The 515,414-nt window shown below is 38.8% G+C and overlaps 7 protein-coding genes, 1 long non-coding RNA gene and 1 pseudogene across 10 annotated transcripts; 6 read left to right on the top strand and 3 right to left on the bottom strand.

Moving 5' to 3' along the window:
- Positions 1–55,934: 55,934 nt before the first annotated feature.
- LOC129717429 (probable RNA 3'-terminal phosphate cyclase-like protein) lies at positions 55,935–57,297 on the top strand. Its single transcript, XM_055667319.1, has 2 exons — positions 55,935–56,050; positions 56,112–57,297. The coding sequence occupies exon 2, from the start codon at positions 56,121–56,123 to the stop codon at positions 57,276–57,278; it is 1,158 nt and encodes a 385-aa protein (XP_055523294.1). The 5' UTR covers positions 55,935–56,050; positions 56,112–56,120; the 3' UTR covers positions 57,279–57,297.
- Positions 57,271–58,551, bottom strand: LOC129717437 (COP9 signalosome complex subunit 5). The gene is made up of 2 exons (XM_055667327.1): positions 57,842–58,551; positions 57,271–57,790 (listed from the first exon to the last, which is right to left on the bottom strand). Exons 1-2 carry the CDS (start codon positions 58,407–58,409, stop codon positions 57,351–57,353), a joined length of 1,008 nt encoding a protein of 335 aa, XP_055523302.1. The 5' UTR covers positions 58,410–58,551; the 3' UTR covers positions 57,271–57,350.
- A 1,576-nt stretch (positions 58,552–60,127) lies between these two features.
- Positions 60,128–60,929, bottom strand: LOC129717450 (39S ribosomal protein L22, mitochondrial). Its single transcript, XM_055667353.1, has one exon. It carries the CDS (start codon positions 60,904–60,906, stop codon positions 60,169–60,171), a length of 738 nt encoding a protein of 245 aa, XP_055523328.1. The 5' UTR covers positions 60,907–60,929; the 3' UTR covers positions 60,128–60,168.
- Positions 60,930–61,989: 1,060 nt separating this feature from the next.
- Positions 61,990–78,539, top strand: LOC129717361 (histone deacetylase 6). 2 transcript variants are annotated; one of them, XM_055667243.1, is made up of 9 exons: positions 61,990–62,676; positions 73,626–74,192; positions 74,312–74,583; positions 74,637–74,829; positions 75,033–75,092; positions 75,218–76,343; positions 76,403–77,142; positions 77,358–77,445; positions 77,506–78,539. In XM_055667243.1, the coding sequence occupies exons 1-9, from the start codon at positions 62,674–62,676 to the stop codon at positions 77,835–77,837; spliced, it is 3,381 nt and encodes a 1,126-aa protein (XP_055523218.1). In that variant the 5' UTR covers positions 61,990–62,673; the 3' UTR covers positions 77,838–78,539. The 2 variants fall into 2 exon arrangements, with proteins under 2 accessions (XP_055523218.1, XP_055523212.1); XM_055667237.1 differs by lacking the exon at positions 75,033–75,092 and adding an exon at positions 74,909–74,968.
- An 8,935-nt stretch (positions 78,540–87,474) lies between these two features.
- LOC129733740 (post-GPI attachment to proteins factor 2-like) lies at positions 87,475–108,241 on the top strand. Its single transcript, XM_055695271.1, has 7 exons — positions 87,475–88,149; positions 89,007–89,149; positions 89,267–89,401; positions 89,466–89,627; positions 89,893–89,998; positions 105,733–105,951; positions 106,010–108,241. The coding sequence occupies exons 2-7, from the start codon at positions 89,057–89,059 to the stop codon at positions 106,168–106,170; spliced, it is 876 nt and encodes a 291-aa protein (XP_055551246.1). The 5' UTR covers positions 87,475–88,149; positions 89,007–89,056; the 3' UTR covers positions 106,171–108,241.
- A 27,261-nt stretch (positions 108,242–135,502) lies between these two features.
- On the top strand, positions 135,503–498,406 carry LOC129718990 (protein scalloped). The gene is made up of 8 exons (XM_055670289.1): positions 135,503–135,637; positions 411,296–411,435; positions 412,109–412,247; positions 469,919–470,049; positions 479,146–479,355; positions 479,413–479,633; positions 479,707–479,941; positions 497,424–498,406. The coding sequence occupies exons 1-8, from the start codon at positions 135,601–135,603 to the stop codon at positions 497,535–497,537; spliced, it is 1,227 nt and encodes a 408-aa protein (XP_055526264.1). The 5' UTR covers positions 135,503–135,600; the 3' UTR covers positions 497,538–498,406.
- Positions 249,438–250,983, top strand: LOC129718985 (hydroxysteroid dehydrogenase-like protein 2). Its single transcript, XM_055670284.1, has 4 exons — positions 249,438–249,500; positions 249,563–249,726; positions 250,243–250,456; positions 250,508–250,983. Exons 1-4 carry the CDS (start codon positions 249,481–249,483, stop codon positions 250,971–250,973), a joined length of 864 nt encoding a protein of 287 aa, XP_055526259.1. The 5' UTR covers positions 249,438–249,480; the 3' UTR covers positions 250,974–250,983.
- LOC129718991 (uncharacterized) lies at positions 331,234–332,523 on the bottom strand. Of its 2 annotated transcripts, none has more exons than XR_008727101.1 (3): positions 332,002–332,523; positions 331,637–331,927; positions 331,234–331,571 (listed from the first exon to the last, which is right to left on the bottom strand). It is a non-coding gene; the product is annotated as an uncharacterized LOC129718991 (long non-coding RNA). The 2 variants fall into 2 exon arrangements; XR_008727100.1 differs by having other exon boundaries at positions 331,637–331,905.
- Positions 498,407–511,888: 13,482 nt separating the features above from the next.
- LOC129718988 (probable alpha-aspartyl dipeptidase) lies at positions 511,889–515,102 on the top strand (annotated as a pseudogene).
- Positions 515,103–515,414: the final 312 nt, after the last annotated feature.

The raw sequence follows: 515,414 nt of genomic DNA, 5'->3' as shown, positions 1-515,414 counted from the left end.
AAATTGAAAGAATACACGTAATATAAAAGCACTTTTGAATCAAATTCAGTTGTATTCTCAATTTATCTATACATCAGTATGAAAGAAACTTGTACATAATTAGTATTCAGACAATTAAGAACAATATGAATTCAAACAAATTTAGTCTCCATCTCAAATGTGCAAATAAAACCATAATGTTCAACATATTTACATGCACATATATTCTTACATGGGTACCTATAGAAGAAAACTCTGCAGTCCCATTAGAATAGGCTTTGTCGTATTGAAAAAAGTTGAAGTTTTTGGGAAAAAGAAAATTAATTTAAGGGTTCCACACAGTTTTTTTTCTGTATGGGTTCCCTCACTGCGACCAGAATCATTGATCTACTGTGAGATATGGCCAGGTGTATGCTGTATTCCGTACTGCTATTCTTTGTAATACCGCTATTGAGAAGTGGCATGCTTATTGTTATTTTATCTGTGCTTGTGTGTAATAAGATTTCACCCTTCCTTTTACACGCTTACTGCTCTACTATACCGAGACTAGTTCCTTCTGCCAAATATCGCCACTTATAATTCCCTGGAGTAGTTTCGTTGGACGTCCTTCTGGACAGTTTTATTATAAGAGAAGCTTATCCATTCAAACGGCAAAAAATCAATATTAACTTGTTAGGTAAATTGCTAGGTTTTTTTTTCTTTTTATTAAATTCCATTGTTCTATAGAAAAGTCTGACGTTTTTTTCGATTTTTTTGTGACGTTTTTACAAATTGGTTGACTAAAACTCTCAGGTTAAAACATAAACAATGCGCACTGCCTCTAGCGGTGATTTACTGAAACTGTTAGGTCGAACCACGAACATTTGCAGTGCGAACCAGAATCTTATATAATTAGATAAAAAGTTTCAATACTGGTGTAATATAGATGGATCGATGTTTGAAAAATTATTTGAAGTTTTACATCACGGCCCAAAATACTGAAGAGATGTTTAAACAGACTGCTTCGGTGGAGGCTGCCGAATTAACATCTTTTTTTTTAACTTAATTAGCAGAGGTAGTTGAAATATTTTTGATTAAGTTAATAGCACGAATCAGGATCAGTTTTTGCATAGCGCGTTCCACGATCAATCACCCTAAATAAAAAGCGATCCCAGTGCACTAAGTTTTTGACACATTGCTGAGCCCCAATTTATCGTACAGTTGTTCCGCAAAATTCCGCAAAAGATAAACATTCAGCTTTTCTGCTGATTTTGGCAGCACGGTGCTCGAATGCTGTCAACTGAGTTCAAAGGAAAAGGCACATCAGCGCCACCACCGCTGCGGCGAGAATATTCCGCATAACTGAAACTCATTCGAATTGACCGTTATTTTGATCCATGGAAATGAATCTCTTGGTACGTCTGTTTGTCTGTGGTGCATCCCTTGTTTTTAATAACAGCTGCACATGTGCTTGGCAGCGAGAAACAAGTATCGCAGCCCACGAATCAAGAATTATAGACCGTAATTCTTCTACATTCTTCGGTTTGGCGTCAGAAACAGCGTGTTTGACATCACCCCACAGATTCTCAATAGGGTTCACGTCTGGACACTGCGCTAGCCACTCCATAGGCTCAATCTTATTATCCTTGAACCACGCCTGCGCACGTTTGTTCGTATGCTTAGGGTCGTTGTCCTGCTGCATCACCCATTTCAGTGGCATATCCTCCCCAGCATATGGTAACATCGCCACACCAAGTGTTTTGATGTACCCCTTGTTAATTCATGATGCCTGATGTTCGGTGAACTGGTCCAAACCTCAAAAATGATTATTTCTTCATTATTTTGTTTTGGGGTCAACCGATATGCATTTTAGCAAACTTGAGGCGATTCGAAACATGACGTTTTGTTAATGATGGTTCCTTCTGTGGATTGTGTATAGAGTGCACACAGTCAAGTCCAGTTCATCTTTGATCTTTTAAGAAGATAAGGTTGGATCAGTCCGTGACATCTTAGCAATCTTACGATCAATTTTGTCTGATGTGCAACGTTTCCGGCCACGATATTCAAGCATTTCAGTCCATTGCGAAGCATCTCATTGGTTTCTGTACTTGTCTGTAGATTGTACCTTGATTTTTGAGCATTTTGATTGATTTGCACCGCTTCTCGGAGCAATGTTTACCGCGACTCATTTTCTCCAAAGGAAAAAAAGAACAAACATACACATTTCCCAGCTCATGTTTCCCTCTTTTACACACTTGTCGATTGGAGAAATGACGAAACTTGCAAAAAAATACGACTTCAAACAAGCTTTGATTGAATTTTCCACTGTTATTATTTTGAACGAAAGAAAGAGGACGCAGCCAACAGTTATGAATAAAATATACACTGAACGAAATTTTATAGGTTTAAACAAAGTGAGTTTCGAACAAGATATGCCCCCATATCCAGCTCTCCACGAGCGGTAATGGCGGACAGTGCACGCAGCCCTTTTTGACGTTTTCTGTAGGTCAGGGAATTTTCAATCGCAGTAACGGAGTAGAAAATATCACAACTTCGCAACGTAGCGTAGCAGCTTCAACAAACAATGGGCGTTTTGTTATTTTAATTTCGTCGTGCGCATGCGCGGATCATAATATCATGGGCTGCGTGCACTGTCCGCCATTACCGCTTGTGGAAAGCTGGATACATAATTATTTTGTTAGTTGTTGACATCGGTGATCTATGCGTGACTAATATTGAAAAAGTAGTGAGCGCCGCGTTTATTTTGAACAACGCTCCACCGATTTGTAATTTTTGTTATAGCCGATAACTGATTGAACATATTTTCTCCTGTTTCAGCCTGTTGTTTGTACCTCTAACCTTTTTACTTTTATGCTAATTTCTAGAATTTATTTAGTTTCCAATCAGTAGAGCAGGATTAAGGTGATAAGAAAACTAGTTCAACTGGAAGTTTTTCTGAAATTCTTGCGAAACTGAACAACGTCTTCAATAAGGAGGGAGGAGGGGGGGGGGGGCTTATATAACGATAAAACGTCGTAAACAAACAAAGAAACAAAGTTTTCACAAATCACACACAAACACATTTGATATAAGAAAGTGTTGGCGACAATTTACCGTTGAAAAAAATGATTATTTCCCAACCTCGCAGTTCTTCCATGCAATGTTACTAGTTTTCTACGCTGTTCAAGTTTTTTCACCGTACGTGAGAGTCATGAGTTCAAGACGATTTAATTCAGAAAATATGTATTGGAACAAAAAAATATCTCTAATTCAGCTATTTTACATTTCCCAATCAGAGAAAAAGATTTGAAAAAATAGTTCAACCGACAGTTTCACCATGAGTCTTCCATAACCGAACAACCTCTCATTGGGATCTAGGTACAATCACTGAAAGGTCCTACAATTACGAAACTTTTTCAATAAAAGCACCTCTAGTGACAACTTTTTCACCACTCCTGGTTACCCGTTCAAAGAATAAACTCCTTTCTCTAGAGTCTAGATCAAGCTCGATCGACATATGAAGCGGAGCGAACGTACAACCGATTAGAAAGTGGTTTCGTCACCCACCGAAACGTCAGAGTTGAACCCATTTGAATGGATGGATGGAGCTGGCAACCGACATAGGCTTGAAACGTGGCTCACGGTCAAACCGAACTTTACTTGGCGACTGTCGTCCAGATCTTTACTCTGGTCTGGTCACCACACAAAGTCGAAATCAATGGGAATTTTTTCTGCAGCCTCCAAGTTGCCCTACAGTCGGCAACGGCCGCCGTCGAGAGGGAGATCAATTTGCGCGGTCTGAATTGTGCTCCGGTTTTGTCACGAGTTTGCCACCAAGTGTGTGTGTGTTTTTTTTTTTCTTTCTAAAACCAGATCAAACCGCAGCCGATTGGCCGGTCGCGAATGAGCTGTCAATTGGAAAATTATTGTCATTACTGGCTGGCGTAATGATTGTGTACTTTGCTCTAAGGTCAATTAGGTCTTATGAAGGGGGTGACAAAATTAATGAATCACCAACTACCAATCTTATATGATTCTATGATCGAGCAGAAGTCACATAGATTAAAATCCGTATGTTCTCGACCTGTCCGACCTTGGTTCAGATTCATCTGAGTAAACCTCTGTGGCGCGCAATGGCGACCTGCGAACCCTAACCGAACGTGCATGCGCTAGGGCGTTATGCATTATTTATTTGTGCGATTTGGAAACACTGCTCAGTTGTCGTTCGTTCAACAAGCAATCCGCGAAGTCAATCAGGGTTGCAACATTTTTTCCAAGTAGGATATTCATTTTTTCAATGAACGAACTCAATATTAATTTTCTGTTTGCCGGTTGCGGTTCACTTGGATAAACACTGTTAGAAGCTCTCAATCTCGTATCGCCAATAACGCTAACGCTTAAGCGACTTGGCGTCGATTGTTTTATGTGACCATTTTGCATGTTATTGCGAAAATGCCCGATGCACCTGGCTGCTGGTGGTAATTGTTCTGCACTGCTCATTTCGAAGAATCGCGGCGATACGGCGGCGATGGGTCACACAGTCAGTCAAGCAAATTACTTCACCGCCGCCTGCTGTGTTGCTAGATTTGTAATTACACACGTTGTTGTCTGACGAAAAGAAAAAGCCGCCGACACACGATGCTGTGAGCGATTTTTGCACAGCACACACAGAACAGGTGGCGAGAAAAGATGTAAAACAGCAAGAGCTGTGCGCCTCAGGTTTGGTCATACCCGAGAGCTCATCGATCGATCAAAGAGGAGAACCACAACAAACGGTGCTAATGGCTACGAGACACAATAACATGTGTAATACGGCGGCAGTAAAGCGTGAACCGATAGACACACTCTGTTGGGGATGAAATTCCTAACCTTTCTTAAGGTGAATCGGGACGTGGTCGCGATCAACTCGGATTTTGCAATCTAATTTTTTCTTGATTTATGAAGACTACGTACATGAAACTTTGATCAATTGTTTTCACAACTGTTGCAATGCCTGAACAGCATTTGAGTGCTGTTTATTTAGTGGAAGCCGAATTTTTACGCTCAAACAACAAAAGTAAAAAGAACTCTAACCTCAAAATTGTATAGGAAAAGGCCACAATCCCGTTTCACCTTAATCGAAGGACAGATCAATATTTCACATAAACTTTCAAAATTACAATTTTTCCTCTTATCCAAGTTACGGTCTTGCAACGCTCCTCGAATTCCCTTTAGCTTTCATATGATGTAACCTCTCATTCTCACAAAGGCAATAAGTACGCAGCCACTTAAATTTCACCTCAGAGAAGCCATAGTTAACCTGTGCAACCTGCAGCGGAATGCAACGCAATCCGTCAACCAATCCCACCTCAACTCTCAGTTCAAAAGTCCAGCTTCACCCAAGTTCAGTCAGGTCTGGACATTGTGGTGACTTGTGCAGCTCATCATCACCACCACGATCGGGGTGCGGTGCGAGTGATCATTTTACCATCTGTCACCGATCGCGTCACGCCGTCACATTTCTTCGTCGGTCGAGATGAATTAGTGCAAATGAGGTAACACCTGAATGCCGGTCCGAACAAGGGCCCGGCTCACCGTGGACCGGCTGGGAAAAGGAAACAAAAGTGAAAGAAGTTTACCTATATGAGTTGCTTTTGCTATTACCTCGTTCATACATAATCGAACCGATCCGACGAGAGCTGGCCGCATAATCGGCGAGAGGAATGGTCGACTGGCCAGGAATGAGGGGAAAAACAGAGGAAGAAGAAAAAATAAGGAAAGACCTTCACCCAAACGAAAGTGAAAGCTTTCTTTTTTTGCTCGCGAATTGTGTGACGTGCGCTGAAAATCGATTCCGAAGTGTCGTCGCACAGCACAGCTTTGTGCACGGGGAATGTTAATCCGAATTAAATGATACTCTAGCGACAGGCGCAGCCAACATGACATAACAATTGCTAATAGGTTTTCGTGATGTTGGGACACTTGACAAAATGAATATAAAATCGGTGAGATTTTTCCTTCATCGGCGAATGTTGGACCATTTTTTTTTTGCTGAGCACTTTGTGGCGTGTACAACATCCGTACATGCCACGGGTAGGAAGCCATGATACGGTTGCACAAATTACTTTCAAACTAGTTCTGCTTTTTTATAATTGGCGGAAAACTTATTCCGCGGAAAGCGGAAAATAGGTAACCAATTTTAGTAATTGAAAAAGCCCAGCGGCTAACGAGCGACGACAACGTCGTCAGTGTATAGCAAACCGGAAGTGGAACATTTTCCGTGATGTCACCGCTGCTCGAATGATTTTACTGTGCCTTTTGCCGTAAATGCACACAACATGGCAAAGCAGAAATGAAGTCTGGTTCGTAGCGCAAACCGATGGCATCAGAAGATTAGTTTTGATTTGCATAAATTGCATCAGTAGCTGGCTAGCAGCAGGCTTTCATTAATGTTGGATTGTGTGATTTGATGAAATTTGATTGCACGAATAGAAAATGTCCACACGACAGACTATTATGAGTTTTCAGTTGTGAATGAATGAAAAACAGTTCTTCATCTTTAGATATCATGTTCTGCGAGGTTAGGGAAGGTTCACCCTTCGAATTGCATCTCCTTGGAGTGACAGTTTGGAAACCTATTTTTCACTAACCTGCATTGTTCTGGTTGTTTGTATCCTTGATGTTAAAGAACACTAGAACTTTTGTCTATTTATTTGACATTCAAACTTTTAATCCTCTATCGTTGCTCAAACCACAAGAATAAACAACAACAAACTTGCACTCATCAAAAATGACGAATTTATCGGCCTGCTAAGATAAGCTGTGAAAATTTATCAAAGTGGGCCATTGTTTCTCTTGATACTAGTTCAGTTACAGTTATAAAAAAAATCATTGTATTTGATTAGAACAGAATTGTTTCCAAAAAATTTCGCTTTCTTTAAAGTTTTCTTTTCAACATTCCAACAAGTTTGACGTAAATTAACGTAGAATGTCCACGGTTTTCTAGTTTATCACCCTTCGATGAGTCTCTAAGCACTATGAACAATGAGATTCGACCATTTTTATTAACCTCGCCATTTTTCGTTCAGTTTCACCAGTTTGAATAGTTAGGAGTTGTCCGGCATTCTTGCAACATGCCCTGTCCAGCGTATCCGTCCAGCATTAGCCACTCTTTGAATACTGAGTTCGTCGTAGAGTTGCGCGAGCTCATGGTTTACCCACCGCCTCTATATTGTGTTCTCCTGCACGCCGCCTAAGATCGTCCTTAGTAGTCGTCGTTCGAAAACTCCGAGAACTCTCAGGTCCTCCTCGAGCATTATCCTCGTTTCATACCCGTAGAGAACAATCGGTTTTATAAGCGTTTTGTACAGGTTACACTTCGTACGGGGGGTTAGTCGGACTTCTGCTGACAATACGCCGCCGGGTCACACGGCTGGTATCATTGTCTTCAGTTACCAGTGAGCCATGATAGATAAATCCGTCGACTACCTCGAACTCATCGCCGTCGATCGTAATGCTACTGCCTAGGCGTTGTATACTTCGTTTTAGACGTATTTATCTGCAACCCAGAATCGCTGCTTGCCGTCTGGTGTACTGTTCTGCTACCGACGCAGTTGTTCTGCCGGCAATGTCCATGTCATCAGCACAGCAAACGAAATAACTGAGTTCGTTGAATATCATACCCAGCGTGTTGATGTCCACTCGATTCATTCTACCCTGTAGCGCACTGTTGAGTAGCAAGCAGGATAGATCATCACCCTGTTGAAACCCCCAGCGGGTTTCAAATGGACCCTACAATCAGCCTGAAATCCGCACATAGCCCAATCAGCTTCCCAAGAAAGCCGTTTTCGCCTATGACCTTCCAGAACTCTTTTCGCTCAATAGTGTCATGCGCGGCTTTGAAGTCGATGAATAGGGGTGCGTGGGGATTCTGTATTCACGGCCTTTCTGGAGGATCTGCCGTATGGTAAAGATTTGGTCCATCGTAGACCGTTCTTTCATGAAGCCGGTCTGATAGCTTCCCACAAATCTGTTGGCTAGCGATGAGAGTCAGTGGAAAATGATTTGGGAAAGCACTTTGTAGGCGGCGTTCAACACGGTGATCTCTTCGAACCACTCGTTTCGTTCACCATCGCCAGGTCCTATAGGATCTGACGTGGATGATGTCTGAGAAGAGCTGTGTTTCGGTCTAATTTGGTGACCTCTAGTTGTAGGTAGTGTACGCTGAACCTTCCAATCACCGGTTTGTATTCCTTTTCCTGGCCGACCTGAGCGTTGGATCCGTGATATTGATCTTGATATTATGTTTTGGGTAGTGGTCGTACTCACGCTCCAACTGCGCGTAGAATTTATTCTTGTCGTCTTCGGTACTTCCGAGGTGCATGTTTATGATGCTGATGTTGAAGAACCAACCCTGGATTCTCAACCTGCACATTCGAGATCTGATTGGCCACCACCCAATCACCTGTTTCCGCATCTCACCCATCACTATAAAAGCTGTCTCAAGGTCATGTGTATTGCCGCGGCTATGGTAGATTTCATGACCATCCCGGAGCGTACGTATCATTGAGCCCTTTCAGCACACCTCCTGACGTCGAACCTGCGGGTTTTCAATAGTTTGGAGAGCACTCGTGTGCTCCCTTGGAAATTGAGAGATTGCCCGTTCCACGTCCCGAGTTTCCAATCGTTAGTCCGTTTTCGACTCGTGGGTCTTGGTCGATTATTCCAGTCCGAATTGCTTTGCTTCTCGTTCATAACTTGTGAATGTTTTACGGTGGCAGCTTGTTAATGGTCTATTGAGAATCGCCATTTCTTTCTTTCCCTTTTTAAGCCCTTCAGTTGTACTGCCCATAATCACATATCAGTCCCATCTGGAAAATCATCGAGTTGAGAAAACAGCGCTTGAAAATATTTTTCTTGTTTTGGGTATTTCCCATGTTTGGGGTGAGTTCCCGAAAAAAAAATTTACAATGTATTATGTGGTGAGAATAGTAAATGGACAATATTTTTTATTGTAACCATAAAAAAACAATGTATTTTTACTGTACGCTTGCGAACGTTTTTTGTTATTACCATATTTCAACAATGTTTTTCGTTGTTGAATCTACCATCGACAATAATTTTACCATGAAAAACATTATCAGTGACTTCTAAATGTATGGGAAAAGTACCTGGAAAAATGCTGTTAAAATACATAACAACCCCCCTTTTTCATGGTGAGAATAGAAAAAAAAAGTTTTTTATTGTTCTGGACAACGATAAAAAGCAAAGCCTTGGTGCTACATTCCGTATCGGAACTCGACCTTCTGTTTACTATACACAGACTTCGCAGCCAACTGTTAGGTGTACAGGACAATTGTGGGGCTAGCGCTATGATTCTACTGACACTAACAGTCTCTCCCGAGCCGAGACTCGAACCAACGACGACTGGCTTGTTAGGCCAGCATCGTACCTCGAGACCAGCTGGACAATGATATTTAATGTTAAATTGACGTAGTTACAATGAAAAACATAATTAAATTATGGTAAAACTATGTACAATTACAGCAACTATTAAGGTTTTTTATATATTTTTTTTCTGGTTATTTCTATTTTTTCGACATTATGTAATGAAATAGACCTTAATCATAACTTCTTCATTAAAGATTTGCCTTTTTCGTGAAAATTAGAACAAAAATTAAGAAACAGACTGATATGCGATTATTTAGGCCATCGAGTAGCAAAAAAATCGCATACCAGTCTCACTCTCAACCGCTCTGTGTAGAAGTGGTTATATTTTTCTCAAGTGTATGGGCACACATTTATGACCACAGCACAGACTGCTTCTATGTTGCAAGGAGAATGACCCATTACTTACCCTGACTTTAAGGTCGTCGTTGAAAAAGCAAAATATCAGGATGTAGGTTTGGATTTGCTGCCGGATAATTTCCTTTCTTACGTCTTCAGTGTTTCGCAATACGTTCTGAGTAAAATTATTCTGCATTAGCCCGTGCATTTGGCATATTGGAAAAATAGTATTGAGAAAGGGAAGTCTCCAACTCCATTACAACAGGGTCTTGACGGAAGACGACGGCGATAAAAAGAGGTTCAGGATGTTTTTAGCTAAGCAACGAAAAACGATTTCTTCTGAGTTATAACAATTTCCACTTGAATGATCTTTTGAAGTGAGCCAAAGGAAATTAACACCTCATAGGAAGAAGCATTACTGAAGGTTATTATCCCTCTGATTGACGAAAACAATAAACTTTTTCAGAAAAAGTTGCAGTTCCAGTTTCTACTTAAAATTTACTTTTGTGTGGAGTTTATTTGAAATCACCTTGCATTCTTTAATTGTCTGAAGATTTTTTTAATATATTTGTATATTTTAATATATTTGTTATGTGGATTGGGGAAAAAAATATCGGCCATACTCAGGGTAAACATTTGGTGGGACTTATATATTTTTTAGATGGGACAATTTGACCTGCCATTTTTTCCGGCTTTTTCGAATAAAACATACATTTTGTTTTCCTAATCGATAGTAAAACAAGAAATAGATAGAATCTGATATTTAACTCAAAAACGATGAAAATCCATATGGGACTGATATGCGATTATAGGCAGTGTAAAGATCGAAGCAACAGAGCCCGAGTAGTTTTCATTTGACTTACAAAGTGCTCGACAATGAAACAAATGTTTTTCAATTGAAATTGACGGGTCACAGTGTCACTATCAGGGCTCTACATTTTCGCAACAAAACAATGAAACTATACACTTGCGCTGTCATATCGATTCGAACAGTTTCATTTTCACTTGATTCCTTTCGGCTACTGTCATCGAATCATTTCTTTTTCTCTTCCCCTCTTTCTTCTTTTGGATCATTTCAAATGAAATTAATGACTATTTCAATCGGAGAGTGACGGAGAGAGAGACTCTTTCCTTTCCTCCAGCGTCTCAATTGAAATTATCACCGCATCGCGTCGTTTGATGGTAGTTTTCTAATACCGCAGGCCGTAGTTAGAACGGCAAAAGCATCCAATAAATGGACATTACCCCGAGCTGTATTGTCCGAAATCCATCTTCCGCACCCAAGCATTCTTTGTACGTTCTCGTACAATTTTCAACCGCGAGTTATAGCCACTAGATTTTGCGCAAGCGTCCTGTTGGCTTGCTCATAGGCATACTTGTCTTTTCACCTCAGAAAGTCTCTAGAGTGCAGGAGAACATCTTGCACTGCGAAAACAACTGCTCTCACACTAAAGAGCAAATCAATGCACATGCTAGAAGAGAACGACAGACGATTTTTATCTGCTGAACTTCCTGAGAGCACCGCGGTGAAATCTGAAATCTCTCTCTTGCGAGACAATGAACTATGGTGTACTTTCTCACATGTATGGACATCACGCACAATAATTACACAGCAGAGCTATCTGCGGTGCGTTTCACAGTTTGCTTCTTGTGCATGGCAGAAGAGGAAAAGAGATTGAGAGAAATAAATAGACTGCGTTGCTCGTGCCGGTCGTGTTTACTCTGGTCGAATTCGTTTTCGCGGTGTAGGAACACGAGGACTACACTTTTGCCCGGTAGGTTTTTTTTCACTTTCCGGATTACTCGCCAGTGGACAATGAGGTGTACTTCTGCATTTTCTCTGTAGAGTGATTCACCCCTCTTGTTTGTATCAGATGTGGGGTGAGCTGGAAGTGTGTTCGTCTCTTTGTGAGTTAGTTGAGACACTTTGGAGCACTTTTTTACATACTGAGGAGAATGACAAGTATGCTCATAGGCATGGAAAGAACGGTAGCCTATTTCCATCCGAGAGTCCAGGGTATACTTTAAATGCCATCAATACCTTCCAGTGCAGTTGCCGATCATATTATGTTCTAATATGACGCTTACTCTAATCCTTCCGGGTCACAGTTATCCGTTCTTGGAAACGTTTGAGCACATCAAGTGTTTTTGCGAGTTTCAGAATGGATCATGTTGGGTTCCCGAGGTGATTGCAGAATTATGTTTTTTTTCTTTCGTCAAGTTTTGCTGAATTACTTTGTTCAACCTTCACGTATCGAAATGAAACCTTCAGCACTGAATAGCGAAAAGTTTTGTTTGAAAACTGTCAAAAGGTCAAAACATTTCCAAGCCGACCACTGCTGGGGTGCTGCTCTACAATTGACAGTATTTCCGGATTCTAAATGAAGCAAGCTACAATTGCGAATATTTTCATTTCACGTCTACTTGCTGACCCGCACAGTTGTGTACGACCTTCGCAGCAAAATGTTTGTGCTATCCCGAATGAAGCAAAGCCTTGAAACTATGTTCCGCTATGAAAACTTGACATTTTGTTTGTGTAATTGTGTAAAAATGTTTGTGTAATTGTGTAAAAATGTGTATAATCATTCGGTTTATTATTAAAGCTTGCTTCAAATAGATAGTGTATTTCAGTTATTTATTATTGAATTCGAGGTCTTTTCTTACACAAAGCAAAGCAAAGCCTTGGTGCCACATTCCGATTCGGAACTTGACTTTCTGTTTATTTATACACAGACTTCGCAGCCGACTATATTGTGTACAGGACAATTGCAGGGCTAGCGCTACGCGATTGCCCGGTATTTCTCAATAGGAACGGAACTGGGGGCAATTGAGTGGGTTAAGGTCTTCCTCTGCGTACCATTCTTGAATGACAGCTCGCCAAATCTGACCAAAACTTCACGGAATGGCTGTGGGATCGAATGAACGGCACAATGCGTTTTTGAAGACACTCTTTTTGGTACAGTTCCGACGTAGTTGTCTTGTTTGTAACGAAAACTTTCTCTGCTACAGCTGTAAATGCCCTGCCAAATCATAAATTTTTGTGCAAATTTGTCGGCATAAAACAAACTTTTGACCTGGGATTTGCCCAAAGTTAGCTTCGACATAGGTTTCATCGTCCATCAGGAGAAACCCGTCGAACTTTTTTTTCCTCTTCGACCAGAGACATTTGATCTATTATCAGGTGTTTTCTGTACTCCGCACTTCATATTGTCGGCAGTATAACTATTGAAGTGAATGATACGCTTTTCATTTATATCCGTGCTTGTGTGTGAGAGTTTACCCTTTGGTTTGAACTACTATACCGAACTTCTTTCTATCTTACCAATATCGCCAAATTCGATTCCCTGAACTGAGGCTACACCTAACGTTCCTCTCTGGCAGGTTAATTTTAAGAGTGACTTATTATGTCAATAGGAAGGAGTCTTATCGAAACCTCGTTCCCCGTGCCAATTTCACCAAGACCGCTCCATAACTACAATTCCCTGAAGAGAACTATTCTACGTTACTCAGAACAGTTTTATCATAAGAGGGACTTTTTTGTTAGGATGAAAGTCAGCAGGGGTACTATAAAATTCAGCCAAATGCCCTAATTCTACTAAGATTCGAACCCACTCCTTAACATCAAACTTGGCCAGGTCGTGAATCTTCCGAGCACGGATTTTGACCACACTATGTTGTTTTATGGTCCGGTTGGCTGTTTACTAGCTCGATACGACTTGATTCCTTCCCGGAGTCGAACGGTACTATGGACAGTACCGAATTTTCTGGCCAAAACATGGTCCGACCGGTTGGGATTCCTTTTGATGGTCTTTAAAATCTTTAGGCTTCCGAATCGCCATCAATGTTTACTCATACCGTTTGGTAACGCGTTATACGATATTTCTTGACAATTTCATCTGTTTAGATAGCCTAGATACAGATCACATTGGATTTTCCAAATAACTGTGTACAATTTTTTCCCGTCTTTCGGTTTCAAACTTTGATTTTTTTCAATTTTCGAATGTTAGGAGTCTGTGTAACTGTTTGTTATTGGGCCAAAGGAATATATGGAGAAAAATTGAATCCCGAATTACATTTAGCGGTAGACCTCAAAAGATCCGTCTTATCGAAAAAAGTCTTCATGCGAAGGACTCTCACATAGTTTTCAATACAAAATTTTGGGGATAACATTAGATCTAAGGTATTTGGTCTCAAAAAAATATATATATATATTGAAGAATAAGAATATATATTACCCGTGCTTTTTTCATCGGCTAAAATAGTGATCAACACTTCGAGGTACGATTTCCCAGAGTCCGATTACAAAAGCTAAGTAAATCTTTTAAATCTTCGTCAGGAACTTATAATAGGTACATATTTTCCGTATGTGCGTAAAAAATAACGACCGCTCGGAATCAAACTTGTTGCTAGATTCCTTTTCTAAACAAATTCTACTTAATCCTAACCTACTGAGAAACCGGAAAGAAGGAATTATTTCTTCCATTAGGAAACAAAGTGGCTAGTGCTAGTATCAGCATTGTATTTCGGCGAAGGAATGTCGGCAAAATACACTATTTGCAACAAAAGGTTGCATCAAATTTCCGTCTGTCTGTGGGAATGGAAACTTTTGAGTTCTACCGAAAAGTCGACTTCCGTTGGCATCCTACTGTTATTGTCATGCAATAAACAATAATTCGAATGCTGTTCTCGAATTGACCACTGACCGAACTACGCAATGGTTTATCTAAACACCTTGTGCGTTGCCCGGTAAGCGGTATCGCTAATAAGAACAGGAAACACTTCAACATTTATTTACGTTGTTCACTCCTATTCTTTCTCTTTGATATTTTCACGCAATCATATCGCTATTACAACGCAACCCGTGAAAGCGATTGACGTGAGCCCATCACTCTTTTTTAATCCCGTTTGGCTACGTGACAGTCTTCGATTTAGGTTTTGCTTGTGCGTCTTAATTTAATGACCGGATTTGCCTTCAGATAAATTTTAATTTTTTTAAAGTTTAATGTTAGTTTTTTAAGCTTCGCCTAGTGTTGATGGTTTTTAAACATATTTCTCAATCTGCGAGCCTGTTTTAATTGGACAGTATTTTTCAACAATGAGAAACACTTCAAAATAAAATAACTGATAGTAATACAGTTAGAAATGATACAATTTGTTTTCTTGGAAGATGTATCATTGCAAGTATATTAGGGAAATTATTGATCTATTAAAAATAAAATACTAAGCTAACAAATTAGTCTTGATCTTTCACGGTGTTGCAATAAGACCCGAGGTGTGAGACATTTTGCACTCTAAATAATAAGGTTTTCAAGAGTTGAAATGAGGGCTCTTTGACGGAGTTACTCTAAGTTTTGAATCTCTGTTTTCAGAATTAGAATTCCTATTATACAAAATCGCTCATAAATCGGGAATTGTACAACTGAAGTTTTATTGTTTGAAAATATCTATAATTATGTAGTTAAGCTTCAAGTTGTATAAAAATATGCAGAAGACTTTTTATTTCACTTCTAAAAAATATAGTTTATGCATTATTCATCATCTTTGCGTTCACAAATATTCCTATTTCTCAAGTAATTTTTCAACAGATAGATGACGAAAGTCTCTTAATTGCTTCGTAACGTCAATTGTGATGCAAAAAATCGAACGATTAAATTTATCATCTCGTATCATTTTTCTCGTTTGTGAGATGTTAAATGAAAGTTAGAACGTAAAATAAAAGGATTTTGAACCGTAGAAAATTAGTGTCATTTCCTCAAGACTCAAATCACCGAAAAACCTGCTCGAATTGAAAGTATTTCGTTCCTGATAACCTAACTGATCCGCTTGCTCACTTACCTTCTTTTCGAATGAACCCGGAATAGTAAAAATGACGAGGTACTGAAATCAGTACAATATCAGCCAAAAAGAGTCTGAAAGCTATTGCAGTTAGTAATGGAGGTTTTCTTTCGTTTAGTTCTCTGAAGAACTGCCTTTTTATTACAGAATTTAAGATTTTGGTAGTACTAACCAGAACTGTTTGATAGTATTTCGAACATTAAAACTAATTTTCAGCTTTATCAGTTCGAACCTGATACCAGAAAAGCAACTAATGACCGCTCATTAATTGTGAAAACATTTCTAACCTCACAAATGCGACCCGAGCAAACGAACGAAGAAGGCTCGTTTCCAAATCAACCTTATTGCGGTTCTGTTCGCTGCTGACATACATTAGCGGAGACAAGGTGAAGAAAGAAGTGTAGAGCAAACAAAAAAAAAACACTCCAATTGAGCCGGTAAATTAATTACGGGCGGTGATTAATTCGATATGGAAAATGAAAAATTCCACCAACCACCGAGCGTTTGATTTGGGATCTTTTTAGCGCGAAAAGTTCGCGAATGGGGCTCGGCAAGAATTAGCCATTCAAGCGACAAACAGTTTAATCTAACCTTCACGCTAAGCAGGCTGTGACATCCGGGGGGACGGTAGTGAGATTGTTTTTTTTCATCTATCGTTTGCTAGTGATTACCGTTAATTATTTTGATAGTTTAAAAATATGTGAACAATTCAAATATTGCTGAGGAACGTACGTGTAACCCAGAAAGAATGACGAATAAAATTGATACGGCCTACAGGTTAGAGCTTTGACAATATTTTGAATATATTGTTATAAAAAATGGAGTGCTTTTCCTTTCGCTCGGTTTTCTTATCATTGCAATCAAATCTACTATGTAAAAATTGAGAGAAAAAATCAAAAATAATTTAACAGTTCAGTGTCACATCAAAATGACACTGGTTTGGGATACATTTTTAATAGATATTTTTTCACTTTTTCCTTCACAATACTTCTTGTGCCTTTTGAAAGCAGCAATTTGGCGTTCTTAGTCCTCACTATAATTTATTTCGACTTCTATCATGGTTTTTTACCTATTTTATTGCGTTTTGAATTTCGCTATGTGAAAATCTGTTTCTCATTAAAAATTGAAAATAAAATCCATTATCGGTCTGAATTTTTATCTAATTTTTTATATTGAGAATTTAATTGTTTACTGTGTCCATACCAATCTGATGCCTTCTTAGGCCAAATTTTTGTTCATAAGAAACCAGTAGTCCTTATTACGACTTGAACAACAAATCACGAGAACTTAACATGAAGATTACCTAAAATCTCGTGTTGTCTTTTAGTTATTTTTTCTCTGTCGTTTTTTACACCATTTGACGTAGTTTTTCGCGTTTTTGCTCAGTTTCTTATGTTTGACAAAAGTCTGCCTCATTACAGTGTTTTATATTTTATTTATTCATGTTGTACATTTCCATTTCTGGGAGTTTTGATATTCATTTTTACTTAGCTTTTCAAGCTATTATAGATCATTTTGTACCTATACCATTTTTTTGCGTTTCGAGGTACAAAATATTTTTTATAACTAATACTTAAACGTTTGATTCCAACAAAATCCTGAACGGAAACTTCTGTTCTTTTCGACTTTTGTAAAACATGTAGAAATAAGTTCAAAAACTAGAAACCTACATTCAGTCCTTAGAAAAACTGCAAAATATCCAATCATGGATATTAGATAATCAATCGAAGAAATCAAAACACTTTTCATTGACTTCAGTGCTCATAAAACAGACTAATGTTTAGAAGAAATTTTCAAGCAATAGATTCGCTTCGATTAACGGAATTATCTTGGAAATCTTTATTTTATTTCGAATAAAATGAAATTAAAAAAAATTAACTAGTCAACGTTTCGATCGTTCACGACGGTCTTCTCAATCTTGCTTCCTATATAAAAAGGCATGTTCCAATCGATGTGCTTCCAATTTTTGTGTAACTATTATTTCCTCAATGTAATTTGAAATCTGATTCTTCCACTTAAGGGTAGCTATTACTTGTTTGTTCATTTATTTATGTTCGCTTTTCAGAAAAACATTCGGCTTCAAATACACAAACAATAAAAACTCAGAATTGTAAACCATTTTAGCATTAAAAAAAATGTCTAGTAATAAGTTATGAGTTATTAAGACAGCAGCTATTTGAAAGTTCAGTTTTATACAGTGAAAATTTGAAAAGATTTAGATTAAGGTATAAACTAAGATCAGAGAGAAAGGGACAACACAAAATAGCTCTTTTAACCTGGATGATAATTTACACATAATACAAAACTTAAAATTTAGTTCGAAATTTTCTTTTTGCTGTCTATCTTAATCCAAACTGCACAGTCCACAAATGTCAAATCTAGCGAAAAACAAGCACCTTCCACCTTCAACAGATTGCACTTTGCATGATTTTCTCAGTAACTAAAAATAACAAAAGACTGCTTGTTTCATTTTTTGTTAAAACTTTAGGGTAATAGCAAAAAAATCACGATCAGTGACAACAACGATTATAGCAGCATCAGCAGCAGCAGCAACAACATCAACGAAAACAGCAGCAACAGAAGAAAACAACCAACAATATTGTTTTTATTACAACTTTTTCCTTCTTTTCTCAAATATTTAATTACACCAGCAAAACAAAAACGCAAAAAAAAAACAATCACTTTATTGAATCACGTTCGTCTTAAACACTAAAACACTGAACCTCTTCCACAGATTCGGCCCCAGTTCCGTCCGGCGTTGCGCCGTCCATCGTTTGGGGCAGGACCGCCCGGAACAGCAACTACGACCGGGTCGCCGCCGCTGACAACCGTACGCAGCAAGAGCACACGAACATCTGACAGTGGCGAAGCGTCCGACTCGACTGGTGCTCCGCTGGCGACGGCAACGACGGCGAGCTCGCCTTTGTCACGCCGTAGAAGGCCAACCACATACCTTAGCAAGCTGAACAGCAACCGCCAGCGGCAGCAGCCGACAGATGAAAGCGGAGCCACTTATACCACTCCTTCGGCGGCGGACACCCAAGGGTCGAAAACGTCGTTGTCGTCGTCATCGTCCAAGTCCAAAATCGGTGTGCGTCGGAAATTCGGAGCTAGCAGAACCGGTTCTACGGCGTCGTCGACGGACAGTGGCGAGCGGGCGGCAACGGTCACCACCACCAAGTCACCGGATCTGGGTGAGTTTTTTGTTTGTTTGTTAAAATTTTTAGCGTAGGCACTCAAAGGGGAGACACTCACTGGAAGGTGAGTGAAGTTGAAGTGGCGTCATTCAAGCAAGCGCCCTCTGATCTGAGTGTTGTTTACGCCGGGCTCGACGAATGATCGATTTGCTGGGTCATTGTGGGGCGATCAAAATAGGCGATGCTCAGCACTGTAGAAACTGAAAGTTGTTTACACAAAATCCAATCAAGCCGAAAGCGTGCGCCTCGATGAATTCTGCCCGTGAGGGAAAAGGAAAGGGAAAGGCTCTCACGGGTTACTACGCTGCGTTGTTTTGGGAAAGCACACATCGAAAGGGAAAGAGAGTGGAACAAATGCCGGAGGCTTTTGAATCTTGCTGTCTTTTACGACAGCCTATTACGTCGTAATTGAAGGTCTTACTTGGAGACCTTAAACAAAAAAATAACGCACGGCAGCAGGGAGCCCACAAAAATACTGATGGGTGTTGAAGGGGAGCAAAAACTAGCTAAACTTGTTATTTCGCGTTTTGCAGCAAAACGGGCTTCTATCAAGATCAACTGGTTGATGATGGCAAAAAATGATACGGACGGTTGCAGACGCCAAAGCAATTAATGATTTTCAAACTAAGATATTAATGGTTCAATGGAGTTCGTGGTTTTTGTTTTAGTCAAAAATGCTACTTTGGATCGAGCGAATTTTGCTCGATTCATCGCATTTTGTCGCATTCCACCTTCACTTCCATTCCATGTTTATTTACAGCGCAAGTAGAGTAGAGTGCCTCTACGAACTGAGGCATGTAAGCCACTTAATTCGCGCTGGTTTTTCATTGTTTTCAACTAGCGTGCAATGAAGCCAATAAAACGATGACAGAATCGCGATGATTTAACTGAACTGTGCGATTGAGTTGTATTTTGTTATGATGCTCACAGCAGACCCTCCGGTTGCGCGGTCTGTATTTATTTTTTCTTCGTTCTTTGTTCACCCCAAAGTTGGTTTTCATTTCGCGAGAATAGTTTATTTTTTGGTTATTTACTTTGCAAACAGGATCGTTTACCTTTTCGAGTAATGGCTGGAACGACTTTTTTTTTAATCAAAATATCTTATATTTTTAAAACGATTTCCTTTTATTCTTTGGTATAGTTTTATTAATTTCCGTTATTTTAACATAAATGAATTTTTTGCACCATTTACAGTATATTTCAATACACTTTAAACAAATAGTTCGAATACTCAAAACCGAGTAAAATTATATCAATATTTCCCCCCTGACGATAATATGTAAAACCTGACAATGATAGAGCCGATACCCTATGTTATTGGTCCCTTTTGTTCTTTTAATTCTGGGTATTTTTTTTCCTTATTCGTTTAAAAATCCATTACGGTTTTGTTCAAATTTTGGCAGTCCATTTTAGAATGATAAACCCGGACAACTTACAACATCAGAAAGTTTTCCAATCATCGTCAAATACCATAATGAACAAAATGAAATAAAGAAGTTATAGCCAGATTTTTGCTAGATTTCAATCTTGTTACCTCGCAAGAAGGTCATCACTTCGAATTTTGTACAATTTTGTACAATATATATCATATGAGATGTTGTACTCTTCCAAAACATCATTCGAAAAATGCGATCTTTTTGTCACACTAAATGACTAAGTTGAGCCAGACTTTTCATTTGCATTTTATCAGATTTTATTGGTAACCTCGTGGTCAACCCCGCTTGGGAGTAGCAAATCATCCTCAGTGGGAAACTCCTGATGATCTCAATTTTAAATGAATAATACGCCCAATGCAGACCAACTAAGAAAGGGATTTTAGAATTGTTAGTTTGACACTTGTCAATGTTGTTACCAAGGAATCCTATAGATCGTTAACATGTATAATAGGACTCAACTCGTTACAACTCGTGCACTTTCTTTTTCAATTATTGAATAACTTAAAGCGAATCGGAATCGTTGCTTTTTGCATATGATTTTAAGGTTAGGTTTCTTTTCACTTCACGATTTTTACCGCAAAAATCTCAGCATCCACTAAATAAACAACGCTCAAATTACCACTCCAGTCATACGCCGGCAGTGAATATAATCGATCAAAGTTTATGTACGTAGATGTACGTAGTTTTGATAATTCAAGAGAAAATAAGCTTCCCAATTTCGAAGTGATCGTGACCACGTATCTTTTACATACTTACTTTCTTTCCTGGTGAAACATCCCTCAGGGTTTCCCCTGCGTCACAATGTTACACCAACGTACTCAGTCCTTGGCAGCTTGTCTCCAGTTTCTTGAGCGTCCAACATTTCCGAGATCTTGCTCCACTTGATCCAACCACCTAGCGCCTCTTCGTCTTGTACCGACCGGATTCGAGACGAACAGCATTTTTACGGGATTCAAAATGTCCCGCCCATTGTACCCTTCCAGCTTTAGCGACTTTCTGGATATTGGGCTCGCAGTAGGGTTGCACAAGCTCGAGGATTGTTCTTCACCTTAAAGCACATACTCCGCCGAATATGATCCCAAGCACACGGCGTTCGAAAACGGGCAGTGCTTGCAAGTCCTCCTCGAGCATGGTCCATGTCTCGTGCCCGTAGAGGACTACCGGTCTTATGAGCGTCTCGTACATGTTGCACTTGGTACGGAGGCGAAGTTTGCCAGACTTCAACGTTTTGTGGAGTCCGTAGTAGACACGACTTCCAGATACGTCTAGGGATTTCTTTGCTGCAGTTGTTGTCTGACGTTTTAAATGATTCGAGATACACAAATTCGTCAACCACCACGAACTTCGTCTATCACTACACTACTATTTCGATATGATAGATTGTGCGTTCGAAGAACTGGGGAAGTGAAGGACGACGTATAGGAGTTTAACATAACTATTTGAGAATAAATGTTGAACTGAAGTAATATTTGCCCAAACATCAGGAAAATTTTAAAACGTAAGCGCAAAATTAAGCAAAATGTCGAAGGAAACTAACCAATTCAATTTGAGAGAGCCGAATTACTTTTTCGACAAATAGCTTGCCTATATTAGCAAAATTTAGTTTCTGTAATCTCATATTATACACTTCAGAAGCGCCTATCCAAAAGACCTTGGCGGTTTCACGAGTAAAATACCGAGTAGAAGGTCCAAATACCATTCGGACACGAGCAAATAAAATCCCGATGGCATAATTTCATTGTGATGTTCATGCTTACATTGTCAGAATCATCAGAATTATCAGGGGTGAATGTCAACAACTCGGGAATTCAAAACTAAACTTGGTACCTACTTTACTAAACTCACTAAATCCGCTAAACTTCGAAAGAACAGATACTACTTACATGTAGTACGTTAACCATGCTGCCAGACCACAAAAATACATTGATCGCAAGATTCTACACTCGAAGACTTTAAGCGCTCGCTGATCGGTCTCCTTTCACGTCCACGATTCATGTCCATAAAGCGACACCGGGAGGATCGGTGTCTTGAAATTCACGCATTTCGTGTGGTTTTGTAAGCTACGGGATCTAATCCGTAAAAGATCCTATTCGCCGTCGCAATGACCTCGTTATCACACGTTACGAATGTAACAAGATGAACAAATTCTTCAACCAGAGTGGTTGTAAGTGGAAAGTAAGTATCCACGTTCCCCACCAGCTACCATAAACTTCGTTTTGGCAGTGTTTATGTAAGTCCAAATGTGGCAGCATCTCTTCTGTTTGCCTTAAAGGACTCCGCCACAGCTCTACGTTTGACACCGATAAAATCGATGCCGTCCGCAAAGCCTCAAAGCATTTGAGGCTTCGTGATGATGGTGCCGCTCCTCTGCACACCTGCTCGTTGTATCGCACCATTCCAGTCTGTGTTGATCAGCAAGTTCAAAAGCCAGTCCCCTTGCTTCGGACCATTCAACGTCACAAACGCGTCCGAAATTTTGCCTACCATCAAGAGTCGCACATATCAGCTTGATCAGATTTGCTGGGAAACCATGTTCAAACATAGCCTGCCAAAACTGGTTGCAGTTTCACTGAATCGTACTCCGTGTTGAAGTCCATAAATAGATGATGTGTCAGCAAGTTGTATATCCGCAGGATAATCTAGTTAATTCTACTATACAGCCGTCCACTCCCGACTTTGAGAAGTTCTGCCGGTAAGCCTACTTTCCTAACGGTTTTGTAGTACTTCAGCTCTCTGCAAGCTTTTTTCACCCTGTCCAAGGTTGGCGGATCCACAGTTTGTCCATCTCCTCCAAAAGCTCTCCTGTTCCTCTCAATGACTCTCCCATCTTCAACACCACTTCGAAGTGTTGTTTCCAACACCTAGTCACCTGCGCCTTATCGGTAACCAGATCCCCCTCTGTCATTACCCATGGCAGGTACTGGCACGGTCTTCGTAAAGGACGTGTTCGTACCTATCGCCTCTCACGCTGTTTCACTTTCACTTTCACTCAACAATCCGTCCATCGACTTTCCGAGTGCATTCTCCAGCAACTCCTTCCGCTGATAGCCTCTGGATGTTCAGAGGTATCTCACTCGTCGATCTCGATTCAAATACGTTGGACTGCCGGGCACGAATCTCGTCTACCACGAAATAGTGATCTGAATCGACGTTCGGGACCCGAAAAGACCGAAAATACCCGCCGTCGATCTGGGAGCAGGCCTCTCCATTGGGGTGTCGTTAGGCACGCTTCGGAATGTTTCGACGTGTAAAAAAGGTACTCAGTCTTGCAAATCGAGCGAGAAGCGAAACCTTTCTCTTCCTTTCTGCTTGAGAACGAGACATATGCTACGCTTCTTAAGTCTTTTACACACACGCTTTCGAGATACTCTTTCTTCTTCATGTATTCCCCTGAGTAGCAGCAAGCACGCATCAACACGCACAAAACTCTTTTGTATTGCTATTCAGAGAGAGTTCCTGCTAGCGAGTAGAATATTCGACTAAAATTGCTCGACTAGGAGGAGTGCTTAAAAAGCTGTGCTCGAAAACGAAAATGCTTTCATCATCTACCCGCTTTTGCTTCGTGCATCGACAGCCGAACGTGGGGGAAGAATCTGTAAAGTATCGCATACTCGAACGTGTAGGGTATCGGACTAATTTGGTATGTTTTTTATAGTAGTCTAATGCAAAACCTGCCGCAGCCAACCGCTACCGAAGTAGTCCGTTACTCTGTTTGAAATATTTTTTTTTCTCCCTTCGCAACTTTCGTAATGTATCTTGAAACAATTGTACTCGGTTGGTTGTGCTCGCAAGAAGGGGACTACACGCGAGTAAAAGAGCGAATGTGAGCAAGAAAGACAGCGAGAAAGAACAAGAAACAGCTTTTAATGGAGAAAATTCCAGTGTGTACATCGGCAGCTACGAGAACCTCACTTGAGGTGCTGCATGCTGTTCATGAGTGAGGCTAACAACACTGTAGGTATTACTGATGGTCATTGGCTCAAGCCGTTGTCGAAAGAATTCCTCCTGTCCGACTTGTGCGTTCATGTCTTCGATGACGATCTTTATGTCGTGTTGTGAGCGCTCTTCATACGTTTTCTCAAGGACCTCGTAGAATTTCTCCTTTACGTCATCGGTTTTATCGTTTGTCGGAGCGTACACGTTGATAATTTCTGTTGCTGTGTTTGAAGGATCTGCCTTTTTAAGCTCAATTTGAGATCTTGGTTGCCGTTTTTGACCTTTAGAAGCGCTTTTTAGATTAGAATTTCAGCTTTTGTCTGGCCTTTACAAGCGTTCATTCGCCACTCTGAGTTAATTTCGGGATTTTGGTGTCATTTTTTACTTTTTTGTTGTCTTGAAATTATTAAAATTCCATAGAAGCATTTTTCCGCCGATCTGAGCTCGGGTTCTTTTTTGGGCCTTATTGGCCTTTAAAAGCATCTGTTCGCCGCTCTGAGTTGATTTTGAAATAGTTTTCTGACGTTTTCCGAGTTTTTTAAAGCGTTTTGACGTAGAGCCAAGTTTCTTAGGAAGTTACCCGTCCTTAGTGAAAATGAAAATCTAACAACGAAAGAGAAAAAAATGTCTAATTTCAAACGCTAATAAGTCGGTTAGCTTTCAAAGAGTTTCCTTCGTTCTTGCAGCAATCGATTGGAAAATCATCTATGCATCTTAACAAATGCAGAAAATTGTAATTTGATTATTCGAACTGTTGTACTATTGACAACTGTCAAGCTTTGTTGAAACGCAGATTTCAACCTCTGATTGGTTGCCTAATGCTGCGGTCGACAGAATATCTCTCATTACAGACTACCGGTGTGTCGTCTATGTCCGCCTACCCAAAGGACCACGGCGGTTTGACGAGTAAAATACCATAAAAGTGCATATACTATCCAGACTCCCATCAAAATGCATACGAAATAACACCCACAACCAGCGTTGCCAGGTATCCAGATCTCGCTCGATTATCCAGATTTTTGAACATGTATCCAGGTAGACAGATTTGAAGTTCAATTATCCAGATTTTTCATGAATGATCCAGATTTCATCCAGATTTTATTTTCTCTGTTCCGCAAAAAGGTCATCACTTCAAATTTGGCGCGAAATTTTGCAATTTTGTCACCTCAAATTTTACGTACTTCAATTTGACGTACTAGGCTTTCATCTGAAGAATTTACCTTTCACCCCACGAAATGACTTCCAGATTTTTTCCAGATTTTTTTTTTGCCTTTTCCAGATTTCTGAAAAAATGACCTGGCAACGCTGCCCACAACAAATATCTACTGTAACGCTAGTAACGTTTCAAGAAATCTCGCAGCTCATAAAATCGTGTCTGTATAAGTAATACTTCCTTGATATAATCCAGAATACTTCATTGGATGCATCTTATGACCTCGTTAAATCCGTTTCGTACTCGAACACCCGCACAACCTGTAGCCGTGCTCTTCTCGAAACACACTAGCAAAAGCACCTAATTTTTTCTCTCGACATTTTCTGGCCCTTTGAAGCGTGGTTTCACTGTTTTGAGTACTTTATAGTCAGTAAGATAGTTTTAAGTTTATTTTAAATTTATTTTAAGTTTTGTTTTATTTTTTTTTTCTTGACAAGTAGGTTTAATAATTTTCCTACAATTATACTAACTTAACTGCGAAAGCTAATAACATTCAATATAAAAAAGCGTACAAATATATATATATATATATATATATATATATATATATATATATATATATATATATATATATATATATATATATATATATATATATATATATATATATATATATATATATATATATATATATAATAGTGTTGAAATGTCACCATTTGTGGCAGAACACACAATATTAATTCTGAATAGATATTAGTACATAAATAAATCATTACAAACTCCCCCCCCCCTATTTGAAAAAAAACTGTTTTGAGTTCACTTTGAAATTATTTTTTGTGCCTCTTTCCGGCCTTCAAAGGTTTCTTCATCATATGTTTAGCTTAATTTGGAATCACACTTCAGTTACGTTTAGAAGCATTTTTAGTTATTCTAAATTGAACCTTAGGTCATTTTGCCCTTTCTTGGTCTTTAAAAGCACTTTTAAAGATTATATTTTCAGCATTTTTCTGACCTTTACAAGTGTACGTTTTAAGATCACCCCTTTAACCTGTTTTTGGCCTTTTGGGATCGTTTTTTTTTTTACTTTTGTCAGACCTAGGCATCATTTAGTTATGTGACCTTTGAAAGCGTTTCTTCCCCATTCTGCGCTCAGTTCAAAATCATTTTTTTTAGGTTTTAGAGCCTTTCAAAGCATCTGTTTCTTACGTTAGGAAGCGTTTACGAGAGTAGTGTGCTGCATAAGTACTCAGTCAACAAACGGTAAATGAAGATTTCGGAAAAGTGGTGATTCATTTCTCTACATAGTTTCAAATCGGTACACTCGAACCAACGATGTTCATTCCGCGTCGAACACTCGACAGAAACGGACGTGCAAAGTGGTCGTTCTATTACAATCCGGTCCGTGTGTACGAATAGCCAAACAAAAGAGTGTATTATTCGCGCTAAAGGCCAACTAGATTGTGAGTTGTGTCGATACGTTCTGTACCCGGCTCACAACTTTGGCTGTATTGGTGCAAAATACCAGCTGCAGTTTTGATCTGTGCACCGTGAATAGATCTTTTTAATCCAAGCCCATCAGTTGACAGTCTAGTCCGTGTCGCTGTGCTGAGTGATCTCACACCCGGCTCACTGCTGGTGGCTGTATTGGTGCTGCTGTACTGGTGCTGCTGGCTGCTTTGGGTGCAGCTTCGAACGATCGGACAACCACTGCTGGAAGGAAGAAGTAAAGAGGTACGTGTTCTTGTCGGCGCTAGTGCGCTATATTTAGCGCAATGGATATAGATCCCTCGCCTCCCGTGCCACCATCCCCGAACCCCCCTGACCCTGACCCTTCTGTTACCCCCTCCCCTGTTCATTCTCCAGTCCCCCCTCGCCCCAGGCTATACCCGGACGGATCTCAACAGGGCAGCTATACTGTTTATTTTCGTCCAAAGGCAGGAGTGAATTCAAAGCGTTTAAACATACTGCAAATTGCTAAAGACCTGACGAAGGGGTACAAGGCCGTGACCGAAATTTCCAAGGTCCGACCTAACAAGCTCCGTGTCGTGGTCAGTGATCTGGCACAGGCCAATGCTATCGCTTGCTCTGAGCTCTTCACACGCGAGTATCGCATCTACATACCCGCACGAGACGTGGAGATCGACGGTGTCATAACCGATTCGAGTCTGTCTGTCGAGTGTATCCTAAAAAGCGCAACCGGTTGCTTCAAAAATACCGAAACACAGGCGAAGATTTTGGATTGTAAGCAATTGCGGTCCATGTCTCTCGTCGGCGGTAAAAAAGTTTACACTCCGTCAGACTCGTTTCGCGTTACGTTTGCCGGATCTGCACTCCCTAGCCACGTCTCGATCGACCGGGTTCGTCTGCCTGTGCGATTGTATGTACCCCGTGTTATGAATTGCACCAATTGCAAGCAGTTAGGCCACACAGCCGCCTACTGCTGCAATAAGGCACGATGTAGCAAGTGTGGGGAGACTCATGCGGAAGATTCTTGCAGTGTTAATGCTGAAAAATGTATTCACTGTGGAGAAAACCAGCATGAGCTCTCCACATGCCCGGTGTACATGCAGCGCAGAGATAAAATCAAGCGGTCACTTAAGGAGCGTTCAAAGCGTTCTTACGCTGAGATGCTGAAGAAGACCGTGACCACTTCTACCATAACATCGAACCCCTTTGATCTGTTGCCCTCTGATGAAACCGATTCTGACGATTCATCAGCGGGAACATCTTATGCCAATCCTGGGGAGTCTAGGAAGAGGAAAAATGTTTCTTCTCCTAAACTTCCCCGTAAAGGTCCTAAGATTTCCCAAAGTGTAATGAAAAGTACGAACAAACCAAACAGTGCTGCGGAAAAACCGAAGCAAACTCCTCCTGGGCTTGCAAATTGAAAGTCCCAGAAGGAGTTCCCAGCACTGCCAGGAACATCTAAAACCCCAGTTGTTCCTTTTGCACATCCAGTTGAGGAAACAAACTCTGGATTAGTGAAATTTTCTGACATTGTGGACTGGATTTTTGAAAATTTCAATGTACCCGATCCAATTAAAATTTTTCTTACAGCATTCCTCCCAACAGTTAGATCATTTTTGAAGCAGTTGACTGCCCAATGGCCCCTCCTTGCAGCGATTGTATCCTTCGATGCCTAATTCAACTGCGTATATGAAGGATTCTATCTCTGTCTTACAGTGGAATTGTAGAAGTATTTTACCAAAAATTGATTCGTTTAAAGTTTTGATAAATAAAAACAAATGCGATGCATTTTCCCTTTGTGAAACTTGGCTTACTTCAAATATTGATCTCAACTTCCATGATTTTAATATTATTCGCCTTGATCGAGACACCCCATATGGAGGAGTACTTTTAGGGATTAAAAAGTGCTATTCTTTCTATCGTATTAGCCTCCCCTCGATTCCAGGCATCGAAGTTGTCGCATGTCAAATGACAATACAAGGTAAAGAGCTTTGTATTGCCACAATATATATTCCTCCCAGAGCACAGGTTGGGCAACGGCTGCTCTTTGATTTAATAGAACTTCTTCCCTCGCCACGTTTGATTTTGGGTGACTTCAACTCTCATGGCGTGGCTTGGGGTTCCCCATACAATGATAACCGCTCCTCTTTAATCTATAACCTTTGCGATGACTTCGACATGACTAATTTAAACAACGGTGAAATGACACGTATCCCGAAACCTCCAGCGCGCCCAAGCGCTTTGGATCTATCCTTATGTTCGACGTCGCTACGGTTGGATTGCACATGGAAGGTAATCCTTGATCCTCACGGTAGCGACCATTTGCCTATTCTTATTTCAATTAATAACGGGTCAACTCGCATGCGACCAATTGACATTCCGTATGACCTCACACGGAATGTCGATTGGAAGTTATACGAGGAAATGATTTCAAAAGCGGTCGAGTCGATACAACATCATCCGCCACTTGAAGAATACAACCTCCTCGCGGGCTTGATTCTCGACGCCGCGTTGCAAGCCCAAACGAAGAAATATCCCGGCGTAACGATCAAAGAACGGCCTCCCACTCCGTGGTGGGACCAAGAGTGCTCCGATGTCTACACGCAAAGATCCGACGCGTATCTGACCTTCCGGGATACAGACGATGCCGACGATTTTAAACGTTATTCGGAGCTTGATACCAAGTTTAAAAGCTTGACTAAGGCAAAGAAACGCGGATATTGGCGTCGGTTCGTAAACGAGACCTCGAGGGAGACATCAATGAGCACTCTTTGGAACACAGCCCGAAGAATGCGGAATCGCGTAACGGTCAACGAAAGCGAGGAGTCTTCAAGTAGGTGGATATTTGATTTTGCCAGGAAAGTATGTCCGGACTCTGTTACTGAGCAAAATATTGTTCGCGATGCGTCTCCGGGCCACGACGCGATTGAATCACCTTTTACGATGGCAGAATTTTCAGTTGCCCTCCTGTCCTGTAACAATAACGCGCCTGGGTTAGATAGAATCAAATTCAACCTGTTGAAGAATCTACCCGGCAATGCCAAGAGGCGCTTGTTGAACTTGTTCAATAAGTTCCTGGAGCAAAATATTGTACCGCAGGATTGGAGGCAAGTGAAGGTGATCGCCATCCAAAAACCAGGGAAACCAGCTTCTGATCACAACTCTTATAGGCCGATTGCAATGCTATCCTGTATCCGGAAATTGATGGAAAAAATGATACTCCGTCGTTTAGACCATTGGGTCGAATCAAATGGTCTACTATCAGATACTCAATTTGGCTTCCGCCGTGCCAAAGGGACGAATGATTGTCTTGCGTTGCTCTCAACAGATATTCAGCTGGCGTATGCTCGCAAAGAACAAATGGCGTCTGCGTTCTTGGACATTAAGGGGGCTTTTGATTCCGTTTCTATTGACATTCTTTCGGGTAAACTTCACCGACAAGGATTTTCTCCATTTTCGAACAATTTTTTGCACAATTTGTTGTCCGAAAAGCACATGCATTTTACGCACGGCGATTTGGCAACTTTTCGCATTAGCTACATGGGTCTTCCCCAGGGCTCATGTTTAAGCCCCCTTCTTTACAACTTTTATGTAAATGACATCGACGAATGTCTGGCAAACTCATGCACGATAAGACAACTTGCAGACGACAGTGTAATCTCTGTTACAGGAGCCAAAGCTGCCGATTTGCAAGGACCATTGCAAGATACCTTGGACAATATGTCTGCTTGGGCTTTACAGCTAGGTATCGAATTCTCTCCGGAGAAGACTGAGATAGTAGTTTTTTCTAGGAAGCATGAACCTGCTAAGCTTCAAACACAATTAATGGGTAAAACGATTTCTCAGGTTTTGGTACACAAATATCTTGGTGTCTGGTTCGACTCTAAAGGCACCTGGGGTTGTCACGTGAGGTATCTGATGAAAAAATGTCAACAAAGAGTGAATTTTCTTCGTACGATAACCGGACAATGGTGGGGAGCCCACCCAGGAGACCTTATAAGGCTTTAACAAACAACGATATTGTCTGTTATTGAATACGGGTGTTTCTGCTTCCGCTCCGCAGCAAACACACATTTGATCAAACTGGAGCGAATACAATATCGTTGTTTGCGTATCGCCTTAGGTTGCATGCATCGACCCATACGATGAGTTTGGAGGTCTTAGCTGGAGTACTACCATTGAAAAACCGCTTCTGGAGCCTGTCTTCTCGTATTCTTATCAAATGTGAGGTCTTGAACCGTCCCGTGATTGAAAATTTTGAAAGGTTAATCGAACTTAATTCTCAAACCCGCTTTATGACATTGTATTTCAATCACATGTCCCAAAATATTAACCCTTCTTCGAATATTCCAAATCGTGTCGACTTATCAAATACTTCTGATTCTACTGTGTTTTTCGATACATCCATGATAGAAGAAACTCGTGGAATCCCGGATCATTTACGCGTGCAGCAGATCAGAAATTTTTTTCCAATAAATATCGAAACATCAACTGCGACAATATGTACTACACTGACGGATCACTTCTTGATGGGTCCACTGGCTTCGGTATCTTCAATAACAATTAAACCGTCTCCCATAAGCTCGATAATCCTGCTTCTGTTTACGTCGCAGAATTAGCTGCAATTCAGTACACCCTAGGGATTATCGAAAAAATGCCCACGGACCATTATTTCATCTTTACGGACAGTCTCAGTTCCATTGAGGCTCTCCGATCGATGAAAGATGTTAAGCACTCTCCGTATTTCCTGGGGAAAATACGGGAACATCTGAGTGCTTTATCCGAAAAATCTACTCAGATTACCTTAGCGTGGGTCCCTTCTCACTGCTCGATACCGGGTAATGAGAAAGCGGACTCTTTGGCTAAGGTGAGCGCAACAAACGGTGAAATTTATGAAAGACCAATTGCCTTTAATGAATTTTTCGCATTTGTACGTCAGAATACGATCATCAGTTGGCAAAATTCTTGGACCAAGGGGGAACTGGGAAGGTGGTTACATTCCATAATCCCCAAGGTATCGACGAACCCGTGGTTCAAGGGATTGGATGTAGGTCGGGATTTCATTTGCGTGATGTCCCGGCTTATGTTCAATCACTATAGATTTGACGCGCATCTCCGTCGTGTTGGGCTCGGGGAGAGTGGTATTTGTGCCTGTGGTGAAGGTTACCACGACATAGAGCACGTTGTTTGGTCATGCCCTGTACACCGTGACGCCAGGTCTAGATTAGTAGCTTCCCTGCAGGCCGAAGGTAGGCAGCCGGCTGTTCCTGTTCGTGATGTCTTGGTGAGCCGTGACCTATCCTACATGTCCCTTATATACGTTTTCCTGAAATCCATCCACGCCCCAGTTTAGTCCTATCCCCTTCCGCCTACATCCAACCAAACGACAAGAACACGTTAAGACCCCGGATCCGGAAACAGCAACTAGACCCGCACGATACTCTCAGGCCCCGAGGGAGACAACCCAATATGCCAGTCCGTAATATCTTGGCCCAGCAGCGGAACATATTCAATATGCTGCTTACCTATGGCGATGGAAAACCATCAAACAACAAATCAGTGCTTTTCATGCAAAACATTCTAGCTTAAGTTAGATTTAGTTTCAGCTCGTAGTCGGCAGCGAGGATAAAAAATTTGCTTTTAGTTATTAAGATACTTTAGAAAGTAAGCTACCAGATATAATTGGCGCCGTTAAACATTGAATTGTATTTGTGCCGTGTCAAATAAACTATAGATGAAAAAAAAAAAAAAAAAAACCAACGATGTTCCAACTTCTTTAGTCCGTTTATATAATACGGTTCTTGGAGGTCTGCAAGCAGTTCATATGACATTAAGAAATGGCTAGATTCTTAGATAGCCTCAAAAGACGAACATTTTTCTCGTAATGGAATTTGAGCTCTGCCATAATGTTGAGATAAAGTTGTAGCTGGCGATGAGCAATACAAATGACTTATAGGCAACTATTTTGTTCAAAATGAATTATTTTTATTTAAAAAAACGAGAGCTAAGTTGCGCACTTAATAATAAAAACACTGGAAATGGCGTTCAGTTCAGATCAAGGAACTGAATGCCATGTTTTTGGTGAATACTCACTGTCAAAATCAGAGTAAATCTTTTTTGTGTTACGCATAATTTCCCTCTTGTACCGTAAATTGGGCCGGCTGCCATTCCGGCCGGATTCAGGGAGTAATTAAGTCACCAAAGTTTTCACGATGATGGTTAAAACATCCAAAATATACTTCTTATAGTTAAAAAACATAAAAAATGGGAAAAATCGCAATGTTCGAATGCAAGGTTGTGCCCAGTAGGTTAATGTTTTTACTGCCGCCAAGTGTAACTCAGTTTAATTTCAATCAATTTTAAAATCACCATATGCGATTTTTCCTATACAATTCCAACATCTCAGTTCAGTTGTTTATGCACGTTTTACCTACCAGCCGTTATTGCTTTCTTCCCATGTAAACATGGGTCTTTGCGGCTTCAATTATCGTAAACTCTTTCCCGCGGTCAAACGATCTCGCTCACTGCACAACCTCAACGCCGTTTTGCAGAAGGCCGCACCAGGGAAATTAGAGCCCTTTGGAGCAAACGGACACTAATGGACCATTAAACAGAGCACGCTTAATTCAAAGTGTTTTGCAGCCATAGAGTATTAACCCCATTAACCCACCAAAGGTAGCTGGTCCTTTCTTGAGTCGTTTAAACCGTTCGTCAGTCAGTCACTGTCTCCACCTGAGAAAGAGGAGTGGAGAAAAAAACTGGTGAAAGCATACCAAATTTGGCATGCTGTAAGTTTCTCGCTAGTCTACAGCTGCCCGCCCGGTCCAAGCGTAATTAACTTCGACATCACGTCGAGAGAGCTTCGGTCATGCTAAGTACGGTCGATCGATCGCAATTTCAATTTGGCGAGTACACGAGCGCACGCGAACTTGCGGATCGGATTGGGCTTTATCTGATCGATCGGTTTTTCTGAGATATCATCTGAGAGCGAAAGTGTTTACACCGAGACCAATCTTCGACGAGCCTCGGCTCCGATGACGCATCGTAATTTCTGCTAAACGTTGAAGTTGTAAAACGCGCGCGTAATTAGTGGGCTGTCTGTACTGGTAAAGCGCCTTCGCGTAACACAATTCTGTATACGGCTTGATTGGAATGTGACATAAACTGTTAAACCCCGCTCCTGCTCTTTCCCGACGGAGCCGCGACATGTCTGCCCAGTAGATCGGTCGTTACCGCGCGAACCTTCAGATGACGGCGTTTTGAGGCGTTTCCTCGTTCGACTACGAGTGACTGCACCAAAACAAAACCAGCTGTGCGTCGCCGTTTAAGTCATTTGAGTCGGATGTATGTCGGTCGCCATACAGCAAAAGCAGCGGCAGCAGCTGCTGCAGTTAGTATGGAGTGTATCGTTTAATTTATTGAACAACTAGGACGTCAATTCCACGCGATTCCGCCCAGGCAAACGTACAAACACGCAAACACGAAAGCGCAAACTGTTGCGCAACCCAATCATGACGCATACCGCCAGAGGATGGGAACGAGTTTCTTGTGCGTCGTAAACCAGCGGCGGAATCGATTTAGGCCAAACCCAAACTTGATTTTGACTTGATCCGCTTGGAGCCCGCCTAGTCGGGGAAGCTGCGTTCGTTGCTGGTTGAAATCCTCCACTGACTGCCAAAATAACTCCGTCATAATTTATGACTTAGATGTTACTTAAGCGCGTGGGAATCCGCTTGTTTTCGCAGAAATTCATTCGCCCCTGTTATGCATTGATTTACACTTTAAAACAAGTCACTAAACGCGTCCAATAACAACTAAATACACACCGTTCAGGGAGGGTTGGGTCGGTAGGTGCAATTTTCTCCATCTTTCCGCCTCTTTCGCGCATGGCAGCTCAATGGGAAAAAACACGATAATACCACCCTCTCTCTAGGGGAGGCGACCGTGGGTGGCATGGAGGAGGCGATGCGTAAACGTTCATACTATCGCACACTTTTTCACACGGTAGCTGCGGCATTTTCATTTATCATTCCCTTCGGTAGTAAGTACCCAGAGTTAATGAAACCCGTTTGCTCAACCACGAAACTGTCGGAGGTGATTTATTGTCGTTCAGCTTTGAGATCGCTTGACACAAGTGTTGAAGTTTTGTTTTATCTTTTGTGAATTATTTCACAATGTGGGGCCAACTGAACTAAAGAAGCAGGCTGCGCCAGGAGAAAAACAAATACTCAAATCTCATGGTGGTAAGATTTTTGCAAATCTTTCGAAATTTACTAGAAAAAAAACACTAGCTATCTACATATCTCGTAAACAATTGTTTCTGTAGTTTATTTAATTAAAGGTAAGAAAAAACGTTTCTCAGACCAGGTACGAAAGGTACAAAAAACATTACGATTACCATCGGTATACCCGGTTTCAAAATGATCTCAAATTGAATTCAGAATATGGAAAAAAATTGAACCCAGAATGGCAAAAAATCACTACAAAGGTCTGTAAAAGGTGAACGAGAAAATGATCTCAAAATAACAAAATAAGCTCAGAATGGCGAAAATTGATTCCCAGTTTAACTCAGCATATCGAATAAATGCTTTTGAAGGTCAGACAAGGCCAAAATGAAAAGGTCAAAAAATGATCCCAGATAGAGCTCAGAATGACCAAACACGCTTTTAAATGCCGAAAAAGCAGTAAAATATCCAAATTGAGCTCAAAATGGTTAGAAATCGCTTCCATAAGCTCAAAAAAGGGCAAAAAGTGTTCTAAATTTAACTCAGATTGGATAAAAAAACACGTTTCTGAAACGACTCTCAGGGACAAAAAAAAACACGGTTTAAGCTCAGGAATGAAGGCCGGAAAAAGCACAACTAATCATTAGCTAAGTATAGAGTGGCGAGAAAGTGATTATAAATGGTCGGGAAATAGCTAAAAAATATCGCGAGCTGAGGTGGGAAAGGCGAAAAATGCTTCTTGAGTCTATAAGCCCGTTTAAAAGATCACAGATAATAACCCTCTAGTGCTCGGTGCCGCCTTTATACGGTCTTCAGTTGAACCTCTAAAAAGCTTCAATCTATACTTAAGAAATGTTTATAAAGATTCATTGTGATTTTTCCGAAGTCCGTTTCTAAAGACCAGAAACAATATCGCCAGTTCGAACTCAAAATAGCAAAATATAGCCCAACAAAATCTCAATTAAAAAGTGCAAAAAACGGTTCGCTTAAGGCAACAAAGTTTTTACAATAACAAAAAACCAAAATAGTTCTTCCAAATCAAACTCACAATAGTAAACCGAAATTGAAAATGACGAAAAAACGCATCTTAAGATCAGAAAAGAAGAGGGGAAAAGTACAAGATTATATCTGACACACAACCGCATTAATAACGTAGGACAACGAGAACTTCTCCGTTTGTGTTGTGGATAAAGGTTTTCACAGCTCACAGCTCCGGACTTTGGATTCTGGAAACAAACAACTGGGTTTTGAATTACAGACTCTGCACTTTGACCATACTTTGCATACTTAAATCTAAACACCAGACTGCATACTCTAAATCGCTTTCTTTTCCATACTTTTTAAACGTTGAGGGGTGTTTTACGATAGTTTAAACCATCATTTTACTCAGATTCGGGTTACATAGTCTTCACTTTAGGATGTCTTTTTACGCTTTTAAAAGTGTGGTTGGCCTTCTTACGCTAACGTTTAAATATGGTTTGGCTTCGAGAGATTGAAAAGGCTTTTCTTAATTCTTAATCAAGGACCAAATGTCTTGAGTTCGAAGCTCAAAATCCAGAGTTCAGAGAAAGAAGTTCCGAATTGTAAAGTCAAAGCAGCGTTAAGAATTTAATGTTCTAAATCAGGAATCCAGGATCTAGAGTTTGAGTTCCAGAAACTAATCTATAGTTTTGGTACCAGAATCTGGAATTCGAAGTTTATTGTGCGAACTATTGAATCCAAAGTCCAAAAGCCCGACTTCATAAAACAGAATCTAGAAATCGGAGCTTACCAGAGCATCCCAGAGTCCCAGTGTTTAGAATGTAGAACTCGTCTGGAATCTAAAAAACAAAGTCTGGAGTCCAGAGTCTGGAGTTCAAAATCCACAATTCATAGTCCTGAAGCTAGAATCTTACATAACCGGGATCTAATGTTCGAACACCAGAATCTGGCGCTCAAAATCTAACTCGCGCAGTACAGAATACAAATTCCAAAACCATGAGTATGAAATTTAGAGTCAGCAATTGAGAGTTTATTTTTCATCATCTAGTATTCATAGCTCGAAATCAAACTTCCATAATCTAGGGACCATTTTCTAGAACCTGCCAGAGTTTAAGGTTTAAAATTCATATCGAGTATCCAGAATTTAGAGTATGCAGTCTGGAGTCTAGTTTTAAGAGTATACAGTATAGTCAAAGTGCAGAGTCGGTGATTCAAAACCCAGTTATTTGTTTCCAGAATTCAAAGTCCGGAGCTGTGAATGAAAATCTACATCCACAACACAAACGGAGAAGATTTTTTTACTTTTGAGCAACATTTTATTACGCATTAGCTCACAGCGCTTACGGTTTTTAGGGAAGGAAAAAAAAGTAAGTGTTACGTTGTTGCCAGAGATTAAGTTGACCCCTGCATCTCTAACGATTATAACAGAAAAGGAAGGTACCGTAAACTGGGTTGACTTTGATCACCGGGGTGACTCTGATCACTGTACCTCTTTTTTGAAAATGTGGTAAAAAAGCGGTTGTAGTGCTTGGGATTTGTCGTAATCTTCACTGATTGTGTGGATATATGTCTGCATTGCTACCATTGATGCATTTCCTGCTATTTAATGAGTGTTTTTCATGCTTAAATATTGATTGAAAATAAAGTGTATTTTTGGCGATTTTTGTTATATACAAACAATCGGTTCAAGCAGATTCAAAACAACAAGTTGCAATACGTAAAGTTTGTTTATTTTGTTCCCAGATTATTTCTAAAGATGAACAAATATTATAACAATGCATTTCATTATTATTTTTGCAAGTTTTTTCTCGAAGGCAATGTTGAGTCCCAATAATCTCCACAGCGTATTACATATTTCTTCTTAACAAAAACCCAAGACGTGAAATAACATGCAAATTTGGACATTTGCATAAATCATATTTCACGTGGACTAGTTTTTTATGATTTTAGACCACCTTCCCTCTTAGTGGATAATCATTCATATATATTCTGAAAATTTGGTAGAAATCTCGGATATTCGCCAACATGAACTGTTCACGTAGAATGTGTATGGCCCCCAAATTGCTTCTCATATTTATAAACTCGTTTAAGTCGTTTTAGGCTGTTCAATTCAGTGAAAGCAGCAAAGTGTTACTCCAAATTCATCTAAATAATGAAGTGATCAAAGTCACCCCGGAATGATGAATGGTGTAAAATTTTTAGAGCATGTTTACAAACAGCAAAAAATTTTAACTGTCTTCAGTGCAAAACTTGAATTCACTATCTATAATTAAAGGTACACTATTCACAAATTGAAAAGTTCATCGTATAATGGTGAAAAACACAAATTAAATTCATGCATCAAAAACTAGCAATCAGTCGATGTGTGGGGCACAATAAGCACCCCACTGGGGCATAATGAGCACCCACGGGGTATAATAAGCACTCTTATAGAAAATATCTTGAAACTGTGTTGAAGTACAACTAATGGGCCAACGTTTGTCGCGAGATGCCGTGATACTTGGCGGCTTGTTTCGTGAATGTCCCGTCGCGCCTTATGGTGGCCAATTCTGCCTGCAGTTCCTTTTTCTGACCGATTCGGTCTCAAAGATTTCCTAAAATATGTTCGCACCATCACTGTAAACAAACACTGACTATGGAAACTAGGGAACCGGGCGAGCTGTATAATTTTGCATTGCCGTTATCCGTTTTGATGTTGACAGTTGCCTTAACGGTGAGTGTCTTGTCATTTCTCTAATGTATAGGTTCCCTAATGGAAACAGACGAACTCACAATTCTACTGAGATGAAATTCAAGTAAGTTTATGTGACAAGGTGTGCTCATTCCACCCCACCTAAATGTGACCATTTCGCCCCTATAGAATTAGTTGAAGTTAACATGAGATTTTAATATTAATTATAGCTTAAAATCAAAACTTCAATGATGGTGAAATTTGGGGTACGACCCATACGTCATATTGATGTGTCCACATACTTGATTGAGCCATTGAAACGACCGTAGAAGCTTATTTTGTAGTGCGTAATAATAATAAATTTTCCAACATCCGGAAACCAAGTTGATTTTTTCAAATTTTTTCCATATTTTAAACAGACAAATCACTTTTGTTCTGCATAAAGAGATACTGTAGTAACTACGGAAGAGTTCCACATACCACATTGTATTAAAAAATGCGTAGTTTCGTATAAAAGAGGGGTGCCCATTTCACCGCGTGTGCTCATTATGTCCCTAATCCCCCTACACCGGATGAAATTGAGGTGGGAGAAACTAGTAACATGTGCAAAAAATGCGAAAGTGTGTGTTTTTTCCTGACTGGAGATGAAAGTTATTACTTGTCAAGCAACGAATTTGATGCTAGAAGGAAAACTTTCCGTAGTAGATTTTGAGGTAACGAGAAAAAGTTCTGCCATTATGACATAGCCGCGATCTCATTGCATGTAAAAAATATACAGGGTGTACAGTAGACAGGGTTGGACTCAGAAAACAAATAACAATCAAAACTATACCTTCATGCAAGACGGTGCTCCGGCTCACACAGAAAAGACCGTTAAAGATTGGTGCAAGTCCAGCCTTTCCTCGGTTATCACCAAGAATGAGTGGCCTCCAAACACGCCAGATCTCAACATGATGGACTTCTAGATATGGAGGATGTGAGAAGCAGAGGCCTGCTCAAGAAAACATACAAGTTTGGACGAGTTGAAACAGTCTTTGCTCTATTTGCTGGAAGGAAATTCCTCGAAATAACATTCGGTCCGCCGTCGAGTCTTATCCTAAGTGTCACCGAACTTTCATCAGAGCTAAAGAAGGACACTTTGAATGAGTTGTTGTTTTCTTTAATTGGTTTTATCCAATGAATTATTCTTATTTCAAAAATTTTCTCTTACTTGCAAAAAAACGTGCTGAACGGTCCTCTGTTTCTTGTTGCAATAATTATGGCGCACCCTGTATGTGTTGTTACTTGACTGGAGATGAATGTTATTGCTTTTTAAGTAACAATGTTGTTGCCAGAAAGAGATTTTTCGTTATTACTTTTAAAGTAACAAGTACAAATTTTGCGTGTATGTACTCAAAAAGTCCTATTTCGTTTACTTCAGGAAATAAATCCAAGAGTTCTCTAAGGTTAATTGATCACACCTGCAATCCATGGATTCTGTTGACAATGTGCTATTATTCGTCACGACTCCAGGTTTCATTTCAAAATCCGAAATGACGATTCCTAGTTTCTGTAAAACAACCCAAAAAATCCGCTCTTTGCGTCCTTAGAATATTGACGTGTATTTGAAGTGATGATAGAAGTATACGATGTGAAATGTGACGTGAGCTGTGCTGAACAGGGTTGTGCAATATAAAAAGTAATTTTAAATTTTGAGCCCATTTTATCCCGAGCAACGCCAGGATCAATATCCAGCTATTATTCTTAGTAAAAAATTGCTGTAATTTTGCACTATATGGATGTGGTTCACTTTTGCGGGTACAATTATTTTGTTTTTTTTTTTAATACTTTTAGCCTATAACGTTTTTATTCTGTTCAATTCTTTTAACGAAAATTTAGATTTTCCGAAGCAATTATCTCTAACTTGAAACCGTTTTTGAGAGTCACTGTCTTATTCATGCTATTTTGACCTATTTGACGATGAACGGGAATTGGAATAAGTTTAATTCGGAATTCGAATTAGTACAGCATTCCAGTTGGTCTCGAGGTGCGATGCCTAAAAAGCTAATCGTCGTAGGTTCGAGCAGTCCCCGGGAAAACTGTTTGTGTCAGAAGGATCGTAGCACTAGTCTCACAATTGTCCTGTACATTAAACAGCTGGCTGCACAAGTAAAGTTTGACTGAGCTGTGAAAATGGTTTTTGTTTCAAAACTGAGACGGATTCTTCCATTGAACCTTTCCCTACCTAAAAAAGTGGCTTGAGCGTATTTTAAATAAATTAATGCCAAATGATTCTTGGCTTTGAAATGCGTTATGCAAGGATTTTCACCTTATTTTGGAACATTGTTTGGAACAACTTGCATCAATTCTCCAACGCTTAAGAGCGTGTTTCGAGAATTTTTGGCGTCATTGAATCCATGTTTAAAATCCAACAGATTATTGTAAGTACTCAGATTTTTTTTGAAATTTACATAATTTAGTAGAACAAATGTTCTTTAGGATTATGACAACAGTTAAAGCATGGCACAGTTTCTTGAACTTAAACTAAACACCTTTTTTCAAATAGTCGTTCGTTACAAACTCTACCTCTTTATATAAGTGGAATCGCTTGTCAGTATGTCAGTCATTTTTAACCAGGGAAACAAGCAACGTCTTGTAAAATGTAGCTGACAACAGTTAGGTGCAAAAAATTAACTTCTAAGTAACTTTCACAGAAATTACTCTGTAACTCTGTACCCAATGAAGATAAAAATTTTGTTTGTTCAGCAAAGATTCAAATTTTTGCATGTTATGAAACTTTGCCGAATTAACCATTCCTCTATCTCTTAACACAAAAAAGTTAGTATTTTTGATATATGAAAACCTACTGTAACATATGCTCGCCGTACTCTAATATGGGTAGATTAGGACAAAGAACTTTAAGGAGTTTATAGTATTTCAGCTTAACTTCAAGAAAAAGTATTGACATAATAATTCCACTTGCCCCTTCTAAACTTATACGTTCTTGAAGTTATCGAAAAAATAAGCTAAAATATGATATAAATTTGTAAGGAATAGTCCCAGAGCACCTTTGGCAAAAATATGTGTTTTGTGTGCCTTAACAATTCCTCCGAACAATACTTTCGTGTAAAATGCAACTAACAAAAGTTAAGTACAAAAAACTAACTTTTAAGTAAGTTCCATGTTATATACATATATAGAAATTGTTTTTGATTTATTAGCGGTCTTTTTTCCACATTTCTTTTTTGTTGGTGGCTTCATTCTCAGCGTATTAAAGTTTTGAAATGCTGATTTAAGAGAGTCATTAGACTTTGAAAATGGGTTTTTTTTTAATTTTTTTTTTTCGAAGTAAAAAAGGGACACAGAGAAATTATCTTTTGCATTTATAATCGCATATAATCAAACACTCTCATCAAAATCCGTCCAAAGAAAATTGGAAAAAAGAAATATTTAACCCTCTCCGGCTCACAAGGTTTATCATTCAAATTTATAGCTTCACGAGAAAATTCAAGCTGAACACTTTGTAGACTAACTAAAAATACTGTCAACTGTAGTATTTTGAAGAAAATGCCCAGTGAAGGCAGCATATAAAAGTTTATGGAACAATCGTTAGCACAACAAGCTATTTTATGTCAAGATATGATGATTATAATTCTTGGTGCTCTAGAGTCACCATGAGCGGGAAAGGGTTAAAAATGCTCTAATTTTGGTACTTTTTGCAACAAAAGCGTTGAAAAAATTATAACTGCGGTGGAATTGCATATTATAATTACGTTCATAACTAATGTAATTTTGTAAAAATAACTGGAGTAGTCTTTTTTGTAATCATGCACGCCAATCCAGCACGAACAGCCATTTCGTATTGTATTAACAATTTCTTTCTGATATCCAAACATACCTTTAAATTTACCTATACCTTTAAAAATTAATAAAATTCACTTTCCACTGATTAGTAGACTCTTTTAGTTGAATTTCAGCGAGTTGGAAGCTTATTTTTGCATGATTAATAAATCGATTCGATTTTCTAATTCAACTTTTGTTGAGCTTTTGGAAACGAAATTTTCAAACTTATGTTTTTCGAAGCGATTTTAGACCAATTTCTTGCTAGGCTTTTTTTGGACTCTAGAAACGAGCATCGATGATTTATGTGAATTTCAGTTCATGGATATCATTCGCTTTTCAAACCTATTCTGGTATTGACCCGACTTTTTTCTAGCATTTTAACTACACCGGAATAACTTTCATTAACAGCTTTTTCTGATGTAGGTGTTTTTTTTTTTCAGGTAATATAACAGGACATTTTCGGGATTTTTACTGTCTTTTGTACGCGATTTTTACTAATTTAAAACATGATTGTTTATTATTTTCTTATCCAGTTTATATCTGCTGAGGTTTTTGGCCCATTTTAAAATGTGCAAATATTTCACAGTCACCACAAGTGACAATTTTTTTATGAATTCAATTTTTAGCGATTTCTAACACAACTTGGAACTATTTTTTTAGTCGTGTGTTTGGAAATTAGAGCGGTTTCTGGAGGTTTTCGGTCAGAAAAATGGGGATTGTTTTCTCTCTCTCTCTCTTGCTCGGCAAGCTGTGTCTGGCGATTTGTTAAAGTTTTTGGCATTTAGAAGGATTGTTGGTATTTTTAATAAAATTCAAAAATCTTTTTCTCGTTTCACACACAACAATCATGTGTTTCAAAATAATTTTATTGCTTTCGCAATAAGCGAAATCCTCAGCGTTCTTCCGCAAGCTACTATAAATTATAACTGAATTTTTGCTATGAAACTTTTGGTCCCCCCTTGAAGCTAATCCCTCTCAGCAGCTTCGACTCAATTTGTGCTAGCGTTCAGAGAAGGCTTATTTCATAAGCACCACTTTCCATCAACAGAAAGACGGGAAAAAATTCCAACCAAGGACGGTGTATAAACTACCCGCCAACAATCATTAACAAGTCTAACAAATGCAAAACGACTGAAGCTTTTGGTTGGGTGACACTCTTGTGTAACCTCTTTAACCCTGTGTGAGATGCTTTTTAATTGTGAACCTCATACCAGCCGAAAGCATTGTTTGCATTTTAATACCTACCCTACCAGGCTACCACAAAAATGTTAAACAATCAAAGATGTTTGCTTGCAGTGAAACTGCCTTTGTTCATCGTCCATTTGTACAGCCTGCCATAATAGCGACGACAGTTTACCTATTAATTATCGGTTCTTTTATGGACACGTTTGCAAACCTGATTTCCAATTAGCGCCAACGCTTGCACTGATGAAACGGCGACGGTTACAAATCGGTGCAAAAGCAACTTAATTCTTCTGACTCCGCGCCAGCCGCCGTGGCTTCTTCGTTAGAAATAATCTTCGTCAATCTCCGCTCGGTACAAGGGACCCCCCCTCAAAGGGGCCGGTATGTGGTCACGTAACACACAAACAAATTGCCCAGTCACGAACCTTCCTCTGATCTTTGCGTGGCATGCATCGTTTCAAACGAATTTATTTTTTCTTCGTTTGAAACCCCAGGATGAGCGCTACTTTATGACTTTCCTGCGTTGAAAAGCCCATCAAACATCGCGGCACACTCGATCAAATCGTCGCTCGGCGGTGCTTCTGTTGTTGGACAGATGAATAGCGCTGAAAATCCGACACTGGGAGGACTTAGAAGAGAGACCGGATTTTTACAATAGCTTCTGTTGGTAGTTACCACAATCGAACTGATGGATCGGAATAGGTTGGCAAAGAATTTGCTAATTTGCTGCTGGCCAAGGTGAAATCGGAGTTCACAAATTCACAGACTGACTCTTGCGCTGCATCATTGCATGTTTTTTCGTAGCAATTGTATAATCGCACAAGTCACGTATGATCAAAGCGACCACCAACCAACAGGACAAAACGGCAAAAGCACAGCGAATAAATCATTACCGGTTCGTCATTTGCCTGCCCGATTGAGTCACCGCGTGCTGTGTGAAGTTATGCGCGTTTTGCACAAGCAGCGACTACAACAGGATGCTGGACACGAACCCGACCGAGCGAGGTAAAAGAGAAACCGGCTTTTCGGTGTCATCTTCTTCTGTGGTAACGACTGTGTCGTTTGCTAACACGCGAATGGAATTTTATTCAAATTAGGACACGTTTACCTTGGTGGTGTGCTGCTTCAAGCTGACCAGCTGCTTCAGAGATAGGTTATAGTCGAAGTTGATGTCATCCTCAATTTATTTTAGCTTTTTTCATTCGAGAAATCATCCAGCAAAAACAAAATTTCTTAAGCAAGAAAATTGCACAATCGGTGTAAAATATTTTAATCAGAAGGAAAAAATACTATAGTTTTTTAATTGCACAGCTTAAACTCGTACAACCTCGCAGTCCGAAACCGGATCTGCGAACATTCTTCTCTTTTTTACCACAGCGGCTTTAATTATTATTCATGCACCCCCTCGAGCGATTATTTTTGCTTCCGAGCTGCATTCCTTTCGAGTTTCAACCACCAGAAGAACCTTCGCTTCTAATAGATCGCCACAATTACCTGCTTCACGGGACTGCAAATCAATTAACACCGCCTACTTTGCAGACTTGGCAGAGTAGTTTTCCATATACGCACCACAAGGTGCCGAAAAGTGTCAAACTGCTTCGAACAGCTCCTAGATTCTGATAGGAAAAAAATGTTGGCCACCCAAACAAGTGCTTTTAATGCATAATTCACCAACCAACAACGACCTCCTCGTTCGTTAGTTTCATTGAAACGAGTTTTTAATCTAGTTGGAGTGTCACTCCGAGTGCCACTTCGGCAGGGACCGAAGGCACTCTCGTCTCGACATCGAGGAAGTAATGCGCGGATTGACCGAAAGCGCGTGCGCTGCACTGAAATGAATGTCTGTCTGTCTATCGGCAATAATAATATGTCATCGATTACGATCGTAACCGAGGCTGTGTCCTGCATTATGTCACCTTACCCTAGGCTGCGCCACCGGGTGAAGTCACCCGAGTAAAAGTCCTCCAACTTGTTCCGCGACCAGGGCTAGCGTGTGAGGCTGTTATGCAGTGCGAGTCCACGTTATGCAACCTTCGATGGTCACAAAAAATGCGGCCAGCTGGAGAGAAGCAAACAAAAACCGGATTCTATGCTTGTGATGGGTTTCTCGCTTTGCATGCCCCGCCGCTAGGCGGCTGGCTCCCGATCAGGGTTACGATCGACGTAAACCATATAAATTATATTTGTAATTGAGTTGTATAATCGTTGAATTAATCTAATTACAGAGACCACGACACGAGTGAACAGTCTGTTCAAACGTCGACCGGGTTTTTCGCTGAACCGCGCCACAGCTCCGACCACCGCAGGACCAGCCTCGTCGCCGACGAATAAGTTTTTCAACAAGAATCGCTTCCGTGCCTCGCCGGGTACCGAGCTCCCAGCGTCGGTGGCAGCCGCCAGCCCGGATGGTGATGTCGATCAGGAGATTGAACCTAGCATCCAGCAGAACAGCAAGTTGGCTAAGGCGAAAAATCGCTACAACCAAATCGGCGAAGGTACCGGCAGTCTGGAGGACGATTTGCTGGACGCTTTCACCACAATTTCCCGAGCACCGCTGCCGATAACATCCACGACGAGCCGAAACTTTGTCTTCCCGGAGGAAACACCCGCCCAAAAGCAGGAACTCAAACAGATGATGAAGATTCTCAACATTGGCGAGCTTCCGTCGCACTACCAGCGCGCCTCCACGCACAAGTACAACATCACCCACGAATATTCGCTCCAGAGTTACTCGGAACCGTACAGTACCACTAGGAGATCACGTGAGTCAACCTTTTCTTGTCAGAAAACTTCCCTTCTCATAAACTATCGCAATCCAACAGAAAAACTGATCGAACGGCCCCGAATCTCCACCCAAAGCCAGTACTACTACGAGCAAACGACACCGGCCCGGTTCTACAGCACCTCGCTATCACCAGTGACCAACAGCCCCCGGCCGAGGGAAACAACCGCCAACAACAACCAATGGAAACGTAAGCCCGGTTCGTATGAAAAGTCCATCTCTGGCTTCCGGCAGCAAAAGGACGACGCCTTCCGCCCGATGAAACCCTTCCGGCCTTCGCCGATCGATTACGACTACTACGACGACGGTGACCAGCGGATCATCGGCAAGACTAGCTCCCAGGTGAAGGTTATCATGCACGGGCCGGGTCACGTCGAGTGTCTCGATCAGGGTAACTTCCCGCATCCGCTGTCCTGCAAGAAGTTCATTTCCTGTGCCAAGATGGAGATCGGTGGCGTCGTCGGCTGGGAGTACACCTGCCCCAAGGGACTGAGCTACGATCCGGTTGGCGGCATCTGTAACTGGTCGGCCGGTTTGGGCTGCAAGGATTAGAGGGGACAAAATAGAAACAAAAGCTTCTTTTTTAACATATTTTGGACTGACTAAATTTTAATTGAATTTGAACTCCTGTACAGAAGTTTACGATTGATGAGTACTTCACACTGACAAAAAAATTTGACAAAAACTGCCATCCATGACGCAAATCCATGACTGGACTCTCGTAGCAGCACTGTTATTGACGTTATTATTCCGTTTGAGCATCCCTTGCTTGTATAATTCATTTGAGATAGTAATTCACCCTCTCTCTCCCTCTCACTTTCTGCAATGTAGTTTGTAATCGGTAGCCATAGGATACACCGTTCGGGTGACCAGTAAGTAAGCACCCGAACCGTTAGATTCGTCTAGGTTAGGTTTTAGAAACGAGATTTTCTCCAGGAAAACAGGAACGTAAATACTAACTATTTGAACATTCGATTAGAAGGAGACGGAGTTTTGTTGTGATGCGATCCAAGCATCGTCGGCATTGATTTTGTAGTTTGAGCTCTCTACGGTGAAGAGATTGTGGCTCGTATATATGTATGTGTAGTAAGTTTCCCTCTGCGAGTGACAGAGGTCAGCATTTGTGAATAAAATCAATACAGATAATGTTAAAATATACGTTGATAGATTATAATTGTGGGCTTTTACTGTTGCTGCATTGTTTTGTGAAACTGCGTTGAGACCTGGTCTTTAGATTATTTAAATTCTTCAAATATTTCAAAGACTTTATATTCTTCAACTTCTTTAAATTCGCTAATTGTTTCAAATTCGACGATTCTCCAAATTCTTTTAATTCTTCAATTTTTTAAAATTCTTGGAATTCTTTAAATTCATTAATTTTTTGAAACTTTCCGAAGTCATCAATATTTTTACGTTCTACAAATTTTTGAAATTCTTTAGATGCCTTCAAAGTCCTTACTTACCTTACTAATTAGACGAGAGCCATGGTGGCTTGTGCTGTGTCAAAAGGATGTTGCCATTTCGCTCGGTTTTGGGCTGTTTTCGCCAGTTCCCCAGGCGTCTCATCACCCGCAAGTCTTCTTCGATCTGGTCGAACCATCGTTCACGTAGCGCCCCTCTAATTCTGATGCCGGCAGGGTTACTGAAGAGAAGTGTTTCACAGGGTTGTCGTCCGGCATCCTTACGGCGTGACCGGACCACGGCAACCTATTGACATTCGCCAGATGTGCAATGTAGTTCTCGCCAAGCAGCGCTTTCAGCTCATGGTTCATGCGCCGTCGCCATTCTTCGACTTCCGTCTGTACTCCACTGTAGATAGTCCGCAGCACCTTTCGTTAGAAAACTCCAAGAGCATAAAGGTCCTCCGCGAGAGGCGTTGTTGTGTCGGCTCCGTAGAGGACCTCCGGTGTTACCGGGGTTTTGTACACCGTCAACTTGCTCGAGAGTATCCCCGAAACACGCACGTAGCACATCACTTGTGCAATGGTGGCCTTGATCAGCCGAGTCAGCTTATCCGGAATGCCGTTGTTCTGCATGATCTGCCATAGTTGTTCGACTGTATTATATGCCGCCTTGAAGTCGATGAATATGTGATGTGTGGACACGGTGTTCTCGCGACATTTCTGGAAGATCTGTCGGATTGAGACGAGCTGGTCACGGACATGCAGCCCATGCAGTTCGCTTGGTACTGGCCCACGAACCTTCTGGTTAAAGGATCTGTGAGAGTATTTTGTAGGTACCATTTATGAGCGAAATACCGCGATAGTTGCGACACTCCAGGTCGTCGCCCTTCTTATAGATGGAGCAGACGACTAACTCCATCCACTCGTCTGACAGTTATTCCTCTTCCCAAATCCTGAAAATGACCCATTGTAGCGCTCTAGCCAGCGCCTCTCTGCCAAGTTTAAAGAGCTCACTCGGCAGTCCGTTGTTAGACTTTCGCTCCTGCCTGACAAAACAAGGTCAGGGCGCGGCTAACTTCTTATTGTCCCTGCATAGGGGAGTACAACGCCTTACAAATATTCCCCTTCCTTGCGGGGTTTAACTAATGGAGAAACATCGAATTACTCAAAGTTTACTCACGCTTTCCTTCCGAACACTCGTCTTTGTGCTAGTGATCACTACTGGTTATTTTCAGTAACAGAAGTCACTTTTCCGCCGATGAATGGCCGTCCAAAATGGCGACAGGCACTCTGAATTCCCCCGCGGAGTGGCTGGCTTGCGAGACTGATCCCGCTGACTTGGCCTTCAAGCCGGAATTTGTACGGCGATGTCACACTGGCCGGGACTTGTGCGGAGATATCGCACCCGCCACACTGCCGTCATTCGCGCATCCGCGGGCAAACACTTGTTTCGCGGGTGAATCCTTATTGGCGCCTTCTTTGCGGCGGATTTTACTTTAATAGCACCTCCGACACTGTGCCTCTCTCGCGGCTGTTTTGCTTCTGTTTGCACACCCGACACCACGCATTTTTGCGGCGGTTTTTCTTTATAGGCGTACTCGACACGTGGTGGTTTTTTGTTCACTCGCGTACTCGACTCTATGCCCTTTTCGCGGCGGGCTTTGTTCTGTCCGCGCACCACTTTTCTCGTACTTGTGCACGCCACGAGAGTTCAATTACAAGGAACAAGGGACCTCACTCGTGCTTTTTCTTGCCTAACGGAAGTGCTTTCCCTGTCATCCCGCTGTCATAGTTTATTCTTGACGTTTCTCTTTCTTTAGCATCCCTTGTGGCGGACTTAGGCTATTGTAGTTTTATAGCAGTGTGGAGTGAAATCGTTCGCAGATGACGTAATGTTTTACTTGTGGTGCGATCAAACGCAAATTTCACCCTTACCATAATTTTGTTCGCTAATATTATTCTTAAACGTAACACCGTCTTTGCCTGCGGTTTTATTATTTTTCAGCTTCCCGATCTCACAAAGAACTTCATGAACATCGGGGGCTGGAACTTCCTAAATTCCTGCTTCGCTTCTGTTTACTGTATCGTCATTCAGGTGTCCAACGAAGCACTCCTTTTACTTGTGGACCACCTCGTTGGCATCCGTGAGAAGGTTCCCATCCGCGTCGTTGCACTTCCGCACACAATTGGCACGGTACTGCTGCTCCAGCTCCTTATGTTCACGAGCCTCTTGCTGAAGCTTCTTACGTATGAGAATCGTGGTCATGTCGTTCCGTGCCCGTTTGTAGTTGGCCTTGTTCTCTTTCGTTGATCTGCCCAGTCTGGGGGTCCCGGAGCTGCTTGATGTTGAGCCGTGGGGCTCGGCGATGTCACACGTGGTATACGGTCGTCAGTTTTGAGCGCAAAGATACCGCAACTAGATAATGGTCCGAGCCAATATCCGCACCGCGATTGGTGTGTACATTTCTGGGAAGAATCGGCCGTTAAAAAGAACAATTTGGTTTTCTATACATTGGTGATTTACAGGTAGCTTTGTGGATGTCCTTTCAGGGAAATAAGGTACTTCGGACTGCCAGTCCTCGTGAAGCTGTGAAGTCAACGCATCTTTGGCCGTTGTCTTTCGTCACGGTGTGCAGGCTGTAAGGGTCGGTCACAGGCATGTATACGTCTTCCTTACCGATCTGAGCATTCATGTCTCCGATAACGATCTTGATGTCTCTACGCCAGCAGCTATCGTAGACTGACTCCAGCTGTGCGTAGAAAGCTTCTCTTTCTCTACATCGGATCTTTCTTCGTGAGGGTCTTGCACATTGAGGATACTTTCCTTGTGAAACATCCTGCATCACAATGTTACGCCAACGTCCTCGGTTCATAGCAACTCGTCTCTAGTTTCTTGAGAGTCCCACACTTCCAAGATCTTGCTCCACTTGGTCTGACCACTTAGCACGTTGTGCACCTCTACGTATTGTACCGGCCGGGTTCGAGACGAACACCATTTTTGCGGGATTGTTGTCCGGCATCCTTAACTTCACCTATCGTAGGGGTCGGAATGTCTCCCTTATCCGTTGTGCTGACAAAGTCGTTCCTCCTGCCGTATTGGTCCTCTGCATCTGCTCCATTCAGGTGTTCATTGTAATGCTGCTTCCACCTGTCGATCACCTTACGTTCATCCGTCAAGATTCTTCCATCCTTATCCCGGCACATTTCGGCCGCTCCATTTCCTCACACTCAATTATCAGCTATCGTATGCACGCTCCAGCTGCGCGTAAAAGGCGTCCTTATCGTCGTAGTTACTTCGTAGGTGAGGGTTGTGCACGTTAATCATGCTCACGTTGGAGAAACGGCCTTTAATCCTTAACTTGTACATTCTGTTGTCGATTGGCCATCACGCGCTACTGCATTTCACCCATCACAATAAAAGTTGTGCCCAGCTCGTGTGTGTTGCCACTGCTCTGGTAGATGGTATACCCATCTTTGTACGTATGTACCGATACTCCCTTTCAGCATACCACCTACAGCGCTACAATGTCGAACTTGCGGACCCTCAATAAATCGGAAAGAATGCGGGTACTTCCAAAAAAAATTAAGGGGCTTGCAGTTGCATGATCTGAGTTTCCAATAGTTAGTCCGTTTTCGTTGCCTGGGTCTATGGTAATTGTTTCGGTCCGAATTTACATTGTTTGCTTCCTGTGCTGATGATTTTTACGGCTGGCTTGTAAGGCCTGCACCAACCCCCTGTCTCGCCGGAGGACCATCGTGTCAGCACTGTTTAGAGTCCCACGTTGACACCAAGACGTCGATCAGACGCCCCTAACATGGAGAACAGACGCTGTTTTGAGCCGCACCATCTTGGTGAACAGACGCTCAGGTTGGCGAAGCATTTCCTCTACCGCCGGAATATGGTTAGCGCGCCAATGATCGCGTCGCACCCTCTCACTTAGCTATTGCCTGATTGACAACATTTCCCAAGCTACGCCAACCAGCTGTGTCCATGTTTCAGCTGGCAGTCTATTGTGATCATGCGACTCGTGGAGGCGTAAGATAGGAACTTGTGAGGACCGGAGCTAAGTCGGTCGCTCCTTCCAGGTTGTCAACTCACCATTTAAAGCCCATTGCACATTGAGGATAGTGTAGTTGTAGAACCGGTCTTTAATTCTCACCAAACCTTGCCACTTGATCCCACAACGCTGCATCCTGCCCACAACGTGGCAGGTTTCTAGGTGATTTAGCGATCTACAGTTCCATGTACCGAGCTTCCAATCGTCGTCCTTATTTCGTCGCCTAGGTCGTTGCCGATTGTACCGGTTCGTATTCAGTTCTTGATTCTTCGTAATATTTTATTTTTCGGCGTGCTGCCGTCTTAAGTGTTGCTGCGGATGCCTAGATTCGCGACCGGGCTGCCGTCTTAGGTGTAGCTGGCGAGACAGCGCATTTCATAAGCATTTCAGCCGTTCGCTCCGGATCAGATGTTGAAGAACAGGCGCTCAGGCAACCTGCTCATGTAACACACGTTGTTATAGAATAGTTGACGCTACCTATTCCATGACATCTCTATCACCAGAAAAGCAAAAACATTTACACTACTAGAACAAGTACCGATACTATATGAAGTATTACATAACTGCATGAAAGCAAGACAACTTGATAAAACGAAGTGGCAAAATACATCCCGAGAACTAAAACGGCAATGCGCAAATCTGTTGCTATGACAACTGTTAACCAGCGCATGCGCAAATGTGTTGTTATGCGCAGTGCAACTAGATCGACAACTTTTTTCATCAGTGGCAGTTTTAATTGATTACAAATGGAAGACAAGAAATAATACTCTACCTTTCAAAATGAGTCGTTTCTTTCGCTTGAATATTTAAATTGTTTTCTCATAGTTTCAACGTTATCTGGACATAACATCTAACAAAACTAGAAACTGAAATTGGAGTGATATTGGTTACACTGCAAGCGTTTTGTGTAATTTCTAATGGTGCAGTTTGACCGGCTTCGAATAAATATAGAAATCGTTCGAATGATTAAAATATTATTTTGACCAAGGAATTTTACGTTGGCTGTTGAATGCTACGACCTTTATCGTAAGGAAAAGCACTTTACAAGTACGTAGTGTTGTTATTAAATGGTGTAATGTCTTACGAAAAAACATAGTAAGGATACAGTTATTGTTAAATGTTAAGCGGTGTTTGACCAATAAATAGTTCATGGGTTCAATGATGGCAATTTCGGTCATGGGTTTCTTTAAAACACGTTTTACTATGTCAAAGCCGAAGTTTCGAGGATATATTTCCTCGTCATCAGGGCATTTCCTCATCCTCAGGGCATTGCGTTATTGTTGAACTCATGTTATTAAAAACATCTCCAAAACCAGAAAAAATCGAGCTTGTTGTCGAAATGTGGTTGTACTACTGATGAAAAACAACTTCAAACACAATATTATTAAAACACAAGTTTTCAATTGCGCTTTTAGTTCACTTATATGACTGCCTTCGATGTAACTTATTTTCTAACATGTTTTGTGTGTTACTTATGTGCCTTCCTAGGTGATGTCTGGGACGCTCTGAAAAAAGTTTTCGAACGCGTTGGAATTGCAAGCAAGTTAACTCTGAAAAAGCCCTAATCTCCTATCTGGTCTCGAGATACGATGCTTGCCTAACAAGCCAGTCGTCTTATGTTCGTCAGTAGGATCATAGGGCTAGCACCGCCATTGTCTTGTACACTTAACAGTTGGTTGCGAAGTCTGTGTATGATAAACAGGTTTTGCTTTTTAACTCTGAAAAGCAGTTTCAAGAGCTAAAACTGGCTGAAGGCGGACAAGTGAGGGCATTTTGTCTCCGTTCCTAGAAGATTCTGCGAGAGCTAAGGGCAGCGGAAGTCAACATGCAGGTAGAGATGTGGTGTGTCAGCTCTTGCTAGCGCTACCAAAATCTTATAAAGCGCTTATTACTGCCCTCGGGACGATACAGCCCAATTATCTGACCTAAACGACTCCTGGACGAACAGGTGGATCGCGCAAATTCAAGTCCTAGTGATGGGGAGAATCGGCTTTTGCTGGTAAAAAAATGGGAATTCCGGCTGTAAAAAATTTTGGACATAAACGAGACGAGTGTCCGGAAAATCGCTCTTCTGAAGAATTTGGAACGGCTCGAAACCGGAAGGGAAGAGGAAAATGGAGTAGCGGAACAAATGAATCGTACATTATTGGAAATGTCGCGAGCAATGGTAACCGCTGCATACGTTAGCAACCGGAACCCAACCTTGGCGCCAAATGAAAAGAAGACAGTGTATGAAGTATGGAATGGTAGAAAACCCAACATCAGTCAAATGCTAGTCTTCGGTTGTGCGGCATACACTTGGGTGCCGAAAGAAAAACGAGGATAACTGGACCCAGAGTCGGAAAAGAACATCATGATTGGCTACACTGCAACTGGTTATCAAGTCTGAGATCCACACAAGTGATAGATCACGATTGCAAGAGACGTGGTGTTAGACCAAAGGCAAGATGCAGATGGCGTCACAGAGAACGGTACCAAACCGATACTGTATAGAAGCGCAGAGACAGAAGATTCTAGAGAGCAACTAGAGACGATCGGTTACGAAACGAGCGCGATCAACGGCCAGCCTGAGGAAGAAGAGCTAGGCGAAGGAAGAGATATCATGGCATCCGATGAAGATGATGCCGATAACAATAATGCTGATGCCGTGATCCCTTTGCAACTAAACGTGTCCACTGACCAGCAAAAGGGATGTCGAGGCGAAGCGGACGGGAGCAAAGCCCACCTGGTCGCCAAGGACTAATGTCAACGTAAGGAAATGACAGAACGTATGCACCGGTAGTAAAGGAGACCACGGTGCGTGTGCTGTTTGTGGTGGCAAACCAAATGCATTAGAGGGCTGAACTAGAACAACTTGAGAGCGAACCTTTGACCACAGAACCGTTTCGTGAGCTGATAGGATGCTTAACGTATTTGGCACTATCTTCGAGGCCAGCTGTGATTTCTTCGGCAAGTATCAAACCGCACCCACAAGAGAACACTGGAGCAGAGAGGCCAGATGCTTTTGAAAAATGTCTGCAACTGCTCGAAAAACCGGAAAATCTGCTTAATATCTATCCGTGATTCGAAAAATTTTCACTCACTCAAGCTAAAGTCTGCGAAAATCTACACACATTTTGAGAAAGTCTGCGTAAATATAAGGAGACTCTATCAAAAATCTACAGAAACTATTGAAAATCTGCAAATATCTACGAACCAATAAAAATCTGCACACGGACTCTAAAATTCTGCGTTTTGCAGACAAATCTGCACATCTGGTTTTCCTGCGCTGGAGTCACCTGAAGCACATTCTACGGTTCCTGAAGAGAACCATAGATCACGTGTTGAACTTCTAGAGGAATGGAAATTCGGCACCACCGGAAGGATATGCTGACGCTGATTGGGGTGATCGAAATGACCGAAGATCTCGGGTAAGTAGAGTACCGTCGCACTGTTTTCAACTGAAGCCGAGTACTTGTCCTTTAGCCATGCTATCTGTGAAGCTATCTAGCTGAAAAACCTCAATGCTAGGAATCATGTTGCAACATCCTGTAGTTCTCTAGGACGGAACGTTCAAGATCCAGCAGACCTGTTCACCAGAGGACTGGATCGTGGACCATTCGAGACCCTAAGGACCAAAATCGGGTTGTTCGGTATAGTAGGGGTGTAGGATGGCAAGCGACCAATGCTGTATGGCAACATAAACCAAGTCTAGATAATGTTTAAAAAAATTGTCATCACTTCCACTTCAAACCTTCACCAACCTAGACATGTTTTCCATTCCACAATTCCTATACTCAATAAAGATCGTTTGAACAAAAAGCCTGGCCGTCTTTTTGAGGACATCGATATACGTTCGTTTTTTTTATTAGTGTGGTAAAAGTAGTAATTCAGCTTGTTATGCATTGTTCTATTTCTTATTTGGCGTCATCCTGGCACGAGATCAAAACTTTTATGAATATCCCACTGTGCCGGTAAATTTAATGGAATAAACATCGCATACGAGCATTCATTTCCTACTAACAGCAATGAATGAACAAAAAATAAACGATGAATATACCGAACGAACTGCCAAAGCTGTCAAAAATGCCAACAACAATGAAAGATGTAAACAAATAAAATCAACCTGCACGTGTACGCGACCGTTCACTTGGCTAGTAAAGTTTATAAAGGCGACAAAATTCCGAAAATAAACAGGTACCCCTTAAGAAAAACTACGATTTATTCAAACAGGTAATAATTTCAACCTTTCAACCAGATCACCACGATGACCTGCACCGGCAAGGAGAACGGCTTACTCGTCTACCAGGGTAGTAATTTCTTCAAGCAGCGGCTATTACTATCCACACTAAGCGGCAAACCGATCATCATCCGGGACATCCGCCTGCTGGACGACGATACTCCCGGCCTGCGGGAGTACGAAACTAATCTTCTAGAGCTGCTGGATCAGATGACGAACGGAACACGTATCACGATTGGCCAGGATGGCACCTCGGTCACTTACCGACCGGGACTGCTACACGGGGGAGAATTTCAGCACGAGTGCTGCATCGAGCGGGGAATCGGTTACTATCTGGATGTGCTGCTAGCACTGGGACCCTTCTGTAAGTTGCCTTTGGACGTGACACTAACCGGGGTGACCAACAGTGCCGAAAGTCCGTCGGTGGATCACATCAAAGCGTCCGCGTTCGCTACTCTCAAGCGATTTTTGCTGGATGACGAAGGACTTCAACTAGTGGTGCGAAAGCGTGGATTGATGCCGGCAGGTGGAGGGGAAGTTACATTCACCTGTCCGGTGAAAAAAACCTTGAAAGCAATCCAATGCACCAAACAGACGATGGTCAAAAGGATACGCGGTATGGCCTATTGCTGTAAGGTCTCTCCAGCGATGGTGAATCGAGCGGTCGAGTCGGCCAAGGGAGTGATGCTAAACTTTTTGCCGGACGTTTACATTAACACAGATCAGCAGAAGGGCAAGCGGTCCGGGAACAGTCCCGGGTTTGGGGTTAATCTGGTGGCTGAGACCACGGATGGAACAAAGTTTTCCGCAGAAATCACATCGAAAACGATGGAATCGGGTGGAAACCCCACCGTACCGGAGGACTTAGGCAGAGACGTAGCTATGAAGTTGCTGGATGAGGTTTATCGAGGCGGTTGCGTTGACTCCACCTTTCAGTGGTTGGTGGCGCTTTATATGGCCCTAGGGCAGAAAGACGTTTCCAAGTTTCTGATAGGACCGCTATCACAGTACACGATTTATTTTCTACAGCATTTGCGGGAGTTTTTCGGGATCACATTTAAACTAGAGAATGCTGCTGGAGAAATAGAAAAAGACGACGATGATGATGAAATGGCCGGTTCGAATAAGGTGATGTTGACTTGTGTCGGAATTGGATACAGTAACTTTAGCAAGCGAGTGCTGTGAAATGTTTTTAATAAATTTAAAGAAAATTTTCAAAGGTTTGTGTCAATCTATTCGAATTTATGAGAAATTGACTCACTTATTTTTAACGTTGACCATGTTGAAAAGTTTATCCTTGGCGATTTGCGCCATCAGCCCGTGCAGTAATTCGATCGATGCCCGGCTGCAGTCTCGTGTAGCCTTCGAGAGCTTATCCTCCGTACGTTTCTCGTTCGGATCGGTCCCAGTCACCACGAACGGACCGCGTCCGAGGCTAGCTTCGCTCAGTTCCAGCTTCTCAGACAGATCCAGAATCTGACCGGTGGTATAATCCGCATTGCTCAGCAATCCCGAGCTGCCGAGAGTATTAACCCAGTACTTGTTCCACAGCGAATCCAACAGCTTCCGATCGAGAGCCGATTTAAAGTAGGACACATCCAGCTGATAGTACTGCTTGCAGTGAACACCAAAATCCTCGATTTTATTTAGAGGAATTGTCTGATACTCGGACGGTTCCTCATTTGGCGGTTTGTATCCTAGAAAACTCAAACTAATAAAAATCGATTATTTTAATCAAAGGAACTCACCTTTCGGATAAGTCCGGAACGCTCCCAGACACACCTTGCCAGCCGACACCGTTCTGACCGGATCAACAACGATAGCGACAAACGGCTCCTGGTAGTTCTGATTGAGCATCTGCGTATTAACGTCGATTCCCGACAGCCAACAGCCGTACCCCGGATGGCTGTGATACCAACCGATAGCATTTTCGCATCGCCCAACCTCCTTGGCCGACTCCATGTAGGCCGTCATGTACTCGTAGGCCTGCGATTGGGCGTTAACCCGAGTCTCGGTTCCCTCGACCGGCAAAGCAAAAGCGTCCATCACCACCATCGTGTCCTCTTCGACCTTACCCAGCAGTAAACCCATCACTTCTAGGGCACCTCCGGAACGGGCATGCATAACCATCTTCAACAGTGCTAACGCCGAAATTTTGATGTCCTTGAAGAAGTGCGGATCCTTTTCCCATGGCCGGGCCGCTAGAATGCGCTGCTGCTGCTCGGAATCGTACCGGAAAATTTCGTCGCTCGGCGGTAGAGTTTCGATGTTGTTCTCCAGCTCCCAATTCTTGCGGGCCAGGTCGGAATCGGCCATTTCTTCGGTTGGCGTTATACAATAGAGCTGAGATACTCGAAATAAAGCAAATTTTCTTTGTGATTTCCTCTGTAACAGTTATAGGAGAATTTTCGCTGTGGAACAACAATCGCGAAAACAGAATTTTGACAAATTTCATTGAAGTTCATTGGCAGTGTTGCCAATGAACTCGAAGTTCATTGCAATAGAACCAAAGTAAACGCGATGAATGGTGCGATGTGATTTTCAAATGTGGATTTTTAAAAGAGAAGATATCAGGGATAAGAAATACTTCAGCTAATCGCATATCCTAAAGCCTGTATTACACTCTTTGACCAAGCGTCAAATATTTGGCTCTTTTTGACAGATAAAAATTTTGTCAAAGATAATTGTTTGTCACTCTCAAGTTTTAACATGGGGCAAACACGGGCAAACAACAACCATGATGCCAAATAAATTTGACCATTATGTCAGAAGGTCAAATATTTGACCATTAGATAAAGAGTGTACTACGGGCTTAAAGCCTGTAGTACACTCTTTGACCAAGCTTCAAATATTTGTTTTTTTTTGACAGATAAAAATTTGGTCAAAGATAATTATTTGTCACTCTCCAATTTTTTTTAATGGGGCAAACAACAACCATGATGTCAAATAAAATTGACCATTATGTCAGAAGGTCAAATATTTGACCATTGGTCAAAGAATGTAATACAGGCTTAAGTAATCAAAAGCTTACAGATTTAAAGTACTGTTTAGATATTAATATGCAGTGGCGTAGCGTGACTGGGTAACACCCCAACAAACAATTTTGTTGATTCATAGCTTTTTAAGCTGCTATTAAAGAACTATCCACTTTCCACGTGGACAACTTAGGAGGAGGGTTAGGGTACGCAAATGTCCACGGTAGGGGGAGGGGGTAATGTCCACGTAGTAAATGTTCTCGAGGGGGGACGGAGGGGAGTCCAGAATGACGATTCTTGTGTCCACGTGGAATGTGGACGGCCCTCAAACGGATTTCGGCTGAACTATAGTTTAATACGCTGTTATGCAACAAAATTGTTTCTTGGGACCCGGGGCGGAAAACTTGAGTGGCAGTAGAATTGTTTTGCAACGAATAGGAGAAATATATTGAAAATTCATTTGCCAGGTTCACCTGCCATTTCATAAGATGCACCTCAGGTGATCTCAGTATAGAGAAGACAGACGTAGTCCCACGTCAATAATAATTTCAAACTCTAACTAAACTATAACTTTGTCTAAATTTTATTACATTATTGTATCAATTTTATTTTAAAATATGCCCCCTCCATATCAAGTCAAATTGAATTTCCTTCTGACCAGTTATATTGAAAAATTTTGTTATGATAACATTTACACAAGCTGTACCATGTTGAGATAAATTGAGGCAAAGCTACTAAAGAACAATATTAAGATTATTCAGTTATAAAAATAAAAAGGTAAAATTGAAACAACAATTACTAAACATGAAGACAAAGTTTCATCTTCGTCGTCTTGAACATAAAAAGATAAATACTCCAACAATAGGAATTGAATCCAGATTCACTTATTCAACTTTTTGGATGCTTAAACATTTTACAAACGTCGAAGTTGAAACATTACGCAAACGTCGAATAGTTGACGAAATGTAACAAAATATAACAATCGGTAATTATAATCAAGAAGATAAAATATTTCTCAATTTACAGAACGAGAACACAAAGTAAATGCAACAACGCAACTAATTCTCAACTAATCGTTTATTCAAAATCATCCAATCAACCTACAGCGAATTGATAACCTTCCGCTTCCGCATTCCTTCCAGCCATTGGTCCAGCAGCTGTTCACCACTCTTTGGCTCCCGGCCCACGTAGTAGTGCTCCGGTGGGTTACCCTCCTCGAGCCGGACAAAATAGTGACAGTGTTTGTACTCCACCTGACCGAAGCGACCGCGCCCATGCCGGCGGAAACCTTTAAAAACGGGACCCTTGCCGCAGAATGACTCCGCAACCCAGAGGTTCGATCGAAACTCGACGTTATGCCGGCTGACGGCCATATCGATCGCCTCCAGGATGGTTTCTTTTACCGCCGAGGCTCCTTTTTTGTCGATGAAGGAAAGTTGCTTCAGCGCCTCGTCGACGGTCATCCCTCGAATGAAGCTGGCAACGTACCACATTTTCTTCGGGCTGTACTTTATGTTCGTCTTTTGGTGGCACACGAAGGCGGGTCGTGGAGCCTCCTCAGGGGTTTGTGGCGGATAAATTACCTTGTTGTACTCTAACCATCGACGAGGGCCGGTGTTTCGTCCGTTCCAATTTTTCGAGAGGTTGCTGCTCGTGTGTAGCTGATTGCTGGTAATTGCAGGGCTGGTGAGGACCGGCAGCTGTATGCTGCTGCGGATCGCCAGCTGGCGAAAACTTCGTAACAAGATAGACATGTTTAGATCACACTTTGTCGCGAAATTTAAGTGATTTTGAATAAAAACCGAAAACCGAAAAACGCGCTTGTTACATATTCGCATTGATTGAGAACTTCGTTTTGACGTTTGTGTTTCCGATGAACACTAAAATGAATTTTTGTTATCGATATGCATGAACAATTCCATGAAAAGGGGGATGCTGGGGATTTTGGGGACCCATTATTCATCGCAAACATGTTCTGCACAAGAATCAAAATATGAGAAGAATAATCGTTGTTAAAGATTCTATGCAGTGAAGATTTTAAATACCGTTTTCAATTTAGGCATTCGAGATAAGTCCACCATAAAATATGATGGTCCAAAAGAAAATCAAAGACGTCTTCAGTGTCTTTATCGAAATTCCTGGTGAAACAATTTCTATTCGATGGAAATAAAATGGATTTTTGGGTAGAAATAATTTATTGACGTGTTACATTATTCTAAACGACCAATAAGTTAATCATCTTGAAATCAAAAATCATATCTTCATACAAAAGAAAAGTCTCAAAATTAATCTCATAAAAAAGTTTTAACTTTATCAGAACTCCAACAGCTCAAAGTGCTGTGCAAATACTTAAGTGATGTGATCGTTAGGAAATTCATTGGGACTAATTAAATATTGGAAAAAAATTAAGTCTATATCAACTAAATAGAATGTACAGTACCAAGTGCGGAACGCAGCACCTAGGGTTCGCTCTCTCGAACCAAAATGTTCAAAAATAAAATCAAAGCCCAAAAATACAATCCGGTTTATTCGCGTTGAAAGAGATTTCGAAGGCTGTTCGCACCTACGTGAACTCTCGTATGTAATTGTCAAAATGTGCGTGATGACAAAAGCAAAAATATTTCCTTTTTTTTTTCGCACGCAGAAACCAAACAAATATCAGCAACACCGTCAACGCGAATTAAAATACTTAGCGTCTTATCAAAACGCAAACGCTTCTTATTTTTAAGTTTTTTACCGTTAAATAGCAGAGCAGAAATTCGTGGACCTGAAATAAATACGTTCGTTGCACCTTTTGTCTATCCCATTGATTCTTGGCAGCTGTTCACCGTATGTGTTCATCTGCACAGATTTGCACGCGAGCCGAACCGAAACCATCGCAACACCCATTTTGACACATTTGTTTACAGTCGTTTCGCTCCCATTCTCGGCTTCGGTTCATTCTTCGTCTTGTGGATACGGTGTGCGTATGCTTTTTTTCTGCAGAAAGAAAAACCAACGCGAGCTAAAACTGAAAAGACAAGAAAGAGCAATCAGCAAGTAACGGAGCAGTGATTAAATCCGATTAGTAGCTGAAAGTGTGCACCGAAGAAAAGCAAGTTAGTTTTCCGCTGGAGGGGTAGCGTAAATTTTATTCGGAGAAGAAATCTTGTCCACGTGTGAAAAGTTTTCGCAAAACAACCTCCGGATAGTTTTGGGATTTTTTTTCTCATTGTTTGATCAACCGTGAAGAACCGAAAATGGAAATCGCCGCCAGCTAAGTAAGGGAATCTTCGGAGATAGATTGCGTCATTTGCAATTTTAAGGACACAGACAGATTCCACACGGTGCGAGTGGCTGCAAAATTGGAATTTATTGGAATAACATCCCCGGAGCACGAACAGCTGCAAGGTAATATCGACAAGTGGGTAGCGAGTTTCAGCTACCTACGCACGCACATCACAGAACAACAGCCAAATCGGTACAATGGTTTTTGAAGTGGAATTTGCCTAAACTGCGAGTTCAAAATTGTAGATAAATTTCTGCAATTTTCATAGACCGTCCCCCGGATTCGATTGATATTATTGGAACAACATATTTTAGAAGACCTTGTACATCGCGCAAACATGGTAAGTACGCGCCTTGTTTACTATCAGTATTAGCATAACCAATTAGTATAGGTATTAGTACGTAGTGGTGCGGTGACCAGGGCGCGAAATTAGTAGGAGGTAACCAAAAACAACAACAAAAACGGCTCGCCCTTGTGCCTAATTTGGGTTCGACAGCTGCAGTATGGAAAATGCGGACAACGGGATTTAATGTTATGGATAATCGATGGAACGTTTAGATTTAGTTTAGTTTGTCTCGAAGTTATTATCAGCTTAGTTGGGGTGGCTTCTAGAGTCGATACACTCATACAACAGTGTGATTTGTAAGGAAGAGCTACCCTTCGGAAACGCCGTTCAGATTAATTATTTATTTCATCTTCTAGTGAGCGATAGTGGGAAAGGTTGAATCGGCGCTTTGGAATGAATTTATGTGACGGTATTGTAGCGCAGTTCGATCCAAGTATGCCATGACCTTGCTATGAGATATTACCAAAATGAAATCGATTTAACCTCTGTTTTAGTTTGTTGGTTGATAAGTTTTCAGTGACAAATTTTTCAATTTCAACGCCCTTTGTTAGCGACTTAACATTTAAATTACATTTTGAAACGTTTTCATGATTTCTGTTTACTAAGATTTTTAATAACGGGATTATTTTCTCAACAATTTTTCGATTCCTGTATTTCTGTCGACTTCTCCAAAATTATTCGATGACGTTCCAACAACGAGCTTTTGAAAACTTCTGGATGACCTTTTCACTAATGTTCAATTTGTGACAACTCTGTTGTAGATATAACAAGAGGCTGTCCACATCCCACTTGGACAGCAAAATCTTCATTTTTGGCACCCTCTCCTCTTGTGTCTTTCAGTGGACAATCGTGGACTTTGTTTACGTTACAGAAAAAGTTGAAAACGTTCTGATCGTCGGTTCAAAACTACCTGTTGTGTTCCTTCAAGGGCCAATGAAATTACCACTAAGTGGAACGAACTTATTACTATGAACCGCGTAGTTAACGAATTAAAATATCTAACATTTAAAAAAGCAAAGCCTTCGTGCTACATTCCGTATCGAAATTCGACCTTCTGTTTTACTATACACAGACTTCGCAGCCGACTGTTAAGTGTACAGGACAATTGCGGGGCTAGCGCTACGATCCTACTAACACTAACAGTCTCTCCCGAGCCGGGACTCGAACATACGACGACTGGCTTGTTAGGCCAGCATCGTACCTCGAGACCAGCTGGGAGATACAACAACATTTATTAACTTGTAAAACAATATGGTCTTCTATTACCGGATGACATTCATGTTGCCTACCGGGTATCTGTCGCAGTGACAGTCTTGCTGTCATGGGGAAGCCCAGCGGGCAAACAGGCAACGATTAGCTGAGATCGTGTACCCAGTTCTGCTTCAGTTGCTTCCAACATCCCCCCCCCCCCCCCCAATAGCAGTAGTACACGTCGAACCGCGGATGCGATCTTCCAAGGCGCAAAGAACTCTTCCTTGTTGAAGCTCCGGGGTTTCTACTGGTCTTTTTGTTCTGCTTGCTGACGATCTGCTGGTGACCGTTGCAGTTTGAAGTTGGTTCGAATTCGTCGTCTAAACAATACTTCTGACGGCGATACTCCACCCGAGACTACCGGATTTGGAGTGCTTCGGTACTTCAACAGAAACAGGTCCAATACTTCCTGGTGTGTTCAATGCCGTTTATACTGCAAAAATGTCCGATCTTGGCACTGATGAATTGTGTTTCATTATTGGATACTAGCAGCTCGGGCATCCCCATGCGTGCGAAAAGTTTTCTTCATTCTTCCGATTCCCGGGTGCACAGTATGGAAGTGATCTAGACAACGTTTTCGTAGACGAGAAGGAATAATTAGTCTCTCACCGAGCAGAGCGCATCCCTGTACAGTCGTGAGCGATTCCTGTCGGTTGTAGAATTGCTACAGCTCAGGATTGGATACCACGGTCTGCTTGGATGGCCAGCCCTGGTGTGCTGCAGACCTGTTAGCATTGCATCGACAACTTGTTGGAATGCTCCTGGCGCAGCTTTCACTCCGAGTGCTAAACGATTGACCTTGTAAATGCCCCGGTGAGTGTTAATGGCCAGGAGTTCACTGGTGGGCTCGTCGACTTCCAGCTGAAGATAAGACTCGGACATATCAGTTATGCTGAAAATCTTGCAATCACCGAGCTTCACAAGGGGGCAAGGGATACTGATTTGGTGTAAGGGCGTCATTCAAACCAGTGTAGTAGTCCCCACAAATTCTAATGCTTCCGTTCGTTTTCCGGACTACCATTATCGGAGCCGCCCACTCCGAATAATCTACCGGCGTGATGATATTCATACGCTCCAATCGATCAAGCTCATCATCCACCGTATTATACATGGAATACGCCACTGGACGTTTAGGTCGAACAACCTGCTAGTTTGGCTTGAGTTCCAGGTTTACTGCCGTTTTTGTGCACACACCCGGTTCGGTACTAAAAACTTGCGGATACTGCGCTTTGAGACGATCCGCTAACGGTTGCAGAATGCACTCATTGGGACCGAATCAAGCTGGAATGCTTCGATTAAATCCAGACCTAGGATATGAAAATCCCTCTCCGTGACGAACATCGTACCTACATACGTTACACCCTTGACACTCACTGGGCAGTCTAACTGTGAAACTAGCTTGAGTAGGTCTTCGGAGGCTGCTTTAGTTGTTTCACTTCCGAACTTATGCCCAAAGCGGTATCAAACTGCATCCGAACGGACACTTCACATGACAGAAACGAACCTCGACGATTTTAATATCTAAAGTCACACGTTAAGACTCCATGTGGGCAGTGCACGTTGGTGATGCTGTAGTTAAAGTTTATCCTCAACTTATTTTTTCCCGCGTTGATCGGCTGCCATCCCATCAGGTGTAGGCGCAAGTGGTTTCCAGCTCGCTAGTGGTACCACAACTCTAGTGAAATGTAGCTGCCCGGTGCCCGCTTCATCATACTTTTTGTGCAGTGCTACGACTTCGAAGTTGCACGGATATAGCTCATCTTAGATTATCTTGTCATATCCCAAAAAGTTGAGCGATTTGCAGTTCAAGTTTGTCAGTTGTGTTCATATTTCAGCTGGCAGGCAATTGTGATCGTGTGACTTTTGGAAGCGTGAGATAGGAACTTATGAGGGTCGGAGCTAAGTTTGACGCCAACTCACCATTTGAAGCCTAAATCACGAATAACTTACAGCTTTGGACAAAACATAGTTGCAAATGTCTCATCAAATTGTTCATATAAAATCTGCTGAAAGCCAATTTTAAAAACTAAAGTTAAAGGTAACAAATCAACAAATTCAACAAAAATTGAAATCACCGAGGTTTTTCTCCTGGACAAAACAATTGCAACTTTGCAATAACGTTTAACGAGTTTATTTCGTAGCGAATCCATTACTGTCAATTACAGCTTTGCATCTTTGAGGCATAGACTCGATCAGGTTATCAATAATGTTTCAACTATTGAGCGTTTAGTGGGAAAATTTGGATGTACAGAAACAGTACTGTCAAGAATAGTCAAGGGAGCGAGAAAAATATTGTTGATCTGGCAGGACGATTATGACGACCACAAATTCGACGTAGCACTCTTAAAGATGAGGCCACTGACTCGAATTTCGGTAGTAAATTTTAGCAATCTCGACTCGTTGTTGGATCATGTATCTTTCCATTATGAAAAGGCAAACCTTACTGAAGAGAAGTGTCAAGAGAGCTGGAAAAAATATGGCGTCGTTTGCTGACCCTATCGGTCTACTTTTGTAGCGCTCTTATTGAAAAAACCTTTACAATGAGAATGGTCGCTCACTACCAGCCCTATTCAATTGATTCATTGTGTAATTTTACTGATTAGGATCAATCACGGAGTAACAACCATTGATATGTGCAATCAGTCAAGCTCGAATAGCGAGGGAATAACCTTTAAATGTATTTAATATGCCCACCCCTGGATAGCAAACTGAAAAAATCCGTAGCTTTCCATAGATATTTTGAAAAAAAAAAAACCTTAGATTTTGTCTACGGATCCGTATACCTGCTGCTATTCGCTGCTACTTAGTTAGAACCGTCCTAGTGACCATCCACTAGTACAATGATTGGTTTAAGCAGAAGCAGGTGTAATGGCCCGTCGTACCAGCTCGAAAAGAGCTCATTTTTTCTCAGTCTTTCACCGTGTAAATCTCTCAGCAAACTGACAATGAATCGCCGAAGAAGTAGTCCTCCAGCCGGTCTAGAGGTGTGTGAGTGTATGCATTCATGTAAATTGATGACTGACGGGAATCGCTTAAGATATTGATGACAGTATAACCACAGTGTTGCCCGCAGCACGACTTTAATTCCGGCTTTTATGATAAATTTCCTCCGATGTAAGGAAATTAGATTTATTATAAAACTCCTGGTTGTATTATAAACCTAATATTATAAAAAGTTCGATATTTATTTTAACATATCAACAGACACAATATGGTCCTCCTGTTGAATCCTAAGTAATCTTAAAAAAATATTTTTTATGTAGTCACGTGAAAGATTTGAATCGAACACCGAAGGTTCATTGCAAACCGATGAAAACGCCGTTGGCTTTGGAGTTGGTACGACTAAAAGGTAATCAAAAGAAGACTGTTGCGAAGAGCTCTAGAGCGCACATTGACATTTAATTCGCTGAGGAGCGCAGGGTAGTCGATGTTGTTCTTGAGAATATCTGCAATTAGCATGGCACGTGAAAGGTTCCGCCGCGTTTGTAGCTAATCAAATCCGATTGATCGGCAACCGGTGGGGTTGTTCCATGGCCCATGTCGAAGTGCGAATCGAACAAATCTACGTTGAACTGTCTCAATTCGATCAACACCATTGAGATAATAAGGGTTCCATACTTCCGAGCAGTATTCAAGAATTGAACGAACAAGTGAGCAGTTGAGAGATTTCAGGCAGTATATGTCACTAAACGTTTTGGCTCTTCTCATTACGAATCACACACAGCGAGATCATTCATCAATGTACGTTATGTGAATTCCAAACCTAAGTATATCAATCTGTTCTCTATCTTTTTCTCTGTCAGGATTTGTTTTCAGATTGTAAAACTAAGTTAGCAAATTTTTTTTTCAGCACCCGGTGCCTGAATGGTTGCAATATAAGTTGATTTGTTTCGATTGATGTTTGTTCACAGATTTCTTTGTGATTAACGGTTCTCATATTCGTAAGACAGCTAGACAATCAAAGTTTTCGTTTCCATCATTAAAATTGTCGATATTGATCAAAAATCAAGAGTTGAGGCCAGTTTTCTTCGACTGATTAAAATAATTAAATTAAGTATTCAATTTGTCCTCAAAAGGACAATTTATTGTTAGCCCAATGAGTGTTTTCTCGGTTTACTAGGTATATAATTTTGTCGACCGTGCTAGAGAAACCAAGCATTTAGCAATCAGTAAACTGAGTTGTAATATGGCTTGATAATGTTTTATAGAACAATAGTTCGGATAATCAAATTACATTTTGATTGCTGCAAGAACGAACAAAATCCGTTGAAAAATAAAAAGACACATTTCTGGGGCGCTAGGACGTTTAAAAAACATTTAAGCTTTTAAGGTTGCACACCTTGGGCAAACCAAAAAAAAAACCAAACGCAAAAAAACTCAAGTTCATGTATCATATTTCCAGTTCCAGTATCATATTTCCAGTTCGCTCATTTGGGTTCGCCACAAAAGGCAGAAGCACGAAAGGCAGAATCATGAAAGGCAGAATTCTATGACCGTACACACAAGGCAGAATATTTCAAAAGGCGGAAATATAATAGGCAGAATTTCAAAGGGCACGAAAGGCAGAATCACTGGAAGCAAAACTTGACTCACGATAGCAAAGTGCGTGATGGCAAATTGGTGCGAATCCTGGTCACGGTACTAAAGCTGCTTCTCTACATTTATTATTTATTATTATTTGGTAACCAGACTTCATGCAAGGCAAGCCTAACTATTAGATCCGAAACCCGCAAACTGGTTTGGCTTAAGTCCTCACGGTTTGGTTTGGCAAGTTTTTCACGGCGTCGCGGAGAGTACTTTTTCGATGTTAGGTTGACTTACATTAGTATCAACGGCATGTTGAGTACACGCAAAACTTTTCCTTATTACTTTTGAAGCAATAGCGCAAAATTGCCTTTTAGGTAACAAATCCATTACTTAAAAGGCAATAAAATTCTTCCCCAGTCAAGAAACAACACATACTGCCATATATTTAGTACGTGTTACGGGAGTACGACTATCTAATAATGGTCGTAATGGTTGTTCCTGGAAGAAGCGAAAAAATATGACAAGTGCTGCCAAGTATGCAAACGTTGATGATTTCAAAGACTTGAAATGCGCCTTAAAATAACATCACAATCTGTAAACTGCGTTAGAGAAAAACAAAAACATTCGCTTTCTTGCAAGCTATCTACAGCACATAATCATTGTTTCATGGAAACTCATTTGGACCTGTTTGAAAATACAAAACTTGTGCCCATCCAGAACAATATTCGCGATTCCGGCAACTCTGGTCAGACAGTATCACATATTTCCGTTTCAAGTGAACACATCAATACAAATGCAGCGAGTGAAGTCTTGCTAACACATGCATTGCGGTGCTTGGCTGTATGTTCTCCTGCAGAAACACATAAAAGCGTGTGGCCGTCATAATTTTTATTACTTTTTGTGTATAATGCGCAGTCATAAGAGACAAAAGACAAAATGTAATAAAAAATTGCTCTAAAGTAAAAAAATGTTCCCCGTTTGCGTTGGGTGTATCGATAATATAAAACAATTCATGCGGCGAAGACAAGTCCAAAGCCGGCCGCCGACCCGCCGTAGGAAGCGGCGGCCTTTCGCATACAAACGACTGATCTACTGGATTTCTAAGATTATTCAAACAGGTTTTCTTTCCCTTAGTTAAGTCTGAAGGAGCGGTAGCGAGTACGGACAACATACACTTTGACAATAGAGTCGGGCAAAGGCCGCGAGTGTGTGTTATTAAAGGAAAAATAGATGACACAACGTTTTTTTCCCTTGTAGAAGACTGAACCACTGCGACCATTGTTGATCTATTGTGGTAAAATGACACAACGTTAGTAAAGTACATAACCAAAATCGAATCAGCCATTTTGTAATTCTGCCATTCGTGCTTTTTGTGATTCTGCCTTATGAAATATTCTGCCTTTCGTAATTCTGCTTTTCGTGATTCTGCCTTTCGTGATTCCGCCTTTTGATTTTCCGCCTTTCGTAGGAGACCCGCTTTTTTCTCGCTTTCCCTGTTGCACACATTGTCTGCTTGATGAACTTGAATGTTAACGGGTAAAAGATGATTAAAAATTCTCGTAATTGTAGATTGAAAAATCTGAAAAACTTCGGCTTGGATAAAAAAGAATGAATTGGGAATACAGTCTAAACAGGTTTAAGAACGTCTCTCAAAACAGAAAAAATCAAACTAGGATATGATCAAAACAAAGCCGAAAGATTAAATATTAAAAAATACAGAAGTAAACAATAATTTGTCCAAGAATATATGAAAAAATCCTCTGAAAAAACGTATAAAAACGTCTTAGTATACTAGGTATTCTGGTTCAACTAAAAGTGCTTGACAGGCTTTGCTCATCTTCATCTCAAAGAGAAAGAGTTTTCTTTCCTCTTAACCCGTAAAGACCCGGGACGGAACTTGTTTTTTTGAAAATGCTCGTTCTCAGCACTGGAACGGCCGATTTGGAAAAACTTGGAATTTTATTCAAGGGGAATAGTTGCTCTAAGTTTTAGTTAAGGTGCCACCCCTCTGGACCCCTCCCCGTTTATGTGAGACGCAAATATGTCTGTGTTTTTTTCTAATTTTTCAAACAGATTGAGCAAACGCTGGGAATTTTCATACGTATCAATTGCATCATGTATCAAATCATGTCAGGTAGATAAAATATGGTATGTAAGGGTGATTTTTGGAGTTTCTAAATTATTTCAGTACAAAATCACAAAACTACGTAATTTTATAAAAATTCAAAATTCTTCGAATTGAAAGCTCTACATTTTTTAAGGTAAGGTCTCCTGAATCCATACGCGATGAAATATTTTTTTTAGCATGTAAACATTTTGAGAAAAACAAGTTAAAATTCACTAAAGTACGTATTTTCATGGAAACCTGATTTTCTCAGTCTCCCACGGTAGTTTTCAACTTAGCTCTCCAATTTTCAAGCTCTATATTTCTAGAGTAACGTCTTCTGAATCCAAAGTTGCTGAAATATTTATTCTAGCATGCACAGACTTAGAGAAAAACGAGTTTGAATTCACTAAAATACGAGTTCTTATGAAAACTTGTTTTTCTCCAAATCTGTGCATGCTAGAATAAATCTTTCACCATCTTTGGATTCAGAAGACGGTACTCTAGAAATATAGAGCTTGAAAATTGGAGCGCTAAGTTGAAAACTACCGTGGGAGACTGACAAAATCAGGTTTCCATGAAAATACGTACTTTAGTGAACTTAAATTCGTTTTTCTCAAAATGTTTGCATGCTGAAAAAAAATTTCATCGCGTATGGATTCAGGGACTTAACTTCAAAAATGTATAGCTTTAAATTTGAAGAACGGTTTTGTTATTTGAATTTTTACAAAATTACGTAGTTTTGTGATTTTGTATTGAAATAATTTAGAAACTCCAAAAATCACTCTTACATACCATATTTCATCCACCTGACATGATTTGATACATGGAGCAATACGATACGTATGAAAATTCCCAGTGTTTGCTCAATCTGTTTGAAAAATTAGATAGAAACACAGACATATTTGCGTCTCACAAAAACGGGGAGGGGTCCAGAGGGGTGGCACCTTTATCAAAACTTAGAGTAACTATTCCCCTTGAATAAAATTCCAAGTTTTTCCAAATCGACAGTTCCAGTGCTGAGAACGAGCATTTTCAAAAAACAAGTTCCGTCCCGGGTCTTTACTGGTTAACAACTGCGAGCTTACATTCAATGTGCATCACACCATCTGCTGTAGAGAGAGCGCAGAGTAATAGTTTCTCTGTCGAAAAACGCTCCTAATTTGACAGAGCAAAAATCCAGTGAAACTCTTGTAAATTGCTCATCCGCGCACGCAAGAAAAATGAAATAAATTGCGCGGCGACCAACTGAGCATTGCGTTATCGTTCTCATCGCTCTGGGGTGCGACAAAAACAGTATAAAATCGAACTTTCTGCAGAATACGCACCCATGGTGAGTTGTGAACCTTCCTATAATATTAAATTCGAAAACGGTTAGGATGTGGCTTCAATGTGAACCTAAATGTGTTGATATTTGGCCAACTTCTCTTCTAGTAAAGGAGAAGCTAACGAAAACTACTCCCTCTTAAACTGAGAGAGCAAATAAATGTTTATCCCTAACATGTGATGATAAAGAGTGAAAAGGAACTCTGCGACTGAAATACTCTACGCCTAAATGTGGATAATTACTCACTCTGTGTGAGAGAAAGTCTAGTTCTCCAAGGGGTTTGGCAGGTAGAAAAGGAAATTTGGGCAAAAATCAAGAGAACGAAAGAAGCCTGGTGCTTGAGAATGCTCCTGGAATCAAGGAAAAAAAATAACTTAAGCTGAAATTGGTTCATAGATTATTGAGACTAGAGATAAAACTGATCCCTAATTTAACTCACAGTTACAGCGTTAAAACAAAGTTTATGAAACACGAGAGTTAACGAAAAATAGAAACATGTCTCATTTTACCTGATATCGTTAAAAGGTTCTCAACATGTCTGAAGTTGAAAAATAATAATGAAAAGATCAAAAAAGAAATGATAGATCGTTTTATCATCTTAGTGCTTTACTTTACTGCCTCACTTAGATTATTTTTTTAAATTTTTCATAAATTTAACGATTCAATAGTTCTTATTGTAATCATTATAACAAACTACATAAAAAGTTCGTGACTTTCGAAGTTCGTCCGCTTGGGGTATTTCATTGACTTTCGGTATTCGGATGCGGGTCTTTTTAACAGACTAAAAACAACAAAGTGTTACGCCTCAAAACTCCGGTGGCAATAGTAATATTAAACTTGTTCTTTGAATTGATACCGACAGTAATCTTCAACACTGTCGGTCAAGTTCGTAATGAACAGTAAGTGGCGTTATAACTTTTTTTCACAGCGTTTAATTACTCCGATAGATGCCTAGCCTATCTGAGCGATAAAATGAGATTATCACTATAAATTTACTTTATCTTGGCCGGGTAGAGGCGAAAACCTAGAGAAACAGAAGCACTGCACAATAATTGCGATATCTTTATTGGGCAGGCTTTCAGCTTCTGTTAGGTTGTCTTTGCGTTTTAGTCAAACCAATTCGCAGTTGAAAAATGTTTGTTTTGCAGAAGGCGAATGAAAGCAAAAAAAAATGTAATGATCAGAAACTCTAATTGTCCAACAACAAATAATTAATTTGATTTAGAAATGAGAAAAGAAGAGGAAACGTAGGATGATTAGATACTATTGTATTCTGGAAACTCAACCGACGTTGAATAAATAATTGAAAACTTAAAAATCATGACATACATACCGCATAAAAAATAACCGCGTGAAAAAGCGACTTTTGTGCTATTCACAAAAGAGCAGTCTCGAATTGTTCACTTCTGTTTAGGGTAAACAATTCAAGACTCTACTCTCTTCTCCATGCACTAGTGAACAGATGTCGAATTGTTTACCTGTATCATTCTTTCAGCGAGAGCGAATTGCCTTATCAGCGGAACGGCTCTCCGCATGCTCTCTCCCAACGAAATCATCTCATATCTCGTAAAAACTAAATAAAATAGCAGCGCAGAAGCTCTCCTTTTCTTATTGTCGTTTATCCTTCCGATTGGTGAAGACACAATTTAATTGTTTTTGTACTATCCTACATCCTACGTTATCGGTTCCCTAGTGTGACCTCGAAACTAATCGATTCATCCTTGTTCTGTTCAGAGTTCAACCGTCACAACCCGCCGAGGTGCCCAAAAGTCAAAAATCACAACCCGTGCCCAGCAGGCAGCTGTCGCAGCCGAGGAAGCGGAACGCAAAAGCAAATTTTACGGCCGCAAACCGAATACTACACTAGCAGAGGCGAAAAAACGAGGCAAGTTGAAAATGTCAACCCAAAGTAACCAACCAGGACCGGACGGACAGCCGGGGGCAGTCGATCAGCCAACAGGACAACTGAAGGACATCTACGGGAATGCGTTGTCTGCCGTAGAGCTTATGCGGGGCGCTACCGGACTGGTTTATGACAAACGGATGGCCGAACATCGGTGCCTGTGGGATCAGGGCTATCCGGAGTGTCCGGAAAGATTTACCCGGGTGCTGGAACGCTGTCGGGAGTTGAAACTGGTCGATCGCTGCCAATTGATTGAACCTCGAATGGCAACCGAACAGGAACTGCTAACCAAGCACACCCCCGAGCAGGTGGAGATCCTGAAGGCGACGAGGGATTTTCGCGATAGCGACGCACTGGAAGAGCTAAGCTCGCATTATGATGCGATTTTTATTCACCCGGTGAGTTGAGATAATTTAGCTTATCAGAGGAAAATTAAATTGGCGTTGTTTTGTGTCTATAATTAGGCGAGAAATGCAAACAAACTTCATCGTAATTGGTTTTATTATCTACTTATCAGTCTTCCTACGAGTGCTCGCTGCTGTCGGCTGGGAGTACCATCGAACTGGTGGATGCAATCGTAGCTGGGCGGGTGCAGAACGGGATGGCAATCATCCGACCGCCGGGCCATCATGCAATGAAAGCCGAATATAATGGGTATTGTTTCTTCAATAATGTTGCGATTGCCGCCCAGCATGCTCTCGATAAGCTTGGTTTGAAGCGGATCCTGGTGGTGGATTGGGACGTTCACCATGGGCAGGGAACGCAGCGGATGTTCTACGACGATCCACGGTGAGTTTTTATCACGATTGATTATCATTTTATTGATTTGAATTTTTAAACAGAGTGCTGTACTTCTCCATTCATCGTTACGAATGCGGAACTTTCTGGCCGAATCTTCGCGAGTCCGATTTTGACTGTATCGGAGAGGGTGCCGGGCTTGGGTACAACTTCAATGTACCGCTGAATCGGATAGGAATGTCGAACAGCGACTATTTGGCCATCTGGCAGCAAATTTTGCTACCCGTCGCAATGGAGGTAAAATAGGTTTCAATTCAGATCTGGGTGCTGCATGCTGAGCACACATAAATTGATCTCTTTTTTGACCGTTTTTTAGTATCAACCGGAGCTGGTTCTAATTTCGGCTGGTTATGATGCAGCCTACGGTTGCCCTGAGGTTTGTAGAAAATTTCCTCGTCACTAATTTGTGTTTTCTTTTCTCCTTTCTTACTGCGATCCAGTTCAGTCCTGAAATGGTTCTAGTTTCGGCCGGTTATGATTCTGCCCTCGGGGACGAAAAGGTAGAGCAAAATTAGGAGTTTTTTCTCAACGCTCATGAATCATAATTGGCCTTTTCAAACATCCTCCGTTTTTCTATCAGTTTTATATTAAATCTAATTCTAGATTTTTTTTCAACTTTATACAGGGTCAAATGGAGCTCACCCCGGCATTCTATCCGCACCTGCTGTCCCCACTGATGTCTCTAGCCCAGGGACGTGTAGCGGTAATTTTGGAAGGTGGCTACTGCCTGTCCTCACTTGCCGAGGGTGGAGCGCTGACGTTACGAACCCTTCTCGGTGACCCATGCCCCCTACTGGTGGAAAAACTTCAACCTCCCTGCGAGAGTATGCAACAAACCGTCCTCAACTGTATCCACGCCCATCGACCCTACTGGAAGAACCTGCGACTCAACGACACCTACGGCTTAGAGGAACTCAACAACATCAACCCACAACCAAACTTCCATCAGGTCATTCAGTACTACGTTGCGCCTCCCCCGCAACCGGAACCGATTCGTTACCTCACCCGAAACTGCTATCCACTGCAAAGCAGCGAAGAAGTCACCCGCATCGGGCAACGTCTGGCAATGCTACAGATCAGCACGCGTCTGAGCTTCCCACTGACCCGAGTCTGCTACGTGTACGATGAACAAATGCTAGAGCACCGCAATTTGCACGAAGATCTCCACCCGGAGCAACCGGATCGAATAGCCAAAATCTACACCCGCCACGAGGAGTACCGGCTGCTGTCGAGGATGAAGCTACTTAAAGCGAGACATGCCACCACCGATGAGCTGTGCTTGGTGCACTCGCGTCAGCATGTCAACGTCGTCCGGAGGACGGTGGAACGGGACGAGATGAAGGAGGTGGCCGATAAATTTAATTCTGTGTACTTCCATCCGCGAACCTTTGAGTGCGCTACGCTGGCTGCCGGTTCGGTGCTGCAAGTTGTCGACGAGATCCTAAACGGGCAGGCCCGCAGCGGGGTCTGCATTGTAAGGCCTCCGGGACATCACGCGGAGTCCGATATGCCCCATGGGTTCTGTATTTTCAATAATGTGGCAATTGCGGCTCAATATGCGATTCGAGATCACGGTTTAAAGCGGGTTCTGATTGTGGATTGGGATGTACACCATGGGAATGGGACGCAGCATATTTTCGAGAGCAATCCGAAAGTGCTTTACGTGTCGGTGCATCGCTACGATAATGCGACGTTCTTCCCGAAGAGTAAGGATGCGAATTTTGACGTTGTTGGAACTGGAGCAGGAGAGGGTAGGTTTGGTTGTCTGTCTCTCCCTTAAAGATATAATAGTAAATGTATTTTTTAATAGGCTTCAACGTAAACATTCCGTGGAACAAGAAGGGGATGGGCGACCAAGAATATTCGGCGGTTTTCCAACAGATAATCATGCCCGTTGCGTACGAGTTTGATCCAGAGCTGGTGCTGGTTTCGGCTGGCTTCGATGCAGCGATCGGCGATCCGCTAGGTGGCTGCAAGGTGACTCCCGAGGCGTACGGTTACTATACCCACTGGCTCTCGTCGCTGGCCAATGGCCGAGTAGTGGTTTGCTTGGAGGGAGGTTACAACGTCAATTCGATCTCCTACGCTATGAGCTTGTGTACGAAAGCGCTTCTCGGTGATCCGCTGCCAATGTTGCAAACAAGTTCTCGTTACAATGGGCCAAACTCTGCCTGTGTTGATACCATCCGTAACGTACTTTCGGTACAGGAGAAGTTTTGGAAATGCCTACGGTTTAACAAGAAGCTGCCCAGCTTCCGCAGTTCCAGTGCAGAGCCGGATCTTGATGGTGCTTTCAACAAGCTGCACATCGCTTCCTCCGATGCATCGACGACCGGAACTTCTTCATCCGCCGGTTCATCACCATCTAAAGATCAAAGCCGAACATCGTTAGAGGAAGCTCCGCCGTTTGAAGGGGACGATCAACCGGGACCCTCGAGCAAACGAACTCCTTTAGCTGGAGATAGCGCTTCAGATGAGGCGGTTGCTGGTGCGTCCAGTGTTGGGGTGAAGAAAGAAACCCTTCGAGATTTTTTGGCTGCCAATTTAGAGGTAAGAAGAAGACTTGACAAACTTCACCCGTTGACGATAAAATATATGACCAAGCTGCCGGTACGGTGTTGAATTGACGGAGGACTGTTAAATTTTTATAGAAAAATCAATTAGATTATTTCGTGACGTTAGACCAAGGGTAAGTAAGACGAAACAGACACACTCCATATTATCATATTTAAGAGGCAGACAGCAATCTAATCTTTCAATTACAGGCCTTACAAAATGAGGAAATGTTTGCCGTCGTACCACTACGCGATTGCCCACATCTAAAGGAACTCAATTCGGATAATATTCCAGAACGTAAGTTACTCTTCTTTCTCTGTTATAGAACAAAAATAACACATCAATTTATCCTCACAGGAATCAGTACAAAAACCCCCTGCGCAGATTGCGCCTCTGGCGCGGAGAACTGGGTCTGCCTGCATTGTTTCCGAGTATGCTGCGGACGGTATATCAACGAGCACGCAATGCTTCACAGTCTGGAGGCGGACCACGCGCTAGTCCTCAGTTTCACCGATCTGTCGGTGTGGTGCTACCGGTGCGAGTCCTACGTTGACAACCCGGTATTATACCCGTACAAAAATCTAATTCACCAGAACAAATTCGAGGGCGAACCGCTGGTCTGGTCGTACGGCAGCGATCTGTTGTTGGATGTGGCACAGCCACCAGCACCCACCAAGGAGAAGGAATGATACTTGATGCTGTCCAAGGTCATCATCCGACTGTTGATACTCTATCTGACCAATTACCTGGTAACTGCCTACTTTAAGTAGAAGCGACCGCGTCGGTCGCTTCCTGTGTTTTTTTTCTGGTTAACTTTTTAAACAAAATGTTTCGTTATATTTATTAACCGTTGAACTATTCGCTAAGACTGCGAGCAATTTCGAAAACAAGTATTATTTTTTTAACTGACCCGGCAACCTTTGTCGGAAAACTAATCCTAACCTAACCAATTTTAACACCATGGTCTCGTTTCCAAAAAATATAAACAAATTGTAAATAAGTACGCGAATTCACAATGTTCAAATCACCCTAATAAACTATATATTATACCCAAGGGAGGCACGCCGCTACCACACACGGATAATCAACAATGCTAACCAAAGATAACTAGTTTAAATCGTGTTTGCAAGTGGCAAATTGAATTTATTTTGCTAGACGTGAAAAACTGATTGATAGTTGAACTGTTTAAACCTCATGTTACAGACCTCAGAAGTTGAAAACAAAAGAAGAAAAAACAAATGTAAATTTAACACACGTTGAGACGCAGGGTTCTTTGTTGATTTTATTTTTACTAAACAAAAAACAGACATTGAGAATAAATCAAATTATACTAGAGAAAATGCATCTTATACATTAGCACAGTTTTAATAAAGACGTTTACCAACAAATAAGCAGAGTAGTTATGAAATAGGAATCAAACAAATTTCATTTGTCTGTTAGTGACTAATCACGTTCGTTGCTAGCGAAACTTAACCTAAAATTATCTGTAGAAACGGAATGTGTTTGGGGTACGACTTCATAAGAAGCATTGTACACCTTTCAAACAAAATATTATTTTTTGAACATTTTTCACAATATGGGACTTGTATTTTTTGGGTCTACTACGAAAGGCTGAAACTCAAAAGGCTGAAACTCAAAAGGCTGAAACTCAAAAGGCTGAAACACGAAAGGCTGAAATTCGAAAGGCTGAAATTACGAAAGGCTGAAAACTACATAAGGCTGAAAACACGAAAGGCTGAAAACACGAAAGGCTGAATCACGAAAAGCTGAAAAATCATAAGGCTGAAATTCACAAAGTTCATTTCTAAAAGAACACTCGCGGCCTACGGCCGACTCGATTGTCCGAGATGTATGCTGTCCTTACTCGCTATCGCTCGTTCGGACTAAACTAGGGGATCACCCCTACGAGTCAGTAGACCTAGGAAAACGAACGAACCTATACAGAGGTGATTTCTGCGGGGGGGCTCCCCCCCGCAGTGGCCGGCGCTTCCGACGGCGGGTCGCCGGCGCACACTCGCGGCCTTCGGCCGTCTCGTCCTGAATTATCTAGGAAACGTGTACAAGAGTCAAGTGTGTATAGATTCAAATGTTGCCGAAAATTAATTTTCCATTGCACAAACCAATTAATACTCAAACATTGAACTCTGTCACCTTATAAAGGTTTGTTATCCATGTGTCCGAATTTTTCAACGATTATGATTCAAGTTACAAAAGTTTCAGCCTTTCATGTTTCAGCCTTTTGTTCATTCAGCCTTTTGTGGTTTCAGCCTTTTGTGGTTTCAGCCTTTTGTGCATTCAGCCTTTCGTTATGAAACATACTTTTCAGCCTTTCGAGTTTCAGCCTTTCGGGTTTCAGCCTTTTGAGTTTCAGCCTTTCGTTACTAACCCGTATTTTTTGGCTTTATAGGTTTAAAGTCTGACTTGAAATTTTGAGGTCCTTTATAGCCTTTTGTTTCTGACCATGTTTTGTTGTTTTTGGTATTTAGAAGGACTTTTCGGTGATTTTGAGCCAGGTTATTTTATCAGATTTATTGGCCCTTCAGAAGTGCTGTTTGTGATTCAAGTTTAATTTTCTTACCTGGCTTGGGCGGGGTCAGGGAAGCTTGTAAAGAGTGAAAAAACTACAAAGTAGCTTTACAAAGTCGAGAGTGAGCAACTGTTGCGTGAAATCCATTTACCAGCGGCTTTACCCAGTCTACGGAAAAGATCATCGACTCGATTGCAGCAATTGTCGGGGTATAAAACTCGTCATTTCTGCATATTAGATTCCCCTATCCCTTTTTCATAAATTAAGGTCGTTGCAGGAAGCTTCTGTTGAAGAGTACAAGTGCGGTTTCCAGAAAGGACGATCTACAACGGACCAAATGTTCAATTGTTCACATTGCATCAAATCCTTGACACGCTCAGTGAAGCAAACTTGCAAACTCATCATTTGTTCAAGGGTTTCAAGGCGTCATACGATTTAGTTAAGCACAACGAGTTATGGTAGAACAGAATTGATCAAGCTGATTCGTGTCACCCTTGGCAATATTACTAATGCATGAATTTATTCTTTTTGCATTTGCATGTAAGAACGAGATGAGTATTTTCAAAAATTGAAGTGAAGGCGCTATGCTAGTTAGAAAAATAGGGTGCTTATTACGGGAGTCACTTCACGGTGAAATATATTTCACTCTCACGCTCACTTCACTTTTTTAGACCTATTCCCGATTCCACCTCAAGTGAGGTGACAAAAATCACCTCCTCGGAGTGAGATCGACAGTGAAGTGAAATTGAGAATAGGACAAGTGAAATGAGATTGTTTCCCAGCTCAAAAATCTCTGAGTCCCAGAAAGTCGTTTTTCCGTTTTTTCAGATAACACCACATCTTGACGTGTTCTGCATTTCTAAAACATTCGGCATCAAAAAAAAATGTTTTTTTCGGTATCGAAAATTTCCTGAACTAGTTTACATTTTTTTCATCGGGCAAAAAAATTAAAATTTTACCGCTTTAAGGCACGGATCAAATTCTGATTCGTTTCGTTACTGAAGAATAAATCCAATATTTACCATTAGATCACAAATCAATCAACTTTAAGACTTGGCCTCTTCGTGGAATCATTCCACCGTTTAAAATGGTCGTGAAATAATTCCACGCGAAACGTCGCTTTTTCCGTTCTCACTTCACTGATATGACACTCGTAATAACCCAGATTCCGCGGCAGATGTCACTTTGCGTCGTTTTTCTCACTTACGTGAGTCCCGTAATAGGATTTTGTTCACTTCACTCTGATTTCACCGTGAAGTGACTCCCGTAATAAGCACCATTGAAAGTTGGACATTACCTATTCTCGGCCATTTTATCAACTCTATAGTACGGAAATGAAAACCAAATGACACATTGTCGGCTTATCGAAGAAATATAGCAGAATTCAGGATAATCTTCCTGTCGAACCCAGAACAAAATCTTCAGTTGGTCAGGATATTTAATATGCCATGTCAATTATCTCTCAAAACCAGAAACCACCAACGAATGGAACGGAGAGAAAGTATTGATGGGGCCTCGAGATTAACGGGTAAAACAGGTAAATGCCACGACGGAAAAAGGTAAGAATTGTATTCATGTCTGTTCATATTTATATTTCATCTAGGGTAGGGAACATATCCTAAGCAGCTTAAGGAACCGCTTGTGTATTGGGACGAACTACTCGAAATGTATTGGACAATTCAAACATAAGTACATCAAATTGTTCTCTATCTTTTTCTTTGTCAGCTCTTGTTTTCAGATAGAAAAAAAATCACAAAGGTTTTATGCAAAGCCACGACCGCAAGATTGACGTAGAACTACATAAGGTTGTTTGTTACATTACTTGTATTGAATATGTTTAAAGTTTTGTGCAAAATAGGAATTGATGCTGCCCGCTACTGCACAAAGGTAGCTTTTTACTAGAGGAAGTGCTGCACCAGCTGGCCCTGCCACTACCACTGCTGCTGCTGATGCTATCCGCTGCCACTGCTACTGCTACTGCTAAGTGAGGACTGTTGTTGTCGCTGTCTAGAACCAATATGAGCAGTTTCGGCTGAAACAGGCTCTTCAACAACAATATCATACCTGTGGGGCTGATAGCGGTCTCAATCAGCTGAGAGATTAGTTGAGAATTACGAAATTCAGAACTATTTTCGTAAAAATCCTATATCTCGAGATTGGCTCATATTACCACGGGGTGATAACTGTTTCTTACGTAAAATTTTCCAAGAAATACGATGAAACCATCAAATATAAAATAAAATTGGCTGCATTTGCCGAAAAATGCAAATTTAGTTTTAAAATACGAAAATAATCTATCTGGCAACACTTCCTTCCGGTCAAAAATATTATTTTTTCTGGATTCCTTGGTTTATTTTCTTCAAAATTCACCTATCACTATTTTCCGGGTGTCTTACGTCTATAAATTGTAAAAAAAATAATTACGAAGTTTACAATTTTTATCGTAAAAATGTTATAGCTCGAGATTGGCTTACACTGGGGTCGCTTTTTACGCGGGTTGTTTTTATGCGTTTTTAAACGGGATATTTTTACAATACCGCAGATTATTTTTACACGATTCGGAAGATTATTTGTACGCGGTATCAAATAAGTTTAGTATAAGTGTATCTAATCTAATCTTTTAAATGCGGTACAACCAACCGCGTAAAAAGCGACCCCAGTGTATATTATCTCGGGATGATAGTTGTTTCTTATGTGAAATTTTCCAAGGAATACGATGAAATTATCAAATTTAAAATCAAATTGGCTGCATTTGCCGAAAAATGTAAATTTAGTTTTCAAATACAAAAATAATTTATCTGGCAACACTTCCGGTCCAAACTTATATTTTTTCTGGATTCCTTGGTTTATTTTTTTTTCAAAAATCATTTATCAGTATTTTTCGGACATCTTACGTCTATGAATTGTGAGAAAAAGAAAAAAGAGATTTTGAACAAAAAATGCGTGACTTTGCAATAAACAGGGGGGTCCCACAGAGCGGGGGGTATTCCAATCGACACCAAATTTGGGATTTTTCCAAAGTTACAGAAGATGAATAATTCTCCCAACTTTGAGCAAAATCTGTGATGGTTGTGTCCAAGTTTGTGCTTTTTCGTGGATACTTCGTATGGAATGACCCTTATGCGAAAACTTAATATTTATGCGGATAATAAAAGTTGTTCGGGTGTTGCATATTACTGAAGAAACAGATAATTCAGTACGTTCTGGGACATGGAGATGAGGTCAAATTTATAACCCGTCTATTATTTGAAATGAGCTGTAATCAATTTAAGAGAAAATATTATTTCTTCAATTAGTCATTTAATTTATCCTGAAAGGACAATTTGCTGTTTAATTCAATATCGGATAAGACCACATCTCTACATTTTAACTGACTGTGCGAATAAGATATTTCTTGTGATAGATAACACAGTAAAAACCTTTTCAACACTCAAAACTTGACGGCTCATGTATTCTGAACGCCAGTTTTTCAGAACTTTGATGTGTTGTCCAAATTTGGCAATTTTTCATTGGATGCATCTACTACTAATGTTGCCCGCTACCGCACCAAGACAGCATTTTACTAAAGGAAGCGCCGCTGCATCGGCTGGCCCTGCCACCTTCGACGCTGATACCCGCTGCAACTGCTGCGGCTATCCGCTTCCACTGCTATCCGCTATACTGTTGTTGCTGCTGATAAGCTAGGACTGTTATAGTCGCTGTCTAGAACTAGTATGAGTATTTATATAGGCCAAATAGTACATTCCGAATTATGAGGTCTACAATTCTGTCGACCGTGCTTGGGAAAGCAATCATATAACGACCAATCAGAGTCGAATTTTGCGTTTTGACAAGGCTTGACAATTTTCAATAGTACAATAGTTCTAATTATAAAATTACAATTTTCTGCATTTGGGAGGAATCTTAGAAGATTAGATTTGAGTTAGCAAACTTCAAACAATAATCAATTAATGCTCCCAATCGAGAAACACTACATTGTTCCAATCATCCCGAACCTATTTTTAGCTGTTTGCATCTGTTTTGCAGGGGATTTACTTGGGCATCTGAATAGCGCCAGACTGGTAGAAATTTTGGTTGATTTTTTTCGTTTGATGTTTATTCAATGATTTTTTTATATTGCACGGTTTTTTATGTACTCGTTAGACCGCTAGGTAATCAGACTTTTCGTTCTAGTAAATGAAATGGTCGATTTTGATCAAAATACAGGAGTTTGAGGCCCGTTTTTTTCGACTGATTAAAATAGGCGCCCCTGCTTAAGCCGTTCCTTCATTTTTATTTATAATCATACAAACTACCAACTAAATAAACCGAAACCAAACTTGGAATCCATCAGATCGCCGAAAGGCGGCAGTAGCGATGCAAGTAACATAGCTTCGTTCTTCTGCTAATGCCTTGGATTCCAACGTATTATTGCTTAAGCTGCACACATGAAAAAAAGCTTTTACCCTTCTTGACTTGACGGATGACATTGATATCGTTGTTATTAACCGCAGAGCAGCATAAAAAGCATTCGTGCTTTTTAAGAGGGACTCAGCGAAAATTGGACTAGTGATATGCGACAAATCTATTAGCCGTGAAGTGAAGAGACGGATAGCAGCCGATAACAAGACCTTCTACGGCTTACGTAGCCTGCTGAGTTCTCGTGGCATGAATGTCTGCACGAAATTTGAGCTCTCCTGAACGCTGATTCTCCCGCTGGTGCTTCACGGCCATTAGTGTTGATCTATGGAAGACCGGCGAGCTTTCGAGCGTAGGATACTGCATTCAATGCTTGGTGGGAAACTAAACAATGGTATGAACCATGGATATCATCAAGCTGATAATACGACAGACTAGAGTGGGCTGGCCACGTGGCACGAATGTCGGAGGAGCGAACAGTGAAAGTAGTGTTTATCAGAGTGCCGTGCCCGACAGAGATCGGCGACTCCGTGGTAGACCCCGTAGTCGTTAGATATGTGATGAAGATGAGGACGCCCGATCAGCAGGTGTTAGGGGGCATGGAAGAAGACTAGCCCAAGATCGAGTAATATGGAGACGTAATCTGGACTCCGCAGTGAGTCACTAAAGATCCACTGCATTTTTCGGAGTTTCCTAACCTAACCTGGGATCATTTTTTGTTTTGATCTTTTCTGGCATTTAAAAGGCATCAGCTTTTGAACCCCTTTTCTGATCTTGAGAGGCGCTGTCGATCATTCTGAGCTTAATTTGAGATCATTTTTAGACTTTTTCTGACCTTTAGAAGCATCGTTTGATGATTCTGATGCTATTAAAGGACAAATTTTCGTTTTTTTTCTTACTTTTACGAGGTTTTCTTAGCAATTCAGCCTTTAATCCGGGATTGTTACCTTGTTTGGATTATAGGCTAAAAAATTTATTTCGGTGATTCTAATCCTTATTTATGATTATTTTCTTTTCAAACCCTTTATCGTCTTGGAAAGTGTTTCTCATTAAATCTGGGATTAAATTTTGTCATTTCTGGTCTGTAGAATGTAATTTGTAATGATGGGTAACAGCATTTCCAGCGATTTTCAACAATTTTTTGTGTAATCTTCTGGCCTTTAAGTGTCTTAATAAATCAGTCTGATCTTCTTTGGTCCTTAAAAGCGTTTTTCGGTCGTTTCCTGTTTGGTCTCTTCTAGCATTTAAGATTTCGGTGTTTTTTTTTTTATCATGGAAGCGTTGTTCAAAGATTTGAAACCTGATATGGGATAATTTTACTCTAAGTTTTTTTCCTGGCTGGTTTATCGCAATTCTGAGCCTTATGTGGGATGATTTTTGGTCTTTTCTGACCTGTAGCAGCGTCGTTTGAACTATAAGATAGATCAGTTTTCGGTCTCTTTTGGCTTCCAGAAACCTCTTTTGGCAATTCTATTCTTTATTTGTGATTATTTGCTGGTTTACGTTCTTCGATTCTAAGTGATCAATTTTTGCCATAAATGGTTTTTAGAAGATTTTTTTTAATTGATTCTTAGCCTAATTTGGAAATGCTTTTTCTTGTTCATTCCCGAGAAACGTTTTTCAGCGATTCTCAAACTAATCTTTAATAATTTTCTTATATTTTTCAAGTTTTTTATCTGGCTTTTATTAGCGTTTTTAGTGATTTTGAGTCTGATTTAAAATTAATTTTGATATTGCTTTAATTTTTTTGGTGGTTTCAGGTTCAATTTTTCATTTATTGGTTCTTGTTTTTGGCCTTTTGAAATAATCCTTTTTTTAGATACAGGGCGTCTAGCGCCTGGAAAAACTTGGAAAACTTAGAATCATCAGGAAATTTGATTTTGTCTTGAAAAACCTGGGAAAGTCAGGGAATTCTAGAGAAACATTTCAAAAGGTCCTATCTGCTTTGAACGATTTTCTGATCGATCACTTTCATTTAGTCACCACAACTTATTTAACACCTTTTATGACACGTTATTTGCACAAGTTGATAGCGAAGGGATCACTCTAGCCTGAAAGCAGATAGGACCTTTTGAAATGTTTAGCTAGAATTTTCAAAACAATCAGGGAAATTTTGTTGCTTCAGTAGCACTTTGATTTCAAGGCCAACTATTATTTTTTGGCATCCGAATATTAAATATTTTTCAAATTCATTGTTCTTCATTTTTTTCTTACTCTTATTCTAACGCTAATAAATTTATTTTTACGGCACTTTCTAGCTATTGATTTGATAGTCGAGTACATACTTAAGATTAAGCTGACTCAACGTACCGTTTTAAATGGGACATTTTTTCGACCATTTCTATCCATCCTATGTTATACCATTTCCGGATATTCCTTGAAAAATGTTTGCATAAAGCTTCAATGAATACATAATTCGTGTTAGTTGCAAACCGTTTAGGTCAAATGTTTTTCGGAACGGATTATAAATCTCCCTGTGGTCCCCGTGGTTCTGTGGTTAGCGATGTCGGTAGGCTAGCTCTCCCACACGGTTGTGATATCGGGTTCGATTCCCGGGGGTAATCGGGAAACTGGTGCACGGTGTATCGTTGTACTTATCCTACACATGCAAAATGTGTCAAAAAACAATATCGATAACGAATTCTCCTAACTAATCCAGTTGATCGAGACTGCTATTAGCCCCAAGGCTAAGCATGCGATATTGTTTTATATAAATCTCCAAGCTGCCAGGAATTTGTTTAAGTTACTGACTGGAAAAGACATCCTCTATCAAAAACAGAATGTTGACTGTCGAAATGCCACAATTGCAATTTAAGAACATGATAGCCATTTTTTTGTTGAGTAAAATTATGTTTCCTAGTGACAAATTTTATGACCTTATTTTCAAAAATCACACTCTTGACTGTACTGCTCAAAATTTCTTCAGTTGAATAGTTATTTGTACATAATGAGGCAAGTTCATGAAAGCAATGCATATTTGTTTGTGTGTATGTATTACTTAAGGTACTAAAACTTCATAGAAACTAATTTTCCCAAAAGCCCCGTTTTTAAGGCCTTTTAATCCCGTTTTTTCTCAGAAAAATCTGGTTTGCCTCCATCTGATGGCTAAGAAGAGAGCTTTCATTAGATAGAGGAAACTCTTAATGATAACAATTCAATATTTTTTCAGAGAATAATTTTCTGTTTTCGAATTTTATTAGTTAAAGTACCATCTTCACGTAGCAGACACACCCTCCCGAACTGCACGACCGAAAGCGACGGTTTCAAAACAAGGGAAAAACCTGCCTCGGATGCTCACCACTACAAGTGCAGGGCGTTTTCTCACTTTTCCTTCACTCACCAGCTCGACCGAGTGAGAAAATTTTCCACCATCACCAGCGCACAGCCGCTCCGCTATACTCTACTCCAGCTAATGAATCAAATCGAACTGAACCGTGAACGGTGTTACATCGTCGTTCCCAGCAGGCAATCCGATCGGAAAACCTGTGCCGTGTTGGATTGGATTCCTGTTTTTTCTGTTCCGGTCTGGTCGTGTTCGTTTAGAGTGTTGTGGTTTCGTCTTCAGTGTGGCAAGTGAAAATGTCATTGCAATCCAAGGAATTCAGGACCACGGTACGGGTGGAGAAAAAATGACTGCAGTGTCCTTTTCCAGTCGTCGTCGTCTTCGTAGTCTGCCGTACATACACAGACGCATCCGAACACACAAAAGTCAGCGTGGGAGCTGACTGGACGGAGGAATCTTTTAGAAAAAAAAATCCTAAGCTCAAGACAGAACTCCTGGCAAGTGACAATCGATAGAGGGATATAGTGGAGAGTCTTTAGAATTGAAAGAATAATTTTTTGTCACGGTCCTTAAGGGTGGAGAAAAAAATTAAGTACACTCACTACAAGTAGATTAAGACAGTCGTCAGTGGTTGTGTGGTGGTGTTAAGACAGTTTCCCGATATTAAGGGAGAGATTTTCCTCGTGAAATTTTCGCGCACCGATTGACGGCGGGAGTACGGATAGGTGGGGTGTGTGAAGCGGGAGCAGCGCCTGAGACACGCTGGGCAACTAGTGAGCGGGTGTATCGTGAGGTAAGAATAAAATAGGTCTAACGCAGAGTCGTGCACAAGGGGATTTTAGGAGCTGAACAATTATCACAACAATTTATAAAATTTATCGGTAGCAATTCGAAAGCGCTGCTGCTAAGGTCAACAGCGATGCTTCAAGATTTGAGGTTAGAGTTCTTTTTACTTCTATATTTTGATCGTAAAAAATTCGGCTTTCACTAAATAAACAGCACTCAAATTACTACTTCAGGCATGCAACAGTTGTGAAAACAATTGATCAAAGTTTCATGTACGCAGTCTTCATAAATCAAGAAAAAATTAGATTGCAAAATTCGAGTTGATCGCGACCACGTCCCGTTTCACCTTAATTTGGCCAGTCCTGGTCATTTATTAATTTATTTATTATTACCAAAACAGAAAATCAAACATATAACAGAGCATAGCTGCAACTGAAAGCAGAAATATCAAATCAATGAACTTGACCCCCTCCGAACAAGAACTCTGCACACGGCTGCGGTCTCATACTATCCGAATTTTCCTTTTCGGTGTTTTTTTTGTGCTTCTGTGTACGAGAGTCACAAACACAAGCAACCCTGCCACTGAAAGTGGGTTGCTTTTGGGAGGTTTTCCTTCTGGCTCCACGTGCATGCGTGTATTGGTAGCATGCATAATGTGCGGAACTCATGTGAATGTTTTTTTTGTGCAGTTTACTGGAAAATTGGCACTGACAGATGATGAGCAGGATGGTGGCGTGTTTATTTAAGCGCGACTTGGCCTTGCGAATGTGTAACGAAATAGTGACGGGGATGGAACTGGGTTGATCAAATATATTCCCCAGCGATAACATTTGGTATTTTTTGCCGGTTAATTTATATTTTTAGCGCAGCTGAAGCTCTTACTCTCGGAGTCGCGGTCAGCTGGTGACAGCAGTATGCAGTCCCGGAACGCTCTTGATGGGGAACCCCAGTTCGTGAAGGTGCAACCGGAAGCCGGTGGAGATGCAGCCAAAAGCCCATCGGAGAAGGTAATGATAGGCATTCAAATATCACCCGTCTTCGCTGCCATCGATAATTCATTCATTTGACACCAAAAGTACTGACGTCAGCATTTGTTTTCTTCTTTCCCATTCCCTTCTGGTCAGCTCATCGTACACCTGATTGTCAGCTTTCGGGACATTTGTGTTTTCACGTTGATCCTGCCGCTGGGGACACTGTTCGTGTGTTTCGTCTCAGCCTACGTCTTCCAGCCAGAGGAAATTCACGAAACGCACTGTCGGGTAGGTTTTTAATTGAATTTCACCCTTTTCGAAAGGTTCACATTTTCCCCTTTCCCGCGCACAGGTGTACAACATAATCCCCTCGATCAGTGCCATCACTGGTGTCAGCCCGCAGCGTTATCTTTGGCGGGTTTCGATAGCACTCCACATCGGGCCTCGATTTATCATTGCCTTCGTCTACAAAAATTACTATCGCGTGTTGATCAACGAACTGAACGACCCTTTGGTGAGTGGATTTTGGGTGTTTTGTGTGGGACACGACTTGTTGCTCGAATTCAAAAAGTGTACTATGGGACTTGACGTAATTTAATATAAACTCGAACTTTTTGCATGGTGCCTGATTATTCGTTACATTCTTTGAAAAGCTGTTTATTTTGCTGTTATGTGATACGAAAAAAACTGAAGGCACAAATCTCAAATTTTACAAATTCAAAATATTATACAATAACTGCAATGAAGATTGTCTCATCATCTTTTTTTTTTGTTTTCAGAGTATAAAGAAAGCTAGCCGCTTGCTGAATGTTGTTTACTGGCTTAACCTCACGGAGATTAGTGCCCTGTGCTGCGTTACCTACATTTCCAACAAAGAAAACTACCGTAAGTTAATTGCGAAGTTATCACTCTTTTTTTTAACTCAATTTACACTTTGTGGACAAGGCTGTTCCTAGCTATTAACTAAAAATTGCCACTTCACTCCAAAGTACTATGAACAATATTTTTCTTCTGTGTGAACTGAAGTTAACAAAAATATAGTAGGAGGGTGGTATCCAAGATACGACCGCATAGTTGACGTAGGACTACAATAGTTTTATATTCCCCTTTGAGGCTCTGTTTGATTTGAGCTAGTTTTATATTTGGCACGGTTCGATTTTGGCACACATTAGACATGATTATGTCTAATCACATTTCTTAGTTTTCTTGATTATTCAACCAATTCAAGCTCAACATCCTTCAAAAGAAGGGTATTTTGGTCTGCCGGTAATATAATGATCATGATCTAAGCAGTACAAAGCCTCTAATTACTCTGGTAGTAATATCAAGTATCTAGGTCGTCAGCCGTGACACCTCAAACGAGTTGGAACTAAAACTAGTTCATTGGTGGAAATATCTATGAAAAAAGTCATGAAAAGAGAACCGTTCATTTTTGGCACGGTTCAATCTTGGCAACAGGAAAATTCTGCCGTGTCGTGCCCCACTGTGCGTCGACAGCGGCAATGTAGTCTTCACTTAGCTTGGCTGCACAAAAATGAATATCGAGTTATACTGCACTGATAGACGACAAGTGACCAGCACTCTATCCATACATTGCTCGGTGCAATACTGTTGCCTGTGCCAGCATGTTTTCCTTCAAGACATCAGTTTAAATAATATTCTAACAGCAGAACGTAAAACTGTCTGATAGTGGAGGTGGTTACGAAGTTTCCGAAAAAGGTTCACCTTCAAGACATCAAAATAGTCTAGGTTCATAGAAGCGAACATTAGTTGACCTATTGGGACGGGGAGGTTCTGTCAATTTTTTTTTGCCACTGCTATACAGGATATCACAGAAGGCAGTTGATGTCTACTCAGGAAGTCTGTGCCAGGCGTGCTCGCGTGTGATTGGTACATTGTTCGTGAAAATTCGACCTTGAAACTTTTATGAAATTTTCACTGTTTAACAATGAAATGATAATGATAACTGAGAAATCACAAATTTGTTCATCATTTTATCAATCCAACGACATATTGATTATTGTAATACATCCTGTGGTTACATCAGTATTACTGTTTGAAATCTTTCATTCCAACGTTACACCTTGGTTATAGTTTTCGCAGAATGCATCTCGATATTTTTTTTTCTTCACAAAAAATGTATCTCGATATAGTGCGGTTAGACGTAGTCCTACGACAAAAAAAAAATTCATATGAACTACATTTTAGTGCTCACGTCGAGGAAAAACATCACCTCGAAAAACATTATCCAAAGTTTATTGTGAGAGCATTGAAATCTCGAGTTTTGACCAACTTTGACAATTCCAATGACGGGAACGTTGAGAAAAATCAACCCAAATTGTCACCATTTGGTTGCTGAAGAAAATCCCTTGCAAAACTAATGCAAACTACCTGATATAGGTTCAGAATAATTGAAATAGTGTCCCTCGATTGGGAAATTTAATTGATTATTGTCATAGTTTGCTGAATCAGTTTTATAATCTGAAACCAAGTGCTTACAGAAAGGAAGATAGTAAAGAATTTTAGAAATTTACATTCGTACTTAATTCACCATGCACATTTCGAGTATTTCGTCTCGATACACAGGAAACTACATTAGCCGCTTGAAATATGTTCTCTACCCAGCGATACCACATACACAGATTTTTCTGTACCGTCTGCCGGGGTGAGATTGTGCCAAAAAATTATGCTTTTTTGTTCCTTAGTTTCTAACGCATAAATTAAAGCAATGAATTCGATCAAAATACGCAATGACATTCACCGTTAAAGAAACTGTCAACATCAAAACGGGCGAGCTGTATAATTTTGCACTGCCGTTATCCGTTTTGATGTTGACAGTTGCCTTAACGGTGAGTGTCATGGCGCCTCTCTTATGTATAGGCTACCTAGTCAATGCATGCTTGAATGTTTTGTTAACAGCTACCGCAAATATGGTTAAGTTACAATAAACTATAATTTTGCTAATAGTACATGAACTTTGGCACAATCTCATTTAAGGAATACCCAGCCTCTAACGGAGCCTGTGGAGTACCAGGGCACCCTTCACAGTAATTAGCCCTTACTGCATCACGCGGGTCACTGATGCAGCGGACTCTTCTTTACCCAGCGACTCGTGGGAATTTTATGAACGACAAAACTTCACAAAATTCGGCCACCGGCAGCCTTTCTTTGCCGGAACCCATGGACTCATCGGAGCGTAGTCCAATAAAAACAAACGCACCGGGCAGAACGGAGGAGATGGACCTCGACAGCGAATCGCTGGACGGAGGACCCTCTGCTTCATCCTTAATCCTACTTTCTCCACAAGGGAATGACGAAAGTCAAATGGACTTAGTTCCCGGTCCACAGACAAGGCCCGATGACGAAGGGAAACCCGAATCATCGGCACCCCTTGTCAAGCGACTTTCAAATGCGCAAAGGCGGCGACTGAGCAAAAATCTTCGCTCCGGTCTCTCGTACGAAGAAGCCAGGAAGCTGGCCCTCCTTCCAACAGCGGTCGGACGACTTGGTGTCCCCAAACACCAGTACTAAGTGTCCACAGCCTAAAAAACTGCGGAACGGCACTGGTTTGGGGTCATCGGGTTCGAAGCCGCTCCCGAAGGCCACATATAGGGACATGGTGGGAGCTATAAGCCTTGCGGTTACTTCTGCTACCCACCCCAGCTCCCTACTCACAACGGACCAGCTTCAGGCTGTCCGGACCTCCATCCTCGATCACATTGCGGACCAGGAAAATCCAACCACCAAGCCCAAGTTTAACGGTTGCCATCTAAAAAATGGCTTCCTGCAACTTGCCTGTGCCGACAACGACACAGTGCAATGGTTGGAAAGGGAGGTACCTTCTCTCGTACCATGGGAGGGAGCACAACTTCGTGTATACCACATGAAGGATCTGCCGAAGGCCAGACGGTATGTCGGTTACTTCGCGGACAGTGCGAACTCTCCGGACGAGATGATTCTTCGTTCGCTCCAGAATCAGAACGACCATCTCTCTACCAAAATGTGGCGAGTCTGTAACCGCAAATTGGTAAAAACCTTGGTCGAACTAGTTCTGGATATTGACGAAGAATCGGCCAAACTCGTTGAGAGTAGAAATAATGAACTGCACTACGGTTTCGGCAAAGCACGCATCCGAAAGGTAAGCGGAAGGCCGAACGTCACAGGCAGAGAAGACTCCGTCGCAATGTCAGGGAAGGTACGTGCGGGTAACTCCTCCGGGAGTACTCTGCCACCACCCAGGCAAAGCGATCCTGCGAATGGGCTAAAGGGGCGCGTGGGAAACTCCTCCGGGAGTGCCCCACAACCACCCAAACGCAACCCTGCGATTGGAAAGGTACGCGCAGGATGCTCCCCCGTGAGTGCCCTGTCAACACCCAAACAACGCAACCCCGCGGCTGCTCGGACGGTTCCGCCGAAGACTCGCAAGAGTGTGAAGCATCAACCACCGAATAGTCGCACCCCCCGGAGTCAAAAACCGCCACAGTGTGCGCGACGACCTTCTGTTGCCAATCGACTGCTGCAACCGAAGCCGAACAGTGAGGAAGAGCAACTTCCATCAACCAGCCAAACCGCTGTTGGCAGCCGTCAGCCAATACCAGGATCATCTTCCGATCCGGACAAAGACGGCAACTTCACTGCAAAGTGAGCAGCCTTCGCTGCTTGCAAGCGAATCTCCATCACGCAAAAGGCGCCTCGGGTGTTCTTTGCAGAAGATTCGCCAAAGAGCAGCTAGCGGCTGCTTTCATCCAGGAGCCGTGGATCAACGAATCCAAAGTTCTCGGACTTAACGCTCCTAACGGTAGGTTAATCTACTGTGACACGCAGTCCAAACCAAGGACTGCAATTCTCCAACGCGACGTCGCTGCCGTCACGGTTGAAGTACCGACAACCAGAGGAAAGCAGGAAATGGTTGTCGCGTCGGCCTACTTCCCGGGCGACCAAGGTGATATACCGCCACCCGAAGTTGCTGCGCTCGTGCGGTACTGCAAGGCCATCAACAAGCCGTTTCTGATCGGCTGCGATGCCAACGCTCACCATACGATCTGGGGCAGCTCGGACACCAACACCAGGGGTGAGAACCTACTTGAATACCTTACTTCTAACGATGTCAATGTATGTAATGTAGAGAATAACCCCACGTTTATCAACGCTATCAGACAGGAGGTCCTTGATCTCACTCTGTGTAGCGCCTCCATTTCTGAAAGGATTAAAAATTGGCATGTCTCCGATGAAACTAGTTTGTCGGACCACAGACACATCGTTTTTAATATAGAGGCTAACCCTCTGAAAAGAGAGCTGTTCAGAAATCCTAAGAATACAGATTGGGAATCCTTTAAGGGACACCTGATCGATTCACGAACTTTCAGTTACAGCAACATTCGAAATTCAGTTGACCTGAATTCGGCAGCAAATGATCTACAAAACAGAATCATGGATGCTTTCGACGCTAAATGTCCACTAACACAGCGGTCAGTATGCCGTGACGTACCCTGGTGGAATGATCAACTTAGTGACCTTCGTCGGGAAACTAGGCGGTTGTTCAACAGGGCGAAAGTCACGTCTAACTGGGACGACTACAGGGCGTCCCTCACTAAGTACAACGCCGAGCTACGCAAGGCTAAACGGAAATCCAGAGTTAGTTTCTGTGAAAGAATCCAAACTCTGCCGGAAGCTACGCGGCTCCAAAAGGCGATGTTCAAAGACCATACTAACGGTTTAGGACAGGTGAGGAAAGAGGATGGATGCCTCACTGTCACTACCAAGGAAACGCTGGAGGTTCTTATAAACACCCACTTTCCTGGATCGACAGAGACCGAAGAACTGAATAGTGAAGGGTCGCGGCAGGACAATTCGAGACATATGGCGTCTCGGAAGTCCATCCTGCTGGCCCGTCGACTGTTCACGGAAGCTTCAATAGGTTGGGCTCTAAGCTCATTCGACCCTATGAAGTCTCCTGGTCCAGACGGCATACTACCCATCTTTCTACAAAAATCGGCCGCAGTTATCATGTCCGAACTCATCAACCTCTTCAGAGCCAGCTTTATCCTGGGCCATATTCCGGATAACTGCCTGAAGGTGAAGGTAGTGTTTATCCCCAAAGTTGGAAGAAAGGACAAAACCCTACTTAAAACTTTCAGACCCATAAGTCTGACTTCATCGCTTCTCAAGTTGATGGAGAAAATAATGGATAAATATATCCGTGACGAGTTTCTTAAAGACTCCCCGCTGAACAGGAACCAACATGCCTATCAAAGCGGCAAGTCAACAGAAACTGCTCTTCACAGCTTAGTGACGTTGATTGAAAGTCCCTAAGTTATCAGGAGACGGCGCTATGTGCCTTTCTTGATATTGAAGGGGCCTTCGATAACACGTCCTTTGCATCAATCGATACGGCTCTTTCTAATAAGGGAATCGACCAAACTTCAAGGAACTGGATACACGCAATGCTCTCTAGCAGAGTGATCACAGCAACCTTGGGAGATTCGTCTGTAACAATGTCAGTGGTCAAGGGGTGCCCGCAAGGAGGAGTTCTCTCGCCCTTGTTATGGTCACTAGTTGTCGACGCACTTCTCAACAAGTTTCACAGCTTGGTTACGAGGTCATTGGATACGCCGATGACATCGTCCTCATCGTCAGAGGTAAAGATGACGCAACTCTGTCGAGCCGAATGCAAACGGCTCTGAATACCACCATGTCATGGTGTTTACAGGAGGGTCTAAACATAAACCCCTTAAAAACAGTCCTAATTCCATTCGGCAGACGAAGGACGATCTCCATCACTCCTCCAATACTGAATGGAGTTAGACTGGGCTTCAGCAATGAAGTCAAATATCTCGGAATTATTTTGGACAAGAAACTGAACTGGTCTGCACAACTGGATCATGCCGCTAAGAAAGCGATCTCAGCGATCTGGGCCTGCAGAACTCTGTTCGGTAAGACCTGGGGACTAAAACCAGACTTGGCACTCTGGTCTTACAAGACCATTGCCCGACCAAGAATCACCTATGCTGCCCTAGTGTGGTGGCCTAAGGTGAACGAAGTGACTGCGCAAGCCAAACTCAAAAAAGTTCAAAGACTTGCATGTCTTTCGGTTACCAGCGCTACGCGAACAACTCCAACTGCAGCCATGGAAGCTATGCTTTGCCTACTACCTCTACATCTTCATGTGAAAAAGGAAGCAGAGCTTGGCGCTCTAAGGTTGCAAAGGAGGAAAACCATACTTGAAGGGGACCAAATCGGCCACCTTCGCATACTTAGGGAGTTCAAACTAACTCCGCTATAAACCACAGTCTCCGACTGGATGGACGTTAGGACCAACATGGATATTCCATATAGAGTGATTGAAACAAACCGCTCTATGTGGAACAATGGAGGGCCTAATCTTCCACCTGGCATCGTCAATTTTTATACGGACGGCTCGAAAATGGGATCCCTAACGGGATCTGGTATATACGGACCCGGTATCAGGGAAACGTTTTCCCTGGGAAAATGGCCCACCGTTTTTCAAGCAGAGGTATATGCCATATATATCTGCGCAAAAATATGTCTGCAACGCAACTACAGACATGCGAAAATCGGTATATTCTCGGACAGTCAAGCAGCACTACTAGCACTTAAGTCCGTCAAATGCGCTTCCAAACTTGTTTGGGAATGCATTGAAACTCTACGGGAACTTTCCCGACAGAATTCAGTTTTTCTGTTTTGAGTGCCCGGACACTGCGGAGTCGAGGGTAATGAACACGCTGACTACCTAGCAAGACAGGGATCAGCTCAGCGGTTTATTGGTCCCGAGCCGTTTCTGGGTACGTCCATTTCCGCTATCAAAAGCGAACTATTAACTTGGGAAAGGCTAGAAACAGTATCCCAATGGCAACAGGCACAGGGTTGTAGACAAGGCAAACAGTTTATCTATCCGAACCCTGGAACCGCCAGAAAGCTACTTAGTCTAAATCGTAGTGACCTACGGATAATCACGGGACTCCTCACCGGACACTGTCCCGCTTTTTATCATTTAAAGAAAATCGGCCTAGTGTTGAACGACACCTGCCGATTCTGCAAATCTGAACCAGAGAGTTCAGAGCATTTGCTTTGCTCTTGCGAAGCTCTTGCTTCCTCTAGGTACAACTTCTTAGGAAGTTAACTTTTAACTCCATACCAAGCATGGAGCTCCAATCCCAAGCAGGTCATTAGTTTCATCAACTATGTTGTACCTGATTGGGGTACAGGTTTACAACAAAACAGTTCTACTCCATCAATGAGTAAGAACAATCCGTAACCTGTGCACAGCAATCGGGGCCCGCCACAAAAGACAATCAGCAAGAATGTCGCAGTGGCATTTCAGTACCCAGTGCCCTTCAGGCATACAGAGATGGGGTGACATTGTACCAAAAACAAAATGTTGAGTTTAATACCTTAAAAAATGAACAGTAGTACGAATAATTCACATGAATAACGTTAAAAAAAAGTTAGTAAAGGGACGACACACAGTGGCATCTCCAGGTGTCTTAGAAAGGAAAAACGTTAGGACTAAAGCCTCAGGAGACATTTCTTTTCAATTATTATTTGTCATTGACCACTGTATATTCCATTGATGATATAACAGCCGCTGGACACGTGCCCACAATCCTCCTTCGTCGCTTTAAAAGTCATCAGTTTATATAGAATAGGTGCACAAATTTTTGTTACATTTCATAAGTAATATCAGTCATTGTAATTTTTCATCTAACAGTTGTTAGCTTTCAGTTCTCAAGCTTTCAGTCATTATTTCAAATAATACTATAGCTGGAAAAAACCCTATGTAAACAATGCAAGTGTTTGGTGTATACTACTATAGTTTTGTCGTGAATATGAATTCCGCACACTTCACCGTTCATTATAGCTTAGGACAAAGTCACCCCAAAATAACTAGTTTTTCAACCTGTACTTTGAAACGTTATTTAAGTAAAACAGTTCACTAATATTATTTATATTACATTTCAAGTTGTGAATAAATATGTCATGTTTCATATAGTATTAATTCTGAGGCATTAGATTCTAGAAGTTTGAAGTATCTTCCCATACAAACATTTCCCGTTTTGGATTCGAACTAATCTTTTCAATTACTGTAGCGTCTCTATTAGCCATACCGAGAAACCAATGACAGTGTTTTGTTTATAGGGAGAACTGTGAAATTTTTTGAAGACCGTTAAAGGCGTTCGCAAAATTTCCAAAATCGACAAAACAAAACAATGTCTGCATTCAAATTTTCTCGTGGAAGTTTAGTAAGGCAGCTGCAGTTGTGGAAAAATATGTAAGGTTCGTTTCACTGGACCAACTATGACTGGGAGAGTGTCAGTAAACATTACAGCCGGGAGGCCACGGAATGATTGAAGTAGAATAATATTGATTTAGTGACAAAACAATAAATTCACCAAGTTATCTAGATTTGCATGTCATTGGAAAGGGTTAGGAAATTTTTTAGGGAATCATTAAAAAAAATCTAGCTGTTTTGCTCATCTCATGGAGAATAGGACTGAATGAAAAATGGGAAGTATTTACCGAAAAGTTTCAAAAATCAACAGAAATCTGACGAACATGTATAGTTTTCATTTGAACTGAATTAAAAAAAATAGACGGTTGTATCTTAGACACGACCTCATTATTCAAGTAGGACTACGCAAAATTGGTAGTTATTCATTCAACTCGTCAGTGATATTTGTGGTAGCCCTGAAAAGGAGTCATCTTCTGTAGTAAGATATTTTTATGCACATAATTTGTTCGTAGAGGAAAGATTTTTTTTTTTTTGAGAGAGAAAACAACAAAAAAAAACATCGTATCAAACTTTGAAAGAATCGTCTTGAATGCCTAATTGAAAATAAATTTTATCCAATTTACTGTTCGCACTATTTTATCAGCTTTCATCGTTTAGTTTTTGATTTGAGGTCGAAAAAAAATTTGAACTCATCCTGATACAACTCATTAAGCGGCGCACATTTCTTTGGGCCATTGTTTGGCAACCTTTTTTCTTATATGCCTGAAGGGCATTGAAACTAAGAGAGCCAAGCTGCAGAGGCTTGCCTGTGTATCAATAACTGGGGCAATGAAAAATACACCATCAGTTGCTTTGGAAGCACTCTTTTATATGCTACCTTCGCACAAATATGTAAAGCAGCAGGCTGCAAAAAGTGCTTTGCTATTTAAACGTTATAATAAGATCTTGGATGGTGATCTTGTGGGACACCTAAGGATCCTTAAGGAATTCAGACTGAATTCTGATGTTAAAACAATAGAAGATTGGATGACAACGAAGACAAACTATCACATTCCCTTCAAAGTATTTAAGTCAAGCCGCCATGAATGGGAGTCAGGAGGGCCGAGTCTACGTCCAGGTTCTGTTGTGTTTTACACCGATGGATCTCAAATGGGTGAAAATACTGGAGCTGCGATGTTTGGCCCTAGAATCAGTAGAGCTATACCAATGGGCCACAGTCCAACGGTATTTCAAGCAGAAATTTATGCTATTATTGAATGTGTGAATATTCGTTTAACAAGAAAATATAGATTTGCGAAAATCTGCATATTTTCTGATAGCCAAGCAGCTTTGAACGCACCTAAAGCTTTTACATGTAAATCGAGGCTAGTGTGAGAATGCCTTCTTTCTTTAAGACAATTGGCCAGTAGGAACGAAGTTATTCTATACTGGGTGCTCGGCCATTGTGGCATTGAAGGAAATGAAAAACCCGACAGTCTAGCAAGAGTAGGCTCAGCATCAAATTTTATAGGCCCGGAACCATTCTGTGGAGTCCCAGATGCACTCTAAGGACTGAATTTAGAACTTGGAAAATGTCCACGGTAGAATCAAGCTGGAACGTCACGGATACATCCAGACAAGCTAGAAGATTAATACGACAGCCAGTCTTTTGTCAATGTCTTTCTTGGAATAGGTTTGGGAATACACTCAATTGGGATTAATTAATTTAATAGTCTCCAGATGACGTTTACCTCTGTAGCCGGCACCGCGGTTTCACTTGCTGCCGTATCCAAAACAAGAATGAAATTGAATTGTTTTGTGACTGTCTTTTGTATCAAGTTGCACTAAGATATCTTAATTTAGGCCGTGGCTACGAAGAGGTTATATATAGACAAGGGCAAATAGTGCATTCTCCATCTATGATATAACAGTTCAAATAACAATTTTGTGCATTTTACGATAGCAACTGATTGCTGCAATTAGTAAGACTTGCGCGAAAAATTATGTGATTCAGGCTCACTAGCTCAAAAATTCTTCAGCTGAACTTTAAGGTTAATTGTGTTTATCAATGCGATTTATTGACAAGTGAATATTTTTTCAACATGGCAAATTTTTTATTTTGTTTTGGATGATTTACAGTGATAATTAAATTCTTCATGAGGTGATTTATTAGCAATTATGTATATATGAAAATTTCAATCGCTATACTGCCGTTCCAATCATAGTAGTCCCATGTTCTATACAAACCTTATGCACGCTGGGACAACTATGCTTGGAATGGCAGTATACTGCTAGTCACACACGCTATATAGCAAGCCACACATGCTATAAACTATATAGCATATATAGCAAGCCACGCACGCTAGCCGCACGTTATATAGCAAGCCACACACGCTATATAGCAAGCCACACAAGCTATAGACATGCACATACACGCTATAAACATACACACACGCTGTACAGCTAGCCAAGCACGCTATATAGCAAGCCACGCACGATAAATATCAAGCCACACAAGCTTTAGACATGCACAGACACGCTAGACATGCACACGCTATATAGCAAGCCACACGCGCTACAGACATGCATACACGCCATAAACATACACACACGCTATATACAGAGTTGCCGTTTCGAAATCTGTGTTCTGACGACAAAAATCTGTGAAAATCTGTGACCAGCGAAAAAAAATCTGTGATCATATCTGGGGTATGATTATTTGCTTAAAAACGAAACGAAATTGATTGAAATGCTGCTTAACATTAAATTTTTCTCTACTAGATTGAATTAACTATTTAGCTTTTAAAATTGAATTGGAACAGTCAACTTGTTCCTCAACAAAGTGTTTTTCAGGTTGGTATTGAGACCAGATGACCTCTCAGCTGGTCTAGAGGTACGATGCTGGTCTAACAAGCCAGTCATCGTAGGTTCGAGTCTCGGCTCGGGAGAGACTGTTAGTGTCAGTAGGATCGTGGTGGTGGTGGTGGCGGTGCCACACGCGCTATAAACATGCACACACGCGCTACAGGCATGCATACATGCCATTATCATACACACACGCTATTTAGCAAGCCACAGGCCTCTGTCATAGTGAACGCGAACGCGAGCGATGGGGCGAGAAACTTGCCGTAGGTAAATAAACAGCTCTCTATGACAGAGGCCACACACCTTATATATTAGGGACACACGCTACGAATATTCACACACGTTATGTGCACACACCCTATATACATACGCTGGATGATGGTGGCTTCTCAAACCACCTGGCCATGCGAGTCTCTTTCAGTTTCGGGTTGTATTCACCCAACGATATCTGAATCGGATTACCGCTGGTGGGGTCCAACTCAGATCGAAGAGAAGCCGAACTGAAAGAGGTAAGAACTGCAGCTAACCACTACCACCGCCGCTGTTGCCCGATGCTGATCCACTTCGCCTACTGCCATCGGTGTTGATGTCCGCTGCTGTTGCCTGCTGCTAGTAAACTGATTTGCTTGAGGAGAAACAATCTCTTATATAGCCCGAAGAGTGCATTCCCGGCTATCTAGGTACTCCATTCTGTCGTCCTTTTTAGGGAAAGGCAGCAAGCGACCAATCAAAAGTCGACATTTGCGTTTCGACAATGTTCAACAATTTTCAATACTACAATAGTTTGAACAATCAGATTACAATTTTCTGCATTTGGACGGGTGCTTAAATGATTTTCCAATCGATTGCTGCAAAAATGGCAGAATTTGGTTGGAAACTGACTGGGTTTAAAACGTTTGAAATTGGACAATTTTTGTGACGCTCTCGATGTTTTCGGGTTTGAAATTGGATCCCTGTATTGAAATTGGGTCCCTGTAATTGTTGCCGTAAGACGTGTTCTACGTCAAAAGATCTTCGGGTACTAACGGGCCTGTTGACCGGTCACTGTCAGAGTAGGTATCACCTAAATAAATTTGGAAAAACTCATTCTACAGAATGTCTGTTATGCCAATTTGAAACCGAAAATGCTGAACCTATTTAGATAAACATTTCAAAAGGTCCTATCTGCTTTCATCGTTTTTCCGGAGCACCTTTTCACATTTTAAATAACATTTCTTAAAAAGCTTATTTTATACATTTTTTTCTGAAAACTACAAAAGGTTACCCAAACATTGATGGTTGTTTGATCAAGAAGATGTAAGAGCATAAAGCTCAAATTAAAAAAAAAACTTTTTTTCTATCTGAGCCAAAATGGTTTGTTTGATTCAGGTGATGTCTTCAGCAAAATTGTAGATAGTTATTGTATCATTCCAGAAAAAAATCACAATCGTCACAAAAACGTCGTAAGAAACATAAAATTGTTCTTGGAAAAAAATTTATATGAATCAGTACAAACATTTGGGATGGGGGGTCTTTCGCGGCTGTATCCCCATGTTAGGGGTGGCAAACAACAGCGTCTGACCTTAAACGGGCGGCTGAACCATCCAATGTGGTGCCTCGCCAGCTATATCTAAGACGACAGCCCCGTCGCGAGACTTGGTTCGCAGCCCTAGTCAGGTCAGATAAGAATATAGAACGAAATGATTGACATGGACCTATGTGATCAAAAAGGACAACGATTACACAGTGCAACAAAAATTGACTTTTTTTCTGCCTTGGCTTCTATATATAATTTTTGTGTATTTTTATGCAAAACTAAATTTCCCCGAGTTTGAACATATTTCAACTTAACGGGCAACAATGGCGCCATTTTGAATTTTTGAGAAACCGGTAATTTTTGATGTTTTTTCGATGCCATTTTGTTTTAAGACCAAATATCAAAATTCTATGAGTTTGTCCACATATTAGCATCTTTTTACCCATCTTTTGAAAAAAAAAACAGATCTTAAATCGGACAAAAACTGAGCTCCAAACGGTGATTCTACGAAACCGGTTTTGGCATAGTTTTAGTATATTTCACAAAGCAAAATAATATCGATTATTTCTGAGCATTAATGGTAATTCGCCAATATCTTAAAGTGGTAGTCAAATTATATCTTATTTTGAGTAAAAAAGTCTCATAAATCGGATGGTAGGTGTCTGATCTACATAAAATGTTTCCCGCCGAACGTTTCAAAGTCATCAAAGCCACATTGGTAATCATCGGGGTATAACTCTTCTCAACAGGACACCATTGTCTGCGAATACCAATATTCACCCACTTTCTCGATAAATTTCGAGAATTCAACTTGCAGACTCACCTCTGTTCGTAGACTTGAGAGCAGCGTTCGAATCAGTTAACTGCAATGAGTTATGGCTGATAATGCTCGAACAAAGCTTATTGGACTGATTCGGGTAGCACGATTTGACGGTTCCACATCAAGCGTCATAGAGATATCGGACGCTTTCATGCTGTTAGTAGTGTGACGGGCTGTCAAACTTATTATTCAACATCGCATTGGAAGCGACACCATCATGACGAAGTCCCACATGGTCCTGGATTTTGCGGACGATATCGACATCATTGGTATTAAGCGTAGAGCGGTAGAAGAGGTTACCCGTTGGATGTTGCTGCTGCGGTGGTGATATATGAGGAATCATTTGAAGTAGTCGATAAATTTATTTATCTTGCTACGTTAATAACGTACGACAATGAGGTTAGCCGTGAGACAAAGAGGAGGATGGTGACATTCTACGGATTGCGTAACCAGCTGAAGTCCCGCAGCCTACAAACTCGTGCAAAACTTGCATTCTATAAAACACTGGTGTGTTTGAGCGTAGAATCTTGCGTTTAATCCTTGGCGCTAAACTGGAAAATGGTGTTTGTCGCAGACGCATGAACCATGAAGTGTACCAGGCTTAGATGTTCTTTAGGTGGTAAAGAGTAGAGCAGTGTCCGGTAATAACTCCCGTGTAGAGAGGCTGAGAAGCCCTTTTGGTTATAAAAGGGTTTGGAGATATAAACTGTTCAGCTTGTCTGCAGCCCTGTGTATTTCTAGCGTTTCCCATGTTTTAAGTTCGCACTTGACGGCCGATTTGGCGGTACCCAGAAATGGCTTAGGGCCAAAGAACTTCTGAGCTAATCCTTGTCCTGCGAGGTAGTCAGCAGTTTCATTGTCCTCGATACCACAGTGTCCAGGTACCCAGTACAATAGAACTTGGTTCTGTCGTTCTACGGTGTCCCGTAGTGCTGCGCTGCACTCCCCAGTAATTTGGACTCGCATTTTGAGGACTTAAGTACCAAAAGTGCAGCTTGACTGTCTGAGAAGATATCGATTGGGCTGAAATTTTTCAGCGTTTGTTTGTCTATTCAAGGTAGAAAGTTTTGCAAAATTTTAATTTTTTTCTTGAGAAATACTTGGCGATTTTCGGGGTGCTATTTTCTCTACAGAAAAGGTCCAGAACCCGAAGTTAGCATTTTATAAACAACTACAAAGCTTTTATTTGGCATAATATCCAGATACATCTTTCGGAAACTGACTAAAAAGGACTCATGTAAACGCCATATTCAGATATTTTTTTTAACGATGTTGAGAAGAGTAGGATGACGCTGAAAATGACAATTGTTAAAAGAAAAATGCGTTTTTTTCGTCAATTTACCTCTTTGCCATATATTGTGGTCATGCGTTTTGAAGTACTTTTAGTGTAGAATAATACCACACATTTTTAGGAAAATCCATCAAGTCTAGCAGGAGTTATTGCACTTTTTAGTATTTGGACGTTTTTGGACATATCATTTTCAAGGGCCGTTTTACCCCACTTAACCTCAACGAAAAAAATTTAAATTTTGCAAAACTTCCTACCTTGAATAGACGAACAAACGCTAAAAATTTCAGCCCAATCGGAGAACATCAAAAAAACATGCGGTTGCGCCTCTCGCGAAGGACTCTTAACTATCGTTCTGAACTGGAGACTAGAGGAGTTTCAGTGGGTTAGGACGGGCCACGCAGGTGCTTGGGAAAGTGTAACTACCCCATCACCACACTCTGAGTTCTCTTCTGAGGTGTTTATGAGCAGAGTTCTTTGCCACCTTGAAAAAAATGGGGATTTCAATGTGCTGCGTAGCCAGTAAAAGTCATATAGTCATGAATTATGAACGCTAAAGAAGGCAGATCGGTGATTACTCGGTGTCTTCGAACGGTGAAAACGCAGACTTGTCAACTAAGAGTTATATCAGCTGTACTGAAATGGCATTTCAAAAATGCTGGCATTGGAGTTGATCAGGCGTGAAAGCTGGACCTGTAGCACGAATACCAGAAGTAATATAAGCGAAAATAGTGTTCAGGTTAGAAGTACGTGATGAAATGCGCTTAATTGTTCTACAGGCATAAATTGACAAAAAAAAAAAACCTATACAAGCTAATATGAGTATTTTCTTAAACAATTTTCTACTACTGGGAATATATACTGATTGTTCAATTTCTCCTTCTCGTCCCCTTAAACGCAGCTCTGCACGAACGGTTCTTTATCATCTTTATGACCTCCTCGTTGTGTTACATGCTGGCGACACTGAAACTGCTGAAGGTGCTCCAGCCGAACGGACCGCAAACCGTCCAAGAGGAATCGTCGCTGCGCTACAAGAAGGCCTTCTTCGCCCTGTCCATCGCATCCACCGTCGGATTGATTCTGTTTTTCCTTAGGCACCGCTTCCTCTGTCATGATTTGGGTAACTAATCTGTGACTTGAAAGAACTATTTCACTTATGAATTTGTTGTTTATTTCAGCCTTCAGCTGGTTCGCCTTGTGCGAGTACATCGTGGCATCGGCCAATATGGGCTTTCACTGCACCACGATGCTGGACTTCCCGACGGAGGATTTCTTGATTGCCAAAAATGCGAACCGCTACCGGAAACAGCAGGCCTCCATCAGTTGGAAGCTGGATTAAGGTGCTCTCGGTCCAGATCCTGGTCTTGTTTGAACTCTCCCTAATTGATAGAAGGATCAACCAGAAAAAAATACTGGTAGAGAATATTAGTTAAGTAGCCGTAAGCGGAAAAGTAGGGAACTGCTTCAGAAGTAACAACAGCAGTAAAGGGTCGAATTCTTACCTTTATAGTGCTCTATAGTTTGACAGCATCTCAAAATGGAAGACAAAACGGGAGAAGTATTTTAAGAAAACTATGAAACGTTTGAAACAACACACACTATTTACGCTCGATTAATAGGTAACAAAAACTAGTTGAAGCGCCTCTCTTTGTCTGGGGAAAAAATGATCGACTAATGAATACGGCGCTAGGACTGCCCGCAATAGATTTGCTTCCTATCTTCCTCCAGTAGATGTCCCCTGTTTGTGACCACGTCTTATTCCCACTTAGGTTAGGCCAATTGCCAAGCTGTAGCTGCCTTCTTCCTGTTGTGGTTTAGATATACTATCGAAAGAGCAATAGAGTGTTCCTTTGAGGCTGCGTAACGTAACCTCACTTTCGGCGCGAGTCGACTTCTTTTTTCCCAGACGAAAGAACACCTCATGTTCTCATACAGGGGACGGGAGTTACATCTGACCGTACGACGATTTGGGAGGAGATCAAAGATTAGAAAAGAAATTATTTAACCCCCCAAAAAATATAATTCCTTAGTAGCAAAATGGTAGCCACGTGAAGTAAGGCAAGTTAAAAGATATTATCTAGTATTAATAGCAAGTGTATAGTCCACAATTTAACAGATTCAAGTAAATCGAACAACAGAGGAACTTAAATGCAATGCATTTAGCCGTGAAACTGCTCTAGTCTTGATTATATTTAGACGCGAAACGTTCATTACACACACACGTACACGTACACAAACACACACACATACTTACGAAACAGTACCTTATTAGAGTGCATATTATTTAATCTTGTAAGAATTCGAACAAACAGATATTTATTGTTAATATTAGCAGCGTTTGTGTGGCCCCGCAGCATATCTAAACGAAGTCCACGTTAATAATTTAATCCTTAACGGTTTTCGCCCGCATTCCCAGCGCGATTCATAGTCCAATCAAAAAACCAAAAACAAGGCAAACGGCTAGTCAATTTTGATGTGTGATACTTTAAGTTATTGTTATTGGTTTAGTTCTAGCAGGATCCCACCCCTTTGATCTCGAAGTAAGGTTAGAATCGATAGTAGAGACAAACGCTTACCTCATGCTACAGCGAGATTTAACGCCAATTCACTCAGTTGTTGGTTCTCATCCTCTCGAAACAGTTCAAAATTGAAAGAGAGTTAAAAAATTGGCCGCAAACAAAAAAATCAGAGAGGATGCTGACAACTCTACTAACGAATTTGCGTGAAATCGCTTTATTTAAATATCTTCCCTCTATCATCCAGCAGCAGCAGCAAGCAAATCGCACTCTTCGAAGCCGAAAACAAAACCAAAAAAGCAGAGAGAAACCAAACAAACAGAGATAAACAAATGTGGTAACCTACATATCATATCGGGATGTATACTTCAGAGTTAAGTAAATTTTTCGAAACAATTGGTACACCGTTTCCTCCGTTTTGCTGGTTTTGTTGTTGTGGACAAGCGCACAAAAATTTTCCGCATACGAATTTTAATCCCCCCGTTGAATTCCGTCGCGCACATCGCATCGTAATCGGAAATAAAACAAAAAATAACAGAACAGCAACAACAAAAACACCCACCGGACACGGCTTTTTATCGGCGTTTAATTCATGAAGAAAACAAAAAGAAACTAGGCGGGATACCACTTTATTTTAAATGTCTATCTTCGATTTAGAAACGACGAATGAACTTGATCGGGAAAAGTAAGAGAGAGAGAGAGAGAGCGAGAGAGAAAGAGAAAATTGTCAAAAATGATTGTCTCGGAAAGAAAGCACCATCAAAATGTTCAGCACTACTTTTGAACGTAAAACAAGCAAACAGAAAAAAACTATAACAAAGCAAGCCAAAATTTTCAATTCATACCCAAGCCCAAATAAAGCAAGAACGAAATAAAAAAAATTCAATTGCAAAACTGTGCGTTAGTTTGATAGAAAATAAAACGTCATCGTCAACGTCGCGATTCAGCAGCGTGTCGCGGAAAGAATGTCCTTTTCGGTTTTTGTTGATGAACACGTGGTCGGACGCCGGATTGCCCGCTTGTTGCGCTTGTTCTCCGGGGTCTCCTCTCTTTCGATGTACCGCGTTCTCACGATGACGACGATGATGATGATGATGAGAGGTGAGAGTGAGTTGCTTTGTTTGTGCCCCTGCCGTGTGTCATTATCAGCGCAGCGTTTTGTGAAAGGGGAAGGTGAGTGATTTCAGCAGCGCATGATTTTGATAACATCCAGTGCAAGGCTGGGTACTGAAAAGAGTGAAAAACTAAGCGCTTTTGTTGTGGGTGGTGTGGGAGGAACACTCATCAAGACTTCCGAAGTGATGGTTCGCACTGGGCAGGCGGATAAGCGAGCGCCAAACACTCGGCAAGAGGTAAGTAAAGTTTCCATGGTTGAAGCCAGTGAAATAGTCGAAAACTCCTATATTAGTGAAATTACTTAAACGTTATGTACTGGATAATTTTAACACACGTAAGTACTCGGCAGGGTACCCGGGTAGGTACACACCAAAATGAAATGCTTCTTACTTCTCTAATTCTTGACCGATTTTCAATATTGATCCGTCATAAGATTGGAAAATTTGGCTATTTTTAGTATACGGGACCTAAAAGGCCATTGGTCCCCATATGGTTCCCTTAAATCCGAATCTTCGGGACCATGTTCAGGATCGGGAATCTGCTCCGAAATGGCCATTTCGGACAATTTATCAGATGGACTCAAAATAAATGAAAATCAATTCCTGGAGTAATTTCATGAATTTTGATACCATTTTCCAATCTTTAGCAGGTACCCAGGTACCCTGCCGAGTACATAACAGTTAAAAACAAACTTGTTTATGTATATTTTTATACAAAAATGACAAATATACAAAAAAGTTTCCAGAATGCGCTAAACATGATTGTCAGTGTAACGAGAAGTTAACAAGATATTTGAATATTCCCTGGGCAAAATAAAACCTTGAGGATGCTTGATTGCATTCTAGGTCCCAGGGCTTGTCTGCATCTCAAATCAATGAAAGATGCACACGAGTGTTACTTAGTTGTGATTGTTACCGGGAACAACAGCTATGTCACTCTAAACATCAAAAACAGGGTTCTTAAGTCGTGAATTGTAAAATTAAAAAATTAAATGCTATAAATTATAAAATAAATGATGGCTTTTGACTCAGGACTTTATGGGAAACAATATCACAAAGATACTGCACTTTGGTTTGTCCGGATAAGGTCTGATAGAGAAGCGATTGTTGCTTATGATTTTGTCTCTTTATAGGTCTCATACCCAGTTACACGGGGACGAATGAGAACATGGAAACCCTAACAACATCCCAACTTACCAGAAGCCTGCATCGTTGAACTTATAACAATTTATATTTATTTATTTCTATTTTTAATCTTTTTTTTAATTTTTTTTTATTATTATTCGTTTATTTATCTTTTTCTTTTTTTTTTCAACTCATAATCAGTCATACAAAATTGGCTTATAATCCTATCCTCTCCCTTTCATAATAGGGTAAATAACAGGGTCTTTGTGATTAAATACTAAATACAGGAGTAAAAAACTGTCCTATCGTTGAAGAGATATAAGTGACAAAGGAGTTATACAACCATATACAGGAATCGGATTATGCGCTGAGTGATAGTGAATCTGATTGCGACAGCATAGGTATTTCAGTGGTTTCTTCTGAGCTCAATGGTCTAAGCGACACCGAAGATGTCTTCTACGGCGAAGAATGTTGGGCTCAACGTAAGATAGTACACACGAAAGGTAAACGAAGATATTCACATTTTAATTTATCAGAGGTGTCGCGTGGCTGATATCGTCACATGTGCACCAAACATTTATTCGAGTTCTTTTTCCTTAAATGAAATTAGAAAATCAAACCAAAGTGTTTGATGCTTCAAATTGAGGGGTTTCACTAGTGTGCTTACTTGTTTTTGTAGGTTATAATATTTCGATAATTGCACATGCTTGGATATAAGGGAATAGGGGGTATCTGCAGGGGGTGCACTGCAGTGCACATGTTGCACAGGTGGACCCGACGCCACTGTAATTTATTGATCACATATATACATTCTATCTTCCCACGGACAATTGAACACTCAATAACCCTAAATTCAACCCAAACAAACACAAAAATACGACATGACAAACAACGTAAACCAAATGACCGTCTCAAACTGCTCGTCAATCTGAGAGCAGATTATGATAGCTGATTTCAGCCCGGTGCTTAAATGGTTCACCATAGACCAATCCGTCCGGCATAATCGCTTGAAGATCTATAGGCCTTACGGACAAACCCCGACCACTACGGTCCTACGGTGATAAAAAAGAAAAAGGAAAAAAGAAGACTACTGATAGAAATATTGCCCTTTGATTCTCTGGCAAGTAAAAATCCCAGAATTAGTTGTCAGAACCGTTAAGTCTTATTCCATGTCTTGCAAAAAGTCATGCTATGCTATGAATTTTTATAGATAATAACAGCGGAGTGTATTCTAAAATACATTTCAGGAAGTTGCCGACCTCGACATTGATTTAAACTTTGAATTTATCTGTTCTTTCAGTAAATGTGGAATTCTATTATTTGTTTAGATTATTAATGGTTTAGAATTTTTAAACTTGCAACATTTTAGTTTTTTTTTCTTTCTAAAAGCAAAAATATTGGGACGTTGAGGTTTTGAAGTTCTTAGATTTCTTTTCTTTAGATTTAGATTATTGTCAAGGATTTCAGAAATCCACATTATTTCTTTCTAATGTTAACTAAATTTTAAACTTCGAAATTCTGACGCACGATTTCAAAAATTCTTGATTTATTTTAGCATGGTTTTGTTGAAGTTTCACTTCATTTAAACTATAAATTTCAGAGAGGGACATTAATCGTTTTCTCGACTCCTAGGGTAATAGCTCCATTATTCATCTAAACAGCTTGGTGCACCAATATTCATCTTATTTCTCCCATTTGTCCAATTTACCTTCAAATTTCTACAAATTTTTGAAAATAAATCTATTTGCTTCTCGATTTTCTCAAGTGGCTGAAAGTTTTACGTTGAAAATATGGTAAAATTTGACAAAAAATTGATCAAAAAAGCGTGATGAGATAAATATAGGTACTGAGATGAATATAGGAGCGGTTACCCTATATATTACAATAATACTAAACTTGTTTCTCTCGTTTGAAACTTTTCAATTTTTCTTTATTTTCTGTATTTTTTTAATTTTGTTTTTTTAATCTTTTAGATATCCTATATTTTACTGATCTCTAAGATCAGTTTTTTTATTTTCCCTTTTTTAACTTCATAGATTTAATTAGAGGCCATCCACATTTTATGTGAACATATTTTTGACGATTTTGATCCTCTCCTCTCCTCCTCTCCTTGGACAAACGTCTATATTATAGGGATTAACAATACATTTTAATATAACAATATCACCTGCAATTTTTAAGATTTCTATTTTTTCCAATAATGGTTTTTTACGCGGATTTTTGAATTACCACGATTTTTTTACTCGTAATTCAAAAATTTGTACGCGAATTTTTGAAATACCGTGGGTCGGGAACCAAAAACTTAGTCAAGAAAAAAACCCTACGCCCCTTGCTTCGCCCTGCAAAAGATCCGGAATGACCGTCAAAAAGGACAATTCAAACGATGGTTGGTTTTTTCTAAAGCCTTTCTTGGTGGTTTACTTTACGTAGATTTTTAAATTACGTGGTTTTTATGCGGATTTTCGATTTAACGTGGTTTTTGTATCTACGCCATTTTTTACGAGGTATGTATCCCCTGCGTAAAACACTGTATTTCAAATATCTTCTAGATTTTTAGATGTGCCAAATTTTATAGACTTCTTGATATTTGTTATTTTCTACAGATTCTAGGTATTCTGGATAATTGTATTTTTTTTTTCAACTCTCCAATCTTATTTTCGGGATAGTTCCAAACGGCCGAATTATATTAATACTAACAAAAGGCTGAAGTTTCATGAGCCGAATCACGATAGGCTAATTTTTTTTGTTGTAAAATTGTTTTTTCAAGCAACATGGAAATAAAAATTTGCAATAATCACACAACTAGTTTTTTGTTGAACATTCTAATTGAAAATTATATCAATGCGGCCACATAATCGAGGGCAATGATCTAAGGTGGTTATAAGCCGTCGCGGTGTCCGATGGCCGAGCCAGCCGTCGACCCGCCGTCGATAGCGGCGGTCTCTCGCATGCGAACAACTGATCTACTGGATTGTCCGTATGAGTCCCTCTAGATCCCGTGACGTTCCCGGTACATCTCCCTATAGTATTCCACAGGAATCCGGGAGCTCCGTAGCCGCAAGGTTACAAAGTCAGTTATGGTGACCGGGGGTCGAGGACTTTAGCATGGGTTTATTCTGAATCCTACAGTACCCCTGCTGACCCTCCTTCTAACAATAATAAGTCCCTATTATAATAAAATTGGTGTGAGTAACGTATGAAAGTTCTCTCCAGGGAATTGTAATTAGACGATTTTGTTAGAATGGTCAGAGGCTCGGTATAGTAGAGCAGTAAGCTTGAAACGGAAAGGTAAAACTTACACACAAGCACGGATATGAATGATAAGCGTACCGTCTGCCGGGGTGAGATTAAGCCACGGGGGTGAGATTGAGCCAAAACGGGAAATGTTTGTATGTTAAATTACTTGAGACTTCTAGAACCTAATACCTCAAATTCAATACTTTATGAAACGTGACATATTTATTCACAACTTCAAATGAAATATAGATAATAACAGTGAACTGTTTCACTTAAATAATGTTTGAAAGTACAGGGTGAAAAACATGCGCAAATAATATTATCGAAAAATGTCCCTGGGAAACCAATCCGATCAAGAAATCACATCAACTTACTACTCAGTTGGTACGTTAGGATGTCGTCTCCAATGTGTTGAGGAAATATTATGCATTGAACCTGTGTTGGCTCAGAAAACAATGTTTTTTCAAACTGTATACTTTTCGAGCCCTTTTGGGGTGAGATTGTGCCAAGCTATGATGAACGGTACAGTGTGCGGAATTGACCTTCACGACAAAATTATATCAGTATCCTCCAAAAACACTTGTTTTGTTTACATTGTAGTGATGGGAAACTTATCGATACTTATCGATAATATCGATAAGTGCTTGACATCGATATTATCGTTAATTTTTTGACGTTAACGATAATTATCGATATTATAAGGGTGAGCACAAGTCAGTGCGGCTGGTTACTGGAGGAGACCCAAAAGAAGGAGACCTCACCTACCCTTCCCCAGGAGTTGCTTTTGCCGCTGGGTATTTGTTGCTATTCGACAAGATTTAGCATTGTTGGGGGTGGTGTAAAGGTTCGCCCCGGATGTCACTGAGTTTCTGAGAAATAATGGTAACTAAAAAGGTATTTATAGTTTTTAGTTTCCTATGAACAGATGAATTCGACAACTCAGTACTGGAGAACTTTAAAAAAATATCCAAACTTTTCGCACCATCTCATAAAAAGCAATGACACGAAATTGTAATAAAATGCATTTCCTTTGGCTTGCCAACTCTTATAATATGATGGACATGCAAAGCGGCAGTCTATTGGTAATTCCCTGGTAATTGTTTAGTTTAACTTGGAACTGTTTAAGTTTAAAGTATCTATTACCCAACAAACAATTTTTAGTTCCACTAAAAATCCAAATCAACGAAATTGTTGCGCCAAAAAAAGTCCTGATTTATACAGGGGGTGGAAAAAATAATTGAGATAAAAAAAATTCTCGAATTTTAAATGGCCAGAACTTTACGAAAAATGAATCAATTTTGATAACCAGTTTCATTCCACTGGCAAACAGTATTATATTAGTATTACTTGGGAACTTGGTGTGACCATCCTACACCGAAAATGTTTCGGATTTTAAGAGTGTGTGTCAAAGTGTACATTTTTGCAACGCATAGAACGTTTCAGGCAACTAAATTGTCTATCTAAAACACTTCATTTAAAAAAATATGAGATCACCGATAATTTCTAAAATCATTTTTTGTTTTTAAAATTATATTTTTTTCAGAGTAGGATCTTAAACTCATTTTTTTATATTTTTGAAGTAGGCTGACCAGATTTTCTCGGGATAAAAACGGGACAAACGGGTTCAAAAAACGGTACACATGTTAACATTTATTTTTGAATTTTTTTTCCAACCAAAGCATGCAAACAATTGGGACTGCTTCGATGAACTTACCCCATCCTGAAGAGTGCAATTTTCAGCAATGAGTTCCTGAAATTTGACACATGATGATCAAAATTTTGACTAACAATTATCATGGTCTCAACTTTCAATCTGACCTTTTTAAATGTTAATCCAGATAAATTTTCAAACGTAAGTTTGCAAAGTTGCTTGGTTCAATAAGACCCACACCCACAATGTTCGATTGAATTCTGCTAGAGTGCTGCAAGCTCAAAGAAAATTAGTACCCAACAGGGAAAAAACCGCCAAAATCAACACCCATACTTAATAAATTCATATCTCGATGATACCTTGACGAATTTTCAATCTTTGGCTACCAATGAACCTGAAATAAATTCTTATTTATTGACAACATATAAACCTATGTGAAACAGAATGTCAGAAAAAGTTCTACGCGTTGCAAAAATGTACACTTTGGCACACACTCCGGCAATCTGAAACATTTCCAGTGATCCTTGGTCACGTCCAGTTCTCAAGTTATACTAGGAATCTAGGACAGTTTTCCAGTAAAATGAAACCTGTTTTGTCTGAATTGATTCATTTTTCGTGAAGTTTTGGCCATTTAAAAATTGACAGAATTTTGCCTGCTTCGATTATCTCCCTTATTACGCAACCTTCAAAATGAACTTCGGCTTGAAACTACTTTGTAGAAAGCACTCCCGGCGTAAAACTCAAAGACTTTCCAAAACAAGCTGTTTAACTCGTCCGGTAGTTTGAATTATCATTCGCAGTATCGTAAGATTTGTCATTCAAGGCCTTAACACAATGGATACGTTGCGGCTGCGTTTGCGGCAATTTGACAGTTAGCCCATACATTTACTGTCAAATTGACGCCAAAGCAACGCAAACGTATCCATTCTGTTTGGGCCGTTACTATAACCGCAATAACGTTTGCGGTAAAAAAAATGGACAAAAATTGCCGATTTCATGGGTTTCAAAATGGCGTCAAAAACAGACATCGTGCGGCACTTTGTGGACGCCGGGTATGCCGGTTCTGGCATCTACAACATTTTGACACTATTGGACAATGATCAGAGCATCGAAAGAAAACCTGGTTCTGGACGGCCAACGACCCTGAGTGACAAGAAGCTTCAAAGGATGCTGAAGAGGAAGACCGAGGGAAAAGTGGCTAAATCGCTGCGTGCACTTGGCCGAGAGATTGGTGCATGCTCTAAAACAGTGAAAAAATATCTGGAGAACATGGACATGCATACAAGAAGCTGCAGTCCCGACCACTGGTCTCGGAGCTGCAGGCAATGACGCAGCGACAGCGGTTGAATAAGATGGTCAAGTCGATTTTCCCGGCGAATCGCGACGTGGCAGTGGTGATGGACGACTAGACCTATCTCATCCTGGATGGCAACGACTAGCAGGGTTCTTCGTATTTTACCTCCCCCACGAAGGAAGTGAGCACCGAGGTAAAGTTTATTTCACAGACCAAGTTCCCCAAGAAGGTGCGGCTGTGGCTGACAATCAGCGAGAAAGGGATGTCAAAGTTACTCTTCTTTCGCTCCGGGCTGGCCGTGAACGGGGAAATTTATAGTACGAAGTGCCTGACAGACGTTGCGTCGTTCATCAAGAAATACCATAAGCGCGAAGACACGGTGTTCTGGCCAGATTTGACGTCGGCCAACTACTCGAAGCGATCGTAGGAGGAGATGGAGCGGCTGAATATCGATGTGGTACCGAAGTCGGCGAATCCGCCCAATGTCCCCCACCTGCTTCCCATCGAGAATTTCTGGGCAAACTTGAAGCGCAAGATATATTCCAACAATTTTGTCGCGAAAACGGAGGAGGAATTAATAAAAAACGAAGAAAGAGCTTAAAAACATGGCTACGCGCATGTTTTCGTCCGCCATGGCAAATGTTACGGTTAACTGCCGGAAGGCCGCACGCAAGGACGTAATATTTTTTTGCGAGGAAGCTAACATGATAATCTTGCATGGGAAATTCATCCAACTCAATTATCTGTCATAGTTTCTTTTTCATCACCATCTGAAATAGTTTTTTTTTCATCTGAAAAAATTTTTTTTTACCGCAAACGTTAGCTGTCAAATTATCGATACTTATCGATAATATCGATAAAACCCCCGGAATTATCGATTGTTATCGATGTACGTTTTGGGCGATATTTCCCATCACTAGTTTACATAGGGTGTGTTGTCTAGCTATGGTATTATTTGAAATAATGATTTAAAGCTTGAGAACAGTAAGCTAACAACTGTTAGATGGAAATTTACAATAACTGATATTCTTCATGGAATGTAACAAAATTTTTTACACCTATTCTATATAAACTGATGACATATGAAACGTAGTTTCTGGTCAACCCCCTACAGCCCCTCAATAGTCCACGTTGTTTATGGTCGTCCCTATACTTACTGTTTTATTTTGTTATTCATGCGAATTATTCGTAGATACACTACCCAACAAACATTTGGGCTGAATAAAACAGCTAATAATTTTAAAATAGCTGAATAAAGTCTGCATATAGGTGAAACGGATTGCCACAACGCTCAGGTTGATTTATCAGCTGAACAAGCAATAAATTCGGGTTAAAAAAACTTGTGAAATACTCCGCGCCATTATTTAATCGTTGGCTGGTTAAGCGCTATTTCGATTTAAAAAATAGCTATTAGACAACATTAATCAAACACTAAACGAACTGGTTGAATAAACGCTTGATACTTCCCAAGAAACATTTTTTGGCTAAATAAGCTCTATAACCTTATAACTAATATTATTCAGCTGACGGCTGAACATAGGTCGAATAATGTATTTCTAAGTGTTTAATCAGCTTTTATTCAGTCGATTCTGGAAAACTAAATCAGCTACCTGTTACATTCGGCTTCCTAAATAGCCGACCACGGACTTAATAAGAAATAACTCAGCCATTTGAACAACTTTTATACATGCTGATCGGTTCTGTAGAAGCGATTATTCATTCTTTGTACAGCTTGTAGAAAAACTCTTTTACAGCCAACAGCAGCTGGCTTATAGTATAAATAAGCGTCTATATGACAATTCCATGGCTTAAACTGTACATTCTGTTTTTCTGAAAAAGTGCTTTTTCAGCTTTATTACAGCTACGATTAATATAATTTAAAATACATATTCGTCTAAATTAGACAATTTTTTTATTGTATAGGCGATTCGAACACATCTAAATCTTTCGATTTTTTGCACTTCTGCGTGTATTTTCCATCGCTTATTTTCTATTATTGTTAGTGAAAATTACCTTTTTAGTATCCAATCCTCCAATCCCAATTCCAAAAAAAAAAAATACTCGAATCTTGAACTCATGCTCATGAGGTTCCTGGTAGAACACGTTGCCGATTCGTCTATCTTGACATACATGCATAGGTATCGATTTAACCCGTACATATATTTCCAGTTTATTTCATAAACAGTTCTACATTGGCTGTATATATACTGAATTGTAGCTGAACAAGCGCTTTAGCATTTGTATCCCTAATTGTAGAAATTGTAGAAATCATTGCTAGTTTATCCACTTCGTAAATAGAAACAAACAGTGCAGACGAAAAATAATGATAGTTTTTGCAGCACGGCTAGCCGTACCCACTAATATTGAAATTCTACAGTGCCTTGGATTAATTCGACCAATTATAGAGGGCCGTCACTTTGACAAAACGTGTTCTATCGTGTTCAAGGGTTATGATACAAATGCTGAAGCGCTTGTTCAGCTACAATTCAGTATATGTACAGCCAATGTAAAATTGTTTATGAAATAAACTAGAAATATATATACGGGTTAAATCGATACGTATGCAAGATAGACGAATCGATACCGCGTTCTACCAGGAACCTCATGAGCATGAGTTCGAGATTTGAGACTGGCAGTAAATTATTTGGATACTAAAAAGGTAATTTTCACAAACAATAATATAAAAATAAACGATGAAAAAAACACACAAAAATGCAAAACATCGAAAGATTAAGATGTGTTTGAATCGCCAAAGCAAAAAAAAATTGTCTAATTAAGACTATTATATATTTTGAATCATAGCTGTAATAAAGCTGAAAAAGCACTTATAGAGACTATAAGCCAGCTACTGTTGGCTGTAAAAGAGTTTTTCTACAAGCTTTACAAAGAATGAATAATAGCTTCTACAGAATCAATCAGCATGTATAAAAGTCGTTTAAATGGCTGAGTTATTTCTTATTAAGCCCGTGTTCGGCTATTTAGGAAGCCGAATGTAACAGATAGCTGATTTAGTTCTCCAAAACCGACTGATTTAAAGCTGATTAAACACTTAGAAATACATTATTCGAGCTATGTTCAGCCGTCAGCTGAATAAGATTAGTTATAAAAGCGCTTATTTAGCCAACAAATGTTTCTTGGGTACTGTCAATTTAACAGGTATTCAATTCAACTTTTTGTTTTTTTGGCACAATCTCACCCCATAGAAGGGGTGAGATTAGGCCAAAGTTCATTTAATTTTAGCAAAATTATAGTTTATTGTAACCTAATCATATTTACGGCTGTCGTTAACTAAACATTTGAGTTTGCATTGACGTGATTTGGTTCAAACTCATTGCCTAAATGCGTACATTACAAGCTAAGGAACAAAAATGTATCCTTTTTTGGCACAATCTCACCCCGGCAGACGGTATCACTTACTTACTTCACTAATAGTGATACTGCCAATAATATAAAGTGCAGAGTACAGAAAACATCTGGGCAGTATCACAATAGATCTAATCTCTGGTCGCAGTGATGAGTCCACACAAAAAAAAATCCGAAATACATGATAGCAGACGGGACTAGTGTATACTATTGCTCATGTACACATCATCAATCAACTCGAGTAACAAATCAAAGAAATAGTTATCGGTTTCCGTTATACTCTACTATAAATTTTTTTGGAAATAAATATTGAAATTCAGTCCGCGCAAATATATATTTTGACTGTGACTTACAGTCTTCCTCAGTGCTTATGTGAACCAGTCCATATAAGCACTGAGGAAGACTGTAAGTCACAGTCAAAATATATATTTGCGCGGACTGAATTTCAATATTTATTTCCAAAAAATTTTCTAGTAGAGTATAACGGAAACCGATAACTATTTCTTTGATTTATCAATCACTCTGCTAAGACGCTCGGTATAGATTTTCTAAATTCGAGTAACAAAGTTTATTTGCAATTCCAGGTACGGTGTTTTTCGAGATGCAAACTAAAATCAAGCGGAATCATCTCCACTTTTATGAATGTTTTAGTACACCCTATAAATACCGAGTCATTGATCTTAAATAATTATACATACCTTACTTTAGCTTACCTTACCAAACAGTCCCAAGCCGTGGTGTGGCCTTTACTGTACGTTACAGTCGTCTCCATTTCACCCGGTCCATGGCTGCAGCTCACCAGCTATGCAGTCTGGTTATAGCATCGCTGTTTTAAATCGAGGTGTTACGGCAGTGCGATATTCTTATAGCAGTTATATCCGACTACTCAACCAGGTGAGCAATGTCTCTCTATTTCTCTCGAACACCTCCTCCAAGGTTATCCAAGGTTCTCAGGGTCGGCCGATAGGACGAAAATAGCAGTTGTGTTTTAGTTACATGCATACTATATTTACGGTAAAGGGGGGGCTTAAACTGACTCTACTATACCACGTGGCACACTTAACTAAATCTAAGTACATGCATATTTATCTTAGGTTTAATCACATGCTATTACATTCAATCCCTCGGAAGAACTCTGCTACCGATGCTGGCTGCTCTGTAGCCCGGCAACCTATGCCGTCACGCCGACGATACCGCTGTCTGCTGGCTGTTTCCGCAACTCTCCTACTCCCAGGCCGCAACCATTGGGGAATCCAGCGTCCTTCGCCGTCCCACGGCTTGTCACTTGTCTCGCTTAGCTGTCCGGATCCAAATGACTTCGCTGATTGACGTATTGTCTACGCTTGGTGTTGATGGTAAAGATGGCATAGCTTGTAGGTCGACCGCTCGGAGGGCTTGCACGTGGCCAAGGTACTACCCCTGCGACGAAGCGATACTCAAAATGCTGGGTCCTGAGTTGAACATAAAAGGCCCAATTATTCGCTTATAGTTGCTATCAGCTCAACCTTCTGCCTAAGGTTATGCGGAGCTAGATAGGCTTACCTGATTCACTATCCTCATTTGGTCTTTGAGGTTCACGTGCTCACACACGAGCCTTTTCTAGGTTTATCTGGTTTTTAACTTCACTGGACTTGACTGGTTATATCGAGCGATCAATTTGCAATGGCTGACGATAGCTCGCCAATATCGGATGTGCCTGATGATCTGCTGATCTTCGCGACTGCTTCGGGTTTCTTCGGTTATGGTTATAGCATCGCTGTTCTAAATCGAGGTGTTACGGCAGTGCGATATTCTTATAGCAGTTATATCCGACGGTTTCTAACCGAAACGGTTACAAACTGAATTCGAGGGGGGAGGTTAGCCCTATCTTCTCGTGAACCCCATCCTTTCATGTACTTCGTCTTCGATGCATTGAAGACCAGTCCAATCCGTTGGGCTTCGGCTTCGTTCTTTCTCCCAAATCTTGACAATGGCCAATTGCACGGCTCAAGCCAGTGTTTCTCCACTGTATTTCAACAGCTCGCTGTAAAGTTATTCCATTCCAGCAGCTTTATAGTTTTTCAGCCGATCAATCTGCTCTTCCACCTTCAAAAGATCGGGGGCTGGAAACTTGTTGTTTTCTGCTCGTGCACCAAATTCAATTGCCATACCATTCTCGCGCTTTACTGCATCACCATTCAGATGCTCACCGAAGTGCTGCTTCCAGCTTTCGATCAGCTCACACTCGTCCGTAAGCAGGTTGCCGTCCAAGCTTCTGCACATATCGACTTGCGGTACGTAGCCTTTACGGGAGCCGTTCAGCTTCTTGCAGAACTTCCGAGCAGGGCTCAACATTTTTGAAACAAAACAATGAAACTAATTATTTCGCACTGTCATTTCGATTCGAACAGTTTCATTTTCACTTGATTCCTTCCGGCTGCTGTCATCGAATCACTTCTTTCTCTCTTTCCCGTCTGTTGTTCATCGGATCGAAACTGATGACTATTTCAGTTGACGGAGAGAGTGACGGAGAAAGAGACTCTTTCATTTCCTTAAGCGTCGCAATTGAAACTAGCAACGCATCGCGTCGTTTGATGATAGTTTTCTTAAACCGCAAGCCGCAGTTAAGACGACAATGGCATCCAATAAGTACGTCACGCAAATTCAGATCAAAATTTCGGAATTTTTTTCGCTGTTGATCACTGGCGCTGCGTAACCACTTCGAATTGTGAAACTGGTTTTGGTGCCAAGTATGATGACAGTTCTACAAGGTATGCTACATTTTTGTCTATCCACGCACACAAACTAATCTCGTTATGAAAAATTTCGCGTTTTGTATGGAATTCGGAACATTTTTGGAAATTTCTCGGTTTTTGTTGTTTTATGTTTGATTTTTTTGGTTGGAGAGTGAATCTCCAATTGAAACACACTGGAAATTGATATTGATTTAGATTTAGTGTGAAAAACTGCGATAATATGTCGAAATAAAATATATAAAAATGCTATATTTCTAATAGTTAGAGCATAATCTTAGTCATGACTTTTGTTACTGTATGAAACATAAGCGACTCTATTTAGAAGCGCTATAAGAGTACAAGAAAAAAACGAAAAGTGCAAAAAGGTTATCGGCAAAATGATGAAAAAGAGCATATTTTACCTAAACCCCAGCTTGTTTATGTATTTCTCACAAATAAAACATGTTTCTTCATCATTTCTATAACTTTTCAGGAAAGTATGTTTTATATGTTTAGTTAAAAATGCATAATTATTTCAAATTTCATACAAAATCTGAAAAAGTTCATAACGCTCACTAATACTAATGCATCGACGTGAATAGCATACCTTTTAGAACTGTCATTTATACTTGGGTTTTGGTGTTCTCCTTTTCATATAGTCACGGTTTTCTTTTCTCGCTCGTCCATATTTGTGCGCGAAGTACTGTATGGAAGCCCCCTGTCTTCGTTAGCGCTCATTGTCATTTTCGATTGAACATCGTCATGTGAGAGTGACGGTGATAATCTTTTCTGTGCAGGCGTGCTGGCCTGATTACCGGTCTGTACATTGCCTCCCGTCCTGCCTTAGCATTCATGTCCCCAAAGACGACTTTCACGTCTCGTCGCAGGCAGCTGTCGTAGACCTGCTCCAGCTGCGCGTAGAACGCTTCCTTCTCGTCCTCGGATCTTCCTTCATGTGGGCAGTGCACGTTGATGACGCTGTACCGGCCCTTTATCCTCAACTTGCACATCCTTCCGTTGATCGGCTGGTAGAAAGTAGCCGCCCGGTGTCGCGCTACGACTTCGAAGTTGCGTGGATGTAGCAGAGCGATTTGCAGTTTCATGTCTCAAATTTCCAATCGTAGTCCTTATTTCGTTGCCTGGGTCCATGCCGATTGTTTAAATCCGTATTATCTCTTACGTTGTTTGTAACATATTGTTTCCCGGGGCGGCTCGCTGAGCCTTTCCCAATCCCCTGTCTCGCCATGTCTGTTTAGAGGGCTCTACATTTTCGGATTTTTTTTTGGAAGCCCTCTGTCATGTGAGAGTGACGGTGATAATACTCGTTTTCAATTGAAAACCATTACTTTAATTTTCAGGCCTTTCAGCTATCAAAATCAAAGCAAGAATTTTCGAGTAGTTTTCTGTGACTGACAAAGTGCTCGAAAATTATACAAATACTTTTCAATTAAAGCGATGGGTCAGAGCGTCATTATGATCTGATAATTGTCAATTGCAAATGACTTTGTCAGGCTCTAGTTTAGAGCCCCACGATGACACCAGGTCGTTGATCAGCCGCTCTTACAGCTTTATTATTAACTATTTGTTATTACATTTTAATGCCAGCACTTGCTCAGTTTATGAATCGGTAAATATAAAAACGGAAACGGTGAATGTTGTTTCTCATAGGCATCGAATGAGCTTGATGTTTAATGATTTATCCTACAATGTTGAACTTCTTATCAGAACCGTCTTCGGACTACTTTTAGAGCTTCATAGGACAAACATTTTGCAATGCCAAAATCATTAATATTTCAATCCTGTTTAACCCGAATCAACACAATGATGCCATATGGCACCATTTGACACATTGAAGATTGAATGAAATCCAATGTCATTTCCATCATTTGACAATACTTTCATGGACATTAATGGGTGCCGCTTGACAGCGAAAACCACATCAAGTAAGTATTGTGTTGGCGCTTACCCTACGTTGTGTTGATTTTTTAATTTGAAGATGAGCCAGAATTTCGATCCTGATTAAGGCGATGACGGCGGCAGTTCTGATTCAGCGAACAACTCTTTTCAGCATCAGTGCGTCTTGAACTGTCCTACAGGTCAGACGTTTTTTCGGTTGCTTGTGGACTGGTCTTTGACTGCCTATAGCTTCAAAGTTTGTGTTTTGTCAGTGTGTCTTTTAAAGACTACCTGAAAGTTATTTCCCATCAGTCTTTCTCAAGACTACATACTTTTGAATTTAACATTTGTTTTAACTTTTTTCTTACCACCTGAAATGGCTGGACGGAATAAGAAACCTCGCATCGCTGCGGGGAGGAAAAGAGAGGCATCTCTTTCTGACACTTCGAGTGTCTGTAGTGACAATCCTTTTGATATTTTGCCTGAGCAAGAAGCTGGTGAAATGGAAGTTGTTAATAATGAAACTATACAAAATATAAAATCTTTAAAAAAGGAGAAAGTTCCACCTATTGTGGTAACTATTTCTTCTGAATTTAATATATTCAAAAAGGAACTTTCAACGTTTGTTTCTGACGTTAAAGTTACCTATCAAATTGGCCGTAGAGGTGAATGCCGCTTATTAGCCGACTCAGTAAAGGGTCGTGATCGTCTTGTCCAGTATTTAACTGACAAGATGTACAAATTTTTTACATATGACACCAAGAACGCCAAGCCGTTCAAGGTTGTCTTGAAAGGTCTCACCAACGATCAAACCGTTGATGAGATCAAACTTACTTTAACAGAATTACTTGGCATAGCCCCTACCCAAGTAATTCTAATGAAACAAAAATCACGAGGCGAAAACAGTCAGAGAACTGGAATTTCCCTTTTAATTATTTAATTCATTTTAACCGCAATGAGGTTAACAACTTAAAATTTTTTGAAAAAGCACATGCTTTGTATAATGTGCGTGTAAAGTGGGAAATTTATAGGAAGTATGGCGGAGGTGAAAAGCATATCACCCAATGCCGTACTTGCCAACGTTATGGCCATGGTTCCAAATTCTGTAACATGGACCAAAAATGTCTTAATTGTGGAGACTCTTCTCACAAAAAGGACACATGTCCTGTGAAAGAGAGTAAAAATTTTCGCTGTGCGAATTGTAACGGCAACCATATGTCAAATTTTTATCAATGCCCAGTCCGGTTAGCAATTGTTAAGGCAAGGCAAGGTATACAAAATTCAATTTCTCAATTAAAACCAACTTCAAAACAAAATTCTCCAAGCGTACCAGTGACGCATAGTTTACCTACTCCTTTGCATACCCGTTTAACTTATGCACAGGTTACAGGTAGTTCGAACATTATACCGCCTAGTGTTGGTAGTTCGAAAATGACCGTTAATATGGGTAAGCAAAACACGCTAGAAAATAGTTGTACACCTATCACTCCAGCTAATATTGCTACCGAAAATATTTTTCCTAATGTCAACTGCCTGGGGCCTATTACGGCAGGTAAACTTTCTTTTTTGCAACAGGCAATGTTCGATCTTATGAACGCCATGTTGCAGGCAAAATCAATGTTTGAAGCCATTCAAATAGGCACAAATTTTACTATTAAAATTGTTTCTAATTTAAAATTTAGCAATGATTTTAAATAAAACAATTAAAATATTAAATTGGAATGCTCGCTCATTGAAGGCCAATGAGAATGAGCTTTTTAATTTTTTAACAGTAAATAATGTGCATATTGCAATTATTACTGAAACATTTTTGAAACCTAACATAAAATTAAAATATGATCCCAATTACGTGGTTCATAGATATGATAGGATTCAGGGTTCCGGCGGTGGAGTTGCAATTGTTATTCATCGCCGAATCAAACATCGTGCTCTTCCCCATCTTGAGACGAAAGTTATTGAAACTTTGGGAATTGAAGTTCAAACTGAACTTGGGATTTTATTTATTGCCGCAGCATATTTACCATTTCAATGCACACGCGAGCACAAAAATTATTTTAAAGGTGATTTACAAAAACTCACCAGAAATCGTTCGAAATTTTTTATAATCGGCGATTTTAACGCTAAACATCGTTCATGGAATAATTCTCAAAGTAATTCCAATGGCAATTCTTCAGGATACTATTCTATTTTGTCTCCGAATAGTCCTACATGCTTTTCTTCTGTAAGAAACCCTTCAACAATTGATTTGGTGCTAACAGATCAAAGTCATGTATGTAGTGATTCGATCACACATGCTGACTTTGATTCTGACCATCTTTCAATAACTTTTTCTTTATAACATGAATCAGTTTTAAACCCTATGAGCTCTGTTTTTAATTATAACAAGGCTAATTGGGAAAGATACAAAACTCATATTGAGAGAAATTTCAATAATGAGCTTGATTTGCAAAACGAAGTGAATATTGATTCCGCTTTGGAAGCATTAAAATGTGCAATTGTTGATGCCAGGAATTATTCTGTTCCAAAGGCTCAAGTGAAATTTGATTCATCAATAATTGACGAAAATCTTCAACTTCTAATTCGTTTGAAAAATGTCCGCAGACGTCAATATCAACGTTCTCGTGACCCTGTTTTTAAAACTATTTATAAAGATTTACAGAAAGAGATTAAACATAGATTTACTCTTCTGAGAAATCAAAATTTTGAGACTAAAGTTGAAAAATTGAAACCATATTCAAAACCATTTTGGAAGCTGTCGAAGATTCTTAAGAAACCTTCAAAGCCTATTCCAGTTTTCAAAGATGGTGAACGTTTTCTTGTATCCAATGAACAAAAGGCTCAAAGACTTGCTCAGCAGTTTGAGAGTGTTCATAACTCAAATTTGAATTTTGTGAGTCCAATTGAAAATGAAGTCACACGTCAATTTGATTTAATTTCTTCCCAGAATTTTTTACCTGCAGAAATAATTGAAACTAACTTGAATGAGATTAAATCAATTATTAAAAATTTCAAAAATATGAGAGCACCTGGTGACGATGGAATCTTTAATATACTAATCAAACATCTCCCTAAGAGCACAATGGAATTTTTAGTGAAAATTTTCAATTGCTGCTTCAAAATTGCATATTTTCCCAAATTATGGAAAAATGCAAAAATTACTCCAATTTTAAAGCCGGATAAGAATCCAGCTGAAGTTTCAAGTTACCGACCAATCAGTTTGCTTTCTTCAATAAGTAAACTGTTTGAGAGAATTATTCTTAACAGAATGATGTCACACATCAACGAAAATTCAATTTTTGCAAATGAACAGTTTGGATTTCGCCATGGGCATTCCACAACTCATCAATTGCTCAGAGTTACTAATATGATACGAGCTAACAAATCTGAAGGTTATTCCACTGGAGCTGCTCTTTTAGACATAGAAAAAGCATTCGACAGTGTTTGGCATAAAGGTTTGATTGCGAAATTGCAAACTTTTAATTTTCCGATTTTCCTTATCAAAATTTTAAAAAATTATCTTACTGATCGAACTCTGCAGGTTGTCTATCAGAATTCAAAATCTGATAGATTTCCTGTCAGAGCAGGTGTACCTCAAGGTTCAGTCTTGGGGCCAGTCCTGTACAACATATTCACTTCAGATCTTCCTGATTTGCCTCCAAGATGCACAAAGTCATTGTTCTGCGATGACACAAGCATTTCCGTAAAAGGAAAAAGCCTTCGTGTCATATGCAGTCGATTGCAGAAAAGTTTAGATATTTTTTCTTCCTACTTGCAAAAGTGGAAAATCTCTCCCAATGCTTCTAAAACTCAAATGATAATTTTTCCGCATAAGCCTAGGGCGTCTTTCCTCAAGCCAAACAATAATCACGTTGTCAAGATGAATGGGGTTATTTTAAGTTGGTCCGACAAGGTTAAGTACTTGGGACTAATTTATGATAAAAAACTTATTTTCAAAGAGCACATTGAGAGTATACAAGCCAAGTGCATCAAATATACGAGATGTTTATATCCTCTCATTAACAGGAATTCTAAACTTTGTTTAAAGAACAAACTTTTGATTTACAAACAAATTTTTAGACCAGCAATGCTTTATGCTGTACCGATCTGGTCAAGTTGCTGTTCAACAAGGAAGAAAACGCTCCAAAGGATTCAGAATAAAATTCTGAAAATGATTTTGAAGCGTCCTCCTTGGTTTGGTACACTCGAATTACATAGACTTACTGGTGTCAAATAAAATTATTAACAATTTTCGACAAAAATCGTTGCAATCCTCAATTGCTACGATAAGCTCACTTTATAGCCAATAAGTTAGCAATTAAGTTAGTTGTAAGTTAACTTCCCCTTTTCTGACAAGTAGGTTTAAATCCCTACGAATGATAAGTCCTTATTGCGAAAGCAAACAAATCCTAACAATTAAAATTTCAAATTTCTAACAGTGCTGAGAAGTCACCATTTGTGATTGGACACACATACTCATTATTTACTAATATTTATCATAAATACTTAAGCTACTAACAAATCCCCCCTTAAAAAAAAAAAAAAAAAAAAAAAAAACTCTTTTCAGCAGCAGAAAACTAACGACGACAGCGGGCAGAAAACAGAAGTCTCTACCGGTAGGCGCACGCAGCAGACCACGAAGAGACAATTCGTCCAGTATCACAATTCACAGGTAAGTATTAAACTCCGTTCCACTTTATTCTACTTAGTTGGAGGTAAGTATAAAACAAGTGAATTTGAACTTCAGATTTTATAACAAGGTTTTGGCTGATCCGAAATTTATTGCAGACAGAAATGCGTCCGATCGCTACTAATTTTCAATGATGACTGTCTAGAAACGAGTTGCCAGAAGAGCTCACAATCTCTTCTCCTCGTGCGCCCGATAGCACCAATCTACCTTCGGAACGCAAACTTTCTGACAGTGTGGCTGGTAGTTCTTCTTGCGTCAACATATTGTTTGATGGATGCAGTAGCTATCCCGCATAATCAATAAGTTATTGACAATAACCATAAAACTTGCTTAACAACTAGTTCAGGATATAGTCACGATTGTGTAGGTTATCGTTAAACGATCTGCATTCTCATCCATTTATGGTTATTGATTATGCGGGATCCAGAGTTGAAAACAGTAAAATTGAGTAAAATAAATTCACGTGGAATTCTGCGCTGATTCGAGTTCAAGTTATTCGTGTTTTTCATCGAACAACATTTTCTTCTCATTTGTTTAACGTTGTTTATTGGGTGAAAATAAAAATATATTTTAGCTTCATTTTGAAGACCACATATGGAGATAATTTAAAGAATATATTATTTTTCGTATATGAGTAAGTAATTTCGAATTCTTTGTATTTTTCAAATAGAATTATTTTTCTTTAATGTGATCCTAAAATTGTTTACATAAAAGTTGTTTCTTTTAAAATTTGCTACAACTTTACTGAACAAAGTGGATTTTTATATACCAAAATGAGAAAAGTAAAATTCGTTCCTCACTGTTAAGTGAGTACATGAGTACATGAAGTATAATTAATGGAACAACTTCGCTAAGGACGTTGCGGCTCTAAAATCAATGTTTTTGGGTCAAAATAATTTCAATCGCGTTTTTGCAGCTTTGGAAACAGTGTGCACTCTATTTTGGAAATTGTCACCCAAAGTGCTTCAATTGTACTTAATATTACTGGTATTGTTGTACATAGTAAATAGTCAGACCCGTCTTTTGTTGTTGGATTATCACCGAAATAGAGTGGAGAGAAAAAAACGTCTTTGTTCGATACATTTTATTTTCAACAACTCATAACTTTTGAACCAGTTCGTCGGGTTTCGATGTTTTTGAGTCAAAATGAAGGTAATTATTGAGGACTTCTCGAGAAAACGAATCTTGTGCGTGAAATTGGAGGGTAATTTTTTTCCTATACATTACATTTAACACCCGGGAGTGCCTTTGTGTAATTTCAGTTGTTTAAGATAATTCGCAACACCTTGGTGGTCTAATATGCTATGCTAAGCTACCTCTAGCTAGATTATATATTCCAGAAGTTTTGGATATAGTTTTGAATATTGAAGGTTTTTTTATGTTATATATTTTTCAATCTCGTTTATACGTTTGCAAAAATTTTCTTTTTTTTTGCTTTTTTTGATATTTATTATTTTAGATTTTTAAGATGTTTAAGAACTTAATTTTTTTTTCCAATTTGCGGTGATATTTCTGTTCTCTACTACCTACTTCCTACTTACTTTATCTAGATTTCGCTATTTTTCTAGATTTTTCATGCTAACTGTGTCCTCTGTATCTCGAAAATTTTGGGAATATTCTGCAAAAAAAAATCGTAGATGTCTTACACATTTAAGGTAATTCAATCTATTTATATGCTCTAGAATTTTTATACTTCCGACATTTCGAAAATTTATATTTGGATTTTTTAGATTTTTAAACTTGGCAGATTTTCTAAATTTTCTATAGGTTCTTATTCCTTGATCTATCCTAGATCTCCTTTAATCAGATTTTCTGATTTTTTCAGATTTTTTAATTTTTATTTTTTTCGATTTTCTGTTGGAGTTGGAAATTGTCTTATGATTTTCCAGATTTTCTATTTGCTAAAATTATTTGAAAAAATTTCTCATTTTTTTGTTTATTGAAGTAGAATACTTCTCTCAGGAAGTTCGGCTACATAGGGATGTGAAATGAAAATCTAAAACCGAAAAAAGTGAAAAATATGTCCAATTTCAAATGCTAATAAATCGGTTAGTATCCGATGGATTTCCTTCGTTCTTGCAGCAATAGATTAGAAAATCTTCTAAGATTCTTCCCAAAATAAAATAACTGTAATTTAATTATTCACACTATTGTACTATTGAAAATAGTCAAGCCTTGTCAAAACGAAAAATTCGATCTCTGATTGGTCGTTATATGATTGCTTCCCAAGCACGGTCGACAGAATCATATACCTTGCAATTGAAAACATGCTATTTGGCCTATATCAGAGCCTGTTTCAGCCGAAGCCGCTCATAATAGTTCTAGACAGCGACAACAGCATTCGTCCTTCCTTAGCAGCAGCCCTAGCCCTGTGGTTGGTCATCACGTCTCAGGAGCAGCGCGGTTTTTCTCAGTGTGTGTCGCCAGACTGCCATTATTCCCCCACTGTTCGGGCAACATGAAGATTGCCATCAGGAAATCCAATTTTGGAAATCAAAATGCCTTTTTCGAGGCAAATAAACAAGTCATTGAAAGTTGATAATTTTTGACAACGCAAGCAAGCATTCTGTGTTGGATCCTAGCAATTTAAATCTGTCGCGCCCGTCTGATTCACTGAATGTGAAATAGCTTTCACAGGGCATGTTGTCCGTGTATCTTAATTCCCCCACTGTTCGGGCAGCTCAAAGGTTGTGATCAGCAACCGATTTTGAACCGCAAAACGCCTTTTTCAAGGCAAATAAACAAATGTTTGAAGGTTAATAATTTTCTGGAATCAACACAAGCAGACATTCTGTGCGGGATGCAATCCAATGCTGTTGTAGTTGTCTAATTTTCACTTTATTTAGTAAACCCCCCACTGTAGGGGCAGCGCAAAGGCTGCGATCAGCATGACCGACTTTGAATAACAAACTGCCCTGTTAGAACGCATTCACAAAGACAGTAAGCTCGACTATGCAGAGCTAATATGAAGTCGATTCAATCAATCAGCATTAACAGAATTTCGTCGTCTCCCAGCTTCCAAGTTGCAACATGATGCAACACGCAACAGCGAGCTAACGAAATCGCTTGATGTTACAAACCGCAATAAGATACGGGTTAAAACCGTTGCGTGTGTGAGAGCACCCTCGGTGTTTATTCGCTGGATACAAAAATCAAATGCGAATTGTAGAATAATTCCTCTAAAGAACATTAGAAAATGGTACAACTGAAAAGAAAGGCGTGGCCTATTTCGTAGCACCCTTCGGCTATAAAAGAGTATTCCTGGGAAAACTAGCTACATTCATTAGTCGGAAGGTGAACTGGATGGACCTTCACAACGTTGACAGCAGTAGCAGCAGATATCAGCACTCAGCAGTAACAGAGGATAGCATCGGGTTGCGCCTGTGACTGCCTTCAAAATAAACAGATCACTTGCCCTGTGGTTGGTCACCACGTCTCAGGCCTCTGCCAGGCTGAACGCCAACGCGAGCGAAGAATGTTACTGTTGGTAATACTTACTCCAGTAAAGCCGTGTCTAATTTTCAATGTGAAAAAAAAAAAACACCTTTCTATTGTGTTGGCCGTGTGCATTAGGCCTCTGCCAGGCTAAACGCGAAAAGCGGCGCGAACCGATTCGCCGGCCGTAGGTTAATGTACAGCCGTAAGTAGAGCTGTGTAAAAGTATTCTACTTCAACCTTGCGGTCGTGGCTTTGCACACAACCCTCCTGTGATTTTTCGAGCCGCGTGGTTTTTTCACGAGCCAAATTCTTTCATTTTGTAAATTCTCTAGATTTCATAGATTTGTAAAAATTATCTAGGGTATCGGCTCTATTATCGTCAGGTGGTGAATGATGACCAAGATCGTTAATTTCATGCATGATGGTTCTTCATAATGCAGAGTACCTCTCTACAAAATATTAGTTCTCTATGACTTCATTAACCCCCCGGACGATAATAGGTAAAACCTGACGATGATAGAGCTGATACCCTATGTTTTTTGATAGATTTTACCAGATTTCTTAGGTTTTCACAACATTTTAGATTTGTTTTTATTCATCAGAATTTTCAGCTTTTTTATATTTTCTAGATTAACGATTTTTCTATTTTTTTAGACTTTCTAGATATTCTAAACGTTTTAAGAACCTAGATTCTATACATTTACTTGATATTTTTTTTTTTATTCTCGCTTATTTTCCGTCGGTCTATTTCCGCCACTATTGTGGCCAATTACCGACGTCCAGGGAGGCGACTCCACACCCAGGTCCCTAACTCACGACCTGTTTATTAACGGACCGGCGCCAACGGCTTTACTTCCCCGTGCGATGGAAGGCGTGATCCCAGAGATTTTTCGCCTCAGAAAATCTCTCGGTGTCGGCTAGGATTGAATCTAGACCAGTAGGGTTGGTTGTGAGTGGATCACGCCACCTCACAACCATCGACACCTATGTCGGCGGTGGGATTCGAACCCAGGCGTCGAGCGTGGTTGGCGGAGACGTTACCAACCACACTAGGCCCCCGCTCCGATTTTCTTGATATTCTAGATATTTCATTTTTTTTATATTTTCAATATTTGCCAAGTATCCTAGATTGGCAATAGGTACAGATATATTTTCTTATTGGCAAGAGTTTCTTGATTTTTTGACTGTGATCATTCTTATGAATATCATTCGATGCATATTAATTGTTTATTGTTTGTATAGTTGACGATTTTGCATTGCAGATTTCGTTAACATGATTTTTGGCCTAAATTTTTTTGAATGACCAAAACTTAAAAACAAATAGCCAACAAAAAAAAATTAGGGAAATAGAAATTTTGGAAACGTAAAATTCAACTCTTCCGGCGAAGGCACAGAAGAACAAACGCCGCCAGGCGACGGTAGCTCTTCACTGTTGTTGTTAGTATCAACAAAACGGCGCACGCGGTTCTAACAAGCAGCGAGCCACTCAGCTACAAGCCTCCGGATGCCGATGATCCGTCATCACAGCAAACCGAGAGCGTGAGTGCCCCTTTCGCAACCGAACAAAATGCAACCGACGACGACGTTGACGAGAGTAACCAGAGAAGGAGACGGTGGTTTCCCTACAGAGCACGAGCTCAAGCGAGAGGCAAGAGTTATTACCATCATCGCGTGGCTTGCGGGTAATAGCAAAGCAGCAAGCAGTAAGCAGCAGCAGCAACGGCAGCAGCGTGTGTGTTTTGTAATAATTTAAATTTTGCCATTCTAGATCAAATTGTCGGGAACGGTACGCGCGCGCGGGTGTCCCCTCTACGTGTCGGAGTTCCGTAGTGTTGTTTGACCGCCGCTAAGCCGCTAATTTTGACGATTTTTCTCGGGAACTGTGCGTTTGTGTGTGCGTAGGAGGAAGTCATAACAATCGCGGGTTTTTTGCTTCCCCGTTCTGGATGTCACTTTGAAAGTGCAAAATTGTGGCCAGCTTTGGGGTAGGTTTTTTGTTTTTCTTAATTGGAAGAAAAAAATACAAGTGTTAACTTGTTGGCTTTAGGCATTAGGTTATTGGCTGGACTGGTCCGACAGCTAGTAATAAAATAAAGTAAAGTGTGGGTTGTTCTCTGATCCTGTCCGTCGTTGTTGGTGAGAGGAAGAAAAAAAATAAGCAAAAAGAATTAGATGCGGAAGTGATTCGCGTGTCTTGTGTTTTGTTTGCGCGCTCGGTCGAGCGACGACGGCGTGTTTGACAGTTCTGAGGATTATGTCATACGGACAGGCAGTCAAGACCGACTGCCAAGACGACGACGACGGCGGCGACAGCTACAGCAGCAGGTAAAGTGACGGATGTTTATTGGTGAATAAACCAACAGTGTTTTTTCACGTCGGAAGACTGTTGCTTCCACTTCAATCAGGACCCACGTGTCGTTCCTTGATGCGGAAACTTGTACACGGATCGGTGAAAAACTCGACTACACGCGTGATTGGTAACATTAGCAGCAGTAACAGCAGCAGCAGAACCGTAAACTCATCGGTCACGATCGCCGGCTTGAAGTCGTGAAAAAAGAAAAAACGAAAAAAGAAAAATCCTTCGTTAAGCGAAAGAAAACTAAGAAGCAGACAGGCGAAAATAGATTTCCCGCGTGTGTGGTTGAATTGAACCGAGTTGAAGTTCTCGAGAGCGCGCTCAGAGGACGAACGGATGGACGGACGGACGGTTCGTGTTATGCTGTGTGTCTCTACAACAGACAGTTAGGAGGTCGGAGCCCGTCTCTGTGATGGATTGTTTGTTTTCCAATATCTTACAGCCCTCGGTTCCGAATCGGTTTCGGTCGGTTTGTTTGCTCTGACCACGCAGTCAGCAGTGGTCAACATCTCCGGGGCCGCCGGGACCTTTATCCGTGACCCGTTGTTTGAGGTTCATTTTCGATCCACGAAACGCGAAAGGCCCGGCTTTTGTTCGCCGTCCGTAACATCGGGAGAGGCGAAGATATACACGCAGATAAACAATCATTACTATCCAAGTTTGGTTTTAATGGGTTTTCCAGCGCCGGAACTAATGTGTTAAGGTGTTTTAGGAGGTGTAACACATCAGTAAAATAAAGTGCTATCGCGGCCGAATCTCCGCGGCAAACGATAAGCGTTAATTAAAATCGGTTGTTGCGAAATCTTCACCGTTGTTCACCATACGGCATCAGCGGAGAAGCGCGAAGATTGGGCATTGATTTTCGGGCTGCGAAGAAGAAAAAGTGCGGGGATAAAAGTGATTTTCGCGGTCGCCTTTTTTATTGCCTTAGGTTTCTCGTTCGATTTTGCTCGCCCAGCCGGAAGCGTCTAAAAAGCCGTCAAAATTGAAAAAGGAAATTATCCCTTTTTGAACCCCCTCGCTTATCCTACGGGCCCTAGCGTCGGCGGCACCGTTGGTAGCGGCAGCGGTAACCTTGGAGGTGCTGTCCAGAGCGGAGCTTCTTCTAGCGCTGGTGTATCGGCAGTGGCCGCAGCTGTAGCGGCAGTCGCAGCTGCCTCCTCGAGCCAAAGCGGTTCCACAACCGGCGGCGGCGGCAGTGTCAGTAGTTTGGCCCCGGTGGCGGCCCATCATCACCCCGCGATCCATCACCATCAGCACGCGGCGGCTGCAGCGGCGGCAGCAGCAGCAGCAGTGCATCATCCACATTTCCCGTCGCTGACCGTCGGCGGCAGCGATCATCACCATCATCATCACGCCTCCGGCATACCGATCAGGATGGATTGTGACTACTCGAAGCTGTTCTACGCGAAACGTAAGTTTTGTTTGTTTTTTTCTGGTATTTGAATATGAAAATGAGAAATCATCACGGATGCAGCATCGGATTTCAATCGGCTATAATCGTTTAATCATAAATTGGATTGCAAACCTCGACATGTTATTTGATAGATAAGATTTAAAACAACTTCATTGGACGTTAGTTTTTTATTATTACTTTACTACTTAGTGAATAAAAATTAATGGAAAAGTTCAAGGTTGATTTTTTTGACATGGCCAGACGTCAAGAGTAGACGCTAATTGCGTACTAGGTATGGCATCCTCTATTCTTGTGTGTGAAAAAACTAATAGAACTACCTTGTATTAATGTTTGCGTAGGCTTAGACCAATCTAATGTCCTGAAGGTGAATTAAATTGGTTGTCAATCAAATTTATGATTAACAATCTTTTTCCGGTTATCGTAAGCTAAATTGCAATCTATTAGCGATTGTTTACTCTTACGATTGTTATTCTTTTTCACAGACTGGTAATTTTTTTTCGATAATCTATAATATAATAATATAATAATAATGGAAATCGGGACAGACTCTAAAACGCTATTTACAAATGCTTTTACTGAGGTTTTACTGCTTTGATATAAATGTGTCACTTTATATTTTGCTTTTTTTTCGTTCAATGAGTTTTTAGCTGACTTGTGTCTAGTTTTTTTGTCGGTGATTCAATGCTGAGATGATAATCGTGGCTTTATTCAATCTTTCTTGAATTTTGAAAGGGTTTCCAATATGTTATGCTAGGTGTAAGTATGTTTGTATAGAATGATGATCCGGAATGTATAAGCTACAATTTGAGATATTGTTCCTGTATTTTTTTTTAATCCTTAGAAGCTTTCTTTGTAAAGAAAAAAATTTTTTGGATTTGTGACTAAATGATTTTCAAGCTAAATTTAGGAGCAGATTTTTATCAATTTTTTACAACCGAGTGTTGGTTGTAGAAACCATTTTCTTTCATTTAATTTTTCAGCCTTCCTCTATTTTTTAGACTGATTTAGATGGCATTCTTTTTATTAAACCATATTTTATTCTTCACATGTGAACAGGCAAAAACCATTAAAAAGTTACTAAATATTTATCAAATAGTTATTGATAGATTGTTGAAATTATAAAATATGAAAAATTAGTAAAGAGTCACGGTGCTCCCACAGACCGTTATTATGAAAAAAAATGCTCCAAAGAATCGGAGTACACCATTCGATTCATTATGACGTCCTGAATCTCTGGTTAAAATTTCAAAATCATCGCACGTTACATTTTTGAGTAATGACCTTTTGAAGGTCATAAAGCACAAAAAAGTCATATAAAAACGACGAAATACTTGTTGTAAAGTACGTTTTCCAACCACCATTTTATGAAATAACTTCCAACATAGTTTCTACACATTCCAAGTATTATATTTCAAGACATTTACAATTGGCGAAAAGATTTATTTGAAAATCCCACAGTGCACAGGGGTCTTAATTTTGGAAATCATGATCGCTTTAGATTTGACTGCGAAAAATTGACCGTGGAGTTATTGAAAAATTGTTAAAAACTGTTCTTGAAAAAGCGTTTATTATTCAAAAATAACCTAACAAACACCGAAACGTTGTTAAGAAAACTCTGTAGAATCTTTAGAAGGTCATTCAAAAGTTGTTGAAGATTCTCGAAACCATTCGAAACCGTTAGAATATAACCAGTACGTTAATTTAAACAATAATCGTATTGAAAAAAAAGACATCAAAAGCGTCAGTAAATCATATCAATTGCAGGTCAAGTAAAGCTTGTCAGGAAATTATTCAAAATAGATAGTCAAAAAAAGTCGTGATGTCGCCGAACAGTTGTTTAAATTTCAACAGAAAACTGCCGACAATTTTATTAAAAAATGTCTACAAATCGATCAAAAATTGTTGAAAAATCTATGAACTGCTATACAATTATGGGTCAGTCAACGTGTTGTCTGAATGTTTAAAAATAATTATGAAATCGGAGAAATTATCAACCATCAATGTTTTACTATCTATTTTTGTGTTCTGATGTGTACTTTCGTTAAAAAATTAGTTTCACTGCAGCTGATGTGTGTGAATCGGTTGAGAAGAACAATATTACTTACATAGGAGTAGGCAAATCGTTTAGTCTATAGAATCATCAAAATATAACACAAAAATTATTTTGTTTTCGTAAAAGCACTTTTGCATTATCATGCAAAATAGGATAGCCAAAATATGGATTAACCCACAATTGTGCACCGCAAATGTAACATTTTTACGATTATGGGTCACTTCGTTTAATGCACCGAGTAGAATTATTCTTTTGTGTGACATTTGCAAATTTAACCCGTAAAGACCTGGGACGGAACTTGTTTTTTGAAAATGCTCGTGCTCAGCACTGGAACGGCCGATTAGGAAAACAGTTGGACTTTTATTCAAGGGGAATAGTTGCTCTAAGTTTTGGTAAATTCTCGAGTTTTGAAGAAATTTGTATTTCATTTATATGGAAGCCCTCTCTAATAGAGAGGAGAGAGGTCTCGAATCATTATAAGATTCTTCCCCTGCCCTAAAAACCCATACATACAAATTTTCAGACGGATCGGTACAGTAATTTCCATGCCTATATCAGACAGTCAGACATATTCCATTTTTATAATTATAGATGAATATATAGGTCTCAATTTAAAAAAAAAAACAAAAAATGTTTCTATCACTCGCTCTGTGTAATTTCACATTATATACGGCAGCTTCGTGCTTTTTCTAATCTACTATATAAAAATCCTTAATAAAAGAAGGAAAAAAATAATTACGACCGTGATAAACAGAAGCACTAAGATGATAAATACACATACACTCAGAATAATTTTTACTTCAATACTGCATGAAAAATCTTCATGAGTTCCTTCATGAGACAGTATGTTTCACATAATTGCGACAAGTAATATGTGAAAACCCTATGAATTCTATATCTTCTTCACATACAACTTTTGTGCTGTCGATAAACATCACAGAACAAACAAAAAATGTTGCGTGATTTCCGGTGTTTGTTTACATATCATATTGTCGACACATAATAGTTACGTGAAAATCCACTAAAATCTATTGAAAGCTTTGAAACACTAGATTCAGAAATGTCGTACGCAAGTGATAACCACACAACATTTACTTGCTATCAAAGTTTTAAAAACTATAAATAATTTGAGAGGTGTCAAAAAACGCCAAAACAGTCACCAGTTTTCAAACCGAAATCAACAATAATTCGTAAGCACTCGTAAAGTCGTTGTCAGAGTAGGTTTTTTAGCAGAAAATTATTTTCAAAATTCGATTCAACAGATTAACAAAAAGATGTCAATATGTTGTTCGAAATTTCTGAAAAAGGTATTGAAAGATTGTAATAAAGCTTGAACTTGAACTTAAGCGACCGCACATTTCGTAGGTGCTCCTCCGTGAAGTTTTTTTAAAGGGTGGAGGGGGTTGTTAATAGCTTAAGTATTTATGATAAACATTATTGAATAATGAGTATGTGTGTCCAATTATAAATGGTGACTTCTGAGAACTGTTAGATAAATTGTAATTTTAATTGTTAGGATTTGTTTGCTGTCGCAGTTTGGAATTATCATTCGTAGGGATTTAAACCTACTTGTTAAAAAGGGGAAGTAAACTTACAACTAACTTAATTGTTAACTTATTGGCTATAAGAAGAGCTTGCAACCATTTTTTGTCGGAAATTATTAATAATTATATTTGACATAGCTTCCAATGTTTCAACGCCAGTAAGTCTATGTAGTTCGAGTGTACCAAACCAACGAGAACGCTTCAAAATCATTTTCAGAATTTTATTCTGAATCCTTTGAAGCGTTTTCTTCCTTGTTAAACAACCAGATCGGTACAGCATAAAGCATTGCTGGTCAAAAAATTAGTTTGTAAATCAAAAGTTTATTGGGGTGAGCGGGGGCCTAGTGTGGTTGGTAACGTCTCCGCCAACCACGCTCGACGCCTGGGTTCGAATCCCACCGCCGACATAGGTGTCGATGGTTGTGAGGTGGCGTGATCCACTCATAACCAACCCAACTGGTCTAGATTCAATCCTAGCCGACACCGGGAGATTTTCGGAGGCGAAAAATCTCTGGGATCACGCCTTCCATCGCATGAGGAAGTGAAGCCGTTGGCGCCGGTCCGTTAATAAACGGGTCGTGAGTTAGGGTCCTGGGTGTGGAGTCGCCTCCCTGGGCGTCGGTGATTGGCCACAACAGTGGCGGAACTAGACCGACGGAAAATAAGCGAGAATAAAAAAAAAAAAAAAAAAAAAGTTTATTGGGGTTCATTAAGCAGACAGTATGTGCAGTAGGGAAAGCGAAAAATAAGCGAACTGGAAATATGATACAGATTTGGAAAAATATACCGCATCCCGACGGGACTTGAACCCGCATGGTGTTTTGACCAATTAAACTACGGGGGATGATGATACTGTTCCACAATCTATATGCGTATCACATTCCACCGCCGACTTATTCTATTGCTCATCCCTAACTACACACACTGCTGTGCAAGCGTTATTTATACGACTGAAAGGAATGTCTCATCACACTCAGAAGAGCCAGCTGATGCTGATAACTCTTATAGACCTGTGTGGTCGAGACCAAAGTCAGTCTGAGTCGTGCTTGCAAGTGCGACACAAGTTTATTCCTCAAACAAAGTTTGGAATTTCGATTAATGAGAGCAAATAAACATCTCGTATATTTGATGCACTTTGCTTACTTTCAATGTGCTCTTTCAAAATAAGTTTTTTATCGTAAATTAGTCCCAAGTACTTAACCTTGTCAGACCAACTTAAAATAACGCCATTCATCTTGACAACGTGATTATTGTTTGGCTTGAGGGAAGAAGCCCTAGTCTTATGGGGAGAAATTATCATTTGAGTTTTAGAAGAGATTTTCCACTTTCGCAAGTAGAAAGAAACAATATATAAACTCCTCTGTGAAGTGAAGTTGAGTTGAGTTCGGTAAGTAAGAACCACTGTAGGATGGCTAACTTGGGATGATCAATGTACACCAATTCAGTAGCCTCCGTTTTGTATAGATCGATAACGGCGTCGGCTCCGTTCTTATAGTCGATCAGGAATGGAAAGACAAAAGTATTGCAGTCGTTGTTGCCAGAGACTGAGTTTACCTCTCCATCTCTAATGACTATTAGGGAAAGGAAGGTGTTATTTGTTACCGTGATAAGTGATGGATTTTTACAACGATTCAAGATAGGATTTTCGTGTCTTTTAGGATGTTTTTCCTCATAAAACTCCTCCTTTCCGTGGTATAAGACGGTTACTAGCGTGAAGTTTAGTACGTTTTTAAAGGTTTTATTTTAAAAAACACCAAAATCAAGAGTTTTCTGAAGAATTAAACAACTTGTAACCAGGGATCGGGTGCTACTCATTTTTTTGCGTGCAAAGCACACGCCGTTGGGAGACTGCACATAAATTTCTAAAGATACGAGTAAGAGCAGTTCGGATTGCACTGTACATTCGTTTCCGAAGAGACAAGTAAGTGCAGGTAGCATGTCACAACACACTTTATCCGTCTCTTTCCGGAGATGTCTCTTACTCAGGGATCGGGTGCTACTCATTTTTTTTTACGAGTGAATGCACGATGTTGGGAGACTGCACATCAATTTCCAAAGAGACGAGTAAAAGCAGTTCGGATCCCTTTCGTGTCGTTCAGGAGACCTCACAGAATTTATCCCAGTATAGTGCAGAAAGACGTACCGTGACTGCGGGTAATTCTGCGCAGCTCATTTTCCCGCATACTCAGCTTATAGAACTGCTTGCTACAGTAAATTTTACTAAAACATACATAATCTCTGTACTATTATAGCAGACTATGCTATGCACATGGTAAAGCACACAACCCAACTGTGTTTTAGTAAAATTTACTGTTGAAAAATAGTTTTTTAAGATAAGTGTGCGGAAAACGTGCTGCGCAGAATTACCCGCAGTCACGGTAGTTTCTACCTCAGAAAATTTCTTGGGCTGTGTGTGCCTCTTTGTTGAGAGAGTTTTTGATCACAGCCAGTGATGCCACAAATTCAGATTAATCTGTAGTTATACAGATTTTATTTTTCGACATTTTCACGCTTAACGATTAACTGTGTTGTATGAGGATGCGGATCACACCTTTTCAATAAGTGAAAAATGAACCGTACTATGCATATTATTGTTTTGAAAGGTATGCTTCTATGTTGAACAACAGATTGAAGAAAATTGATCTTACAACACTAAATGAAGGCACAGCTTAATGCTTTTAAAGTTAACTAGCACCTAAACATAAAGAGGCGTCAAAGAACATCTTGTACAGTGGACTTTAAAATTTAATTTAGTTAACAACAAAACCCATGTTTATCACATATTTAAGAGAGGAAATTGTTACTTTTCTAGGTGCTTCTCATTCTCTATAATTCGACGTTTTAAAGATATCATTGATTACGGACTTTCTCGACTTTCCAACGAAACCAACAAAATTAAGCTAGCTTTACAATTCTTGTGCAGTAGTTAAATGTATTTAAAAATGTGAGTGGCAACCCTGATTCTGCCTGTGCTATGTGAAAATTTTGCCCGTTTGCGGCTTCCTGCTGACTCGTAGGGGGAATAGGGGCATAATGGGCTCCTTATTCGGTTGCTGATTTAAGCATGGAAAACGACAAAAATTTAAGGGCTGTCTTCAGTGCAAAACTTGAATCAACTATTTATAATTAAAGGTACACTATTCACAAATTGAAAAGTTTATCGTATAATGGTGAAAAACACAAATTAGATTCATGCTTATAAAACTAGCAATCAGTCGGTGTGTGGGGCACAATGAGCTTCCCACTGGGGCATAATGAGCACTCTTATAGAACATATCTGTGTAGAAGTACAACTAATGGGCCAACGTTTGTCGCGAGATGCCATGATACTTGGCGGCTTGTTTCGTAAATGTCCCGTCGCGCCTTATGGTGGCCAATTCTGCCTGCAGTCCCTTTTTCTGACTGATTCGGCTTCAAAGATTTTCTAATATATGTTCGCACCATCACTGTAAACAAACACTGACTATGGAAACAGAACAAGTCTCACAAGTCTACTGAGATGAATTTCAGGTAAATTTATGTGACAACACACCTTGTCTTATTTCACCCCAACTATAGGTGACCATTTCGCTCCTATCGAATTAGTTAAAGTTAATATGAGATTTTAACACTAATTATAGCTTAAAATCAAAACGTCAATGATGGTGAAATTTGGGGTACGACCCATACGCCGTATTGATGTGTCTACATACTTGATTGAGCCACGACCGTATAAGCTTATTTTGTAGTGCGCAATAATAATAATTTTTCCAACATCCGGGAACCAAGTTGATGTTTTCAGTATATTTCCATGTTTTAAACAGACAAATCACTTTTGTTCTACATCAAGATATACTGTAGAACCTACGGAACAGTTCCACATACCATATTGTATTAAAAAATGCGTAGTTTCGCATATAAGAGGGGTGCCCATTTCACCCAGTGTGCTTATTATGCCCCTCATCCCCCTACACAGATTTTAATGCAACATTCGTAGCAAGTTTCGAACGCTTTCATTGCACATAATTGCACAGAGACATCTCCGGAAAGAGACGGATAAAGAGTGCTGTGACATGCGAACTGCACTTACTTGTCTCTTTGGAAACGAAATGTACAGTGCAATCCGAACTGCTCTTACTCGTCTCTTTAGAAATTATTGTGCAGTCTCCCAACGGCGTGTGCTTTGCACGCAAAAAAATGAGTAGCACCCGATCTCTGGCTCTCAAGTATAAAATCTCTCTCTCCTTCGTCTCTTACTCCTTCCAAATATTGGAGACGTGCACAAAAATCTGCGAGACGCACGAAGATTTTTTGCACAGCTCTGAGTAGTTAGACGATCCCTGCTTGTAACAACGAAATTTGAGCCACAACAACCCGTAACATTTTTTTCTCTTAGTTTCGACTCCGAGGGATGCGCAAACATATATTTGGGTTTGGTTTCACAGGATTCCTAAGTGAAAAAAAAATTGAAATAAAAAATGTGAAAGCTCGAAATTTTTCATAAAACTTAAATTTCGTCACTAAACATTTTCCAAAATTGTCGCCGTAAAAAAGTTTTTTTGTTACACTACAACCAATCTGAAGATTGAGTCCTCAGACTATCTGACAAAACGTTATTTTGGGACGCCCTACTCTAGACGATTATATATATATATATATATATATATATATATATATATATATATATATATATATATATATATATATATATATATATATATATATATATATATATATATATATATATATATATATATATATATATATATATATATATATATATATATATATATATATATATATATATATATATATATAGACTCCATAGCTCACCTCAAAAAGGCGTTCAAAGGTTTCTATAATTCAAAAGTTTGAAAAATTCGTAAAGCGACACACATCATCCTTAACAAAATTTGTTCAATAACCGCCAAAAAGCTGTCACAAAAAGTCATGCAAAAGTTGTTAAAATTTCTAGAAATTTCCGGCAGTCATAAACTTGTTTAAAATTTGTTAAGTTTTTGGCACGTTACCAAATCGTAATTAGAATATACGACATTATGATTTTTTTAAAGTAATTAAAATTTTAACAAAAAGTCGTCGAAAAGTAAATGAAAAGATGTCAAAAAATCGTTTAAAGTTGTCGGCACCACAAATTCTGCAAGCTTTCACTGAAAAAACATTAGCGTTTTTTTTTCATGTTGAAATTTTTGCATGCTCAATGGAGCTATCATTTTCTTGAAGCTCGTTAATTATATTACAGATTTAATTTAGGGGCCGTGAACACAACAATCGTCAGTTTAGAACCCCTCCCCTCGCCCTCCCTCGTGTACAAGCATAGACATTTACCACTCGCGCTCGCGTTAGTATAACATATTATTCGCCTCGTTTGCTGTAATAGTGACCTATGCTTTGAATGATTGAAAACACTTTCAAACACCAGAAAAAAAACAACACAATAGATTTAAAAGACCACTCTAAAAAGATTTTGTAAAAAAAAAATAAAAAACAAATAAGTGACTTAAAACAAAACGAATCAAATATGGCAGAAAGCTTCTGTAGAGGCTACAAAGAAAAAATCTTTTCTACAAGGTAGAAGATTTAAAAAAATCGTAGCATACTGATTGAAAACTATAAAATAAAAATAAGATATATTAATTTCCAAAATAGTCATGCATATTATCGCCCGCATAGGAACAAACCAAAAAAATGTGGCTCTAAGCCGGCCCAAGAGCATGAAAATAAAATCATCTCAAACATATCTCCAACTTTTAGAAGTCAGAACGGTCAGAAATTTATATGATCAAAATTCTCCAAAAATGCCTAAAACAGCGGAGAGGCCCCAACGGAAATGAATTCCAAACTAAATAGAAAACTTTCGAATGAGCAGAGGTTTCTCTCTAAAACAAGAAAAACAACTAAAAATTCATCTCAAATTAGTATCTAATAGTATAAAAGAGCAACTGTTAACCAGAAAATAATAAACTCAAGAAAAAATTAAACCAAGTTTATTTTTAAATGCACAGAAACTCTAGTGAATGTAGCTGGAAACATCGGGAAACACTTCTTTCAAATAAAAAAGACGATTACTGACTTAAATTCGAAATGATTAAAAATGTCACTGATGTCTAGAAAAAGCCAACAATGGAAATAATGGTTTATGACGCTTTATTTAGACATAAAAGATTAAAAAAAAAAGAATATAAATCAACTTTGAAATGTTTCGCAGGTTAGCAAGGAACAGAAGAAAAAAATCGTCTAAAGTTATTTAAAAAAAAGTCTTTAGAAAATGATTAAGCGAATTAGGTATTCCGAACTTACTTATAATGCTTAAGAACGCTCCTGGAATGCAAAAAAAAAACAGGAACTAAGAAAATGATCCTTAATTTGGTTCAAATTGATAAATTTATTCTATAGAGAGGAAAAGGTTAAAAAGAGAATGATTTTAAAGCCAAATGGTTGAAGAATAGAAGCGTTCTGAAAGAAAAGGGCAAAGCAGAAAATGATTGCAAATTTAGCGAAAAATGGATTTATAGATAATTGAAATTGAAGACAAAACTTATTCCAAATTGAACTTATTTGAGAGTACTCCGAAGACCTCTGGTAACAGAAGAAAATGATTAAAAAAAGAAATATATCTCAGAAGCCAAATTTATCACAAATACAGCTGACAACGACTCTAAAATTAGAATAGCTGTAGATTTTTTATTACAGGCCTTGGCAGATTTCCATTTTTTTGGAAAAATATAATGTCCACGTGGACATAATGGACATATGGAATTTAAGGTACCGTGGACAAGCGTCGGTATTTGCGTACCCCCTAACTCTCCTAAGTTGTCCACGTGGAATGTGGACTAGGGATGTAACGGATATCCGCATCCGCATCCGCAAACGCGGAACATCCGCATGAAAATTGACATCCGCATCAACATCTGCATCCGTAATCACATATCCGCATCCGCATCTGCAGATGTCTGAAAAATCACATCCGTAACATCCCTGATGGGGACAGCTCCTTACTTATTACAGATTTGTGATTTACCGACTTGTTTAGACAAATCCGAAACATAAATCTGACCAGTAAGAGAAAGAGTTGAGAGAAATGAATAGTATTATTGAAAAAAAAATCAGACGAAAAGAAGAAGTTCACGTTTTGTTTTGCAAAACATTGAATGTAATTTCGTGGGGCCTAGCGTAGTTGATAACGTCTCCGCCAACCACGCTGATGACCTGGGTTTGAATCCCAAGTTCAACGCCGAAATAGGTGTCGATGGTTGTGAGGCAGCGTGATTCACTTACAACCAACTCAACTGGTCTAGATTTAATCCTAGTCGACACCGGGAGATTTTCTGAGGTTAAAAATCTCTCGAATCACGCCTTTCATCGCATTAGGAAGTAAAGCAGTTGGCGCCGATCCGTTAATCAACGGGTCGTGACATACGGTCCTGGGTGGAGTCGCCTCCCCGGGCGTCGGCGATTAGCCCGACGGGAAAAAAATGTTAAATAAGAAAAGGATTCTTTTCTTCTTCAAACGAAGTTTTAATCCGGCTTTTTAACGAAACAAGATGAACTCTTCTATCTCAACTCGGTGCCTGTGTTGCTTTCGGTAGAATTTTACATCCGTGTTTTTTTTTTGTTATTTGCGCTTGGGGCTAACTTTGAAAAATTAATGCTTTAATATCCCATACTGATTTCTGGAATATTGACTGCAAACAAAAGATACTTCTAGTTATTAATTACAGTTTTAAACTGATCATGATTACAAAAATTTCAAAAATATTTTTTGTTTGAGCTTTCAAACTGAAAGAAAACCACATTTGTTTCTAGTAAATTGAGAACTTTTTACATAATATAAGGAAAATTTAGAGTCCCAAAATGTATCTAAGAAGCTACAACTTTCCGAAGAAAAAATCTTTCGAAATATACAAATACCATGAATTAGTCGTTTTTTTTTCATGTTCGCTTGGTGTAGAGTGCAATAGGAACCCAATTTTTTGTAGTTTTTTTTTAAAAAGTTGAGTCTTTTTTCACACAACATGTTAAAAGTCTCAAAACAAGACCTTTTGTTGCTGAAGAGCATTTGTTCAGGCATATAAAATTTAAAAAATGACAAAAACAGTGCAACCTAAACCCCAGTTTTAAATTTTTTTTATCTAGAAGTCAGCAGTCAAAAATTGACGCAATTCATGAATACACTGAAAACAATTTTAAGTTCACCTGGGAAAAGATAGTATCTTGAACTATAAATCGTAGCGAACAATCGAACCCTAGATTAAAATAAAAAATGGTTGATTCAATTTTTGCGTATTTGCAGATCGTATGGCGTGTTTTGCTCAACTATATTTCAAATAGAAGATCGACCCATTCTCTGATGGTTTTTAACAATTATGTGATATCATATTTCATGGCATCATTTGCAGGAACCAGTATGTCAAACTACTTAATATATTTAATCGTACCTCGAGACTCTCTGGGAGACAATAATGATAATATAGCAGATACTGACATAAAAATGGAAATTGCTGAGCATTTTGAGAATTTTAATAAAATGTAGTCCAAATTGCGAACACAAAAAAAAGAAAATAACTACCGTAAACTGCGTGTATTTCGATCATTTTTTTATCGCTTAGTTGTTTCAATAAATTAGTAGTGCAACTTTATGTATTTTTTTGACGAAATAAAACGGCCTTAGACATCTTAAATAAACTATTGGGCCATCGACATTCCACGCAAATAATTTATGTAAGCGAAAAAAAAAATGAAAACTTCACGTATCGCTTGTTGTTTTGTATCTGTTTGAACTGATTGTGCATGCAATAAAAAAATGCTGAAATTTTTTTTTTGAGTTTTCAATTTACATTTATTCATAGAAAACACTCAATAAATGTAAGAAATGCATGAATAGTAGTCATTAGGCCATATTTTAACATAATCAGTGGAGATTAAGACAAATCCCATGCACTACGAGCGCACTTTCTCGCAAAGCACTGAATGTGAAAAATGATAAAAATCACAGGAGGGTTTTGTGCAAAGCCACGACCGCAAGGATGAAGTAGAATACTTTTACAAGAGAGAAAACCCGGCTGCTTGCGTGTCAGTCATTTTTTAATTTGTTGTTCAATTCAATATCGGATAAGATACCGATCACATCTTGGCGTTATCACTGACAGTGCGAATAAAGTATTCCTTGTGATAAAATAAACAGTGAAAAGCTGATTTAACACTCAAATCTAGACGGCTCATGTGTTGTCAAAATGAGTCAAATTTTTTATTGAATGCATTTACTAGTGCCCGCTATCGCACAGAGACTGCATTTCACTAAAGTGCCTCATTGCATCAGCTGCCAGCGATCTAAACCCGCTGCAACTGCTGAGCTATCCGTAGCCATGCCAATGTTTTGGCCGCTACACGCTGCTATTGGTATTCGCTGTCCCTGCATCAGCTGGCCCAGTTGCAACTAGTGCACTATCCATTGCTATGCCACAGCTGTGGCCGCTATCCGCCTGGTATCCACTGCACTGCTGCTGCTGCTGCTAAGGGAAGACTGCTGTTGTCGCTGTCTAGAACTATTATGAGCGGCTTCGACTGAAACAGGCTCTTATATAGGGATGAAAAACCTATCGATAGTAGTAGGAAATCTTCGATAACTATCGATAGCCATTTCAGTCGATAATTCCCATCCTTACTCTCATACAGACAAATAGCAAATTTAAAATGGCAAGGTCTATGATTCTGTCGACCGTACTTGGGAAGCAATCATATTAACGACTAATCAGATCAGTCAAATTTCGCGCTTCAACAAGGATTGACCATTCTCAATAATATAGTTGCTTGTCATGATTTGAACTTGACAATTTATGAATTTTAATTTTGCGAAAAATTAATTTTTATGCTGATAATGAAAGCTTTTCGGATGTTGTGCTCATGACTGAAGGAAAAGATAATTCAGTACGTTCTGAGACACGGAGATGAAGCCAAATATATATCTGTTCCAAATTTCTTGAAAGTGTAAATTGGTTTAAGAAAAAATATTAACTTTTCAATTAGGTTTTTATTTCATAAGAGGCCAATCACATTTTTGCGCTATCACTGGCAGTGCGAATAAAGTATTCCTTGGGGGAAATAAACACTGAAAAGCTTTCCAGAACGTTCTTTTCAATGGATGCATTTCCTAGTGTGCCTGCTATCGCTCAGAGACAGCATTTCACTAAAATGCCATACTGCATCAGCTGGCCCTGCTTATATTGATGAGAGACCAACGTCAACCGCTGCACTATCCCCGTTGTCACAGTAGTGGACGCTTCTGTTGCCATTGGTATCCGCTGCTCTGTATCACTTGGTCCTGCTATCGATGCTGAGATGCGCTCCGCTATCCGTTGCCATACCACAGCTCTGGCCGTTATCCGCTGCACTGCTACTGCTGCTGTATCCACTGCTGCTGTTAAGGGAGGACTGCTTATGTTGCAGTCTAGAATTATAGGCCAACATGCACATTTCAAATGGCAAGGTCTATGATTCTGTCGACCGTGCTTGGGAAGCAATCATATAACGACCAATCAGAGGTTGAATTTTTCGTTTTGACAAGGCTTGACTACTTTCAATAGTACAATATTTTGAATAATAAAATTACAATTATCTGCATTTTGAAAGAATCTTAGAAGATTTTCCAATCTATTGCTGCAAGAACGAAGGAAATCCATCGAATACTAACCGATTTATTAGCATTTGAAATTGGACATATTTTTCACTTTTTTCGGTTCTAGATTTTCATTTTACATCCCTATGTAGTCGAACTTCCTGAGAGAAGTATTCTACTTCAAAAGTTATCAACAAATTTTCGGAGTTATTTTGGTTCCTGTCATCAGCGTAATAAATAGTTTTTGAAAATATTTGACTTCAACTTTCACGTAATTTTTCAATTTTTATTATTTTTTCCGGTTCGGATTGCTCTGTTCGGATCCTGTTCGAAAAAAAAATCGGACTTTGGACTGGACTTACCGAGCCTTACCCAGTCTGATGTCGAACACTATTTTTGAAATGAAATTCTCAGAATCTTTCCATGTTAGAGAATTAAGGAATCTGGGTAATGCACAAAATTTAAAAAAAAAACACTTTGCAAGTCTTGTATGTTTCTGTAATCTTGAAGTAATACTTTTTAAAACATGATAAAATTTACTTCGCAACTATCCATTTGCTGCTCGAAATGCTTGTAAGCTGCAGGTTTGCCCTACCTATAATACCTTTTACCAAACTTGCAATTGTTCATTTTCAAAAACTGAATAAAAATGCAGAAAACACTCTTTAGGTAATTGCGTACGGCTCCCTTGGTACCCCACGTACTAAGCAAAATTCCTTCCTTTCGTAACAAAACAAGACCCATGATTCGGCCAACTGTTTGGAAAAAAATAAAGCATTTCTGGCGGCGTTTCGCCGCTTGGTGACCTGAAAGCAAATCATCGGTGAAGAAGGCAATGCTCACACTCTAAATGTTTCGCGTTTTGCATAATGTAACATAAGAAAGGTTTACGTAACCGCTTGCAACGTGAGAGAGAAAGAGCGAGTGGAAAACCCCAACAATAACACAAACAGTCACTATAGGTTTAAAGGCGCCCTTCAATGAGCCGGAACGGCTTCGTAGCATCGTTTCAAATCGATGGGTTTTGGACACCGTCCTTTCAGCGTTGATTGTTCGAGGGAATTTAACGTTTCAATTTAAAGCCGAGTTCGCACGATAAATGTTTCGCTTAAAGAAGATTTTTTCAACAAAATCCAATTCTCACGTCACCGGTCAGAAGGAATTATTACAAAATGAGTTTGGAGCTGTCCAATTTATAAATATTGACACTACGAATCTATTTCTCCAAGAACATCTTGAAACAACGTTAGTTTTGTTATTTCTTTGCTCACTTCAAGGTTGGTGGCTCGTCTTCAGCCGCGCGTCTCACGCTCTATCGTTTAGCGACAGCTCATCAGATTAGAAGTTTGAAATCCTAACATAATCTGTTGTGTCGGCAAAACAAAAAAAAAAAACCCTGGCTTAGAATGGCATCATGAATCATTTCAAATACAAACATGTTGCGCGGTCTCGCGCTTCGCGGTGGCTCCTGCGGAGCTCGAATTCGATAAAACCCCCGCCGGTTCTGTCATCAGATCCCTGTGTTTATTTATTTGTTTGTTCGAATGCAACACGGTTTGTCTTAGTTTTGAAATTAGCACATTCGAGTGATGGGACCCATCGCTCGGTGATATTTGCACACGTTTGTTACGCAACGACCCCGGCAGCAGGAGTCTTAATCCGCTGGCTGATGGAACCTCACCGAGCGCTACCTTCGGATGTGTAGAGTGTGCAGAATTATACTGATTTTATAGTGGAAACCGTAAAATTAAGCCATTAAGTATTGCACTTAACTGCCGCAGTGGGCGGTTTTTTCCTCACTGCGCTCGGTTGGTGCGATTTAATAACACTACTTTGAACTGTGGAACTGCACTGAACCGAAACTTGCAGCCGGAGTTTATGACATTATCCATTATTCATTACTGCTGGGAGCAATAACACAGGAGGGCTGTTTTGATTTCTGATCAATTTTCTACTGTTTGAAATATGATAATTTTCAAGAATATTTATTGAACATCATTATCAGCATAGTGTAGAAAAAAGAAATTTCTAGACGATCACAATGTTGGGGATAATTGAAGATGGAAATTTTACTATGGGACCTCTGCACTAACGCAATAACAGATCGTTGGTCTTGAGTCCGAATGTTTGAATCACAATCTCCAATTCAATTCAAGTCATATGTTCCTCAAAATTTTGTTTCTCCATAAGGCTCCTTCACAAGCGAAGATTTTCATTTCCTACGAATACTTGCAAAGAGGGATCATTAAAGTAACATTCAAAGTATTGCCCATGGCTAGCTCAAATACCGTTACGATAAAAGTGTTCGTCTTTTGAGGCTATCCACGAATCAAGTAATTACCATGTGCCATCGGACCGAAAAAGTAATAACATAGCATCCCATTCGAACATTTCTATAAAAGTTTTAACGACTTTGACAGTATGAGGCCGAGTATTGTTCGTTTCGTTGCTCCGCTCGTATTGTGGCCAATTTTCGCGCAGCTTTCGATTTAGTTTGTACCAATTGATGTCAATACCGTTAGCCAGTCATGGTTTCATTCGGTTTCAATTTTAACCTACTAACACTTCCCGCAAATGACGATTATTTGTCCGAAATCAGACATTTTCCTACAACTAAAGGTTCATGACGCCACAATAAAATCACTATCGTGTCCAGAGCCTGACGGAGACAGAAGGCTTCCATACAGTACTTCTCGCATATATATGGAGGAAATATTGATCGGAACCTGCGTAACGTATTTATTGGATGCCATTGCCGTCCTAACTACGGCTTAGAAAACTACCATCAAACGACACGATGCGGTGCTAATTTTAACTGAGACGCTGAAGGAAAGGAAAGAATCTCTCTCTCCGTCACTCTTTCCGTCGATTGAAATAGTCATTAGTTTCATTTGAAACGATCCGATGAACAACAGACGGGCAAAAGAGAAAGAAGAGATGCGTTGACAGTAGCCGAGAGGAACCAAGTGAAAATGAAACTGTTCGAATCGAAATGACAGCGCGAGTATATCAGTTTCATTGTTTTGTTTCGAAAATGTAGAGCCCTGATCGTGTCAAAGCGGTTTCTGTACGACATATATCTCTATTTTCAACATATTTTATGTAAAAAGAAAAACATAACCTTGCCACTTGTTCAAAAATCGATATTGCTGAAAAAATTGAATATGGCGGCCACCAACTTTGATGGTAGGCCAAGTCTCGATCTCTTTAAAGTTTTTTTTTTTTCAATTTATCACTTGTCCTCAAATTTACCTGTTGTGTAATTTGTAACTTTTAAATGTTCCAAAGTTAGTTAGCCTTGATCAATTTCGAATGGATCTTTTGCCCATAACATAATACAAAATATGACCGCTCTATCCGCTACCGAGACGTATTCAAATTACTTTCAGAATTTCTCGTATTTTATGCGTTTTCTACGCCGATGATGACGACACGGGGCCGACATTGAGGATGCAGCGAAAAACTGCTTTCTTGCAACGCCACCGCCGCACAACACAGAGTTCGGGCCTCGGGTTCATATTACACTCGCGCAAAAATATCTATTTTTAAACACGAAAACGCCGATTTCACACTGCCACTCGAACTGCTGCTCTTCCGGCTTTCGCTGTCACCCATTCCCCTCACTCTTCTTTCACTTCTTGCTAGTTGGCGGAAAATCGGATTTTCACAGCGTTTGTTGCCGGTAGAAGGGACTTACGGGGTTTTTCGGCGAAAAAAATATATTTATTACACGCGCCCGCACAGATTTACCATGCGCGGAGCGTCTCTCGACCGCCAACTTTCAACCTGTGGTCCACCTTCTTCGATGTTCGATGTTTTGCTTGCTATTGCAATTGGCAGCTGCCGGCTGGAGGTTTGTTTACAGGTCGGTCGACAGGCAAAGTGGATTATTAACTTGCGCTGTTGTTGTTGCAGTTCGAGCCAGAGAGAGTACACGTAGTATAAATATATATTGTGAAGTGAAGGTGTTAACAAATCATTCCAAACCAGAGAGTCCCAAATCAGTTCGAGATTTCCCCGAACTCCCCGGGGGTTAAAAGTTTCGACTAATCCGCAGCAATGAGCTCTAGTTAATTCCGCATTGTGTGCGATTTAAGTATACGCGTCCATACTAGAGTGAACGTAAATTACTCGTAAAATCATGACCAATTCCATTGCCAATCGTGTACAACGGAAGCACGGTATTAATGGCTTTTACACGAAAGCACTTTTCAACTAGAGAGCTGCTGACGTCCTTCCCATATTCACTGCTGCACGGGAGTCAGTTCAATTCGCTCGTCGTCGGTTGAGGCAACAGATAGAGAGAGAGCGCGCAGAAAAAAACATAAGCAGATGAAAAGTCCCATAAATCACGTCCTCCTTCATTCGCACCCTGATCCTCCTCTTGCTCGACGACGGAAAAACGCGAGAGACAAAGGGTTACTCTTCCATCCCGTTGAGGTTCGAGATCCTCCCCCTTCCCTGCGGGGGAAAACGGGAGAAAGTGCAGCAGTGTGCCAAGCAAGCAATCTAATTCAATTTAATTTATTCGCCTGCTGATCTCTTGTCTGTTCACTGTCCTTTTCCTGCTCCCTCCAGCAGCATCCCGTTAGATTAGTTCGATGTTCGATGCTAAAAGTGTGGAATACACGGCTTGGACGCGAACACACACGCACACACTTAATAATCCCCCGAAGATGGTGCACACTCTAGAGGACAACCGGCCGGAGGATGCAACGACGACGTGACGGCATTTTCCACTACTACTGTTGGTTCGGAGCAGAAACTTGAAACTCCTCAACCATGGAATGAAAGACTCAGCGCGTGGAAAACTAAATGCAAAAAAAAGTCGGTCCAAGGTCAGTGGAGTAAAGTGGCCAGTGGCGTTTTCGTTAGGTTTTTTTGTTGTTGATTTGCTGGAGGTTGGGAGTTTTTTCCACTTTATGAGTTACCATCGTTTTTCCCCAAAATCAATCGATGATTAATCACTGTTTATAGAACATCAGGATAAACATCAGGAGTTTTTAACAGTGCTGCTAGATATCAACTGTCGCACTGTATGAAACGTTGACTCAAGGTTTTGGCAATGTTTTGGTTCCATTTCAACAACGTTTTGTCCATATTTGAACAACTTGTTCAATAGTTTCTAGAAGATTATTTTTAGCATTTTTATTATATTTTTTTTATTTCCATGCATTGGCAACTTTGTCACCTTTATGTTTACTTTTACAACTTATTAATGGAGCCTGCCTCTCTTTGTATGAATTTTGCGGAATATTGACAGCTTCTTGATGGCGTCTTACCTTTATCTCGGCGACTTCTGAGTAGGTTTCCGCTTATATTTAATATTATTTGTTATATTTTCAAGTTTCGAATAACTTCCGTATAACTTGCTAAATGCTAAAAATTAGTAACTTTTTTGCTAACAATGTTATAATGTTAATAGATAACTTTAAAGTGTTTTTTTGACAAAGTTTATGTAACTTTCGGTTCGGTAGGGTTTATTTAGGTGCTATATAAGGATTTTTCTGACATTTTAACAAGCTTTAAACGACTTTCTCTTGGATGTTTTTTCCGTAAGATTATACCAAGTTTTGTTGTTACTTTGGTATCTTAATAACCTCCATGATGCATTTTACTTCAATATGGAAGAGTTTGAGTAATTCTTATATATTTTATAATGTTTATAAAAAAGTTTTGGAAGTTTTAACGGGCATGGCTTTTTGGCGACTTTCATGCGACTGTTTGATGACTTTTCGGTGGCATTTTAACAACTTTTGAACGACATTGGACGGTTTTTTTTACAATATTAGAAGATTTTTCAGCAACGTTTCGAGGTCATAACATATTTCTGACGACGCTTGATTGCTTTATACTAATGTTTTAACGAGTTTTGGATAACCTTTTCATAATACCTACAACATCTCATATCCAATCATATTACGTTGTTTATCTACTCCTAGATCCACAGATTTTTTTTACGAATTTAGGAATTTTCGTCAACTTTTGTATTCCATTAGAACAATTTTTAAACGGCAACTTTTCGGCTACTGTTAGACGAGGCAATTTTTAATGGCATTTCACATTATCACAATCTATTGCTGATTTTTTGTTTTGCTTCTACTTCTGGTTCCCTACGACTTTTTCCGATTTTTTTCATAGTTTTAGCAATTTTCTGTCGGCTTCTGGAGGACTTCTTGAAAACTTTTGATCGTTTTATGATAACTTTTCACTACGTTTTTTGCCTTTTTCATAACAGTTTGAGAACTTTTCACGCATTCTGGCAATGTGTTAATGTAAAAATTATTTTTGAGGACTTTCTAATGACATATTTACTGTGAAATCACAGGAGTTTTTTTCGATGTTTTTCTAAGTTTCACTTCATAGTAACTTTTTTGAAGGTTCTCCGGTAACCTTTTGTATCACTTTAAATCGGGCTCGAAACTTGTTAACGACTTTCTTGTAACACCAAGACGTTTTTCAGATATTTTTTTTCAATTATTTTCAAGGCTTCAACCTTATGATGACAACTTTGTGCTGAGTTTTTGGAAATCTTTAAATAAAATTTCCACAACTCTGATGGTCTTTTGCTGCCAACTTTTTAACAACTTTTAGCTGACTTCCTGAAGATTCTTTTAGCAAACAGTTCTGATTTTTTTTTTGCTATAGATTTAACTTTTTTTCCCGCAGGACAACTTTCTGAAAATTCTCGTATGATTTATGAAGCCTTTTCCACCTCTTTGAATTTATTTTTCTTGCTCACAGGTGATTGCTTTGATAATTACTTTGTGGAAACTTTTTTGCGGGGGTTCCGTGATTTTATTATTATAAAACATTTTCTCAGGTGTGGTTTGATAATAAATTCGTGACTAGTTTTGATGACATTCAATAATGTTACCGCATCTTGTTTCATAACTTTTGAGTATCTTCATGATAGCCTGTTAATGGCTTTTGAACAACTTGTTCAATACCTTTTAATAACTTCAACGACATCTTACTGATTTATTGTTTGCTTTCCCATTTATTTTTCACGAGCTCCTGACAAATTTTTAAATACTTTTAATAACTTCTCGCCTTGCTCTAGACGATTGCTTGACAAGTTTAGGTCGATGTACTATCACTCTTTATTGTTGTAATGCAATAATGATTTTCAGTAATTCTTTTACGACCTTTGCGCAACGATGACGTTCCGTTGTAAATTGTAAGCAATTTTCTTACGATTTCTTGGCAACATTTTGATGATGTTTCAACCAGCTTTTTCAAGATCTTTGAATAATTTTCAGTTGACCTGGTGTCGACTTTATGCTTACCTTTTGACAAATCTATCTTTCAAAAGGTCCTATCTGCATTCATCGTTTTCCCGGAGTGTCTTTTCATTTTGGTAATGGTTCAGCTTTAGTAAATCTCCCAAGCGTGGGTTTCGTTCAAAAGACTAGAATGATTCCTCCGCTATTAACTTGTGCAAATAACGTGTCATAAAAGGTGTTCAATAAGTTGTGGTGATTGAATAAAAGTGATCGTTCAAAAATTCGTCCAAGCAGATAGGACCTTTCGAAATGTTTCTCTAGAAATGTCTGATTACTTTGTAACAACTTTTACGAACTCTCAGACAATTTTTCAACAACTTTTGGATAACGCTTTAATAATCATCAATACTACAGATTTTTCGTGACTAATTGGCACGTTTTTACAGCTCTCTGCTTTTTTTCCTGTATGGACTCATCACTGCGACCAGAAACTTCGACCTTTTGTGATATTGCCCGGATGTTTGCTGCATTTCGTACTTTTATTATTAATAATATCACCATTTAGCGTAAATGACATGATTAATATACGTGCTTGTGTGTATGCCCTTCCTTTTTACGCTTACTATTCCCAGTACGCTGCCTCCGGTCAATATTATCGCCAAATACAATTTCTTGGAGAGGTTTCGACTGAACGGCCTTCTGACCAGTGTTATTGTGAGGTTCTGTAGAATTCAACGTGAAGGAAGAGTCAATGGGGAGTCTAAGAGTAAGCCCATGCTTAAGTCCGTTGACTTCGAATGGCCCTGATTCTCACGACCGCTCGCCTGTCAAAACGGACTCTGTAATCTCTAACCTCCGTAGTCGCAAGGTTACAAAGTCTGCTTTGGTAAGCGGTTGGTCGTGGGTTCGAATCTTAGTAGAAACAGGCCATTTGATTGTGAAGGACTTTAGCATGGGTTTATTCTCAGGCTTCCAACCACGTACCCTTCCTTCAATCTGAATTTTACAGACTGTTGACTCCCTTTCTAACAAAAATAAGTCCCTATTATAATAAAACTGGTGTGAGTAACGTATACGACAATTCTCTCCGAGGAATTGTAATCAGGCGATATTGTTAGAATGGAGAAGTTCGGTATAGTAGAGCAGTAAGCTTGAAACGGAAAGGTAAAACTTACACACAAGCACGGATATGAATGATATGCGTATCTCTCACTGTAATAGTGATACTGCCAATAATATGGAGTGCGGAGTGCAGAAAATACCCAATAGATCTAATCTCTGGTCGCAGTGATGGTCCACACAGAAAAAAAAACTTTTTATAACATTTGAGAACAACTTTTTTACGACTTCCTGGCTACTTTTCAATGACATTTTGACAACCTTTTCAAGACCTTTTAACAGCCTTCGGGTGCTTATTTTCGGGTTTCTTTTCCGCGGCCTTTTGCTGTATTTTTTACTACTTCTTTTGTTTTCTGAGCTTAATTTGGGATCATTTTCTATTTTGGCCTTTTCTTGCCTTTAGAAGGGGTTTTCGGCCGTTCTGAGCTTAATTTGGAATTATTTTTTATTTAGGCCTTTGCTGGCCTTTAGAAGGGGTTTTCGGCCATTTTGAGTACGATTCCGGATCATTTTTCTATTTTGGCTTTTTCTGGCCTTTAGAAGGGTTTTTGACCATTCTGAGCTCAATTTGAAATCATTTTTTATGTAGGCCTTTTTTGGCTTTTAGAAGAGGTTTTTGGCCATTTTGAGCTTAATTTGGTATCATATTTAGGCCTTTTCTGGCCTTTAGAAGGGGTTTTTGGCCATTTTGAGCTAAATTTGGGATCAATTTTTAATTTAGGCCTTTTCTGGCCTTTAGAAGGGGTTTTTGGCCATTTTGAGCTTAATTTGGGATCATTTTCTATTTAGGCCTTTTACGCCCTTTAGAATGGGGTTTTTGGCCATTTTGAGCTTAATTTGGGATCATGTTTTATTTAGGCCTTTTACGCCCTTTAGAAGGGGTTGTCGGCCATTTTGAGCTTAATTTGGGATCATATTCTATTTAGGCCTTTAACGCCCTTTAGAAGGGGTTTTTGGCCATTTTGAGCTTAATTTGGAATCATTTTTATTTAGGCCTTTTCTGGCCTTTAGAAGGGGTTTTTGGCCATTTTGAGCTTAATTTGGGATCATTTTCTGTTTAGGCTTTTCTGGCCTATAGAAGGGGTTTTCGACCATTCTGAGCTTAATTTGGGATCATTTTCTATTTAGGCCTTTTCTGGCCTTTAAAAGGAGGTTTTGGCCATTCTGAGCTAAATTTGGGATCATTTTCTATTCTGGCCTTTAGGAGGTGTTTTTGGCCATTCCGAGCATAATTTGGAATCATTTTTTATTCAGGCCTTTTCTGGCCTTTAGAAGGGGTTTTTGGGCATTCTGAGCTTAATTTGGTATCATTTTCTATTTTGGCCTTTTCTGGCTTTTAGAAGGAGTTTTTGGGCTTTCTGAGCTTAATCTGGGATCATTTTTTAGTTGGGCCTTTTCTGGCCTTCAGAAAGGGTTTCTGGCCATTTTGAGATTAATTTGGGATCATTTTCTATTTAGGCCTTTTCTGGCCTTCAAAAGGGGTTTTTGGCAATTCTGAGCTCAATTTGGGATCATTTTATTTTTGAGCCTTTTCTGGCCTCTCAAAAGGGTTTTTGTCATTCTGAGCTTAATTTGGGATCATTTTTTGTTTAGGCTTGTTTGGCCTTTAGAAGGGGTTTACGATCATTCTAAGCTTAATTTGGGATTATTTTCTATTTAGGCCTTTTCTGGCCTTTAGAAGGGGTTTTTGACCATTCTGAGCTTAATTTGGAATGATTTTCTATTTAGGCCTTTTGAAGGGGTTTTTGAGCATTCTGAGCTTAATCGGGTATCATTTTCTATTTTGGCCTATTCTGGCTTTTAAAAGCAGTTTTTGGGCATTCTGAGCTTAATTTGGGATCATTTTTTAGTTGGGCCTTTTTTGGCCTTTAGAAAGGGTTTCTGGCCGTTTTGAGATAAATTTGGGATCATTTTCTGTGTAGGCCTTTTCTGGAATTTAGAAGGGGTTTTCGATCATTCTGAGTTTAATTTGGGATCATTTTCTATTTTGGCCTTTTCTGGCCTTTAGAAGGGGTTTTTGGCAATTCTGAGCCTAATTTGGGACTATTTTATATAAGAGCCTTTTCTGACCTCTCAGAAGGGTTTTTTTGTTATTTTGAGCTCAATCTGGGATCATTTTTTGTTTAGGCTTTTTTGGCCTTTAGAAGGGGTTTTCGACCATTCTAAGCTTAATTTGGGATCATTTTCTATTTTAGCCTTTTCTGGCCTTTAGAAGGGGTTTTTGGCCATTCTGAGTTAAATTTGGGATCATTTTCTATTTAGGCCTTTTCTGACCTTTAGAATGGGTTTCTGGCCATTTTGAGCTTAATTTGGATTATTTTTGACTCAGGCCTTTTCTGGCCTTTAGAAGGGGTTTTCGACCATTCTTAGCTTAATTTGGGATCATTTTCTATTAAGGCCTTTTCTGGTCTCTGGAAGGGGTTTTCGGCTATTCTGAGCTTAATTTGGAATAATTTTATATTTAGGCCTTTTATGGCTTTCAGAAGGGGTTTTCGATTATTCTTAGCCTAATTTGGGATCATTTTTTATTTAGGCCTTTTCTGGCCTCTGAAAGGGGTTTTCGGCTATTCGGAGCTTAATTTTGGATCATTTTCTATTAAGGCCTTTTCTGGCCTTTAGAAGGGGTTTTCGACCATTCTTTGCTTAATTTGGGATTATTTTCTGTTTAGGCCTTTTCTGACCTTTAGAAGGGGTTTTCGGCTATTCTGAGCTTAATTTGGGATAATTTTCTATTTAGGCCTTTTCTGGCTTTCAGAAGGGGTTTTCGGCCATTCTCAGCTCGATTTGAGATCATTTTCTATATTGGCCTTTAGAAGGGGTTTTTGGCCATTCCGAGCATAATTTGGAATCATATTTTATTTAGGCCTTTTCTGGCCTTTAGAAGAGGTTTTTGGGCATTCTGAGCTTAATTTGGGATCATTTTTTAGTTGGGCCTTTTCTGGCCTTTAGAAAGGGTTTCTGGCCATTTTGAGATTAATTTGGGATAATCTTTTATTTAGGCCTTTTCTGGCCTTTGGAAGAGGTTTCTGGCCATTTTGAGCTTAATTTGGGATCATTTTTTATTCAGGCCTCTTCTGGCCTTCAGAAGGGGATATATGCCATTCTGATCATAATTTAAATTTTGGCCTTTTCTTGCCTTTAGAAGGGGTTTTCGACCTTTTTGAGCTCTATTTCGGATCACTTTTCTATTTTGGCCAGGGCTGAAAAACTCGAAATAAAGATATGAAATTGATTGATACATACTGTCAGTGTGATGATTCTTTCACCCACTGACTACCGTCCGTAATCGAAGGTTTCCTTGAATATATGATAACCATTTCATTGTCTTGCCTTTTTTATTTTGATTTGCATTCTCACCACTGTCGACACACTTGGATTTACTGAGTTCATTCTCAATTTTCAATTGACAGCCACTCTAAGTGAAATTGAAAAATTCATATCTCTCGGCAGTGACGTGACATTTTCAACATAGAAGTTTTTCCATTGTTTTTTCTTTAGTCGAAAGGTTTATAGAGGGTAAGTTTAACACATGATACTAGAAACATTTATATTATTGAAATTTCAATTCCAATGTATGGTCCAGAAAATATCATGGCTTCGGATCTTTGACGAATCACTTTCGGAGGAAAACTATGGTGATGAATTTGATCGCATTTTGATTGACATGTATGGCGGATCGGTTAACAAGGAACACCAGGCAGATGAAACAAATTTACTGCAACAGATTCAGTCGTTATGCTTAGAGCCAAGACAAAACCACAGTTACAGTTTTTGGGATCATTGGTTGTGACGAACAGCCTTTAACCCTGAGCTGTACGCAGTTGCAATGATTCGGACTGGCCTCGGAGAGGACACTTTAGCTAACATACTATTGATAAATTGAATAAGGATTCGTTCCAACAGGCCACCTCAACGGCATACAACTGGAAAGAGGGTAACAATGTCGGCGAGGGTTGATAGCATTTGTAATTCTACTTTAGAAAATTAACGAATTAAAAATAATATAATAACTAAAACAACGGATTTCTCTTTAGTTTACGTATTTATTCTTTAAATCAAATTAAATTATTCAAAGCTTTGCATTATATATTTTATATGGCCCATATACTGGTACAACGGAAGAGACGAATAAAAGTAAAAACATTCCAGTATTCACTTAAAATCCATCCAATGTGTAGATCTCCTCCTTGATTTTTTCTTCGTTACGGCTTGAGTCAGAACGCAAGGGCATTACATAGGTCGCGCATTGTTTTTCTTTGTTGAAAATCTTGGATGGCCGCTGATTACACTGACGACACAAAATTTATGCAAAATTCACGTAAAACCTAGCGGGTTCTCTCTGGAACAGTTTTCTGTTTCTGCCTATCTTGATGCGATCAATATGATTTCACACTGGTTTCTTCACTGGAAAAGACGGAAGTCAAATGTCCATGCAGTTATCCTGGCATGCTGGTGCTACAGAAAAAAGAGATTATCACGATAAAAATACTGGATTTTGCTGTTGCTGTGTTCCAAACGCATCTTACTTACCTTTCTGGAATCTGCACAAAAGTTCCTCCATCATGTATCAAGCACGTAATTTGAAAATAACATTTAGCACAGCCTATACAAAAAATCAGTACAATCACTTGACTGAAAACGTATTGATTGTTAACTTGTTTCTCAATGTTGTAAAGACACAGGAATGAACTTGATACCGATAGTGACAGAATCTCAGTGCAATATTTTACGAATGAGTGCTAGGAAGAGTGAAAGAAAAACAAATGATAGATCGGTTACTATGCTATATCAACAATAAAAGACTTGGTTAATTTTTCACGCATTATAACTTGTTGATGGATAAATGTGAAGTTGTTACTGGTAACACACATTCAGTTATATGATAGTGAACTTTCGCAGCTCTGATATTGGCCTTTAGAAGTGGTTTTTGGCCATTCGGAGCCTAATTTGGAATCATTTAGGCCTTTTCTGCCCTTTAGAAGGGATTTTTCGCGATTCTGAGCTTATTTTGGGATCATTTTCTATCTAGGCCTTTTCTGCCCTTTAGTAGGGTTTTTCGGCCATTCTGAGCTTAATTTGGAATTATTTTCTATTAAGACCTTTTCTGGCCTTTAGAAGGCAAGCCAAGAGCGCGAATAGACATAAATTTTTGACGTGGTTTTAATTTCACTAGAAAAATTCGAAAATTATGTGACTTGTGAGAAATTTTATAAATTATCAGTAGTGCAATAGTGTTTTATTGTTACGTGCTTGAGGTTTGATCATTAAAGTGATTAAGGAATAGAAAAAAATGCCATCCTAGATCGATTCGGCATAAAGTCCTTTAAACCTTCAGCGGAATAGTAGAAACAGGCGTTCGTGGTAGCACCGATCCCCACTAGCGTTTGGTAGTATTTCTGGATCGGGGTCGAGTTGTTTTGGAACAAAAGCCGCATCGGAATAAATGACAGTGACATCAGTGAAAAATTTAGAAATCAAAAGGATGACCATCATCATTTTGTCGCTGTCGCTGCGGACGTTCAAGGTCAAAACATTTTTGGTTTCGATTCCAGTGGCAGTTTGGGTCCGGCAAGGCCGAACGTCGACAAGAACGGAATCCTGGATAGTGAGTTCGTTCCATGTGATCGTTTCCAAGCGAGAGTTGACTCATGTAAGTGCACGCGAAGTGTCAGAAGGGAGCCACTAAATGTTGCTCAAGAAACGGGAGATATAGACAAATTTTTAGTATATATGGAACTCAAATTTATTTCCTAATTCATATTCCTTTCAGAGAGCGAGTAATAGCGCTATAACCATAAGCTAAAATGCTAGGACTAGAGTTAGTACTCAAGTTCCAACCGTAACAGTTGAAGCGAGTAAAGGCGCTATATCATTGGTTTCAAAGCCCGAACATGAGAGGGAAATACCTTTGTTCCATCCCAGGAAATTGGTCAACAAAGGATTGTACTTTCTTAGCTTTGTCACTCCCAACGAATTATATTATTTATTACATACGGATCGGTTGGTACGGATTGTCCCCGTTCATAGATTATATTGCGCTACACAGTAGGCCTGGCCGTTGACAGGAAAAATGTAGGGGAATCATTTAAAAAAAATGGTGGATAGCATTTTCCAGGATTCTTTCAAGTACTGGCTGTGTTAGTGTAGACTAGACTAGACTAGACTTCACAAAACCCCTTTACAATTGTTTTTTAAGATTCCTTTGAATCAATAGTGTCGCACTTATGGACCTAAAAATTGATTATGGGATCCCGAAGCTAAAACTTGAAACATTTAAATTCCACGACTGTCACCGAAGTGTAGATTTCCAGTTTTCATTTTGTCAAAAACAACTCAGTTGCAAAACTACAGCACGGCAAATAAACACTTTTTCTAAGCCACAATTCAAGTGAAAGAATAAACAATTATTGTTGATTTCAAGTTGTTTTTTCAAGCGATAAGTGTTATTAAACATGTACACTTTCACTCAATTATCTGGGGAGAGCACTTGAAAGCTGTTTTTGTGTCTTTGTCAACTCTATCAGAATGATTGTTCTGCGATGCAGAAAACACTCGTTCTGTTTGGTGGTCTTGCTTCCCTACCAACCCTGCTGTACCTCTCTAGCTCTACTGACCCACTTAGCGATTATCGTTGATAAAGAAACCTAAACGCAAATTATTTTCCGGCCTGCCGCATTTCAATTTCGACCAGACGAATTCCAACCGAAGAACACGCCAACAATGCGGAGGCTGTTATTTGATTCCTTAGACACGAAAAAAAAATAGGAAAAAATGAAGAAATCAGATCGAATAAACCGTGAAAAGTTACGGGCAGGTGTACGGATGAAAACCTCCGACAAAATACCCGAGCCGAACGCAGAGGAATGTCAAGTATTTGCGATCTATTTGGAAATAATTCCCTAAAAATTCGATTTCCAACCTAGACTTTACCGGCGGCAGCAGTCCAGTCCAATTTCAAACGAAAAGATAATGGACTTACAACATGTCCCCGAGGGATTCGTTGGAGTTTGTGAAAATTATCGAGTGCACACTTTACTGTTGTTCATCAATTTCCGCGTAACTTTCCGAAATGTTTCGAATTCCAAAATGTCACATGTAACCGATTAGCCGCACCGAGTGTGCAAGCCAGAGTGCAAGTGCAACTTTCCGCCTTTCCGAAACTAATCGATCGCACGATTTCCACCTTCCCCACCCCGTCCGCCACGTTGCGTCCTAGCAGGCGAGTAGTAAACAACATTTCCAGTGCCAAACTGAGCTAAACTTCTAAAACTGTTCTTTATTGAATTTCACAAGGCACGACGGACTTTCTCGTGTTCGCTTTCCCATCGAATCTGCCACTCTGCCTCCCTTCCGTCTGCTCCACCGAAGATTACATTGCTTTCCGGCTCGGAAGGAAGCGGCAAACTTCCGCTCGAACAACGGTTTCTTCGTTCTGGTCCTGGAAGTGTCTGTCGACAAGCGAACAGCTTAAAATTATACAGTCAACTTTTCACGCATTGGTTTTTGCCCTCCCGAGGAGCGGACAAACGAGGGTCAAATTGTTCCGCTCGCTAGCCGACACAAGAAAAAGAAGGTAAAGTTTTCCAATCTAACCCACCACCCGCTGTGTGTGTGAGAGAGCACTGTCAGGCGGTGGACTGGTGGAAAGGAACTTTTTTCTTTATTTTCCCCCGAGAATAGCCTATACCAGAGACAAGGCTCACTTTTCTCCGTTCGTTTGTTCAAAGTCCGAATGGATGCGGTGATACCGACCGACCGGCAGCATCCTTCAGACGTCCCTTCCTCCCGGCAGGATGGCCGCAATCGTTTAGCTTTTCGTTTCGGTAAGTTGAAGAGGAAACCCGAGACCGAGAGGTTCAGAAAATTTTCTTCGCTTTTCCTCTGCGCGATGATGTCAAGAATCTGCTCGCCGCTGCCTCCTGTTCACTTTCCAGAAGATCCCCGAACAGATACATACACACACAATGAGAGAAAAAGCGAGAAACGAGAGAGTTATGGGCGAAAGGCAAAGGATAAGTGGCAGATTATAAATTTGAAAAGCTTTATTATCCAGTTTTCGTCGGTTATCGAGAAGTGGGAGCATAACACTCGCAGTTTTTTTTGCAGTGCAGGTTATTTCCTGCTTCTCTGGACTTTCGACGCTTGAACCTGAAGGCAAGAGGCCGCAGGTTTGGGTTGATCGATTTTCCGGCTAATGGTTTTTCGGGCTGCCTGTTTAAGTTGTGCTGCATCAAAAGCTCAACAGTCACGAGCACCCGTAAGTTTATCTTTCAGCAAGTTTCACTGAATTTAAAAAAAAAATGAACGAACAGATAGAGGCACATAAATAAGACGAACCGAGTTCTGGAACGTCAACAGTTAGGTCTAATATTTTACGGTTATCGGTGAAAAAAAAAAAACAACCGCAGTTCAACTTATAGTTTTGTGGAAATAAAATTGGACCGAGTAGAGCGGGGCAAATTTTCATGATTTTTACGATTCCGTTCCGCTGTGTGCCGTGCACCTGAACCTGACTGCCTGGCAGAAGTTTTTTTACGAGTGGCACACGCGGATTTCGAAGCACTTTAGCGCACACGTGATCGCTTTCGTCGTGTGTTGACTTGAGCCGAGGCGGTACAGACAGGTGTTTATGATATCCACGTGTTTTGGGGGATTTTTCCGCAAGAATGTTTCTTCAGTATGTAGCAGTAGATTTTAATTGTTTCAACATTCATTTCTTCCTGTTCAAGTTTCCTATACTATTTTAATTATTTTTTTTTCTTAACCATCCATCGAAATATGATTGATATTTATTTCGTTTCTTTTTTTGTCTTGTTTGAGGATACAAAGACAAAGACAAAGGCAAAGAGATAAAAATGACAAAAAAGAACAAAAAATGTAAGTGACAAAACATGAAAATTTCAGTAAAAAATTGTACTTTGAAAAACTGTAAACATATAAATTTGGTAAGTTTATCAAACTTTCTTAATGAAGATTTCTTATGAAACTAAAATTATCTTAATAGTATTCAGTACTAATACAAGCTTTGCGTTCAATTTTATTATAATAACGTATTGAAAAGCACCTGTAATCACCTAATCAGCGTTTAACCAACCTTTGTTCAGAATTAAAAAAAATGCTTGCGTAAATTTTGGATATTTGTTAGGTGAATACCGAACGCTAAATTAAAGCTGCATACACACGGTGAACCCTTTTCAATTGACCTGTACTAAGATCCCCTCCGTCCATCAAACAGAGATGATGTTCTTGCTCAATTAATGACTGGAAACAGGAAAAAAATAAAAGAATGAACACAAAGGAAAAATGCGGTGATATTCTAAATTGTACAGACGTGAAAGGAAAACGAAATTACGGGATGTTTATGAGTAAAGAAAAAATTGACTAGCAATTAAAACAAGTGCAAACCGCGATTTCAATTTACCGTGCAGTAGTAATACTGAAATAAAACCGAGTTCTGAACTGTATTATTTTTACAATGAAAATCAAGATAACGACTAGGAATGTGAATCATCAAAGCTGATTAAGGCGCAACTAGGAAATCATTGCAAAAAGCCCTTTGAGGATGACAATAAGGAATCGGAACAAGAAGGAATGGCACTGATAATCGACACCACAATTGTGTGCACAAACAAAGAAAAGCACAGTTAGAATTGAGTAGAGGTAAAAAACATTAAGATTTCACTCATCACTGAAATTATAACTAATGACGAACGAGTGTTTACGTTTATGATCCCGAGATGATTCATACGGGAGTAATGTTTTATATTGGCGAATCGCTGTTGCCGTTAGTCTCCCGTTCCGGGTGCGGTTGTCGTTCGTTTAATGTGCCTGAGTGTGTGTGTGCTTGCGATTGTGTTTTCAAGTGTGCTTCATGCGATCGTAATAATCACCTGGTCAAACATCGTTAGGAAATAATGAACGCTGTTTCGCAGCAGAATCTGGAGTGTTCGGACTGTGGTGAATACTGTATCACATCTCAGCTCAACTTGAATTGACAATTTCTAGTTGCAGTTTCTTTTATTAAAAGCTTCCATAACTAACAAACTAGCATGCAAAAAATGATTTTAATAAGTATTTTAGCACTTCATAAAGCTTGAGTTAAATTTCACTGTTTTTCCACTGTAAAATCGCTATCAATGTTGTTACCAGCTTTTTCAATACCCGATATTTTAAAATAAAGTTTTTTTTTTTTGATAATTGAACACCAATAGTATTATTTAATATGAAGCAAGATGACCATAAAAGCACATTAAGCAGATCAAAAACAAAATCTCATCGAGAATGAAAATGAGCGAAATATTCATTGAAAACAGAACGTACTGAAACGGATGAACTCGGAGAGGAAAACAGGAAAAAAGTTTATCCACATCCAGTGAAAAATTATATTTCTTTCCCAAAACCCACCAGAAAATCAAAATACAGTTGATTGTTCTTCAGTTTATTGTTAAAAATGTAAATGTAAACACTCTATCTGTAGTATGAATTGAATATTTAATTTGGGATCATTTCCTATTTTGGCCTTTTCTGGCCTTTAGACGAGGTTTTTGGCCATTCTGGGCCTAAATTCCTTTTTTGACCTTTTCAGCCCTTTAGAAGGGGTTTTCGGCCATTCTGAGCTTAATTTGGGATCATTTTCTCTTTTGGCCTTTTCTTGCCTTTAGAAGGGATTTTCGGCTATTCTGAGCTTAATTTGGGATCATTTTCTATTTAGGCCTTTTCTGGCCTTTAGAAGGGTTTTTCGGCCCTTCTGAGCTTAATTTGGGACCAGCTTCTATTTTGGCCTTTTCTGCCCTTTAGAAGGGTTTTACGGCCATTCTGAGCATAATTTGGGATCATTTTCTATTTGGCCTTTAGAAGGAGTTTTCGGCTATTCTGATCTTAATTTGGGATCTATTTCTATTTAGGCCTTTTCTTTCCTTTAGACGGGTTTTTCGGCCATTCTGAGCTTAATTTGGGATCATTTTCTATTTAGGCCTTTTCCTTCCTTTAGAAGGGGTTTTTCTACCATTCTGAGCTTGATTTGGGATCATTTTCTATTTAGGCCTTTTCCGACCTTTAGCAGGGGGTTTCGGCCATTTTGAGCTCAATTTGGGGTCATTTTCTATTTTGGCCTTTAGAAGATGTTTTTGGCCATTCTGAGCTTGATTTGGGATCATTTTCTGTTTAGGCCTTTTCTGGCCTTTAGAAGGGTTTTTCGGCCATTCTGAGTTTAATTTGGGATTATTTCCTAGTTTGGCCTTTTCTGGCCTTTAGAAGAGGTTTTCGGCTATTCTGAGCTTAATTTGAGATCATTTTCTATTTAGGCCTTTTCTGGCCTTTAGAAGGGTTTTTCGGCCCTTCTGAGCTTAATTTGGGACCATTTTCTATTTTGGCCTTTTCTGCCCTTTAGAAGGGTTTTACGGCCATTCTGAGCATAATTTGGAATCATTTTCAATTTTGGCCTTTTCTGGCCTTTAGAAGGGGTTTTTGGCCATTCTGAGCATAATTTGGGATCATTTTCTATTTGGCCTTTAGAAGGAGTTTTCGGCTATTCCGATCTTAATTTGGGATCTATTTCTATTTAGGCCTTTTCTGGCCTTTAGAAGGGTTTTTCGGCCATTCTGAGCTTGACTTGGGATCATTTTCTCTTTTGGCCTTTTCTTGCCTTTAGAAGGGGTTTTCGGCTATTCTGAGCTTAATTTGGGATCATTTTCTATTTAGGCCTTTTCCTTCCTTTAGACGAGTTTTTCAGCCATTCTGAGCTTGATTTGGGATCATTTTCTATTTAGGCCTTTTCCGACCTTCAGCAGGGGTTTTCGGCCATTTTGAGCTCAATTTGGGGTCATTTTCTATTTTGGCCTTTAGAAGATGTTTTTGGCCATTCTGAGCTTGATTTGGGATCATTTCCTATTTAGGCCTTTTCTGACCTTTAGAAGGGGTTTTCAGCTACTCTGAGCTCAATTTGGGATCGTTATCTATTTAGGCCTTTTCTGGCCTTTAGAAGGGTTTTTCGGCCATTCTGAGTTTAATTTGGGATTATTTTCTAGTTTGGCCTTTTCTGGCCTTTGGAAGAGGTTTTCGGCTATTCTGAGCTTAATTTGAGATCATTTTCTATTTAGGCCTTTTCTGGCCTTTAGAAGGAGTTTTCGGCTATTCTGAGCTTAATTTGGGATCATTTTATATTTAGGCCTTTTCTGCTCTTTAGAAATGTTTTTCTGCCATTCTTAGCTTAGTTTGGGATCATTTTCAATTTAGGCTTTTTCTGGCCTTTTGAAGGGGGTTTCGATTATTCTGAGCTTGATTTGGGATCATTTTCTATTTAGACCTTTTATGCCTTTTAGAAGGGTTTTTCGGCCATTCTAAGCTTAATTTAGGATCATTTTCTATTTAGGCCTTTTCTGGCCTTTAGAGAGGTTTTTGTCCATTCTGAGCTTAATTTGGGTTCATTTTCTATTTAGGCCATTTCTGGCTTTTAGAAGGGGTTTTGGCCATTCTGAGCTTAATTTGGAATCATTTTCTATTTTGGCCTTTTCTGGCCTTTAGAAGGGTTTTTGTCATTTTGAGCATAATTTGGGATCATTTTCTATTTAGGCCTTTTCTGGCATTTAGAAGGGGTTTTCGGCCATTTTGAGCTCGATTTGGGATCATTTTTCTATTTCGGCTTTTAGAAGCGGTTTTTGGCCAATCTGAGCTTAATTTGGGATCATTTTTAGTTAGGCCTTTTCTGGCCTTTAGAAGGGGTTTTTGTCATTTTGAGCGTAATTTGGGATCATTTTCTATTTAGGCCTTTTTTGGACGGGGTTTTTGGCCATTCTGAGCTTAATTTGGGATCATTTTCTATTTTGGCCTTTTCTGGCCTTTAGAAGGGTTTTTGTCATTTTTGAGCATAATTTGGGATCATTTTCTATTTAGGCCTTTTCTGGCATTTAGAAGGGGTTCTCGGCCATTTTGAGCTCGATTCGGGATCATTTTTCTATTTCGGCTTTTAGAAGCAGTTTTTGGCCAATCTGAGCTTAATTTGGGGTCATTTTTATTTAGGCCTTTTCTGGCCTTTAGAAGGGGTTTTTGTCATTTTGAGCATAATTTGGGATCATTTTCTATTTAGGCCTTTTCTGGCTTTTGGAAGGGGCTTTTGGCCATTCTGAGCTTAATTTGGGATCATTTTCTATTTTGGCCTTTAGAAGGGGTTTTCGGCCATTCTGAGGTCAATTTGGGATCTGGGATAGAAGGGCTTTTCGGCCACTCTGAGCTCAATTTGGGATCATTTTCTATTAAGGCTTTTTTGACCTTTAGGAGGGTTTTTCGGTAATTCTGATCCTAATTTGGGATCATTTTCTGTTTAGGCCTTTTCTGGCCTTTAGAAGAGGTTTTTGGCCATTCTGAGCATATTTTGGGATCATTTTTTATTTTGGCCTTTCCTGGTCTTTAGAAGGGGTTTTCGGCCATTCTGAGCTTGATTTGAGATCATTTTCTATGTAGGTATTTTTGGCCTCTAGAAGAGGTTTTTGACCATTCTGAGCATAATTTGGGATCATTTTTTATTTAGGCCTTTTCTGGCCTTCAGCAGGGGTTTTTGGCTATTCTGAGCATAATTTGGGATCATTTTCTATTTAGGCCTTTCCTAGCCTTTAGAAGAGGGTTTTGGCCTTTCTGGCCTTTAGAAGATGTTTTGGCCATTCTGAGCTCGATTTGGGATCATTTTCTATTTAGGCCTTTTCTGGATTTTGAAAGAGGGTTTTTGGCTATTCTGAGCTTAATTTGAGATCATTTTCTATTTAGGATTTTTTTGGTCTTTAGAAGTGGTGTTTGGCTTGGGTCCGGCAAGGCCGAACGTCGACAAGAACGGAATCCTGGATGGTGAGTTCGTTTCATGTGATCGTTCACAAGCGAGGGTTGACTCATGTTAGTGCACGCGAAGTGTCAGAGGGGAGGCATTAATTTTGCTCAAGAAACAGGAGATATACACAAATTCTTAGTATATATGGAACTTAAATTTATTTCCTAATTCATATTCATAATTCATAATTGAGATTGATTTTTTCAGTTTAATGGATTTGGTTGTCATCACACATGCGATCCATTAGATATTTATCTACTCGTTTCCAGATCAAATAAATATTTTATGAAAAGAACATGTTTCCAGGCAACGATTGAAGCAAATAAAGCACATGCAAGGCTAACAATTTACTTTTTCTCGTTTTTTGTTCATCAATCAGAGTTTTTAGTGTAAGTATTTGTTTAAAATATTTTCCAATTTTCGCTGAGAGTTTTGCCTAGCGCCATGACATCGAAATCCCCCTCGATATTTGACCACATTTGAAATGTCAGCCCAGTTAGCGAACGAATAGTGTATATTACTTATTTTACATACGGATTTGTTGATCGGAATGTCCCCGTTCTCAGATTGTATTGTATCATATTGCGCTACACAGTAGGCCTGGGTGAATAGCATTTGCCAGGATACTTTCAAGTACTGGCTGTGTTAGTGTAGACTAGACTAGACTAGACTAAACACTCTATCAGTAGTGAAAATTGAATATTTGAAAGCCAACTTTAAAAAATATATTCTCTAAAAGCGTAAACTAAAAATTGTTGCAAAGTAGGTAATGTTATAATTTACTGTCTTAATTTTTGAATGGCTGGAGTAAACTTGCTAACAGCTGGTGACAAAAATAAAAAGAAAATTGAATTTTCATGGCGGCTATGCCCTGTAACAGTATGCCACTCTAGCAGGATCACCAATATCGGTTATCTTAAACCACTGAATGTAATATCTCATGAACAATCTTTCCCATCTATTAACAACTAAAACATTCGTTAAACTTGTAATGTTCTAATAATTCGCTCACTGACAAATCACCCAATGACAACTCAGCGAACAGTTGCAAGCCCCCCTACCTAAAACCAATCGGCTGTCGCTCAATACACAGTGACCAACAATCCCCACATCGAACGGCTAAAGTCAGCGCGCGCCCCAGTGGGAGGGGCCAACATAACCAGCAGAGCTGATGGTGGGTGACTTGTTGCCGCTGAGCAGCACGACGCTGACGCGCTGACGACGTCGCGATGGTCGATTCGTCGACTTGCCACAAACAACAATATAAAAGGGCATCTGTGCCCCTCACTGGGAAGTGAGGAAACTGACGGAGATGATGGCGGCGGCGGGGAGCCAAAACACAAAACTGCACATACACACGGTTCGTATGAAATGCGTTAATTGGTAATGAATAAGTGGAAGGAAAATTTTAATTATTTATTTGTGTTAAACGGGAAACTCAAACGCACAGCTCCCACCCAGTTGCGTGAAAAGCGTTGCCACCGACTGCAATCTGTGTGTGTGCGCTCGTTACTGGCCTGGCTGGCCGCATCTGTGTCTTTCTGAGCGAAAGTAAACAGGTGCAGCAGTGGCAGGGAAAATTCTGAGAACTGTTGTCGAGATACCGAACTAGACGCGAATAGCTGGATTGGAGTTGGGCATTCCGTGATGCAACGTTCCAAGAATCAAACGCAGCGCATTCGCAACATGCGAATTCCGTACGCAAGGCGTACCCTTTATGCCTTTGGGGTTGCGTAAGTGTTTTAATGAAAATGACGTGGCTAATCTGTCGTTGTCGATTATGATCTCCGACCGAGTTGTTCATCAAAATGGCAAAAGAGGTCGATAATCTGCTGTTATGGTGGTGGTGGTGGTAGAATACTAAGTTTCTAAAGCCTTGGACCAAGGATTCGTCGCTCGCAGGACGTACCAAATCACAACACAATATCTTTCGAAGCGTGCAGATATTTTTATCTCCATTTCGAGTGCCGCGGTGCTTTGCATCCGGGCGAAACACCGTCCGGCAGGACCCATCGGAGACGGATAGCCTTCGCGGTCTGTCTCTCGGTGCGGAAGATTGTTGGAATATTTGAACGCTCCGGCTTCTCGAGCGCGCTGCCTCGTTGTTTGGTTGCCCGGCTAGCCATGGCCATTTCTCGGGCCGGGCATCCGGAGCGCGCCTTCGCGCTTCGTGTATATTTCTCGTTCCGTTCTGTTTCAGTGTTTTGTGCACTGATTTCGCATTTCGGCATGAATGTGCTGTTGCTGCTGCTGCATCACGATGTTGGCATCAGCGGCTGGATGTTAAAATATGAAACGTCCCTGCGCCCCCTTTCCGTTTACTTCCTACTAACGGCGGCCCAAGAGTTTGGCTTCGGTCCGAGAATCACTTTGAAGCGGGAAGGCAAATGGCCGCCGCTTGCACAGGAAAGCGGCGACTCTTGGTTCGCTTTTGGCTTGGGTCTGCTGATGTTGTTGCTGCTACTTTTGCTGGAAAAGGAATCTCGACGAAACTATGCAAGAAATTTTCCTTGCAAAAGGAATCTTTTCGTCTTGCGTGCCTGGTCTGTCCTTTCGCCCGTAGGCCGGCTTCCCGCCCCGGAATCACCGTAACTCGGAGCGGCTTGTTTTGATGCTGCACAGCACAGCACCGCCCTTAAAACGCAAACAGAGACCGACCGGCCCGACCGGATATACATCTATAAACATGTCGATGATGGTTCGTACCCGGCCACCGCAATGTGCAAAGCTGTGATGTGATAACGAGATTTAATTTAAACTAGCCACAAAGCACCACGCGTCGCAATCGTAACATTCCGATCGATTGAAAGGATGGGGGGCTTTGATGTGCTTCGCGGGCTCAATGTCTACTGAGTACAACTGAGCCTTTGCTAAGATGTACAATCTGTAAGTTATTGAGAAAAAAAAAACAAAGTGACCATCTTAAAGGCTATCAATTACTCTATACTGAAGAAGAATCAATCGATCGCCCGTTACACTTTGCCACAAATTTAAAAAAATATCTCAGTCTTTTAGATATTTTGAATAAAAAAGATTGGTATAGCAGTTATAGTGCATTTCAACTCAACTTAATATTTTGGAGATTAGAGAAAGACAAACAAAAAATCGGATTACATCTTATGTAACAAATTCTGAAAATACTTCCTGTATCTTCACGATCAGTAAAAACAAAAATAATTGGAAATCTCAACTTTCGGGAGGATTTGATTATTTACAGTGAAATATTGGTGGAAATTCTGAATGATTGAGTCCGACCTGTATTGTACATCGTTCTTGTGAAGCCTATCACATAATTCAATGCATTTAAAGCCCAAAAATTATTGTTTAAATTTATCATCATTAGTTTGGAATGTGACAATACTTTGACGGAACAGTACTGATCAAATTTTTACTACCGGAATCGTTGGAAATGACAACCAATCTTTTCCAATTTTCACTTCTAATGAACGCAGCGGGCAGCACCCTTTAAGATACATTCGATTCTCATCTTTACTAAGCAGTCTGATAAGTACCTGAGAATTCTAAGACATGGCATTAGTATTCACTAATGTGAACCATTTTTGTCGATCCTTCCTTACGCATTCACAATTGACAGTACTGGGAAGCGACTAATATCCGAGTTTTTTTATTATGGAAAAATCTGATTTTCGAGTTTTAATCAAACACTGCTATCTACGCAGGGAAACGATATTCAAGACCAAGCCAAGCTGGATAAGTATTACCCGGACCGTCGGTTGAAGCGATTCATAAGTGGTTTACCGAGTTTTGTTGTGGCCGTACGAGCACAGTTGATGCTGAACGATCTCGGCGCCGCAAACAGGTCACACCAGAAAACATCGTAAAAATCCATGATATGATGTTGAATGATCCCAAACTAATACCAAACTAAGAGAAATAGCGAATGCTGTAGGTAGGTATGCCATTGGAATGCATAGGTAATATCGTGAATTCAGTTTTGGGCATGAAAAAGCTTTGCGCGCGATGAGTGTTGCGTTCGCTCACGGTGGACTAAAAACGAATTTGTGTGACGACTTCCCAGCAAAATTTGGCATAATTTTCACGTAAGCCGACCGCGTTGTTGCGCCGATTCGTAACCATGAATGAATCCTGGATCCATTACTACACTTCTGATTATACCCAGAGGCAAACGACGGACTTCGGACGGTACCAAAAAGTTAGAAAATCGTTGTGTCGCAAAAAACCGTGTAAAAAAGACTTTACTGTTGAAAAATAAAACCGACTTTGACTAAAAAACCTCTCCATGTTTTATTTTTCAGGTACTTATCACACTGCCTAGTATATCAAGCTGTCATACACTGATGAAATATTTACGCGCATCGTTTACGGTTATACAAAGAAATTGGCTGTAAATCCAACCAAATGATCATCACCGATCCTTTGATAAAGCGAAAATGAAAATCAAACAGCAAGTGTTAGTAGACTTTCCAAACCTGTTTTTTGGGAGGTTTTCTCCTTTCCATCAGTAGTGGCTTAATGTAATTTACAAAATTAGAGCTCACTCGATGAAACTCAGAGAAATGAATTTTCAGAAAATCTGAACCGAACACGTTTTCACTGCGACTGACGGATAATTTGATCTTTTTTTTTACGAAAGATAAAAATAAAAAAAGAAGAGAGAATAAACATTGCACGGAAGTGCAATATTCCAGTGCGTCTTGAACTGTCCTACAGATCAGACGTTTTTTCGGTTGCTTGTGGACTGGTCTTTGACTGCCTATAGCTTCAAAGTTTGTGTTTTGTCAGTGTGTCTTTTAAAGACTACCTGAAAGTTATTTCCCATCAGTCTTTCTCAAGACTACCTACTTTTGAATTTAACATCTGTTTGAACTTTTTTCGTATCACCTGAAATGGCTGGACGGAAAAAGAAACCTCGCATCGCTGCGGGGAGGAAAAGAGAGGCATCTCTTTCTGACACTTCGAGTGTCTGTAGTGACAATCCTTTTGATATTTTGCCTGAGCAAGAAGCTGGTGAAATGGAAATTACCAATAATGAAACTATACAAAATATAAAATCTTTAAAAAAGGAGAAAGTTCCACCTATTGTGGTAACTATTTCTTCTGAATTTAATATATTCAAAAAGGAACTTTCAACGTTTGTTTCTGACCTATCAAATTGGCCGTAGAGGTGAATGCCGCTTATTAGCCGACTCAGTAAAGGGTCGTGATCGTCTTGTTCAGTATTTAACTGACAAGATGTACAAATTTTTTACATATGACACCAAGAACGCCAAGCCGTTCAAGGTTGTCTTGAAAGGTCTCACCAACGATCAAACCGTTGATGAGATCAAACTTACTTTAACAGAATTACTTGGCATAGCCCCTACCCAAGTAATTCTAATGAAACAAAAATCACGAGGCGAAAACAGTCAGAGAACTGGAATTTCCCTTGTTAATTATTTAATCCATTTTAACCGCAATGAGGTTAACAACTTAAAATTTTTTGAAAAAGCACATGCTTTGTATAATGTGCGTGTAAAGTGGGAAACTTATAGGAAGTATGGCGGAGGTGAAAAGCATATCACCCAATGCCGTACTTGCCAACGTTATGGCCATGGTTCCAAATTCTGTAACATGGACCAAAAATGTCTTAATTGTGGAGACTCTTCTCACAAAAAGGACACATGTCCTGTGAAAGAGAGTAAAAATTTTCGCTGTGCGAATTGTAACGGCAACCATATGTCAAATTTTTATCAATGCCCAGTCCGTTTAGCAATTGTTAAGGCAAGGCAAGGTAAACAAAATTCAATTTCTCAATTAAAACCAACTTCAAAACAAAATTCTCCAAGCGTACCAGTGACGCATAGTTTACCTACTCCTTTGCATACCCGTTTAACTTATGCACAGGTTACAGGTAGTTCGAACATTATACCGCCTAGTGTTGGTAGTTCGAAAATGACCGTTAATATGGGTAAGCGAAACATGCTAGAAAATAATTGTACACCTATCACTCCAGCTAATATTGCTACCGAAAATATTTTTTCTAATGTCAACTGCCTGGGGCCTATTACGGCAGGTAAACTTTCTTTTCTGCAACAGGCAATGTTCGATCTTATGAACGCCATGTTGCAGGCAAAATCAATGTTTGAAGCCATTCAAATAGGCACAAATTTTACTATTAAAATTGTTTCTAATTTAAAATTTAGCAATGATTTTAAATAAAACAATTAAAATATTAAATTGGAATGCTCGCTCATTGAAGGCCAATGAGAATGAGCTATTTAATTTTTTAACAGTAAATAATGTGCATATTGCAATTATTACTGAAACATTTTTGAAACCTAACATAAAATTAAAATATGATCCCAATTACGTGGTTCATAGATATGATAGGATTCAGGGTTCCGGCGGTGGAGTTGCAATTGTTATTCATCGCCGAATCAAACATCGTGCTCTTCCCCATCTTGAGACGAAAGTTATTGAAACTTTGGGAATTGAAGTTCAAACTGAACTTGGGATTTTATTTATTGCCGCAGCATATTTACCATTTCAATGCACACGCGAGCTCAAAAATTATTTTAAAGGTGATTTACAAAAACTCACCAGAAATCGTTCGAAATTTTTCATAATCGGCGATTTTAACGCTAAACATCGTTCATGGAATAATTCTCAAAGTAATTCCAATGGCAAAATTTTATTCAATGATTGTTCTTCAGGATACTATTCTATTTTGTCTCCGAATAGTCCTACATGCTTTTCTTCTGTAAGAAACCCTTCAACAATTGATTTGGTGCTAACAGATCAAAGTCATGTATGTAGTGATTTGATCACACATGCTGACTTTGATTCTGACCATCTTCCAATAACTTTTTCTTTATCACATGAATCAGTTTTAAACCCTATGAGCTCTGTTTTTAATTATAACAAGGCTCATTGGGAAAGATACAAAACTCATATTGAGAGAAATTTCAATAATGAGCTTGATTTGCAAAACGAAGTGAATATTGATTCCGCTTTGGAAGCATTAAAATGTGCAATTGTTGATGCCAGGAATTATTCTGTTCCAAAGGCTCAAGTGAAATTTGATTCATCAATAATTGACGAAAATCTTCAACTTCTAATTCGTTTGAAAAATGTCCGCATACGTCAATATCAACGTTCTCGTGACCCTGTTTTTAAAACTATTTATAAAGATTTACAGAAAGAGATTAAGCATAGATTTACTCTTCTGAGAAATCAAAATTTTGAGACTAAAGTTGAAAAATTGAAACCATATTCAAAACCATTTTGGAAGCTGTCGAAGATTCTTAAGAAACCTTCAAAGCCTATTCCAGTTTAAAAGATGGTGAACGTTTTCTTGTATCCAATGAACAAAAGGCTCAAAGACTTGCTCAGCAGTTTGAGAGTGTTCATAACTCAAATTTGAATTTTGTGAGTCCAATTGAAAATGAAGTCACACGTCAATTTGATTTAATTTCTTCCCAGAATTTTTTACCTGCAGAAATAATTGAAACTAACTTGAATGAGATTAAATCAATTATTAAAAATTTCAAAAATATGAAAGCACCTGGTGACGATGGAATCTTTAATATACTAATCAAACATCTCCCTGAGAGCACAATGGAATTTTTAGTGAAAATTTTCAATTGCTGCTTCAAAATTGCATATTTTCCCAAATTATGGAAAAATGCAAAAATTACTCCCATTTTAAAACCGGATAAGAACCCAGCTGAAGTTTCAAGTTATCGACCAATCAGTTTGCTTTCTTCAATAAGTAAACTGTTTGAGAGAATTATTCTTAACAGAATGATGTCACACATCAACGAAAATTCAATTTTTGCAAATGAACAGTTTGGATTTCGCCATGGGCATTCCACAACTCATCAATTGCTCAGAGTTACTAATATGATACGAGCTAACAAATCTGAAGGTTATTCCACTGGAGCTGCTCTTTTAGACATAGAAAAAGCATTCGACAGTGTTTGGCATAAAGGTTTGATTGCGAAATTGCAAACTTTTAATTTTCCAATTTTCCTAATCAAAATTTTAAAAAATTATCTTACTGATCGAACTCTGCAGGTTGTCTATCAGAATTCAAAATCTGATAGATTTCCTGTCAGAGCAGGTGTACCTCAAGGTTCAGTCTTGGGTCCAGTCCTGTACAATATATTCACTTCAGATCTTCCTGATTTGCCTCCAGGATGTACAAAGTCATTGTTCTGCGATGACACAAGCATTTCCGTAAAAGGAAAAAGTCTTCGTGTCATATGCAGTCGTTGCAGAAAAGTTTAGATATTTTTTCTTCCTACTTGCAAAAGTGGAAAATCTCTCCTAATGCTTCTAAAACTCAAATGATAATTTTTCCGCATAAGCCTAGGGCTTCTTTCCTCAAGCCAAACAATAATCACGTTGTCAAGATGAATGGGGTTATTTTAAGTTGGTCCGACAATGTTAAGTACTTGGGACTAATTTATGATAAAAAACTTATTTTCAAAGAGCACATTGAGAGTATACAAGCCAAGTGCATCAAATATACGAGATGTTTATATCCTCTCATTAACAGGAATTCTAAACTTTGTTTAAAGAACAAACTTTTGATTTACAAACAAATTTTTAGACCAGCAATGCTTTATGCTGTACCGATCTGGTCAAGTTGCTGTTCAACAAGGAAGAAAACGCTCCAAAGGATTCAGAATAAAATTCTGAAAATGATTTTGAAGCGTCCTCCTTGGTTTGGTACACTCGAATTACATAGACTTACTGGTGTTGAACCCTTAGAAGCTATGTCAAATAAAATTATTAACAATTTTCGACAAAAATCGTTGCAATCCTCAATTGCTACGATAAGCTCTCTTTATAGCCAATAAATTAGCAATTAAGTTAGTTGTAAGTTTACTTCCCCTTTCCTGACAAGTAGGTTTAAATCCCTACGAATGATAAGTCCTAATTGCGAAAGCACACAAATCCTAACAATTAAAATTACAAATTTCTAACAGTGTTGAGAAGTCACCATTTGTGATTGGGCACACATACTCATTATTTACTAACATTTATCATAAATACTTAAGCTACTAACAAATCCCCCCATAAAAAAAAAGTGCAATATTCCCTTGTGATCATAAAATCAAAACTAATAAGCGTTTCAAAATCAGTGATTTGTGTTTTGGGCATCAAGATGTTCTTCAAACTAGGGTTTGCAATCCAGGGAACGATCGTATCAAAATACGAAACTTACGTCGTAAAACAGTTTCAAAGTGTGCATTGTACGAAGCAAATATTAGCTTGAAATGACGATCAATATTTACTTGCCGTGTAATATCAAATTATTTGCTTAAATTATTTGTCAAAAATACATGCTGTTTTATTTAGTAAACGAAAAATTAAGAAATATTTTATTCGTCTTACGTCTTTTTTTTCTAGTGAGTTTACTACTAAGCGGATAGTTGCTTGATTTTTTCTTTGTTTATTGACAGAAATCTTTGAAACCTGTAAATTGATAAAAAAATCGTAAATCAATGAGACCAGAAATAAATAAATTAACAAAATTCAGTCAGTGTAACTTGGGTCGTGGCCGCGATTTCACATTAATTACGTAGGCATTCAAATGCTCTAAAACCTGCCTGCCAAACACTCAGCTTTATCTTCAGCAAACTATAAGTATTGGACTCTTCAGTTTCTAGTGAAATGTAGCAAAAGCGGTGATTAAGAAGTTTTCTAGAAATCAGACATCAGCGGTGATCACCGATCTTAAGCAAAGTTTTACAGAAGGGAATTACATTATTTGGGCTTGACGAAAAATTGTCAGCGGATCTAAGGCTAATCGCATAAAAACCCTGAAACCTTCTCTTCTGCTTACATTTGCTACAATAAATCGATCGTGAATTTCTGGAGTAAACTTGAATAAGTTTTGTTTTTCAATCCGTTTTTCATGCGAATTGATGATGAAATTGAAAACGATTGTTTGATACCTTTTATTAACAAACTTTATTTGAAATCTCATTTTTGCTAAGATTTTTTTTCATTCCCGGTTCCCGGGAATTCCCGGGGAATGAAATTTTTCATTCCCGTTTCCCGGGAAATCCATTCCCGGGAATATTGCAAACCCTACTTCAAACAGTCAACAATTATGAGCAGCATTTGTGGTGTGTTCTGCTTAACCTAGACACGAACTGGGAAATGGGTTTCCTCGGGCCACTAGTTGCGGGTTCTGAATCGGTTCAAATCGGTGATGTTGCCTTTATGTTGATGTAAGCGGAAGGAAATGCGACTGTGGCTTCAGCATAGTTTCATTTTAAGATAAGTTTGATATATTTTATGAAAATTCAAACTATATTCTGTGAAGTAAATTTTATAATTGCGATAATTTTGAGACAACAAATTTTGGTGCTTGAATAAAAAACACGATAAAGTTGAAGAGGTTGTTTATAAGACACGTTCACAAGGTTAACGGGGAATTACGACACCCAGTCTTATGTCAATGTATTTTTTGCAATAGGTTTGGAAAAAAAAGTTGATTGGGGTTAATCAATTTAATGGCGTGAGGAGGTGAATTTCAGTGATAATTCCTTTTTAACTTTCCTATTCTTTATTAATTGATTGGTAACCTTGTAGAGAAGCGTTGATTTTGGGTAGCCATTTATCGATGACACGGGATCGTTTAAGGGCTCTTGCCATCCTCCGCTCCGCACATTACAAGCAGCAAACTAACATACACACACGCTACCGGTACACTTACAGCTATTAGCAGTGGCCAAATGGCTGAAAGCAAACGGGACGCGACAGATCTGGAAAAAAATACTAACATGTCCGGACATGTTCAGTAATGCTGTAAAGTGATGCGTACTGTCGGTTGGTCCGTATGCTGTGGAACGCTCAGATAGAATGAGCTGCTGCTCTACCGACTGCGGGTCAAACCAGTTTCCAGTAAGAGTCAACCGTACTCTTACTGCTGTATTTGGTTATACAATGAGGACTAAATTTCTGCATGCTAGTTTTTATACGTGAGTACTGAAAGTAAAACTTCCGGTAGGCGTGTCTTTGTGGACTAGAGCGAGTATAACAACAATAACAACAAATCAGTTATAAAGTGAAGTTGTTTTTATTTTTTAGCGTCGAGGCCGCAAGGTTACACAGTCCGCTTTAATGAGGGTTAGAATCTTAGTAGAATTAGGCTACGGTACCTTACCTCGTTACGTAGTCCGTAGAACGCCCTGTTCGCAGCTGCAACTCGTCGTTTCACTTCATATCGATGTCCCATGTCATTTTTTGATATTTATTTGACAAGAGCTCGAATCTGCACCCAGATAAGGTTTATTGAAATAAAAATGCTTGTGACTTCCTGTTGAAATCGTTTAATATAAATTTATTTTTATTTTTGAGGCATTTTTATCTTGTTAAATTTTCGATCAATAGGCCTCAGAAAATCTCTCGGTGTCGGCTAGGATTGAATCTAGACCAGTTGGGTTGGTTGTGAGTGGATCACGCCACCCCACAACCATCGACACCTATGTTGGCGTTGGGATTCTAACCCAGGCGTCGAGCGTGGTTGGCGGAGACTTTACCAACTACGCTAGGCCCCCGCCTAGAGGTCTAACATTTAAGTGTTATTGTAGAAATTTTTCTTCAATATCTCAATGATTATAAGGGGTTTCTGTAAGGGGCTCTGCTGATCTTTACAAATCAGAAATTCTATGATTTTTGTTTACCGACCTATGAACGTAAAGTCTTTGTTATGCATCCTGAGTCGCCCTGGAAAACTCTGCAACATTCTCCCGGAAAAACACACACGATTTGCGATTTCCAAATTTGCACGGATAAATGTTTTCTCTCATGAACCGCACATAATAAAATTTAAGTTAGAATATATTTTTATGTGACATAGCCTTAGCAATACAGAAAAAATATAACGAAAAAAAAATCGATGAAAACAAACTCAAAAAATTACAAGAAAGATAAAAAACAATAAGTTTAATAAGTCAATAAGTTTGTGGTCATTTCTATTCGTAATGAGGCTAATACAAATTTCGAACCCTTTTTATGTCCATGGTTATCAAAGTTATTCATGGGGAGGGCAAAAAATAAATAACACCGAGACGAAAAATAGGGAAGATCTTTGATAAAAGTTTGTATACGAGTTACGACGTTTGTAACTTGCACTTAAATGAATGTTGAATATTAACACCTAATTAATATTATTAATCATTTTGCTTGCCTTTCAACAACACTCTTGCTGTCACTGGACTTTCTCTAAACTTCGTTTTAGTCGAGCATTTCATGAGCTTATCGTTGCTTTTTTCCTAATACGTTTGAAATCGCTAAAGAATTCTTTCAAAGGCTAGAAACATAAACTAGAAAAATGATCCTTATTTAGCGGAAAGGGGTTGAAAAACTATTATCACCACTAAAAAATGCAAAAACAAACAATAAAACAATAATTCAAAATTATATTTGCCTAAAACCGTGCTAACGACAGGTGGCTAGAAGTGGTTTAAATAGCTAGTGAAATTCTGAGTTGAAGTCAAAATCGTCTAAACAACCATTCGAAAAGATGAATTGCCACAGAATAGAACCGAACTGCCAAAAGAATTTTTTTTGGGTAAAATAAAAAAAAACTCACAGGTTTCTGGAAGATAAGATTAATTAATTCACTTATGTTCGAGCATCTTGATAGAATTTTTTTTTACTACACTTTTCACTTTTTACTCACTTTCACTATTTAATTCTATCACTTTTCACTTTTCACTTGCAAATACGTAATTCGGCACTGACATAGTGCCTTCGTCAGTGCTTATTTGGAGTGTGGAGAAAATAGCGAAACCCCAAGAATTTTATACCTAATTAGGTAAACGACTGGGGCACGACTTTTTCCGAGTGTTCCAGTGAAAGAAGCTATAAATCTTTTGCAAGATTGGCTTCTTTCCCAACAATGTGACAACCCTTGGAAAACTAAAGTACGCAGTTACTTGAAGTTAACTCGACTTTGCATGGAAGACAATTATTTTTCATTTCGTGGGAAATTTTACAAACAAACAAAAGGAGCACTGATGGGGAATCCTCTTTCACCTTTCTTATGTGAGCTTTTTATGGCACATTTGGAAAATTAACTAAATGAAAAAGACTGCTTACCAGATCGTTGGTGGAGGTATGTTGATGATATTTTTTGTATTTTACAACAGGGGGACTTGGAAAGTTTTTTGGGAATTTTGAATGGTATTCATAAAAATATCCAGTTCACTTTGGAAATTGAACAAAACAACAGGCTTCCATTTTTAGATGTAGTCGTTGTTGAAAACTCCAACCACTTTGAATTCGAAATCTTTAGGAAACCCACACATACTAAGCGGGTAATACCTTACACTTCTAACCACTCCTCCCAGCATTAAATGGCTTCTTTCCACCATATGATCCACCGTATGGAATCTTTGCCTCTCAGTAATGAAGGTAAGAAAAACGAAATGGAATATATTTTTGATATTGGTGAGCAGAATGGATATAACAGAAGAACCATACAAGCCATTTATGACAAAAAGAAACGAATCCAACATAGGAAATCTCACACAACACTCACTCCGCTAACAAAAGATCGGAAAAGAGTAGTGGTTGAATATGACGTCAGTTTCACTCGTCAACTTCGTAAAAAAATTAGAAAATTTGGTATCGATATTATCTACAGTAGTAGAAATAATCAAATGAAAACAAAGTTGGGGTCTACTAAAGACACTATTGACAAATTACATAGGGCGGGTGTTTATAAAATTGCATGTCCACATTGTGATAAAGTTTACATTGGCCAAACAAAAAGAAATTTAGACATCCGGTTTAAGGAACATACTTCAGAACTTGTAAAGGCTAAGAAAGACTCAGAAAAAAGAAATTCTCACCATTTCAGATCCAAAATAGCCGAACATATATTTCATGAAGATCACGCTATGACTACCGACAACATTAGTCTAGTTCGATCAGTAACATCCCCTTGGAAATTAGATGTCGCAGAAAGTTTAGAAATTTTCAAACAAAACCCAGCTTCCCTCCTTAACAGAGATCAGGGTAATCATTTCTCTTGGCTTTTTAAATTTCTACCGAAAACTCCCCGACAAGGCATGGATCACCAGGCCGCACATTTCTCTACCTAACTCAAGTTGTTTACGTTTTCTGAGTTAAAATTTGCCCCAGTCGTTTACCTAATTAGGTATAAAATTCTTGGGGTTTCGCTATTTTCTCCACAGTCCAAATAAGCACTGACGAAGGCACTATGTCTGTTCCGAAATACGTATTTGCAAGTGAAAAGTGAAAAGTGATAGAATTAAATATTGAAAGTGAATAAAAAGTGAAAAGTGTAGTAAAAGATTAATTAATTTAAAAAAATATTAAAATTACTTTTGACCGCGGTACGAATCAAAATAGAAATTTAATCACTGACAGACCATAACAAAGACAAAAAAAATAGTTTTAAATTAATTATGCCATCATTAGAAGAATACTTTCAAGGGCAGAAAGAAAAAAAAATATTGCCCTACTGTTCCATAGAACAACGAGATAGGCTCGTTTGAGAGTAGGGGAGAACTGTACAAGACGCACCAGTTGGGTAAGATGGCCCATGCTATTAATTCCCCACTGTACTTACACATGTGGTTTTTTATGACGAAATTCTTCGCTTTCCTCCTAAAAACCCAGCTTCTCTACAGTTCTCATATAAAAAAGTGTGCTACAATGACTAAAATACTCAAGAAACTGTGCAATTGGCTGTGGCTCTGTCCAACATGTAATTATTCATGAATTTTATTTAAGCTTTTATGATTAACTGACTAGTAAATAATAAAAAAAACTATGGTACCCCTAACCTTTACACTTTACACGTATTTCAAACCAATTCACTAAGTTTCGTCAACTTTTACCTAAAAACAATCAAAATTAAAATTGGGGCAGAATGCACTATGAAGAGCTTGCAGGAGATTGCTTGACAACTTAGAGCATGTCCCATTATTTTTTATTTTACTTTCGAGACTTCAAGCGCTTCTCACTTCGCGTGCTGATTTCTGCTAGTGGCATATTAGCCTACTGCTTTGGAGCATACTGACCTTTGTTGTGGTGCGTTTTGGTCACGGGCTTGTTCGGCGGCAATGGTAATCTTTACCAAAAAAGTCATTGAAATCGAGTATTTTATAATAAACTTCGTCATAAACATACAATAAATAGAGCCTACAATCATCCTACACGTTCAATTTCGCTTTGAAATCATTTGAAGCGCTGTAAATCGCGAAAATGCTTAACAGGTGCGTTTTGTACAATCCTCCCCTAATTATCAAACAAACCTTCCACCACTCGCCACAGTTTAGAATCAAGTGCATCAACTCCGCACAGAGTTTGAGCCATTCAGCAAAACAGTAGGCGGGTGCCAGTGGGTGTACAAGTGGGCGTTACCCTTACAGCTTGAACTTCCCGATGCTTTCACCATCACCGCCGCCGCCGGGGTGAACAGCTCTCGAACTGTGGAGCCAGGTGGGCGGAGAGAGTAGCTATTGCGTTAAGTACTACTCATCCTCCCACCAAGCAAAGCCGCCTCAAAACAATCAGCGTCGTCGGCGTCATCATTCACGTTTCGCCTGCTTAGTCACGTGTTTATTCGTCTAATTGGAAGCGGACGGCCGGACGAGTCAGTCATCCGCCTTCCGGGTGGCGTTCGAAGCTGGACGCAAGTGAAATGACTTTTCCCATTCGAAGAAAGCTGGTGGGAAGAATTTTTCAATCAATATTCTCGGAAGGAAATCGGACTTTTCCATAAGCTTTATCTTTGAATTTAAATTGCCTTTTTTTATTACCGCTCAGGTCCGGGTTCAATTTTTGGTTAGATTTTCAGTGTATATTACCTTGTCCCTGTCTGGGTTTCGACGAATCGAAACCGCGACGAGCGTGATAAACTAAAGCAGCAGCAGTGGACGTTTGGTTTTCCACACCCAGGGCCCAGGGAACGAACAAACGAACGAGGAAAATTCCTTTCCCTTCCTTTTCCCCCCCGGCGACGTTGGTTCTTCGCAGTTCGTTTGTTCGTTACTGCCAACTCTAGCGCAGCGACTGTTGAGGTATTTCCTGAGGAATTCAGATATACTGTAGCCAGTTCCTGGCGTTTTCCGTGTGCCGTGTGTTTGTGATGTTTTTTTTTTCATTTATCTTGATATTTTTATATAGTGCGGACGTCACGTTTCGTTCCCCGAAGCAGAGAGACAGAGCGCGAAAAATGGCAGGAGGTGATGGGAAGGATGGTGGGGTTGTTGATTGGGGCCGACCTTAGCAAAAGGATTACAAAAATGGGTGAAGTTTTCTGTGCGATTTGTTGTCCCCTCGGTTTCCAAGATGGCGGATTTGTTTTCTTGGTGGAGTTTTTTTTTCGTGCGCGCTCACTCGCTCTGTTTGAGTGCTAATTAGTGTCAGACGATCTGTCAATCCGGCGGGCCAAGTGTTGGCAAACTGTCAGCAGAGTGTAAGCTTTCGGTAAAAACGATCCGCTCTGTTGCGCCGCCGGCTGTTGGGACTTCAAACGGATCCCTCCTCGACCCTGCTCGAGTGAATGGCGAAGGACAAGCTCTTCATTATATCATCCGATATGGCTGTATATAGATAACAGGAAAAATTCCTCGCCTAGTTAGTCAAGGTAGAGATGCTCCCCTTCCCGCTCCTGGCAGCAAGGAACGGAGAAGCATCCATGGAATTTTAACAAAGAAATGTTGGATAAAAGAGCCGAATTAAAATATACGCAATCTTATATCATTTATTTAATTTCGCCCCTCTTTCCGGTGGCTGACGGCTGCGGCAAGAGAGAGGGGAGAAGAGTTATGTTTTTCCGTTGGTTGCTGCTGAGGCTGTTTCGTGATGCCGGAAGATGCCATTGAACCTCAACCCACCTGAAGTCCGTCCACCCCCGGAGTTTTGCCCTTCCATTCCGCATTTCTCTTCGGTGAGCATCATTTAGCGTTCAGTGACACAAACACACACTCAACGAGCAGCGGCTTAGATCAAACACCGTTACCGAGGAGTCTCTTGAAGCCCCCGAGTCCCACCGAGTGGAAACGGTTCTCGAAGCTCTGCTGCTACCATCCCGAGAAAGAAGGATTTTCGGAATTCCTCCATTTGTTTCTCTGCACTGCGATGTGGCGTGAGTTTTGCTTCCTTTTGTATTGTCGGTGCTACACATCTTCGATTCCCGTTCCGTGGCTGAACCTGGACCTCCACTTCAACCTCCCCTCCCTTTTCTTCCCGTTTTTCGTTGGACCGGTGTCAGATTACCGAATTCGCAGAGTACCACGGAGAACTGGTCTACCGCTTATTTGCGGTGGCACTGTTGTCATACTTGGAAGCTTAGAAGACCGTTTGCGATTTCCAGTTGGCCAGTTTTTCCCGCATTTTGTGGTTCCGCTCTCTTTACCGCCTTCCGTCTACACCTGCACAGACCCCTTCAGTTTAGAAACAAAGAGCGTGAGTGAATGAGGGGAGCGCACTGAGGCATTATGCACTTGGACCAACTGACCAGACCCGAGAGACCCGAGAATGTGGTTTTCGAATTCCACATACGCATCCACCCGAACGATTCCGGTCGGTTTGTGCCGCGGTCGGGGTAAGCAGGTTACCCCCGTTTGACGACGATGTATTTGTTGGTTAGAGTAGTTTTTTTTTCGTTTGATGCCAAGCACATAATCATATGGCCGTCAGACATTCCCGCATTGATGCAGTTCTTCGTCCACGCAACAGCGCGCGGTTCGAATAGAGTCACGTTTACCTCGCGTCGCTCAATCCGCTAAATGCGTGTTCATTAAAAAAAACCTAACAAAAGCAACAGTAAGTCTGAGGTTCAACTCGGTTCGGTTGGTCCTGGCAGGAATGCCATGCGAATATTTTGTTTTTATGTCACTTCGAGTGGCGGACAGCAAGAGGGAGGAGCTAACTCTCTGGTGACACCCTTCTGATGCACAAATGGCGGCCATTTTTTCGCGGGAGAAATTCCTGCACGCAAAATCCGCACTGACATTTATCCACGATAATTAGCCCGTGGACTGCGGAGGGGCTGTTCACGAATTACGTGGTCTTATTATGGCAATAATAATAAAATAATCATAATCAATGATAATCATATAAACGTGATTACTGTTTGGGATATACTTTCACTTTCAATTATTATTTTAGATTTTTCGTTGTTCTGCCACATATTTTTTTATTAGCCACATATTTTTGATTTTAAAGAAAATTTTTGAAATTTTTTTTTTTAGAAAAGTAGTAATAAGAAAATCTTTAAGTAAAATATACACAATCGAGGACATTAAAATATTATTTTACTTAAATATTCGAATCTCTACCAATTTTCTCAACAAAGCATAAGTCAATTTCCAACTAACTTTCATTTCACTTTTCCATAACAAATCTACTCTAAATCCTCATTGCTATCCAAACCCCGATCCTAATCTCAATCCCACTTCCAATTCCAAATCCGAGTCCAGTTCCCAATCTCAATCCTAATCCCAATACTAGTTCCATTACCAATAATAATCCGAAATTGCAATACTACTTCAAATACCAATAATTATCCAAATCTCTATCCTAATCCTAATTTCAATCTTAATCCTGATTCTATTAATCAAAATGCTAACCATTATACCAATTATAATCCAAATCCTGATCTCAATCTCAATCCCAATTAGAATATTAATCATTATTCCAATCAAAATCTTAATGTATCCAATCCTGATTCCAATCTCAATCCCATTTCCAATTCCAATTCCAATTTCAATCCTTTTGTCAATCAAAAATCCAATCCCAATTCTAAATCCAAATCCCAGTCCTAAACCTAATCCCAATGCCAATCCCAATTATAATTCGCATCCCATTCCCAATTTTCAATTTCAATCCAAATTTTAATCTCAATCAATCTCAATTCTAATCCTTATCCCCAAGAAAATTCTGATTTTAATATCACTTTGAATATCAATAGTAATTCAAATCATTATCCTGGTTCTGATTCCATTCTCAATTCCGTTTCTAATTCCAATCTGGATTCCCAAGTTCAATTCCAACTCCAAATTCTAATCCATCTCCCAATTTCAATCCAAATCCTAACCTCAATTTCGATTCCAATCCTTATCCCAATAAAAACCCTGATTTCAATTTCACTTCCTATATTAATCCTTATTATAATCTTTATCCTATTTCTGATCCTAATTTCAATCCCATTTCCTAATTCAATCCCAATTCCAAATTTAATTCTTTTTCAAACCCAATTCTAATTCTTATTCCCATCAAAATTTCAATTTCAATTCAAATCCTTATCCTCATCTCAATCCCAATTCATATCTTTATCCTGATGAAAATTCTAATCCTAATAACAATACCAATACCAATGATAATCCGAGCCTTTATTCTAATTCTGATCGGAATTTCAATTTAAATTTCAAATCAAAATTCCAATCCAAATCCCAATCCCAATCCTGATCTTAATCCCAATTCTAATTCTACTTCTTATCCCAACCAAAATCCTAATCTCCCAATTCCAAAATCCAATCGAAATCTAAATATCAATTTCAATCCTAATCCCAAACTTCCTTTTAATCCTTATCCCAATGGTAATTCTAATCCTCATCGCAAATAAAATCCCAATCTCAATTTCATTCCTAACCCCAATAATGCTCCCAATCTCAATCCCATTTCCGATTCCAAATCTTAGTGCCCATTTCAATCCTAATCCCAATCCCAATTCTAATCCTCATTCCAATCAAAATCCTATTGGAAATTTTAATCCTATTCTCAATCCCAACCCCAATCTCAGTCCCTATTCTAAACATAATCCCAATCAAAATTCTAATTCTAACAAAATTTCAAATACCAATATTAATCATAATCTTCATCCTATTCCCGATCACAATCTCAATACTATTTTTAATCCCAATACCAATACCAGCACTAATCCAAATTCCGATTCCAATCCTTATTTCATAAAAATCCTAATCCCAATACAAATAATATTCCAAATCTTGATCCTAATCTTAATTCCATTTCTGCTGCCGATCCCAATCTCAACCCCAATTCTAATCCTAAAACTAATCTCAATTTGAATTATTATCCTTATCCCGATCAACATCTTAATCCCCCAATCGTAATTCCTAATTCTAATTCAAATTCCAATCGCTGTCCCAAACCTTTTTTCAGTTCGAATCGCATTATCAATCCTAATTTCAATCCCAATTCTAATCTTCATCCCAATCAAAATCCTAATCCCGATCCAATCTCAATCCAACTCCCAAGCTCAATTCTTATCTAAATCCTAATCCCAATTTAAAATCATATTCCAACTCCAAATCCCAATCCTCATCCTAAAAATTTAATCTTAATACCACTTCAAATACCAACAATAATCCAAATCTTAACATACTCCTGATCATTATCTCAATTCTGTTTCTAGATCTAATCCCAATCCCGATCCCATTCCCAATTAAAATCCTGACCCTAGCCTCAGTTCTAATCTTCATATCAATTAAAATTTTTAGCGTATTAATAATATCAATCAAGTTCTTGATCCTAATCCTGAACTCAATCTCAATCCCATTTTCAATTCCGATTCCAATCCTAATCTCTATTCTAATCCTAATTCCATTCAAAATCCCAATCCCAGAGCTAATATTGATCCCAATTCCAATCCCATTTCTAATTCCCGTGGTTCCTAATCTAAATCCTAATTCGAATCATCATCTCAATCAAAATCCTAACTTCATTACTTCTTCCAATACCAAATAATCCAAATTTTTAACCTAGTCCTGATCCCAATATCAATCTAATTTCTAACACCAATCCCAATCTCAATCATTGTGTTTCTGATCTCAAGAACAAATTTTGTAAAATTTATACATTTTTCTTCAAGTGCCCTGCAAAGTTTAAATTGTGATCCATCAAACCGCTTCAATTATTCAACCTTTGAGGCCGTTCCTGAGCCACGTGGTAAAATTTTCATCGATTAGTATAACTCCTCCCCCCGCGCTGTGTTCTTTTTGGGTATTTGGTTATCTCAATCAAAATCTCAATTCCATTTTGTATTTCAATCACTAAACAAAATCACTCACTACACTAAGAATACTTTAATCTTTGAAACGTTCACCTCAAATTTCAAAAACCAGCTTGAATTAGCAGAAATATATGAGATGAATTTCTAAAATCCCTAAATTTCAACTGTATGTATTTTCATCTGTTTTCATTGCCTTGAAGAAAATAAAAAGTTGCCAAATCGGTTTCTGTTAATACGAACAAATCATACTGAAAATGTTGAATTATTCCGACATAATTGACATAAATGGACAACACTGCAGTGGTTACCTAGGTTACCATATTTGCACGTAAACAACTACAGCGGATATCTAGGTAACCTACCACGACGGGCTGCGGCTACGTTCATTCATGATAAGGTGATTCATTCATGATTAACAGTGCATTGCAGTGTGATGAAAATGGGGGCGTCGTGAGATGAATAATTGAGCAGTGATTTAAGTTATGAGATGGATATGGAAGCGTTGTGCAAAATGGTTTGTTTTACAAAACTCAGGATAAATCTAGCTGAGTTTACTCAATATACAATACTGAACGATTCTATAAGAGCACGTAAGCGTATTTTGTTTATTTGTTCAATGATTTCATGGAAATTTGTTGTTTAATCAGTGCATTCTTCGTGAATATCGGCTTAATGAGGTGAATAATGGAGCAGTTCCTTTGCTTTAGTATGGAAAAACTTGGAAAAAATACCAAGTTGTGTTTGTCCCATATTGAAAGTACCCGCATTACAGTCCCCCTGCATAGTGGTAGAAACTGCAGACATATAATTTTACTCCAGATTAGTGTACATCGGATAATTTTAGGCATATAGAAGTATGTCATTTAATAACTAAACTTATGTTGTTTTTCTGTAGAACTATCTACGTAGCCGGTTATACTGCCGGTTGCTGGTTGAATTTATATGTGATGTGACAAAATATGCGAGTACTTTTGAAATGTACCCGCATATTTTGTCTCATATTGTTTTTTTTTTCAAGTTTTATAACGTAAAACCAATTCCATCTATGGTTTCAAGCAGTAAGCTTAAAACGAAAGGGTAAACTCTTACACACAAGCACGGAAATAAATGAAAAAGCGTATCATTCACTTCAATAGTGATACTGCCAATAATATGAAGTGCGGAGTACAGAAAAAAATCTGGGCAATATCACAATAGATCAAGTGTCTCTGGTCGCAGTGATGAGTACACACAGAGAAAAAAGTTTCAATGTGATCCATTAAAATCGCTTTAATTATTTAACCTTTGAGGCCGTTCCTGAACCACGTGGTCATACTTTTATCGATTATTGTAACTCCTCCCCCACGCGCTGTGGTCTTTTTTGGGCATTTGGTTAGCCTCCCAGTCCCTTTAACGCTTTTACCCACGGGGTCTCTTCATGTATTTTATTGACCGATGAAAAAATGCACAGGTAGTAATTTATGAAATTGTCGAAATCAAAAATTGTTGTAGGGCTAATGGCTCGGAAATGCCTAAACATCGAGATCTGGAATTTTTTTCGGAGAAAAAAAAATCGGACAAAATCGATTTTCTGGAATTTAAAGCTTCAGCTCAAAAATTTCTACGACCCAGAGCGTCGATTTTTTTCGAGATAACACCAGATCTCGACCTTTTATGCTTTTTTAAGACATTTAGCACTAAAAAATTCGATATCGTCAATTTGATGATCTACTCCAGTTAAATTTTTAAATTGGCCAAAGAGGTTTCAACGCTTTGAGGCACACGTTCCCAAAGTTAGATTGAGCTGAAATTTTGCATAGGTGCTTTTCTCGAGAAGACGAGACTTTTGAGACTTTCGAAGGTCAATTTTTTCCCATACATCTCATTGACGCCCTATACAACACTCATTATATTCTTGGAAAAATCTAATGAAATATAGCGTTCAAGGGATAGAGCATTTTCTAATTTGCAAGATTTTGAAATTTTTCTACGTACAAAAACGCTTCTACATAGAATACTGCAATCGCATGGGTATCCTAGCAGGCGCTTGTGTAATCGTAGAGATGATTCTCAAAGGAGCGTTTAATAATGTGATGCAAAACATACGGTTCTTAACCCGTCTTTCCGTATGAATTTTCAAAGTTTTTGGGTTGTCACATTGTAGAAAACATCGCCCCCCAGTGTCTAGTAAAGAAAACAATATAATGAGTTTGTGCTTGAACTTGACGACCGCATGGTTCGTAGTTTCTCTTCTGTGAGCGATTAGAGCTAGTGAACCTGCACAAGGAACTACTATGGCTATTTGGGATTAGTACCGCTTTATATGGATCGATAGCAGCGCCGGCCACGTCCTGAGGATCGTTAGGGTAAGAATAGATGTTGTAAGGAAGGAGATGTAACAGTAGTTGTTTTTCGGAGATTTTACCTCTGCATCTCCATGACTGCGAAGGAAAGGAAGGGATGTGTCACCATGATAACTGACTGAATTGGACAGTGCTGCGCGCGAGGACGAACGATGAGTATCTTTCCTATCCTACCCCTGGGGCCTTTTAGGAAAGAAAATAATATGTTTACGACAAATCCGATGCGGGTAAGGCTGTGATCGTATGAATTCCCATTCATGGTTCTCATGGTTTCTACCTCAGGCGTAGATTAATGATTTGCTGTCTCGAGGTTAAGTCACAAAAGCCATTCGAATCACCCATTTTTATACATTTTCCGCTAAGAATCCTGACAAATGTTGTCAGGAAGGATGTTGAGAATCAAAAATAAGAAGTTTTCAAATATTTTTTTTTTGGTTTTAAAATTTTTAATTGATAATAATTGTGCTCGTACTTCAAACGATTTTATTCCTTGAGAATATTTAGGTGAATAAAACTGTGTTTTAGTTGTCATATGAAAACGATTTTTTTTTTTTTTTCAATAATAATTTAGTAAATGCTTGAAAGTCGACTGCGTTTGGAAAATGTTCCTAATAGTTGAAATTAGTAGGAAGTGATAAAAAGTCGATTGAATACTGTGCTGGATCACACAGCGCTTTTTCGATTTTATCACCGTCGAAAACAAATCTTTTCCGTGTATCAAACAAAACTGTGGATTTGATGAAATGACACAAATCTGAATTTTTTGGGTAGATTTCAATGTTATCCAACAAAAAATTCTGTTTGTTATTATTTGGAATCGGAAAAAAATCTTGACATAAACAAAACTAAAAGCTACGTGAAACATTCGTTAACACCACTGCGTGTTTTATGACAAACCCCTTATCCCCCATTTTTAACGACCACGTGGTGTCGGGACGACCCCTCTAAACACCGGCAGTAGCGGGAAAATTAATTTCCCTAATAGAAGCGCTAAACGATCGCCCCCCTTCTTCCGCTGCTCTCCTGTGGTGGAGAGTGGAGAGCCAAAATCTACACCAAAAAATTTATTGTGTATCACTTTGGGCACTTTATGAGTCGTGTATAACTAATTCCAACCTTTCCTCCAAGTCTTGGAGTCGGTTTTGTGGTGTCACGCTTCGGCCGCTGTCCCTCCACCGGTACCCTCCTCGCAGGAGATGATTTATGATCGCAAATACTTCGAATTTACTGGCCAATAAATTTCTCTCGCCTTTGCCTGCAGAGGGCTTCCCCCCTATCCAACCTAGATTACGTTCGTCTACTCGTTTTTTTTCGGCTTACAATCAATTATTTTCATTTACTCCTCCCGGCCCGCCTGGTAGTAGAAGGAAAACCAACAGAAGAATGTCCGAAGCCATTATGATTATGCTTATGCATACATCACATCGGGGTCTTAATGTCCAGAGTGCCGAAAAAATATCGTGACCGTCTATTGTTCGGCTATTTTTTTTTCTTATCCACTTTCTGTTGGCCACTTGTCAAGGGCAGCCGCTCGAGAGAAGCCTTTCCAGCCTTGTGCCTCTAGCATGAAGCAGAGAAACAGGAGAAATAAATGAGACGAAGGAAATTAATTAAATAATGCCTTATTGTATGACGATTGTACCCTCGACGACGACAAAAACGACGACGACGACGACAAAGACGGTGGTGGCGATGACAGGACAGGAGGAACAAGATGGATAAGACAAATAAATTTATGAAACTAGCTCTAGGAGAGAAAGAGAGAGAGAGAGAGAGAACAAGGCGATAATTCTCACTCTTTCCCCGGGGTCGATTTATCGTCGTGAGCCGGCGGCGAAGGCAGGATGATGATGGCAATATTAAATAATAATCATGAAATAATAGGTAATCGTGTTCATAAATTAAACGGCGTCGTGCATGCTACCGCACTTTAACATGCAATTTCTTCCCGCCCCTTCTCGCGTTTGTTTTGCCGATGATAGATAAGGCTCGGGTTGGGTGCGGCAGAGCCAGAAGGAGGTTGAGCTGATGTTTTGTTCGATGCTTCCTCGAAGGTGTGTTGTTTGGTGCACATTCTTTCTACGCCGATCGTTAGAGAAAGTTTCGAGGAATTTCACTAATATTAGATTGCAATAGATGCTAGATAACAAAAAAAATCGTCATCAACCAATCCGTCGGTATTGCAAGGTTTCTTTGTTCCAGAGTTTTCTGCTTTTACACTTTCTTTAAAAAAGTTCTTCAGCTGCCTTCACTCCAGAGTCCCCAAAGGACAGTTAATATATGAAAAATTTAGTGCCTAGACTCTAAAATCAATCCAGTCTTTCTAGTGAAACTTCCAACTTAGAACTCAGCGTCCTGAGCTCCTGGTTTGGAATACATAACCTAAAAACTTCGAAACATTAAACTCAAATTCAAGAGCTCCGAGTCCAGACTTCAAACTTTGAAGTAGAGAGTATAGATTTTTGAGTTCAGGAATCCAGCTTTAATTCTTAAAAGAAATTTTGCATCTTGAAAAATTGAAACCTCAAAATATTGAATTCCGGAAAGCCTGAAAAACTCAAATTCAAAATCCTAGCAGGTTTGGAACCAAAATTTCTAAAACCTTAAAATATTATAATGCCGTAATTCTAGAATTTTTCAATCTGAAATTTTATAATTCTGGAATTCTAATATTCTGAAAGTCTGCAATTCTAAATCCTTATTCCTAAATCCGAAAAACCTGTAAACTTTAATACTAAAACCTCAAAATTTTATCCTTTAATCCTAGATTGTCATAGTCTTAAAATAATTTCCAACATCCCACGATTCATAAGTCCTAATAGACCTCAAATTTTTCGAATCTAAACTTTCCAAAATACTAAAATCCTTATATTTCACACTCCTGAAGTTCCGAAAACCAAGAATCCTACAATACTTATACCCTTACATGCCAAAATCCTCGAATCCTCTGATACTTGAATCTATAAATTTTAAAATCCTAGATCTTCAAAATTATCAAATACTTATATTCTGAAACTCTACAAACCTGAACTCTAGAAATCCTTAATGTTCTAAAATCCCGCTGAATCTTTGAAACCATGAAATCCCAAAATCTTCAAGTCTTGAAACTTCAAAAATCTTTAAATTCTAAAGTTCTCCAATCCTAAGCTCCCTAAGTCCTGATATACTAGAATTCAAAATCTTAGGTTTGGAGGAAAGTTGAAAAACAAAAACTTTTTGGAATCTAAAACTGACTAGATATTTTTTACCTAATAATTGGTTGCCTAGCTGTGTGTTCTTATGACATGTGGTTTTGAAATCGCATTTATTTCAAGCTTTGCTAAATCGCCAACTTCGAAAACCTATCTTGACAGTCGACAAATGACAAATTATTCCTCACATTACTAATATTTTTAAATATGTATCAACTCCCTTCCATTGACAGCAGTGCAAAACAGAGCAAAATCGCTGAATCAGTTCCACTTTTCCATGGAAAAATATTCCTGCTGCAAAAGTATTCGCATCCTATTGCCACCCGCCAGACCATCAATATTAGAAACACAAACCCAGTCGTCACTTCACTAGGTCGACCGAGTTACGTAAACCTCCCAGTCCTTGGTCCCTCTCCACCCGGGGAAGGTTTCGCATCTCCGTATCTGTGGTTTCACTCGCTCCACTTATTGACCAATTCTCTGGCCGATTTAATATCGTCTCGAATTCCACAGAATTCATAATGCCGTCCGACTCTCTACTAGTCACTACTAGACCTAGCCTCCACCTCTAGACCTCGGCCTCGGCAGCAAGAGCTACGAGCAACGCAATTGAAGTCAACCCGTAGGGAAAAAGTTCATTCCAGTTTCAAACACACAACGTCACACAGCGCACACACACATGAATTAACATAAAAATTTATGCAAATTTAAATATTTCTCCTTGTGCTCCCTACAAACGATGGCTTTGGCTGTTCCTAGCGATGGCCGGCTCCCGCTGTGCGATACTAGCAAACTAGTGGCAAACTAAGCAGCAGCAGCAGCTGTTCCCACACAAGTGTCCGAGTTCCAACAGACAGACAGACAGACAGACAGAGGGAGGACAGGACAAGGCGCGCAACACAACTCTGACACACGTGGCTAGCCTTCTAACGTGAGACGGAAACAACGTTCTTCAAGCCCGGTTGGCCACCGTTGATTGCCAAAGAGGTGTTGCGTAGTCCTGGCAACTGCAAGCCCAGACATTCCCACGTGTCTCCGTTGTGTTGTTGTTTTTAGCCACGCTTGACCGAAGATCACAGAAAAACCTTTGACGGGAAAAAGGGAACGTAACCTGCAATTGTTTCCGTTCAACCCGTTCGAACCAGGAACAGTTCACCAAATCAAGGTGCGCCCTGGCTGTTGAACTTTGATGGTTGGACAAGTGATGGGGAGAAAAGGGGGAAACAATCGCAGAACCGCCAAACAGAATAGAAACGTTCCACTTGATCGCGTCATGCCTTTCACATCACAGCACAGGCCATGTGCCAAGCCACAGCTGCGACGACTTTTTCCTGCTTCTCCCCTTCCTCCTCCTCACTTTCGTCGTCGGTGCATGTGACTTCATTATTATTTATTGGATTTGCGAACGCATTGTTCTGCGCGCTCGATTGGCCACGCACGGTCCTCTCCCATCCTTCGGATGGAATTAAGGTTGATAGGTTTCTCCTGCTTACGACCATCGTGGCTGTAGTAATTGTGTATATTTGAATTGATGCACCTTCAATTCCAGCATAAAATTGATTTATTTGCTGTGTCATTTTGTTCTAAGTGCGAGCTTGAACAATCGAAATGTTGGGCCGGTTATCGACGAGCGTGGAGAAAGAAGATTCGGGCGGGAAGAAGAGAATGTACTCATTAAAGTGTGGGAAAACTTGGTTGGTTTCTCATTAACTTGAAAATATCTTTATTTGGAATACAAAACTAGGACCAATGATTTAAAAAAATTATGCATCCAAAATTTTCCATTTTAAGGTGTTTTGAAATTTTGTCAATTCACGAAAAAATCCCAAAGCCCTAAAATTTTAAAATTCAATATCCTTGAACACGCAAATTATTGAATTCTTGAATCTGAAAATCCTTCAATACTTCTATGCTCAAATCTTTCAATCTTTAATACCTACATCAATCAATCCTTAAATTCTCCGAATCCTCAACTCCTTGAATCCTCAAGTTCAAAAATTCGAAACCTTCGAATCGCAATGTTCTTAAATGTTACGAACTCTCAAAATCTCAAAATTCTTTAGTCTAGAAACTCCTCAGTCCCGAAGTCCTACAATCGTAAATTCTTCAAATCTCAATATTCCTAAATCGCCAAATCCCGAAATCTCAAAACCCCAAAATCATGTAGTCATGGAGACATAAAATCTTAAAATCATCCTAAATTAATAATTGCGAACACAGACGGAACACGACGAGTGATTAGACGAGACACTTAATGCTCTTACAGATATAAAACTCAAATTAATCCACCTAGCGGTCAGATCCAGCCTTTCTCATTCAATTTTTTCTTTATAAAAATAGATTTACATGAACGCTTCAATCCAATAAATGTATATTCACTCTTTAGGTTCTAAAATATTGATGTTGTAATCTTTACATATAAAAATGCAGTCAAGTCCATCTGTCTGTCTGATCCATATAGGCCCGAAAACTACCGAACCGATCGACGTGAAAATTTGTATGTAGGGGTTTTTGGTGCCGATAAAGGTTCCTATGATAGTTTGAGACCCCTCCCTCTTCTGGAAGGGAGGGGTCCCATACAAATGAAACATAAATTTCTGCACAACTCAAGATCAAACCAAGCGAATGAAACCGAATTTGGCATGTGGAAGTTTTAAGGGGTAACTAATATGTCCATTATACTTGGATGAAACACAAATTTGTGCACATCTCGAGAACTAACCAACCAAATGGAACAAAATTTGGCAGGTAAATGTTTTTAGTGGTAACAAATATGTCCATAATGGTTTGAAACCCGACTCCCTCTTCTATAAGGGAGGGATCCCATGAAAATTAAACACAAATTTCTCACAGCTCAAGAACCAATCAAGAAAATACAACCAAATTTGGTATGTGAATGTTTTTAGAGGTAACAAATATGTCCGTAATGGTTTGACGTCCCTCCCTCTTCTGGAAGTACATGTTTCTTCATAAATTTCTCCACATCTCGCGAACTAATCTACTAAATGGAACCATATTGGCAGGTGAATGTTTTTAGTGGTAACAAATATGTTCCATAATCGAACTCAGACAACATTTTGGATTGTAAGATGGCAACTTCCGGTTTCTGGAAAACAGCCGAAAATGGCCGATTTCCACCCAATATAATAATATCCGGATCTAGAATAATAAACAGAAGCTAAAATCGACCACAGATAGCATTTTAAATTCAAAGATGGCGACTTCTGCTTTCTGAAAACAGCAGAAAATGACCAAATACCACCCAATATGAGTTTTTCTTTAACCAGTATGCCGTTCGAAATCCAGAAATTGTCACTAAATGCCATTATGAAATCCAAAATGGCGACTTCCGGTGTCGGAAAAACAGCGGCAAATGACCAAATACCACCCAATATGGGTATTTCCGGAACCGTAATGATGCACTGGAGCCACAAATCGACTTCAGACAACATTTTGAATTGTAAGATGGCAACTTCCGGTTTCTGGAAAACAGCCTGAAATGGACGATTCCCATTAAATATTAGTATTTCTGGAACCAGAACGATGCACAGAAGCTAAAAATTGATCACAGACACAATCTTGAATTTTAAGATGGTGACTTCCGGTGTCTGGCAAACAGCCGGAAATGACCAAATACCATTCAATATGAATGTTTTCGGAACCAGAATTACGCCCATATGACAGAAATTGATTTCACAGGCAATTTTAAAGTCCAAAATGACGACTTTCGGCTTCTGAAAAACAGTCCAAAGTGACCAAATATCACCCAATATGAGTTTTTCTTTAACCAGTATCCTAGATACCATTTTGAAATCCAAGATGGCGACTACCGGTTTGTGAAAAACAGCCTAAAATAAACAAATACTATCCAATATGAGTATCTCTGGATCCAGAATGATGCAAGGAGCTAACAATTGACCTCAGGCACCATTTTGAATTGCTAAATGGCAACTTATAATAATACTCAATATGGATATTTCAATAAACGTGATGATGCATAGAAACCAAACATTGACCCTGGACACTATTTTGAATTTGAAGACGACCACTTTTAGTTTCTGGAAAACAACCAAAAATACCTCCCAATATGGGTATTTCCGGTGTCAGATCGATGCCAGAAAGTCTGCTGATAATGACAGAATACCACACAATATGAATATATTCAGAATTAAGGCGATGTACAGAAGCCAAAAGACGAGGATGTTGTCATTTCGATAAAACCAACCATTTCAAACGATTTGTTATTTGACTTTGATCATATCCTATGGCCAATTCGTCGTGCATTTGCAGACTTCAAACAAACCGCAAGAAATCAATGAACTTGGAACGTTCAAATGTGTCGTACTATTTAAATTATGTTGAGGCCACATATATCGATCAAAGCAGGTATAGTTTTAAATAGTCTTTGAATTTCTCTTCTTTCCATAGCTTTTGAGCCACATATCAAATTGTTATGAAGTTTGTTATTTGTAAGTTTGAGAGATGACTCGCTCGTATGACACTAGTTATGTTCAAATAAGTCTTGTAATCTTTGAGATAGTAGACTTTCGTTGTTTTATTAACAATTTAATACATAACGGTTGCTTAAGTTCGATTATAATCAAATAAAATGGGAACGTGTAGGGCTGCCAAACTTTGAAACCACGTGTTCAATCATAATTTATCAGTTAACCCTTAACTAGCCCGCTCATCTGATAATAATAATCAAATCGGTTGTGTAGTTTCTGAGATAATGAAGTTTCGTGATTTTCACAAGTCGGCACGTTACAAATGAAGTTACAGTTCGATTACAGTAAAATTCAATAGGGTCTTCTGAGGCAGCTAGACCATTCATTTGACACTAATTTTGTGCAAATCGGGTCGGCCATTTCTGAGTAAAGTAAGTGAGTCCAAGTAGTCTTCGGAATATGTTCCTTTGCATAGCTGGATTTCACATTTTTAACCATAACAGGCAAAGTAAAAATCCGATTGCGAAACAAATCAATAGGGTTTTATGGGGCAATAAGACCTTACATTTGACACTGATTTTATGAAAATCGGTTCAGCCATCTCTGAGAAACATGAGTGAGATTAGACAGTCTTCAGAACACGTTTCTTTTCATAACTTTTGAACCACAAGTTCAATCTTTATGAAATTGAAAATTTAAGGGTTTTCTAGGTTGCCTGTTCTTTTGAGACTTATTTTGTTCAAATCGGTTGTGTAGTTTCTGAGATATTGATGTTTCATGATTTTCACATTTTTAAACATAACCTCTAAACTAAAAATCCGATTATAATAAAATTCAATAGGGTCTTATGGGGCAACAAGACCTTTCATTTGCAATTAATTTCATGAAAATCGGTCCAGCCATCTCTGAGAAAAGTGAGTGAGAATAAAAATCTGCACATACACACACACACGCGCACACACACATACACACACTCATACACACACACACATACACACACACACACATACATAAAATGCTATGACGAAGTCGATTGATATATGCCATTCGGCCCTTTGGAGCACTTTTATACTTTCGGTTTTGCAAGTGATTGCTATACCTTTCTAGGAGAAAGGCAAAAAGATAACATTAAAATTACCTTTCGTCTACCGGTTTCGGGTTACGCTTCGCCCATCGAGAAGACGGGCCCATGTCCAACTCCACAGGACGAGATCCCAAGTTGGACATGGGATCTCGTCCTGTCGATGGACAGTGTGTAGCCCGAAACCAGTAGACGAAAGGTAATTTTAATATTATCAATTTATATCTGTAAGAGCAAGAGTCTAATCACTCCTCTTGTTCCGTCTGTGTTCGCGATTATTGTGCTAGTTCTTACGTTGGCGTTAAATTATCATAAAGTAGCATCCTAAATTACATTGTTTGGTTTCATTGACTTCAACATTACAAGCTCTTGAGATTTGGGAATTGAGGGACATGATTCCTGGATTCGAGCAATTAAAGGAATGTACTTTATTATGTTTTAACTGCTACAAGAAACTTCTCCATCCCTAAAATCTTCAAAAATATCAGGAAACAGAAATTTTCAATTTCAAAATTTTAGGATTTTATGATAAGAAGTGTATAATTTCTGCAATTAAAGATTCCAGGAATCTTGGATTCAACAATTTTAAAAATTTTAGATTTGCGGAATTTTTGATTTATCTAGGATTTAAGGATGTAAAGATTTTGGGATGTTAGTATTTCAAGTTTGTAATTCCAGGGGTAATAATTTTTTTTTCAATCAATAATGTATTTGCTGATTAAAAGATACGATTTAGGAACTCAAGAGGTGTTTTTTTTTTGGTATTCTAATTTTAATCCTGTCCCGTCCCGTCGGGATGCGATATATTTTCAGTTCGCTTCCCCTGCTTCACACGTTGTTTGCTTAATGAACTCCATTTTTAATGTTTAGAAATTTTAAATAATTTAGTACAGGAGGTGCTATTCGTTCATCACCGACGTTTCAGCCCTTTCATGCGACCATCCTCAGGGCTTTAAAACGGTCTTAATGGAATTCAGGGTGAAATAAAAAATAGGATTTTAATTTCAGAAGTTGAGGAATTCTGGATTCCAAGATTTTAGGATCTAACGATGTAAAGCTTCCGGAACTTCAGGGTTAACGTTTATTATGGCAGTAATTTAGATTACCTTATAAAATTAATTTTTTTTTATTACTGCATTTTAAATTAGTAAAACGAACAAATGAACGAGAGCAGAAGGTGTGATTTAGACTTAGAAAAAAAATCTCATCCAAACGGGACTCAAACCCGTAATCTCCGATGTTACTGGCATGGTGTTTTCGCCAATACGTAACAGATAAGTGAGGGTGGTTCGGTATCCTAGCGGACGCTTCCTTCGCAGTAGTTCAATTTGCGAAAATAACTTACCGGAGCAAGCTGGAGTGCCGCAACTACCGCGGTATCTCGCTTATCAATGCCGCCTACAAAATACTCTCACAGATCCTGTTCCGTTGTGTAACACCTTTAACCAGGAGGTTCGTGGGTCAGTATCAAGCGGGTTTCATGGGAGCCTGTGCCACCACGGACCAGATCTTCTCAATCCGACAGACCTTACAGAAATATCGCGAGTACAACGTGCCCACACATTGGCTTCACGGCGGCCTATGATACAGTCGATCGAGAACAGCTAGGGCAGATCATGCACGACAACGGATTTTCCTATAAACTGACTCGATTGATCAGAGCCACCATGGCGCAAGTGATGTGCTACGTGCGTGTTTCGTGGATACTCTCGAGTCCCTTCGAATCGACCGGAGGGCTGAGACAAGGTGATGTACTTTCCTGTTTGCTGTTTAACATCGCCCTTGAGAGTGTGATCCGGAGGGCGGGCATCGACACGAGGGGCACAATTTTTCACAAGGTCTGTTCAGCTTCTGGGCTTCGCGGATGACTTCGACATCATATCACGTAACTTTGCGACGGCGGAGGAAACTTACGCCCGACTGAAAGCCGAAGCTGGACGGATCGGATAAATGCGTCGAAAGCAAAATACACGCGAGAGAGAGGCTCCAAGGAGAACAACATCAGCCTCCCAACTCAAGTCTCTGTAGACGGTGATGGGCTAGAGGTGGTCGATGAGTTCGTGTATTTCAGGTCACTGGTGACGGCCGACAATAACACCAGCAAAGAGATCCAGAGACGCATCCAGGCAGGGAATCGTGCCTACTTTTCACTTCTGAAGACACGTCGATCGAATCGAGTGCGACGACGCACGAAGTTGACGCTGTACAAAACCCTGATAAGACCGGTAGTCCTCTACGGGATCGAGCCAACAACGCTTCTCGCGGAGGACCTTAACGCTCTTGGGGTTTTCGAACGGAAGGTGCTGCGGACTATCTCCGGTGGAGTACAGACGGACGACGGAGAATAGCGACGGCGCATGAACCACGAACTGCACGCGCTGCTTGGAGAGAATCCCATTGCACACCTGGCGAAAGTCAATAGGTTGCGGTGGGCCGGTCACGTCGTAAGGATGCCGGACGACAACCCTGTGAAATCATTCCTCTTTAGCAACCCTCCCGGCACCAGAAATAGAGGGGCGCAGCGTGCACGATGGAAGACGAAGGAGACTTGCGGGTGATGAGACGCCTGTGGAACTGGTGAAACACAGCCCAAAACCGAGCAACATGGCGACAAATTCTTGATACAGCATGAGCCACCACGGCTCTCGTCTGATTGGTAAGGTATGGTAAGGTAAGTAGCTCACCGGAGACACCGGAGATTGTGGATTCGAGTCTCGTCTGAATGAGGAAAACTTTTTCCGCTTTACTAAGAATTTAACGAATTGTATACAGTAGTTTTTAAGATGATTCAGTAACCTAGGGTTTAATAAATTTAAGATTTTAGGATCGTGAGATTTAAAAATGTCACGAGTTAAGAATTTTTGAATTTTACAGCATTTTTATTTCGAGATCGCACGATTTTTGGATTTTGTGATTCCAAAATGAGCTTAGGATTTTGGGCTTTTACGACCTTAATATTTTAGGATCAGAATTTCAGGATTTTGGGGTTTCAAAACTTTTCATTTCATTGTTTTAGACTCTATTATCCGGAATTTATTTTTTTTTGGTGCTCGGTTTTAACTTTTATTCCGAAATTTTACCTTTACCATCCCTACTGGCATATGTGACCATTTATGTCACTTACGACTTGTTTGGGACATGTTCGAATTAAGTGAAAATAATCAATGTCCAATTTATTTAATTTTCACTTCTCAAGATTTTACCTCTTTTCGCCTCAGAAATAATTTCTGGTTACGCCACTGCATCATACAAGTAAAATAAAAAAAGGAAATTTTTGTTTTATGTTCGTTAATCGCAAATTTGAACATTTTTTCTGTGATTCAATTATCCGGAAAACTCGATTCTGTGGAATAATTTTTTTTTGATGTTCCGGATAATCGAGTCCGACCTGTATTGAGAATTTGGATTTCATAACCTTAAGATTGAAGAACTTTAGCATTGTGTGATTTTAAAATTTTGAGATGTTGAAATTGAAAAAAAAATAAGCTTTGGGATTTCAGGACTATGGGATTTCAGAGTTGTGGTGTTACATTAAATTTGGAATAGCAGAATTATTAAATTAAAATTTTCAAGTTCTGGAATATCCGGATTTAAGGAATTTATGATTTTCCGAATTCAGGATAGTAGGATTTGAGTAGTTAGGGATTTAGTAATTTTAGATTTTGAATCTTGGAAACCCTTTCGTGATCTCTGGATTCTTAGATTTTAGGATTTTGGGATTCAATGATTGAAATATTTATAGGTTTTAAAAATTTTAGGACCTTGAACGTTGAAAATTTGAAGGTGCCAAGAGCTTGGTATTTTAGGTTTCTAAGAGTTTACTTCAAGATCTAACTGTTCGCAAACATCTGGGATTTCAAAATTTCGGGATGATTAAAGAATTTCAGAATCTAATCGGAATCTAAGGGTTCCAGAGTTTTTGATTTTTGGGATTTCAAGCTATTATAATTTTAAATTATCTGGGACACCAAGATTTTAGGATTGGGGTAAAAAAGTACGACTTTTGGAGTTAAGAATTTCAGGATATCATAAGCTTGGGATTTTTTGCCTCGAGGAGTTTAATATTCTAGGATCAAAGGATTTTGTAATTTGAGAGTTGCGGGATTGTGGAGTTTTAGAACTTTTTAGTTTTGGGAATCCCAGCTTTTCATAATAGATTATTGTAGCAGGATTTTAGTATTGGGATGATTGGGATTAAATTTCGTAAAACACTATCATTGTAAAAGTAATTAGGGACTTTTTTTCCTGTAGGAGACTAAACCACTGCGACCATTGGTAGATCTTCTAGGATATTGGGATTTTTAAATTTTTTGGGCTAAGAAATACAAAAGCTTTGGATTTTATAGCTTTTTGATTTCAAGATTATGAAATTTGAGGTTTCAAGGCTTTATGGGCGTTAAGGGCTATGGATTTTGGGGTTTTCAGGTGTTTAGTATTGATGATTTATGATTTATGTTGAGTATTTGAATATCCAAGTATTAAAAACTTCTGGTACATCGAGATTTAGGATAATTTTAGAATTTCAAAACACCAGTTTTCCGGGATCTTAGAGTTCTAAAGTTTTTGATTTTATGATTTCCGGAATCGAGGATTGTAGGACTTGAGTAGCTAGAAATTTTGTGGTTTTAAACTTTAGAAATTAACATCCTTCCGTGAGCTTTGGATTTCAAGATTTAGGGATTTTGAACATTAATGATGTGTGTTTCGGGATTTCGTTGCATAATTTCAGGAGTTTAGGATTTTATGAACTTGGGATTTGAAGCTTTAAGGGTCTGACTATTTAAAGATTTCATGGTTCAGGACTGGGATTATAAGTATTTTGAGATTTTAGGGTTCTCATATATTTGGTTTTAAGTTTTTGAGAGCTTTAGTACTAAGAAACATTGGAATTGAAAAAATTTTCGAGCTAAGAATTTCCACAATTTCTGGATTTTATAGCTTTTTGATTTGGATTTTAATTTGGATTTTGAGGTTTGAGGGTGTTTGGAGAGAGCTATGGATTTCGGGTTTTCAGTTCAGTACTTAATGATCTAATTGTGAACTTTTGGGATTACAAGATTCAAGGATCATTATAGAATTTCCGAACATAAGCATTTCGAGTTCTTAGAGCTCCAGAGGTTTTAATTTTTGGGATTTAAGGATCTTGAAGTTTAAAATTTTGTCTGGAATTTCGGTATCTTAAGATTTTGGGATTATGGGATTTAGATATTGTGGTGTTATGATATTTTGGGAATGCTTAACCCTCTAGTGCCCAGTGCCGCCTTTAGACGGTGTGTAGTTAAACCTCAATAAGAAGCTTCAATAAGAACATAAAAAATGTTTATAAAGCTCTATAGTGATTTTTTCTTAGTCCGTCTAAAAACTAATTTGGGCACTAGAGGGTTAACTTAGAAAGAAGAATTTTTAAACTCTAGAATTTTGGGATTGAAAAATTTTATCGTTTTGGGAATTGCAGGGTTTTGTTATTTTAGTTTTTATAATTTAGGAAATTGCAATCCTCTTGTGAACTCTGGATTTGAAGATTTCAGGGATTTTAAGATTAAAGAAGGTTTTTGGGATAACAGAATTCCAGGATTTAGAAGTTGTATGACCTTAAAAGGTTTGATGATTTTGGGAATTCGAAGCTTTCAGGAATTTAGGATTGCAGGATTTCAGCAATTGAAAATTTCAGTATCCAACTATTCAAAGAATTAATGATTTCAGGATTAGGATTGGGTAAGATTTGATGATTTTCATATTTTCGTATTTGAGTTTCTAAGAGCTTCTTAGGATATCGGGAATTCGAAATTTTGTAAGCTAAAATTTCACAATCTTTGGATTTTACAGTGTTTAAATTTTGAGATTTCTAAGGTTGTAGAATTTAGGGGTTTGAGGATGTCAGGAGCTTTTGATTTCGGGTTTTAGGAGTTTAGTATCTTTATATATAAGGGTGGTAAAATGTTGAGATTTCCAGATTATAATAGAATTTCAGAAAATCAGTTTTTCACGATTTTCGGCCTCTAGAGTTTTTGACTTTTGGGATTTCAGGCTTTAGGGATTATAAATTGAAATTATAGGATATTCACATTTCAGGATTTAGATGAAATTTCGTTAGACTTTTATATAGTAAATATAAAAAATAAACTGGTTTCTAAGGTTTCTGTGTTGGATTTCAGATGGTTTGCACTAATCATTGTGGACTTCAAAATTTTGGGATCGCAGAATTCAATTTTTTTTTTGAATTTTATGATCAGGATTTGAGAAAATAAGAGTTTGAATGTTTGTATATGCTAGAGTTTTTGAACTAGGAATTATAGAATATTTAAAATTATTTTAGGACTTCGAGATTTTAAGATTTTAGAGATATTAGGACTCTGGGATTTCAAAGTTGTGATATGATAGTGTTTTAGGATTGCAAAATTTCAGGATTTTGCGATTGAAGGGGTTTGAAACGTCAATGCCTTGGGATTGAAGGATTTTAGTATTTTATAATTCCAAGATTTTGGAACGTTACCATTTTAGGACTTCTAGATTTCTGATTTTGGGGTTTTGAAATTTCAGAGCCATGGATTCCAAATTGTTTGGATTCTGTGATTTTATTCTTATGATATTTGGAGATTTCAGAATTCCAAAATGTCAAGGTCTTCAGATTAAGAATGTAAACTCTTAGGATTTGTATTTCATAGGATTCAAATTTTTCGGATTTTAAACATTCGTGAGATTTTTTACTGTTTTTCGAGGCTCCCAATCTTGATAATTTTTGTTAATTTGGATTTTGAGATTTAGGTAATATTGTGTAAAACATGAATATTATGATTATAGCTGAAATTTCAAGTTAAATATTTTCGGACTCCGGACGTTTTAAGTTAATAATTTCAAGATTTAGAAATTCTAGGTTTGCGGGATAGTAGAATTTTTCAATTTTCTGCGATTAAAGGTTTGTAGTTTTCGGATTTTGGGATTTAGAATTTTCTATTTTGGGACTCAAGAATTTGCGGGATTAGGATTCCAAGATTTTATGATACAGGTCGGACTCGATTATCCGGAGACTCGATTATCCGGAAACTCGATTATCCGGAATTCGATTATCCGGAATTTTATTTTTTTTGTGTCCGTTTTCAATTTTTGTTCCGAAACAAATATGATAGTATATTTGTTACCATTTAAGTCACTTCCGGCATGTTTGGGACATGTTCGAATTTAGTGAAAATAATCAATGTCCAATTTTTTTTTTGCTTCTCAAGATTTTACCTCTTTTCGCCTCAGAAATAACTTCTGGTTACGCCACTGCATCATAAAAGTAGAATAAAGAAAAGAAATATTTATTTTATGTTCGGCAATCGCAAAATTCAGTAGTTTTTGTGTGATTTGATTATCCGGAAAACTCGATTATCCGGAATGAAAATTTTTGTGATGTCTGGATAATCGAGTCCGACCTGTATTAGCATTTTATCAATAATTTAGGATTCAACGATTGTAGAATCTTAAAATCTTGAAATTTTATGATCAAGATTCGAGAAAATAAAATAATGAGATATATGGATTTCAGAATTATACTATTAGGCTCTCAAAGTTCATTCAGAACTCTTTGGTTCTCGCATCGCAAAATTCAAAGATTTCAGTGCTTCTAAATTTCTGTATCAGGATTTCATAACGTCAAAAAATCAATATTTTATGGTTTTGAGATTTCAGGATTTAGTATTATAGGATTTCAAAATTTCATTTTTTTTATTTTGAGATTTTAGGATTTGGGGATTCTGGAATTTCAGGATTGTGGTGACTTATAAAAATTTTGAATTGAAGGATTTTTCAATTTTTGGAATTCGGGGTTTTCGAACTTGAGTGGTTAAGGATTTTGTGGTTTCAGAATTTCAGAATTTTGGGATTCCGAATAATAAGGGATTCAAAAATTGTGTGAACTTTGAATTCCAAGATTTCAAACTTGTAGGATATAATGACTGAGAGATTTCATTAAAAAGAATTTCAAGATTTAAAAACTTCACACACTAAGAGTTTTCTGTTTTAAAATTTTAAGATTCAGGAATCTCTGGATTTCAGAACTAAAGGTTGCTGTTTTCAAAATTTATTGAAGGTGCTTTTAAATAAATTATTTTAAAATTCCTAAATATTTTTCTGATTTGTTTATTTTGAAAAAGCTTGTTTCGGACTCTGTTTCATCTACGTTACTTCATATTTTTTGTGTTCATTAAAAAGTTGCATGTTTCAAGAGCTTCTCATCTTTAGCTCAGTTTTCAACTTCTTTATTATTACTTCAATTACCAAGGGATGAATAGAGCAGTTCTAAACAGTCATAGAATTGTTCGCACAACCCACGTAAACTCCACCCCCGAAGCACCAGCCTCATCCTTCCAGAACAACCACCGCCACAAGAATCGGAAGTCAGTCCAATTTGACAAGCGTATCATTCAATTAATGTCACAATCAAAAATAGATTTATCGGAACAAATAAAGAACGGTTGAATGGTTCGGTGGATCGGCGTGTGTCTGTGTGTGTATCCAGCTATTCAGCATGACAGGCATCCTCGAAGTAGGAGGGTAACGAATAGCAAGAAAAGCAAAGCAAGAAAACGACTTTCCCAGAACTTCGACCATCAACGGATACGAAAGTGAGTGAAAAAGTAAAAAAAAAAAAAACGCTTCGTCGATGGACAGTTGAATTGCATGGGAGCAATGTTGGGTCCGATTCGCAACTATTTCCCGATGTTGACGAGGAGAACGTGGAAAAACCCCGACGAGGGTACGCGCGGAAAAAGGCATGCAGGGTTCGATGTTGGGTCGTCGTTGTCCAGGATGTAGATAGCAGCAGCAGGACAGCACCGATGCTTTATATTACCGAGAACATGTATTGACAAGAACAGCCGGAAGCCCGGAGGGGAGGGGGTCAAGTCTCAGGCTGTAGCCGAGCTACAGGCTGTGAGGATAATAATAAGAGTTGGAAGGAAAAATCAATAAAATTGATTGATTCGTTTGTTATGTATATTGCCGGCAGCAGATTCGGGCCGGACTTTCTTCGAGACGAGGAATTATTACGGCACAGGACGAATAAACAGATCAGCGGAAGGCGATTGTTCCGGGAAGTGGGAAGTGTCTTGAAGTAATCGAGTATGAACTTCTTGAATCGTAATCGCCTAAATTGAATTTAATCTTGCCAGAGCGGATTTGTGTCTTGATTCTCAACAGCAGTCGAAAGTTAGTCGATTTTAAATCAAAGACACGAAAATTAAACTTGAATATTGATTAGCTAATGGGTGCGAACTTTTCCGTAAAAGAATTTATTTTCTTTTAAGGGAATGAGAAATCGCTCGAAATAAATTTTCGGTCATTCATTTTGTTTGATCCGAATAAACCTAATTTTCCCAAAACGCCGGGGGATGAGGTGGAAAAACAGTTCCGCTTACAACAAAGTGCCAACTTGTTGCTGGCGTTCTCCTGCCACTACCACGATTGTTATATTCGTTGGAAGCTTTTGCAACTTCCTTTCCCTCTCTTATCCACTCCAAGCTGCACTCGATTCGTAGAATTCTCTCAAGAACTTTCCAACTAACACACACGTACAAACATGTTTTGAATGAGCAAAATGAAAGAGAATGGTACGAAGTCATCGGGAGAGCTTTCCGCTCTCCACAATCCTTATTTTGGATTGCTCAATGATGGTTGGGTAACTGCTGCTGATGCATTTAGTAGTTTCCACAATTTTCCCAACAATTTTCTCGTGCTCTTTCTCTCGCTAGGATCCAAACAGTGATCACACACAAGGATGTCGAACCGTCTATGTGGAAGCAGACAGGGATGAAATATCCTAATTTAATTTTCCCGTTCTTGCCAACAGTAGGCTGGCATATTGCTTCCTCCCACTGTCGATTTTCATTTGCAGAAAAAAAGAAAGAAAAATTTTCTCGCTTTTTGCTAACTTCTCTCGATCCACTACTGTTGCGTTGTCTACAATTGGTGAAGGATTTGCAGAAAGGGATTTGGTTACCGTTTGTAGCATCGGAAAGGATGACATTTAAGACGACCTAACTTGCTCTCTATAGCACTAGACGGCGATGCAGTGAAAAATCAAAGCGCACTGAAGTGGATGGTTGTTTTCCGATTCTGCTGGGTGTCATTAACAGGCAACAAAACGGGCTAGAGCTACTTTGTTGTCTTCGCAGAATTTTCGTGTTTGTAACTTTGGTAGTTTCATATTCAAAGCAAACATGAAGCCTCGTTTTGATTGCGAAAACCAGATTTAGCAATGTGCAATTTTTAAGTTGCAATTATGTAGAGAAAGTGTTCAACAGACTCAGATTTAGGATTGATATTGTTTCAAACCAGCTTCATAAAATTTCTCTTCGTAAATCTGACCTGCTGAAATAAGACTATTTTCAAAATTTTCAATTATTAAATGTTGTAACTCTTAGGTCGTTTGAACAATTTTGAATGCTTTGTTGAAAAATTGAAAATAAATAATGGGCCTTTTCTGGAAATATATCAAACTGAACTTTAAATAACAATTACTATGTGAAAATCATGATACAAACCGTATTTTGCCGTTTTGGAGGATTCTAGACTCATGAAATAGATTTTTATAAATCTTCAATGTAAGTTAATACGTCGGATGCGTCTGCATTAGGCATTGCAGTAACTCTTCAATGGAGACGCTTGGTGTTTTCATCACTGGGATATTATAGATTGAAAAAATCATATCTCCAAAATAAAAAAATCACCTCCGTTAAAATTTAAAAGTTTATAAAAAATTTCATGTGGAATCAAATATAAATTAAACGATAAGGTCTCCTTAAAGAACAAAAAAAAACAAATTTGTCTTGATTTTGAATAGTTAAAATCTTGATTTTGGCAATTTTTTAACCACTTTCCAACTTATTTTGATCAATTTGGAATCGTTATTGACTTTTCCTGCCTTTTTTACCCGTTAACATTCAAGTTCATTAAGCAGACAATGTGTGCAGCAGGGGACGCAAAAACTAAGCGAACTGGAAATATGATACAGATTTGGAAAAATATACGGATGAGCAATAGAGTAAGTCGGTAGAGGAATGTGATACGCACATAGATTGTGGAACAGTTCCACCAACCCCCGTAGTTTAATTGGTCAAAATTGGTCCCGTCGGGATGCGATATATTTTTCCAAATCTGTATCATATTTCCAGTTCGCTTATTTTTCGCTTCCCCTGCTGCACACATTGTCTGCTTAATGAATTTAAATTTTTGTAATTTTTTTTTCAGTTTTTTGAAATTTCTCAATCTTACGTAAGATTTCTAAGAATCCCCTTCTCCCCCTTCGTAAGCATTCGTAAGAAATTTGGATACCCCCCCCCTCTCCCTCTAAACCCTTACGTAATTTGTGGATGACCCCTTGTCAAAAACATGGTCCTCTGTTTCTTGTTGCAATCATTATGGCGCAACCTGCAGAAGTGTTTTTCGACTATTTGTGTTTTCATTCATTTTGCACAGTTTCAACTGTTTTAACGTTGCGCTGGACCCGTTTTGGCACCGGTTTTAAGCCATTTTATATCTTCTATACCTCATTATATCAATCATATTTTTATCGTTACAATGTGATATCGTGCATTTTTGTTTGTTTGGTGTATTTTTTGGATTCTAAAAATGAGCATAATATTTTCATCGGTTGCGTCTACCGATGTTGACAAGTTATTTACAATTTTCAACAAAAAATTGAATTAGAAAGTCCTAGTAAAAATCGCACAAATATTTCTAAACCTCAGAAAATTTGTGTAAAAAATCGCAGAAAAAGCAAATGTTTTTAATTCTACATAGTTTCTAACTTTTATTTGCGTAAGAAATTTGATCATCCCACAATGATCCAATTTGGAAAATTTATACGTCCTCATGTGCATATGTAAAAATTGAAAATTTCGAACCTCGGATTATAATGATATCTAATACAGTTACAACCACTTACTACTTACCGAATTTGGATCATATTTATTATTATTTCCATTATTTTCGATAATTATTTGACTTGTTTTCGACTACTATTTGCCTATTTGATAAAGTTGGATGCTTTTATTAGCCTGTGAAGCTCTTTGGACATTTCTCAGTCCACGTATTTTTTATCATAGATCAATTTCGACGTAGGATTCCGTCTTATGGCAACTTAGGGGTACAAATTGAGAAGAACCGAAAACGTCGAGAGCGCCACGATCTCTAAAACTCAGACAATTTCCTTCATTCTAACAGCAATAGATTAGAAAACAAGCTATGCGTCCACAAAAATGTGAAAAATTGGGATTTCGTGATACCAACTGTTGTATCATTAAAAAATATAGAAACATGTTGAACGCATGTTTCGACCAATTAGAGCTGAAACAAGGCCATCTTTTCTTAGCACAACCGACGCTTAAGTGCAGGAAGGATTTTGTTTTATAACTGATTTATTGTTGTTGTTTCAATCATTCCATTCCACAAAGACATACCTACCGGTAGTTTAACTCTCAGTAGTAGCGTATAAAAGTAGCATGCAGAAATTTAGTCTTCATTGTGTAACCGATTACTGTAACAAGAGGACGGGGTAGAGCAGTAACTGACACTTGTTTTCATTGAAACTTTTTGACTGATTTGACTGTCTTCCCGATGGGATGTCGAAAACTATTAGATGATATTCGATCAGAATAAGAAACCGAAATTTTATCGGTTTAAAATTGCATCTGGAATTGATTTCCAGCCGTCTCAAGTTGATGCCCGGACTCTTGCTCTCATTCCGGTTCTAAAAACAGTCATATAGGATAGTAATTGACCATTTTTGATCGATTCCTAGGACCCAGAAGTAGCCAATGGAATCTATGGTCAGATAAAAGCAGCTGGAATTCAAAACGACGCCTGAGTTTTTTCTTCTCGGTCTTTGGTCATCATCCCGGATTCGGCCAATATTTCACAATTTTAAACTGTATTCAGAAATAGCCATGTCTGATTCTCGAATAGCGTCTGAACATACCCATATTGAATGGTGTTTGGCAATGCTACAGTTGAAATGAATATCAAGAAGATCAACTTAATAGTTTTTATGCATTTTTTCCTCTAAATTTGAAACACTGCAAACAAAAATTAATCTGTCTTTGAATCACTTTGATTTGATATTCCAAACAAATGTTTGATTCTATTTTACGCAGAATTAGCATTTTCCGCGTGCTTCAGGTCTCATTTTTAACCTTTCTTTGTTACTTATATTCGATCCGATTCGACTTTCGAACAAGCTCTCCAACTAGTATTGAGATATGATGCTGGCCTCACAAGCTAGTCATCATAGGTTCGCAATTATTCCGTACATCAAATAAGTTGACTGCGGAGTCTGTGAATAATAAACAGAAGGTCAAGTTCCGAATCGGAATATAGCACCAAGGTTTCGCTTACTTTATTTATCAAGGCTTCTGATCCATATATTGAATCTTCAGGCGTTATATGTGGGAATAATCAAAATCGTATCAGAAAATAATTAAACTCAGATCATGAATATAACGCGATGTTTTGTAGCGTCAGTCGTCACTCACAGATAGGCTTCGAAAGTAGAATCACTTTTCACTGCGATAATCGTCTTCTTCTTACTCTCATGCTACAAAAGCTCGCTGTCTTAATACGTCCTCTTGAACAAACATGTCAAACGAGTACCGCTACCACGAAGTTTTTTTATTTAAACGTATTTTGACATTTTTCTAGAAATGAGAAACACGCACGTTGTGTGCGGATATTTTGTAAATTGTTTATATCATTGATCTTGTAATAATCTTTCTCAACATTAATACGAAGACATCATATCACGAAGATTGGCATCTCTGGATCGATACAAATACATACAAATGAGAAGCGCCAAATCAAACAGCGCACTCCATCTATTGAAAGTGGAAGTGCTGCGGAGACAGAATGTGCGTATGTGGTGGTCCAGCCTGTGCGTTCGGTTTGCATTCACACCGCCAGCACACACATTTGCATGCGTCAGTTCCACTTTTACTCAAAAGGCTGAGCTGCCAAAACTGTCACTCTATCTCAGGTAGAGTTCCCAGTCTTCTTGATTTGATATGATTCTTTTGCTAAATAGAACAAAGTAGAAAAAAAATAGGCCAAACGAGTGACAGTGTGCATCTCTTTGATGCGCGTGTGTCGTATGATCATCCTGTTCTTTGTTTGAAAGGCGACGGTTGTTTTACATTTACGAGCGGAAGCCTATACTGTGATGCACGCTAAGGAAGCGAAATCAAATGAAAACGTTGACCGTTTACAAGCCTGCTCACAGATGAGACAAACGAATCGCCGATAAAGCATCATGAACGTCATAGCCTGTTAACTCTATATGCGTTTATCGCTACTCAACACTGTTTACTGTTTTATATGGTTTGTCTGAGAACTTTGATATTTGGCATTAAAACAAAATGGAGTCGAAAAAAACATCGAAAATTTCCGCTGTCTCAAAAATTCAAAATGGCGCCATTGTTGCTTCCTAAGTTGAAATGTGTTCAAACTCGGAGGAATTTGTTTTTTTTTTGAGAGAGAGAGACAGAGAGAGACAGACAGACAGAGACAGAGAGAGAGAGAGATAGAGAGAGAAAGAGAGAGAGAGAGAGAGAGAACATATACATCCTTCAAAAGTTTGGTTGGCACCCGTTAACAAGTCAAATTGTATTCAATCATGATTAGAACTTTGAATCCCTTTTCGAGATTTTTCGATCAAAAAGGTTCTTCATTGATCCAATCAAACTTTTTCTTCAATATTGACCTGTTTTAGTTTTTTTAACAAATGATTTTTTTACAAACTCACGTTTTACACATTATTGGTCATTTGTGACCCATTTTGACCAATTTCAGCATATTATCGATACAGTTCATGTTCAATACTATTTGTATTATTTTTAATTCCATTTCGATCCTGATTTTTTATAAAATTTTAATTTATTACGAGGGATTTATTTTGACCAATTACTTGAATTTCAAAATGATTAATAGTTTACCTATTCGGTCTTATTTTTGATAATTCTTTTGTACTACTTTATCTCCGTTTTCGACTAATTGTGAAATAAATTATCCAGCTGCTGTATAAGCTTTTCGATCCACATACGATTCTTATCATAATTTTGTTAATTTTCTGTCCATTTCCAATTCCCATTTCAATTCCCTTGGAGAATTCTCCACTGTTTCTCGAATAATTCTCCTAGGTCTCATGTTTCACATTTTTGTTCCATGTTTATTTTATTCCTTATGGTTAACCACTTTTTATACTATCTTCTAGCATCGATTTTGACGAACTTTTTACCGTTGTCGAACAGTTTTCAATTATTTGTGATCTTTTTGTTGAGACATTTTCGACTGTTTTTGACTCATTCTTGACTCATTTTAAAGCGAATTTGAATACATGTTGAAACTTTTTGACTTATTCGTTTTTCCAAATCTGATTTTTTTGTTAGAGCTTGTCGTAGATGATTGGCATCCAGTTCAACTGATTTTACTAGAAGTGGATTCATGTTCAGCAATTTTTTATTACGTTTCGACTTGTTTTTGAATCTCTCTCAAGCACTTTTTCAACAAGTTTTAAGTGTGAGTGACGCATCAAAAATGGTTGAATTCTGAAATCCGAGAAAGTGTGTAAATTTTAAAACAAGCGTGAATTTTGAAAACCGCTTAAAAGTTGTAAACACTACACTTGTAAAAAAATTTCAGTGAAATTTTTTTTCTGACTAAGGAACCCAGGAGTTAATCCCACTTCATATCAAGATAAAAATACAGAAAATATGAAAAAACTGTAATTTTGGGAAGTTTACTAGGTAATCTGAAAATATCAGGGAATTTATTTTTAGTGATTGAGTCGCCACCCTGACAAAGGCACGCCCACCGAAAGTATAACTCTCAGTAGTCAAGTACAAAATCCTAGCATGCAGAAATATAATCTTTATTGTATAACCCTGTATAATCGATTACAGCAGCGTGAGGATGGTTTACTAAAAGCTGGCTCAGCCCGCTTTAGCAGAGCAGACGACGATTTCAAAAACTTTTTGCATGCTGTTTGTACCCAACAATTTCATTCGATCGCAGCCTTTCACAGCAGACGTACCAACCGAGGTAATCGACGGACCATACTGCACAGCATCGCTGAACATGTCCGGACTTTCGTTCATTAAGCAGACAGTATATGAAGTAGAGAGAACGAAAATTAAGCGAACTGGAAATATGATACAGATTTGGAAAAAATATACCGCATCCCGACGGGACGGGACTTGTTAGTAGTACTGTTCGGATCTGTCGCGTTTGCTTCCGACTGTTTGGACACTGGTAATAATCCCGGAGAGAACTAAATCATCCCGAGTCATCGGTAAATGACAATTCAAAATGACGATAACTCAAACAAGTTTGTCACTATTGTGAAACGTAGAAGGCACTTTTCAATGCCCCAGATCATATGATTTTAAAAGTTGATATTTTTTCTGCCTTTGGCCAAACCTGATTGTGTTGAAAATTATGCAAGAAGTTCTTGCTGTTCTTTTTTGTGTTCATGTCAGATTCGAGGCTCTGATCGTAGCAAAGAAACTAAAGGCAAAGTACCGTCAATCTCGTGCCGGGTGTCAATTTCTGGCAGGTTACGCTGGGCGTCTTGGTGCTTGAACACCCGTCCAGCATCCGAGCTTTACAATGTTTAACACCGTTCACCTAATTCACCTTTCTTTCAACAGGGTCAAAACAAGAACATATCTATCGTATTCCCAAACCTATTGCAAACGATATTTTAACTTAAGACAGGCTATCGTAATTTAACGTTAACCTTTCATTAATTGTATTTCCAATTGTAATGTTCGTTTTGTACAAATTCAAATTCATTTTCTTGGATTTGAATGTGAAGTTGAAAAACAAAATCGAAACCAAAACGATATAATAATGTTTAAACAGTTCTAAATCGAATTCAGATAGCAATGTGTAAATTGAAAAATAGAAAAAAATGTGTTGCCAAAAACTGCACTCACCTGTAACAGAAAGACGAACTGACAAAAGCGAAACAAATAAAAAAAAAGTTAAACAAAAACAACACAATGTGTAAATTGAAAAAAAAAATTGGGACAATCAGCTTCAACAATGATATTATCTCACAACGCATTCGAACCGTAATAAGTAATTTGAGAATTACTCCGTCAAATTCCATTCCGGGCGCCTCAATTCTAGATCAAATATCCGACGTTGGATTAGATCTCTAAATTTGTAACAGAAAAAAGAAGAGGTTGCATGACGCATGGCCGCTGCATTGCTGAACGGAGGAGGCGCGTCCGCGCCATGAGAGCTGTTCTGAACAACCATATGCGGCGGGGGAAAAAAAGAAAACGAAAACACATCGGGAATGGTTAAATATAGAAATAATAAATGAATTCCGAATATATCACAACTATGCAAGACCCCATACTCGGAAACCTGGGTATGATTCTGGCATTCCACGCACGGTTCCTCGTTGTTGCCGTCGTCGTCGTCGTCGTCGTCGCCGTTCCCCGGTTTTGCGGTGCGTCACTAGCTTTTCTAACGTGGAAATTCCAGCCGCAGTTACTTCTTTTCTCCGTTTATGAAATTCATTTTTTTCTACTGCTCCCTCTGTCTCCCCCAACCCAGTAGGATTTATTTCCCCAGTGCCACGGTTCAACCTGGCAGGGGGGCACCACCGGTGCCCATCGACACTCGAAATGGGACCCCGAAAATTAGCGCGCGGAATTATGAAGCATCGGAATTTGGAAGTTTTCATTTTAAAATATCTTCCTGTTGTTCCGATCTGGGGACACTCTCGGTAGGCAGAGGGAAGCAGAGGAAAAAGTTCGACAGGACAAATAGCAAATTCCTGCACCCGGAATACAACCAACCGACCATTCTTTCCCGCGCAGCAGGATAGCAGGAGTAATATTTTCATCAAAAATTAACAGACTGACTGCGGATTACGGAATGGACTGTGGTGTGTTTTGGGTGCGCAAAGGAGGACAGGGCAGTGCGGTGCCTCGTGCACGTGCACAGGCACAAAACCCGGTCCAGTTCCAGATACGACGATTCCTCTGTACATAAACAACAACAGCAGCAGATAGCGCATAAAACAGCGGAATTTAAACAAAATTGTTAATTAACATGTTGGAACCGAAATGCAGCAGTAATATATTACATTCATTCCGGGCGTGATATATGATGCTTCGGTATGCTTTCGGGGTTTTTCGGTCGGTTGGTTTGGACAATATTTTCTGCAATGTCCATACAATTCTATATGGTAATGTGTTTGTGTGCGCAAATACACGCTCTGCTCTGCAGAAGCCACGCGACGAACGCCACTCCGAACCGCCGCCGCCTCCACCGCCATCATCGTTGGTTTAACCGTTCTCTAACAGTGTCGACCTCGACGTTTGTCCGACCGATCGCACTGACCATGGAAGCAAAGGTTGAATCTTACCAGGGGAAAACCGTCATCTGACAATCGATGGGAGTGATCCGAGTGTCAATTATTCGCAACCCCAACACAAGATCCACTTCGATTGACGAATGCACACAATAACAAACGCTCAAGCGTTGCTTTCGGACATAAAAATATAAAATAAATCAAATTGATAAACCACAACCTTTATCATCGGTGGATGGAAGGGGAAACTGCGCGCTGCACAGGTTCCGTTCCGTGCAAAATTCACGGGAAAAATTCACCCCTGCAGGCATCGGCGCTGCACGCACCGGCAGCGTCAGCCGGCGTCGGCGGAATGTAATGAAGAACGAAATCGTTTTATTATCCCAATATTCATTTATTTTCCCGTTTCCCGCTTCCGGCTTGTGACCAGCCTCTCCACCCTCTCCTCCCACCTCTTCTGTCTGCAGTCGGATTGCAGAGCTGCAGTGTTCGAAAAGGACGCGCACTACAGGTTGATATTGGAAAGTGATGTATGCTTTTTAAAAAGATGCCACGATAATGTGTATTAGAGAGTGGATTGGAAAATTGCGTTTGAATGGAATTTGGGATGGTGTTGACTACTAAAATTTATTGGGAGTTGAATTTCATTTCGTCTAGTAGAGTAAAAAAGACGTAAATGAGATATCGATTAGCAAAGATTCGTCTTTTGATTCAATTGAAAAACTTCGAGTTTTAGTTTTGTTCCGATACATATTATTCGTATGAGGGAAATTATTCCAGCGATGGAAGCTCCAACAGAAAAATTAGCAAAGTAGTTAGTAAAAGAGTATCAAGCCAAATTATTTCCAAGTCGATCAGTTAAGAATGGACACGGAAGTTATCGTTGAAAATTTGAAATCCTCGGGTAACATTGAAGCTCATGAGATAAGGGTCTAGTGCAGCGGTTCTCAACCTGGGGTACGCGTACCTCTGGGGGTACTCGAAAGCCTCCAAGGGGTACGCGAAAGAAAAATCAGTAATGGCGGACAGAGCAATTTTTCTTTATATTATTTATTTTGTTGTTCAATCTTGCTCTTAAAACATGACTGTAGCAATCAAATAAACCATAGTTCAATTTGCAACCTTAACTAGACTACCACAACATGATTTACCACTACTATCTCCCACACTGCGAGAACACTTCAAACCAGGGGGTACAATCGATATGAAAAATATCGCCAAGGAGTACGCGGGGAAAAAAAGGTTGAGAAGCGCTGGTCTAGTGTGACGTGACGAGTTAATTTTGGATTTCTTAGAGGGTTGGCTAATTCCGGTAGTCTCTAGAAGTTAACTCGCCTGTGTATGAAAGAAAATTATTTTACTTTCCGGGTGAATTTTACAAACAAACGAAAGGAGCACCAATGGGTAATCCTCTTTCGCCCTCTCTATGTGAGCTTTTCATGGCAAACATAGAGAACAAATTGGAAACAAATGACCTCTTGCCAATTCGGTGGTGGGGATATGTGGATGACATTTTTGTATTTTGAAAGAGGTGGAACTTTAAAAAATTTTCATCTCTTAATAATATCCACAAAGATATAAATTTTACAATTGACTTTGTTGTTGTCGGAAAGTCTAAGAACTTAGAAATTGAGATTTTTAGGAAGCCCGACGACCAACCAGATCATTAGAAATATGTATTTGAACAAAGCTTGACTATTTTTAAGAGCACAGTGTTTGCATAATTGGGGCTTGACAATTTTCAAAGCTTGATAATGCGTTTTACTGCAATATGGGGGCTACACGCAACATTACGCACTATTTTTTACGCTGCATTTGGGTGTTGCAACTCGCTGAAGCAAAAGAAAATTCAGTGCGTGGTGAGACATAGAGATGTAGTCGAATGAACTAACGTCTTTGACAATGCGAACGAACACTTTAAATGAAGTATAAATGAATAAACGAGAAAATATTGAGTTACATAAGTATTTAATTTGTCCTCAAAAAGATATGATACTAATCACATTTCTGTGCTATCACTGACTGTATGAATAATGCATTCTTCTGATAACGCAGTGAAAAGCTATTTTCACTTCAAATATTTGACGGCCGACGAATTTTAATTGCCATAACTCTCATTTGTGTGTTGTCAAAGTACGACAACTTTTCGCTGCAGGAGGCGCCAACCAATGTTGCCACCCCTAATGCTACTGCTACCGCACAAAGGTAGCCTTTTACAGGAGGAAGAAGTATCACTGCACTTACCGCTGATTCAGCTACCGCTTCCGCTGTTGCTATCCGATGCTACTTGGTTATGATTAGGGTTTGCAATCCCGGGAACGATTTCCCGGGAAATAGCTTTTCTCGGGATTCCCGAGTTCCGCGAAAAATTTTGTAAGATTGACTATAGTTTCTTATGCAATATTGCAATAAAATCAAATACGTCAAACTGATGCGACCTGGAATAAATCATTTTATAAAACTCAAAGTCAGTATAGTATTTCAACGTAAAAATCATCTTTGCATGTTAATTAGTAAGCATTCAAATGCACTAAAACTGACTTATTTTAAGTCGTATTGAACTGATTATTTAGTATTCCATCGTTTTCTTCCGGATTGTCTCGGTCACAGAAAACCACCGAACGGTGAAATAACGAAATAATGTAGTTAATTAGGTAACTAATATTCTTCCTCGGAATCTCACGTTCTAATCAATAATGATATAAACTCCAAAAGGGTTTGAAATTTTTTTCTGTCAATGAAAACTAGATTTGAGATGCAGTTTATTTGAAAAAAAAAATCACAATGGCATAGCAAATATATTTAAATGAAAAAAAAGGCGAATAGGTTTGCTACCGCTCAAGTAAAAAGTAAATATTTACTGTAGTGTAAAAAATATTTTGCCCTAAAAGTCCGTACAGAATATAGCAAATAGTTTCCGCGTCCAATGCCTGCCTAACACTCAGTTTTCTTTTCAACAAACTGAAAGATTTGGACACCAGCTTTCAATTAAGTGTAGCAAAAACTTTAATCGGTGATTTGATTTTTTTTTTTAATCTAGGAATTGAACATAAGCGGTGATTCAGTAGACTTGAGCAAAGTTTCGCAGAAGGAAATAACATTTTTGAGCCTAACGGAAAATCGTCAGCGGGTCTAAAGCGATTTTTGACGATATGAAGACCCTTAATTCTCCTCTTCTGCAAATATATGCTACAAAAATCGATCACGAATTTTTGATGTTAACTTGAATATGTTTTGTATTTCATTTGTTTTTTTTTTGTTTTTCATGCGAATTGAGAATGAGATTTTAAAACAATTTTTTGTTACCTTTTACTGATAAACTTAATTAAAAATCTCATTTTGCGGAAAATTTGTCCGTTCCCGGTTCCCGGGAATTCCCGGGAAATGCGATTTTTCATTCCCGTATCCCGGGAAATCGATTCCCGGGAATATTTTTTTTTTTGTAAAAGTACGTTTATTCTAGTTATTAAAATTATATACATAATTATTTAAACTTCGACTTCAATACTGAATCTTAGTGTGTCTACGTCTATCCTATCATTACAATTTTCAATGAAGGTGATATAAACCACTAATGTCTTTAGTAGTATTATTTTTGATGTTAATGAAATTCCCTCTAATGAAGGAAAGAGAAGTTCTTCTGCTCGAAATGTGCGACCGCCACTCATTTCCATTAATTTTGTTGTAGAAATCTGAATGCATTTCTTACTCTGAAACAGTCGAAAAATTTGTGCTGAATGGTTTCCACTACATCTGCTGTGCAATTGGTACACACGTTGGTATCCGCTCGTCGCATTGTGTGCAACAACTGTTTGTGATTGATTTTTTGATTCACGTAGATGTATAAAGCGCTGCGCTGGGAAGGCAATAGATTTTTACTACTAATATTCTTCCACACACGAAGCCAGTTGATGGTAGGATTTGTTATTTCCACCTTTGGTTTATCTGAGCCTTGTACAAAGAAACGGTGGATAAGTTCGGCGGAAGGGTGTTGGCGAATTTGGAAGGGAAAATTAGCAATATTGTCTAGAATTTGTTTTAGGCAAGGGAGATCTGTGGCGGGATTTGTAGGTGAAGGATTAGTTTGGTTGATGACAGAATTGTAATATGGAAGGGATTCGATCTCGTGTAAGTGACGGCTAATCAGCAACGACTTGCATTTAAGTGCAGGCAGATGTAGATTGAGACCACCGTCCTCTTTTCTCCGTGCTAGCTGCTGCATCGGTATAGTGGCACATGCGCCACGAAACAGGTAGCTCCTCATAGTGACAGTCAACTTCGCCACGTGTGCCGCCGTTGGAAATAAATTTGCAGAAATGTACCAGATGCGTGACGTCAGGAAAGTATTCAACAGAGTTACTTTTTGATGTAATGACAGGGTCCGCTGTGAGTGTAGCCATACAAGACGTGAGAAACTTGCTACTAGCAAGTCCCAGTTCAATTTACTCATTAATCGCACGGAGTTCGCGAAAATCACGCCGAGAATTTTGATTGTGGTTTCTGTTCGTAGCCATGGCACGGTCAATGGTGAATTTGTTATGCCAACGTCAATCGCCACAGTTTTTGTTTCGTTCAAACGCGCTCCTGCAACCCTTTCAAAGTGTCTGAACAAATCCCGCATTGCATTCAGTTGTTCTGTACTGGTTACTATCGCACTGATATCGTCAGCGTAGGCAACGATTAAATCTGTTCCGCACACTTGCTCCAGACGCCGCAAGAGAGGATGTAAATACAGCACGAACAAATGCATAGAAAGAGGATCCCCTTGGCGCACTGATCGCTCGATCGGAAAAGAAGAAGAAAGGTGACCATTAATAAGCAGTCGCGACGATGAAGCTGCTGCTATATTGGAAAGGAGATCCACAAACGATGAATTCAACCCCAACGTCCGCATTGTGTTGAATAGAAAACGCTGGTCTACTCGATCGAAAGCATGATCGAGGTCAAATGAAATCAGTTTGCCTTTCCTCCGGTTTGTTTTCAGTTGCGCGATTCTGTCTTTAACAGCAAGTGTGGCTTGAAAAATATTTCGACCGGCGTTTGAGCACTTTTGGGAGCCGGTCAAAACATTGTGGTTACGAACAACATTTTCTAACCGCTGCTTCAATATGCGGGAAAGAGTTTTATAATCAAAATTGCACAGACTGATCGGCCTGTATGATTGCGCAGTATCCCCCGCTCCGCGTTTTTTCACCAACACGATCACCCCTTCAACAAATTGTGCTGGGAAGTTTGATCGTATCGCTTCATTCAGTATAAGATTCAGCTCACGATGAATGACGTCAAAAGTGCGCAGATAAAATTCCTTGGGTAAACCGTCGGGTCCCGGAGATTTTTTCGACGCACTAGTACGGATAGCAGATAAAATTTCAGTTGTGGTAATGTCATGCATACACGCGTCGTTAGAAATATCATTTTCTGGGATTACTCTTTCGCATGCAAACGGGTCTCCTTCCTCTACTACACCCACATTCCCACGGGCGTAAAGGTTGGAGAAATATTGCACCATGTGATCCTGGACAGCAGCAGAATCGTCGATTATTTCGTCTCTTTCGTTTCGCAGGCTCTCGATGGTCGTTCGTCGTCTCATTCTTTCTCCTAGCTGGAATGTAGATATTGGTTCGCCGGCAACGTAGGTTTCGTTGATTCGCACAAACATTTCGGAGAACCGGCGTTGGTGTGAAAGCATTTTTGCTTTAACCCGGTTGATGGTGGTCAGCATTTCACGGTTGTTGTGGTAGCCGTCGTAGGCTTGTCGGAGCAGCACATACAGACGTTGTTGCTCCCGGTAGAAATCATCAAAAGCGAGTTTGGATTTCCATCTGAAGAAGGACTTTATCTTCGGCTTTGCGCAAGACAACCACCACTGCATCCATGACTGGTAGTTCCGACGAAGCCGAGTCCAATATTGCCATCGGATTTGGAATTCGTCGATGTTTTCGGGAGTGAGAAGGTTGGGGCGAAGTGACCAATAACCATACCCATGGGCAGTGTTTGGAAGAGGAAGGCAAATTCTGGCGGTGACGGCTTTGTGATCCGAAAAACAGCATACATGTACATCAGTTGATCTCAGCTGTTCTTGGAGGCTAGAGCTGACGTACAGTCGATCGAGCCTGGACGAAGAGTTGTGCGTGATGTACGTGTATTGGATTTCACGCGGCCGAAGCTGTAGCCACACGTCTTGAAGCCGGAGCTGCTGGACGGTGGTCTGAAGCGCGGGACTGGAGTTTTGGCCTGTTGCATCGCTTTGCCGAATTACACAGTTAAAATCGCCACCAAGCACAAAGTGGTCGGTGCGATGACGAAGATAATAGGCAACGGTGTTTTTGAAAAAACGCTCCCGCTCGGCGCGATAGACTGATCCGGACGGGGCATACACATTGCAAAGCGTAGTATTGTGTACACGCAGTGCGATTAATCTCCCGTCCAGGCTTTTCTCTACATGGGAATATTTAATGTGTTGTTTCAGCGCTATTGCAGTTCCTCGTCTGGAATGGTCAACATTGCAAACGATGTTGTATCCGGGTAAACTGAGCTGTTCGTTTTCGACCTCTTGCAAAAACACAATATCCAGTTCCATCGTGCGAATGAATGTTCGGAGAGCGTTTAGCTTGGTTTGATTGGTAATAGTGTTTATATTAATTGTTCCGATGTTACAGCTGGTGTACTCCATCACTGCTGCATCTCTTCATCAGAAGCTCGAACGTACTCGTTGCCGGTGATGGTAGTTTCGTCGGAGTGCTTCATTTTTTTGCCTTGTGGCGCTTGTAATTTCTTACATTTTCGACTGCTGTTTGAGGCTAGTGACGTTTGGGAGCTATCGGTTTCATCGCCGTCTGGTCGGTGGTAGGGAGAAGCAGTGCCATATGAGGTTGGAAGCGGCGTGAGATGGATGACGGTTTGCTTTCCAGACGACCTCGTTGTAGGTCCTGCGGGGGGTGGCATCGTGGTTTTAGTTTTCGAGAGAGCTAGGGCTGCAACCGATGTGTTTTGTTGCTCGATTTTACGGAACTGTGCTGCATTGGTCGCAGGTGTTGGTTTTCGTGGAAAAATTGAGCTCGACAGAGGTTTGGTTGGTGTTGGTTGAATAGGTTTAGCTTTGGCTACGTTAGCGTAGGATTGATCTGCTGCGACTTTTTGGACCAGCAGTTTTCGGTTTTGCACACATGGGATGCCGATGTGTGCAAATTCGTGGCAGTGCAGACAAGTTTGCCTCTGCCCCTTGTAAGCCACCGCAGTTTCTTCACCGTCAATCTTTATTAGAGATGGGATATTTTTTCGTATTACTACGCGCGCGATACGAACACCAGTTGTTATTCCACCCAACTCACCATACCGGTCATCCCATAGTAGATCACGAACACTGATAACATCCCCGTACTCGGCAAGGGAAGTGGCGACTTGATCGTTGGATACATATTCGGGCAGGTCGAATATAGTTACTTCCACCGATCCGTCCTCCATCGTGATTCGCAGCTTGTAGGACTTTCCGTCAAGCAAGAACTCATGTTTACCGTCGTGCTGGTCCACAATCTTCTCGGCAAGCTCGAGGCTGTTGACCTTCACAAATGTACATGCTAGCCGTTTGCTAGGTTGAAGTTGAACCACGTTTTCCCGCGTGAGACCGAGTTCTTGAACAACGAACTTATGGATATCGTCATGAGAAAGCTGCTTCGGAAACTGCGAATAGTCCACGCGAAAAGTATTTTCGCGGCGCGGCATTGCGAGATGTACCGAAACTTGAAACGATAAAACGTACGATATAGCCCGTGATCGACTTCCAATAACTGCTCGCTCGTAAAGAATCGACTAATCAGCTCGGAAGTTGAGCGCTAACTGAATATTGCAAACCCTAGTTATGATCGTGCTAGTGGTCATATAGTTGTAAATTGATTGGTTTCTATATAGAAGCAGGCTTCTATATAGCCCGAATAGGGCATTCTCGCCTAACAAGGTATAATATTCTGTCGACCGTGTTAGGCAAAGCAAGCATTAGGTGACCAATCAGAGGTCGAAGTAGGTGTTTCCACAAGGCTTGACAATTTTCAATAGTTCAATTGTTCGAATGACCAAATTACAATTTTATGAATTTGGGCGTGTGTGTAGATGATTTTTCAATCGATTACTACGTTCTCGATATTTTCGGTTTTTCAATATATTTTGCCGAGAGACGTAATTCTACGTCAAGAGTAAAATTGATCTTAACGACAAAAAGACATAGATAAAAGACAAGATTAAGAAAAACAGCATAGTTAACATAATCGAATAAATTAAACAAAAATACAAAGCTATAACATTAAAAAAACTGTGCATAAAAAATCGATAGAGACGTGAAGATTTAACAAACAAAAACTTACAAAAATAACGACAAAAGACAAACAAAATAAAAATAAATACAATGACTTGTTTAAATGAACATTAACTAAATTTTTTGTTAAACAATCAAAATATCTAAACTTATAAACATAGTAAAAATAAAAAAAAATAAAAAATGCAAATCATAATATTATAAAAATTAAACATATCTGATTATTCAAAAATTTGCAAAAAAACGAGAGTGATGGAATATGCGTAGTAAGAAACTAAAAATGTGTTGAAAAATAATTACCATGACTTAAAAACTCAATGTTGTGCAAACAATGGTGGTTCAAAGCAGACATAAAGGAGGAAAAAAACGGTTTGGAAAAATTTTTAAGAAAAAATTATTACAATGACGAAAGTATAAAAATAGGAAAAAATATTAAAAGGACGCAACTGGTAAAAATTGCAAAATTAACGAGAAAGGAAAATAAAACAAAATAGAAGAAACGGTGAAAATGACTTCAAAATAAAAAAACAGATGCAATGATACTTACTTCAGCAGCCTAGAGCCGTGGTGGCTCGTGCCGTATCAAGAATTTTCCTCCATTCTACTCGGTTCTGGGCGGCTCGTCACCAATTCTCAGACGTCTCGATACTCGCAGATCCGCTTTAACCTGGTCAAGCCATCTAGCACGTTGGGCCCCTCTATTCCTGATGCCGGTGGGGTCCTTGAGGGGAACCGATGTTACCGCACCGTCGTCCGGCATCCTCGCGATATGTCCGGCCTTCCGATCTTCGTTAGGTACACAATGGGAATCTCTCCAAATATTACCTGCAGCTCGTGATTCCAAAAGTACGTCTGCGCCACTCTCCGCTTTCGCTTTGTACTCCACCAAATATTGTCCGCAACACTTCCCGTTCAAATACGGCCACTGCGCGTATGTCCTCCGTGAGCAGCGTCACGGTTCCGAGTCCATATAGAACAACGGGTCTAATTAGTGTTTTGTTCATCGTCAGTTTCGTGCGGTGGCGTATGCTCCTGGATCGAAGCGTCCTGCGAAGGGCAAACTAGGCTCGATTTCCAGCTTCAATACGTCGTTGAACCTTCTTACTTATCCCAAGTATACGAACTCCTCCACCATTTCGAGTTCGTCGCCGTCCATGATCACCGTCCGTGGAAAGCGAATGTTGGTTTCGTTCGAGCCTCCGAGCTTTCTTCCATATACTTGGTTTTCGACGCAATTATTTCTAGTCTAACTCTCCTAGCTTCCACTTTTAGTCTGGCGTAGATTGCCCCCGCCGTCGCTGAGTTTCTCGTAATAATGTCCAGGTCGTCTGCGAAGCCTATGAGTTGACTACCCTCGCTGAAAATCGTGCCTCTCGTTTCGATGCCCGCTCGTCGGATTACACCCTCAAGGACAATGTTGAACAACGTGCAGGATAATCCATCTCCTTCTGTCAACCCCCTGCGCGCTTCGAAGAGACTCGAGAGTGTCCCCGACACGCACACGTAACACATCACTCGGTCTAAGGTAGCTTTGTTAAGTCGTGTCAGTTTATCCGGAAAACCGTAGTCCTGCATTATGTGCCATAGCTGTTCTCGATCGACTGTATCATGCGATGCCTTGAAGTCCACGAAAACATGATTAGTGGGCACGTTGCACTCCGGGCATTTCTGGAAGATCTGTCGGATGGTGAAAATTTGATCCGTAGAAGCGTGTGCTTGTGTGAAACCCGCTTGGTACTGCCCTACGAATTTTTTCGCTAGAGGGGATAGACGGCGGAGTAGAATCTGGGAGAGAACTTTGTAGGCAGCGTTGATAAGCGTTATGCTACGGTAGTTGCTGCATTGTAGCCGATCGCCCTTTTTGAAGATGGGACATACAACTGCTTCCATCTATCTATGCGGTAGTCTCCCTTCCTCCCAAATCCTAGAGATTACCCAGTGGAGTGCCGTTGCTAGTGCCTCTTTTCCATGTTTATAGAGCTCTGCCGGTAGCCAGTCCTTGCTGGCGGCTCTGTTGTTTTTGAGTGACCCAATTTCCCGTTCGATCTCCAGGATATCGGGAACTGGGACACTATTGTCGTTTGTAGGCACTCCAACAATAACTTCCCTTCCGCCTCCTTCCGTTGCTCCGCTATTGAGGTGCTCATCGAAGAACTGCTGCCATCTGTGAATCACCTCGCGCTCACTTGTGATCAGGTTTCCCTCCGCGTCCCTACACATATCTGGACTCGGTGTGTAGCCTTTAGCGGTGTGGTGTGTATCGTTGGTCCAGCTCTTCACGATCTCTGCCCTCCTGCTGGCACTTCGTCCTCTTCAGAATCGTGGTTAACTCATTTCGAGCTCATCGGTATTCGGCCGCGTTCTCTCTTGTGGCGATGCTTGGATAGTTTTTCCAAGCTCTTTTCTTCCTCTCCTTCGTTTGCTGACATTCTCCGTCAAACGAGTCATTTTGGCGGCTCGACGTTACTACACCTAGTGCTACGGTTGCGGGCTCTCCGATGACCAAGCGTAAATTCTCCCATTTATCGTCGAGAGTCGAAGCATATAATTCTTCCGTGGAAGGTAGTGCCTCATCGAGTAGGCGCGCGTAGCTCTCGGCAGCCGGATGTAAATTGACATGATGGCCAAAAATTTCAGAAATGGCAAAAAACAGCGATTAACAAAATAAAAATTAAACAGAGTAATAAAAACAGATATTATATTTGAGCTTGACGACCGCACATTTCGTAGTTGCTCCTCCGTGATGGATCTGAGTCTTTGAAGTTCCACAAAGAATCGCGTGTATGGATCTTTGGTATTAGATTACTATCTTCAATGTACAACAATTCACTAGCATCCGCTTAGTATAAATCGATAACGGTGCCGGCCACGTCCTTACAATCGTTAGGGTAAAAAAGGATGTTGTAAGAAAGAAAGTACAAGCCGTTGTTGTCGAAGATCGAGTTTACCCCTGCATCTCCACGACCGCGACGGAAAGGAAAGACTGTATCACCGTAGTGAGTGACGGAATCGAACAATGTTGCAAGCGAAGTTAGCTCAATACGAATGCGAACGAAGTATCTTCAATGTCAAACACCGCGAATATATACGAGCGGCGCGCGCGTAAGCCATCCACCACCCGAAGAACCCTAAAGTTTAAACATTTGTTTATGTTCTTTCCCGACTACTCTCAAGAAAGCAAATGCACTTCGGAATACGCGATTCTGTGATAGGTAGTAATTTAATACAGATATTATACAAATTTGAAAAAGTGCAAAAAAATCTATAATTACAATAAAAACTGACAAATATAGTAAAACTATGTAAGGAAAATTGTCACAAAATTTCAAAAAGGTGTCAAAAAGAGTAAAAAAAATATCGCGGAAAATGTCGATAAAACGTGAAAACCGTATAAAAAGTGTGAAAAATAATTTTAAAAAATACCGCAAAACAAGTATCAAAATGTGTCAAAATTTTCGAAAAAATATTGGAGAATTCTAAAAAAATAATAAAAGTGTGTGAAAAATCAGTCAAAAAACAGAATCCATGTCAAAGATTTCAAGATAATTGATGACTTTTCTTGAAGTTTTTGACATGGTTTCTGTTTTTTGATTAATTTTTCACATACTTCTATTTTTTTTTTATATTTTCCATCATTTTTTCAAAGTTTTTGACACCTTCTTTGGTACAAATCTGTGAAAAATAAGTAAAAAATGTGGAAATTCAATTCAGATTTGCTAAAAAGTATCACCAATGTATTGAAATAGGAATTAGGAATTGAGAGGTAATTCTTAACAGAACCATTTTTATTATTTATGCGGATGAAAATTGTAATTATATACGAAAATTGTAAATATATACGAAGTTTGCAATTTTACACGAAATTTGGATTCAATTTCAACCGAGTTTCACTATACTCTGCTGAGAGTGCAGTATATGTTTATGGAATGAATCATTCAAACGAAAATCTAATCGTCTAGAGAAAATACACATTACTACTTGACATTATTACTTGACTGACTGGTTATGCTTTTCTGTATTATAAAGTTAATAATTATGCAAAATATTTAGTTTTACTTCTACTGAATACTATTCAAGGATTTGAGTTAACCGATTTGAGAACCCTGAACGGGGCCGTAAATTACCCTTTCTTGATTTATGCAACATTTCTCAGTATTTACTCGCGACAAGTATCCTTTTGTTGGCACTTCTCCTGAACGATTTATCATTGTAAATCGTATTGATTCGTAGCAAGGAGGCAGCACAGCACACACCCTAAAAGCACTGCCTCCTGCTGCATGCAAATCCAGTAGCCCGCAAGCTGTATATAATTAATGCTAATCTCTTAGTCGAGATAACGATCTTACGCTAGTGCACAGCGCCAGGCCCAGATGCGATGGCCAACAGCTTACCAGCAGACCCCAGCATGATATTGATCTATAATTATTGATTGTCGTAACCACCCACCGGAGCTGTGGGCTCCGGGTTAAGTTGAAGAAAAAAACAGACCACACCGTAGGTGGGCTGCCCCAATGTGTTACAAACCAGGGAGGAGAGGTGGGGGGATTAAATCTACACAGCATTCAAACCACCAACTGGATTCACCTTCTTCTGCTCCTGGCACACCAACAGGAAACTCCGGTCAAACTGTCCTCCGCAGGGCACAATTATTGCATTACTTCTCTCCTGCCTTGCTTCTTGCTCTTCCCTGGGAGCAGTCGTTTGTCTTTTCGCCACCACCGGCCGGAGCATCCGTACACTGCGGAGGACTCGGTGGCGTGCTTCCGGCAGCTGGTCACCTCGTCTCTCAATAGAAACAACAATCCTCGGTTCTCGGTTCGTTCCTTTCCTGATTTGCATAATTACGTGGGAATATTTTCGTATGACGCGCCCTGCTTCTCCCCCCACCCCCCTCTCTCTCTCTCTCTCTCTCTCTCTCTCTCTCTCTCTCTCTCTCTCTCTCTCCCTCTCTCTTCTCGAACTGAGTGATTCAATTATGGACATGTTGTACATATGGTGGGCAAAAAATCGAAAGCGAAACCCCAGAATCCTTGAAGATCGAACGATAAAAAACAGCCTGCTGCTACCCGGTTTGTGTGTGTGTGTGAGCCAGTTGCAACATTAATTAAGTCGAGATCAATAATTAATCTTTTATCGAGTCGAAGATCGATCGGTGATGTGCGGAGCTCCTACCGGCGCGCGGTCGGTTCCGAGGCTCAACCCATAGATCGTAGTAAATTGATATTAATACCGAACAGCAACGAATGTAAAGGCCTCGTTTCGTGTAGCGATCATAAATCATCGGGCATATGATGAAGCAGCCGGAGAGAAAGAGCGCGAGAGAGGAAACTGGAACAATTTTGACGTGCGATTCACGAGAGGTATTAGGAGAATGGGGAAAAAAATGCACAGCACGAAATGCAAAAAAAAACCGCCCGAAATATCCAAATCGCGATCGTGTAAACTTGTTTCTAAGGTGAACATGGTCAAGCCTACAAGCTAAACCGATCAAACTGAATCAACAAAGATCTCTGACTTCAGTCAGGCTATTTTTAAAGCTGTACAAGCTTGCGACTGGAGCGATTCTTATCTCGATAACGGTGTTGAGGAAAGAAATGAAACGACGCTGGACATTCTGGCTTCGGGATTAGGCTCAAGACGGATCGGCTCATGATCGTGAGGTTAGATCTTTTTATCGAGTGTTGATACTTTGCATCACCACTTAGAGTGACTAACATATATTTATTCATTAGTTCGATTTTTAGCATTCAGAAATATATAAAAAATTACGACTAAAAGCGCAATAAAACGGGTAATCCGAAAGTTTATTGAAAAATCCCTTAAACGATTATAAATTAAATTATAAATTAAATGAATTTCGAGGTGATTGTTAACAGCAAAATTCTTAAAACCAAAGTATTTTATCGCATTTTCAGAAAAAATTATCGTGAAATAATTAAACAATCGAAATAAATCTGTACCAAGCAAACAGCTTGCGACTGTTACCGGCCATGAGCGAAACAAAGTATGACAAACCAAAGAGCTTTGGGACAGCCGGCTGACAGTCCCGTTGAGGGGTTGATGATATTTTCATTAGGCCTTGCGCTGCGCTGCTGTCAAATTTTTTTTTTTCGCAACGTTCCGAAAAATTCCAACCCTCGAAACCTTTCCTTCTTCCGAACAGAGAATGTCAGCAAGCGTCACCGCCGTCGTATCATCATGGATTGCCAAACACACAAACACACAAACAGACAGATAGACAGAATAAAACAAGCTGAAAATTATATTTTCATTGCGAAATAGTTGTGGTTTTACATGCTGCTGCTGCTGCTGCTGCTTGCAGCTGGGAAATGTAAAATGTTGAAAATGTATATTAAAATTGGAGAAATTAAAATTTTGCAGTGGCGCTCGCCCTCTCGGCAGCCGTTTGCTCACCCCTCCACTTAGTGAGCGCAGCAGGCGAGTGTGGGAAATATGCGAGAGCTACTTGCTATTTCGCAATTGCTTTGCTACTTGCTACCGGTTGCTGCTGCTGCTGCGGTGCAAAATGCAGTTTCCAAACACTGCAATAGCACACAGGAATAAGTAGCCTCTAGTGGTGGAGGCGAGAGTGCGGGGTAAAACCGTTGCAGCTCTATATTTGGGGTTTGGAATTACATTCTGCATTTTTGTGCACCAAATGAGTCCCGAGTGGTGCTCTGCAGGACAGTGCGGTGAGTCCGAGGTTGTCCGAAAGTAGTAGAATCCGCACTGCGACTTTGACCATTTGTTTGCGTCTTCCGGCCCACGGCCGGCGACAATCGATTCCGTATTCTGGGAGGGAGTGGACGTTGATTTATAACGACTTTCTGGCAACACTGGCCGCAGCCATCGCGCACTGAAATGGAAAATTGCCGCCACCAGCTGGACAGCATCAAGCAGGCAAGATTTAGCAGACAGTGAATTCCGAAAAATTACCGAGCAGATCAAATTTCCAGCGAGCCATTCCCAAGCGCCTTAACGGGAACATTGCACTAAGCAGCTTGTTTCGTTATAATTTTTTTCTCATAATACACACACCTGTGAATCACAGCGGGACAACTGTACCGAACTGGAATTGTGTCTTTCTATCCACTTGCCCCTCCCCTCGTTACACGCAAGTAAAAGGCTTGGATTTCTCGAGTTCCACTCGGTTTAAAACCTGTTGCCACCTCCGAAGCTCTGTGCGACCCAGCTGCTGAAGTGTTGCCACCGGTTAACATCTTGTCCGAGTAGTGTTCCCATATGTTTCACGTGACATTGCTCTGACCAGTGTCAAAAGTACAGATGTTTCCTTTTGCGGACCTTCCGACTGACTTACTGACTGCTGCGCTGACCTGTTGCAACCAGGCTGAAAATGTGGGAAATTGTGTGCCTCACACTACTCGGGAACAGCGACGCGGTTTACACGATAATAAGCCGATAATAAAGTCATCCTCGTCACCAGGCCGGTGGGCTTATGGGCGGAGACGGGAAATCAATCTCATAACCTCTAGCATGCCGCATCTCATCCGATGATAAACCGACAGAGAACCGGAGTTTGTTTGACGGGTGGCGGAAATCATTTCGATTTCAAATTTAATTATTCCACATGCCAACGTGTGCTGATTACACACAGGGCTTCACTCGTGTCCCTCATTCCAATTTCCCCCATTTCAGGACTGTAATAAAATTGATTATCGGACAGTGGCAGTTGTAATGAAGCGCACAGATTTTACTGGTTTTATCATGGAAATAATAAATTATTACCCAATCCAAGAGGGTCTTTTCTTTGCTCGTTTTCAGAAGAGCCACAGCGATAACATTGAGTGTTTGTTTTGAGCTTTTCACTTAGGCAAATACCTAATAAACTTTAAAACTATGGCAGACTTTTGTTTTGTTTTGTTTGCGGAGCGGCCAGAGGATCAAAAAAGGTCAAAAAGGCGCGGAGTAGGGGTGATGCCCTCATACTCAAGACGGATGGGTCGAAGTACTCAGAAGTCTTGAAGAAGATGAGGTGGGAAACCCAGCTCAAGGATCTGGGGGCGGATGTGCGGAGTATCCGCCGATCTCGCACTGGCGAGATGATACTTGAGCTCCGGAAGGACGCCAAGAACAAGGGGGCTACCTACAAAACGGTAGCTGAAAAGGTCCTAGGAAAGGAGGTGCAAGTGCGGGCACTCACCTCAGAAGTGACTCTCCAGCTTAAAAACCTGGACGAAATCACTGAGGGGTGTGACATTGCACAAGCCCTAAAAGCGAAGTGCGGGGTAGAGGTGGCTGAGGAGTCAATCCGCCTCCGCAAAGGTCCGGCGGGGACCCAGATAGCTACCTTCCGACTACCGTCGGCGGACGCTAATCTGGCCCTGAAAGAGGGCAAGTTGAAGGTCGGCTGGTCTGTATGTCCTCTGGGCATACTACAGCAACCAGACATTTGCTTCCGGTGCTTTGAGGGCGGACATAAGTCCTGGACCTGCAAGGGGCCCGATAGGAGCCAGCTGTGCAGGCGATGTGGAGGTGCAGGCCATAAAGCAATGGACTGTGTGGAGTCTCCCAAGTGCATGGTATGTTCCGGGAAACGGGACGCCAAACACTTTATGGGAGGCCCCAGGTGCCCAGCCGGTAAGCCGGCTGCGAAACCACGGGCGTAAGGGTGACGCAACTGAACCTGAACCATTGCTTCGCGGCTCAGCAGCTGCTACACCAAGCAGCCACTGAGTCGTTGTCGGACATCGCCGTCATAACGGATCCCTACCGCATCCCTCCCGGAAACGGTAACTGGGTTGCGGATAAGTCCAGTTTGGCGGCCATATGTACGACGAGCTAGTTCCCGGTTCAGGAGGTTGTCTCAACCTCAGAAGAAGGGTACGTAGTTGCTAAGGTAAACGGAGTGTTCTACTGCAGTTGCTATGCTCGTTGGTATACCGAAAGGTTCACCCAGATGGTCGACCTCCTATCCATGGAGCTAACGGGCCTAACGCCGTTGGTGGTGGCGGGCGACTTCAACGCTTGGGCTGTTGAGTGGGGAAGTCGCTTCACGAACCAGAGGGGCCAGATCCTGTTGGGGGCTTTTGCAAAGCTCAACCTAGATCTGGCCAACGTTGGGAACAAAAGTACATTTAGCAGAAATGGTGCGGAGTCGATCATCGACGTGACGTTCTCCAGCCCAGGACTGATCAAGAACTGGAGGGTAGACGATGGCTACACTAATAGCGACCACCAGGCGGTCTGTTATAGTGTAGACAACAACGAGAGGCGGCAAGCGACGGGTAGAGCCAACACTCCGACCGTTCGCGGGTGGAAGACATCGCACTTTGATGCCGAGGTATTCGAAGAGGCAATGAGAAGGGAGCGCGAGGGGGGCAGTTGGCTCCGCCCGACTGCTGACCAACTAGTTGCTATGCTATCGCGGGCGTGCGACGCCACCATGCCTAGGACTCGCCAACCTAGGAATGGAAAGCCACCGGTTTACTGGTGAACGGACGCGATAGCCGACCTTCACAGTGCGTGCCTCCGTGCAAGACGGAGGATGCAGCGTGCGCGAAACGAAGAAGAGAGGACAGAGCGCCGCGCAGCATTCAGTTCGGCAAGATCGATGCTAAAGAGTGCGATAAAGGCCAGCAAGAGGGCCTGCTTCGATAGGCTATGTGCGAGTGCCAATACAAATCCGTGGGGTGACGCCTACATGATCGTAATGGCCAAGACTAAAGGCGCGCTGGAGCCTGCAGAGCGATCACCAGCGATGCTGGAGCGTATCATCGAGGGACTCTTTCCACGCCACGAGCCAAGTCCTTGGCCTCCGGCAGTCGAGTCTCACGTCCGACGTTCCAGTATCTCAGACATAGACCAGAGATGGTCGGCCAACCTGCCGAGCATCCAATCCGTGAGCGACGACAGCCGTGTCGAGGCAGGGGAGGAGGCAAGGGTTAAGAATGAGGAACTCATCGTGATCTCCAAATCCCTAAAGGTGAGCAAGGCACCGGGACCGGATGGTATCCCTAACCTGGCGATCAGGCTGGCGATAAAAACGGCCCCCGGGCTGTTCAGGGCAGTCATGCAGAGGTGCCTGGATGACTGTCTCTTTCCGGACAGGTGGAAGCGGCAGAGACTGGTTTAATTGCCGAAGGCTGGGAAGCCGCCAGGGGACCCATCGGCATATAGGCCTATTTGCCTGCTGGACACCGCGGGCAAGGTTATGGAGAGGATCATCCTCAACAGACTGGTGAGGTACACGGAGGGTGTACACGGTCTGGCAAGTAACCAGTTCGGCTTTCGGAAGGGCAGGTCCACGCTGGACGCAATCTCTTCCGTCATCAAGACGGCGGAGGTAGCAATCCAGCGCAAGAGAAGGGGAATACGCTACTGCGCAATCGTCACGCTCGACGTGAAGAATGCGTTCAATAGTGCCAGTTGGGACTCCATAGCGCTCGCGCTCAGGAGCATCCATGTACCGGTGTCGCTGTACAAGATTCTGGAAAATTATTTCCAGAATCGAGTACTTGTTTACGACACGGAGGAGGGTCAGAAGTGCGTCCCAATTACCGCAGGAGTTCCGCAAGGTTCTATCCTGGGCCCGGTGTTGTGGAATGTCATGTATGACGGAGTGTTGAAACTCAAGTTCCCTGTAGGGGTTGTGATCGTCGGCTTTGCAGACGACATAACGCTGGAGGTTTACGGCGAGTCTATCGAGGAGGTCGAGTTGACGGCCGCGCACTGTATACGCAAGGTCGAGGACTGGATGCGCTCCAGGAAACTGGAGCTCGCGCATCATAAGACGGAGGTCACGGTTGTGAACAGCCGTAAATCGGAGCAACAGGCGGTGGTCAGAGTCGGAGACTGCACCATCACCTCGAAGCGATCCCTGAAGCTCTTGGGGGTTATGGTGGACGACAAGCTCACGTTCGGGAGTCACGTCGACTATGCCTGTAAGAGGGCCTCATCGGCTATTGCAGCACTATCTCGTATGATGTCCAATAGCTCAGCGGTTTATGGCAGCAAGCGAAGACTTCTTGCCAGCGTGGTTTCGTCCATACTTAGGTATGGTGGGTCAGTGTGGTCCAGAGCGCTAGGTACTAACAGTTACCGTGGTAAACTGGAAAGTACCTACAGGCTCATGTGCCTGAGAGTTGCGAGTGCGTATCGTACGGTGTCATACGATGCAATCTGTGTCTTGTCCGGCATGATGCCTATCAGCATCGCCATCAAGGAGGACAGAGAGTGTTTCGACCAACGTGACACAAGGGGCATACGAGGTACCAGAAGGTCATTCTCGATGCTCCGCTGGCAGCGGGAATGGTCCAACTCCACAAAGGGCAGATGGACGCACCGACTCATACCGGAGATATCCGGCTGGGTCGGGAGACGACATGGTGAAGTGAACTTCCACCTGACACAAATCCTGTCAGGCCATGGTTGTTTCAGGCAATATCTGCACAGGTTCGGACACGCGGTGTCCCCCATGTGTCCCGAGTGCGTGGAGGAGGAGGAGACTGCTGAGCATGTCTTCTTCGTATGCCCCCGTTTCGCAAGAGCGAGGAGCAACATGATGGCTGTGAGCGGGCCTGGCACTACTCCGGACAATCTAGTCCGGAGGATGTGCGACGACCCGGACATCTGGAACGCGGTCTGTGCGGCCGCCTCTCAGATTGTTCTGGAGCTGCAACGTGTGTGGCGGGTCAACCACCAACACGCCAGTGGTAGCTAATTACCAGTCTCCAGGTAGTTAGCTAGGAGGTTATAAGAGTAAAGAAGGTGCATCACGCACAAAAGCCACTCCCCGACGTAATACTTAACCGTCGTTCCGGGAAGACCAGGGCTGGAGACTGGAGGGGTTTTAGTGGGTCGGGACAGGGATCAGTAGGTGTCTGGGCGAGTGTAACTACCCCAGCATCTCTCCCCTAGTCTCATCCCCACACCCTGAGTTCTCTTCTCAGGTGTCTGTTTGCAGATTTCCCCGCCACCTTTAAAAAAAAAAAAAGACTTTTGTTTCAATTGCTACTTTTTGTCTATGTTTGATTCCGTTTCTATCGCTTTTATCATTTTTGTAATTTTATTTTGGTTTTATCCTCTCATCATTTTTAAACTTTTGTAATTATCTTTAATTTTAGTAGTTTTTGCCATTTTCTGTGCTCCTATTAACTCCATTTCCACTTAAGACACTTTGGTTCATCGTAAATCGGTTTTTTCTCTCATTCATGTCTTCTTTGAGCTCCTGTTCCACACACACACAGCATTGATATTTCAATACATTGGTGATACTTTTCAGCAAATCTGAATTGACTTTCCACATTTTTTACTTATTTTTCACAGATTTGTACCAAAGGTGTCAAAAATTTTGAAAAAATGTTGGAAAATATTGAAAAAAAAAAGAAGTATGTGGAAAATTAATCAAAAAACAGAAACAATGTCAAAAACATCAAGAAAAGTCATCAATTATCTTGGAATCTTTGACATGGATTTTGTTTTTTGACTGATTTTCCACACACTTTTATAGTTTTTTTTAAAATTTTCCAATATTTTTTCGAAAATTTTGACACACACATTGATACTTGTTTTGCGGTATTTTTTAAAATTATTTTTTACACTTTTTGTACGGTTTTCACGTTTCATCGACATTTTTCGCGATATTATTTTCACTCTTTTTGACACATTTTTGAAATTTTGTGACAATTTTCCTTACATAGTTTTACTATTTGTGACTACGAATACTCAATGTCTTGAAATAAACGAGTACATTATTTTCGAAGAAAATTCAAAGTTAAGAAATCAAAAAAAGCAAATATTAATTATTAGCCAGACATGTTCTTTTAGCATTTAAGGGGTTATATACCTTTTAAGTTTTCAAAAAACCGAAAAATTTTTCATTGTATTATCTTCAAATACAACATCTTGAGAACATTTTCACAAATTTTCATAAAGATCTGAGCAATAGGAAGAAAGTTAGAGCGATTCGCAGCGCGCCTCGCCACGGCCGCATAAGCTAAACTGGAAACTTTACACGCGATTATCTCGGAATAGTGTTTTCCGAAAAATGACTTTGCCTTGATCCTGATTGCGGGAAAACTACTGAACCGATTTCCTTCATCTTTTTTTTTAAATTTTCGTTATTAAATTCGCCGGTCCTTGAACGATCGCTTTTTGAAACATACAGTTACATTTTGCCGCAAAAAAATTTTTTAATGAAATTTTTAGCGCTCAAAACGTGCATATTTTGGGAAAAACGTTCCCGTTTGCACTGAAAACAAAATACTCATAAAAGCGATCGTTCAAGGACCCGGCACACTTCTAAACTAATGAAATAATATGAGTTTTTTTTATTTCGGTTGATCCGCTGAGTCTCTATCAGAATCACCGCAAGCCTCTGCAAAAAAATAGCGTTTCGGGGAAACGGCCATTACTCCAGTAATAATTGGTATATCTTAAAATCAAAAGTATTTTTTTGTTGTTGATAAACTGTACTTTCAGAAAAATACCCCTTTGATGCCATGCAAATGGTGCTATGCACTAAATGATAGATTCAAACTTCTCTCATTTTTCTCGACCAAAAAGGTGTATAACCCCTTAAGAAATTAAATCACCCCGAGGTATTATAAGCAAGACATTTTTAAGAAATAGAGTCAAATTTTCTTTGGTCTGTCTTTTTTATTAGTTTTTCATATCTCAGGGTATGTTATATCATGAACATTCCAGAAATGATATTATGAAGAAAATTAGTCAAAGAATAAAAAACAAATTTTGAGTGGAAGTGTTGCCAGATATGATATTTATGGATTTGAGGAATAAATTTGCGCTTTTTCGGTAACTGAATTAATTCTGATTTAAGATTTGACTATTTCATTGTGTTTCTAAGAAAATTTTACATGAATTCGTAAGAAATTTAGTCGAATCAACTCTGATTTGCTTAGAATTTCTATTCCCATTTCGCTAATATCTCTATATTGATTATACACGCTAAATTGTACCACTTAAATGAAATTTGCTAATTTCGTGTTGTCAGTTACTTGTAGGGGAGAGAAACTGGCAACAAGGCCGATTGTTTGTGCGCGCTTTTATTTCCACGTATTTCTTCTTTTATAGTGTGTTTTGCAAGAATAAATAGTAAAATCTACTAAAATTACTAGTGTTGGTGTTCCAAACACCAACACTAGTAATTTTGTATGTATTTTCGGTTGAGAGTAGAGGGAAAATAAACTAATTTTTTACTAGAATGTTTGTAAATATGCGGAGGATTTTTTGTTCATACGAATGTGTCACTTAGCAAAAATTTTTATAGGCTCGGGCTTATGTTTCGGACAACATTGGACTTTGTTCGCGTGGGTCTTATTTGACAATATTCGACTATCAGTTTGAATTTAATGGAAATATAAGTTGTGGTAAAACCCCTTTAGACTGGCTGTCTAAAGATTAATTTGTTACTAATGACAGTTATGTATAACTAAACTGTCTATGTATACATTCACCCATAACCACAAAACATGAAATAGTAAAATTGCTATATAAATAATCTAAAAATTCAACTGATAAAATACATTTTAAACTAAAAAGTCGGTAAATCACAACAGCCTTATTAGCTTTAGAAATTCATACCTATAGCATAACCAATTATCGATCCGCAACATCTAACAGATGTATCCCAGGGTCTCCCTTTTCTACTAAAATTTCCCATCTCATGTAACATTTATAGAAAAGTAAGTTTTTCGCTTCCGTTTTTGCTGATGAAGTTGCCTCTGACTCCGAGGCTGAATTAGCGGCATCTGGTGTTCCCCCCGGTTTAGTCGACCTAAGCACCTTTACGATTACGACCGATATGGTGTTGGCTGCAGCAAAAAAATTGAAACGGTCATATTCGACAGGTCCTGATGGAATTCCTGCTGTTGTTTTTAGTCGTTGTGCTACCACTCTTGCTGTTCCGTTATGCCACATTTTTAACAAGTCTTTTACGCAAGGAAAGTTTCCTGCAGTTTGGAAGCAGTCGCTGATGTTTCCCGTTTTAAAATCCGGCGACCGACAAAACGTTAGAAATTATCGTGGCATCACTAGCCTTTCTGCTGGGTCTAAACTATTCGAGATCATAGTAAGCGGTTATATGCTCTCCTGCACTAAGCACTATATTTCAACCACTCAGCATGGATTTATGCCGGGCCTCTCTGTCTGTACCAATTTGTTGGAGTTCACCTTGTCGTGCATCTCACAGATAGAACAAAAAGCTCAAGTTGATGCGATTTACACCGACCTCAAAGCAGCTTTCGATCGTTTGGACCACTCAATACTTCTGTGTAAAATCTCACGCCTAGGTGCCTCCCACCAGTTCGTTGCATGGTTGAGCTCGTATTTACGAGGAAGAGTTCTACGCCTTTAACTTGGCTCTAGTATTTCATCGCAATTTAATAACAAGTCAGGAGTTCCCCAAGGAAGTAATATGGGGCCCTTGCTATTTGCACTTTTTTTCAATGACGTGACACTGCTGCTGGGTGATGGCTGCAAGCTGGTGTATGCAGATGATTTGAAGTTGTTTCTGGAAGTTCGAACTATCGAAGACTGCCGTCGTCTACAAAATTTCTTGAATGTATTTACCAGCTGGTGTCGAAAAAATTGGCTTGTGGTTAGTATAACCAAATGCGAAGTTATAACCTTCCATCGTATTTTGAACCCGGTTATCTTCGACTATCGCATCGACGGATTGGAATTGAAGAGGGTTGATTCTGTAAGGGATCTAGGTGTTCTTCTTGACACTAAACTTACATTCAACCTACATCACGCAACGATAATTTCGAAAGCTACACGCCAGCTTGGTTTCATATCAAAACTCGCCCGTGATTTTAATGATCCGCACTGCCTAAGAGCGCTTTATTGTTCATTAGTACGCCCACTAGTCGAGAACTGCAATCAGGTTTGGTTTCCTCACCAACTTACTTGGAACTTGCTGTGTTTATAGCCAAATTACTCCATGGAGATATCGACTCACCAAAGCTTTTGTCTCTCGTGAACTTTCGTGCATCACAACGCGCTCTGCGTTCAACTGGATTTCTGCACACCCCTTTTCATCGCACATCGTTCGGATATAATGAGCCCGTCACCGCTTTTGCTTGTGTTGAGCACTTGTTTGACTTCAACGAATCCATGAATAAATTCGTGCAGAAGATTAAAAGAACAAACATTTTATGAACTTAACTCTAATATTGTAATATTTATTAAGACATTGGTCAGATAAATTGTAGAAATAAATAATCATAATAATAATAAAAATAATAGGAGCACGTAGAGTTCTCTGCGGTTCGCTTAAGTGAATGTTGGACTAACATTCCTTTTTCGTTCCCCAACAGTTGCAAGGACGTGGCCAGGGCGGTAACAGTTCTCTGGAGACATCTGACCTTTGTTTAGTAACATTTAATTAGATCTCAAATTTCATGTTGCTGCTCAGGAACGAAGGTGATAAACAGAGTATTGATGCTAGCACCAACTACGAAGTTGTGCCGCTGTTTATGCTATGCTATATGCTATGGAAGTGTTGTCAGTTACTTGTATATTTATAAATATCTTTTTGTTTTATTAATTTCGAATTTTTCGGTTCTAACTTTACCAGAGGTTTAATTATTCTCTTAAAGAATAGATTCTTGTTTATGAAATAAAGTGTATTTTTCTTTTTTTACTACAGATACAATTGATAAAAACATTGTATTCAAGTTTAATAGAGCATTATTATGCATTAAGTATACAATGATAATTTTTCCTTGCATTTTTTTATGGGGATCTAAAAAACTGGTACCACTTTAAAATTTTCTGAATTTCCTTACAAAGTTTGTTCAAATTGCATCTCTCAGAATATACAATCAATCCAGAGATACTAGCAATAAAAATTGTGAGGAAGTCGGAGCGAAATTGAATTTATTTCTTAAAATTATTGTAACTCGAGTTTTGCTCATAATACCTCGGTATAAAAAGCGTTGTTTGTTGCAAAATTTCCCCTGCAATACGATGAAATATACTCAATCGACAAAAACATGCAATTTATTTTTTTAAATACGAAATTGATATATCTGGTAACACTGCTGCTTAAAATTGATTTTTTTTGGCTTGGCCAATTCTGTCTGTCTGTCTGTCTGTCTGTCTGTCTGTCTGTCTGTCTGTCTGTCTGTCTGTCTGTCTGTCTGTCTGTCTGTCTGTCTGTCTGTCTGTCTGTCTGTCTGTCTGTCTGTCTGTCTGTCTGTCTGTCTGTCTGTCTGTCTGTCTGTCTGTCTGTCTGTCTGTCTGTCTGTCTGTCTGTCTGTCTGTCTGTCTGTCTGTCTGTCTGTCTGTCTGTCTGTCTGTCTGTCTGTCTGTCTGTCTGTCTGTCTGTCTGTCTGTCTGTCTGTCTGTCTGTCTGTCTGTCTGTCTGTCTGTCTGTCTGTCTGTCTGTCTGTCTGTCTGTCTGTCTGTCTGTCTGTCTGTCTGTCTGTCTGTCTGTCTGTCTGTCTGTCTGTCTGTCTGTCTGTCTGTCTGTCTGTCTGTCTGTCTGTCTGTCTGTCTGTCTGTCTGTCTGTCTGTCTGTCTGTCTGTCTGTCTGTCTGTCTGTCTGTCTGTCTGTCTGTCTGTCTGTCTGTCTGTCTGTCTGTCTGTCTGTCTGTCTGTCTGTCTGTCTGTCTGTCTGTCTGTCTGTCTGTCTGTCTGTCTGTCTGTCTGTCTGTCTGTCTGTCTGTCTGTCTGTCTGTCTGTCTGTCTGTCTGTCTGTCTGTCTGTCTCTCTGTCTGTCTGTCTGTCTGTCTGTCTGTCTGTCTGTCTGTCTGTCTGTCTGTCTGTCTGTCTGTCTGTCTGTCTGTCTGTCTGTCTGTCTGTCTGTCTGTCTGTCTGTCTGTCTGTCTGTCTGTCTGTCTGTCTGTCTGTCTGTCTGTCTGTCTGTCTGTCTGTCTGTCTGTCTGTCTGTCTGTCTGTCTCTCTGTCTGTCTGTCTGTCTGTCTGTCTGTCTGTCTGTCTGTCTGTCTGTCTGTCTGTCTGTCTGTCTGTCTGTCTGTCTGTCTCTCTGTCTGTCTGTCTGTCTGTCTGTCTGTCTGTCTGTCTGTCTGTCTGTCTGTCTGTCTGTCTCTCTGTCTGTCTGTCTGTCTGTCTGTCTTACTTAAAGTTTCGAAGTCTCGAAGTCTCAAAGTCTCAAAGTCTCAATTATGTACAACTTGACGGTAATCGGTATAGTAGTTTTTGAGGCCATGGGAAACAGACAGGCAGATATTCGCATTTTTATAGATAAATATGCGTTTAATACGAACTAGTAAAGTAGAAATAATAGATGGCATATAGTTGCTAGTAACTAGCCCTAATTCTTGTGAACTGTCAGGAGACAGTTCGTCCAGAAAGAAGAAGAAGAAATAATAAAATAATATAACAAGAATTCCAGAGTATTCTTATATTTTATAGCGTTATAACAAAATCTTTAAAATTAACAGAATTTCAAAGGAATTAAAACGTGTATTTGTTATTCAAGAAACTGTCAATCAACAACTAACAAATCTACAATAAACGAATTAAATACCCGAATCCATGGCAATCCGCATGCAATTATTGTTTTGTGTTCATTATCTTGCCGATTTTATCTGTAAGAGGGTACAAAATGCTTTTCGACGCATTCATTGCTCTCGGCTCGAGTCTAACGATGACCGAGCGTAAAATTCATATCTCCCTCTCTCAACCGGGAGATAAGCCGGCTGATAACCGCTCACTCGACGTCGGTCGAGTGCAACTTCTCTCAGTATGAGAGTTTCTGTTCACAATCAAGCACCGCACGCAAGCACGCACGGAACGTCCATGGGAATCCAGAATACAGGGTAACTTTTATCCCTCCATTCTGTTCTGTTGATCAACACAACCCAACTCGTTTTTTTGACAGTAAACTGGCCGGCAGAACGCTGTTTATTACCGGCGCCTCGCGGGGCATCGGCAAAGCGATCGCACTGAAAGCCGCCCGAGATGGAGCGAACGTGGTGATAGCGGCCAAAACAGCCCAACCCCATCCGAAGCTGCCGGGGACGATTTACACGGCGGCCGCTGAAAGTAAGCGTGTTTTCAATGAGCTTAAAGGGCTATTCCCACTGCTTCCGTTCCGGGACCGGGCCGGGACCGGGCCGTGGCTGTTCCGCGTGTCGTCCGGGCTCGTTTGAGATTGATTGCATGCGTTCTTATGAACTCATTCACACCGACGCACCGTGCCCAGACCGGGGCAGCGTTGAGTTGCTGTGGTGCTGCCGCAGTGCGAGAGAAAAACTATCGTTGCCGACGATACTTTGTGTTGGCCGGAGAGTGCACGGGAGGCACTCGGGTGGATGCGTGCATGTTGTAGTGACATATTTCGCGCGGAGTGAGCTGCGGTATGAAAAAAAGAGAAAGACGTTCTTTCACATACACACATCAACATTTCTCAGCCAGAGCGCAGCGCGGGCACGGTTCAAGCACGGCGCAGTGTGAATGCATGAAAAGTCCCGGACGAGCCCGGTCCCGGCCCGGTCCCTGAACGGAAGCAGTGGGAATAGCCCTTAAGTGATAATCATTGACGCGGCTACTGTTTTGTAGTTGAAGCGGCTGGCGGCAAGGCGCTGCCCTGCGTGGTGGATGTACGTGACGAGGCCGCCGTTCGAGAGGCTGTCCAGGCGGCTGTTAAGCGGTTTGGCGGAATCGACATTCTGATTAACAACGCTAGTGCCATTTCGCCGACCGGCACCGAAGATACTGAGATGAAGCGTTACGATTTGATGAATAACATCAATACCCGAGGGACGTTTTTGGTGTGAGTACTCGTAAATTCTTCAATTTCGTCGATCGAAAATTTATTTCTCAGTTCCAAGGAATGCATCCCGTACTTGAAAAAAAGCAATCATGTGCACATCCTAAACAATTCACCCCCACTGGACATGGTCCCAGAATGGTTCGGAAGACATGTTGCCTACACTATCGCTAAATACGGCATGTCCATGTGTGCCCTGGGAATGGCCGAAGAGTTCCGTCAGGATGGGATAGCGGTCAACACGCTGTGGCCAGAAACGATCGTACAAACGGCGGCTACCGACATGTTGCGCGGCCAGGAAGTGGAAAAGTTTACCCGCAAACCGGAGATCATGGCCGATGCGGCTTACGCTATCCTTTGCAGAGATCCCCGCACCTGCACCGGAAATTTCTTCATCGACGAACAAGTGCTGAAGCAAGAAGGAATCACAGATTTCACCGAGTATTCCTGCGTACCGGGCAACGAAAAAAATCTTATAAAATGTATTTTTGTAACCGATGTTCCCAAATCGAAACTTTAGATTATCACAACTGGTGTTTTTCTTGGGGAGGAATTTGAACGAAACGAATCGATCGATTGTCAACCGTGGGAAAGTCGTTGTGACCCGAATCGATCCCGAATTATAATCTTGAATCTTCGTACCCTTGAAATTTGAAACATCCGCCTGGGAACGGAATGTCCACAAACCTTTCTGTCGGGGTTTTTTTTATTCAATTTTCGGCCCCAGCTGCGGCAACGATGTTCCTCGCGCTATCCAGAGAGCCCCAGCCAGAGTGAACGACGAACACGAAGAACATTCCGTCCGAAACGCAACTTCATTCTTGAAATTTCAAAAAACCCCTCCACCAACTCCGATCCCCAATCGGTCGGTAGGTTCTCAAGGCGGTGCGCGGCGTTCAAGAGCGTTTTTTTTTTGTTTGCTGGTGCCGACGTCGTCGTCATCGTCGGCCGATAAGTTCCGGACCCATCATCACGAAACGAAGGGTAAAAAAGTCTTGACTAACCTTTTCATTATGTGTGCTCCTTTTTTTATTTTTTTTTTCGGTTGGTCGGTGTTATTAAATTTGCATTTCTTCATCCTTCTCTTCAGCTTTTTTTTCCTTAACTTTTTTGCTTCTTTTTCCACTTTAAGTGGATAGGATCCAGCAAGAGCACAATTCCGATGCGAAAGATGGAAAGTCAGTCATACGGGTTGAAGAATGATTTCGTCAGACAATTGCGCACAGCCCAAACGGAAAATGCTCGTGAGCTATTCGATTCGATATCTTTGCCATCTTTTTCGGGTGAAGTTTTTTTCCCAGTGTATACTGTAGAAAGTGACCTACACTGTCTATCTTTTTTTTTTTTTGAGCCATCGTCTAAAAATAATCCACGCACGCATACATACACACACCCCAGGGGCTTTGGGGCTTGATTGGCCGGAATTCGGTTCGCATCTCCAAGATGGAAAGTTTAAGTGCGTGCGCTTCGAATATTAGAACAAAGAAACAACGATTGTAAACAAGCCACCAGCAGCCTGACAGCGGTTGGCTTTTTCGGGTTTTTTTTTTGTTCATGCGTTTGAATGAATATGGGATGAGCAGCGAAAAAAGAAGACAAAAAATCGTTAATTTAACCTTCGCTGATTGCTTAGGGTTCCCTTAACTTCCCCCGTTCTCACCAAGTGGAAAAATGGAGCGCGGTTTTAGTCCTTCCAGGAATTGGGGAATTTTTCAAGTTATGACGCATCTCAACGATGATAATCATCGTGTTTTGATGCCAATTGGGTGTTCTATTCAGATGTCAAGATTAAGATTTACGTTTTTTTTTGTAATTTTTAGACAAATTAATATGAACGATGTTTACGCAGAAAAATTAAAGCATTTCTATTTTTGTTTCTTTTTAGGTAAGTCGAAAGATCCAAACGGTGTTTCACAGTAAGTTTATTCAACAGATTGTAATTATTTTCTAGTTCAATTACATAGTGGGACGAATTTATCTTCCCAGGAAATTTTCTACGTTTTCGTATTGAAAGTTAGTAGTTTACAGAAAAAAATCAAAAACAAGGCGCATTATGCTTTAACTACGAATGTAAAGACAGTTCATGAAAAAGATACAAAAAACACTTTTTAAATCAGAATTTTTTTGTTTCGAGGAATTTATAAATTAACGGTTAAAGGAATTTATTAAATTAACGGTGTTGAAGAAAAATATTCAAAAAAAAAAGCTTCGAAGCAAAATTATTAAAGCGGGAATTCATGGCTTGATGATTCTTCATATTGCAAAGCATCTCCCTACAAAAGATAAGTTCTCTATGAGTTCATTAAACCCCCTAAGGTTAATCTTTAATGTTTAACATTATTTTTGATACGTTTTAATGACACAATTTTGACTGAACCGTCTAGAATTTTTGTTGATAATTTGAAGGATATATTTGAGACATTTTATTTTTTGTTTAAATTATTTTTGGGACATATTCGATGCCTTTTAAAATTTTGATACACTCGTGAAATGTTTTGGGCTCTTTCATAGATAGTTTTGAGACAATTCTGACGACACTCTCTAAGCGTTTTGATTTAAGCATCTTTGAAAGATTTTTTCAAGTAGAGTTACGTCTTATTTTATTAGGGTGGCAACCCGAAAAATCGAGAATGGAGTGAAACGACAGAACAAAAGATTTCAAATGCTTATAACTTTGTAGCCACTGAACGGATTTTAACTATTGATATCTCGTTGGATAGTGAATAGTTTATGAAATCATTTTATGAAACATTTTTTCGTAATAAAGTGGTTACAATTCATAACAACTAGATAATTCATTAAACCAACCGCGAGCCCGCAATGATGCAATCCAAGCACTTTTCCAGCACAGTCGACACTAATATATACAAACATTTGACTTTGTAAACGATTTGTTATTGTCGTCGATTCGTTCGTTCAAGTGCACAACAATACATCCACCGAAAGTATAACTCTCAGTAGTCACGTAAAAAGCATACAGAAATTTAGTCTTCATTGTATAACAGATCACTGTAGCTAGAAGTTTACTGGAAATTCGCTCGATTTGCAGCAAGCAAAACAGCGAGTGATTTTAGTGCAGCAGGGCTACTTTTTGTGGTTTTTGTGCTCGTGCTTATACGATCACAACCTCTGCTGTGGGCAGATGGACCAACAGAGGAAACCAGCGGACCGCACTGCTGAACATGTCCAGACATGTTAGTGATTTTGTGTTATTTGCTCGCTTGCAGTGTGTGCGAAGCAAAAAAAAGGAATTATATTCACCTCTGGCCATCGGTAAATGATAATCCTTAATAACGATAAATTAAACAAACTTGCTGGTATCACTATTGTTGAACATCAATGACGCTTTTAAACGTCCCTAATTTATGTAATTAAAGGAGTTGAAATTTTTATTATTAAGTATATTAAGACCACGACATGGAACAAATTAGACTTCCAGGACAATATGACATTGCTAAACACAGCCTCGTTTTACAAAACTTGTATCCAAAATTGTTTCAGGGGGCAGCAAAGGTCTTGGTGCTTCGTAGAGGAAGCCGCGGAGCCAAAAAGGTTGAGTTACTTGATTTAAGGAAGCAATAGTAGACTTTATGACTTATTTATGAAACACTCTCAACAATTCGTTTGTTACAACTAAATGTGCGTAATTATACGTCAGTTCATGAAGAGCTTTGGAAGCTCCCACATGAAGACTTGCATGAAAGTTTGTATGTGTAGCATAGTGGTCAACAGAGCGACTGTCTTTTTTTTTTGAGAACTATTTTTGGGCCAGATTTAAGTCGTTTCCGAAGAAATCTCTTGAAAAACTTTTTTTGAGGAGTGAATATTTGACCATTTCTGAGACAGTTTTGATTTTGCTTGAGTGTTTTTTAAAACAATTTTATTCAATTTCGAGCCATTTATGAAGGCTTTTGACAAATTTTTGAGATGTTTTTTGAATACTTCATGGACGTTTTTGATATATTTCTAAACCATTTGTGAGACATTTCTACATTGTTTTGTGGAAACTTGTAAGATATGTTGTAAGACATGCGCTTTTACGCGACTATTTTATTTCTCAGAGTTTTTAAATATTTTTACGATTTTCAAAACGCGGGGAGATGCAGAAATAAACTGAGCCTCGGTCTGATCGTTTAGCCGGTGATTGTTCGCACGGCTCTGTTATATAGGAACGTCGCAAATCGTAGTAGGTTTTGTCAGGTCGATAAATAACACGATTGTTCCATTGACTATGCAGTGTTCGACATTCAAAGAACCTTGTCCACCGAAGTTTATTCGTATTTTCTAGGGTTCTCGAGATACCTGAACATTTTGACGCTTCAAGATGTGGATGGTTTTCGCTTGCACCGCTTGCTTAGATTCGCAGTATTTTATAAGAAAGATACTCTTCCTAATGAGTTAACTTTGCGCGCAACTATATTAGAGTTCGTCACTTACCACGGTGAAACAACCTTTCCTTTCCGTCACAGTTGTGGAGATGCAGAGATAAACTCGGTCTCCGACGACAGCGACTGTTACACCTCCTCCTTCACAATATCCTTCCTCACCCTAACGACCGTAATGACGAAGCCGGTGCCGTTATCGAGCTATTTCAAGCGGATGCTACTGAATTGTTGTTCATCGAAGATAGTGAACTAATTTTTAGCCATATACGTGACTCTTTGTGTAACTTCACTAGCTCAGACCCACACGGAGGAGCAACTACGAAATGTGTGGTCGTCAAGCTCAAGTTCAATTTTTCAAGTAATTGTTAGTAAATTTTGAGTCGGTTCTGAGCTATTTTCGTAACATATGAGAGCTCTATGAAATACTATTTAGGACTTATTTGAAACTATTTCTGAATTATGACTTTAATCCTTTTCAAGGCAATTTGAGATATTTTGATACATTTAGCATTTTTGAGGATAATTTTAACGCTAATTTAAAATAATTTTTGGGAATTCTCGAATATATTTTTTTTTTTTGAGAAATTTCTGAGACGTTTCCATGACATTTGAAATAAATTTGCGCTACAGCTTAAACTGTAAAAAACCGAAAGATCATAACTTTTTAATCATTCCTGTGAATTTTGGTGTCACTAGCTAGCTCAAGCTTGGAAGTGAGTAAGGAACCATCCACATACCACGTGGACAGTTTTGAAACGATTTTGGGTGACCAACCCTCCCCCCCCCTTTTTTTGAAGAAACATTTTTCGCCCTCAAAAATCCATATGTCAAATTTAGTTCCATTTGCTTCATTAGTTCCCAAGTTATGCAGCAATTTGTGTTTGATTTGTACAGGAACCCCCCTTTCCTGGAAAGATTTGGGTAGATTTGCTTGATTAGTTCTTGAGTTGTGCAGGAATTTGTGTTTCATTTGTATGGGACGCCTCACTTCCAGAGTAGGTAGGGGCCCTAAACCATCATAGGAACCTTTTCCGGCCTCAAAAACTACTTACAAATTTTCACACCAATCGGTTCAGTAGTTTCCAAGTCTATATGGATCACACAGACGACAGGACTGCATTTTTATATGTTTAGATTTGCACAGCTATCGTAGAGGATGTTTTCAAGTTCAAAGGCCTACCCTTCCCTTGCCTACGCTAATGAAAAAAAAAACAAAGATATTTGTTACACTTTGTATACTCGAGTGCAAATTTTGACAGTGTTCGGTTCAGTAATTTCGGAGTCCATAGAGAACAGGGAGACAGATAGACAAACAACGATGCCTACTATGATTAAAATTTTCCAATGCATACTTTTGACATTTCTGTCAATTTTCAATGCCTACTACAGTTCAAGGGTTTTCTTCAGTACTTACAACACCTAAAATGAACTGTTGACTGCTGGATTGTATAAGCTTTATTGAGATGAAGAAATTACGCCCTTTTCAAAGCTTAGGTTTGTTTTGCAAATTGCTTATAGACAGTCAAACTATCTTCACCTACAAAGTACCAGTACAAAGTACTGGTCGAGTTTGTATGAATTTCCTAAGAATATCGACCATTTCAACATAAAATGGACGTAACTCAAAAATGCTAGTAACGCTTTTTTTTAATTTACCCAGAAAAGAAAAACATAGGGCTTTTCACGAACTTCCGAGCTTGCTGGGCGCTCTAAAATTTATAGGAATGATTAAAAGCTTTTCTTTCGCTTCCAGTTTGAATCCTGGGGCGAATTCTGTGTTGACCGGTGTAATTTTTTAGCTAATTTTCTAGCAAAAATATATCTAAAAGTATACAAAAAACTGTCCAATTGTTAAAAAAAATGACTCAAAAATGTGCCAAAAATTGAAGTTCTCTAAATGTCCATATTTCTAGAACATTTTTGAGTCGTTTTCGAACCATTTTACAGTTTTTGGGAAACTTTTCGAGACATTTAAAAAAAATATTTTTTTTTCGACTATTTTGGAACATTTTTGATACGCATCTGACTTTCAGCACATTGTTTGTTTTTTTTTTTAATTTTCTGGCAATTTTGAGTTATTTTTTGAAGCAGTTCTGAGTTGTTAGTTAACATTATTTCAGGTATCTGTAGAATATATTCGAAGGTAATGTTTTATTGAATTTGTTGAAACAGTTTTGGTCCACCGTTGAGTTGTTTTTGATTAATGATTAGGCCCAATTGCGAGCTATTTTTGGGCTCACATTTAGAACATATTTCACATTTTTTTCAAAACAGTCTTAGGGGCCATCCACGTTCCACGTGGACAGCTTTGGTGGGGTGGGGTGATATTCTCTGTTTCAATATCGAAAAAAAAAAAAATTGACAGAGTCTCCCCGTCCCAATAGGTCAATTTAGTTTTGCTTCCATGAGCTTAGACTAATGTGATATCTCGAAGGTATAAGTTTTCCGAAAAGTTTGAAACAATCCCCATACTTGAACAATTCCTCAACCTGCTGTCAGAACGTCATAAAAACTGATGTCTTGAAAGAAAACATGCTGGTATAAGCAACAGTACCATTGGAGCAGAAAGCAGCAGGTCTCTCGTCGTCTATGATTGCAGCGGTACTCTTTTATTCGTACATTCCAGCGGTACACTTCTATTCGTACTGCAGCGGTATTATTGTGGCGCCAGCACTAAATTAAAGTTCGGAAGTCAGACTTCCGACTTCCGAACTTTCTTCCGACTTTACAAACACATAGAACAACTGCGTGTTCACACAACATGAACTGCGGAATGATTTCAATGTATTTGTTTTTATAAACCGGACTGACAGCGCAGTGGCGGCTGAGATGGTTGCAGTGTTGCGAGAACACCAAAAATAAACATCGGAAGTGAGCCTGACTGCCAGTTTATCGGCGACGTTTCGATAATTTTTATTTAAATGTACAATATTCGTATTGCAGTGGTACACTTTTGTTCGCACATTTCTATTCGTGTGCAATCGAGGAAAAACTGCAATGCTGCTGTTGATGGTGATTGAAAGTTTATCTCATGAATATGATTACCATCAATTACTCAACAAGAATTCTAAATTTTTGCAACGAATATTTATTTTATTTTATCTTTGATATTTACTAAATAATCGTGAACGGATAGTATCAAAAGAGTGAATTCCTAAATATACACATTTCTAGAATAGTAAGAGCCTGCGAATGCTTGTGAATTTTTGGAATCTCTCTTTACATTACAATATTGTTAGATGATATATCATTATTCTAAGATTTACCTTAATAAACGTTCATTAGCTGTCTTCGTCATACAGTTAATGTAGTTGTAGGCATATGAAAAAAATTGTCAAGCAAAAAACAAAAATGGAATTGTTGATTGCTACGATTTTTTGCTGGAACTTGTTAATAATTTTGTTTAAAATATTTTCTTATGTTTGCAAACTAATGAACCTTTGTAAGGGGTTCCATATTATTTTGAAAGTAAGATTCATATTATAGATTTGATTTAATCAGAGTTAAATAAGACAAAACCATTCATTATGATAACGCAAGAATTATTGGATTTGGTTTTTGAGTATATAGAGTTAATTCTGACTGTGACGCATTACGAAAAATTCTTGGTGCTTTTTCAACAAGCACGTTATGCTTGTGCCTTGTCAAATACATGTTGTTCGCACAAAAAATACTACAGGCATAATATCGTCAAATATGAACGATATTCTTTCGAGTGTTGTTGAATATATTTTAAAAACTGATTTCCAGGGGAGGCTGAGAATAAAAATACGTACAGTCGCTGAGCAAACTCATTGATAATGTCTGCAGACTATGTATATTTTGCAACAAAAAATCCCCTAATTGCAGTGTTTAGTCCCACGTCACCATTTCATACAACCCTAGGGCTGTATACCTTATAGTATTTTAAAATATTTTTCATCACTTCACATATATCTTCAGGACATTTTTTGGGTCAATACCTTCATTTTTTAAGCCATGTTGTGCCTTATTCAGGTTTTTACGTCATAGGAGATTATTGTTAGGCAGTTTAGTTATTTCAGATAATTTAGATATTAGACAATTTTAAACCATCAACTTTTCGAGATATCTTTGATATGTGTTTGAGAGGTTTCCGACATATTTTTACGATATTTTTGAGACACTTGAGAATTGTTTCGAACTATTTCATGAACAATTTAGATACAAATTCTAAGACACTTCTCTGAGCCATTGTGGATACTTTTACATTTTTGACAGTGATGATTTCATATTTTGTACATATTTTTTAAGGCGTTTTCGACACCTCTACACTTTCTGTACATGATAGACATTTTTTGAGATACTATTTTCAAGTCGTTTTCGAGATATGGATTTTGAGATATTTTTGAGCTATTCTAAAACTATTACTGGAACCAGTTTGAATTTCATCTAAATAATGGAGCCGTGCACATATTACGTAACGGTAAAAATCTAGATTTCAGACCCCCTCCTCCTCCCTCTGTATCAAAAAGTATCATTCGATATGACTCTTTCCCATGAAATTACGTAACGCTGAACAATCTGACCCCCCATCCTAATTTACAGTTTTGGGCGAACATAACAGTTACGTAAGTATCTCCACTAAACCCCCTTCCCCTCCCCCATATGTAACAATAAGTTGAGCGTTGTTTGACCAATAAATAGTTAATGGGTTCAATGATGGCAATTTCGGTCACGGGAGACTGGGTGCACTGCTGAGCGAAACGGTGTTTTTTTCTTTAACTGTGCGTGTTTAAAATATTGAAAACTTATTTTTAATGAGTTGCAGAGCGGGTTAAGGAAAATAATTGTGTTAAAAGTGAAGACTAGTGACGTAGTTTACTCAGCAAGTTGAAGTACTTGCCAAAGCTTTGCAATAAACTGTAGAATATACTATTCTAATCAGGTACAAGGCAGCAAGACGCAATGGCGGCGGCAACGACAGATAAGTAAAACTGTATCTTACACAGTACAGAAAAATGCTAGTTTTCTTCCCTACCAAAGGAGATTTTATAATCCTTCGTTTACTCATATACTATATAATATTTTATATATTTTATTATAATTTTATCGACCTCGCGAAACCCATAATTGCTAAGGTGAGCCCCATTCTTTCCAACGTGACGGATGCTAGAGTTTTCCAATAAGATCCACCGCTGCGAATTTTCCAATAAGATCATATTCATTATCTCACTCTCACGCGATGGCTATTCAAGAATGAGAAGACTGAATTATTTAGGTGACGGCAGTGAAAGAGAACCTAGTGCAATCTCTCCTTTTCCCACGTGGGCATGGACAAAATAGCAACGAAGTCTGCTTCTTTTAATATTAGTGTGGTATAGATCATTGCACGATGACGTCACAAAACAAGAAGAAGAAAGAGATTTGACAGTTGTCGCTGGTTTGTTTACATAAAAAAATTTTCGGCTCGAATAAAAATGCGGGAGTGTCTTGTTAAAAATTGCGTTTCCAAGAATAAACCAAAAGATCACAGTAATGAATTTGCATAGGCGGAGAATTTTTCCATCTTTTTTGTGCTCGTATCATTCAGTTTCACTCCTATCACTTAAAAAATGAACGGAACACTCTGTAAACAAACCCGTGGGAAGTGTCAGGAAAGAGAGGTTATTTTTCGTGTGCAATGATCTATAGATTAGTTAGTCAGGAATACCAGCAGCGATTCCAGATCTGCTGATTTTTTTTATTTCACTTTTACGAAACACCAACCAACATGAATAAGTTTAACTCGGTCGATGAATATCGCAATTGATCTAATTATTACGTGATGTATTCTTTTCAAAGTCTGCGTATGTCGAAAGACGTCTTCTTTTCTGAGAGGAAGGGGAATTTTAATCCGGAAAATATTGGAATGATTCTGGTGGTGGATGGATTGCACCTAACCAGAATCTTATGCTTTATTTTTAGATTTTTCTAGCTTTTGAGTAATCGTTTTTAAATACTATTTCATAATTATGACTAGTTTGGCGTTTTGTCCGCATATTTGAGACTACGTTTTGGCAAATATGTGTACCTGCATTTTTTTTAATTTTTGGGGCTTTGTATGCATGGAACTTTGCCAATTTTTGTATTTAATAGGCGACTCTTGCGTTGACAAATAAAGTTAATCGACGTGAAACGCCGCGTCCCTACGCGTATACATTGGTAGGAAGGAACAGAGCGGTCGTGCATGAATTGGTCTCAAATCAGGAAATCGCTTTTTAAGAACAAACGAACGTCGTTAGTCGATCTGTTAAGCAGAAAGCCAGATGTCTGGGTGACCGAGTATCTAGAGACTTCGCTTCGATACCTTCCATGAGTTCGTGTTTTATACAGATAGATAATTAACGCGATATAATTGTCGGTATAACCTCACCGAGAAAACAAAAGTGGCGAGACGTTAACGTGGATAGAACTTTCGTAGCATTCGTAACATTGTGTAGTCGGCTTAGATAAATCAATGGGATATTCTTTTCGGTAGTTACTCAATGATTTGCTAAGGAAATGTTCAAATATTTTAGTCTGTCTCAATTTAGTCGCAGGTACGGATTCCTCGCATGCGTTTTTTACCGTGGTATATCAAACAGAATGAGCTCGGATCGCGTAATAATTTTCGCGGAGGTTATTTTGAACTTCAAGGCGCGATATTTGTTATTATGAACTCGGTACCCGAACTCAGCGCATCGTTGTAACCTGCGGCAAACCCTACCCTTTTCTTAAACATCCCAGTGATTTCTAGTGGAAGTGCAGAGGTGTTCTCGGCTTCAAATAAAGCGAGTATCACGTCAACATATTCCTATACACATTCCTTCTTTGACCTGCATTCGGATGCGGCCGGCGCTGGTATTGCCAAATATAAAGATAAGGGTCACCAGTTTTTACACATCGAGGATGAGTGTTAGTCCCAAGCATCATCCATTGGTTCTCTGTGTAATTACAGCTGATCTGGCAATAACGGAGTAGCAACCGCGGGCGGTCAATCATGCTCATGCTCATGCTCATGCTCAATGATGGCAATTTCGGTCACGGGTTACTTTAAAACACGTTTTATTATGTCAAAGCCGACCTTGGAACGTCGGCTTTGACATAATAAAACGTGTTTTAAAGTAACCCGTGACCGAAATTGCCATCATTGAACCCTGTAACAATAAGTAATGGAGGCTCAACCCCTCCCCCCCTCCTTCATGCGTTACGTGATTACGCCTAAGTTAGGCCGATACAAATTTCATTTTCATTTTATGTCACCACGCCCCCCCCCCCTCCCTTCCAAAATGTTGAAAATTGGAAGGGGAAGAAAAAAAGTTCAAGCCCTTTTGTTAATATTATTGACTTTTTGACAGCGTATATTAGGGTGGGGAAAAATGATCGATTTTCCAGAACCAAGTTTTTTTGGTTCCTTTTGGGATCCCAAACAACCCTAAACTTACCTGAAGTCGATTGGTCTTGTCTCCGCTTGGCGCATTGCATCTCAAATTTGTATGAAAATTTATATGGGAAAACCTACTTTTTTGCATTTTACATTCTAGAGAGCTCAATAATGCTCTAATAATGCACTACATTATGTTAAAGTATAGTATTTTAGATGCCTAACAACTTTGCCAAAAACACTGAAGAGCTAGGATGTCCATAAAAGGGCTATAGCTGTTCAAAGTTGAGTATGTCGATTTAAATGCAGAAAATCTTCTTTTCTGCCAACATTACCAATGTACCGGCATCAGTAGGATTCCCATCAGTAGTAACCTGTCGTAACGAGTTTATACACTCAGCTGGATCAAGTAAACAAATTTAGGTCAATATTCTAGGCGTAGATAGAATCTACAACGTGTTTCAGAGGTAACTTCTGATGGAAATCTGACTGACGCCGGTATACTGGCAGTGTTGGCAGAAAAAATGGTTTGCAACATAAATTTCGACATACTCAACTTTGAACAGCTCTAGTATTTTTTTGGCTCACCCTAGCTCTTTTTTTGTGTTCGGCCAAGTTGTTAGGCATCAAAAAACCTACCGTTTGAAGTCATGAAACCTATGGTTTGAGCCATTTTGAGCACTTTAGAATAAAAAATACAAAAAAGTTGGGTTTTCCATACAAATCTCCATATAAATTTAAAATGCAATGCGCCAAGCGGAGACAAAACCAATCGACTTGCAATAAATTCAGGATAGTTTGGGGCCCCAAACAGAACAAAAAAACTTGTTTCTGGCTTTCTGCTATCAAATTTCGTTTTTTCCATATAACGATTCCCCACCCTAGCGTATATGCTTAATTTAGCAAAAAAAAAACAAATCCAGTGACAGTGAAAATGTCATCAAAAGGCAAGCCAAATGATTAACCCTCTAGTGCCCAGTGCCGCCTCTAGGCGGTCTTCAGTCGAACCTCTAAAAAGCTTCAATAAGAACTTAAAAAATGTTTATGAGGCTTAATCGTGTTTTTTTTCGAAGTCCGTCTAAAAATTAATTTGGGTACTAGAGGGTAATAATGATAGCAATGTGATATTTTTCAACACACTTTAGCATGCAAGTTACAAACGTCGTAACTTGCACACAATTTTTCATGAAAGCTATTCCTTTTTTTTCTTCTCAGTGTTATTTATTTTTTGCCCTCCCCTTAGCTAACTATGATAACCGTGGACATAAAAACTATTCAAAATTTGTATCAGCCTTATTAAGATATCCTGAAACATTTTCATAAGAAATGAATTTTAAACTTTTGCAAGTGTCAAATAAATGTCGTGTGAACAGAAACAAAAAAAAACTTGCGAGATAATTTTGAAACCTTTCGGTATACCTTTAAGTATTTTTTTTTTTAATTTTTCAATCAATTTTGTACCATTATAAAATTTGTCAACACACATTGGATAATTTTTTAAACATATTCAACATGTTTTGGCCTTTTAGACAGTTCCCGGAAACACTTATAGGAGTTAGATTTTCATTTTTTTAAACACTTAAATTTATTTTGATACATACACTACCCGTCATAAGTTTGGAATCGCTTTACTGAGTATTGCAACACCCAGTTTGAATATTGCAACACCCCGAGAAGTTTAGCATCACTTGATATGGGCAGGTTAATGTAACTCTATCTCTTGATTCTGGAGACCTAGAGAGTTGTGGTCTTCGGCAAAGTTACTCAGGAGGTCAAGGGCTTGTAATTGGCGGACAGTATAGTGCGGAATTCAGCCGCAACGCAGCGCTAGTGTGCATGTAATTTTGAGCGTTTCGAACTTAGTTAAGCTCAATAATCACATCGTTTACACTGATTGTTTACACATGACGAAGTGAAACCAATTCGAATATTGACAATTGGATCACCACACACAATACGTAAGCTTGTGTGTGTTTATTGTAAAGAAGTGCTTTTATTTGAGGAGGTTATAACATACAGCATGAGACTGTTTTGGTATGTTGACAGTTTGATCAGCAACATACACAACCCGTTCTACAGTGGGGCAAATTGACGATAACGCGACTAAATTGATTACCTCGACTGCAAACAGTTGCAGTAGACTTGCCTCTAATCCAATATTGAAGGATTTGAGCACCACAGGGGCATTTCGTATCACCATCCAACGAGCAGACTCCCGAAATGTATACACGAAGTCAAAAACACTCGTCCTGGTGGTTGCCGAAGTTACCGAAGTCGTATTTTAATAAGGACACTGGGTGGTTTTGATTTGTGTTGACACTGAATTGTAATAAAAATAACCTCGATGGAGTAGTTCGGAACACATATGCGGCGTTATACTGTGTTTCGACTGTGCTTGACCACAACTGGTGGCACTAGCCGAAGACCGCAACTTTCTGGGTAGTAATATTCGCGCGATAAGTTGAAGTTTGAATACGAAGAACCAGATGTACCACAGCGTCGCATAGTGGGGTAATTCAGTACTAAATTGTCTACCATGTAGATGCCTTTAGCATCCTGAACAAGTTTGCTGAACACCGCAACTTTCTAGCGGAATCGTGAGATTAGTTAAGTTCAAAATACGAAAAATTGTGTGCACATAGCGGTAAAATTTCACACTGAAGTAACCATACAGTAACCTTTGACCTTCTGAACAAGTTTGCTGAAAACCGCAACTTTCTAGGTTGTCAAAAACACGAGATATCCGCCTATTCCAGGTGATGCTAAACTTTTCGGGAGGTGTTGCAAAATTCAAACTGGTTGTTGCAATACTTAGTGAAGAGATTCCAAACTTATGACGGGTAGTGTATGTCGACTAGATGAAGTCTTTTTTAGGTCTTAGGTATTTTGAGACATCTTTAAAATCAATGATATTTTCAACATTTTGGAAGCATTTCAAAGTATTTTATAGAAATTTTTTAATATCTTTGAGACAAGACATTCTTCTTGTAATGCTCCTGGACACATTTGGTCCATTTGTTAAATATTTGATATGAAAATAACGTTTGTGACGATTGGCAGACTTTGTTTTGGGTAATTTCAAGCAGACTAGATTCAGATATTTTCGCAATAATTTTGTGAATTTCTGAAACATGTTTTGGATTTTTAAACTATTTTTTAAAATTTTGAGATGTTTTCGAAACATTTGTGATACCTTTAAGCAACTTTAAAACATTTCAAAGAAATATAATATTTTATGTTTATTTTTTTTTTGTTCATCTATAATTTATTTGACACGGCACAAATACAATTTAATGTTCAACGGCGCCAATTATATCTGGTAGCTTACTTTCTAAAGTATCTTAATAACTAAAAGCAAATTTTTTATCCTCGCTGCCAACTACGAGCTGAAACTAAATGTAACTTCAAGCTATAATATTTTGCATTAAAAGCACTGGTTTGCTGTTTGATGGTTTTCATTGCCATAGGTCAGCAGCATATTAAATTTGTTCCGCTGCTGGGCCAAGATATTACGGACTGGCATATTGGGTTGTTTCCATCGGGCCTTGAGAGTATCGTGCGGGTCTGATTGCTGTTTCCGGATCCGGGGTCTTAACGTGTTCTTGTCGTTTGGTTGGATGTAGGCGGAAGGGGATAGGACTAAACTGGGGCGTGGATGGATTTCAGGACAACGTATATAAGGGACATGTGGGATAGGTCACGGCTCGCCAAGACATCACGAACAGGAACAGCCGACTGCCTACCTTCGGCCTGCAGGGAAGCTATTAATCTAGACCTGGCGTCACGGTGTACAGGGCATGACCAAACAACGTGCTCTATGTCGTGATAACCTTCACCACAGGCACAGATACCACTTTCCCCGAGCCCAACACGACGGAAATGCGCGTCAAATCTATAGTGATTGGACATAAGCCGGGACATCACGCAAATGAAATCCCGACCTACATCCTACCCCTTGAACCACGGGTTCGTCGATACCTTGGGGATTATGGAATGTAACCACCTTCCCAGTTCCCCCTTGGTCCAAGAATTTTGCCAACTGATGATCGTATTCTGACGTACAAATGCGAAAAATTCATTAAAAGCAATTGGTCTTACATAAATATCACCGTTTGTTGCGCCCACCTTAGCCAAAGAGTCCGCTTTCTCATTACCCGGTATCGAGCAGTGAGAAGGGACCCACGCTAAGGTAATCTGAGTAGATTTTTCGGATAAAGCACTCAGATGTTCCCGTATTTTCCCCAGGAAATACGGAGAGTGCTTAACATCTTTCATCGATCGGAGAGCCTCAATGGAACTGAGACTGTCCGTAAAGAAGAAATAATGGTCCGTGGGCATTTTTTCGATAATCCCTAGGGTGTACTGAATTGCAGCCAATTCTGTGACGTAAACAGAAGCAGGATTATTAAGCTTATGGGAGACGGTTAAATTGTTATTGAAAATACCGAAGCCAGTGGACCCATCAAGAAGTGATCCGTCAGTGTAGAACATATTGTCGCAGTTGATGTTTCGATATTTATTGGAAAAAATTTTGGGGATCTGCTGCACGCGTAAATGATCCGGGATTCCACGAGTTTCTTCTATCATGGATGTATCGAAAAACACAGTAGAATCAGAAGTATTTGATAAGTCGACACGATTTGGAATATTCGAAGAAGGGTTAATATTTTGGGACATGTGATTGAAATACAATGTCATAAAACGGGTTTGAGAATTAAGTTCGTTTAACCTTTCAAAATTTTCAATCACAGGACGGTTCAAGACCTCACATTTGATAAGAATGCGAGAAGACAGGCTCCAGAAGCGGTTTTTCAATGGTAGTACTCCAGCTAAGACCTCCAAACTCATCGTATGGGTCGACTGCATGCAACCTAAGGCGATACGCAAACAACGATATTGTATTCGCTCCAGTTTGATCAAATGTGTGTTTGCTGCGGAGCGGAAGCAGAAACACCCGTACTCAATGACAGACAATATCGTTGTTTGGTAAAGCCTTATAAGGTCTCCTGGGTTGGCTCCCCACCATTGTCCGGTTATTGTACGAAGAAAATTCACTCTTTGTTGACATTTTTTCATCAGATACCTCACGTGACAACCCCAGGTGCCTTTAGAGTCGAACCAGACACCAAGATATTTGTGTACCAAAACCTGAGAAATCGTTTTACCCATTAATTGTGTTTGAAGCTGAGCAGGTTCATGCTTCCTAGAAAAAACTACTATCTCAGTCTTCTCCGGAGAGAATTCGATACCTAGCTGTAAAGCCCAAGCAGACAAATTGTCCAAGGTATCTTGCAATGGTCCTTGCAAATCGGCAGCTTTGGCTCCTGTAACAGAGATTACACTGTCGTCTGCAAGTTGTCTTATCGTGCATGAATTTGCCAGACACTCGTCGATGTCATTTACATAAAAGTTGTAAAGAAGGGGGCTTAAACATGAGCCCTGGGGAAGACCCATGTAGCTAATGCGAAAAGTTGCCAAATCGCCGTGCGTAAAATGCATGTGCTTTTCGGACAACAAATTGTGCAAAAAATTGTTCAAAATTGGAGTAAATCCTTGTCGGTGAAGTTTACCTGAAAGAATATCAATAGAAACGGAATCAAAAGCCCCCTTAATGTCCAAAAACGCAGACGCCATTTGTTCTTTACGAGCATACGCCAGCTGAATATCTGTTGAAAGCAACGCAAGACAATCATTCGTCCCTTTGGCACGGCGGAAGCCAAATTGAGTTTCTGATAGTAGACCATTTGATTCGACCCAGTGGTCTAAACGACGGAGTATCATTTTTTCCATCAATTTCCGGATACAGGATAGCATTGCAATCGGCCTATAAGAGTTGTGATCAGAAGCTGGTTTCTCTGGTTTTTGGATAGCGATCACCTTCACTTGCCTCCAATCCTGCGGTACAATTTTTGCTCCAGGAACTTATTGAAAAAGTTCAACAAGCGCCTATTGGCATTGCCGGGTAGATTCTTCAACAAGTTGAATTTGATTCTATCTAACCCAGGCGCGTTATTGTTACAGGACAGGAGGGCAACTGAAAATTCTGCCATCGTAAAAGGTGATTCTATCGCGTCGTGACCCGGAGACGTATCGCGAACAAAGTTTTGCGCAGGAACAGAGTCCGGACATACTTTCCTGGCAAAATCAAATATCTACCGACTTGAAGACTCCTCGCTTTCGTTGACCGTTACGCGATTCCGCATTCTTCGGGCTGTGTTCCAAAGAGTGCTCATCGATGTCTCCCTCGACGTCTCGTTCACGAACCGACGCCAATATCCGCGTTTCTTTGCTTTAGCCAGGCTTTTGAGCTTGGTATTAAGCTCCGAATACCGTATATAGTCGTCGGGTATACCTCCCTTCTGGAAGGCCAAAAACGCGTCGGATCTTTGCGTGTAGACATCGGAGCACTCTTTGTCCCACCACGGAGTTGGAGGCCGCTCTTTGATCGTTACGCCGGGATATTTCTTCGTTTGGGCTTGCAACGCGGCGGCGAGAATCAAGCCCGCGAGGAGGTTGTATTCTTCAAGTGGTGGATGATGTTGAATCGACTCGACCGCTTTTGAAATCATTTCCTCGTATAACTTCCAATCGACATTCCGTGTGAGGTCATACGGAATGTCAATTGGTCGCATGCGAGTTGAACCGTTAGTAATTGAAATAAGAATAGGCAGATGGTCGCTACCGTGAGGATCGAGGATTACCTTCCATGTGCAATCAAACCGTAGCGACGTCGAACATAAGGATAGATCTAAAGCGCTTGGGCGCGCTGGAGGTTTCGGGATACGTGTCATTTCACCGTTGTTCAAAATAGTCATGTCGAAGTCATCGCAAAGGTTATAGATTAAAGAGGAGCGGTTATCATTGTAGGGGGAACCCCAAGCCACACCATGAGATTTGAAGTCTCCCAAAATCAAACGTGGCGAGGGAAGAAGTTCTATTAAATCAAAGAGCAACCGTTGCCCAACCTGTGCTCTGGGAGGAATATATATCGAGGCAATACAAAGCTCTTTACCTTGTATTGTCATTTGACATGCGACAACTTCGATGCCTGGAAACGAGGGGAGGTTAATACGATAGAAAGAATAGCACTTTTTAATCCCTAAAAGTACTCCTCCATATGGGGTCTCTCGATCAAAGCGAATAATATTAAAATCATGAAAGTTGAGATCAATATTTGAAGTAAGCCAAGTTTCACAAAGGGAAAATGCATCGCATTTGTTTTTATTTATCAAAACTTTAAACGAATCAATTTTTGGTAAAATACTTCTACAATTCCACTGTAAGACAGAGATAGAATCCTTCATATACGCAGTTGAATTAGGCATCGAAGGATACAATCGCTGCAAGGAGGAGCCATTGGGCAGTCAACTGCTTCAAAAATGATCTAACTGTTGGGAGGAATGCTGTAAGAAAAATTTTAATTGGATCGGGTACATTGAAATTTTCAAAAATCCAGTCCACAATGTCAGAAAATTTCACTAATCCAGAGTTTGTTTCATCAACTGGATGTGCAAAAGGAACAACTGGGGTTTTAGATGTTCCTGGCAGTGCTGGGAACTCCTTCTGGGACTTTAAATTTGCAAGCCCAGGAGGAGTTTGCTTCGGTTTTTCCGCAGCACTGTTTGGTTTGTTCGTACTTTTCATTACACTTTGGGAAATCTTAGGACCTTTACGGGGAAGTTTAGGAGAAGAAACATTTTTCCTCTTCCTAGACTCCCCAGGATTGGCATAAGATGTTCCCGCTGATGAATCGTCAGAATCGGTTTCATCGGAGGGCAACAGATCAAAGGGGTTCGATGTTATGGTAGAAGTGGTCACGGTCTTCTTCAGCATCTCAGCGTAAGAACGCTTTGAACGCTCCTTAAGTGACCGCTTGATTTTATCTCTGCGCTGCATGTACACCGGGCATGTGGAGAGCTCATGCTGATTTTCCCCGCAGTGAATACATTTTTCAGCATTTACACTGCAAGAATCGTCCGCATGAGTTTCTCCACACTTGCTACATCGTGCCTTATTGCAGCAGTAGGAATGCTGTGTGGCCTAGCTGCTTGCAATTGGTGCAATTCATAACACGGGGTACATACAATCGCACAGGCAGACGAACCCGATCGATCGAGACGTGGCTAGGGAGAGCAGATCCGGCAAACGTAACACGAAACGAGTCTGACGGAGTGTACACTTTTGTGCCGTTGACAAGAGACACAGACCGCAATTGCTTGCAATCTATGATCCTTACTTTTACGTCGTGACACAAAGCATTTTTGAAGCAGCCAAAACCACTTGCCAAGATACAATCGACCGACAGACTCGAATCGGTTATGACACCGTCGATTTCCACGTCTTGTGCGGGTATATAAACGCGATACTCGCGTGTGAAAAGCTCGGAGCGAGCAATAGCGTTGGCCTGTTCCAGGTCGCTGACCACGACACGGAGCTTGTTGGGTCTGACCTTGGAGATTTCGGTCACGGCCTTGTACCCCTCCGTCAGGTCTTTCGAAATCTGCAGGATGTTTAACGGTTTCGATTTCGGTCCTGCTTTTGGCCGAAAGAAAACAGTAAAGCTGCCCTGAGATCCGTCCGGGTAAAGCCTGGGGCGAGGGGGGACTGGAGAATTAACAGAGGAAGGGTTGGCAGGAGGGACAGGGTCGGAGGGGTTCGGGGATGGTGGCACGGGAGGCGAGGGATCTACATCCATCGCGCTAAATCTAGCGCACTAGCGCCGACAGAACATGTACCTCTTTACTTCTCCTTTCAGCAGGGTTGGTTGTCCGAACGGTCGAAGCTGCAGCCGTTACAGCCAGCAGCACCAATACAGCAGCTCCAAAAAGCCACCAGCAGCGAGCCGGGTGTGTGATCACTCAGCACAGCGACACAACTCGCTGTCAACTGTTGGCTTTTTCTTTTTACTCCTTTGTGTTGAGATTCTCGTCCACTGCTGTAGCACAAATCACTTAGCAGCCAAATCGGCTTACGCACCAGCAAACAGCCACGATGCGAAACAGTTGCACAAAGGCGGGCGACCTTGAACCTTCACTCGACCAGGCAAACAATGCCAACACTTGCTCGCGCGTCTTTCGTTTTATATTCTATCGGAGCGATCACCAAACACATCCGATACTGATGCGTGTTCGGCACAGAATGAATATTTTATGTTAATATTTTAGACAGTTTCGAAACATCTCTAGCCAGGTTTTGTATATTTTTAAGATAATTTTAAATCATTTTCAGGACGTTTTCAAAGCATTACAATCATTTTTGAGCTTTTTGTGACGAATTCGAAAAGGAAATTTGGAGTGAATTTTGAACAACTTTTGAGAAGTTTTAAAATGATTTTGTAGGTAATTTGGAGCGAGATTTTAGTCGTTTTTGGACAATTTTGAGCTGTCTTGGAACTATTTTAAAATTATTTTTAGAAGTCGTTTTCGGAAAGGAGTATAATCAGTATAGAAACAAAGCGAAAAGCGTGAAACATGATAAATTTTGTTCAGAAGAGAACAAACTGAACGAAATCATCGCAGTGGCCACAATTGTATTAATACGAGCAGAGACACGAAAAAGTGATTTTACTGCATGACAACGCTCGCCTTTTTACTACCAAAACCATCCGTTCGATGAAACGTGGTCTGATTAATCAGTAGTTCTGCTCAGAAGACGAAAACTTTTATCATAATGGTATATATGATTTAATATATAATTATATAGCGTAAACTATTTTTTTTTTTTTTTTGAAATAAAGCTGAATTTTTAGTTAGACTTATTTGCGCGCCTAATATAAAAACTAGCAAGCAAGAAAAAATGAGCTAATCTTCATAAACAACTTATACGGTTATACATAGTTTTTCACAATTTGTATTACCGCATGACAACTGAAAATTACAACCCAATAGCGATTACCAGATTTATTTATACCGTCAAGCCAAGAAAAAGAGAGCAGTGACTGACTGTTAACAAATTACTTCATCCAACAGCCTTTTGCAAACGAATCACGATCATCAACCAGCTTCAGCAGCTTCACTTTCCTTCGGTGGTACTTGATGTGCAACGCAATCCACAAAACGCGGTGCGCAACGCATTGCCAATTTGGCACCGGGCGGTAGATTAACCTTGCTGCCCTCCCATGGTTCGTCCCATCAGTCATGACCTGGGCTTCTGTTTGATTGCATGGCGTCGAAACCTTTCCTCCACGTAGCCACGGTAAGCAAAGATAATGAAGATCGAAACTGCAGCCGCCGCTGCCGCTGCCGCCACCGGGTAATGGCAATAATTGGGAGTACATGAGTATTAAAGCCAATTTCACTGCCAGCCGAAAGGAGGCCAATCTTGCCGGCTCTCGGTTGGCTTGACTTACTACTGCTGAGGATGTGGGATAGACGCTGCTGTATCCTACGTCGTCGTCTTCGCCGTCGTCGTCGTTGGCCCCGAGCAGAGGCTAGAAACTTTATTAATCTTTTTGCGCAGCGTCATCCCGAGACGGTCGATCTTCAGGGAGGGAGGGTTATTTCCAGGAAGAAAGCGGGAGCAGCGCAGGCTCTTATCTTCATCTACCTCTTTTTTTTAGTTCGTTCGATTCTTGTGTACCTTTGGTTTGGTATTCACACGTGTGCAAGTGGTGTTCCATCTTCGCCGATCTTCATCGACAGCCCGCGGTAGCAAGGGACCCGCACTTAACCGCTCTGCCCTCGAAAGCTGATGATGGCGGAGAAAGAGAAACCCTCCTCGCCAGAGTCGATCCTTGATGAAGCGCACCGCGAACAGAGCGAGAAAAGGTCATCAAACTATATATTATAAAGTGAAGTGGAGCGATCGTTTCGACGGATGGATGGATGGGGCAAGCAGGGCAGGGAGTGAGGTGCTGCGTTTGCCTTACTCGTCTCAGCCAGCAGCGTCCATGGTCCGGGGCTGAGTCTGTTCGATCCAGCGACAAGATCTGAGCCAGGAGATAGCGAAACGGTTCAATGATGCGGGGACTTGGCTCCCGTGGTTCGAAGTTCGATGTTTTTTTTTTATTTTGATTTGCCTTTCGATTTTGAGGTGTATACAGCTCGATTGGCTGTGAGAGTTTGGGGTCTCTCGTAAAACGAAAAGTATTGCGCTTCATGACTATCATTAAGAGTTGCAAGCACAAGTGTACAACTCCGTTAGGTAGATTGTATCCTATTTAGTAGGAAAATAATCGCTACGCGCTCAGGTCAGCCACGCTGCGGGCGGCCTTTCGTTCGACTCACCACCGCTACTACTACTACTACTACTAAGTCTAGGGTCACCTCAAGGGGAAGGCGGAGTGGTGTACCTAAGGGGACGGTCAACCTCGGCTGAGCACACGCGAATCGGCGCCTGCTGGCTGATGACTCACCGATATTCAGTTGCTTTGCGCGCCTGTCTGACAACAAATAAATGGCCTACTTTCGGTCCTCTTTGTCTCTCTCTCTCTCTGTCTCTATACGACCGTTGATCCGCAAACCGATCGCAACCGTTTGTGCCAATGTGTACGTACGTATGTACTTTTGGGTGGTTACCCACCATCTTTCCACCCACTGCTCCTCGGGTGCTGCGTCACAATTTACGCGCTACCTTCCATCAGTGCACACCTGTTGATCTGGACGCTTTATTCGTTTGATTTTGAGGCTAACTCAAATGCCGCCAGCCGAAAGAAGGGACGGTGTTTGGGTAGAGTGAAATTGTGGAAACTGGTTTTCGTATTTTGGGACCATGGAGACATGCATAAAGCATTAATAATGCTCAGTCATTTAATCTGTTGTTCGATCGTTATGGAAATTTGGTTTCGATTCTGGGGAACTCGTTGAACTTTCAAAACCAACTAAAAGATACAGATTAATGGTAAATTTTAATTCAAGAATGCGTGGAATTATGCAAATAATATTATGAATATAATGAAAATTTTAAAAAAATACAAGAAAATTGCCAAGAGTTTTTCTTATTTAATTAGTTTTACACTTCCTCTTCTGAATTTATTGCTATTTAGTAATTTTACTCTGTCAACCAAAACATTGTGTCTCTCCTCGTATTGTGACCGTTGTGATGATACCCTTCTGTTTCAAATGCACAGCGTAACCGGGTAGTACCATGATTTTTTTTTCTTTGGGTTGCTGTAATGTGTCAGTTTTTCATCAATTGTCACGATGCGATGAAGAAAACTCTTCCTTTTTTGTCGCTGGAGCAGTTGTTAAAATGACGAACCTTGTTTTTAAATCATAAGAAACCCAAGTTTCTGGTTTTCGAATCTTACCCAAAGTATGTAGTCGTTTGGAAATGGCTTGGCGGGAATCACCAAATACCGAATCAAGCTGTTCCTGGATCCTTAGCAAGCAATTCCACTAATTCAGCGTCTTCGAAGGTTTTTGGCCTTCCTCCGCGCGAAAGTCGTCAACATGGAACCAATCACGGCATGTTGTTTTATTGAGAACAGCATTTCTGTATTTGTTTTCTCAAATCACGCAGCGCTTCAGACGCCATTTTTTTTAATGAAATGAGAAAACTAATACTGCTGCAAATGACAATTATTTAGCACAAAACATATGATTTTCATACAACTAAATGTATATTATGCCACAATAAGACCACTAACGTGATATGTCAATATCGACCAATCTTACTGCTAGCGCCATCTATAACGAGATACAGCGAGAACTTAATTGCGCACCTAATACGTCATTTGTTCCATACGTATTTCCAACTTTTTTACTCAATTCACTGCTTTTAATCAGGTTTTCAGAGGTTAGTTAGGTAAATATAACTGTACAGAAAATCTTCATGTTATTCAATATACTTTCAATTGGTTTGAATAGTTTTGAAAAATTCAATAATATTTTCTACATTCCTAGATTTGTGATTTTTAATTTTTGGGAAAAGTTATAACATTTTCCCAGTTTTCCATATACTATCACAGCTAGTTTTAAATATTTTTCAGTTCAAGCCATCAGCGACAAACCTTTGATCTGATGTGAGTTAAATTCGTCGATTGTGACAATTATCATACGATACCACTTCAAATGAACAAATTCGGAGATTCGCTGAGATAATATTTCCTCTCTCATAAATTAATCTACAACATCTCTACAAACAGATGACCTACTCTTCACTGTTAGAAGCGAAGTGTGCATACAAGAGTGAAGAATCATTTTTTTAACCTCACTTTTTGACAGATAGTGGTAACTTGGTTTACGTTTTGGACTTTGAGTTTTTTTTCTGGTGAAGCAATCATGTGAGTAATGGGGTGCTGCTCAATTTATAATTGTTATTAGTATACTGGCATCTTACACACAACATTTAAAGGGCATTCTAGTTACAAATGAGATAATCTGCTAAAATCTACTATATAAAAATGGAATTCCGTAACGCTTGATCTTATTGATGTTATTGCCTCCGTCTCAGTGGTGTACAGTCACCACCATCATTTTAAATCGTTTTAAATCAAAAAAATAAGCGGTGACATGTGGGTTTTTTTACATGAAAATGTTTGTTAACGTTCAGGAAAGACATTTGAAGAAAAGTAACAAGTATCTGTTTACTAAAACTTGAGATTTTATTCACAAAACTACGAAAAACTTGCAAAATTATGACTTGTTATGCTGAATTTGCCTCTAAATCAAAATCTAAAGCGATGACATGTGATTCCTTTTTCATTAAAATGTTTGTTAACGTTCAGGAAAGACATTTGAGAGAAATGAAAAATATATGATTACTAAAACTTGAGATATTATTCACAAAACTGCGTGAAACATGCAAATTTATGATTTTTTCTGCTAAATTTGCCTCAAAATCGAAATTTAAAGCGATGACATGTGATTCTTTTTTCATTAAAATGTTTTTTAACGTTCAGGAAAGACATTTGAGGAAAAATAAAAAGTATATGATTACTAAAACTTGAGATATTATTCACAAAACTACGTGAAACATGCAAATTTATGACTTTTTATGCTGAATTCACCTCTAAATCTAATTTCGAAGCGATGACATATGATTCTTTTCTCATTAAAATGTATGTGAACGTTCAGGAAAGACATGTAAAGAAAAATAATTAGTATCTGATTACTAAAACTTGAGATATTACTAACAAAACTACGTGAAACATGCAAAATTATGACTTATTATGCTGAATTTGCCTCTAAATCAAAATTTAAAGCGATGACTTTTTTCAATAAAATGTTTGTTTATGTTAAAATATAGAATGTATGTTTGAAGATGATTTTATGTATACAGCACAACAATATTGCAGCCTTCTAATAGCGTTCTCGATCAACCAGATTAGTTGAGAAAATTCGTTATCGATATTGTTTTAGCACATTTTGCATGTTGTAGGATAAGAACAACGACACACCGTGCCCCAGAGCTGAGTCGAAAAAAATTGCAATTCGAAAAGATCCTCGACATGATCGGGGATCGAACCCGACATCACAACCGTGTGGGAGCCAATCGACATCGCTAACCACAGAGCCACGAGGACCACATACAGCATACAGAATACAGAAAATCACCTAAAAATATTTTTTTTTTAATTTATACGTTTTATACGATTACATGCGAAATTTTGACTTTTTATGCGCAATTCGTCTCTGAATCAAAATTCAATGATTTGTTTTTTTTTGCAATAAAATATTCATTGTTCTTTCAACATCTACAATTTTTTTTTTTTTGCAGAATAACCCATGTCTCGAGCATAAACATTTTACATTTCTGATGTTTTCGTAGTTTTGTGAATAGTTACATATTACGGCATTCGATTTACTTTTGTACTTTTGAATTTGAATTTGATTTTTATTAGAGAACTTTTAACCAGAAGGTCATTCAACTCTTAATCTTACTGTTTTACTTTTTTACGTTAATCCAAACTAGAACTCTTGGGACATTTAGCTGGAGGAAAGGTTACGATTCATTTGTTTGAATATCGATTAAGAGGCAGCTTAAGCATTAAAAATCTTTTATTTTCTAATTTCTACGAAGTTTTGTGGATTAAAAAATGGCGACTTCCGGTTTCAGGAAAATAACCTTAAGCGATATTTGGCCAACAAATTCAACACTTCCGAAAGTGGAACTCCATACGTCATTTTATAGCGATGACACATGTTTTTTTTTCATTAAAATGTTTGTTACCGTTCAGAAAAGACATTTGAAGAAAAATAACAAGTATCTGATTACTAAATTTGAGATATTATTCACAAAACTACGTGAAACATGCAAATTTATGACTTCTATTTCAACTCCATACGTCATTTTGAAATCCAAAATGGTGACTTCCAGTTTCTGTAAATCAGCCCAAAATCAGAAAAAAAAACAATCCAATATGGGTATTTCCGTTCTGCGCGTTCTCAGAATATTGAAGTAGGGTATCGGACGTCTTCGTCAGTGGTTTTCTTCGGTAGTTTTTCTGCAGCAATCTTATGCAAAAAAGGCCCGAAGAAAACCACTGTCGAAAACGTTCGACACCCTACTTGAAGTGATGATATAAGTATAAGATGTGAATTATATTTTTGAAGTGAGTTGAGCTAATGCAGCAATGAAATATAAAAAAATCTATCTTTGAAACCTTTAATCCCGAGCATCGCCGGGAACGTTCAACTAGTCTAGAATAAAACTACATCGCCCAAAGGCAAACAACGGTACCAGAATCTGTCAAACTCAGCTGCGTGACGTCACCGTGCGATGATCTCCTGTTGGAAAGGAAAATCGATTGTGTGAAGTTAATTTTAAATGTCGCTTGCTATTGTCATAATATAACACAATGAACTTTTGTTCGTCGCACTTATTAACATCAAAACATAGGATACTAATGTATGTTGGGCGATGTTAAAAAATGTGATTAAACAGTCAACAATCTGCACACATTTTGGGAGAAAAAAAATTGTACATAAATGTAAAGAGACTTGAAAAAAAAATTTCTAGAGTTTTCGAGTTATCGAGGTTACGGAGTCCGCCTTGACAAGCGAATGAGTTCATGAATTCGAATCTTAGAAGAATCAAACTATCTTACGCATGGGTTTATCCACAGGCTCCCCCTATCCCTCTACTTTAACCGTTCCCTCTCACCCGACACACAGTCGAATGAATACACCCCAAGGCTCGGTAAAGAAGAGTAGTCAAAGCTGTGGTTGCAAGTTCAAGCACAAGATTTTTAATTTTGACGTAGAACTACGTCTCTTGGTAATTTCCGCTACATGGAAGTGTAAAATGAAAAGCAAAGAAAGGAAAAAAGGGAAAAATATGTCCCATTTCGAATGCTAATAAGCCGGTTAGTTTTCTATGAATTTCCTTTTTTCTTGCAGCAATGATTTTTCATCAATCCATCTGCCCAAATGCAGGAAAATGCACTTTGATTATTAGAATTATTGCATTGGCAAGCCTTGTTTAAACGCTGATTTTGACCGCTGGTAGGTCGCTTAATGCTTGCTTTCTCTAGCACGGCCGACAGAATTATGTGCCCACTTACAAAAGACGAGGCGAGCAACTTGTTGTCCAGACACTGTTGCCTCGTCAGTTGCAAAATGTATCAGGATACGCGAGTGAACTGGTGACAGCTGAGTCACGAACGAGTCGAACAGTTTCACAAACGTGCTACTCGCAGTTACTCGCCAGACCAGCATTGGTATTATAGACTCGCCTCTTTTTTGTGTAATAGGCTACTATATAGTCAGTAAACTTGGTAAGCACTATTTTATATAAACGCCTGTCTTTGCTCAAACCAATCATTTCACTAGTGGAACGTGCCTTAGACGGTCCTAATTAAATAGCAGCAGTAGCGACAGCGGATAGCAGCTTTTATGTGGTAGAGACAGCATCAGTAGTAGGTCCATCGGCCGGCACTTTCGCCAATCAAACGCTTCCGTATTATGACAACAAACGGAAATAGCACAGAGATGCGATCAGCATTTTATACGATAGTAAGTTAAACAACAAATTATGTTTTTGAGGACAAATGGAATACTTAATTGAAGATGTCTCAATACGAACTGGATTTTCTTTTCCTCCAGCAATATGTAACACCACCCATAAGCAAAATGTTGTGTAACTGAGTGCGGCTTCTATTGTTATCTGTCTCCATACGACACTAAAACGTATAATCAAGCCTTGATTATGTGAACTGTACCATTCAAAGTGGTCAAGCCTTGTTGAAACGCAGATTCTGAATGATCAATTTGGTCGCATAATGATTGCTTTCCTTAACACGGTCCAAAGAATTGTATAATCTAGTAAACCAAGAATGTACCCAAATAGGGCTATGTTAGAACCTGCTTCTGCGTATACCAATCATTTTATCAGTGGATGACAACTAGGACGGTTTTTAATAAGTAGCAGCGGGTAGTAGTAGAAGCAGCAGTGGCAGTAGCTGTGGTGGTAGCAGCATCAGCGATAGGTGAAGTAGTACTTCGTTTAGTAAAAATCGGCCTTGCTTTTGCGAGGAATTATTCACTTTGAAATGCTCAAAACTCAACCAGTTTGCAACAGATTTCTTCTATTTTTACATCAATTGGTTGAAAAATTAAATAAAAATTACCTGTGCGTCCACCAATATGCGGAAAACTGTGATTTTGTGACGTTAACTACTCTACTATTGAAAATACTACAAGGTATATAACCCTAGGGTTGCATGAAATGGTGACGTGGGACAGTAATTACAAACGCAATAAACTCGTTTGTTCAGTGATTTACGTATTTTAAATCTCAGCCTCGCTTTCATTTTTTCAGAAATATATTTAGTTACATTCGAAAGAACTTCATTTACACTTGGTGATGTTGTGCCTGTAAAAAAGTTAAAGCAGTTAAAATTTAAAAAGATTAATTTTTGTTTTTTGCTTCACAAGTTTGTTTCATTTGCCAACATTTACATTTACTGTATTGCGAAGACAGCCTATGTAAGTATATTATTTTATTTGTAAAGTTAAAAATAAAAAAAATTTATAACAATGTTGAAATCACAGAAAAAAAAGATTTTGAATAGATATTAGTAAATGGACAAAAAATTCATAAGCACCCACCGGCTCTTACTCTTCTATAAATTAGTATTTTTGGGAACTTACTCTTTCGATATTATGTCAATAACAATATCGCACGCTTAGCCTTGGGGCTAATAGCGGTCTCGATCAACTAGATTAGTTGAGAGAATTCGTTATCGATATTGTTTTTTGGCACATTTTGCATGTGTAGGATAAGTACAACGATACACCGTGCCCCAGTGCTGAGTCGAGAAAATTTCCAGCTCGAAAAGATCCTCGACTCGATCGGGAATCGAACCCGATATCACAACCGTGTGGGAGAGCTAGCCAACTGACATCGCTAACCACAGAACAACGGGGACCACATACCGACTTTATTTCGGTCACGATTATTTAGTGAATATCGAAGATCGAAGATAAAAAATAAATAAGAATTCCTTATAACCGTTGCAAAAATGTTCAGTTCTTGTTGAGTAGTTTATGATTTTTATGGCTATCATATTCATGAGATAAACCTTCAATCACAATCAGTAGCAGCATTGCAGTTTTGATTGCACGCGAATATCAGTCGTGCCTGCTGCAATGATAGTCGACGAGAAACAAGCAGCGGAACGCTCCACATATACTCTACGGTACTGTTGCTTTTACCAGCATGTTTTCTTTCAAGACATCAGTTTCTATTACGCTCTAAAAGCAGGTTTAGAAATTGTTCAACAAAAGGAGTTGTTTCAAGTTTTTTGAAAAAGCTTTACCTTCGAGACATCAAATTAGTCTAAGTTCATGGAAGCAAATATAAAATGACCTATTGGGACGGGGAGATTCTGTCATTTTTTTTGTTTTTGGATATTGATACAGAGAATATCAGGGAATGGATAGTGTCTCTTCATGTCGTCTGTGCTAGGAATGCTCGCATTTGATTGGTTCATTGTTCGTGTAAATTTGTCCTTGACAGTTTTTATCGATTTATACTGCTTTCCAATGAAAAAATAATGATAACTAGCGTATTACAAAATTATTCAACATTTTATCTATCCAACCACATATTGGTTATTGTTATTGTAAGTAAGTACCGTAAAACGGGGTAACATTGATCATGTTTTTCACTTTTTCGTTAGTATTTATGAATTTTACAACTGAAATTACAGGTTTCATATTTTTAAAACCAGTACTGGCATCCTTAGAGCTTGAGAAGTTAGTTTTCAAAGCCCTTCGAAAATCCTGAACATTAAAAACATTTATTTTTCGTCGTTGTTTCAATTTTCCTTATTTGGGGTAACTTTGATCAGTGTCAATTTTGAATAGTTTCGAAACCTTTTTGAACTAAAAATGTTAGATAATGCTTTGATAACATGTTTAGAGACGCTTCCCGTTCTCCTTGACTGCTTTTACTGCGGAGCATAGTCCTGTCCTTGCATTTAGCCGCGGTATGGACTGCGAGGCATTTTTATGCCATATGTAATTTTACCTTTCGATGATGAAAAACGTGAACGTTGGTCGCGAAAGTTGCTAGAAGTATTTTGTAAGTCAACAATCGTTGTTAAAATTTTTGTGTTCAGAAAACGTATGTTGATCTTATCAATAGGCCAGCTCTAACCTCTTACGTTCTATGCTCTAGCCAAGACAACATCCTGGCGCAGGGCAGGATGTTGTCTTGGCTAGAGCATAAACTGGACTTTCTTAACAAATATAAACTAATTAATATTGAATGTAATAAATTTGACTACATTTTTTTCTGGTTGATTGAGAAAATTCAATAACGAATTCGGAAAACATGTCAATGAATACGAAATGTTCAATATTCGACTAGTATGAAGTGCTTTTTCTGGCACTTACTGAGAGTAAGAAATATAACGATCGAATTAATTTTCAAGTTTGGTCATCAAAACAATAAAAAATTTCAACCAATACAATTTTTTTCAGACCTCGAATGACACAAGACTAAGATGTTATACTCAATTTTAGCAAAAGTAATCAAGAAGCAGTTTTATTTTAACTATTCATGAGAAGGGTAAAACTGATCAATGTTACCCCGCTGATCAATGAGTAAGTAAGTAAGTAAGGATTGACCAGCAGCAAGTTGCAGCGCAACAGACGGCGATTTCAAAAATAATATGCTTGTGTGCTATTTGCAACACCCGCTCATTCGATTGCAGCTTTCCACAACAGTTGGATCAGCATAAGAAACCGGCAGACAGTACCGATGTTAGGAGATTCTCAGCGCTAGATTCTGGATCTCCCGTCTGTGTGGGAAGCACCGTCATACAGAGGCATATCTGTAGCACTACTGAACATGTTAGTTTGTCTGGATCTGGCGCATTCACTTTCAGCCGTTTGGGCCCTGCTTATAATTAGTTATACGTGTACTGGTAGTTTATGATTATTTAAAATATGTTGTGTTTGCTTGCTAGCAGTGTTTGAAGAAATATTAAGAGAACTAGAACCATCCCGTGTCATCGGCAAATGCGATCCGCAATGGCAATAAATTAAACAATGATTGTGACCAGAGATCGGGTGTCACACATTTTCTTGCGAGTAACACACGCTGTCAGAAGAGCGCACATTCATTTACAAAGTGACGAGTAAGAGCAGTTGCACACTTTATTCGTCTCATGCCGGAGATCTCTTACTCTTAAGTATGTACTCCGTGAGTCGATCCGGCATTATTTGGTGGAGCGCTGTTCGTGTAATGCTTGTTCTCTTTTATATATTCGCAATCCTGAAGACAGGATTGCAAATGTAGAAAAGAGAACAAGCTGTTTCTTATACAGACGTTTGAGTCCGCATTACACAAACAGCGCGTTTCGATGAAAGCCCGCATCCACCGAAGATATTTTTCCTCTCTTTTTTTATTTGCCTATGATGGATGTCATGTGAGGGCTGTTAAAAAAGGCTGTGGGGAGAGTAAGGACTGCTCGGGACCTAACCGACAGGCTTCGTGCTAAGAAAAGAAAACTCGGCAATAGAGCGGCTGTGCACTGAAGGATGTGTGTATCGCATACCGAATGTTATATACAACCATGCATGCCATCGTCGACATGGGAATAAGGCGAACAGCGAAGAAAACATGATTTTTTTTTGAAAACTGTTATATGGTTACCAGTGGCCTGAAACGGAAAACGTGATTGAAATGAGGTCTATATCTTGTACCGTTTTTGAGTGATTAAGAAAAGCAACTCGCGTAAAAAACCGTGTAAAAAAAGACCTTACTGTATTTGACCCAAAATTGTTTGGTTTGTCGAAGTTTTGGTTGTTGGTTTTTATCCTATTTGAACTAAAATCGAAAAATTAAATCTCCTAGTGCCAACATAATTCTATGCGTAATTCAGAAGTAATTGACTTTGTTCAGAATTCAAAGAAACAACCAGAATTATTGTCTCTAGCAACCGGACTCGGCTTATTGAAGTAATATTTATAAACCTATTGACTGTTTTTGTTATCCCTTCTTCCATCACTTTTCATCCAATAACGACGTAAACAAATCCCGATCAGCATCAGCAGCATCTCGACTCGACCCCTTCACACTTGACTGCAGGCGGCTGCCGCAGCCACAGCCGCAGCATCCTAAGCAGAAGCTCGCACCGCAAAAACAACAACAGCAGCAGCAACAAAACCCAAAGCTAGCCAGCAAGAAGAGCAAGCAGATCACTAAGAGGTTATTGAACCACTAGCTTGCTTACTCGCTTGCCTGCCTGGTTTGCTGGTCGAAAAGTGATCTCGAAAGATGAAGTGTGGTATGGTGCTAAGAAAAGCGAACAAAAAAAAAACACAACCAACGCCTCAAAGGAGTTCGGTGCTAAGGTGGAAAAAAGGCTTGCACGGCCTCCTCTTTGCCAGCAGAACGAAAGGCAGAAGAACACTAAATTGAGGGCTCGTAGCGAAGTGCAGCATCGCGCGGGCAGAAATATAATAGAAAGAAGGGATTGAAGCAAAATCACACATACACTGGGACACACACATAACAAAATAAAAGAACAACCAGGCAGCCGCGGCAAGTAGGCGAAGCGTGATCCGAATTGAGATGGTGATGCTGCTGCTGCAAGTCTCGCTGCTCTCGTGTATAACAATGTAATCCTTTCATTAGCCATCATCGACGGCCCGGCGCGGTCGATAGAAACTCGATTGCGTTGCACCATTATTCTCCTCCTCGACGTATTATTATGATTTTTATGGTTCGAGACATAAATCGTCTCGAGCAGCGAAACGCACGAACGCAAAAGCGACGAAATGAGCAGAGGAGAAGAAGTCATTCATAAAAGGAAAACACAGCTAAACACAAGAAAAAAAAATCGAAACAGCAATCGTTGTATTTTCATTACCTTAAGCTGATGAAGCCGGACGCCTTCACACACATCGGTTACGGGAGAAAACAAAAATTAAGGGAAATGATTTGACTTACGTGTGGGTTATTGACGGTAGCAGAGGTAGGATTATTCTAAGACCGAACTTTGACAGATGGAAGTTTCAAGAAGATTAGACTCAGATTAGAAATTGTCTCATGACTCGCATTGTCCTTCTGGTCTTCTGGTTGAGGACTTTCAAATTTTGAAATCCATAAAGCCTGTATTACACTCTTTGACCAAGCGTCAAATATTTGGCACTTTTTAGCAGATAAAAATTTGGTCAAATATAATTGGTTGTCATCTCCAATTTTAACATGGGGCAAACACGGGCAAACAACAACCATGATGTCAAATAAATTTGACCATTATGTCAGAAGGTCAAATATTTGACCATTAGACAAAGAGTGTACTACAGGCTTAAAATTTAAAAAATGTATTTCTTCACACATTTATTTTTTGACGTTGACTAACGTCTATATCGAAGTTAGGCCCCCGAATTTGAAAATCTAGTAATTCAACCAGGGAAAACCAGAGAAAAGTGGTCAGGTTTTGAGCGCTTATTTTGCAGTCATCTATAATCAGGTTTTCGAGGTTTTGGCATCAATCGATCAGAAATTCTTTTACGGTTAAATTTATGTAACAAAAACAAACTATTGTTTGAGATACACTATTTAAAAATTGGTAATTAATATCGATTGTCTAAATCATACCGCGCAGCCAATCACTACCTCTCTTCCCAAGCACAGTTGACACTAACGGATACAATCGATCTGACTTTGTTGTTATTGTTGTTGTCACTTTCTGTTTCCGATGTTTATGCTGCTGCTAGCGGAAAAAACCTTGCAAATATGCATCTTTTTGTTGGTGTTAATTTTACGACAGCGGCCGGCGCCCCATCATTCTGATTCCAAAACCGCACCAGTGACATGCGGACGCTAGGTGATAGCAGCTGAAAGGAGGAAATACAAAATAGTACCGGTCATCTCGTGCCGGTTTCACCCGTAATGCTGGTGGCTTTAGTAGTAAATGGCTACTGCAAAACACTTAAATGGCTGGAATTCTGGACGGACTAACCAGGAAACTACCTTTTGGTGCCTCGAAATTTTGGTACAGAAGCGGCTAATTGAATTTTCTGTTTTACCAAATGCTGCTGCTAGCGGAAAAAACCTTGCAAAAATGCATGTTTGTGTTGGTGTTAATATTACGACAGCGGCCGGCGCAGCTTTCAAGAAACATTTGTCTCTACGATTCCATCATCTATGTAGCCCCTCCCTTTTTCTAATTATCTGACGAAGCCTTGGTATAAAACGTATCGCTCGAACATTTCACCCCATCAGTTTCATTATTAAACCGTACCGGGTACATACGGACGCTCGGTGTTAGCAGCTAAAAGGAGGAAAAACAAAATAGTACCGGTCATCTCGTGCCGGTTTCACCCGTTATGCTGGTGGCTGTTAGTAATAAATGGCTACTGCAAAATACTAAAATGGCTGGAATTCTGGACGAGAATAATCGGAAACTGGTACCTTTTGGAGCCTCGAAATTTTGTTACAGAAGTTTTGTAAAAGAAGCGTTGCAATTCCCTCTACTATTTGCTTCAATGGAATATTTTTTTTTTAAGAATACGGTAGTCAACGTCATGCGGTCGTGTCTTGAATACCACCCTCCTACTTTTTTTTCACTTTGAATTCTATCGCAAAACCTTTTGAGAAAATATAAAATCTTCAATCATTTATTTATTTTGTCCTTAAAAGGACAATTAGTATAATAGTACAATCGTACACATTTTTGACACAATTTTGGGATATTTTTACATTTTGTGCCATTCTGCGATAATTCGATGCCGTTCTTAATACATTTTTGGAACATCTCTGTGACGTTTTTGAGATGTTTCGGAACATTAGTTTTGGGACAAATTATGCTTTTCCTTTGAGAAGTTCTGGATCATTTGTGAGACATTTTCAAAATACTTTTCAAATATTTTTAGGACAATTTAGAAACATCTTCGAGAAGATTTTAAGGATATTCCATAGCCATGTTTGAAACGTTTAAATGTATTTTCAAGCTACTCCAGATACTTTCAATATAATTCATTCCGTAGTCCGCAGTCTCTAGAATACAAGTGAATAATTCTAGTCGTTTTGACGTTTTCGTGCAAATAGTGCTGCCGCCTAGGTGTAAACATTGTAAAGTCTCTTTAACATCACATGTAGGTGGGATGGATAAAACAATCCACTCTAAATTTATTTGTACATATTTTGCTAATTCAGCCGATCGCTTGTAAGCCGATCTGGTCTGTAGTCGCGCTCTAATCCTCCTGTTGCCACTATTGTCATCGCGCCAAAATCCACCCGCAGAACAGAGATTGACTCCGGTATCGTTTCGTGAGCAAGCGCTTACCTAGAGCTTACCAGGTTGTGGTGCTGTAAACACAACATTATTGGCCAGACCCTGAGCGCCACACTTTCTCGGCAAGTCGCGAACCAGCAATAACAAGAAGGGGAGAGAGACAGGAACATGTGTTCCGTAACATTTTGCCTAGATGGTGCTACTCTACGCTTACAGTAGAACCTGTTTTTCCCTTTTCATCGATGGCCCTTCGGAACCATCCGGCTTCCCTTTCTTATCCCCCCAATAGAGTGGAAAGGGCTTATTATCATTTATTATAAAGTGACGACTACGATGGCGACGACGACGATGCACAGCTGGTCATAATAAAGAAAAATTCTCCTCATAGCGCTTCTCTTCATAGCTCTGCTCCTGTGTCCAGGCCACGGCACAGCTGGTGCGGGTTTGTGCGGCCATCGTCGGAGTACCGTTATGCGTGGCTTGCTCGAATCATCATCATCATCATCAACGCTCGAGAGCCAAAACGGGCTGTACGCCGTCTGCTTACATTTACCTGTAATTATAAGACGGGTTACTATAGATGGATTAGATACGGAGCTTAGAGATTCGGAAGAGTAGGCCGGTGGTTGTTGGCTGTTCGCAGTGTCTTAATTGATCTAGATGGCTGGGGCAAACGTTTTTCAACATGGGCAGTAGTATGGCTTACTTGAGCGACGGCTCGCTTACCGTAGTTTGGCGTTTGGCCTGGGCGAAAAGATCATAACAAAACTGCAGATTCGATCAACGTTTGAGCGTGATTTGCATTAGATTGGATTACATGTTCCCCGTCTTGGGTTGGCTGACGAATAACAAACAAGATGACAACTGTATCGCCAACTGTAGCGGCAGGGTTGCTAGTTGACCTTTCGTTTTAATTTTGTTGTTTTTTGTCGACAAGATATCATCTCAAATCGTTCGGGATGCTTCCTAGCGGGCAAGCACAACACGATGACAGTGAGTGCAATAAGCAAAATGTGTTGACTTTAGTTAACAGTAGTAATTGAATCGGCCATTCTTGCGACTCGAGTGTCTAGACTTTGCGCACCGGTTTATGCAACCCAGTGACAAGCGCGCGCGAAGAACTTAGTATAAAGACAGATGAAGAAGGCAAAGAAGACAACAACAAAAAAAGGTGCAAAAGGTGTGGCGGCTACAGGTTGGTAACTGTAACGCTTGTAATGAGTGCCCTTGAACAACAGGTTTTACCACACTCGTTGCCTGACAGGCTAAGGTGAGTACATTTCCATCGGGGCGGATGGTGACGGCCCAGTGCCTACTAGGGTTGTGACCCCACTAAAGGCAACGCCAATTAATTATGGAAATGATCGTGAAAACTGCGTTCAGCGAGCCGATTCCGATTCCGGTAGCTTCTGGTGACGAACGTGGTCGAAACATCATCGATCGACACATTTGGTGCCACTACCCTAACAAGTGCCCGAACGCGCGGGAGAACATATGAATCACGTTACACTTTTGCATAATAATAGCAATGCGGTGTTGAGCAGCAGCAGCAGCAGCAAGAGCAACAAGCGGCTGCAAATGGACTTTCAGACAACTATTCATTATAATAAGTCTCGCGTGGACCGACACCTGGCCTGGTATGGCTTCGTACGTAGCTGAGTTGTGCGGCCGCCGCTGTGCACTTGGCCGTTATATGGGTGCACACAGAAGTTGACCGGAATCAGTCGGCCGTGCGAAACTATTATGATCAGGCAATAATAATGGTTGGGCGCGAACGCACTTTCAAGTTCCAAGTGGATGATGGGTCCACAACCGAGTTTTTGTGGGCCAGAGAACGTTTTGGCTGAATGGTTAGTTTAAGTAGACGACGATTTGACATGCACGAGCCCCTGACTTGGTTTTAAGTGTGTAACAATTTCCAAATATAAAGGCCAGTTATAATAAATGAACGGCATAAAGATTGAAAAAGGTGAACAGCAAGCTTGAACAAGTCAGTGAATTGTTCAGATAACAAAGCGCAGGGTTGAATAATTCGCTGAGCGTCCTTCGTCCGATTGAATGGCGATCTCTGATATTTTTGGACTAAAAAAAGATAGTTATCACAGCATTATCATCAGCCTGTTTTTTTTTTTTCAAGATTTCAAACATCGCAAATCTATGAAATCTATAAAATAAAATGCTCCATCAAAGCTGCCAGATTTTTCTTGTTCTTGAAGCTATGTTGAATTTTCTTACCTTGATAATTATGAAATGTTTGATCGTAACTGTATCTTTATTCCAAGCGATAAGAAAGTGGTGTTAAAAGTTCTCGAAATAGAAATACGTAACACAGATTAGGCCACCATTTTCATGCAACGACACACCTCAGGAACTCCATTTGATAATTATGTTAAAAGGAATGCTACCAGAGACATCAAGAAAACGAGAGTCATCCTGCGTTATATGCAAATGGTAGTTTGCAATGACCAGAAAATTAATAGACTTACCGGGTGCCACCATTATGACAACGCCAATGGCACTTTAAAGCGTTCCGAAATCATTGATTTGAAGTTGTAGACCAGCGTGGGTGGAGCTAAATTCTGCTTTGAAAAGGAAACTATTTCAAAAATAACTCTTTTCATCACTATTAGCGTTTTGTGGAATGGTAGAAAAATAATAATAAGGTGCTAATAATAATGGTGTGTCACAATCGGGGACGAAGAAAAAAGATTTCCAACCCGAGAGTCAGGGATCGGGGGCTACTGCACATTATATTCCAAAGAGACGAGTAAAAGCTGTTCTGATCGCACTGTAGAAGACAAAGTTTGGCCAAAATTGAACGTCTTGGTGCATCACACCACTTCACCAAGTGGCTGAAATCATACCTCGTTGACCGCACACTCTGCATAAAGCTAGGCAACACCGAGTCAGATAATTTCGTTAACTTGTTGGCTGTACCTCAGGGGAGTAACCTTGGATCACTGCTTTTTACAATTTTTTTAAACTTATCTATGCTAACGACTTAAAACTTTTTCGCGTAATTCGTACTATAGCAGACTGTAAAGAACTGCAACAACATCTGGATAAGATTTCTGACTGGTGTAATCGTAATTTACTGATAATCAGTGTTTCAAAATGCCTTGCAATTTCTTTCACGCGGAAAAAAAATCCGTTTTCGTGGAACTATAATATATCCGGAGCAAATCTCGAAAGAGTATCGGTAGTCAAGGATTTAGGTGTACTGCTTGATTCACAACTATCCTTCAGGCACCACTACTCTCATATCATTGCGCACGCTAGCAAGAACCTAGGTTTCATCATGAGAATAGCCAGAGAGTTTACCGATCCGTTTTGCTTGCGATCGCTTTATGTTTCCCTAGTTCGTTCCATTTTGGAAACATCAGCTATAGTATGGAGTCCCTACACTGACATTTGGACCAAACGAATTGATTCACTACAGGCCAAGTTTCTTCGTTATGCTTTAGGATCACTCCCATGGCGTAATCCTGATCAATTACCACCATATGTCAATCGATGCCAATTACTTGGTATTAACACACTGGCAAAGAGAAGAGATGTATCCAGGGCCGTATTTGTGGGAAAATTACTGATCGGCCAAATAGACGCTCCAAATATTTTGTCTGAAATTCACGTGAATGTGCCCTACAGAAATCTGAGGTCACCACACTTCCTGCGTCTTCCATTTCAACGCACTGAATATGGTCGAAACGAACCCATAAGAGGGATGTGTAGCATCTTTAATAATGTGTTTGAATTGTTTGACTTCAATGAATCAAGTGTTACTTTCAAAAATAGACTTAAGCGAATGTTATAATGTGTTAGCCTTAAGTTCTAGATTTAATATAGTTAAGCTTAGTCAGTGTCAGCTTTCTAGTATTAATGTGCCATTGTTATACTTAATTCATGATTTGCAAATGTTTAAATTAAAAGATGCGGGGTTTTCACGCGCACTTGAGGGTTTCGCAAGGAATGCCTCAAATGGGCTTTTCCCCGTCACACTTCATTAAGAGAGCATGAGAGAGAGAGCATGATTGACCGCCCGCGGTTGCTACTCCGTTATTGCCAGATCAGCTGTAATTACACATAGAACCAACGGATGATGCTTGGGACTAACATGCATCCTCAATGTGTAAAAACTGGTGACCTTAATCTTTATATAAGGCAATACCAGCGCCGGCCGCATCCGAATGCAGGTCAAAGAAGGAGTGTGTGTAGGAATATGTTGACGTGATACTCGCTTCATTGGAAGCCGAGAACACCTCTGCACTTCCACGAGAAATCACTGGGATGTTGGAGAAAAGGGCAGGGTTTGCAGCAGGTTTCGTTTTGGTAAACGATGCGCTTAGCTCGGTGTGCGGGTTTATCATAACAAATATTGCGCCTACGAGTTCATTATATTCACGGCGAAAATCATAACGTGATCCGAAATCATTTTGTTTAATGATGTAATACCGCAAAAAAGCACACGCTAGAATACCGGACCTATAACTAAATTTGAGCATATTCAAATCCCCGGATACTTCCTCATGAAGTCGAAGCGTAGCTCCCATTGATTTATTTTAAACAACTGTTACGAAAGCTACGAAGATTGTATTGATATTTAACGCTTCGCCACTCATATCGCTTTCTCGTAAAGTGACCTGACACCGAAACCTATGACGCCTTGATAATCTATCTGTAGGAAATGCGATGGTGTCAACGCGGAGTCTCCAAATATTATCGACTAACGATGTTTCCCGTATACTGGTTGTATGTTGTTAAAAGACTATCTGATTTGAGACCGATTTAAACTAAATATAAAATGCTATGGGAGCCAGGCACTATGTGCGGTATAACCCAGTGTAATGCAACATATTATACCACACGACGCGTATTCGATTTAACCCACACATTAACAATAACCACCCATAAAAGAGTCTGTGGTTTGCTTGACAGAAATACAAAAGTTATTATACTTTAAAAAATGGAACCGAGTTAAACCAACAAATAATGTTGGAGCCGCGCACGAATGTATGGTTTGCCAAGTAAATTTCAAAAGTGTGTAAAACTCAACGATTTGAAACCGACTTAAACCAACAGTAAAGGTACTGTTGGGTCCACGTACACGAGTGCGTGGTTTGTATTATAAATTATGCAATTCCTATATATCGCCTTAGCAAGTCTATTTATAGATGAGTAACCTAATACACCTATTGAATATATAAACTGGCAAAATTCCATGAGTTCAAAGCATAAAATTTGAAGAAAATGCAAATATGCATATTAAACAAAGTACAAACAGAATTTACTTACAAAAGGCCAAACCAATCAAAATCTGAATATAATAGACATGAACTCGTGCTATGTCTACTTCCAAGATTTAAACAATATCAATTGAAAAATGTTAATATATTACAATATTTGCCCAATTCCATAATTTTTCAAGTTTATTTTTCAAAAGCTAGGAAAATCATAAAATGAAATGAAAACAAAATGCCCGAAACCTGACAGAAATCTCTACACGCACTTGTGTAGTTTGCGTATTGCAGACGTTACCACAGTCCACACATCCAGTAAGCGGTTGCTGTTTGCAACAACACATGTGAAAAGTTCTCAATCTCGCGCACTTGAACACAGTAAAATGCATAGGAATGGCTAGAGCAAATGCTCAATAGAACACTGCCAGCTGGTAATTTTTATAAAAGAAACATATAAACCTATGCAATACCCCACACACGAATCCCGCCACAGTATTAGTGGTGCTGCACACGTGACCATGGCAACAAGTTTCTAAATTCCTATTAGAAATAATGAAATCAGTCATTTAAACGAAGCTTTCATTGACGTAAAGCTCAGGTTATAAATTTACGTCCATGAAGGTCACAAAGCTCTCAAATTGTACTTGTTATGTTACATAATTTTGAATTGAATTGAAAATAGACTGGACTGGACTGAATTTGTAGGCCTCTCCACGGATTATGTTTTTGAATCCGAACACAAGTAGGTATATATGATTCACATTACGGTGCAACATAAGCAGATTCCATCACTTGACTACCGATAAAGAAGCAGAAGTAAAAACTGCATTAAGTGTGCGTGACTGATTTATCAGAAAGCTCTATGCTTGCGCTCTCGCAAGTATACGACAGCATGTAATACATTTAATGCTTGTGTTGTCTCTTTCGCGTTTCCTTCTTCCTCTCGCTAGCAACGTCGTTCGTGTCGAACCAGAATAAAGCGCTCTTCGCATGCTTCTACTACGAACGGAATTGTGTTATCCTGCTCACACTGACACTTTAGACACAATTTGTATGAACATTTTCAATATGCGTTTTTATTGTTTTTTCACTAAAAGATGCACTTTAACTTACTTGCTTTTATCACTTACGTATACAACACGCACAAATTTACTTTTTCTAAGAACTTGTATGGTTTATGCTTTATTAATACTACTAAATAAATGAAAATAAACGTAGAGCAAGAATGAACTGCGTGCTTGTTGTGGGCAGTGCAACCAGCTCCCCCTCATCTGACAGAGCCTTTTCCCCGTCACACTTCATTAAGACCTAAAAAGTCAGATGAAAAATAAATAAATAAATAAATAAATTCGTTTGCTGAAAAAACCTGTAATACCAAAAATTTCCGAGTTCCGTAAACCAAAATACCGAGTTTCGGAATCGAAATTTTGTCGAACGAAAAATCTCTTACTGAGATTCCGAAAAACTGAACTGTCAAAATAACGAATGCTTCACTAACATTTTTTTGTGTTTCGGTGTAGAAAGAAAAAGAGCTGGTTTTGCGGCTGATTATTTTTGTGGAGAAATCTGCAGTGTTTAGATAAATTAAAATATTGAGTGAGTATACACTATTTTTTCTCAGATCTTGTTTTTTTTTGCTGCACAAATTATTCGAAAAAAAAAAGATTAATTCTTTATTCACTCAAGTTTGTAGGTTATCAATTCACTTCGCAGGATGGAAGTTGATAGATGTTACTTTATTTCCTGTATGCAATACAACTCTCCAGTTTGTACCAATGCTGTGCTTCGTTGAATCAGTTGACTTAATAATTGATAAATTAATTTGTGTATTCAATTGTTTTGATCATATTCTGGGTTATCTGAAAAAATCACAAAATACGTACCTAAGTAAATTTTACCGAATTTTACCGTATTTCAGTAAAACATTACCGATAAATTTTGACAGGTTTTTGATTTTTTTGCTTTTACAGAATCTCGAGATTTTGTATCATCAAGATTTTTACCGAGATCTCAGCTGTTAAAATCTCGGTAATTTATTTTACCGTGCTCGGTGATAATATCTAAGTGTATAGAGTTAAATATTCTTATAAAAGTTATTATGTATGATGAAGCGCTCATTTAAAAATTATCAAAAATTAGGGTGACATGAATTTCCGATGACATCAAGTACCTAACTTGTTTCATGTTTGTGGATAGAAAAATTATTCTTCAAGCTGTAGCCCCGTTGATTTTAAGCAACTTAGTAGAAAAGTTTTTCTCTGTCTTGAGCTTAAGCTTCACGACCGATTGATCTGAGCTAGTAAAGTTGTACAAAAAAGTTTGAATCTTAGTAGAATCAGACCGTTCGCTGTCAAAAAAGAACTTGGATTTATTCTCAGGCTCTGTCTATCCTCCTATTTGACCCTCCCTCACGCTAAATTGTAGAAAAAAACTTTAATGAATAATACCTCTCCAGGCAGCTATAATTGCCGACGCTTGGCAAGGTAGCTAGCGAAACTCGATGAAGAAGAGCAGTGAAATCTATACATAAACATGGATGGAGGCATATAAGAATAAAAATCCGTCACTGATCACGGTGACATAAGTAACCTTCCTTTCCATTTATAGTCGTTAGAGATGCAGAGGTAAACTTGGCCTCTGGCAACAACGATTGTAACGCTTCCTATACACTCAGATTTTATTGCCGAGAACTCAACAGCTGATAAATTCAGCGAAATGTTCTACAAATTTACGGCAGCATTTTCAAGAAATTCGGAAAACAAAATTTCAATACATGCTGGTTTACGGTAGATCGATATATTTGCTAAATGTTCGTCGAAACATATTGCTGACATTTGTTGAAAACTTTGCCGAGCTCTATCAGCTGTTGAGAAGTTTGCCGAGATAAATTAGGTGTGTACTTTCCTTCCCTAACAACCGTAAAAAAATGATTTCTTCGGAATTGGGCACCCTTATTTTTGAATAAGCGCTGCATCATATATGACAACTTTGTTGAAGGTAGCTTTTCTGTAAAATATTGTTATCGAGTTCTGGATCCAAATTTTCTCCTAAATTTGGTTTCTGGACCATTGTGCAATGGAGACGCATGGTGGTCATAGTGGATATTGGAGATTAAAAAAAGTTATCTTCAAAATAAAAATGTATCTCCGTGAAAGTTTGATATTTTTGGTGAAGTTTCTTGAGGATAACGACAACGCAACGCAAATATAACCAATGTGCTAGGGCCTTAAACTCAATGACCCCGCAATGGCTGCCTCCACGGCCACAACAAACTCGCCGATATGTCAATTTCAGCACCTATTTTTAACGTCTAGAGGGAAATCACGGTCTATTTAACCATGTAGAATCATTCAAAAACACGATCATCGTTCACAAACGAAAAAAACGACCGAAAATGAACAAATTTATGTGAATGATATTCGACGCGTGGTGGTTTTTTTCTAATGAGACATCAATGTTTATGTAGCAATTGGTAGCTATATCGTTCAATAATAAATAGTTACAATAGTATTCCATAGTGAGAATATCACATTCCTTAAATCTAGAAACTTTGAAAAAGCTCAAAAATCTGGCAAATCTTAGAAGATTTTCAATTCCTTGAAAAAATTCCAAAAATATATTACTTAGATACTTAAACTTGAAATTAACTAACATCGTGAAAATCTGGAATATCCTCAAATTTTTGAAAATCTGTATTCTGAATAATCTTGTGAATCATAAAAATTCATCATTTTCAGAATTTCGATAAATTTCAAAATTTTTTAAAATTCTTTAAAATATGTTCATTTTTAAACACTTTGAAAAGACTAAAAATATATTTACAGTTGTAAAGTAATTGGGAGCTTGCCCTATGCAATGATTATCAATTTCAATAGTATTCCGCGGTGAGAATATCACATTACTTTTTTATCTCAACCAATTAGATGAGTTTAAAAGGTAACTATTGTTCTTTTCATATGAGTGATAATTTCTAGTCATTTCAACCACACTGTGTTTTTTCACAAAATTTAGTTGCATGTCATTACTGCCGTTTTTGGTTGATTTTCGAGTAAGCAGAGAGTAAAAAGTTGACCATTTCACTTCACAAGTTGACACGGAACGGCCCAGCTCTTGATGGTTTGACCTCCAACGCACGCGTAGATTCGAATGAGAGCTACCTGCCAGCCTGCCGGGTGCTGCTTTCCAGCTGACGTTGTTTCGGAAAGAACTCGAGCCCAAGTGCCACTTGCTAAGTTTCACTGTTACTCTGTAGAGTCTCCTCATGAGCGCGCTAGAAGGCACTGTCGAGCGATAAAAAAAAAAACAACGCACACGCACCCGTTCGCTGCTGCAACTAACCTGGATTTAATAGAATTTCAATTTAGACCATTGAAGAACTATCTCGAGTCTGTTGGCTCGTGAAGTCGATTAGCGGCACTTTAGTCACGCTGCCCCGCCATTCTCGCGAGGACTGGCCACTGGCCAGCGTTATTACCTCTGAACCTGAACTCTCCCCGTTCCCGTCTGTTGATCTGTTGATTGGTTTGGCTCGAAGGCCGGCTGGCCGGATTTGATTAGTCGGTTTTTGCTTGCGAGTTTTTTCCTGAGCGAGGAGGAAATACACAGCAAGTGTGGTTGTTGTTTTTTTTACGATCGATTTCTAAATTGGTTACTTTGCACCTTTTAGCGTACCGCACCGCCTCCATCTCGAGGTGATCCTTTAGTGCTTTCCCGTTAGAGAGTGGAGGAGAGTTTAAATAGCGCCCCTCGGCTGATGGAGAAGCTGACACGGTTCATGACTTTTGACTTTGCTCGTTGCCGTGTCGAAAACGGAGGACCTCCCGAGGCACAACAGACGGCAGGCAAACGGGGAGTTTCTCAATATCGCCCGTAGTGAGTCATGAACGCAGCGGTGATTTATTTCTTCCGCTATCGTGTTGCGCGTTCTGGCCTGGCAGTGGCTCCAGCTGGAGTCTGGAGGAGGACCGTAAAGCTGAATCTCTTCTTCGCTACGAACGAACGACTGGCACAAAAGCAGTCTGAAGTGCGGAAGGATGGGATGCATCGAAGGAATCAATATGCATATCTTGGCTTCGAACGGTGCTGCTGAGGCTGCTGCTGCTGTTCCGACATCGTGTAGGACATGGTTCTTTGATCTCTAGCTCGGGCGGCTCTGGTCGTGTGTTCCGAAACCGGGGACAAAAAAAAACCTAGGCGACTGCCAAGCCGAGAGTTGAAATGAAAAACGCACTTTCGAGGAACTGCTTGCGTGGTCCTCGGGCCAGGAACATGAGCCAGAAGGGAAGCAGGACGGCGGGACCGCTAAGCATCGGATCATCGAGCCCTGTTGCGCACGCTATTATGTAAAGGTGCAACCCCGGTGCGAAGGAGAGGAGCAAAAAAAAAACGCGACTAAAGGATTTCAGTGACTTTGCACCTTTCAAAAGAGAGCCAACGGATTTGACGTGGGGGCTTTTAAAACAACATACACGAACGAGGGCGTGGGTGAGGGAAACTAGTCGGCTGCACCCAACTGAGGGTAGAGCGGTTCTTGTAAGAAGAAGCAACATAAAAACACACTCCTCTCTATAGGATACGGATGGATTGCGCGTTAAGCTGCCGTGTACTTTTTGGGGCAAAGTGCTTCTCCTTAGTGGTGACTGTTTTTATGGACAATCGTAAAATGCTAATACCCCTGTCATTATGAGCACTTGCGATTAAATCAGTTTGTGTTGGAGGTCTAAGCCAAAAGACTCATAATTAAATCAATTCCTAAGTTTTTTTGCGACATGCTTAGTAACTTGACACAGTTTCTGACCAGACAAAAGCCGGTAAAATGATTGGAAACGGCTATAATTTCAACCCGATAAAAGGTGTACCAGAAGAGTAGAACGTGCAATCCAGCCTTTTTTTATTGCTTCTAACGGCTAAAGCAACCCAACTCGAGCGTAAGCCTATTCAGCTGCCCCGTGCAGCCTGCATCATCATCAGAATATGCAGTGATAGCAGCGCAGCAAAGACGTGCGCGGGAACAAAAGTAAAGTAGCAGAATGAAACAACAACACCAATAACAATAAAAGCTGAGAAACAGCCCCGATGGAGATCATACGTGAGCACCAGATGTGTCGTGCAAATATTTCCCAGTGCACGTTTTCTCGATTACTCACGCTAATGACCGGTCTTGGAAAACTAGTTGCCTGTCCACCGTTTCTTACTCAGCACAGCACGTGTAAAAAATAAAGGTGTTGTGCAACCGTGTGGAACGGTACAAATGTTTTCTCATTCGCGACCGGAACGCTGGTGGCTGGCTGATGTCCCGGTTGAAGAAGTGCCCTTTCAAGCTGGCTCTGGTGGACCGAAATTGACCTTTCCGAAGAGCAACAGCAGTAACAGTCTGATACACCATGATTCTCTCAGTGGTCGTGATCTACATCTTATTGCTCTTTACAAGCAAGCTCACGTTACCAGCCTGGAAAACAAATGAAAGAATATACATTTGACACCTCCTCGGCAGCTTCCACAGCAGATCTGTAACAGCAACGAGACCACAATAAGTCATTTGAATAAACCATAAAGTCACTCGAAAAGACCCAAGAGAAGAGTGCTCGCTTGTCTCGCTCGAAGCCGACGGATCGAGGTTTGTTGATTTTTTTTTTTTGTTTCAACACGCTTTGGTCTCGTGTTACCACTTTTAGACGTCTCCGACGACGACGATGCGACCGAAACCGATGATGGTCCTTTCGTTTCAGCAGCTCTCAGCGTTGTTCCTTTTTTCGCTGTCGTCGTCGACGACGTCGTCATGATCGCCATCGCCTCATCGGAGTAGGGTGATGTTTTGTGAGTGGACCAATTTAAATTATTTTGTAAGTTCCTACATTGATCTGTAATGTAAACATTTTCACCATTGAAACCATATAATGTTGACGTCTTTCAAACAGTGAATCAGGAAATTTATTAAAAATGCTATTTTGGCCACCACGAATGTTACATCAGAATTCGAACGGTCGTAACTGTTTAATAGGGTGTCCCAAAAAATCGGTGTTGCTAAAGGCAAGGTGTTCAACCCTCAATTTAGTGATAATTATATTTATAGTATTTTCGTAGAACATTTCAACTTTCTTAAAATTGTTTACAGGGTCCCAAACGTGATTTATGAAAAAATGACTATTTCAAGCTAAAAAACATATTTTTCAATTCTGTTCGATTCCCACATTTTTTCTTGTATGTTTTATTTTTGTAATTCTGTCTACAATTGTCAAATAAATCCTTTCTAAAAACAAATACAAAAAATTCACTGCAAAGCGCGATATATGACGAAAAATGATCCATGATAGGGTAAGGAACGGCAGAGGCAGTGGCGCCTATTTTAATCAGTCGAAATAAACAGGCCTCTATCTCCTGAATTTTGATCAATATTGACAATTTCAACGATGAGAACGAAAACTCTGGTTAACTAGCTATCTTACGCATACATAAAATACCGTTGAACACAGAAAAATCTTTCAAAAACCATCAAATGAATACAATTGCCGCTATTCAGGCGCTATTTTGGTGCTGAAGAAAATTCCCTGCAAAATAATGCAAACTGCTTAAAAGGTTCGGGGTGATTGGAATAGTGTCCCTCGATAGGAAACTATAATAGATTGTTGTTTAAGTTTGCTAAATTGGTTTTAGAATCGGAAAACAAGTGCTGACAGAGAAATAGATAGAGAACAAATTGATATATTTATATTTCACCTTACAGATTTCGAGTATTCCGTATCAATACACAGGCGGTTCCTAAAGCTGCTTAAAATATGATCCCCACCCTATATATCTTATCGAGGGGTTGAGATATTGGCATTTGTATATGTGATGGACAACTTAGCATTTTTAAAAATATGTCAAACAACTTTTTTATTTTGGGAGATAAAATAACAACGTACAGAGAACAATTGCGTTTTTGGATGGTTGCTAACTTAGTAGAAGGTTAAAAAATTCAGAAAAATCTGAGCAAGAAGTTACAGTGATAGGCATAAATAAAAGCCCACCTTGAGTATTTAGAAACATTTCTCGATTTCTGGACTTTTATATAAAAATCCGCAGCCGTCATTCCACACGATTGTTTGTTATTTATCACTTTTTCAGATAATTAACGAGTTTTGTCATTTTTGTTGGATTTTGTTTACTCCATTACATGACTTCTTGAATGTGCGAAAAATGCATTGACAGGAATAAAAGCCCACTCCCAAAAAATTATATGGAAATCATTGGAAATCTTTGAGTAACTCGTCGTTTACACATGTTATGACAGCTAGGGCTGTGCGATATTATTTACAATCACTCAGTGGTTCAGTTGACGCGATATAAACAAAGTGTTGTTCACATTGGCACATAAAAGTCGATTTTTTCCCGGATGATTCGTTGATCCGTCCAGCTATCGGTCTTCTGACGACGGCCTCTTCGGGATCTGTCAGCAAGCGAACCGTAAGTATTATGCTTCTGCACAATTTTACAGACTGCTCCCCGGCTTATTCCAAACTTCTCTGCAATCTTCCGCTGCGAAATGATCGTGATCTACGAGATTTTGGACTTACATGCTGATTTTTTTCCCACCCATTTTAATTTTGATGAAAACTCTTTGTGCAAACAACAAAAATCGACTTTTATGTGCCAATGTGAACAACACTTTGTTTATATCGCGTCAACTGAACCACTGAGTGATTGTAAATAATATCGCACAGCCCTAGCTGTCATAACATGTGAAAACGACGAGTTACTCAAAGATTTCCAATGATTTCCATATAATTTTTGGGAGTAGGCTTTTATTCCTGTCAATGCATTTTTCGCACATTCAAGAAGTCATGTAATGGAGTAAACAAAATCCAACAAAAATGACAAAACTCGTTAATTATCTGAAAAAGTGATAAATAAAAAACAATCGTGTGGAATGACGGCTGCAGATTTTTATATAAAAGTCCAGAAATCGAGAAATGTTTCTAAATACTCAAGGTGGGCTTTTATTTATGCCTATCACTGTAGAAGATGTGTTTTTGAATATCCTGAAACTTCTGTAAACATACGTTATGGCTATAACCAAGAAAGTATTTAATTAATCACAACAAAAACATCCCTAGGATGTCAAAAATTTCCAAAAAATATTCATTCGGAATTCCGGATACAAAAATGCGTATTTACCTTTTTCGAAATCATTTCTTTCGAGCTCTTGAGTAGAAAAATCTTCCTGGTCCTGGTAGAGTCTGCGGATTTTTTCTGAGAAATACTTTACTTCTGAACAAATACTTTACGGTCTCAGGGCTTCCGGACACCGGGAGACAATAGAGTTGAAAACTTACACTCTGAAAAAATGCACGTAAAATTTACCGGGAAATGTGACTGATTCTTATCCACCTTCTTTTCACGTAACTTTTGCCGATTCCTCGAAAGCTGACCATGTGTCAGTGTGTTAGTGTCAACCAACCAGGTGTTGGTCAGGTAATTGTTACCTGGTTTTCACGTACCTTTTACGTGATATTTAGGTGAAACCATAATAAAACGCATAAACCCCACATGATTTTCACGTACTTTTTACGTGTTATTCAGATAGAATCCACGTGATCTTTAACCCTCTAGTACCCAAATTAATTTTTTAGACGGACTTCGAAAAAATCACTATAAAACCTTATAAACATTTTTTAAGTCCTTATTGAAGCTTTTTAGAGGTTTGACTGGAGACCGTCTAGAGGCGGCACTGGGCACTAGAGGGTTAAGTAAATATTATTTTATATTATTTTCAATTATCATCAAATAATTACATGCTCCGAATCACATTTCCGACAGGAGAAAAACAGGATTGGCCGGAACGATTGTCAACCGTTCATCCGCAGCTGGTGCCGGAGTTGTTCTGCTCGAAACTACCTGTTGATGATTCCAATCGTTCCGGAAAAAATCACCAACTGAAAATTCAAAAGAGATATATGTTTCTTTTGTTAATATGAATATTATTCTGGCTACTTACATTGCGTGTTTTCCAATATTGAATCAGCTGGAGTAGCTCAGGAGTCCTTTGTCCGCCATACTGACTTTTTTGCATACTAAAAACTCACGTAAACATCGTTGTCGGAAACGTCAAACCACAGCCGCACTAACACTAACAAAGTTAAAAAAAACACAAATACCAACGCGCTGAACCATATATCGATTGTACGTGAATTGACATTGATCGTACGTGAAGTTTAGGTGAAAGTAACTAACGTCACGTAAAATGGCAGATTTCCTTAAGGTCAGTCAGATTTTTCAGGTGGATTTTACGTGCGTATTTTTCAAAGTGTATCATCATCTTCATCTATACATATAAAAACGCAGTTCTGTCTGTCTGTCTATGTAAACTTAAAACTCGTTAACCAGTTTGCGTGAAAACTTTTAATGCAAGGGTTTTCGGAGCCGAGAAAGCTAACTAAGATTGTTTGAAACCCATCCCTCTACTGGAAGTGAATAAGTGATAGGTACATATAAATGAAACACAAATTTCTCAGCAACTCAAGAAGTAATCGAGAAAATGTAACCAAATTTGGCATGTAAAGGTTTTCGGGGGCAAAAAATTCTTCCTTGGTGGTTTTACATTCCTCCCTTCTTCTAAAAGGAGGGCTCCCACACAAATATAACACAAATTTCTGCATAATTTAATGAAGCAAGCGGAACTAAATTTGGCACGTGGAGGTTTTTAACGTAAGAAATATTTTTACGGTAGTTCGACTTCCCTCTTCCCTCTGGAAGAAAGGGCTTTCATACAAGTCAAACACAAATTTCAGCATAACTCGGGAACTAATCAAAATAATGGAACCAAATATGGTGTGTGGAGGTTCTTGGTGACAAGAAATGTTTCTATGACGGTTTAACACTCCTTCCTCTTCTGAAAGGAAGGGCTCTCATACGAATGGAACAAGAATTTTTGCAGAGCTAGGGAACTAATCAAGCAAACGAAACCAAATTTGACATGTGATGTTTTTGGGAGAAAGAAATATTTTTACGGTGGTTCAACACCCCTCCCTCTTCTGGGAGAGAGGGCTACCATACAAATCAAACACAAATTTCTGCATAACTTGGGAACCTATCATGCAAATGGAACTAAATTTGGCTTGTATGGGCAAGAAATGTTTCTATGACGGTTTGATACTCCTCCCTACCCTTAGAGAAAAACGGGGGTGGGGTCTCTCATACAAATAAAACAGATATTACAACCGGAAAACAGCCAAAAATAATCGGGATGATTCACAGAGCCCAAAAATCGACCCCAGACGCCATTTTTGAATTCAAGATGGAATCTTGTTTCTGGATAGCAGCCAAATGGCCGAATACTATCAAATCTTGGTATTTCCGGAACAAAAAGAGTGCGTATCCCTCTGTTATGTATATATTTACAGAATTAAGTAATTCAATTATCAATAAATCAAAATTCTGCAGGCTTATAGGCATAATGGCAGAGTTTGTACCCAACCAACGAAAATATGCAAATTTACACCAAGGAAATTTCGCCTCTGTGGATTAATTTGTTGTTTAACCTTCTCAAGTTTTATTTTGGATTTTTCCTATTCTGGTTTAATTCAAGGTCATCTGCTTTTTTAACTCTCTCCAGCTTTAAATAGCATTTATCAGCAGTTCTGAGGTTGATTTTTTTGCTAACCGTTCAAGGATCAGTTTGAGATCATTTTCGTTTCTGATTTTTCTGCTCCGTCCGGTATTTTTTTTTCTTTTTGGTTTCGAGATGTGTTTTTCTGAACTTTTCTTTTGTTGTCTTTTCTCGCTTAATTTTAGTTTGATGATCTAAGTTAGTTTGTGATCATTTTCTTGTTGACCATTTCTCATTTTTGCTTTAATTTTGAATTTTGAGAACATCTTTTATTGGTCTTTCCTGGCTCAATTCAGTTTGGTTTGGTTCATTTTGGTTCATTTTAGTTTCGTATATTTTGGTTAAAATTTCTATATCCTGAAGAAAAAAAATAATGATTTGAATTTGCTATAGAGATTCATATGACAGATCTATAGAAAGGCGATATTGGTATGTTTGCATGTACTGGTCAGGTTCGATTATCCACTGAATTCGAACATGTCCCAAACATGCCGGAAGTGACTCAAATAGTAACAAATATGCCAGAAGGGATAGTAAAGGCAAAATTACGGAACAAACATTGAAAACAGACACCAAAAAAATAAAATTCCGGAAAATCGAGTTTCCGGATAATCGAGTCCGACCTGTATGTGCATATTGGAAGGGAAGTGTGATAAATCCTGAAACGGAGGAAGACCAGATTTCTTATGAATAGTTAATGAGAATATGCTGAATATTGGGTTTTCCGGAATCTAGATCATGTCTAGAAACCAGAAATCGAAGTTATGTTTTTAAGGAATCCGCGAAAATCGATCATACATTCCCTAATGAAACTCTTTTATTTTATAACTAACTTTTAAAGGTAAAAGTTGGGTAAAACTAGTTTAGAGTGTAATGTTTACATGTGCAATCTTTCCAAACAAGAAGTACTTCAACAATAAATTGCGAGCGTGGTCGTTGAAAATCCAGGTCAGTCCCACAGCGCGAAATAGTTGTAAATCGACATTACGACCGTATTCCGAGGGGTAAAATCGTTCAAGGAGATCAAGAAGATCCGGCGCGAGCTAGCAGCGGAAGAAAGGCGAAGACGAAGATTTCAGCAGATAATAAAGCGGGCGGAAGTTCATGTCTTTAAGCTAATGGAGACGTGTATCCGAACCGATAAACAGAATACGGTAGCCAAATCCCGTGCCAGAAACTGTACCACGAATGGTTGGTGTAGACGAAATGCATCGTAATGGACGACGAGACTTGATGCTGATGCCAAGCACATCCTTAACCTGTGGTTTTTGTCAGTAAGTCCCGCCTTTATGCTTCGAAGAAGTACCGGAAGAAAAAGGTCGTCAAATTTTTCCTAGAACTTGGTGTGGTAGGCAATCAGTGGGTGCAGCAAATTCAGCAAGCCGTACTGACTCCATCAACGGCCAAATATATAAAGAAAAATTTCTACAGAAGTGCCTGTTGCCTCTGCGATTCCACGGAGGTGACACCCTGTTTCGGTTAGATCTAGCATCGGACTATTACGCGAAATCAGTGATGGAGTACTCCGTAGCAAACGATGATGTTTTTGTGCCGTAATGGGCAAATCTGCTAGCCAATACTACGCCCAGGAGAGAAATTCTGGGTGATTGTGAAGTGAAAACAAAGAAGGTCTTCAAAAACCGACAGGATTTGATGTGTAATGTTAGGCCCAAGGTGCGGGCATTCACAGTGAAATATATTTCACTCTCACGCTCACTTCACTTTTTTAAACCTATCCGGTAATTTTTGTCACCTTACTTGAGGTGAAATCCCTCAAGTGAGGTGACAAAAATTACCTCCGTGAAGTGAGATTGACAGTGAAGTGAAATTGAGAATAGGACAAGTGAAACGAGAATGTTTCCCAGCTCGAAAAATTTTTAAGTCCCAGAAAGTCGATTTGTCCGTTGTTTGGATAACACCAAAACGTGACGTTTTCTGCTTTTATAAGACATTTGGCAACCAAAACAAAATTTTTTTTCGGTATCGACAATTTCATGAACTACTGTGCACTTTTTCATCGGTCAAAAAGTTTATACTTTGGCCGCTTCGAGGCACGGATCGAATTCTGATTAGTTAGGTTACTGAGAAATAAATCCTATATTCATCATTAGATCACAAATCAACTAATTTTCAAGACTTATCCCATCTTCGTGGAATCATTTTATCGTTCAAAATGGTCGTGAAATAGTTCCATGCGAAACATCGCTTATTCCCTTTTCACTTCAGTGATACGATACTTATAATAACCCAGATTTCACGGCAGATGTCACTTTGCGACGTTGCTCTCACTTACGTGAGTGTCATAATAGGACTGTATTCACTTCACTCTGATTTCACCGTGAAGTGACTCCCGTAATAAGCTCCAATATGTATTTATTTGTTCCCTGAAAGTTTAAAAAGTATCCGAATTGAAAGGAAATTTTGTCGGTGCATTTTTTACTATAGGTGATTTCTGAGTCTCTGAATGACGTTCAAAGACCAAATATCGTAGTCTTACATTTTTTTCGAATCGAATTTTGAACGGCGATATAACACCAAGAAGCTGTCGCCATTTTAAAATTTTATTGATGAGATCTCATTTCGGCAAAGCTGTGTAAAACTAAGAAAAGTGCTAAAATGCCCTCCAATGTTGATATATCCATATCTATTTCTAGAAACAATTCCAAGAAACAAAAAAGGGTGCTCGCAGCCATTTTGATATCCAAGATGGCGACTTTTCAGTTACTGGAAGCTAAAGCAAATGTTGAAATACTCTCCAAAATTAGTATTTAGAACTTTCGTGTATGTACTTCTTGGTTTAAATTTATAAATTTTTTTTGTTGAACTTTGAATTTTTCGACTTCAAACATGTTTTGCTAGTTCAAAGGTGCTCTTCTTTTTCATTTTTTAAAACAATATAAAATAATTTTGTTCTAGATAATACAGATTTCGATTTTTGGATTATTAAATTTTAGATGACTTAATTTTAATATCTATGCTTCTATTCGTTAGACACAAATAATGCCTGAATTCAATAAAATAAACATCTTAAACATCTTTTTTGTCTAATGTCCCTCGAACGAACGGAATGAGCGAAGCCACACAAAAGTAAACCGAAAGTATGTGAAGCGAGGTAACTTCGTAGCCGCGAGGTCACAGAGTCCGCTTTGACAAGCGAGTGGTCGTGGGTACGAATCTAAGTAGAATCAGGACCGTTCGCTGTCAACGGACTTAAGCATGGATTTATTCTCCGGCTTCCCATTAGCCCTTCTTTCACGTTGAATTCTAAAAAACCTCGACAAATACCTCGTGTCAAAGGTTAAATCTCTCTCTCTCAATAAAACTAGTCGAAGGGCCATTCACTTAAAATCGCTCTAGGAAATTATAATTGGCGATAATATTGGCCGGAGGCCGCGAGGCTCGGAAAAGTAAGCGTAAAAATAGTGATATTGCTAATAATAGAAATGCGGGATAGCAAACACACGGGCGATATCACAAAAGATCAATGTTTCTGGTCGTAGTCACACTGGAAAAAAATGTCAAGCTTCACAAAATGATGATGACACTTAACCCTCTAGTGCCCAAATTAATTTTTAGACGGATTTGGAAAAAATCGCTATGGAGTTTTATAAACATTTTTAAGTTCTTATTGAAGCTTTTTAGAGGTGTAACTGAAGACCGTCTAAAGGCGGCGCTGGGCACTAGAGCGTTAAGCATGCTTTTTATATGGTATTTCTGCACCTAACGGTAGAAAAATAAAAACTCAAAAAAAGGCTTTTTTTTCTCTGTGTGGACTCATCACTGCGACCAGAGACATTTGATATATTGTGCTACTACCTAGGTATTTTCTGTACTCCGCGCTTCATATTATTGGCAGTATCACTATTGAAGTAAATGATACGCTTTTTATTTCTGCTATCCGTGCTTGTGTGTGAGAGTTTACGTTTTCGTTTCAAGCTTACCGATCTATTACACTGAGCCTCTTTTTATCCTACCAATACCGCCAAATTACAATTCCCTGGAGTGAGACTACACATAACGTTTCTCTCTGGCCAGGTTAATTCTAAGAGGGACTTATTATGTCAATGGGAAGGAGTCTTATCGAACCTTCATTCCCCGTGCCAATATAGCCAATTACAATTCCCTGGAGAGGATAAATATTGCTTGGATCAGCTTTATAATAAGAATGGCCTAGGAGGCTTATAGAAACCTCGTTTCTCTTACCAACACCGCGTCACAGTCACAATTACCTGAAGAGGCATTCAATGCTTCCCCTCTGGTCAGTTTTATTATAAGTAGGACTTTTATTTTGTCAAGCGGAAGGAGTTCTATCGAAACTTCGTTCCACCAGCTAAGACTGCGCAATAATTACATTTTCCTGATGAGAACTATTACTCGTCACTCAGACCAGGACTTTTTTTTGTTAGGATGAAAGTCAGCAGGGTTACCCTATAGTCAGCTTGAAGGAAGGGTTTGTAGTGGAGAGCCTGAGAATAAACTCATTTTAAAGTCCTTTGACAACCAAATGACCTAATTCTACTAAGATTCGAACCCACGGCCACCCGCTTATCAAAGTGGACTCTGTAACCTTGCAGTTACGAGGCTCCACCTTCTGCTTACTAAGCTCACTAAGTCCGGATCTCACAACGAACGTGAATTTAATGAGAAACGTTAGTTAAAAATTCATTTTAAACTAACTAGTTTTTGCTTAACATCACCACAAAGTAGAAGAGATTGTTTATCAGACACGACCGCAGGGTTAACGTAGAATTATGGCAGGCTGTCTCATGTCAACGTATTTCTTGCAATATGTTTTGGAATATGATAAGTTCGTTCTTATGTTAACCCTGTTTTAAGAAAGATGAAAAGACTCTGTGTTAAACATTGTGAAGTCATTTGATTAGGAAGTACAGTCAGGTTTTTTTCTACGTGGGGGATACATACCTCGTAAAAAATCGCGTACAAAAACCACGTAATTCGAAAATCCGCGTAAAAAACCTGGGGTGGCATTGTGCAACTCGATTCGAGCGATTTTCACTATTTTCGAGTACGTCACATACTGCCAGTTTAGCTTTAAGCTCAAAAGGAGCTGTCATTGTCATTTGTCCTTCGGCTCATCTAACCCGCAAAGTCGAAAAAAAATACGAAAAACAAAACGTAACACCCACCAGCGATCATTTAGTTTTGTTCGAGTTACTCGAAACGAAATGCGCAATGTCACCCCTGACTAGTTAAAATTTTTCTGCCTCTTGCGTTGCATATCTGCTACCTGTTATAAACAACTAGCTGTAGCTGTAGCTATCAAGGTAACAGAAGAACGAGATTCCACACGTTTTGCTAATGGCAATCTGCAATGAAGAGAAATTAGTTTTATTAGTAACCCAAAATCCAAATTTCAATTTTGTATCGAATGTATTCAACGGTGCTTCCCACTCAGAAGGGATATAAAAAATCTAGCGCTGAAGAAGGTGCTGTTTACTCTGTTGGTCCGTCCGCCATTGAAGATATTCGAAATTACAGCTGGCCGATTCAATTCCCAGTAAATCATCCTCTTGCAACAGTGACAGGATATATCGCTGCCGCTACCGGATGCAACTTGGTTAGGACCGTGCTAATGGCCATTCACTAGTGAAATGCTTGGTTTGAGAAGAAGCCGGCTCTTATATAGCCCAAATAGTGCAATCTCATTTAACTAGGTATAATATTCTGATGGCCGTGTTAGAGAAAACATGCATTGAGCAAACAATCAGATCAGATCAGATGTCGAAAGCGACGTCTCATACTATTTTGAAAATTTATTAATTGTTTCATCAAACTTTTCCAAATAAAGTTTATGATAAAAATTAAATGTGAGAACGCTATAAATTTAGAGCACGAAGTCAGCCCCTCAGTCAAAAAAAAAAAAAAAGTGGTCCACCTATGATACATCACCCCAGCGACATCGTCGTCGTCGTATTGTTTTACTTCCACTCCATTTCTCGTAGATAGCAGCCGGGTAGAGGAGCATTGGGGGTTTGGGAAACAACAAGTAGGCGATGACAGTCGGTGTTTTTCCCCTGACTCAGATTTGTCTCCGTCGCTTTGTCGCTGGTCGAGGCCGAGGCGTGATATTTTTGACTGCTCCAGTTGCTGCGCCAGGGGAAATCCGAAACCCTTAAGGTTAATGTAGCCTTCATTAAGGTAACGATTTCACTGTAAGAAAGGTGAATATAAAACAAAAACCCACATACCAACACGCTCAGGTTCATTGTTTTCCACTTCTCCGGGCGCAACTCTGCGACTAATTCTCCGGTTGCTAACGGAGATAATTTTCGAAATTGAACAAACTGCTGCCATTCCGGAAAATTGATATATTTGCTGCTCCTTTATGGGACGTCCATAAATCTAATAACTCTTCGCTTCGCAACCGGAATGGCCTTCTCCAGCAGCAGCAGCGGCACCAGCACCAGCGGCCAACATTGTGCGTCGGGTGTCCTCGATTGTTACAGAAAGCAATCAAATTTTTACGTTTAGTTGGTAATAAAATTATGCGCTAAACCTTCTACGGTTTTATGTCCCCCCCCCCCTCCGCTCGTCACGGGTGACCTTTTCACTGCCTTGCCACGCTGCTATCGGTAAAATTTTCCACTTTTGCCTTGGCTTGTCTGTCACTCTTGGGTGCCAGAGTCTAGGCTTAGACCATCACTTCCCGGAAAGTTCCCGGAGAAGCGTTCTCTAGCGAGACATTCCGGAAGCCTCCCCATCACCGGCGAGTGTGGGTGTCTCCGTCGGTGTTGTCATGGGTACCCACTCTACCGGGGTCCGCTCCTGTTTATTATATTTCACCCTCACTGACCGCTTCCCAACTCTCATCCCGGTGTTCATACACATTTCATTATTTCCCTATTTCATGCAATTCTGGTTTGCTGCTTCTTCTCATTCGAACGCCGAGAATTGATCCATAAAAGTGGTGGCTCTGGGCTCCGTCCGATTGTCACCTACTCGCACTCCACTCCCCCAAACCAAAGTGGCAACTGCACTGACAGCTAACCGCCAGAGTCCAGCACCCACACACACCCTGGCGACGAAGACTTTAAATTATAAATTTTCACTCTTAAATGAACATGGCAAGCGGCTCATCTGCTTGTTCCTTGAACTTTATTACTGTGTGGTGGCTCTTTCATCCCGTAGTTACCCCTTTCACGGACCCATCCTTTCGTGAGGCGAAGTTGTCTCACTCGGTTTTTTTCTCTGGAGATTTTTAATTCAATTACTTTTTCATTTCGTTTCCCTTTGCCCTTTAACCCACACTGCCTCACGGCACGGGAGAAGTAAACTCGAAGCTTCTGCTTTGGCTGTTGTTGATGATGATAATAATGATGATGATACTGATGGTGTGGTGAAGGCAGCAGCAGCAGCCAGCAGCTTGGTGACAGTTCCACAAGTTCTGTATCCACCCGCTGACAGACTGGCTGACGGGTTGGATGCGCTTTGGTACACAGCCGGTTGTCATGGTTGTATGCTGAAGAAGAACTCAACTGCTGCAGTTCCCATCTCTGTCGCACTTGGAAACAAGAACAGACGGACACAGACGGGAAAGCCAAGCGGAAGCACCGAGCCAAGCGGTTCGATGCTGGGGCTTTGTTTTGGTTTCTTTGTTTGTTTCTCGCCGGACGGGGTCAGCAACGCTGTCTCCATGTGCCTGGTGGCTGCTCTGATGGGATTAGCCGGGGTAATTATGTAACAGCGAGAACGGAACGGAAAAACAGTACGCTTCGGGTTTGACTTGAATTGCTGGAAATGAACTCGTAAAAAATTAATGTTCAACTAAGTGCCGGGCCTTTTTGTGTTGGGAACCATAATTGATTGACGATGCTGACGAGTTCTGTAGCTTGGGACCAGAATTTTGTTTACTGAATTTGGATACATTTTGTGAAAGCGCAAACAAGGTGCATTGCTATGTTTTGCAACTAAGAAGCCGAATTTTTGCTTCGATTCATAAGCTTTACACCGAAGATGAAAGAACAATTAAAACAATAAACAATAAACGCTTTTTTTGCTGGTAAAGTCAAAGCATCGAAAACAGGGATGCCAAAAAAAACTGTTTTTACGCACCATTTTCATCAGGTTGAATCTCCTTCGGATTATTTCCCACCAGCTGATGCCCGGCCCGCGTTGCGGTGCCTTTAAATGAACATTAATGACCATGTATCATAAAAATGTATTATGGCTACAGAAACAGATGAACTTTACCGTTCCATATCTATGAGACTGTATGTCTACTACCCAAAACCAAAAAATGTCTCGATTCTTCAAGAGTTTCTTTTCAAACTCTGGTGTTAATGGTAGAAAACAGAAATTTTTCATTTTCGGTATCATTCGGTCGGTAAGGTCTGATCGTCGGATATAAGAGAAAGGCGAATTCCCGGTAAGCCGAACTTATCGTCTGCACTGCGCTTATTTATATTTAGTAGCTGATGAAGTTCTGAAAATGGTAGCAAATGCTACCGACATAACAGATCGAGAATCATCCCACATCTAATACGCAAATAAGCTAAATTATGCTACGACCTGTTAAATAAAAGTCCTGAAGAATGTCTTTGACGAAAATGTTTGTTTTGTATGCCCTAACAATGCCTCCGGAGAACGGTGCCTTGTAAAATGCAACATAATTTGAAGTAACTACCAAATAATCTACCGTGGAATGGGGTGAAATTGATCACCTGAAAATTTGTGATAAAAAATACTAATCAAAAGATATTGCTCTCACAACACTAGGTAATGTTAACGTGTCCTTAAACGCAACTTTTGCATGATTCACATACCAGTCAAAGTTAATCCTTGCATGCCCGGTGCAATTTTTTCATATTTTCGAAAAATTCTTCTAACTCAGTCAAAACTCAATCAAATTTGATCAAACAAGTTTGCAAATAACAAAAAAAAAGTATTGAATTTACTTGAAGTAATCTTAGTGGAGGGCTAACTACGTTAAATTTGGAGAAGTGAGTAAAGTTTGATAAAAGCTCAAAAAATGTAATTTTCAACAATGATCATTCCATACCATTAAAGAAATACTGATGAATTCGCAAGAAACCACAAAGATTTTATTTTCAGAGCTAGTTCTTGAGCTTTTGCAACAAACCGAATTGAAATCGGTCTAACGGCGATCAAATAAGAGCAAATTTAGCAACAAGCAGCTTGTGAACCAAAATAAACAAATTTTAACCTGAAATATCGTTATTTTCGTTTCCAAACTAGCTGTAAATGATATTTTTCAGTACAGAAATCATCATTTATCTTTAGCATATCGAAAAAAAGCACATTGCCAAAAGAATGTATGGATTTCAGTGGTGATCAATTTCACCCCAATTTACCTTATAGTACCTTATAGAATTATCGAATTTATTTCATGAAGTAGACAATAGAAATTTCACCAATAGCCATAGAGATTTACTGGAGCACATACCAGTACTTGTTTTGAAATTATACTATTTCGGGAAAAATGTACATGAAGCTAGTTAATTGGAAATTGTTATAAAAATTGATAAATTTCACCCCGTTCCATGGTACTTCATAACTTTGTATCCAATCAGGATAGAAATTTTGTTTACTCAGCAATGTTTCATATTCTGATATTTTCTACAACTTTTCCCAAAAAATCATTCCCCTGTCTCTTAACACATTTTTTTTTTAATGTAATAACCTTCTCATAACCTTTGACAATTTGAGGTTATGCGGGTCATTCATACGAACAATTATTCCGATGAACGGCGCTGTCGAATTAAGATCAACTTTTGCTTTTTCATGCTATGTGCAATGGCGCTTCTTAGCGCCCCAAAATCATTTCATTACGAAGTAGTTTTTTACAACTCGCCAAAATATTGTGGACTGTAGTAAAACTTAATTTTATCCACAGCAATTTGATTTCGATCTACTTGTTGCATGATTCATGTTTTACCCTCTACGTTTTTCCAAAAGTCATTACACTAAATAGACTATAGGTTCAACGAGAATATTAAGTTCTAGAAGAACGAAAACGACGGTATGCCAATTTCGTAACAGTTTGTATGTTATTTGTTTTATAAAGAGACTGCGTACCAATTACGGGTTAATAGGTACTATCAGTGAATAACACCCCATTTCTTGATAGTCAACTCAAGAGTACTATAGTACTGAGATGTGGTAAACTTATTCTTAATTGAAAACATGAGGTCGTCCTTAAAACGACGGTTAGTTTTAGTTTTCACAAACTGGGGACATACCTGCATGCCGGTCCCAAGTAACACATGCAACATCTTTTACGAAAAAAATGAAAGGAAAAAGTTATAAATAAGTCATAAATAAGTTACAGGGAAAACTTTGGGTTTTAATTCACTCGGATTGATGTTTTAAATCGGAATGATGTTTTAAATCGAAATAACAAGTTGAAGTTGTAAATACATTACGAATTGCTGTAAAAACTGATTTATAACATGTTTATAACTAGTTTTTTCTCTTGAGAATGCAAGAGAGACAACAGTGGTGAATATGTGTTTGAAAAATGGCCGCAAAAGTTGTAGTTTAATTTTAAATCTGTTGTAAATGTGATGGTGTGAACTATTTCTTCTTCATCAAATACAGTGCAGATCAAAAATACTGTTATAATATTCAAAATTATATAAAATATTTAAATTTATGGTTGGTTAAACATAAATAATAAATTTGACAGTAAATTATAATCAATTAATTTATCATTCAATTTACTTAAAACAGGAAAATGGTTTGATCTGATCGACCATGATTTGTTTCAATTCTCTTTTTTGTCTTGCTCAAATTGATTTGATCATCGTTAATAATCTCAGATCAATGTTTGAATATTTCTGTGTTACCTAAATTTCAAAAAAAAATACTTAATCAGGCTTAGTTAGGAGAATTTTTATATTTTTTTTCTACTACAATAATCGAGATGGTGACGGCGATTTTTTATAGATTGTAGTAGCTTTATATAGCCTTGCTTAATTGGTTTCACGATTCCATCTCCAAATTGTGGCAGAAATTACTCCTCGTTTGGTTTGCTAAAAGAGGAAAAGTTCAAATAATTAGTACATAGTGCATGACATCTTAGTTCACCTTAATGTTTCAATGTAAATTTTTTTTTCAATTATTTTGCGATATTTTTACCGAAATAAACTTTATAGATAGTGGTTATATAACGGACAAAATCTTTGGGCAATCGGTGTACCCATTCAACGAATGTTAATAATCAACATGGCTGCCTCGTTAGCGCAAGCGGCGTGCTAAAATAATATTCAACACCATTATTCTGTGCTAAAGGCACGTTTCACAATATAATCCTTTCGAAAATATATACCTGAGGCTCATTCCTCTAGAGTTCATCTGTTACTTTTTTCTTTATTTCAAATTTAAAAAAAATATCATATTGATTACTATCATATTGTGGTATTTTCGAAGCTCGTAAATTTTAACGCAGTACAAGGCAAATATTCACGACAAATCTGAAATCGCACGTAGATTTATTGTATTTAATCACTATACCAACACCCTATTCTATCAATGAATTGTCTTGATAATTTCTCAAATGAAGAGCCATGATTATTTTCGTGGGTCATCTGTTTTGTATGTATTAGAAACAATCATCAGCGAGTGAAATTTCAACTCATTTGTGCAATTTGTTTATGACCTATTAATAACAGGCCACCATTTGTTGGTACTGGAAATGTAAGAATGGTGGTTATAGTCGTTATAAAGTTGTTTTATATAAGTCGTGTGAACAATTCATTTGAAGTTGAATACATGTTTTATATTGGCTCCGCCCCTTGCGCTTTTTGAGTTGTTAACAAGTTGTATATAAGTTTATACGTTATTGTTATAGTGACGAGATTTTTTATATATCAATTACCTAAACTTATTAAAAGCTAACCGTGTTACTTGGGGGTGCTTTTCACACAGATGGGAGACTCAAAATCTAATCTTCAACTGGCTCAACTGGCAATGCGTGATCCATCGGTTTAAAGGTAACACGACCATTACCCATTTTTTCAGTGGATGATTCAGTTGTCTTGTACGCTAACAGTTGCTTCATGACTCCCCTTTTTATCTAATATCTGAAAAAAAATCATATGAAAAACAAATTCACCTCTCTCTGATCCAGCGTCCACAAAACTCGTGTTCCAACTGCGAACAGTAAAACCAATATCACAAAAATTCACCTCATAATCAAGTAACTACTATACAGATTGGTTTTATAATCAAGTTATTTTTATTTATTTATTTATATTACAATTATGTGATGTAAGGCTTTTGCTTTTTTTGATTATCACAAAAAGAATTTATTTATGCGATCTACTATTTACTTAAAAACTAAACACATTAATTCCTAAAGGCATTGGAAGTTTACAATGGACTAAAGTACATTGTTGAGGTGAAGTAGTAAATCCTGTTTGAAAGTTTTCAACGAACGAAGTAATTTAATTCTATTAGGTAGCCGATTCCAGTTACCAATACTTGTAACAAAAAATGATTGGCCATAATGAGTTAGTCGTTTACAAAGAACATGTTGACTGTGGGTCCCGCCCCTTCATCTGTCACGCTTTTGAGAAAAAATCGAAGTCATTAAAATACATTGAGAGCCTTCCACATCCCCCCCCCCTTTCTTTTCCATGGACAACCCTTCATATAATTTTTAAAAGTTTTGCGGACCGTGAACATTTTACAACCCCCCTTAGATGATTACGTGAAAGCCCCTTAGCGACTCTAGAATCTCTACTATCAAATATAATAATGATCGGTTCAGCGGTGTTTAAAATCCACAAAGCTGCCATCGTTGTCTCCCGAGCGTCTGTTACAGTGTCTGACTGGCATTTCAGGATTGGTTTCATTAAAGAGCAAAAAAAAAACTTGCAACATGGATCGTTGAAATCTTTGGCAATTTTCATAATGAATTTCATCTGCCGATTAGCTTTGTCAATTATTGCCGAGTAGTGGAACCCTAAAGTGAGCTGGTAACTCAACAAAACACCTAAATCGTTGATTTTTTTCAACTCGGTTCAGCTAAAATGTTATCAACAGTCAATTTTAAATAGTTTTATTTGCACCAATGATCAAAACCTTCTGTTAGTTTCTGCAATTCTCTATTATCAGTTTCACTTCGTACCACAATATACATGTTCGAATCATCAGCATATATCAGTATAGGGGAACTGCTCCATTATTCATCTCAGCCCGTATATAATCATCTCATTCATCATGTAAACACAATTAACCTAATTAAACCACAATTAAACTAATCTGCTAACCCATGGAATGGATTCTTCTTAGTTCACTTTAGATTCCTCATAAAGTATAATCCTCAAAAACTCACTTAAAAGCACTAATTTTGATATTATAGTCGGGCATCAGCACTCGAAAACTCATTTAATTCAATCACCTACCTCAAAAAACAAAATCCGCGCATTGTTCTATACGGCTACAACGGGACTCGTTCAGCAGCCAACCAAAGTTTTTTTCATCTCTAGCGGACCACTTTTTATCTTAATCACTAAACAAAATCACTCACTACACTGAGAATACTTTAATCTTTGAAATGTTCACCTCAAATTTCCTAAAACAAGCTTGAATTAGCAGAAATATATGAGATGAATTTCTGCAATTTTTAAATTTCAACTGTATGTATTTTTATCTGTTTTCACTGCGTTGAAGAAAATCAAGAGTTGCCAAATAAGTTTCTGTTAATACGAAAAAATCATACTGAAAATGTTGAATTATTCCGACTTAATTGACATAAACCTACAGCACTGTAGTGGTTACCTAGGTTACCATATTTTGCACGTAAACAACTGCAGCGGATGTAGGTAACCTACTACGACAAGCTGCCGCTACGTTCATGCATGATAATGTGATTCATTCATGATTAACAGTGAGATGAGTATAGGGGCATCGTGAGATGAATAATTGAGCAGTGATTCAAGTTTTGAGATGGATATGGAAGCATTGAGAAAAATGGTTTGTTTTACAAAATTCAGGATAAATCTAGCTAATTTTACTAAATATACAATGCTAAACGATTCCAGAGGAGTACGTTAGCATATTTAGCTTATTTTTTCAATGATTTCGTGAAAATTTGGTGTTTAATCCGTGCATTCTTCGTGAATATCGGCTTTTTTTTATAGGGGGGGAGTTTGTAATGATTTATTTATGTACTAAAATATCTATTCAGAATTAGTATTGTGTGTTCTGCCACAAATGGTGACATTTCAACACTATTATATATATTTGTACGCTTTTTAGTATTATAGAATGTTATTAGCTTTCGCAGTTAAGATAATGTAATTGTAGGAAAATTATTAAACCTACTTGTCAAGAAAAAAAAGGAATAAAAGGAATAAAACGAAACTTAAAATAAACTTAAAACTATCTTACTGACTATAAAGTGAGCTAATCGTTGCAATTGAGGATTGCAACGATTTTTGTCGGAATTTGTTGATAATTTGGCTTGACATATTTTCTAATGTTTTTACATTAGTGAGCCTATGTAGCTCGTTCGTGCTAAACCAGGGAGGACGCTTCAAAATCATTTTCAAAAGTTTATTCTGAATCCTTTGAAGTGTCTTCTTCCTGGTTGTACAACAACTTGTCCAGATGGGAACTGCATATAACATTGCTGGTCTAAATATTTGTTTGTAAATTAACAGTTTATTCTTGAGACAAAGTCTAGAATTCCTGTTGATAAGAGGATATAAACATTTGATATACTTATTGCACTTTGACTGGATATTTTCAATGTGCTCCTTGAAAGTAAGATTCTTATCATAAATTAGCCCTAAGTATTTAACTTGATCAGACCAATTTAAGACCACACCGTTCATCTTAATAACGTGGTTATGGGTGGGTTTGAGAAATGAAACTCTTGGCTTATGAAAAAAAATAATTAACTGTGTTTCAAAAGCATTAGGAGAAATCTTCCATTTCTGCAAGTATGAAGAAAATATATCTAAACTTTTTTGAAGCCGACTGCATATAACACGAAGGCTTTTTCCTTTTGCGGAAATGCTTGTATCGTCACAAAACAGAGATTTCTCACATCCTGGTTGTAAATCAGGAAGATCAGAAGTAAAAATGTTATATAAGATTGGGCCCAAGATACTCCCCTGAGGCACACCAGCTCTAGCAGGCAATCTATTAGATTTACCATTTAGATAGTTAACCTGGAGAGTGCGGTCAGTTGAATAACTTTGTATCATTTTTGTGAGGTAAAGCGGAAAACTGAAATTTGACATTTTAGCTATTAAACCTTTATGCCAAACACTGTCGAATGCCTTTTCTATATCTAGAAGAGCAGCTCCAGTCGAATAGCCTTCAGATTTATTAGTTCGAATCATATTTGTTACTCTAAGTAACTGATGAGTAGTGGAATGCCCATGGCGAAAACCAAACTGCTCATTTGCAAAAATTGAGTTATCATTAATATGTGTTATCATTCTATTAAGAATTTTTCTTTCAAAAAGTTTGCTAATAGAGGAAAGTAAACTAATTGGTCGATAACTTGATGCCTCAGCTGGATTCTTATCGGGTTTTAAAATTGGAGTGACTTTGGCATTTTTCCATTCCGTAGGAAAATGTGCTAGTGCAAAGCATCTGTTAAAAATTTTTACCAAGAAATTTAAAGAGTTTTCGGGAAGTCTTTTGATGAGGATATAGAAAATCCCATCATCTCCTGGTGCTTTCATGTTTTTGAATTTTTTGAGAATGGTTCGCACCTCATTCAAGTTTGTCTCCAATACCTCTTCGGAAAGAAATTCTTGGGTGGTGATCTGAACATACTTTTGGTTTACTCCATTTTCAATAGGACTTACTACGTTCAAATTGGAGTTATGAACACTCTCAAACTGCTGAGCAAGTTTTTGAGATTTTTGTTCATTCGTTAGAAAAATGCAATCACCATCTTTAAGGACTGGAATGGGCTTCGAGGGTTTCTTAAAAACCTTCGAAAGCTTCCAGAAAGGTTTTGAATAAGGTTTTAGTTGTTCAACTTCTCTCATGAAATTCTCATTTCGCAAGAGAGTGAATCTATGTTTAATTTCCTTTTGTAATTCTTGAAAAATAATTTTCAAAGCAGGATCACGAGATCTTTGGTATTGACGTCTCCGTATGTTCTTCAAACGTATAAGAAGTTTAAGTTCACTGTCAATTTGTGCATTAAATTTCACTCTTGCCTTAGGAACCGATAAATTCCGGGCATTGAGTATTAAGCTGCTAAAATTTTCTAATGCTCTGTCAATGTCAGCACTATTTTGTAAAATAATATCATCATTCAAATTTTCCTCGGTCGTAGAACGATATCTATCCCAATTAGTCTTGTGATAATTTAACACAGATCTAGTGGGATTTAAAATAGTTTCATGGGAAATAGAAAATGTTATGGGAAGATGATCAGAATCAAAGTCAGCATGAGTTAATAAATCACTGCATGAATGACTTTGATTTGTTAGTACCAAATCAATTGTAGATGGATTCCTAATAGAAGAATAACATGTAGGACCATTTGGAAATAAAACTGAATAAAATCCAGCCGAGCAATCATTAAACAATATTTTTCCATTGGAATTGCTTTGAGCATTATTCCAAGATCGATGTTTCGCATTAAAATCACCGATGATTAAACATTTAGATTTATTTCTTGTGAGTTTTTGCAAATCTCCCTTGAAATAATTTTTTCGCTCACCAGTGCATTGAAGAGGCAAATACACTGCGGCTATAAATAAAATGCCAATACTTGTTTCAATTTCAATTCCCAAACTCTCGATAACTTTGGTTTCAAGATGGGGTAAAACACGATGTTTTATCCGACGGTGGATAACTATTGCAACTCCACCACCGGCAACATCAATTCTATCAAACCTATGAACCATGTAATTTGGGTTCTTTTTTAGTTTAATTTTTGGCTTTAAAAGCGTTTCAGTCACAACTGCAATATGCACATCGTGGACTTTTAAAAAATTGAAAAATTCATCCTCTTTCGCTTTTAAAGAGCGAGTATTCCAATTTAGAAAATTTACAGCATCATTTAAAACCATTGCTGAATTTCAATTTCATAACAATATTAGTTGTAAATTTTATACCTTCTTGAACAGCCTCGTACATCGAGTTACAGTTCAACAAAACGGACATTAGCTGCAGCATGGATTGTTGTAGGTATTCAATCTTTTCGGGAGTTGGATTACCTAAATCAATACTGGCTGACTTTTCAGCACCAAACACGAATGGTTTGTTACTGTTTGAATTTGAAATATTACCTGAAGGACACTGGCATATGAACAGCCTGGTGTTGCCTGAACAGGATTATTTTTCTGAAATTTGTTATCTGAATTTAAATTATTACCTACAGACACACCTGCTAATGAAAGTGCTGGTGATGCCTGAACAGTACTGAAAGTCTTTTGATTACTCACATTGACAACAGGTTGTTTAGAATTCCTACGTTGTCTAGAAGCAATAATTTTTGACCTTACAGGACAATTAAAGAAATTAGATTTGTGATTTCCCCCACAATTCACACATTTGAAACTATTAGTGATCTCTTTCACGGGGCAGATATCTTTCGTGTGACTAGTGTCACCACAAATCATACATTTTGCAGCCATATGGCAGTTTCGAGTTCCATGACCATAGGCTTGACAATTCCGACTTTGCGTAAGATTATGGATTCCTCCATGTCTCTTGAAATTTTCCCACTTTATTCGCACGTTGAATAAAACACGTGCTTTTTCTAAACATTTTAAATTATGTACTTTGGTACGATCAAAATGTACTAAGTAATTTTCCTGGTGTATTCGAGTTTGAAAAATTTTGGCATTTGCCTTTCGTTTCATCAAAATTACTTGGTTGGGGGCAAAACCAAGTGATTCTGACAAACAATCTTTGATTTCATCAATACTTTGATCATTTGAGAGACCTTTCAACACAGCCTTAAACGGTCTCTCGTTTTTGGCATCAAAAGAGTAAAATTTATACATCTTTCCAGTCAAATACTGTAAAAGATGTTCATGGCCATCAAAAGATTCGGCCAAAATACGAATTTCGCCTTGGCGACCAATTTGAAAATTAACTTTCACATTCGATAGAAATGATGAAAGTTCTGATCGAAATGCTTTAAAGTTTGCTACAAATACCACAATAGGTGGAACTTTAACCTTCTTCATGACGGTTTTATGCTCAGTATGAGAAGTTTGGAATTCTAGATCCCCAACAGAAGAAAGAATATCATACCTGTTAGTCGAAATTTCAGTGTCACTTGGAGGAGATGCCTCACGTTTCCTTGATGCCGCATCAAAGCGAGCTTTTTTATTTTTTCCAGGCATAACTGGACAACTTCACTACAATTTCACTTCACTATAGAATTTGAGTAGAAATATCTCAAACCAAATTAATTCACTAAACACTCGTTAACTTTAAAAACAAATTTATTACTTTGCCTTTCAACAGGTAGTCTTTAAAAAAGATTGCCTGTTGAAAGCGAAAAACAAAATTTTAATATCTCTCGGTAGTCTAAGACTTAGCCTCGAGCTGTTGGTAAAATGCGACCGTACTGTAGGACAGTTCAAGTCGATCTGATGAATATCGGCTTAATGAGATGAATAATGGAGCAGTTCCCCTACCACCATTTTGCAAAAAAAATACTACGTCGTTAAGAAAGAGTGTAAACAAAAGGGGTCCTAAGTTGTTTCCTTGGGGCACACCAGCACATGGCGAAAAAGGAGCCGATTTCTTTGGACCAATTTTCACCAATTCACAGTGTCAAATGCAGCAGAATCTTTGTATCGCAGACTCAGCTATTACTTCTGATATTTCAAAAACGTCAACATCGATTGCGTCTCTAGAAACTGACACTGGGACACGATCCACGCAAACACCCGCAAAATGTTGCGACAATAGATCGTACTTTCTCTGGGTAGAGTTTGCTGATACTTCTTCTAAATGCATAATTACGTTTTGAGTTCACAAAACTCCAGAACCTTGAAGGACTATGTCGGAAATCATCCTGTGTTCTTATTACATAACGTTCACACAGAAAACGATTGTAGCCACGATAGATTCGACTAACTTCATCGAATTTATGGAACGATTATGGAACGGGCATCTTTGGTAGCTGCGGAGTTTCAAGAGACGGGGTTAGACTAAGCAGGTTTTCATGGAAGTCTGCTGCGCGGAACTGTTTGAGTAATACAATTCCGTAGAATTCGATTGAAGCAATCGGTTACACTATCAGCATAGAGATAAGTGACTTTTCACCAGCGCACACTAGCAAACGTGTAGGGCCGTGTAAAGTTGCTTCTGTTTTCTCCAAACTGTAAATCATCGCATCTCGTTGTTCCAAATGTTTACCATTTATCTCCTGATTCTTGGTCACGGATGAACAATACGCCAACAGAGGACAGCTATGCTCAAAACGGCGTGTGGCGATTCTATAGAACTGTCAACAGAGTCAGAAGCAGGAATTTCCCTGTGCCGGTCATGTGTAATGATAAGGACGGCAACTGCTTACTGATAAACCGACGGTTGCAGCCAGGTGGAAGAAGCATTTTCAGGAGCTATTGAACGGTGAGGAGCCGGATGAGCAGAGCAGGAACAGGATGACGATTGTGAGTGACGAACAAGCTGTGGAGCCATCAACACAGAAGGAGGTGAAAAAGGCGATTAGTGAGCTGAAAAACGGCTGGGAAGGACGGTATCCCGGCCAAACTTTTGAAAGCGGGAAGCGAGCGGCTGTACTATGCGATCCACCAGATAATACTAAGGATCTGGGCGGATGAACAAATGCCGAACGACTGGTTGGAAGGCCTCATATGCTCTATCTATAGGAAGGGTCATCGATTGGATTGTGGCAACTATCGAGGCATAACGTTGCTCAACTCCGCATATAAAGTGCTCTCCCGTATCCTGTTTTTCAGATTGAGACCGTTAACGGAATCCTTTGTTGGCGAATACCAGGCTGGTTTTCAACAGGGGCGTTTCAGGACGGATCAAATCTTCACCCAGCGACAGATCCTCGATAAGTTTCGGGAGTACAACTTACCGACTCACCATCTGTTTATGGATTTCAGGGCGGCAGGACAAGGAGAACTTTCAAGTCAACTAAATGCCATCGTGGATAGGATTCCGAAGAACAACAACAAGATCTACACTGGCTCCGATAACACGGACTATGTGCGCATCATGGTCTCGGAAAAATAAGTGAAAACGGAAAGCTATTTATAAATTTTTGTGGCAACAACGACATAGTCATGGGGAGTTCACTTCTTCCCCATCGCCCGGTGCAAAAAGTCACATGGATATCCCGTGATGGACAAACCGAGAATCAGATCCTCCATATCCGCATTAACCGAAAATTGGCGACAGAGCTTCCTTGATGTCGGGAAAAAACTTACCGCGTCTGGTCATCAGCTTCTGATTTACAACATCCGCCTTTCAATTGTGCGGATTCAGCCAAGAAGAAAGCCAGTCAATGGTATTCGGCTCTGAAAAAGGAAGTTAAACGCTCTTGTAGACGGGACAAATGAGCATGGGCTGACCCCGGGAGAGAGCCCCAGTAACCGGCGATATCCGCCTCCTCTACGATATCTCACCACACCTGAGTGGAGCTAGGATGAATCCAAGGATGACCTACCTAGCCCACTGAACAACTGAAACGCTGGTTCGAGCACTTCGAACTTCTGTGCATTGCTCTCAAAGTCCTATGCAAAGTTACCCTAGAACGGATACATGATGAAATCGACTGCCGGACGATCCTGTGTAGACTATATTGTCACTCTTTGCATTATTCTGGAGCATGTCAATTAATTCCAAGAGTCCATATATTTGGTATTCATTGACTGCGACAAAACTTTGACTTTACCGCCTTAATCACGAAAATCTTTAAGGTGCCTTGAAACGTAAAGTTGTTTTAGAAAAAATCGTCAACTTCGTCCCAGTAGTATGGGTCAACCAGTATTATGGGCCAATCTGCCCTTTGTATTGCTTTTCGTCGTGTCTCAATAACTTTAAAAAAATAAAATTGAAGTTTAATAGACCCGAACAACATTTCTCTACATGCTTTTGTGCGAAACCTCTGCCCTGCTGGTGTTTATCGAATTATGTAATATCCGCTCTGAGTTTCGTATTTTTACTATTTTAATACGCTGCTAAATATTGGGCCATAATGCTGGTCACGAAATTCGGTTTTCCCAGTATTAATAGCCACCCAGTAATATCGGCTAGGCTAGATTTTGTATTGGTTTTCTACGCATGTTAATGACTTTTAATAGTCAAATTGAAGTTTGGTGAAGGTGAACAACATTTCTCTGCATATCTTTTATACGAAATCCCTGCACTAATGAGCATAACTCTTGAATATATTTATGTATCGGTATTTCAAGTAATGTAGAAACTGGTTTTAATGCTCGTTCATCCTGAATTTCCATGATCTTACTTAAAAGTCTGCCCTCAACTTCATAAACTTTGATTGCTTTACCCAGTTCACATAAGACGGTCCCTATATAAAAGAGTGGCCAAAATTACCAAAATGCGAATTTCATATTCAGGATGTTTTGAGCATATGATTTTGTAGTATTTAATCTATATTTTCATAATTTTTGAATGAAATCTTGATACAAAAAACGGTTCATGTTAAAAAATGCCTTCAAAGTTACCTCTTTCAGAATCGGAGAAAAATAGTTTTTCTGAATATTTTGGAATATATAAAAACCTACTAAAGCTATCATGGTATGTTCACATATGATTGAAAGCTTATTAAATTAGTTTCGTAAAACAGTATGGGCAATGGATTTCAACCCTACAGAGTCAGTCGCAGGCCACATTGAAAATATGCGTAACTTTCCTAATTTTGACCATCAAAAACATTAAATGTAAGCACGTGTAAGCACAGCACCTGATAGTGTGTCTGAGAGCCCTACTTGTGCCCTTCAAGAATATGTGTTAAAAGTTTGCGGAAAATTTGCGTTTTTGTAGAAAAAGATAATTTAAAATTTTTAGTTTTTTATGTAATTTTTTAGAGTTTTATGGAGACTTGATGATTATTCAGTTGTACACACTTAAGTAAAAAATATATTTTCATTTTGTTTTAAAAAAAAAAAATATGGTTAATATTAGCAATAAATTGATTTTCGCGTGTATCTTTGTTATTTCCAAACGATGTTTTTTTATCAACCCAAAGTTTTTTTCTGAAATTTATTTTGTTAACCCATTACAACATCGCTAAGAGACTTAGCGATTATTCATGTGAAATCATACTAAACCGAATAGAAAAATGAATTATTATCCCAAAAATGATTCCCAGTGTTTGTTTTATGAAAACACGGCCATGAAACACCACACGCAAACTTCTCTCACCAAACACAAATATCACTGCCAGGGTTAAACAAATGGTTCGAGCTTGCATTTGGGCATTTACTCGAAAGTTATAGCCGAAGTAGAAGCTGTGTACCGGATATGTCGGCATACAGCATAAACAAATGGAGGTTCTCATGGTTGAACTTTCCAACATTGCAGTCAGGTTTTTCATACACAAAATTCCATTGAGTTCACCGTCAATCTCACAACTACTCCCACGCGTAAACCCGCAATCTCACACATATTGTTATGCTCTTGAATCATGCGACTCATATGTCTTTTATGGCTGACTGATTCTACTTCATACCTTTTAGTCGGTATGATTGCTTGTGTATGTGGAGCAAACAAAGTTTCATGTGTGCTTCACAGTTCTGAAGTTTTATTCAAGTGTTTTACGAATCAGCGAGCAATGTCTTACGAGGAAGTTAATAAGATCGATTTAGTGAGTTTGTTCATACAACCTACCCAGTACCAAAAAATGAAATTTACAACTAATACAAATGAAAGCACATAACGATTTCTAGCACATAAAGTGCAAAACATATACAATTTCACACCGTTAATAATGCACAATACAGAATCGTTTCCGGCCATGTAAATTTGTACGTTAATTGATATAAACTTAAAGCTTAGAATATGAATATGCATGCAAATTCACAATATATTCATTTACTTTGCATGTGAATATAATGCCACACAGAATATTACATGGTTTCCAATTTTCCTTTTATGTGCGTTTAAAGTAATGTAAATTTTTTTTACTGTGTAGAACAGAAAATGTTATGAATGATTGCATTCAATTGATCAAGCACCGTTTTAAAACAGTTTTCACAAACAAGACCATAGATAACTGTATCAACATTTGGTGGCTCTAAAATCGGGATTTGCTAAATCGTGTCGTCTTCAGTAGTTTTGTTTGAATTGAATAGCTTTACAATTTTGCTGAAGAAAGCATATCTCTTGGATGTTCCTATCAAAAGTTAAATTCGTGCGCCATCTATGCGGACAAATCGCGAACTAACTCTCAAAGCTATAAAAAGCGTTTCACTAATATGTGCATCGCTGCTGAAACAGTAATCGTTTATCTCGTTTCACTAACGAGTTATTTACGTTTAATCGAAAACAAGACATTTACCTCAGTTTACGTGGTTTATAGACAGCCCCTTGTCAGTACAAAACTTTTCTTATATGTCATAATCATCTGCAGTGGAAAACCAACAATTTAGCACAAAAAAAACGAATTTTGGCCGGAAATTTCAATTTTCCGACCATTATGCAGTTTTGAAATTTTGGCTCCTTCTTGGCTTTACAAGCGCTAGCTGAACAACATTTTCACAGTTATCAATTTTATTTCGATTTTTATCGTTAATTTAAAATTACAATTGGGTCCTAAAGCTATACCAGTTTTTCTATATCATTCGATAAAGCCGTGTTTTCTGAGCAAAACGTGATTTTTAAAAAATGTTTATCGTTTTCCTTCGGTTTTTAAATGAAGAGTAAAAGAACTGCTCGAAAGGTCTTAGTTGACGTTTCGCCCATGTACGGTATATAAGAGAACTGTCATTTAAGGCATTTCGAGCAGTTTTTTATTCTTTATTTAAAGATCGAAGGAAAACGATAAACATTTTTTAAAAATTACGTTTTGCTCAGAAAGTTGCACTCTTTCAGCTGATATATAAAAATCAGAAAACCGTTTAAAACTTTAGGACCCAATTATGCTTAGCTGGCCCGTAAAACTGGGTTTGACTGTACAAGGCTTGCACATGCAGAGTCCTGCATAATGGAGCCTTGCTTGACCCTATTTGGATAGTCTTTGGTGTGAGACAAGCATGTATATTACCACCAGCGTTGCCAGGTATCCAGATTTTGCTGGATTATCCAGATTTTTGAACATGTATCCAGGTAGACAGCTTTGATGTCCAACTATCCAGATTTTTCATGGATGATCCGGATTTTATTTTCTCTGTTCCGCAAAAAGGTCATCACTTCAATTTTGGCGCGAAATTTTGTAGTTTTGTCACCTCAAATTATGCGTACCCCAAGACTTTTATCCGAAAAATTAATCTTTCACCCCACGAAATGACTGCCAGATTTTTTCCAGATTTTTATTTTACCTTTTCCAGATTTTTAAAAAAATGACCTGGCAACGCTGATTACCACCGCTGCTGTTCCTCATCGTTATCGACGAGATCATATAGGTGATTGCTTTCCGAACCGTTGGCTACTCCGGCAGGGTATAGGTGATGCCGAACGTGATTCCGGTAGGAGGAATGCACATTAGATTGGCACCTCTTCCGGAAGATTTGGAGCAATGGGTTACCAGATTGACTCGGCCGATTGCGTTGTTCTCGCTTCGAACTAACTTTCGAAGTGATAAACTTGATGCGAGCGTCATAGAAAATATTCTGAGTTTCAGTTTTTTTGTGGAAATTCGAATCCGATCTGTTAGATTATGATGTACCGGAGAATGTCTACATACGACAGTGGATACCACAGGGTGATCTACTGGCACATCCTAAAGCTCAACTCCTCATTACCCATAGTGGTTTGCTAAGTACTCAGGAAGCACTTCAACGACTTTGATTTGGCTGATGACTTTGCATTACAAGCACAACGGCGCTCTGACATGCAGAGTAAGCTCGACGAACTGGTTGTACGCTCTTCGGCGGCTGGTCTTAACATCAACTGTGAAATCTGTGCTTCTATACGCCAGCAAAACGTGTTGTGTTTTAGCGGAGAACACCCTGAAGCTGCAGAGTTTAGTCAATCGATGTCTGTATATAATTCGTGCCTGGTGGCCCTACAACTGGATTTCGAATGCCAAGCTACATTACCGGTGCCATCAGAAGCCGGGATGGAAATTCGGGAACGAAAGTAGGACTGGTTCTGGCACAAATTTCGAGGGACTGGAAAGCGGAAGATTAGTGCTGTGTCCAACAAAACTCCCAAGTTTTTAATGTAACGATCAATGCGTTGAAGAAGTTTCCCATCAATATTGCTGATGACATTGCACATATTATATTAGGCTAAAGTCTGTTCCTACGACACCAATCGGCGAAAATATTTAGCAAGCTCTGCAGTGTAATGCAGTCATCAATCGATTTGATGATCAGTTAATAGTAAGAAATGTGACGTCGTTGATGAACAAGAAGATTAACAATGGTCCTAATGTGTTTCCCTGCGGGACCATGCAGGACCATGCAACAAGTCGATCCGAACAAAATGTGATGGTCGACATGATCAAATGCTGCTTTCAGGTCAGGTTGTACCGCATTAATTTGAAGGCACCGCATTAATTTGCGCAATCAATATGACAAGAATTCCAGTGAATTAGTATATAAAAAAAGAAAGAAGTTATGCTGGGAGGTGCTAATGTATTTCTTTATCCGAAAGAAGAAGAGTGTTTACGATGGACTCCGAAACCTTCAAGCATGCACACAGAGTTGCTTTTATACGTTTTGTTTGTCTTCTTTTTGGAAGACAGGAAACATCTGAGATGACTTCCTAACACTTGGGAGAGTGGAGGTTGCCAATGACAAGCTAAACAGAAAGGCAAGAGGAGCTTTCAGAGATTCGCAGCAACTTTTCAACAAAACCAAAGGAATCCCATCCGCGCCAAGCGAAAGATTGCTTCATGTCTTTAATTAACGAAAACATCCGCATCAAATCTGTCGACAGGAACGTCTTCCAAATCAATTGCAATGTCTTCAGCAGTCGTGGTTTCGTTGCAGAACACACCACAAAAATGCTTTTTGAACAAAGAACATTTGCAACTACTCGTTGTTCTTTCTTCGTCATCCAAAACTACAGGCGCCGGAAGACCATGTTTCTTCCGTTGAGATTTTACGTAGTTCAATAAGACCTTCGGATTTATCCGGAAATTGCGTTCGTACAGTTTCTTATTTAATTTTCTTAAAGAGCCTCTTCAGTTCTGCATTACTTCAAGCTAATTTACGCCGTGTCCGAACTGCTGGGACACAATCTGCTAAGAAACGCGATACGATCTCGGTGAAATATCCTATAGCATCATCTATACAATGAACGCTTTCAAGAAAGCTCCCAGCTCTCAATCGTTCATCGATGAAGACATAGTCAGCTTTTCTGACATTTCGTGCTCTTAACTCATACTCTTCTACAAATAAGACTACAACGAAAGGAAAGCAGCATGGGTGAATGATATCTTTCATTAATCCTAGGAAGGGTCTCTCCACATGATCCGATAGCTCGCTAATTGACGAAAATGAGATTCAGAATCGTCTTGTCATTATTCAATACGCAATTGATTTGATGCATGTTCGGCTGGAAACACTCCGTATGCTATGGAACAAATAGAGAAACGAAGATTGAGATACTAGCCTGTGCCAGAGGAACTAAGTCCTCTGCCATCACAAAACCATCGATTATTGGTCATCGAACCGATTCGCCTGAGTTTCGTCTTATGCGGAATATTTCTCGACTACTTTATGATAAGGTCGTATGTCTAAACGTAAACAAAACGAGTGAGCGATGATTTACGCTTGTGGAGTACAAGGGATATAACTCTCACTCGTTTTATTTACGTTTAAACATACAACCTTATCACAAAGTAGTCAAGATTTCTTGAATTTTCGGAACTTGAGTTTGCCCGGCCAGATGAAAGAAGAGCTTTTTCCTTTAAACTCGATTCCAAATTTGAACGAAACGAAGGACATCTTGCACAGATCTGCATCTATAATTGAGACTACTTTAACCACTTCAATACCATCGTTTGTATCCAAACAACGGTCCGCAATTTTTTCTACATCATCGCAAATTGCAAGTGGATGCAAACCAGTCAAATACACCCAGAACTTAGTTTTTGAAGGCACTACCATAATGCCGGGCATTGATAAATGGCTCGAGTCGATGGTTTTGTGCTCTGAGCTGGTGTTGAAACGACACCAAGAAAAACCGGGATGACTTCACCAAGAACACCATGACGCCTTTTTGATGTTTTTGAACCTCGTCTTGATACAGGTGTGAAGAAGGTTGTTGTTATTACGGGCTGTGGCCAGCGCTGAGGAACGGTGCTTTCCACTTTTGCGCACAATTTTTTAGTGTAAGCCTCGTTCATTCTGTAAACATTTTCGCCAATTACGAAACACGAGGTTTCAACTGAATAACCTTCTGGTCAGTTTTACTACAAGAGTAATCTTTTTTGTCAACTCAGTATTACAACTTCCGAGTTTACATTTTCTTTATATTTTCCATGATTAAGGGGGCGAATAAACCAAAGACTGTAACATGTCTAGAAGGCATTCCTTCTAATAAATTTCCTTTTTTCATTATTTCTTTCATTACCGTCAATTTTTAGTCAGTTTTCCGGAGTATCGACGTCTTATTTTGCAGTCTTTCGGGGCACTCAAACGATCGAACAAGTTTTAAAATCCATGTCCAGGAATTCAGAGCGAAGATTTTATGTTCCTGTTTTTTTCGATTGTCCTGCCTTTGATCAACAGAGCACCACACTCAGCACCAGAGCATCAAAATGCAACTGGAACGCTGCTGTTAGTTGCAGGAAGCGATAGTTTGCGTTATAGATCATAATCTCTGAAAAAAATTTATAGACAGCCATTAAAGCTCGGCAGTGTGCGATGATGATTGAGATGAATTACGGCCAATGGTCGGTCTCGTTAATTTTACAACATCTGTGCAGCCTTGCAGCACGCTGAGATCATGGCACCTAATTTACGAACCGGTTCCAGGGAATCTCCCGAAGGTTTTGTAATAAGACGCAACTCGCCTCTCAGGTCCTATAATAACTAGGCCGATGCAGAAATAATTGGCCGATAGCTTCACGGTACGTACAATTGGGTTGCTCTGAATGTTTTTTTCTTTCTCATTCCTCGAACCAACGACTACTTTCCCCTTGGAATACCTTTGCCTGTAAAATAAATAAAACAAATCTTCAATTAAAACCAGTAAACCATCGCCAGATCATAGTCATTCCCATCAATGAGATAAAATGTATACATCTAACCTCATAAAGCGTACAGATTAATCATCATCGTCAATAGCTACAAGCTGCGCTTATTCCATGTTTCCACTCTCCTGTTTCCATGCCTACTGCTCCCACACTGCCAATCCTCTTTCTTTCGCTCTTCCCTCCTGGTCTCCTCGTGCGGCCGCCTCCCTCTCCGATCGCTAATCGTTCATTACTCGCTCCATTCTTTTCTTCGCATTTGAACTGCTGCCCACCTTGCACCTTCCTTCCTTCTCTTCCAACCTTTCTTTAACGTATCTTTTTTTTCGCTAAAAACACTGCGCTGCGCGTCCATCCAATTTGAGCTGCTCTTTTCGCACACACGACGCTCCCTGCTGCCTGCTCCGCCCCATGTCTGGCACCCTCGGTCCAGCTGTTCCACTCACTCGCCACTCGGCTCGTGATGAAAATCACCAGCAAAATAAAAACAGCGAAAAAACGGCGAATCAAAAGCCAACTCCGCGCACCACGCTGCGGAGAGTGCGATTTTCTATATTTAAAACCAGTTTTCCACCATCATCCTCCGCAGACTGGTGCACACAAATACACACATACATGGATGGGAGTAAGCTAGCTCAGGATGCTGGGCATCTCTGAGTAGTAAATCTCTCTGTTGCTCCTGTCGCGTTCTCTGTCACGCTCTTGCATCACACCCGCGGCTCGTGTGTGCGAATTTCGCGATACGCTGCTCGCTAGAGTATGTGGAAGTGTGGCAGAATCTTCATCCCGATTTGCCAAATTTCCTCTAGTATTGGTGTCTACTCCGTTGCTTGCAGATCGCGTCCCATCGTTATTAGATACCACCACAAGATTTGCACACTTTCTTCCTTTCGTCATCGTGATCGTGATCGTGTTACTACTACGATGACAACGACGAAGACGGTGTGATCTTCCTGCGTACGCTACACAAATGGATCCTCGTTTTCGACTCTCCCCCCATATTGACAGGCAATGTGGACGTGCTCATTTGAATTTTTAATGGAGTCATTCAGAGTGATTTTTGCGCTCACTTCTTAATCACTTCCTGGTAGCATTGAACGCGCGGGGAGCGAGACTGTAGAAATTCGAAGAAAGCAATCAAATAAACGAAAACAGAAAAAAAATTGCGCACGCAAAAGCGACGGAACGCGATCGCTGAACGATCATCATTACAGGACAGGCGTTTCCCTGTCTCGTCTGTTCTTTTTGTTTTTAGTTTTCATTTGTATTTTATTGGCAGCTGAATTATGCTAAAAAACTTCACCAAGCTTCGGCGAGCTGGGGGCAGAATATCAATTGGCAGCCAGCTTTTCGGCGAAAGGCGCCGGAAGTGGGAATCGTTGACCTTTTTTCTTTGGCTGGCTGAGATTTGGTGTCTTTTTTTTTCTTTCTTTGTGCTTTTAACCGTGAGATTGAATGTTGTTGACTAATTTTTGGTTCAATATTTTTATATTATATCATAATGAATTCAAAGTCAATCCAAAAAAGACACCAAAGACAATTCAAATCCATCTACACTAAAGTCGCTTTTTACGCGGGGATACGTGCCGCGTAAATTCCGGAATCCGCGTAAAAATAACCGCGTTAATTCCGGAATCCGCGTAAAAGAACCAGCGTTAATTTTGCATTCCGAGTGAAGGGAAACCGAAATCCGCGCAAAAAAAACGCGTAAATTCGGGAATCCGTGTAAAAAACCGCGTAAATTCCGGAATCCGCGTGAAAAAAACCGCGTTAATTCCGGAATTCGCGTAAAAAAGCCGCGTAAAAAAACCGCGAAAAAAACCGTGTAAAAAGCGACTTTAGTGTATTTAAATGTAACTCTAGTTCTATTCCAATTTTGATTCAGTCCAATCCAAAATCAATTTTATTCATTTTCAAACAAAATTCAATCCAATTCCATATCAAATCCGATCTTATTCAAATGCAACTCAGAGCTAACCCATTGAGAACCCATAACCAATCCAAATCTAATCCAAATCCAATTCAAATCGAGTCTAGATCTATTCTAATCTAAATCCAAATTTAATATAATAATTTCAATATAATCATTAATACTTGAACTCCTAGCATTCCCATATATTCTAAAATTACGAAATTTTAAAACTTTGAAATCATTAAATCCTTGTGTCCTAGAATCTCAAAAACCTGAATTTTTGAAATCTTGGAATCCTTGAACCTCAATTCTTTTAATTTGCTTTTTTATTCTTTTCTCAACTCCTGAAACTCCAGATTATGCTGACAACTTCACAAGATCGTGTGCTATTTTTTTCTTGAAATTGAATATTATCTACCAAAGATTTGTGGCTTGAATTTTATAATTTATTACTAACCAGATGCAATTCGTACGCTATCCAATCCCAATCCAAATCCAAACTCAAGCCCAATCCAGTCCAAATCTCATCCAAACAATCCAAATTAAGTCTAAATTCAAACAAATCCTATCACATTGAGATTTTGTGTTCATGATAAAGCTGCAAACTTTGTGAACTCAAAATCCTTGGATCATTCCTAAAATCATTCAATCCCGAATTTCTGACATCCATGGTCCTAGAATCCCGAATTCTCAGAATCTCGGAAGCCTTGACTGCCAGAAATGCCTAAATTTGGCAATCCCAAAGTATTATCTACTCTTGTATCTTTAAATGCGAATGTCTGTCTGTCTTTGTGTACCCTTCAGACTCTAAATTACCGTGAAAAATTGTACATAGAGGCTTCCGGGTACTAAGAGTAACACTGAAATAATAGCGTAGGAAAGGGAGATGGGGTCGATTCGTGCTCTGTAAATTTAAAAACGTCTTCCACGATAGCCATGCAACTTCAAACACAGATGGTTTTTAGTACGAGGCGTATTTTTAAGGCGTTACTGTGCAAGATTTTCCTGTAAATCCAGACCCCATTTTTAAATCTAAGATGGTGACTTCCGTTTGCTGGAATACAGCCAAAAACTAGCCAGATACCAACCAATATCCGCATCCAAAATGATGTTTAAAGTCCGGAAATCGGTTCTATTTTTAAAATCTAAGGTGGCAATTTCCAGTTTCTGAGAAACAGCTAGAAGTGGTCAAATATCACCTATTAATCAAGCCGGGAAGACATCCAGAGGGCGGAAGTCGACCACAGATATTTCCAGAGAGTTGTTTTATCACTATAAGGAGCATCTATTATTTACCGAATAGTTGAAAAGGAGAAGTTAGCTTCGAACTTGTTTTTTGCGATTATTTCTGAATGCAATAATGCAATCAATGGAGCAGACAGCATAAGGTAGTTTTTCATTTCCAGATGAACAGCTCATTAAAATTAAGTTAAATTGGGTTTATACTGATTCTAATGATTCTGCTAATTCTTCTGCTAAACTACAGAAACACATGTTTTTCACTCAATACTAAATGTCCAAAAGATAACTTTCCTTTCCATTCTGAAGAGCTCAAAAGGGCTCAAACCATAGGTTTTACCTCAAATGGTAGGTTTTTTGATGCCTTACAACTTGGCCGAAGACACTAAAGAGCTAGGGTGTCCCAAAAAATACTAGAGGTGTTCAAAGTTGATTATGTCGAAATTTATGTTGCAAATCATTTTTTCTGCCAACACTGCCAGTGTACCGGCGTCAGTCAGATTTCCATTAGAAGTAATCTCTGAAACACGTTGTAGATTCTTTCTGCGCCTAGAATATTGATTAAATTTGTTTGATTGATCCAGCTGAGTGTACAAACTCGTAATGACAGGTTACTTCTGATGGGAATCCTACTGACGCCGGTACATTGGTAATGTTGGCAGAAAACAAGATTTTCTGCATTTAAATCGACATACTCAACTTTGAACAGCTATATCTCTTCTTAGGGACATTCTAGCTCTTCAGTTCTGCAAAGTTGTTAGGCATCTAAAATACTATACTTTAACATAATGTAGTGCATTATTAGAGCATTATTGAGCTCTCTAGAAAGGTAAATGCAAGAAAGCAGATTTTCCCATATAAATTTTCATACAAATTTGAAATGCAATGCGCCAAGCGGAGACAAAACCAATCGACTTCCGGTAAGTTTAGGGTTGCTTGGGGCCCCTAAAGGAACCAAAAAAACTTGATTCTGGAAAATCGATCACTTTTCCCCACCCTAATGTAGAGCCAATTAGAACAGGGTTGATACCCCCTTCATTCCTTTTTTTTTTCAGAATCACCCTAAAAAGAACAAAGTTCTAAAATCGAAAAATCCAAGGCCTCAAGAATTTTAAAAGTTTAAAATTCCAAAAACTTTTTTTCTGCAATGATGTAAGATCTATCATTAGGTATAAGTATTAAACTAGTATGTAAAGTATGTGTGCTAATTGCACGGTTTTTTATCTAATACATGACTATTATATTGTTCACCTAATTTACTGCAAGATATTTACTTTAATCTTTGAACGAAAACAATGGTTTTGATTTTACTTATAGAGGAGCTGTAGTAATTTCATTAACAGAAATGAATTACACAGTGCAACAATTTTTTTGGCTTCTATGTATGTTTTTTTGATGAAGTTTGATGCGAAAATAAATTTCCCAGAGTTTGAACATATTTCAACTTGAGGGGCAACAATGGCGCCATTTTGAATTTTTGAGAAACTGGAAATTTTTGTGTTTTTTTCGACGCCATTTTGTTTTAGGACCAAATATCAAAATTCCAAGAGTTTGTCCACATATTAGCATCTTTTTACCCATCTTTTGAAAAAAAAAAACAGATCTTAAATCGGCGAAAACTGAGCTCAAAACGGTGATTCTACGAAACCGGTTTTGGCATAGTTTTAGTATATTTCACAAAGCAAAATTATATCGATTATTTCTGAGTATTAATGGTAATTCGCTAATTTCTTGGAGTGGTAGTCAAATTATATCTTATTTTAAGTGAAAAAGTCTCAGAAATCGAATGGTAGGTGTCTGATCTACGTAAAATGTCAGCAAAATGTCGATTTTGCCCCAATTCCCCTACAATACAAAAATTGGTTTATTTGCTGACATTTTACGTAGATCAGACACCTACCATTCGATTTCTGAGACTTTTTTTACTCAAAAATAATATAATTTGACTACCACTTTAAGATATTAGCGAATTACCATTAATGCTCAGAAATAATCGATATAATTTTGCTTTAAGAAATATACTAAAACTATGCCAAAACCGGTTTCGTAGAATCACCGTTTTGAGCTCAGTTTTTGTCCGATATAAGATCTGTTTTTTTTTTTCAAAAGATGGGTAAAAAGATGCTAATATGTGGACAAACTCTTGGAATTTTGATATTTAGCCTCAAAACAAAATGGCGTTGAAAAAACCACAAACATTACCGGTTTCTCAAAAATTCAAAATGGCGCCATTGTTGCCCCTTAAGTTGAAATATGTTCAAACTCGGGGAAATTTAGTTTTGCATTAAAATACACCAAAAAATTATATATAGAAGCCAAGGCAGAAAAAACGTCAATTTTTGTTGCACTGTGTTATCAAAATGGGGTCCAGTGTGCGACTGTTCTCCTCTAATAATGATAAGTTTTCTGTCCGTTTATGCTGCATGAGACAGTTCTATACCACGTTGTTGCTCTCTGACGTTTCTCTCCATGAGATCTATGCTACCTCATTGGTATGGTTAGGGATCATCTAGAACTCACTGTCCTGTGTAACGCGTAAGGCTAACATCCGTAACACCCCCCTGCTTGTGAAATTCCGGATTATCCCCAGGTGTGTCTCGTAACCAACCGTAACGCTTTCCATTCTCGATGATGAGAACGAGGTCTCTTGCTTCCAACGGCTTCACCGATTCAAACCACTTGGTACGTCTGGTTATGGTTGGCAGCTATTTTCGATACCAGTGACTCCAGGAATGGTTCATCAAGCAGTGCGCATGGCACCAGCTATTACAAAGGTACTTTCGTTCCTCTTCGTAGACATTCCTGGTTGCGATACGTGAGTGACTCGATCGACTCCAGGGTAATGTACCTGAGTGGTTTGGAATTAACGATGGACTCTGCCTCGAGAACCACGTGTTCCAGCACTTCGTCGCTAGGATGCTGATGCCACTAATATTGAACCATAAGTCCTAAAATGTCGAAATCCTTGTTGCTCAGTTACTGAATTGCATGCTTTAGGAACCTGAAATCCGTATTATACCTTAAATCTAAGAATAATTTGAGATCTCATAATCTAAAAAAAATGAAATGCTCAATTTCGCAATTTCTCCAGGCCTTCAAACCATTAAGTTCTAACATCCCGGAATCCTTAAACTCATCATTTTTTAATCTAAAAAATCATTAAATTCCTTCTATTCTGAAATCCCACATTGTAGAATTACGAAGTCCCTATCATGCTAAAAACTTTACCAAGCTGTGTTTTGATTTACTTTTTGTATTTTATCGATGATATAGAATGTTGTTAAACTGATCTTTTGATCAATAGTTTAATATTATACTGTAATTGAAACTTTATCTATATGCACTCCAAAAGTCATAATTATTTTTTTAAATTCTATTATAATAAAATCTTATTATGGAATCCTATAGATACTGAAATCCTAAGATTTCATAATCTATTTTAAAACCCTTAAACTTTGCGAACCAAAGAATCCTAACATCATTGTTAAAAAAAATTATTCCTGAAATCCTAAAATTCTAGGATTCTACAAATTTCAAATTGCAAAAGCCCAATACTTCAAATTCTCGGAACCTCAAAGCCGCGCGTTTCCCAAGATACCGTTATCCCAGATTATTGTTATTTTGGAACCACGAAATCCGAGGATCCTAGCATCCTAAAACTGTTAAATTCTGGATTCTCAAGATCCAACATTTTTAATACTTTATAATTAAGAAGTTCTTAAGTCCTGTTTTCCAAAATTCGGAATTTTTCAAATACTATATTCTGAAATTCCAAAATCTTTAATCCTGAAATTATAGATAAAGTCCCTAAATTCAAAATGCTGGATTTTCTTAAATAATATGAATTTTAAATACCTTACTTCACTTTTGCGGCGATTGACCGATTAACGATCCAGAATACGTCGTCATGTCACTGCAGAGTTTACCCCGAAGTCGACGGTCTCTATTGGAATTTTTGCTAAATATGGTTTTTGCTGATCGTTCATCTGGCATTCTGGCTACATACCCCGCCTACTGGGCATAGTGAAATCATATGATTAAATCGATTAAATATTCCATGCTAATATGTATTCTGCAAATATAAAATTTTTAGATTTTTTTAAAACCATTCAATCCTTGAGTCCCGAAATTCTAAGATCCAAGAAACATTTTGACGTACCGTTTTTTTTTTTTTCAAAATATTTAGACTTTGTTTGGAATCAAACATCCCCTTCAAAACTATCCCCATCTTTCCTGCTTGGAGTAATCCTTCACTCAAACAGCTAAGCGTGATCGTAACGCAGTACAGAGTATTTTACGTCGATATAGAACGCAATGCACTCAACCTGACTTTCAATTTGCTAGCTCTGCTTACTGTAGGTTGAATAGTTCAGACAAATTTCACGGTTTCACAGTATTTGACGTGCCATCCTCGAAATTTCTGGAGATTTATTAACAGCAGAAGAAAAAACTCGAGCATTCCAACCTAACTATGTGATTCTTGATGGCGAGGAATAGGTATTTGGACCAAGCGACTTCTTAGATGTATCACCTTCCAGGTCACGCCAGCTATGATGTTTGCAGCAACGGAAGGCTGGAGACTTCACTTGTTCCTGGGCCCGATGGACTCTATAGCAGCCATTTTAACTGCGTCTTTTGAGCAAGGTGAATGCATTTTCTGAACGCGCTCTAATATTTACTAGTGAGACCTACACTAGAATATACTTTTACCGTCTCTGGTCTCCATATGATCATATTTGGAAACTTTGGATCGAGTGAGTCCGAAAAAAAAATTATTAAAATCGCTTTGCGTAACCTGCCGTGGCGTGAACCAATCAAATTGCCGCCCTGTCCACAGCGATGCATACTGTGAACATGTTGAAAGTCAAAAGAAAACTACATCGGCAGGTATTCTTAGTGAAGTTTCTAAGCGGTGAAGTGGACTGCCGTTAATTACTTGCTCGATTTTACTTTCGTATTCTTCCTAAAGTGGTTCACCACTTTTGTTTTGTAAGCGCGGGTATTAATTTTTCTGCGAGCGGCGGAAACACAACACAAAGCAGTACGAGGAAATTAAGTTCAAAAAATTGTTACACGCAGCGCTCATGGTAGGCAAGAGAGTGGTGATTATTCACTCTACTCAATACAGGCAGACAGTGTGTGCAGCTTGGGAAGCGAAAAATAAGCGAACTTTAAATAGAAGACAGACTTTAGGAAAATATACCGCATCCAGACGGGACTCGTCGCGGGAGATTATTGAATCTCTCTCTACAATAATCTCCCGCACTCAAGAAGAAAATAACATAAAGGCGAAGTGTTTTCCTGCTATCTTTAGTGATATTGCGTACCGTGCAACGTACACGCTGTCAATTTGGTGAATTTGAGAACAACATTCGAATTATTGTTTATTATCTAACATAAACAGTGGGGCGCCAATAGAAATCGACTTTTCAAATTTTTTTCAGCGATAGGGCTCAAAAGTTTTGTCTTCTCGAAAAAAGTTCCCATGCAAAAATCCAGCTCAATTGTGTTAAGCTTTCTTAAGGAAGCAGTTATAGTTACAAAATTCCATTACCAACTCCACCATCCGTTGCATAATCTGAAATAGTAAATTTTTAATACCTTTCTTCGCTGGAGTACTGATACTAGACACCTTACTTCCCGCAGAAGGAATAACGACTTCCGCGAGGTAATAAAATAACTAGGCCAAGAATGAAAAGAGTAGCAATAAAGTTTCCCTTTCCTAGTAGCTATAGGGGACTCCCCAGGGTTTCAATTTGTTTGTGATTTAAATTTGTTCAGTGAACGTAACAGTTAGAACAATAGAAGATTTTTTAAATATCATAGAAGAGAAACACCAGAAACTACCAAGTCATGTTAAACACACAGTGATATGTTTTGAAAAGCCATAGAACGAGGAAGAAAACTAGATTTTTCCCTGAGGAAGATACCAACCGGAGTCGAAACGTTAAAAAAATTAAATAATTTGTTCCAAAATAAATTTGAAATGTTTTGCTTTTTCAATCTGATGTTTTTTTTTTCTAAAAATCTTTATCGTCAAAAAGTAAAACTTTGACCGTTTTGAGGTTTCGCATCCTTGGGCACTTTTTTCGTGAAGACGAAACTCTTGAGCGCTACCGCTGAACAAAATTCGAAGGGTAAACTGAAGATCAAAGTTGAAGTTTTACAATTTGTAAAAAAATGTCTTAAATGAAATCCTAAAATTCCAAACACCCAGAATGATGGAACTATAAATTCTGAAATGTCAAAATCCTTGTGGCCTAATTCCACAATACTTAATTTCATTAACCTGAAATCTGTGCTTCTTGAAATCTCAAAGTAGCAAAATCTTAAGATTCAAAATGGTCCCTCGTCGAACTGAAAAAAAAATCTGCTTCGCTCTTGTACACCTGGATAGTTTATCCGCGTAGGTTGCACACTATTTTTTAAGAAAGAATATTATAAGTGGTTTAAATAATAATCATAACTAATACTCTATACCTCACTTTATCCTACCAAACTTTCAATAATTTTCATAAATAAAACTTAATTGAATTTGGTAGGTTATACCTGATGAAAGTGTAGAACTCGACTAGCCTTACATTGGTTGTCCCCATTGTTCTCGTTTTACTGTACAGGCTGTCAAATTAATCAACAGGGTTGTTTTGATCGGGAAGCGATTGGCATCGAGGGGTCGGTAACAGTTAATATTTTAGATCACAAATCCGTAAATTTCTGTCAATAAATTATAGATTATAAATTCCAAAATTTTCTAAATTTTATATTTTTCAACAGTTTTACTATATGTTTTACTCACACGAACTCCGTGAAATGCATTATTTTGAAATAGAAAAAAATCGATTGAATCTAAATTACTTACTTTGCGTAAATTCTTCGAATCGTGCAAATTCCTTTAACATCTTATGATAAAGTTTCCTCAATTCTAATGCGTAAAATAAAAACAAAAAAACGATTTGAGATCATAAATTTGATATTTGCTTATATATGTTTATGTCAGCTTTGAATTTAAAGCATGCAAAAACAGAACATGCACCCAATGTTCAGTCTTGAGCATCGATCCTGCTTCACTCCCACTAGCTGAAAATAACGAATAAATTTAAAGAGTTGGCACACTTGCCAAAAAATCACCACGCAGCGAAAGATTAAAGGTAGCGACACACAAAAAAAATAATAAAACGGGAAAGTTCAAGCCGAATGACGACGACGACAACAGACAGACAAAGCCAGTCGAGCCGAGAGTCGAAGGAAAAAATCTGTTTTATTGACTCTCCCATCAAGACAGACTAGCATTAGCAGCACTGCTGCAGCCGCGTGTGTGCAAAGAAGACAGAAGAGACCCCAAGTCAGAAGAAGAGAGTCAAGCCAGAGCGTTTACAAGACAATTCATTTACAATCAAATAAAGCTTAATTTTTATTATTGTATTAGTCTACTGCTTTAATTCGCGCGCTCTCGCTCGTTCACTCGTTCGCTCACTCACTCACTCGTGCCGTCGCGTGTTTCTGCTCCCAAGTAGCTACCAATCGAACGACGTTTTTCGAACCGAAAGACGCAAATAGACATCATCACAATCATCGAAGATCAGAGTGCGACGCGAGCGAGAATGGGATGGCGAATCTTGGAGCTTTTCAGCGAATCTTCTTGAAGAGGCACCGCACGACACGGGGTGTTAAAAGCTTGTTTGCGCTTAGAAGTGAATTTACACACTTTTCAACTTGTTGGAGAGGAGGTGTAGAAGAGAGCAGTAAACTAGGCTATCGCAGCTCAGTTGCGGAGTTTGAAACGCGCGTTTGAAGCGGAGTTTGAAACGAAAGCTAACCAAAAAAAGGCAAAGGTAGTCACTAACGTGAGAGAGAGTGGGAAAGAAAAAGAGAGCGAAATGGTGATACAGAGTTGAACACACACGCGGCTAGAGGGAGGGAGCGAGCGAGCTTGAGCGAAACGTAGCACTAGAAGATAATCGCCCCCTTGACACTCTACACACTAAACCATCTGATCTTTGTGTGTTTATTTTGTACTTATTTACGGTTTGCACAATGCGATTTGTTGATGCGTTTGTGTGTGTGGGTGTGCGTACCTTTCCAGCTATGGAGACTTTCAACTCTTGCTTGCAGGCGCAGTGCTGCCAGAGCTGTGGTATGAGGGCTGCGAATTCCAATTGAATTCCTGAAATTCCAGTACATATTTTGCGATGGAATTGGCAAATTTTTTTCATTTGATGGACTTAATTTGGTCTCTAGGTGAAGCTTTGACACCGTGATTCGATCAAGAAATTAGATTTATTTTAAATAGCCTAATAAACAATTTATTCGTTTGATGCTTTGTTGGTGGCAAACATCTATTAAACTTTGTTATGAATATGATTCGATCAAATTTCGAGAAGCATCCTAAGAACCTACTTTGGCATCCCTTCTTTGCTGGTGTGTCCGCATAACCAGTTCCTGGTTCTGGTCACGCGGAAAACGTCTTACTCATCGATGTGAAAACCGTGGTAGACGACGCAGGAAAACCGTCCCTCCCCCCGTATGCTGTGACGAGTGAAAAATGCCGCGAATTTTCCGCTTGTCACAGCTTTTCTCGCTCGAGGCGCTACACCATGCCACAATCGGTTTTGCACCTACGGCGGTCACCTTCCCCGAGGAACCTGAAATCAGTGTACGACTGCGGGACTACAGTGACGAATGTATTGGTACGCATTAAAACTCATCGGAAGAGAGCGACACGAGGGATGAGAGAAAGAGAGCAAACAAACTGCACAACACGAGACACACACACACTGGCGTACGCATCGAAGTAGGCCCTCGGTCGACGTTAACCTCACTTGCTCAATTTAGTGACGCTTTGTACGCTGTGTGGAGTAATCGTGTGTCGGTGTGTGTCCCCGCGTCGTTCGCGATCAGAAGATTTCGTGCCGCGGATTGACGGTAATGATTTCGAGTACTATATTCTATCTTCTAAATCAAGAAGTGAAAAAAATAAACAGTCAAACAAAAGACCAGAGGGCTTTGGGTAACGCAAAAAGGTCCCAAAAGTTGCGTGCACTTCTTTGTTTACGTTAGAAACGCTCCGGTAGAAACAAAGCAAAATTATCATCGGTGCAACAGCAGAGAGCTTGTTGGAGGCAGACCAGTGCTCCCAGCTAGAGCGAGTAATCGAACGATAATTTAGCGAAAAGTGAGCTCATTATGAAATTAGTTTGCAATAAAACACAGAATCGAGACGTATTTGGTGGTGACAGGAAGCAGTGCGATTGATTGTGCGAGCGAGTGAGCAAGCGAGGGGCTGTACTTGAGATAGGACTCGACTTGCACAGCCATAAGTGCAAGTGAAACAACCGAAGAAGGGCAGTGTCGTCAGCACGTAGCTTTCGGTAAGAACACAAGCGATAGTGAAGTGATCCCAGTGGAGGAAGCTCCTACGCGGGATTGATAGGAAATCTTCCTTCCCGCTTCCCGGACTCTCCTTGTTGCAAGTCTTGTTGCAAGACTTGTCGAAAGCTGTCAAAAGTGACCGATTTCTTCTAGAAAGCGCTTCGGGAACTGCAATCGAGCATCGAGGTGTGTGTCTGCTGCTGTTACTTCTCATTACAGTTGGTCGGTTGTCCGCCCTGTACTAGCAGAACTCTGTGTGTCATGTTTGTGTTTATGACACCTGTGTGAGTTGTGCAGCGCATAAAGGCATCACAGTAGGCCGCCTCTATTCGCATGCAGTGTTGCAGCGCGGAGCAGTATAATAACGCAAACACTCTCACGAGTCGCCATCATCATCAATAACAACAGCAGCAGGCTGTGAGACAGGCGAAATCGTGTTGCGACAGTCGTCGATCGTCGTCGTCGTCGTCGTTGGCGCTGAAGACGAAGAATCAGCGCGAGGACCGTGTGCGGCAAGAACAAGAAGAAAAGTGATTCTACAAGTTTTTATGTGTGTCTCTCGATACGTTTACTTCTGTGGTGCCTAAGCGCAAAGCAAAACCATTCCCTTCGCTGTCCGTTTTGGATCGGCTGTAGTAGCGAAACAAAGTGAAGGTGACGTGATTTTATAACTCTCTCGTGTTGTCTCCGACCGGTCGATCCGACGGAAAGGAAAGGAAAGGGAGAGGAGTGGAGAGAAGTGAAGAAGGGTGAAACGAAGCGAAGACAGAAGGAAAGGTGTGCGATTGCACGGAGCAACAGAGAGCGGAAAGAACCACAACAATCCGCGCACACAACGATAAAAGGAAGGGAACCCGTGTTCGAAGAGTGTGTGGCAACCCGGAGGGAAGGAAGGGTCAACAGAAAGGGGGAGGGAACGGGGAAAGCAACACAAAAACCGATATCAATAATAGCATTAACAACAGCAGCAACAGCGCTTTTATTTCAGTCAAACAAGTTTTCTACTTGCTCAAACGAGCAGAGAAAAACACCGTGAAAAGGGTGAGACAGAAAAACGAAAACTAATCGGGCGATTCGAGCGCTACGAGAAGCCGTAGAATAGAGTGGAGTGGTCTGAGGAAACGCCGCGGAAAGGTGGTGGAATATTGAAACAGAAAACCCACGGGAAAAGGTTAGATTTTACTGAAACAAATAGCGCGGCAAAGAGGCAAAAGGGTGTCCCGTGAATCAGTGAATCAGCAACGCGAAGAAGCTTCCAGAGCAGTGTGCGTGCGTGCGGTGCCACAGGTCGTGGTCAGCCAGCGCGCGAGAAGTGCTCTAGATGTACGCAAGAGGCCAGAGGCAGTAGAGTAGAAAAAAAGTAAAACCGAGAAAAAAAAAAGGTGAAAGATCTTGAAAACAGCGCGCGCGTTTTATATTTATATCTGTCGAGAAAGCAAAACGAGACGAGACCATCAACAACAGCACCAGTGCGTAAAAATAAAAAAAGCGGAGATTATCCGTCCTACTGAGCCAGCCTTCCAACAGCTAGAGTATCCTCGGTTTTCTTCTCGTCCCCCTTTGCGTTCACCCCGCAGACGAGCGAGCCGGAAAAATCAGCGGGATCCGAGAGGATAAATGTTAATATTTGGAGGTTAGTATCATATCAACTCCCGGACGCTCCCAGCGGAAATTGTTTCTACATCGTTAAGATACCGATAATGGACTACCTGCGAGGAAGCGACTGATAAGCGACGTGACACCACTTTCAGTCAGTCTGACTGGCGCTTTCGATTTCCTGTTCGATTTCCGCTTACATTTTTTTTCGCCTTCTTCAAAAAATTTGCGCAAGAACCCCTACCCATATATTATGGTAACAAATCTTTCGCACCTATCACATTAAAAGAACTCATCAAACCGACCTCCCACATGATTTTACCGCTGCAACCAGAGCACCAATGACGTCATCTCCTTCGTCGGTCTGACTTTTCTGTTTTTGCGAGCATTTCGGCCAAAAATAGCCTCCACCTTCTACTGACTCTACGACGATCTTCAGCGAAAAGAAGAAAAACACCACGACGACCGGTTCATCTCCCAGTCCGAGGCTGGTGATGTGATGATAGTTTGAAAATTCCCGGAATAGCTTCGAAAATTCACGATCGTGAATGAAATTTTTTCCCCGAAAAAAAAAAAGTTAGTTCGACCCATCGGTAAGGGACACGTAAAGTCAAAAATACCTGCACACTTCTCGGAAGCAGTCCTTCTCCGAGCGGTCGGTTGCGTTCCCATTGTCGTGCCACTGCATTAATGGGCGGTACTCCTGGGTCGAAGTTGCTCACACAACCGGTGTTCCTGTGTGTGTTCTTCAAGGTTCTCGTCGATTTTGCGATTAGAGAAACGAAAACAAAATAATTTAATTGATGACCTACAACAGAAGAAGAACGAAAACCAGCGCCAAAGCCGGGCCTAACGAGAAACCAAGCTAGCTGAGCCAGCAAGCACAGCACAGCAAAACCCGCCAGACGTGCATGTTTCGTGCCAATTCGGATCAAATGACCGGCTCTCGGTGTTTGCTCTTTCTCTTCTTTTTTTTCATTTTTCAATTTACTCAGTTTCATAATAGCTTGTTTTATTGCCACTGTGTAATAGTTTGTCGGGGTTTTTTCCTTTCTTCGCAGCTGTAACCACAAATTACTATTAAGGTGACACGAAATGATAGTGTTACACCTCCTAGCAATCGCGGGTGCTGTGCGAACGGTGTGTGTGCGTGTGTGTGGGAATTGTTGACGAGTTTAGTTTTTTTTTCTTTTCAGTGCGGATTACTACGAGATTGATCTTGTTGAGTCGTGTTCCTTTTTTGTTCGCTCATTTGATAAATCAGTAACCGATGCGAAGCTTTCATGTCATAATTAAAACTGTGGCAGATCATTAAGTAACATGAAATCTACAAAAACTACCACAACGGTAATGTCCTTGTGGGTAAAACCATACCGAACTAAGTAATTATACATCAAGATAGTGAGTGGTGGAAGCTGGTGATGATTTTCATAATAAATTTTTGACTTTTTGCTGCTGAGTTTGGAAATTCCTCAATTGGGAGCTGATCTGAAAATAGAATAGAAGCACTAAAACTGTACTGAGAAAAATCTGTGCCTAAACGTCCGCTACCTCAGTGAACATACGAGTAAACGACTTTCAGAGAATGCATGTCATAATTAAAACTGTGGCAGCTAATGAAGCAGCAAATCTACCAAAAATACTACAAACGTGATGTCCTTGTTGGTAAAATTGGTAAAATTGGTTGGTTAAAAATCACTGCTAAAAATGTGAGGGGAGGATTCTTCGTGATAGTGTGAGGTGGAGACTGTTGACGAATTTTATAGCAAATGCTTCGCTTGTGCTTTTTTTGGAAATCCTTAATGAGAAGTTAATCTAAGAATTCAATATAAGCAAACTACTGAGAAAAACCTATGACCAAATGTTTGCTCCCTCACTTGACGAGTAGACCACACAAAGTATTCATGTCATAATTGAAACTGTGTCAAATAATTGAATAGCAAATCTACATAAACCTCCACAAATGTGATGTCTTTGTTGGAAAAACCGTAATGATTTTATATAAAATATTCGATTGTTTTTGCTTTTTAATTTGGAAATCCTTAATAAATAGTTGATCTGTGGATTCAACCTATTATTGAGAAAAACCTATGGCTAGATGCGACATTGCGATCAGTTCTAATCATCCCAGTAGAAGCATAAATTAACTAAAAAGAATTAAACTCATCTGCTATTAGACTAACAGATGAGCTGAATAGAAGTTTTTAACTGGTTTGTAGAGAAAACATGAATAAACCAAAAAAAAGTATTAGAAATTAAAAACATATCTTCATAAGGTTTCAATATAACTGGGTAGATATTCAGGAACGCATAGAATAAAGTACGATGAATGGGACAAAACCATACTGAGTGAAAATACATAAAAAACGATAATTGAAGTACTTGAGCATTAAAAGCATCTTATTAGATATGTCATTATGATGTATTACAAAATTTCCTATGCGCTTTTAGGCTATAAAAATGGATTATTAAATGTTTCTCAACAAATTGAAAACAAGATAAATTCCCACAGAGATAAGCTGGGAAAAGTTGAACCGAGCGACCGTTGACTGTTGCAGTGACGTTTCTAAACTTCCCTTATGAATGTCTTCAGAATGTTGTGCATGGTCGCCATGTAGTTGTCGGCATATTTCGAGGTTAGACAGCTTAGTTTAGGTTTGAAGTCGGTAATTTCTGTTTCAAATAATCCGTGAAAATGATTCCAAAATAAGCACGAAGTTTCTTGAGAACGTCATTAGAATTCATCCCAAATTTAATCAAGATCACTTGAAGTCACTTTTGAATAAAAAAAATTATTTTTATGCGTTATTTTTTCACGCGCTATGTATCACTCGCGTAAGAATCGACTTTAGTGTATTCAGATTGTTACATCATATTTATTCAGTTATATATTGTTTTATCTCATTTCGAACTATTTTGACTCTTGTTAACACTTGATAACAGCCTTTGACGTTTGTTAATATTTTTTGATATTTTGGAAATTGGAGTATAAGAATGCACTTACTGAGTACAATAATGAAATGAGAAAATCCATGAGGAAAACTTGGATTCAAACCCGTGAAAGTATAGACAACACATCACCCCGTTTGCTAGACTTCACAAAACCTGCTCCAAAAATCATTCAATTGCACTTGGCAGTATGATGTGTCAGAACGGATCGTGCTAGTGCCCAAAATTAGTTTTTAGACGGACTTCGAAAAAATCACTGTGAAGCTTTATAAACATTTTTTGAGTTCTTGTTGACGTTTTTTAGAGGTTCAATTGAAGACCGTCTTTAGGCGGCACTGAGCACTTGAGGGTTAAGACTCCCGCTGACACGATAAATCTGATGATGGTAACTCATTTTGCAGACTCTGCTGTATATGATGTTTCGTAGAGGTAGGAGACGACCCTTTGGAGATTTTGTCGGAATCTGAAAAAGAAAATGTCTCAACTTCAACTATATTTGGCGAAATTTTAACGTTAACCAGAGTGAAAAATGCTGTGAGATCATTCCAGCCTTTCAGGGCTGCAGGTGTCGACGGTGTATTTTCTGCGATGCTTCAAAAAGGTGAGGCAACCCTGATACCGTTACTAAGCAAGACTTTTAAGGCAAATCTAACATATATGTTGAAGTTCATATTCCGTCGAAATGGAGGTACTGAAATGCCACTGCGATATTCTTGCTGATTGTCTTTTGTGGCGGGCCCCGGTTGCTGTGCACAGGTTACGGATTGCTCGTACTCATTGATGGAGTAGAACTGTTTTGTTGTAAACCTGTACCCCAATTAGGTACAACATAGTTGATGAAACTAATTATCTGTTTGGGATTGGAGCTCCACACTTGGTATGGGGTTAAAAGGTAGCTTCCTAAGAAGTTGTACCTAGAGGAAGCAAGAGCTTCGCAAGAGCAAAGCAAATGCTCTGAACTCTCTGGTTCAGATTTGCAGAATCGGCAGGTGTCGTTCTACACCGATTTTCTCTAAATGATAAAAAGCGGGACAGTGTCCGGTAAGGAATCCCGTGATTATCCGTAGGTCTCTACGATTTAGACTAAGTAGCTTTCTGGCGGTTCCAGGGTTCGGATAGATAAACTTTTTAGCTTGTCTACAACCCTATGCGTGTTGCCATTGGGATACTATTTCTAGCCTTTCCCAAGTTAGTAGTTCGCTTTTGATAGCGGAAATGGACGTACCCAGAAACGGCTCGGGGCCAATAAATCGCTGAGCTGATCCCTGCCTTGCTAGGTAGTCAGCGTGTTCATTACCCTCGACTCCGCAGTGTCTGGGCACCCAAAACAGAAAAACTGAATTCTGTCGGGAAAGTTCCCGTAGAGTTTCAATGCATTCCCAAACAAGTTTCGAAGCGCATTTGACGGACTTAAGTGCTAGTAGTGCTGCTTGACTGTCCGAGAATATACTGATTTTCGCATGTCTGTAGTTGCGTTGCAGACATATTTTTGCGCAGATATATATGGCATATACCTCTGCTTGAAAAACAGTGGGCCATCTTCCCAGGGAAAATGTTTCCCTGGTACCGGGTCCTCCATGACCTACTCTTCCATGGCGAATGCGACGAAGCAGAGGATGTTCAACACATGCATAATCAACTGGATTGACACTATGCTTGCACAAGGACAAATCCATTCGGTGTAGGAGACTCATCCATAACTATAAGAGCCACGAAATGGTCTCTTGTTATGGATGACCTCATCAGAAGCTTTAAGATAAAGGTTTCGAAGTTGTTGGCTTCGTAAATGACATTGTCATTATATCAAGGGGAAAAGTCTTGGAAAAAACGCAACATTCTATAAACGTAACCCATTGCTGGTGTATAAACAAGGGTTTAAACATTTATGTCAATGTTGTAGTAGTAGCTTTCACTAAAAAAAACTTAACCTTATGCCTCTTAGGCCTAAGGAAAGTATTGTTCAATTGATTGCGTTCTGTTTATGTTCCAAAACGGTTGGTAAAAAATGAAGACTAAAACCCAAAATGATTAGATGGATCTACACGTCTGTTATACTCCCGAAAATAACATATGCTTCCCTAGTTTGGTGGCTCAAAACAAAACAGGCTGTTACGAGAACAAAGTGAGCAAAGCTTCAGAGACTGGCGTATATTGCTATAACGGGAGCAACCTCATCGAAAGCGTTGGACGCAATTGGGCCTCTCTATGAATTTATACAACTAGAAGCATAAAGGAGTGCTCTGTGGCTCAAACGTCATAAAAATGTCTTACCGGGTAACCTTCTTGGTCATCTGAGTATATGGCAACACTTTAAAAGAGGGTCAGTGATGGGTATGAACTAAGACTAGATGAAACCCATGGATAACTGCGAGATTTCCTACAACATCACGTTCCGATTAAAAGTGCGGGGGTTACATGGTTCGTCAGGGGTCAACGTTATTCTTCACTGATGGCTCAAAAATCGCTTCAAAAAATGGTGCTAGTATCTTCGGTCCTGGAGTTCGGGTATCAGTGGCTATGGGTGAATGGCCAACCGCATTTCAAGTAAAGGTTTACGCTATAATCGAAAGTGTTAACGTTTGCTTTAAGAGAAATTATAAACATGCGAATGTTTCCATTTTCTCTGATAGTCAACAGGGCACTATTCGAGTTAATATCATCTTAAGAACATTGGTCGAGTTCGGGATGACACCTGTCGCTTTTGTAGCATGGAAAGCGAAACTTCGGTACATCTGCTATGCAGCTGTGGTGCACTATGCATGAAAAGAATCAAATTTCTCAACAAGAGGTGCTAACAACCTAGTGAACTTTGGTCTGCTAATCCTCGGAAGGTAATTGGCTTTATTAAGCACAATATACCTGACTGGGATCGTGAGGAGACAACCGGCCATCAATAGTGAGTGACTGGTTATCCTATTTGGCACGTATAGTAAGGGGGATATACTACACGAGTTCTACATAACGGACGCAGTTGTCTAATTCCCCAAAAAAATCCACAACAAAAAAACTGTGATGTTTGCTCAAAATTGAAAAGGGGGAAAGGGGAGGAAGCAGATTGTTTAGTGTTACGTAGTTTTATGGGGGGGGGAGTCATATCGAACGATACTTATTGTTACATAGGGAGGAGAAGGTATGAAACCGAGATTTTTAGCGTTACGCCTTCAGAGAAATGGTTTCTCAGACAAATTGAATAAAATTATCACAAATCACTTTGCCAAAGACACTTTTCTTCTAACTCCTTTTGTTAGAGATGAAACGTTTCATATTAGACTAGTCTATGAAATATATTTCAGCATATGATTATATAATATCTAAATACACAACATTGTAGAAGACACAAAAAAATAACTTCTACAAAGACCGAGTTATAGTTGTATATCTCCTGATCACAGTAAGGCAAAAACTAGCAGACGAAACCTGCAGCGCATAAGTTATTATCATAATCACTCTACAAAATTTGTTGAAACATTTGTTTTTTCGATACTGATTCGATTCTTATTCAAAAAACCATATTGCTCACATTAATTTGCAATACCTAGGTCTGTGTAGAAGCTATCTTTTTTGTGTCTTCTACTAAGTTGTGTGTTTCGATGATATACAATTGAATGCTGAATACTGATGCCTTCTGAATGCTACAGTTTTTAAAATATTCAAAACACATTTAATTCTAAGGACTAGTCCAATACAAAACGTTATATCTCCAAAATAAGAATAGTTTGAGGCATTCCATGGAAAGTAAATAGGAATAAATATTTTTTTAGGATGTCCTTTCCGATTTCACTGAAACTTTGCACAGTTGTTCCTAGTTGATAAAAAAGTCATTCTATACTCCGGGACGAACACATACGATTCGTATAGATTCTCTAGAATTCCTCACATTAGATTCCTGAGCGTCCTTGAAAAGGATTCCTGAAAAAGAATCCTCAGGAATGCCCTGTATATGGCTCTAGGATTCTTGAAATAAGAATCCTGAGTGGGAATCCTCCGGATCGTGTTTGCGATTCCTTTCACGATTCCGTCACCGAGTTATAGGTATCCTGGGGATGGATTCTCTGCGTGTTAGTAAGGGCTATCAGTTCTTCATGTAGACTCACGACTGCTATTTCAGAAGGGCCTATCCAAAAATGTGACTGATGAATAAAATATGTTGTTTCAAAAAAAGCGACTTGTTTGGTTGAAATGGTGTCTTCAGCAAAGTTGTAGGTAATGAAATTGCGATTCTAAAAAAAAATATACACCGTAAAAATATTTTTTGCTGGGCCAAACATTCCAAATTGTCAAAAAGTCTAATATATCTTTAAAAGTACCTTTTATAAAAATATATTTTTTTACGCATTGAAGACGACAATATGTACTACTATCTGTCAAAACTTGGTGATGGTAAAATGAAAAACAAAAAAGTTATGAACGTTTGATTATTTTATCATTTTCACTCAGAACTTATTTTTGAGGATTTTTTTCTGTACAGTCGAATCCCTCTATAATGACACTTTTTATAGTGACAAATCTCGCTATAGAGACATTCTCAACAGGCCCTTCTGATCTATATGCAAACATTCTTCGTATTATTGCGACATTTCGCTATAACGACAGTCCCTTGCGATGTCGCTACAAAGGGATTCGACTGTAGTTGTTATAAATTATCGCTAAGAGCATGATACAAATCCAGCGCGCTGTTTTTGTGGTAAAATTATCTATTTGATCGATTATACCTGCCATGCCATCATACTTACCTATATTATTTCCCAGCCAAATAGCTGCTATAACTACACGCAAATGTTTAACTTATTATTCGAACTAAGTTTCTATTTTTAACAACCGCTTTTACCCGTTAACATTCAAATTCATTAAGGAGACAATGTGTGCAGTAGGGCAAGCGAAAAATAAGCAAACTGGAAATATAATACAGATTTGGAAAAATATACCCCATCCCGACGCGACTTGAGCCCGCAATCTCCCAACTTGAATCCACAAATCCGCAATCCAGGAGATTGCGGGTTCAAGTCCCGTCGGGATGCGGTGTATTTTTCCAAATCTGTATCATATTTAAAGTTCGCTTAGTTCTCGCTTTCCCTACTGCACACATTGTCTGCTTGATGAACCTTACCTTATTGCTTGGAGAGTAATTAAATTACAACTTACAACTATTACGTTACAACTACTTTCAAAACTTTTACTGACTACTTGAGAAGGTAAATGAAAAATTATCCTCATCTCCAGTCGATATATAACACACACTGTCGTGACTTAAATGAATTAGATCGCTGCATCAATACAAACACAGCAGATGATGTCTCGCTTACACATGCAACGCGACTCTTGCTTGTATGTTCCCCTGCAAAAATGCATACAAGCGCGTAACTTCATTACTTTTTGGTTATTGGCATCTTAGCAGTAGCAACAACTGTACATAAAACAGTTTTGAAGTGAACAAATAAGGGGTTAACTGAAATAACTGTTGGTCTTAAGGTCCAGCAAACAACATGAATAACACTACGTACAAAATTAAATGTATTCGACTTTTCGATGGTAAAAAGTGTCCGAAGAAGCTGCGGAAACTATCGGATAATAACATCCAAAACTTGAAAGCGATAAAGCATTCCAAGTCATCGCAACTAACTAACGAGTTTCGTATTTGTACGTCATGTCGTCTGCATGTAGAGAAACTAGCTCTCTCTACACGTCTTATTTCCGTCTGATAGCGGGAATCGTCGCTGAGTTACGCATATTAGATTTCAATAGGGCCAGTATCAAAATGATTGATTATGTTACAAAAACAGCCCGTTGGATTTGTATCATGCTCTTAGCGATAATTTATAACAACACCAAAAAGAAATTCTGAGTGAAAAGGAAAAAAAATATTCAAACGTCAATATTTTTTTGTTTTTCATTTTACCATCACCAAATTTTGACAGATAGTAATAAATATTGTCGTCTCCAATGTGTAGAAAATTTAGATTTTTGAAAAAAGTACTTTTTGAGATATTTTAGATTTTGTGACAATTTGGAATATTTAGCCCAGAAAAAAAAATTTTCACAGTGCATAATTTTTTATTAGAATCGCAATTTTACTACCTACAACTTTGCTGAAGACACCATTTCAATCAAACAAGTCGTTTTTCTGATACAAAATTTTTCATTCATCAGTCACATTTTTGGATAGGCCCTTTTGAAACAGCAGTCGTGAGTCTACATGAAGAACTGATAGTATAGAATGACCTCTTTATCAACTGGAAACAACTGTGCAAAGTTTCAGCGAAATCGGAAATGGTCGATCATAATCGATTTGCGAAGTAGCGTGGACTTGCTCGTTTGAGAAAAAGATGTCTTTAGCAAAGTTTTTCGTGGCTTCAGTTTCTATAACTTTGCTGAAAACACCATATCTTTAAAGAATAAGGCTGAAAAACCAAATTTTGCAACGCCACTTGAACATTTCGATACTATATTAAATTAACAACTAGCAGAGTACTTGGTCTTACTCTGGAACCAATATAAGCAGTTGTTGTCAAGTAACGGGGGGCTGATTGGTTAAACTTGATCTTTTTTGAATCTATAATTTTGAATCGGATTATCAAAAGATTATTTTCCCACATGGGCCATTTCGTCTAATATAAATCAAGAATAATAATGAAAATTTTTCTAGTTTCATAGAAAAAAATCATTATAATTGCATATTCTTGCCACCGTGGTGTTCTTCAAGGAATCACTTTCCTATTTAAGTGCAATGATTTTCAGTGGAATAACCCATTTGATCATTTTTTGCGTAGTGGAATGTTCCGCTCTCACAAATCGTACCATAATTAATTTTACTTTGGTACATTTTTTAGATGACGTCATATTGCGAATTTTACTTTTACAGCAAAAAATTGCGAAGAAAAATGGTGTGCCATACTTATCTACCCCCTCAAACCTAAGACACCAGTTTACAGCCTTTCGAAAATACCGATATTTGAGCATTTTTAGCTTCCAATAAACTAGAAATCACCATCTCGGGCTTCAAAATTGTAACGAACACCAATTATCTATTTTAAGGAGTCATATCAGTTTTTGAAAAAAAAAATTGAGCTTTTCATAGCTTTCTAGAGATTAGAAGACACTATCTTGAATTTGGATTTGAAAAAAGCATCGTACACCAATATTAAGTAGCTGCGCATAGTCCCAGTTTTAAAAACATCAATATGTATTATGAGAGAATTTTAAAATTCTTGAGTTTCACAGTTTGAATTGGCCAAATTTACATTTTAAAACAACGTAAGACATCAATCTACTGTTTCTAGGCGGTATGTCAGTTCGGAAAAAAACCAAAATTGGACAGTATTTCAGTATGTTCCTCAATTTAACTTAATTTTTTAGAAAAGGGAAGACGTCGTTTCGGATTTAAAAATGGTGTCAGGCATCTATATTGTAATTCTAGACGTCTCCTCGTCTTTTGACCTCCAGACATGACCAAGGGCCCAAATATGGTCAACAGAGCCGGATTTAAGGGGGGGCCCAGGGGGCCCGGGCCCCGGGCCCCCACATTTTTGGGGCCCCCACAAAACGAGAAAAAGTTCTTTTCTCAATCAAAAATGAGATTCAATCAAAAGTTCAATTTACAGTAAGAAAATTTGAACAGACCATTTCAATCTGAAACTTTCCTTCGGTGTTATTTTTTCGCGAGCGCCAATATCACAACCACATCCATAAGATTTCACCTTCGATTCTCTTGGAATGACACACATTAACACACCATTTGAATCGAACCAGCGCGCATGGGAAATCAAGCAGGAAAGAAGATAATCCACAAGTTTTTTTAATACATTGCTGTTGATTCCGAAAATAAGTTTACCTGTCCGAATCAGGGATACTAGATTTGCGTTGCAAAATGCAGATTTTCAGAGTCCGTGTGCAGATTTTATTGACCTGCAGAAGTGTGTAGAGGTAAACAGGGTAAGACCGCCCTGCGGGGTAAGACCGCCCACTGTAGTTTTACTACCAAGTTATAAAATAATTGAAAAATTTCTTCAACGTGTCTATCACAGTATAATTACATAACATTTTGCACGTTTTTCTGTTTTGATAGTGCGCGAACGGTCGCAGAAATAATCAAAAACAACCTTTCAGCTGGCAACCAGTCAATGCGCTATTGTTTTGCGGCAACGGGACTTAAGGTTTTTCAGTCTACAAATCTATTGTTTTGTTCGTGAATATATGTTTAATCGCTTGCCTGAATCTATCTTTTTTCGGGAATATCGAAGGCCGTGAGTAATTTTGTAATTTTGACTACTTTTTCGGTCAAATATGAAAATGTTCCACTGGGGGTAAAGTCGCCCACTATACAAGGGGTAAAACCGCCACGTATCCAACTGCTTGTTGTTTTACTTCAAGACCCAAATGCCTCGACACTACAAAGGGAATATTTACAGGATTAGTAAAACAACTTCAAGCCACATAAGACATCGATGTTAATCAACCATTTTCGATTTGGTTGAAGCTTTTCTAGTAATATATTTTAACAAGACTTATTTTTGAAAAAAGTAAACCTGTGTGAAAATGGTGTTAATGAACCAAAATAATATTAGAGACATGACGGTTTGTTTGATTGGTATGACGTCTCCGGGTGAATTGAAAATAGTAGTTTTTTACTTCCGAAAAAAATACACACTCTAAAAAAATTTAAAGAAAAGATATAAAAATAGAATTAAGAATATATTTTTTTTTCAAATTTATTTGAAAAAATAAGTTATTGCCTGTAAAATCTACAAAAGGTAAGCTAAAATTTTATGGTTGTTGGATCATGGAGTAATAGAAATATTAATAGCTAGATTTTTGTGAAGAATTTTTTTTTTTTGACGGTTTGTTTGGTGTATAGAGTCGTTGATAATTTTGTTCTTCAAGAAAAAAAACATAGAAAATTGAAAATATAAATAAACGAAAGAATAATTATTTGTATTTTTCTATACATAATAAGTCTTCAAAAGAATTATACAGACAGGTTTGATGAGTTTTAAATTTTAGCTTAAAGATAGGTATATTATGAATTCAATATCTTGAAAACCCCCAATTCTGAAAAATCTATTTATTTTGAAAACCAAAAAAGTTACCCAAACATTGATCTGAACTTGAATAATCAGAAAACAAAATAAGTTGAAACTTAGAAATTTTTTTTTTCAGATTTTTCACAGTGTATATTTTATTTAAAAAGAAAAAAAATACCATCCACAACTTTGTCAGAGACACTATACCGATAAAATCAACCGTTTCGGCCCTAAAAATATTGTTTATCCTCAAAAAATGGTGGGCGATCTTACCCCGCTGGTGGGCTGGCTTACCCCGCATGAAAAAGATCTGCACATTTTCAATGAATTTTTAAAAATTGAAAAAAAAAAACTGGAAAATAAACAAAAATATTTCAGTTCTTATTTTTTAAATGCGGGTATTGAATAGAAGAACCTCTTAGCGAAGAAAAATGAAATTGCAGCCGCAACTTTTTTTCCTATAAACAGAATTGCTCAAGGGGGCGGTCTTACCCCGCTTACCCCTAGTTTTTTCCTAGGTTCTGTAGATTATTGCCAGCGTAGCCTTATATTTGCGCAGTCTTTCTCAAATTGTGTGCAAATTTTTGCTTGCGGATCGCATTTTTTCCGAATTACGGTAGGTTTTTATTTTTCAGATATCAAGAAAAAAATTCCGGATTTCGAGCAGTACATTTATTTATTTGAGCCTAATGATCTCGAACGCAACTGGAGAAAGATCTTTATCGAAGATGAAACTGATTGAAAATAGGTTGCGTACGACTATGAAGAGTGAAAGGCTGTCAAACTTAGCATTGTTAAGTTGAGAGTACAATATTCTGAAGGAGCTGAATGTTGATTATTCAATCAATAAGTTCTCTGCAAAAAAAAACTCGTAAGAAAAAATTCTAGCAAATTTTTGGTAACTTTTCAATGAGAAATAAGTGTTTTTAACTCGTACGATAAAAAAACGGGTTTGTTTTATTCTGGGGCCCCCACTGTAAACTGGGCCCCGGGCCCCCACAATCGTAAATCCGGCTCTGATGGTCAAATTCATTCAAGAAGCTCCAATAATGCCTGAAAATTCTTAACTTTTGACCCCTGACCTTTTTACCCTGTCTTATTCAAAATTTCTATGACCACTTACTTTGTCCAAAAAACACGTTTGCCAAGTTTGCTGGCTCGGCTCAAAATCGGCTCAGGCTTTCAAGAGTTATTCTGGAACATACATACAAAACTCGTTTTTATATAAATAGATAAAAAATACATTAACATGCACTTGGAGAGCTTTAGCTGAACAGAAAACGGTAGAATTCTTCGTTAAGCTTGTACTGGAAGATGGAGCTGTTGTAGAAGAAGAATTGTTTGTGTTATAGTCAGTGCTGAGAATATTCACTGTCATGATATTCAAAGGCAGCGATTTTCAGCCTTCTTTATATTGATAATTATAGTACCCATGCGAACGTTGATATTCATTATACCAAACAACCGATGAACACCGACAGGAGAAACCGTAACATTCGTGTTGATATTTTGATCGTCAAAAATGAAAATCATTTAAAAATAGTGAAAATCAAAATTAGTTCATTCCACAATTTATGCTGTACTGTGCGGTTACCAGTGTCTAAACAGACTTTCACTACTTGGATTGATAATCACCGAAGCTTCTCTGAATATCATTACGAGACCTTTGATATTCAATGAGCAATAGGTTACTGAGTTGCATCAGAAAAAAATGTGATGACACTGAGAACAATTCAGTTCATTTATTCGTGAATAAACATCGATATTCTAAGGCACTGGTTATAGTTGCGTTAATATGCTATATTAAATAAGTTCAACCATATCGAACTCAACATGATTTCAAAGTTTTTCCGTTAAACCAGAGTGAACTGATTGCATAGGTGTCAAGAATAAAAACTAAATATTTTATTAACCCTTGTTACCATCCATGTGTTTATAATATCAGGTCATTCATCAGGCTCTGTTTATTGCGTGTTAGCAATAAATTACTGAATAGGTAAAACACGGATAATTTGTGGGTAGTTTAGCCTAAAATGCCAATTGAGTAATGTTTTTGGCGTTTGGTTCGGTTTGGCTGCATGCCGACCATTTGTTCTAAAGTTGGGCCAAGACTACTCGCAAGAAGGCTTCTGAGGTTCAGAAAATAAGTTTAAATCAAGCTCAAAATAATCGTAAAACGATTCTAAACACTTGGGAAAGCCTTCAAGAAAAAAAAATACCTAAAATGTGACTTCAGCATCGCTCTATAACGCCAAAAGCGGTCCAAAAGTCCTGACCTGGAAGTAAAATTGTTGGAAAAGTATTACAAAAATTTGAATCGGTTATTATTTCCCGCCAGCAACACACTTTAACCTTCAGTTCTATGTGTGTCCGGTCGCCATGCAGTTGAGACTAGAAAACTTAAACCATGTTGCATTCCACGCTTCTAGACGACTTAAATCACTCCATTAGACGATCGTTTTCGATATAAATAATACTCCAGTTTAAAAAAAATGTAATTTTATGATATCAATGCAGGGTATAACAACGCGACTGGGTTTTCAATTGGGCGTATTCGAAAAAGATACCGAAGAATAAATTAACTATTTTCGTAAGTTCCAATATTCGCGTAAGAAAACACTCGTCAAAACATAATGGGTCATTAACCCTGCATTTTATAGATTACATCATTATAGGATGTGGGAATAAAATCAAAAAATTTTGAAAATGACCTGGGCCTTTTATCTGTAAAGCAATGTCTGTCGCACTCAGTGGATTTTATTCCCCCAAAAAAATCTAGAAAATAAACCAGTAAAAATTGCGTCTAAACCACTGTCCTACTGACGAAACCCGTTCACCAGCATCCGTCACCCGTTCGCTTGCAAAAGGTTCAAGTTCAAGTTTCAATCCCGGAGCCGGATGGACCCCATATTGTGTGGCGCGCGCACACACACACCCGCCGACCGATCGGTCAATCTTCACACGCCACCGCGACTGCGGTGCTGCGCCTGCTGTTAGTGGGACGACGAAGGCGCGGAGAATCACTTTATTAGCCGGTTTCGATTTCAAACCTCTTCTCGCGGTTGCTCGCTTGCCGAATTTGAATTTCTAATTAGCCGAGATCGGAGAGGATCGCAGCGGTATTAATTGCCGAACGCGCATCTGTTTATCCACTGGTTTTGTTGCGCCTGTGTGCTCGTGTGTCTAGCGGTTTAACGCCAAGTTATAAACGATCACACGAGGCGAGGACAAAGAGGTGACCAAAACGGGGTGGAGCAACAGCAGCGGAAGAGAAGTGTGTTAAAGCAGTCGAAACTATCGAAAACAAACCTACTTCTGAAGGTTAAGCTGTGCAAGTTGTTGGTCGCCGCTAAGCAGTCGTCAATGTAGATGTCGTCGTGTACCGGAACTCATTAGAGAATCGATTTTTCAAGTTCTATAAATATATCCAACACATTAATTGGTTTTTCCCGCTCGTTAAGTTCTCCGCTATGGCAAGCGGTACCGACGGTTCGTCTCGCTTGGATTGGCGTTCGGTCGTTATGGAAGGACCGACCGACCGGCTAGAAGTAGTGCCATATGTTCTCTGCCCTCAGGGGCCCTAGAGCCGTATTTGTTGTGCCCCATCTGATCGCACTCAGGTACAAACAGACGGACGGACGGACGAACGAACGAGATTCGAGAAAGCTGCATGACCCAAAGCCACAGAACCGTGTACACGTAATCCACGATTGCGACGTCGATTGCGAGAATGACGATGATGATGATGACGGTAATTACATGTCCACACACACGTTATGCGAGGAAGACGACAAAAAAAAAACACGATAGCGACGATTGTGTCGATGAATCACCATGAGTTCGAATGAATGAAAAACTGGTCGAGAGTGTATCCAATTAGAAGCACCCGCCGCGTCACTTGTACAAGTCTGTGTGTGTATGCACAAGCATGTTTGTGTTCAAAACTACACCGTACTGAGCAAACCAACAACCGAGGACCGAAAACACAGGAAAAAACCTGATATTGCTCGCCACTCGGCACCAGTTTCAGCTGAGGCTGCGAACGGTTCGAGAAGAAAAAACCAGTCTTTGGTGGTTGCCTGCTCTGGTCCGTCCCTTCGTCCGTGGATCGTGAGCTAACCTAAAAACCGAAGAAAAAAGTGGTTCCAGAAATGGAAGACAGGAGACGAAAAAACAGCCCAGAATCCCGGTGCGAGAGGAGGATGCGAAATGAGTCAGAGTCCTGTCGAAGGTACAACCGAGCAATAAAGGCGAATGATTAAGAGAAACCATTTTTTCCTTCCAAGCAATTCCGCTTTGGTTGGGCTGCCTCCAACGGCACCACCCCACCGCCCCACGAGCTGCGTACTTTATTGATGTTAATTTGTTAGGTTTTACTCATTTTTGTCTGTGTTCGATTTGCGTTCTGCAGTCGATCGACTCGAGCTCGACAGACCGTTCGCTTCTCAAGCTATAAGCGAGTCAGCGTCTGTTTCAGCGATAGCCACCCTGGGCTAAGCGGGGGACAGGGGCCTCTAGGAACAGAGCTTGTAAGCGATATAGAAATCACTCTAGACTCTACACGCCAAAGTGCGTGTGGAGAGCGGTAAGCGAATTTTGATGTACGAGTGGCTCTAATGGTGTGCTGCCTGTCTGCCATTTAGAAGGATAGAAAACGGCAGAAAAAGCGCCTGTAATTGACAGCAGCCAGAAGATATGGAGGAATATATTTTCTCAAATGCCGATGTCAATTAAGGTTACTTTTTCCGTCGCATCCGAGATTGATGAAATGAGTCAGCACGCCAGCTGATGAGGGGGCTTACGGACCTTGAGAAGGGATGAAAAGTGGAGGGGTTACGTTATCCGGATGAAGAAAATTCGAACATTTTGAGTCAGCCAATGAATTTTAAATGAAATTTGAAATTTTAAAGATAACCTTTGATAACCTATTTTCTGCTTTGATATTTGGGTGCAAGCAAACGGAGCTTGAACTTTTTTCTTCGTTTATCTGACACGGCATAGTACTCTATCTAAAGTATAGTAAGTCATGACTAAAACAGTGCCATTTAAATTTACGTTTATAAAAGAAATCTTTTTCCAACAACAATGCTGTAATTATTTTCTAATGAGTGAGATGCTGATTGAATGACGAATCCGATCATTTCTGTGAAAAATGCCATGATTTTTCCTGTTTTGAGGAAAAGTTAACATATCAAGCGGGTGGTCATGGGTTCTAATCTTAGTAGAACTAAGCCATTGTCAACGAACTTAAGCATGAATTTATACTCAGGCTCCTTCATACAAAAACTTCTCTTTAGACTGACAAAATTTTCACCTTATCGGAAACATCTTTGAAAAGTCTGGAATAAACGAGCACCACAACACGTAGCAGCTTACTTTCAATAAGTGACACTGCGAAAGAAAAAAAATACGAACACCAAAAAGCTTGCGTTCGTGCAATGCCAAAAAAGATCAAAAAGTACTAGTCGACGTGGTGTTCATGCAAAACAAAAATAATGATAGTAATAATGAATCAGCCATTCTACTGTTCTTTTTGTTTAAAGGACATTTCACAACGAAAAAATAATAACCATGGCATACCGAATGACAGAAATGTCATGTCATTTAAAACAGAAAAGATCAAGAATGACTTGGGCTTTTGACAATTTTAACTTATTGACATTTGAAACATCATTGACTTGTTTTTGGTATTTAAAATATCGACGTATTGTCAATTGTTACATTTTGAAATTTTAGAAATTTTTTGTGTGCTGGTATAGCTGAGTTTTCTCAAAACTCTAGTTTGTCGGTAATTATACACAGTCGAAACCGAAAGATTTTCACTTTTGAAATGATTTGATTTTTTGCCAAAATGTTTGTACACTGGGGTCTTTTTTTACGCGGTTGATTGTGCCGCGTTTGAAAGTTTAGATTAGATTTAATTATACTAAATTTATTTGATACCGCGTGTGCATAATCTTCCAAATCGCGTAGAAATAATCCGCGTGCTTGTAAAATATAATCGCGTTTAAAAAACGCATAAAATAACCCGCGTAAAAAAAGACCCCAGTGTATATTCTATTGAGTACTGTACAATGCGCTTGCACAATGCTTCTAGTTTTGACGCCATTCTGCACAAAACTGAGCATGCATGAACAGAACATGAAAAACTGGCGTAGAGAGGTGAAAGAGAGAGAGCATTCGTATACGTACAATCATTTCTTTTTGAGCGTGTTCGTGGTATTCTTGAAGAAAATTTTTCGCTTAACAGGCCGAAGATCACAACTTTCTAGGAAGCAAAAACCGCGGGATAAGCTAGAGTTAAATCACGAGGAATTGCGTGCACACTGACGCCACATAACAATAGCATTACGCACTAGTCTATCCAAAAGTACATAACCTTTTGAACAATTTTGCTGAAGACCCCAACACGTTCTGGAGGTGAGAAACACGAGTTCAAGAAACAAACGAATTTCGTGCTTACTAACTGTTCTTAAACCAAAAGGCCTTGACCTTCTAACAACTTTGCCGAAGATCCCAACTTTTTTGGAGCTCGGATCCCCGAGATGAGATCGGGTCAAAACACGAAGCATTGTTTCCACACTAATGTCACATAGCAACAGAATTCTGCATCAAGTTGTCAGTCAAGCACTTCTGAACGGAATCGTGAAATAAGTTATGTCGAAAATACGCAGAACTATGTACACACTAGCGTTACCTAACGGGGGAATTGCGTATTGAACTGTCCACCAACGAAAATCCCTTGACCTTTTGAACAACTTTGCTGAAGACCGTAGTTTGCTAGGAGGTCAGAATCGAGTTTAGGTCAAAATATGAAGAATTGCACGCACAGTAATGCTACATAGCGGTGGAATTACGCGCATCAAACTATCCATCCAGAAGGCTTTGGTGTTCTGAACATGTTTGCTGAAGACCCCAACTTTCAGGTCATCGGAAACACGAGATATGGTGATTCCAGGTGATGCTAAACTTGTCGGGGGTTGCTGTGATGTTCAGTCGGGGTGTTGTGATTCTCGGCGATTTGAAATTTATGGTGGGTAGTGTACACTAAGGTCGCTTATTACGCGGCTTTTTTCACGCGGTTTCCGAAATTTAAGCGGTTTTTTTTACGCGGCACGTATCCCCCGCGTAAAAAGTAACTTTAGTGTATTTGACATTTTGCTCTCTATTTTCGAGGTTTTCCAGGTGTGGTTCATGCATCGCATTTTGACATTTTTAGACACTTCTAAATTTTGGCGCGTTGGACATTTATGACATTGCCGTCTTGTTTGAAATTAAAAAATTTCGACATTATACAGTTAAAATTTTGACAGATACAGTTGACAAGTTTGATTCTTTCAGTATTTTCGAGGGTATTAGCTTGTGGCTGGGTTATCCCATTTTTCAGTTTTTTATGTAATTGATAAACTCCTGAATTTTTCAAAGACTTTACCAATATTGGCGTGTGGGACATTTTTATCAATTTTGATATTTGACGGATTTCACAACAACTCGATCAGATATTGGCAGCCCCCTTGCGAATTCTCTGAAACGTTGTGGGTGTGAGAGCCCCACTGAACTAAGAAACTTTGAATACTTAGTTTTTTTCAATTTATCTAGACTTACATTTGAAAAAGGCTGATGACAAGAGATAAAGAAATGTTACCGGAAGATAATTTTCGAAATATTGTCTGAATTTTCATTTAAATAAGTATATTAAAAAAAAAGAGATCCTACACTGAAAAAGATTGATTTTGAAAACAAAAATATGATTCAAAGCAGCGACATTTTGAATTTTTAGATAGAAAATTTAGTTGTAAAACTTTCTTGAACTTTTTCTTATGGACACTTTTTATGCTTCTGGATGCCCATGCGCGTCTCAACTTTTAAGAAATTGTCTGAAATTGCGTGTGGAAATGACGAAAAAATCGAATTTGATTGAATCCTACACTGGAAAAAAACGATTTCAAAAGTACAAAAGGTGAGGTTCTCACACATTTTTTAACCTCAAGTTATGTAAATTGACAATTAAGTTGCCTAAACCTTTTCCGAACATTATTAAATGGAGGAAAAAAACTGATTTTTTTCTTATCGCTTTGAAAATGTTTTATAGACATTAAAAGTTACTATTAGAAAAACCTTTTTTTCCTTGGAAGTGCTGATTTGGATTTGTCGAAGAGAGTTTAAGCAGCTGAATTTTCTGCCTGAAAATTTTAATTTGAAAGAAATCTGAGATGACCTATTTTCATATTAGTTTTTTTTTCAGTGTAGGAATTTGGAATGAAATTTTCGAAATATTTTAAACGAAATTTCAGTTAATTTCTTTAAAGTCATATGTTGACAATTTTTCTCTATCTCTTTGATTTTTCAGATATATTGAATTGAAAAAATTCTTCAGCTCATTTCAAATGAAAATCTAGATTTTGTTTTTTTTTTGAAAAATGAAGTATCTAAAGTTGTAAGGCCTACACACCCACAACGTTTCATTGGAACTTTGAGAGGATACTGCCAGCCTCTCGTATTTTTGACACTTTCTGCTTTAACATTTTGCTAAATTTTTTTTTGACGTTGAATTACGTCTCACGGCAACATTCTGGAATACAGGTTTAGGAAAAAGACTGGAGAGCGACATTATACTGACGACTTTTCTTTCTTTTCACTCTAACAGCCTCATGAATAAGCTGTCCATGAGAGCTCACATACAGCTACAGCTTACACAAGGCAACAAAACTGTCTTGGGTTTCAGGCTCATTCTTGCGCGTGTATTTTGTTCGTTCGGACATGACAGCCTATTTCATTAAGCAGACAGTATGTGAAGTAAAGAGAGCGGAAAATAAGCGAACTGGAAATGTGATACAGATTTGGAAAAATATACCGCATCCCGACGGAACTTGAACCCGCTATCTCCCTGTCTCCGGCATGGTGTTTTGACCCATTAAACTACGGGGGACGGTGGTACTGTTCCACAATCTATATCATATCACATTTCACTGCCGACTTATTCTTATTGTGGAACAGTACCATCGTTCCCCGTAGTTTAATTGGTCAAAACACCATGCCGGAGACAGGGGTGGGTTCAAGTCCCGTCGGAATGCGGTATATTTTTCCAAATCTGTATCACATTTCCAGTTCGCTTATTTTTCGCTCTTTTTACTTCACATACTGTCTGCTTAATGAACTTGCGTGTTAACGGGAAAAAGCCGTTGTTAAAAATAGAAATTTAGTTCGAAAAATGAAAATGGCTTGGCTTGCGCTGTTGACAGCCTGCTGATGGGCTGCGGCTGTCATCGACTCGCACTTTTTCGTTTTTCTTTTTTCATAGGCTGGTGGCATATTGACTACAAAGCAAACCGTTTCATATGTGTTTCCATTGTTGATATTATTCCCCACGTAAGAAAAAACGTGCTTTGCACCATCTCTTTTTCATTCTTTCATCGGCCTTACTGACCTGAATCATAATCACCTGACATTTCGCTCGGATTCGTGCTGAAGGATATCGAAGATTATAGGCTGTCATTTGCGACAGCTTGGAAAAACCAACAGAAATAAGGAGATGAAAAATAACAGCCCGTTTGGCTTCACATGTGTGTGCTATCATCAGTTACAGTCGGGTTATGTAACGAATGAACGGGGAGCAAATAAAGCTGTGCAATGCAATGACAGCCGAATTAGTTGAAAATTTGCTGTCATGAATATGCAATCTTTTCATAAGCTTGCTGGAATAGAATTTCCAACGGATCTTTTTCATTCTTGCATAAATCGAATGAAAAATAAGCTAAAAGTCTTCTAGAATGCGAAAAATTCTGACTTTATGTTGTCAACTATTGTACTGTTGAAAACGTTGAGCCTTGTTTTAAACGTAAATTTCGACCATTCAGAGCTGAAATCAAGTATGGGTATTTCAGGAACCAGAATGATGCCAGAGACTGGAAATCAATTTCCCAACTGTTGCAAGAAACAAATTGACATAAAACAGGCTCACGTAATTCAACGTTAATCTTGCGGTCGTGTCTGATACACAACCTTTTTAACTTTGTATACATTCTTTACATAGTTTGTTGTTTTTTTTTTTACTTTTTCGCACTATTTATGTCATTTTCTGACTCCTTTCATTCAAACTTTGTTATCATTTTCGATTTGTTTTTGATGTATTCTGATAATTGCAATAAAATTTCGAATTTTTAAATGCATAAAGGAAACGCTGCTTGCTTGGACATTACTTTCGTTTATGACATTGTTGCATTTCTAATTTGTTTTGACGTTTTTCAAAGTTTTCCGACATTTTTAACATATTCTATTAGCATTTATTGACTAATATTTATCCAAAATTTAAAAATTCCAAGCTTGTGTAGTAGGATGATAAACTCGTTTTACCGTGCTACCTGTAGCTTGTTCTTTTTATTTTTAAATATAGTTTTGATGCTAATTTTGCTTAATTGTAACAAAGCAATATATTAATATTTTTCAATATTATATTTGTGAAGATATCCTTCAAAACTTGATGCTAGTTGTAATTGGATTTTATATCCTTTTTTTCATTTTTGCCTAGATTGTTCATGTTTTAGCCTTGCTCCTTGGTTATGTTTGATTTGTTTTTATGTTGTTCGTTCTATTATATAGTTGTTTTGTCCCGAAATTATTTATTTCAGGTTCTTATTTCAATATTGTCTCAATATTTGTTCGAAAATGACAGCAGAAAATGTAAAATATAATAAAATGATGTTTTGTTTTTGCTCTTCACTTTAGTTTATTCATATGTTGATCGAGTTTTTTTCACTTTTTTACGATGCTCCTGTGTCAATATTGTATCGTCATTATTTGTACAGATTTTCATCACAATGTTAAATTTTAAGTCTTTTTTTTCTATTGCAGAAAGCTGGAGTAAATTTGACAAAATATTCAGATCATTTTCAGAAATTTTCAGAATTGTGTATGAAACCTAAAGTAAATTAGCTACAACTAAGATAAAATCAAGATAAAGTGGGACAAAATTAAAAATTGTAGAGAATAACCTTTTTATTTGAATATAGCATGCATAGCAAAGCAAAATTTAAGCAGCTTTGCAATAGAATTGCGGCAAAACTAGCATTTGAATAAATTGCTTCGTCCATGCGAAAACCGCGGTACTGCTCTCCGACCATAGTTTATTTCAAAACTCACTTATCGATTTGAAGTTTCATTATTTTTATCATTCGATCTGGCATCGGGGCGTAAACGAGAGTTGAAACATCACACATTTACTCGTGTCTCTCTCTCTCTCTCTCCAGCGATCGAATGTGGTTTCCACAGCGGCGCTCAACCAAAGCGCGGCGGCTCCGTCTGTCTAATCCCAAACATTGAATTGCCATTCAAAGCCATGAAACAATTTTCACGGTCATTTAACTCCAACCTGGCAGCAGTAGTAGGTAGGTTGTAGGTTTTACACGCACAAGAAACCATGGATTGTCGATATTTACCTCTTCGGAAAGAGGGAAGGGAAAAACCGATCGGTTCGTCTTCGGTTCGGGGCCCGACACATAATCAGATTATGAAGCAGTGTCGAATCTGGATCACCCCCCGCGTAAGTCTGAAAGACCCTAAACGGGGCTAAAAAACTGGAAAGATTTTTATCGCTTACGGTTGACTTCCTGTCTTAAATGACTACGATGCAACCGGTAGGCAGGCAGACAGGCATAAAGAAAAGCACGACTTCACACGGCTAAAGGAGGACAGTTCAGTTACGCCCATAATTAGCTCCTGCGGGAGACTTGGCCGATCGTAACACGGGAACGACTTGGGTGATGATGGACATAAATCTTGCGCACCACAATGTGCTGCTCGGTGATCATGATGGGCCAGTAGCTACCCACTGTTTCCGTGTTGAACCAGAAGGCGTACTCGCGTATGCCACACTCTGACAGCGACTGATTAGTGGATTATTTAATCCCTAGTAAAGACTACACTGAAGAAAATCTCAGTTTGACCCATCCGAATCTGTTCACAAACCTCGGAACAGTTCGCCATTCAATTCAATTACTACACTTGAAATTACTTTAATAAACCGTTCTCTTCAAGCGATTGAATTCAATCATCGCATCGATTACCATATACTCCACACGTTCGGTAGAATGAAGCCAACACAGCGAAGCGCTTCCCACCGAACCGAGTGGCAGTCAGTCCCCCGAACGATGTCGAGTGCCTACTTTAGAATTCACCACAGCAGCAGCTCCCGAGCACCTGTTGCATAGAATAACGTACACAGTCCCGCCGACTGCTTCTGTCCTCGGTTTCTCTGTCGTCTGTTTGGGGTGCACTTTGGAGGAGCAGAAAAAAAGAACGTGCGATTTCTATCCTGTCCTTGCAAAGATGTGAGCTTTCACCCTTGGTTCGCCTTCGCTCGGGTGCGCTTCCTTCGGGGCAAAGCCCGGAGCAGGTTATGAATACGCTTTGAATGCGTGATGCGCTGCATAAAAACAAAACAAACAAACTGGATCAATGGGATCAAACGAAGTTGACAGAGCATCCAGCGACTGGTGACTGCAGCTGTCAGCTTGAATGGTTGGAAATCATGTTTAACATCGTGTTGGTTCCGTTCAGCAACAAACTCGTTACTCAATGGAGTAGAATAACTTTGCATACGGTTTAGATTGTTATCTTTGGTTGACAGCCGATAGATCATAACTTGGGTAAAATGGGACTGGTAAAAGTAATGTGATATTCTCGCTACGAAATACTACTTTAATCACTAAGCATTAAATTCGATTCGATTACTACGTGCGTCTCGTCGTCCCGTAAGAAAACACGAGCCGCTCGCCACCCGACTTACGCTGTGTGGAACCTGTTCCGAGAAACCTAAACCGAGCCTCTCTGATTTACGAACCTGTGGGCTGGAAAGCGACAGAATTACACAATACACAGAAGAAAAAAGAAAGCAAAGAAAAAGACAAACAGAAAACACGACATAAAAGCAGGCAGCACGCGGGATAAGTGCGTTGGTTGACCATCGTCTCCGTCTCGGTGTCGCTCTCTGCTCGGCGACGGTGGAAACGGAGGGGAAAGATTTATTCTTTTCACCAGCTTTCCTTCCCCGATTTGCACGCCTCACCTTTGTTTGTTGGATCTTGAGTCGTACAGGTAAGAAGACGTGCAATCGGTGATTGCCTCTCTGGTTCGAAAGATCCGCTCTGGCTGAACTTCAAACTCATTCACGGTTGAGTCGCAAACGTTTGCTGTTCTGTCTGTCCGCTGCGGTACGCAGTTTGTTGACTCACACACAGGTGTTTAAGATGCATATTGCATCGTCAAATTCGCCCCCGTTTCCCCCCTATACCCTTAGCAAGAAATGCTTTTTCCGTTTTTGACCACTCGCTCGTCAGACTATCTTCTGCGTTGTATGCGAGCCTCGACCGTGCGAGTGCAGTGTCTTTTGTTTTGGTTTCCTCGGTCACCGCAACCCCGAATGGCCCTGCCCTTATACAGGCACTGACTGCTGCACCAGTGGGGCTGCTCTGTCCGCTCGGTTTGCTAACACGCGGCGCGGCATCTGATGACCCCCTTTTCGCTGTGTCGAAGAAGAGTCATCGACACCGGGGTCTTTGATTGCAGCACACGAAACAAAAAAAAAACAACACTTACAATACAAATTGCTCGATGAATGATGAAGTGACTGTTTGTCTATTGTCAGTCTAATGATTTTTCTTTGTTTTTTTTTCTCTTTTCAGGTAAGTCGAGTTAATCGGTTTCTAGATGTCTACAAATTGTAAGTTTACTAGTAGCCCTACGTCTCGAAAGGATCTAAATTTTCATCACTTTCGAAACCCTGCGAACAACAGCAACACTTGGTTCAATTGATTGTTCGTGCTTACCTCTATTTTTATTTCTACCACTTTCAACTCAAACTATCGACACAAAACAGCTGATCCGAATAGTCGGTAGGTAAAATAAACCTCTTCCCTCACAATGGACCACTGACTGCATGGTACGGAGGAGGAAGAAGAGGGCACTCGAATTAGTTTCACCAATCTGTCATCGTTTTTTTCCGCGAACCAGCGCTGTCAAAAAAAAAAACATCGCACATCAAAGCAGCAAAAGCGCCGCCGCCGCTTGCAAACTACAAGTGCGAGTGCGGTGTTGCGTGAGGAAAACCCAAACAAAAAGTCCGATTTCGCTTGATCCGATTCCGATGCCTGCCCTCTAATGTTTCGGACAACTCAAGCGTTTATTTTATTGCGATCATTGCGATTGTTACACACATGCAATCTCCCATTTATGGCGATCGGCGCTTTACTGGCCTGGTGGTCTAACCCTAGAGTTGCGATTTGGGCACCTCGCAGCCATCATTCATTCATTTATTCATCTAGATAAATCCTTTTATTGAAGCTGAACAAGCAGGGAGTCGTTTTTTTTTTCCTGTCCATCTGCACGTTTCATCGTGCACGTGGTTAACTGCACAACACCCTGAAAGGGGTGATTTTTATTAATTTTACTCTCGCTGCCACCCTCTTTCCTTCCACTTTCCGGCTGGCCGTTGGTGGCGTCAGTTTTATTAGCTCTGACTAATGTAGAGACTGGGCGAGTTTCACCGCTCAGGCGGCGTCGTCGTCGTCGTTGTCGGATCGGAAGGGTTTCTAATTTTGCACTGCAAGGCAGCTCTTACTGACTGACTGACTGACTGACTGTGACTGCTGATGGTACCCTCCTCACCCGCTGGGAGTACCGCTTTGTAGGATGATACTTGGATTTCAATTAGAGATCTTTGCTCGCATATTTTTTCACCCCACGGGTGCTGCTTCTTCGGGGAAGTGGAAAATGGGGACATTACTTTCGGGTACATACACTCGGAGCGGCGGGTTTTCTGTTTTATTATCATGTTACGCAGCAGGAAGAATATTTTCAACCTTCAATGTGCTGCCTAGGGTGTGGCAGCTTTCTTTCTCGCTGAAGATACTTTTAAAGTGACAGGATTATATTTCTTCGAGTTTAGGTAATTAAACTCTAATTGTTTGTGATGGATTTGGGTTTGAGCTGTTTCGGTACATCTGTGACGGAATTTTATTCAAGTTGAATCACTTAAAAAGTGGAAATCGATATTGATCCTCAAGAGGCTGTTATTTCACACCTTCTAAATCTAAATTAGAATTCGGTTTCAGACAAGGAAAATTGCCTAAAATACTACAGAAGTTCATTATTGAGGTTTGCGATTGGTAAAGACTTTGCCACCAAAAACGCTTCCTCTATGCCTAATTTTGCAAATTCGCCTCTTGACCTTCCTGTTGACAAAATAAGTCCCTTTTTTTTAAATAAAAAAATAATTTTAAGTCCCTCTCATAATAAAACTGACCAGCGAAGTGTAAAGCAAATCTCTTCAAGGAATTGTAATTTAGACGAGATATTGGCAGGAGGAACGAGCTTTCGCGGAGGCTTTTTCCACTTGATAAAATATTAGTACTTTATGTAATAAAATTGACAAGAGGAACAGCAGTCCTTATATGTTTATATTAAGCGTTCAAGCAATCTCATAACTAATAAACTAATAAAGATATTTTTTCGGATCTTTTAAAATTTGCCATTCGGGTCCCAAATAAGGACTTGTTTTATCAAAAAAAAAAAAAAAAAAAAAAAAAAAACAGAAAGGAATGTGCTATGTCTCGACCGCAACATTAATGTACATCGACATAGAGCTGTTCGTTACATTCGTTGCATTCGAGAGTGATCGCAAATTCTTTGAATGATAAACACTAAGATTACGATAGACTACTTTATATCAATGTTAGTTATTCTTATCCAACACTAGTAAAATAACTCCCTAAAAAATAATGTGTTTCAAAACTGTAACTGAAGACGATTTATGGCCTATGAATATCATTCCGGTTCCAATGATTTTCAATACCAGCTTACATTGGCAATTTTCGGTTATTTTACAGATAGCGGAAGTTACTACTTTGGATTTCAAAATGGAAAATATTCATATTGAGCGGTATTTCTCCGTTTTTGAATATTTCCCAAGAACCGGGAGTTAGTTTCAAAATAACCGAAAAATCAGCCCAGAAGCTCTTTTATAGCTTTTCGGTGACATCAAATTGTTTCCAGAGAGTTATTTTATTATTTTGGATAAAACTTATCGTTGTTGATCACTCTCGAATACAACAATGCAAGTAATGTAACAAACTTTATGTAGTTCTACGTCAACCTTGCGGTCGAGGCTTTGCATACAACCCTTCTGTTATTACTTTTAATTCTAGCGCAAAACTAGAAAATAAAAAATCTTCGATCATTTATTTGTTTTGTGTTTAAAAAGACAGTTGTTGTTCAATTTAAAATCGGACATGATGCTTATTGCATTTCTGTGCTAACCCGACAGTGAGGCTAATGGCACTAACAACACAGTGGAAAGATGTTGTCACACTCAAAATAGAAGGCCGGCAGCTTTTTATTGCCAGGATTCAGAAAGTTTGTGTTGTTGCCAAAACAAGTCAAAGCTTCACCGGAGGAAATGGCCGTCTGTGTCCCAGAACTGCTGATAAATTGGTTTGTTCCAGCCGAAAGCAGACTCGACAAGTCTGCTGCTATCGCTACGGTGCAAATACCCGCTACCGTTACCATCACCGATACCGCTGTCGCTGTTGCTACCAGCTGCTAGTAAATTGAGACCGTCCTTTTCACCATCCACTAGTAAAATGATTGGGTTGACCAGAAGCAGGTTCTTATATAAAAGATGCATTTCCAGTTAACATTCTGTCAAGCATTAAGCGTTCAATTAGAGGTCAAATTCTGCATTTCTACAAGGCTTGACAGTTTTAATAGTACAACAGCTCGAAAAATCAATTTACAATTTTCTGAATTTAGGCGAATGCAGATAATTTTTCTATCGATTGCTGCAAAAGCGAGGAAACCTGTTGAGCATTTTCCCTTTTTCTTTTCTTGAATTTTCATTTTCCACTCTATGTAGCAGAACTTTCTGAGGGACGTAGTTCTACGTCGAAATGTAACTTCAACACATAAATAACTTATAATTTCCTCCGTAATTTTTTCCTCTTTTTTACCAATATTAGGCTACGATTTTACCAGATTTTATCTCAGTTGTTTTTGTCGAGGTTCCAAAGGTTTTTTCATCCTACTTTACCAGTTTTTTATTAGCTTGTGATTTTTATTAAAATTTGAACCAGAAAATGTCAGTTTATTAGCTTCAACCCGTTACCAATTTAGTTGGTTTTAAGAGATGTTCGCTATGGTTTTATAAAGTACTTATCCGAATTATATCAGATTTTCCCAGCGATTTTGTTCAATTTTAATTCTCTTTTTGTTCATTTAAAATTTGTCAAATTGTTTTTTTTTAGTTTTTGATAGGATTCGATCCAATTTTTCTGTTGGTTCTAAATTTTTTTTACCTTGTATGAATATTGTCTTCAGCCTCTCATCCTAATTTGTATACGAGTTTGAACCGCTTTTCTACTGACCTTCAACCCGAAGACAATTCCAAACATTTTTACTCCGATTCAAAATTTTCAAGATTCAATTTTATCAGTCCAGCTCAGGTTGAATCTAAATTTTATTTCGGTCCTCGAGTTTCTCTTAAAATTTAAGCTGGTTTTTTTTTGCAATTACCTTTTTCAACCGGTTTTATAACTCTTTTGCCATCAGATTTTTATGTCATTAATATCGATATTTTGTCCTAGTTCTAGTAAATTTCTAAATTCAATTCTAAATTGGAATACATTTTTGAATCCATTTCATAAATTTATCACTTTTTTTGAAATTATAAACATCCACCTTTCAGTTTTATTCTGTTTGTCATACCGTAAATAAATATATTTTATTTATTTGGGTAATCTCAATTTTGAAGTATGTTCCAAGGACTTTAATATTTTTTATGAGCTTTTCATCGTAATTTGAAAATGAACTCAACCCGTTTTTATTCTGATCATCATAACCTAGAAAATGAATTTGTCAACTGTGTAGTCTAACTTAAACATTTTAAGATTTATATTCTGGTTTTATAAAAATATTATAAGGGTTGTTAGGTTTTAGTGTAGATTCTATGGAACTTGTATCTTGATAATAAGGAGTTTTTTTTTTTCAAATTTTATGCTCGTTTGTTTTGCCAAAATTCTTATTCCTGGTATATCAATGTCTTATCCATGTTTTATCTCATGTATAGGTTGATTATATCAATATTTTATTCCAATTTTAGTAAATTTTTCTACCAAATTATAGAATTTCATCCTAGGTTTATCAGTTTCACATCTCGATTTCATTTTTTTATCGCAAAACATAATTTTTTTCACAATACCTTTTTTTATTGGCACTCTGATTTGGTTCCGTTCAATTTTGATCACGATTTCAAAAGATGTTTAATCCTGTTCTATAAAATTATTATGATTCCAATACGTTTTTTTCATGATTGTTGAATAAATAAATATATGATTAGCAAAATGAAGAATCTAGCATTGAGTCCTGACGTGAGAAGTTTCTTAGTATAGGAAAAAAAAACAAGTATTATACCAATTATTATGTCAACTGCGGAAAGAAAAAGTTAAAAATGATTTCAATTCACTTCATTGTATTACACCATTTTTTTTCAAAGGGGGAGGTGTGATGAGTATGCTAACATCTTCACCAAATGAACCTGCAAGTCAGAAAACGAGCTCCTCACATCAGCTTCGGATACCACACTATAGGGAAAGACCTCTATTGTTAGTATATGAATCTTCCTCACTATCGAAAAGTGGTCGAACGTGCTAAAAGCTTACAAATATAAAAAATAATAAAATGTCAGTGCATAACAGTGGTCCCCGTGGCTCTGTGGTTAGCGATGTCGGTCGGCTAGCTCTCCCACAAGTTTGTGATATCGGGTTCGATTCCCGATCGAATCGAGGATCTTTTCGAACTGGAAATTTTCTCGACTCAGCACTGGGGCACGGTGTATCGTTGTACTTATCCTACACATACAAAATGTGCCAAGAACAATATCGATAACGAATTCTCTCAACTAATCTAGTTGATCGAGACCGCTATTAGCCCCAAGGCTAAGCGTGCGATATTGTATATATATAAAATGTCAAAATGCGATAAAAAATGAACAAAATCAAAACTGTAATCGATGAAAGTCCAAGTATTTGAAACATGTTATAACAGGCGAACATTTCAACAGAAATAAGCAATGTCAAAAAAAAAAATCAAAAATTGTCAAAATAGGCCAAAAATGTCAGAAGAGTAAACATTTTCATGAATGTAAGAGTTTATTCAAAACGTTAAAAAGGCCAAACGTCAAGGTAAAAAAAAGAAAGAAAATTGGAACAAATTCATAAAAAAATGTCATAGAAAATCGAAAAAAGCAACATATGAGTAATTCAAATATAAAAATAAACTACTTAAGATTACCATTAATGGCTGCTGATCATGAATAAATGAGGAACAAAGAAGTTAAAATTAGAGCTAGGCCCCCGCGTAATTGATAACGTCTCCGCCAACCACGCTCGACGCCTGGGTTCGAATCCCTACGCCGACATAGGTGTCAATGGTTGTGGGGTGGCGTGATCCACTCACTACCAACCGGCCATTTTGACTCTGAAAATATATTATCACTACTTTTTCTTCCAAAAATGAACCTTGATTTAAAAATAATAATCAGTAGCTCAAAATGGCATCTTTTGCCCATAAAATCATATATGCAAGGTTCAGCAAAATGAAAAAAAAAATAAAAAATAGAAAAGAGTCGGATTTGAACTTCTAATGAATAAACTGATTTTTATACTAGTTTTGATTTTTGTCGAAATTTTTAACAGTTCGATTGAAATTTCAGCATACTTTTTCTTTAACTCCCATCTCGTTTTTATAAATATCTTGTCCGGGTTTTAACCGGCTTTTACGTCGAAAAATTAAAATACAATTTTCAACGCCCTAAACAAAGAAATAAAAGAATAGAAAATAAAAATACACTAAGGTCGCTTTTTACGCGGTTTTTTCACGCGGGTTTCTTTTAACGCGGATTCCGGAATTTACGCGGTTTTTTTACGCGGATTCCGGAATTTACGCGGTATTTTTTTTTTTTGCGCGGATTTCGGTTCCTCTTCACTCAGATTGCAGAATGAACGCAGGTTTTTTTTTACGCGGAAAAAAAATATGTAATAGTTCTCGAAATCCGTGCCTAACTTAAAATAAATTTGAAAATATTATCATTTCATTACATTACTCCATTTTTTTAAAGGGGGTAGGTGTGATGGACATCCTCACATCTTCAACCAGTAAACCCGCAGAAAACGCTCATACAATCATAAGTGACGAATGCACCAATGCATTAAAACACAATAGTTTACATTCGTACTCTACACTCATGATCGACCCTTGCCAATGTAACGCCGATACCGAGAGGTTTTATGTTGCACAGTCGGATACATACACAAAGGCACCAAAACTACTGACCGTTCGATGATACATTTTTGAGCAAACTGTCTTTAACTCGGCGGAACACTTTTTTTCATCAAAATATTTGACGAAGCAACTTCATTTTTGAATCAATGAGAGAAACGTCTGTGAAAGACTCTGTTTGCTGCAATGAAAATGCTGCCCTCTCCCGACTTCGAATAGTTCGACTAGGATGCCATCCTTTCCAGTTGTTTCGCGGCTATTTAGCTGACAGACGCTGAGTCCTAGTTGGCGTTTGAGCCTCGTAGGGACCGCACATAGTCTGAGAAATGCCATCCGTCAACCAGAATATGGTCGATCTGAGAGCAGGCTTAGCCATCAGGGTATTGCCATGTGTGTTTCCGGATATCTCTTTGTTGCGAAATATGACGGCTACAGATTGATTTTCTTCTGGCTATGGCGGAATTCACTAATCTCAGGCCAATTTCACCACTGGTAGCATGAAGGCAGTGCATACCAATAGTTGGATTTAACAATTATTCCTCTCCAACGTTTGTGTTTTAGTCCTCGGTGAAGATCTTTATATCATGTTTTGGTCATTCTTCATATGTTTTAACGAGAAGCTTATAGAGCTCCTCCGGGTTTGTCGGTTTTCGGTGCATATACAAACTTATCAAAATTTTCTAACCAACCTGTATTTTCGAATCCATTTACTCGTTCATTAAAAAATACATGTGCTCCGCCAAATATTTTGACTCAAAAAAGTGCTCCGCCGATCAAAAGATGTGGGAACCCCTGCTCTTATCCATAAGTCAAAGTAGAATAATCCAATAATTGTAATCAGATATGAACCCAACCAGAGCCGAATAATAAATCAATCATAACCAATCTGTAGGAGACTAGACTGCTTAAATGTGGTCCTTTACTGGCGTTACCGTGTGAGCCTACCATAGTTTAGATATTAAAAAGTAAGACTTTCTCTATTGAAAGTATATGAACCTCAGCATCGTACCTCAGCTGGAAGAGTGCTAAAACTTACAAATATTAAACAAAAAAATAATGAAAATGTCAAAACAAGATCGAAAAATTAACACAAATAAAAGAATAAGTTGAACATGTTATAATAGGCGATCATTTCCAAAGAGATTTTTCAAATACCAACCATGTTAATAAACAATGTTTATAAATGAAAAAAAAAATTGCAAAAAATGATAAATGGCTTACAGCGGACAAAATCACGAATAGTGATAAAATGAGATGGGAAAAAATTTGAGAACATATGCAATAGAGAATAATACGCGCTTTGAAACTTTCAAAGAATGTCAACAATGAACAACCGAAACGTCGATGTTGTAGTGAATGACTGATGTAAGAATATGAGACAATTTATTAAACAATTTATTCAGCTGATTTAACTGTTCATGTTTACTCTACGTTAAAAACGTAATTTACAAACACTCTTCAATGCAAACATCACGATTATTTGCAGTCAAAATCACCGGCACGGAAGCGTTAACACGGCGAACAAACTGAATCGGTGTTAACTGGCTTAGAACACCAAATAACACAATCGTTCCGCCAATGTTTTCCACTCGGCCGAAATACAAAAAAATCACCCAACAACAAAACGTGTGCGACAGCAAATCAACGAACGAATAAAATAGATTTTTTTTTCACCTTCTGTCAAAGTCAAAGTCTGTCATTAGTCAAAGCAGCGATATAAAATCACCGCGCCGAATCGTGACACCGGACAGTTTCTTTCCGCGGGACCTCTAAATTTGTCGCCACAAAATCAAACCGAATCCACTCTAAATCCAACACGACGTAATTCAACCGTCCAAAGACGATGACGACGACAGCCAAAGGTTCGTGATTGTAATCTAATACTGTTTTGTCTCTATGTTTTTTTTTTTTGTCGTCTTGTTCTTTTTCGATCTCGTTGTCTGCAGAGGACTGCACGCTGGGAATCGGGAACCTCCGGTCCGCGGCTCCTCCGCGGGGTGAACCCGAACACCCCGAGCAGAACATGTTTATTTAGTAGCGGCGTCGCATAACAGCACAACAAGCCGGGCAAATCAACCTTCACCAAGCAAAATTAAGTGCGAACTAGCGCGCTAGTTAAAGAACCCGACGCTCCGGTTCTGGTGCTGTGTTATGTCTTATGTCAGTTTCTGCAGTAGAATCACAAACCGGTACAACCTCCTACCTCGATCGTTCGTAAATAGTAAAAGGGAAAGGTGCAAACCATTTACTGATTGCACACTAGGTTCCTTAATGGTAACTTTTCTAGTAGGAACTTCAATTCTACACTCTGAAACCTGTAGCCTCAAAATTTCAAAAATATTGTTGTAACGATCAATCTTTCACTTCTGGTATCCAATAAACGTTACAGTTAGCGAAACATTTAGTACTCTTTCTAGTGGAGAGGAATCGACCCCAGGCAAATCGACTGGCCGTTGTTTTCTGCGGTGTGTTTTTTTACCCTCACTCGCACAAGCACACACAAGCCTGCTTTCTAGTGTTTACTTGCTCGCTTGCTGGTTTAGTTTAATCGTGGAAGAAAGAAGGAAAAAAAAAACAACGTGTCGAAAGCCCTCCCCTCTCTGTCTCTCTACAACGACGGTGTTGTTGCGAACGAGTAACCCATGTCGTACGTATCAGAAAAAGAAAAGGGGCATATAAATTTCATGTGTTGACATATATTATTTTCCCGTTTTCTTGCCTGGCTGTCGATTGCGGGCTGACCGGACGCTGGCGGTCGTGCGAGGAGAGGGATACGGCGCTGACATTTAAGGGCGAGTTTTTTAATGGGCGATTTAACCGACCGACTTAGGGGGAAGAAAGGGTTGCGACTCTGGCAGCACTGGGCTTTCCCTTCGCCAACCTAATCTTATTTGGTGAGTACTAAGTTACGTGCTGTGCCCTTTTGTGGGGGCTTCGCCTCCATCGAAACGCAAAATTTATAAAACAACATCAGAATTGAAACAATAGGGAAAAAAAATTCTTTTATCAGCAGAAAACATGGAATGAAATTCCTTTCTACCGTCCCGCGTGCCTCCGTTCCCGTCACCTCCGAGACAAAACCGAGAAGTTTTCGTTTCACCCAGCAGGGAAGCCAGTATGTTTCTGAGAACCTACCCGAGCAGGCAGAAACGTTTAGAAGTAATAGAGAAATAGTTTCAAATAATTTACATATTTATTTTTTCTCCCGGAATACAAACAGTCGGATGTTCGTCCCGGAAAGTAGGTTAAGGTACGCGCGGTACGCCGAACAGGGCACTGAACCGCGGCGAAACTTCGCAACCCGACACCGGCACGCGATTTGTTAAGCTTAGACCGATTTGATCGAATCATTAGCTTCTGTCAATAATAGTCAGCTCGTGCTGCTGCTACTGTGGCTTTTCCCTTGTTTTTCCCATGATTATCTCGATTCGCTATTTAGTCATACCCACCGGCGGAGAAAGAAGACTGTACCCCCGTAAAAGCGAAGGCATCAACCAAGATATACGAGCAAACAGCAGAGGACCGAAATCCATGCACTGACGCGCTACTGTTGCTGCTGCTCAACCATCGTAACAAAGATCCGCCCGTTTATGAAGGCAATTATTAGCAGTCAATTATCAATTCATTACCTGGCGCGAGGAGAAAGAGAAAGAGCGAAGAGTTTACGAATAAACCAAGTCCGATCTATTCATCTGCTGGTCATGAGGTTTTTCTTTTATATCGGTTTTTGTCCCAAATTTTTTTTCAGTGTCCGTTCTCGAACACAGATGTAGAAGAGCTGTCCCCAGATGAAAAGCAATTACGAATTACGAACAGGCTTGTAAACGGCCAACACTTCCATTTGATCGCTTTGTTAGTGTTCGTCGCAGTAGCCTTTCACTCGTTAATGTAGAAAGACCGTCCAATCTCACACAAAGAACAGAAAGTCAATTGACATTCGCGCATCGAAGAGATGTACACTGTCATTCGTTTGGCGATGTTATTCCGTTTTATTCCTGTCTACTCAATCCTACTTCTGTTGAGAATTCATTGTAAAATCAATGATATAAATAATTTCCAAAATACCCGCGCATAACGTATGTAATATCATTTCTAGAAAAAGCATAGTCCAGAATAGATTGAAAAATTCATGGAAATTGAAAGTTATAAATGACTCATGTTTTTACTTTTTTTAAATTTTCTTTTATTTCTTAAGCTTTTATATTCTCTTCGTCTTCATAACACAATCAATTGATCCTTAGGCAATTTAATTGTTTCCCTTAGGCGTAAATTTTATTTTATTTTGCTCTGAATTTAGTTAGGCGTCGTACACAAATTACGTAACGCATGAAGGAGGGGGGGGGGGGGGTAGGGGGATTGAGTCTGCGTTACTTATTGTTACATAGGGGGGAGGTGGGGGGGAGGGTAGTTGAGCCCGTTACGTAACTGTGTTGTTTGCTCAAAAATTGCAAATTTGGGGGGGGGGGGACAAGTTGTCCAGCGTTACGTAATTTTAGGAGGGGGGTCATATCTTACGTTTATTAACGTTACATAGGGGGGAGGAGGTCGAAAATCTAGGTTTTTGGCGTTACGTAATTTGTGTACGACGCCTTTTTTTTTTTGTGTATTTTAAACGTTATTGTTGATATCTTTTCAAATCAATTGCACAAATTTGTCCCATTTCAACTCTTTCGTTATTATTGTAATATATGTCTGGAATTTGTTACCTTATTTTTTTCCTTGTTTTCGCTCTTATAACATTTTCTTAGTGTTAACATTGTTGTAGTGGCAACATTTTTGAGCGAGGTTAACTATTGAATATTTTTCAATTACCACCAACAAAAGATATTTTTCTGCATAGTTTTGTTCTTCTATTTTGAATATATTTGTAGTTTATTTTATACGGTAGTTTTCAACCTTTTTTTTCTGGAGCCGTTTGCAATTCATTGCAATGTTTTGGGATATTTAAAACCATAAAAAACGTATCATAATTATTATAAGGTCAAAGCTTGGGGATGTTCATATTTTATTCTCATAAATTCTATCAAAATCGTTGGAGCTCATATCAGAATTGCTTAGAAGTGGACGAATAAAAAATGAAATTACGGTCATTCTGTAATTTGACTTCCGGTTCCTGGAAAATCTCTCCAGGACCACCACGTTATTTCCAGAGAGTTATTTTGTTAGTATTGGATAAAAATTATTAATCCCACAAAACCCTGTTTCAAAATTCACAAAAAAATCCAGAGCTAGAGCTAAAATCGAAACCTCTTTACAAAGGTAGTAGTGCATATTAGATAAAAAAAATGTTCAATGAGAAATCTAATGTTATCTAGAAAATTTAGGAAATAATTTTCAAAGCTAATTTTCAAGCGCCTTTTTTTCTAGAAATGAGTCGTGCCAAGTGTTGCACGAAACCGACGATTTTATTTTTAATTCAAGCGCAAAATGAGAAAATATTTAATCTTCGATCATTTATTTGTTTAGTCTGAAAAGGACAATTGTTGTTCAATTTAAACAAGATATGATGCGAATCGGATATGACACTGTCGGCAGATTGAGATCGCAGATATCCAGAAAGCTTCTACTGATGCCAAAAAATGAGTGTATCACCGGAGAAAGTGGCTGTCTGTCTCCCATTATCTGTTATTATAATGGTTTGTTGGAGCCGCAACTCGGTAAGTTTGTAGCTACCGCCACGCTGCTGGCACCCACTGCTACTACTGTAACAGTTACCACTGCTGTCGCGGTTATCATTGTTACTTTTCGCTGATGCTATCAGCTGCTGCTACTAAGTTGAGACCCACCATCCACTAGTAAAATGATTGGTTTGAGCACAGCAGGCCATATGTAGCCAAATAAGTACATTCCCGGTTAATTAGGTATATTATTCTGTTGACTGTGTTAGGGAAAGTAAGCATTAAGCAACTAATCAGAAGTCGAAATCTGCGGTTCAACAAGGCTTCAATAGTACAATTTTTCAATAGTACAATAGTTCGAAAAATATATTTTCTGCGCTTAGGCAAATGCTTGATCTTTCAATCAACTGCTGCAAGAACGAAGGAAATCCATTGAAAACTAACCGATTTATAAGTACAAGACGGACTCGATTATCCGGAATCTAAACATATAAAAATGCAGCTCTGTCTGTCTGTCTGTCTGATTCATATAGGCTTGGAAACTACCGAACCGATCGGCGTGAAATTTTGTATATAGAGGTTTTAGGGGCCGGGAAAGGTGACTAAGATAGTTCGAGACCCCTCCTCCTTCTGCAAGGGAGGGGTCCCATACAAAAGAAACACAAATTTCTGCACATCTCGAAAACTAACCAAGCAAATGGAACCAAATTTGGCATGTGGATGTTTTGATGAGTAACAAATATGTCCATGTTGATTCGACACCCTTCCCTTCTCTTGAAGGGAGGGGTCCCATACAAATGAAACACAAATTTCTGCACATCTCGAAAACTAATCAAGCAAATGGAACCGAATTTGGCAAGTGGATGTTTTTAGGAGCAACAAATATGGCTATATTGGTTCGAAACCCTCTTCCCTCTTCTGGAAGGGAGGAGTCCTATACAAATGAAACACAAATTTCTGCACATCTCGAGAACTAACCAAGTAAATAGAACCGAATTTGGTAGGTAGATGTTTTTAGGTTAGGGGTAGCAAATATATCCATAATGGTTTGACACCCCTCCCTCTACTACAAGGGAGGGGTCCCATACAAATGAAATACGAATTTCGCACAGCTCGAGAACCAATCAACCAAATACAACCAAATTTGGTATGTGAAAGTTTTTAGAGGTAACAAGTATGTCCATAGTGGTTCGACTCCCCTCCCTCTTCTGTGAGGGAGGAGTTCAAAACAAATGAAACACAAATCTCTGCTTATCTCGAGAACTAACCAACTAAATGGAACCAAATTTGGCAGGTGATTGTTTTCAGGGGTAACAAACATGTCCATAATGTTTCGACACCCTTCCTTCTTCTGGCATGTCTCCAAATACCATTTCGAAATCCAAGATGGCGAATTGCGGTTTCTGAAAATCAGCGGCAAATGACCAAATACCACTCTATATGGGTATTTCTGGGATTGTTATGATACACTGAAGCCACAAATCGACCTCAAACAACAATTTGAATTGTAAGATGGCGACTTCCGGTGTCTGGAAAACAGCCGAAAATGACCAAATAACACCCAATATGAGTGTTTCTTCAACCAGAGGCCAAAAATCTTCTCCTAATGCCAATGTGAAATCCAAGATGGCGACTTCCGGTTTCTGAAAATCAGCGGCAAATGACCAAATACCACCCAATATGGGTATTTCCGGGATTGTTATGATGCACTGAAGCCACAAATCGACCTCAGACAACATTTTGAATTGTAAGATGGTAACTTCCGGTGTCTGTAAAACAGCCTAAAATGATCAAATACCACTCAATATGAGCGTTTTTTTAACCAGATTGACCGCACGGAGGGCCGAAATTGTTTTGAAATCCAAGATGGCGACTTCCGGTGTCCGGAAAACAGCCTAAAGTGACCAAATACCACCCAATATGAGTATCTCTGGAACGAGAATTAAGCTGAAAATTGACCTCAGACACCATTATGAATTGTAATATGGCAACTTCCGGTTTCTAAAAAACAACCATAAATGGCCGATTTCCATACAATATAAGTATCTTCGGAACCAGAATGATACACAGGAGCTAGAATCGACCACAGACACCTATTTGAATTCGAAGATGGTGACATCCGGTTTCTGGAAAACAGCCGAAAATGACCAAATAACACCCAATATGGGTGTTTCTCAAACCAGAATGACGCTCAAGGGCCAGAAATTGTCTCCAAATGCCATTTTTAAATCCAAGATGGCGACTTACGGTTTCGGATCACCGGATCCAGAATGATGCAAGGAGCTATAAATTGACCTTAGACAACAATTTGAATTGAAAAATGGCAACTTCTGGAAAACATCCGCAATTAACCGAACCGAAATGATGTAAAGAAGCCAAGCATTGACCCTTGACACCATTTTGAATTAGAAGATGACCACTTTCAGTTTCTGGAAAATAACGAAAATAACTGAAATGCACCCAATATATATCGGGAATAGAGTTGAGGATTCGCCATTCCGATAAAACCAATTATTTTTAAACGATATAATCCAATCGCAAAGAATCAATAAATTTGAAATGTTTAAAATTATTAAATTAAACACTAAAATAGGCGGGACGAAGTTTGCCGGGTCAGCTAGTATCAAAATAAAAATCATTCCGGATAATCGAGTTTTCCGAATCAGAGAAAAAATATTCGAATTTGCTATTAACGAACATAAAATAAATATTCCCATTTTTTCATTTCACTTGCTGGATGAAGTGGCGTATCCAGAATTTATTTCTGAGGCGATAAAAATGATATTGATTATTCTCAATAAATTCGAACTTGTTTCAAACATGCTGGAAATGACATAAATGGTAACAAATATGCCAGAAGAGATGGTAAAGGAACAATTCCACAAAAAACGTGCAACCAATTTAATCGACCATTTTTAATTTAGCTGAAACTTTGCATAGACGTTTCTATAGGGTTTGTTATAGAGAATAATTTGGTCTTTTCGAAAAAAAATATACACTCTAAAAAATTATTTATTTAAAACAAAGAGTAAAAGAAAAATTCAAAATTAATTATTTAAAAAGCTATTTATTTTAAAATCTAGTTTTTTTTTTTCATAAAAACTATAAAAAAATACCTAAAAAATACAACCGGTCCATACATTGAGAAATCAAGAAAAGAAAATTATGATATTTAAAAAAAAAATTTATATTATTTTTCGAGGGGCATTTTTTTTTTTTTTTTTTTTTTTTTTGTAAGACAAAATTGTTATCTACTACTTTGCCGCATACACTATGCCAATCATTCTAACCATTTTGGCTGTAGAAATATTTTTAATTTTCAATAGAGCGATTTATGGGAAATCAAAAATAGTTTTACAGTCAAAACGCTTTGTTTGATTGGCATAGTCTCTTTGGCAAAGTTGTAAGTAATAATTTTGTCCTCCATTAAAAAATGTACCCTCTGAAACATTTATAATCATCAATACCTTCCCAAAATAGCATTCTTCAATACCTTCTCAAAAATGAGGCGTATTCCAAAAAATTAAACCAATAGCACAAAATGGCGTCTTTCGCCTATAGAAACGTCTATGCAAAGTTTCAGACAAATAAAAATCACAATTTTAAAAAAAAGTATTAAAACTGGGACATTTTTTGTGGAACTGCTCAAAGGTAAAATTTCGGAATAAAAGTTGAAAACGAACACCAAAAAAATATAATTCCGGATAATCGAGTCCGACCTGTGTTTGAAAGTGGTCATATTTTCCCCTGTTCCGTTTTTAAATTTTCATTCTACACCCCTATGCACACTGTTTCCGAAGCTGCAAAAACGTGATTAAAATTATTTTAACCCAAAATTCAGATCCGTTGTGCTTTCAGCAAGGTTAATCCATAAATTATTCTCCATTTTATAGAAGTTGCAATTTTGTGATTAATCCACTTAACAGTGAGAAACGAATATTACTTTTCTCGTTTTTGCATATAGAAATGAACTTTGTTCGGCAAAGTTGTAGCGCATTCTATAAGAAACAACTTTGTCAAAGACACCATACTTCTATCTGTCTATTTTAGTGGACTTCTGTCAAGTTTTCTACTGATTGCCACTTTTTGTACTATTTGTAACATTTTTAGCATTAGTCTTATTTCTACATCTCTTTTCATTTTTCTATCATTTTTTAAGTTTTTGTTATTTGTTTTTTTGTTATTGTTCCGTTCTTACGAACTAAATTTCTATTTTTAACAACGGCTTTTACCCGTTAACATTCAAGTTCATTAAGCAGACAATGTGTGCAATAGGGAAAGCGAAAAAAAGCGAACTGGAAATATGATACAGATTTGGAAAAATATACCGCATCCCGACGGGACTTGAACCCGCAATCTGGGAGGTTGCGGGTTCAAGTCACGTCGGGATGCGGTATATTTTTCCAAATCTGTATCATATTTCCAGTTCGCTTATTTTCCGCTTTCCCTACTGCACACATTGTCTGCTCAATGAATTCCGCTCTTAATTTTATTTTTTTTATTTTCAACATCTTAATTTTGTTTTTATTTTCATACATTTTTTCAATTTAGTTTAATTTTCTACGCACTTATAGTTTTTGTATCATTTTCTGTGTCATTGTTTTCTTGTTCGTGTTTAAAAAATGTGGTCGGGTTTCCAATTCATATTTTGATGTCATTTTGACCTTTGCCTGTTTTGGTCATTCAAAATTTCTTATCGCATTTTTTTTTAAATTCTTTTCGCATTGTTTTTTTTTTTTCATATTTAACGAATTTTTTAATTTATTTTTTTTAGTTTTTAACTTGATCTTAAGTCAAATTTGAGCTTAAATTTCATTGATTTTTGTACAATTTAGTTTAATTTTTTGTCGCGTTTCATTTATTGATATAAATTTTTTTTTCAAGTCGAGTTTGCTTATTACTTAGGTGTTGTTTCCTACATTAAATATTCGCTGGTATTTTATTCTTTTTTTTTTATTTTTGTTTCATTTTAATATACTTTTCGTGGATTTTTTTTAATGTTTTTTTCAATTTCCGAAACTATTGTTTCAATTTGTTATTCGTTTCATTGAATTTTTTTCGAGTTTCTATTTTCAAGATTTTAACGTTTGATTTTGGACGTAGAACTACCTCTTTCAGGAACTTCAGCAACAGGGGTGTAAAATGACAATCTAAAAACGAAAACAGGGAAAAATATGTCCAAATTCAAAGCTAATCGCTTGATGCTTGCTTTCCCAAGCACAGTTGACAGAATTATATAGCTAGTTAACTTGGAATGCACTCTTGGAATGCGCTCAAACCAATCAGTTTTCTAGTGGATGGCCACTAGGACGGTCCTAACTAAGCAGCAGAGGGTAGTAGCAGTGGCGGCAGCAGATAGTAGCGAAAACCAGCAGCGGTAGAAATGGGCTATGCGAGTCTTTTTTAAGAGTGGCTCTGAATCGCTCACTCACCGTTGCGAAAGGCGCATGGTTCACGAAGATTAACGAGCAAGGTTGACTCGTGTTATTTCTAATAATTTCGGTTTCGGGCGAACCATCAATTTTAATTCGCTCAAAGGATCGTGGATCATATTTGTGAGCCGTTCGTTTGTTGGCTCTTTTCTATAAACCGTTTCAAATGAACGACTCGTGAACTGTTCGCCCATCCCTTAGCAGCAGTAGCTGCAGCGGGTATCAGCAGATAGGTGCAGCAGCCTGATTCCCACTGTCGTATAGCATAGAGATGTGATCAGTATCATATCCGATATTAAATTGAACAACAAATTGTCCTTTGAGGATAAATTGAACACTTATGTTAATATTTTCTCATGGTGGCGAACCAGCCTGTGGCTGAAAGCCACCTTTATAAAGCAAAAAAAAAATATTTTCTCGTTCATTCATAATTTACCAGCGACAGTGCAGCGGTAGTGGTAGCCTCAGCGGCATTCTTTCCGTGCCGGCCTTCGACTCAAATCACTTTATTGTCGAATGATGGGATGGATGATCCTTTCGATGGTCTCTGCCTGTCCTCTAAATTTTTTGTTTCAATAAAAGAAGGGTAGTTTGCGAAGCCACGACCACAAGGCTGACGTAGAACTACATGAGCTGTTCGTTCCGGCAAATTTCCAGGGACATTGTTCCCGGACGAACATATACGATTCGCATAGATTCTCTAGGATTCCTCACATTGAATTCGTGAGCGCCCTTCAAAAGAATTCCTGGAAAAAGAATCCTCAGAAATGCCCTGTATATGGCTCTAGGATTCTTGAATAAGAATCCTGAGTGGGAATCTTCCGGATCGTGTTTGCGATTCCTTTCACGATTTCGTCACCGAGTTAAAGATATCCTGGGGATTCTTACTCAGGATTCTTTGCGTGTTAGTAAGGGTTTCCAGAGAAATGTTGCGGAAAAAGTTATTGTTGAATTAAAGTTATTGTGATCGATCACTCTCGAATATAAAAGTAAAAGTAATGTAACAAACAACCTCATGAAGTTCTTTGTCAATCTTGCTGCCTTGGCTTGGCATACAACCCTTCTGTTATTTATTTTTGATTATCGACTTTTCGACTGCTCTCGTACTCATACCTTTGGGACTTTTCTAGAGTTTTTATCTTTTGCGTTGAGTTTCTGAACCTTTTACCACTCGCTTTATTAGCCTCTTAACTGTTTCACTTTGTTTGAGATTCGGCGTTTTTTTTTCTTTTCATTGATATAAAAAAAAATTGCCTTTTAAAGAGCGTCTCGTATTTTTACCTAGTATTTCGACTAAACTTAGTCGTATGATGATTTGGTGACGGTGACCAAGAACTTGAAATAATGATTATCGATTCTGCCTGTATTTCGACTACTGCCAGCAATGTGGTGTAGTCTTAATTAACAAAAACCCAAACCCTACAAAAAAACTAGGCTTAAGTCCCCAAGAGTGGCTTTTAAGTTGAAGAGCTAAATTCACTAACGTTTTGTTGTATCATCAGAAACTAGTCATTAGTTTCTAATAAACGGTTTCAGCTATAAACGGTCTTCACCAAAAGTGCTCGAAGCCGAATTGCATTCAACTCGGCAGGAACACTACATTCCAATTTTATTCACAGCAAATTCCATAACCTATTCGCTAACTAACCGACGCACGGGGGAATTTCACTTCATCGGCTTCCGTCGAAACTCAACTCGCTGCTGAACAAAAAAAAAACATTTTTCTCTCAATCTGATCAGACTAAAAATGCCATACCGCCCGCGGGACTTTTGACAGCGGGTGCCTGAAAAACCGTTTCAATTACACGTAACGCGTTATTCATAGCTAGTGAGAGGAAAGCCGAAAAAAAAGTAAAACATCGCAGGGGTTGTTTCCGGGCAGCTGGCAGGGTGAGATTCCAGTACAACAATTCTTGCTGGAGTCGTAGCCATCATTCCCGAATAACACACCGATTAGGTGCGCCGGTGTGTGCGTGTGCATTTTGAATAAATTTAATACCACTACCAGGGGGATGGGCATTTAGCGCGATTGATTTGCATGCATTCCAGGGCCCTCGTATGAATGAAATGAATGAAGCTGGTTTGTCGATTTGTTTAGCAACTGACCCAATATGGCACCCATTGATCACCTTTTTTTATTAGCCAACCTCCTGCATCAGAAAAACAACGGAAAACGGGAGAAAAAGACAGATGTTCAACGGTGGCGCACAAACACACATATTGAATGAATTACATAGCAAAAAAAAGAAAGGTCACTGTCCCGGGAACTATCCGGGATCTTTATTCCATTCCCGCTCTAAGGGGTGTATAATTTAGGGTGACGCGTTACAATGCATATCGGGTAAACCCCGTGTGTCTGTACCATACATCGGAACCACGCCGGACCGCATTCTACAACGGAAGTTTCGCTAGGGAAATTCTTCGCATTCTTGTGCGTACAGTACGTACAGCGTGAGTAAGCACACACACCCAAGGTCACACCGGTTGTCCCGATGATGATGGGAATTGATGGAGGAGAATATATGGGACGCAGCTGCAGCAGTTCGAGCTCGGCAATCCGTACGTGGGGGTGCATTCGACCGTGCCACACTGTGAGCCAGCTCTCGGGGTACGAAAAGGAGGAGGGCGAATCTGATTAAAAATTCTGTTTGTTTCTCCCCGGTAGTAGCTTCAGGATTTAGCTACTGGTGGAACATTATTTCATGTTTTATTTATGATATGGTTCAGACGCATTCACACGAAATCGTGCGCAAAATTTGATGGAGGGGGAAGCTTTCTGATGCTGTCTCTGACAGTCAGTCACTTGATGAATCAGAATGGCAATTTTCGAACCCAAGGGTTTCAACTAAAGCGAATAACCTCAAATTAATCCCAGTCCTGTAGTTTGGGTTCCAGATGCTTTGAATCGTGCCCGCGAATTGATAATGGGTCTAATAGCTGCGAACTTTGGATGATGGATCAAGAACCAGCCAATAAATCAAATCAAATTGTTGACGTCCTACTCGACAGCATTGTTGCAGGTAATGGGACAGTAATTTGAATGTTCGTCGTAACGCCGGACAGCATTAAACTGACAAGCGGCGCTGTCGAACGATGATGTATTGAACGCAAGAGGAATGTTACTTTTACTCGGTAAGAACCAAATTAGAAATTCCGCTAGTAGAGCTATTGCTGATCGCTTTGGGACTTTGTAATCAATTTACTTCGATTGGTGTTTATGTGAGATTTTCTAGAATAGTTTTACCAACAAAAATGCAATATTATGAACCTTTGAGGAAGAAGTCTATAAAAACATCAAACAACGTGGCACTTAAAAAGATGTGGTAATCAGTATTCCATCCTTCTGTATGATCAAAACTCGACTAAGAAAGATTTTCAGATTTGCTGGGACCTTAACGTTGATTTCGCAACTTTTACCGACTGTTGGTGACAGATTCTGTCGATAAAGCAGAGCCAAATGCTTTGATCCTGCATTTTGCTCTTAACCCCGGATTAAGCAAAGAGCATCACTTTTATGTTTTTATTAATAAAAACTGCTCCGTTTTTTTAAAAATAAACAGCTTTTAAATGCCATAAACTGAATGTTTGCCTCCCCTTTAAACACCAAACCAAGCAGAAAATCTGTCCAAATTATTTATCAGCTTCACCGGATTACCGTCACGATTATCTTGTTCTCCCTCTCGCACCGCCAACCTTCGACATTTTCGCCAGCCCAGCACCCAGTTTGTATATATTTACCAATACCTTCCCCCACTGATTAATGGGCAGCCTCTTTGTCTATCGGCGTTTAAATTAAAGCCATTGAAAATCGATTTCTTCCGCGCACACCTTCCCCCCTCCCCCCGCATAGATCAAACCCAAAACCACGTCGCATTTTCCTGCTTCCTTCCGGAGTTCCACCGCAAACACAAAAGCTCACCTTTCTGAACCGACACACACACATCGATACACACGCGAACCGCAACGCCAACGACGTTCATAATAGAGCGATATAATTCATTATCATTGTTCTTTGTGTTAATCAGTAGGAAAATTAATCAATCAATTCAAATTAGATCAAATAAATAATTCGAGTGAATAGGCAGCATCCTGTTTCGGTAGATGTCTGCGTGTGCGTGTGTGGGTGTGTATGTGTGACTACAGCAATCTTCAATCGCGCGCGCGGGGTGAAATGAAAATCGCACTTCAATAGTAGTGCTTCGTGGACCGAGAGAGGAAGAGATAATGCTCGAAATTATTCGAAATATTTTTCATTCAAGTACCGACGATAATCGATGGAACGCGGGAGATCAACATAGTGTCACAGGTAAAGGACGTACAGTGAGCCAGAAGGGTGCTTCCTTTGTTGCACAATGGAGATAACACACTAGAGACACAGCGCCCCGGATGTGGGAAAACGGGGCTAGGAATTTGAAAATGTGCTGGCGTGCTTCTGCTGAGGCGTGTATTCCCTGGTGAAGGATTCCGCCAACGATGGTGATGATGATGATGTTAGTTGAGTGGATTTCCGCGATATACGTTTTCATCCGGATGCCAAACTGAGGGAATCATCTCTTCAGCTGCCTGCTGTGGTGGTGGAAATCCGCGGAAAAACTGGCTCATAGCATCGGACGATTAGCCGTGCGAGGTTCAGCTAGTAGTCGCGATAGAGGGCTCGTGAAATTGGAACCCCGAAAAACCGGCGTCCCATTCGCAGCAGCAGCAGCAGCAGTGTTATAAAGTGGCGGTGCAAATTTGCCTTCTTTTGTTCTTGGGGCAAAAACGCGAACTACGTTTTGCACGAAAGGAATGCGCTAGAGTAGTTCTGCTGGCCGCCCCCGCCGCTTTGAATCGGCGAAAAAACACGCGAAGAGTTTTCCACCCGCACCCGGAGATGGAATTGTGTATGTCAGAGTGCTTAGACGCGAACGGATCCGGTTCGCCTAAATTGGGTTCCGATTGAGATCCTATCACTTTATCAAAATTCATCGCATTCCTTTGGCGGCAGTCGGTTGTGTGCTCTGCCGCAGAGCTGATGGATGTCTGCCTGCCTGCTGGAGATGGGAACAGTTCTATTGTTTTCTTTTTTTCATCTGTCGTAGATTGTGGAGCACCATTTGGGGCACAAAAAAAGCAGATCAAGAACCGGCGACTATCGATTAACGAAATTGTTTCTAGTTACTAGGAAAAACCTTTCCGTTTTTAATATGATTTCTCGGTAGACTCTGGGTAGAGTTACATTTTTGTTTGCTTTGCGTTAAATTCATACCTTTTTCGAATATTTTACTTTTTTTGTTGTGTTTTTTTCTGTGTTATATCTTTTTTCACTCCATTTCAAAGAATATTTTATCATTCTTGTGTCCGCTTTTTGTCTTTGCCGTTTCTTCTGATGATTTTTTAACGGTATTTCTTCTATTTTTTAGTTATTTTAGATTTGATTATGGATCAGTTTTGATTCTTTAAATATACAGCTCTTATATTTAACTTGAATTTTTGATTATATTTGTGCTATCATCTAAATTTTGTTAAACAACACCATTTCTTGCAGTAATTTTTTCGACGTAGAATTACGTCTCATGGCAAGGGAGGATAGGGGTGCAAATTGAAAAACCGAAAACATCGACAGCGTGACGAAAATTGTTCAATTTCAAATGCTTATTACTCAGTCAGTTCTCAACGAGTTTCCTTCATTCTAGCAGTAATCGATCGGGAACTAGTAAGACGTCCACCAAAATGCCGTAAATTATGATTTTATGATCCTAAATTTTGTACTATAGTAAATTGTAGAGCCTTATTTTAAACGCAGATTTCGACCAATCAGAGCTGAAAACAAGGCCAAACACCATCCAGTATAGCTCTTTTGGGAACCATAATGATGACCAGAAACCTTTAATCAATTCCAGACATCGTTTTTCATTTTTTAAAGATGATGACTTAGGGTTTAGAAAATACTACCTATTATGAGTTCTTACGGAATCGGGATAATCCCTACTTTTCGTTAGGTTTATGTCGCTTCTGCTGTCTTTGTTTTTGTCTCTGAGCCTTTTATCTGCATAATTCTTTGTGTATGATCTTCCTTATTGTTTATATTTTAATTTTCATGTTGTATATGTTTAAGTATGCTCTTTTACACTGGGGTCGCTTTTTACGCGGGTTGTTTTTATGCGTTTTCTTAAACGGGACATTTCTACAATAACGCGGATTATTTTTACTCGTTTCGGAAGATCATTTGTACGCGGTATCAAATAAGTTTAATATAAGTATATCTAATCTAATCTTTTAAATGCGGTACAACCAACCGCGTAAAAAGCGACTTCAGTGTATTTTCATTTTTTCGATCCCGATTACTTGAAGTCGGATTACATCTCACGGCAAAATACATAGGTGTCCAAATTAACAAAACCGAAAACATCGAGTGCGTCACGAAAATTGTCCCTTTTCAAATATTTAAAACTCAGTCAGTTTCCAACACGCGGTTCTCTATATGCAAAGACCGGTATATGAAGTTATTCATCCGAGTTACACAAAGCGAAAAGTTCCCATCTATTCGTACTCATTTGACTAATGAATATAATTTATTGTCAAAAAGTAGGAGTGTGGTATTCAAGACACGACCGCATGACGTTGGACTACGGTATTCTTATATTCCATTAATATAAATAATAGAGAGAATTGCAACTCTAGTATTTGCTGCAATTTTATCTAACAGTGCATTTCTGAATGCTGAGACGTTAAAACGTTATAAATAATGATAAATACTAAAAGAATGGATATCTTTTATTTAATCACTGTCATTTCATACATATTCGAATCAACCCTTTGTTTGCTGCACTACCAAGACAATCATTTAATTGAGCGAATTGGTAAAATTTTCCTATCTAAGCAAAAAGCAAACTTTACGAAACTATCTGAAATTAGAGCCCGAACGATTCAACCGAAAATTTTAAATTTGAAAATTGTTTGACATTTAATCGATAAAACTCATGCTAGGTTAGTTCCAGCCCAGCATATAACTTCATGTATTTGAAAAAAAAAAAAACGTTTGGTTCAATAACTCAATATAGCAAGAGCTCAATCACACGTTTTTCGGTAGTTGTTATCAAGGTTTGGGCGAGTGACAGGAAAATATCTTAACTTCTTCAGTTGTGATTTAGAGCATTTCTAATTGTTTTGTTATTTTTCACGATAGCGACAAGTTTGTTTCTTTCTCTGTGTGCGAGAAACAAAATCAAAACCGCGCACCGAGAAACAAAAACGAAAATTTAATGAATGCTCATTGAGAAAACTTGCAACTCTTTTTACCAATAATTTATGATACTCAAAAGAACCCGTTTTGATCTAAATCAAATTTCTAGTAAATAAGTGTTGATCATTCATAGGTAGTAATTTTTCCTCGATGAATAAAGACTGGCTGAAGAAGTTAAAATCGCTGCTGTAAAATCAAATTCACAACTGTGTTCGTTAAGACGTTTTAATATTTTCAATGACAATAATAATCTTCGATAAACACCCGCTATAGTTATTCACACACATGCTATAACTATCTAAACACGCGTTAAAACTATTCATACACACGCTGTAGCTATAGCTATCCATACACACGCTAATCCTTTCCATACATCCGATACAACTATCTATACACACGCATAAGCTATTCAACCATGTGCTATTACTATCCATACATACGCTATAACTAATCATTACACACGCAGCAGCTATCCACACACAAGCTTTAACTATCCGTACACACGCTGAAGATATACACGCAATAGCCATAATATGCTACACATGCTAGTGTCTTACACACGCTATAGCTAGCCATACACACGCAACAGCGCCATCCCTATCATCGCAAATGGCATAGCAATACAGATGCACACACGCTATATGTGCACACTGCACACACACTAAATGGCGGTAGCTTTCCTAGTGGCGGTGCTGGCTCGTGCAGTTTCTGGCTGTTTTCACCCATCGATATCTGAATTGGATTACCGCTGGTGGGGTCCAACTCAGATCGAAGGAGAACCGAACTGAATGAAGAAATGCAGCTTCCCACTACCTCCGCCGCTGCTGCCTGATACCACCGCTCTGGTTCTGCTGCAGCTCAGTTTGGCCGCTGGAATCAGCCACCGCTGCTGATTATACAAGACCGGCCTGGTGGCCTTTCACTTGTTAACTGATGACTGCTATGAGACGACACAGGCTATTATATAGCCCAAAGCAAAAATCCATCCGCGAGCAAACAAGAAGCGAGCTTGTGATTGGTTGAATGTGCACGACTTTTAACACAACTTTTAACTAGTTTAGTATCGAAAACATATTTAAATTATTATATGACAATCTTGCGCAATATTTCCCCCATCAATCAAGCCATTGGTGTTTAGAATCTGTTCAGTGGTAATGATAAAAGAAGCATTTTAAAACGGTGTTGAAACACCTGTTGCAGCTACCGAAAGCGAGCTCGTTATTGGTTGAAAGCTGTGAGACTGTTTACAAAGTCAGATCGGTTGTATCCGTTAGTGTCGACTGTGCTTGTGAAGAGAGGTGGTGATTGGTTGCTCGGTATGATTTAGACAATCGATGTGATTTATCAATTTTTCAATAGTGTATCTCGAACAATAGGTTATTTTTGTTACATAAATTCAACCGTAAAAGAATTTCTGATCGGTTGATACCAAAACCTCGAAATTAACTTCGATATAGACGTTAGTCCAACGTCAAAAAGAAAGTAAATAACAGTGTATGCTCTCCTACTCACGCTCAACTCAACCGCTGTCGAGGTAGCTCCTTCCACCACACTTTTCCTCTAACCACACCGCACCTGTACTGCTATTCAGTCGACATGGTCTCTTGATGCTATCCTTTCTTCTCCAAACGACTGGCGTATGGAGAGACAAACACATGGAGCGAATCGCTTCTATGAGCCAATTTACTAATCATGTGTCTGTTTTCTCCCAGAAACCTATGCACCTAATCATCATTCCATTATGGGTTGAGAGAAATCAGTCGCAATCTGTTACACATCAGGAGTCGTGCAGATCGAGATAAAACGACGATTGCGTCACATTCGTCTCATTTCCATCATTGGTACACAGCCTTTCGCTGAGTGTATCTAGGTTTACCCGATAAAAAAACACATTACGCATTCTTGTTCAGGTAAAATAACAAGCATTAAAAAGCACTCAGCGGCGCATGAGTGATGCAGGTGAGGTCACAGATCGAGAGCATCTTAATTATTCGCCACTCTTAGCTCTCCGGTACACTACTTAAGTGGTGACAGCGGTGGGATTGCCAATCCAAAACGGATGTAAGTCCAAGGGGCCATCCACATACCACGTGGACAGCCTGAGGGGGGGGGGGGGTTCTGGAATGTCCACGGTCCTTACAAAAAAACGAAATTTATATGGGCATTTGTCCACGGGGGGGAGGGGGGATAATGATCGTTAAAAATCTGTCCACGTGGTATGTGGATGGCCCCCAACCAACTTGTCACTACTAACCCTCTAGTGCCCAGTGCTGCCTTAAGACGGGCTTTAGTCAAACCTCTAAAAAGCTTCAATAAGTACTTTAAAAATGTTTATAAAGATTATAGTGATTTTAGCGAAGACCGTCTAAAAATTAACTTGGGCACTAGAGGGTTAGGGCATTTTCAAATGTCCTAAACTGTAAATAAAGAAGTTAATTTATTTTTATGTCACTCGCCAAATATTTACAAAATGATTGAGTTCTAGCTTTCCTGCAATGTCATTTATCGACCGCGCCCGGTGCAGCTATAGAAAATATTTTACTTCTCTTACCATTCCTTAGTTTGCGTTTTTGACGTAGAACATAGGGGTACTGCAAAAAATGATATTGAAGCGTCCTCGCTTTATAGTCAGTAAGATAGGTGTAAGATTAGATTAGGGTTTAATTTTAAAATCCTTTTTTTCTTGAAAAGTAGGTTTACAATTTTCCTACAATTATATTCACTTAACTGCAGAAGCAATTACAATCTTTCAATGAAATAAAGTTTAAAATATATGTAATAGTGTTGATATGTCACCGTTTGTGGCAGAACACACAATAAAAATTCTGAATAAATATTAGTAAATAATTAATTCATCACAAAACATCACCCCCTAATAAAAAAGAAAAAAAAATAGGGGTACTGCAACATAGGGGTACTCTTCGAGGTTAATCACTAAAGCTTCTCACCATCAATTAATCAATTGATGGATAATCAATTTAACCCAAATAAAGTGTATTCCCTAACCTATTGCAAAAAATGCATTGACATAAGACAGGCTGTCGTAATTCTCTGTAACTTAAGGTCGGGTTTTAAAAACAACCTCTCAATTCTTTTCCTTTCAGTGTTAGTTTGTATTGCTTTCGTATAATGTTGTTTTTTGCATATTGTGCATATTACATTGAAATCGCTATAGTTATTAGTGTTAAAATTGTGTTTTTTTTCTTAATTGTATTTGTTACGCTATTATTATTATTGTTTTGGATAATGTTTTTATTATTGATTTTATTGTTATGTAGACATCGTTTCAATGAAATGTAGTTTCCATAGGCTTTGTATTTCTATTTATTATTTGAGCTTTTCCATTTATTAATTGAAAAAAAAAAGAAAATCACATTTGTTCAGTTCTTCTGATTCATTTTTCTCATGATGCGGGCATGCTTGTCTTTTCTCCTCAGAAAACCTCTAGAGTGCAGGAGAACATCTTGCACTGCGAAAAAAACTGCCGTCACACTAAAGAGCAAATCAACGCTGATGCTAGAAGAGAGCGACAAACGATTTTTATCTGCTGAACTACCTGAACGCACTGCGGTGAAATCTGATATCTCTCTCTTGCGAGACAATGAACTATGGTGTACTTTCTCACACGTGAGGACATCACGCACAATACTTACACTGCAGAGCTATCTGCGGTGCGTTTCACAGTTGGTTTCTTGAGCATGGCAGAGGAGGAAAAGAGATTGGGAGAAAAAAAATAGACTGCGTTGCTCGTGCCGGTCGAATTTACTCTGGTGGAATTCGTTTTAGCAGTGTAGCTACACGAGGACTACATTTTTGCCCGATAGGTTTTTTTTCACCTTCCGGACTACTCGCCTGTGGACACTGTTATGTACTTCTGCGTTTTCTCTGTAGAGTGATTCACCCCTCTTGTTTCTATCAGATGTGGGGTGAGCTGGAAGTGTTTTTGTCTCTCTGTAAGCTGGTTAAGACACTTTGGAGTGGAGAAAGAAACAGTGTGGTGAAAGCATTTGCTACACGCAGGCACATACTGGAAGGGAAGTGCGCGGTGAATTTTTTCTCCTCTCCTTTCACATACTGAGGAGAATGACAAGCATGGATGCGGGTATATATTCTGTTAATGTATTTTCTGTGAATTTATTCAATTTCTGATGTTATGTAAATAAAGAATTTTTATATACCCCTTTTGAATGTTTATTTACAGGTGTAATGATTATTTTACCATTCTATATTTTTGACCATTCTATATTCGAGCTATTTAGTATTACTCGATTTTTTTTTCACTTTATATAATCGAACCAGAAAAAAAACATTTAATTTATTCTGCATTTATGTTTTGTTGTTTTTGAATAAAGAGGAAGTGTTTAATTATTCATGACCCCCTGAGAATAAGAGAACACATTTTGACGTAGGATTACGTCTTTGTTTTCTATACTAAATTACACTTCGTGAAATTTAAAATGAAACTGGCAAATGCTGCGTCAGATTTCAAACGATTATAGCGAGCGAACGACTTAATGCATCTTAGTCATTTATATGTCGGTGTATAGATAAATGTGTAACAATTTTTTGATATAATGTTCAACATTGTTGCTTTACTGCTTAATGGTGGAAAAAGGTGAAAAGATCCAAGGTCAAGCTTTTTCATACATCTCCCTCGTTATTGGCTTGCTTCCCGAACACAGATAACAATAACATGGACGAAATAAATTCCACTGCCTACATATTTTGACTCACAAAGGGTTTTGGTTTGTACCTCTTTCTCCAAGCTGTGTGGCCACGCCTTAATGACAAAAATCTACGCTGAACTCGATACAAAAGATTGCGTGTAGAAAATTCAGCTTCAGTCTAGTTTGTCACACAACAGCGAGTGGAGTACGCGACATTGAGAAACGAGAGCTGCATACGAGTCAACTTCCAGGCACCGCGGAGCATTTTACCTTTATTTTGCATACGGCAGCAACAGTTACCATCGTACGCTGCAGGATATTTTGCTGGCACAGCTACTGGAGAGCACAGCGGAGAGCAAATTTTATGCGCGGCCAACAAAATATTCAATACTACCGGTGGTGGTGCGCTCATCAGCGCTCTATAGCACACATTTCGAGCTGAAGATTATGGAATCGGTTCTTTTCAGAGCTATAGATGCTTGAAGATGAGAGTTATGAGAATTTTCGCAACAATTACTAGTGTAAAATTTTTATGTATTCATGCATCGTTAGTTTTACAAAAATGACCAAATAAAAAAGGTAGTGTTGCCTATAGGCCGTTCCGATAATTATAAATACACTTACGATCAACCGTCATTTCATATAACGTGCAGTATTCAACCAAACGTTAGCTGCGTCCTGTTGTTTACATCCAAAAGAAACAGATGCTGTCATTTTTTCTAACATTTTTCAAAAACATGAATGAATATAACAATGGGTAATTTTTTTTCATATAGTATCCTACTCTAAATCGCCTCATGACAAGTTCTTTATTTTTTTACGTAATTGTTTCGTAAAAGTTTCTCAATAAACACGGCTTCAATAAAAACTGATTCAGAAATAAATGTCTCGTATTTTTTGTTTTTTTAACACACCTTTAGAGTGTATTCGAACTTATTGAACACCCTGTAGTTTGTAGCGCTTTTGAGTAATGTTTTATTTATATTATTTTTAATCAATCGCAAATCTCGTTCATTCAAACCGAGCATTTTTTTACATTTCATGAGAATTTATTATGTTTCTGTAATATTTTTCTATGTTTTTGTAACTATATGTCATTTTAGAATAATTTTCTTCCTGTTTTTTTTTCATGCCTCTCATTTAAGTTCATGCCTCTCATATTCACATTTTTCAAAGAAGTTTTGGCTTCGATATTATAACATGAGCAATTCTCGCTGAAACTAGGCCACTAGGTGCACAAGGTCTTTCAAATTTGATATAAATGCACATAGTTATTAGAAATAGAGAAAAAATGATAATGCCATTTTTGTTTGATCGAATTTGTTGACCCCTTGATCACCAAGGGGCGGAACAGTTTTCAGAAAAGTTGAAATTTTTGCAATTCTTGATGTATTATTTGAGCTGTATCTCTGAAATTCGTTATGTAAAGTACTACAAGTAGCACTATTCTGTAAAGAGGAATGATAGGGCTTTCATTTGAAGTGATCAGAATTCAGGCCGCCATCTTGAATTTGGCCGCCATCTTGGATTATATCAGAAAAATGCAATTTTGACCGTGTTCGCAACTTCCGATTTTCGATCAGCATTGGAAAGCTGAGAAAAAATGCTATAATATGCAAGAAAAAAATTAGGTGAGCATCAGTGTTAACCCATCAATTGAACCTATTTTCCAAGCTGAGTATTAAAATACTAGTTGGCCCGTAGTGGCTAGCCACTTTCAAATGCATTTTGAACTATTAAAAATTGGTATTTAATCTAAAATGAATTTTTTTTTTGATATATCGAGTTGAAGTTCAAGATGTAACTATGACACTATCGACAATTCGATGCAGATGGCCAGCGCTGGTTTGAAACTTAATTAATTATCTAAACTGCGTTAAATCCTTCGTACAGTAGATCGTGTATGGATTGCTTACTCGAAAACGAATCTGCATCTCGCTTCTCATACGGATCCACTGCACAGCAGTTTTCTCCAATATCTAAAGACTTTTTCTCCATTATTTGACTATTTCCGAAAAATAGTTTTCTAACGATTTAATTTTTTTTAAATTTTAATAACTTGAATAATAGTTTATTTTCTCAATTGTTTGATGTTATATATGTTATATTCAAACTAAACTTACAAAATAACTAAAAATGAAAGTGATTGAAAATAAAAAAAAACAGTTTACCAAAACCATTGCTCATGAAACAATTCTGGATTGCTCAAAAAATATTCACACATGCAAAAGTTTGTCTCTGCAATTTGTTATTAACAATAGCAAAGCTTGGAATAACGAAGTACTGTCCTCTTTTAATCATTGATGGGTAGTTCAAATCCCTCTCTAATACTCCGATATAACTTCACACATGATAAATGACGCGGATGAAACATCTGTCATCTGCGTTCCATCACAGAAACCTTTTATAGTGTTGCGTAACAACATAACAACCCTCATCCCATCACCACCACCTTTGTCTACTTCTTTGTTTTCGTCTTCTTCTACATAAGCAAACAAATATGATTTGATAAAAAATAAAAAAAAAGTTGGCTTACTGTAGCGCATTTGCCGGATAGTAGATAAACCTATGTTTAATTTTTAAAACTTTGAAAATTTTATGCCGATATATCAAAATATCTTAAATCAAAACTGTTGATCAGATTTTACATAATGTCCAAAAATAATGGCCAATAGCTTAACCCGATCCCGGCGGTGAGGATCAGTTTTTACCTCAAAAAATTAACATCAAACTCTTATTACTCATCATTTATAAACATAATTAAAACAAACTGTATTGCAAATTAAAGATCAATCTGTACCTTACTGAATAATTTCATCGTGAAAATTTTCAAGTATAATTGTTGAACTTGAATCAAAGTTTGAATGTCACTCGTCGGAAATGGGTTTATCTTATACTCTAAGTTTTTTTGAAATAGCTAAAATTTTAACGTATCAGCAAAATAATTATCTCTTTCTCCGTGCATCTTGAACGTCGTAGTATACTTAAAAAATTAATTTGGGGTACAATATCTGCAGCATGTCTTGTGTAGGTTAAATGTTTTTTTTTTTTTCTATTTTTAAAAATATCGAAAATGAATTGTATTGCTCTATCTTTAAGTACAACTTCTTGAGAACATTTTGTAAATTTTGTTAGAGCTTTGAGTAATAGGGAGAAAGTTGGATAAATTTCAAGTGCGGCTTCTCACGCGCCATAAGCTAAACTTGAAACTCGATATGATGTTCTGCATAAAATGACTTTAGCGAGTTACAGCCGGTTTTCTTAATTTTTTTATAAATGTGCGTTATTAACGTCTTCGGTCGTAATTGATATTTTTAATAAACAAACAACTTTTTGCTATCGAATAGCTGTACTATTGAAAAATTACAATTTCAATGCATATAAAAATTGCTACACACTTTAAAAGAAAACCAAACTGCTTATTTTCTCGAGCAAAAAGGTTTATAATCCCCATTATTTTCTTGATTTTTTCATAGTCTATCCTCAATGAACCACAACAGGTACTGCCTTCTTCCATCACTTGACAACCTAATTTTGATGGTAATGCCATGACATTACAGAACTTATTGGACATGTAACTATAAAATAACGTTCATAATCAACCGACAGTGGTTTGGCTAACTTTAGATTTCATTTACATGCTTATATCTTTGATACTATGTCTTTCTTACATCTTAAAATTGCATTTCGCCCTTTATTGCGTTTTTGGCGCTTTTTGTCGATGTACCTGCATCAGAACCTATAGCCATGTGCTAATTTAACACGTGTGCCGAATATTACGACTGGCTTCATACCAGGCGAGAGGAGGTGAGTGGAGGACTAAAAGCAAAGGTAACTTGTAGTCAGAACAGGAGTGTTTGCGTTGCTACCCACAAAAAAATAACAAACTTTAGTGTACCTCAGCTTCAGAGTTTGCTTGGGAAAAAGGCAATTTGAGTAACTCTCGTTTGTCGTGCGCGTGACTGAAGGACAAGCAAACTATATATATTCCGATTCAACGTATACCGCGCGATCAACGTAGTAACCTGTCTACTAAGACCAAGTGGATGCACATGTTATAACCCTACTAGCTCCATTAATTATAATCGATTGATACTACAACTAGTACGCAACTACTGTTTTTTTTTAATTTAGTGAGAATAATGAATGTTTGATACTAACAAAGCGATAGGTTTTTTATTACTGAGCAGTTTCACACAAAATGTCCCGGTTTTAATATTCCATTTGTATCGTTATTTTTAATTTGACTGAAACTTTGCATAGACGTTTCTATAGTCATTTTATGCTATTGGTTCAATTTTTTGGTACACGACTCATTTTTGAGAAGCTATTGAAAATGCTATTTTGAGAAGGTATTTATGATTATAAATATTTTTGGGGCCAGAACGGTTTGTTTGATCGGTTTGACGTCTTCGATAAAGTTGTAGATAATAATTTTGTCTTTCCGGAAAATTATACACTCTATAACTTTTCCTTTGGTTGCATTGTTTAGGTAATCTTTTGTAGTTTTTATAAAAAAATAGATTTTTAAAAAATGAGCCTCTTTAGATAGGTATCGGCTCTATTATCGTCAGGTTTTACCTATTATCGTCCAACAAAAGATTGGTTATCTATGTCTTCATTAACCCCCGGGCGATAATAGGTAAACCTGACAATAATTGAAAAAATGACCTGACAATAATTGGAAAAATGAAGCATTCCACAGGAAAAATGAAGCATTCCACACAGCAATTGAATATTCAATAGTAATGAATAACACTTCGTACCCCAGCGACTGCGAGTACGAGGATGCACCGGAATACCACAAAACTGACTTCGAACAAGTCAAACGTAGACTTCGCATAATAAATTGGCGTAGTATAATTTGTAAAGAAGGAAATGTCAACGAAGAAGTAACAAAATTTTATGAAATAATTAATCAAATTATATCAGAAAATGTACCTCTAAAAAAAAAGACGAACGAACACCAACAAATATCCAGTGTGGTTTAATCCACAATTGAAGAACCTAAAAAATAGAAAACAAAAAGCACATAAAATATACAAAAAAGAAAACAATAGCGAAAATCTTCAAAATTACCAAGAAATTTGCTATCAACTTGACGCAGCCATTAAAATTGCACATGAAGAACATAATCGTAAAATCGAGCATCAAATCAAGTCTTGCCCTAAGAACTTCTTTAATTACGTAAAACCCAAACTAAAAATTAACAACTTTCCATCACGAATGCATCTTGACAGTAATGTAGGACAAACTAGTAATGAAATATGTAGTCTTTTTGCCACTTTTTTTCAAGAAATTTACACCACATTTGAAGAAACAGATCGCGACCGCGAATACTTCTCGTATTTTCCTGAATTTTCGAATTCTTTATCTGTCAATCAAATATCTGAATTCGAAATTAAAAACGCACTTAAAAATTTAGACGCTACGAAAGGTCCTGGACCTGACAGAATAGCTCCAATTTTTCTCAAAAATTTGGCAGAAGAACTATCTACACCCTTACAACACCTTTTTACCATGTCCCTGAAGAATGGAATTTTCCCAGAACTCTGGAAAACTTCATATTTAGTGCCAATTTTCAAATCTGGCGCTAAATCTGACATTCGTAATTATCGTGGAATTGCCGTTATTTCATGCATTCCTAAATTATTTGAATCAATAATTAATGAAAAAATCTTTCAACAAGTAAAACACCAAATTACAACTCAACAGCACGGCTTTTACAAAGGCCGATCAACTACCACAAATCTTTTGGAATTCATAACTTTCACTCTGACTGTAATGGACAACGGTAACCACGTAGAAGCTCTTTATACGGACTTTAGCAAGGAATTTGACAGAATCGACATACCATTATTACTCTTCAAGCTCGAAAAATACGGAACTGAAACAAAATTTTTGGAATGGCTGCAGTCATACTTAACAAAACGAACACAAATAGTCCGCTTTCAAAATTCCTTTTCAAACCTAATAGAAGTAACTTCTGGGGTTCCTCAAGGTTCCCACCTGGGCCCTCTTCATTTATATTATACGTAAATGACGTTTCCTTTCTTCTTAAGTCAATACATGTGCTTGTATATGCTGATGACATGTAGCTCTTTATAGAAATAACCAATGCAGAAGACTCCGAAATATTCCAGAATGAAATTAATGTATTCTACACTTGGTGCAACAAAAGCCTATTACAACTCAACATTAAAAAATGTAATTCAATAGCCAAACAGTAACACCACCTACAAACAAACATAGAAAAATGCAAAATCGTAAGGGACCTAGGCGTAATCTTAGACTCCAAACTTACATTTATAGAACATTATAATACAATTATCAACAAAGCAAATAGTATGCTGGGCTAAGAAACGCTTCGGCCACAATTTTCAAGACCCATATACAATCAAACTATTATATATTACATACGTCCGACCAATTCTGGAATACTGTAGCATTGTATGGAATCCCTATATTGCCACACATGAAGAACGCATTGAATCTGTCCAAAAACAATTTCTTTTGTACGCGCTTCGTAAGCTAAATTGGACATCATTTCCCTTACCATCATATGAAGCACGCTGCATGCTTATAGACATACAAGCACTTAAAGAACGCCGCGATCTTTCAATGCTTTATTTTATCAATGACATTATTTCTCAACGCGTGCAATCTACTCAATTATTTTCACAACTAAATTTTTATGCACCCAGTCGTCAATTAAGAAATCGTAAAATATTTCCGGAAAATTCTCACAGAACAAACTACTCAAAAATGGCCCAATAAATCGCATGATGCGTCACTATAATCAGCACTGCGAAAATATCGACATCACCATGGGCAGAAATCAAATAAAAAAACGACTAACTACTGGAAATAATGTATAGAATATAAGAAAACATTGTATTATTATAACTGTAGTCTACATTTGCTTGAAGAAATAAATAAATAAATAAATAAATTTTACATTTTTCTGATACCTTTTTTTTCAAAAAATAAAATCGTTTTAAAGTGTATATTTTTTCGGAGAGACATAAATACTAACTACAGCTTTATAGAAGACGTCATACCGATCAAACAAACCGTTTTGGCCCTGAAAATATTTGTAAAAAAAAATGAGTCGTGTTGCAAAAAATTAAACCAGTAGCACAGAATGGCATTTTTTGCCTATGCAAAGTTTCGGCCAAATTAAAAATAACAATATAAATAAAACATTAAATCTGGGACATTTTTTGTGGAACTGCTCAGTAATAAAAAACCTATCGCTTTGTTAGTATCAAACATGTTAGCGTTGTATTCATTATTTTCACTAAATCAAAAAAAAAATAGTAGTGGCGTATTAGTTGTAGCACCAATCGATTATGATATGGTCGGCGTGCGTCCAGACCGAAACAAGCGCCAAAAATATTATTACGAGTAATCGGCGAACAAAGTTTAACCACCCAGTATGTTTCCTGCAAGCTGCTGCAGAGAAATTTTGTTATAATATCATTAAGAACTGTTCAGATGATTTCATTTTTTCATGAAAGATAAATTATCAATTTTAACATCCACTGGTGTTAAAAACTCAATTTTCAAAAAACTGGCGCTTGGTTCGGTCTGGTTGCATGCCGACCATATATGGAGCTAGTAGGGTTATAACATGTGCATCCACTTGGTCTCAGTAGACAGGCTACTACGTTGATCGCGCGGTATACGTTGAATATTTTAATACTCAGCTTGGAAAATAAGTTCAATCGATGGGTTAACACTGATGCTCACCTAATTTTTTTCTCGCATCTTATAGCATTTTTCCTCAGCTTTCCAATGCTGGTCTCAGATCGAAAATCGGTAGTTGGGAACACGGTCAAAATTGCATTTTTCTGATATAATCCAAGATGGCGACCAAATACAAGATGGCGGCCCAAATTCTGATCACTTCAAATGAAAGCTCTATCATTCCTCTTTACAGAATAGTGCTACTCGTAGTACTTTACATAACGAATTATAGAGATACAGCTCAAATAATACATCAAGAGTTGCAAAAATTTGAACTTTTCTGAAAACTGTTCCGCCCCTTGGTGACCAAGGGGTCAACAAATTCGATCAAACAAAAATGGCATTATCATTTCTTCTCTATTTTTAATAACTATGTGCATTTATATCAAATTTGAAAGACCTTGTGCACCTAGTGGCCTAGTTTCAGCGAGAATTGCTCACATGCGAATTGTTCTGTTTTGTAATTTTCACAATTACTGTTTTTGCATCTTATTTTGTGTACTGCTGTTATGTCTATTTTTGCTTGAATGACTTTTCTCCTTTTTGTGTATGTTTTTTTTCATATTTCCTGTCCCTTTCCAAAAATTTTTGTTGTTTATTCTTCCTTGCTCATTGTTTATTGTTATTTAGTTTGCAGTCTGTTTTTTTTTATTCATATTTTTTTTTTTTTTTAGTTGCGTCTGTTCTATTCACCATTCAAATTTTTGATTTTTTTATTTGGCGCCATGTTTTTTAACTACAGTAATAAATTTGTATTTTTTAAAACCCACTCTTAGTTTATTTTTATAGATTATTTTTATTGACTTTTGGTTGATTTTGTTTCACTTCTAAATCAGTTTTGTCTATTTGTTTTGTCTCATTTTTATTATTTTAGTGCTACTTTTTGTCAGTTTCATTTCACTTTTATATTTTTTTTTCTAAGGATTCGTCTGTTCTCTGTCCCAAATCATGATTTCGATTTAACCAAAATGCAAAGCCGGGGAAAATTCCAGTATAAACCTGAACAATTGAATGTTTCACAGTCTGTTTCCCCATTGGCAGAGATAAGGTTCTAAGTTTTTGTTACAATAATTTGCAGAAATTGCAATCAAACCAGGCCTGAACTGGAGTGTAAAACTGCAATTATTGCTAACCTATAAATATGGTTGACTGTTAGGTTATATTCACAGCATTTTCAAGACAAAAGTGACGTTCACAAATTGAACAAAGCCAAACACTTGAATTCCAAGTTATTGTGTTAAAACTCTTTCACTCCTGTTTTTTTTTTCTAAAATTGTTTGACTGCTTATTACTAAACTGGAATTCCACATTCAGTACGTATGTCACACAATACTGCAAAGCAGCTGCAGCTTACCAACGGTACAAAGCCATGCCATAAAAAGATTATATGACGATTGGAATCTAATTGGTCTGTTAAGAGTCCACTGGCAGTAGCGATGACTAACGAGTGAACCTAACCTGCAAATGGTAATTCGCACCTTGGGTTTAGGCCCTCGGCAACCTTTTATAATTAGAGCTTAGCAATCTAAATGTTTAGAAAATATCTCAATCACTCCTGCTCTCGGCATGATTATTATCATCACCATCATCACCATCATCATCATCGTTTTTATTCGAATCTTCCCCGTCACTAACAAGCTTGCTAAGTCTTCGGCGCTGATGACTTGGCCAGTAGGAAAAAAAAGATAGAAACAAACAATTATGACAAATTTCCTCTTCGGCTTGTTGCTTCGTCCCCGAAGATAAGATAAGTGTGTTTCTTTCGTTCGTCGTTGATATGTTATTACATGCCTACCTGCCTGCGCTTCGGGGGCTGAGCTGACCAAGCGGGTACACAATCTAGTTTTGTAATGACCGCAGCCAGAACCCTGTGGAGCCCCCGAGCGGAAGGTGGAAGTAACGAACGACACACAGCTAAATTGCAGTCACTGAATAAATTTAGATTTATTACCCGAAGCAAAAACCCGTCCCCCACTCATTCCTGCACTTTTGACTGTCGGTCAGTCGGGAAGAACAAAAACTGTCAGCTGTCCTGGCTGGCAAACCGCCCACCACGAGGTCACCTGTGTGTTATTAAGAGCGCGCTCGCGCTCGTCCACGACTTTTGTACGCTAATTTACATCGTTTAGCATTCATTTGTTTCCACTATTTAGTAGTGTCCCAATTATTGACCCGTTCCCTTGATTAGATCAGCTCAATCAAATCAACATTGTTACTAACAAACCTTTTTTTTTGCTCTCTCGATTTTTGCAGACAGTGGACTGGGAGCCGGCACCATTACGACAAGGTGGACACCGATGGGTCCAGGACCAACGGCTGGTTCGTTGGTCCCGGACGACACCAATGGAAGCGGTGTCGACAGCAAACACCTGGACGTCGGCGACATGAGCGATGTAAGTTGGACAGATATTTGCGAATTCATTAAATGACAAAATGAAGATGAAAATAATTCACGAATGGGTAGAAATTTTACGACCGGCTGTAGGAAAATAATCAATTTGAGATAATCGTATTTTTTATAGGATTTATAATACTGCACCTTAGCTCTAGAGCACTTCAAAATTTGAAGAGAGTTGATCGATTAAGGTTTTTTTTTTTCAATAGTAGTCAGTTCTAGGGTACTTGTGGTTAAGATGGTGGAATTTTACGGTAGTTGTTAGCAAGATAGTATCTAAGAGTTCAGAAGTGTCTGTTTTTCCTGGCTGAAGCTGTCTTAGAAGTAATAAATGTTCATCAATTCAGTCACTTCAGTAGAACGCAATCTTTCTGAAAAAAAATTTTTTTTTTAATTTTTCTTTTCATTGTTCAAGTCATATCATAAAAATAAAAACATTAACTAGGTTTTAAATTTTTTTTTCTTCTAGGACGTAAGTGGATCTGTGTTCCATTGCTGGAAGCTGTTGGTTTGGTTTCCAGAGCGGCCAATTTTTAGTCCGTGGGACCAAACTTCATTCAAAGTTGCTCAAACCTTTCTTTGTATTTTTTCTTCTCCTCTCCTCTCCTTCATCAATTTCCTTACGCAACGCTCCGATCCCCGCTAATCTCCCAACTACCCGATCCGGTTAGGATGAACAGGACCTGTCGTCGGCCGATGCCGAAGGTGTTTGGAGTCCCGATATCGAGCAGAGCTTCCAGGAGGCGCTGGCCATCTACCCACCCTGCGGCCGGCGGAAAATCATCCTCTCCGAGGAGGGTAAAATGTATGGTAAGTACCAGAAAATAAAAAAAAATAAAACAATCCACACTTCTAACGCGGGGGGAATAAACCCAGGTCTTCACACACGACAGACACGGTGGTGCCTCCTCGGTCTCTCTTAGCTTATTAGAGAGTCGCTAATGAAATTTGCAAATCAAGCACGGCTCTCGACACTGACTGAGACGCGCCGAGCGGGCAGAGAAAGGGGGTCACAAAAAGGGGTTAATTTATTTTAATTACACTGTAAAGAAGATACCAACCGCCTTGTTTCGCACCCCCGCCGTTGTCGTCCTGCGGACGATTCGATGGCGATGACCCGAAAGGGAAGAGGAATAAAAAAAACTGCGTGTAATGAAAACGATTACGGTGACACAATTGATGATAATTGCTGCTGGCAACCGAGCGTGGGGGACAGGACAGACGATTTGTGTAGCTGTCAAAAGATACGCGGATACGTTCCAACCATAATCTACAGCGAAGGAAAGTGAAATGGGTGGATTTGCCGAAGTTTGTTTTTCATAATTCCCATTTGTTTGGAAATTAACGATCGGTGCGGCGACGGCGTCGGCTACTGACAGATAATCTTGCTGCGGAATTGCTCAGCTGTGGCTCGTGAGCCCCGCCCTGCTAACAAGAACTGACTGCAAAACCGTCGAGTACAAGCAATTATGCGTGCATGGGCAACAATTTAACAATCGAAAACAATTTTTTTCCTCCGGCTCTCGCTGGGGTCTCAAAGAGACACAGCGCAGAAGCTGGCGAAGGGGTTGGAAGAGGAAGGGAAGGAACAAAACAAAATGAAAAAAAAAACATTCAAAAGAAGCTAAGCTACAGAGCGCGGCTTTGCCACGGACCGGCGAGTAATTACAACCAATATAAAATTGCAACCATTTCGAATGCTTGCTTTTGCAGGATAGTTTGTGTAGATGGCGCGCGGTTATACCCGCAATGGGAGGAGGCGCGGGCGGAACGGAACAACCATAACAGCATAGCACAGACGCAAGCGAGCATTAAGATTCATTAATTTTCAAATGATTTACGATCCCCCTAACCCCATCCCACCGTCGGATCCGACACTGACACCGGGCGAGGAAGAAAAAGGAGGAGGACGCCGCCCTTCTCATCTGTTTGGCGTACACATTTATCACTCCGCGCTCGAAAGAAAGTCGCCGTCGCGAAAATGTGCATCATTCTCAGTTTAGTTTTCGCGCAGCGCAGCGCTGCTTCACGGTCGGTTGAAGCGCCGCGTTTTCTGTGCCCTGTGATGTCTCTCGGGCAATATGGCGCGCGCGGGAAGTTGGAATGTTGCAGAAGAGTAAATTAATTTTAATTTCAGTTTAATGTAACTCTCGAACGGCGCGACACCAACTCCCCCGTTGTTTTTTAGTCTGTCTCGGGTCCAATTTGGTTGCGAGTGGGGGGTGGGGAAAAGGGGGAGATAATAATCAGAGCAGCTATTCTTTTGCTGGCGACGGAAAAACTTTGTGCCGCTGAGAAAGAACATTTGCCCAGGATCAAGAAAGGAAGGGGGAGGAGGAAAAATTCCATTTTCCGCTAAAATTCTTTGGAACTTTACCACGGTGCGTGAAAGTGCGTACCAAGTTTAAACATTACAAGCGAGCTGTAATTGAATTTTTACCCGTAAATTACGGATGAAAACGCAGACTAATTGTTGGGGCCTAAAGTTCCATTTTAATTTGAATGGAAGTGGAAGGAAAAAATAACAATTCTGTTTACAAATGCAAAGCGGTTCAGATTTTTTCTCGAAACTTTCCGCTGCTTTTGCTTCTGACAGTTTGACTGATAATTCCTTCCGAAGCCTACTTCGTGCCAACGTTACAGTGCCCGGATCGTTCGAACAAAAAACAACAACGACGTTGTTGGTTCAGTCAGCCAGTTTTACACGTGCACTAACGGTATCACTGGCCGCTTGGAACCACACTTAACTGGGCCCCCAGAGTAAGTGATACAAACACACTCGTACCTATAGTAAACAACAAACAAGAAACAGGTCGCGCTCGCGTCGCTTGAGTTCTCCTTTGTCTAGTTATAACCTGTTCATCGCTTTGGGGGAAGTAGAATTAGGTGGACTAGCCAGAAAGGGTTTGACTTTCCCTGGCCGGGCAATGTTTACACCGTTCGATTCTCGTTCGGTCCGTCCAGCGGTAGTGTTTCATTGGTCTACCTGGCAACCCTGTCCTGGAGACAGTCTCGGAGTGCTGAGCGATGCAAAATAGCGTGTTGGTTTGATATTAGTTTCGCTTGTCTGCGTCCCGAATCAGCCCGGACTCTGAAGAACTCGCAGAAACTGGACGAACCAGTTTAGACAACGCTGCGATTGTGTGCTCAAGTTTTAGATTCTGGACGTCGCGTCGCCTCGATTGCGGTACTTCTGCGCTCGCTTCGTCTTCGTCGTCTAATTAGGTCTGACAAGATTAGCTGGTTAGGCGGGATTTCGAGCGCGAATGGAGTGGAAAATCGATCGGACACCCCACCTGGAGAGGGGGTCTGTTGCCAATACAGTAGCGAGCAGCAGCAGGTAAAAGGATGATGGTTTTGATTCGAGAATCAACCGCACAGATAAGTTTCAATCGGGTGCTAAACATGTTCCAGATGATTGGCTTTTCGGTCGGTTAACACGGATCGTTGCTCCACCCCTTGCCGATAGCTATTTAAACAATGGCTGATCACATTTTTGAGATTAGTGATGGATCATGATCGTTTCGTGCTTCCATTAAAAAAGCTATTAATAGAGGTTGAAAGCTCATAACGTATCCTATTTGCACAAATTGTTTATTCTAATTTCATTTTAGTAATATTTTCTGTGCATTCCAAACCATAGAGGTAATGTTTGCCAATTTATCAGGCTCTAAACGAACTTTTGTCTCTTTTTTCTGTCGTAAGATTTTACATTAAAGATATTGAAGAACCTCTAAAAATCTTCAATTAAACTTAAAAAATTTTCATGAAGCTTTATAAAGAGGGTTAAGGAAACTATTTTCAATGAATTTCTCTAAAAATTCAAGAGTATTTAAAAAAAATTGAAGTGAATAAAAGGAATCTCGTTCATTAAAGTAATTTGAGTCCTACAACACTTGTGGTGTCTGCGGCGGGATCGTAGCTCGTCGTCTGAATAGGTAGAATATCGCCGCCACAAGACTTTGCTTGCTTAAATTTTCGTCGCGAATGGATTGGTTAGAAACCTAGTGGATTTAGAATGAGAAGCAAACAGTGGTTACTGAGAATTGCAGACAATCGGAGAAAGAGCTGGTTGTGACTCCCCACAAATGTTTTTTAAGGGCCTTTTTTAAATGAAATTAAGTGATTGCTCTTACACGAATTCTGCATTCTTTGTAGAATGCAGGTAATGTCGATCGCAATCTGTTAGCTTCTGGAAGCTAAAGTTTTTCAATATATATAAACTAAGACGCAAAATAGATAAACAAAAATGATGAAAACTAACAGTTTAATTATGTTAAAAATGACATAAATAACTACAAAACTGTGAAAAATGCAAAAATGACAAAAATATAGAAGCAAGAAAAATCACCAAATAGAGTAAAAATGATTAAAACATTAAAAACTGCTGGTAAAAAATACAATAGTAATAATACCCTTCCGTGACAATACATTTTGAACTAAATCGGCTCTCGTTGTATTGCACAGCTCTAGCTGCTTCCCATACATTCGGTACTAACGTACTAACGTATGGGGTACTAACGGTACTAACGAAGGAATGCGAACCAATATGGCAGCCACAGCAGATTGGCAACAGTGCAGGCAGCTTCACTGCCTGTGTAAGCTTTAGCTTTAGCTTTAGACTGAGAGAGCCCAGTCGTTAGTATAGTGACGCACCGCAATACTTTTCCGAAGCCTGTTCTTACCTCACCAATTATAATAATAAAACATACTATCAACATGACAAAACTAACAGAAATTATAAAAAATGTTAAAATCATAAAAAGAAACCACAAATTTGTCATAATACGTCACAAAATTTGAAAAAAGTAGCAAGTAAGCCGTGTCAAAAATTTCTTTAAAACAGAAAAGTAGCGAAAAATTTGAAAAACGCCCAAAAAATTTCTACAATATGTTAAAAATTACCAAAAAGCGTTGCGAGGAAATATCGAAATAAAAGACAACAATATAAAAAAAAAACAAGAATGTTGGAAAAGTATCCCTAAAAGTGTTACTATAACCTAAGAATTTGCACAACCTTTATTGAAGGTTTTCTAACGATTTTCTGAAAATCGAATGTGACAGTTCAAAAGAGGCAATGTTTTCGGTAATTTTCGCTATGGTTTTTGTTCGACCTTTCGCCGTATATTTTTATTTGACAATTTCAATGTTTTACCAAGACTTGCTTTTGATAAGCATGCGAAATAAAATATTTCAGTATATTTCAGGAAGCTATTTTGTTTTAATGTTTCCTCAAATATTCAAGAATATTTGAAGAAAAGTAAACAAAATGAATCTCGTCGATTAAAGTAGTATATAAAGCACAACACTTGTGGTGTTAGCGGTGGGATCGATACCTGAGAAGAAAATATGTTTAAGAATGTCAAGCGTTGCCAGGAAATATCGGGAAAATGACAAAATCGTGGAAAAAGGTGGGAAAAGTGTGCCGCAGAGTGTCACAAAATTCGAAAAATGTGCCAGAAAGTGTCGATTTTCTTAATGTTGAAAAAATGTGTAAATATTTTCATAATTAAGAGCAAATTGAAGATTTGTCGAGTGTTTCTAATTATGTCGAATAATTTAAACATTTCTGTAAATTGAATAGAAATAGTTAACAGCTGTTAAAATATGTGGAAAATCATTCAATATGCTGCTTACATTCGTGTCTGTTTGAAAAAAATCAACAATATGTTAAAATACTAATGTTGTCCAAGAGACAGTGGCTCAGACAAAAAAATCTGATAAAATAAATCAAGAACTTCTGAAATCGTGTGTAAGGCTTTTGAAAAAAGTTTAAAAATTTTTAAACAATATGAATGTATAATGTGGAAATCTGAATTTTTTGACAGAAAACGAAAATAATTTTTAAATGGTCCAGAAATGGCTCAGAAAGCCAAATAATTTGACACAAAAATGACACAAAAAACCAACGCCAAAAAATAATTCAAGAATGACACAGGAAAACATGAAAAATGCAACTACATAATACAAAAAAAAGACAATTTATTGACGCAGCAATGCCATGAAATGGTCCAAAAATTGTTGAAAACTGAATAAAATTATTGCAAAAATGCAAATGAAACTTACACAAAAAATACACTAGAAATAATGAAACTTCCTAACTTCGGGAGAAACTAAATAGAAAAACAAGGTAACGCCCTTATCACGAAGTAGTCCTGAATTGATTCGAAAATAAGACGAACCTGGACAAATTAACACACAAATGACAAATGTGTCCGGAAAATGACACAACAAAATGGCACATATAAAAGATACAAAAAGACCACAAAAATAGTACGAAAACAAAATGAAATCCACACACAAAACATAAATTGGTTAAAAAATAAGAAGAAACTGGAACAAAAACAGTACAAAAATAACACGCATTTTGGCATCAAAATTACAAAAATAGAAAAGGAGGCATACATAAAAAAATTACAAACGGCTTAGTAATGACACGAAAGATACTCAAAAAGACTCCAGAACAACAATACAAAAAAGTACACAAAATTGACACATAAGTGGCAAAAAATAACACATAATGAATCGAAACACACAAAACATATACAAAAAAGAACACATGAAAATAAGAAAAATTCATTCAACATTTACATCACACAAGAATAATTCATAAACAACACATTCAAAACTACAAACCTACTCAAAAAGCACACAAAAATGGCCCAAAATGACACGAACAGGCTTGTAAATTTTCAACACTTTCAATTGATTCGCTTCGTTAGTGTGCGCCGTAGTAGGCATTTTGCTGATAAATGTAGAAAAGTCCGTCAGCTCTCGCACACAGAACAAATGGTAGAACAGCATTTGCGCATCGAAGAGATGCATACTGTCATTTATTTGGCGATGTTATTTTGTTTCTCTTCTGTCTACTCAATTCTAATTCTAATACTTTTAATCACATGGTTGCCTAAAAAATCGCCTTTTTTTCAATATTTTTATTTTTGAGAATATGGAACTCTTGATTCGCTCAACTGATTTTAATACTCTTAGCTTCAAATTAAGGGCAAATTATAGAGGATTTAAGTAAAAATACTGTACTTTAAAAACTGTACTTTAAATAATAATTACCATGCGACAGTACTTTAAATAATAATTACCACTGTACTTTAAATAATAAACTGTACTTTAAATAATAAACTAAAACTTAAAACTGTACTTTAAATAATAATTACCATGCGAAAATTATGATAAACACCATGTTTTCCCATCTTGAAGGGTATAAGACCAAGGAGAACCTGTCGTTTAATTTTTTTTTAAATTCCTCAGAAATATTCACATAAAATATCAAAATTTCACGGAGGCATTGTTTTTTTATTTATGAAGAAAGAATTCTTCTAATCTTCGAAGTCCGCCGTAACTACCATGCGTCTTCATTGTAAAAGAGCTTTTGTTTCAACAATTTATGTGAAATGAAATTCAACAAAAAACAAACGGTCTAGTCGAATAGGTTATTTCTATATAATTTTTGCTCGATTCTGGGCTGTGTTTCGGGTCTGCTTCGACCTGAGCGAGCCATCGTGCAAGCTGAGCCTCTCTATTCAGAACTCGGTCTATATCAAATCAATCATGTCAAAAACAAACAAAATGCATATTTAGACCTATTATTCACAAACTTCACTGAAGACTTCTGTGTAGCCGCATCATTGACTCCCATCTGGAAAAATGAAGCATTTCACACAGCAATTGAATATTTAATAGTAATGAATAACACTTCGTACCCTAGCGACTGCGAGTACGAGGATGTACCGGAATCCCACAAAACTGACTTCGAACAAGTCGTATTAGACTACGTAGACTACGCATAATAAATTGGCATAGTATAATTTTTAAAGAAGGAAATGTCAACGAAGAAGTACAAAATTTTATGAGATAATTAATCAAATTATATCAGAAAATGTACCACTAAAAGAAAGAAGACGATCGAACACCAACAAATATCCAGTGTGGTTTAATCCACAATTGAAAAACCTAACAAATAGAAAACAAAAAGCACATAAAATATACAAAAAAGACGACAATAGCGAAAATCTTCAAAATTACCAAGAAATTTGCTATCAACTTGACGCAGCCATTAAAATTGCACATGAAGAACATAACCGTAAAATCGAACATCAAATCAAGGAAACCAACCAGCAGAAAAATGCAAAGTCGTAAGGGACCTAGGCGTAGTCTTAGACTCTAAACTTACATTCATAGAACATCATAACACAATAATCAACCAAGCAAATAGTATGCTGGGCTTTATAAAACACTTCAGTTTTAATTTTCAAGACCCATACTGCCGTTCTACGCATAGTTGTCCCATGTTACTTTTGGTCGATTTTCGTTTTTCATCACCAATGAGTCTATTTTCATGTATATTTTAAAAAAACTTTTAAAAATAACATTGTTTGTTCCGAAAATCTTGAAAAACCATACCAAGTCTGTTTGTCCCATCGATGATTTTCTACACATATTTGTCCCACTAGATATTCTTTATTCTAATATATCCCACTAATCACTAATTTTTATATTTACAACTTGGGAAGTGCTACAGAGCACTGAAGACTTCTCCTAACAACATTTGACTACATTACGGGTTTCAGAAATTCGGTAACTAATATCACTTTGCTTGATTATTCAAATGCGGTGAGTTCATATGTTTGTTAAGGATACCTAAACCTTGTTTGCTGGTTCGTAACCTGAATGATTTTCCTTTTCGAGCATATAAGAAAATAAACGTATGAGATTCATACTAATTGGAAGTTGTAAGAACTGTCTTTTGTGTGTAGCCAAAATGGGAAAAACCCAACAACGTTCAAATATTGTATGATAGGAATGATCAATCTAGAAAAATTAATTCCCCTTTGTAATGGTAAGTCATCTGATACTTATTCAAATAACCTATCTTTCATCTCGACTATCATCACTTGTGTATAAAGACAACAAGATTAGCGTGATCATTTTAGTGAAAGATTAAAGAGCCTTCTTTCCCTAGTACGAACTTTGTATTGGGAAACATCGCAGTGGGTATTTTTCATGGAAACATCATGGGTTAGAAACCCATAATTGCTTTTGTCACATTGACGCAATGCGTAAAAGTATTGTAAAACTTTAACATCGTTTTTCTCGTTTGCATGATTTAAAACATGGGACAAATATGCGTAGAACGGCAGCATATACAATCAAACTATTATATATTACATACGTCCGACCAATTCTGGAATACTGTAGCATTGTATGGAATCCCTATATTGTAACACCTGAAGAACGCATTGAATCTGTCCAAAAACAATTTCTTTCGTACGCGCTTCGTAAACTAATTCGGAATGTATTTCCCTTACCATCATATGAAGCACGCTGCATGCTTATAGACATACAAGCACTTAAAGAACGCAGCGAACTTTCAATGCTTTATTTCATCAATGACATTATTTCTCAACGCATGCAATCTACTAAACTATTATCGCAACTAAATTTTTATGCACCCAGTTGTCAATTAAAAAAACGTCAAATATTCTCGGGAAACTCCCACAGAACTAACTACTCAAAAAATGGCCCAATAAATCGCATGATGCATCACTATAATCAGCACTGCGAAAATATCGACATCACCATGGGCAGAAATCAAATCAGAAAACGACTAACTACTGGAAAAATGTATAGAATTTAAGAAAACATTGTATTATTATAATTGTAGTCTACATTTGCTTGACGAAATAAATAAATAAAAAAATTTATGACTCGATTCCGCAGAGGCTTACTTTTGGCACGTTGGATTCGCGATATTTCTGTAAAATCTGTCGGATTGAAAAGATCTGGTCCGTGGTGACTCGGGCCTTTCACCTTATGGTTTAAGGTGATAGACGACGGAACAGGATCTGCGAGAGTATTTTGTAGGCAGCATTGATAAGCGAATAGTTACGACCCTCCAACTTGTCGCCCTTTTTGTAGGTGGGGCAGACGACCCCTTCTATTCATTCGTCTGGTAGTTTTTCCTGCTTCCAAATCCTGCAGCCACCCCAGTGCAGTGCAGAACTTGTTCTGCGGTCTGTCTTTGCAGGCGGATTTGTTGTTCTTCATCTTCCCGATCTGACAACGAACTTTCTGAACATCGAAGGCTGATACTCGGTCATCTGGTGATGGTGCTCCTGTATCGCCATTCAGGTGTCCATCGAAGTACTCCTTCCATCTGTTGATAACCCTGCTGGAATCTGTGAGAAGGTGGGAACCCCGCGGGTCCACGTAGTTGCACATGTCGGCTTGCGTCACGTATCGCTAACACGGCACAGTTGCTCGAGCTCCTCATGTTGACGATCCTTTTGCTGGTGCTCCTAGTGTCACCGATGCGATCTCCCTGATAGCTGTGTGAATCCTGCACCAGCCGTCCTCGAGAGGTGATACGCCACTCCCTTCTTCCATGGGTAGTATCGCTTAGAGCTGTTACGCGTATTCCTCCGCAGCATGGGAGTCTACACTTTCGAGCGCAAGCATACCACAGTTAAGTAGTGGTGCGCGTCAATATCCGCACCGCGATAGGTACGACGTACATTGATAATGTCTGAGGAGAACCGGTCATCGATGAGAACATGGCCAGTTTGGCTTGCTGTACGTTGACCAGGTGATCTCCAAGTGTTTTTTGGATGTCTTTTCGGGGATGTCGTTATTCTCGGTGTGCTCGGGCCTTGTCGTTCGGATATTTCTTCCCTTCCAATCTGAGCTTTCATATCCCCGATGACGAACTTGATGTCTCGATGCGAGCAGCTATCGCGCGTAAACCGCTTCTTTTTCAATATCGGGTCTTCTTTCATGAGGACAGTGCACGTTGATGATAATGACTCAGTCAGTACCAGATGAAGGTAGGGATGGGTATGGTTGGCATTATGCTCGGGACCACACTGAGGTCTATTTTATGCCATCTAGAACGAGTTGTACTGCTGATACAATCTGTCCCACCGTTTTAGATGATATACTTCTCAAATTTTAACATATTTCATGTAAAAAGGTTCATGTTTTCTAATGGTGCAAGAATTTTTCAAGTAGGTGAGAAAACAATTTTTCTGAAAAGTTCAATGAGACGGCTTAATTCAATATGACGACCACCAGTTTTATTGTTTGCAAAAGTAGGCTCAAATTGATTCATTGGAAAGCCCTTTCCAATGAGTCAATTTGATTACCCAAATGCAGATTGTTTTCTTAGTCAACATGGGTTTTTGAACAAACTTCATGAAATTGTTTATAATGCTAACAAGGAACGCTAAATAAGAATTTGAACAATTCTGGAATGAACAGAAATTACAGCCTAACTTGCCTCAAATTTGAGCATTTGAATAGAATTAAATTAGTTCTGATTGAATAATATATCGAATTATTCAAAATCTGAATGAACGTGCTGCCAATTTATCCGATGAATAGAAGTTTGTCAGCACATATTTCGGCTGCTTCACGGTACTTACCTACTGACTTGCGATCGAGTGCTGACAGACAAAAAAACGTCAGCTAAAACGCGCACTGACGAGCACCTGAACGTTTCTTGCAGTCCATAAAACACCCTCGAGTATCGTCATCGACAGTTATCGCGAAAAATGAAAAAAAATATATATAACACGAGCGTGCACCCGAACGGACGGCAACAGCGACGACGACGTTTCGAGAAGCATGAACTTGACATTGCCGTGCGCGATAACACGAAGCGCGAGAGCCCCGTTGTTGTTGCACGGTGCGCCGGTAATTCGCTCGTGTTTGCCTGCTTGCGGAAGCGAAAGCGCTATCGTTTCTGCAGTGCATGCAGTAGCGCCCCGCAGCCAGCAAACCGAACGTGTCTTGTTTTGAGGAAAATGTTCTTTTGGTTTCATCGTAATAAATATCAGCGAACCACAAAACTGCGAGTGTGTGTGATCGTAAATCTGTCACGGGACGGGATCGAACTGTCAGTCTAGCTCCCGCGGTGTGGATTATGGAGAAACGGGCGCAGACAATCGTTAAAAGTTTTACGATACCCTACACGGAAGCGGTCGGCGCGCGGCGGTTCGGAACGAAACAGCAACAAATTGGTCAATTGACTTGGTGGACGTGACGAAGGAGAAACAAAGTTGCGGGCTCGATCGGACCGGAAGGCGCTGGAGCTGAAAGTTTTTGTTTTATGAGGGGAAGCATTATTTATTATCGTGTTCTATTTAGATTTTGTAGCTAGTTGTTTTAAGGCATTACTGATAATGTTTTTTCATTAATCTCAATCGGTTCTTCTTCGGTGGATGGGAATATATTGTCAGCACGTGGTTTCGCCTGTTACTGACAAAGCTCAAGTCAAATAGGACGAACGAATATTTACCTTCTTTCGTTTGTTTAGTCCCTTTTCCCTAGGGCTGAAGCTTGAATCGTGCCGATGACGTTCGATCGACTGTTATCATTGTCAGCCGTGACGATGTTTTCGTTTCAATCAAACTCGTAGAAGCTGGTGACGGGGGTAAACAACGACGGAGCGATCGCTCCGAGCTGGAGGAATGCACATTCAGGCTGTGTAAACTGTGGAGGTATGTCGATCGTTCGAAGAAAAGTCTGGATCTGGAGCTCACCCTTTTGTGTCAGCACTGATCGGACTGAACTTGAGGGTGTTTACGGAAGCGTCTGATAAGATTAAAGTTATTCAGCACAAGTGTCGAACGCTATTCAGCGCGTCGAGTTAATAATACAAAATTTCGAAACAGCAGGCATTTTTCTCTCGTTCGAAAGAAAGAAAAATCATCAACAACAATAAAGCGCAGCACGTGTGCGCTCGCAAACTGCAGTCACCTTTGACCGGGGCCCTGCTCAATTACTCCGGCAGAACAAAATTAATTAAAAAGCCACCTTCTGGGGAAGAATTTTGCCTGCCTCCCCAGGGGTGGCAGTCTCCAATCGAGCATCGCCCCACTCAAACGAGGCGATGCTTGATTGAAATGCCACTGCGCTATCGAGTGAGAGAGCTGTGAAACAATAAACAACTTTCACATACACACACGCACAGTCAGACGGTGGACCTGGACTGGTGGAGCCACCGCCGGGAGATGAAAGAGCGCTTCCTCTATCAGTCGGTTATGAGCGATTATGTACGGTTCCGGAAGGATGCTGAAGAACCGAATGATAAAATAACAAGCATTTCTTCCCTTTAACTTAGACTTCGCAAAGCTGCAGTAAGCAGTTTTTGCCCTGGCAAGAAAGGAATGTTATGAATTTTGTTTTGATTTCCGGAAAACATTTTACCCTACGGCCAGTTTTTACCCGGCAGCTTGGTGAAGTTTTCCCGACAACAGTCAGGAGTAACTTTCTCCATCCAACCAACTGACGACAAGTGGCTTCAGACGATCTAAAAGTTTTGCTTGGAAAAGCGTCTAACTTTGGGGTTTGCATTTTCTTCGAAAATTTGATCCCTGCGGGACCCACGAATTGCATTATTTTGTCAGCAGTGAAATTTGTCGACGGATAAACATTCAAAAAAAAAAAAAAAATGTCAGCATCCGTCGAAGATCGAAGCGCCAACTATTACTATGTTGCGGACAAAAGTGACGGGGGCAGAAAAACAAAGTACACACGCACGCACGTATCACAGCCGTTAATTAAATCAATTATGCTAATAAACAAGCTCCACTAGAGCGCCGGGTCATATCGTTGTCACAAGCCGTGTCATATCGACCGAGCTCGCTAAAAGAGCCCTCTTATCGTCTATTCCCCCCTATTTTTTGCTGGCCTGTGACGCCGATGCGGCCTGCTTGCCAGCGTTGCATCCAACCAGAGGACGAGGGTCGATAAAGGGCTCTTTTCTCTACTGCCTAGCGCCTGATAACAGTAAATGGACGGTAATTGCTCCGTTTCCGCGGACGCGCATTCTGTGTACCGTGCGTCGTCGTCGTAATGATCGCTTAATGATGATGCTTCGACACGCGAATTCAAGCAACAACAACAACAAAAAAACGGTATACGAACGCATCCGTGGGCCATCATTCTTCGACCGTTCTATCGCGAAGGTGGTCTCCTTTTTTGTTATAACCTCTATGCAGTCGCAGCATAATATGTGCCCTTTAGCATACTTTCGATACGACAAGAGCAATGCACGAGTATTCTCCTTCAGGCGTCACCTTTTTCGCGCGAACCCAAAAACCTCCACACAAACCGCCGTCGACGCCACCGCACGCCCGTGTGCTCCACACTCCAAGGTTTTAATAATTTAATAAAACATACATCATACAAGTAGAATGCCAATCCCATCCTGCCGCCGTCCCACCTCCGGTGGCACTCTCTTGCCCCGCAGGCAGGCAGCGAGAAAAATGTCGCTCATATTGTACTAGATATATAAATTTTATTATAAATATTACTCCTGCGGACGCGCACAAGGTATTCCAGCCGCCAAGCGCAAGGAATGCCGGGAATTCATAGGAGAACAATTTTTCCGCGAGCTCTCGCGCTTGACGATGAGTTGGGATGATGTCCTCCGGGCCTGCCCCAGCTCACGTAACGGCAAGGTAAAACTTCCGGACTCGAAACAACGCAGGTGTCACACACGGAGAACTAAGCACAACTTTGTCAGCTTCCAGTGCCGGCCAAAGCTAGCTTGAAGCGTTTGGAACGAGAAAGTTCTTTTCAGATTGTGCATTCATCAATCGGATCGGAGGTTAATGTCACATTGTTGCTAACATTTTTTGGATTTTAAAAATTGTTGTAATGTTTTGTTTTTTTTTTAGCATGTTTTTTTAGTTTCTTTAAAATTTTGACCCTTTTTTTCTTTTTTGGACAAGCTTCGTGACATATTTTCAGTTTTAATACATCTTAATACATTTCAAATACGTTGTTGCTCCAATTTTACAACACTGTTTGAACGTTGTTTGTGACAATTTTTAAAATATATTATTCACATTTCGATTTTTTTGGCGTATTATTTATTAGTTGAAAATATGAAACTTTGCAGAACAAACAAAATTTCTATCTCCATTGGGTACAAAGTTATAAAGTATATTATATGGAAGTTACTGAAAATTTAGTATTTTGAAATTTTTGTTAGTTGCATTTTAATCGAAAATGTAGTTCGGGGAAATTGTTGGGGCACATATAACACACATTTTTGGATTTTTGGAGGTCGCCGTATTCTAATACGGGTGGATTAGGACAAATGGAACCTACAGCTGTTTGTAGTGCTTGAGCTAAATATTAAGGAAAGGTATTGACATTATGATTCCACTTACCCCTTCTCACCCAATACGTCCTTAAATTTATTGGAAAAATAAGTTAAAATATGCTATAACTTTGTGAGAAAAAGTCCGGGAGATATGTGGTCTTTTGCAAAAATGTGTGTTTTCCGTGCCCCGACAATTTTCCCAAACAACGTTTTTGTGTAAAATGCAACTAACAAAAGCCAAGTACAAAATACTAAATTTCATATAATTTTCATATAATATAGCTTAAAAATTTGTACCTAATGAAGATAGAAATTTTGTTTGTTCTGCAAAGTTTCGTATTTTCAAATCTTCTACAACTCTGCCAAATAAACTTTTCCTCTATCTCTAAAAACAAAAAAGTTTTTTTTTTTAATTTTTATATGATGAACTTTTTACAAATTTTGATAATTCGAGATTATGTGGATCATTCATACGAAAAAATGTTTTGAAGACAACATTAAGCTAGGATAACGGTGAAAGGCGCCATGGAATTAAGTTCACTTTTTTGCCTTTTTGGGCCACTGTGAACTGGTAACAAAAATGTTCAAAACGCTGATAAAATAATGAACAGAATTACAACACAGGTTGAAATTACAAAAAAAAGACAATAACTAATAACAAACATGACAAAAAGAAACGATGATAAAAATGGTATAAAAAGTGACAGCAAAAAAATTATGGCCAAATCTTCGAAAAATAATGACAATATGGTGACAAAAAAGATGACAAAAATGGTAATAACAAAAACAATGTCGACAAAAACTATGATGAAAATGGTAAAACTGGTAGCTAAAGTAACAAAATAAAATTATTGATAGAAAATGATGGTGGCGAAACACGTTGACAAGAAATATGAAAAGACGATGAAAGATAAGACGAAAAACAAGGGCGAAAAGTGCTAACAAAAATTATGACAATTATGCAAACAAAAACCCTGAAGTTATGATGACATTAGTGATACAATTGACATTGAAAGAGACTGCTGAAACGGCAGAAAAAGACAAAAAATTGCCAAAATGATTCAATTTGATAAGACAAACAAGGTAACAAAAATGATGTCAAAATTGATGATAAATGTGAATTATATTGTGATAAGAGTGACGATTAAAATGAAAATATTAATGACAAAAATATTGGGTAAAAGAATAAAATTATAGAAATTAATGATCAAATAGGAAAAAAGTTTAGATGTGGCAAAAATGAACAAAATTAGCGGTATTCACATATAATGAATTACAAAAATAATAAATACAAAAATTAAGCAAAAAAAGAAATAAAAAGAATGAGTATGGCGATTCAAATGATATAGAAAATGAACAAAAATGAAGATACATATCATAAAAAATAAAAAAAAGAAAGAATCTACAAAATTTAAAAAATAAGGTTGAAACAATCATTTGTGAAGAAATCATAGAAACAAAACCTAATAAACAAGCTCAAAAAATAAAAATAAATAATCGGGCAATGTTTCTAAATCTGGCTTATTGAGGAAATGTTAATGGCGGTGAAACGACAAAATGATTAAAGATGCAAAAAAAAAGAAAAAAAACAATAACATGAATTATGACAAAAAAACAGGAAGAATAACGATAAAAATGAGGACAAAATTAGCGGTAGAATTCTAACAAAAAATGACGAAAATGATGCCAAATAACGACAAAATGAAGACAAAAATGACAGAAATGATAAAAAAACGACAAAATAACGACAAAACTTGGAAAACGTAAAAATAACAAAATATACAGCAAATATGCCGAAAATAACAATCATAATCATTTCGACGAATATGACAGCTCGAATGATGAAAGTTATAAAAAAGGACAAAAGGTGATATCGAGTATGACAAACATAACTAAACAGAAGAGAATAATAATAAAAGCGACAGAATGATAATTATAATAACGACCGAATGGCCAAAAACACGAAAAGGTGACAAAATTTATGTAAAAAACGATAAAAAATATGAAGAAAAAAACTTTACCAACATTTTGATACAAAAGATGGGAAATGGTCGATTGAAGTGATAGTTTTAACATGATAGCAAGAAATATGAGCAAAATGACTATGATAAAAACGACAAAAAAGGGCGAAAATGATAATAAAGACAAAAAGACATCAAGAAAGTGAAAAGAACGACAAAAACCAAAATCAAACAAATATGCCAACAAAACTGATGAAGTTATGATAAACTTGATAAAAAAAATCATAATAAAAAAACTACGACAAAAAAGACATCAAAAATGATGACAAATAATGGAACAACAGTAAAATAGATGACAAAAAAACTGTTTGAGATGATTACTATGGGGAGAAGCAATAAGAAAAAATTGAATAAAAAAAATTGGCAAACGCAATCAATGGCGATTCAAACGACATTAAAAAATAAACAAATATGATGACACTAGTGAAACTAGAAGAGGCAGTGAAAACGGCCGAAAAAAACACAAAAATTACACAAACAGAGTGACAAAAGTTACGATAAACAGGGTAACAAAAATCAAGTCAAAATTGATAATAAAGAAAAGAAAGAAAATGAGAATAAGAGTGGCGATAAAACTGACAGTAATAATAACGACAGATATTATGACAATCCCAGATGGTTTCGAGGTACGATGCTGGCCTAACAAGCCAGTCGTTGTAGGTTCGAGTCTCGGCTCGGGAGAGACTGTTAGTGTCAGTAGGATCGTAGCGCTAGCCCCGCAATTGTTCTGTACACTAAATAGTCGGCTGCGAAGCCTGTGTATAAATAAACAGAAGGTCAAGTTCCGAATCGGAATGTAGCACCAAGGCTTTGCTATTATGACAATACGATGAAAAACATATTAAGGAAAAAGATGTTAAAAAATTAAAAAATAATAATGAAAATGGAAATAAAACGATATAAGAAATAACGCTAATGACGAAAAAATAATAACGAAGAATGGCAAATCTGATCATAAAAATTACCATAGGAACGTGACAAAAATGCTCACAAAAATGGCGACAGAAAAAAAAACTAACTTGGCGAAAATGATAACAAAAATAGCGGCACAAATGATGATAAAATCAAATGTGATTTGGCTGATGATGATTTTGTACTGGTAAAGTTAAAGACAAAAATGAGGACAAATATGATGATACAAATGACAACAAGAATCGCGAAAAAATGCAAAAAATGATGATTATGGTTATATAATTTGGGGAATTGAAAGAATGATGGCAAAATTGACAATTAAAATAACGAACAAAAATAAGGACAATGACGACGATAAAAATGGCAATAATAATAACGACAAAAATGATGACTAACTGATAGCAAAAGTATTGACGGAAAAGAAGATAACAACTACAAAAAAAAACAACCAGAAAAAATAAAGAGACAACCGATAGTAAAAAGAAGGTAGAATGATCACATAAATGACGGCAATCAATTGTCAAAAATCATAATATAATTGTAATTGTCGCAATGAGAGGTTATATAGTCAAAATGAAAACATTAAAACAAATAGAGTGACAAAAAATGACGAAGATGATGATTATTTTAAAGAAAACATAACAATTATGGTACAAATGACGACGGAGAAAAAAGATCGTAAAAAGAATAAAACATGATTGCAAAAATGGAAATAAAACTATAAAAAGGTAACAAAAATGTCAAAACGCCGATAAAAATACTGAACAAAAGAACAGCAAGAACGATGGCCGATGGATTACAGGATATGATTAAAACTAATAATAAACACGAAAACAAGTCGACAAAACACGATGATAGAACTAGTAATCAAAATGACAACAAAAATAATAACCAGATCTACGAAAAATTGTGACAAACATGGTGACGAAAAGGATGACAAACATGACAATAAGGTAATGAAAAAAATAATAAATGATGAAATAACAACGAAAATTACAAAATAAGATAAATGATAAAAAACGACAAAAATTGTGACAAAACGAAGACATGAAAAAAAAAGTAGGAGGGTGGTATTCAAGACACGACCGCATGACGTTGACTACCGTATTCTTATATTCCATTGAAGAGGGAATTGCAACGCTTCTTTTACAAAACTTCTGTACCAAAATTTCGAGGCACCAAAAGGTGCCAGTTGCCGATTATAGTTTCCTGGTTAGTCCGTTCAGAATTCCAGCCATTTAAGTGTTTTGCAGTAGCCATTTACTACTTAAGCCACCAGCATTACGGGTGAAACCGGCACAAGATGAGCGGTACTCTTTTGTATTTCCTCCTTTCAGCTGCTATCACCTAGCGTCCGCATGTCACTGGTGCGGTTTTGGAATCAGAATGATGGGGCGCCGGCCGCTGTCGTAAAATTAACACCAACAAAAAGATGCATATTTGCAAGGTTTTTTTCCGCTAGCAGCAGCATAAACATCGGAAACAGAAAGTGACAACAACAATAACAACAAAGTCAGATCGATTGTATCCGTTAGTGTCGACTGTGCTTGGGAAGAGAGGTAGTGATTGGCTGCGCGGTATGATTTAGACAATCGATATTAATTACCAATTTTTCAATAGTGTATCTCAAACAATAGTTTGTTTTTGTTACATAAATTTAACCGTAAAAGAATTTCTGATCGATTGATGCCAACACCTCGAAAACCTGATTATAGATGACTGCAAAATAAGCGCTCAAAACCTGACCACTTTTCTCTGGTTTTCCCTGGTTGAATTACTAGATTTTTAAATTCAGGGGCCTAACTTCGATATAGACGTTAGTCAACGTCAAAAAATCAGAATTGTGAGTAGAAATGCTTTTGCTGCTAGAACCAAAATTTCGTGATTAAGGTAGTTAAAATTAAAACACGGTTGAAACTACTGCAACGTGCTCATAATATGTACACAATAGACACAGAAAGTTGAATGACGATTGATAATTTTGAAATCGAGTTTTCTTTTAAGTTTGAACGAAACTTTCAAAGATAACTTTCCAACGCGTTTTCCTCAAAATTATAATTTTTGAGTTGTGGGTTATTATCAGTAAAGTTTATGAACAATGGATGGCATAATACACTTTATAGTAACTCTATAATTTAGTTAGGCCTCTGTCATAGTAGATGCGAAAAGCGGCGCGAACCGATTCGCCCGGCCGTACCCGATCAGTCAAAAATATCAGGATTATAACAAATCTTGATATATTGTAACGCACTTTTCGCATCAACTTGTGTTCTAAATTTGGTCTCGTTAATAGTTAAAATATCAAAATTTCTATCAAAATCATTTACTGATTATAACAAATTATAGCAAGTTTTGTAGATTTTCGGCAGAAAAAGATCAGAATTAGTTAGAATGTACAATATTTTCTTGATTGAATAACAAGTTTTGTTTTAAATATGCTTTAGAAAAACACACTTTTGAACATTCAAGTGTATGGTAACAGAATTTGATATAATTTTGTACTTTTTACCATTCTGGCATATCAAAAATATTACAGGCTTTGTTATTTCTATCAAGTTCAGATATGTTTGTGTTATCCGTTTGTTATAATCGTTTGATCGGGTAGGCCAATGTACAGCCGTAAGTAGAGCTATACATTACTGCCTTACTGTGAATAAGAGGTACAAAAACCGAGTATAATATAGATATTATCAAATTTATATGCTTGAAAACATGTTATAACAGCGACAAGTATATGCAGTTGTGAAAACTTGCTGACCTCATTATAAACTGAATTGAATTTCCTACCTCGAGTCGAAGGTCCTTCTCCAGCGTCCCAATCAGTTAAAAGCGTATTATTTCTAACCTCTAGCATGTCGTCTTGATCTCGTTCTTGCCCAGCAATCGTTCTTCGTACCTTCGGAGAAATCGTCTTCTGCCGATCCTTCGCACGCTTCCGAGAATTGCGCTTATAGATCATGTTCATGTGTCGAGACATTGCGAAGATTCTCAATATGTTCGTTTTAGCACTAGACGAAACTGCTAGGAAATTACTATAGCTGTAAACCTTTATAACAAAAATCCGTATCGTCCGTATGTCACTGGTGCGGTTTTGGAATCAAAATGATGGGGTGAAATGTTCGAACGGTACGTTTTATACCAAGGCTTCGTCAGATAAATAAAAAGAAGGAGGGGCTACATAGGTGATGGAATGGTAAGGAAAATTTTTTCTTGAAAGCTGCGCCGGCCGCTGTCGTAATATTAACACCAACACAAACATGCATTTATGCAAGGTTTTTTCCGCTTGCAGCAGCATTTGGTGAAACAGAAAATTCAATTAGCCGCTTCTGTAACAAAATTTCGAGGCACCAAAAGGGGCCAGGTGCCGAATACATTTTTGTTTTTGGTTAGTCCGTCCAGAATTTCAGCCATTTTATTATTTTGCAGTGCCATTTATTGCTAACAGCCACCAGCATAACGAGTAAAACCGGCACGAGATGACCGGTACTCTTGTCTTTCCTCCTTTCAGCTGCTATCACCTAGCGTCCGCATGTCACTGGTGCGGTTTTGGAATCAGAATGATGGGGCGCCGGCCGCTGTGTAAAATTAACACCAACAAAAAGATGCATATTTGCAAGGTTTTTTTCCGCTAGCAGCAGCATAAACATCGGAAACAGAAAGTGACAACAACAATAACAACAAAGTCAGATCGATTGTATCCGTTAGTGTCGACTGTGCTTGGGAAGAGAGATAGTGATTGGCTGCGCGGTATGATTTAGACAATCGATATTGATTACCAATTTTTCAATAGTGTATCTCAAAAAATAGTTTGTTTTTGTTACATAAATTTAACCGTAAAAGAATTTCTGATCGATTGATGCCAAAACCTCGAAAACCTGATTATAGATGACTGCAAAATAAGCGCTCAAAACCTGACCACTTTTCCCTGGTTTTCTCTGGTTGAATTACTAGATTTTCAAATTCAGGGGCCTAACTTCGATATAGACGTTAGTCAACGTCAAAACAAAAAAGGAGAGCGGGAAATGGTGAAAATATATCAAGAAAGTGAAAATGAAATAGTGACACAAATCATGATAAAAACAGACACAAAAATTATGACAAAACTTATGATAAAAATAAAAATAAAAATCATTACAAGAAAAATTATGAAAAGTGTGACGAAAACCGCAAAACGCAAAACTGGCCTCAAAAAAGATGGCAATATGATGACACAAATGACAGCAATTAAGAAGACAAAAATATTGTTCAACATGGTGAAAATGAAAACAAACATTATGAAACAAATGATAACATAAAAAATGCAAAAGCAATTTATGATGGATTTAAAATGGACAACTGACGTATTACTAATATACTTTATTACTTTGTTATTAGATAAAAATCGCTGTTGTTATTGTCAATTTGTTGACCTTTCAAACGAATTCTCGACAATTCTCTAACATACTTGGATAAAATTTCAGCATATCTAATAGAAAGATGTCCTCTATAATTTTGACAATTTTAGCATATTTTGTCAGCATTTCGACAATTTTTTACTCATTTCCAGCACATTCAACATATTCTTTCATATTATTTTCATAGTTATCATTTTTTTGGGGGGGACATCACAAACAAATTCTATAACATACCAGCCTCCGGGTGTTGACAACAAAAAATCGCATTTCTTCCTCGAGCGGAAAACTCTCCAGCCGGCGGCAAACAAACCAAACCAAAGCACGCAGACGTTGAAAAATTTCAAATATTTTCCTCACCAAAGACGACGACGATCAGTATCGGCGCAGAGTAGCGCAGAGGGAAGGCGTCCGTCGTCCCATTTCGGAACTGTTTGCCAAAATTAGACCCGCACGATTTATGCCTCAATTGGCGGGCCCATGTTCGCATCAATCTTGTCCGCGTCCGCTTGCAGCAGCATCGCGAGAGTGCGTGCAAGTGCAATTCAGTTCGGCAAACAAACGTAGAAAAAAAACCTCCCCGAAACACACAGTTCGTGTGATACACTCGAAACGCCAAATTAGCGACAGTGCGCTCCCGCGGCATAACCGGACCGAGTGCCGAGGCTCAGTCTAGTCAAGATATAATGTTGCAGTGCAGCAGGCCTCCGTTGCGTCGGTCGCGTCGGCACGGATTTGGAAAGAGGCGAACCGAACTCTATAGGAGTAGTGTTTTAGTTCAAGTAGGGAAGGACACTACGGTTTGATCTATGAGACAACCTTTTTGGTGGTAAACCCCAAATGGGTCGTAAAACTTGTGTCAAACTACCCGGCGGGGCTTCGTGTGTTGTTGATGTGGTGTTTTGCAACACACTCGTAACTGACTGACTGAGTGACTGACTTGGTGGTTTAGTGATGATGGCGATTCGTTTGTTGGTTGGTTGGTTAGTTGGCTGCAGCGCACATAAAATTCACTTGAAATTGCCTTTTAATGGATCGTAAATATTGCTGGCGTGTTTGACCTGCGATAAACTTGGACGGTGTAGGGGTAGCCAGCGGAGAGATTGCAGTTTGTGCTGCAGACAGTGGAAACCTGAATGATGCATTCAGCATGCGCTAATTTTTCATCAAAAGTTTGTCAGCACGTTTCTCGAACGATGAAGCTGTAAATTGCAACCGGGGTGACATCGAAATGAGATCGAGAAATTTTATCCGTCTGCTGCAATGAAATGATGATGATAATTTAACCTAAGATCGAAACGTTGGCGTTAAAAATTTAAAAGAAAGTCATGAATGAATCTGTTCAAATTTTTTGATTGCCGAAATTTTGCGATGTAAAAATATTGAAAATGCGCTGATATCATCACTAATTTTGGTTCCTTGTGGACCATTCTAGTTTTTATTTCGTTCGCCTTCTTTTACCGTTTCAATTTTGCTAGAATACAGTATGTGATGTGCTTAATTTGGTCTCAAGCTCGTAATCTCATATTTAGCACATCGTAACGAAGTCTTCTAACTTTTTGTCAGCATCATAACTACATATAATCCACCTAAAAAATATTGGTCAGCAACCGGGGAACCTACAGAAAGCCAAAGACTTTCCTCTTCACGATCCTCCTACACCGAAAAAGGAGCTCAACAACAGTCGAAAACACATCGACTGACAGCAATCCCCCCAGCCCCCTCACCTTGCTCGGGCGGGATTATTATTTGCAATTTTCGCCCCACAAAGTGGTGCTGTGCAGCAGCACACAAAATACCAAAAAAAAATAGTAAATAACACAGGGTGAAAGCGTCCTAACCTAACGACGACGAGTAGCATCTGCTCGAGTGTTTTTCCCTTTCAACACACAAAGTTTACAATCAAATGGACAACGCGGTGACGGGAGAAGAAAGGAGCAACTCGTAAGCGCACTACTAAAGCGCAACAAACATACAAAATCCCTTGTGTTTTTTTCCGCTTCCGTTTCGGTAAGTGCGGTCGGAACGACGAGTTTGAACTCTATGCGGTTCCTCCTCGGTTGATAAAAGGATATCGTTCCGCCGAGCGTATTTTCTCTCGGGGGCTGACGTGGACACTGCGGGCACCGCGCTCCACTCTATTATTATCGGCTCTGTGTGTGTTTTTTTTTGTTTCTTCTCCTTCACCGCGACTTTCCCGACCCTGTCGCGCCCGCACTCTTGGATCGACGGAAAAGAGCACAGTTTTACAGTATTTTCCTTCGGTTTATTTTTTTTTTCTGCTCATTTGACATATTCACCATTGCAAGGGGAATTACTACTCTACAACGCGACCCCGACGACGACGACGACGACGATGACAACGACGTCGACGATGGCATCGTTGCCGACTGTCGTCGTGTCGCTCGCTCCACTTTCCTCCCAACCAACGAGTAATAATTTTTATCGGTTGACATATTTTATATCCTTTTACAAACGGCCGAGAGTCGCTTTTGAGCTTGAGAATAAAAACCCACCCATCCACCCACACTCCGGGATCCCGAGCCGAATCAAGTCGGGCGGTAGCGAACTTTGTTCTCATAAATTATCACCCGGGACTTGCGGCGACGGTTTTTGCGCAGTGGAAAACTAAAGGGGTTTGTGTGTGTCTTCCTCCCCGCTCGGGGTGGCAAATTTGTCAGCATGGTCTTTTTCCAGCTGTTCGCGCGCTGCCTGCCGTGTGGGGGGCCAGGGCTTACAACGGAATGTTTCGCCATTCAGCGCCGGTTCTGAGCAGACGGACGCTAAGCTCCAGCGATGATGAGGATGATTGTTTCTGTTTCTGAGGTTTAATAATTAAGCTGTTTGTTGGCCACACTCAGCTCGTAACCTACCCAGATCCGGTGATTTCATTGAACTTCGCCCTTATTTCAGGCTAATGCAGCTGCAAGTAAGAAAATATGTTCGAGATTTGCAGATTTCTTGAATCATTGACGGCTTTGAATTTATTTCCAATATTTTAATTGTTTATTTCGGCATTTTTACAATTTCTTTTCATATTTATTTGTTTTTGGTGTCGTTTTTCTTTTTGTTTTTATAATTATTCTTGTCATCTTTTTAATTATGATTTTTATTTTTTTTATAATTTTTTATAGCCATGATAATTCTTGTCGTCATGTTTCTCAGAATTTTTATCAGCATTTCAGTCATTTTTGTCATCACTTTTTTCATATTTTTATAATAATTTTCCCTATTTCTATGCTGTTATTTAGCTTAATTTTGTATTACTGCCGTCATTTTAATAGTCTTTATTATGGTGACATTGCTGTAATATTTTCCCTCATTTCTGCGACCTTTTTCTCATCGTTTTTGTCATTACTTTTGTCGTCACCTGTTCTGGCATCATTATTTGTCTTCATTTTCGTCATTTTGTTACATCTTTGCTGTTGTCTCTTCAGTTTTATAAATGTTTTCATTCTCAACATTTTGTTAAATATCATTTTATGGGAACTGTGGAATTTTATTACCAATTTGAGATGTCGATTTAGTAAATAAATCAAATTGCTTTGCAATTATTTTATCAATTTTAACAATATTTTTTATTTTTTGTAGTGATTTTTGTTGTCATTTGCATTATCATTTTTGTCCACATTATTATCTTCTATCAGGCCATTACGAAATCATCTTTTTTTCCATAATTTTCCATCTTTTCTATAACATGTTTTGTAGTCTTTTTTTTTTTTTTTTTAAAGGGGGGATTTGTTAGTAGCTTAAGTATTTATGATAAATATTAGTAAATAATGAGTATGTGTGTCCAATCACAAATGGTGACTTCTCAACACTGTTAGAAATTTGTAATTTTAATTGTTAGGATTTGTTTGCTTTCGCAATTAGGACTTATCATTCGTAGGGATTTTAAACCTACTTGTCAGAAAAGGGGAAGTAAACTTACAACTAACTTAATTGCTAACTTATTGGCTATAAAGAGAGCTTATCGTAGCAATTGAGGATTGCAACGATTTTTGTCGAAAATTGTTGATAATTTTATTTGACATAGCTTCTAATGGTTCAACACCAGTAAGTCTATGTAATTCGAGTGTACCAAACCAAGGAGGACGCTTCAAAATCATTTTCAGAATTTTGTTCTGAATCCTTTGGAGCGCTTTCTTCCTTGTTGAACAGCAACTTAACCAGATCGGTACAGCATAAAGCATTGCTGGTCTAAAAATTTGTTTGTAAATCAAAAGTTTGTTCTTTAAACAAAGTTTAGAATTACTGTTAATGAGAGGATATAAACATCTCGTATATTTGATGCACTTGGCTTGTATACTCTCAATGTGCTCTTTGAAAATAAGTTTTTTATCATAAATTAGTCCCAAGTACTTAACCTTGTCAGACCAACTTAAAATAACCCCATTCATCTTGACAACGTGATTATTGTTTGGCTTGAGGAAAGAAGCCCTAGGCTTATGCGGAAAAATTATCATTTGAGTTTTAGAAGCATTGGGAGAGATTTTCCACTTTTGCAAGTAGGAAGAAAAAATATCTAAACTTTTCTGCAATCGACTGCATATGACACGAAGACTTTTTCCTTTTACGGAAATGCTTGTGTCATCGCAGAACAATGACTTTGTGCATCCTGGAGGCAAATCAGGAAGATCTGAAGTGAATATGTTGTACAGGACTGGACCCAAGACTGAACCTTGAGGTACACCTGCTCTGACAGGAAATCTATCAGATTTTGAATTCTGATAGACAACCTGCAGAGTTCGATCAGTAAGATAATTTTTTTAAATTTTGATTAGGAAAATTGGAAAATTAAAAGTTTGCAATTTCGCAATCAAACCTTTATGCCAAACACTGTCGAATGCTTTTTCTATGTCTAAAAGAGCAGCTCCAGTGGAATAACCTTCAGATTTGTTAGCTCGTATCATATTAGTAACTCTGAGCAATTGATGAGTTGTGGAATGCCCATGGCGAAATCCAAACTGTTCATTTGCAAAAATTGAATTTTCGTTGATGTGTGACATCATTCTGTTAAGAATAATTCTCTCAAACAGTTTACTTATTGAGGAAAGCAAACTGATTGGTCGATAACTTGAAACTTCAGCTGGGTTCTTATCCGGTTTTAAAATTGGAGTAATTTTTGCATTTTTCCATAATTTGGGAAAATATGCAATTTTGAAGCAGCAATTGAAAATTTTCACTAAAAATTCCATTGTGCTCTCAGGGAGATGTTTGATTAGTATATTAAAGATTCCATCGTCACCAGGTGCTTTCATATTTTTGAAATTTTTAATAATTGATTTTATCTCATTCAAGTTAGTTTCAATTATTTCTGCAGGTAAAAAATTCTGGGAAGAAATTAAATCAAATTGACGTGTGACTTCATTTTCAATTGGACTCACAAAATTCAAATTTGAGTTATGAACACTCTCAAACTGCTGAGCAAGTCTTTGAGCCTTTTGTTCATTGGATACAAGAAAACGTTCACCATCTTTTAAACTGGAATAGGCTTTGAAGGTTTCTTAAGAATCTTCGACAGCTTCCAAAATGGTTTTGAATATGGTTTCAATTTTTCAACTTTAGTCTCAAAATTTTGATTTCTCAGAAGAGTAAATCTATGCTTAATCTCTTTCTGTAAATCTTTATAAATAGTTTTAAAAACAGGGTCACGAGAACGTTGATATTGACGTCTGCGGACATTTTTCAAACGAATTAGAAGTTAAAGATTTTCGTCAATTATTGATGAATCAAATTTCACTTGAGCCTTTGGAACAGAATAATTCCTGGCATCAACAATTGCACATTTTAATGCTTCCAAAGCGGAATCAATATTCAATTCGTTTTGCAAATCAAGCTCATTATTGAAATTTCTCTCAATATGAGTTTTGTATCTTTCCCAATTAGCCTTGTTATAATTAAAAACAGCCCAAGTAACAATTCTATAGCTACTTGGTTTTCTAACGGTTTTATCACAGCAATGAAGATTACCAACGGTTTTATGGCGGTTAAACCCGTTGCCAAAAATAGCAAGTCGTAATGAACACTGATAGCTGTCAATAAAACTCTTATAAAATTTCCAATAAAACCGGCAAGAGTCAATGCGATTTTGCTTTATTATTGGTTTTATTATTACTATCTATTGCCCCATAAAACCACTCCAGCTTGCTGTCATATAACATAGAAACCAGTTTTATTGCGGTCATTTAAATGCCCAGTTTTAACCTGTCAAACTTGTAAACAAATATATGCAGGCAATGATATACATACAGGTGAGACAAAAGCGGCTGAGTTGGTTTAGTGTGATGCAGAATTCTGTCGCAGTCTCCGTAAGATGTGTGTAAAATGCTTTAGAGCATCTTGCAGCGCATTTGTGAACATTGATGACGTAGAACTTCAAAAATCTAATAAAGTAACACAGCAAACTTAGTACTTTTCGGTAGTTTTTTTTTTAAATTTTATCGCCAGTTTGTCTTGTTTTGGTTGAAAATAATTTCCTATGTCGTTAAATTATGCGTCCTTAAAAATAAGGTAGGGGCAAGACACTATTGATATATTTCGAAATATATTCAATACTCAATTAAACTAAGTATGTATCGTTGCATTTTTCGTGCACCTCTCTATTTATATCAAAATTTGTTGATTCCTCATTGTCGTCAGTGTGATGTCAGATTTTCCATAAAAATAAAGTTGTCTAGGCCTCAGGGATTTACCATATTTTTCTCTAATAATGCAGGCATCCAACCTTTGCCGCACCTTACAACATATATATCATTGAACTGGGCTTATTGCGGGTACGATTAATGCCAACTAATTACCAACCGCGCCATATTGATATTTTCGAAACTTTTTATAATCTTGAAACGAAAATCGAATCGTCGTCTGACTAACAAATAAATTGAATATCAAAAGTTGATTTTGATCTATCTTTGTATTGAAGAACACGGCTAGATTTTTTTTTCTGAAAAACTGAGCCGAAACAATCCAATTCATTTTTGCTAACAAAGAGATCATTTTTGTCAGCCCGTACTATTTTGATGGCGCATAAATTTTAAGCGCCTATGATCTCAAAATGCACGACAAAATTTCATGCGCATATGCTTGAGAGTTACAAAACCTACCAAAAACCCCTCCTAATTCCTTATCTTTCTACAATATCACCATCAAATAAAATCGATTGCACGATGATAACCAACACAGGTGAAACATTTCTCCCGCGACGAGAGATTTCCTTATTAAAAAAAGTGGCGTGATGTTCTGGTGTGTGTGCAGGAACGGCACAACAAATCAACTTATTACGGTTGCTGTCAAGCAATGAAAAGTTGATTTGGACTTATTGTGGCAAGTAGCAGAGCGCAATAATGCAACCAAACTTATTGCGCTCTTAAAGAGGTAATGCCAGTTGCTTATAGTATGCGGTACTCTTTCCATGTGGTTTTAAAGCAGTTTTATTGCCATTCTTATAATTGATTCAATAAGCTTGGCAAGGGTGGGCCACCTGGCTATAAAGCAAACTTATAGCGGTTATCAGGAGGTACTGATAGTATTTTTAGTTTTAACAGCAATTTTGCGAAATTGGTCATGAAAACCGCTAAAAGAATGCAATACGACTTAAATTGTTACTTGGGAGAGCTCATAGGGTTTAAAACTGATTCATGTGATAAAGAAAAAGTTATTGGAAGATGGTCAGAATCAAAGTCAGCATGTGTGATCAAATCACTACATACATGACTTTGATCTGTTAGCACCAAATCAATTGTTGAAGGGTTTCTTACAGAAGAAAAGCATGTAGGACTATTCGGAGACAAAATAGAATAGTATCCTGAAGAACAACATTGAATAAAATTTTGCCATTGGAATTACTTTGAAAATTATTCCATGAACGATGTTTAGCGTTAAAATCGCCGATTATGAAAAATTTCGAACGATTTCTGGTGAGTTTTTGTAAATCACCTTTAAAATAATTTTTGAGCTCGCGTGTGCATTGAAATGGTAAATATGCTGCGGCAATAAATAAAATCCCAAGTTCAGTTTGAACTTCAATTCCCAAAGTTTCAATAACTTTCGTCTCAAGATGGGGAAGAGCACGATGTTTGATTCGGCGATGAATAACAATTGCAACTCCACCGCCGGAACCCTGAATCCTATCATATCTATGAACCACGTAATTGGGATCATATTTTAATTTTATGTTAGGTTTCAAAAATGTTTCAGTAATAATTGCAATATGCACATTATTTACTGTTAAAAAATTAAAAAGCTCATTCTCCTTGGCCTTCAATGAGCGAGCATTCCAATTTAATATTTTAATTGTTTTATTTAAAATCATTGCTAAATTTTAAATTAGAAACAATTTGAAAAGTAAAATTTGTGCCTATTTGAATGGCTTCAAACATTGATTTTGCCTGCAACATGGCGTTCATAAGATCGAACATTGCCTGTTGCAAAAAAGAAAGTTTACCTGCCGTAATAGGCCCCAGGCAGTTGACATTAGAAAAAATATTTTCGGCAGCAATATTAGCTGGAGTAATAAGTGTACAATTATTTTCTAGCGTGTTTTGCTTACCCATATTAACGGTCATTTTCGAACTACCAACACTAGGCGGTATAATGTTCGAACTACCTGTAACCTGTGCATAAGTTAAACGGGTATGCAAAGGAGTAGGTAAACTATGCGTCACTGGTACGCTTGGAGAATTTTGTTTTGAAGTTGGTTTTAATTGAGAAATTGAATTTTGTTTACCTTGCCTTGCCTTAACAATTGCTAAACGGACTGGGCATTGATAAAAATTTGACATATGGTAGCCGTTACAATTCGCACAGCGAAAATTTTTACTCTCTTTCACAGGACATGTGTCCTTTTTGTGAGAAGAGTCTCCACAATTAAGACATTTTTGGTCCATGTTACAGAATTTGGAACCATGGCCATAACGTTGGCAAGTACGGCATTGGGTGATATGCTTTTCACCTCCGCCATACTTCCTATAAGTTTCCCACTTTACACGCACATTATACAAAGCATGTGCTTTTTCAAAAAATTTTAAGTTGTTAACCTCATTGCGGTTAAAATGAATTAAATAATTAACAAGGGAAATTCCAGTTCTCTGACTGTTTTCGCCTCGTGATTTTTGTTTCATTAGAATTACTTGGGTAGGGGCTATGCCAAGTAATTCTGTTAAAGATGTTTTGTAGTCTTATTTGTCATCACCTTTGGTGTTAGTTTTGTCTTATAACTTTTAATTTTGACAATTACAATTATACTTCACAGTCATTTTCGTGATCATTTTTATATCTTCTCTTTCACAACTGTTATCATAATGTCTACCTTATTTTTTTTCCTTTTTGCGTCATTTATGCCAACATTTTTGTAACTCGTTTTTCATTTTATTGCCCTGTTTGTTTTTTTTGACGTGAGACACGTCTTTGTTTACTATACTGGGATGCATTCTGTAAAATTGGAAATGAAACGGGCAAATGTTGCGTCAGATTTCAAACGCTAATAACAGCATAACCACATGATGGATAACAATAATCAATATGTTGTTGGAAAGATAAAATGTATAACAATTTTTTGATATGCTAGTTATCATTTTAGTTTCATTGTTAAGCCGTAAAATTGATAAAAAGTTCTAATGACAAATTTACGCGAATAATGAACCAATTGCATGCGAGCATTCCTAGCATAGACGACGTGATTGGACACCATCCGTTCCCTGTGATATTCCCTGTATCAATTTCGAAATAAAAATTGACAGAGTCTCCCCGTCCCAATCGGTCAATTTATTTTTGCTTCCATGAGCTTAGACTAATATGATGTCTTGAAGGTAAAAGTTTTCCTAAAAGTTTGAAACTATACCCATCCTTGAACAATCTCTAAACCTGCGTGTTAGGTACTGTAGAACCTAACAAAAACTGATGTCTTGAAAGAAAACATGCCAGTAAAAGCAACAGTACCAGTGGAGTATAGAACCGCAGGTCTCTCGTCGTCTATGATTGCATTGGTACTCTTCTATTCGTACTGCAGCAGTACTATTCGTATTGCAGTGGTACACTTTTGTTCGTACATTTCTATTCGTATGCAATTGAGAAAAACTACAATGCTGCTGTTGATGGTGATTGAAAGTTTATTTCATAAATATGATTGCCATGAATTACTCAACAAGAATTGTAAATTTTTGCAACGGATATTTTTTAAATTTTATCTTCGATATTCACTAAATAATCGTGACCGGATAGTATCGAAAGAGTAAATTCCTAAATATATACATTTATAGAAGAGTAAGAACCTGCGAATGCTTGTGATTTTTTAGTTTATTTAGTAAGATTCGTACAGAATCTCTTTTTATATTTCAAAATTGTTAGATGATATATTATTATTCTAAGCTTTACCATAATAAACGTATATTTCCTGTCTTCGTAATACAGCGAATGTAGTTGCAGGCAAATGAAAAAATTGTCAAGCAAAAAATAAAAATGTAATTGTGGATTTCTACGATTTTTTGCTGGAACTTGTTAGGAATTTTGTTCAAAATATTTTCTTATGTTTTCCAATTGATGAACCTTTGTAAGGGCTTCCATATTATTTTGAAAGTAATATCCATACTATAGATTTGATTTAGTTAGAGTTAAATAAGACAAAACCATTCATTATGATAACGTAAGCATTATTGAATTTGGTTTTTGAGGATATAGAGATAATTCTGACTTTGACGCATTATGAGAAATTCTTGGTGCTTCTTCAACAAGCACGATATGCTTGTGCCTTGTTAAATACATATTTTTTTGCACAAAAAAAAAATACTAAAGGCATAATATCGCCAAATATAAATGATATTTCTTCGAGTGTTGCTGAATATATTCCAAAAATTGATTTCCAGGGGAGGCTGAAAATAAACACATTGATTCTGTCTGCAGACTCTGTATATTTTGTAACAAAAAATCCCCTAATTACAGTGTTTAGTCCCACGTCACCATTTCATACAACCCTAGGGCTGTATACCTTGTAGTATTTTCTATAATTTTAAACATCTTTTTCGTCAATATTTTTTTCGTTGTTTGATCATGATTTTTTGTCGTTATTATTATTGCCCTTTTCATCGTTTGGTTGCGAACCAGCCTGTGGCTGAAAGCCACCCTAATAAAGTAATAAAAAAAACTTTTCATCGTCATGATTGTCTTCACTGTTATCCCCATTATCTTTCGTCATTCATATTATCACTTTTAACATCATTTATGGCATTATTTCAGGATTTACTATTTATTCAATTCCGTTAACATGGTATGTCTAAGAAATATTATTTAGTAATTTTATCATCCAGATCGTTATTTTTGTTTCATGTTTTTAATAATTATATTTGTCTTCTTATCTCTTGTACTATCGTATTTATCTCTTTGTAGTTTTTCTCGGTATTGTAATTTTTGCCACTGTTTTTTGACGTAGGACTACGTCTAACCGCACTATATCGAGATACATTCCGCGAAAACTTAAACCAAGATGTAACGTCGGAATGAAAGAATTCAAACGGGTCTACTGATGTAACCCCATGATGGATCACAATAGTCAATATGTCGTTGGATTGATAAAATGATGGACAATTTTGTGATTCTTCAATCTTCATTATAACTTCATTGTTAAACAGTAAAAATTGAAAAGTTTCAAGGTCGAATTTTCACCAACAATGTACCAATCATATGCGAGCACGCCTGGCACAGACTTCATGTATAGACACCAACTGCCTGCAGAGATATCCTGTATAGCAGTGGCAAAAAAAATTGACAGAATCTCCCCATCCCAATAGGTCAACTAATGTTAGCTTCCATGAGCCTAGACTATTTTGATGCTTTTTCGGAAAGTTCGTAACCACCTCCACTATCAGAGAGTATTACTTTCTGCTGTTAACAAGTATGTTAATGTTAATAAAACTGATGTCTTGAAGGAGAATATGATGGCACAGGCAACAGTACTGCACCGAGCAATGTATAAACAGTAGTCCACATAAGCACTGATGATGGTTGCATGTAGCAGCCGAAATACGTATCTGCGGACGGTATTCGATTTTTTTGTGGTAGAATTAGGTGCTTATTACGGGGGTCACTTCACGGTAAAATCAGAGTGAAGTGAACAAAACCCTATTACGGGACTCACGTTAGTGAGAAAAACGTCGCAAAGTGACATCTGCCGCGGAATCTGGGTTATTATGAATGTCATATCAGTGAAGTGAGAACGGAAAAAGCGACGTTCCGCGTGGAATTATTTCACGACCATTTTGAACGGTGAAATGATTCCACGAAGATGCCATAAGTCTTAAAGTTGATTGATTTGTGATCTAATGGTAAATATTGGATTTATTCTTTAATAACGAAGCGAATCAAAATTTGATCCGTGCCTTGAAGCGGTCAAATTTTCATTTTTTTGCCCGATGAAAAAAATGCAAACTAGTTCAGGAAATTTGCGATACCGGAAAAAAAAACATTTTTTTTGATGCCGAATGTCTTAGAAATGCATCTGGTGTTATCTAAAAAAACCGGAAAAACAACTTTCTGGGAATTGGACATTTTTGAGCTGGGAAACAATCTCATTTCACTTGTCCTATTCTCAATTTCACTTCACTGTCAATCTCACTCTACGGAGGTGATTTTTGTCACCTCACTTGAGGTGGAATCGGGAATAGGTCTAAAAAAGTGAGCGTGAGAGTGAAATATATTTCACCGTGAAGTGACTCCCGTAATAAGCACCTTAAATGGAAACATAACCTATTCTTAATAAGAATTCTATATGATTTTTCGGGTGCCGCAAAATACGCTGCACTGCCGGGGACAACAAAATGCGTTGTTTATTTTTGAACTCTACACTCTGCTTTTTCAGATTTATTTAAATAACAATATAGGGTATCAAAAAGACAACAGAAAACCAAAATGCTCCGTACAGATCTTTGAATAGGTAGTTAAACAAGCTGTACTGATGATAATATTTTACCAGCTCAATGAATTTAGCGCAATATGACAATACTAGTTGCATCCCGCGGAGGCGGTATAGAGGAAAACCAAATTCATTACATCTTGATATTAGAGTTCCGGCATTAGTATTTGTATTTTTCAATTGAATTTTTTTGAATTAGCATTTGTAAGAAAATATAACTTTCCATAACCTTACTTGTAATTGAACAACGCTATGCAAACATTAATTGCTGAGGCTAATGTTGTGCATCACTCTAGCCCAGTTTATTTTCGAAGATAACGGACAAGTAACTTTCAAATATGGTATCTTCGTTGTTCTTTGGTATCTTGAAACTGATCAAATTTTTTCTGATTGATTTTGTATACTGATAAAATGTTTAAATTGACCAGAATTGAATGTTAACACGTTCCTAAAATTCTATGTCAATTTCAAATTTTCTATGAATATTCATTTTCTACTAAAACTGTGCTTCGTCATCGATATTTTTCCACGAGCTTGTAACTGCAGGAATAAAAAAATTATGTGACATCTTTGCCGCTTTGTGATCGGTGAGTGAACAAACTTCAACAAGACAAATAGATATAGAAGGAAGTTTAATTTCTACTAAATCGTACTCAATTAAATATTTAATAAAAGCTTGCCTCTTCACTTAATAAAGAAAATTCGCTGTATTAGAATGAAAGGTATTCATCAATGATCCAGAAATCAAACTTAGGGGGAAATTTGGGTCTAGAGCTCTATAGCAATATTTTAGGGTGACCAAAATTTTCAATGCTATCAAGTATATAACTTTTTTTATTTTTGTAGATGTAGAAAACCTTGTTCTACAATTTTATAGCTCCAATAATTTTAAGTAACTTTGTAAAAAAAGTTGTTTTCTAAACATTGCTATAGAGCTCTAGACCCAAATTTCCCCCTAAATTTGGTTTCTGGACCATTGTGAATGTTAAAGAGAATATTTTTTCTTCTAAGATAGAGTGCTGCAAAGAAATAATCCAAATACAGACCCCGTTCGATTTTGGCAACACGCCAGATTTTTTTCTGTTGCCAAAATCGAACCATGCCAAAAATTAACGGTTCTTTTTTCATGACTTTTTGACTTTTTAGGTGGTCAAAGACGACTTTAACAGTAGAAATAACCACCAATGAACTAGTTTTAGTTTCAAGTTGATTGAAGTATCGCTTGATGAATTTGGGCTGACGACCTAGATACTTGATATTACCACCCGAACCAGAATACTTTCCTGTTAGAAGATGTTGATCCTAAATTGGTTAAAATAAATCAAGCAAACTAAAAAAGTAAAACGAGCTCAAATCAAACATAGCTTCAAAATAAAAATATAAAATTATTGTAGTCCTACGTCAACTATGCGGTCGTGTCTTGGATACCACCCTCCTACTATTTTTTTTCGCTCATGATGATCATGTTTTTTTTTGACATTTTGGTCTGCTTTCTCATCACTTTTGTTACCCTGTTTTCCTATTTTTATCATCGTCATTTTCTACGTTGTCTTTTCATCCTTTTTGGCCTCTTATTTTTTCCCTTTTTTGTCAACATTTTTGTGGAAAATTTTGCCATTACAAGTTCTGTCACATCGTTTGTTTTTTTTTTATCATATTTCTCCAGTTTTACCGTTGTATTTATCGTCTCTTCAACATCATAAATTTCGATGATGCTCAACATCTCCGTAATTAGCATAGCATTGCTCATTTTCATTTTGTCATATTTTTGCCATTATTATCAACATCAACAAAAAGTCGTGATTTTCGTTGTCATTTGCATTATTATTTTTGTGTTCAAATTTGTCATTACGAAATCATCATTCTGGTCACAGTTTTTTAATCTGTTTTAATGTCTTTTCCATTTTTTCAGGGACATGTTTTATAATCATTTTTATTATCATATTTCACTTTTCATTTTGTCATGATTTGTGCTGCTATTTTTGTTATAGGATCAGAATTCGTGAAACGGATCACTAAAAATCGCGATGTCTGATTTTTTCACATAAGTATTAAAAACTTCAAGAGTTTCACTCGGGAAGTTGATTTTCCAATTTTTATTGGATTTGAGTAAGTTTACAAGTTGTTATTGTCATTTGAAATTTAGGTCGAAATTGTTTTTAAATAGACATAGCTTTAAAAATATTGCATCGAATTTAATGAAATTTTCACAGCAGATGCATCCTGAGTTGTTGTTTACGAAAATATTTTTTTTTTAAGAAAAAAATATTTTTTCAATAGTAACTATTTAAAACAACATGTTGAAAATCTATGTTCTGGGGCACTGAAAAATCTGAAAAAAATCACAAGTATTTTTGACAAAACTTCGAAACTGCCCTGAAAATTTCGCGGTGGTGATATTTTTTTATCAAAAGATATGGGCCTTCAAAGTTGGTAACAAGCGCATTTTCAAGCGAGAAGCGAGTGAGCAGTACTACTATTGACAATCCCAGTTTCAGTTATATGCAAAAATTCTGTAAGGTTTGTAAAATTAGTTTAATAGAAATGATTTTTAGTCGCAAAATAGTCAAAATATGCTTAGTCTGTTACCCAACTTTATGCCCCTTACAACTCTGAAGCCTACCTACACATTTTACTAAAAAAATAATGCAAAATTTAGTTAGGGGACAACCGTACAGAACGCATCAGCGGGTTAAGATCGCCCGTGCTATTACTTTTAGCCATTATGGTGCTCTTTTTGGTATGAAAACTGAAGAAAACTTGGTTTAGGAGCATTTCTCGCTTGAAAAATGCGTTGCGGCACTAACTTTGAAGGCCCATATCTTTTGATTTAAATATATCACCACCGCGAAATTTTCAGGGCAGTTTCGAAATTTTGTCAAAAATACTTGTGATTTTTTTCAGATTTTTCAGTGCCCCAGAACATAGATTTTCAACATATTGTTTTAAATAGTTACTATTGAAAAAAAAATTTTTTCTTCAAAAAAAATATTTTCGTAAACTACAACTCAGGATGCATCTGCTGTGAAAATTTCATTAAATTCGATGCAATATTTTTAAAGCTATGTCTATTTAAAAACAATTTCGACCTAAATTTCAAATGACAATAACAACTTGTAAATTTACTCAAATTCAATAAAAATTGGAAAATCAACTTCCCGAGTGAAACTCTTGAAGTTTTTAATACTTATTTGAAAAAATTAGACATCGCGATTTTTAGTGATCCGTTTCACGAATTCTGACCCTATAATTTTTGCCAACATATCCGTCATTTCTGTAATCGTTCTCGTCACTTTTCTGTCAAAATTTTTATCATCATATTTCGTTTTTCGTTAATTTTTTTCTTCATTTGTGTTATTCTATTATATTTTTTGTCTATTTTTCATTTTTTTTTTAATAATTTTTATCACTTTTTTTCTATATATGCTTTGCTATTTTTTCGTTATCAATTTTGTCACATTGTTACTCTTTGTCATCAGCTTGAACAATATTTTTGTAATCTTTTCTACTGTTTTGACGACGTTTTTCCGTCTTTCATGTCGCAATATTCATAGTTTTTCTTGTTATGATTTTTATTATTAATTTTATCATAATCTTTATCATCCTTTCCGCCTTCGCGTTTATCATAGTTTGAGTCTCTATTTCGTTTTTCTCATGCTTGAAACTTTCTTAAAGTCTTTTTTTGTCGTTATTATCGTTTTTTGCTCTCCTTTATTGTCGTTTATTTTTTGATATTTTTGTCATCTTTTTTGTCACCATCTTCATCATTATTTTGTCACCTTTTGTCATTTTCTGATTTTGTGATATTCACTATCATTTGAGCCAATTTCAACACCGGTTTTGGCGACATTATTTTTTTAGTTACTCTAATGTCATTTCTGTCACTCTTTTATCAGAATTTTCCGTAGATTCGGCCATAATTCATGCTGTTATTTCGGTCACTAATTTTATCCTTTCTTTTTTGTAATTTTAGCCATCGTCCATGTTGTCATTTTGTTTGTTTTTTTATATCAGTGTTTTGTATATTTTTGTTATCATTCTTCTTGTTATTGTTGTTATCATATTTTGTTCTTTTTATTATATTTGTCTTCTTTTTTTTTCAGGATTTCTATCGTCACTGTTGTCCTTATTTTTGTCATTATTTTAGTTTCCTCCATATCGACATCTTCTTCATTGTTTGATTAGCATTTATTATAACGTTTTTATTGTTTTTTTTTTAACCTTTTTTTTGGTATTTGTATAATCATATTTGTCCATATCTTCGTCGTTATTCTTGCCATAATTTTTATGTCAGTTTTGCCGTCTTTTTTCTTTAGTTTTTTCCAACGTCATTTTTTATCTCTCTTGTCCTTATGTTTATCCTTATTTTTGTCACCTTGTGTCATTTTCTATCATATTTAGTATTCCCACTATTTGTTGTATTTTCATTATTTCTGTCGGTTTTTTTACCTTTGATCTTCATTCTTGTTGTTATGTTTGTTACTATTGTTATCATCGTTTTCTTCTCGTTTTCTATCGTCATTTTTGTCATGTTTATTATTACTCCATTTTCATTTGTGTTTTTTTTTTTGTAACTTTGGTCATCGTTCCTGCTGTTATTCAGTTGGTTTTACCGGCATTTTGGACATTTTCGTTACAACTTTCGTTACCCTGTTGTAATTTTGCCTTTCTTAGCAGCTTTTTTTTTTTAATTACCCTTTCATCGTCATCCATTCCATCGCTGTTTTCATTATTTTTGTTTCTTTCTATGTCGTCGTCTTTGTTACCTTTTTTGTCACCTTATTAATTTTATTTAATAAAAGCTTTTACCTGTTCTGCTATTATTGGATTAACTTTTTATTCCATATCTTCCTTTTTATTTTTGCCATGAGAAAATCTATATTTTTGCCGTTATGTTTTGACGACATTTTTCCATTTTTCCTCTCCTGAGTTTTTTTCATTACAATTCTTATCATCAGTCAGTTTTTTTGTCATTATTTATATTTCAACATTTGAATCTTTCTTGTTACATTTTTTTTAAATTTTGCAGTCATTTTTGTTACATATTTACTATCTTTTTTCGCAATTATTTTCGTCATCATTTTCATTTTATTTTTGACATCACGTTTGTCATATTTTTTGTCATCTGTCGGTCAGCTTTCGGATAGTTGAAAGGGCCATACTTGCCGTCATTTTTGTCGTCATATTCACCATAAAGTTGTTCATCTCTTTTGTTGTGATTTTGTCATTATTCTTGCATTTACTATTTCATCATTTTTGGTTTTTTTTTTTTCAATTTTCAATTTTTTTTTCATTTCTTCTAATATTTTTATTATTATTGACCTTCATATTTGTTATCATTTATCATTTATCTCCCAGATGGTCTCGAGGTACGATGCTGGCCTAACAAGCCAGTTGTCGTACGTTCAAGTCTCGGCTCGGGAGAGACTGTCAGTGTCAGTAGGATCGTAGCACTAGCCCCGCAGTTGTCCTGTACACTGAATGGTCGGCTGCGAAGTCTGTGTATAAATAAACAGAAGGTCGAGTTCCGTATCGGAATGTAGCACCAAGGCTTTGCTATTTGTTATCTATTTTGTAAATTTCATCGTCTTTTTTATCTACATTCTTGAGACATATTCACTATCTCTTTTTGCCATTATTTTTATCGTCACCTTTTAGGCAGTATCCGTTATTTTTTGGAAAATAAACTGGCTGTCATTTTTGTTGCCATACTTATCATAATGTTTTCGTCTCTTCTGTTTTAATTTTTGTCGTTATTTTTGCATATTTTATTTTTTAGATGTTTCCATTTTCTTTCAAAAAGTTTCTTGTAATGAAAATTTAATTTTAATTTATTTTGCTTTCATATTTGTTACCATTTCTGTCACTACAATTGTGATAAATTTTGTAAATTTCACCGTCATTTTTATCATAATTTTTGTCACATAGTCACTATGCTGTTTCGTCATTATTTCTTTGGTCATTTTGATCGAAGTTCTTTGCTTCATTTTTCACATTTTTTTCGTCAGGGACGCCATAACGTTTTGTTGAAATTTTTGGCGTTATTTTTGTATATGTTTTTCTTTTTTCTTTTTCATCATATTTTTCCTAGTCATTGCTGTCTTCAACTTATTGCTGTTTTTTGCTCACGATTCGCAACAGTTGTACCGTCACCATTTTTAAAATTTTGCCGTCATATATCTAATAGTTACTGTCATCAATGTCGTCTTTATGTTGTCAATTTTTTTCATAATTATTTGTGGGAATTTTACTGCTAAACTTATACTCATTTTTATCGTCCCTCTTCCCGTGATTTTGGTCATAATTTCTGTTGTTTTTTTTTTCAGTCATCTTTGCCACTTTTTGGGATATCTAACCATAGTTGTCATTTCATTGTCATTGTTGTTATCATTTTTTATTCGTGAATATATTGGATTTCACGACTTTTCCTGAATATCTTTATTTTATTTTCAAGCTTATTTAATAGTTTTTGCACGCATGATTTCTTGACTTATTTGAGTCTTTTAACCTTATATTTTATGTTTTTAATTGATTGAGTTTGAAGAATTAAATAATCTCCTTTCTATATTTTCAATATAATTCCGTCCCTAAATTTATTGAATGACTTTTAAGATTTTTTCATGGATTTGTTTTGTAATCCTCTAGGCTGCTACACAACTTCGAATTTTTTTTTGTAATAATTAGATTTCTGGCGTTTTTCAGGTTTCTTGGATCGCCCGGTTTTGTAGGACTACAATCTTGAATTAGTAATAAAGTTCATTAAATTTCAAAATCTGCCCCCATTTAGTCTTCTCTCGGTTCATCTTCCATTTTATGAAACTCTGCTTTTACCTTACTATATGGCGACCCTGACTCGTATGATGTCTTTTTCCCTTTATGTCATTATTTTCAACGATTATTCTCGGGCTTAACCCTAGTTTTTACCCGTTGAAAATTTTACACGTCAACATTCAAGCTCATCAAAGTAAACAATGTATGTAGTCAGGAAAGACTAAAATATCTGAACTGTAAAATTTAATGCAAACTTGGAAAATGATACCGCATCCAAGCGGGAGTCATTTCTGTTACTGATTTTATCATAATTTTTAGGCTTTTGCTGCATTTTTTTCTGTTCTTATTTTCTCATCATTTCTGACATTATCTCGTTATATTTGTCGTGATTTTTGTCTTCATATTTGTTTTTCCTTTCTTGCATCATTTTCGTCTTTTTTGCTATCATTTTTGTCGTTTTTGTTGTTGTCATTTTACTCATCTCTTTGGTCTCTGGTTTTAGCCATAATTTCCATCATCGTTTTTCAATATTTTTTTTTGCTGTTATCTATGATGTTTTTTCCGTTTTCTGTCGTCATTTTTGTCATCATTTTTCTCTTCTATTTTTGTTATCATTCGTGACGGTTTCCTCAAAATATTGTTTCCCTTTTTGTCGTCATATTTGTCATCACCTTTTCGTCATCATTTTTGCCTTTTCTGTTATCTTTGCCATTATCTATTTTATTAATGATAAAGAAATAAAAAAATTAAACTTCATTTATGTGTTTTGTTATCATTTACTTTATCATTTTCATTTTCTTCACGTCATCATTTTTGTCAGTTTGCCGTAATTTTCATCATCGTTTTTAACACCGTAATTTCACTTTTTTTTCAACTTTTTGTTTGGAAATTCTTAAATTTGTTGAATGAATTTTCAGATGTCTATGGAAATTTTATTTTGTAAACTCCTAAGCTGCTACCCTTTCTTTGTCTTTCTATTTCTGAAATTAGACTCTTCTCGATTTTTTCCTTTCATCATTTCTCATTTTCAATTTCTTTTCGTTGGTTTTTTTTTGTTTACTGAGCTTACGATTTTGCGTCAAAATTAACTGGTTTACTTTTTATGACTAACTTTTTTTGAGTAAATTTGTTTGTGCTTTTGTGACTGGTTTGGGTATTAAATTATTTTTTTTAAATTTTTGTGCGCTCATCAAGATTCAATCTATAATTTTCATGACTGATTTGATTATTTTTATATTCTAGTTTCAATGTTTTTCTCTTAGTTTGATTGGATTTCTATTACTGGATAAATGCCTTTCATTTCAAAACCTCTAATTTTTGTATGGGATCCGATTCCAGCCCTCCTAAATCTCCATTTAATTTATTAAATTTTATCAATTTCTTGTTTCTTTTTAACTTAATATTTTACTGTATGGCGACCCTGATGGTATGTTGCATTTACAAGCGAAAGATTTCCGAGAGGCATTCAGTTTCTGCTCGAAAAACTGAATACCATAATTTAAAAGATTTTTGTTCTCTGTAAATTTGAAAAAAAAAATCAATTATTCATCATAATCGTTTAGATGGCGACCCTGGTTTGGGTACACTTTCAATCTACTTCACTTTTTTAATTCTATCGATTTCTCTTATCACTTTTCACGATATGCAAATACATAAGGTTCACATAAGCACTGATGAATTGATTCAAATAAAACAGTTTAAACTTCAATGTATGGCTCCAGTTTTACAAAATATGAAACAAATTCCAACTCAATAACAATTAAACCCTCTGAAAAAGACCTGTTAAAATTGCTTGCCATCATTTCTCTCACTCGAAAAATCACCACAAACCTCCTTCATTCTTCCACTCAACTTGTAGCATAAATTGAGTCATATCGAGCATCGCAACCATTCCGGCCAATTCTGGCTGAACGTATCATTCACGAAGCACACGGAACCATCATCCGTACCTTGCACTGGCAGCAGTCAGCAGCAAGGATTCTCAGCAAAAACTAAACGCACACGCTTTTAATCGTCGCAACGAAATACACGGACGACGGCAGCACGAGAGCCCCACCGAAACGACGAGCTTTCGCATCGTTTGCGCGACCGCCATGAACCTTTCCGGTAGTGGTTTCCGTGAACGGCGGCGGCGGACGTGCAGATAATTATTGTCAATTATTGACGATGGATGCCTGACCTGACGCATTCTCTGGCTCCTCTGGCTGGTCTGGATGGAACGGTTGGCCTGGAACCCGTCGACGCACAGAGTGGACGATCCACAAGGCAGCATGCCGTCGAACAAGCCGCGAACAAGTGTGAAATTATTTTCAGCGGACCTCAGTCCGTCCGTCCGACGGCCGGTGGATGACACGCGTTAAACCTCCCGGTCATCGCCGGAGGCACACGGGAATTTATTGGGCTATTTTGGTTATTTTAATTGGCTTTGTACGTGGGTGCGCGAAACTGATGGGCAAATCGTGCCCTCGCTCGTGCTAAGCAACGCTCCTGGTGTGGAACAGCGCAAACTGTTCTAACGTTTTACGGGGCCACATTCACACAGAGATTCCCTGTTTTGTTGAACGCTTCACTGCATCCTGTAAATTAATATAGAATTTAATAATGAAACCTAACCCCTGAATCGATGATGTTCCGACCATTTGTCGACAAAGTGCGAACAAAAGATCAGAACGCATCCTTGCTGACAAATTATTACGGGCAATAAATTTAATAAGCCCACATCGTTTCCGCCTGCTTGGATCGAGAAGGGGCTCTAGGAGTTTCTCGCAGCTACTAGAAGTGAGCACATCTTCATTTCTCCCACCCCTTGGGTGTCGTGTTCGTGTCATCAAAGTAGGCGATTATTACGGGGTCCGCCTGGTTTTATTGTTGCTCTTCGCCGCCCTACCGATGATGAAAAAGCAGAAGATGGTGGCAAGCCAATTTGCATCTCACATCTTGACAAGAAATCGCCCATTAACTCTGCGGAAAAGCACTCGCGAGGAAAAGAATATGATTTACGACGCTGCGACACTTCTATTGTTGTTTGATCGTGTTCCGGACGGATGTGGAAAACCCCCCTCCGTCGAGAGGGCGACGAAAATCGATTGGAAAACTTGCCCCTTCTTGGTCTGTGTCGCGCAAAGTTCTCAATCGTTTTGTTGCAAAGTTGGCGCACACACCACATTTTTAGTCTAATCGCTTTATGAAGGCTAGAATATCAATAATCCAGTGGAGAAGTAGGCTCAAGGGGTAGTGGAGTGGTCGAGAAGTGGAAGCCGAGGGTCACAAAATTAAAACCGATAACAATGGAAAAGGATCAGCCACAGCACCGTTTTCGAGGCGATGGAATAAAGGACGACGCTGTGCCTGCCTGAACTTCGGAGCTTACACGGGTTAACGCGAGAAACACACTGAGGGTGAGCGAGAGAGACAGAGACAGAGAGAGAGAGAGAGAGAGAGAGAAAAGGGGGGATAATAATAAAATTTCTGAATAATAATAAGAACATCACCATAATCGTGGCGAATTCCGTCGTTCACTCTAGATTCGTCCGGAAAAGCGATTACGAGCCGTGTGCGGGGCAGCGAAATACATATTGCTTCTGGTCGGGTGAGGAGAGTTCTCGAGCGGAGGATGCTCGATGTTTAGGAATACAGTGAGCCGTTTGCTAGTTTGGTGAAATGGATTAAAAATCAATTTCGGATAAATTTGAAATTGAATCATTTTAGGTTATTGTTTTTTTTTTTTTTTGGATTGAACACTTTGAGAGAAAAATCTTCCCAAATAAGTGAAATTCGTATGGAAAAAATCCAATTTTATTTCTCAGTATCACTTCAAATGACATAAAATTAAGAGTTCTTCAGAAACCTTTTTAACTAGTTATCAGTCTATTACTTAAGAGTTATTTTAGAAATATTTACTTCGGAATCATCTTTAAATCGGTATGTAGACTTAGAATTTATAATTGCTTGAGAATCCTTTGAAGATCATTCAAGAATTATTTTGGAATTATTTTGGAATGATACTATCATTGTAGAATTTTGTTAGAACCATCACTAGAGAATCACTGTAGAATGTTTTTGGAATCGGCTTTGGAATCGTTTCGGAGCCATTTTAGAATGATTCAAGAATCGTTTCAGAATTCTGTTAGAATCTTTTCATGATATTTTTCATTTCAGGATTACTGTTGAATCATTACAATGTAGGTATTTTAAAATTTTCTAGATAAATTTTCCAACATTTTCAGAATCTTTTTAAAAAATATGAGAGTTATTCTACAATCATTTCAGAACTATTCGAGAATAGGATTAGAAATATTTTGGAACTATTCTTTGAACCTTTTAGAATTATTCAAAAATAATTCTAGAATCAATCGAAAATTTTTTTAGAATTACTCTAAAACAGTTCTAGAATCATACAAATGAAAATAAAAAAGAGAGCTTGTGAAACTATACTCGTTTCTTCCAGCTTAAAAAAAAAATAAATTGCTAAAAAGGAATTAATTTACGATCAAGTTTGGAACTGTTTCTTACATTGAATTTCCAGTGATTGCTATACCTTTCTAGGAAAAAGGCAAAAAACGAAACGATCCCTTGGTAATTTTTGCTTTGATTCCAAAATTCTCGTGGACTTATTTCAGAATTGTTTGAAGTTCAATTTAGAAAGGTTTTCAGAACTATTTCAGAATCAACTAAGAATCATTTGAGGATTAGAATGGAATCATTAATGAATAATTTTGAAGTAATTTTGGAATAATTTAGAAATAATTTAGAAATCCTATAAAATCATTTTGGACTTATTTCAGAATCATTTTAGTTTTGATTTAGGTTTTTATTTAGAATCAGATCAAAACAATTTTTGAATTGCTTTGAAATCATTACAAAACATTTAGGAACCGTTTGAGGATTACTTTGGAATCATTTCAGAATTACATTAGAATGATTCCATAAATATTTTTAGAACCTTTTCTAAATCATTCAGGAATCATCTAAAAATCATTTAGAAATCATTTTAAGATCATTTCAGTATCATGTTGGATCCATTTTTCATTTCAAAATTATTTCTGAGCAATTTAAGGATTATTTTTGGATCATTCTAGATTTTTTAAGTCATATAATAGTAGTTCAGAATCATTTCATACTCTTTGTGGAATTATTTCAGAATCAATTTAGGGTCGTTTTAGAATTGTTTTCGGAATTATTTTAGAATCAATTGAGAGTCATTTTAGAATAATTTTGATGATTTAAGAATCCTTAATCAGTTCAGAATTATTTTTGGATTAGGCATATTGAAATCATTCCAGAACCATTAAAGTTTCATTTCAGATCCGTTTCAAGATCACTTTGAAATCATTTCAGAATTATATTGGAATTGTTCTACAAAAGTTCTAAAATCCTTATGAAATCATTGTGCATCATTTTAAAACCGTTTCGAAATCATGTCAAGCTTATTTTAGTATCTTTTTGAATCCATTTAGAATTAGTCTATGAACATTCCAAACTCATTTCGGAGCCATTTTTATTTTTGAATCATTCCAGGATTCCAGGAATCATTTGAAAGTTATTTCAGAATCATTTCAGAATTTTTGTGGATTTAATTTGGAATCAATCAAGAATCATTTTAAACTTATTTTAAGATCATTCCACGTTCTGTTAAAATTTAAAATCATTTTGAAATAGTTTTGGAATCATTTCGGAATCCTTTTTGAATTATTTTAGAGCGTATTAAAAATCATATTGGAATTATTTTACCATTTTTTGGAGTCATTTTAGAACCTTTTGAAATTATTTTGAAATCAATTATTAATCGTTCTAGAGCAATTTTACAATTATTTTGGAATCATTTTAGAATTGTTTCAGGATTGTTCTAGATTCAGTAAGAAATGTTTTTGAATCATTATATAATTATTTACAAATCATTTTGAGGTGATTTTTGATTTTGAAGTCTTTTTGGAATCATTATGGAATCGATTTTGAATCATTTCAGAATAATTCAGTGCAAATTTAGAAACGTTTTAGGATCATTTTACACTAATTCTTGGATTAATATGGAATCGTTTCACGTCCGTGTCGGGATTCCGTTGCACAGTGGTCCAATAAGGCAAAAAGTGGAACTTAATTCCATTGCGCCTTTCACCTTCATCCTAGCTTAATAAAGTCTTCAGAACAATTGTTTGTATGAATGACCCGCATACTCTAAAATTGTCAAAAAGTATGAAAAGTTTACTATACTAAAAATAAAAAAATAACTGTTTTGTGTTAAGAAACAGAAGAATAGTTTATTCAGCAAAGTTGTAGAAGATTCAAAAATATGAAACTTTGTCGAACAAATGAAAATCCTCTCTTCTTTTGGTACAAAGTTATAAAGTATATTATATGAAACTTTCTTGAAAGTTAGTTTGTGTACTTAACTTTTGTTACTTGCATTTTATATGAAAGTATTGTTTAGAGGAATAGTTAGGGCACACAAAACACACATTTTTCCTTACAAAGTTATATCTTATTTTAGCTTATTTTTTTGATAACTTCAAGAATGTATAGGTTAAAAAGGGGCAAGTGGAATCATGATGTCAATACTTTACCTTAAAGTTAAGCTAATGTACCATAAACTCCTTTAGGTTCCATTTGTCCCAATCCTCCCATATTAGAGTACGGCGAGCATATGTTACAGTAGGTTTTCATATATCCAAAATACTAACTGTTTTGTGTTAAGAGATAGAGGAATGGTTAATTTGGCAAAGTTTTAGAACGGGCAAAAATATGAAACTTTGCTGAACAAATAAAATTTCTATCTTCGTTGGGTACAGAGTTACAGAGTATATTCTATAAAAGTTACTTAAAAGTTAGTTTTTTGTACTTAACTTTTGTTAAATACATTTTACAAGAAAACGGTGTTCTAAAGAAGCATTTGGGCATACAAAATACACGTTTTTTCTGAAGAAAATACATCTCCAGGACTTTTACTTACAAAGTTATAGCACATTACAGCATATTTTTCCGATTACTTTAACAACGTATAGAATAAAGATTAGGTGGATTGGAACAGATGGAACTTATAACAGTTCTGAGCACTCCAGCTAATCTTCGAGAAAAAGTATTAACAACATGGTTCTACTTGCCCATTTTTACTTTATACGTTGTTAAGGTTATCGAAAAAATAAGCTAAAACATGCTATAACTTTGTAAGGAAAAGTCCTGGAGATGTGTGGCCTTCAACAAAAACGTATGTTTTGTATGCCCAAACGCTTCGTTAGAACAACGTTTTCTTGTGCAATGTAGCTAACAAAAGTTGAGTGCAAAAAATTAACTTTTAAGTAACTTTTACAGAAAATACTCTGTAACTCTGTACCCAATGAAGATAGGAATTTCGTTTGTTTAGCAAAGATTCATATTTTTGCACGTCAAAAACTTTGCCGAATTAACCATTCCTCTATCTCTTAACACAAAAAAGTTAGTATTTTGAATATATGAAAATCTACTGTTACATATGCTCGCCGTACTCTAATATGGGTGGATTGGGACAAATGGAACCTTAGAGAGTTTAAAGTTCTTCAGCTTAACTTGTGAAAAAGTATTGACATCATGATTTCATACGCCCCTTTTTAACCTACACGTTTTTGAAATTATCGAAAAAATGAGCTAAAATACGATATAATATAATATAATAATAGTCTTTGGCAAAAATGTGTGTTTTATGTGCCCTAACAATTTCTCTGAACAATACTTTCGTGTAAAATGCAACTAACCAAAAGTTATGTACAAAAAACTAACTTTTAAGTAAGTTCCATGTAATATACTTTATAACTTTATACCGAAAAAAGATAGAGTTTTCATTTGTTCAACAAAGTTTCATATTTTTTGAATTTTCTACAACTTTGCTGAATAAACTATTCTTCTATCTTTTAACGCAAAAAAGTTATTTTTTTATTTTTAGTATAGTAAACTTTTCATACTTTTTGACAATTTTCGATTATGCGGGTCATTCATACAAACAATTGTTCTGAAGACTTTATTAAACTAGGATGAAGGTGAAAGGCGCTATGGAATTAAGTTCCACTTTTCGCCTTATTGGACCACTGTGCGTTGGGATCATTACAGTATTATTTTAGAATTTCTCTAGAAATATTTACAATCCTTTTAAAATCACTTTGGAGTCATGTTTAAATATTTTCGAAATTATTTCGAGGTCATTTTAGAATCATTTAGGATCCATTCAAAATTATTCTATAACAGTTTCGAAATAATTTCAAAATCATTCAAGAGCTATTTAAAAATCATTCTTGAAGTGGGTTCAAAAGCTTTACCAGTTTTTATGTATCATTTGAAAAAAATACATTTTCTGAGCAAAACGTGATTCATAATAAATGTTTATCATTGCTTTTTGATTTTTAAATGTAGAAAAAAAACTGCTCGAAATGTTTTAAATGACAGTTTGCTTATGTACGGTATATAGGCGAAATATTATTTAAGACATTTCGAGCAGTTCTTTATTTTTCATTTAAAAATCGATGGACAATGATACACATTTTTTGAATATCACGTTTTTTCGGAAAATTACACTCTTTCAGCTGATACTTTAAGACCCAACTTGTAAAAATCATTCAAAAGTTGTTTCAGAGTCATTTTAGAGTTCATGTGAAACTATTTCCGAATCATCAAGTTCAACTTAGAATTGTTTTCGGACTTCAATCAATTCGAATCAATCAACCATTTTAGAATTATTTTAAAATCATTTAAGATTCAATTTTGAATAAAATTAGATTCATTCAAGAATAATTTTGGAGTAGTTTTGGAATTATTTGGAAAACCTTTCGGAATCATTTTGAAATTATTTCAGAATCAGAAATCAGTTTAAATTTAGAATAATCATTTTAAAAAACCATTTCAGTGTCATCTAAGAATCATTTGTGAATCCTTCTATTAAACTTGTGAAATTATTCCAGAATCAAAAATGACATAAATTGGGAATTGTTCTAGAATCAATTTAGAATCATTTTTAAATCATTTTAAAATCATTATAGATTTTTTTAATAATCTTTAGAAATCATTTTGGAATTATTTCGGAATCATACTAGAATCTTTTTAAAATCATTCAAATAGTGGAGAATCGCTTTTAAATTGTTTTATAATCATTCTGGAATTATCGTTTTAAGACTCAAAAAGCATTCAAAATTCAGTTTGGAAATATTTTAGAATTATGTCACAATCATTAAAAAAACATATTCGAATCATTATATCATTATCATAGCATCATTTTAAAATCGTTTGTAATCATTTAAGAATTATTTTAAATCATTTGGAAATCATTTCAAAAAATATTAATGCTGAACATTAGTTTAGAATCAATATGGAATCCCGTCCCGTCGGGATGCGGTATATTTTTCCAAATCTGTATCATATTATAAGCCGTTGTTAGAAATAGAAATTTAGTTCGAACAATATGGAATCATTTGAAAGTTCTGTTGGGATGATAATAGATTCACTTCAAACTATTCGAAAGTTGCTTCCTAATCAGTATGGAATCATTTGAAATTCAGTTATTTTGGCATCGTTTTGGACTCATTTTAAAATTTATTTCTTTATTCAATTTGATTATGTGACGCAATTCAGCTGACAAATGTCTTATTAAATGTTGTGCGGTAAAAATTATAGAAGCGAGGTGTTTTTGGATTTTTTTTTTTGAATATAAGTTTTCCAAATCCAAACAAGATTTCCACAACAGAAAAGGTACGACTACAGGTATTCATTAGTTCGTTGCATCTAAATGTAGTACGCTAGAAGTTTCGTTGCTGGCAGCGCGAAGAATTCGTTGTGAAGCCTGGAAGTCAGCGTTTCGGGAAGTTATTTTCGTTGTTTAATATCTTGGCGATAAATATGGCCTGTTGAATTTTCCTTCGACGTTGCAGTGTCTCAAGGTCGAATAGACAGCAACGATGAGGATCCCGCCAAGGTAGATCTCTCAGTGCAAATCGCAGACACTTTTTCTGCAGACGTTCGATACATGGACTCCACTCTAGCTGATGAGGACTCGTTCAGAGTCCTTACCAACGAGCAAACAAGCGTTTCCAAGCAGTGGGGATCTTTAACCCTTAAATGCGCAATGTTGTTTTAAAACAACACTACTAAAAACGTTTTAAAATATACGTATTTTAGTATTTTTCAGAAATATAATTCATTAGAACAGCTCTCTAGACTCTAACGAAAAAAACTTAACAGCTGGAAGTACTGTATTTGAATGTTTGGTTTTTATTTTTGCTGTCAAAATCTCGGAAACGAAAAAAAACATGGCGAGATTCCCGACTGGTGGTGACTGTCTTTGAAAATAAATTTTAAAATAAGGTTAGTGAAAATGTCTGAATTATCAGTAATTATACTAACAAAAGGTCAAGTTTAAAGTTACTGTCAACAAAAGTAATTGTTGAGACTTTATTCTGCGATAAAGTCACAGTGTTGTTTAAAAACAACATGGTAATATTTGCACATTAAAAAGTAAATCTTTCAATTTTTCTATGCATATTGGTTAGTTTTAAGGCAGTAAACCTGTTAAACATAAATTTTATGTTTTTAGATGATTTTTTAACGTCGCGCGCCTTTAAGGGTTAAAATCTCGAGCAATTTTTGTGACAAATCCAAATTGACGAGTAACTTTTGAGATAACAGCGAAGCGATGTTGATAAAAAGTGAGCTCAGCCTCAAGTAGGACACCGAGGTCGTTTACTTGGTCTACTCTCTTGAGGACATGGTCGTCGATTTGATAGTTGTAAAATATTGACTTGCTTTTTCGGTGGAACGTCATAACTTGACATTTGGAAACACTAAGGACAAGCTAATTTCGTCGACACCAATCAACAAACGTGTTCAACGGCGCTACTTAATATAATTTCAGATCATCGGCATACAGCAATTTGCAATCGACTCCAAGCAGCAAGACAATGTCGTTGAAAAAAAACCAGCAAGATTCCAAATTGTTACCTTGAGGAACACCGAATAAGTTGGTGAGCTGTGACGAGAAACAGGACTCAATCTGCACACGAAGCACTCTGTTGCACAAATATGAACTGAGTCGTTCCGTTAATTTTCAAAAAGCGACGTGCTGACGATAGCCGTGCTCTTTTATTTTAACCACCTATTGAGCATAATAACTGGTAAAATTTGCATATTTACTAAAGTACAAAATTCATTTACAAAAAACCAAACCAACCAAAATCCGAATACAAGAGACGTGAACTCGTGTCATGTTCACTTACGAATTTCCATGGGTCAATTAAAAAATGCGAACATTTAAAAACAGTTTGTCCAAAAGCTAGAGAAATCGTAAATTGGCAAAATGAAGGAAACGAATATATATTTTTCAATCCCACTCGCGACAAATACATGTTTGACTACACAATTAAACTATTGACGTTGTAGCGAAGCGGATTACCAAACTAACAGATTTCATAGTTTTCTCCAATTGATTCTGTATTGGTGTGACGCATCAGTGTTAGTGAGATAGTTTTCTTTGTTAGCTGTAAGAATTTTTTGTTAGCTGTAAGAATTTCGAACAAGAAATAAATAAACAGAGATGAATTCTACTCACACTATCTTAGGTGGCAATGATGATAATGTTCGTTAGATCTTGCTTAGAGAACTCAATAGACAGCTTTATTTGTCTACTAGTTTGTCTACCCGCCAGCGAACGGCGGCGGCGCTGCAAGCGTGCCTAATTCACTTCCCGTTAGGTGGTTTTTGTGTCCGGTCTAACTGATCACAAAACAAACAAAAGACTTGCAAAATATGACGATACTCATCTTGCCCAGAGTGGTCCGGCTATTCACTTTTCCACTATTCTAGATAACAGTGTGTCCTGAACTTTCCGATTTCACTTATTACACTATTTTATTTCGCGGGAAACAGGTTTTATGGGTAGAATTTTTCATAGAGGCAATACGCGCACAGCACTTAGTTGGCCTTGTTACCAGCTCAGTCACTATCTAAATAATTGAGATTATTTTCTAAGCTCGTTGTGTAATACCACTGTGTACAGTACTAAAAACTGAATTTACAAACTTAAAGTTCATGCGGAACTTTCATTTAAAAAAATTGAAACGGTATAAATCGAGCGAACACGTTTTCACTGATGACTAGACTAGAACTAGATTAGATTTTATTTTTTTCCCCTCTAATAACGAAAAAACGAAGGAAGGGGTCATTCAAAAATTATGTAAGGGTTTGGGGGATGAGGGTGGTATCCAAATTTCTTACGAATGCTTACGAGGGGGAGTGGGAGATTCGAGAAAATCTTACGTAAGATTGTAAAATTTAAAATATAAGCAAAACTTACGAAACTAAAAATAAATAAATTTAGTTGAATTATTTCTCACTGAGATCTTAACAGTTGAACCTTGGGAAGGCGTAAATTCACCTTAGCCGAATGATTACACGCAAAAGCTGGAGTGTGCGTAACCAGATCATTTATGAGCGAAATTAGCGCATTTACTGATTAAAATTGGAACCAGTACAACGCATGTGCGTTGGTCATAACGCATTTGATGCTCTAGCGTATTTTGAATGTATTGCGCAGCTCCAAACCACTACACTTATAAAGCATCAGCCGATGTTCAGAAGGTTGGCATCGTTAAAACAGTGCAACCAGCAATCAATACTGATAAGTTGGGTACTGACTCCATTGAAGAAGTTATTGTCTGATCGATTCACTTTCATGAATCAGGTCATTTGAAAACATTATTCAATCATTAACAATAAACAAAAACATGCGATTAGTCTAAAACATTTTGCATTTAATTATGACTCTGGTTTCATTCACATGCATTCGGTTCTGCGTTACTGGCACCAGCGTCAATAACTTCCGCGGTAACGATGCTCGCCATTGGCTGTTTCGGTTGCTGACGATTTCTAGGGATGCACGAGCCGTTGATACGCACCGAAAAAAAATTTCGAAAAAAGTTCTTACGTAATTTGTGAATGTCGCCGAAGAGAAAAAATGAACATTGCCTGATAGTGATATATTTCATAGTCCTGGTGGTTATTTTCAGTTTCAAGCAAAAATGCTGGAAATTTTCAGCCCTGCTTGAATAATTTCTAAACACTGAAGTCTTTTTTACGCGAGGATACGAAGCGCGTAAAAAAATACGCGTTAACTCCGAAATCCGCGTAAAAAAACGCAAAAAAAAATTTTTTCACAGGTTTTTAATTATTTCTGCTAAATACTTTCGAAAAAGAATCAACAGCAACAAGAAAAATATAAAAAGGTTTGCCCAAATCAGTGAATACTCAGTAATTCGATTGAGTATACTCATCAGACACTCTAAAAAAACGGTTTGAAAATGAAATTTAATGCCGCGTAAAAAAAGACTTTATATTTAAGACTTTAAGACTTTATTTTTTATCTATCGTTTGTCGGAATCCTACCTTGTCTTCCTAACAAGCCATTTTATTTTTTTCGAAATCAGCTTGATTTTTTGGTCAATTTTCAGTTCTTCTTCAATTCGTTAAACCTCCAATTTCCAACAACGATAAAGAACTAAAGTCAGAAATTTCCCGAACAACCAGATCGGAAAACTCGCCCAGCATCCTTCACAACGACATTCCGCACTGTATCGAGTTGGTTACTCCTTTGGCTTCTCAATACATTTCCCCGTCTTCACCACCGCTCGCTCATCCTACAACACAAATCCACCTCTCGCAAGTAATGTGTTGTAGTAAGCACCGAGACGTGGACTCGTGGAGGATCCAATAACGTCAACAAGCTCGAACCCAAGCAACCACCCGAAAGGATGACCGCCAGGAGCATTCAGGCCAGGCTAGACCAGGCAAAAGTTTTCTCGTAAGCGGAGAGTTCCTGCCTTTGGTCTCCGACAGAAGCAAACCGACCGGCTTCTAAACATATTGTTGTCGGCTGATGCCCGGCAGGATGCGAATGTAGGGGGTAGGCGGAGTTTGCAGCCGGGAAACTATGCCAAGAATGTGCAATTAGTGAGCCCGGCACACATATATTAATACATAGAGCGAGAGAGAGAGAGAAAGAGCTCCGACGGACGGAAAGTGAGATGGGTTCTTCCGACCGTCGTCGGTCGGTTGGTCGTTCGGTTGGGTTTCATTCGAAGAAGCATTGTCATCGCCAACGGCAAGCATATCAGTAACGTTCCTCCAGGACTTGACTCTCCGGTTCCGACTTCGACACCGGGACAGAAGATAGGGCCAAGAATCGAGAGGCAGCTACTTGGCACTAGTTGTCTGCCGAACGTCGTATGGAAAAAGCAACGATAAAATATCCCACCCCACATCCCGTATTCTTCGGATCGTTTGTTCCGTTCCGTGCTAAAAGCTTCACTGCCTCGAAATCGGCCAGATAGATGGCGTATTATGGGTGATGTTTATAGGAACACACATATATTTACGGAGATATGCTGCCGCACTTTGCCCTTTCTTCGGCGGGTCTTTGTTTAGATTCTGACTGGCTTTCACTCTGCTGTAAAGGCACACACAGACACACACTCACACAAGGACGAGAGCCGGTGCATTGTTTCTCGCAAAGCAGCCCCAATGTAGGCACTCCGATTCGAGTGACATCTGCTGGATTTACACTGTTCACTGGACGGTGCTGGACTCTTTCTTCTTACCGCCTGCTGGACTGGATGGACGGCCGCTTTTGGCCAGCGTGCACGGAGTCCCGTCCATCGGAGGAACACTGTTCCGGTTGGTCGTTCGAGTCCCCTCCTCAAAGCCGTAGTATAAATCTTCTACGGTGACTTTGGAAATGCATGTTTTGTTCATTAAAATTTATGCCTTTTGCGAGTGAGCTTCCTTGTGATGTCTGACACCTTGCCGAGAGGGTCCCGGTGGTCGGTTTTTCTGACCGGCTAGAATTTCTTCGCTTGCGAGAATTCGGTGCGTTTTATTGCCGAACATAGACGACTTGCTGTTGCTGCATTCGTCATCGGGGCGGGCGCTGCGTCTGGCAGGAATCTGCAGAGCCAAGCTATTTCAATTAATATCGAATTCTAAGCAGCAAATAGCAAACATTACCAACACCCGAGAGAACTGGTGGCCAAGTTGGGTGCAAACTTGCTGTGCCCCTCAGGTGCTCCACCGGCAATGATCTGACTTTCGTTTATTTTGATTGCCATAGGCTCTGGTCGTACGAAGGCTCTTCTGCGTAGGTTAGACCTTTCGTCAATAAAAGGGGTTTGCAAACAATTTTACGATGAAAGTCGAGTTCAGAGAACATGGATCGTCCTCGATTTGAATTCAATTTTCTGTTTGCAATCAGCTTAGTTTTAATTGATGCATTGTTAAATCCTCAAAGTTTTTCAACTTTTCAATTGAATAACAAAAATGAAACAATAATCATCATGCTAAACTCAACACGACCGTACGTGCGTGGTGAATTAGCATCAGCTGTCAAAATGACACAGGTCTGTGTCGCCGTAATAACTACGCACTTGTATCACCTCCCACGCTTCGTGTGCATCGATCGCCGATTTCTGGGGCACAACCAGCGAAGACGGCCGGAAAGCGGACGGAACAATAATTAAAATTAAAATGCTTAATCGCGTCACTTTCCCGGCCCGGATTTTCACTTCTCCAGCAGCAGGCACACGGAAAGTAAGTAACACAGGAAAAAGGATGGTGGCGATAAATCTTGCGTTTTTTCTTGCCTTTTTTTCGAAAAGTAGAAAGGACACGACGAGTTTCGGCTTCGGCCTCGAAAGAAAGAAGCCGAGAAGCAAATTACTGCTATTTGCCTGCCGGTTTCACGGGGATTCGACTTTTCTTGTCGCCGCTTCTTCTTTTTACCCGTGCGGGCCGCGGAAAGTTTGCCGGTTCTGCAGTCCAAACTCTCGGGAGGCAGTCAAAGGCAATGCCCAGGCCCAGGAAGACGTTAATGATAATAATAACAATGGTGACGACAGCGGAAAGAAGTGGAGGGGAAACAAGACGTCGTCGGTGCGCGCGCGAGTGCCGGCAAAAGGAGAAAGAATTTTCCTCATCTTTTGTCACGCTATCGTTCATTTTGGATTGGAAGAAATTAATTAGTGAGAAAAGTGTCCCTCCGGGCGACTGACGGTAGCAAAGGGAAGGTACAAGGAGCAGCCTGAAGTTACTTCTATTCAGAAGAATGGCATTTTTTCCGTCTTTCGCATACTGAGTGCGCTAAGGCTGACCTGGTTGAAGTATCCGTGAATGTCACCTCGAGACTCTTTTTCCGCTCTAGATTTATGAGCGTCGAACGGCTTTAAAATTAGAGAATATTTTTTGGTAGTAAAAAAAGAACGATAAAAAGTATTAATCGTGAAAACTCACTACGCCAATCATCTGGGAAGCATCTGTTGGTGTTACCTTGACTAATAAGATTCATTTTCTTATTTTTTTTACAGGACGCAACGAACTGATAGCCCGCTACATAAAACTGCGAACCGGAAAGACGCGAACACGGAAGCAAGTCAGCTCTCACATACAGGTTCTGGCGAGACGGAAACTGCGAGAATTCCAGGCCAAGATGAAAGTGGTGAGTATAGCGCGTTCCAGCTGTCAGTGGCGGCGATCCTCGCTTTTGAAGTTTCGCGCTCTGTAAAAAGAAACGCACGCTGATTACTGTTCTGTTATTATGACCTACCGCAAATTGACCGGACTGTTTTGTTGTTGATCACCCATTCCGCATCCTCCACTTCCAACGTCGGTTTGAATCCTTTCTTTCCCGTGTCGCAGGACCACACGATGATGGGCCCGAAGGAGAAGATGTTTCCGGGGCCCATGGCCGGCATGACGAGCGCGCAGATTGTCACGGTAGCAGCAGCAAAGGGGCTAAGCCTAGCGAGTTCTACGTGCCTTCCGTATCCCCACCACCATCATCACCATCACCACCACCCGCATCCCCACCATCCGCACCTCCTGTCTCCCCACCAATCGGCACCTCCACCGCCACCACCTCCACTAGTGCAGGCAGCGCCACCGCATTCTAGCGTAAGAGAACTTCTAGCAATTATACCAGATCTGATTGTCATTCGTGTTGATGTTGTTGCCATGACGCTACTACTGCTGCTGCTGCTGCTGTTGCTATTGTCACGTACTACTGCCTGATCACAAATGCTAGATGTCACGTTATTTGCGGCTACTAACATCGAACCATCCTTTTTCTAAGAGCAACACAAACTAACCGAGGAAAAATCATTTGATAAATGTCACACCGAAATTCACCACCCTTTTTGACAGCTTCATTGCCACAACAAAATCACACACATTTTTTACCGCATGTCGGATTGCAGAATCGCGAACAACTTCATATCGCACATTTTTGTCCATCAGCAGCGCGCACCCCGGATTGAATCCGTTTACGGCGTTGTGTTGCTGTCAGGGTATGGTTAACTCACAACAAAACAAAAAATTGCATGAAACCCCTTCACAGAGCTGATTGACACATCAACATTTCAACTTCCACCTTACAAAATGTTTTTATAGAACCTTTGCTCTCTTCTCTGTTTATTCAGCATTTCAATGATTTTTACTGCTCATTTCTATTCAGACAACTAAAAAATACAATCAGGAAAGAAAAAAAATAATCCAAAATAGAGCAATAACCAAAACAACAAAAAACTGAAGATGAGTGAACTAAAATATATTCTAAAAATAGTTCGCAAAATTCGAAAAAATAACAAAGCCGAATTTTAAAAATAGTTGGAGAACTAAAATAACTCTTAAGAGTTGCAAGATTGAAAAATGAGTAAACTCATAATTCGGAAAAAAATATAGAGCTGCGGAAACGAAATTGGCAACTTAGACAAATTTCACAGAGATGAAAAAAGCTTCAAAAAATTAATAAAATATTTGATGGATAAACTAAAAATCCTGTTGAAAAATGTTACAAAAATGAGAAATAATAAAAAAAAACCCGGACACTGGGGAAAACCAATAAGGAAATCAGAAAAAAATTAGAAAGTTTATGAATTATCTCTTGCAAGAATAATCAGAAAAGTGTGATAGAGTAAACCAAAAAACTTACGAAATAAAAACTGGGAAAGCAAAAAATATAGAAAACTGAGAAAATATCACACTGTGAAAACAAAGTATTAAATAGCTGTTAAAATTGAAAAACCTTGAAGAAAAAAATTAAGACTGAGAATATAAGAAAAACAGAAAATGGATGAATGGAACTGAGTTGGGAAAATAAACGGAATCTCAATGAGTTAAGAACAAATAAACTTCAAAGGTCGGCAAACTTAAGAAACTGAAAATATTAGATGGATTAGCGAATTTAAACATACTCAGAAAACACAGTAAAATGAGAAAAAGATTGAAAAAAATTCAAGAAATATAGATAGCATCCAAGAATCAAAAAGATCAGTAAAGAAGAAATAGAGCAAGGAAGACGAAAAGTATCTTAACCTTCACGGTTGACTGGTGAGAAAAAATATCACAAAGTTCAGAAAATTGAAAGCTATTTTTTTTTTGTAAAACATAATATTTAGCATTTTAACACTAAAAATGTCAAATTTTTACTAAATTAGATACAGAAGAAACTCCAATTTAGAAATCTAAAAAATAAGAAAACTGAAGAAATCAGTAAAAAAATAAAAAGGGAGGAAACTGATTTGAGAAAAAAGTGGAATCCTAATGAACTAGAAAAATAGAAAATTTCAGGTCGGCAAGCTAAAGAAACTGAAAAAAAATAAGTGAAAAAAAAACAAAAAAAAAAATAGAGAAAAGTAAATAAAAAAATCTTGGAATTGTTGTTCTGATTGCTATAACTTTCTAGGAGAAAGGCAAAAAGGTATTTCAGGAACATTTTTACATAAAGAACTGGACAAAAACAAATCTATTGATAAAACAGAAAATCACAGTGACTCGGAATACTCAGAGCAAAAAAAAACTCAGAAAACCGAGAGAAAGAAAACAAAAACAAACAAAAATCAGCAAATACAAAACATGAAAAAGTAACTTAGAAATGGAGTAAGCTACAAAATTTCGGAAAAATATTAAGAAAATCAGATCAATAAATAAAAAAAGGAAAGAAAGCGAGGAAAGAAAAAATTAAATCCGAGAAAATTGGAAAAAGAAATTAAAAGAACCGCCTTGTTAGAAAATAAAATATTGGAAATCGATTAGAACTAAGAAACATTGAAGAAAGGAAGTGTATAGCAAATCGAGCCAATTTCATTCAATTTATGAATTGGAAAAATTGAAAAAAATCCAGATGGAATGAAATAAACTGATGTCTCCGGAAGTTTGGCAAACGTAACCACTAAACAACTAATGAACAGAGAAAAATAATGAAAATTAAGTAAAATTAAGTAGAACAAAACACAACAAAGTGAAACTTTTTGTTTTGATAACTATAAAAACACTTGTATCAAAGCAAAAATTAAGCGAAACACAAAATAAAAATTCGAATAATATCATAAGAGTGTAACGAAAACAATAAAAACTAATAAATTTAATCCGTTAACTCAAAAACTAGTGGAAAAAATTAGGGAAAAAATCATACCAAGGCAACGAAAAAGTGATCAATAAAAAGGAAAATTCAAAAGAAATGCCAAATAACTCTTAACTCTTGAAATAAAAATGGATTAAAGAGAGAAAAAATAATAGAGAAAAGAAGGTATTACAGAGTAGAAAAACGGGAAAATAAAAGACGAAGTACGAAAAAAAGTAGACCATATGAAAAAGTACAAAAAGTACAAAAGAGGAAATGTGAAAAAGAGAAGAAAATTTGAAATCAATCATGGAATGAAATTAACTAATGTTTCCGAAAACTTGGCAAACTTAACAACTGAATAACTAATAAACTGAGGAAAATAAAAAAATTAAGGAGAACAAACACTGAAAATTTTTGTTTTTAAAACTCAACAAGAAATAAAAATTAAAATCGTAACGGAAGAGCTACAGCTACAAATATTGATAAATTCAATCCGTAAATTTTAAACCAGTGGATGGAAAAAAAAACAATGAGAAATCATGCTGAGACAACAAAAAAGTAAACAACAAAAAACAAAATAAAAAAGAAATGTCAAAAAATGACATTGACAACAACAAAAAATACGAAAAAAGGATTAAACCATATGAAAAAAAAGAAAATGTGACAAAAACAAATAAAAAAGAGCTACAAAGATTAAAACGAAAATGGTTAATGATGTGTAAGCTTAAAATGAATAAAGAAATAAATAAAAACGAAGAAGAATAATTCATGAAAATGAACAGTGGAAATAAATACAAAACAAAAATAGGACACAAGGAAATGCTAAGCAATTAAACTATTTGTGAACCGTGTCTTAGTGTAAAAAAAAAATAAAAAGTAGCAAAGTTTACAAAAACAGCGCCAAAAAAAAAAAAACAAAGAAAAACATTATCACATGAGAAAAAAGGGAAAGAAAAGAACATGAATCAAATTTATTTAATTGAAGGAGAAAATTAAAAAACACATGAATCTAGAAGAACATGCAAACTAAAAATGCTAATGGAAAGATTGACACAGCAGAAACAAAACTAATTGAAAACAAAATGTAAAAGTAATAAGACAATACAAGAACAAAACGAAACGAGTATGAAAAACAGATGATAAAAGAATAGCAAATAATATAGAGCGGGAAATGAGAAATTCAAAAAAAAAGATATCAAAAAATGTAATAAAACTTTCATAAGTAAGCAATAAAAACAAAGGAAACTGCATTCTGAAAATTGAGATATTTTAATGAATTAAGAGAATATAAATTTTAAAAAAAGAGAGTTTAAATGTTTTGTAGATTGAACAATCTAGAAAAAATGCTCAATCATAAAAATTTGAACGTAAGGAACATAGGAAAGCTGCAATTAAAAAATCGAAGAACTGAAAAAAAATTTCAGAACGTGTAAAAACAGAATGTTGGAAGACGGTAAAAACTAAGAACTTCGCAAAAGAGATAAGTCGGCAAAACAAAAAAATTACTGAGGAAATCAATCAAAATAAAACACTCAAATCTCCAAACAAACTAAAATCGGAAAAGAAAAAACTGAGAAAACTGTTTGAAAATCCGAACATTGATAAACATAAACAGTTAAAAGTTTTATGATTAGGGAAACAAAGAGTGAAATAATAAAATAAGCAAACAGAAACAAATAATCTGAAGAAAAATATAGACAAAACAGAAAAAGTAACGATAATACATAAAATGTAAATGTAATGTAATCGAAGAAATTGAGAATAATAATCAAACAAAATACTGCAAAGCTGTAACAATAAAAAAAACTTTTAAAAAGACCTAGATAAGAAAAAAAACTAAAACAAACCGATTAGAAAAAATTAAATTTAAAAATTAAAAATTTAAAAGAAGCAAAAAATGGAGATATGCTAAAGTTTGTCACAAAATCGAACAAGAAAAACTGAGAACAAAACTATTAAATTGATGAAACCGACAATCAAGAAAGATTACTCGGAGTCGTTAGAAAAATCAATAAAAAGACCAACCAAAAACAATTAGGTAAATTTGGGAGATTGAGAGAACAGACAATTCCGTAACACAAGAAAACCGAAAAACTTAGAACTCGTTGAAAAAAATTGGGAAAGTGGAATATAACCGAACCGAGCAAGCAGAATATTCAGAAACAGAAAATAGGAACACTAAAGAACTAAAAAAAAATCAGTAATCTTTGATCCGAAATAATGGGAAATCTGAAAAGTCTAATTGAATAATAGACTAAATATTTTTTCTGAAAAATATAATAAAATTAATAAATGAATAGGTTTGAGAAACCGAGAAATAGAAAGCAAAAAATGGGAAATATAACTGAGGATAACCGAGAAATAGAAAAAAGAAACAAACAGACAACAGCAACAAAACAAATCGAATCAGATCAGTCAGAATTTAAAATTAAACAAAAAGCAGAAAATTCATACACGGAGGAAACACACAAAAGAAAACCGAAAATACAAAAAAAAAAAAAAACATTTAAAGAATTGAGAAAACTGAAAAAACATCTGAGAAAACTAAGGAAATTGACAAAACCTGAAGAAACGGAAAGAAGAAATTCAAATCCAGCGAAATTCCGAAACAAAAAAAAATTTACATCAATCCTTGAAAACGGAGTTCAGTAAACTTAGAAAAAATGTCGAACTGAAGAAACAAAAAAAAATATTTCATGAAACTACAACACAACACAGGATCTTGCCAGAAGTGCCCTGAATATTTAAGAAACGAACACAAAAATAAACAACTCATAGAAGAAAACCTGAAAATTTAAATCCGGAAAAAATCAAAGAAACTTTCTGAAGATAAGATTATGCAACGAAATTTGAAAGTCGGCAATAAAAATTTAGATGATCTTTCAGATAATCTGCAAAGTGAAAAAAAAAATAACGAGAAGCTTGAAATACTGAGGGGGGAAATGTAAACTACTGTAAGTTGAGGAAATAGAAGGTAGAGAAAACTGTGTAGCAAACTAAATTAAAAAAAATAGGGAAACAAAACACAAATCGGATAATTCAAGGTGCTCAGTAGACGGAATCCAGGCAAAATAAAAAAATCGTAATACAAAACACTTTTAAAACTAACATAACACTGCACATAAGTGAAAAATTAAAATCGCAACACAAATTTCTATCTTGAAGAATTTTGCAAAAAAAAAACGGACAACACGAAGCTTCTGTAAATTTCCAAAGTACTCAAAGTTTAGAAATTACTATTCTATAGGTTTAATATTGACCTCGAAGCAAGATCATAAAAATTCAGGATCAATGAGCATGACCTAGTACCATTTTTTACACTACCTAAAATGTCGATAGTTAAACATTTCTGAGAGTTTTGCACTCTAGGGCCGGTTTCGCTCAAAAGGCATGCAGAAAAATGTTGTGCTCGTCTATGATACTTTAATTTGACTATCAAAAGTTATTGACAAACGCAAAATCAATACAAAGTGTAGGCTGGTTCATAATACTGGGATGCCTGTACATCTATTTCTTTCTCAAATAATTATAAGTTTTGGCGTTTTATTTAAATAATCAGTATTCGCGAATCTAGTTATTGTTTCGGTAGAAAAAAATCGTGCCCCACCTTCTTTCAAACTCTACATCCGTCATTCCACCGAACAGCGGTTTAGCTGGACGGAAAGAAACTAATTTCACCTCGCGGGATATTTCCCTTTCATCTTGGTTGGCTTGTCTATTGTGGGGTGATGGCAAACTGGACCGTCCTCCAAGCCGCTAAACCGGACGGAAGATTTTATCGATTGCCAAAAACAGCCTATTTTTTTTTATCCATACAGCGCCGTTGCTGCGTAATCGATTTGGGAGGCTCGCAATTACAACACCCGAAACGAAGTGGCTTCTATTTAGAGGCTTGTTTTTTTTCGCTCGTTCGTTCGTTTGTTGATCTACCGGAACCATTCCGGCAAATTGACACGATAAAGTGAAACAGAAGGAAAAAAAACAAAACATTTAATTGGCCGTGTAGACCGTCTGATTACTCACCTTTTGATTTAGTTTTATTTCATTTTTCGCACGCTAACTCAAACTCACACCACTTGTGGTGGATATTTTTGACAGTTCCGTTCCTGTTCGATTCATCAGTTTGTGTGTAAAAGTGTGAGTGGTTTGAAATTCCGTCCCCGAAATCGAAACGGTTGATGTTTTTTTCTTTTCCAAATCAAACCGGTTTCCTTCCCATCATCCGACCGGACGGACGCGGACATTTGACCCATTAATCAGCGAACGACCGCTCTGGCTCTGATTGGGGCTGGCTGCGTGCGTCGTCCGTCGTAAACCTGTCCAAGAAACGCTTCTTTTTTAATAGCTCGCAATCGGCGGTCGGTCAGTCGGTTTTATCGATTGTCACAACGAGCGAGAAGGGAAATCGCGATCTGGGATGGGTCGCATCGGGAGCTTTCGAATTTCATGCCTCTCTCTCTCGCTATGGTTTTTTGATTAGCATAACTGATTGGGCAGCCGGTCTTATTCGGGTTTCAAAAGACAACAACGGAAAGACTCGTAGAAAATAGAAATGTGTTTGTATTTTAATGGGACCATTTCGTGAAAAAATTCGAATGGTTTATTGTAGTCAACAGTAATTAATGTTGAAATTTGACTCCGGCGACGGATGACGCTAAGGGCAGTAAATTTGATGCTAACGTGATAAACAGTCCGGTGTGTTATCATCGGCCGGTGTTATCGCGGGTATAATTAAGATTATTCAAGTTGACACATTGTTTTGACGTAAGAAGATAATTATAATCGTTAAGTCATTTGGAAGGCACGAAGAAGTATCTCGTGGCCAGACCGCTCGGATGCGATTTTATAGGCTTACGAAAAAGACATTCCATTCGCATTTTATCATCATTTACAACGCTGGCGAATCGCAACCTCGTCCGGATTGATTTTAAGGTGTGCGTGAATAATTTTAGAAAAGAAACATTTAGACGAAATTTAAATAAACTTTAACCGATTTACCTACAAACTAAAAGTAGACTTAAGTAACATTATTAAATTCTTCGAAAATTGCGCCACCATCTGCGATTGCACAATAATATATGGCTATATATGGCAGCAATCTGCCAGCCTCAAACGAGAACAAACTGTCCGCCAGCGGACGAAAGTCACTGACATTCATCGAATAATTAGTAGCGAACACATCGTCCCGTAGCAGAAGTGTAAACAAACCATCGCCACCCTCCATGTCGCTACCCATTCCTCAGGAGGCATCGGATCGGATCGGATCAAGACGTTGTTTGAGTCATCAGTTTAACACACCACCCAGTCAGCATGGTGATGTCTCATTATTTGCTGACATCCAATCATAATGATCCGCGGTAGTAAGCAATTGCCACGAGCGCGCGAGTCGGAAACTTGTTTCCGATAATTTGTGTCAGAGCAGAGCACAGAAGGCACATGGGAATCGGACTGAATCACTGCTGCTGCTGCGGCTGCCCTGCCATCATCATCATATTTTCATCGCGCCTTCACTGTTTCGCCTTCGTCATCAATTACCTACAATAAGTTCATAATAATTAAGCTCCCAGCAGCACAGAAAGTGAGTGAGGCTGTGAGTACATTATGGTGACCGATAATCAAACCTGTCATAGATTACCGCAAGAGGAGGCGGAGGAGGAGGGAGCCTGTAGTTTCGAATTAATCATACACTTATTGGCCAATTCCATCGATCGCTCAAGCGATCGGAGTCGTTATTATTCATTTTTGCTTAACCTCTATTTACTATTATTGCTAGATCGCAAGTGGCTTCGCCACTACAGCTGCCTGTCACTGTGTGTGAGTGTGCCGTGCCGAATCCGCTGCTACCGCTAATGTCCAAAGATGTTTTGGTTTTGCACCAAAAACTCTGACGCCGTCTGTCACCTTACTTACAGATTGCATGGCCAAATTGATCTCACGCACAAAATGTTGCCCGCACTTCATTCTCACTCTAGCACTGCTCGTGCCAGGCGACTTCTGGACATTGTCGATTTATCATTATTGACAGAAAAGCAAATCGTACTCATAGATCACTGTCGACGTTGCTTTTAAAACATTCTAACAATTGTGACGCCAACCATTGTCCTATGTTTGTTCAATTTTTTTCGTTATCATTCCACTAATAGCTTTATACCATAGAAGATTAGCTTCTCACAGTTCACCCTTTATTCACAGCAATTCTGGCAGCCCGGTTTACAGCCCAGCACATCACAGGACGTAAAACCATTCGCCCAAGCCGCCTACGGTCCGATAGGGAAAACCGCGACCGCCGTCTCCGATAGTGGCCTCCAGGCGGCTCACCCATGGGAAGGCCGAGCGATAGCGACGCACAAGTTCCGGCTTGTCGAGTACAGTGCCTACCTGGAGTTGCGTGTTGAAGATACTGTGAGTAACCTGAAACAGTTATGGTGGCATTCGAATCTCAACCCCTCTTTTTTGCAGTACCACAAGCACTTATTTGTACATATAGGCGACCAGCCGGCCCATCCGCTGCTCGAGTCGGTCGAGGTGAAGGAAATCTACGACAAATTCCCGCAGGCCGGCGGCCTGAAGGAACTGTACGAAAAGGGTCCGAGCAATGCGTTCTTCCTCGTAAAGTTCTGGGCGGATCTGAACACGAACATCGCCAGCGATGCGGGAGCCTTCTACGGTGTCAGTAGTCAGTGAGTATCCATCCAGCAGTCTATTTTCTCACCCATGGTTCCATGGTGATGATCGTGAACTCATCTCCCACAGCTACGAAAGCAACGACAACATGGTGATCACCTGCTCGACCAAGGTGTGCTCCTTCGGCAAGCAGGTGGTGGAAAAGGTTGAAACCGAGTATTCCCGCTTCGAGAACGGCCGGTACGTGTACCGGATCAGCCGATCGCCGATGTGCGACTACATGATCAACTTTATCAACAAGCTGAAGCGCCTGCCCGAGAAGTACATGATGAACAGTGTGCTGGAGAACTTCACCATCCTGCAGGTAATTATTGAAATATATAATTATTTAGAGAAGGATATTAGAATAGTGCAAGCAGTACTTAAATGAGGGCAAATGAATAACACAAGAAAACAGAAGATAAGACTGAGCACTTACTTTACCTTCACAGCGACAGACTGATTATGTCACTCGGTCTTGAGCTGCTAACCTTCAATCACCTCCTATTACGCGGGCATCCTCGTTGACGGCACACATCCAAACAATGTGAGGTCTACCCCAAACTCACGGGCCTCTTTGGGGATTCCTGCTAAGCTTCATAATTCTCAGCCCACTGAAACCTGCTATGTTTTATCCGCTTGATCATTCTCCAGTTTGCCGCCAAGAATTTTACACTCAAAAATACCAAGAGCTCGCCGATCAATGTCTCTCAGTGTCCGTACTCCATGACCTCTTCTTTCAGCACCGCAGCACCAATATTCAACGCGCTATCACGCTCTCTGCCAGCCACCATGTTCCTTGTTCTGGCAGAGTTCATGGCAAGCCCTAGTCTCACAGCTTCCCTCTTGAAAGGTCCAGAGGCCTCTTCCACTGCTTCACGGTTAATACCAATGATGTCGATATCGTCCGCAAAACCTAGGAGCCCATGGGACTTCGTAATTATGGTGCCACTCCTCTGCTCACCAGCCCTCCGTATAGTACCTTCCAATGCGATGTTGAACAATAAGTTTGACGGCCCGTCATCCTGCTTCCAACCATCTATCGTCCCGAAAGAGTCCGATATCTTACCAGCTACCCTGACGCACGATGTGGAACCGTCAAGGGAGGCACGAATCAGTCTAATTAGTTTTGTTGGAAAACCACGCTCGGACATTATCTACAATAACTCTTAACTGAGTCGTACGCTGCCTTGAAGTCTATGAACAGATGGTTAGTCTGCAAGTTGAACACTTGGTTCGTAGTGAGACGTTCCCTCTAAAACTACTTTGGCATTCGCTATAAAAGGTTTCCTGCAACGGCTTCAGGCTATGGTTATAGTGCACGCGAATAGCTATGTCCAAATTTCGATTCGCTTTGCGTGACCTTTGTGGAGATGCAGAGGTAAACACGGTCTCCAAAAAGCAAGGGTCACACTAACATCCCTTACCTCTTCCCACCTGATTGCAAGGACGTGAGAATGGTCGGTCACTCCCAACCCCATTCAGTTGATTAACTGTACAATTTTACTGATTCGGATCAATCACGGAGTGCAACTATTGATATGTGCAGTCGGTCAAGCTATGCTAAGCTTAGGTAGAGCTATACATTGATGCACGCAAGGCGAATCGTTTCGCGCCGCTATTCGCATCCACTATAACCAGAGCCTCAGTCTGTAGAACAGGATGCGGGAGAGAGTTTTGTACATGGTATTGAGAAGAGCTATGCCACAGCCTAGGCGGCGGATCGGTCATATGAGACCTCCAACCAGTGCGAGGGTAATTCTCTAGCAGACCACATTCTCAGCATGATCCGACGAATGGCACGATACAATTATTTGCTCCCGATTTTGAAGAGTTCGGCAGAAATGGCATCCTTTTCAGCTTCCTGGCCGTTTCTCGGATCTTTCCAGCTTGTCTGTTATTCCCACTTCTGATTTATCGGTCATCTGATTCCGGGGTTGACACATTCCGGTTTCTTGTTCCAGTAATCTTTTCGTAGAAGCTCCTCATATGGTGTCTGGAGAAGCAACCCTCCGCCTCTGAAAGAGCACGCTCCCAATGCTAATGTTTTTTCCGGCAATGAAGTCTCTTCTCAGCGGCTCTAGCTGTTCGATATCTTTCTCCGCTCTGACGTGTCACAGCCGTAGTCAACATGTGACCTCTGGCGCGGATCTTCCAACCCATCCTAGCGATGGGTTCCTAGCGAGTTCTTACATTTCAAGGAGCGAGTTTCCAATAACCGCATTTCGTGATTCAGTCACCCACTCCGGATCAGACGTTAATGTACGCCCCCTTCCATCGGAGATTGATTAGCCGATCTTCGCCAAGGCTACTAGCACCCCAGTCAGCACCTCGTGGAGGTGACACGTGTCAAACCATTCACCAACCTAATAGGCTAACGAACAGGCGCTATCAACAAGCCTATACTGTTGTCTCAAGTTACTCTGCAAGTTTGATACCCTTTCACAGACGCAGATTTCATAAATTTAACCTTATGAGGCATTTTTGATTGAGATATGCGCTAGACTGTACAGCGCACCGGTTTCTTCCAATAGTAGGCGCAGGCTTCTAACCAGTCGCGCTAGTTTCAGGGTGTTTAATAAGTTCGAATACACTTTAAAAATGTTTAAAAAAATGGCAATGCAGGATATTCTCTACTGAGTCAATTTTTAATTAAGGTAACGTTGAATGTCTAAGAACATATTAGCTGGGAGCTCTCCCCCTTGTACTGTATGACGAGCTTGAGACGTTTTATTTTACCTGGTCCATCGGCCTTTCACCCCAGAACTTAGAAATGAGCTTCTTAAATTGGTCTATAGTGGTGCTCACTTTATGTTCGCACTGCTTTGCTAATATGTACGACCATACATAAAAGTCCAGGGGATTAAGGTCCGTGGAGCTGGAAGCCCACAAAGTGTTATCGAGAAAATCAGTCAAATACTTGCGGCCCCTCGCTTGGACGATACTCCCTGTATGCGCCGGTGCGCCGTCCTGTTGACCAACGTAATCCATACTGTAGAGGTTCCGAAGGCCATAACCTTCTCCAAAACCTTGGTCTTATAGTATGTTGCGTTGATTTTCACGTTTTTCTCGATAAATACCAGTGAGAGCTTCACACGTCTGGAAAATACCCTCCAAACCATCACCGACGCGGCGCTCTGAAACAGTGTGATGTTTATGTGGGACGGCCAACGTCCCACAGCCGATCATCTTGGCCATTGTGAGGCTGTTGCAAGACAAATAAATTCCCATCAGAAAACACGAACTCCCGACCTGCGTGTCGCGTTGTAGACTCCGTTATCCTGTGAACCTTGTGCTTCTTGTACGGCCCGTCTCCGAGATCGTTCATCATGATGGTGCGCGGGCAGTCCTGATTGACACACCCAAGTCAGCAACGGTCTTCCGAGGTTTTTTTTTTCGACAAACTCGCTCCTTCGCCACCTTGAGGGCTGCTGGTGTCCACGCCGAACGTGCCCACTCAGATCTCGCACGGTCCTGGAATGACCTGTAGGAGAAGACAGAAAGTGAAATGGTAGAAGAGATGCTTTATTGGCTGAAACGAAACATGACAATACATTTACTTAGATTGAGTATGATTTATGTTTTATTTATATGTTTAGGTAAGATTTCATATTGCATTGTATATTGTTGAGTTCGCTTCTTCTGAGTGTTCTATCTTCAAGATTTTTGGTTCATTATTCCTAAACAATTGGCTAATATCTGTTAGATAAAGACGAGCTACTCACCTTTTGTGTTGCAGGAAGCAGGCGTCGTTCTCAGTCACTTGCATTGGCGTCATTACTCTCGAAGTTGCCATAAGTGTCATTTTCATCGGGAAAGCTAACGAAATTCGAATCCGAATCTCCCTCCGTTTGTTCTTCCTCGATTACTACTTTCATCCTGTCTGCGGAGCCTCGAAACCTCTCTCTGTCATCAGCTAGCTCCCGGAGATATCTCTCCGATATGTTAGTGCACTTCATACAGGTGTTCTCCAGTTATAACAAGGACGTCCTTGTTTTTGGGGTCCGGGAATTCAGTATTCTTCATACAACCCTACTATTTCGTTTTCCTCCATTCGTAGTAGGTGAGCCTAGTGAAGCACCGTACCATACGCATTTTTTGATAAACGTGTGCCCTTCTAGAACCTTGTCCATTAGACTGGGACACGGTTATTTGAGAAAAAAAAATGATGGTTTTTTCGCTACAAAGACTGTGTAAATTTGCAGATCGATCGGTGGAACTATATTTTTGCGCCCGATTTTTAAACTTTCCATACAATTTTATATAAGAAAATCCACTTTTTCAAAAGTTATTCTCTAGAGATGTTCGGTTGGCTCCTAAAAATATATGGATGCATGATTTTTGTAGGACATTTTCCTGGGAAAAACTCTTTTGAAGACCGTAAGGCGCTGCGATGCTTGAAGAAAAAGTTATTCACCCCAAACTGATTGAATGTATGATTAACAGCTCAACATTGCATTTTTCCAGCAACACTGCTGCAGCATGCTAATTCAATCATGTGATGAAAAATGATATCGTGTCAAATCTTATTTGAAGATAGTAAGAGCAAATATTACACTTTCAAGCTTACTTCCATGCGAAATTATTTCTCATCCTCAAGCAAGTTTGCAATAGCAGCATGATGCAGCAGTGTTGCTGGAAAAATTCAATGGTGAGCCGTTCGTCAGACTTTCAATCAGTTTAGGGTGAATAACTATTTCTACAAGTATCGTAGCGCCTTACGGTCTTTGGGAGAGTTTTTCCCAAGAGAATTTCGTACAAATATTATGCATCAATATATTTTTAGAAGCCAACTGGACATCTCTAGAGAATAAGTTTAAAAAAAGTGGATTTTCCCATATAAAATCGTATGGAAACTTCAAAGACCGGGCACAAAAATATAGTTCCAACGATCGATCTGAAAAGTTACACAGTTGTTATAGGACCCATAAGGAACACGAAACGTGCATGGGAGCGGAAAAATAACACCATCGCTTTTTTCCAGAGTAGGCAGTGTGACTTTGCACTCGTATCCAAGTGAGTTTTAAAACTGGCTTCAACATTTATTTTCGGTTTGCACGTAAACCCTACTAACAGTGCATTACACTTGAGTTAGATTTGAGTTTGAATCCTGCATAACAACAATTGCATAAAAATCGAATTGCGATGAAATTCGCGCCGCGTCTGCTGCAACAGTTTGTTGCATTGTCCTTTGAAAGCATAAATTCGATCTAAAAATCACAAGAAGGTTGTATGCAAAGACACGACCGCAAGGTTGAAGTAGAATACTTTTACAAGAAAGATAACCCGGCTGCTTGCGTGTCAGTTGGCAGTATTGTCATTTCTTTTTGTCTGATATTTTGAATGAAGTTCATTGAATATTTTTAAATTTTGTGCAAATGGGACGTTGAAGTGCTGCCGAATTGTAATATGCACATTTAATACGACATCATTAAACGGGAACGGAACAAAGGCTACGGTTATGCAGAGCGCGAATGCCGGCGAGATGCGATTCGCCTTACCGTGGTGAAATGTACAGCTCTTTTTAAGGCGAAGTAGAGCTATACATTTCAACAGATTTCGTCTTGCCGAATCGCATCGCGCCGTTATTTGCGTTCTGCATGACCGTAGCCAAACACTAAGCGACGCAAACATGTAATAATAATCAGAGTATGCATGTAGATGAAGATAATTAACTTTGGATTATACACGCAAAAGTTGAAGTCTTGTACAATCATTGTGTCTTCCCGATTCGCACAAATGTTGCACAGAAATCGCACAATAAATGTGTGAAACGCATAACGCAACAGTTGTACTGCGAATACATTGACATAGAATGAAATCAGAATATGTATCATATACCGACACTTTATCTCTCGCGTCGAGTGTATTAGTGACTAGACTAGACACATCATATACAATTTGCAGGTTGCTCTTTCGCTTCTCTTTCGGTTCGGATTGCGACGCGCAAGGCGATATTTCATTGCTTCACGAAATGAGCGAGACACCGGTGCTGTACATACTTGATACCATAGTGTTGTTAGTCTCACTCATACTGTCGGTGCGTGCTTGCTGCTATTCAGAGGAATGCATGAAGAAGAAAAAGTATCTCGAAAGCGTGTGTGCAAAAGACTTGAAAAGCGTAGCATATGTTTCGTCCTCAAGCAGAAAGGAGGAGGATGGTTTTGCTTCTCGCTCGCTTTGCAATGCTGCTTGATACCAGTTGAAACTGTTCAGGTGTAGTAGTTTGGAGCTGCCAAATACATTGGAGAAACGCTAGAGCATTAATTGCGTTATGCCAAACACGCAATCATTGTACTGGTTCCGAATTACATCAACAATTGCGCTAAAAACGCACAATTTTGTACTGGTTTCGCACCATCCAACTTTTGCGTGTAGCGCAAAACGAGAAAATATTAACTCTTAAAATAATCATTTGTGTTTTTCAAATTTCAGTTGTTCAATTTAATATCCGTTGAAATGTTTGTTTATTATCTGATGAAGCTCTTATATAGGCCAAATGATGCATTCCCAATTTACTAGGTCCATAACTCTGCCGACCGTGCTTGGGAAAGCGCAGTATAACGACCAATCAGAGGTCGAATTTTGTGTTTTGACAAGGCTTAAGAGTTTTCAATAGTACAATAGTTCGAATGATAAAATTGCAATTTCATGCATTTGGTAGAAATCTTAGAAGATTTTCTAATCGACTGCTGCAAAAACGAAGGAAATCCATCGAAAACTAACCGATTTATTGTCATTTGAAATTTTTCTCACTTTTTTCAGTTTTAGATTTTCATTTTACATCCCTATGTAGCCGAACTTCCTGAGAGAAGTATTCTAATTCAAAATTAAATCTTCATTAATTCATTTGTTGTCCTTATAAGGACAATTGTTCAATTTATCATAGGATGAAGTGTTTATCTTACATCTCTGTGTTACCTTGATAATGAGGACTAAGGCGCACGGTCAACACAGTGAGAAAGGTGTTTTCACATTGAAAACTAGACACGGCTTGTTGGCAAATGCATCTACCGCTAATACCACCGCTATCATACGAAAGCGCGTCGTTACATGTGGGGAATATCAACAACGAAAAATGACGCGGGTCTAAACATAACCCGAACTGTTTCGCCGTGCTGCTCCCATTTACCTTTACATCGGCCTCAGGGAAGTACCGGCTGCATCTGCATCTACCGCTGAGGCTGTCACTATACTGCTATTGGTACCAAAAGCTATTAACTCTTCAAATAAGTGTTTAATTCGTTCTCAAAAGAACAATTGTTCAATTCAAAATCGGATTTACGCAATCGCATCTCTGTAATATTACCGACAATAATATTCTTCTGAACAAAATGATACAACTTTCCCATTAGGCCTCTGCCATAATAGACGCGAAAAGCGACGCGAACCGATTCGCTCGGCTGTAGGTTAATGTTCAGCCATCAGTAGAGCTGTACATTAACCTACGGCCGAGCGTATCGGTTCGCGCCGCTTTTCGCGTCTACTATGGCAGAGGCCTTAGAGAAAGTTGCTGGCTGATGTATTCACTTCATGCAAGCCTGCTGCTGATGCTTCCCGCTACCACGCTGAAACAGCATTTTAGTGAAGGGAGTGTCGTTGCATCAGCTGACCCTGCTACTATCGATGCTGATATACCCGCTGCAACAGCTACGCTATGCATAGCCATGCCACAGTTGTGGCCGCTATACGCTGGCCCAACTGCTGAGCAACTGCAACCAGAGTTGCCAATGTTCCAGTTTAAACTGGATTCCTCCAGTTTTTTTCAAGTGATCCAGTCAAACAGTTTATTCCCAAAATCTTCCAGTTTTTTCAGATATTTGCCAGTTTTATCCAGTTTTTTATTCGCTGAGCTCCGTTTGATTTTCGGATATATTTTTAAAACGAAAATTTTTTAGATTGATAAATTATTTTAACAATTCTTAACAGCATTTTCAGTATTCTATCTTCTCGCACGAAGCACAGTCAAATTAAAGATTGCATGACATGGTTGAGATGAAACCAAACAAATAGATTTAAAAAAAAAATCTATTTATTTTCTGTTGCGGAGCAGTTAAAAAATTGTTAGAAGAATTAGATACCAAAAGATAGCGAAGTCAGAAATAATTAAAAGTTCAACTTCACTGATGTAACGAAAGAAAATGCTGCTCTATTTTTTGATTTTGAGATAGATTGATTGCGTATTTTGAATTTTGCTGCTGTTAGAGGAAATTTTTCAGTACATAATTTTAACAAAATGTAAGCCCGAAAAACACTTCTGATTAAAATGAGTATTTTTTACGAAGAGCTATCTCTTTAGTTGCTGTATAAAAAACTGTCATTGAACCATAACAGAAAAGCACTCTCACAATCACTTTTTTGCTTTTTTTTTCATTTTTTTGGGATCCAGTTTTTTCCAGTTTTTTCTTCCGCCTTTTTCCAGTTAAATCGAAAATTGTATTGGCAACTCTGACTGCAACGCTATCCGCAGCCATGCCACAGTTGTGGCCGCTATCCGCTATCGATGGTACCCACCGCTCGCTTCCGCTGCTGCTAAGGGAGGACTGCTGTCGTCGCTGTTCAGAACTGTTATGAGCGGCTTCGACCAAAACAGGCTCTTATATAGGGATGAAAATAGGAATGAATTATTTTACGTACGTGGTGGAATGATATAACTTGAAAAATATGTGTGACTTCATTCCGGCTCAGAGCGATCATTTGATAAGCTCCACCTCTTTTTTCAGTTGCTAAAGTTTTTCCTCAGTTTCGTAGCACGGATGCACAAAAATGATTTCTTGTCGAACCGGACCGATAGCACTCTCATTGAAGCAACAAAATAACATGTTTTGTGTCGTGTTGTGCAGCTTGGTTGAAGAGAATGTTCCCGTCGCATGTAAGCAGATTATTGCGTTCAGTAGACAGTAGATAGTGTATCCAGCGAATAAACACCGATGGTGCTCTCACACACGCAACGGTTTTAACCCGTATCTTATTGCGGTTTGTAACATCAAGCGATTTCGTTAGCTCGCTGGTGCGTGTTGCATCATGTTGCAACTTGGCAGCTGGGAGACGACGAAATTCTGTTTATGCTGATTGATTGAATCGACTACATATTAGCTCTGCATAGTCGAACTAACTGCTTTTGTGAATGCGTACTAACAGGGCAGTTAATTATTCAATGTCGGTTATGCTGATCGCAGCCTTTACGCTGCCCCTACAGTGGGGGGTTTACTAAATAAAGTGAAAGTAAAAATTAGACAACTACAACAGAATTTGATTGCATCCCGCACAGAATGTCTGCTTGTGTTGATGCCAGAAAATTATTAACCTTCAATTATTTTTTTATTTGCCTTGAAAAAAGCATGTTGCGGTTCAAAACCGGTTGCTAATTACAACCTTTGAGCTGCCCTAACATTGGGGGAATTAAGATACACGGACAACATGCTCTGTGGAAGCTATTTCACATTCAGTAAATTAGACGGTGCGACAAATGTGAATTGCTAGGATGCAACACAGAATGCTTGCTTGCGTTGACAAAAATTATTAACTTTCAATGACTTGTTTATTTGCCTTAAAAAAGGCATTTTGATTTCCGAAATTCGATTTCCTGATGGCAATCATCATGCTGCCCCAACACGGGGGGAATAATGGCTGTCTGGCGACACACGCTGAGAAAAAAGAAAATAGTAGGAGGGTGGTATGCAAGACACGACCGCATAGTTGACGTAGGACTACAAGCAAAGCAAAGCCTTGGTGCTACATTCCGTATCGGAACTCGACCTTCTGTTTATTATACACAGACTTCGCAGCCAACTGTTAAGTGTACAGGACAATTGCGGGGCTAGCGCTACGATCCTACTGACACTAACAGTCTCTCCCGGGCCGAGATTCGAACCTACGACGACTGGCTTGTTAGGCCAGCATCGTCCCTCGAGACCAGCTGGGAAATCTTCTAACAGGAAAGTATTCTGGTTCGGGTGGTAATATCAAGTATCTAGGTCGTCAGCCCAAATTCATCAAGCGATACTTCAATCGACTTGAAACTAAAACTTGGTGGTTATTTCTACTATTAAAGTCGTCTTTGACCACCTAAAAAGTCAAAAAGTCATGAAAAAAGAACCGTTCATTTTTGGCATGGTTCGATTTTGGCAACAGAAAAAAATCTGGCGTGTTGCCAAAATCGAACGGGGTCTGTATTTTGATTATTTCTTTGCAGCACTCTATTTTAGAAGAAAAAATATTCTCTTTAACATTCACAATGGTCCAGAAATCAAATTTAGGGGGAAATTTGGGTCTAGAGCTCTATAGCAATGTTTTAGAGAAAAACTTTTTTTACCAAGTTACTTAAAATTATTGGAGCTATAAAATTGTAGAACAAGGTTTTCTATCTACAAAAATAAAAAAAGTTATATACTTAACTTAAATTTTGGTCACCCTAAAATATTGCTATAGAGCTCTAGACCCAAATTCCCCCCTAAGTTTGATTTCTGGACCATTGATGAATACCTTTCATTCTAATACAGCGAATTTTCTTTATTAAGCGAAGAGGCAAGCTTTTATTAAATATTTAATTGAGTACGATTTAGTAGAAATTAAACTTCCTTCTATATCTATTTGTCTTGTTGAAGTTGGTTCACTCACCGATCACAAAGCGGCAAAGATGTCACATAAATTTTTTATTCCTGCAGTTACAAGCTCGTGGAAAAATATCGATGACGAAGCACAGTTTTAGTAGAAAATGAATATTCATAGAAAATTTGAAAGTGACATAGAATTTTAGGAACATGTTAACATTCAATTCAGGTCAATTTAAACATTTTATCAGTATACAAAATCAATCAGACAAAATTTGATCAGTTTCAAGATACCAAAGAACAACGAAGATACCATATTTGAAAGTTACTTGTCCGTTATCTTCGAAAATAAACTGGGCTAGAGTGATGCACAACATTAGCGTTAGCAATTAATGTTTGCATAGCGTTGTTCAATTACAAGTAAGGTTATGGAAAGTTATATTTCCTTACAAATGCTAATTCAAAAAAATTCAATTGAAATATACAAATACTAATGCCGGAACTCTAATATCAAGATGTAATGAATTTGGTTTTCCTCTATACCGCCTCCGCGGGATGCAACTAGTATTGTCATATTGCGCTAAATTCATTGAGCTAGTAAAATATTATCATCAGTACAGCTTGTTTAACTACCTATTCAAAGATCTGTACGGAGCATTTTGGTTTTCTGTTGTCTTTTTGATACCCTATATTCAGTTATTTAAATATATCTGAAAAAGCAGAGTGTAGAGTTCAAAAATAAACAACGCATTTTGTTGTCCCCGGCAGTGCAGCGTATTTTGCGGCACCCGAAAAATCATATAGAATTCTTATTAAGAATAGGTTATGTTTCCATTTAAGGTGCTTATTACGGGAGTCACTTCACGGTGAAATATATTTCACTCTCACGCTCACTTTTTTAGACCTATTCCCGATTCCACCTCAAGTGAGGTGACAAAAATCACCTCCGTAGAGTGAGATTGACAGTGAAGTGAAATTGAGAATAGGACAAGTGAAATGAGATTGTTTCCCAGCTCAAAAATGTCCAATTCCCAGAAAGTTGTTTTTCCGGTTTTTTTAGATAACACCAGATGCATTTCTAAGACATTCGGCATCAAAAAAAATGTTTTTTTTCGGTATCGCAAATTTCCTGAACTATTTTGCATTTTTTTCATCGGGCAAAAAAATGAAAATTTGACCGCTTTAAGGCACGGATCAAATTTTGATTCGCTTCGTTATTAAAGAATAAATCCAATATTTACCATTAGATCACAAATCAATCAACTTTAAGACTCATGGCATCTTCGTGGAATCATTTCACCGTTCAAAATGGTCGTGTAATAATTCCACGCGGAACGTCGCTTTTTCTAACGTGAGTCCCGTAATAGGGTTTTGTTCACTTCACTCTGATTTCACCGTGAAGGGACTCCCGTAATAAGCACCTAATTCTACCACAAAAAATCGAATACCCTATAATCGAATACCGTCCGCAGATACGTATTTCGGCTGCTACATGCAACCATCATCAGTGCTTATGTGGACTACTGTTTATACATTGCTCGGTGCAGTACTGTTGCCTGTGCCATCATATTCTCCTTCAAGACATCAGTTTTATTAACATTAACATACTTGTTAACAGCAGAACGTAATACTCTCTGATAGTGGAGGTGGTTACGAACTTTCCGAAAAAGCTTCACCTTCAAGACATCAAAATAGTCTAGGCTCATGGAAGCTAACATTAGTTGACCTATTGGGATGGGGAGATTCTGTCAATTTTTTTTTTGCCACTGCTATACAGGATATCTCTGCAGGCAGTTGGTGTCTATACATGAAGTCTGTGCCAGGCGTGCTCGCTTATGATTGGTACATTGTTGGTGAAAATTCGACCTTGAAACTTTTCAATTTTTACTGTTTAACAATGAAGTGATAAGGAAGATTGAAGAATCACAAAATTGTCCATCATTTTATCAATCCAACGACATATTGACTATTGTGATCCATCATGTGGTTACATCAGTATAACCGTTTGAAATCTTTCATTCCGACGTTACATCTTGGTTTAAGTTTTCGCGGAATGTATCTCGATATAGTGCGGTTAGACGTAGTCCTACGTCAAAACAGCGCTGCTCCTGAGACGTCGTGACCAACCACAGGGCTAGTGCTGCTGCTAAGGAAGGACAACTGCTGTTGTCGCTGTCTAGAACTATTATGAGCGGCTCCGGCTGAAGCAGGCTCTTATATAGGCCAAATAGCATATTTTCAATTGCAAGATAATGATCCTGTCGACCGTGCTTGGGAAGCAAGCATATAACGACCAATCAGAGGTCGAATTTTTCGTTTTGACAAGGCTTGACTATTTTCAATAGTACAATAGTGTGAATAGTAAAATTACAATTATCTTATTTTGGGAAGAATCTTAGAAGATTTTCCAATCTATTGCTGCAAGAACGAAGGAAATCTATCGAATACTAACCGATTTATAAGCATTTGAAATTGGACATATTTTTCACTTTTTTCGGTTTCGGATTTTCATTTCACATCCCTATGTAGCCGAACTTCCTAAGAGAAGTATTCTACTTCAAAACAAAACTCATCGCGTCACATTAACGCCTGCATCGTTGGATTCATCGTGCACTGCACGCATTGCACGCATTTGAACTCAATCGATCAGAGTGTGCGGTGAAAAAAAACTCAAACTATCGAGAGGAAGCAGATTCAAGTTGGATCCAAATTTGGAAAAGTGTTACTCAGTTCAACTTTGCACGAGTTCATGCCATCACTGCTTTTTTCCCATATAATCGTGTCCCAGTCTACTGCACCTTCAAGGGCCACTACCCAATCACCCGTTTCCGCATCTCGCCCATCACTATAAAAGCTGTTTTCAGCACATGTGTTGCCGTAGCTCTGGTAGATGACCATGACCATCCCGGAACCTACGTACCAAGAAGCCCTTCCAGCACATCTTCTGCAATGCTACGACGTCGAACCTGCGGGATTTCAATACTTCAGAGAGTACTCCTCCCCTGAGAAATTGAGAGACCGGCAGTTCCACGTTCCGAGTTTCCAATCGTTAGTCCGTTTTCGTTGCATGGGTCTGTGCCTATTTTTCCAGTCCGGATTTTTTTGTCCTCATTCATTACTTGTGAGTGTGGCTTGTAAGGCCTGCGCACCAACCCCCTGTCTCGCCGGAGGGCCATCGTGCACAACACTGTTCAGCGCCCCACGTTGGCACGAAGACGGTAATCGGCCGCCCATAACCTGGAGTACAGACGCCGTTATGAGCTACTCCCAAGATGGAAGACAGACGCTCGGAAACTCGGACGAACCTTCCTTCCCTGTCAGCATACGATCAAGTTCCCACCGGGGTTGGTTACCCGATTTTCTTTTGGTTGTCCATACCCTAGTAGTTTGCAGGCACCGCGTGGAACTCGGGATAGGAGTGGTTAGATAAATGGCTTAGGACCACGTGTGGGGTCTATTTTACTTGACACTGATGGTCCGTTTACCAACCTGGTCAAATTAACAGTATGTTTAACAAAAGAGTTGAATTTACTATCCAAAGTGTTGTACTGCTGCTGTTATTTCCGAAAAAAATGCTTTCGGTCAAGTAGCTCACGATGGCCAGAACCGTGCGGTGTTGAAGAAGGACGATGAACTGATCGATATGGCGTACGTTCATGTCAATATGTACTTGCTGTCTTTAGAATTTCGGTGAGACATAAAAATTTCACCGTGGACCAAGGCCGCGAATATTTTTCAAATGATCAATTCAAATACTACAAGAATCAAGACACCTGACAGCAAAACGGGGTAGCTGAACGCTTTGATCAGACGCTGGTAAAAAAGCTAAGATTAATTGGTCGGCGTGCGACCAGACCGAACCAAGCGCCAAAAACTTTATTTCGAGTGATCGGCGATCAAAGTTTAACCACCCCGTATGTTTCCTGCAAACTGCTGCAAAGAAATTTTGTTATAATACCATTATAAACTGTTCAAATGATTTAGTTTTATCATGAAAGATAGATTATCAAATTTAACATCTACTGGTGTCAAAAACTCAAATTTAAAAGAATGGCGCTTGGTTCGGTCTGGTCGCACGCCGACCAATTCTGCCCAATTCAAAAGCTGCTAAGATTTTGTGGTCGGAAGCGACTCCGACGGCAACGCACTTCATGAGCGGTTGCCCTACGGTGGTTTTCGCTGGAAACGTAAACCTTGCAGAAAACTGAATGAGCCCAAAACCATATCTTGACAGATTGACGGATCTTCGGATCTTTCAGCATCAGCAGAGAAACTAAATAAGACACCAAGAAATGGTAATGATTGGCTACGCTCCAATGGATACCAACTTTGGAACAAAATGGCGGGCAAAATTGTTATTACAAGAGACTTCAAGTTCAACGAAGATTGTTTCTCTTATACTGAGTTGGACACGGTGGTTCGCAAATCAGTAAGTGGCTTGTTGTTCGAAGTTTACGGCCACAGTCTCGTGGTCAAGCTAGAAGCACGGGTATTGAATACTGACGTGGCTGGAGTGATTTTGCTAGCCGGTTTTCTGCATGATGTTGGTGTTAACCGTTATGCAACCGTTGACGATCTATAAGGACAACCGTAGTTGCATAGGGGATGCCCTATTGGAATCTATTTGGACCGACAAGCGCTGAACGTTGGATGATTCGAATACCTATGACCTGGAAGAGAGAAACGAATACTACACTCAAAACAGAGAACACGCGTCATTTTCTGAAAGCGTGTAACTATCTTCTTGCTGTGACGCATGCATGACTCAAAGGAAGGAATACTGAATGTGCAAATATTACAGACTAATTTTTCGAGTCTGTGTTTCCTTCAATTTGCCATTGTATAAAAGTTTTTTCAAAGTTTCGAGTTTGACCGTGATGAAGTGTGTCCGAAATTGTAACCAAAGCCTTAAATCATGAGAAGCGAAAGTTTGATAATCGACGTTATAACAATACTCATCGCAAAAAAATGCTTATTTCTCCTTGGTTCAAATTGACAGTCAATGACAGCTCATTCTGGTTCATTTTGACACTCACACAGCTTCGTATCCGTTTCTTCCTCCCAGCCTATGACATGACGAACACTTGGGCTCCATAACCAAAAAACGGGTGACGAAGTAGGCACTGCCAAGCAGGCCTAGAGAAGTTGACAAGCGCTAATGGAGAAGGTTTTCAGTCATTCCCCTGCAAGACGTGCAATAATCTGTTTCTCATTCGTTAACGTTTGCCTGAGTATTTTTCCGTCCAAGTTCGATGTTATCCTGCAAGTTTTTATTTACTCGATAATGTCGAGAAATGGTAGTCTAAAATATGTCGTTTGAATGTTTCTGCTCGATAGCATTTTTGATCTCGTACACCGTCGCTCTCTGCTCCCCCGGAAAGATATTAGGGGACTGTTAAACTGTGTGTATGATATTAGACACGAGGTCTTCGAGGAGACTTATAACTCTGTTACACAGTAGCTATTTGCCTTTTCGAGCATGTGTTAGTAAGTGTCTACCATCAAGGGTGGGATTGGTTTAGGTTTGTTTTTAAGTACTTTACTGAGGATTTCAGACACCATCAAAATGGTAGCGTGGATCTGGTTCCGTTTGCATCGGCAATCCATAAGAAGGAGCAGGTTCATAGAAAACTCTTAGGTAATCTCCGGAGAGTCGAGGTTGGGTTCATTTGCACGATGGTTTTAAGGAATTGTCAGGCACCGGCCAATCCAGGAGCAGGGCAGGCGGTTGATGTGGGTAGTATGAGTAGTGGTACTCACTCGGAAAATATCCCTGTGGGTACCTACCCATACGGAATTATCGAATAAAACTAAAAAAAAGTAATGTTTTCTATGTTCGAAACTTAAAACTGTCACGCAAATGTACGAGCCATGTCGTTGAGCGAGAGTTTATAAAGCTACAGCTCATGCATTTCTACGCGATCCGCTATCAAATAAAATTTCATTTTCGAAAACTTCAAGAGCTGCTCTTGTGAATTTTTTTCATTGGTCAAAAAAGTGAGACTCCTTCTACTGTAAGTGAAGCCTTACCAGAAGTCCGATTAAGTTTCAATTTTAAATAAAGAGTTGAGCCTTAACGTTTGCATTAAGGAAATGCACGAAAATTGTCTTCACACGTACTAACGAAATAACCCATGCAGCATCCAACATAGTAACCCAAGAGTCAGCACAAAAAATTTAACTCGAACTCTAACCATGATTGCGAAAACATTGAAACTACTTCATTCCAAAGTGTGCGCGTTCAAAGAACGGTACACCGCCGCGTCGAAAGCGGATATCTTGCGAGACTTTGTGGACGCCGGATAAGCCCATTCCGGCATTTACAATATCTTGGCACTATTGGACAAAAATCAGCACATCGAAAGAAAGCCCGGTCCCGAACGGCCGACGACCCTGAGCGATAAGAAGCTCCGAAGGATGCTGAAGAGGAAGACCGAGGGATAAGTGGCTACATCACTGCGTGCGCTTGGTCCGGAGGATGGTACCACCGGCCAAACTGTGAAAATTACTTGGCGAAAATGGATGGCAACGACTGGCAGGGCACTTTACTTTACTTTACTATTTTACTCCCTCCATGAAGGAAGTAGGCTCCGAGTTGAAGTTCATTTCACACACCAAGTTCCCCGAAAAGGTGCTACTGTAGCTGACATTCAGCGAGAAGGGTATGTCAAAGCCGCTCTTCTTTCGCTCCGGACTGGCCGTGAACGGGGAAATTTATAGTAAGAAGTGCCTGCCAAAAGTTGGATCGTTCATCTAGAAATATTATTAAATGCATAAAGGAATGTACTGGCGGGATATGCCGTTGGCCCACTCGAAGCAATCGTTAGAAGAGATGGGGCGTCCCCTAGCTCGCCCCAGTTTCAGGGTAAAACTGAAGCGTAAGATCTACTCCAATATTTTTGTCGTGGAAATTGATAAATAATCCGATAAATCGTCCGCAATGGCGATTGTTCCGGTTAATTGCCGGAAGGCCACCCATGAACCTTCCCTACTCTTTACTACCCACTTGGGAAAATAGTGTGATGCCGGCGCTGTCCAGGAGGAGGTGGTGACGACCATGACGACCATGAAAAGTCTCTTCGTTATAATTTGAAGCCCTATTCCTACCAGATTGCTTCTTTTTAGTGACATCCTCTCAGATCTTACCAAAAAAGAATGAAAATGATCAGAAAGTAGTATAGAAATGATTGCAAAAATGTTTAACAATACGAAAGTGATTTAAATATCATCTATTTTTTTTCTTCCTTTTCCCAGGTCGTCTCCAACAAGGAAACCGACGAAACGCTGCTCTGCGTGGCGTTCGTATTCGAGGTGTCCACCTCGGAGCACGGAGCGCAGCACCACATTTACCGTTTGGTGAAGGAATAGCATGAGATCAATTCCATGTCCCTTACCGTAAGCCAGCATCAGCAACAGCAGCAGCAAAATCAGAGCCAAACTGTTGACAGCAGCGGTAGCAGCCTAATGTTAAGTAATCTAAGTAACCATAGCTACAATAACGGTAACGATAGTAACAATAACAATAACGCTAGCAGTAACCGTAATGATAACAGAGCAGGAGTAGGTGGAGTGTCGGGTGTGGAGAATAGCGCTGCTCTTGCGGCGGCCGTCGTTGACGAAACGTCGGCGGTGGTTCTGGGACTAGGTGTTGAAGCGGGCGGCGGTTTGTCGGCACTTCCGGCTACCGTGGTGGCCTCCGAGCCCAGTTCAGCGGTAGAGTCCCATGAGCAGCACTATAACAACTTGATGGCCGCGGCAGCTGCTGCCGTTGCCGTGCACCGCAGGTCGGTGAAGCAGGAATTTACCGGCGGTTTGGGCGGCCCAGCCAGCGATGACTTCCCGGCGGCTGTCCAGTCCCATCAGGAGCCTTCCTCGTCCACCGGTGGTGGTGTCGAGTGAGCTTTCGATTTTCCACCACGAACCTGCTTTTACTATGCCACGGCGCTGCTTTCTACGGTGTTGGTGTTCAGAGAGAACAATTCGTGTGCGTATCTTTCAAGTTTACTTCCACATCTACCGAAGCACCCGTACAGCAACACATTCTCACGCATACACACTCATACAGACACAGACTATTTTAAATTGTTTGTTTTGAAGAGAAAAAAAAACGAAAAACAAATCGTGAAACTAAATTTTAAGATGAAAAAACAGTGCCTATATTACGTGACAAACAAAACTAAAGAAGAAGAAACAAATTACAGCAAAAAGAGAGAAATTTGTGTAAAAAAAATACGAAACTGTAGAAACGAAAACAGAGAAAGAGAGAGAAAAAACTCTTCCTCACCTTTTTGGCCGAAGTGAGACAGTCTTTAGACAGTGTTCTACATATTTTGTTTGTTTTCCTCTTCGTGGTAGTATTAGTAGTATCATACTCACACACCCAACTCAGCAGACGCACCAATTCATGCAAAACACACACACTTACAAAGCAAACAATCAGCATTGATCTCATGCAGACAAACACAGGTGGACAAACTACGGATTGATTATGATTGTGTGGAAACAAAGATGAAGGCAGTTTCGCCATAAAACAAACAGCGAACTTGAGTACGCGTTAGCCATACTGTTTTTTTCGTCTTTCTACAAACAAACAAACTAACTAATGTCCCCGAGCTAAAACACAAAATTAACAACGGACCAGCAGAGCAATTGTAAATATTGAACACAGAATCATGCATACTCATACGAACACACACACAGACACAAGCGCAGATATAGAATAAATAATAGAAACGGTAACAGAAAATAAGAGCGCTGGACAATATTCCTGTTTCGTTTGTTGTCGGTTTCGTTCTGTAAATGTCGAACTGCGTTTCTAGAAGAGTTAGAAGAGAGAGAGAGAAAGCGAGACACATCATCAATGTGCAGCAGAAAACAAAAAAAAAACTCAATGTACGTCCATGAACCCTTTCTATTTTTTGTTTGTTTTCTCTCAAATTCGTTTTATTGTATTTATTTTTTCTTAATAGTAGGAGGGCTTCTACTTGTATTAAGCTTTCATCCAGTAGCGAGAGATTCGGCCCCTCCCTTCTTGCTTCTTCTGAGTGCATCAAGGGTAGAAGAATATGGAAAGAGAAAGGGGGGCACTATTTAAGAAATCATGCTATATTTATGTGTGACCCTCCACCGCAATTTGACAGCAGCAAAGTCAGTGCAATAAGGATGGGGTTTCACTTATTTTTGTGTAAAGTTACTGAGAAATGCTTTAACTTTTTAGTTCTACTACATAGTTTGCAAAAAGAGAGATGCCCCCTTCCCTTAAAGTCCTTTCTCAGTTTCCCACGTCACCGTACTTTATTTTTGTTTATAAAACATGTAAGCCTTCCCTGGTTTCCTCCACCCAACTCTATATTTTCGTTTCTTTTTATTCTTCCCATTCCCCTCCCGTTGGTACAGAGAAAAAGCTGGATTTCTTATTTTTATTCAGTTTATTTATTTTAACTTTAAACGAGTAATAGTTTGTAGGACGAGATTTTTCCCTTCTCTTGCTTTTCGTCTGAAGCCACCATTGGCGTTTTCTCACTCAAGAGAAAGCAAAAAAAAACTTAGCAAGCCAAGATATTATAATTGACATAGAGAAGGGTTTATTTTTATTTTATATTTCTGTTTTCGCAATAAGTAATATCTGAAAAAGTGGAAATAGATGCATACTGAAGAGGAAAGTGTAAGTGTAAAGAAATAATTCATTTTGATCTCCTAGTTAGTCAAATGCATTATTGTAAAAAAAGATAAAACAAAACAAAACAGAGAGAAACTAGAGCCGAGAAAATGTGCTTCTTTCGTTCGTACTATTCAGAATTTGAACATTAAGAGAAAAGAAAACCCAATGTAATCGAGACAAATAATCACGTAAACGTATGAAACAAAACAAAAAAAACACACACATACAAACATACTATAACAAACCGTAACCGAAAGAGCTTCATCTTCTGTGAAGAATGAGGTCCAAAAGTGAGAGAGCGAGAGCAAAATTGAAAAATCAAGAAACAAGAAAAATAATAAAACAACCAACAAGAAAGTGGCAAGAAAAAAATGTACATTACAGGGCGCAACTTATATTTGAAAAGGGAAGACGCCCATCTGCGTTAGCAAGCAAACAAAAAGAGCAAAACAAAAACACACTACGAAATAACAACAACAGGAACAGTGTAAATAGTGCAAAAGTGTTGAAAATAATGAAGCAAAAAAAAAGTTCATTTAGATAACAGACAGACAAGCGAAACTTTTTTAGCTAATGTGTAAGCTTAACTTTAGTGAAGATGAAGAAGAAAAAAAAACAATCATTCTCTCCGGTTTTCAAGTTTGTTCTCATCTATAGTTTTTCTTTTTCTACAACAAAACAAAAAAAAAAAACAGAGTAAGAAAAAAATGTGTTAATGTGTATATTCTGAATGGCCTGTTTCGAATCGTGGAAACAAAAGAAAAACTAGAAGAAGAAATGGTCCGTCAAATAATATCTAACGAAGAGTAAAACTGTCAAAAAAATGCAACAATAGCAAAGCAAAAATACACAACCATAGAAGACTACAGAATCGCATACACAAACAAGAGAAAAATCAGAACTCAATACCCGAAAGAAGAAACAGGACAAACAGACAGCAGCAAACTCTCCCCTCACCCCTTAAACATAGCTAATTAGGTAAGACGGATTTGATAGGACGGACACGGGACGGAACGCGTGTAGTTCGAACCAGGCACACACACATTCTCTGATCCAGCCCCGGTCGGTCGGTCGGTCGCCCCAATTCGCGGAACTCCGCCCCGAGGCGGATTATGCAAGGAGAAAAAGGAAATAAGTTAAATAAACTGATGAAAAGTTCTTGAAAAAAAAGTCGGAAACTCAAAAAGATTGTGAAAGCCCAGGGGAATGTTTCATTAAATCTCATGAAGCCTACCGTTAAATATATAGAAAGTTATCGCAAAAAACAAGCCTTACAGAAAGAAATACCACTAAGTAGATCTAAGCAATCGATGGTCGTGAATAGACCTGAACAATACTTGAAATTCAATTTTGCATTTTCTCAACAAATTAGTGTTTAGATTTCAACAATTTGGGTGATAGTTGAAGAAATCTGCCTGCGGAGACGGGACAACGTTAGCCAACAGTAACCAAGATAAGAGCCTGAGTTGGAAAAAATGTTTGTAGTTGATGCGTACGTTGACTTATAACAAAAAGTACAAGGGTTTGTACTCTAGTGCACAAATGTAGCTCTGATGTAGGACTAAAAATGATATCACAAATTGAGCTTCAACTCAATTTTATCTAGTTTTTTATCCAGTTTTCCACGAGTGGTAATGGCGGACAGTGCACGCAGCCCATTTTGACGTTTTAAGTAGGTCAGGGAATTTCCAATCGCAGTAACGGAGTAGAAAATATAACAACGTCGTTACGTAGCATAGCAACTTCAACAAGCAATGGGTATTTTGTTATTTAAATTTCGCATGCGCTGATCAAAATAAACATGAAAGTTGCTATGCTACGTTGCAAAATTTTTATGTTTTTAACTCCGTTACTGCGATTGAAAATTACCTGACCCACAGAAAACGTCAAAATGGACTGCGTGCAAGCTCAGCCCTTACCGCTCTTGGAAAGCTTGGATTGTTTGGTATTGCTAACATGCGGTGATTATGCTTGGAATTATTTATAGCGAATTTCTTTATTCCACCAGCTCACCTCGTTTTGACCTGGAAGCGCACTAACTGCTGTCAAAACCCTTCTTTATTCGCTCGATTTTGACCCAGTTTTGACCTGCCGTGCTTCCCAAAGCGCACTGTAAAATTTGACAGCTTCAACCTACCAACGCACGTGCTAAGTTCGTAAACAATTATCTGGCATCTCTTTCTTACATGCATCTTAAATGGCGATGACGTTTCATTATTCCTCGGCAGTTTTGCCCGCACAGCTATTAGTCTACCTCTGTGATAACCTTGCTGCCATAAAACTATTCAAAACCTTACAAACGAAAGCATACAAAATTGTCCATGAAGGTTGCAAAAACATCAGGAAGACACGAACTGACAACACCAAATGAACTAGTTACCTAATTTCACACAAAACACTGATTGAAGTCGCAGACATCTTATAGAATAAAGCTGTGGTATCTAGGAGAGGTAAGAGCAGCGACTCATTAGGGTACCCGATCTTCCCTAGGTCACTCGCGCACCTCCGAGTGCCGCGCAAGATCGTACTGACTTTTATTTTGGTGTCTTGTGTTTCTACAAATGGTTTCTGTATCGCCTAGCAAGAACGAGTAGCTTTAAGCGGTTCTTCGTTTCCGCCTTAACTAAGGTAAAACGATATAGAAACCAAAAATAACCGACTTCGAATTTTCAAAAGCACAAGACCCGGCGCAAGATCACCCTAGCAAACATGAGGATGAGTTTTCATATTATCATGCATTATCTTTTATCCGAGCCTTGTGCCTTCGAAAATTCAAAGTACGCCATTTTTGGTTCCCATACCGTTTTAGCTTAAAGACAGTAAAAGGGTGACGCTACATCCGTCCCCACTTCAAAATGATGTGATTCTTCTTGAAGAGAAAAACTTACATTTGCCTGTTTTGCTGGCTCCTAGGCGTACGTCCTAAGACATGGCATGCATAATGTAGTTCCGCCAATTTACTCGGTCCATGGCTGTTTACCTCCAACTTCGCGGCCGCCTGGTGCTCTGCAGATCGTGCTCTATCTAGTTCACCCATCGCGCTATTTGCGCCCTCTCTACTTTTTGTTTCTATTGGATTTAAAGCGGACGCCAATTTCGCAGCGTAGCTACTTGGCATTCTAGCTACAAGCCCTACCCAGTGTATTCTTCGCACTTTCTGAATATTGGGTTTGCAGAAAGGGTGCGCAAGCTCGTTGTTCGTCTTACTTCTCTGGCTGCTAGGAAGAAGGCGAACCCAAAACAAGATCGTCTTCGTTACTCCTACGAATGATGGTCATCTTTATTGATACCGTCACCTTTATCGATGACTATAGACACTTCATAGTAGTAAACCTTCTGAATCAAAGAATAAATTGGAGGAAAAGTTCAACCAATATCGTGGACAAGCTATTGCATTCTACGGGACGAAAATCGCCAGGTTCAGTTGCGACAATAGTGGGGAGGACACGAGTGAATCGTTCGGAAATTTTGCCGCACTGAAAGAACACGAGTGGAGGCAATCGGATGCAGACTCATTAAGATTTTGTGTAGCGAAAGGATGGTTACAACTGCATATTTGCTAAACGGAAGTCCGACATCTGCCCTTGAAGAAAAGAAGATTCCGTTTGAGATGTGGAACGGTAGGAAGCCAAGCATCGACAAGCTACGCAAGTTTTTGGATCGATCGCCTATACGTGGATTTCGAACGTAAAACGTAGTAAACGTAAACGTTAGCCACCTTCTGAATACTGGGTCCACCGTAGAGTTGCGCGAGCTCATGGTTCACGTTTCATGCCCGTAGAGAACAACCGGTCTTAGGGGCCGTTCCTAAACCACGTGGTCATAAAAAGGGGGACGGGGGGGGGGGTGTTGTCAAAAGACCACGAAAGACCACGCACAGTGGTGGAGGGGGTAACGAAATGACCACGTGTTTTTTTTTTTCTGACTTATATTTTATTGTTGCCACCAAGTCAAGAATGAAGCTTTTGCATTTTAGAAATTAAAGTATGTACTGAAAGTTTAATAATAAAAATGTAAAAAATAAGCGAATTTTTAGCACATGACAAATGAAAAAAAACGTCGCTAGGAGGGGGGGGGGGTTATTGGCCAAAAGACCACGAAAGACCACGGTGGGGTACGGGGGGTATAAAAAGTGATCAAAATATGACCACGTGGTTTAGGAACGGCCCCTTATGAGCGTTTTGTACAGGTTACATTTCGTACGGGGGCTCAGTCTGTTCGACCACAATTGTTTGTGGAGCCCATAGTAGGCACGACTTCCGCTGATAATACGCCTCCGGATCTCTCGGCTGGTATCATTTTCCTCAGTAACCAGTGCGTCGTAATGCTACTGCCCAGGGCGTTGTCGGTCGACTTCGGTTCCGCCGCCTTGCATATACTTCATTTTAGACGCATTTATCTGCAACCCAATCCTCGCTGCTTCGCGTTTTAGACTGGAAACGAATCGGGTCCGTTGTCGTGTATCTGACGCTCTTTGCGGACGATTTCATCCTGGTCTCTACCCATGATGGAGTGCAATCTGGTGTCAACTCCATTGGATCAAATCTGGAATTGGAGCGGAGTAACGACGCAGTTACAGAACAACCTTATCGAGAGATGATCGTTTGCTTGACGTATCTAGCATTATCGTCGAGGCTAGACATCAGTGCAGCCTTGAACTTGTTCAGAAGAATCTGCACCGATGAATATTTACTGGAGCCTTCTGAAAAGAGTCCTCCGGTGTTTGAAGGGCACCATCAACTACAGTTTGGTATTCCGGCAACGTGTTGGAGCTACACCTTTGCTTGGTTACGCAACAACTTGGAAGACCGCCGACCTATATCAGGAAATCGTTTCGTGATTGACCAGGAAGCAAAACACTACAGCGTTGTTTTCAACAGAGGCCGCCAAGCTTTCTGCGAAGCAATTTGGCTGAGAATTTTTTAAAAGAACTTGGGGTACAGGTGGACCATCCGGTACCACTGTATGAGGATAACCAAACTATAACTTTCTTTACGAAAAGATACAGAACGGATCTTTCAAGCTTCTCTACGTACCAACAACCAAGCAAGCCGCTGATATCTTCAACCAGCTTGAGCTTGAACGACCGCGCATTTCGTAGTTGCTCCTCCGTGATCGATCTGAGCTAGTGAAGTTGCACAAGGAACCACGTGAATGGCTACTTGGGATTAGTTTGCCATCTTCATTGTACAACAATTCAGTAGCTACCGCATTGTATGGATCGATAACGGCGCCGGCCACGTCCTTACGATCGTTAGGGTAGAGAAGGATGTTAAAGGAAGGAGATGTAGCAGTCGTTGTTGCCGGGGACCGAGTTTACCTCTGCATCTCCACGGCTGCGGCGGAAAGGATGGGTTACGTCACCGTGGTAAGTGTCTGAATCGGACAGCGCACATAGGAGTACTTAGAACAAAAACTTGGCCAAAATTAAAAAAATGAGTTTTCAGGCATCAAATGTGTCTTAAAGTGGTTTTATCTCTATTAAGCTTTATGTTTAGACATAAAAACTTATTATTAACAAGTTTTCGTTAAGTTCAATCACCTAGCAGTAATATATCAACTTTTCTCTGCTATTACTCTGAAATTCGGAAAAAGTACAAATATGGTAAGAGCTTGTTCTGGTGAATACCTGTTTGCCAATAATAGATTCTGATACTTTTAAAGCGTCATTTAAATCACTAGCTTCAAAAGGATCGTCTGATATGGATATGTTGGAAACCGCAGTGCTCCCAGTAAATCATTGAGTCATGGGAACTGCTTAACCCAACTCATCCAATGGTACATTTACGGAGTGATTCGTGATTAGGGCGCAACTAACAAAATGTAATCAGATCGTACAAACAAAATTCTTCCAAAATTCATGGAAAGAATCCTTCCTTTTGTATAAATCGATATAATTATTTAAATCAAGTTTGTAGTGAAGGGCGACAAAACAGTTTATCCAAAACAAAAGATACTTTGGAACTAGGCCCGTTACATTGTTTTGAATCAACGGGTTTATTTGCAAAATATTTCGTAAACAGGCGACAGTAAAAAATTGTAGTATTGTTAGGAAACTATAAGACAGGTTTATTGTACGTCGATTTATGGTATTGATGTTAATGTTAGTCACTTCCTTTGAAATTACGATTTGAAAATGTACTTCCAAATTTTCAAACTGATATTTCCCCATGTTTATCTTTTGCCACTTGCGCCCTTATCGCAAATCACTCCGGATTTTCTCTTAGCATTTGCGTTTTGCGTCTCTTGCTTCGATCACTGCAATCAATCCGTTGTTTTGACAAAATGAATGTGAAGCTTCCGACTAACTTTACAATTTTATGGTTAAGCTATACCAATTTTGTCATATTTCGAAACTGTCAATTTTATTTAAACTAACTTTTGAAACGACTTCGTTGATATCTTAAGATCGAGGGCTTCTTGAAGGACATTTAGTTTTTTTTGAATGATTTGGACCACCCGATCATTTTTTTGGTCTTTTGTGGTAATATTTGATGTTTTTTTTTTTTTTTTCAAGTTTTTATTCCAGAAACAGAAACTTTTTATAACTTGAATGTTCGTAGCATTGCGCAATCAACCCGAATAGGGTATTTCTCGGCAAGTTATCAATGCACTCATTCAATAAAAAAAATATTCAGAAAATCTGGACGTTCCAACTTCGCATTGAACGCAATCACGAATGGGTGAGTATGGGGCAGATTTTCTTGCTGGTACTTACTCAGAAATACATAAGCTTTCCAATGGTGGGTGAATTTTTGCTGGGACTTGCAGGGAACCCAAACAAATATCCTTTTTAGTAAAAAAATTGTTAATCAAAAGAAACTGAAAGACACGTGTATGGCAAGACCTTGTTTTGAAGAAGTTTTTTCAACCTATACAACACATTACCGACATAAATTTACTTAAAATACTTTTGTTTCTACCGCCCATATTGAATTTACGTTCAAGAATCACTTTCAAGTTATAATAACATGAGTGGAAGTTTATATTTTTCGCAGAACAATTTGTGACTTATTCATGGGCTTTAACTAATACCAAGCTTATGATAGTAACTATCGTTAGTAAACAACTCAGATGATTTCAAGCTGGCCTGCATACAATGTAGAAGGTATCAGAGAATGCAAAAAGGATTAATAGAACGAGGAACACTTGAATTTTTTTTTCGTATTTTGGCCAGGTTTTTGACTGAAATACTCCCATGTGCAGCGTTGCGCCCGAATTTAACTCATTCCGAAGACAATTGCCAAGTATTGCGGTCCTTTGCATGCGTCGCGCGCGAAAAAGCATGCAAGTATTAATCCTGAGTACACTAAAGTTGCTTTTTACGCGGGGGATACGTGCCACGTAAAATAAAACTGCGTAAATTCCGGAATCCGCGTAAAAAAGGGAGCGTAAAAAAACTCGCGGAAGAAGCGACCTTAGCGTACCTTCAAGGAAGCAGACCGACGCGGTTAATTGGGGGTACACATCGCGTTTTTCTGATCACAGTATTTATCAACCGATCGGAGTTTCGGTTAAACGGCCACAGAATAGATATCTGGGTATACCTCCCGAATCCGCTGCATTCCAAAGATATTTATATCAGCAGAACTTTCCCGTGGTCGGAAACGCGTTCACACCGAAGCATTATGCACTACCGCTCTATTTCCTCATTTTGATAGACACTCGGAGTCACGACACAAGCCGCTGATATCTTCAACCAAAGGATTATCAAGAGGACCTTTCAAAGCACTACGATCGAAGATAGGATTATTCAGTAGAGCGGTAGAGTCACTTTAGTCTTCAAACAATAAACTGATTAAAAAACGCAAAAAACTAAATGACCTGAGATGAAAACTAATTAAACGGTATCACGGCGTGTATTTTTGAACAGCTTCATTTTAAAAAAGTGGGCATCGCCAAAATTTTCACCATTTGAAAATATAGCTTTTTACCTTTCATTTTGGACCCTTCGAGAAATCATCCATCGCGGGCTTTCGAACAACATTTTTTTTTCTTTGAAAAGTATTCTGAGAACAATGCGTCTAAGTACCGAGAGGATAATACGGTGCTACAAAAGAAAAAAAAAAGGAAGAACTTTTGAAGTGACACAGTGAAGGTTGTAAGTTTAGTCGAGTGCAACTTCCGCTCATACTTAAAATTTTCCAAACACCCCTAAAATTTTAAGTTATGGTCAAAATGCCGGTATTTTGACCTCAGCGCATGAAAATTATTTTTATCTCATATTTTTTCAACCGAATGTTTTAGGCCGCCGAAAAAATCTAAAAAAGCTACGTCATTTTTAGATGTTCCCTTTCAAAAACGGTCTATATATAAAGAATTGATGGAATATGACAGAGGTAAAAATAAACATGTGAACCAAGGTCCAAAGACGGAGTTTTGACGATAACTTTAAATTTGATTCAAATTGATGCAGCAACTGTTTTTGGGGAATAAAATGCTTCAAAAAATGTTTGTAGTAAGTTCTGAAACCAATGCAAAAATTGTCCTAAATGAAAGACAAAATAATAAGAAAGAAAAAGAAGGTTTAAAAATACTAATAGGTAATGGGAAATAGGTTTTCACGCATCTTTGAGTAATCTTTTGTATTAATTGAAAGAAGAAATGATTTTTCGCTTCAGAAAATATACATATAAGAAAGGCTTAAAAATACTGATAGGTTATGGAAAATATGTTTTCGCGCAAAAAAAAATTTTTTTTTGCTTCGATGTAACGTAACTCTATATAACGTAACCAAAATAAAAATAAAGTTGCTTTATGTCGAGGTATGACTGTATTTGAAAAACTTCAAGTTTGGGCGTAAGTAACACACAATATATATAGTTTCGTAAGCTGTCAGTGGTCACGCACACGCCAATTGCAAGTTACTAAAACTGTCTTCTTTCCTAGCAAACTATGAACCTGAGGTACACCAAAGTTTGTTATTTTTTTATGTGTAGCAACTACAAGTTACCATTGATTGCGTTTAGTCCTCTACACACCTCCTCTCGCCTGATACGGACCCATTGAAGCGTGAGGAAATCAGAGTGAACTGAGTTTTAACTTTCTTAGGCACACGTGTTATTATTCGCACATGGCTAAATGTTCTGATCCAATTGCATCGACAAAAACCGCCAAAAATATAATGCTTCGCTGAAAACAGAGGAAGATGATTTCAGGATGTAAAAGGAACGTAGTGTCATAAATATTCAGCATGTCCCAGAGATTTGAAATTAACCGAACCACTATCAGTTGATTATGAACGTCCATCTATAGTAACATATCCAATTAGTCCTGTAACATCATACAGCTTCATCAAAATTAGGTTGTTAAGTGATGGCATAAGACAGTACCCGACTATAAAAAAGTCAAGTACATCATAGGTTATTTAAAACAAGAGCTCCAACGTAATCCTTTAACTACACTCCGACGTTCAAACTGTATGGTTAAACGATAATTCATTTGCCGATATGAAAAATATCACCAGTCAATACGTTATTAAATAATAAGATATTATGCCATTGCTTTATAAATACAGATACAGTATAAGCTTACACTATTTGTCATTACTTTGAAACATGATGTCAAATTTGATTACCGGTTTTTATTTTAGATGTTTGAAATATCGCCATACAGTTTTCGATTTTTCCAAAATCCAACATAGGTACTATTCTACAAAAACCAAGCATTTGATTTGTTTAAAAAAAAAAAGAACAAGACAAATTCCAAAATCGACGTAAAAACCGCTTAAATTCCGAAATTCGCGTAGAAAACTTAATTTGCTAAAGGTTTTTAACCATTTCTAAATACTTTCAAAAAAAAAAATAGTAAACGACAGTGTCATTTTCACCTACGAACTGAGCTGCGCATCAAGGAAAAATGTAAAACGAACGATCCTCAGACATTCTAAATAAGCGATTTTAAAATGAAATGCCATTTAAAAAATGGCCGCGACAAAAACGACTATTCTGAAAAATCTACGTAGAATCTGAAATGCGCATAAAAAAGCGTTAATTTCGAAATCTGCGTAAAAAGACCTTAGTGTATTTCCCGTTAAAAACCTTATACACATTGAAGGCTTACACCACACATTTCAGGTTTAAAACCAGGAACATGGGGACGAGGGGGACAGACTTTTCATGCGCGAAATTGATAATGTGTGAGGTTATACCGGAGTATCACAGAGTGATTTGAACTGCCCAATGATGATTAGGAGACGTCAGTACCCAGTTATTCTAGGCTTTGCCATGACTATTATAAAGTACGGAGGCAAACTTTTACACGAGTGAATGATTTCTGGAGTAGTTTTGTATCGTAGGCAACTATTTTGTAAATTGTTGTTTTTCTCAATCACATTTGTTTTTGTTTGTTTTGTAAGTTTTACTTGAAATGTACCATCATACAATTGAAAAATTGAACTCTTCTTTAAATTATACAGCCTGAACGAAAATTAATAAATCATTAGTTTTTTTTTAGAAAATGGTTAAACAATGGGAAAAAAAGTTTCTGTGCACTGGTTCCGTATGGGAGGCAAGATATTCATTCGTCTTCACATAAACGATCAATCCAAGCATTTTCATGATACACTAAAAGAAGGAAGTTTCTCACAGTTAAGGTTAACATTTGAATTTCATCATCTGCATCATCTGCATCGATCATCTGCATTTGCATCTGCATCGAATTGTCGAATTGTCATAGTTGAATCTTGATTCCAAACTAGATTTTTTGAAGAAGCATCATCATTTTAAAATAAATACCAGTATTTGTAGTGAGTCCAAGAAATAGTCCAACTTGCATTTTAAAAGTGGCTAGCCACTACGGGTCAACTAGTAAATTAATAAGCAAGACTGATAAAACAAGCTAATTTGTATCTGAACTCTTAGTTCACTCAACTAAGCCTTGAAATCTATAAACGACTGCGAATTATTTCACGACAACATCAACCAACCACCAGCTGGTTGATTTTTATAATGAAATTATTTCTAAAACAGCTTCCAAATTTTATTCATTCTTCCGAAAGTCTTACCTCGTCCACTTTGTGCAGTCGGTAGCGCTGAAAGAAAAATAAATAACCTATCGTAGGTAACCGTGCAATTAAAGCGATGCTGCAAATGCAAAATAGACCTAGCGACGAACAAACAAAACCACCGATTTTCGATCGCAGCAAACCTAGCTCTGCCAAGCTCTACTATCAGCATAAGAGGATAAGGATAAGGTGGAAACGGACGCATTTCTTTACTAGCTGTCGAAAAAATGAATTTTTGGCGAAAGTTAATGCAGAAGTTCGTGGCATGTTGTGTCCCATGCCGAAATAATGATGATACCGATGATGAGGATTGTTCGTACCAGCGGTACGAGTTCGAGTACCCCGAGGATCTTTTTCCAGATTTAGGGATGGTGGAAGAAACATTTTGCGAAGTGGAAATCGTTACACTTGTTACCGTTGTTTAAGTTTCGTTTTGTTCAGTTGTTGGTTATTTAATTTCGTTGTTGTTTGTTGTTTGACTTAGTTTCGTTGTTGTTTGTTGTTTATTGATTTAATTTATTTGTTCGTTTGTTGTTGGCATGTTTTACAATTGTTTTGTGTGAAAAAACAAGAATGTCTGGATAATGGATGGATGGATAATGAATGGATAGAGGAAGGATAATGGGCGTAGAATCATCGAGGGAGAACTACGCCCTATCCTTATCCTCTTATCATGTGTGTGTGTATTTATAAATATGCTGTAGTTTGTAATTTTGAAATAATATTAGCTGTAATTATTAAAAATAAGATATTCAATATTACGAGTGAGACTAAATCATAGAAATTGATTTCAAAATTTTAAGTAGAGGATCAATCCTTTGTTTAAAAACTTGACATTCGATAGCAAATTGGTTACTAAAAATAAGATGAATAATTGGATGTTGATAATTTAGAGAAAAGAGATTAAAAATTAGAAGTACAAAATCAGAAGTGAAAAAAAATTAGAAATAAGTAATTAGAATTGAATTAGAATGTGTGCATGTGTAATGAATGAAAGAAAGTGTGTATGTATGATGTGTGTCTGTAGTGTGTGTGCGTGTGGGTTGCAAAGAGTCCGCCTCCTCGTGGTGCAACCTGGGTAACGCTAAATGGACTCAATGAATTTATTTAAGTGAAAAAACTATAAAAAAAAACAGTTGAAACAAACATTAGATAACTCGATATTATTTGATTCCTCCCTTGTCGAATCCTTTTCAATACGAATCCAAAACGGACGGTGTAAACAAGTCCTCGCCCACAGAAGCATCCGGTCAATGGGGAACCGTTACCATGAGCTAATTACGATTACTGGCGAAGACGGAAATGCCAGCAATTATGGTGGTGGGATCCGGAACCAGACTAGCACCTTTTCGAAGCTTCAGTTAGGAGGGGAAGAAAATTGGGCAGACCGTGCTGCACTTTGACTGTCGGAAGCAAGCGTTTAAATTCCAAAAATTCACTTTTCTACATGATTGCAGAAGCTGGAAAACTTCATTAGGCGGGGTGTCAAGTTGCTGACATTAAGACCAAAAGATGTTCATCACAAAACTGCTGGAGAAAGATATGAACCTGCTGTGCAATGATTTCTTCATCTCCAGGTAAGTTGTCCATATTTGAAAAATTTCCTTTAAAAGAGTTATCTGAAAGTCAAAAACAATCAGAAATCAATTCACCTGAATCATCAAAAAACCCATCGGATCGTTAACTTACCTAAAGAAACTCAAATAGGTTCTGCTCCTCCGCGAGAAAAAAACGGTAGGAAAATTTTTTAACTTTTGTTGATTAGTTTCAGCTACTTGGCAACGATATTTTCACTACAATTTTCAAGGAAAATATTCCCAGAATCCCTACACAACTTTTCAACGACTTTTTACCCTGTTTGCTTTGATTTGTTTTCAGCCTTTCTAGCAGTTTTTCCAGTTTTTCGATCTCCAACTCCGGCTGCTACTTTTGACACTACGTCGACGAACCGGCGACAAATGGCACTCGTGATGAGTGACTTGACGACGGCAGTGTGTCGATGTTTAATTGCTCGCAAATTCTGTGTGTGTCCCGTGCTGTGATAAACTGAATCGTAATCGTGTGCTGTCAGTTTTCCAACTGCAGCAGGATCAGAGATAGATTTTGCACTATAAACATACTGCCTTTGTCTTCTCACGTTTAAAGCGCGGAGTGAAATCTGTGGAATGTTCATCTTCATATCGCCTTTGTAATCCAGTTGGATCTATTATCTATCGTTAAAGATACATTGCTTCATAAGTGCCTACATGACACATCTTATCAGTTGCTTGAGCATTGTGCTTTGTGTTCGAACTGAATAAGGTGATTGTGTAGTTCTAGCTAGGAGTTTGGACCGGTAAGTGAACCCATCGTTGGCCTTGAACTAGAATGCATCCCAGTTTGGTTTCGGACTGGGAGTTTGTCGAAATGAAAGTTCTAACTATCACGCTGTTTTTGATTTGTTTCCAGCTATTCACAAACGCTAGTGCTTCTATGACCTCACTGCTCAAGATGGGAGCTAACTTTTTCTCATGTCCTCATCCGCTGTCCACGGGTACGAATACTTGCAGCATGCCGAGAACGGTATGAGCGCCTTTTCCAAAAAGTGTGTATCATGAAGATTCACCTAAACTGCGGACGATAAATTTAAGCAACTCAACAGGAACAATGTGAAGGAGGTTTTATTCATCCCGTACGCCCTATCGAACTACGATAGCTACACCGAAAAGGTCGGCACCGTGCTGCAACGCTGGGGCTTCGCTTGCGAAGGAATTCACCCAAGCGCTCTATTTTGGTGGTGGCAACACATTCCTGCTGTTAAAAACCATGTACGAGCAGGGTCTTGTGAAGGCAATTCATGATCGGGTCCTAAACAAATCCATTCCTTATGTGGGTAGTTCGGCTGGAACGAACGTCGCCACCCGGAGCATTCAGACGACTAACGATATGCCAATAGTTTGTCCGCCTAGCTTCGATGCTCTAGCATTGGTCCCGTTCAACATTAATCCACACTATCTGGATCCGGAGGTGGGTGGAACGCATAAGGGTGAAACCCGACAGGAGCGAATTCTACAGTTTCATGAGCTAAACGATGCACCCGTGCTAGGTCTTCGCGAGGGCTCCACACTGCTGATCGATGGCGACCGGGCAACGCTGCTAGGACCGAAGTCAGTTCGGCTGTTTCGACGTAACCGCGAGCCGGAAGAGTTCGACAGTGGGGGGGGGGGGATTTGAGTTTCCTGCTGGAGGGGTGAAATTGTTTTGTAGATTAGGGTGTTTCAAGAAATGTGTTGGAAAAATGCAATAAATATTTTTGTTTGTACGTAGACTATTGGTAGGGTAATTGGCGTATTAGAAATAAAAGTGTTCAAATGCTTATAGTTTTCAGTTAACTAAACAGAATGTAATATTAGATAAAATGTACATACACGATTTTTATGATATGATAAGTACCTATTATCATCATCTCCTTGTTATTTGGTGAAAATTGAACAAAAGGTTCATGGTCAAAATTCCCAGTGAAACTAACAAGCCTGTTTGTTACGACATAGGTACATTTTGTTCGTTTCCCTAACAAAAACACCAGAAAGGTAGACTAAATGATTGCAGGTATACTACCGTTGGCTAGCAATGTTAAGCTAAACAGAATGGTGTCACATTCGAGTAAAACTACTCTCTAGTTATTTTGTCACTGTTTTGAGCTTCACTAACAAGTCGTTAATCACGCTAAAATGTGACTGAATTCACTATTTTACGAAAAAAAAGTCACTAGAGTCGCTCTTTTAGCTTCGAGAGTTAAAATAGCAATTGTTGTATGAAAACATACATTGGAAAGAGTACTTCTCATTTACCGAACATTTGAACAGTGTGATTCACTGGACTTTTCGTTAACATGGAAGGAATCATGAAAGTTCCATGTCATGCCATGTTTTCAAATCTCTCATTCGAATGATTGGAGAAAAAAACCTCTCAGTTACGAGGCGAAGGGCAAAAATATTTGAAACGAAATTGGATAACTAGTGTACAAAACGCGGAAAGCAATGAGACATAACAAATAGATTTAAGAGAGACTTTTAAAAAAAAGAAGACTAAGCCCTCCAAACGAGAACACTACTAACTTTTAAAGATTTCAGCTATTCGGAAGTAGCTTATTCGGAAAACACGGACTGAGTTGTATCAAGAGTTTTTTTGTAAATACGATGATAAACGAAAAACAATTTTTTTTTATATGTATAAGAGTTTGTTTTCATAAAATAAAGATTACCGAAGTAAAACTGAAGAGTTTTTTCCCTAGTACAAAGAACATCAAAAAACATGTTATAAACATAGTTAAACCTGGAATATTTTAATCACTTCCACTTTATAGGGATGGGCGATACTGACGAAAGTATCGATACTTTGGTATCGTGATACTTCCAAGGGAATGGTATGGTAGCCTTCTAGCGTTACGAACATCTATTTCTGTTCCGTTTGTCCCAAAACTACTTTTTCTGCTGTCACAGTTTTCTTCACTTTGCTTTGGGACACAATTAATGTACTAAATATCACTTAGAATATCACATACCATGTGAAAACCTTAAGAAATTGCTCACAACTGTCT

This window comes from Wyeomyia smithii, chromosome 1, assembly GCF_029784165.1.
Source record: "Wyeomyia smithii strain HCP4-BCI-WySm-NY-G18 chromosome 1, ASM2978416v1, whole genome shotgun sequence".
Lineage (NCBI taxonomy): Eukaryota > Metazoa > Arthropoda > Insecta > Diptera > Culicidae > Wyeomyia > Wyeomyia smithii.
This window is presented reverse-complemented; position numbering and strand designations above follow the sequence as displayed.

Bases quoted from the DNA above. Each gene is read 5' to 3' on its own strand.
- LOC129718985 (XM_055670284.1), top strand. From the start codon at position 249,481: ATGGGAATCCAGAATACAGG. The intron at 249,727-250,242 runs GTAAGCGTGTTT...ACTGTTTTGTAG, and splicing joins TTACACGGCGGCCGCTGAAA to TTGAAGCGGCTGGCGGCAAG. The intron at 250,457-250,507 runs GTGAGTACTCGT...TTTATTTCTCAG, and splicing joins ACCCGAGGGACGTTTTTGGT to TTCCAAGGAATGCATCCCGT.
- LOC129717450 (XM_055667353.1), bottom strand. From the start codon at position 60,906: ATGCGAATATGTAACAAGCGCGTTTTTCGGTTTTCGGTTTTTATTCAA.
- LOC129717437 (XM_055667327.1), bottom strand. From the start codon at position 58,409: ATGGCCGATTCCGACCTGGCCCGCAAGAATTGGGAGCTGGAGAACAAC. The intron at 57,791-57,841 runs GTGAGTTCCTTT...TGAGTTTTCTAG, and splicing joins GTTCCGGACTTATCCGAAAG to GATACAAACCGCCAAATGAG.
- LOC129718990 (XM_055670289.1), top strand. From the start codon at position 135,601: ATGGATTGTGACTACTCGAAGCTGTTCTACGCGAAAC. The intron at 411,436-412,108 runs GTAAGTTGGACA...CGATCCGGTTAG, and splicing joins ACGTCGGCGACATGAGCGAT to GATGAACAGGACCTGTCGTC. The intron at 470,050-479,145 runs GTGAGTATAGCG...CTTTATTCACAG, and splicing joins TCCAGGCCAAGATGAAAGTG to CAATTCTGGCAGCCCGGTTT.
- LOC129717429 (XM_055667319.1), top strand. From the start codon at position 56,121: ATGACCTGCACCGGCAAGGAGAACGGCTTACTCGTCTACCAGGGTAGT.
- LOC129733740 (XM_055695271.1), top strand. From the start codon at position 89,057: ATGCAGTCCCGGAACGCTCTTGATGGGGAACCCCAGTTCGTGAAGGTG. The intron at 89,150-89,266 runs GTAATGATAGGC...CCTTCTGGTCAG, and splicing joins CCAAAAGCCCATCGGAGAAG to CTCATCGTACACCTGATTGT. The intron at 89,628-89,892 runs GTGAGTGGATTT...TTTTGTTTTCAG, and splicing joins ACGAACTGAACGACCCTTTG to AGTATAAAGAAAGCTAGCCG.
- LOC129717361 (XM_055667243.1), top strand. The intron at 74,584-74,636 runs GTGAGTTTTTAT...ATTTTTAAACAG, and splicing joins ATGTTCTACGACGATCCACG to AGTGCTGTACTTCTCCATTC. The intron at 76,344-76,402 runs GTAGGTTTGGTT...ATTTTTTAATAG, and splicing joins TGGAACTGGAGCAGGAGAGG to GCTTCAACGTAAACATTCCG.